At 47.8% G+C, this 527,501-nt stretch overlaps 5 protein-coding genes, 6 long non-coding RNA genes and 2 pseudogenes across 38 annotated transcripts; 5 read left to right on the top strand and 8 right to left on the bottom strand.

Annotated features, from left to right (window-relative positions):
• Window positions 1–29,524: 29,524 nt before the first annotated feature.
• On the bottom strand, window positions 29,525–31,016 carry Igip (IgA-inducing protein). Its single transcript, NM_001400840.1, has one exon. It carries the CDS (start codon window positions 29,857–29,859, stop codon window positions 29,698–29,700), a length of 162 nt encoding a protein of 53 aa, NP_001387769.1. The 5' UTR covers window positions 29,860–31,016; the 3' UTR covers window positions 29,525–29,697.
• Window positions 29,525–49,961, bottom strand: Pura (purine rich element binding protein A). Its single transcript, NM_001400915.1, is given in 2 exon segments — window positions 29,525–44,127; window positions 49,534–49,961. A coding segment is annotated over 1 exon segment (966 nt). The 5' UTR covers window positions 43,998–44,127; window positions 49,534–49,961; the 3' UTR covers window positions 29,525–43,031.
• A 19,663-nt stretch (window positions 49,962–69,624) lies between these two features.
• On the bottom strand, window positions 69,625–136,163 carry LOC120098187 (uncharacterized). Of its 2 annotated transcripts, XR_005496254.2 has the most exons (5): window positions 136,025–136,163; window positions 119,705–119,761; window positions 117,659–117,751; window positions 83,610–84,917; window positions 69,626–70,494 (listed from the first exon to the last, which is right to left on the bottom strand). It is a non-coding gene; the product is annotated as an uncharacterized LOC120098187 (long non-coding RNA). The 2 variants fall into 2 exon arrangements; XR_010059804.1 differs by having other exon boundaries at window positions 69,625–84,917.
• A 362-nt stretch (window positions 136,164–136,525) lies between these two features.
• On the top strand, window positions 136,526–318,486 carry Nrg2 (neuregulin 2). 9 transcript variants are annotated; one of them, XM_063277501.1, is made up of 11 exons: window positions 136,746–137,493; window positions 280,038–280,209; window positions 286,686–286,804; window positions 294,451–294,571; window positions 300,691–300,749; window positions 305,445–305,468; window positions 308,439–308,541; window positions 310,399–310,522; window positions 310,833–310,960; window positions 311,511–311,738; window positions 314,369–316,319. In XM_063277501.1, the coding sequence occupies exons 1-11, from the start codon at window positions 136,746–136,748 to the stop codon at window positions 315,129–315,131; spliced, it is 2,589 nt and encodes an 862-aa protein (XP_063133571.1). In that variant the 3' UTR covers window positions 315,132–316,319. The 9 variants fall into 9 exon arrangements, with proteins under 9 accessions (NP_001129623.2, XP_063133571.1, XP_063133572.1 ...); XM_063277503.1 differs by lacking the exon at window positions 136,746–137,493 and adding an exon at window positions 265,410–265,630; NM_001136151.2 differs by lacking the exons at window positions 300,691–300,749; window positions 305,445–305,468 and adding an exon at window positions 300,233–300,309 and having other exon boundaries at window positions 136,526–137,493; window positions 314,369–318,486.
• On the bottom strand, window positions 318,352–370,121 carry Psd2 (pleckstrin and Sec7 domain containing 2). Of its 5 annotated transcripts, none has more exons than XM_063277371.1 (15): window positions 369,293–370,111; window positions 355,735–356,145; window positions 354,345–354,791; window positions 353,809–354,003; window positions 349,880–349,960; window positions 346,416–346,528; window positions 345,627–345,685; window positions 330,102–330,191; window positions 328,224–328,267; window positions 327,097–327,287; window positions 326,863–326,933; window positions 326,359–326,516; window positions 325,438–325,582; window positions 322,437–322,580; window positions 318,352–320,461 (listed from the first exon to the last, which is right to left on the bottom strand). In XM_063277371.1, the coding sequence occupies exons 2-15, from the start codon at window positions 356,100–356,102 to the stop codon at window positions 320,252–320,254; spliced, it is 2,316 nt and encodes a 771-aa protein (XP_063133441.1). In that variant the 5' UTR covers window positions 356,103–356,145; window positions 369,293–370,111; the 3' UTR covers window positions 318,352–320,251. The 5 variants fall into 5 exon arrangements, 4 of the variants coding, with proteins under 4 accessions (XP_063133441.1, XP_038952793.1, XP_038952794.1 ...); XM_039096865.2 differs by lacking the exon at window positions 369,293–370,111 and adding an exon at window positions 361,936–362,095 and having other exon boundaries at window positions 330,102–330,192; window positions 345,625–345,685; XM_039096866.2 differs by lacking the exon at window positions 369,293–370,111 and adding an exon at window positions 361,936–362,095 and having other exon boundaries at window positions 330,102–330,192; window positions 345,625–345,685; window positions 355,735–356,142.
• Window positions 370,122–371,061: 940 nt separating this feature from the next.
• On the bottom strand, window positions 371,062–372,134 carry LOC134483009 (uncharacterized). The gene is made up of 2 exons (XR_010059803.1): window positions 371,862–372,134; window positions 371,062–371,294 (listed from the first exon to the last, which is right to left on the bottom strand). It is a non-coding gene; the product is annotated as an uncharacterized LOC134483009 (long non-coding RNA).
• A 180-nt stretch (window positions 372,135–372,314) lies between these two features.
• Window positions 372,315–382,009, top strand: LOC102551758 (uncharacterized). The gene is made up of 3 exons (XR_596949.4): window positions 372,315–375,563; window positions 375,741–375,897; window positions 377,543–382,009. It is a non-coding gene; the product is annotated as an uncharacterized LOC102551758 (long non-coding RNA).
• Window positions 382,010–386,455: 4,446 nt separating this feature from the next.
• On the top strand, window positions 386,456–387,949 carry LOC103694193 (NADH dehydrogenase [ubiquinone] 1 beta subcomplex subunit 4 pseudogene; annotated as a pseudogene).
• An 8,372-nt stretch (window positions 387,950–396,321) lies between these two features.
• On the top strand, window positions 396,322–413,361 carry LOC134483007 (uncharacterized). Its single transcript, XR_010059801.1, has 3 exons — window positions 396,322–396,769; window positions 396,875–401,108; window positions 413,136–413,361. It is a non-coding gene; the product is annotated as an uncharacterized LOC134483007 (long non-coding RNA).
• Window positions 400,811–401,544, bottom strand: LOC134483008 (uncharacterized). Its single transcript, XR_010059802.1, has 2 exons — window positions 401,415–401,544; window positions 400,811–401,023 (listed from the first exon to the last, which is right to left on the bottom strand). It is a non-coding gene; the product is annotated as an uncharacterized LOC134483008 (long non-coding RNA).
• A 22,439-nt stretch (window positions 413,362–435,800) lies between the features above and the next one.
• Rps16-ps2 (ribosomal protein S16, pseudogene 2) lies at window positions 435,801–449,968 on the bottom strand (annotated as a pseudogene).
• Window positions 449,969–476,430: 26,462 nt separating this feature from the next.
• On the bottom strand, window positions 476,431–507,414 carry Cxxc5 (CXXC finger protein 5). 14 transcript variants are annotated; one of them, XM_039096715.2, is made up of 5 exons: window positions 507,275–507,413; window positions 495,938–496,019; window positions 481,181–481,266; window positions 478,651–479,716; window positions 476,431–477,459 (listed from the first exon to the last, which is right to left on the bottom strand). In XM_039096715.2, the coding sequence occupies exons 4-5, from the start codon at window positions 479,554–479,556 to the stop codon at window positions 477,415–477,417; spliced, it is 951 nt and encodes a 316-aa protein (XP_038952643.1). In that variant the 5' UTR covers window positions 479,557–479,716; window positions 481,181–481,266; window positions 495,938–496,019; window positions 507,275–507,413; the 3' UTR covers window positions 476,431–477,414. The 14 variants fall into 14 exon arrangements, 13 of the variants coding, with proteins under 13 accessions (XP_038952643.1, XP_038952640.1, XP_017456391.1 ...); XM_039096712.2 differs by lacking the exon at window positions 507,275–507,413 and adding an exon at window positions 507,022–507,160; XM_017600902.3 differs by lacking the exon at window positions 507,275–507,413 and adding an exon at window positions 506,864–506,956.
• LOC134482928 (uncharacterized) lies at window positions 482,539–490,273 on the top strand. Of its 2 annotated transcripts, none has more exons than XR_010059669.1 (2): window positions 482,539–482,684; window positions 489,464–490,273. It is a non-coding gene; the product is annotated as an uncharacterized LOC134482928 (long non-coding RNA). The 2 variants fall into 2 exon arrangements; XR_010059670.1 differs by having other exon boundaries at window positions 489,454–490,273.
• Window positions 507,415–527,501: the final 20,087 nt, after the last annotated feature.

Raw genomic sequence — 527,501 nt, 5'->3', positions numbered from 1 at the left:
ACACAAAACCCTGTACACAATGTTTATAAGGGTCCTAGAGAGATGGCTCAGGAGTTATGAGTGCTCGCAGCTCTTAGAGGACCCTAGTTCAAATACCCACATTGGGCAGTTTGTGACTGTCTATAATTCCTGCTTCCCGGGATCCAGTGTCTTCTTTTAGCCCCATGGGTCTCTCTCTCTCTCTCTCTCTCTCTCTCTCTCTCTCTCTCTCTCTCTCTCTCTCTCTCTCTGTGTGTGTGTGTGTGTGTGTGTGTGTGTGTGTGTACACGTGTCTGTAGGCACCCAAGAGAGTCAGAAGAGGTGTCAATTCTCTGGGACTGGAATTATAGGCAGCTTTCTGGTGTGGGTGCTGGGAACCAAACCCATGTCCTCTATTATAGCAGTAAGTACTCTTAACCACTGAGCCATCTTTCCAGCTCTTATAAATTACTTTCTAATGGTTCAGTAAATGTATGTTTATATTTAGAGGTTTTTCTTAACATGACAAAATGCAATCAGTCACTCAATCTAGCAGATATGCGTGAAGGTTGGTTGTATTATTTACTCTTATCTCTATATTGGAAATGTTTGTAATAGAAAAATAAACCGATGGTAAGCACATTCATAAAGATGGGTCCCCAAAGCACTGCAGCAAGTCAAAACGGTGAGGGCAAAAGGCCTTGGGGGGGGTGTAAGGCTATATGGCTCAGTGGTAGAGCACGTATCTAGTGGGCACCAGGGCCAGAGTCAGTCCTCAGCACTGAGAAAACACACAAAAAACAAAACAAATACACAAAAAGCTACACACTGGGGCCAGCAAGGCCCAGGGGACAAAGGCACTTGCCACACAAGCCTGATGACTTGAGTTTGAGACCTGGAACCCACTGCGGAAGGAGCAAACTGGCTCCCAAAAGAGAGAGCTGTCTTCTGATTCCTGCGGGCATGCGCTCTACATGTGCACTCTAAGTCAGCCTCTGTCTTTGTGTCTCTGTGTCTGTAGGTCTGTCACATACACACTACTGTTTTAGAAAGGCTACCCACTGTAAGATTTCATTCAGATTGAAGAAGCTACAAGAACAGAAATGGGGGCAGTAGTGGTCAGTGGTTGGAGCTGGAGGATGGATTAGAAGGTTGTAGAGGCGGTGATAGTGTACTGCTATAGTTTGGTTATGATAGTTACACAGCCGCCTTTGTCAACACTCATAGGACTATAACCTTAAAAGGGTGAGTGCATGTAAACTGGGCCTTTAGAAATAATAGAGAACACAGCATATGTAGAAAAGTCATTGAAGGCAAGAATCTGATCGCCTTGTTTAATGTCTTTTAAAACAGTAGGCACCTAGTAAACTCAGAAAAATATTAGTCCAATATTCACAGCAAGTGGTTTTTTTTTTTTCCAAATGAAATTACTGTGTTGTCAGGACTGGCTGGCTGTGAATCACTGTGGAGGGCTGTGAATCACTGTGGAGGCTACCTCCGCTCACGGCAGGTGGCCACGGGTGCTTGCTGAACCTGGGGTTTGGCCCTGGGTCATTCCTTTGAGGGTTCATGTATTTCCACTGCATCCTCTGGAATAACATCCTCTGTGGTCTCTGTGGCATTTAGGGGACCAGCAAAAACTTCAACAGGTGACAACAGATGTTCTAACAGGGACCCCAGGAACCCCAGGTCATTACCCTTTCTTCAGTGACTCATGAGTCAAAACCAGATTTTCTCCTACATGCTACAGTGTGCGTGTGCGTGTGTGTGCATGTATGTGTGTGTGTATGCATGTGTGTGTGTGTGTGTGTGTGTGTGCGCGCGTGCGTTTGAGATAGGGGCCTTACTATTTAGCACAGGTTGGCCTGGAACTCGGTCCTCTTGCCTTAGCCTCCCAAGTGCTGTGGTTATAAGTATAGGCCATCACAACGAATAAGACCAGCCAGTTTTAAAAAGAAGAAAGATGTTAGTAATTAATTCCCTTAGCTTACTTGAAGTGTGGAGTGAACACACAACATTGCTTTACAACAACAAAACTCATTGTTTATTAGGGACTTTCTCAATGGCAGGTCCCTCCAGACACTCCTCCATCTGTTATCCTCACACACCCGGAGTGTGGTAGCCACCGTACAGGTTGGACAGGTAAGGACCTAAGTTTTGCAGGGGTTAAGCAGTGCGCTTTTGGCTGCCTTCCAGAGAGCTTTCAGAGCTCTTGGCCTTCCCTTCAGCATTCTTCCTGGGCTGCTCTGTACGTAGCGTCACTGTGGAGACCCTCAGTATCATGTGGGCCATCAACACTTCTTCTGTCACAGGATAGGAATGTTCTTTCTGCAGTGAGTGGTCGCATCTAGGTCAACTATGGGAGGGCAGGGGGAGAGCATGCTGCAAAAAACGCCAGCTGCTCTTTCTAGTTTTTCAAAGATCACAGGCATTAGGGACACAGATTTTTATCAGTCTGGGTCCCTGGGAAGGAGATGGAGGGAAGAATGAGCAGGCTGTGTATGGAGGGAGGAAAGAATGGCTGGGGTCTGGGGTCCGAAGACAATGACAAGAACAAAATTAAGACATTGTGTGCCAAGTACCGCGCTAATTTGTCCCAGATAACCTCTCTACTCGATATTCTCATTCCCATCTTCAGAATTAGAACACAATAATGTGTGTGTGTGCGTGCACACACGCATGTGCTAGATTGAACTGGAGCCTTGTATGTGCTAGTCAAGGTTTCCACTGCTGGCTTATACCTCCAACTGAACACCCTGTTCTTTTTCCCCCTCATTTTGTGGTGCTGGTGCTACACATTGAATCTAGAAGCTCACCACATGGCTAGACAAGCCCTCTGTCACTCAGCTATATCGCCGGTCTCCTTTTTAGGTTAAAAAGAAGGAAGAAGGAAAAGAAAAAGAGAAGGTGAAAGAGGAAGAGGAAGGGGAGGAGGAGGAAGAAATAAAATCGAAACAGGGTTTCCTTAAGATATCTTGGTTGGTCTTGATCCTTCTATCGTGCTTCAGCTTCCAGCATTAGGCGTCCAGGCCTGTGTCACCAGGCTCTGTCCTAACCAAACATTTTTCTATGCACAAACTGGGGTATAAATACATTGAACGAGATCAGGAAGGGTACACCGTAAAGGAGTAAGTTGCCTGAGGAGTGCTGACCAAAGGCAGCAGCTTTGGTGTTTTGTTTTTTTTTTGTTTGTTTGTTTTTTGAATTACATTGTGTAAAGCCTTTTATATTAGAAATGTGTAACTACGTGTGAGCAATTAAACAAAACAAAACAAAACTGGAGGTGCTAACGCTAGTTAGCACAAGAATTCTAGAACTAAGCTGGACTGAGCCTGGTGAACAAAAACTGCAGATCGGGGTCTTAGGCCTCACTGCCTTTCAGGAACCGCCGTGTCTGCCTCCTGCTGGTGAAGAACCTCCAGCTGACTCCCAAGAACCACGGGCCACAAGCTGCCCCGCCCCGTGGGTTTCCTAGGAGTGGGCAGGGCCAGCCCCGTCGGCCTTTGGGGAGCTCAAGGACAAGTGTCCAACCGAGCAGCCCGCCCACTGTCGCCAAGAGGATTCCTGGCCAATCAGACCCTGGTGATGCCATATTCTAGGGTTGAAAGTGGCAGGAAATCAAGGTCAAGGCCCCAGACACAATGAAACCATTGTCGGTCCCCAGTCAGTTGACTTTCAAGCAGTGGTTCCCCATGCACCACCCTCGCTCCCTCTCCCCACCTCTGCCCCCTGCCGAGAAGTCACCCAAACCTCCTGCGGGTTCATTAGCCTCTGCGCCAAAAGAGCTGCGCTCTGGAGCCTACCTACCCTAGGCAGCGGGGTCCGGCCACCCCATGCAGTGTCCGCTACAACCACCAGGTAGCGACAAAGCACCACACTCAGGGTTGGGGAGGGCGGCAAGAAGCCAGCTGCTCCAATGCATCAGGGCGTGGAAGACCCTACCCTTCCTGTTTTAGCCCAGAGCGACTATTAAAAAAAAAGAGTCACGTATGACATGACTTCTGTCGCCTTTATTCTGAAGTCACAGGGATCTCTAACCTCAGGAGCTCTTTACTTCAGAAAATGGCAAAATGGCCGTAGGCTGTGGCATTCTTTCCCCACAATCCCCTATCGCGGGAAAACCTGGGTTCTCGGCAGCCCGGGCAGGAGGTCCTGACTACCTCTCTGGTCCAGACTAACCAACCGGCTGATTAGCCTTGTTGCATTAATGTATAAATGTTATCTCTGGCTACTCCCTCACCCTAGTCTAAATTCTGTTTGTCATGTTATCACTCGGTGTCTGCTCTCGTTTTTCCTTTACATCACGGTTATTTGTAATAGAACACACATCTGCCCATTTCCTACTAGCGTAGACTATAAGAACGGACTCTGGGTTGGTTTTTTTGCTAAAGTGTTTAGTGTACTGTACATATTTTGTAAATACTTGTCAACTTAATCAGTGCCCTAAGGGACAGTAAGAGACACTGAATCCTGTCTTCGGAATTCAGAGAACTCGGCACGCTTGAATACACGTAGCCTACTAGTAGCACCTCATCTAGATTTTAACCTTGGACTGCTTGTCTCAGAGGAGCAAAACTTTGGGACTAAGATATGCCAGCCCTGATCATGTGGTATCACTCACTGGATTCGTGTTAGAGAATTTTGCAGATAGGGTTTTTCTTAGATTTAGCCTCGCCCAGTGTATAATGGAAACAGAAATGCTATTTACGAGGGCTATTGTGAGATGCTGAAAGAAAGAGCAGGGCTTGGGACATAGGACTTAAGGACACCAGCCGTTGTCTCTGGGACTACTTCCGTATCAGAAACTGGCAGCCCAGGCTGCCGGTGAGCAGGCTGGTTTGGTTTCTGCTGTGAATTGATTCAGGAAGCCAGGATGGGGACAGGTCTTGCCTTCTGCTTGAATACAGACTTGTCTCTGTCGGGCAGACCGTTCTGCAGTTTCTCAGCTCAGAAATCACTGTGAGCAGAGCCATTGTGAACCTGCTCACAAAAAATCAAACAGTTTGGGAGTGAGGTAATAAAGCCCAAAGGGAATCGTAGTTTTGACTGCATTGGGGTGGGGGGGGAGGTCTGGTCCCGGATGCCTCCTGAGGGAGTGAGAGGAGGGCTTGAGAGTTGCAGATGAGCAAGAGGGGCTGTCCAAGAAAAGTCCTTCCTGGGTCTCACTGATGACCCGATGGAACAGGGTTTCCTGGGCCTGGAGAGTGGTCATATGGGAGGAGGCAAAAGCAAACAGCAGAGGACACAAGCTGCCAGGAACTAACTGCCCTTGCTGTGAGTCCCGCACACACCCACAGGATGTTAGACCACAGCTGGGCCCTGGGGAAGGAGTAAGGACTTTCAGGGAGGTGGCCAGGAAAAGCTTGTCACAAGTTCAAAGGGCAGGGGCAGGGACAGGGGCTGAGCTCAGCATTTCCGGTTGTTACTGTAGGGGTAGGGAGCCACCCAGTTGTGGATATCTGTGCATACCAGTCAGGAGCACACAGGACTAGCTGACAACACAGAGAACCATAGAGGATCTACATTCCAGCTGTGCAGCTTGCAACTTAACCCAAGCTGTGGTCTGTCTACAAGGTGAGGGCAGTTAATAGCACCAGTCTCACAGAGAGTTTGTGTGTGTGCTCATGCATATGCAAATGTGAGTGTGCACAGAGGACAAAGGCTGATGCTGAGCGTCTTCCTCAATCACTCTCCATATTCTTAAAACAAGATTTCTTAACCTGACACTCACCAATTCTGCCAAATTGATTGGCCAGCAAGTTCTAGGGATCCCATGTGTCTGCCCTCCCTGATTCTTGGATTAAAGGCATGTGCCACCACATCTGGATGTGTGTGCATGTGCGTGTGCGTGTGCGTATGTGTGCGCGCGCACGCACGTTGGACATTGAATTCAGTTCCCCCTGACCCACAGAATAGTTTTGAAGGTTTAGTGCAATAATCCATGAAATATACTGGTGTGTGGTGGGCCCTTGATAAACAGTAGAAATCATGTTTAAGAGCAGTTTTAGAAACATGCACACGTGGTTATGAGCACAGGAATGCAGGTGCTCTTGCAGGTCAGAGGTATCAGATCCTCCTGGGACTGGAGTTGTATCATAGGTGGTTGTGAGTTGTCTGAGGTAGATGCTGGCAACCAAACGAATCCTTGCAAGAGCAGTATGCATGTATTTATTGCATAATCCTTCCAGCTGTCACGGTCACTTTTGCCACAACTTCTTGCCAGTTCGGAGAATAGCAACATGAGACCCAGGAAGGCTTAGACTCCCACACCTAAAGGCAAAGGCATTGACATTTCAATCCAGCTTTCTATGGCTCTAAAATCTGGGCTCCTTTTTGGGAGGTGAAGGCAGATCCAGTGATTGCCCGGAGAGAAACGGAGTCTTTTTGAGTCTTATGTTCATGGACGTCACTGACGGGCACAGCTCTTCTAGAGTAAGGGTGGAACGTCCCATTCTTTTTTTCTTGAGCACAGGAGTCATGAGAGCCCTGAGAGCTTCCAGAATAACAAGGAGAAAGGCCCTGCAGCAGGTAGACAGAATCCCAGGGTTGGGGGCTGTGCTGGGAGGACCCAGGTCCCCCATCGAGTCTTCTTTGGCAGCTTCGGCTGCAGATCTCTGCATTGTAACTGCGGGACTTTGTGGGGTTCCCTCACTCATTTGGTCTGGGCCCTTCCTCCCCACTTCTGAACGCAGTCATTCCCAACTAACAAAAGCAACTATGGCTACTCTGACACACCCACGTGTCCTGCGATGCTGGCCAGGCTGTGCCTGGCCAGTGTGCCAAGCTCAGCTCAGTCTCTTCTCATGTGCCAGGACATCCTGGCTTGCTGCCTGCCCACCCCTCATGAAAACCTAAATGGCTCTCATTTTTGAGACATTGGAATTGAACAGCCCTGGGAGAAGGGGTTAGGGGTGTGGGAAAGTAGAATCTTCCTGAACCCACTGTGATTTCTCTCCAGCTCTGGATGGCCTACTTCCGGCCATCCTTATGGTGGTGAAGGATGAGTGGCTTTGAAGTGTGAGGATGTTACCTGGGAAGCTTGGGGTGGAGTAGGGAGGGTACATGTCTGTTTCCCTGGGGGAGATGCTTGAGCGCTTATGAAGGTTCTGGACTCAGGCAGATCAAGCTTGAATCTTGATTCTGTCGCCTATACGGTATATGACCTTGGGGAATCAACTTCACTTTCTTGAGCCTCATCTGTAAAACAGGACTAAACTCTCATGAAGTTGTTGAAGGATTAAAAAAAAAAAAAAAGGTGGGGCTGGAGAGATGGCTCAATGGTTAAGAGCTGTGGTTGCTCTTCCAAAGACCGGGGTTCAATTCCCAGCACCCACATGGAGGCTCACAGCTGTCTATAACTCCAGGATCTAAATCCTTCACAAAGACATACATGCAGGCAAAACACTAACACACATAAAGTAAAATAATGTTAAAAAAGGTAATGAATGAGAAGTTGTGGAGCAAAGCTGAGGCACAGCAAGTGTTAGGGAAATGATATCCTAGGACGCTGTCCCTGAGGCAGCTGCTGAGGTGGGGGGTGTCTGGATCTAGTGTTGTGGTAGCTGGCAGCCCATCCTTGGGCTTCATACAGGAAGTTCAGAGTTCCAGTTTCATGCTACAGCTCTCCAGAAAGCTAAGTATCACGGCTGGCCTGAGAAGTGGCATGGGGACCCTGTAGCCTGAGGTGTCTCTGCCTTTAACGTTTGTCTCCCTCAATGCCAGCGAGCCCGCTTCCCAGAAGCAGGGTAAAGACGGCCAAGGCCTTGGGGCGGGATGGGATGATGATGGAGGTTCCCTCTGGAATACTAGGAGGACACTAAAGGGGCCGTCTCTGTCGTTTAAATCTGTCCAGCTGGCCCTCTGACCACGCCTTTAGGGCGGGGTGTGTCGCTCCCCTGTCCCGACCTGTGTTGTTCTCCCCCTCCTGCGGAGGACAGCAGCGGGACCGGTCCTGGGTCAGATGATGCACAGACCTGGGCTTCGACACACCGGTATCTTTCCAGAAATAGAGGCCAGAGCAGGGCCTCCCAGGGCTGTGGTGACTCCGGAAGTCCCGAAGTCCGTTCGTTTCTGACAGGATCTTTATATTCCTTCCCAACCTGGGGCTTTTGGCTCAATGTCTGCCCATCCCTTCCAGTTGTACTCAGTTCCCCCGGACCTGAAGACGGGAAACCCCCATGGGCCTCCAGCTATTGGAGGATTTCCGAAGTCCCCACTTGGGTCAGCTGGGTTGCCCCTAACGAACTGGCGGGGCGGCAGGCGCCAAGTCCTTAGGCTCGCCCTCTGGAGCTGCCGATCTGAGCTGCGATTAGGCTGGAATGTTCCCGGGCTGGTTCTGTTTCGCAGCGAGGTCCGGGAGACCGTGGGAGGTTCTGGCTGTCCCTGTTTCCTCGGGCTTGGAAACCCACAGGCCCTGCCCCTAGGCCTTGACTTCTTACCTACTCATCTCTCTTCTCGACTCTGCTTTTGCCCCTGACCCTATTACAGCAGCCTCAAAAGGCTCACGCTTAAAGGGGCCCTTCTGCGGGGGAAACCTGCACCTATCAATCCGTCTTGCTGATTACTCTTTCCCTTCGAATCCCTCAAAGCAGCCCGGCTGATTTCTCTCCCTCTCCTCCCCTCCTTCAAATGGTCTGACTATCCCCGGCATCTGTCCTAAGTGCCTGGGACTTTTACTTCAAGTGGCTGTCATTATGCTGTTTCCAGCATACTTGCCTTTTCAAGTATCGTTTCATCTTACAACTGCTATTGGCCAAGGACAGGGCAAGTCCTAGAACGTAAGACCTCCGAGTGGTGGGTGCAGAGAATAGTGGTCAAATCTGGAACCTTTAAGAGCACACAGCTGAGCTGTGGGTGTTGGGTGGGGGAGCAGGCACAGGGGAGATTCCTTTCCCACAGTTAACATTGCCCCAGGCAAGGTTTCTTTTTCCCTCCCTTTTCCCCATCCCTTTGTCACAAGCTGTAGGGTGGTCTCTCCCACAGGACACTCTTCCCTTTCCTTGTTCTCACAGGAGGAGGCCTTTGGAGAAGGGAGAGTAGCTGGGGAGTACTCCAGTTGTAGCAGTTCTGAAACACCCATCCCCATGCCCAACCCCCCTCTTTGGGCCTCTCTTTGCTGTGTTGTGGGGTTGCCCTACAACATGTGGCTGTGGTATGTAGGGGTCAGTTCCTGGGGCTGGGGAGTCACCACATGGCTGTGCTGAGCTCCAGGTTTAGAGGGTCCTCTAGGTTTATAGGTCTTCAGTTGCTTACCTGCTAGGTGCCAGGGCTGTTGGAAGGTCACTAATTAGGCCCAGGGTAGGAGTGGAGGCAGGGAGCCCAGGTAGGTGGGGAAGTCAGCCACCAGACGCAGGGAATCTGAGATGAGCTGTCACTGCTCTGCCCACTTCTAAGTCACCATATTCAGAACCAGGGAGACCAATCCCGTGGGGGTAGAAGGAATAGTGGAGGAATAGAAATCATGAACCCCAGAAGCGAACAAGCTGAGTGATCTTGAACAATACCCCATCCCCCTTTGGAGATGGAGTTTCCCTACACGGCCCTGGCTTTCCTTTAACTTACTTTGTAGACCAGCCTGGCCTCGAACTCAAGGATCAGCCTGCCTCTGCCTCCTGAGTGCTGGGATTAAAGGCATGTAGCACCACGCTAAGCCTTATTTCCTAAGCTATGAAAGGTGAGTAACAACAGTACATGTCTCTTAGAGACTTGCAGGGGCTAAATAAATAGGGTTAAATAACTAATTAATTTAAAAGGATTAAATAATAAGATTCATGCATTTAGCTCTAAGTATACACGTTAAGGTTTGTTTGGTTGGTTGGTTTTGTTGTCTTCCTAGCATCTACTCAGGATTCTCCAGTGCTGCCCAGCCTGACAGTGGGTTTGTTTAACACCTACATTACCAGACAGAGAAGCTCAATGTACTAAGATAAGGGACCAACAGGGCCCCTGGGGTCCAAGGCAGGCTTCCAGACGCTGAGGAGCCCGGGCGGGCGGATGGCTCAGGACGGACGCCTGGGCTGGAACGAGAAAAAGAAGCAAACTAAGTTTAAAGGCTGCCTCATCAAACACAGGCTGCTGCAGCAGGCCGTCGTACTGGCAAGGGTACTGGTGTGTCTGCAGAGGGACTTGGCATTCCCAGGCAGACCACCCTGGAGCTGTCTCCTAGAGAGGGTAGAGTATACACAAAGCCTTAAAGTACTTGGTGATTCTGGCCACATTGTTGCTCTTTAAGGCCTAAGTCAAGTTCCCAGTACTATACAGAACACCTTCCCATCCTCCAGCCATGGATGGTGTTCCCATCGTGATGAGGAGCTCTCAGTTTTCTGAGGACTCTTGCCGGCGGCGGGCTCAGGGGAGCAGAGACCAGCTGTGGAGGGCTGGGCTACCCGAGGGCTGCTTCTTTCGTCTCTGTTCTGTCCTTAACACACCAGTCGCTGGTTGTCTGGGTCGTGTGGTCTTTACCTGGAAGCACCCACATCCAAGCTAGACTGTGGAGCAGAAGAGAAACACAATCCAGGCAGACCCTAGCATCTAGGATATCTGTGTTGTTGAAAGGGTCCCAGGCCTGGAGCTCTGCTGCCTAAGTCCTGCACTTTACTGAGGGATAGGGGTCTATCCTAGCTAGACCTTGGAACTGAGACAGCCAGGGGGGCAGCCAGGGCTATGGAGACTACCTGGGAAGGGCAGTGAGAAAATAGTGCACAAAAAAATCTATTGCTCCTGTCTTAGAAGTTTTTATTACAAGTTCCAAACCCTAACTCCTCCTGATGGAGGACAAGACGGAGGTACACCACCACTAAGCTGGCCAGGAACCTTGAGTGATATTAAGGACACTGCAGCCTCCTGTGGAGAGACAGCAGGTCAGGTTCTGTCAGGGATGTTCCCTTCCTCCAAACTGCCCTCTCCTCTCACTGCCCCCCACCCCAATGTGCTCTAAACACTCTAGAATTCTTTTTCGTTGTTTGTAATTTTCTGCTCATGTCTGCATCTGCCACAGACCTGGTGCTCTTAGGACTACAAGGCTATACTTGCCTTAGGACTGTCTCAAAGCTGCTTGGGAGGCCAGTGTCCTGTGGACATCCTGGAGTGCAGAGGAGTACCCTTATTCAGACCCTCTCCCTCCCTGAAGCATTCGAGTGGCCACATGATCAGCTATGAATCCGAATACAGGCTGACTCAGGTTTGACCTGGCTTTCCCAGGATGGAAAGCTATTCTGAATATTTGGACATAAAATGGATGCTTATGTGGGACTTGAGAGTTAATTTATCCTTTACCTTGAGAAACCCCCAGGTCTTAACAAAACCATCTAACTGAACCCAAAACGCAAGGGGACAGATCAGCACACAATCAGGGATGTGCTACTTCAAGGCTTCCCTTTAAAATGATATCTCAACTTGACTTCATTTTTGGAAAGAAGGATGTCTTCATCAATAGAAATACCTAGACAGGAAGGAGGTTAGTGTGGACACAAGAGAGCTCCTCTCGCTTCCCAACCCCTACTCTGGCAGTTTTCACATCGGTTAATTTGTAATTCCAGAGTATTTCTCCATGGGAAGAACCACTTACCAGTCTGTCTAATGCGGGCCTGGAACTGTTGTGAGCTGCTGGGGTGTTAGGCAGCAGCCTCGAGGCGACTCAGACAGCAGCCTTGGAATGTAACTATAAACTCACCCCCTCCACCCTCTAGCCACCCCCCTACCACCACCACCACCTCCTTGTTCTTTTCCTTTACAACCTAAAACTGATCATTTCCAACTTGGGAGGCTATGCCGCAGGAGGCCGCGCGCGCTCGGGGAGGCTGCAGGCGGAGGCCCGCGCTAACAGGTGCGCGCCGCGCCCCGGAGCCGCATACTCCAGCAGCGGGCGCGGGGTCGTGTCCCTCGCACCCGGAAGACACTGGCCCGCTCGGCCTCTTTCGAGGGGTGAGAAGAGAGCCGGGAGGCAAGCTGCGTCTTTCTTCGCCCCTCCTGACATTCCAGCATCCTCAGCTCGCGGCGCCCTGGATGCGGCCTACTCGGCCGCCAGCTTAGAGGTGTGGGCGACCGCGAGGCTGGGCCCAGGCAGCCAAGGGGGACGGATGGACGGGAGGTAGCGCCAAAAGCCCGCTCAGCCCCCACGCACACTGTGCCCCGACACCCGGGCGACGTGGCCGCATCCTATCCCCCGGCCTGAGAGCCCAGGCTGTGAGGCGCACACGAGAGTCAGGTTGGAGGTCTCTAAAGGAAGCGTCTTACCCCACCGGACCTCTCCGAAGCGGTGCGACCACACCAGGAGCCCGGGAGCCCGGGAGCCAGGAAGCCGCCGGGCACCGTATTCGCCCCCTGGCGGCGCCCGGACACGCAGGGCGCGGCCGCCTTCGCAGCGGAATGAGCTGTCCACAGCAGCACTGGGCGCCGCCCGCCCGAGGTCACGCCAGTATCTAGCGCCGGGCTGGGAACCTGGGAGGCAAGCGGCCTTGAGGAGGAATAGGGGCAAATGACAACCATCATGAGACCTGAGGTTGTCTCTGAGTCTGTATGCTCCAAATCCTGTGTGAGCCTCTCCACTGGTGTGATGGAGGACACCTAGGATTCTAGGGTTCTTATCTTCCAGTGGTTTCCCACTCTCACCTAATCTCCTGGGAAATCAAAGCCCTCCCCCATCCCCTCTTGTGGTGACCTGACAAGGTGACCTGACAATGACATCCTTGCCTCCAGCCAACTTGGGCCTGCCACACCCAGGAGAAGTGAGTGTCACTCGGAGGAAGTGAGTGTCAGGTTTCCTCAGGAGAGGCAGCACAGCATTCAGAAAGGTCCTTGAGTGCCCCTAGGGAGAATGACACAGCCCTGGCTTTATGGGAGTTAAAGCTTTCAACTTATGGGTGCTTCCAGTCTCCTAAGGTCACACTGGGAGGCAATAGACACACACAGCAGAAGGCCTTGTGGCAGGTGCCTGAGGGATGAATGCTGAGGGCGACAAAGAGCACCAACCGAGCAATGGAAATGCCCCAACTGGACAGGATGTGTGAAGGACAAACTGGGAATACTCCTGGTCTGCCTGAAGTGAAATGGAGGGTTGGTTGGGAAAGGAGAGTGGCCAAACTCAGAAGCCCAATGAGGGTATGGTTCAGAGTTGAGAAATTCGAGGAGGAAGCCTCTCTGGGGGAGGCAGGCAAGCACTCTGGGAAGGCTGCCGCCACTTAACAGTCCTGAATGGCATACTGGGAAGTACAGGTCCTGGGCTTCTTTTAGAACTGGCGAGATTCAGGAATATCTGTCTGGAAGGAAGAAACACTTGGGGTGAGGCAGGAAAGCAGCTCCCCATTAGGCAAAAATGCTGCAAGCCATGAAGCAGCCATTCCAGTACAGGGCGGCAAGGAAAGAAGACCCTGAAGCTTCCTGGGGAGGAAGCCAAAAGCCTGACTGAGGGACCAGCAGGGGGCGCTGGCGTTTCTGACCCTTCGACCCAGCAGGGCTGACCATAGCTGACAATCTGGCTATGTCAGTTTCAGCCCCATTACTCATTCTATTTCCCCATCAGTCCTTCAGGTGGCTCAGCAGTTCCCATCCCACACAGTCTCTGATTCTGTACAGAGACAACAAACCTGGAATGGCACCTGCGGGCTTTCCTGTGTCCTCCTGTCCAAACCTGGGTGGAGTAGGTCTCAGGCTACTCATGCTCCGTTCTTTGACTTATAAAAGCCATTTCTTCTGGAAGCTGGAGACAGACTTATCTCAGCAGCATGTCAACTTACTTGATTATGGCTTCCAGAAGGGCTTGTCCATGCCTGGGGGTGGTGCTGCCTCATGGTAACCCCTACAGTCTGACCCTTATGGCAGGCCAGGTAGGCCAAGCCCAGGAGTACATCTGAAAATGCCAGACACATCTGGCTACACTGTCACTTTCTTGGGGGAGGGAGGAGGAGGCTCCTGAACTAACGCCCATAAAGGCAGCTCAGAGCACTGAACTCCTATGCCACCCAACGCTGAAAGTCAGGACAACTGTGAGATGCTTGACAGGTATGGCAGTCCAGGAGGACACTGAGGGTAGAGGGCAAGCACCATGGCAAGATCTTGTCACAGCAATGGCTCTAGGAAAAGAGGCAGGCAACAAGGCTTCAGGGTAAGAGTGCGACTCTCACGGGCACAGAAGAGAGCACAAGGAGAGGAGGGCCCCGGCCTAATGGGACCACACAGTCTAGTGCTCTTTTGCCCAGGCCAGGTCTTCTTCCTTCTGCAACCAAGCCACAGCTAAAGGTGACTCCATTAACTCATGATGCTTGAATTTCTCCAGCACCAGTCATTCCATCCTGTCCTTTTTCCTGGGAAGAACTAGGTGACAAATGGAAAGATTCTTGCCTCATTTATTCATGTGTGATGCTTAGAGAGCACAGCTAAGGGCATGTGTTCCCTGTAGCTTCTGTCCCCATTATACCTCTGTCCCCTTGAATCGGTCCCAGAGAGGGACATGATCTTCCAGTCACCTTCTCTGCCACTCCCTCTGTCCCAGGGCTGTGGTTAGCACGATCACTGAGTTAGGGATGTTAGGGTCATGACCTTACTCGTTCCTCACACTGGCTCAGAGACCTGTCAAGCACTCCTCCTTGGCTGGCCCTTGTTTCCTGCTCATGCCAGGTTCGAGGGGTTGAAGTCTGCTCCCTAAGCTGATACCGATAACACAGCAGCCTTGGTGTCATGCTCTGTGGGGTGACTCCGTAAATATTAATTGACTCTGAGAACAAGCTGCACTTTGACTTTACCTCTGACTAATTAAATAAACCTACCATGTAAAACAGCAGAGGGGACAGAGGTTTAGGCTATGCTAAAAAGAAACTGGGCTGAGGGTCAGTTATACCCTTGGCTTCCAAGCAGAAAATCTTGCTTTGTTTGGTCTGGACTTCGAGGCTTGTTTTTTTTTTTCCTGTTTTTATTTATTTATTTATTTATTTATTTATTTATTTATTTATTTATTTTTAAAGTCAGGGCTAGAGTAGTGTCAGTGAGAAATGATGTCACTCCTCTGAAACAGCCTGAAGAACTAGGAGTTCAGACGCCTCTTAGGTACCACATGCTTGTAACAATGTATCTAAACCTACGGCCTACGGCCCTCTCCTGTCCTCATAATCCCCATGCTAAGCATCTCTCATCAATACTTCTGGGTTAGCTAGGGGAGCCTGGGAAGGCCAGCAAGATGTGACATGAACGCCCCTTCCAGCCATGCCTGGGTATTTTAAACTGCCGAGGCTGTGGGAACATCCTTTCTTCGGTGATGAAAAAAAATGCGCCATGGCGATGTTTCATCCGGTCCTCTGAAAGTCAGGCAAACAACTGGGATGCCAAGAGCAAGCTACTTCATCTTGCCAGACCTGGTCTCTCCTTTATTTAATGGGGAATAGAAATATTGGCCTCACTAGACAGTGGTGGCACATGCTTTTAGTACCAACATTCAGGAGTCAGAAGCAGGAGGATCTCTGTGAGTTCAAGGCCAGCCTGGCCTACAGAGTAATACTATAGAGTATATAGTATCCAGTACTATATAGAGACCTTGTCTACAAAACAAACAACAAAAACACAAACAAACAAAACAAACAGGGGGGTTGTTGAGAGATTCACAAAGATTAATGTTGTTTAGGCCTTGCACAAAGGGCCAAGTTCTGCTATTTGATATGAAAAAGATGGTAACAACTGTATGACAGGTTACCTTTGACATGTTTTATGTGTATTGGAGTTTTGTTTACATATATGTCTATGTAGCATGTGTCTGATATCCAAGGAAGCCAGAAAAGGATGTCATATACCCTAAAACTGGAGTTGCATGTGGTTTTGCCATCATATCTATGTTGAGAATAGAACCTGGGTCCTCTGGAAGAGCAGCCAGAGCTCTTAACCACTGCACCAGCTCTCCAGCACCCTCATCTCCAGTTGTAAAGACAGGGTTTGACTACTAAGTCCTCGAAATCTTGATCCACTTGCCTCAGCCTGTCTAGTGCCAGGGTTACATGTAAATGCCATTACACTCAGCTTCCGGGCTTTGTTTCTTAAGACAGCTCTTACCCCCTTATGTGAAAATAGATGGTAAGTATAATCTCAAAATGATGCCTGTAAAGGCCAAATGTGAAATGAGGTAAGGCAGGGGCTAGGAAAGGGCAGTTAGTATGTAAGCTACTGAGAAAGGTGAAGCAGAATGCTAGGCCTTTTCCTTCCCATCCACATCTCTCATAGCATCCATCCGGGTCCTGACTCTTACAGATCTCCTGCTCCCTGCTCCCTGCTCCCTGCTCCCGTGGGTGTTGTTCAGAGGCCACTTCTGAGGGCCTGCGGCTCATGGCAGGCCATTCCTTACTCTGTCTTCTTTCAAGGAAATATTACACCTGTCACCACAGTGGGCTAGCAGGGGGCTGTGCATAGTCCCCCAGAGCTTCCAGGCAGGCCCAAGATAGACGTTTTACATTTAACACTTTGGAAGGATTAAATGTGGTTCTCAAAAAGCTCAGACTTGCAAGCTTTGGAGAAGGCCCAGGTTTGGCTCCCTTTAACTCCCAAATTCTTGTGGGATGTTGCAATTACTTGTGACAATCCCTTTCCCTGCTGGGGACTTTGATTTCAGATTTAGACATGTAAAACTGGGTGGCTGGCCGGGCCTTGAGCAACTTGGGAGCTGGATGAGGATAGGCTAGGGAGGGATCTTTGCAGCATGTGCCTTTGGAAGATGGGATCTCAAAGAATGAGAGGCTGAAGTGTTGTTTGTGTTAGCAAAACTTTTCAGGTCCCATGGAAGATTCTTGTCTCTGCATTGGATCATTCTGGTGGGGGAATGGTTCCTTCAGCCTTAAAAATATTTGTTTGGTTACTTACTTAGAAAGGATGTTGCTATGTTGTCCACACTGGTTTCAAACCTGAGCTCCCATCTCAGCCTCTGAAGTCATTACCAGTGCCACCATGCCTTGTTTTCATTCTCTGGCTTTTAAAACATTAATGCCTAAGGAAACATTTCTGGTGACAGTGCTGTTAGGGAAGTTTTCTAGTTGCTGTTATGTATTCCACCGTGCTCACTTTTAAACTGTATTCCCTGGACAAGCAGTGGATGAAGATGCCTCAGGACCATGTGTGAAGGTATAGTGGAAACCTGGGCTGATTTGGTCCCAGAGGAGCTGGTATAGGGAGACCAAGGACATGCAGACACAGAGAAGAGCATGGCGAAAGGTGTCTATGTGTTGGGACTCTGTGACTTTGGCAAAGAGCCTGTGCCTTCGCTCTGACATTGTGCCTATTATTATTATTATTATTATTATTATTATTATTATTATTAAATATTTTGGTTTTTCAGGACAGAGATCGGCCTGCCTCTGCCTCCCAAGTGCTGGGATTAAAGGCATGCACCGTCATTGGTTGCATTGGACTTCACTGTACCTGTTCCTCAAGTCCACTCCTATCTTCTAGAACACAAGGTGCCATCTCATTCACAGAGCTCAGGAATGGCATAGGACAATGTGAAGGGGAGGGTCAGAAGGAAGAGCTGTGTTTCAAGTCCTTTAGGTTCCTAGGGATGCTTAGACTGGAGACGCCATGCTGCCCTACTCCAGCTTAGAAATGCTGGACTTCACACGTGACAAAAAGGGAGAGGCTGAGAATGACATGCTGAAGTGTGAGAGAGAAGAACAGGGCCAGTCTCTCTGCAGTTCTTTGGGCTTCAAAAGATTAAAAACTCAGAGTTCCTGAGCAAAAGTAAATGTTCAGCCACCTGAGAGGAATGAGGGAGTGAACCCACTGGAGTCTTTAGATGAAGCACTACACGGGTTGGTGGCTCAGGGCTCCAGTCCAGGGACAATGAGGGGCTGTAGGAGGTGGCTTGAGAGACAAGGTCTCCCTTGAAGGTCTCTGCGAACATGGCTCAGACAGTTTGTTTCTGGGTGAGAGGTCTTACTATTGTAAATGTACCAACTCTCCCCTGGAAATACGTACAATCAGTAAAATTCCAACCAGAACCCCAAGAGGATTTGTTCAATAAAACTTGATCAACTATTTGGAAAGTAAGCCTGGAGGCAGGGGCTCTTCTGTTAACTGACACTCTTGTGATTAGCTATGCACTGAGGCAAAGAAAACTTGTTTTCTAAAAAAAAATAAACACTCTGTTGGTAACGAGAAGACAATCTGAACAAACAAAAACAAGAAAGTGCCTGGAATGGAAAAAAGGCCATTAAGCCTACTAAGTATACCTGGGAGAAAAAAGAGAAATACAGTACCATCAAGTCACACCCCAACCCCATAGTAATTAAAATGCTATAGTTCAGGACCAGGAAGAGGAAAAAGTATAATGCAACAAAGAATCAAGAATTATCCGCAGGTATCTGTGGGAGTTCCAGTATGAAAGTAGTATTTGAAGGCCTTGGGAGAGGATGCCCATGGAGCCACAAGCACTGGTCAACAGCAAACCTCTGAGAAGAGTTATACACGTTAATTCCAGATGAATTAAGGATCTAAGAGGAAATCCAATTCTGAAAGAAGCACAAAAAATCTGAAAATTGTTAGGAAGCCTTTAGGAACCACAGAACTCAAAGCTGTGGCAGAAAGACAGATACATTTAATCAAATGTATATCAAAAGGCAAAACCTTTTGTAAATAACATGAAAACTAAAATGGTTTGGCCAAGACTGAGGGGTGGACCATCCTGACAGGGAACAGCCTGTGAGAAGAGACGGCCTCAAAGATCTAAGACAGATCTTCTCCTTCCCTGAAGGAGAAGTTGACTCTCTGCTGAAAGGCTATGTCTCTCCTTGTCCACCATCCCCAGTGTCCTACCATCAACAGCTAACTCAGGCTAGTGTTGCTGGGAGCTGTTCAATATACACCGACTAAGGAGAGCAGGGTGCAAAGAGGATAAGGAAAGATGGTGGGAAGAACAGGGACAACCGTACCTCAGCTTTAGGCAGAAAGTTGGAGGAAGGGCTGCCTTTGCAGTCATCACAGGCTCTAGTCCACAGATCATCGTTCAGACTTTATTGAACACAACAGGATTTCCCAAGTCCTCATTTTCACTGGGTAGTGGTGACACATGTCTTTAATCTCAGCACTCGAGAGGCAGAAGCAGGTGAATCTCTAAGTTTGAGGCCAGCCTGGTCTACAGAGTGAGTTCCAGGACAGCTAAAACTACATACCAAAACCCTGTCTCCAAAAAACAAACAAAACAAAACAAGTCTTTATTTCCCTTGCAAAGAAGGATGTTTTGGGAAAGCATACAAAGAAAATGTCACCCTGTATGGGCTTTTTCTCCAAGACACCCTCAGATTTGCTTAGTTCTAGGATCTTGGCCCCTGCCTCTTCTGCCACCCTGTTGGGTAATCTGAGGTTCTTGGCTAAGCCAGGTACTGTGTAGAGTCTGACCACTGAGTCTATGAGGCCTAAGTCACTTGATATCAAGTCTAGAGAACATAAGTGCAGAATTCACTTGATATCAAGTCTAGAGAACACTCAGACAAGACCCTCAAAGGAAAACTAATACCCTGTGGAGCTTCCAGCAGTCAAGGCACTTACGAATTTTGCGGAGATCAGGTCTGCTCCTGGATTCAGGAACCTCTGTGCTAGGCTCTTCCCAGCTCTCATTCCTCAGTTGTAAGCTGATGATAAGTTTACCTGATTCAGCTAGGATGCCAGCCACATTCAACTCTTAGGGATCTCATGGTATTCAGTGCCCACAGGTAACATGGGTTAGACACATGTACCTGGGGTTTGAGAGAAAGGAAGATGTTCTCATCAAGGGAGTAGATGCGTTTTCGTGAAGAGATGCTGAACGTGACCTGAGTTACAAGGAATTAAATGCACTGAGAGGAACAGAGAGGTATCAGGACCAGCCAGAACTGGATAGCCTCTATCAAGAAACACCAGGTAATCCTTCAGGCTCCAGTTTAGATTTTAGAGATATGTCATAGGATTTGTTTGTTTGTTTTCAAGACAGAATTTGTCTGTGTAGCCCTGGTTGTCCTGGAACTCACCCTGTAGACCAGGCTGGCCTACTCAGTGATCTGCCTGCCTCTGCCTCCTGAATGCTAATTTTTAAAGGTCTGTGCCATCACAACCCCGCTATATTGTAAGATTTCAAGAGAAATATAAGGAGTGAATAATACATGCAGTTGGGATAAAACCCAGACATCTGACTCCTCATGAAAGGATAGCCCAGAGATAAGGTGAAGAGAAGCCCTGGCCCCTGGGAAACTTAAAACAATACAAAACCCCCAAAACAACAACATCAAAAACAGACTCAAGAGCTTAGATTCATTGTACCCAGAAGGAAAAGAAACAACTCCTTCCTATTGCTTATATATCACCTCTGTGGGCCAACCATGAGCCAGGCATTTACCTGAGAGTAGCATGAAGAAGAGACTGTCCCACCAGCACCAGTCCTACAACCAAAGTCAGCTGACTCTGCCTTCTACCTCTGAGATGACATCACAGAAGTCCTCTCAGGCAAGAGTGGGCATGGCTGAGTGCTTTCTATCACTGTTCCCACATTTTGGGGGAAATGGCCATACTGAGCTTAAGAATCTCCAATTTGGGTTGGGGATTTGGCTCAGTGGTAGAGCGCTTGCCTAGCAAGTGCAAGGCCCTGGGTTCGATCCCCAGCTCCGAAAAAAAGAATAGAAAAAAAAAAGAATCTCCAATTTCCCATGCACACATGAGGGGCTCCAACCAGGAAAGGTCTACGAAGGAGAGTGGCTCTCCTCCCTTGCTGCTCTTTGTCTAGGAGTCCTAACCATTAGGCATACTGTCTAATACACGCCTTTTAGTCACCTGTGGCCAGTGTAGGACCAGTGATTCTGAAACTGCTTGAGATGTGGCTTCTTTTGAGGGTTTTTGTTTTGTTTCATTTTGTTTTAATGAAAATCAAGGACCATTCTATCAGAAAAATGTACATTGTCCTTGCAGGTATAGTGTAAAATTTCTAGAACATTTCGGGACTAGAATGTTCTTAGCCATGGTAAAAACCAATTCCTCTGACTCTAGAGCCACTTCTGGGGTTGATTAGTTGCCATCCTAGATGTCCAAAGACAAATTAACGTTGACCTCTAGTCATCCCACCTTGGCAGATGGCAGAGCTACTGCCTGAATCCAGAACGAAGCAGAGTCCCTAGACCAAGGCCACGTACTGCGTATGCACTTTCCTCTACTCCAGCCAGGAAGTTCCCAACCACCTGACACAGACACAAGGTGGAAAGCTCCAAATAAATGTGACCCAGTATATAGCTGTATTGATATCAGGGTCCTCTTTGCACAGCCAAAGGAGTAGAGAGGCCCAAAGCTGCAAATGCTGTAGACATGCTTACCGTTCTTCTATGTCATTCTGCCTGGAATATGGCTGCTGCTGCTGCTGCTGCTGAAGCCTTTAACTCAACAGAACAGCTGCCAACTCACTGTCACACACCCCCCCTCGAATGATTTATTTTTATTTGGTATATGTGTGTTTGTATATGCCATGTGTATAGAGTCCACAGACCAGACGAGGACACTAGATTCTGTGGGATTACAAGCACAGGAGGCCGTGAGCCACTAGATGATGTGGGTGCAGAAACCTGAATTCAGGTCCATTAGAGGAGAAGTAATCACACTTAACTACTGAGCTGGCTCTCCAGCCCCTGGTTTTCTTTTTTTTTTAAACCAACAATAAGAAAAATGAAGAAGACAATGACAACAGCAGCATGCATTAATGCCACTCTTCCAGCACCATACTATAAGCTCTGGATGTAAATTATTTCACCTGTAATCAAAGGCGGTAGGTACCCTTGACTACAGACCAGAACACTGTGACCAGGGACTCTTAGGTAGAGTTGTGTAAGGCCACAGAGCTAAGAAGGGGTGGAGCCTGGCTTTGCATGTGGGTCTGGCCCCATCCCCACTGCTCCTTCCCAAAAGATCAGGCTCATACCAAGGATTTGGAAATCTACTGGGATGATCTGGTCAGGTCATATCCCGTCTCTGTCCCTCTCCTCCAAGGAGAAACCTGGCTCTTAGGAAGTTATCCTTTTATTTTGGCGACCTAGCTGGTAAGTTTCAAATCTGTCCTATATGACTTTGCTTTTTAAAAAATTTATTTGTATTTTATGTGGATTGGTATTTTGCCTGCATGTATGCCTGTGTGAGGGTGTTGGATCCCCTAAAATTGAAGTTATAGACAGTTGTGAGCTGCCATGTGGGCGCTGGGAATTGAACTGGAACCTCTGGAAGAGCAGCCAGTGCTTTTAACCACTGAGCCACCTCTCTAGCCCCATGACTTTGCTTTTCGAGTCTAACTTAACATTATCAAGGACCCTATATTTATTCTAAATTCAGCTGAGCCTCATTTTAACCTCGTTTAAAATCAGGAGGAATTTTCTACATACTCCCACACTCCTTTTGAGTCAGGTTCTTAAATAGCAGAGGCTGGCTTTGAACTCAAGAATTGTACTTCAAATTTCTGATCCTCCTGATCTACCTAGGTGCTTGAATTACAGGCATGTGCCACCACAGCCTGTTAAATGAAGATAATTCTTTTATACTTCATTCCTGGAAAGTTGTTGGTAGGTTGGTTGGTGTCATTTCCACTTTAAATACTTGGGGAAGGAGAGGAGCTAGCATTTGGAAATAGGGCAAACTGTCTCTTAAATAGTTGGTCTCTTCCCTTTGCTCAGTTAGCAGATCTCACGGGAAGTTGGCACCCAACTCCCCAAGAGAAAGGCTGAGGAAGTATGTGCCAGCCATGACTGGGCAGTAGAGGTATCACAGGAACCACGCCCTCTCCATTACACCACCAGTAGATAAAAATGCATGAGCGAGGCGCTCCAAACAGTGGGAAGCACTAGGCAGAGCCTTGAGGAGGAGAATGAGGGGAGCTTTTCAGTTTGGGTTGTCAAGAAAGGCCTCTGAAGAGCCAGCACAGGAGCCAGGGCCTGACTGTGAAAGGGGACAGTCCAATGAGGGTGTGGGGGAGGTGCATTCCAGGAAGAAGAGCAAAGCAAGGCCCTGTGGTGGTTTGAATGTGCTTGGCCCAGGGAGTGACCCTATTAGAAGGTGTGGCCTTGTTGGGGCAAGTATGTCACTGTGGGGGTGGGCTTTAAGACCCTCCTACTAGCCATGTGGGAGCCAGTCTTCTCCTGTTTGACTTTGGAAAAAGATGTAGAACTCTCAGCTCCCCCAGTACCATGACTGCCTAGGTGCTGCCATGCTCCTGCCTTGATGATAGTGGACTGAACCTCTGAACCCGTAAGCCAGGCCCAATTATATACTGTCCTTCATAAGAGTCGCCTTGGTCATGGAGTCTCTTCACAGCAATGAAACCCTAGACAGGACCTTAGCTGGCACTGAGCTCCGAGTGCTTAAGAGACTGTATGCAACCAGTACAGCTAGAGAGAAAGAACAAGGGGCTAAAAGCAAAGAGAAAAGGCCAGAGTTAGAGCCAGGTCATAGCGGCCATGCAACTAGAGTAGAGTTAGAGTTTATCCTAAGTGGATGGAAGCAAGGATGGAGGTAGGAGACTGATCTACACACTGAGTACCAGGACAGCCAAGGCTACCGAGTGAGCCTGTCTCAAAAACCAAACAGCTCCCGTAGGCTGTAATGTGTGAGCATGGACTTCAGGAGGCAAGAATAGCCCGGCAAGCCCAATAGAGATAATATGGGGAGGGGTGGGCAGCTCAGTAGAGATGACTTAGGTAGGGAAACAGATGAACAGTTTGTCACAAACTAGGCACATGTCCATGTGAGCAGTAGTGCTACAAATAGTGAAGTGTGGATGACAGGCATACCAGACAGTCTCAGGCCAAATAGGATGCAGTTAGTAACAGGCCAGAGCAGTGTTTTCCTAGACCATTAGCAGGAGCATTATCTGAGAACCTGCTAGATATGAAAATCTTCAGGGTCCATCTCAGAATTGCTAAATTAGAAACCCAGGGTAGGCTCAGCAGAACGTGTGTGTGTGTGTGTGTGTGTGTGTGTGTGTGTGTGTGGGCGCGCGCGTACGCGTGCACGCGTGAAACATACATGTGATATAGGTGTAGCATGGGTGTCTGTGGTGCTAGGGATCAAAGCCCAGACCTCACTTGTGCTAAGTAAGTACTTTCCTACTGAGCTACAGTCATTGTAGCCCAGGAGACTGAGACAGTGTGAAGCTTGAGGGTCACTGGACTACAGTGACAATGGTGTGTTCAGCAAATGCAGCCAGTGGAGAAGGAGAGTAGATTCTAGAACAAGTTTTGGTTTTGATTTTAAAAATGTGTATATAGTAACGCTATTTACTGTGACAGAGAGCTAAGATGGGAAAAGAAATGGGCTAGTGAGGGAATGGAAGCTTCTGCTTCGTATGTGTGAAGTCAGCAAGTTCAAAAATAAGCCTTTCTGTTAGGCCTGGTGGTGCACACCTTTGGTCCTAGCACTTGGGAGGCAGAGGCAGGTGGATCTCTGAGGCCAGCTGGGTCTACACTTTGAGTCTAGAGCAACCAAGGCTACACAGTGATACCCTAATGATTGATGGTGGTGATGATAAATACATATAAAGCTTGGGCCATGTCTTAGAACTAGCCACAGCAAGAGATTTATAGGATAACCAAGACTGGAAGTCTCCTTTGGAGGCCTGTTATAGAGGAAAGAACTTCCCAGTGAGGCTGCTCTGAGTACCAGCATGAGTCATGGTACAAGGGCTTTAAAAAAAAAATCCTGGGGGATGGAGAGATTAAGAGTACTTGCTGGTCTTCCAAAGGACCCAGGTTTGAATTCCAGCACACAGTGGTTCACAACCAGCTGTAACTCCAGTTCTAAAGGATCTCTTGTCCTCTTCTGGTTTCAACAAACATCAGGCACACATGTGGTACACTGACATACATGCAGGCAAAACACTCATATACATAAAACAAAAGTAGAGAAGAAAGAAAAGGAAAGAAGGAAGGAAGCAGAGTGTGCCTGCCAGTCCAAGTCACTGAGCGCTCTGGTGAAAACATTGTGGAGGAATCAAACCAAGGACCCTTGGGAATTTCTTGGGAGTTTGCCATTGACAGAAGCTCTAGCTCTAAACCCCCCCCGCCCCCCCCACTGCTGAAGTGAGCTTAACAGATCCACTCTGGTACTGAGCTCCCAGCTCCAGAAGTAACTGGTTACTTTATCTGGTCCCAGAGGCCCGGACTGTTGGTCCATGTTTTTTTGTTTGTCTTTTTAGACAGCACCTACATTGCTCTCTGTGTAGCACAGGTTGGCCCTAGAGTTGTGAGCTGTCGTGTGGGTACTGGGGAACCTGGGTCTTCTGTAAGAAGCTGCAAGCATTCTTAACTACACAGCCACCTCTCTAGACCCAAGTAGGAAGGACTTCTTAACTTGGATCTTGGAGTAGGTTCTATGAAGAAACTGAGAAAGCATCCGTTTTTATATTTTTTTTTAAAAAAGATTTACTTATTTATTTATTATATATAAGTACACTGTAGCTGTCTTCAGACACACCAGAAGAGGGCATCAGATCCCATTACAGATGGTTGTGAGCCTCCATGTGATTGCTGGGAACTGAACTCAGGACCTTTGGAAGAGCAATCTGTGCTCTTAATCGCTGAGCCATCTCTCCAACTCTTTCATCATACTCTTAAACCGAAGGCTTTAAAACAAAGCTCACGCCTACACCTTAGCGTGCTTCACATCACCTGAAGGACTCTCATTTGGTAGGTTTCAGGTGGGGCTCAAGAATTTGTATTGCCAGCAGTTTCCGAGGGGACACTAATGCTCTAATTTAGGTTTACAATTTAAAAATCACTTATTTAAATGATACAAAACCCATAGGAGTCCTAAGTTTAAATTATGCTCTTCCTTTTTAGACAAGATTCTAACAGACACCACAGCCCTCTAAACTACCCCAAGTCCCAAGGAATTTGAGATTTTATTTTTGGAGGAAGCCTTTGGAGACAGACAGACAGACACAGACACACACACTGCACTGGACCTTCTCTTGGAGGTCAGGAAACATCTGGGAAATAGCATTTTAGAGGGTGCAGGAAAATGTCTTCCAGAATTTAAAAACTCAATCAAAACTCTTGAGTGGAAGATGATGAGGTTGGCTTTGGCTGATCCAAAACTGGGCTAACTGCTGATACACAGGGGTTCTGGGACTTTGGGCAGCCCAGAGCCTGTTTGGAGACTTACTGATACCGTTGTTGGGTTTCTATGAGTCCACATGGGTCCAGACAGGAGGTCTGCTCTACAGAACAGGTGCTTGCTGGGGGGGGGGGTGGCGTGGTGGTGGTTAGAATCTGGGGAAATGGAGAGGGAACACATTCAACATGACAGTTTCAGAGCCTAATTCACAGAATCTGTGGTTGAGGTCATTGTGGTGAGAGTGTTAAGAGGACGAATAGTACTTCAGGTTGTGCTCACTTTAAGCAACAGCAGTAGGATGAGGTCTGGAAAGGCCATTTGCTAGCTTCTTTTAGACCTGCTACAAGTTAAATCTCTCCCCCAAGGAAGGGAGGGAGAAGTGAAAATGTACGTTCATTCATGAATTAGGCTGAGTCTAGAACAGGAAATGTGGCTCTGAACTAGACAGAGGAAACTCTTTTGTAAGGAGCACACTGGCTTTACCATGTAGCTAAATAGGTCAGGTGAGGTAATGTCAAAGTCAGAGTGGGTGCAGAGACAGAACCATGATGGGAAGGCACTAGAGCAAGAGTCCTGAGACCACAGATGTTCTCTGACTTCAAACTATCTGGGCTTGGAATTCTGACGGTGGAACCCTGGTGAGGTTCATCATCCCATGTCATAGGCAAACTGGAGGTAGTAAGAGTGTGCCTTAAAGGGGCTGTAATTAGAATGAAATAAAGTAACCTAGGTAAGACACTTAGTTCAGGACCTAATTTTAAACATTCAATATTTAAAATGTAAGAGGTAGGGGGTGGGACTTGGAAAAATACAGGCCCGTGATTACACACCTATTACCAGAGACAAAAAGGATCGCTAGGTTGGTACTGCTGCCAATCTCCTGTGGAGACTGACAGATTCGAGGTATGTGTTGAACAGGATGGAGGAGTCAGGCAGCCTAAGACAACAACTTTAACAGGACAACCCTGCTGGCTGTAACATGGGGATATCCTGCTTGTACACACTAGAACGTTCATAGTCTCTTTTGTGACATTCTCACTGACAATCTAAGTACAAACAGCCTGATGTGAACAATCAAAGTGAGTAAAATCAGCATTGGTAGAAAAGCTGTAATAATGCTAGCAGAAACACTTTGGAGAATTGCAATATTAAAGTGGAATCCTATTTCCAGGGGAAATATACAGCTCCTGAGGCTCTCAGAGTGTGGGGGAGGTGCTGACATGCTAGTACTGGAGGTGTGTGAACCCAGGCAGAACTGCAAGTCAGACGCCACAGATGATTTCCCCTTTGATTCGAAATGAGTAGGAACTCCTTTAAAACAGTATGCCAGATCAACAAATCCTGTCAAATCCCAGGTACTCAAAGGTGTGCGGCTATCTGTATGTTCATTTGTGAACGTGTGTGTGTGTGTGTGTGTGTGTGTGTGTGTGTGTGTGTGTGTATACATGCATGTATGTCTGTGTGAGCACATGTACAGGTGTGTTTTTGTGTTCTATCTGCTTAGACAGCAACTGTTACTGAAAAAAAAATTTCTAAAAAAAAAATCAAACCAAAGAGACAAAATAAGTTATATGCTGCATGGTTAAATAAAAATTCACAGCCACTAGAAGGTGAGGAGTGGGAGGTCTCCAAGCCACCCGGCTTTGACTTGTACTTCATACCTATCCTTAGTCTGGGAGATTAACCCTTCAAGACAGCAGCAGTAGAACCTTATCTAGGTTTTTGCTCTTCAAACACAGTCCCATTTGAGTCTTTAGAAGATCACAGGATAAGGAAGGGGCCTGACTTCTGCCTTTCACTCCCTGTATTTACAGGGAGAAGTTCCCCCTACAGTCTTCACTAGAATTTTCTGCTCCTCTTAGAAAGGGATCCAGGATTTTAACCTGATCTTTGCTTCTTGAGGAGGGAGATACCCACCTGTTTTCTTTGTGTCCCCTAAAGTCATAGTCAACTACAGAAACTAGCTTTTTAGCCAGGTCTGGTGACACAGAACTATAATATTAACTACTCAGGAGAGTGAGGCAGAAGGATTCCATATTGAAGGTCTATCTGGGCTACAGTGTGAGCTCAAGATTAGTCTGGGCAATTTAATGGAACCTTACCCTCAAAAACATTTTTTTTTAAGGGCTGTGATATAGCTTAGTGGCAGAATACTTGCTTAGCATACGAAAAGTCTAGGTTTAGTTCTCACTACTACTACTACTACTACTACTACTACTACTACTACTACTACTACTACTACTACTACTACATACACACACACACATACACACACTTCTTTTTTTTTTTTTTTTTTTTTTTGTTCTTTTTTTCGGAGCTGGGGACCGAACCCAGGGCCTTGTGCTTCCTAGGTAAGCGCTCTACCACTGAGCTAAATCCCCAGCCCCCCACACACTTACTTCTTAGGGCCTCCACCTATCCTTCCCAAATAGTAGCACCCTCAGCTTTAGATTTTGATAAAGTTTCATTATTTTTATCAGAGTTGTCACTTGTGGAACTTACTCCAAAATGCTTATTCTCTACAAGGGAGGGCATTTTCTTAGGTAAAGAGCAAAATAGCCCTTTACTTTTTTTGGGACTCAGTCAGAACAGCATCAAGCTGCAAATTAGAACATTTTATGATCATGCATAAGGTTTTGAAACATGGCCCCTCACTGAGAAGATCTCACCAAGTGTGATTTCTTCCCAGAACAACTGGGGGAACTGCTTGTTCCAGCTCATCTCTGATCTTGCTTGAAGGTATGTGAAAACATCAATGATAAAAAGCAAAATGACACAAATAGAACTTTAAATTCCACTTCCTAAAGCCAAGGAGATAAACCTATAGGCTCTTGAGGCCTCTGTTTGTTTAATCTTACTCAGAGGTCAAAAATGAAGTGGTTCTTGGATAGGTCATCTACTCTTCTAGAATATTCCAATGGAAGTATCCTGAGGATTCCCTTCTGTACTCTGTGTGTGTGTGTGTGTGTGTGTGTGTGTGTGTGTGTGTGTGTGTGTGTCTGCCATTCTGTGAACAGCAGTCTGAAGAGGCCCTTACTTAAAGGCACAACTCTTCATCTTATATCATGGACTCTTGCAACTCATCTATTACCCCAAACCAAACTCAAACTTAAGATCTGAAACAAGAAAGGCTCCCCTTCTGCAGGAATCAAGCAGTTCTCCCTTCTTTTCAGTGCATCAGCTTGGCTAACTATCACACTACCATATAATTTATTATTCAAAGTTGACCCAAGAAGACACAGAAGGAGTTTATTCACACAAAAAAATCTTATAGGGAAATAAATTCATTTTAAAATAAAATTAAAAATGGGGTTTTCCTGTAAGAGCACATTTAATGCCTGCAGCCAACTGATGGTGAGTAGCAGGCAAACAGTCTACCTGACATGGGGTCCTGGAGATCTCTCCACTGACCAAAACCCAAACCAAACCAAAACAAATGGGTCAACCAGATCCCTCCCCCACAGAAACACTGAAACAAAAGACTGATGATCTGTTTATGTAGTCACATGAAAAATAAACATCTTTATTTTTTGCCTACTTTATTTCATTTTTTCAAATAAAATTTAAATCTGTACAAAGTATACTGTTACAGTATATATTTTGTAAGAACCAATGCCTAAGAGAATCACAATACTTCAGTAAGCAGCACAGCAGACCTTGCTAGCTTCAGCTGTGATATTGAACAAACTCAAGCCGGCTGACGCACAACACGGTTGCTTGGTTTCCACATGGTGAGTTCCCAGCACTGAGATGGGAGAACATGACAGCAAATATGGTTATATTACAGCCCAACACACTGCGCTTCTTCGTATGATAATAACTGCACATATTTAACACAGAATGCTCAAATTTACTTTTTAAATTGCATTTGCTTACTTTTTAGTTGGCAAAATTCAGCATTCTTAAATGGGGTCCCCAAACAGTGCAAATTAATGATATTCTATTGTATATTGGCACAACTCCAATAAGGATTAACTTGTAAACTCAAAGAATATCAAGAACTTAGCCCTAGATTTTAACTAATATATACCTGGTCCGTTTAACCAAAGTCATTTTGGAAAGATAGTAAAGAGCAACTCTATTTCTGAAAGGACATTGTTTTGACCATTCTTTAGAGAAGATAATTTTTAAATTGTCATTAAAATGTTTTACTATAAAAATTTTACAAACTTGATTAGAAATCTCAAGATGATTCACAGCAGACAAATACAAACCGTTTATATTCCAACAACACCAAGGCTTAGACCTTCAAGTGGAGCACAACCGTGTCAGCTGTGTTAACTGAAACTGGACAGTGGACTAAGTTTATAAGTGGTGCTGGGTCTAGCAAGTGTAAATACACAGTATATTTCAATGAAAAGAATTGTCTTCTTTATACTTTATTTGTTTTCCCATAAGGAAACATTTAATGTTTACATTCTTTAATAAAGTTAATCTTACATCAGAATATAACTTAATACTGTCAGCAACAGGGACCACACACAGTAAATAAGAAGCACATTTAAAATAAGTCTGATTTCACATAGATTAACATTTGTTGGTTAATAAAATATTGACAGTATTACAATCTTACAATATTTACAGTAAGAAAAATCTAGAGTAATATATACCTTTCACAGCAGGATTCCTTTTTAAGTTTTTCCAGTTTGGGATTGTGTGTACACAAAAAGCTCAAAATAAAGCAACTCTGCATGTAATCTTAAAGTAATGGCTACAGGGGGACTCCATCACAGCCACTAAAAATAATGGTGACTTCTCACGGAGTCTGTGGCATCTGAGAACCGAGTTAATTTACCAAAGTCTTGCTCAAACCAGTACTAGTTATCCAGATTAAACCAGCTAGTTACCCAGATTAAACCAGCCTTAGTTACCCAGATTAAAGCTGCAGAACTCCGGCCTTCCTCAACTACTGAAAACCCAAAAGACTTTCTCATCATGCTGTAAGAAAAGAGGGGAAATTGGTTTCCGTTCACACCTTATGGTTGGAAGCTTCCAACCAGTGCAAGCTCCCTAACATATGCCAAAAGAGGGCAGGTTTCATTCCCAGGCATCACAAGAGTCCACCCTCCAAGTATAAGGCATCCTGATGCCAAGCTCTCATTCTTCAACTCTTGTGTATCAAGATAAGGCATGAACCTGGCCCATAAAATACCAGTATCTTGGAGACTTGGGATTGGGGCAAAGGAACAGACTTGTGTAGTTTGCACTGAGAGCAACAGGAAAAAATGGAAAGTGATGCACATTTCCAATTAAGAATGACAAGAAGACCCACATCCCTAAACTGGAATTTGGCCAGGGCATCAGAGTTAGCACCCCCTCTCTGAGTACCACAAGCAATTCGGATGTGTGCTCTGGGCCTCCTCTTGGAGAACATCTACAGCAAGTAATGCAGTGTGGGACAATAGTTCAGTGACTCCCAAGAAAGCAGATACAATTCTTGAATCTGGGGCTCTGCTCTGAGGTCAGTCCTCAGGGCTGTTGACCTGTCCCAACTCTGCTTACTTCATGCTATCTGATAGGCACAGAGCACTCAGGGATACGGCTGCTGGCTACTTTGAACTCTAGATCTTACAGGTAATCAACAGGTATCTGGGATTGAATTAGCAAACTGTACCATGGCTCCTTAAACAGACACTGTCAGGTTTGAAATCATGTCATGCATGAATCTTCGCTGTCAGGTCAGAAATCAAAGCGGGAATGTTCCCACATCAGCCAAGGTTATTTTGTCAAAACCTTAGAGGAGTTGGACAGTTTTTCAGTTTGCAAGTGATTGGTTACTTATTTCAGTCAGGCTGGATTGGCAAACCAGACTGAACTATTTAGTTTTGTGTTTTGATTCTTACATTGTGCTAACCCAAAGCTGCTGCATTTGGGCTATATACACTGACAGAAAATTCAAACAAAAGTTTCAGCGAACTTCTGTGGCATTTTCATTTTGGAAGTCAATGCAAGATCGAAAGGTATTTCTACCCAACATAGTCTGTTTAAGTGTTTTATGTTACTTCCTTTTGGTCCTATACAGAATTTTATGACTTCTATATAGGTCTGAATGCTGCCCCGTGTAGATTCCTTCTGTATATCTAAAAATATATACTTTTCAGTAGTTCAATACATGGTTAATCTTCCCACAGAGGAAGATTTTTGTAATCACATGTTGCAAAGTAGAAAAACATCTCCTTTCTATGAAAGGAAATACACTTTTCTATTGTACACTTTTGAATAAGCCCAAAGGCATGCACCAAAAATCATTATTAAACTAAAACATGCACTAAAATGGCGTGGAATTAGACTTAAAGTGCTGCTTCTTGATTTTTAAATTTGAAGACATTTGTCAGTTGTCAAGTCAAAGTCCTCCCCACCCCCACCCCATGGTATCAAGAGAGAAAAGTAAAAAGTATGCATAAATCTTTTAGACAATTCTTTACACGGGGGAAAGATGGATATATCAACTATCCTATATGTAAACTGGACTCCCAGTTCTAAATAAAATCAGCATTTACTGGTAAAAATTGTCAAAGCTAATACACCCAAACAAATGTTACTAGTAAATAATGTTCTACATAGAGAATAATTTACTTTGGTTTTATGCACCTTCTCAAAAATAATACTAGTGTCCCACACTTCACCAAACTGATGTGTCCCAGCAAAGTTGTAAGGCAACTCATTTTTCCCTAGCGCCATCTTTCTTTCCCAACAGACAAAACTAAAATCTTTTGGTGAGGAAGGGGTTAAGATAATGGTTAACCCCTTGGCATCCTGAGCATGGTTTATCAAACTCTACCCTGCTAAACTTGTCAGGCACCTTGACCCCTACCTTGAACCAGGACTGGCTCCCACATCTGGAGATGACCTGACTCCTTATAAATAGCTCTCAGAACTTTACTTCTCTTTCCCTTCTATCTGGATGTTATAAAGTCTAACAAAGCTAGTTGCAATGTCCCATTTCACTAGTAGGGGCCACTATGTGATAATAATTCCAATCTGAAATGTTTTAAGCCAATAGCTCTTTATCAATTATTTTTATTAAAGTTTTCCAAAGTTTGCTCAAAGCAAAAAATTTTCTAACTTGGGTTTCAGAAGGTAAGTGATGACCCTGAGGTTGTAGCAAAATTATCTGTATTATGTGCATTTTTCCCCTGGGGAAAGGGTCCATCACTTTCATCAGATTTTCAAAGGTATTTGTGACACCCCCCACCCAAAGTACTACAGGGACTTAAGAGGGATACCCGTAATTCATTGTGTAATAGGATTGGGAAATGGAGGCAGACAACAAAAATTGCCTGGGGGTGGGGAGGTTACTGATCTTTCCCTTTATTTATATATGGGAAATAAGTGATTCAAAGTAGGAAAAGGAATTAATTAAGCTGGTTAAACTCCATTACAAAAATAAAGACACTTGCTACAATTTTCTCACTTCCATATGTGGTAAATTTAGCCTCCAAGAAAAGGTATAAAGACTGAACTTTTCTTTTCCTAAGGAAATTCACAGATATAATGCTGAATGTCATCCACATTTAAAGAGCTAAGGCCATCAAATGTAGGTAACTCTAATGGTGTGAGCCTTTAACTTTAGTTTTGAGTACAGAATTATCTGGAGTCAAATCCACATCCATTAACTTTCATTTCCAAAATTGGTCCACATTTAGACAAGTACCTGGCACAATTCCTGTACATAAAATCTGGACTATGGTTAAAACTTTCTATTTAAATTAAATCAAGGCTATTGTTCCACAACCATGCTACATCATGGAATCTAGCCACACACATCCATACCATGTTGTAGAAGATATTCTCATTTCAAATGCATCACTGAATTTTCAACAGAACTTGCAAACACTATGAGCCACAGTGACCAGCAGAACATGATGGGAGGAATATGTCACAATCAACACTCCATCCAGAACACATTCAGACCTTCCAAAATAATCTGAAAAGAGGCCTCTGACTTGCTGGTTTTAAGTATGAGGTGTGTAAAAAACTACAGGAAAAGATAGAGAATAAGATCATTAAATAACTTATAAAACAATTCTCGCCAAAAATACATCGCTCTGTCCCATTGAGAAAACTCAATTTGTTTCCTTTCCTTTCCTTTCCTTTTTTCTTTTTGCAATTGTGAATACAGCATCACATATTCACAAGTACACTCTTTGTTCTCTGAGTAGAGCGTATCAAGGAGGCTATAAAACCGCCAATGGTTAAATGAAAGTCCTATATCCTTTGCTATAACCATCCTCAAAAAGCATCAATCTTAAATTTTCAAAAGAAACACTCATTTCATGAAATACCAGCATATGACATAAACCACAGAGAAGTTATATGAACCTTATAGAAAGCTACACAGAAGAGGGAACTGCCACCTATTTATTCACTTCCAGTTTCTTAAGCACTTGCCCAGTAAGACTCAGATATCACTTGCTAATGAAAACATACTAACACTCAAAAGCCAGGCCATACTAGGCTGGAAAATGGATTTCAAAGACACAATTTTATATACAGAAGACATTACTTCCTATCCTAAGCTTTTACTTTAACAGCTTAATAAAGCTCATATTTATAAAGAATTTTATGGGCAAATAAAGATCTATATTAAAATTTTTATCAAAACAAAATTTACTGTTATATAGATAACATTAATAAATATTTTCTTGGCCTTATAAAGCATATGTAATTGCATATGAGTTTAACTTTGGGTGGGATATTGAAAACAATTTTGCAAGAAATTAGAAAAGACTAGAAACAAAAGTGAAAGTGCTAGTCTTTAATTTCCAAAAACTCAAGTGCAAAGATAAATAGTGCAATAATGAAAACTATAAATTTATAGGCCACTTACACAGTCTTTTCTGCTTTTGCACTTTCTACATATTATCAAACCCTAACAACTGTATGCAGCATAGAAATGGGCTATCGTTTATCTCCATTGCCTAGACTTGAGGAAACCTCTCAGACTCATCTCAGTCATTTAAAGCACTGTTCTTCACTTCTTTTAAACAATTCCTAAGGGAGGAGCTCTTTAAGAAGGCTCTGCACAGATTTAAACTATAGTATTTAGCTATAATTTAAATACTGACACACAATGAAATGTGAAATTATACTAAGTGTCAACTCTGCAAAATAAGATACGTAATCACTAATGTTAATGAATTTGACACATGACAAGAAAAACCACCTTCCAAGTACAGGCCAAGACTTCCTTTTGGCTATTTTAAAACAAATTCTTAACAGGAATGTATAGGTATCAGACTAAAATAAAACTTGAAAGTAATATATCAAAATTATTGGGAATAAACCCATTGTAAATTTATAGTCAATGTGAATTTGAGTTATGTAACTTTGAAAACAAAGTATTCACCTTGAATAACTTAAAACACTCTCGGGATTATAGAATAGATTACTAATCACTGCCAACTCACCTTACAAAGAACACAAGAACCTGGGAGATACATTATAATTAACTTCTGTGTACACTAACCACAGGGAATTTTAAAGTAGGAAAACAAACAAAAACATGAGTTAGAGGACATATTATCTAATTCTGGAAATATATTAGCAAGGGCTTCTTAAAATCCACAATGTTTAATGGCTACAAATGTAAAGGAAATAGAAAAGATACTTAAAATTGAAATTCAGTGACTGTATCTGGTTTACTGTTTTCTAAAAAATACATGTTGACTAAAGGTATCTATAAAAGAAGGATCTTTGGGTGTAGATCTTTATGGATTAAAAGGATTATTTTGGAAGCACAAGGCCCTGGGTTCGGTCCCCAGCTCCGAAAAAAAGAACCAAAAAAAAAAAAAAAAAGGATTATTTTGAAGTGCAAACATAAACTATGCAGTGACAAGAGCCCAAGAAAATAGTGGATGATAAATGTCACTGATAGTTTTAAAAGGGTAAATGAAAAAGGGTAAACTGTTAACTTTTCCCCCCAAAATAATAAGTTCCCAACACCAATCTGCCTTGATCAGAAAAGCTGCCATTTCACAATTGTGCTACTTAAATTTGTTCAGAGGCGCAGACATATAAACCTTCAAACCATCATACACTCACACCAAAACTGATTTGTATAATCCATCATCACCATTACTAGCTACAGACCAACAGTTTTCACTTAGCCAACAAGGGACCCACTGACACTTCCTTAGTGAAGTCCAACCTCCTTGCTTAGTCAACACCTCTCATGCAGAGTCCATCTTAATACTTTTTTCTACTGCCAATAAAAATTCCTCCTACTTTATTTCCAATCACTCTCTTCTGTATCTCTCACACCCCCATTCACAAACAGCTTTTTTCTTTCTGCTCTCCAATTTCTGAACCAGTAAGACTCAGTTCTCAGTAGCTTAAACACATACTTCTTACAATCTTCATTTCCCAGCTTCCCTTACAAGTACTCATTTAGATGCTCTTCAAATTGCCAAGTTAAGATCATGGGGGGAAACAGCAGTAAGGGAGGAAGAGAGGCCAAATTACATCAAAATACAAAAATCTTTCTGGATCATCAATTAGCTATGTTCAAAGGAAAGAGTCATTATTTCACTTCTTTCTGAAGGAGGAAAGCTCAGGTGCTATGAACAGGATCATAAAGGAGAATGAAGGAGCCAGGTTGTCGGACATACTTGCCATGGAGGTCAAGAGCTACCAACAACTACCTTCACTGCCAATTGTCAATCTATTTCAGAAGAGTTTGACTTAATGTCAACCAGTGTAAATTATTACCTGATTATTATTACTGTTTGAGCTACTCAGAGTGTCATCTGTCCTGTAACTTTTAACTACCACTTATCCTCCTAGAAGTCTTTTGCATTAATACATCTCAGACCAAAATACATACCAGCAATATTTCCACAATTCCAAAACACAAGTGTGACTTTTCACCTTACAGACCTTCTGAATTACTAAAGTGGATCCTAAACCAAGAAAATTAAAACTCATTAATTTCCCCCATAAAATGCTAAAAAATTAATTACTATGCAAATTAATAATTAAACAAAGTATGTACTCATGGAAGCACAAAAATATGATTCCAAGAACAACAAACTATTTCTGGTCTGTAAAAAGTAGCTTTGTTTTACACAAAGGATCACCACCACATTTCTACATCTATCAATGAGACAATTTACCACAAAAGCTAGACAACAGAAGGGAAGAAAAAGGAGGGAGAGGATAGCAAATGTAATGGAAAGCAGGAGACATAAACACAACATGAAGGCAAAAATAGAATAATATAAATTCCTTACAAGAAAAAACATCAGCAAGAGGCTATTATTCATATCCAACTTTTCTGAAGACGCAAATTGCCTAGACCCTTTAACTTCAAAATTGGTAGTCAGTTTGTAGATGGAGGATGGCAAACTGTTTAGAACCAGCATCTCATATTTCATCTGCTTGCTCTTAACCTTAAAATTCTAATGCTAATTTAGACCATGCTAATGCTAGTTTAGATCATCATTACGTGGCCCATAATAATGAAATTTCTGCTCAAAAAGAGCCAGCCAAAAGGCCTAGGCCTTAAATTTAGGTTTGATTTTAGGATCAAATAGCTTCATAAATCTTTAAATCAGCTTTTCTTAAAAAATGTACTGCAAACTCTGTAGAGCTATGGTAATTAATGCTGCTGGATTAACAGTCACTTTAAGTAGTGGTCACTTTAGTTTTATAGAGTATAATACTATCAATGGCCTAATTTTGGCTTACAATGAAGAAAACAATGTTTCAATATGTTTAATATTTAAAATTTTTGATAAAGTTTAAAATAAACTTATAAAACTAGTAAATTGGCTTAGGCAATTAGAAAGATCTCTCCCTTATTCTATTCTCATGACAAAACATGAACTCTCTCTACATTACTGATATTCAAATTTAGAGATAACAACCATGAATGTTATACTCAGAGTTCTCACCCAGTTTTGAATTTAAAGTGCTGAAGATCCCCTTGTCTTAGTTTTCTTTCACACAATAAACAAAATTTTACCGATATCTAAGAAATAACAAAAAGGGGAAAATTTGATTTTCTATCTCAGTTTTTATGGGGAAGAAAATATTAAAAGTACACTTATGTGTTTAAAAAATGGAGCTATGAAAGCTACCCAAGTAATTTCGGGAAGGCCCATTCTAAAATCATCTGAAAAATGAACAGTGTATAACATTAAAAAAAAAACTAATGGAAATACTGGAGAAGAGAGGGTAAGCCATGTAAAGATAAAAATAATTCTATGCCCATGGTAGGGTCACCATAGTTGGCAGATTAACCCAAAAATGTTAACAGATAAACTGTTTTTAGTTTAAAAAGTTTCAACATTGCCAAAACATAAAAATGCTAAAAGTGCAGAAACAAAACTGAGAAGATTTCTCCAAACATCATGTTCCATAAAGTTTAAAAAAAAAATCAGGAATAAAAAGATGACATTCTTTCCAACACTCTAAATCTTAGTCCACATAAAGATGCTTTGAAGTACTTGGGCCACCAATCCCACCCAAGATTCTTCTCAACAGATTTGTCTTCTCCCCTCCCTTCCACCCAAATTTTGCTCCATTTTCCTGCAGATAAAGGTACCAATTCCTACATTGATAAGAACAAGAAATGAAAACAGTGAGTACAACTGATAGAGATCCATTGACTTTTATTACAAATGTACTTGATCACTTGGCTTCAAAAAATTTAAAATCAATATACCCTAATATCTGTATGCCAGTACAAAGCAAACTGTTTTACAAATTAAATATCTAAAAACTTGACAAAAATATTAAAATTTGATGAAAAGCAATTATAAAAATTCTTAATCTCTCTCTTCAAAAAAGGAGGCAGTCTTTCAGACCTATCATACAATGTTAATAGTATTCAGCATTTTAGAACAGGTAGCTAAATTATATTTTTTATGTCAGCATTAAAAAAACTCTTAAACTAATAGATTTATTTGTATATGCTCCAGTTAAGTTTGTGAATGCCATCTGATTGCAATATAATCAACTCTCTTTAATTCAATTCTAATTTATACCTATTTAATAATTTGCATAGCTTGAAAGGGATAAAGGTTAGTCTATGACTAATTAACATAAACTATTATAGTGCTATTTCTCAAGGCAATTAAGTATTTGCTCCCAAATGAAATTATCTGTCTCCTTTCAGCAGGGGTTAAAATCACTAGCAGCTTTCTCCATTCCCTAAAACAAAACAAAACAAAACAAAACAAAACTGGACTAGTTATCCATCTCTAAATGATAGACTTTTCATTTTGAGTCAAATTTTAACCCCTGCATGGGACTAGAAAGTAAGACTTTCAAGGTCTTTTAAATTTCCCATTGGTTTTGGTTTCTACTTTCCATGGCTTTAAGAAGCTGGAAAACAGTTTGTCTTTCCTGACTACTTTGTCTTTTTTTCCCCTCATTTGGCAAATATTCATCTACCTCCAATGTGTGTCTAGTAGAGGAAAAGCCAATGTGGCTTTCCTATGAACTTCCTTTGTTGTCAAAGGCATGTATGATTTCTACAGTTCTGGTTAGTTAACTTTAGCTCCCTCTGTGGCTGGATGACTGCTGCTTCTAACATCAGCATGATATATAGGAGGCACAAATAAAAGGTAGCATTAAAAAATAAGATTTGGTAATTTAAAGGGGGGAAAAGCCACAAATACCATCACTACTACTACCACCACAACCATCTCTCTCTCTCTCTCTCTCTCTCTCTCTCTCTCTCTCTCTCTCTCTCTCTCTCTCTCTCTCTCTCTCCAAATCTGGTGGCTGATCTCTGAATCAAATTACTTGACAGTGTCTCTCATTTAAAAAAAAAAATCAATATTTCAATGCATTTCAAGTTTTCTTTTTTTACTTAGGCAAATAACATAGTTTAACCAAGCTCTTGGACCTTAATTGTAAGACAAAGCAGATCAATAAAAATAAGGCATACTTGTCATGAATTAAGTTCTGTTTGCTTGTTTTTGGCACATTTGATCATACTGTTTTCAATGAGTAACACATATGGTCAAATATACCCCCCCCCTTTTCAGCACAAACTGGGGCTACCCACTAGTAAAATAAAAACAAGAAGAGACTCTAACATAATACACTGAAATATAGAACCTTGGTAAAGTACCGAGCACCTGGGAGGGAAATGTAAGGGAAGGATAAAACAGGAGATGGGGAAGGGGAGGTCAGGAGGTCAATGGGAGAGAAAATGAGATGCTTTAAAACAAAAAGAGCATCTTTACAGTCACTCAGTCTTCTCTATGACCACTTTTTAAGTCTTAAAAGATCTGCATGTGGATTTCTTTTTAAACCCACTGACCATAAATCAGACAATGGATTCAAAGTCCTAGTAAGATTGTGTTTAACTGTTAATAGTGTAAAGAGAACTGCACAATACATGTGCTTCTTGATCCGGTAGGATTCCAAGCAGAATCTGAAGTCTACAGGTAAGAAAGGTTTCACTTTAGGTAGCTGACCCTAAAGAAAACCTTACGAAAGAACTTGCATCTCAAAGAAAGGACACTTTGCCTAAGTTTGCTGTGTTTTTGTTGACTTGCACTACTGACTGCTGGCTACTACGAAACACTGATCTAGGAGTACTCCAACAACTCGTAGCACAAGGCTTAACTTTAAGAAGCTATAGTAAACAAGAGACAAAATCAAAGCAATTCTCTTTCCTAATTAGAAACAGCACAGAGAATGCAATCTTTTCCATATCACAGTTAAAGTACAGTGAACAAAACAGCTCAACAAACCTTAAGACAAAAAGTGCAGGTTATTAATGTTTACATGCAGTTGATAAGCATTCCAAATGTCACATTATGCACTGTAAAAGCTCAACTTTACTATATGAAAATAATAAAAAAAAATGCACCTTGGGGGGAGGGGAAAGCAATTTAATAATTTCCAGTGATTTTTTTAAGTAAAGAAACTCCTAACTATTTTACGGTCACCTCATATTTAACATTGTATGAATATGAAAAGCAAACAATGGGAAAATGCACAGTACAATGAAAATAGCTTGCTATTCAACACATACAGTAGATCTCAAAAACAAAGACAACACACTCAACCAGAAAGCTTAAAAATATCAAATCAAAACCTAAAGAGCCAGCAGGAAAAAAAAAATCCTTCAAAAAAGACAACTGTTCTGCCTTCCTAGGCCGATGCTTTCCAATGGGAGAGGTACTGACCCCTTCCCAGTCCTACAGGTGGTTTCTTCTACATACAGCAGGTAGATCTAGATGGCTGGATTTGCCAAGAAACAATTGCATGTCCAGAACTCTCTCTGTCAGACAAGATCCAAGATCCTCTTTTTTTCTTTTTTCTTTTTTTACCAAAATACTTTCTACAGAATTCCAAACCAAAATGTACTGTATTTAAGGCATCTTTTTTATAACATTTTCTCTTCACTCAAAGATGATAGTCATGCAGCAGTTTAATGATAAAAAATATATTAATATTTTACTATACAGCAGCAAGAAGTTAGTTGTCAATTAAAAGCACACAAACATCTTTAAATGAAAACCTGTAAAAGACTATCGTTACAAACAATTTCAGTGGAGGACACCAGCTGGGTAAAGTGCTCTCCTAAGCTTGCATTTTCATACCCTACACTTTGAATATGAGTGATAATAGAACATACTTTTGACAGAAGGCTTGTACACTTGGGAACACAAATACACTTAGCATATAATGTAGCCAGTAATAACTAGCACCACAGCTACATGGAAATCCTTTACATACACCAACTTGGCTTTCACTTTTGAAATGAAACTCAGAATCCATGGCTCAGTAGGATAACTAGAATGGTGTTGCTTTGCTTTTAAACAGGTCTACATAAGTTAATAGCACTGACAAAAATCAAAGGATAGCTTCAGACCTCTTACAAGTTTAGGAGACAGTGCTAGTGACCACAAATAGACTCACTACCTGATATCCAAGTACAGGTTCACTGGAAATTGCTGCACGTTAGTTAGGTTTTTAAAATCTTTCTACACATAATAAAAAATATATATTATGAACAATACAAGTACATCTCATATACACAATAATAACAAAACACCTACTCAGTCAAAGCAAACAGATGCAGAAAAATATTATGGGAAATTTCCTTTTTCTTTCTCTTTTTCTTTTACTATTTGAATAACTTTGGTTCCAACCATAAAAATCACAACTTAGCAAATTTCATTTAAATGCCTTTTTTAATAATTTCTTCATGTTCACAGAAGTTTCACTGACCATTTTATATGTTTAAGGTCCAGATGCAATGCATATTGTATAAAAGAGAGCACTTATTGTTTACCTTGCATGAATTAAACCTACGTACCTTGAACTCTACAAACTTCTGCATAACATTTAGACAAAGCTCAGACACACAGCATGCCTAGCCCTCATATATATACACATCTCTAATCACAGGTATATAGGATGTCAAATATACTATAATAACCTCCATGTAAGGTTTGAAATTTGGTAACAAAATGAGAAAAACTAAAAATATTATTTTACGTGTTCTAAAATATCTCTTTTTTTGTGCTAAAGTCAAATGTTAGCTCAACATGAAAAGGACTTTTTATATAATTCAGCAATATTATAATCTTGACCATTTTGCAAACACTTTTAATAATAATAGCTTAAACGTGTACAAAAGTTCTTGGTTAATTAGGGAAATAAACACTCAGTTCTTTATATTTTTTAATCAAGTAGGAAACACAGTTCATATAATGTTATTACTTTTGTATATTTTTTTTTGTTTTTTGTTTTTAGCAGCTGCTTACTGTTTTATATGGTGGATAAAGTGGACAACATCCAGCGATGGGTGGCAAGTCAAGAAGAGAAACTGTCAGTCGGTGGAGGTTCTGTGGGTGGTGCTCCCTTGGAGTTTGTTTTTTTTTTTTTTTTTAACTTTTTATTTTCTCTCTTTACAGTATATTTTCTCTGTGTGTGGCTGTGTGTGTGTGTGTGTGTGTACACGTATGTGTATGCGTGTGTGTGTGTGTGTGTGTGTGTGTGTGTGTGTGTGTGTGTTTCATTCAGTTTGATCAATCTTCTTCCCCTTCTTCCTCACCCTGCAGTAGCAGGGTGGCAGCGGTGGTCTCCTCTTGCTGCTGCTGTTGCTGCTGGTGGAGCTGCTCACAGGCGGCCCGCTTCTCCCTCTGCTTCTCTTGAATCTTCTTCATCTCCTCGGAGTACTTGCAGAAGGTGTGTCCGAACTTGGCCCACACCTTGTAGGGCACGGTGATGGAGTTGCGGTAGGTGGGCTTCACCTCACTGACTCGCATAAACACGCCGTACTTGTTGGAACCCACATCGAAGAAGAAACGCTTGTTGTCCACAGTCAAGGAGGTGCCCTCGGGCAGCTCGGCCGGCTCCTCCTCCACTCCATAGTCGTCGATGAGCTTGGCCAGAGCGTCACGGAACTCGATGAGCCCCTGTGCGGGCAGCGCAATGGTCTGGCCCTGCGTGGAGCCCAGGCCGGGCCCCCGGTTGACTGTCTGGCGGATGCGCAGGAAGCGGCCGCGCTGGTTCTCCTTGAGATCCATGTAGTACTTGCGGTTTTCGCGCACCAGGAACTCGCTCTTGAGCGCCCGGCGTGGCTCGTCCTGTGCCTGGGCCAGGTCGGGCGGCTGGCTGGGGCCCAGCTGCGCGTAGTGCTCGATGAAGTCGCCCAGGTAGTCGCGGAACTCCACGGCCACAGACATGGAGAGGGTGAGGCGGCTCTTGTTGCCGCCAGCGCCCACCTCAGCGATCTTCAGGAAACGGCCCTTAGCGTTCTGCTTCACGTCCAGGTAGAAACGCTTGTTCTGGATGTCCACCCGCTTGGAGGCCAGCTCCTGCGTCTCGTGCTGCAGCCCCCCCGGGGCCCCGCCGCCGCCGCCACTGCCGCCGCCGCCCCCGCCGCCACCACCGCCCCCGCCGGAGCCTGAGCCCGAGCCCGGGTGCCCTAGGGAGCCGCCCGAGCCCAGCGCCGCACCACCCTGCTCGCTGCCGCTGTCTCGGTCCGCCATGATGCTGCGCTCCGCCGCCGCCTGCCGCTCCGCCCGCCGCCTCAGTCGCCTCAGCCGCCGCTGCTTTCCCTCCCCGGCTCCGCCTGCTGCCGCCGCAACCCCCACAGCCAGTCAGCCACTCTCGCGAGATCTGCGGGAGAGACGAGACAGACGAGACCCGGTAACAGGGCACTGACTCCCCAGTACAGTAGCAGGGCGCCCTACTGTACGCGCCCACCCGCCCGCTGGCACGTGACTGCGCCCCTTCCCCAGGCCAGCGGCCCTGCCTGCCTGCCCGCCAGGAGGCGCCCACCCGCCGGCCCTCGCCCTACACCCCTCTCTGGAGGGGGGAGCGGGAGCGCCGCGTCGCAGTTCTGGTGCCACCGCAGCCTCTGCCGCCACCGCCGTTGCTACCCCTGTTGGCCAGACCCTAAGCAGCCTCGACTTGAGAAGTCGGGGGACTAGGGATGGGGGGGCGGTGGAATATGTCGTAATGAGCACAGATATCAGGCCTGTCTCTGCTTTCCAGTGACCCCAAAGAGAGGATGTGGGGGAGGGGCCTTCACAGCACAGCAGAGTAGGATGCAGAGGGGACACCGAGTCACGGCCTCCCTTTTCCCTGTGGGCCTGACCCACACCCAAACCCAGACAGTGTCACCCACCACCCGGCGGGGCTGTCTCCTACCGCAGAGCCGAAGAGGCAGGCGAGCCAAGAGAGGTGCTGCGGTGGTAAACCCTTAGCTGCAGAGGGGGCTGCTGGGGATGAGGACCAGGCGCCAGCAGCAGTGGCGCGGAGCAGCAGACACCTAGCCCGTCCCTCCCCTCGCTCCCGCCGCTCCCCCTCCCCGCGCACGGCAGCGGCTCTGGCCTCAGATGATCCCGCTCCCCCTCCCCCCAACCGCAGCCCCGCACAGTCGGGCGGGCGCACTCACCAGAGGGGGGAGCTGGGCTGAGGACAGTAGCCGCACCAGGGCCGGGGTGCCCGCAGTGCCTATTCCCGTAGGCTATGCCCTTACTCTCAAACAATAATAAAAAAGAAACCCACGTTCACCCAAAAACCTGCGACCAATCCCCTTTGGGACCACGACTGCCTGGCTGCCCCCCCTTCTGAGATTTGGGAAGGGGGGCACGCCACTTAGAGCTCAGCCCAGCCTGGGTTGTCGGCCAGCTCTGCAGATGAACCAGGCCCCGCTGAGAATTCAGACCCCAGCCCACTCTTCTTTAGAAGGACCCAGAATGGAGGAGAAAACCCAATCAGGCTTTCGGAAATTCATGAACTAAAAATGTCAGGAATTTCCTGGGAAACGCAGTTCCTTACAGGACTCATTAAACCAGGTTCACTTACCCCTTTACTCTTCCAGAAACTCAGCAAGTATCAATGAAAGCCCCCCACCCACGTAAAATATTAAAAGATCTCTTGCATTTTGTGCTGACAGGTTGCTGGTCATTAATTAACCTATCAGTCTTTGGATGGTGATAGCTAAAGGGGATCTTCTGTAGCCATAGAAAGGGGTCCAAGAATAAAGATGGGGATCAGAAACAAAAATTTTCTTCTTAAACTATGATCCACAATCTAGGGCTTATTTTCCAACACCTAGACAGTGAATGCTCAGACCCCCTTCACTGCAGTGTGCAGCCCTGATAGCTATGACAAAGCTAAGGCCTTGCCAATGACCCCAAAATCCACATCACTGTAGAGGATACAGATCATGCCACCTTACCCCTGGCATTTCAACATAGACGGCTGCCTCCATCCTAGAAATGTGCCTATACATCTGTGGGTTTCACTCCTGCTGAACGCCTTTCCTTCTACAATACAGAGTGGTCTTCCCCACTTAGCTGCAGAAATCAATAACTAGATGGTTGCCCAAGGGGGGGGGGGATTAAAGTAAGAATATTCTAGGGACAGATGCAGTTCCAGTCCTGAACCGGCAAAGCCCCTTAATATAGCTTTTCACTTTTAGGGAAAACCTGTGTGCTGGTCTTCATGTCTTCTGCACCTCCGTTTTCTCCTATCCTCTGTCCCCAGCAAGAGCCCATTTTACTTTTCATTAGCCACATTCACTACTTCCCATTACAGAGGAAGAAACAGAGCAAAGAATCCTGGCCACCAGAGAGCAAATCAGAGGAATCCTGTGAACCAACCTGAGAAACATGCACCTGCAAACAGTGGTATCTGAAGGAGCTCAGAGTGAAGAAGCACACTCTGAAACCAAAATCTTTACTTTGGGCCTCCAAATAATTTCTCCTTAATTTAGAAGCAATCTCTAGAACCACATAGGGCCTTTTCAGTGCTGAGTTTTCTGCTCTCTCTACTTTCAAGTCTGTTGGGTTAAGGAACATTTAGAGGACTTCCGCACAACAAAAACCAATTCCTGAAGACAACAGAGGTGCCTACAGGCTCCCTACATGCTCCCTACATGCTCCCTACATGCTCCCTCTGATAGTCAGGACCCTGGATAGACCCCGGTAATTCTAGTAACCTAAATGCCGAGTGACAGGGTATTTGCACAGAATAGAGCAGTATTATGCTTCCACGTGTAAACGGAGAAAAGATTCAGTGAAATCCCGATCTAGAGCGGTGGCTGCTCCTCTGCGAGAGTTTACAATGAACCAAACCCTGCCCCCTAATGAGAGCTCAAGACAACAAGGCCAATGAGATTTCGATGAGGCTACCCGCAGCCAGTCACTCCCTACATTCTTCCAGGTTTGGGGCTCCAAATGGCCTTCCCGGACTAACTTCGCTGTTTAAATTTCTTGCTGTTCCAAACATTTATTTCCAGGGGTTCCAGTTGGAATTTGGGAGCGCCCTGATTTTCTGGGGGAAAATGGGGCTATGACCAGGAATTGACTTCTTCCCCGGAGCAGAGGCAATTGATGATGCTTCTAGATAAAATACAAGTTAAATATCATTTGCACACTTAAAGTGGAAATTTTAAGTGAAAACCAGCAATAACTGAGACTTTATATCTAAAAGTAAACTAGACTGAAGATTCTCCCTCTAATAATTCAACAATAATAAGTAGGTATTTTTACTACTTCACCAAGAACGTCAACTTCAACATAAACCCTTAAATGTGGGATTTGTCTCAGACTAAAAGATAAAAGGTTGCTTTCCTTAGGCTACGGGTAGGACATTAGACTTCAAAGGCAGCCAGAAGAAATGAATAGTAACTTATAGGAAAGTCTTAAAATGCTTAGAACTTTAAGTAGAATTTAAAAGTTTTATCTGCATCCTGGCTTTGAATATCTATAAGGAAAGTGTGGACTTAAAGAGACTATTAGCCATGTGTTAACTACCTAAATAGACTAACTTGATAAATGAAAAGGAAACCCGTTCTAGTGCTTAGCTCTTTGAATCTATTACTTCAATACACACAACTGTAAGACTAATCTTACAATTTCAGACAATGTAAGAAAAACTAAAAAGAAACGAAATATAGTATGAAGCAAAATATCCACACTAATGAAAAAAATCATCGAAAAGAAACATCCCCCTTTCCCTCAAATTTTGCTTACATTTACCTACTAAATATTTCTAGGTCATTTGAGCCTCTTTCTTAACACTATACACTCATATTCTTCTTTAAAGAGAACCAATATTTAAAAAATTAATCACTACATATCAAGAAACTTACCCACATTTTTTGCACACAGACACATTCTAAGATAGACCAAGAAAGAAAATAAAACCTTAATTTTCCTCTGCTTAAACTGATTCTGAAATAATGTAATTCATCTTTTATCTTTAAAGGAGAAAAATGCAACACATAGTTAATAAAATAAACTTGAGGAGAGGCTATTTATTTCTGGATAGTAAACTCTTCATTGAATAGTTCTCAACAGAAGCAACATGTTACAAAGCACCAATTTCATCCCCACCCCACCCCCACAGAGAGAACACTGGAACTTCATTCAAGTACTATTTGGGTAAAAGTAGACAAGCATCTTCAAGACTTAAATCACTAAAAACAACCAATAATTGCAACCAGTTAGGCTGCAAATATTCAATGCAGAGGGATTCCCCATTTCTTCCTGGCTCAGAGAACGCTCTCGAACAAACCTTAACATTAACACCATCATCTCACAGAACGGGCATTTCATGAATCCTTTTAAAGAAACTTTCAATGACCTACCTAGTCTTGATAATTAGCTTTCTTTGACACTGTATTGGTGTTTAAAAATAAAGATATGAACTAAATATTCAAATTCAGAAAAGAGCTATTTAGTGATCTATAATCTTCCCATTTCCCAAATGTTTTCATTTTAAACATTTGCAGAAGAGTTAAATTTATCACACATTCTAAAATCCATGAAAATTTTCAGAGAATCCGACATTTTATGTGCCCGAAAAGGTCCAAACAAAAAACATTTAGATCAAATGCTCTCTCTTCATCTAATACGTAAATGGTTACTAGTACTGTACTCAAAGAGCTGAAATCAGCAGCTTTTTCCACACTCTAGTCAACATCCAATTTTCAAAGCCGCAATTCCCTTAAGTCTTTTGGGCGGGGATGAGGGTCTTAAAGTAAATAAAAATTTTCCTTTTCCCTCTACCAAAGTCTACCCCCCCCCCCAAAAAAAAAGCCAAAACAAATCCAGCCTACTGTAAATCTCCCTTCCAAGGACATGGGACGGAAACATAGACACCGATGCTAAAAGATGCCTTAAAGCTCCTAGCTGACAAATATGTAAGGGGCCCTGATCAGAACGAAACAGAGCCTCCAGGCGTCTCTGAAGAGACAGGAAAAGAAGGTAGAATTTTTTTTCAGGGGAGGGGGATGAAGGCCGACAGCTCCTTGACACCTTGCTGGTCTCTCTCAGGTCTCTACCAAAGTTCAAGCTTAGAGTAGATGTGTTTGTAGGGTCCCTTCTCTTACATCACAGCCCACCTCTAGTCTTAACTGTCGACATCAGAGAAGACCCTCTAGATTCACATCCTTTCCTTTTGACCCCCACCTCCGACAAAAATGGAGTTTGCTACTGAGCAGACAGACCTGGAGCTCCGGCTACCCATCCTTGGGCCTGGCTTCATCTGCGATGTCAGCACAGATTTGTTTGTCTTTTTTTTTTTTTTTTTAAACAACGCACCCTGGATGTAATTTGGGGGAAGGGGCGGCGGAGCAGGAGATAGGATTGGTAGTGGAATCTAAATTATAGATCCCTCCTTCCCCTCCCCACCTTCAAGGATTGCTGAACTGGGAGTGTCGGCCACGTCTGGCGCACTGTCCCAGGCCTCGGGGCCACGGTGGTCTGGGGAAATGGGGGCTCAGAGATGGCTAAAAAACAATCCGCATCATTGATGGTCACCAGTGCCTGCGGAAGGAAATTTTTTTTTTCTTAAATTTTTAGGGGGAAATGTTATGTTCCTTCTCGGAAGTGGGAGGGGGTTCATTCGTACGTCTCCGCCAGGCCCGGGGTGGGGGGGCGTTGCTACACTGCCTGGGTCTGCAATGGCACTATAATTATTCCTGCGCTGAGAGGACAGTTGCAGGGGGCAAGGTGGGCGGCACCTCGAGTGTGTCAGTGACAGCAAGCAAGGTCGCGAGGGGCTTACCCGGGCGGGCGGGCTGGCGGGCGCTGTCCTGCGGCAGGTGAGGGAGGGCGCAGGCTGGAGGGAGGCCGGCGCGCGCGAGGCGGGCGCGAGGAGGAGGGAGGGGGGAGGCGCGCGCACACCTGTTCTGGACGGCGCGCGAGCCGAACGGCGCCTCACTCGGGCTCTGCGGGCTGAGCCGCGAGGAGGGCGGGCTGCGGGCGGGGGCGGGCCGCGAGGGGAGGGGAGGAGGCGGAGGCGGCGGCCGCGCGGTGGGCTCCGGCCTCGTTCGCTCTGGCTTTCGCTCCAGCGGGCAGGCCGGGCTGGCACCCCGCTCCTCCCGCTCACTCACAGCCCCGTCAGCTCTCTCCCCTTCTCCCCTAGCGGGATCCTCTCGCCGCCGCCGTCGCCGCCACGGCGAGTCGTGGCAGCCAGACGTCGGCGCGTAACCCGGCGCTCCGTGCGTGACTCCCGGCGACGTCAGCGCGCGCCCCGCGCTGCCCACCCCTCCGTGGCTCGCGCTCGCGGCTCCGTGGCGGCCGCGGTAGCCGAGCGCGCTCCTCTTTTCTGCCTCGCACGCGTGAACGCGCCCTCGCTGCCGTTGGCGCGTCAACACCGCAGCCCAGGCCCCAGGGAGCGTCTGATGACTGGGCTCCGGTGCTACTCTCTCCCCACCCGGCTCCCGGGGCGCCCCTAGGGGGTTCATCCCTTGCGGACGTCCGCAAGGCCCAGGCTGGGCTCCGGCCCGGGTGGGAGCATGAAGGGCCTGCGCCAGCTCTGCGTTAAGGGCCTCAGCGTCACTGCGGCTGCTGCCACCTCGTCACACGCCCCCTCCCTCCGCCTAGCTCAGAGGCAGCGAGCCTTTCATCTCCCGGGAGGGTCTCACCTTGGCCTTGAGACGCGGGCTAAGAGGGGATGGAGGGGAGGAATTAGCATAAAGCAGAGAGGCTAGATGATCAGGCTTATGCTTCAGGAACCACTGACAGGAAGTGTGGGGTTTCTGCCCAGCCTCCCACGCAGTGTAGGTGAAGCTGGGCCCCTTTGAGGGAATGTGACTAAGGACAAAAACCCTGATAAATATTATTTATGCGTCCTTGGGCAGAGAGGGGGAAGAAAAAGGGGACAAATTAATTTTCACAAATGGCTATGCAAGGGTGAAACCTAGTACTATACAATATCCTTTAAGACATTTGTTTGTGAAATCTTACCAACTTTAAGATTTTGGTTGCAGTTGCTGTCAGATACGCTATAACATCTCAGTGAACACTGCACAATTATCAAACTAATGATCTGCAGAATAAATGACTGCTTTCACCATTCTTACTTAAATACATCTCCAAGGGAAGTCACCCTATTTAGGAAAATAAAGAGGTGAATAAAAAAGCAAAGAAATGACCCAGCTCTCTTCAACCCATCTCAAACATTTTCCCACCCGTAAGGAACATTTTGTTGCTTTTTTTTTAAGTATGGGAATTCCGCTGTTTGCAAATGTCCTAACCAGATTTTAAAGTAATTTTGAAAATACATGCAGGCAATGGAACTTTAAACGTCATTAATCTTCAAGAATTTCATCTAGTGAAACCTGTGAGAGAAGAACAATACTCGATACATATCATTTTATAGATAAGAACTAAGTTGGAAAAGTCGAGAATTTTTAAGGACTGTATCATGCATGAAGGAGATATTTTAAGTCATTCTATCTACTACCTTCCACTGTTGTCTTCAAACTGTCTTTTGATGACCTTTTAATGTTTTGTAGATAGTGGTTAATAGTAGAAGAGGAATCAAAGGGAACACTTAAAAGGTTTGAATTTGAGATTTGTGCTGATAGAAAATGATAGTAATACATTATAAAACAATTGAAACCACATACTTAAAAAAAAAGCAACAAAATGTTTATTAATCTCTGGTTGGAAGTTAGAAAATGAGCTGCAGTGATGGGTCCTTTCCTTTGAGTTGCTCTTTTACTCCCCTCATCTTTAGGTGGCAGCACTACTATACAAATGTCCTTAAAACTATTGTCTCTGCGTCCTGACATCCTGGAGTATCTTGTTCTAAATATTTCCATTGTGGAAATTAGAAGCTGGTGAAAATATGAAACTGGAGCTAAGAATTAAGAGCACTTGGCAGGTACTAGAGAAGGCTGTCAGAAACTAATAAAGTACATGTAGTTACTGAAGAAAAAGCCTAAAACTTTAAAAAATGTTTACGGTGTGATAAGCAAGTGGTGCTTTCAAAAGTGGCTTTTTAATAAAAAACAAGCTATGGTTTCACAGTACTTCATATTTATCAAGTATAGTTTAAAGTCAGTGTAGATGTTGGTTTTCTTTTTTTTTTTTAGATTTATTTATTCTATATAAGTACACTTTTGCTGTCTTCAGACACACCAGAAAAGGGCATCAGATCTCATTACAGATGGTTGTGAGCTACCATGTGGTTGCCGGGACCTTGGGAAGCACAGTCAGTGCTCTTAACCTCTGAGCCATCTCTCCAGCCCAGATGTTGGTTTTCTGACTGCATTTTTTCCTCTCTGTAAAGACAGGCCTGACTGAACTGGAACTTACTATGTAGACAAGGCTACCCTTGAATTCAAAGGTCCTCCTGTCTCAGTCTCTTGAGTGCTGTAAGGGGTTCACCACTATGGCTTCTAACTGTAGTTTTAACATTTAAGTACAATTTCTTTTCAGTTATCCCCTAACTGTACTTTATTGTTGACCCTTGTTGAAGAAACTTCCTAGCTTCTTTCCTGACTTTCTATATCATTCATGTAGAAAGTAAACACCCATCACTCAAACTCAGAGAAGTAAGAAGACTGAATATAAAGTGGTAGTGACCTGCAAGTAATTCTATATCTTAACTGCTCCCACATCTTTTTTGTTTATTTTTATGTAGCTGAGACTGGTCTCAAACCCACTACCCCCCACCCCACCACACACACACACACATTTTTTGAAGATAATAAATTGTGATGTGTTGATAATTGTTTGGATCAAGTGTCTCTAAGTAGAAATTTGTTATAATTTTGTTTATGTATAGTAGTTCTCTCATTACCCACTACCAAAGCAATCTCACAAAATTGAATTTACGTCCATTTCAAAATAGCCTGTGTTAGATTTACTGTGTAAACAAGGTATATAGAGGCATGACAACCAAGAGTGGGAAATCCAATTATTTCTGGAGAGAGGATAAAATGTTAACAAAGTCCTTCCTGATGGTCACTTCCACCTTTCTCAAGTCAAACTTGGAGGAGGAGTCTCAAGTGAATTGGTAATTCTCAAACTCCATGGTATTATGTTAAGATTTTCAAGCACTCCAGTGCCAGCATACCATGCAGCCTGGGGCTTTTGTTCCAAACTTCTGCCAACACTATTTTGGCAGTAGAATGTTCTGTTGAACAAACTTTGCACGTGTTTAGGGTGTGAAGTGGTTCCTTGAGCTTTTATCTGGTTTCATTGCAGTTTAGAGACTTGAAGACGTGGGTCAGAAGCATGAGACAGAGTTCACATGCATCGTGAAAGAGGTCAAGCAAGCACTTCTGAATTTTCACTTACACGATGAACAACAGCTTTTTCTGTTGGCGTGAGAGTTACTGAATAGTACTATTTAGTACTGAATAGTTCACTTCTTAGTGTTAACATGATATTGAAGCAGCTCTCATCAGAAGATGAGCTCCTCCCTGTGGAGAGTTGGACCATTCCTCAGCCTCCTACCTATCACCTCTATTCAGAAGCAGGGGACAGGTGGATCTCAATGAGTTCAAGGCAATCCTGGTCTAGCAAGATCCAGGCTAGCCAATGTTACTGATAAATGAGTCTTTGTCTCAAAAAACAAAACAAAACAAAGCAAACAGTAACTGTTACCTTTAATTCTCTACTCTGTAGCCTTTGATGGCTAAAACTATCAACCCCAGATTCAGCAAAGTTGTGCATGAGTCTTGAGTGTATGTATGTGCACCACACACACACACACATATATATATAGGAGTCTGAGGAGGTCAGAAACAGCAACAGATCCCTTGTAACCGGCATTACAGATGGTGGTGAGCCATCATATGAATGTTAAGAACTGAACCCAGGACTGGAGAGATGGCTCAGTGGTTTAGAGCACCAACTGTTCTTCCAGAGGTCCTGAGTTCAAATCCTAGCAACCACATGGTGGCTCACAACCATCTCTAATGATATCTGATGCCCTCTTCTGGTGTGTCAGAAGAGAGCTACAGTGTACTTACATATAATAAATAAATAAATCTTAAAAAAAAAAAAAAGAACTGAACCCAGATCCTCTGTAAGAGCAATAAATGCGGGTTGGGGATTTAGTTCAGTGGTAGAGTGCTTGCTAGGGCCCTGGGTTCGGTCCTCAGCTCCGGGGAAAAAAAGAAAAGAGAAAAAAAGAAGAGCAATAAGTGCTCTTAACCACTGAGATCAGTCCAGCCCCAGGGTTTTGTTTTGTTTTGTTTTTTGTCTTGAAAAAAATAATAAAAATAACCAGGCATGATTGTACATGACTTTAATCCTACATTGGGAGGCAGAGGTAGGTGAATCTCTTAGTTCAAGGCCACCCTGGTCTTCATGTCAAATTTTGGGTCAGCCTTGTCTAAAAAAAAAAGTAGAAATAATGAAAATAGACTGTATGCTTCCAAGAAGAGAGACCCCTTAACAAATTAGCAGATGCGTTTGTGCCAGCTCCCACTAAGCAATGATTCCAGGCTGGGAGAAAGTAGGCCTTGCTAAAAGTAACATACTAAAAGGATTTATTTATTATTTTATGTATGTGAGTACACTGTCACTCTCTTCAGACACACCAGAAGAGGGCATCAGACCGAATTAGAGATGGCTGGGAGCCACCACGTGGTCGCTGTAGGTTGAACTCAGGACCCCCAGAAGAGGAGTCAGTGAGCCATCTCTCTAACCCCCAATTGTCTCATTTTTAATCAATAGAATATCAACTTCTAGGCTACAAGTAGAGTAATTTGAAGGTGTTGAGTATCCTGGATACTTTTCCCAAGGGTATACAAGGGTATAAACTTTGTTTTTGTTTTTTGAGACAGGATTTCTCTGCATTAACAGCCCTAGCTGTCCTAGAACTCTCTTTGTAGACCAGGCAAGCCTCAAACTCAGAGAGATCTGCTTACTTCTGCCTCCTGATTGCTGGAATTAAAAGTATGAGCTACCATGCCTAATTTTTTAACTTACATTGTGTGTGTGTGTGTGTGTGTGTGTGTGTGTGTGTGTGTGTGTATACCTACAGCACATTTAGAGGTTAGAGGACAAATTGTGGGAACTGGTTCTCTCCTTCTTTGTGGGTCCCAGGGACCAAAACCAAGTGGTCAGGCTTGGGGCAGCAGGTCCCTTTACCTGCTGAATCTACTCACTGGGCTGACCGAGTTAAACCAAGTGGGGTGTAACTTCTTAGTTATAACTTTTTCTTTCCTTCTCTTTTAAATTGAATTAAATTTTGTTTTGGAGGAGTTTGTTGTTGCTTTGCTTGTTTGTTTTTTGAGACACGGTCTTGCCATATAGACCTGGCTGACCTGGAACTCACAATGTAGGTCAGGCTGGCCTCTCACACAAACCACCTGCTTCACCAATACAGTCAAAGGGATGCATTATCATGCACAGTCTTAAAATAGTTTTAATGTATATAAGTACACTGTCCTCAGACACACCAGAAGAGGGCATCGGATCCCATTACAGATGTTATGAGCCACCATGTGGTTGCTGGGAATTGAACTCAGGACCTCTGGAAGAGCAGTCAGCGTTCTTAACCATTGAGCCATTTCTCCAGCCCTTAAAGTAGTTTTAAAAATAGACAAAATTATTCATTTATTAAAACAGTAGATAGATGAGATGTGGTCAGAAAGCTAGGCTTTTCCAATGTATGAATCTCTATATTGAAAGTTGCTGGCATTTTACAGAGACTTCAACATTTCTCTGCTGCTTCCTTTAGGAGATCAGTGTGTCATCACTGTACCGCCCGAATCAAAACTAAATGCATGTGGCTTACCTCTGATGCTAAACCACACCAGTTTTACAGCCTAATCCAATAGCAACTTTTTGACCTGATGGAGGTTAGCAAAATTTGTATGTTGAGTAAAGTATTTCTAGGAGAAAAAAAAAGAGGCAATGATCCAAAGGGAAAAATGCAAAGTAAGTTTAACATTTTTGTGTGTGTTGCAATAATCATTTTTTATCTTGTTGCTGTTGTTGTTGTCAGGTTGTGGGGGTTGAACACACATGTGCTGCATGAGTGTTTTACTACCAAGCTGTGTCCCAAGACTATTATTTTTTATTTGTGCATGAATGCACTTTAATTCATGCTCGTGTACATAGAGGACAGCCTTTGGTGTCATCCTTACGAACACCATCTACCTCCTGAGTCAGGGTCTCTTGCTTGGAGCTCACCAACTAGGCTAAAGTGGCTTGGTCAGCAAAACCCAGAATCCTCCTGTGTCTGCCCAACCCCAGCATAGCGTGAGGAGTATGTCCCACACACCCATCAATTTTATATGGGTCCTGTGGGGAGTGGATAAAGTCCTCAGTGAGTATGTATGGCTGTGTTAACGAAACCAATGCTGGAGACCCATGGGAACTGGCAAAGCTCTTCTTTGGTCCCCACACTGAAAACACATGTGCACAAAAAACAGCAAGTAGAGCTTCTTCCTCCCCAGCAGGTTACAGAGACCGCCCACCACTACAGAGACCTCCCACTGAGTCTCAGGTTAGAGACCTCCCAGTGAGACTGGCTAATTCCCCCCAAACCCCCCCCACCCCCGTGCTGTACACCTGAGCTCCTAGGCTCAGTTCTTTAAGTACCTACTCAGATGGAGAGTACCTACAGGTTCAGCCAACGGATTCAGGCTTTTATGTATGTGTGTCTGCCATTCCTTCATTCCAGAATCACCCCAGTCAGGCCTCCAGAGCTAAGCTGTTCTGGGAATTGCAACCCTCCTCATCTAATTTATTTTAATTCCTTCATAATTTCATATGGCTACACAATGTGCTCCTTCTCACTGAACCTCTTCCTCCCAATAAATGTCCCTCGTTTTTATTTTTATTTTTTAAAGTAAAGTCACTTGAACAAGAACACCTTACTAGTGGCTACACCACTAAGGAAAATGACTCCCCTCCCCCAGCAACCATTATTAGCTGCCTACAGATCCTCTCAGGGAGAGATGGGCCTTATGAGCCCCGATTCGACCTGTGATGGGATGTTGACAGGCCACCTTGGACAAATAAGCACTGCTACCGTCACGGCTTCCGGTTTTCTCGGTGCACTCTTGGCAATCCTAGAACTCCTTCTGTAGACCAGGCTGACCTTGAACTCACTGAGACCTGCCTGCCTCTGCCTCGTGAGTGCTGGGGTTAAAGACACTACTTTTTTTTTTAAGTTTTTTTTTTTTTTTTTTCTTTTTTCTTTTTTTCGGAGCTGGGGACCGAACCCAGGGCCTTGTGCTTGCTAGGCAAGCGCTCTACCACTGAGCTAAATCCCCAGCCCCAAGTTTTTTTTTTTTTTTGTCTGTTTCACTAAATTGCCTAGGTTGGCCTTAAACTTACTCTCTAGCCCAGGCTGGCATTGAATTTGTTTTGATCTACCTGCCTCAACTTCTAGCATAGCATAGGTCTGTACTACCAGATTTGACTCTTTAAATCTTTTGCTTTGCTTAGTTTAGTTTTGAGAACACACTTTCTCATCTACTCAAACAAAATTAATTAATTATTAAGTACAAATAGAATGATTAATTTTTACTTCTTATATGTAAATCAATACTACTTAAGTGTGTGTAGGATGATGAGATGTTTTCGGAGCTGGGGACCGAACCCAGGGCCTTGCGCTTGCTAGGCAAGCGCTCTACCGCTGAGCTAAATCCCCAACCCAGATGAGATGTTTTTAATTACTATTTTGGAATTCTATTGCTAGCTATGTTACAATACAGCTGATGTTTAGATTTTACATATTTATGTGTGTGCATAACTATTTAGAAATTTAAATTTTTATGTGTATAGGTATTTTGCCTGCATGTTTGACTGTGTACTACTTTCATTCCTGGTGTCATCAGAGGGCAGAAGAGGGTAAGAGGTCCCCTGGAACTTGAGTTACAGACAGTTACTCACCATCTGATTATGGGGAATTGAACCCAGGTCCTGCAGAAAAGCAGCCAGTTCTCTTAACCACTGAGCCATCTCTCCGTGCCCCATCCCTCTTTTCTAAAACCACCTTGAACTTCGTTGTGGAAAGTTAAGTATAGCCTACAAGATCAGGTCTAGTTCTTGGAACTCTTTGGTGTTTATCAGTCAGGCTTGTTGCCTTGATTTGGTTATTAAACAGTATTTATCATATATCCACTAATAAGGCATCATTCTAGATCCTCAAACCAAACAAAATTGCTGATATCATGGAGTTTTCATTCTACAGAGGGCAGATAATAAGCTAACAGATATTATTATGTAATAGTAGTCAATGATAAGTACTGAGAAGAAAAAGAAAGTAGGCAAGGGAAGAGAGAGTCCACACGATATGCGTGAATGTCTGCACACCTTCCACTTTGGGTTTTAAATCAAGAAAATTTCTCTAAGGAGGTAGCATTTGATCAGAGATCAAAATAGTCATTGGAGCATGTAAGTCTGGGCCTTATGAACAATTTACATAACGCACAGGTATAACACTCCACCCACTTTTTCTCTGAGACAGGATTTCTCTGTGTAATAGACCCTGGCTGTCCTGGACTCAATTTGTATACCAGGCTGGCCTCCAACTCACAGAGACCCACTTGCTTGTGCCTCTGAGTGCTGGGATCAAGGCCTGCACCACCACATCCAGCCACATTCTTTATTACAATAGTGTATATACTAGTTTTTCCTTGAGAGACAAAGGTCTTTAGGAGCTTTTGAATATTTATGTTTAACAAAGCCATTCATTTAATACCACTTCTATTCTGTATAACCCATGATAATTCTATTATTCAATACAATAAGATTTATGATTTGCTACAACTGCAGATTCACAATCATCTATCCATGGTCCCAAAATCCAAGAAAAAAAGTTAACTCATTTGGTGACAAAATCAGATTGGAATTGCTATAGTCTCTTTTAAGTCTTTATTTCTTGCATTTTTGTGTATCTACTGATAGAAATATTAATGTATGATTAAGGACTCCTGCTCAGAACACCATGTTCAGTAAGATGTAGATAATATTACTTTCTTAAATATGAGGAAAATTAAAGTTCAAAAAAAATCTAGTCCCAACGATGTTGGATAAAAGATTGTAGATCAGTACCAGATTTTGTCTTGATTACTGCTTAAACATCATTATCCATGTTACTCCTTTTTGTTCTTCTTTCTCTTTTTCTCAGTTTTGAATGGCTCTTGCTATATAATCCAGGTTGGCCTAGAACTTACTATATAATTTAGATTGGCCTTAAACTCTTGATCCTCCTGACTCAGCATCCTGAATGCTGACATGTGCCACCACGCCAGGCTTTAGACATCTTTATTTAAATGTATAGTAACGTTTTATTCATTACCACCTCATTGCTGTAAGAAAATACCTGACAAACATGACTTAGGAACAGAGGGTTATTTTAGCTCACAGTTAGGCATAGTCCAGCATGGTGAGGCAGGCATGGTGAGGCAGGCATGGTGCAAGAACAGTTCTAGTAGTGCCTAACAAGCTGTCAGATGACAAGTGGAGATGGAGTTTGGTTTCATTCCACCTGTGACACCAGCCATGAGTGGCGTCGTCCCACCTCAGTTAAAGTTCTCTAGAAATGTCCTCACAGACACACCTAGAGGAAGATCTTCTTGCTGTATCTAAATCCTTTCAATCTCACAATATTAATAATCATGACTCCACTCCTTGTCAATTTGACAGCCACAAACACATAACTTAAGTTTTTCTTTCATTTGTTATTTTTGTATGTACGTGTATGATGTGTATACATGACTGTGTACATGGAGGTCAGAGGTCCACATTCAGGAATAGGTTCTCTCCTTACACTATGAGGTTCAGGCATCAAACTTGAGTTGTCAGATTTGAATGGCAAGCACGTTGTCTACTGAATCATTTTGCTGGTCCCCACACTTAAACCATAACATTCATCCCTGGTCCTTAAAGTGTATGTTTATTTCACAGTGAAAAAATGCACTCAGTCCAACTCTGTGACTCCCTACCGTCTTAACAGTCTCATTGCTGTTCAAGGTTCATTGCAGACTGTCTACTGAGACTGGGGGATCTCTTAATTATGATCTTTTGTAAAATTTCAAAAATAGGTTACATGATCTCAACACAGTGGAACAGAATAAGAATTCCCATCCCTTTGGGAAGAACCAGGCAGAGCAAGGAAAGATAGGACTAAGCGAGACCAGAACCCAGCAGGGCAAATATCAAACCCTTCATTTAGGGCTGTTGCCAGCACCATTTGTTAGATGCCTCAAGGTCCTGGGATCTCCACCATCCTTGAGTTTTCCTTGGAATTTAGGTTGCATTCTCAGTTTCACTTAATGATCCCTCAAGGTCTCCTTGTAGGGAATCTGCCACACCCTGCCACACCCCAGCTGTCCTCAGTAGCTTTCTAGAACCTTGGAGCAAGCCTCCATGACCCTGTAACACTTGCCTACCTGTCTACCAGACCAACAACAAGTGGATGACGCCATTGAGTTCTGCTGGCAGTTTGATATATAGTCTGGTTCTGTTTTGCCAAGCTGTAGTGGCCTACTGTACCTTGTAGGCCAAACCTGGGAAAACAGTTGCCTTGGTAGTTGGTGCTCCATTCAGTCTCTCCCCTTCCAGATGAGAATGAACAAGCTAGAGGCTTGTGCTAATCTCTCTAACAACTATAGCAGCTATTTTCTCTGTATCATCCTTGTCAGCAACTTTGAACTCACTCATGTTCATTCCTTTCCCTACCAAACTTTGTCTCCCCTGCCAGCACACACACAAAGCAGGTCTTTCAAGGTGGCCGTGTCTATCCTGGAACTCACTATATAGAGCAAGCTTGTCTGGAACTCATAAGATCTGCCTCTACCTCCTGAGTGCTAGGATTAAAGGCAATCACTTCCATAGCCAGCCATTTTTGTTTTATCTTTCTTTTTTTCTTTTCTGAGACAGGGTCTCTTTAAGTAGCCCTGACTGTCCTGGAACTCACTATGTGGACCAGGCTTGCCTCGAAATCAAAATCATAGACTGGTCTCTGCCTCATAAGAGGTGCAAGGATGAAGACCTGATTTCAGATCTTCAGTGACCACCTGAAGAGTTGGGCTTAGGAATGCATTCCTGTAATCCCTGAACTGGGAAGGCAGAGACCAAAGGATTTCTACGGTTTGCTGACCAGACAGTTTCGGTGAATTGATGAGATTCAGGTTCAGTGAGAGACCCTGAGAAGAGAGAGAGAGAGAGAGAGAGAGAGAGAGAGAGAGAGAGAGAGAGAGAGAGGATGGGGGAAGGGTAGATATCATTAGGACACTGACCTCTGCTCTATACACATGCACTGAAAAATGACAAGACTATCCATCACAATGTTCACATAGCATCCTTATTATATGCCTCGTATATGCTAGCACTCAGATTAAATCATAAAGTTCTTACAACATTATGATCTCCACCTTATGGACAGGAACACTGAAGTTTGCGAATTTTAACTGGCTGGAGAGCAGAGCTAGGACCTGAACCTAGGCAGACTTCCTTCTTAGCTTACACTTGTTTTTAGGTGTGGCTATGAGTTGTTTGTTTCTGGAGATAGGGTCTCACTATGCAGCCCTGGCTGGCCAGAAACTTGCTCTGTGGATCAAGCTGACCTCAAGCTCCCAGGAATCTACTTGCTTCTTTTTCTCTAACTGCTGGGATTAAAGTAGCAAGCATGGCTTGGTTTTGTTTGTTAGTTTTTAGTAGACCTTATGCTCTTTTTGTCGTGTAACTATTTCTCCCTCTTTCTTTCCCTCCCATTACCTTCATTCCTTCTCTGCACTACACATTTTTATTATCAGCCCTTTTTAAGAGTATTGTCACAGCAAATTTAGCTACGCTGCTTAGTCTTCCAGCAGGTCGAGCGCCCAGCCATCCGCCCAAGAGCTCCAAGGCTGAGCACTCCTACACCTTCCCTTCCTAGCAGATGCACCCCTCTGATACTCCTAAACCTTCTCCTTCTACCCCAGGCCCAGACGGGGAAGTGACAAGTAGCCACTTACCCTCTTTCTCTCCTGTAGCTCTCACACAACGCCCCCACCCTGTCATGGCGATTCATTTTCCTGTCTCACCATTTCTCTCTCGCTCAAATCCTCAAGTCCTGCCTCAGTCTACCTGCCCAGCTATTGGCCCTTGACTCTTTGTTGATCGATCAAAAACCAACTAGGGACAAGGACCAGAAGTGTTTGGCCACTCAGATTCCCGATTTTGGGGTCCGTTTTAATTCAAAGCATTAGAACCAATCCGCAACAGAGTACAATCGTCCTCTCTGTTCTGAAACACCAGACAGACGCATTTTCTTTACCTTTGCATTTTTCCATCTTATTTGACCTTGTTATAATTTCACACTTTTTTGTTTTCAACTGAGCTAGAAGATTTTGTTGTTATCGCTGTTTCTGTTGTTGGTTAATTTATTCCCCTTAGTCTCTGATGGGTTTCCATGTTAACGTCTTATACCACCTTTTCCTTTGCTCTGAATGTTTTTGGTTAGTTAAGAGATAACTTCCTTACTGTTGTGGGCTTGTCAGATGTCAGAAAACATTACAAATGTGGATAGTGTTTGCTGAGTGACAGCGTCTGTTAACGTTATGTGGCTTGCTTTATAATCTCAATAAATTGTGTAATTTGCTTCAGATCACTTTATTTTATATATTAAATTTGCACATTTGAATTGTAATTGAGTTTGTCTTTAGGTAAAAGTTTTTCTTTATGTAATCAGAAGTTGAAGTATTAGTTATCTTTATTTTTGGCTATATATATGAAAGACAGGTTGATTGGATTACAGGTCATGAAGTTGGACACAGACTAACACAACACAAGTTAGGGCAATTTAAATAAGTACAGTATACCAAATTTTCCTCCATTTTTCTTTTTCCTTTTTCTTTCTTTCTTTCTTTCTTTCTTTTTGTTTTGTTTTGTTTTGTTTTTGTTCTGTTTTGTTTTCCAAGACAGGACTCTTCTGTTATCTTAGAACTCACTCTAGAGACTGGGCTGGCCTCAAATTCACAGAGATCAGCCTGCTTCTGCCTCCTGAGTGCTGGGATTAAACGCATGTGCCACCATGCCTGGCTTCCATTTTTCTTTTTTTAATTGGAAACGTATATTTTACATGTATAGATTATTTGCCTGTGCATGTGTTTGTGCACCATTTGCATATCTGGTGCCTTGGGAAACAAAGAAGGACAATAGATCTGCAAGAACTGGAGTTACAGACAGTCTGAGCCTCTATGTGGGTGTTGAGAATTGAATCCAGGTCCTCTGCAAGAGTGGTCGACGATGTGAAACACAGCTATCTCTCTAGAACCTATAAGTGTCTATGCTTTATGATCTCAGAGATCCACTGTGAGACATTAAACAGCTCACCCTAGCCATTCTCTGTGGAAAATAATGTACTATTTTTTTAACAATTTATTCTTTTATGTATATTTATTTATGTATGAGTACATTTGTATATTTATTTATCTTATGTATATAGCACATATATACATATATATGTATCTATTATATGAGTATGCTGTCTTCAGACACACCAGAAGAGGGGGCATCAGATCCCACTACAGATGGTTGTGAACCACTTTGTGGTTGCTGGGAATTGAACTCAGGACCTCTAGAAGAGCAGCTACTACTCTTACGCAGCGAGCCATCTCTCCAACCCCAAATATATTATTCTTAAATACAAAGGCAATGGTTCTAGGACATGCTCTGTAAAACAATACCTTTTGTGTAACTTACTCTATATCAAACACAGTTTCTCTGTTGTTCTGTGGCACACATTTACTACATTTAGAAAGTGTTTCATGGCATGGTTATGAGAGCTATACAGCAAGCAGTTAAATCTATATACCTTACCTCCTCAGCACATGCTAACCCACATGGTTATCAAGTCAATTATTGTTGAGAAGGAAACAAAAGAGAGATTGAATGGATATGTATTAAGATTAAATATAAAAATCTGTTTATTGTATCACAAACTAACAGCTTTGCTGAGGCTTGTTTTGGGTAAACTTCTGCCTCTGTGTTAGGAAGGATTTAAAAGAACAAAAAGAAAAAAACTTAAAAAGGAGTTTTATGCTAAGACCAAGCCCTATAGACCCAGGTCCACACCATTTTCTCTAGGATATTCTACCCTCAAATTTTTTGTGACACACCTTTGATGTATTTGGCAATGTATATTCTTCTGCCAGATTAAAATTTTAATATTTAGTATCAATGACTTTAACTTCACCTACTAGTGATGACATCCAGCCTGCATCTGGGAGGTAAGAAGGACCTATTTGAGGAAGGGAATTTCTCTCTCTCTCTCTCTCTCTCTCTCTCTCTCTCTCTCTCTCTCTCTCTCTCTCTCTCTCTCTTCAAACATACCCTGTGAGAACCAGCATTTGTATTTCTCACTTGAAAGATCTCAGGATGGATTAGATTCAGTGCTTACAATTTGCCTTGAAGTATGAAAGAAATACGTGGGTGACGTGTTAACTATAAAGCTTGCTATTCCAATGGACATCCACAAACCTCAAACCTCCCCCCAACCCAAGAACCGGAACATTCTCCAGCCACTTGCACTGACTTGTGCTCTCCCCCCCCCCCCCCCCGTCTCAGCTTCCTGCCCACAGGGGTAACAACAAGCAAGCCTCCTAAATTGTGTGCTTAGTATCATTGACAGTTTTAGTTTTATCTCTCCCTCCCTCCCTCCCTCCCTCCCGAGATAACTACTTGAAGGTGCTACGTAACTCAAGTCAACCCTGAACCCTCCTCTTCCGGTGTCTTCATCCCCACACACTGGTGTTCCAGGCACGGATCAGCACACCTAGGGCTCTGCTTCGCTTTGTTTTTTAAGTTATAAAAACCATTTTACGTTATGCACAGGAATGCTTTGCCCCCACGTTTGTCTGTGTACGGTGGGTGTGCTTGGTAAATTCAGAGTGGAGAAGCTCCCCTGGGGCTTGAGTTGCAGGGGGTATGAGCTGCCATGTAGGCCCTGGGAATTGAACCTGGGTTCTCTGAAAGAGCAGCCAGGGCTCTACACCTCTGAGGCAGCTTACCAGGCTTCCGCTTTGTGTTAAAATTTAGTTCAGTCAGGAGTATACATACTCTAAAAGAAGATATTGTTTAATTCGCTTTTGCCCTGGACATCATGGAACTCACTCTGTAGACCAGGCTGGCCTCTAACTCAGAGATCTGCTGCTTCTGCCTCCTGAGTGCTGGGATTATAGGCATGTGACACCTCTGCCCAGTTTACTGTCTTCCAATATTCTTTTTAAATTATATTTGTTTTTAAAGTTTATCCATATATATATATATATATATAAAATCATTTTCATTTCTAAATAACATCCTGTTGTGAATTTACTCTTCTCTTGAGACACAGTAGGATTGTTTCCAACATAACCTAAGGTTGAATTCATCCCTACCCCCCTACATATGTTATTTCAAATATTGCTGTTAAACATGGCTTTTGCATATCTTCTGATTCAAGCATTTCTCCCTACAGGAGTAAGTAGGGTTGCTTGGCTGTTGAATGTATTTTCAATTTTGTGAGATAATTAATGCCAAATGTTTCTCATTCTTTCATAGTTCATAAGAATGCTATGTATTATTAATGATTGGTATTGCTATACTTCTTAATTTTTGATAGCCTAGTGAGAATAAAATGCTGTGTAACTAATTTTTTTTATATACAATGAGAAAGTCAGCTTTACCTAAAGCTTTAAAAATATCTTCTTCCTTTCTATAATAAGAGCTTGTACCTCATTTGACATTATGGAAAGCCATTGATTCCTATGATGGTTTGAGCAAAAAAATCTAAGAATGTAGATGAGGAAGAGGTGCTAACCAGGTGGTCTGACTGTTGCATCTAAGTTGATGTTGCTCAACAACAAACTATGGGTTCACCAAACATTCCTGCTGATAAATTACAGAAATAGAAATACATAAAATTACATCCTTTACTATTCCTTACTATCACAAATTAATGTGATCTGAAGCTTACACCAATCTGCAAAACTATTTTAAGAAAAGGCTCCTCCAGTCTGTTGATCTGGAACAGTTCCACTGAACCAAGTTTAGTCGAGATATATTTGTACATTTCTCCATATCTTAATTGTACCAGAGAGCTCCAATTCACCCTCTTTTGACATGGCTACATGATAAAAACACATATCAATCTCTCCGCGAAATTTCCAAATTCTAGGCACCCATTGCTGGCCCATATGCATTAGCCATAAAGATCATTTCTACCCGACACTTCTGTTACACTGTGCCCCGAAATGTGTTTTAATCGAAAAAGCAATTTTGTATATATAATCTGTATAAATAACTAAAAACATGTATATAGAAAATATTCATGAGAAATAATAATATACATATTGATATACTTACACATAGACATATACACACGTATGAAAGCATGTGCATGTGCACGGTTCCACGGACCAAGCTGAGGTATATATATATTACAACATATATAATATAATACATATAATAGTGCACAATATACATGTATATTCAGATACAGATACAGATATGTGAACCATTGTTCGTTTGAGGTAGAATTTCTATGTAGTCCTTGCTGGAAGTGGCCTACTGAAAACCCTCTTGCCTTAACCTTCCAACTGCTAAGTATCACTATACACGATATACTTTTTAAAAAGATCTATTTTTGTTATTTTTGATTATGTATAGGTGTGTGTTTCTACATGTGGGTGTGTGCATATGAGTGCAGATGCATTAGGAAGTCAGACTCATGAGACCTCCTGGAGCTGGAGTTATAGACGGTTGTGGGCCACCTGATGTGGGTGGGTGCTTGGAATGGAACTTAGGTTCTCTGGAAGAATAGCAAGTGTTTTAACCACTGACCCATCTCCCCATCACCTAACTCCTGCCGTTTTTTCTTTTCAGACAGGGTTTCCAGTAACCTAGGCTGGCTTGGAACTCTCTCTATAGACTCTGATAGCACTGTCCCCACTCCCCAATAGCTGAGATTCAGGTTTGTGCTGTGCCTGGTTTATGTGCTGCAGGAGCTTGAACCCAAGGCTTCTTGCACACAGCAAGCTCTCTTTCAACTGCTTGCAACACTAGCCCCGTTTTTTCCTTTTTGAAACAGGGTGGCTATGTAGTTCTGGTTGACCTAGTACTCACAGCAAAATTGTTTCAACCTCCCATGCGTTGGGATTACTCCCATTGGCATCTCTCTCTCTCTCTCTCTCTCTCTCTCTCTCTCTGTCTCTCTCTGTCTCTGTCTCTGTCTCTGTCTCTCTCTCTCTCTCTCTCTCTCTCTCTCTCTCTCTCTCTTTGTGTGTGTTACATGTGTGTGGGTCACTTTTGGTAGTCAAAGCTCTCATTTTATTATGTGGGTCCCAGGGGTAGAATTCAGGACATCAGGCTTGGCAGCAAATGTCTTGATTCACTGACTCATCTCACTGGTCCCTGACCACATACTTAATTGTTGTTGTTTGTTTTTTGAGACGGGGTTTCTCTGTGTAGACATGGACATCCTGGAACTCCCTCTATAGACCAAACTCAAACTCAGAGATCTGCCTGCCTCTGCTTACCAAATGCTGGAATTAAAGGTGTGCACCACCATTAGCCAACTTAATTTTTTAAAATGCATTTATGTGTATGTGTGTGAGCCTATATGAGTTGATGTGCACTGTGTGTGCCCATGAAGGCCAGAAGAGGGCATCAGATTCCTTGGAACTGCAGTTACAAGCAGCTATAAGCTACCACAGGGGTGCTTGGAACCAAAGCTTGGTTCTCTTCAAGAGTACTAAGCACTCCTAACTGTTGAGCCATCTCTCCAGTCCCTCACACTTTAAAAAACATCTTAGAAATTGTTTTTTGCCAAGCATGATATATGCAAGGATATTTTGCCTGCATGTATGTCTGTATACCACATGTATACAGTGGCCATGGGGGTCAGAAGAAGGCATCAGATCTCCCAGAGCTGGAGTGATATATGAATCCACATGTGGGCACTAGGGATTGAACCTAGGTTCTCTGGAAGAGAAGCCAGCTCTTAACTGCTGATTCATCTCTCTACCTCAGAAATGGGTAGCCCAAGGTTGACCTGAGACTCATGATCTTCCTGCCCTGCCTCTTCAGCATATTCTGTAAGGGTTTACACCACAGTTAACTAGCCACACCCTTTTAAGAATTTGTATAGGAAGTTGTGTTTATTGTCCTTAAAAACAAAGAAATAATGGCTTGTTAGTTGTGTTTCTTGCCACTATTTTAGTTAGTTAGTTAGTTAATTTTTTTTTGGGGGGGTTCTTTTTTTCGGAGCTGGGGACCGAACCCAGGGCCTTGCGCTTCCTAGGTAAGCGCTCTACCACTGAGCTAAATCCCCAGCCCCAGTTAGTTAATTTTTGAGATAGCTCTGGCTGCCCTGGACCTTAATATGTAGACCAGGCTGGCCCTAAACTCTAGAGATTCCTCTTTCCTCTGTCTCTTGGGTGCTGTGATTAAAGATGTGCACTACCATGCCCAACCTTGTTTCCTCCTTTAAATTAAAGACTTCGAGGGCTGGGGAGATAGTTCAAGCAGTTATGAGCACCTGCTGCTCTCCCAGGTGACCTGAGTTTGGTTCTCAGCACTCTCATCACGTGACTCACAACCGATCTTAACTCCAGCTCCAGGGCATTCTGTTCCGTCTTCGGGCCTCCACCATCACTAGACATATTCAGTTTATACTTTCACAGGCATCAACACATAAATCAAAATAAAATCTTTAAGTGAAAGATGTTTAGGAGTATGTGCATTTATTTTGTGTTTCTTTACTACGTTGTTAAGTGTAGTGTCATATATCAAAGAGGCAATCATTCAGAGATATTAATTGAATGCAAAAGTTCCCTTTGTGCCAGTTCTTGTTGTCTGACAAAAGTTCAAGTGAATATCTATCAGCAAAACAATAGGTAGGATAGATAGATAGAGATAGATAGATAGATAGATAGATAGAGATAGATAGATAGATAGATAGAGATAGATAGATAGATATAGATATAGATATATGCGCTTCTCTTTACAATTTGTGTCTATTTTTCATTGCTATAAATAAAAGCATAGCTGGACAAAGCAATCTAAGGGGAAAAGATTTGGATCATGGCTTCATGAGGTTTTAATCCATCATAGTGGAAAAGTATAGCCAAGCAGAGTAGCTCACATCATGGGGGCCAGGAGGGAGGGAGGGAGAGGAAGAGAGGGAATGAGGGAGAGGAAACATAGAGGAAGAAAAGGCCATACTCTAGTGGCCTTTCCCCATATTTCCCTTTTATCCCATCTATGTTTTCTGCCCATTGGGTGGTGCCACCAACACTCAAGACAGTTCCTTCTTGCTGTGGATAGTCCTCCTATAGACCCAGACACCCAGAAGTGTGCTTTATTTATTAATAATCTTCTATCTAGGTCTTTTCTCAACACAATCAAGTTCAGGATGAAGATTAACAGTCATTGTGTGGTAGCCAATGCTAGTCAGCAATTGCTCTCCCAGTGACCGTAGTTATGCTAGGTGAACAAAAATGTCAACGTCACACCAGTAATGTTGTGGTTAGTCACATTGCTACCAAACCTTAAAGTGTCATTTCTATATCCCTATACTACTATACTGATCAAAGAGCACCATATGGAGCCTAATTACCACCAACTCTTTTCAGCAGGCCTGCACCTTGCCTGGGCAGCACAGTAGAGCTCACTCTGGTAGTGGAGGGTGGAGGGGGGAAGGGGGGGAAGGGGTGAGTAGTGGGAGTTAGGAGGGTGTAGGGGGTGTTCAGTTCATCTGAGCCAGCCCCAAGGGTGTGAGCAGAGGAGAGCTGGCCCTGCCCTTCACCGCCTGTGGAAGGTAGGAGAACTGGACCCAGCCCTTGCCTTGGCGGCATGGGAGAACTGTGAGAGTGACTTGCTCCACCCCCAACCCCACCCCCAACCCCTGCTGCAGCACGCAGAAGACAGGTCCCCCACCCAGTCTGAGCAGCACAGTAGAGCTGGCCTTGGTGGAGGGAGCTCTAGGAGCATGAGAGCTAGCCCTGCCCTTTGAAGGGGGCAGTACAGAAGAGCTTGTCCTAATAACAAGGGCACAGGAGAGCTGGTCCTGCCCCTTGCCTGGACAAAGCAGGGAAGCTAGCCTGGGTAGAGTGGGTATGGGAGACCTGGTGAGCTGACCAACTCAGCTAGGGCCCAGGCCAGGACTTTGAGTTGGTCTATCATCTACCTCATTTAGGAACTGCTGGAGTGTGTGAAGGGGCCAATCCAGCAGAACTAAAGCTACAGGATCTCCATGGCACAGGGCAGCAACAGGCTATCCGACAGGAGTCCGGTGAGGATCCAGTACTGAAAGTGTGGCAGAAGCCAGAGGCCACTGACTCATTGCAATGAACATCTGCTAAGGAAGCCGTTTGGCCAGAAGGGTACCCTGCGTGGCACACCGTGACTCACTGCAGCTTCCACGGAGGGGAGATTTTTTTTTTTGTTTTTTGTTTTTTGGTTGTTTTCTTTTCTTTAGGTGGGGAGGTTGCAAGGGCAGATATGGGAGACAGGAGTGGGATTGGGGTTCATGATGTGAAATTGACAAAGAATCAATAAGAAAAAATTTAAAAAAGAGAGATTAATTCCTTTCAAAATGTCAAACGAGTGCTTTCCTTAGGTAATAGATGGTATAGATGAGGTATTTGTTTTGTTTTTTGGGGAGTTATCTAAAAGCAAAATGTTCAGTCTTTAATTACGACACAACCACATACTTGTTCCTGTGGCTTCCAAGATGGCTTGCAGTGACTTCTGTCTGTGGCGTTCACATTCTCTCCCACATCACATGAATCGTGGTCTATATAAACCAAGAAAACACAAATAGTGCTAGGTCACCTTCAAGACGAGAATCTGAGAGGTTGCAAAGACCTAGGGACAGAAAGCTAAGTTAGAGTCTTGGCTAATTGCAAAGGAAATCGTTTCTGAGGCTAGGAGTACTGTCCTGGTAGTGGAGCCAAGGAAGACCCAGACTCAGAGAAAGAGGAAGCTGGGTATTAGCCCAGGGGTAGTGGTGCACGCCTGCAACCACAGCTCTTAAGGGGCAGAGGTAAGAGGATGAGGAATTCATGGTCATCCTCAACAACACAGCAAGTTTAAGGCCAGCCTGGTGTACATGAGACCTTGTCTCTAAAGATGAGAGGCAGAGAGAGACAAAGAGATAGATATCTAGAGAGAGAGAGAGAATGAGACAGAGAGAGAGAGAGAGAGAGAGAGAGAGACAGAGACACAGAGAGAGGGGAGCAAAAACAACAAATTCCACTGACATAGAATAAAAAACAACCAAATAATAGAGAACCCAATTTAAAAAAATGTTATAACACAGTCAAGCTTTAAAACCACACTAAGTGAAGCAAGCCAGTCACAATGGATCACATGTTGCACAACTCCCTTTGTGTGCAATATTCAGAATGGGTTAAGTTATACCCATAGTAGATTGCCTAATGCTGGCTTAGGAGGAGGATCAGGGTGATGGGATTAAGTAGGGTTTCTGTCAGAAGTGACCGAAGTCTTTCAGCAATTATTGTGGTGATGGAAACAAAATTCCAAATATGTAACTACATTGCTGATTTACAAACTTCAAATAGGCATTTGAATCCTGACTCAAAAACTGCAGCTTTTGCCTGGCAACTCTGTTATTTATTCTGAGAGAAGTCTTGAGGGCCCTCTGTAAAAATAGACGGACATTTGAAGGTCCCTCCTTGTTAAAAGCTAATTTTATAGTGTACAGGAACTCATAGCATACCTAAGATGTATCTACTTCCCACATGTGTTTCTGACATCCTGACACTAGTCACCACGGCCCCTTACTTGGGCTAGTCTAGAATTTTCCCACCTTAACACTCTCCCTCCCTCTGGTGTGGGGGAATGAGCCAGGGCCTCAGGCCTGATAGGCAAGCACTCTTGCTATAGTTGCACATCTGGTTCCTGGGTTTAGAATAAACTCAGCCAGGGGTGATGCAAACATCAATCCAGTACTCTGGAGGCAGAGAAGGGAGGAATGGAAGCAGGGAAAGGGGAAGGAAGAAGAAGCATTTTCCTATCTTGTCTGAAATCAAGAACCAAATCCTTCCTTCTTAAGAGATGGGTTGCATCCCAGCCTGGACTTGAATGCCTAATTCTATTTGTAATTGGTGAGAACCCCTGCCTCTAAAGTATTGCTAATTATGACCATCACAACTGACTGAGTCAATTCCTTTTGTTAGTTAGTTTGTTGGATTTTGGACAAGATAGTCCTTGCTGTCCTGGAACTCGATGTGTAGACCAGGCTAGACTTGAACTCAGAGATCTACTTATCTTTTTCTCCTGACTGCTGGATTTAAAATGTACACACCATGACTGATTGTTTTTAAGTTAAGTTTATTTATTGTGTGTGTATCTTTCAAGAGTCAACGTTCTCCAGGATTAAATTCAGGGTCCCAGGCTTGGCAGCAAATGTTTTACCCACTGAGCCATCTTGCTTGAGTTTATTCTTTTTTCTTTCTTTTTTTGGGGGGGGGGTGTTCCTTTTTCTTTCTTTCTCCCTTTCTTTCTTTCTTTCTTTCTTTCTTTCTTTCTTTCTTTCTTTCTTTCTTACTTTCTTTCTTTCTTTCTGTTTTGTTTTTGTTGTTGAAACAGGGTTTCTCTGTTTGGGAACTCACTTTTAGACCAGGCTGGCCTCAAACTCACAGATACCCTCCTGTCTCTGCCTCCCAAGTGCTGGGATTAAAGGCATGCACCACCACTGCCTGGCTACCTGAGTCCATTCTTAACAGCAACCAGAGAAGCTGTTTATCATGAAATTCGGATAATGTCAATTATTTATTCAAAGCCTTCTAGTTACAATACTTGGAGGGTTAGAAGTAGGAAGACCCAAAGTTCAAAGTCATCTTCTACTACATTGCAAGTTCAAAGCTAGTCTCAGCTACATGAGACCTTGCTTCAGGGAGAAAGAGAGAGAGAGAGAGAGAGAGAGAGAGAAAGAGAGAGAGAGAGAGAGAGAGAGAGAGAGAATGAATGAGAATTAAGCCCTTCTAGTTACTGTCAGCCTCAATCAGAACAAAAGCCAATGTCCTTACAGTGAACCACTGGCCTTACTCACCTGCCACTCTGCCTCCCATATCTCTGATGTGGAGTTCTGTTTGAATTTGTTTAGCCATAAGTGTGATCTTGAAAATACTAAACACTCTCTCACATAAAGGCCTTTGCGTTTGTTGTTCTCTCTCCCTGGAACCCTTTGTCTTCAAATATTCTTTTGGTCATCCCCTACCCGTTTCCTTTAGGTCTTTCTTAAATTTAATCTCATCAGTGAGGCCTGCTCTGGACACACACACACACACACACACACACACACACACACACACACACACACTTTTTTGAGGTGGTTTGGGGGATCCCGGAACTCACTCTGTAGACCAGGTTGGCCTTGAACTCAGAGATCTACCTGCTTCAGCCTTCCAAGCGCTGGGATTAAAAGTGTGAGCCACTACTGCCTGGCCTGGCCACCTACGTTGAATAGCATTCTTCTATCATTCTCTCTCTTTTGTAGCCAGCTTTATTTTTACCATAGCATTTACTACAACCAAATATTAATATATTAGATATAATTTATACTTATTAATTACCAATTCAACATTTTGTTGTTCATTGTCATAGCCGTAGGACTTAATAAAGTACCTAGCACATAGTGGGTTCTTAATAAACATCTATTGGCTGAATGAGTCAATTCAGAAGAGATGAATTGGTTAATTCATCTCTTTTGATAACATGGTTAATCATTGCAATAAATTTCCTATTGTTGAACTATCCTTATACTCCTGATATGATTGCATTCTGCTTAATCTTTTTTTTTTTTTGGTTCTTTTTTTCGGAGCTGGGGACTGAACCCAGGACCTTGCACTTCCTAGGCAAGCACTCTACCACTGAGCTAAATCCCCAACCCCTGCTTAATCTTTTTGAGATATGGAATTTTGTTTGCGAGAGACTCAGTTAACGGTTTGCATACGACACAGTTTTCTTAGGAGCTCTTATTGACTGGGCATCTTTATCAGCTCTTCTGCTTGAATCTATTCTGGAATAAAATAAAGGATCATCTAAGGGTTTTGTTGTTGGTTGTCGTTGTAGCTATTTCTCTCTGCAGGCAGCCTAGACTTCTCTTGCTAACAGAAGAGAGCAGTTGGCTGTGACGTAGTAACATTTTTTTTTACCTTCTTTCCTGTGATCTCAGCATTTGGGAGCAGAGGCAGGAGAATGGTGAGTTGAGTTATCCTCAGCCACAAAAAGAATTTGAAGCCAACCTATGCTTACACAAGACCTCATCTCAACCACCCATCTACTGCTGGAACACGAAGAAGCAGGGCTATTTTGTTTCAGCCTTTATTTTTCTTCTGTTTCTGAGACTGAAGACTTTCTTAGCTCACGTCTCTTTAACTGTTCTTAAAAAATTATTAATGTGATTTTATTTTGTGTGTGTATTTGTGTTGCCTGCGTGTACGTCTGTGCACCTCCTTTGTGCCTGGTTCCCACAGAGGCCCCAGAACTGGAGTTATCGATATTTGTGAGCCACCACTTGGTACTTAGAATTGTTCTTTGGTCCAAAGCAACCCATGCTCTTACCCAATGAGCCATCTCTCCAGCCCCCTTAGCTGATTTTATCCATCAATTATAGTGAAAGATTCTTTCGAATAGGGTTCTGAAGCTAGGTTACATTCTTATGTCTTAGGTAGGGAGGGTCTCACTGTGTAGCCCAGGCTGGCCTTGAACTTGTGATCCCCTTACATCGCACAGTGGTAAACATCACTAAATCCATCTTGAAAACATTCTTTCTGGAAGCTTCAGGTTTCATTTTCATTTTCCTGCCTGTCTTAATTTTTTTCCTCAGAAGCCAGCATTTTAATTTGTCCTTCATCATTTCTGTTGGACTTGACAAAACATTGACAGACTTGCTAAAATTATACCTAATGTCAAAGTGACACGTGCCCGAGGTGATGAGGCTTTGCCGGCTATCCTCTTCTGAGCATTACATGTTGTATGTATGCATGCATTATGGTGTCATACCATAACACATAAACATTGACAGACACAATTTATTTTCATTTTGTGTTCTCATGGAATAGACTAAGACCTCAAGCATGCTGTGTGTAAGCCAAGTGCTGTGCCATTGGATCACACACCACACCCGCACTGAAAACTCTTGAAAAGTCTTTTGGATTTTTCCTTTGTTTCCTGTTCTAATTTGGATTGCTCCCTGTATTGTTAGTTACGTAGGAAAGCAAGAAAGAGCTGCCTTGCTTCAAATTGCTTACTATCCACTGTATTCCTTGCTTTGGGCAAGAATCCTAACTTCTGAACCTCCGAAAAATGAGGCTAATATGTTTACTTTGTAGGGCTGTTGTGAGGTATTCGTGGTTTAATGCAGGCCTGATTCTGTTTCTGCCCTCAGGGTATCCAGGCATCTGTGCACGGCAGCTGGAATGGAAGGAAGGAACTTTATTGGGGTGGGTGGGTTCTCAGGATCTCCACTGGCTTGAGGACCAAGAGAAACAGCTTTCAGGTTTCCTTGAAACAGCTCTCTTTTACTGGGGATAACAAGAGCTGTATAAACCTTGGGGTAAGGGTAGAAGTTTTGAGGACAGGGGTAAGTGTACATTATTGACCGGGGCTGGGGTTCTGGGAATGCTTCATTTGCATGAAGAGGAATTCCAGGTGCTTGCTGGACATGTCCTTATAAGGAGAGAGGAAGTTAAACCTGTATTTTGGCCACCAGGCTGTCTGACTACCTCAAGGGTGGTGGGGGTAGCCGTCGTTCAGACTATAAGCACCAGAGAATGCAGACCCAGAGAGAAGAGGAAACAGTCCTGACTCTTGATCTCAGGACTAGATCAGTGTTTGGACACATCCTGAGCTCACTCTTGCTTCAAACTGGTTCCCCGAGTCACTTGGCCTTTAATGCAAGGAAAACACTTAAAATGGTACCTAGGACATTGTGAGGTATCATTCAGTTTTAGCTTTTGTCATTGTTCCTATATTTCTGCAGTATATTTCCCCAATGCTCTTCAAATTACTAATGAAGAAAGACTAGGATAAGTGAAGCCACTTTATTTTATTTTTAAGACTTAGAATTTTAAAAGTCACATTTAAATTTTTAGATGTATTTTATATGTCTAAGTGTTTTGCCTGAATGAATATATGTGCACTACATGCATGACTGGTGCCCTCGGAGACCAAAAGCGTGTCAGATCCCCTAGAACTAGATTTTTAACTGATTTAGAGCCACCAAGTGTGTGCCAGGAGCCAGACCCAGGTTTTTTTTGTCTTTTTGGGGTTTTTGTTTGTTTGTTTGTTTGTTTATTTTTTTAAGCTATCAGTCCCACGCTATTTAAATAATCTGTGATAGGGTTAATTGTATCAGTGAAAGTTTTGCTGGGAACTAGGGCCTTCATCCTTCTGTATTACTACTTGTTGTTTTTTTTGATACAGGGTCTCTCTGTGTAGCCCTGGCTGTCCTGAAAATCCTCACTGAGATCTGCTTGCCTCTGCCTGCCTCTGTCTCCCAAGCACTGGGATTAAAGAGGTGCGCTATAACCAGCCGACCTCCCTCTATTTTTATCTTGAAATCTGACTTCTTTTTTTTTCCTTTTTTTCGGAGCTGGGGACCGAACCCAGGGCCTTGCACTTCCTAGGCAAGTGCTCTACTACTGAGCTAAATCCCCAACCCCAAATTCTGACTTCTTGATACAGCCATTTGTGATACTGCCCTCTCCAGCCTCCATGTTGATGTATGATACTGCTCTATGCCAAAACTCCAGAGAAGTTTTGGGGAGCCCTGCCCCTTGATCAGGCCTTTGCAGTCAAGGCCTCTGTTGTTAGTATTAGCCCATACACAGTGGCCACCACCTATGCACTGGTTTTTAGACACACCGAGTATGTAGTGTCTCAGGCACTCTTCCTGCAGCTTTGATCATTTAAAGGGAGAAAGTTTGTTCTTGTTTGCAGCTTGAGTTTGCAGGCCATTGTGGTGAGGGTTAGGAATTTAGAGCATCTCATCAATGAAGCAGAATGTGACGAATGCTTATGCTTGGCCCACTTTCTCCAAGATCTCAGTTGAGGGAATTGTGCCCCCACAGTGGGGCAGGTCTTCCCACCTTCATTAACCTATTCAAGACAATCCCTTATTATCTGGAATCAGATTCTAGATCTCATCAAGTTGACAGTTGATGAGACCATCATATATGACAGTTTTTCTGCCATTTGGTTGGCTACTAAAATTAACACTATTAACAGCATTATATTTATGGAATATCCATATATCTTGAACATATCATAAAGAAAACCCAAACTGTAAGAATATCATTTGATCAAAGTCTAATGATTTCTGTATCTAATTTGAGCTTGTTAAAAAGTAGACCATACAAGTGAGAGGAACTGAGTTCTACTACAAAACATTGCAGAGGGGACTGGGAGATGACTCAGTGGGTAAAGTGTTTGCCATGCAAGTGTGGGGATCTGAGTTCAAATTCCCAGAACCCAGGTAAACCAGGCATGGTAGTATACCAGCGGTGCACATCTGTAATCCCAGTGCTTCCACAGCTCCTGGCCAAGCATGCAGTGGCTAACAAGCAAACTCTACATTAAATAAGACACTCACTTTGCAGACCAGACTGGCCTTGAACCCACAGAGATTTACCTGCCTCTGCCTCTGGAGTACTGAGATTAAAGGCACAAATAATTTTTTTAATTTGATTCATTTTTAAATGTATACCACATGTGTGCCTGGGGTCCAGGGAGAGCAGAGAAGGAGAATGGTGAGTCCTTTGGAACTGGAGATACAGTTAGGCACCCACCTTGTGGGTGTGTGGAACTGAACCTGAGTCCTCTGCAGGAGCAAGCCAGTGCTCCTAACCACTGAGCCATCTCTCTGGCCTCCAGCTTCCAAAACAATTTTTATTTATTTACTTTTATTCCAAACCAGGGTTTCACTACGTAGCTTTGGCTTGCCTGGAATTCATGGAGAGTCACTGTTTCCTGAGTGCAGGGATTTAAAGTTTGTGCCTAGCCCAAAACAATACAAAACAAAACAAACATCATGGAGGGTGAGTGTCCTAAGCATAGAGGCCTACCGAGACTGAGATTTAACATCATTTTGACGCCTGTTTCCAATCCAACCTTGCAGGTAATTTATTCCTCGATAACGGAAACAGCTATGCCCACCAAGGAACTTTCATTTGCATTGTTCAGGGTTTATTTTTATTGTCTTTAATGGACAATTATGTTGCATGTGACAGAAAAGTCTAACAAGACGAAGTAAATGCCCATGAAAATTAATCAGCTGGCATAACTGAGGGCTGTAGTCTCAGGCAGGACTCCATCCAGGGGCTGGGCCCCATGGCTGGGACTCACTCCCCACACCAACTCTCAGTTGTGCCTTCTGAGATGTCAGCATTATCTCCAGCTTCTAGCATCCTTCCCATGAACAACTCCAAAGACAGGGCCACTGGGGAAAATGCTCTTTACAGCTTACAGTCCATTCCTGGGCCGTCTCAGCATCCAGGGGAATATGTGATGGAGTTCTACTAGAAGTTTCTTTAGTCAGAAGATAGGAGAGATAGATGGTGGTTTACAAGCAGAAACTAGAAAGTTAATCGGCATTGGACAGCAAAATGAGTGTCCACTAGTAAGACTTTGCAGTTCACTCACTTACAGTCCACTTTAAATCTCTGCCCACCCAGACTCTCTGTTTTCCTACATCTATCCTATACAGGGATCTGTCTTCCATTCTATCTGCTCCCTGAAGGTTGCCCATCCTTTGAGCTTGTTGTGAATTCCTTTCTGGATTCTCTGATGTTTCTGTCTCACTGGCCAAAACATCTGAGTCAGGATGTAAGTAAAGGAAAATGGCACAAGTTAGCCTCCATTCCCTGTAATGTGTACACGGAAAAAAAATGTGCAAAACCCACTTTAGTTGTTATGGAGGTACCTTGTTGCAACTTGCCACGTGACCTCCAGCACTGTGGAGTCACCATGGCTGGTCTGCACTTGTCTCTCAGCTCTCAGCTCTTGCCGTGTGGCCACTGCCTTGATGTTGACTCACCTTATATTTCCCCCAATGTATTAATTTAGTGATATTTTAAAAAGTGTGTGTGTGTGTGTGTGTGTGTGTGTGTGTGTGTGTGTGTGTGTGATGAGCACTGAAGCACAGTTATGGAAGCCAAAGGATAATTCTGTGTAGTCACTTCTCTCCTTCTTGCTCATGGCCTCCAGGATTACACTCAAGTCAGCAGACTTTCACAGCAGGCGATTCTACCCACTGTGCTATCTTGTCAACCTCCAGTTTTACACATTTTAAAAAACATACCAGCATGTTGGGAAGTGTCCTGTAAAACTTACACAGCTCTACAACTGCCTAACCATTCCTATGTCACAGCCCAATTCCAAGGAGCTTAGAATTCCTTTATTCTTTTGTTGGGATTAGATAGATAAGTAATACATGTTTGTAAATGAATGAGTTCAAAGATAAAGTAGTGATGGGAGGGGAGACAGTTCTAGATAATAATAGTGGCGATTTAACAGATCTGTTAAGTGAGAAGGGAATCTCTCTCTAATAAGACTTACTCCACTCTGTTGTCCCCGCAGTACTGCATTCGTGCTTTTATTAGATATTTTTAAAACTCTCCTAAGTGATAACTAGAGTGCAGTATTTGGACCATTGTTTCTCGTAATACTGGTATTCAGTAGGTGTCTATTTAACATCTGTGGAATGAGAAATGAAAGTTGGTCTTTGGATCAAAAGCACTGTTTTTACTCCTGTTAAAAAAGAATCTGCTTCCATCGACCTTGAATTAATAATTTGATCCAGCTCTTCTTCCAACCTACCTATCGTAGAGGCAGTAGGTAAATCTGGCTGGCTAATTTAGACTTAAAGGTACGATTATCATAGTCTGATAACATAACTGCACTTCAAGGGCAGTCTCTAATTAGTAGTTCAGACAGTCGTAATCGTCACCCATTCTTGAGCAAAGAAATAACCTGGTAGTAATAAATGGATACTATTCTACCCATGATAGGCACATTACATAGAAAGCTTTCCAGATCAGGTGATAAGAAGGAACAAGTTGGCTAATAATGGTGACAGAGATGAAAGATGGAGTTCTGGGTAATTTTGTTTCTATGTCAACTTGACACAAACTGTAGTCATCTGGGAAGAGGAACCTTAACTGAGAAGATGCCACCATCAGATTGGCCTGTAGGCAAGCCTGTGGTGCATTTTCTTGATTGATGATTTATGTCAGAGGGCCCAGACCACTGTGGATGGTGCCAACCCTGGGCAGGTATGCCTGGTTGTATAAAAAGCAAGCTGTGTTTGCTGTGTAGAACAAGCCAATAAGCAGCATTCTTTTATGATCTGTGCTATGGTTCCTGCCTTTAGGCTCCTGCCTCGAGTTTTTGCTCTGACTTCTCTTCCTGATTGACCATTAGCTGCAAGATGAAATAAACTCTTTCTTCCCCGTGGCACATATCATAGCAATAGAATATAAATTAGAACAGAAGGGAACATGATTCAGTTGTAATAGTATACATTTGTAATCCCTTTCTTTGGGAGGCTGAGGCAGAAGGATCTAAGTTTGAGTTCAGTCTGCACTACATGGCAAGTTCCAGGATACCCTGAGCTATGATGTGGCAAGACCCTAGGGATTTTTTGTCTTGCTTTTTATTTTTTAATTTTATAGAGGCTGGAGAGGTGGCCCAGCAGTTATAAGCACTGGCTGCTGTTCCAGAAAATCCAGATTTGATTTACAGCACATGGGTAGTGGCTTACAACTATCTGTAACTCCAGCATCAGGGTACTTGATGTCCTTTTTTGGCCTCCATGAGCATCAGGCATGTGCTCAGTGCAGACATACATGCAGGTGAAACATCTATCCATACACATAAAATAAAACAAAATTTAAATATTATAAAGTAGGTCTCAAATCCAATAAAGCATAGTTGGTTACCCCATAACATCCATGCCACTATTGGATCAGAGGGCACGCCTTTCTAGGCCAACTGTTGGTATAGCTTGTAAGAATCACAGCTGGGTAAGACTTTTAATTGCTTTTCTCCATCTGTATCAAGCATAGAGCCTTCCAGCACTATGCCCAAGAAAACCTAAAAGCAGCCTACAGAATGGAGACAATATTTGTAAATACTGTATCTGATAAGGCTCGAGTATTTATAATCTATGAAGAATATTTAGAACTCAAAAATGAAAATAACAACAGCCAGGTATGCTGGACCATCAAAAATCTCAGTACTTAGGAAGGAGAAGCACAGGGATTGTGAGTTCTAGGGCAGCCTGGGCTACAGAATGAGACCATCGCTCAAACAAACAAACAAACAGAAAAAAAACCTAACCAATTATGCTAGTTTAAAAGTAAGAACTTTCATGAGCAACTTAACAAGCATGAAAAATATTCACTATCACCGAATACTAGGAAACCACAAACAAATCTATAACAATATTACTACTGTATGAATAGGGTAGCTAAGGACAAAAATCAGAAAACGACAAGTGCTGGAGAGCATGTGAAGAAGGGGACCCTCTAGAATCTTGCTGATGGGAATGTAAGATGACCCCGCCCACTGTTGAGATGCCAAGTAGATAAGATGCTCCAATAATCTCACTTCTGATAGATACCCCAGAGAATTAAACAAAATCTCTTTTATGTGGACTAGGAAGACACAGTTAAGTGGGCATGGTGGTGTAACCCTGGAGGCTGAAGCTTCAACCAGTCTGGACTGCATAGAGGCCCTGACTCGAAACCAGCCAAAACCAGCCAAAACCAGCCAAAACCAGCAACCCAACCAACCAACAAATGACACACATCATCTGGATCCTTAGGTTCGAAGTGAATTTTGATAGTGTTCTTTTATTCTAACATGAATCTTCAGAGTTCTCTGCTTTGGAAATGAAGCTCTTTTTTAGCTGAAGAAATATTAATATTTCCAAGAGAAATCATCCCATGAAAAATGAAAATCACTTTAGCTTCCCTGCATTTAGTGAGCAGCTCTGTGCTTGGCACAACCACAGGCCCTGGTGCTTTCTGTCCTACTAACTGAGTTCATCTATAATAAATATACATTTGCTTATTATAAATTAATAAATCCTCGTAGACTTACAGCATATCAATTCAACCACTATTCACAGGCACGCAGATTGCACACTGTTATAAAGCATAAAAGTCTATACTTCTATTCTCCTAATCCTCCAATCCTACTCTATTAAATAATGACAAACAATTAAGTTTTTCCAGAAATGTTTGTTCATATACAAACATCATACTCGTCGTACAGAGACACATACATTAAGTATGTAAATCACAAGGATATTTTGGTGTGTGCAAGATGTATGCACTTGAATATAAGTGTAGAAGCCAGAGGTTGATAATCTCTTTCTCATAATTTTCCACATTGTATTTGTGAGACAGAGCTTCTCACTGAACCTAGAGTTCACTGATTGTCTATTCTAGTGGATCAGCAAGCCCCAGGGAGCCTCCTATCTCTGCCTCCCTTCCAGCCACCAGCTCAGGGGTGGGGATGAGGGTGGGGGTGGGAGTGGCCCAACCAAAGCCTGCCACGCCCAGCTTTTCGTGCAGGTGCTGGGGGTCCTCATGCTTGTGTGGCAAACAATTGAGGCGTCTTCCCAGCTCCTACACTTAATTACATTGTAATGTTACCCACCTAGGGGTTCTGTAGGCTTAGAATCTTCAAAACCTACTTTAATTATGGTTCTTTAAAGCTTCAACCTCCCTTCTAGACCACCACTTAAAAGAGGTAAGGGGAAGGAGAGGTTAATGGGAAATGGGAGTTGTGGACCTGTTTAGAACTAGTTCTTTGGGTCCATTACAATCTTCACTTCAATGGTCCAGTCCACTAGCAAAATATCAAACATGAATCAGTGCAGTCCACTCAGCAAAGGCTTTAAGGATCGGCAAGAGTTTGAGGAAGCAGCAAGAAGCAGCTAGAGTACCACCAGAAGTTCGTTGGTAGGTTTCTAAGAAGTCATGACAAGAGATGATCAGTGAAGAAGGCAAGGTGAACCAATGCAAAAAGTGTCATCAGCAAAGAAAGACCAATGTCAGCGGAGCCCAAGGAAGGCCAGCAAAGAGTTGTAAGGCAAACCAGTGCAACAGGGGTGTCCAATGTCTTTGGGTTATACTTAAACTCTTTCCAAACATGTGTCCTCTCAAGTGTCCCAAGCCTCTGCTCCAGCAAAACGTTAAAGGCCTTTCACCAGGCAGCTTCCAGAAAAAGACCATGTGTCTGCTTCAGCAAAACATCCTCTCATAAGACAGTTTACAGAAAACCATCACATGATACAACTGAATCTCCGGCGAAACCAGAAATTCCTATTTCAGGGTTCTGTCTGAATGAATTTGTCTTCTTCGGTGTAGGGCTGGGTTGGTGTGCGCACGCGTGCGCGGTGTTTGGTGGTCTGGGATGGGTTCCTTCCCTTTAATTTTGGGATTATCCCCTTAAACAAAGAAAAGGAGCTGGGGGGCTGGAGACATGACTCAGCAGCTAAGATTGCTGGCTGCTCTTCCGGAGGACTTCGCCTCAGTTCTTAGCATCCACGTGGTGACTCAGAGCCGTGTGCAATTTCATTCCCAGGGGATCAACACCCTCTTCCAGCCTTCATGAGTATTGCACTCAAATGGCACATAGATACACATGCAGACAAAACACACTTTTCAAAAGGAAAGGAAGGTTGGAGGGTGGGTAGGGATGGGGTGGGAGATGGGGAGAGCTGATAGGTCCACAGTTTTAGATAAATGTGTTCAGGACCGCCCTTGAACATGTCTGGCCAGCCTGGAGTGGTCAGCTTGAAGGAGGGCCCTGTTGATAGGAGAAAAGTCCCGGTCGTGTCGTTCTCCCTCCACCCCCCGCCCTTTGTCTTACCTTAGGAAGTGAAGAAGCAGGACGTTTGTCATCTTTATCATCGTCTGTCATTCCTTTCCCTGTCTGTCTGCTTATCTAGCTCTTGGTTTCCTCCATGTAATTTGCATTGCCTTAAAATTTATAATTATTTTAATAAAGTATTTTATAAAAACTATATAGTAACGCATCTTAGATTTTTCACATTATTAACTATAATTTTTTATTATTCCTTTCAATACTTTGAGAGTCTTATAGAGTATATGTTTGCCATGATCTACTCAGCTAGACTTTTATTGATATTTAGACTACTTTCAAGATTTTAGAGGACATCTATTCCAACAATGCAGATATTCCTGCTCACAAGTCTCTGCATTCTTGTCTTAGTATGCAGTAGATCCTCTGATATTATAAAGGAGGGAATGACAAGGGTCATGTGATGACAGGTTTTTCAGGAGCTTGGTTTTGTCACCTCAACCAAGAGTTGAATTGAGCATCAATTTTCACTAACTAAATTTACAAAACTCCGAATTAGAAACCAACACATGATCATTATATTAATTATAAACTACTTCATTCTAGTAGCAGATAATATTTGCTTATTTGGAAATGGAGATTCGTTGTTAGGGACAACCCTGTTTTGGTTATCAGTTATCTCCACAAGTAAAAGTTTCTCCAATAATCTAATATCTCTAAATACAGAGAATATACAATAAAATGACTTTTTTAAAATCTATGATGAAGGGGGTGGGGATTTAGCTCAGTGGTAGAGCGCTTACCTAGGAAGCGCAAGGCCCTGGGTTCGGTCCCCAGCTCCGAAAAAAAGAACCAAAAAAAAAAAAAATCTATGATGAAGGATTAAGCCCCCCCCAACCCCCAACTGTCTACCTGCCACCAGACTGTACCTCATATCCTCAGTTAGATGCGTTTTCTCTCGGACAGTGCTGTAGACAGATTGACTGACACGTTCCTACTTTAGTTCTATTTTTCAAAAGAGCGCTATGTTGCTTGGCTCTCATTATTTACAATACGGGTTCATTCATTTGTTGGTTTGTTTTTTGACATGGGCTCTAGCTCACTTTAGAATTCCAAGTATGCCCTGTCCACTGGATGGTTTCTCTCTGAATGAGATCCAGGGTAGTGAGGCTCCTAAGCTATTCTTTTCCTGTCCTGGCTCTCCCAGCTCATAAAGGTGAAGGGAGTGGTAGTATGGGGATTGAGAGCACTAAGTTATCTTTCTTCTTTTAATTGGTTCTTCAGCCGTGTTGTCTCCAGCAGAGAAAGCAGCCGTCTGGACCATCAGGGCATTCCAGTCTTCGAGGAGCGAACAACCTGTTAGGAACAAAAGAGGAAAGTTTTAGCCTTTAGGAGCACTTGGCTCAAATTTCTCCAGAATGGTAGAGGAAGGAGTGGCCCTTTCAGTTCTGAGTGATTGTGTATTTCAGGGTTGAAGCTGTAAATATTAAGTGCCAGTTCTAAGGTAGTAAATGCCATCCAATCGGGCTGCTTTTAAAACTAAACACAGCCCTGGCAAACATCGTTGCGGTTCTCACAGTGGTATCTTTTACTTACTCTATACTTTGACGGAGGAAGAATGGAACAAGCTTCATTTTGATTCATGAATGTTGTTTTTATTCTAAATGGCCCATGTGAAGGGAATGCAATTGGACACAAGATCTATGCAAATTCACTTGCATACTCAGAGAAGGCAAATGAGGCTTAGCTCTTAGATTCCTTGATCAGGCTCCCTGGGTGAGAAGGCTGAGGAAAGAGGTGTCTGTGGCTGAATTACAGAGAACGTCACATTTGAGAAGGGAGAGGAAAGGCTTTGGCTGCCGCACAGCTCCCAGCATTCCAGAACCTGCATATGAAAGTGCGCACAGCTGCCAAGCAAGAGAAGGCGCTCAATGAAAGAGCAGCCTTCACTGGCACTAGGGCGCCCAGGGCACAGTGCGCGCACAGCAGGATAAAAAACGGAACCTTCCACTTTTCTGCTGGAGGTCTTGACCCCATTCCCCAATCTTTAAACCACCGATTACCTTCTTTTCCTCTATTCTCCTGGCCAGACCAGGACTATAGCAAAACGGAAAAGCAGAGAATTTAAAGAGAGCCCTGAGATTGTTTTTTGTTTTTGTTTTTTAAATTCACCACTAGTTAAAAACAAAACAAAGCAACAACAACAACAACAAAAAACAAACGCCACAATGAATAGAATCTAAACATCTGAAATAAGAGAGGGTTTATCCTGTGCTTGTTTAACCCTGTCTCTATGGCCTCATCCCTAAGACTGACTCTGGTTCCAAATTGCAGAAAGCAGCTAGATATCTGTGGTTTGCTAACTGATTCATTAAGATATTGCATTAAAATATTATTTATCTTGGTGACTGAGTTTCCTTTTTAAAAATCTTCCTTTAACTTGATCCCTGAAGTGAATGCTTTGTTCATTTCACACATGCTAGCCTTGGGCTCGTTTCAATCTTTTCTATTAAAACACTCTTTTTCTCTTTCCTTTCCTTTCCTTTTTTTTTTTCCTTAGTGGCTGGAAAGATGGATCAGTAATTAAGAACACTTGCTGCTCAATTCTAAGACTGGAATTCAGATCCCAACACCCACATCAATGGCTCACCAAAGGGCTGTAACTCCAGCACCAAGAGATCCAATGCCTCCTTCCGGGCTCCAGGGCTACCTGAATAAACTCTCATAGGCACACACTGTGTGGGAGTCAGGTGAACAGAACTTACAGAAAGAATCAATCTCCTCCCCCCTCCATGTATATAGGAAGGGGATTTATTAAAAATGGCTTACAGGCTGTAGTCCAGCTAGTCAAAACATGGCTGTCTATGAATGGAAGGTCCAAGAATTCAACAGTTGTTCAGTCCATGAGGCTGAATGTCTCAGCTGGTTTTCAATATCTGCCAGAATTCTGAAGATGGAGACTGTAAAGCCAGGGAAAGAGTGGGCTTTCCGGTGAGAGGAGAGAGAGCAGAAGATTCCTTCTTCTGTGTCCTTTATGCAGGCTTTAGATAAGATGTGGGCCATATCAAAGGTGTATCTTCCCACCTCAAAGATCCAGACTAAAAGTAGGCTTTCCTATTTCAAATAATGTAATTAAAAATAAACATTTCCCACACAGATATGCCCAGCCATTTGGGTTTTAGTTCATTACAGATGTCATCAGGTTGAAAACCAAGAATAGTTCACAAGTCCACCCCTGGTCAACTTGGCGCATAATGACATCTCTTTATATCACAATTTCCAAATGAAAATAATAACCAGGTCACAATTATGCCTAGCATGATATAACTACTCCTCATACAACCACTAATGTATTATAAATTTAGAATAGGTGGCAATGTCCCTTGAGGAACAGTTTTTAAGCATCTTAAAATTAAATCAGATAATTAATCAAATATAACAAATTAATACTGATATTCTCTTAATTGATACTACATTGCATAATAAAGAAATTGGGGAAAGAAAGTATAAATACAAATCTATACAAATAAATTCTTCCCAAAGTAGGAGAGAAACACATGTCAGTTATAATCCTCATTTCTGTAACTGTTCTTGAGGCCTTAGCTGGCCTAGGCGTTTTTCTTTTTCCTGGAGGAGTGACCTATAACCTATATCTTCATTTCGGAAAGGCCCGTGCCCTTTGTCATCCTGCCTGAATTGGGTTGTTGTAGTTTCCCATTGACTTTAATACAGGATGAGGTAGCACCAAGAGATGCCCTAAAGCATCTCTGCACTTCAGACATAATCTCTCTTACCTCCGCAGTGGAGAAGCAGCCCAATTTCCCCTTGGTAATCTGGATCAATCACCCCTCCTAACACTGCTATCCCTTTCTTAGGCTGTTGGCTTAAGGGCATCAAAAGCTCAAAGAAGCCAAGGGGAAGTCTGAGCTTCCAGTTCAATGGAATGTTTGTCGTAGCTCCAGGCAAGAGTATTCCTCCCTCTGGAAACAAAACTTCTGGGTCAGCAGAACTTAAGGTCGCAGGAACAGGAAACAAATTTTTTTCCTAGTGGGTCACTAGGGGTGACAGTGAGTGGAACTATTTCCTTTTCCACCCCTTGATGTCTGGAACTGTGTATCATATCCTCGCTATCGGAGAAGCCGTACCTTATATTGGATGCTGGTTCAAAGCATATTCTGCTGCCTCTGGGAGAGTGCTGCTTTAGCCCTCTCCCTGTACCTGTCTTCAAAAAGTAACCTCATGTTCCTCTAAAGCTAGCTTCAGGATGGTGGGGAGCATGGTAAGAGCAGTAGATCCCATGATTGTGGGTCCACTGTTCTGCTCTCTGGCTGTAAGGTGAGTTCCTTGATTGAAGCAATACGGTGTGGAATACTATGGTGGTGGAAAAGGCAATCTGTAAACCCATGCATGAGCTTCAGCAGAGGCATTAGGTGCAGGAAAGGCAAAAATCTATAATCACAGTAAAAATCTACTCCAGGCCAGGAAGTGGTGGCACACACCTTAATTCCAGCATTTGGGAGGCAAAGTTCTGGCAGATCTCTGAGTTTGAGGCCAGCCTGGTCTACATAGTGAGTGAGATCTAGGACATCCAGGGCTACACAGAGAAAGCCTATCTGAAACAAAACAAAAGAATCTACTCCAACAAGAACAAAGCATTGTCATTTCCATGCAGGACGTGGGCAGTGTAGTCAACCTGCTCCCAGATCACTGCTGGTCTCTCCAGGGAATGGTGCCATGCCTGGAGCTCAGTGCTGGCCTCTGCTGCTGGCGTACCTGGTGCTCAGTAGTAGCTGTAGCCAGGTCAGCCTTAGTAAGTGGCATTCCGTGTTGTAGAGGCCATGTATAACCTCCATCTGTGTCATTGTGGCCACGTTGTTTATGGATCCATTGGTCAATGACAGGGATGGCTAGGGAAAGAGGCTGAGTATCCACAGACTCGCTCACCCTATGTACTTGATTATTGAACTCCTCTGCTGAAGTCACCTTTGGATGAGCATTTACGTGAACACAAGTATCTTTACATCTTTTGCCCATTTGGAGAGATCTATCCACATACTGCTTTCCAAGATGTCTTACCAGTTTTCCAATCACGTACTCTCCGAGGCCCTGACCATTCAGCCAACCCATTGGTTGCAGGTCAAGAGTCAGGCAACAATCACACACGTGGCCATTTCTCCTGCCAAACAAAATGTATGACTACGTGTACTACCCGAAGTTCTGCCCCATCCCCAGCCCCGTGATGATTTCCGGTTTGCCAGTGCCTTTCAGGGTTGTCCCAGAAAGGAGCTGCAGTGTTGCAGCTGTCCACATCTGGGTGGACAGAGCCATCAGTAAACCAGCCCCAGTCTTCTCTTCCTCAGTCAATTGATCATGGAGCATGCCCCATGAGGTTATAGACGCATGGTTGTTGGCAGATGGCATTGTAAGGGGAGTAGAAACCATGAGTATTTGGGCAACTTCTTCCTGCCATATGTTTGTGCCTTCAGGACTTGCTTGACCTGAGTATGTATTTACCACTTCTATTGGATAATAGACTGCTGCTGGGTATATCTTACTTCATAGCTTGGTGGGTCAGATAACATCCACTTCATGATGGGCAGCTCAGGTCACGTGGTAACTTGGTGGCCCACTGTCAAACTTCCAGTCTTCACTAAGGCCCAATAGCTGTCTCTCAAAGGTAGAATAGTGGTCTGCAAATGAAGGTAGAGCCTTGTTCCAAAATCCCAGAGGTCTCTTCCTATAGGGATCTGCAAAGGCTCCAAACATCATTCCCATCTGAGATTGACACCAGGGTCTGCTGGATCCTATGATCCAAGTGGTAGAGCAGCCCTCACAGCAGCCTGGACCTGTTGAAGAGCCTTCTCCTATTCCAGGTCCCACACAAAGCTAGCAACTTTCCAGGATACTTGGTATATGGGCTGGAGTAACACACCCAAATGAGGAATGTGCTCTCTCCAGAGTCCAAATAAGCCCAATAAATGTTGTGCTTCTTGGTGGTAGGAAGGGCCAAGTGCAATGACTTATCCTTCACCACAGAAGAAATATCTCTGTCTGCATGCCCTACATCACTGGACTTCTAAGAAGTTCACTTAGGTAGAAGGCCCTTGAATTTTGGTTGAATTTATTTCACATCCTCTGGTGTATAAATGCATTAGCAACAAGTCCAAAGTGGTTGGTACCTCATGCTCACTTGGTCTACACATCATAGCATCGTCAATATTGAGGACCAGTGTGATTATTTTGTGGAAGAGAGAGCTCACCAAGATCCCTTTGAACCAAGTTATGACACAGGGCCAGAGAGTTAATATATCCTTGAGGCAAAACTATAAAGGTATACTGCTGGCCTTGCCAACTGAAAGCACATTGCTTCTGGTGGTCCTTATGGACAGGTATTGAGAAAGACATTTGCTAGATCAAAAGCTACATATCATGAATCAGGAGATGTGTTAATCTGCTCAGGTAATGACACCATAGCTGGAGTAGGAGCTGCAGTTGGATCACTACTTGATTGGGTTTTCAATAATCAAGTGTCATTCTCCAGCTGTCTTCTTCACTGGCCAGACAGGAGAGTTAACAGGAGATGTGGTAGGAACCATCACCACCCCTACAATTTTCAAGTCTTTGATGGTGAAATTATTTTCTGCAGCTCCTCCGGGGATGCAGTACTGTTTTTGATTCACTATTTTCCCTGGCAGAGGCGACTCTAAAGGCTTCCATTTAGACTTTCCAACCATAATAGCCCTCACTCCACAGGTCATGGAACCAATGTGAGAATTCTGCCAACTTCGAGGCATATTTATGCCAATTATACCCTCTGGGACTGGGGAGATAACCACAGAATCAATTTGGGGGCCCACTGAACCTTCAGACTGAAGTGGAAAACCCATTAATCACCTGACCTCCATAAGCCCCTACTTTGGTTGGAGGGCCATGTTTCTTGGGGTCTCCTGGAGTCAGGGTCAATTCACAACCCGTTTCCAATACATCCTGGAAGTGCTGATTGTTTCCTTTCCCTCATTGTACAGTCACCCTTGTAAAAGGCCAAAGGTCCTTCTGGGGAAAGGCTAACAGTAAAACTCTTAGGTATTTTATCAAGGTCCTTCCACAGGCGAACCTGCCTGTCACTTCTTTCAAGGGGTTCTGTGTCTGCAAACTGGCTCAAGTTGAAATTGATTCATGAGCCAAGATTCCCTTTTGCCACGATCCAATGTGGCCTTTCCTTCATTTGTTTGAGATTTTTTTTTCTGCTTATACAGATCAAATAAAAAATGCAGCAGGCTTCTTATGTACTTGGGGGACATCATAATTGATTAGCCAGTACCAAAGGTCCATTCCAGTCAGGCCACCATAAAATCACTTAGCCTGCGCTGACCATTTAACAGGTTAGGCCTTCATGGACATTGCTCTATCTGTGCTGTCCATCAGGGTAAGTACGCCCACCTTGCCTTTGGTGATTCAGTGCTGCCGCCTGGCCCCTTCTCCTACTGGGCCCAGTCAAACCCACTGCATTTAACTCACCCAACTGAGCAGCAGCATCTCTGAGGTCTGGCAAAAGGAAAAGGGCAAGAAGGAATTTCTTCAGATGTGCTGGTTCTCCTCTCACCATTTTGTATCTTATAGGATTAGTGAACGGTATGCCTTCTGGGTCTTCCTATTGTCGAGGATTAGGTTTCCACAGCACATCCACTCAAGCATTACAATTTCCCTGAGCCTTAAAATTCCCTCATCAACGCTAAGCCAAGGGATCTTCAGGCAGTTGGAGGCATCTCCAGGCATCCCAGATCAGGCATCTCCAACTCCTTTTCAGTCGGCCATCTTTTGACAAACGCTTCAGCCGATCATTCAAACAAACTCTTGACACCTTTTTAATTTTTTGTCCTAGAGTCTCCACTAAGGTGGTCCATATCAATAAACTCAGATCCAGTTTTATGATTCTTCCACAATTATTTCATACCCTTTAAAGTCCATTTCCACACACAGTTCTCAGGCATCTGCTTGAATGAATTAGTAAACTCATTAACCTCTTCAGTAGTACAGCTCACCTCCTCATGGACTACACTCTTTCCCCTGCTTGGACTTTAGTCTGGTTAGAGGTCTAGAGACAACCATTGGTGGATTCTGAGGTGCATCAGCATTGTCTTGCTTGGCATTTCCATAAGAGAAATCACTGCTGGTTTAGCAGACAATGAAAGATTCATTTCCTTAGTAAAAGGTGGAAAAGGCATCATTTTAGGGGATGTGGGTGAGAATGGAGAAATTACTTCCTCAGGTGAGGTAAACCCTTGAGAACCTGAGAGTTCAAAGCTCTCAGCCTCAATAGGGTCTTCCCACACATCTCCATCCCAAGTTACAGGACCCCATTCTATACCAATGATGCCCTTTTAACCACTGACACCCTTCAAGGCTGGGACTTGAATTTTCGTTGTAATTCAGCCAACTTTATAATGAGGGCTTCTGATTGATTTTCCTGCAGCTTGAGATCTGTGGCTGCTGGAGAGGAGATTCTCTCCCAGGGCACACTTAGAAACCTTTACACTGTTTATGTGCGTCTGCAGTTGGTCAATTTTATCACTGAGTTCATTGTTGTCTTTCACCGTATTCTGAGAAGCCAGAAAGTGGTTAATTTGATCACAGAGTGCCTTCTTTTCCTTTGTCAATTTATCCAGAGATTCTGGGAGCAACCAATCAGTATCATTATTTTCCCACTAGTTGTTAAATTTTATATATAGAGTCACCAAAAAATGTTGCCTCTCTGAGTTGGTGAATCTGGATATCAAATACATGTATCTCCCTCAGTTTGTAAGATAGTTCATGTCGTGAGCTTTCAGTACTCTCCAAGATTCTAGGAGAGGCTTCAGTAACTGTAGATGTTGGCAAATTGGAAAGCCTATCACAGATACTTTAAAAATTTATCTTGGGGTGCTGGAGAAATGGCTCAGTGGTTAAGAGCACTGACTGCTCTTCCAGAGGTCCCGAGTTCAATTCCCAGCAACCACATGATGGCTTACAAAAAATCTGTAATGGGATTTGATGCCCTTTTCTGGTCTGTCTGAAGACAACTACAGTGTACTCATACATAAAATAAAAATAAATTTCAAAATTGGATGAGCTTGCCTGGTGATGTGAGTGCTGGGAGAGCTGGTGAGCTGTCCAATTCAGCTAACACCCAGGCCTAGATCCAGGGCTTTGAGTTGGCCCACCCCAGTATCTACCTCATCTATGAGTGTACAAAGGGGCCAGTACTGCAGATCTGCAGGAGCTCTATGACACAGGACCACAACAAGATAACTAAGAGGAATCTTGGTGAGGATCCAGTACTGATGGTGTCCAGAAGCCAGAGGCCTTGAACCACACCAATGACTCATTGCAAAGAACATTTACAAGAAAAGACTGTGGACAAAAGGGTACACTGTGGGAGCTTCCAAAATGAGATTTTTTTAAATTTTGTTTTGTTTTTATTCTGAGGGGGCAGTTTGCAAGGAGGGCAGGTATGAAGAGTCAAGGAGTTGGGTGAGATTGTGGTGAGTGATGTAAATTCAAAAATATCAATAAAAAGTTAAAAAGAAAGAAAAAAGTCCCTCATAGGTGTAACTGGCTTCCTGAGTTTTATTTAATTCCGGTTTTAGACAAGTTGGCAACTAAGATAGCCATTTTACACACACACACACACACACACACACACACACACACACACACAAACACACACACACACACACACACAAACACACACACACCACAAGTAAATTTTTTTCTTTTTTTTTTTTCGGAGCTGGGGACCGAACCCAGGTCCTTGCGCTTGCTAGGCAAGCGCTCTACCACTGAGCTAAATCCCCAACCCCACAAGTAAATTTTTTTTAAAGGTTGTTTATTTTATTTATATGAGTGCACTGTAGCTATTTTCAGGCACACCAGAAGAGGGCATCAGATCTCATTACAGATGGTCGTGGGCCACCATGTGGTTGCTGGGAATTGAACTCAGGACCTCTGGAAGAGCAGTCAGTGCTCTTAACCACTGAGCCATCTCACCAGCCCCACAAGTAAATTTTTTAAAATCTTTATTAACTCATGAAGATTCTGCTTGTGAATAAACCTGAATCTGGCTTAATAAGATAAGGAAATGTGCAGGACATATTAGAGTTTGTGTTGTTTTTCTGTCTGCCTGCCTGCCTGTCTGCCTGCCTGCCTGTCTGTCTGTCTGTCTGTCTGTCTGTCTGTCTGTCTGTCTGTCTCTCTCTCTCTCTCTCTCTCTCTCTCTCTCTCTCTCTCTCTGTGTGTGTGTGTGTGTGTGTGTGTGTGTGTGTGTGTGTGTGTGTGATGTCTCTCAGTTTTTGCAACAGGATTTTGCTGTATAGCAAATCCTCCTGCCTCAGCCTCCCAAACATTGGGATCTTAGGTTTTAGCCACAATGAGGAGCTCAAACTCCATTCCATTGTTCTTTCTTACCCAGCAAGAACAGAAAGTGGAAGGAGAGAAGATTTAAATTTTGATGGTGAATCCTAGCCCCTTCCCCAAACTAGGATACACACCAGAGCAAGTTTAAAAAGACATGGCTCTACCACTTCCTACAAGCCTGGGTACACGGACTGACCTTTTGGGGAAACTGAAAAAAAATTTTTGGGTAACTTGTCTATATCTACTTTTTGTCTTAGATGTTGGTTTTGGGATTGCCCACTCCTTTAGATGCTTCTTTGCTGTATAGTGATCATGGTGGTACTGGTGTGCCTGTTCACAAGCCCCAAAAGACCACTAAGGCATCATCTCTGATGTAATTCCACTAAGGTCTTTATTTACAAGCTGGAGCTTGGGCCACACCCTCATCTCCAATGCAGTAGAACAAGAGGGCGCAACCCCAATCCCAGTTTCAGGCAAGCATTTATAGAGGCAAGAAGAGGGTATCTATCCTGGCACACATTTGATTGGTGGGCCATTATGGCCCTTAACATAATTGGCTGGTGCTGGGAGCCAAACCATAAACTTAACTTCTGTTTTCCTCCGAGTGGTGGTTGTTAGGATGTGAAGTGTCAGGAATGGGCTTGTAACCTGGGGGTGCAGATTTGTTGGGGAATAACCTGGAGACTGGTACTAGATGCAGGTCCTGTTGAGAGGTAGCCTGGAAACTGATGCCAGGAACTGGGAGACCTGTTAGTTAACTCGAGGTCAGCCTTAGGTCAGGTTCTCTAAGAGTCTGAACCCTAAAGATCTGGTCTCTGGTCTCTCAGTGTTTTATTTTGTTTATTATTATTATTATTATTATTATTATTATTATTATTATTATTATTTTGTGACAGGGTCTTATATATCCCAGACTGGCCTTAAACTTGCCATGTACCTGAGAATGGCCTTCAAATCTGCTCCTCCTCAGTTGTAAGCTTAGTAAACATAAAACACATAACAATGTGTTTAGTATGCTTAGAGACCTGAACAATTACTAACTTCTAAGGACTCTAAGGGATGTTCACTTGTTATTCTTGTTATTTTTACTAGTCATGAAGGTATTTTCTTTTGAATGAAAATTTGATAATCTTTTGTACCTATATGCAGATTGAAGATATGACTGTGTACCTGTGTTAGGTATTAGGAATTGAATCCAGGGCCCTGTACATGCTAACCACATGATCTACTCCTAAGATCTACTTCCAGCCCAGTTTGTTAATGAGAATTTATCAAACTCATTTTTGTAAAATGTCTACTTCAGAATAAATGCTGAATGGTCATAGCAAAATTATCATTAACACTGTCATTATCACCGTGATACAGCTCACATAATACAGGTGATACTCAGTGTCTGATTGACAGAGTCACCTGGGAGAGGGGCCTCTGATCTTGCCTGTGGGGAATTATTTTTATTACACTAATTGAAGCAGAAAGACCCGCCCACCATGGGTGGCACCATTTCCTGCGTGGGATCCTGGCTGCATCAGTGGAGAGCTGGAGTGGACCAGTAAGTAGACTGTATTCATTGCTGTCTCTCTTCCTGATTACAAAGGCCAGAATGGGACTTCCTGACCCAGCCCCTGCTGCCTTCATTTTCCTGCCACATTGGACTATAATCTGGAACTGTGAGCTAGAATAAACCATATCTGAAATTGCTTTTGTTGAGATATTTTATTACAGTGGCAGGGAAAGAAAGGACAATTTATGAATATATGTGATATATTGGACTAATAGCTATTTATAACCAGAATATGTCTATTATAATATAGAACACCAGGGCACATGATTCGTATCAAGTTCTCAGTTAACACTTACTAAACAAACAAACAAACAAACAAAACCCCCAGCTTAGCTCGGCACAGAGGCACCTGCCTGTGGAACTTGGGAGACAAAGAAAGGGGAAGGGGGCAGCGCAAAAGAGAGCTCACACGCTTCATCAAATGGCCCCGCCACATCAGGCTGCAGCAGCCAAGAGCCATCCTCCACAAGCAGCTCAAAGTACTTCCTGCCATTAACCAGTTGACCCAGGCTCTGAACAGGCAAACAGCGACTCAGTTGCTTAAGCTTGCCCACAAGTACAGGCCAGAAACAAAGCAAGAGAAGAAGCAAAGACTGCTGGCCCACTCTGAGAAGAAAGCTGCTGGCAAAGGGGACATCCCAACTAAGGGACAGCCTGTCTTCCAAGCAGGGGTCAATACAGTCACCTTGGTAGAGAACAAGGCAGCTCATCTGGTGGTAATTGCCCATGATGTAGACCCTATTGAGCTGGTGGTTGTCCTGCCTGCCCTGTGTCGAAAGATGGGGGTGCCCTATTGCATCATCAAGGGAAAAGCCAGGCTGGGCACCTGGTCCACAGGAAGACGTGCACCACTCTTGTCTTCACACAGGTTAACTAGGAAGACAAGGGTGCCCTGGCTAAGCTGCTAGAAGCTATTAGGACCAATTATAATGACAGATATGATGAGGTGGAAGGAAAGGACTAACACTACAATATGTCAAGTATTTACTGAATATGGGATTTTTCCCCATGTTTCCTTCTAAGGTAGGTACTGCTGTATTCTCTGTCACAGACAGGAAACATGTTTGTAGACGTTATTGACTTCCTAGTCATGCAGCTATTATGTTTTGGTTTTTTGAGACAGGGTGTCTTGATTTTCTATTGCTATGAAAAGACACCATGACCAAGGCAACTTATAAAAGACGGCATTTAATGGGGTCTTGCTTATAGTTTCAGGGGGTTTAGTCCATGATCATCATGGCAGGAAGCATGCTGGAATGGTGCCAGAGTAGCAGCTGAGAGCTTGTCATCTAGTCCACAGTCACATGGCAGAGGGAAGGGGGGAGGGAGATGAGAGAGAGAGAGAGAGAGAGAGAGAGAGAGAGAGAGAGAGAGAGAGAGAGAGAGGACTCTGAACCTAGTGTGGGTTTTTGAAACCTCAACCCTCTACCACATTCCTGCCAGTGACACACTTCCTCTAACAAGGCCACATCACACAAGTGGGGACCAAACATTCAAACACACGAGTCCATTGGGGTTATTCTATTCAGACAACCACATAGGGTCAGTCTCGTGTATCCTTGGCTGGCCTTGAACGCACATGGATGCACCTCCTCCTGCCTCCACTTCCTGCGTGCTAGGATTAAAGGTGTGTGCGGCCCGCCACTTTTAATCCGTGCTGGAGGTAAGAGATGCTTTTATCTGTTTTACTATATTTCAGTTTCTCTATCTTATAAGGAGTAGGGTTTTTTTGTTGTTCTTATTTGCTTGTTTTTAAAACTGTCTAATGTAACTCAGGCTGGCCTCAAACTTGCTATGTAGTTGAGGATGACCTTGAACTCCTGATCTTCCTGCATTCATCTCCTGAGTGCTGAGATTACAGGTGTGCATCACAATTTCCAGCTCTAACAAGCTGGGTAGCTGGGTATGGAAGCACATACCTGTAATCTAGCATTCAGGAGGCCGAGGCAGAAGGATTGGGCCAGAGCTACATAACATGACCCAGTTTCAGAGAGAGAGAGAGAGAGAGAGAGAGAGAGAGAGAGAGAGAGAGAGAGAGAGAGAGAGAGAGAGAGAGAGCCTATGAGCCAGTGAGGCTATAATTCTCTCCCTTCTGACTATATAATACATGTTATAATTAGAGAGAAATTTCATTCATTTGGACTCTAAAAATGCACAATTTGTGACTATCTTGGTCATATTGCACTGAAGTGTCTGTCATGGGGAATAGAGGATGTAAAACACAATGGCACCACTGAGCAGACAAATGGTGCCTTCAGGTCCTGTAAGTTGACATGTATGTTAACCACTTTTTAAAATATTCATTGCTTTTGTCTGAACGCAGAACAACAAGCCCGGATTTATTCAGCAAAGAAGCTCCTGCTCATACGGCATTAAGCGGCAACTGAATTGATTCCGAAGGAAATAATATCCAACTTCAGATCGGCTCTTGGGAAATGTTCAAAGCGAGTGGTTGAGAGACAATTTTTCGGAGAAAATACATCAGCTATTGTAAGTGCCGGGAGGAAGGAGGGAAGACTCATGATCTAGAAATGTGACTGGAATCGATATGTAAGAGGTTTTTGGTGACATCAAGAGGCTAGTTTTGGTAGTGTGGTATGAGCGGGAGCAAACTTTCAGGGACCTAAAAAGTGACTAAGTAGTAATGGAACCTCCTTGAACCTATCCATTCAACTATTCATCAGAGAAACAAAGGAGGCAAAGACAGTAATGAACCGGGCGGTAACAGTAAATACAAGTGAGGATTTTTGCACAAGGAGAGAGGGGTTCTGCACGCCTGAAGAGGAAGAAACAGTGGTACTGGGAAAGGCCAGATAGGGAAGAAACAATATTAAAAACAGGCGTTTTCCAAATGCAGTCTTTTTGAAATATAAGTAAGAAAATGAGAAAATGAGAAAGTGAGCCCCACGCTGAGAAGAGACATTTTCAAGAATGTGGGAAAGTATACTAAGAATGTATAAGGCCAACCACAAGAACAAGCAGCCCACTAAATGAGAAAATGGACAAAAGATTTGATCAGATAAGCCATAAAAGATGTAGTAGGGACAACAGAAAAGGACACACAATCATATTCGACACCAATTGTCATCAGGAAAATGTAAATTAAAATAACAGTGTGATGGTACTACATTTTCATAACTATTAGAATACCCAGATTTAAAAAAATAAAGACAACAGAACAACAGACCCTCCCATACATTGCTGGTGGGAAAGCAAAGAGGTGCAGCCACACTGGTTAAGAGATGAGTCATTTTTCACCAAATGGATACCTGCCAAATGCCCATCAGCTGGTTAAACGAGTTGTGGCATTCAGTGGGATATTGTTTAGTAATAAAAAAAGAAGAAACTGATATGCAATTGCATTAGTGACTCTTCAAAGCATTATGCTGTTCAGTATGGTGGTAAGTACAGTCCTTACATTTATGAGAAGGATTGCTAGTTTAAGGCCAACTTGGGCCACCTAATAAGATTATATAATCTATAAATAAACAACAGAAGCACGCTGCCTTGTGAAAGAAAACAGACTTAAAGGACTCCATTTATATTTCATTCTGGAAAAGGGGCGGAGGGGAGAGGGAAATCCAACAGTATTTGTCAGGGACTGAATGTGGAGGTCAACCTTGAATGAAAAGGTGCAAGCTTACTCTTTAGGGTGCTAGAGATAAAACTACCTTGGTTATGTTTTTTTAAAGGTCATAGAACTTTACAACTTAAAATGATGAATTTTACTATATATAAAGTATACATTAACTCCTGGGTATAGTGGTGCATGTCTTTAATCTCAGCACTTGGGAGGCAGAGGCAAGCAGATATCTGAGTTCAAGACCAGGATAGCCAGGACTCCATGAGCCTTGGACATCGACATGACCTCCAGCTGCAGCCCAGTCCACAGATATCCACATGAACCTCATGCTTCAATACGGCCTGAGGCCACAGCATGGACCACAGGTACCAACATAGCTTGGGGGAGGGGGTAACACAGACCATGGAGGGCTTTCAAAGCGGTCCAATCCAGAAAATTAATCATCATTATCTCAGACATCCATCATTGCTCCATCATGTGGCTGGGCACCATGTTGGGCTCTGAGTTAGCAAATGCTCCAAGCTGCTGCACACTGCCCTGCCAACCCTACCAGGCAGCAATACGTTCCCCAGTCAAGCCCAGCCTTCTCCCACACAGATCACTGCCCTCAGGTCTCTAGTTCTGCCTCTCCACCATTCCTCCATCTTCCTCATCTCTCCACCTCATAGTCATCCATCACAGTGGCATTAGAAGCTGTAGTCTGGGGGCTGGGGATTTAGCTCAGTGGTAGAGCGCTTGCCTAGGAAGCGCAAGGCCCTGGGTTTGGTCCCCAGCTCCGAAAAAAAAGAACCAAAAAAAAAAGAAAAAAAGAAAAAAAAGAAACTGTAGTCTGTCACACAGTATGTATTTTGTCCAAACAGCTTTAAATGAAAATATTCATTGCAATGAGTTGTTGGTCCGGTTCAAGGTTTCTGGTTTCTGACATACCATAAATACTGGAGCACGGCTTATGGCTGAGAGAGTCAGGGTGATCTTGTGACTGGCAGGGCATCTGAGGGCAGGTTCTGTATGAGCTCCAGGCTGCCACACACTTCCCTACCCATGATGTCTGCTGCCCTTAAAGCTTGCTAAGCTCAACCTTTGTACTTGTGCTCTCCAAGCAGGACTGCAGCCACAGTGGCTCCATGTGGGGCTTGCCAGTAGGCCTAGGAATGGCCCTATTCAGTAATGACATCTGGTCCTTCAGGACTGCGTCCTCCATGGACTTCAGCAGCTTATAGATGGAGTAAATGTTGGGGCGAATCATCTCAAAGCACTTTATCCGGGTACAGATGGCAGCTGAGTTGGTCAGTGTGGGCCTCTTCCTGGTTGACATAGGCTAAGGTATTTTTTTCTTAATTAAATTATTTGAGTGGGAAGACCCCTTTCTAATCCAGGTCTTTGACGTGTAAAGATATGTAGAGGAATTTTAATACAGCAAAACAACAACATGGCTGCTCTGGCAAGAGCAAAGACCTCTGGGTCTATGATCTAGCTGAAATGACACACCTTTAATCTCTCTGGATAGAATGCAAACACACACCTTTAATCCTAAACAATAAAGTAATTTTGGTTTGTAGAAGGAAGCAGCCATGTTTGAAAATGATGTCTAGGGGCTGGGGATTTAGCTCAGTGGTAGAGCGCTTGCCTAGGAAGCGCAAGGCCCTGGGTTCGGTCCCCAGCTCCGAAAAAAAAGAACAAAAAAAAAAAAAAAAAAAGAAAATGATGTCTAATTGAGGAGTAAACAAAGTGACGAATCAGAGAAAGATTTGACAGAATGAGTCAGAGATAGGGTATGCCCAATGGTCATGAGAACAGAGGGAAGAAAGGTGACTTAAGTGAGCAAGCAGTGCGGGGGGGGGGGGGGCGGGGGGAAAGAAGGGAGGAAGAAGAGGAAGAGGAGGAGGGAGAGGAGGAAGAAAAGGAGGAAGAGGAGGCAGTTTTACTGGGTCAATTTTACAGAGACAGCCTGCAGGTGAAGACAGAACAAGCCAGAGAACGAGAAGGAGCTAGAAGATTAGAACAGATTGCCAAAGTTAGTATGAGGTCAAGCAGAGAAATTCAATCAGTAGCCAAGAGAAGCCGATTTGAATAGCCATTCCAGACTATTAGGGGTAATCCTCATTGTCAAACAGCAAAGGACTGTGTCCTGGTTACTTTCCTGTTGCTGTGACAAACACCATAACCGAGCCAACTAAGGAAAGAAGATGTTTAGTTTGGGCCTCATGGCTGCAGAGGGTTAGAGTTCATGACCATCCTGGTGGGGAGCATGGCAGCAGGTACAGGACTGGAGCAGTAGCCGACAGCTTGAATCCTTCACGTAGGATACAGAGAGAGTGGACTGGGAATGGTGCGGGCTTTTGAAACCTCAAAGTCCACACCCATCTCCATACCTCCTCCAATGAGACCACACCTCCTAATCCTTCCAAATAGTTTTACTATCCTGGGAACAGGCATTCAAATCAATGAGGCTATGGGACCATTCTCATTTAAAACACCACAGAATAACCAGCCATTTTGAACATGAGTGTTCAACTCCCTTCACAGTGTATAAAATAAAATGTCATTGATGGGATTACAGGAAACTAACAAGAAAACAGTTAATGTGGGAAGTTCTTCCTTCACCGTGTTTTCCTCAGTGACAGAGCAGGCTGACAAAACGTTAGCAAACTACAGAAGGTGCAGGAAAAATCCAGAACACTTGACTAGCATGGTAATACTTCACCCAACAGAACTGCTACTTCCTCTTCTCCTTCTGTGCCTCCTGTTTCATGGACATTGAGCTACAGCTCAGTTATGCCAGGCAAGCATTCTACCACTGAGCCCAGCATGGCTACTTGTCCTACATGTCCTTCTTAAGAATACAGGGAAAACATAAAATATCCCACAGAGGCAGATATTTATCAAGAAATCGAGTTGATATAATTCTCCTTTTCTTTTCTTTCTTTCCTTTGTTCATTTGTTTGTTTTGAGACAGGGTTTCTTTGTGTAACCCTGGCTGTCCCAGACTCACTCTGTAGATCAGGCTGGTCTTGAACTCAGAGATCTTCCTGTCTCTGCCTCCCCAGTGCTGGGATTAAATGTGTGTGCTATCACACCCAGCTATAAAACCACATTCTTTAAAAACAAAGCAAAACACTGGACCAACTAATAATATAACAAAATTATGAATTAACAGCACGAAGCCCTCCACTCTATGACTGAGTGACTTTTAGTTTCTGGTCTGAGCAGCAGAGAAGATGTAGTGTACTAACGCCACTTACTGAGATGGAAAGAAACGAAAGAGGAGACGGTTTTCTAAGCTGGGTAGGAAATGGGGCCAAGGGACAGACGAAGCTATTCAGAGAAGTCTAGCCAAAGAATGAGTAAGGTCCTGGGATAGACATACCTCAATGGATTCACCGTGGGGTTGTGTGTCTGTTGTGACCACACTTTTTTCAAGTAATTACTTTTCTATTTTGGGATTTTTGTAAATAGGAGTTTGGAAAAAAAAATTTATATGAACAGTGACAATTAAATTGGTCATGTTGCCACCTAGTGGTGCAGTCTAAAATAGCAAGTGATGTATAAATGTATTCCTGACCATAATTTTTAAAATCACAGCAATTTAAAGGTGGCCCTGCATCTGGCACAAGCTTGTAGTCCTAGCACTGGAAAGGCTCACAGAGGACGGTGGCCATGCGCAAGAAAGGCTCTGGGAGCAGTGTGAGGTGGGCACTTAGATGTGCCAGAGTAAATCTCTCTTTTTAGGTTTTCAAAACATACTTTAAAATCACTTCAAATTTATAAGAAGTTGCAAAAATATAAAAAAATTTACTTATCATTTATAAGTATTCGATTATTGCTAACATTTTATCTATTGTTTCATCATTTATTATCTCATTCATCACACACACACACACACACACACACACACACACACTTTCAACCCTGAACTCCTTGAGTTGTGTGTCTTGACTCTTTACCTTTAAAATATTTAAGCATGCATTTCTCAAAAATAGTTTTTTTCTATTAACTTCATTGATTTACATTAACATGGTACTTTATCTAATTTCCCTTCATATTTTTAGGATGTAATAATGCTTTCTATAGCTTTTTCCTTCAGCCCAGGTTCAATTTGGGGGTCAATTATTGCCTTTAGTGGTCACTCTTCAATATCTCCTTTAAATACAGAGCATTTCCATAGCCTGCCTCCCCTGAGCCCCAGGGCTATTGACGTCTTTGAAGAATGCAATTCTCCCACTTAAAAGCAAACAAGAACACTTCATCTTCTGTTTGTCTGATGTTTCCTCATGATCAGACTGAGCCATCTCAGCAAGCGGGACCCGTGATATCTATCTGTTCCTCGTGGGTAATGACAATTTTGATCACTTAGTCAAGGCGGTGCCTTAGTTTTCCACTTTATAAAAACTCTTTTTCTTGTAATTAGTAAGAGGTCTATGAAGAACACATTTGCTTGTTTCTTTTTAAAACATTAGAAAAATTTTGTGTGTGTGTGTGTGTGTGTGTGTGTGTGTGTCTACTGCGTGCATGGAATTCCTGAGGTGATCAAAAGAGAGCATCGGATTCTGCCCCCAACTTGCATTTCAGACATTTATGAGCTTTCAGATGTGGCTGCTGGGAGGTAAGCGCAGGTCTTTTGCAAAAGCAGCAATTGTTTTTTAACTCCTGAGCCATCTCTCCAGCCTCTGTTAGTTTTTGAGACCAAGGCTGGTCAGGAACTCATAAAGATCTCTGTCTCCTGAGTGCTGGGATTAAGGATATGTGCTAAGATGCCCAGCCCTGGCCTCAAACTCTTGACCCTCCTGTCTCCACCTCCAATGTGTTGGGGTGTACTAGCAAGGCTGCCAGCACCCCATTCTTCACCAGGTTTCCCCTTCTGTTTGACTTCTGTTGATGCTTGCTTCATTTGATCTTTACGTGATGATTGTAAATTACTTTCTAGCTTTTGCCCACTGACCACATTCACATTCATCCTTCTTGGGGCCGAATTATGACCTTTATGGGCCACAGTTCAGTCACCTTCATGGGCGACTTCCTCCAAACACAGGATTATGCTTATGATCATGTTAACATAAACACAAACATAACTCAAGATGGATATATTGTCATTATATTTCCCCCTGATTTCTTTTAAAAGAAACTGCAATGTAAACATATTTTATGGGCCTCTTAAATTATCAGACACCGCCACGCATAGGGACACCAGCCTGGAATCCCAAGGTGGAGGTGTATATCCTATTAGCTATCTATCAGAAAATCTATCTATGCCCGTATGTGTGTACTGGACAGTATCATGACAACTTGACACAAGCTAAAGTCATCCAAAAGGATGACTTTCAATTAGGAAAATGCCTCCATAAGACCAGGCTGTAGGCAAGCCTGCAGGGCACTTTATTAGTTAGTGATTGGTGGGGAAGGGTCCAGCCCATTGTGAGTGCTTCCATCCCTGGGGTGTGGTCCTGGGTTGTATAAAAAAGCAGACCAAGCAAGCCATGGGAAGCAAACTGGTAAGCAGCACCCTCCATGGCCTCTGCATCAGCCTCTAGGTTCCTTCCTCGCCTGACTTGCTTCAGGGATGAACAGTGCTGTGGAAACGTGAGTCAAATAAACCCCTTCGTCCTCAACTTGCTTTGGTCAAGTTGTTTCATCACCGCAATAGAAAGCCTAACAAGACAGTATGAATGCATTAATCATTTATGTATAGATATATCTACCATTTATCAGTTATGTGTGTATGTGTATATGTATCTATACATGTATGTCAGTCATCTATGCAAGCATTTGTATATTATGTTTATAACAATCATGTAATTATGTATGTATGTCTCTATCATCATAGTATGCATGTATGTATGTTTGTTTGTATATATGTATGTAGGTATGATTTTGTCTCTGTCATTAATGTGCTCTCATGGATTGCTATTTTTTCAACAAATTATAATTTAATTACTGTAGTTACTTAGTTCAGGGCTTAAATTGTCTCAGATTTGGTTTTAAGGGTCTTGTTAAGCTGTTTCTAAAGCAGGGTATTCTTTAATTTGTAATTTTAATATTTCCTTATTTTCTGGCTCAACCAAGCTGTTCAAGGCTCCAGGGCACCTACACTGCCAGACCTGGAACTGACCATCCTTGAAGGCCAGGTTCCCTTGGTGAGGACCAAGAGACAATGAGATGGGAACTGTAGAGAGTCTCATTGACACTGGGCCATACTTGCTTCTTAGACCTTCAAACAAAGACAGGAAAATTAAGATATATACACACATGCATATATATATATACATATATATACATATATATATACACTTATATATGCACGTTTGCATACACAAACCTGTAAATGAATATATATTCATATTTTGGCAACCATGATACCAGTTCCAGTGTTCCTAATTTCTGTTTATGTCTTCTTTCCTTCCATACTTAAGCCTGTCTTCTTCCATAGTGGGGATACTGACCCCCTACCCCTGCTTCTCTGTTTCTCTGTGTAGCCCTGGCTGTCCTAGACCTCACTCTGTAGACCATGCTGGCCTCAAACTCACTCTGCCTCTGCCTCTGCCTCTGCCTCTGCCTCTGCCTCTGCCTCTGCCTCTACCTCTGCCTCTGCCTCTGCCTCTGCCTCTGCCTCTGCCTCTGCCTCTGCCTCTGCCTCTGCCTCTGCCTCTGCCTCTGCCTCTGCCTCTGCCTCCTGAGTGCTGGGAGCCATCACTGCCAGCAGAGGTTCCTGGATTTTATCAACATTACTTCTCATTGGCTTAATCTGGCCCCACATTTGAGTAGTTTCACTGTTACAATTAACACTACTAAAAAGAACTCGAGGTTGCCAGTGCTTTCCCCCCTTCCCACACTCACCAGTGCTGAGGGCCTGCTGTGTTCATAAATTCTTTGCATTAGTTCTTTTTAAAAAAGCATTTCCCTGTCCTACATGGTCTTGACAATCACTGAAAACTATTTGTTTGGGTTTTGTTTGTTTGTTTGTTTGTTTGTTTGTTTTGTTTTCATCAGGCTTTTGGCCTTAGATTTTTTTCTCCTTCATATTTTTATTGCTTTAACTTATTCTTGAATATGCAATATGTTTTCAAAAAAATTGAGAAGTTAGGACTGGAAGTGCAGCTGGGCTGTACAGTTTGTACTTAGCATATGCGAGGTTCTGGCCGCTGTATTTCAAATTTTGGCGACAAAGCTTTCCCTACATAGAAGGCATTGAGAAATTCACCCACATTTTCAATAATTCATATAGTTGTTTTGTTTTGGCATTTAGAAGTTTGAGCCTTTTAGAGTTTATCTTTGTGCGTGGCATGAAGAATCAGCAGCACAAACAAAAACCAAAAACCATGTAAAAAGGTGTGCTCAGGGAAGGGCACTTCCTACCAGCCCGTATCTGGGTTTCTCTGTTCTGTGGCTCATCCCGTTTCTTTCGCAATGATAATGTGTTTTCTTGTGTTATCTAATGTCTCACAGTGTGCTTGCTATGCCTGCTTCTCTCCCTATGTGGCCCTAGCTGGCTTAGCCCCTGATGTGATGCTTCTACACTGCCTTACCCAGGTGGGCACCACCAGGCCTGGCCACTTTGTTCTCAGTTTACTGTCTCGACTACCATTCCATCCAAGTCAGTCCATTGTTCATATTCTTCTTTACAGCTACATCATACGTGTGTGTGTGTGTGTGTTGCGTGTGTGTATCATATATCTACACATATATTCATTGTACGGTTATTCAACTAATCTCTCTTGCTTATTTAAATGTTTTCTAATTTATGAACTTAAAGCAATGATGCATATGTATTCTTTGTGTTATTGGAGGTTGGGCTGGTTTGAATAAAAATGGCCTCCATATAAATATGGCTTGGAGAGAGTTGTACTATGAGGAAGCATGGCCTTGTTGGAGGACTGCATCACTGGGGTGCCTTGAGGTTTCATATGCTCAAGCCAGCTACAGTGTCACTCTCTCTTCCTGATGTCTTCAGCTCCAGATGTAGAACTGTCAGCTACTTCTCCAGCGCCATGTCTGCCTGTGCTGCTATGTATGCTTGTGTGCAGGATGACACTGGGCTAAACCTCTGAACTGCAAGCCAGTCGCCAGTTAAATGGATTTTTTCCCTAAGAGCTTCTGTGGTCATAGTGTCTCTTCAGAGCAATAGGAACTGGAAGACAAAGGCGTGACTGCAGGCTAAATTTACATAAGTGGGATTACTACGTTGAAGGGCAAATTTGTACTTAATCATCTCCGTCTGTGGAGAATATTCTAAGACCTCCAGCGTGTGAGAGAGACCAAAACTTTGTCATGTCCAACTTTAACGTTAGATTTTATTTTATCATTATTTATTTTATTATGTTATATTCCCTTAGAAGCCAGCTTGCTTTCTAATGAGAAACAGAAAGGGGATGGATCCAGGTGGGAGGGGAGTTGAGAAGGAACTGGAAGGAGTAGAAGGAGGGGAAACCATAACAGTATATGTCATATGGGGGTGGGGGAATCTGTCTTCAATAAAAGGGAAAGAAGACAGATTGGGTCAAGTAAGGAACTAGTGTGAGTAGTTAATAATAAAGCAGAGTAAGCCCAGTTAAACCCTGTGATGAAAGTCATGTCACTGTGGGCTTTCTAGTCTTTCCCAGCTCTTGCTTCGGTGCTTCAGATCTCAGTAGCAAAGTTCTCTTTAGATAGAGCACGAAGGGGACTCCCCAAAGCCTCGTTCTAGAACTTGTATGTTTAAATCGTAATCCCTTTGTGTGTGGTATGAAGGATCGCTCTAACTCTATTTTTTTAAATGAATTTAACATTAAAAAAACCTAGGAGATAATGATTTCAGATAGGAAACTTCATCTTTACACTTTGTTCTCTATCTTCTGAACTTTCTTCAGTGAATCTTCTTTATAAAAAGAAATCCTTATGACAAGGGCACTGGTGTTCTAAACGTTCATCATCTCATCAATGGTGCGACCTCGCTGAGCTGCTGATGCCACCTCCCCAACGCTTTGTGCGTCATTCACACTTTCTTAAGCTATTTGTTTCAAATGTCCACGTGCTCTTCTCAATTATATTGTCTTCGTGCTCAAAGTTACTGATTAATTGAGTGGCTGTACACTCCATAACTACACATAGACTTCATAGATAGAATTTGAGGATTATTTTTCTTTTTCTTTTCTTTTTTTTTTTTTTTTGGTTCTTTTTTTCGGAGCTGGGGACTGAACCCAGGGCCTTGCGCTTCCTAGGTAAGCGCTCTACCACTGAGCTAAATCCCCAGCCCCGAGGATTATTTTTCTTGAGTGCATATTGTAACCAGTGTTTTTACTTGTGCTGGAATAGTTTGTTGTATTTGATGGTGTGATATAATGATGCCCCGATGGGTATTATTGGTCATTATATGGTATCATATTATTGGTATTATATTGGTATCATTGGTATTATATGCAGTCAGTTGACTGCATATGGAATTAACTAAAACCCAAGGGGCATACACTTGTGAAGGCTTTTTTTTTATTAAATTATAATTATTTGAATTAGGAAGGCCCATTTACGAGCCTGATTCTTTTGACTTGGCAAGATACACCTTTAATTCAGATCTTTACAGGTGAGAAGATCTACCTTGAATCCAGGCCACAACTTCTGCTAGAATCCTGTACAAGGACACAGAGGAAGGAAGCTTTTGGTCTTTGCCTGCTTGTTCCTCTTGCTGGCAAGCCATTTCTTCACTGGCATTAGAGCCTACTTCTTCAGGATTCTGGCAGATACTGAGGATCAGCTGAGACATCCAGCCTCATGGACTGAACAACTCCTGGATTCTTGAAGCTTCCGTTGGTAGACAGCCATTGTTGGACTAGCTGGACTACAGCCTGTAAGCAGTTCTAGCAAATTGGTTTTATAGATATATAGAGATTCATTCTTTATGTGTTCTTCCTCTTTCCCTCCCTCTCTCCCTCCCCCCCCTCTCTCTCTCTATACATATATATATATATATATATATATATATATATATTCATTCCATACATTTTGTTCCTCTAGAACTCTAGAGTCTAGAGAGCCCTGACTAATAATATTTTGGTACCAGAAGTGGTTCTAGAGACACAGAAGTATAATTTTAAAAGTATGGGTGACATTTTAAAATATTTGGAAAGGCCTTTCAATTTGCCAAAACCTACAGCTTCTGAAGCCTCTCCTGGAAGCTCAAAGAATACTGAAAGCCATGGTGTGAACTCTTTTCTGGAGTACAGGGGATGTTTTAGGCGTCTCTTGGTGCTACCATGTCCTGTGATTAAAGTCAATGGGAAACCACAACAACCCATGCTTGCTGTGGGTAGAATGGGGAATAGCAGAAGGTAACTATAAAGACCAACTTAGGCCACATAATCAGTGCAGGAACTAGGATTATAGTTGACAGCTTTGTTTCTGTCATATTTTGTTAAGAATGTATTTACACGGGCTGAAAGATGGCTCAGTGGTTAAGAGCACAGACTGTTCTTCCAGAGGTTCTGAGTTCAAATCCCAGCAACCACATGGTGACTCACAACCATCTGTCATGAGATCTGATGCCCTCTTCTGGTGTGTCTGAAGACAACTACAGTGTACATATAATAAATAAATCTGTACAGTGTATATATAATAAATAAATACATATTTTTATAATACATTTTTAAAAATGTGTTTTATACAACTATTTGTGTTTTCATTCCTTGATTTATCATGTAATGTAACATCAATTAAAAGAATGTTTTTCATGTCTAAGTTTGAGATAATAAAAGCATGTCCCAAGCAACATCTCCACCTATATTAAATATAAAATGCATTTGCAGTTGTACGAGAGATAGTTATAGCATGTTAGGCATAAGTATTACCTGGTTATTAGTTTCATTTGGAAATTAATCATGACATAAGGATATATGATTGTTTGTCAAGTTGACAAGAGGTGAATTTGTGATGGTGATTCTTGATTGTCAACTTGACTACATCCAGAATTAACTAAAACCCAAATGGCTAGGCACACCTATAAGGAATGTTTTTCTTTTAATTCAGATGGGAAAAATCCTCATTGAAAAGCCCACACCCTCTGCTGGCAGCCTATACAAAAGACATAGAAGGAAGAAGCGGGCTCTTTCTTTGCCTGCTTGCTCTTGCTAACAAGTCCATTCCTTTACTGACATTAGAGTCTACTTCTTCAGAACTTGGCATATATGATGGTTTGAATATGCTTGGCCCAGGGAATGGCACTATTACTAGAAATGGCTTTGTTGAGTAGATGTGTCACTGAGACCCTCCTCCTGGCTGCCTGGAGACAGTCTGCATCTGGCTTCCTTTGGATGAAGATGTAGAACTTTCAGCTTCTCTAGCACCATGCTTGCCTGGATGCTGCCATGTTCCTGCCATGATGATAATGGACTAAACCTCAGAACCTATAAACCAGCCCCTATTAAATGTTGTCCTTTATAAGAGTTGCCTTGGTCATGGTGTCTCTTCATAACAATGGAAATGCTAACTAAGACAGCCTATGCTTCAGACCAGCTGAGACATCCAGCCTTGGGGACTGAACAGCTACTGGATTCTTGGGCCTTCCATTGGTAGGCAGACATTGTTGGACTACTACAGCCTGTAAGTCATTCTAATAAATCTCCTTTACACACACACACACACACACACACACACACACACACACACACACACACACACACACACAGAGTTAATTTCCTTTAGAAAACATGCCTAGCCTGGTTCAGACAAACAATATTTTGTTTGATTCTATTTTTTAGCTCTATCTAGATTCCAAGCAACTCTTACACACATCCCAGTTTTAGTTGGGAAATTAAACATTGATTAATATACTTTTACAGATGGGAATATAAAGACTTAAAAGATGAAGAAAAAGTTTTAGTGTTTTTAAACATTTGTGCTCTACATTTTTCCAAAAGAAATTTAAGTGTTTATTGCCTTTTGCCACTAGAAGGCCCTAGAGAGATGGTTTTTAGTTAAATGTACAGCAGTTTCAATACTGGCTATGCTCTTGAATTTTGTCAACTTATTTCACACCTAGATACATTCAGGGAAAGGATCTTCATTGAGAAAATGCCTCTGTAAGATTGACCTATAGCTAAGTCAGGCATTTTCTTGATTAATGATTTGTGTAGAAGGACACAGCTCACTGTCGGTGGTGCCATCCTGGGCAGATGGTCCTGAGTTGTAGAAGAAAGCAGCCTGAGCAAGACATGAAGAACAGGCCAGTAAGCAGCACTCCTCCATGGCCTCTGTGTCAGTTCCTATCTCGAACTTCCTGTTTGAGTTCCTGCCTTGACTTCCTCTGAGGATGGATTTAAGTGGGTAGAGTGTAATCTAAGCATTACAAACTGAAATAAACCTTTTCCTCCCCAAATTGCTTTTGGTCCTTGCAGTAGTTTGAATGAAAATGGCTCCTGTAAGTTCATGTTTGACTACTTAGCTCCCCTGACCCTGAACCCTGGGTGGAACTGGTTGGAAAGGATTAGGAGGTGTGGCCTTGTTGGAAGAGGTGTGTTGTTAGGGGCAGGCTTTAAGGCTTCAAAAGACTCTTATTGATCCCAGTGCTCTCATGCATGCTCTCTCTCTCTCTTTCTCTCTCTCTCTCTCTCTCTCTCTCTCTCTCTCTCTCTCTTTCTGCCTCTTCACTTCAGATCAAGAGCTCTCAGTTGTTCCTGCTGCCTTTGCTCTGCCACCACAGATCATAATCCTGTGAAACAATAAACCCCACATTAAACACTTTCTTTTACAAATTCCCTTGGTCATGGTGTTTAATCACAGCAGTAGAAACCCTAACTAAGACACCAGCTAATTGATAATAAATTTAAAAATATATATCCATGTATAAAGCCTCAGGCTTAGAATATAATCCCTCTCTAATGTTGGCTAAACTCTTTTCCTTCCTCAAATCTAGTGTTGGCTACCTACCTCACTGTTGAGACAAATTTCCTGAGAAAAATTAAAATAAAAAAATTAAAAAGGGACTGCGTTCGTGCTCTCCCCTGAAATAAAAAAAAATTAAAAAGGGACGATTTACCTTGGCTATGAGTTCAGGGATTTTAGTTCATGTTCACTTGTTCCATTGTTTGAGCCTGCTGGGAGGGAGAAGTCAGTGGGAAAATCAGGTGCATTGGGAGAAACTGCTCACCTAGGGCTGTCCAGGGTACAGAAAGAGTCAGATTTGAAATAATCAGGGTAAGGTGATGCCCTTTAAAGACATGCTCTGCTTCCTACAACCAGGATCCGCCCCCAAGAGTCCATTCAGTGTGACTTCATGAATGGATTAACCCATTGATAAAATTAGTGCTTTCCAGGTCTAATCATCTCGGAATAGTTAGATTTACCACCTGGGGACCAAACCTTCAATAGATAAACCTTTTGGGAGGTTGTTTGGGAATATTTTATACTCAACCCATAACATTGAACTAGAAGATTTTGCTTTGCTTATATCTATTTTCAAACATTTTGTTGTGTTTTTCTTTTCTTACTTCCCTTCTTTCTTCCTTTTTTTTTAAAGACAGAGTTTCTCTGTGTATTCTTGGCTGTACTGGAACTCACTCTGTAGACCAGACAGCCTTGAAGTCACAGAGATCCACCTGCTTCTGCCTCCCAGGTGCTGTGATTAAAGGCATGCGCCACTACCACCCTGGTGCCACCACCACCCTTGCATTGTGTTTTTCAGCAGTGATTATTAGCCATAAAACATTTTATGGAGGTGGACACACCACGTGACTTATCCCAGGAACTATATACCCATTGGAATGCACCTAAAGACTTTTTCTTTATATATGTCTCTCTTCTTTATCCTAATGAGTTTCAGTTTATCATTTAGAAACCTTGCAAAACATTATCTTCTTTGGGACATGTTTCTGTAGTGGTTTGTAGGTTTAGCCCCCCATAGATTCATGTGTTTGAATGTTAGACCATAGTGAATGGCTCTAATAGGAGGTGTGGCCTTGTTGGAGGAAGTGTGTCACTATAAGGCAGGCTTTGAGATCTTCTATGCCCAGGATCTGCGCCCAGTGTGGAACTTAGTCTTCTCCTGGCTGTCTGCAGAGGACATTCTCCTTTTGGCTGCCTTTGAATCAAGATGTAGAACTCTTGGCACCATGTCTGTCTGTAGTCTGCCATGCTTCCTACCATGATGATAATAGGCTGAACCTCTGAAACTGTAAACCAGCCCAATTAAGTGTTTTCTTTTATAAGAGTTGTCTTGGTCATGGTATCTCTTCACAGTAATGAAACCTTAGCTAAGGCAGTTTCTTTTTTGAGATCTATTTTTATTAAGATTTTATGTGTGGAGGTGTTCTTCCTATAGATATCTGTGTGCCACACGTGTGCAATGCCCTTGGAAGCCAGAAGAGGGCACAGGATAGTCTAGAACTGGAGTTGTAGATGTAGGTGCTGGAAATTGAACTTCGATTCTCTGGAAGATCAGACTCTTGACTCTTCCAGAGAAGAGTCCTGTGATGCGCTTCTTGACACAGTGAATTAGTCCTCATTAGTATGTCTGCACCTTGCACATACCTTAGTTGCTGCATTGATTATGCTGCATTGCTTTACAGATTTACAGATACGCTTCCTCTAGTAGCCTGCTAACCTACTGCCTCATTGGCCTGGTAATGGTAGGGAATTCTGGGGCTCCAGGAATATCAGCCTGGAAGAAATGTTAATAGGGTCAATGGTCAATGGGTCACTATTTTTTATGGATCTTTGGGAAAAGTAATTTCTCAAATCTTTCTACCCTATAAAATTTGTAATGAGTGACACTGAGGGTTATTCATGGAACCCAGAATCCTCATTAATTGAATTTATTACATAAATAGCATTATAGTGACAACTAGAGGAATTTAAATGTGGCAATATTATTATCTACAATATCACTATCAAAGTCATCAACTTGCTGGGTATGGTGGTGTTCATTTATAATACCAGCTCTTGAGAGGCAGAGACAAGAGGATGGGGAGCCAGAGGCTATCCTGGGCTATATAGAGAGCCTCTGTCTCAAAAAAAGAAAGGCTATTAGCTCTGTTTATAAAGATATTATCTTTCAACTGTTGAAGCACTCCTAGAAATAAAGGTTTTATCATTTCCTGTCTTAACTTTACACAACAACCTCTCATTTTAGATTTCAAATCCCTCGTAGGGTTGTTCTTATTATTTATTTTTTATATCAACTCCACTAGTTAAACTCAAAGATGATATTAAGGCTTTGACTGACACTGGGCCTGGTGATTTAGTGCTATCCCAGGTAGTTAGGAAGGGGCAACAGGAAGATGGAAAGTTCTGAGCTTGCCTGGGCCGTAGAGTGAGACTAAGGGTAGCTTGGGCAACATAGTGAGGTACTGCTTCCAGGTTTTTAAAAGGAAGAGGATTAGGAATACAACTCATGGGAGGAACACTTGCCTAGCATTTAGAAGGCCTCCGGTTTATCCCTAGTGTAGAATAGAAGAGAAAGGAAGAGGAGGAGAAGCAGGAGGAGGACAGAGAAGAACCTGATTGACAGTATGTAAGGCTTTGAGAACCTATAGGTCAGCTAGTGCACAGGATCTCAGTACACAAAATTGGGTAGGAGGCAAACCCTTCTCTTAGGAAGGCAGCAGTTACAGCTAAGTAACACAAACTATACAGACATTAGCATAGACAATTCCAAACACTGCACAGGAAATATTTAGATCACCAACCATATTAAGATAATGCTTTTGTTTTCTTCAATTGAAACAATGTCTCCCAGAGTTACCCAGGCTGGCCTTGAAGTAATTCATGATCCTGATACTTCTGCTTATTGGGTGCATGAATTAACAGGCATGAACCTGTATATGTCATGCTGGGATATATAAAGTTCTTCAACAGACATAAGATTAATAAATGATGTCATCATCATCATTTTATTATTATTATACTATTATTATTTCTTTTTTATTATTGTGTCAGGAATTGAACCTTGGGTCTTACCCATGTTAGGCTAATAATCTACCACTGAACTATGCCTACAGCCCCAAGAAATGATCATAATAATTCTTCCTTAATAGTTAAATTTGTTCTCTAATAACTTCATATATAACTATTATTCCTTTTTAAAAATTCATTTATTTATTTTATATATATGTACACTTCAGATACACCAGAAGAGGGCATCAGATCTCATTACAGATGGCTGTGAGCCACCATGTGGTTGCTAGGATTTGAACTCAGGACCTCTGGAAGAGCAGTCAGCACCACTGAGCCATCTCTCCAGTCCCAACTATTATTCTTCTTTAGCACTATTCATTAAACTCACACTATGAGTAGCTTCCAGGCAGGTACCAGGCATTCTTTCAGCCTCCTGGAGTAAAGTAATATTTTTTATTCTTTAATCTCTTTTTACAGTCCAGTTGTTATCCCCATCCCGGTCTGCCCTCTGACTGTTCCTCATCTCATTCCTCCTTCCCCATCTCCAAGAGGACGCCCCACTCCCCACTCCACCAACCCTCCCCACTTCCTAGGGCCTCAAGTCTCTCGAGGGTTAGGTACATTTTCTCTCGCTGAGGCCAGACCAGGCAGTCCTCTGTTGTATATGTGTCAAGGGCCTCATATCAGCTAGTGTATGCTGCCTGGTTGGTGGCTCAGTGTCTGAGAGATCTCAGGGGTCCCAGTTAGTTGAGACTGCTGGTCTGCCTATGGTGTTGCCCTCCTCCTCAGCTTCTTCCAGCCTTTCCCTAATTCAACCACAGGGTTCCCTGGCTTCTGTCCATTGGTTGGGTGTAAGTATCTGCATCTGACTCTTTCAGCTGCTTGTTGGGCCTCTCAGAGGGCAGCCATGCTAGGCTCCTGTCTGTAAGCACACCATAGTATCAGTAATAGTGTCAGACCTTGGAGCCTCCCCTTGAGCTGGATCCCAATTTGGGCCTTTCCCTCAGTCTCTTCTCCAATTTTGTCCCTGCAGTTCTTTTAGACAGGAACAATTCTGGGTCAGAGTTTTTGACTGTGGGATGACAACCTCATCCCTCCACTTGAGGCCCTGTCTTTCTGCTGGAGGTGAACTCTATGAGTTCCCTCTCCCCACTGTTGGGCGTTTCATCTAAGGTCCTTCCCTTTGAGTCCTGAACACCTCTCACCTTCCAGGTCTCTGGTCCATTCTAGGGGGTCACTCCACCTCCTACCTTCTGAGGTTGCCTGATTCCATTCTTTCTGCTGTCTCTGAGGGCTACACTCCTGTCCCCATGCCCCAATACCTGATCAACCACGTTTCTCTTTTCCCATCCCTGTCCCCTCTACCACCCAGCCCCCCCATTGCTTTCTTCTCCCTCCCAAGTGGGATTGAGACATCCTCACTTGGACCCTTTGACTTATTAACCTTCTTGAGTTCTTGAAATAAAGTATTAAATAAAACCAAAAGTTCTCTTAACAGGGAACCAATAGGAACGTAGCCTAGTAGAGAAAAGCAGACAATAAACAAGAAAATGAACATATAGGCAAACAACAGTGAATGAGAATGACTGTAATGAAAATAACATGTGTTAGTGACTGGGGGACATCATTAGGTGGACATCATTTAAGATCTGTATTCAAGCCTGAAGGACAAGGAGTCAGTCACTCAAAAGAAAATCCACAGAGGAATGGCATTATGGAGTGGCCAACAATGGGGCTCTGAGTGGGCAGCTGGTGTGCTGCTGTGCACAGCTGGAGTCAGACTCAACTCCCAGGCAAGGGGCAGGAGACAGGGTTGAGAAAGGAAGCAGAAGCCAGCTAATGCTATAACTCACAGGTCAGGCAGAGAGCTTGTTTTAGTCTGAGTGCGATAGCAAATGTCGGAGAACTTTGAACAGGGAGGGGTCAGCAAGAGCACCTTTTTAAAAAAGCTCTTATGTAAAAAATGGATTGGGGAGTGCTAAGAGTAGTACGTGGGGTAGGCAAGGTGGGTCAGTCTTGCCACCAAGACTGATGACCTGAGTTCCATTCCCAGAAACTACAAAGTAGAAGGAGAGAGTTGATTCCTGCACATTGTTCTCTCCTTCCTTCCCTTCTTTCCCTCTTCACTCCCTCCCTCTCTCCCTCTATTCAACCCCCCCCACACACACACAGTGTTTATCTACTAATGGGACTAAGTTACCAGATGGAAAATTTGATGATGTAGCAAAAGGAAGTGATAATTGAATGATTCCTTGAAAATACTGTTTAAAACACAACTTTTTTTTTTTTTGAGGCAGGGTCTTACTATGGAACTCTGGCTCACCCGGAACTCTTCATGTAGACCAAGCTGGCCTTGACCTCACTGAGAACCGCCTGCCTCTGCCTCCCCAGTACTGGGATTAAAGGTGTACACCTGTTCTTTCAAAGTCTCCCGCGATGCAGACTGACTTGAGCTCCTCTAAACAAAGCACGTGCCTAGCATGTGTGTGAGGCACACAGATAAAGCAAGTCAGGCAGTCAGTACAGCCTTGCTGCCGGCATCTGTCTGCTGCCTGTTGCTACTTAACAAATTACTTCCAAGCTTAGCAGCTTTAAGTGCTTACTGTTGCTTGTTCTTTTGTAAACTGACCGGTAGTTCTGCTTGTCAAGCTGTTGTTGGGTGCTAAGAATGGCTACACTCTCGAGTCAGCAGCTGGTTTTGGCTCCTACCTGGGGGCTCAATGGAGCTGTGGACCGATGCCTTTGGTCTTCCTTCACAACAGCCTTTCCTGATGGGTGGTTTCCTCAGTTCTTGAGGCTCTCCTGGAGAAGGGATTCTTATGCATTGGTCAGTTGGGTTGTTTACAATAGATTCAATAGACTCAATAGAGTCCCTCTAGGGACTCTGTTTTAAAAACTCACCCACACATACCATCTATATCCAGAAGCCATATCTTTATTTATCTTACTAATTAAAACTGCCCAGCGAGAACTGTTTAAAATTTTATTACATTTACTGATTTAGTATGTGCATATCAGGGTAGACATACCACAGTGTTCTCATTTAGTATGGGCACGTCAGGTTGCACGTATCACAGTGTTCATTTAGAGGTCAGGGGACATTTAAGGGTTCTCTTGTTGTACCATATCGGCTTTGGAGATAGAACTCAGATTGTCTGGGTAGCAAGCTCCCTCACCTGCTGAGCCATCTCACCGGCTCTCATAAGAATTATTATACCCTATTTATTTATTTATTTATTTACCCCTATCGCAGTCCCCCTCACACTGCCCCTCTCCTACTCCTTTCCTTCTCCTTTGATGGGGATGCTCCTCCTCCCCCCAATATGGTCCCACCCTGGCAAATCAAGTCACTGGAGGACTAGGTGCATCATCTCTCACTGAGACCAGACAAGGCAGCTCAGTTGGTAGAATGTGGTCCACAGGCAGGCAACAGACTCAGGAACAGCCTCTGCTCCAGTCGTTGGGGGACCCATATGAAGATCAAACTGCACATCTGCTACACGTTTGTGGGGGGCTCTTTAGTTGGTGGTTCAGTCTCTGGGAGCCCCAAGGTTCCAGGTTAGATGAGTCTGTGGGTCTTCTCGTGGAGTCCCTTTCCCCTCCAGGTCCTTCAATCCCCCCACTGAATAAGAATTCTTAACAGCAGCTACAATGTAGCAGTGATTTTGCTGAGACCTAGAAAATAAGCTAAGCTTCATTCCCCCTGTAGGAACTTGAGTTTCTCTTTTCCAGGGGGAATACTGTTATCTGTCACCAAGAGTCTGCTTATTTTGTGTGCACATGGCAGATTTATCCTGGGTACAAAATTTACAAGTTCCATTTTCTCCCTATTCTAGCGGTGGCATTTTTCTGGTGCACTGTCAAATACCATAAAAAGGAAGTACTGAAAGAATGAGAGCCCACCGGGGGGCCAGAACAGGCTCCTTATACGCACAGTCTGTGAAATTACACTACAGCTTTGCCTTCCTGCAAGAGCAGAGATAAAGAAGCCTGGGAAAGCGGCACACTCCTGAGAGAGAAGGGGTGGAGTCAGAAACATGAGATAATAATCAACTTTAAAAAATGCAGCTTCTGAGAAAAGCCACTGGGCACAAAGGCACCCAGTTTTCCATTTCAAGGAGAGCACGAACAGGTAAAATCTGTTTCTGCTTTTGCCTTGTCTTATATCACAAAATAACACACTGCAAAAACATCTGGAATTGAACATAAATTTCCACGGGGCTGGGGGTAGTAGTGCCTTTTTGGGTGAGTAAAGGACCAGTAAAAGAACACCTCTATATGACAGTGTTTTGTTCTGGGTATCCTTATGATGACTAAAACTTAGGATTCTAAGTTGGAAAAGTTGGGCCAGGTGTGATGGTGCACGCCAATAATCATAGCACTCAGGAAGCTGAGGCAGGGAGAGTGCAAGTCCAAGGCTAGCCTGGGCTACATAGCAAAACAGACAACTTTTATCTTTGCTCTGGTTTTTATATTTCTAATAACTTCCCCTCTCAATTTCTCCTTTCCAAGTCGTGAGGTTGTCTTTCACAGCAAAAGTACCCCCGAAGGACTGCTCAGAGAGGCTCTCCACAGTGATTTTATTTTTAAATAAATCGTAGTTTTTATTTTTACTCTTCACAGTAGGTATTGGTCTCAGGGCATGCCTGAACACTTGAAATATGGCAAAGGAAAATGGGAGGGGAATCTTACACTTCAAGCTTGAGAGTTGGTTTTAATTACTTACAACTACAAAGTAGTTCGTGGCTTCCTTACCAGACAGCAAGGCCTCCAGTTTGCAGCTCACAGAATTCTGCTTGTCCACTTTTCCCCCTAGAAGTTGAAAAAAATCTGAGCTTTGATATTATAATATATTAATGAGTGTGTCCTACCACATGATTTTGCTTTTAAGTTAAAATTTTAATGAATGTACAAAATTGTAGGTCTTATGGTAATCTTTTCAGACAAGTTTATCATTGTATCTTACTTTTATACTTCTCCCATTTTATTTTGTTTTCAGACAAGGTCTCACTGTGTTACCCAAGCTTGAATGGAACTCACAATCAGCCTCCCCAGTGCTGGGATTACAGGTATGTGACACCACACTCAGCTTTAAAATAGTCTTTAACTATAGCAATTTGACCAGAGTTTGTATGCTGGGGGCTGGAGAGATGGCTCAGTGGTTAAAGTCACTGGCTAAAGAGGACCCAGGTTCAATTCCTAGTGTCTCCGTAATAACTCACAACCATCTGCAACTCCAGTTCTCGAAGGCCTGACACCATCTTCTGGCTTCTGTGTGAATAGGAACATGTGCAATATGTAGACATGCAGGCAGGCAAAACATCAATACTCATAAAATAAAATAATAATGATTAAAAATAATCATTGTTATTCACAAAACAGACATAGGCTTTCTTGGATTACAAGGGTTTTTTTTTTCCTTTTTTTTTTTTTTTCTTTTTTTCGGAGCTGGGAACCGAACCCAGGGCCTTGCGCTTGCTAGGCAAGCGCTCTACCACTGAGCTAAATCTCCAACCCCCTTTTTTCCTTTTAAATTACATTTATTTGTGGGTGCCTGCATGTGCTTGGGTTGGGGTACAGGGAAGAAACCAAGACCAAGTTTAAGGAGAAAGTTGGCTGCATAATATTTCAGAATCAGAATTAGCTCTCCTTAGACATTTCCTACCTGCTGGGTGGTATCTTCAGGTCTTTACGTGAGCAATCCCCATGGACAGCTGTTATTTATCCCCATGTCACTCACTTAAGGTTGTATGGTTATTAAGTAGTAAAGCAAGTACGTAAGCTCCAACAATCTGACGTCAGAACTAGTCTTCTAGTGCTGTGTTACTTTCTATTTGATTGTGCCCACATGGTGACACAAGTTTACTGACCTCAAATGTCTGTCTCTAGCTTATGTCTAAATTTAAGCTTCAGTAAACCAGCATCTCCTGGGAGTTGGGTTGGGGGTGGGGTGGGTGGTGTGGAGGTGGGGGTGGGGGTGGGATTAGCCCTTTTCTTCTTCCCTTAGTCCTGTGTGCTACGATCACGGACATTTGCTACTCCAGCATCCTTAAACCCAAAGCCACCAGTACAGTCAATGTCTTCCTCTGAATCTCTTTCCTATTGAGACAATGAATGAAAGCTGAGTTACTGTGTCTGCCTATGACTTAGCTCTCCGTCTCCATCTCTGATCTCTAGCAAGTGCTAATGGTTCATTGATAGGCCATAGTTGACATCGGTCTTTACTTTCTTCTTGAATTGTTTCGGGAATCTTATCTGTGCTGGTTAAACTATGTCCTTCCCTCCTCTGCTCCAAAGATCTACTGTCTTTCTCTGCCCAGAACCATTGACCTCTGTGGCAGCACCAGCAGTTCCCGTGTCCCTGGCTTCCCATGGGCTCAGTGGATCCTTGATATGAGAGTAGGAGGAAGAAAGGGAGTCAGGAGAAACTTCTCCCCAACTTCCTGCTGTAGTGCGGCATTCTTTGGTAGCTGTCCAGCATCCAGCCTCCACGGCCTGGGCAGACCACATCTTCATCTTGTCCATAAACAGAATGGAAACCCTGTAGAGCCTCTCTATTCCTCTTGTTTCCCTGAACTCTGATGCTATTATGTACACAGTGCCTTTGATAAGTAACTTTCAATAGACTCTTTAGAGTGGAATGCTACTTTCCCTATTCCTCTAGTGTTCTCAAATGTTTCAAAGGCATGGGAGAGAGCCCAAACATCTAGCTATCTGTAGTATTAAATAGGCCTTAGGTAGATTTTCCCCCCAAATCGGATTTGAGTTCTCATTAGTTCATTTGTATCATGGGGGAGGGGCACAAGACTTTTGAGCATGACCACACTGGACTCAGAGATGGTCTCTTTCATGGCTTGGATGAGAGTCCTTCTCTTTGTCCTTTCCCCTGTGCCCTGCTGCTTCTCCCTTCACATCTTCAGTCTGTCACTTGTGGATTTTTTGTTTGTTTGTTTGTTTTTACTTCACCAGCACTCACCCATGTGAAAGCAATGCTCACCTCTCACCTAGGCCAATTGGAGTTTACTGTTTGCCCATCATAGACTTCTCTCCTGCTCAAAGTCATAGTTTTCTATCATAAGGCACATTGTGGTATTCCTTTATGGATCCCCTCCTGTGAACTCTCACTTACTTCAAATATCAAACAGGACACAGCTCAAAAGGCAAAGCATGGGGCTGGGGATTTAGCTCAGTGGTAGAGCGCTTATCTAGGAAGCACAAGGCCCTGGGTTCGGTCCCCAGCTCCGAAAAAAAAGAACCAAAAAAAAAAAAAAAAAAAAAGGCAAAGCATGAGTCTGAGAAGTACTTTGCTCTCCTAACCATATCAGGCTCTCCTTCTTTTCCCTGTCCATAGTTGTGTAACTACCCTGGCAGACTGCTGTGAGCCCTTGTACGGTAGTTCTCCCTCTGCCTCAGATGCTGTGATCCCAGTGTTACTGGCAAGAAGGGTTCCTTTTCCTTCTTCAGTTCCTGGCTCAAACACTGTCTCCTTAAGCCATCATTACAAGGAGTAACTTCTAGTAAGTTTCAACCCAATTCCCCATCTCTGCTTCTGGAAATGTTGTTTGTTCCCTTATTGGTGATTGCATCTTTATGGATAAAAAATCTTCAAGGACAAGGGTGTTACACTCTGTTCTCAGAATCTAGGATAAACCTCAGGTTAGAGCCGTGTGAAATTATAAGCAGTTTGAGTGATAAGTTAATCAATTTACATCTTTATACTTTTTAGTATGTTTGAGAATCAAACTTAGATCCTTGAACATTCTAAGTCAATATTCTTCTACTGAGCTGTATTAGTAGCTCCAATGGACTTTTGAAAAGAAAGACTAGTAAAAATACTTTTGAAAGAAACACATGTATAAGAATATATAGTGAGGAGTTCTCTGCACCCAAATCCCGTGGGAGGGAGAGCTAAACCTTCAGAGAGGCAGACAAGCCTGGGAAACCAGAAGAGACTGCTCCCTGCACACACATCTCGGACGCCAGAGGAAAAAGCCAAAGACCATCTGGAACCCTGGTGCACTGAAGCTCCCGGAAGGGGCGGCACAGGTCTTCCTGGTTGCTGCCGCTGCAGAGAGCCCCTGGGCAGCACCCCACGAGTGAACCTGAGCCTCGGGACCACAGGTAAGACCAAAATTTCTGCTGCAAGAAAGCTGCCTGGTGAACTCAAGACACAGGCCCACAGGAACAGCTGAAGACCTGTAGAGAGGAAAAACTACACGCCCGAAAGCAGAACACTCTGTCCCCATAACTGACTGAAAGAGAGGAAAACAGGTCTACAGCACTCCTGACACACAGGCTTATAGGACAGTCTAGCCACTGTCAGAAATAGCAGAACAAAGTAACACTAGAGATAATCTGATGGCGAGAGGCAAGCGCAGGAACACAAGCAACAGAAACCAAGACTACATGGCATCATCGGAGCCCAATTCTCCCACCAAAGCAAACACGGAATATCCAAACACACCAGAAAAGCAAGATCTAGTTTCAAAATCATATTTGATCATGATGCTGGAGGACTTCAAGAAAGACATGAAGAACTCCCTTAGAGAACAAGTAGAAGCCTACAGAGAGGAATCGCAAAAATCCCTGAAAGAATTCCAGGAAAACATAAATAAACAAGTAGAAGCCCATAGAGAGGAGACACAAAAATCCCTGAAAGAATTCCAGGAAAACACAATCAAACAGTTGAAGGAATTAAAAATGGAAATAGAAGCAATCAAGAAAGAACACATAGAAACAACCCTGGATATAGAAAACCAAAAGAAGAGACAAGGAGCTGTAGATACAAGCTTCACCAACAGAATACAAGAGATGGAAGAGAGAATCTCAGGAGCAGAAGATTCCATAGAAATCATTGACTCGACTGTCAAAGATAATGTAAAGCGGAAAAAGCTACTGGTCCAAAACATACAGGAAATCCAGGACTCAATGAGAAGATCAAACCTAAGGATAATAGGTATAGAAGAGAGTGAAGACTCCCAGCTCAAAGGACCAGTAAATATCTTCAACAAAATCATAGAAGAAAACTTCCCTAACCTAAAAAAAGAGATACCCATAGACATACAAGAAGCCTACAGAACTCCAAATAGATTGGACCAGAAAAGAAACACCTCCTGTCACATAATTGTCAAAACACCAAACGCACAAAATAAAGAAAGAATATTAAAAGCAGTAAGGGAAAAAGGTCAAGTAACATATAAAGGGAGACCTATCAGAATCACACCAGACTTCTCGCCAGAAACTATGAAGGCCAGAAGATCCTGGACTGATGTCATACAGACCCTAAGAGAACACAAATGCCAGCCCAGGTTACTGTATCCAGCAAAACTCTAAATTAACATTGATGGAGAAACCAAGATATTCCATGACAAAACCAAATTTACACAATATCTTTCTACAAATCCAGCACTACAAAGGATAATAAATGGTAAAGCCCAACATAAGGAGGCAAGCTATACCCTAGAAGAAGCAAGAAACTAATCGTCTTGGCAACAAAACAAAGAGAATGAAAGCACACAAACATAACCTCACATCCAAATATGAATATAAAGGGAAACAATAATCACTATTCCTTAATATCTCTCAATATCAATGGCCTCAACTCCCCAATAAAAAGACATAGATTAACAAACTGGATACGCAACGAGGACCCTGCATTCTGCTGCCTACAGGAAACACACCTCAGAGACAAAGACAGACACTACCTCAGAGTGAAAGGCTGGAAAACAACTTTCCAAGCAAATGGTCAGAAGAAGCAAGCTGGAGTAGCCATTCTAATATCAAATAAAATCAATTTCCAACTAAAAGTCATCAAAAAAGATAAGGAAGGACACTTCATATTCATCAAAGGAAAAATCCACCAAGATGAACTCTCAATCCTAAATATCTATGCCCCAAATACAAGGGCACCTACATACGTAAAAGAAACCTTACTAAAGCTCAAAACACACATTGCACCTCACACAATAATAGTGGGAGATTTCAACACCCCACTCTCATCAATGGACAGATCATGGAAACAGAAATTAAACAGTGATGTCGACAGACTAAGAGAAGTCATGAGCCAAATGGACTTAACGGGTATTTATAGAACATTCTATCCTAAAGCAAAAGGATATACCTTCTTCTCAGCTCCTCATGGTACTTTCTCCAAAATTGACCATATAATTGGTCAAAAAACGGGCCTCAACAGGTACAGAAAGATAGAAATAATCCCATGCGTGCTATCGGACCACCACGGCCTAAAACTGGTCTTCAATAACAATAAGGGAAGAATGCCCACATATACGTGGAAATTGAACAATGCTCTACTCAATGATAACCTGGTCAAGGAAGAAATAAAGAAAGAAATTAAAAACTTTTTAGAATTTAATGAAAATGAAGATACAACATACTCAAACTTATGGGACACAATGAAAGCTGTGCTAAGAGGAAAACTCATAGCGCTGAGTGCCTGCAGAAAGAAACAGGAAAGAGCATATGTCAGCAGCTTGACAGCACACCTAAAAGCTCTAGAACAAAAAGAAGCAAATACACCCAGGAGGAGTAGAAGGCAGGAAATAATCAAACTCAGAGCTGAAATCAACCAAGTAGAAACAAAAAGGACCATAGAAAGAATCAACAGAACCAAAAGTTGGTTCTTTGAGAAAATCAACAAGATAGATAAACCCTTAGCCAGACTAACGAGAGGACACAGAGAGTGCGTCCAAATTAACAAAATCAGAAATGAAAAGGGAGACATAACTACAGATTCAGAGGAAATTCAAAAAATCATCAGATCTTACTATAAAAACCTATATTCAACAAAACTTGAAAATCTTCAGGAAATGGACAATTTCCTAGACAGATACCAGGTATCGAAGTTAAATCAGGAACAGATAAACCAGTTAAACAACCCCATAACTCCTAAGGAAATAGAAGCAGTCATTAAAGGTCTCCCAACCAAAAAGAGCCCAGGTCCAGACGGGTTTAGTGCAGAATTCTATCAAACCTTCATAGAAGACCTCATACCAATATTATCCAAACTATTCCACAAAATTGAAACAGATGGAGCCCTACCGAATTCCTTCTACGAAGCCACAATTACTCTTATACCTAAACCACACAAAGACACAACAAAGAAAGAGAACTTCAGACCAATTTCCCTTATGAATATCGACGCAAAAATACTCAATAAAATTCTGGCAAACCGAATTCAAGAGCACATCAAAACAATCATCCACCATGATCAAGTAGGCTTCATCCCAGGCATGCAGGGATGGTTTAATATACGGAAAACCATCAACGTGATCCATTATATAAACAAACTGAAAGAACAGAACCACATGATCATTTCATTAGATGCTGAGAAAGCATTTGACAAAATTCAACACCCCTTCATGATAAAAGTCCTGGAAAGAATAGGAATTCAAGGCCCATACCTAAACATAGTAAAAGCCATATACAGCAAACCAGTTGCTAACATTAAACTAAATGGAGAGAAACTTGAAGCAATCCCACTAAAATCAGGGACTAGACAAGGCTGCCCACTCTCTCCCTACTTATTCAATATAGTTCTTGAAGTTCTAGCCAGAGCAATCAGACAACAAAAGGAGATCAAGGGGATACAGATCGGAAAAGAAGAGGTCAAAATATCACTATTTGCAGATGACATGATAGTATATTTAAGTGATCCCAAAAGTTCCACCAGAGAACTACTAAAGCTGATAAACAACTTCAGCAAAGTGGCTGGGTATAAAATTAACTCAAATAAATCAGTTGCCTTCCTCTATACAAAAGAGAAACAAGCCGAGAAAGAAATTAGGGAAACGACACCCTTCATAATAGACCCAAATAATATAAAGTACCTCGGTGTGACTTTAACCAAGCAAGTAAAAGATCTGTACAATAAGAACTTCAAGACACTGAGGAAAGAAATTGAAGAAGACCTCAGAAGATGGAAAGATCTCCCATGCTCATGGATTGGCAGGATTAATATAATAAAAATGGCCATTTTACCAAAAGCAATCTACAGATTCAATGCAATCCCCATCAAAATACCAATCCAATTCTTCAAAGAGTTAGACAGAACAATTTGCAAATTCATCTGGAATAACAAAAAACCCAGGATAGCTAAAGCTATCCTCAACAATAAAAGGACTTCAGGGGGAAATCACTATCCCTGAACTCAAGCAGTATTACAGAGCAATAGTGATAAAAACTGCATGGTATTGGTACAGAGACAGACAGATAGACCAATGGAATAGAATTGAAGACCCAGAAATGAACCCACACACCTATGGTCACTTGATTTTTGACAAAGGAGCCAAAACCATCCAATGGAAAAAAGATAGCATTTTCAGCAAATGGTGCTGGTTCAACTGGAGGGCAACATGTAGAAGAATGCAGATCGATCCATGCTTATCACCCTGTACAAAGGTTAAGTCCAAGTGGATCAAGGACCTCCACATCAAACCAGACACACTCAAACTAATAGAAGAAAAATTAGGGAAACATCTGGAACACATGGCACTGGAAAAAATTTCCTGAACAAAACACCATTGGCTTATGCTCTAAGATCAAGAATCGACAAATGGGATCTCATAAAACTGCAAAGCTTCTGTAAGGCAAAGGACACTGTGGTTAGGACAAAACGGCAACCAACAGATTGGGAAAAGATCTTTACCAATCCTACAACAGATAGAGGCCTTATATCCAAAATATACAAAGAACTCAAGAAGTTAGACCGCAGGGAAACAAATAACCCTATTAAAAAATGGGGTTCAGAGCTAAACAAAGAATTCACAGCTGAGGAATGCCGAATGGCTGAGAAACACCTAAAGAAATGTTCAACATCTTTAGTCATAAGGGAAATGCAAATCAAAACAACCCTGAGATTTCACCTCACACCAGTGAGAATGGCTAAGATCAAAAACTCAGGTGACAGCAGATGCTGGCGAGGATGTGGAGAAAGAGGAACACTCCTCCATTGTTGGTGGGATTGCAGACTGGTAAAACCATTCTGGAAATCAGTCTGGAGGTTCCTCAGAAAATTGGACATTGAACTGCCTGAGGATCCAGCTATACCTCTCTTGGGCATATACCCAAAAGATGCCTCAACATATAAAAGAGACACGTGCTCCACTATGCTCATCGCAGCCTTATTTATAATAGCCAGAAACTGGAAAGAACCCAGATGCCCTTCAACAGAGGAATGGATACAGAAAATGTGGTACATCTACACAATGGAATATTACTCAGCTATCAAAAACAACGAGTTTATGAAATTCGTAGGCAAATGGTTGGAACTGGAAAATATCATCCTGAGTGAGCTAACCCAATCACAGAAAGACATACATGGTATGCACTCATTGATAAGTGGCTATTAGCCCAAATGCTTGAATTACCCTAGATCCCTAGAACAAACGAAACTCAAGACGGATGATCAAAATGTGAATGCTTCACTCCTTCTTTAAATGAGGAAAAAGAATACACTTGGCAGGGAAGGGAGAGGCAAAGATTAAAACAGAGACTGAAGGAACACCCATTCAGAGCCTGCCCCACATGTGGCCCATACATATACAGCCACCCAATTAGACAAGATGGATGAAGCAAAGAAGTGCAGACCGACAGGAGCTGGATGTAGATCTCTCCTAAGAGACACAGCCAGAATACAGCAAATACAGAGGCGAATGCCAGCAGCAAACCACTGAACTGAGAATAGGTCCCCTATTGAAGGAATCAGAGAAAGAACTGGAAGAGCTTGAAGGGGCTCGAGAACCCATATGTACAACAATGCCAAGCAATCAGAGCTTCCAGGGACTAAGCCACTACCTAAAGACTATACATGGACTGACCCTGGACTCTGACCCCATAGGTAGCAATGAATATCCTAGTAAGAGCACCAGTGGAAGGGGAAGCCCTGGGTCCTGCTAAGACTGAACCCCCAGTGAACTAGTCTATGGGGGGAGGGCGGCAATGGGGGGAGGGTTGGGAGGGGAACACCCATAAGGAAGGGGAGGGGGGAGGGGGATGTTTGCCCGGAAACCGGGAAAGGGAATAACACTCGAAATGTATATAAGAAATACTCAAGTTAATAAAAAAAAAAAGAAAAAAAAAGAAAATAGAGATGAAATTGAGCAGAAGTATTTCAAAGTTATTAACACTAGTAGTGTTTTATACTTGAATGCATTTGCTCCATCCCATAGATCCACTGATACCTCCTCCCATATTTACAGTGGGGTACAGATATATTCCACTTCAGTTATACTTGAATGATATTAAAGTAGAAAACTAAAGCATTCTTTCTATTCTTGAGGACTTTACTGAAAATCTAGCTTTAATGTTCCAACAAAGAGTCTTAATGTAAATTACTCATAGTAAGTCCTGATCCAACGTCAGCCTCAGCAAGGTAAATACACTTTTGAGAACTCACATGCTTCCTAGGTTATCCTGAAATAATGATTGTTCTTTGTTTTTACAAGTTACTGTGAGTTCTTTTCTAAATTTAATGTAATTTTCTTTTTTATAAATCTTTAGTAGCCTTGAGGAATTACAGTTCATAGAGGAAAAACTAACTTAAAAAAAAAAAAGAATATATAGTGAGGGATGCCTTGGACACTTAGGCCTGACTTAAAGAGTCATCCTGGCTGTAACAGATGTATTAACATTTACTGTTGCTTTGCCCCATCAGCAAATAGAGGCTCACTGTGTCTGTGTCTGTGTCTGTGTCTGTGTCTGTGTCTGTGTCTGTGTCTGTGTCTGTGTCTGTGTCTGTGTCTGTGTCTGTGTCTGTGTCTGTGTCGTCTGTGTCTGTGTCTGTGTCTGTGTCTGTGTCTGTGTGTGTCTGTGTCTGTGTGTGTCTGTGTCTGTGTCTGTGTGTGTCTGTGTCTGTGTGTGTCTGTGTCTGTGTCTGTGTCTGTGTCTGTGTCTGTGTCTGTGTCTGTGTCTGTGTCTGTGTCTGTGTCTGCCTTTAGACTTGGGAGAAGAGTGGAATATCAACTCCTAAGAGGCAGAGGAAAGGTATGGTATAAAAAGAGGAAGATATATATGTTCCTGCACTTGTACACACACAGACACACACAAACAAACACACACACACACACAGACAAACACACATGGGAGTGTAGGGGGGTGTGGGTGTGTGGGCATGCGTCCATGAGCATCCCATGTGTTTGCATGCAACCTACACAAAAATTTTTGAAGTTAAAACAGCAGAAACGGGTTGGGGATTTAGCTCAGTGGTAGAGCGCTTGCCTAGGAAGCGCAAGGCCCTGGGTTCGGTCCCCAGCTCCGAAAAAAAGAACAACAACAACAAAAAAACAAAAAACAAAAAACAAAAACAAAAACAAAAAAAACAGCAGAAACATCCCACTGAGGGAATTTCCCTTTCCCCCCAGTCTAACAAGTCCATATGCTCTAACATATCAATCTGTAATGAAAACTAAAGCTGGTGTTACGCACGAAGGCATTATCCAGTTGCCACATCACACAAGACAGGTAGCTCTATCCATGATATACTTCCACTTCAGTCTATTTTAGGAAGCTTCTGGATTCTAATCTAAAAGTGGTATCTGGAAAAGAGATAATAATTTGTGCTCACATAGCAGTTTTCATCCAAAGGACTTAAAGTACTGCACAAAGAAATAAGTATTATTATCCCAGATGGAGCCTGTCAGACAGAGGGGCTACTGCCCTGTCAGCAGGTTAAAGAGAAGGAGTCCTGGGCTCGGAACACAGCCCTATACTATAAATTACTGCGTCACGGCCTCTCCTGATGGAGGGCTAGGTTATTAGTGATGAGTTTTTTCCCCCTTTAAATTAAGTAGGCTATCAGGTCTTAGTATTTTAGTATATGCCCCAAATATGAAAGTAAGTGCTTATAAAACTTCTGAATTTGGGATTGTGTAGCTATTTAAAATAAGAAAACCGATAGATTAATGTACTACATAGGTGGCGATATTATTTATTTAAGATCCACAGCAAATGGGATGAGACAGGAGTTATTTTGTCACCCGTTGTGCAGTTGTGGAGAATGTGGGAAAGTCATGAAGCAGAGCCAAGCTTAGATGGAGGTGACTGATGCTGAAGCCCTCACAGTTAGTGGGTCGCTCTGTGTCAAGTACCTTGTGAGGCATTCTGGCAGCACCGGGGTCTAAACCTAAGGCATCGCTCACGTGAAGCTAGCATTCTACCATAGAGCTACGGCCTCGAGCCTTGTGTGTGAATCTGTACAAATTATCTAAGAGTTCATTTACCAAATCCTAGGAGGTGGATCGATTGTCCTCCCAATAAAGGTTTACAAAGGCAAAGTAATTTATCTGAGCTCAGTTTTAAAAGCAGACAAAAGAGCGGTGGGCAAGGAGGCAGAGCCTTAGGACTTTTCCTGCCACGGAGCAGTTGTACAACCCTGAGTCTATCAGTAGGGTTCCTGGCTTCAATTCTTCCCTGTAAAAGGGGAATGTGCTGAGGGACACTGGTGCTAAACTTCTGCCCACTGCTAAAACACTGCTGCTCCGTAACTGCTTTCTATTTAGTCTCTTGTTTGAAATCCTTGGAGGACAAGAAATGAACCACACAGAACCTGAAAGTGACTCTGGCAGCCAAATTTAGAAAACAGATCTCAAAAGAAGAAAAAAAAGAAGTTTACAAAAATGTCTTTATATAGAAAGCGAGACTATCCTGCAAAGGGTTTCGCTCGATCTGTGTCTCAGTGACCAGATGGAGGTCACACTCCCCCCCCCCATGCCCAGCTAGTTCTCCTGCCTGCAACAAGTCATGTGACTTGGGTCAGGGGTCCTTTCTGCCCATGGACCAGCCTGAGCTGGAAGAAGCCCATCTTGTGTGGGAGGGCCCTGAGAGAATTGCCAAGGTTTTCATGTGGGTGTTCTAGCTTGAATTCAGAATGTCTGTATCATTCTCTTTACCTCTGGTTTTGTTCTTAGTGACTATTACATAGTGACACAACCCACTGCTAACATGAACCAGTTGGGGTTTTTTTTCTCCCACAACCTTATGGTGAGCTATAGGGACATTAACAAGGCTGGTATCCACATCTCTGTGTGGTTCTTGTTCAAAAGCATTAATTTGGGGTGATAAGATGCCTCGGCTGGTAAGGACACTTGCTATCAAGCCTTATGACCTGAGTTTGAGTTTCAGGACACACACACACACACACACACACACACACACACACACACACACACACAAATAAATAAATAAATAAATAAATAAATGAATGAATGAATGAATGAATAAATAAATAAATAAATAAATAAATTTTTAAGCCTGGCTTTGAATTTATGATAAGTCTTGGCAATGAAAATCATTTATGAATCAGGTTTGACTGCGTACACTTTTGATCTCAGCTCTTGGGTAGAAGAGGCAGGCGGATCTCTGTGAGTTCAATACCAGCCTAGCTACAGAGTTAATATTCAGGGCAGCCAGGGTTATGATAAGAGTTTGAGAAAAATAAAGAAAGAAAGAAGAAAATTATATTATATTCTCATACGTCTCTATTTCTCCCCCCCCCCTTTTTTTTGTAAAATGTTGCTTACAAACACCAAATAGAGTCTCTGTGATATTGGAAGAGGGCTTTGGGGGTGTGCATGACGACACTGCTTTGGTTCTAGGTTTTTTGAGTTTGCAAAATGCAAAATCGTTGAAGCAAGTACATACTGTACATGAGGCAGTTGACACAAAATGCCCCCAATAAGTGGAGACCACCATTGTAGTTATCAGTTATTAAGTCAGATGCAGAGTTAGGGGCTCAGAGTCCCAAGCCTAAATGTCTAAGACAGGGGACTAATTCACTTCGGATTCCAGGAAAGGCATAGACACGAGCTGCCTAGAGACACCACGTGCCCTGGCCTTCCATGCTCTGTAGAAGCTAATTCTGCAGTTATTCTCATACACACCACACCTCCAGGAAAGTGGGACAATCGTCTCTTTTCTCTTTGGACACCCCGCCTGGGTCTGCATCGTCTATGGCCACAGGAACCTGGTCACTGCTAGGACATAAGAACTTTCCTTTCCACCAGAAGACTCTGAGGTGGATGTAGCCCCAGGAAATTACTTCTAGTACTAATTAGCAGTAGATTTTTATTTTTTGACATTGGGTCTCCTGTATCCTGGGCTGACCTGCAACTGGTTATATAGCCAAGGATGACCTTGAATTCAGACACATTGCTTCTGCCTCCCAAGTGTTAGGATTCTAGGTGTGTGCCACTACATTGAGTTTACACAGTGCCAAGGGTCAAACCCATGGCCTCATACATGCTAGGTAAGCACCTTTGCCTTGACCTACATCTCTAGCCATATGTATCTGATGGTGCATACTTACACTGCTGTGTGTTGCATACGCTAGGCAAGAATTGTACCAACTGAGCCACATCCCCAGCCCTGCATTTGTTTAATTTTGTGTATATGAGTGTTCTGCCTAGATGTGTGTATGTAGGCCCAGAATCCATAGAACTCAGGAGAAGGCATCAGCTCCCCTGGAGTCAGTATTACTATGGCTGTTGTGAACCACCATGTGGGTTCTGGGAAATGAACCTTGTTCCTCTGCATGAGCAGTCAGTGCTGTTAACCTCCATCTCTCCAGTCCTGGTCCCCACCACTACCACCACCACCACCATTTTGTTTTAGACTGGATTTGCCTTTTAAGCTTGTTTGTTTGTTTGTTTGTTTGTTTGTTTGTATCTCACTGTGTATTCCTGGCTGGCCTAGAAAATTGTGTGTGTGGGAGCGTGCATCTCTGCAGTCAGAGGACAGTTTGTGGGCGTTGGTTCTGCCCTTTTACCATAGGAGCCCCAGGGACTAAACACGTGTCCTCAGTCTTGCTGATGGGCACCTTCACCTGCTGATCCATCTTGCCAGTTCATTTTTTAAAAACATACAGGAAATCCTACCATGCAATGATTTCTTACCACATAGAGGCTCTGATCTCTTTGCCTGGGAATTACTAGTGTAAGTCACCAACTGTCCCTCTCGTTCAACATAAATTTTGCCCTGTCTCCGAGCTAGGCATTGTTTTAAGTGCCTTGGACCCCTCATCCCATATCAGCCACACCCTTCTATTCTGGTTTTAAATGTTATCTCCCAAAGAAGCCTTCCTTTGTCCAGGCTGACCTTGTCTCTGCCCTCCCATTACTCTCTATCATTTCATTCTGTTTATTTCCTTCAGAATACTGACCACTATAAGCAATTAGTTACCAACTCAATTGTTTGTTGCTGTCCCTCCAGCCAGACCAAGAGCTTTGGGAGCACGGGACATTGTTGATTTGGCTCTTCTGTATGTCCAGGAACTAGGGCGGCGGCTCTCTGTTTGGCACGTAGGCACGGTGAATTGAGTATTTAATTGAATAAAAACATAAAACGGTGCCATGAGACACATTCTATAATTTTCCCCATTACTCCAATGAGGAAACTGGGGGTTAGAGAGTAAAGCGGAGTCTTACCAAAGCTAGTAACTTATAAAACAGGCTAAAGAACACCCAGCTGTCCTTCACCCCAGAGTACACGCTCCTTACAACTCTGCTGCTGTGTGTGCTCTTAAGTATCTAGGCCTCTCTGGAGAGCTCCTTTCCACTGAAAAAATGAGGGGTGGGGTTAGCCACCCTCGCTATAGCAATAGTTCGCAATTTATGGTATCTATGACCAGTGAAGGGGCTGTGAAGCCTGGCTTGAGGCCTCTGAGAGCACTGATGCTGGGAAGATGGCTCAGCAGTTGAGAGCTCTGCTCTTGCAGAGACCACATGCACTTATGTGCATGTACACATACCTACACACACACACACACACACACACACACACACACACACACACACAGAGAGAGAGAGAGAGAGAGAGAGAGAACAAACACACACATAACTTTAAAAACAGTAAAAAAATTTTAAAAAGATCACTGATCCTCAGCCACCACCCCACCCCCACCCCCGTTTTCCTTCTCTTTTCTCATTCCTTCTCTAAAGATTTGCTGATTGTACCTTGTGTGTTGGATGTAATAGGGGTCTAAAGACTCAGAACATCGACTATGCCATTGCAGCTGCTTGAAGTACTGTAGAGTCAATGGTGTGACGGTGAGCTGTGCAAGTGACATAGTAACCCAGAGGAGGGCATATGTGTTGAATGGAGTGGTGGTGGTGGTGGTAGTGTGTGTGTGTGTGTGTGTGTGTGTGTGTGTGTGTGTGTGTGTGTGTGTGTGATCAGCTACCAGGCTGCTAAGCAGAAGGAGGCCTGGAGAGTTTTGTTTGGGAATATGGCTTTTACTCTTGGGTCTGGTCACATCCATTCACTTGGATTTTTAGACAGCGGACTGGCTGTGGTCTAACTGGGACCGTGCCAGGAGGCAAAAAGCATTATTACCACTGGGATCTCTGCAGTGTTCAGATTCACAACGAGGACTTGGGCATAAGGTGTTCGCAGCAGGTGGAGAGGAAGGAAATGCATCAGAGATTTCTGAAGGTGGAGCTAAAGGACTTGGTGGGTGAGCAGTTGGTAGCGGTTAGGAAACGAGACTAGAGAATGGCTTGCATGCCCAAGTATAAAGTACTATCATTAAGAAATGGAGGGAATTTGGAGTCAGGTGAAAGAGATACTGCTATTGGCTTTGGATATTCTGTTAGAATATCCACTTAAGAGAACCAGGAGGAAAGGAAGGTTCAGCACCTACTTTCCTGAAAGAGCTCTGCTAGCCCAAGTATTCTTGGGCTAATTTCCCCGGGGAGGCCCACACCTCAGGTATCGAATTCTCGGAGAGCTTCACTAGCATTTCTGAGCTTGACATCTATCAAGGATAACAGAACGATGTGGAAAACTTCCTGGGCTCTCACTGATAAAAGCATGGATTGTGGAATACATGTTTGGATCAGACACTGACTTTTGCAAGCACCAGATTACAAAGAAAGCATTTCCATGGAGTCTTCTCTGGCCCTGACAGGCTCTGGCTCTAAGCTGGCTCCCAAGAGCGCTCCCCCACCCCCCTTAGGGAGCTGATTTTTAAAAAGGAAACGGGGTTGTATAACGCGCAGCCTGGTTCCCCTTGACAACTGGAGAAAACCCTGAGTTTGGGAGGCTGGACCTGCTTCCAATCATTACCTCTCGAAGCAAGACTCATTGTCTTCTTTTAAAATGATGGGACTGGAATCGTCTATCTCAGCTCGAATATCCAGCGGTCACCAGGCGGTGGCAGGGTCGAGCAGGAGGACTCTTTGGGGGTTGGTGGGGCGTTTCAGGGTCTTCTTAGGGAAAGAAGAGACAAGAAGCAGGCGCTCCATCCTGGCCCGGTCTCCCTCTCTAGTACTTCCAGCCTAGGGCTTAAGGCAGAGAGAGGCACACCCTGTGTCCTACACCTCTGTTTTTGGGATGCTATCAGAAGCCACCCTCACCTCCTGGCACTAAACACCACTGTCATGCCTATGGATCCCAAGAGCAAAGGGTGGCACGATTTCTCCCGCGCCCCTGCGGGCTGAAGGCGGGCACTAAAGCAGTGCAGTTCCAAGCTTCCCCTGCAGAAGCCACGCTCCTGACTAGGTCCGGGGATAGAGGGGGCGCGAGAGAGCAAGTGGGCGGGCGTCCCATCCTCCGCAACCTCCTCTAAGTCCTGGCGCACAGGGAGGGAGCGCTGCGCTGCGCCGGGGCTGCGCATCGCGGCCCACTTGCCGCTTGTCCCCTGCCCTGGCTGGGCCACCTCCCCGGGCTGCCGGTGGAGGGCTTCGAGGCGCTAACGTTACGCTGTTTCCGGTTTTCCAGAGGGCTCTGTTTCCCCTCCCAAGGCGGCGGCGGCTGAGCGGCGGAGCCCCCCAAATGGCCTGGCCAGATGCGGCAGGTTTGCTGCTCAGCGCTGCCGCCGCCACTGGAGAAGGCTCGGTGCAGCAGCTACAGCTACAGCGACAGCAGCAGCAGCAGCAGCAGCAACAACAGCAGCAGCAGCACCAGCAGCAGAAGCAGCAGCAGAAGCAGCAGCAGAAGCAGCAGAGGCAGCACCACCACCACCAGCAGCAGCGAGAACAGCGGCAGCAACAGCGGCAGCATCTTCCGTCCCGCTGCGCCCCCAGAGCCGCGGCCGCAGCCACAGCCGCAGCCCCGCAGCCCCGCAGCCCGGAGAGCCGCCGCCCGCTCGCGAGCCGCAGCCGCCGGCGGCATGAGGCGCGACCCGGCCCCCGGCTTCTCGATGCTGCTCTTCGGTGTGTCACTCGCCTGCTACTCGCCCAGCCTCAAGTCCGTGCAGGACCAGGCGTACAAGGCACCCGTGGTGGTGGAGGGCAAGGTACAGGGACTGGCCCCGGCAGGCGGTTCCAGCTCTAACAGCACCCGAGAGCCTCCCGCCTCGGGTCGGGTGGCGCTGGTGAAGGTGCTGGACAAGTGGCCGCTCCGGAGCGGGGGGCTGCAGCGCGAGCAGGTGATCAGCGTGGGCTCCTGCGCGCCGCTCGAAAGGAACCAGCGCTACATCTTTTTCCTGGAGCCCACCGAGCAGCCCTTAGTTTTTAAGACAGCCTTTGCCCCGGTCGACCCTAACGGCAAAAACATCAAGAAAGAGGTGGGCAAGATCCTGTGCACTGACTGCGGTGAGTCGCCCCCTCCTTCTGCTGGAGAAAGGGGGGGAGGGAGGTGGTGGAGGATGGGGGTGGGGCGGAGAGGTGCCGCAGGTGCCCAGGCCTGGCAGCACACGGGCGCCGGGGGGTGGGGCCGCCCCTGAATAGGGCGCCGGTCGCGGGTGGGTGAAGATGTGGGCTTGGGGCGAAGGAGGATCAGGCTCAAAGTGTGTGCTAGGGTCGAGAGCTGGTGGGGAGGCGCTGGCCTGTGCCAACGAGATCTGCGGCTGATGTATGGCATGTGGGGCTGGAAAGCTGCCATCATAGCCCAGTAGCGGAAGGGAAGACGGTGAGGTCCGGGAGGCGCTGGCCTGAGGCTCAGTGAGTCAGGAGTGACCCTCGGAGGCCTCGCCCGCTCAGCTCCCGGGGGCCTGCCTTGCCCAGGCTGGCTGGGTCTACAGGAGCAGCTGGGCAGACTCCCAGGCTGTGAAGGCCTCCGCTTACAAGTTCTCCTAGGGAATGATCGCCCCCGCCCCCTCCTTCCTCTCCCCGGCTCTTTGCTCTGCTCATCCCCACCGCTGGCGCAGGCAGAGTTGGACTTTTTCTGCTACCGTTTCCCGTTCTCCATGTGGCTCTGGGTTGTTTTTCCTCGGTTGTGCTGCGCCTGTCTTTGCTAAGCGAGTAGCTCAGCCTTCCCTCCTAACACCCAGAACTAGTGAGCAGACACTCTTTTAGCAGTTTGTGAAGTAGCTCACCTGGTCTTGGTGGTTGGTGGTGGTGATGGTGGTTAAGAGTAACTTGCTTTTGCTGAATGTTGGAAGTTCAGCTCTAACATCTTCCTGGCGGGATGTACTGACCGCATCTGCATCTGTCTTCACAATGTTGGGTGTTGCACAGGAATGCAGGGGATTGTAAACGAAAGAAACGCTAACCTGCATATCTGGCGGCCCCAGAGTGAAGGTCTCCCATACGGAAGTTAAAGAAATGACGCTTAAAACAGCCTTTTCTTCTTGTCTTTGAGTCCCACTGACTTCTCAATAAGATGATTTTTAAAAAGGCTGAATCTGTGGTGTTTAATGTAACCCTGGACTGTTGAATCCCTGAACTGGAATAGATGTCTTGAACTCTCATAGAAGTGGGTGATGTATTTACCAGTTTACTGACTAAACCTGGGTAGTGTAGAAGGCTTGAGTAGCAAAAATACTGTACAGTTGGAAATTTTCCTGCTTTCTTTTTTTTTTTTTAAGAGAGATCAATGTCTTTGACTTTTGGAAGCTTCCCTCCCCAGCTCCCCCCCCCCCCAGGCAAATTTTGGGCAATTAGTTGTGGGAGTGTATCTAAGCACTGTACTAAACCCTGATCACTTTAGTGAGAAGAATCTTGGAAGAATCTTACCATGGAGAGAAAAACTTATGGAAAGACAGCAGTTTGTGGTTCGGATATTTTTCTAAGCAACATTGTTGCCTGCTTTTTAACGGGGATTTTTATGCTCTGAAATGTTTTATGTTGACAAGTTGAGACCAGCTAAGAATTGCTCTCTTCCCTTTTCTTTTTCATTCTACTAAGTATTTTATCTGAGATCCCTTGGGGGATTGTGGAACTAACTGTGTTGTGCAGGGGAAGTAGATAGTAAAAACATGTATTGAACCTTGTCCAAGGACAGTTTCTGTTTGGGTGTTTGGAGAATCGCTCCTGAATATGCACAGTCCGTGTCTCCACCTGATCCCTCCTCAGGGTCACTGAGGACTGATAGCTATTGTCTGTCAGCCACTATCTGGGCAGGCATCCCTGCCCTTTGTCTCCTGCCTGTCTCCTTCCTTGCACCTTGGTTGTTTTTGCTTCGCATTTAATAGTTTCAACAGTTGAATGCAGAGATCATGAGAGATCTGAGGTCATAGATATACTCTGCTTTTAGGCTGTGGCATCTAGGATTATTTATGTGTAGTATAGCTCTTGCAGAGATAAATTTAGGACTGCAATCATTTGTAAAGGGAAGGCCCTCACACATCATAAATTATCGAGGAGCAGAAATGTGTATGGCAGTAAATACTTTGGAATAAAAAAAAGGATGGTAGTGTGGAGATAGGCACCAGAGAAGCTTTACATAAGAGGACTAGAAACTAAAGGGCATGTCTGTGAGAGGAGACCTATGGAATTGGAGATAATATGACAGAAGAACAGAAATTCTATTTTCTTATTTTCTACAATGTGGTTAAAGAAAACATGTGCTGCAATGGCATATTAAATGAGGAAACAGAATCGGCCTAACTAACCACAACACCTTCCTTGTGTTCAGCAGGAAATAGCCAACACATTCATTTTCTGTTTTCTATTCTAAAGAAAGCCCTGTGGGCCACAGGGTCATTGGGAACATTCTCTCCTTGGAGCAGATTTGCCCATTGCAAAATAGGGAAGCTGGCACTTGGAAACTGTCATTGTAGCCGTTATGTTGAGTAACTGAGGTTGAATTGTTACTTTGTTCAGTCAGTTTCAGGTCTGAGCTGTCTGGGCTGGAGAGGTGTGGTTCCTGGGGACGTCTTCTACAGGCAGTGTTTGGGAAGGGGACTCAGAGATAATGTGCCATGTAGAGGGATATAGTGTACTTAAAGCACATGCCTTAGTCATACCAAATCAAGGATCCTACTGGACCCCTTGCAAAAGGTCCTCATAAGGGCTTGTGGCAGCTGTGACGTGTGGCCTGAGAGTGACAGCTAGGGGTCTCTCTGGAAGAGCAATGCCTAAACAAAGGGCATATTTTATAGCTCCAATGTATAGCATTTAATCAAAATGACTACCTCTAGTGGTAAAGAGTAAAATCTTTGCATTTCTAAGCTATATATATATATATATATATATATATATATATATATATATATGAAGATGTTTTCTGAGCTTTCTGTGGGAAACAGAGGTAGAGCTACAAAGGCCTTAGAAGGACCGTGTAACTCTGTACCAGGCTGCCAGTGTGTCCTGTTCTTTACACAGTGCCCGCTTGAAAGAGGTGCTCACACATATTTGGTGTAATTGCACCTCATCTTGTTGCATTTCAAGCCATTTCCTAATTGAATAGGTTTGGGAGACAGAAGGAAAGAAGACTGTGTCTGTCTTCCTTGGGGACTTGCTGACTTGTGGTTCTCCAGTGTGTGATGTGCTTCTGTGGACTTTGAAATCAATCTGTCACCCAGATTGACATATTAGAGGAAGGTGGTTCACAGAACTTAGTATAGCAAAAGTGGCCAAATATTTTTAAAAGGCTGTTTATTTGTAGAATCTTTTCTTTTCCAGCCAGCTGGGAAACCAGCCGTGCTGCAGCTTGAAGACAGGAGAGTGAAACCAGATTAGAAACTGGCCAGTCCTGGGGGTGGGGGCGGCTTGGTTATAGGCTCAGGGGCTGAATTACCACCCTATGCCATTATATCTTGGGCGGCTGCTTTCCTCTGCAGAATGGAATTTGTGGGACAGAAATGACATCTCATCTCAGAGATCCTTTTTGTCCTCATCCTTGCCCCTGGCAGTGTTTGGTATTGTGTCTAGATGAGACACTCGTTTGAGGGGATGAAGTCAAGTGAAGTTCAAAAACGGAGCTTCCAAATTCATGTTGAAACACACTCAACTTCCTGATCTGTGACATGGGGTTTGTGCTGGGGTGGGGTGGGGGTGGGGACTGGGGGGGGGAGAGACTGAGTCTGATGGTAGCCTTTACTTGTTACTATGGGAATCCACTTGTCTTCTCTTTCTGTCCCCCCTCCAAAGGAACCCTTATCAATTAGAATACTTGGCCATGATATGCTTAATCAGTGTGGTGATTGGTTGCTAATGGGATCTGAGAGGTAGGAAGAAAGGTCTTGCTGGGGAGGATGCTTTCTAAGAGTGAAGGTAGGAGGAGGTGGGTTACCATTCCCTAATTTTAAATGCAAAGACAGGAACTATTAATTTGATTAGCAAATGTTTTGGGATTTCGGGAGCCTGGTTAACAACAGTCTAAATGACTAACTTCCTCTTAGCTCCTAATCAAGGCCTTTGTACTTCTTACCATCCTTCATTATCCAGAGCTTTTAAATTTTATTCTCTGATAACAGCTTATGTTTATAATGAAACTGCACTTACATTTTTATATAAGAAACACATTGCTAATGCTCAAAACTCAGCAAGTCTATCAGAATATAGATCGCATGGTTTCCTCTTGTCTGTTCTCAGCTACCCCACTCTAAAACAATTGTAAAAGTGTTTAGTTTTGAAATATGTCTTTTTCTAAAAGGCATTTTCCCCAAAGTCGTGTTTTAATTATTTTGTTTTATTTTATTTTATTTGTGGATGGAGTGTGTTGACTTTGCCTTTAAGACAATTTTATGGTAAATTTTCTCACGTTACAATCCAAGATCTTAACTGCTTGGGTTCTGTTACTTCTGAGTCCTTTTCTGTGTCAAGTTATCTCGTCAAAGCCTTTCTTTTTCCACTTCACCCACATTTTACCTCACAAATACAATCCTGGGATTAGAATCTAAAATCTCAACTTAGTTTTTAGATGCTGTGCCATTGAAACACAGTCCATGGCCACACATGGTGGTACAGGCTTTAAATCCCAGCACAGTGAGTTCTAGCAAGTCAGGGGCTACCTAGTGAAACCATGCGGTAGTGTGTGTGTGTGTGTGTGTGTGTGTGTGTGTGTGCGCGCGCGCGCGCGCGTGTGTGTGTGTGTGTGTGTGCGCGCGCGCGCGTGCATGTGTACGCATGTGTAGATATATGTAGATATACATATTTATTATACATTTTACATATATATGTATATACATATGTACACTCACAGAGGTAAGTGATTAGAGTGTTTGAGGGGATCAGGGAAGTGCTTTTTGGGTAAGTAGAAGAGAAAATAAATATGAAATATCTAAACAGTGGGACTCTTCACCCCCTCAGTTGGTTTAGTGGCATTCGATGCTTTAAATATTGACTTGGGAAAGGGAATGGTGATATCAATATATCAATATCAGTCTGCATCATCTTTTCTTTTCCTCTTTTAGTTCCTGTTTTTGAGTCATGGTCTTCCTATGATGCCCTGGTACATTCCCAGGATACTGTGCAGTTTTTAACAACAGACTCTTGGGCTTTTCTTTTCAAAGGTTGAAATGGTGTTAGTATAAATTTTACTAAAGATGTGCTCCCACTCAGTTTTGAATTTGGATGTGAAGTGGGTATCACTTTCCACCGTTCCTTGTGAGTTAAGTCTCTCAGCCCATTGACTGTTTAGAACTTGCACACAGAAGTAAACCTGGTTTATGGATTCTAAGGGACGACGTCGGCAGCTCCCGAGCATCGTGGCTGAGCTGCCTGAGAAAGAGCAAACTTGCGGCAAAGTTGAGAGTGTTTCTCTTTCGTCTTTACAATTAGTTTTTATGGTAAAGCAACTGGAACACTTGAAATCTAAAACCAAACATTACCTGTTTTCCTTTGTAGTGAGGGAAAAAAAATAAGATTCCAAAAGAGGGTGCCAACTTCAAATAAAATCCGTACATGATCTGCTGATATTTTCCTTGAGTGGCAGGGCCCAAGTCAGCAGTGAGAGAGAATTTTGTTTTGAAAGTGTCATCTCAAACTGCAAGGATGTCTGTTAAACATCATAATTAAGCATGCTAAAGGAGAAACCACGTTGACAAAATGCCCAGTTAATCCACCCAAACAGCTCAAACCCACTCCCTGCTGAAATGTTTAGCCTTTTTATGAAATTAGGCTCTCAACAGTACACAGACCTAGCCGGCAAGATGGCCCAGAGAGCCAAGAGGCTCGCTGTCAAGGCTGACCACCTGGGTTAGATCTCTAGAGTCTACACTGTGGAAGAAGGGAATTGACTTCTACAAATTGTCCTCTGACTTGCATACGCACAGTAGCAGGCGCATACACACATGCCAGTGAATAAACACACAAACGAATGGAGAAGAGAAGAGTGCACACAGATCAAGTGTGCCGAGCTAGAGTGCCATGCAAGGCTGAAAGAAGTTGGGCAGACAAACAGAGGGCATTAGGATGACATGAAGAAGACGTGCTAGGACCCAGGCAAAGATCTTGCCAATCTTGGGCTCAAAAGACAAATTATACTGATTGAAATCAGTTGCTGTCAGTCACCTGTGATGCTTCGGAATTACGAAATCAAGTTGAATCCAGGACTCTTTCCCCAGCTAGTTACTTCAAGGAGAGTGTGGCATATGAGCTCAATCTACAGTCACATTCCCTCCCACTTTGTATATGCAGCGAGAGCCAAACACCTCTCCAGGGACCTTTTCTGGGACAGAGGTAGAGCGCTTCTGTGAGCCTCTGCTCAGCCCATGGTTGTGCTGCTAGCCACCTGGGGTGGGTAAAACTGGTTGATGCTGCAGTTTTGTCTGTTGCTATGTATTGTAAGGCTAAGTTCAGGGCTGGGGGCAAGGCTTGGTTGCCACAGACAAGAGAGTCAGTCCTCACATAGACAACAAGTGATGCTATGTGACCTTGCACCCAAGTTATTTCCTATAGCTGGGCAGAATTGAGGTAGGTGGGACTTGGAGATCCCAGGCTTGGGGTCTCAGAAGAACATGAGGGGAGAGAGAAGAGGGTGAAGAGAGGAGAAAGATGCCATAGGTTAGTCAAGAAAGCATGGCCATGAGGGCTGGCCAATTGGAGTTAAAAGCAGCCCAGATGAAACATAAGTAAGAACTCAGGGTTATTGATAGGAAATAGATTTTGATAATATAGAGGGTAAATAGCTGCCCAGCATTAGTGCTAATAAAGGCTTATTATAAATATAAAGGTCGTGTGTGTCTTTTATCCGGGAATGAAATGGTCAAAGGTGGTGTAGAAACCCCAGATTGGGATTAAATATTTTCAACCACAGGTTGACATTTCACTTCCCCTTGCAGATGTTTCCAGAATGGTAGAGGCACAGGTATCCTCGAAGTTTCTGTGTCTAAGACCCCTGCCAAGATATGACAGGTTACTTTCTATTCTTTTCCTGGATCTTTATGTCTTTTTTTAAAAAAAAAATCGAGGGGTTGGGGATTTAGCTCAGTGGTAGAGCGCTTGCCTAGCAAGCTCAAGGCCCTGGGTTCGGTCCCCAGCTCCGAAAAAAAAATCGTTCATAGATTTCCCTACCCTTTGGAGGGTAGGGAGGACATTGGCTCCCTACCCCTTTTCTCTTCGTCTGCTTTATAAAGACTGAGAATGGACTGTCCTTGTCCATTAGGCTGAGATGTTTTACTTGGCCTTGATCTTGGTATTGGCCCATCTAACAAAAACCAAAATGAGCTAACTCAGAATTGTATGAAAGGAAGGAAGGCCACCGCATGGCTAAATACCTAACCCAGGCCACTCAGCACTTAGGGTAGCATTAATTCTGTTGTGACAGCTATGTGATCTGTATTCCAGAGGTTTTGTTATTTAAAGAGATTTTTAAGTTGTTTATCCTTTAGATGTTTATTTCAATAAACTGGCTATAGATTCCACTATCAGTGAATTTACAGTTCTGAACTACCCAGATCTAATAGCAATGCAACTTAGACTGTATGAAATGTTGTAAATTATGACAACACAGTGCTTTGGGGAGGTACGTAAGGGCATCATGGAGCCATGTCTGTTGAAGAATTTAAGAAGTCCCTTGGAGCAGTTTTGATGTGATTCTAACAAGAGATGGATGAGGTGAGAGTAGTTTGAGGGTAAAGAGAGAGGAATCCATTAATTAAAATCAATTGTTTGGGCATGTTGATACATGCCTTTAATCCCAACACTTGGGAGGCAGAGGCAAGCGGATCTCTGAGTTCCAGGACAGCCAGGGAGACACAGAGAAATCCTGTCTCAAAAAACAAAAACAAAACAAGACAAATTGATTCCATGCACAGAGCAGCAGTCTCAGTAGTAGAAGACCATGCCTGTGGTTGACGAACAGACAAGAAAGAAAGTGAGAAATAGGAGCTTAGAGATAGGGTATAGTGCCTTTCATCTGAATGCTAGGCTGATGAGTTTGTTCTTAACCTGGGTAAGCAGCATTTAAGTCTTAGTTTAAAAAATAGCTTGCTGGGTTGGAGAAATGGCTCAGCTGTAAGGAGCACTGGCTACTCGTCCACTGGACCTACATGGTGGCTCACAATCCACTGTAACTTCAATTACTGGGGAAGTGACTCCCTCTTCTGGTCTACATGGACACCAGGCACACACAAGTGGTACACAGACAAACATGCAGGCAAAATACACACACACACACACACACACACACACACACACACACACACGCGCACACACACACACATTAATAAGACAAAACAAAGCCAGTCATGGTGGCTCATGCCTTTAATCTTAGCACTTTGAAGGCAAAGGTGGGCAGACCCCTGTGAGTTTAAGCCCAGCCTGGCCTATGTAGTGAACTCCAAGATATACGATGCTATGTAGAGAGACTGTCTAAAACAAAGAAACCAAAAAACGTCTTGGTAATATCTGGTTATACATGAATGTGGCTTGTATGTAGTTTGTCAATTTTAAAGTATTTCATGGTTTGGGATGGTATTATAAACGGTATTATTAACTTGATCTCATCTCCCAGTTTCTCACTGCTAGTACAGTTGTCTCTCAGTATCCAAGGGGCACCAGGTCCATGACCCTCCATCAATATCCAAATCTGTAGGTGCTCAAATCCCTTATGGATGCTATGGCGTTTGTATATAACCTACACACCCTCCTAGAGTTGTTTCTAGATGACGTACAATACCTCACAGGAGGTGAAAGCTGTATTGTTATTGTCATGCTTTGCTCAGAGACAATGACAAGATGAAAGCCCATGCGTGTTCCACATAGAAGAAGGTGTATGCCACCTTATCACAGGCATAGCTGTACAGTGCAGTCTGCTGATGCATAAACCACGCATACAAACTGCACATATGGAAGGCTGACAATATTAAAAGCAATAGCAATTCTTTTTCAGTGTGGTGATGGAGATTAAAGGCCATGTCTTCCAGACGCTAAACAGGCTGAGCTGTAACCCCCACCCTTCCATTTTTAATGTTGACTTTATGTCCTGTGACCCTAATGAATTCACTCTTTTTGGTGCCAGTATCGCTTTTCCTTTTTGGATTTGTTGAGACTTTCTATGCACATGATTATGTTGTCAGCAGAAAAGTTCAATTTTTTCCTGTCTGTTTGTCATTTCTTTCTTTTTCTTTCCTTTTTGCACCGGCTTGGGCTGCCAAGTACAATGTTGAATAGGAGTGCTGAGAGCAGCCGGCCTCGTTCTATTCATGGAGGAAAACATCCAGACTTTCATTATTAATTATGATGTTAGATGAGGTTTCTGAAAATATGCCCTTGCTGTAAACCATAAAAAATCCTACTAAATACAAGTGTAATAACCAAGGGATTTAGTCTTCTGGTTAGGTGGACTTGGCGTTAGAAATCGTCTTTTGTGTTTTCCGGATGGGAGTTACTGGGTAAATTACTTTCTGTGTCTTAGTTTCCCATATAATGGGTATGGTGGTCGTTTAATAGGATTGGTATGAATATAGCTATGAATATAGAGATATAAAATGGAACATACCACTCCCCTTCTCTTCACTGGGTCTCACAATGTGGCCCTGGCTAGCTAAGATCTCCCTATGTAGACCAAGTTGGTTTTGAACTTACGGAGATCAGTCTGTCTCTGACATTTAAATGCTGGGGTTAAAGGCCTGTGCTACCAAGCCTGACCAAATGTTTCTTCTTCTTAACCTAGACCAATGTAAGCAGGAAGAATGGATAAATAAAAATGTCAAGTAGAAGTGTACTGAGTACAGAAAAAAGCATACACAAAGCTATCTTGTTTGCCCAGATGTTTCTACTAAGCTCACTCTGAGAGTTACTGGGTTGGGTTTGGGGAGGGGGTGAGAGGAAGATGGGTTGTGTAAGAGCTGTCTTATTTTAGGATAGCCCATGGGAGTCCCTGGATACTGACCTTGTGGGGGGCCCAGATATGCTTCAGATCTTGATGGGCTTGTGAATATGTTGTGGTTACTTCTGGGGGACATCTGTGATCCACCATTTTCTCATTTTCACAAACACAAAGTCTAAGGTCCAGACTTGTCAGTGTTTCTTCAAACATCGCATTACGCTTATGGGGTGAATGAACTGTTGTAGTCCTGCTGGGTCCCTGCTCTGACTTCAACAGATTGTAGCTTACATTTTACAGCTGTCAGGGGGAGTTGCTGAAAGATCCTGGGACACGGCTGAAAGCTTCTATATTTTCAAAGCAGGCTCCGCGACTCACCCTGATTTGATTTGGAGTTTCCAGATCTAGGGGTGGGCTCCTTTTTTCCCTGAGTTGTGACGGATCTGATAGTGGCCCGTAGTCAGAGAAGTAATAAGGTCATGTCACAGGTAGCAGTTTTGTGCATTTAATTTTATCCTAATCAGTTTGTTGATTGCCAATACTTTGCTTCTTAGATGCTTATAGGACAAGACTTCTTGCTTTAGGTTCTTTCTCTCTGTTGGGTACCATTAACCTGTAGGTCCTTGGCTAGCCATAGATCCTGAAGAATTATTCGGGTTTTATTCTTCCAATCTTAGTATTCACCACCAGCATCACTGACTGACATGTCTCTGCTCATTTAGTTTTTAGCTTGGACACATTTTGAAATCACTCAAACAACAACCCAAGGGGCCAGAACTGCTTTGGAAAGCAACACTCGGACCTCAGGCATCCTTCAGTTTAGTGTTTTTCTGGAAGACCCACGGTCTTCTCACAGAATCATCACCATTATTGTTTGTTTGGTACAGGTTTTCACAACGAATAGCCCTGTCTAGCCTGGGACTCACTATATGTACCAGGCTAGCTTCATATTTGCATCAATCCTCTTCTGCCTCCCAAGTGCTGGGACTATAGGTGTGCAACCACCATGCCTGGGTAGTGCCCTTCATGTTCTTGCAAGCAGCTCCTGTCTTTTCCTGAACTTTAGAATTCTCTATTGGCAGTTTTCTTCACATATGGCAATATTTTGGCACAGGTTTCCTTTCTGACTTGGTTGGTTGGCATTCTGAGATATCTAGCACTTTCTCCTGCCACCTGGACTTTCCAAATATTCTCGATTCTGACTCCCACAGGAGTGTCAAGTGGTGCTTGTTTATCTCACTTGCTCACGAGTGCCTCAAGAGGCATGATCAGGTACCATTTTGGTCCTAAGCTAAGAGCCTAGGTTCAGAGTTTACTGTACCTTTTTTACTTAGTAGGCAGATTGGGGACTTCTGGAGGCATAGTTTCTTAGAGCCATCTTTTGATTTCAACGAGGGGCACATTAACCCAAACTAGTCTATGTCTACCACTTGGTTAGTTACCTCTCTTCAGTCCTGTCCCACTTCTTTCTTAGTGTTCAGCGTTTCCCTGGAATCTCTGAATTTCCCAGCATCTCTCTTTCAGGTTCTTCTGGTTTAGGTTGCTCTGTCTCCTCAGAGTCCCCCCTACCCGGGCGAATTTCCCTTTTATCCTCTATTTCCCAGAATCCTCTCTCTTCCTGCCAGTGTCCCACCTCCTATTTCCTGCCTCAGCTCATTGGTCATCGGCTTTTTTATTGACAGGTAATGCCTATAAGACATTCTGTCTACGCTATTCCTTCTCCATTTCCTAGGAATTAGGCATTTTCTATGTCTGCTTGGCTGAAGTATTAGGTGAGAAATATAGAGGTTGGTGTAGTTTCTCCATAGGGAACTCTCTTCCAGCCTAACACCAAGTCCTGAGGGCCACTGGTCATGGCCTCACAGGAGGCTCTGACAGTCAGCCTTCTTTGAGCCACAAGTCTCTTTCTCTGGTGCCTGGGGCTCTGGGCATAGTCTTCCTGTGTGGCTTCCCGTGCTGGCTTTCACTAGCACTGGGCTTCACAAGCACCACGTAGTTGACAAGTTGGTTCAGATTGGCTTTGTGTGGATTTAGAAGGACAAAAAGTGATTATTTACTGCATGATAGAACCCCCAGATTAAGTAGGCGATCGTCCTGTCAGAATCCCTCCCTGGAAGAGAGAAAACAGTAAGGCATCGAGTGGGTTGATGCAGCTGAAGGGAAAAGATAATGCAAAGAAGAGTTTTGTTTTGTTTTAAAGAGGGAGGGGAAAGTCTCAGACCAAGACACAATCTATTCGTCAGAGTGAACTCAAGGCCCATAAATAAAGATCGTCTGTGACAGGGTACAGGAGATTTCTTTAGAAGACAGCCTGTGTGGCTGTTACATAGTTGGTCTCTCTCTTTCTCTCTTTCTCTTAATTAATTAATTAGCTACCTTTTAGTTTTGGGTGTCTTTTTGGGTCTGCTTTTGAGACCCCATCTTCCTAAGTAGCTCAAGCAGATCTAGAATTGTCAGTCCTGCCGCCACAGCAGGCCTGCTAAATTATAATTGTGTCCTGGTTTCCTATCTATAGCCACTTCTCCTGGATTTTACTGACTGCCTTACCTGATGCTTCCTTCACCACCCTCCTTCTTGCTCAGTCCCTCTGATTTGCTCACTCTTAACCTAAAGGCAGCAGCCATTCCTCAGCCCCATTACCCCAAACATCAGGAAAAAAATTCTGTAAATTTCTACCACAGAGTCTCCAATCCTTTCTTGGGCTTTAGATCTCACAGTCACTATTGGAAGGAGGAGTAAGACCTGGGATAGGAGGGACGTGGAACTGTAACAGATCTGCCAACATCTTTAGTGAGATCCATCGTCTCTTAATAGCATGCATATTAAATTGTCTTGGCCAGATACCGACATTGATTCCTTCCAGATGGCCCCTCCAGGGCGTAGCCTAGGTGGTTCAGATCAACACTGAGAAGACCCTAGGCTGTGGATCTCTGCACACTTTGGTCATTAAAGCTTTAAATGACCTCTTCACTGAGATAGTCTAAAGCCAACGTCTTTTTACCTTGCAAGCTCAGGGCTTAAGGAAGACCATTTGCCAGGAACTCTGCTTCCCTCACTTGTCAATCTAGAGAAGCTGGTTTCTCTGAAGTGGGACCTAGAAGTATGGAGGAGGTATTCTTGGAGAAGCCTCACATGTGATCCATGCTAGCAGCACCTGGGAGGATTGCATGCCGATCTGGAGGAGGCTGTGCTTCCTGCTTCTACTCAGGGTAGGTTGGCAGAGGCACATGAGTGACCCCAGATGGAGAAGGTGCTGCAGTCTTCATTCTCACTTGTAAATGACCTGAGTAGTTCCCATCATGCACATTGTGTACTCAGCAGAGAGTAGGGTGGATGGGAATTGTAAGGAGAGGGGACACTATTTCCACCTCAGCCAACATCATCCCTGCTTACATCTTTGTTCCCTGTCTGTTTCTTCTGGATGGTAGCATGGGTCAGGGGTGTCGGTCTCTGGTGACCAGTCTTCTTTGGAGACAGAGCCTGTTAGACAGAAGTAAACATTGAAAGCATTTGTTTTAGAGGCACTTTGTGGAGGAGTCAATTAAAACTTCAGTGCGCACTGAGGAGCTTCTTGTAAAGGAAAACATCTGGTTTGGAAGAGCTCCAGTGAGTTTGGCGCTCACTGGGCCAACCAAGGTCACAAACCACGCTCTTAAGTAAGAGAATTTTATCTGGGGATGTGGCTCAGTGGGTAGAGTGCTTGTCTAGCATCACTGAGGCTGTGGGTTCAATCCCCATGCTCACCTTCAATCCTGGTACTTGAGGGGCAGAGGCAGGTGGATCTCTGAATTTGAGGCCAGCCTATTATACATAACTGCAGGCCAGCCACAGCTACATAGCGAGACCGTGTCTGAAAACAAACAAACAAACAAACAAACAAACAAACACACAAAGGTGTGGGGAGGGGAGGAAGACAGCTTAATTTTTTCATCTGTGAAGGCAAACAGTAACCAGATCATTCCAGAAAAGGAATGGTGGTTTTAAGAGGAAGAGAGAGAAGGGATGGTGTTACAGAGGGTGACCCAATAGAACTGACTCTGATCCTGTGGTTCAGAAATGACTTATTTTGTGAATGGTTTGTTACTCACAATTATAAGTTTGAGGGGTGGTGTTGCATGCTGGCTTGCAGTTGATCTGGATGCCCTTAAAAATTGAAGTTAGTTTGTGGGTCCCAGCATGAGCATCCCCAGTAATAACAAGTTTAGCTTTTGTTTTTCTCAGATGTCCTTTCATGCTTTCTCTCCCTTTCTTGCCTTCATCCGAGTCATGAGCTCTCCTTCTGTCATTGTCCACTTTGTAAAGGGTCATTTGCTTCCTAAGGGGCTGTCCTTACTTCTCTATGTGTGTCACCTGTTTTGAAGGCCTCTCCTATCCCTCATGTGGATGAAATGCTTGCTTTACAGCTGACTGTTCAGCCAATTGAATGCGTCTGTGACTCCATAACTCTATCACCTGGGGCATATTGATTGACCTCAGCTCCCTTCACTGTAAATTAGAGCTAATAATAGTGGCTATCTCAAGGACTTGTGATAGACTCCATGAGAAATGCTTAAGTGAACTCCTGCTTAAAGACAAGGTCCAGTGCAAAGTCTCTTCGCATTGTTTGATTCCGGTTTCTAACTATTCTTGACGACTGCTTAGGTTGTCTACCATTGTGTGGATCAAACCGGCACCAGTTATTGGTTATAGAAACGTCACTCAGTTCTGGATTGAAGGAGGGACCTTGCCTCAGTTTCCTAACTGCCTGAGCAAGCAGAGCTGTGTGTGGTCACACATCACACCCACAAGATCCAGCCTACTCCAAGAAAAGGTTACTAGCCTCCACTGGATTCGAGGGTAGGAGACATACACTCTCTAGACAGAAGGAGTTTCAAAGGATGTGTGGACATTACAGCCTCCCATCTGGCATAAACAGTATACCTGGAATGTACTAAAAATTGTCACCTCCACCCAATATTGTCCCCATTGCGATCTCATTTATTCTCAGGGTTCAGGTCTCATTAGACAAAGAAGGTATAGGTACAGGTGGGATCCCTCTAATGTGGCTCCTTGGCTTTGATGATTAAATTTACTCCTGCCTTTCTCAGTCTGACGGCTGGGAAGTAAAAAGGCAAATCTGAGTTGTGTACCCAAGTACAGTACTCAGATAGGTAGAAGATAACCGCTGTTCACGACTCTCTAAGAACAGGGAGCAATGCTTATAATTTCAAGTCACTCTTCCTTGCTATCCTCCTGTCTTAGCTTGCTGAGTGCTGAGATTGTAGGTGTACACCACCATTCCTAGCTCTAAAATGACTTCCTTTGTCATTCTAAGTTTTGAAATAATTTCAGACTTATGAGAGAGTTGCAAACACAGCAGAATATCCTCAAATATCCTTTGCCCAGCTTCCCAAAAATTATACAACGTGTAAAATGATCGGACCAAGAAGTTGCAGTACTGATAGAATACTGTTAACCAACCTGTGGCGTCCATTCTGATTTTACCAACTGTCCGGCTAGTGGTTTCTTTCCTAGCTCAGGTTCCCCGCAGTGATCCTGTCTTTACCTTCTCTTGGGTAGACGTACCCAAAAAGGAGTATCTGTCTTCAGAGCAGAGGAGCTGGCGTGCGGTTGGCACGTGAGCACAGCAATGCCTCCCAGAATGATTCCCAGTGTTTGGGTTTATTTCATGGGCTCTTGGCTCTGTCCTGACCCTTCTTTCTCCACAAATATAACTTGTATTTGCAACTCAGTCGTTTTGGCAGTCGGCCCCATTTCAGTCCGGGCTGAGCGCTGGTGCCATCGAAGCTGGCTCCATTACTTCCTAATATGTGCGCCTCTCCACTCTTTCTTGCTGTGGATCACTCTTATCAGAGAAAACCCACAACCACAAGACTTACCAAGATAAACTGCTTCCTACATTGGGCACCTGGGGAGGCTGCTGGGTGGCCAGGGTGGTGTGGGATGGACGATGCTCTTCAGATTACTTGGGGAGAAGTGAAACATATCTTAAAACTCTAGATGGGGCTTTTTGTCTGTCTCTAGAGTCCTGGGAACACTACACTGCCTTGGATCTTTCTTGGGTCTTCAGTTGAGTCCAGTGGTTTCTTATCATATCCTATTATGTTAGGGTACTCTCTCCTTCCACAACAATTTCCATCAAGCCCCTTAAGCTACTACAAATATCAGAATCATCTGTGGCTTGTTTTTGTTTTTTGGGTCTTTAGGGTTTTTGTTGTTGTCATTGTTGTTGTTTTGACTTTTGAGACAGGGTTTCTCTGTATAACAGCCCTGGCTGTCCTGGAACTTGCTTTGTAGTTCATGCTGGCCTTGAACTCACAGAGATCCAGCTGCCTCTGCTTCACAAGTGATGGGACCAAACGTGTGCGCCACCACTGGCATCTGTGGCTTCTTTTTCACACCCATTCCCTGAACAAAAGGCATTGACAACTCATGGCAGTTTTAGTGCTGTGATGTCCCCTACAGTTGTTATAGCCGGGTCTCATAGCTCACCCAGACTGCCTCTAGAGCTGCAAGCAGAGAGCCTTGTCTCTCTCCTCTCCCATCTACTCCTATCTTTCTACCTATTGTTAGCACTTGCTTTCTAAAAAAAGATCTCTCTTTCCAACCCAGAAATCTTAAATAACCTCTTCACACTACCTATGGAATAAAGTGAATCTCCTCTATAGGACATGCAGGGCGTCCACAGTGTAGCTCCTCCCTCCCGAGCCTTTAGCTCCCTCTTCACCTTGCTTTATTAGAACCAAAATGTATTGAGAATTCCGAAGTGCACATTGGTTCCTTCCTTCCTTCCTTCCTTCCTTCCTTCCTTCCTTCCTCCCTCCCTCCCTCCCTTCCTTCCTTTCTGTCTGTCCATCTGTCTTCTTGGATTCAGTGCTTCTGCTCTGTTTGTGTGACTTGGTTCAACTTTCCTTGTTCAGTTAGGTCCTAACTTCCACGCCCATGTCCAGCTTAGACCTAAAGCAGCTCACAGCATTTGCAAGTCTCTGTACCAGGACATGGCTTCTTCATACCAGCAGGGCAGGAGGGCAGTGTGTGTTCTGTGCACAGTGAGCTTCTTAGGTGCAGAATGGAGCTGCAGCTATGGGTGCATTGCATTTGCTTTTTTTTTTTTTTTTTTTTTTTTGCCTTACGATGTCTTAACCACTGATGCTAACTTCAAGAGTCACCTTATAACTTTGCCTTAGAACTGGCCATCAGGGATACGCCTTGTGCTGATGGAAGGAAATGGACATAGAGGTGATATGTGGTGTTAGTGGATCTATGTCAGTTGAGACAGTCACTTCAGACGAAGGCCAGGAGTTAGCTATACAGTGCTCCATTGCATTTTATGCCCCATTGTTGTAGCCGCTCTTTTTATTATTACTAAACACCACGTTTCTGATACATGCTGTAGGTTCTTTCTTATTAGCTTCAATGGGCAGCATCTTAGCCTTATCCAGAGGCAATGCTGGCTTTCTGGTTTTGCATATCGCTGTGTCCCTAGCAGCTTCCTGGCAATGCTATGTACTGGAGCTCATGAAGTATGAGTTGAGGTGAAAATGGAGGAAGAGCTGGTTTCTTTTCTTTTGTGTCTCTATGAAGCACCTACATTTCTCACCCAAGGAACACAGCCAAGGAAGCTGTTTCAAATCAGCACGGCTGGGTACCTGGCAATCCCTCTGGTCCCAGCTACTCAGGGCACTGAACAGGAAGATTGCTTAAGGCTAGGAAGAGCTAGGCTGAGACCTTGCAGGTGGGGGAGGGGGGGGAGAACAGTGCTATCAGCCCAAGGTGAGAGAGGGCTCGTTCAGCACAAGTTGATTTATCCAGGGTCCTCTTGAGACTGCGCTGCCTGCTTCGCTACAGAGGTGGCGGGCATGTGTGGACAGGGCTTGGTAGCAAACAGATCAGGCCATCAGAAGTGGCAGGCCCCTTACTTAAGGGCACTAGGCTATGGGTCCTTAGCTGAGGCTCCGACAGTTGTTTGGGTTTGTTTTCAAGTGGTGACAGTCCTTCCTGGACATCTGCCTCCCCGGCCCAGTCTCAGTCACCTCATTCCGTGTGACCTTGTGCAGGCTGTACTCAACACTCCAGCTTTGTCTTCAGCAGACAAATCGTGGTTTCTTCTTCAGCTGTGAGAACTGGGGAAGAGAGTGTTTTAAGCCAATTAGGTAAGTGGCATGGTACCAAAATAGAGCCCACATGGGCTTATTGTTTTTCTTTGGAATTTTTAGCAAAAATCCTAGGCTGGGAGATACCCTGGATAGCTGGAATGCTGCATTTCTTCTTGATTCCAGGCTTCCCCTTATTCCATTCTGAGTATCAAGCACAAGAGACTATGAGACCGTGATTGTGATAATTGGATGGGAGGGGCTGGGGCAATTTAGGAAGATGCTGGGGGCCTGACCTCCCCACTGCCTTCAAAATCCACCAAGGGAGAATGGGGAAGTGATGAATAGTTGATCAAAAAGTGGGGACAGTCCCTCCTAAATTGGGACAGCCAGCTCTATGATAAAACTGTTTTACTGTTTGCAGCCCTCAGGACCAGACACTACGAAAACAGAAATTAAACTCTGACTTTGCCCCCCACCTCTCTCTCTCTCTCTCTCTCTCTCTCTCTCTCTCTCTCTCTCTCTCTCTCTCTGTCTCTCTCTCCCCCCCCCACATGGTGAGGGTATCGTACCCCTCTCTGTCCTTGCCTGCTGTGGATCATCTTGGGGAGTCTCAAGAGTGTGGAGAGAGGGCATTGGCTGGATTCAGGAGGCTTGATTTTAGAGAAGAGGTAGATTCTGGGGACACACGCTTCGGAGGCTGTTGGATATGCGTCTGGTTGGCCTTTGGCTTGTCCTTGGAGGCTGTGTTTTTGTGAGGGCTCAAGGTGACCTCCTTGTACTCTGTAGACAGGAGAGTTAGCCTGCTTCATATCTCCCATGTTCCTGAGAAACTGATTTTGCTACAGGGCTAAGTGAACCATATGGCAGCTAGATTACAGAGACTGTTGGCGCTTGTCACAGAAAGAACAGGAGTTTTGGCTATAGCAAATCCCCCCAGGTAGAGGTGCCATGCCATCTGTGGTCACAGCATATAGGAACAGCTAGGTAGGTTCCACTCTCATCCACTTCCTGCCTCCAAAGGGAAGAGAGGGGCACGTTCTAAATCAAATACTGCTTAATAGAAAAGGGCTTTTTGTTTTGTTTTTCTTCTTGATTGTTATTTCTTTGAAGAATACTGGAGAATTGGTGGTCTAGGATTTGCATTTCTCAGTTTTAAGAAGTTTAAAGTCTACCTAATGAAGTCACACAAAAACACCAGGTACAGTAGAGGCATGATGCCGAAATCAACTCTAGGATTCAGGGATGCTGAAGAACAAATACAGCTTTAAAGATGGACTTAGGACTCGGGCTAGCCTTGGAGAATGAACAGATTGGATTGGAGGGGCTTTGGAGGAGAGAGCAAAGACACTGCTAGGCTGAAGCCACAGTAAGAACAGAAGTAGAGACAAGCAAGATACCTTACAGGCTACAAGGAGATTGATAGAGTTGAGGTAAAAGTACAGGGCGGGAAGATCAAGGAAGCAGAGTCGGACCAGATTACAGAGGGTCCTTAGGGGTAAACAAGGAATTTAGACCTGGCTCTGAAGGTGTCAGGGTACCATCGTAGGTATTCTACAGATATGATACAGACTGCAGCTGTGTCCTGGAGATTAAACAGGAAGGTATAAAGTCCCTAAAGCCATGAGGAAGAGATGGGTAAATTAGATATTTTCTTTCTTTCCTATTTATGTTATTTGTTTGTTTGTTTGTTTGTTTGTTTTTATCAAGACAGGATTTCTGTATGTAGCCCTGGCTTCCCTGGAATTCCCTATGTAGACCAGGTTGGCCTCATCCCTACAGAAATCTTCCTGCCTCTGCCTTCTGAGTATCACCATTAAAACCAAACACCACCACTGTTGGACGATATTTCCTTTCCGGAACCTGGGAGATTTGAACATAAGCTGAGCAGCTGGCAGGGAGGCAATGAAAAGGTCGAAGTTCTGATTTTGGAAAGCTGGAAGTAATAATAGTGCCATTAACAGAAATGGAATAGTTAGAGGGAAAGGTAATTTTATGGGGAAAATGATGAGTCTGGCAGTGACTTTATTTACTTAATAAATACTTATGTGTCGTTTGTTATGTCCTTGGCACCATTCAAATCACGTTATAAATGATAACTCATTTAGTTCTCATAACCATGAGGAATAAATAGTGTTATTATCTTCTTTATTACAAAGGTAGAAACTCAAGTATAGGGATGGTAGTAATTTTCCAAGACCAGTGTACACTGGCAGAGGCAGGATTCTGAAGCCAAGCCATCTATGCTAGGCTCCCTAGGTTGATGGGAGACTTAAGGTAGAAGAAGAATCCAAGAAAGGTTATAGTTGTTACCTGAATGTTTCTCTGTGTACAGCCCTTCGCAGGAAGTGAGCAGGATGGCATTTGTCAAGTCCTGCTCAAACATATTGAGTTGTGTCCTAAAGAGGGGAGCAGTTGAAGGAAGGGAGGGAGGATCCAGCTCCAGCTTGGGTTATCAGAAAAAGCTTAAAGAGGGAGAGGGGGTATAGATAAACCCCAATAGATGGGGCCAGGTGAATTTGGAGAGTTGATGGTAGCAAAGAACATTCCTAGTAGACACAAAATCCTGAATAAAATCATGGCATGTGTGGGAGTTCAAAACATATTTTGAGACTAGGGCTTAGCATAGCTCCCGGCTCAGCGCTCTGCTCTGTTGGTGTGAACTAGGATGGGACTCGGTTTTAGTTAGACTGTAGCAGGAAGTATGAGTTGGAGATGCAGAAGAAGGAGGGCTGAGACCCCCCCCCTATGGAGACGCAGGAGTCTCAGTGAAGGAGTTTGATTGGACACAAAGGATTCAGAGAAGCATGAAGAGACTCTTGATGGTGTCAGGGTAGGGGACTCCTGAAGGAACAGAGGAAGGAAAGCTGAGAGGAGCGGGGAGGAGCCTTCCTATTTTGTGCATGCAAATATATATCAATACCATTCTTATTCACCCAGAATCTGATGCCCCTAAAATAAGGCCTGTGGCTTGTGGCTTGACTTTGGCCACCTACCATACTGGGAGGCCACATCTGCCTCTCAGCTTTTCCTTTTCAGGGCTCTCCAGACTTCTGGGGGTATATAAAGCTCTTATTAACTTGGCTGCCTCTGTATGTAGGAGTCATGGTGCCCTTCTGTCTAGACTCAAGAAGGGCTTGATAAAACACCAGGGCATGCTCATGTTGTTGGTTCAGAATCTGTTGACTATTTTCCTGAGCCTGCTCTCCTAACTGTACAATAGATCTAACAATATTTGCTTTGCTTTCCAGGGAGCTTGGGAGAATCCGAGGAGGTGATGGCTGTGAAGGAGCTAGACAATTGCAAAGTGCTGTATCCAAGCACAGCCATGATCTTTATAGCAACTGACCTGGTGCTCACTCTTACAGTTGAGCACTCTTGGGAGTGATTTTTTGCATATCCTGCCCGCAGTCCCTCTGCCAAGACCTTCAAGGGCATGGTCATAGAGCAAGAGTTTGAGGCATAGGGCAGAATAATATTTCTTTGTTTCATTGGCTCTAAGGTGGCCTAGAGCTCCTCTCCCCCACAAAGTTGGCATCTCCAAAGTCCGTCTATGTGCCTTTCGATGTCAGTTGGGACATGAGTCGATTAAGATGCCTTTGTTTTGGGAGGCAATGGGCTATCCATGGAAAAAAATTTTCCTTCCTTTCCATCACTGAGAGCTATTTTACTTCACACTTAGCAAGCAGAAATCTCACTAAAGAAATGCACTGGGAGGTTTCTGCCATCTTAGCTCGTACAGAACTCAGTCTGCTTTTGAGCGTCTTGCAATATGTCACAGTCACCCTTTTTTCACTGAAGTGGCAACAGAACGTTGGCTTGTACATTGCATGTCCTGATGGAGGGACATACTCTGTTTATTGATTTTTTACAATTTCTATTGGCAATGTTAGTGTCATTTTCTCTGCCCTTCTAGAAATGGAAGACATAATGCATTTTGATGAACTTTATTACCCTGGGATTGACAATTTGAAGCTCTGGGTGTTATTGGGGAACTAGAACCCTTATTCTGTCCTGCACCCTGACAAGGCAACCAGCTAGCCATCCATGCAGCTATTTTAAAGAAGAATTCTGTTCTTGTGTTTTTCCTTTTAAAAGCTCTCAGATGCCAATTCTAAATTCAAATCCTTCTACTGGGGACCACTTCTAACAGGTTAGGTTTCCCGGTGACTGTCTGGGTGTAGACTTCCCATTCCAGATGGCCAGTGCCCACTGGTCTGTCTTCTGGTCTTCTTGCTGCTGTCAAGGAGACATAGACACAGCATTTATAATTAAGAATGTTGAGCCATGTCCAGTGTGGCAGCACACTCCTGAATCCCAGCATTTATTCAGAAGGCAGAGACAAGAGGATTCCAAACCAGCATGGACCACAAAGTGAGTTCTAGGACAAGGAGATGGATGGCTCAGTGAGTAAAGGCACTTGCCACCAAGCCTGGTGACCTATGCTAAGAAACCACATGATAGAAGGAATGAAAGGACTCCTGCGACTTGTCCTTTGACATCCATGCAACATGGCTCCCTGTAAATTCACCTGCCCTGCCCCAAACAAGTAAGTTTCAGGGTAGCCAGGGATACATGGTAAGGCTCTATCCCAAAAGCTCCTCTCAGTCAAAGTGATCGTGAGCCCTCCAGTCAGTGGGTGGTGCTCAAAGGGGCACTATCAAGTACTGTACACGCACCCACCCCCAGACAGGGTTGTTCTTTTCGTATCCCTTGCTATCCTGGAACTCGCTCTGTAGATCAGGCTGGCCTCACAGAGATACCCACCCTGCCCATCTCCCCAGTGTGTGCCACCACTGCGGGCTGAACATGCACTTTTACACTGGTAATTAATTTGATTCTCCTAACAACATAGAGGTAAACTTGCCCTCGCATCTCAATTGTACATATAGGAACTTCAGCTTAGAATGGGTGCGTTCCTGGGTGGTTTTACTACTTATAAGTGATGGAGTAGTCCTGAAGCCCACTTTCTAGGAAGAGTGCAAAAACAGAGAAGTCGTAATTGGAAAATTAGATCTTTCTGTGCACCTGGCAATTCCTGCTATAATGTGGATGGCTGGATATGGTTTTCTAAAGGGTTCTATGATTTCTTTCTTTGCACTGTTCAAGTCTGGGAACCGGATGGCTGTTGGAGCTGTGCTGTGTTTTGCAGACTGGGCCTTCTAGTGGCTCCTGATTCAGGTCAGATGCAGCATGGTGCCCTAGAAATAACGGGGTTTCTAGCCCAGCGTGACTCCCTTGAGCCCCTGAGCCTGTGAGGGCAGCATTGGCAGCACCTCTCCCCAGAGCTCTGTTTATTTCTATTATGTCATTTGCTTATTATAGGCAGCCTGCTAAGTGTTGCTTATCTCCTCTCCGTGGTGCCCTTCCCTTCCCTGTCCTTCTGTCTTCCCTGATGCTTAGGGGATTTGGGAGGATTGGGACCTGGGAGGCAGCGTTCTTTCTCCATGGGCACCTTCTCTTTTCTTCATTTGGAATTCAGCTTCTCTGCTGATAGTCCCTGCAGAATGAGACTTTGTTAGGAATACTGGTTCTGTGAGTGAGAGGATCACTTCTCTGTGGGCTGAGGAAGGAGTGCCTCTTTCCCCGGAGATGGAAAAGAGATCAAACAAGGGGGAGAGGGCCTGAACTGAGCAGGGGTGTTGGTCTGGATCTGCAGGAGTCAAATGCTTGGATTTGGCAGGCTCTGTGTTCTGATGTTCTGCTTCCTGTCACCTTGGCATGTACTTGTCCCTCTTAAATCTTTATCTACAAGGGCTGTTTTTTGCAGGTCAGGCTGGGAGATGTTTCTGGAGTCTGGTCCAAGAGTCACTGTCTGTGAGACAGCCAGTTGGAGACATGGCCCTAGGTTCCAGTCATTGGGAACTGTGGGGTGGGTGCTGGGAAGAGACAAGCAGTCACTTCCTTCAGTTAGGCAGCCTCTGTCCATGTGACCTCCCTAACTGTCGCTGTGAGCAGGACCAGGGCTGTTCTTCCCATTAACACAGCTGTCTCTGCTGCACACCAGTGCTTTGTGCCTCCCACTTAAATGGCATTTCAGCCACTTTCTCGATTTGACCTGGTTTTACTGGAATCATCCCCCAGAGTTCCTATGGCATCCCCATGAAGAGAGCTCGACTGATTCAGGAGCGATGCAGAGGAGGGAGTGCCATCTTGAATTAGTGTTGAGATGGGCCTGTGGGAGGCTGTTTGTTTCCCTAGACCCCACTGCTCACCAAGAGTGCTGGGGCCTATAGACTTTGAGATGAACTCTGGAAAACATAATAGGAGGGTTACCTTCTCGGCTTCTCGAGATGAGTGTAAGCTGGCCTTTGTGTTCTGCAGCCTCTCCCTCGGTGTGGTGCTTTGAAAGAGAATGACACCTATGGGCTCATACATGTGAATGAGTGGTCCCCAGTTGGTTGATCTGTTTGGGAAGATTAGGAGGTGTGGCTTTGTTGAAGGAAGGGTGTCACTGGGGGGTAGACTTTGGGTTTTCAAAAGCCCAAACATTTCCAATTAGCTCTCTCTGCCTCCTTCTTTTGGATAAGGATGTGAGCTCTCAACTACTGCTCCAGCACCACACCCACCTGCCTGCTGCCATGCTCCCTACCAGATGATCATAGACTCGCCCTCTGGAACTGTAAACCCCAATAAATTTTTCTATAAATTGTCTTGGTCATGGTATCTTCACAGGAATAGAGAGGTAACTAAGATATCCCCCTGTAGCTGGTCTTTGGTACTTTGTGGTTTATTCTTTTTCCCCCACCCTTTATCCCCCTCTTTTACCCCCGATCACTAGATAGGAGATAAAGAAGGATAGAGGGGAGAGAGAGGGATAGAGAATCTAATCTCTTTCTTCGTATTTCTTCTTTGATCATGACCACTAATGAATGACCAACAACCCTGACATTTACATACCCTCTGAAAAGTTCCCAGAATTCCAAACGTCACACAATCTCAGAAATGATCCATCTACACCTGGCAAAACACAAGGCAAATCACAGTCAGTTGCTGGGAGGGAAGCAGCCCCATATCCCACCCCTGGGACTAAAACATCTTATAGTTCCGTGTTTTTTTTTTTTTGTTTTGTTTTGTTTTTTTAAAGAAACCAAAATTCCAGAATTCTCACTACATCCCCACTCTTGCAGTAGCTCTTTTCTGAGGGTCAGGTCTTCATCCTTCTCCTGAAGCCAGTTCCTCCCTTCCTTTTTCCTCAGCATCTGAGGTCATTGGCTTCCTCTCCCTTTGTTGTCATGCCCCTTTCTTCATTTCTGTCCAGTCCTTTTCAACCTGCTCATGCCTACCCATCTTGAGTTGACACCTATTGTTGTCCTCTCCTTAACAACCTTCTTGGAAGAACAGCACATATACCTATACCCTCCTTCCCAGCTCCAGCTTCAACATTACTGACCATCGTAAATGAACTCTCAGACCATAACCCAGTGGACATGTTCTATTCCCCAGTCTATTTCAGGGCTGTTGACTATTCTAGCTTTTGAAAAATGTATTCTTCCTTTGATTTCCATTTTTCACTCTCAGTCTGCCCCTGCAAGTGCATTATCAGTGTCCAGTATTCAAAATGCTTGGGATCAGGAATGCTTTATATTTTATACAAATTGTGTAGGTTTAAAATTTTACACACACACACACACACACACACACACACACACACACACACACATGCATATATATGCTGGGATTAAAGGTGTGTCACTGTGCCTGGAAAGTTTATTTGTTTTATATGCTAGAGTGTTTTGTCCTCGTGGATGTCTGTACATGCCTGGTGATCACAAAGGCCTGAAGACTGTGTTGGATTCCCTAGGACTGGAGCTACAGAGAGTTGTGAGCCAGCATTTGCGTGCTGGGAATATAACATAGAACCTTGAGGAGAGTAGTGAGCTCTGCATACTCTCGATACACCTGCCGTGACTGTGACCAGCCAGTGAGGTCAGGTGTGGAAAGCCCCTCTTGCTTGCTCCCGTTCTTCCTTGGAGACTTTTGAGCTCAGATTCAGACTCACGTTCCTGCTCATCTCTATTTGATTGCTCATGGATGTCTCGAAGCTCACACAGATCTCAAACTAAACTAACATGGCCCTTCTCCCAGTTGCTCTCCCACAAGTGTTCTCTAACCACTTAGGTTCCCTTTCTTAGGGTCTTTCCTTACCTACCCCACCATGTCTTATCTTGGGTGCTCCTCACATCTGCCTTGAGTCATCATCCATGGTAAACACTGATGGTCTTTTACCTGTTCATCTAAAACTGGCTGCTGCCTCATTCTCCATACTGGAAGCTTTGAAAAACAAAAGCCCAAACACTCCTTACTCTGTTATTCCAGACTCCTTCCTTATATGAAGTCAAAACTCCTCTCACAGCCTCCAAGGCCCTGGGTGGTCCAGCAGCAGCATTCTCTGCTCCGTCTAAGATTGATGTGGTCTGACTCCCTGACCTGAGAACACTGAACTCACACTTAGCCTTTCCTTGCAATGCTGTTTTCCCTCATCTACACAACTATTGTCTGTCTGGAGCTCAGTTCTTTAAGGAACAGATTTGGGGATCCCAGAGTAAGCAGTAGTTCTGCTACAGGGCCATGACCCTAACATCCCTCTAGCACCAAAGCCTGTTTGACGTAATTACCTACTTCCTGGTAGATGGTGCTCCCAAGGACAGAAGATGCGTCTGTTACATACACCTGCTGTTTGCACAATGTCTGGCACACAGTTGGCATGGAAAAGGTTTAATTTTATGAATGGCTGACTGCTGAGCTCTGGGGGAGGCAGTCAAGATAAATTTGCAAGGAGACAATGCTACACCCTCCCTCCCCCGTCCCCAACCCCACTCCTGCCCTCAGACAGGGTTTCTCTGGGTGAATGTCATGGAACTCACTCTGTAGTCCAGGCTGGCCTTGAACTCACAGAGATCTGCCTGCCTCTGCCTCCCAAATGCTGAGACTAAAGTTGTGCACAACCACTGCCCAGCTCAATGCTGTACTCACACTGTCATTTAAAAGAAGTCAGTAAAGGCTGGAGTGCAACAGTTAAGACCACCTGCTGCTCTTCTAGAGGATCTAAGTCCAGTTGCCAGCACCCATGTCAAGAGGCTCACAATTACCTGTAACTGTAGCTCCAGGGGACCCAATGCCTCTGGCCTCTCAGGGCACCTACAGTCATGTGCACGCACCCACCCTCGCCACCCCCCCCCACACTAACGTAGTTCAAAATAATAAAAATTGGGTGTGGTGGCACATACCTTTAATTTCAGAGGCAGGGGCAGAGGGCAGAGGGCAAAGGGCAGAGGCGAGATCTCTGTGTGTTTGGGGCTAGTCTGATCTTCATAGTGAGTTTCAGGACAGAGCTACATAGTAAGACTTTGTCTCCAATAAATAATTAAACAAACAAACAAAGTAATAAAAACATAAAAAGAGAAATCAGTAATAGTTCAATGCTATAAGAAAATTCAGTTGTGTTATCTGATCCAGAATTTTATTTATTTATTTAGGGGCAGGGTCTCACTATGTAGTCCACGCTAGCTTTAAATTCACAATCCTGTTGCTTCAGACTTTCAAGTACCAGGATTACAGGCTATACCACCATGCATAAAATCAAAAGTTTAATTTTAAAGATGAGAAACTAAGGGCTGCTGAGTGACAGTCCCCTACCCAAGGTTACAGAATGCCAGAGAAGGAGATTGTAACTCCTCTCACTGGAGGTCCAGGTCTCACACAAGCTGCCTGCTCTGCTGAGATCCCCCTGCCCGTCCTTTAGGTAACAGCTCTGTGTTCTCCAGTTGAAAGTGAAGTTTCTGGAGCCAAAAAGACTACTGCTTTCTCCCTGACTTGGGGGTGTGCCCTGCCAAGTAGGAACTAGCCTGTCCCACAGGGGCAGCCTGAGGACCTACTGCACCCCCCTCCCCAGCAGTGGCTGTAAAACCACCTGAGCCGTGAATCCTTGAAGGGAGAAAAACTAGGACTATGTTTGTTGAAGTAACGTGATTTTCTTCTTTTTGGGCTGTCAAAAATTGGGGCCTGGAAATCTGACATGAAAGTCACCTGGCTTGTACCCATTCCTTCTGAGATCCTGGTGTCCTTGCTCCAGGAAATGCCCTCCCTGAAAGTGTGGCCTTGGCCAAGGTTGGCCAGGAAGCCCTTCTTCAAGGAGGCAGTCCTTCTCTATTGCACTCAGCTGTCCTCCTCATTCCAACGCTTAAGACTTACATCCTGGAAAAGTCAGAGATGCCTGTGCAGTCACCTCAGGTTTCCGGCACCTCACATTCCCAGTCTCCTCTCACTCTTTCTCAATTTAGCTAACATTTATTGAATCCCAGTTAATGCCCTTGGTTTGGGATTATGAATATGAGTAAGTTATACCCCTGCCCGTGAGACGCTCAAAGCCTAGACCCCCTCCTTTATTCATTCACTCATTTATAAAACACTTGGGAGATGTTGGATAGGCATTCACAACTAGAATTATTTACCCCTTCAGCAATATTTGATTTTCTCTTCAAATATGTGTCCAAGTGCTTAGAATTAAGAACAGACTGTGCCTCGTGGAAATTTACTTTCTCATGAGGGGAAAACAGTGATGGAGAAAAATCATAATAAATACACAAATTAGGTATTGTTTGGAAAGCTGTAAGGGTTGTGAAGGGAAAATCGGGACCATAAGGAAGCCATTGGAAGTGTGGAGAGCTTTGATTTTTCAATAACGTGATCTTGGCGCACCTGTTGATACAGGTTACAGCAGAGGCTGGGAGGAGGTGAGGATGTTAGGCATCTTAGTGAAAGGAATTTCTGGCAGGGGGATTCTCAAGGTGGAAATATGCTTGGCATGTTGGGGTCACAGCAAAAATGCCCCTGTGGCTGATGTGGAATACGCTGAGATTAGAGAAGCAACGGAGGGACTCCCCTCGAGGATTTAGCCTTTGCATTTAGTGGAAGAAGAAGATCCAGTAGGGTTTTGGGTCTCCAAGGAATATACTCTCGCTTATTTGACAGGGAACATAAAAGTGTGGTTTTCGAGACTAGTCTTTAGAGAGGGAGGCCAGATGAGAAGACTTCAGAAACTGAAGTGAGTGAGAGAGGATGGTAGCTCACTGACTGGGTGAAAACAAACAAGATTGGACTTAGGCTGTGTTTAGAAGACAGAGTCCAAATATTTCTTGGTGAATAAAATGCAGAGTAGGGAGTGAAAAATGACCTGAACCACTGGAAACTCTGAGGTGGCTGAAGATGCATAAATACTGAGGACAGGTAATGACTTGGTTTTGGGGGAGGGTTTTTTGTGGAGAAGAAGACATAGGCCTGGCTTGTAAGCCCGTGCTGTTTTGAAAGCTCAGAAAACCACCAGGTTGATAGATCAACCTATCAGTGAGTAGCTGGTAGAAGACAAGAGGAGTGCAGGAACTGTGTGAAAATGGGTGCTGAGAGCCTGCAGAAGGTTCTGGATGGGTTGAAAGGGGAGGGGAGAGGCTGAGGGGGTGAAGGAAGGGGCTGAGAGGGTTGGGGACCAGGGCCGGAGGGCTGGAGAAAAGACAAGACTTGGCAGTGAGGCCAGTAGAAAACCAAGAGTGTGGTGAGCTGAAGTCAAATGAAGAATATGCCCTGAAAAGGAGTGAGAGGTGGACAGGCCCTGGGGCTGCTGAAGAGCCCGGGAAGACTAGTGTACCAGCAGCCACACTAACCGCTGGCTGGGCGATGTTATGTCTCTGGAGATCTGATAGGAGCAGTTGCGATGTGGTGGTGTTAGTAGACCCTTAATTAAGTGAATTTAGCAGAAAATAAAAGAAAAACAATTCATGGAAAATCTGCTGTAAAGGGGGAGCAAAGTGGGGTTAAAGTCATAAGGGAGGTAGAATTTGGGTAAAGTGCACACAATACCAAATTCCCCATTTAACCAACCAAATTTCCTATTTATCCAAACTCTTCTAGCTTGCCTCTCTGTTATTGAGACAAAAAATTGACCAGAAGCAAAGGGTTTATTTAGCTTATACCTTGTAGTCTATCATGGAGGGAAACCAAGGCAGGAACTGAAGAAGAAACTGCAGGAAGGGAAGACTGCCTACTGGCTTTCTCTGTCAGATTCTCTCCAGGCTTTCACACCTAGTCCGGACCCACTTTCTTAGGAATGGTACCACCCACAGTGGGTTGGGTCCTCCCACGTCATTTAGCAATCAAAAAAGCTACTGCTATGCTACAGGCCAGTCTGATGGAGGCAACAGTCTGATGGAGGCAGCTCCTTAACTGAGATTCCTTATTTCCAAGTGCGTCAAGGTGGCCACCGAGATGAGTCACTGCAGCCGCTTACCTTTTGGTGTAGCTCTCACAGCTATTCAACCCCAGAACGGTTTCATCTCTCTAATCTGAAACTTGTATTATTCTTTCCCCATGTGGGAGACGGAACAGCTGATATCCTGGTGGGAATTACCCATCTGGGAGGAAGACATAACTGATGTGTGGAGGGTGGGGGACCGCTGTTTTTCTTTGCTATGATCATGGACCATTCATCTCAATTCTAGGAGGGTGGCAGACTGGATGGATGCTGCTGGGTGAACATTGTGGTGGAAGTCTGTGGAAATTCTCTTCTGACTGCGGCAGCTTCTCACTGAAGTAGGCAACAAGGTCACCAGTGAAAATACGGAGGAGGTGTTGTTTTTACTTGGAGGAGAAGGAGGGAGTGAGAAAAGTCACCCGGAGAGTAGGTGGGGCAAATACACTAGGGAGGACAGAGTTATTATCAGGTCCACTGATGGCTCATCTTTGGCTTGTGGTCATTCATTTAAAGGGAAAACAGTCTACTGCTTGCCTGGGTGCTTTGCTCCCTCTAATTATAATGGTTTTAACTATGATTTCATTGTCCCAAGTGAAGAATGAGAATTTTTAAAAATTTGTTTTAAAATTCTGGGTCTTGCTATCTTGGCCAGGCAAGCCTCAAATCTATTTTTTTTAAATTGTGGTCTCCCTAGAAGCTAGGATTACAGACATGGGCCACTGTGCCTAGCTAAGACAGGAGATAGATCGATCATGCTTATAAATTAGGAGAACAGAGAAGAGATAGCATCACATTCACTGTGAGTACTAGTGAAAAGATAGTACTGTCAGAAGACCAGATCCTGTCTGGATGAAAGTCTTTCTGGAATCCAATCACAAGGAGTAAACTAGAGGAATGAAGACGTGTAGTACAGAGTGTTACAGAAGGGGCATGCATTTGGGGATTGCAAAAATACAGTTTAGGTATGAAAGAAGGGGTTCACAGGATGAGCGCAATTAACCATCTGTAACCTAGGAAAGAATTAGTTTGTTTAGATATCTGAAGGACAGGTATGTCCCGTGCTCAGAGTTATAGTCTAAGCCAGGAGATAAACCAAAGAATTTATAGTATAATGTGGAAAATGCTACAATTAGGTTACTGCAAGGAGAGGGAGCAGGGAAGGACTAGGGGACTGGGGAATCTCCCAGTAGGAAAGAGATTTGAATTGGAACTTTGAAGATTTAAGAAAAGGAAGAAACAGGGTGGGGGGATGGGGGGGGGTTGGGGATTTAGCTCAGTGGTAGAGCGCTTACCTAGCTAGCACAAGGCCATGGGTTTGGTCCCCAGCTCCGGGGGGGGGGGGGGAAGAAGAAAAGAAAAGGAAGAAACATCCCAAACCATCGGGGAGAGAATGTGCAAAGGGATGAAGGAGAATCTTCATTCTTCCAAAGGCTTCCACGTGGATTGCTGGATGCTTGGGCTAGAACTGAAGGCACTTACAAGGCATAAATAAGACCGTGGACCTATGTATAGGAAGAAAAGTCACACATATATGAATGTGAATTCAAGGTACATGTTCCTAGTTCTGGTTGCTGACAAGAAAGAACTTTCTTTTTGTTGAAGAAAGAAGTTGCATTTTTTTTTCTGTGTTGGTTTTTAAAAAGACTTTATTGTTGTTGTTATTGTTTTTCAAAAATCGATGTAAGCCAGACTGGCCTCAGACTCACAGTCCTCCTGACTGCAGGTGTTATAAACATATGCCACCACACTTAGAAAGACTAGTTTTACACATGCACACACACATGCAAACACACATATGTGCACACATGTGCACATATGCACATGCACACACATACAAACACACATACATGCATACACATACACAAAGGCATAGGCACATATATACATATACACACGTGTGTGTGTGCATACATACATGCACACCTGTCACGTGATGCATATATTCATACACCATATATGTGTGATGTGTTTGTGCCACAGGGTGTGTGTGGACAGCAGAGAATGACTCATGGGGATCACTTTTGTTCTTTTACCATTCAGGTTCTGGGCTTGAACTCAGCCCCTCAGGCTAGCAAGTGCCCTTTTACACTGAGCCATGACAACCAGCCAGACCTTATCCTTAAGAGGAGTTTTAGGCTCACAGCAAACCTGGGGGAAGGGGCAAAAATATCCCATATAGCCCCTGCTCTAACACTGTAAAGCCTTCCAATCAACAATTCTCACCAGAGAAGTACGTTTGCCATTTTAGGTAAACCTGCGGCAAAACATTGTCCAGTCTGAGGGTGGACATTCTGTGGATTTAGGCAAGTCCGAGTAAATGAATGCTAGGAAGCGAACTAAGCCAATCCAAAACGGTTACATAGTGAACGATAACAACTGTACAACATCCTGGAAAACACACAGCCGGACAGGCTTTCATTGCTACCCTAAGATTATTTTTGCTGCTCTAAAAAAATCCTCTTCGTCCTACATTTTACCTCTTCTCTTCCCCCTCCCCCTCTCCTCCCATCTCTTCCTTTCCTTCCCTCCCCACCTCTCCCTCCCCCTCCCCTGACCTGTTCTCCCCTCCCCTCCCACTCCCTACTAAACCCTGGCAACCACTCATCATTTTACTGCCTTTCTGGTTTGTCCTTTTCCAGATTGTAGTCGTTGTCATTGTTGTTATTTTATAATGAAATACTTGAGGCAGGATACTTTATGAAGAAGTTTGTGACTCATGGTTTTCTGTAGGGCATCTATGGGCCACATTTGATTGGTCTCCTTGTTAACAGAGTTCCAAGCTGGCAAGAGGCAGAGAGTGCCTGCGGGTTTCACTCGGTTTCTCTCCCTTTTCTCCCCAGCCTCTGCTTATAAAGCCACCAAGATTCAGTCATGGGAACCCTGTCCTGCTGATCTTACCTAACCTTAATCACTTCTCCAAATTCCCATTTCTAAACATATTAATACTTCATACTGAGAGCTGAATGTACCATGTGTACCAAGACAATCCTGGAGGACATTTAAACCATCTTTAAGCCATAATGATATTTACTTGCTTGAGAACGACTTCTTTTTAGTGCCAAATAAAAGTATCTCCTTGTCTGGATGCACCACAACTTATAAACTCAACGAATGGCTTATCACGTCTTTCCAAGTTTTTGGCAATAAACACTGATAACCCAAATGATGTTGGAGATGGGGAGGCAAGAACCAGAACTCTCACTCACTGTCCGTGGGAATATAAAATGGCTCTGACACTTTGAAAGACAAGACAGCTTAATGGTATCTTACAAAACGAATGACTTAAACTAAAACTATACAGTCTAGCAATTGTGGCCTTTGGTATTAACCCAAAGGAACTAAAAGCTTATGTCCACACAAAATCTGCAGTGGGGAATCTGAGGCAGCCTTGTTTAAAGTGTCTTCTGTAGGTCGAAACCACTCAGGATGCTTTGGGGAAACGGGTAGCACAAAGTCCACCCTTGAAGAGTTTCCAGCTTAGTTCTGGCGAGGAAGATATGTAGTTCTTAGACCAAGGGCACTTTTGTTCCAGGACAAAGGTGAAGAGACTCCCTGAAGCCCACCTCTGCAGCTGCTACAGTGGAGGCCAGTGGTTTCCTCTCATGGCTTGGAAGAGGAATGACTCTTCAGAGAGCACTCATATTCTCTTTCTACTGGTCCTAATATATTTCACATAGCCCTCTAGAATTAATATGACCTCAGGTGGATTTGGGGGCTCCAATCTGCACTAGTCTAGGGCAGGGGGGTCTCTGTGCCTGAGAGTCTGCAAAGGATATAGCAGAGTGGATCTCGGATGAACTGTACAGCCCAAGGAAGTCTGTGGTGCCATTTGTCTGAGAGTTCCTGGGAAAGGGTAAGGTCAGATTGAAGGGTGAGAACCTAACTAGCTCCTAAGTGCCTGAAGAATGGGTACTGAACACACACACACACAAACACACACACACAAACACACACACATTCACACACACTCACACACACTCACACACACACAAACACACACACACACACACACACACACACACACACACACAGTCTTGCCTCAGCTACTTCATTCATGTAACAACTCTGGAAGGTTGGTACCTGCTGTTATCTCATTTCATATGAGAACTTGTCTCGGGCCACATAGTTAGTGAAAGGCAGAGACAGAACTTGAAGCCCACAATCTAATCCCAATCCTGTGTGCACAGGCTTTTATTATTACTAGCAGGTCATTATCATTATTATCATTTTAACCTGTCACCATTGTCTCTGATTATACCATTTGTCAGAGGCTGTTTTCCTTCTACTGCAAGGTAAATTGGCCAATCTCGTTCTCGTGCTGACCTATCTGGAATTCATTGTTTTACACACACACACACACATACACACACACACTTCATTTGGTTTTACTTATGTTCTTTTTTCCCTTATGTTCTTTTGGTCACAAGCCAATATTACAGTCTCCCAAGGTAGCTCAGGTAAAGATGAATCCACAGCAGTGAAACAGAACAGAAAGGAAAGAAAGATTTTGAAGCAATCCAAGCAGAGGGTTTGTAAGAGAGCTGGACAGTAGAGTCATCAGATCACACACAAATGGCCTTTGCCAGGCTTGGTTTTCACCATACAATTGGGTTTTAATAAATATTTGTTGAATCAATGAAACAAACAATGATATGCCCCACTATCCAGTAAAACAGACCCAAACAAGCCTTTTGTTTGGCTGATAGAAATTTGCTAGACACTAGAATGACAAGTCAGTAGCACCCTATGGCTCCATATTTGTGAGCTAGGTGTCACACCCCACCCCACCCCCAAGTCCCTAAGGCACTCCCTGCTTTGAGTCAGAGTTCTTCCTCAATGGTGTGGTCAAAGATCTGTACAAATGTCATTGTGTCCACGTGCACATATGTCTGGGTGGTCCTGTACATCTGTTCTTGTGAAATGTCACTAAAGAGTATCTAGAACCTCTGACAGGCCTGGAGGGTTCGGGTCTCACAGAACTGGACTCCCTTGTGACAGACGTGCCATTAAGGAATAGGCAGAACAGAAGATCTGGTTCAGATACTGTGATGGTTTGTATATGCTAGGCCCAGAGAGTGGCACTATTAAGAGGTGTGGCCTTGTTGGAGTAGGTGTGTCACTGTGGGTGTGGCCTTAGAACCCTCACCCTAGCTGCCTGGAAGTCAGTCTTCTACTAGATGCCTTCAGATGAAGATGTAGAACTCTCAGCTCCTCCTGCACCATGCCTGCCTGGGTGCTGCCATGTTCCTGCCTTGATAATAATGGACTGAACCTCTGAACCTGTAGGCCAGCCCCAATTAAATGCTGTCCTTTATAAGACTTGCCTTGGTCATGGTGTCTGTTCACAGCAGTAAAACCCTGACTAAGACAGATACTCTGCCAGAGCCGTGTGGCATTGGACAGATTCTTAGCTTCTCTGGTACTCAATCTCATGATCTGTAAAGGGAAGGGATTTGGGTCAAGGTTCTTTCCAGCTCAGGAGTCCTACAAGTTGCTAAGTTTGCCTCAAGGTCACAAAGGGACGTATAGAATCACATTCTTTGCCCCCAGATAAGTCCAGGTAAGACCTTTTGATGGAGGCATTTCAGAAAAGAGAAAGTCATTGTCAAGCTGCAGCAGGGTCTTCCTTTTGTGTTTTCCTAGAGATACCTGGAAGTAAAATCTAGCACCTGTATCCAGGAAGCTTCAGAAGTGAGGATACAGAAGAAAAACATACAAACAGGCTTCCTGCCCACTGCAGGCCCCATCTATGGCTCTTTCCTCCAAAGCCTTCAGTCCTGAGCCCTGTTCTCTGTGTGCTGTTTGTTGCTCTTAAGCAAAACGAGCAGTTTATTTTCCTCCAGTTGGAAGCGGAAGGTTGCTTAATGTAAGCAATAAAGTCCTCAGCGCTCTCCGCCCTGGGGCCCATTAACTGTCAAGTCAGATCCTGTCTGAAGCAGAAGATGCTGTAGCTGGCTCAGGATGTGAGATAGCTTGGAGCTTCCTGATAGGCCTTCAACTGCTTGAGCTCTTTGATGGTCCAGGAGTCAGGGGTGGGATTCATGGTTCTCACTTCTTAGAGCGGGAGCTATCTATGCTGGTACTCATGCATGCGGAGCTAACTAGTCTTCCCAGTCTTCACTGTGGGGCTCTTTTTGGGCAGTGAGGGTTTACCAGCATTCCTAGGTTCTCCCAGACGCCAGCAGCCTCTTCCTACCCCAGTTACTACAACTGACAAGTGTCTCAAAACATACCAAGTGTCCCTGGGGACAGCATCACCTCAGTTAAGAACTACTACCCAGGAGCTGCCCCTTTGTACACAAGCAGATTGTCGGCTAAAAGAGCCTTTTTGATGACAGTGGTGCCTGCTTCTGTCTTTTCTGATTTATAATATCCCAGGGCATGTCATTGGGACTCTCTGTAACTGGGGGCAGGGACCCTCAATGCTGGTTTTTCATATTAGAAAATAGCATATGATTGTTTGGAGAAACTTTAGAAACAACAGGAAAACAAAAAACAAGCGTGTAAACGGTCTCTAAATTTCTTAATGACATGGAAATGATCACTTTCATGGTAGATTTTCTTCCTCAACCTTTTACTTGTATGTCTCTTCTACCCCAACACACACACACACACACACACACACACACACACACACACACACACACACTCACACACACACACTCACATATGCTGACCCAAGGCTATATCTTACTAAATGATAAAGAGATCTTGGAGAATGTAATTTTATTTATGTTTTCAGTGCTGAGGTTAGAGCCCAGCGCCTTCCATATATGAGGCAATCCCTACTGAGCTACAGCCCCTACCCCTGGGGAATGTACTTTTTGGTTTTTTTTTAATTAATGGAGACTATTAGGCTATCTAAGAATTCTACTGTGCCTTATTTAGTCAACCAGTGTCAGTTCAGAAATTCTTGCAAGTTCTTCTGAAGACAAATTGGGGTGACACGTGGTACAGTCATTTTTTGTGTACGACTCTGATCTTATTGGTATAATTCCTAGAGAAACAAAATTTCTGGGTCTGAGGATTGGAACATTTTCAAGGTATCTGACACATTCTCAAGCTGCCTTCCAGAATGGTTGTGCCATTTCCCACCCGCGGTGAATTCGAGCCAGAGTGGGGCAATCTGTACTTCAAAGCTTTCTTTGAGAGTGAACACTTCTGCAGAAGCCAAGCAATCTCTGTGTTATTTGTAACCCTGCACAGGAGCCCTACAAAGCCAGGTGGTCTGCTCTCACGGTACAGATGAGTAGAGTGTGTACTGACGGAGAGAAGGAGTAGCTAACTTGTTTAAGTATTATTTTATTATCAGTTGATTGTGATGGGGGGGGTGGAACCCAATGCCTCCCATGCTGGGCAGATTTTCTACCACTGATCCACACTCCCCACCCACATTTCAGATCAGTGAGGGAAGACCCAAAGGTGAAGGAATCTATTAGGTCATAGGATGTGATAGCCCTTTCCTGTTGGCTTGCTCTCTCTGATACAGACTGAATAAGGTATGCTAACTGCCCTTCTCTATCTGGTCTTCTGGAGGGACTATTGATTTTTCAGTCTTTGACCTAGACATCTTAGGTATTAGTTGCCCACAGTAGGACTTTAGTGGCCCTACTGAAGACTAATAAGGCTGCATCTGAGGTGGAGTTGTTTAGGATTTCCCACCATGTCGTTTTGTCTCTTTGTGTCCTGAGTTTGGATGCCTGTGGCATACCCTGGACAGGGGAATGGGTATCTGTGATACTAGAGATACCGTGCCTCTGCAGGTAGATATAGACATGCCTTTGACGTTCATCCAGAGAATGTGGTAGCTTGGTATACTCCTCACATGGCTGTCTCTGAGGAATGGGGTCAACCAGGAGGCTAATCAGGCAGGTGAGGATGCAGCAGAGAGGCGAGCTCTAAGTCTGGAAGCTCACTGCCTTCTTGTTGAGGATGACAATACCAGATGAAAGCATAGATCTAGAATGGATGCCAGAGTAGCCATCCTCACAGTGCATGGCAGGAGAATGGGGGTTGCTATGCCATGACAGTGACAGGAGACAATGTTGCGAGGACCGCTAGCTTCTAACTCCCAGCACCTTTCTCTGGCCAACTGAGCCTTAGGGGAGCTAAGTGGTATCATCAGTGACAATTTCAGATCTGTCCCTGGGTCCTTTTTGATGTTCCCGGTTGAGAGAAAGAGGTACTTAACATTTTAGGGCCTATGCTTTCAAAGCTTCAGGAAGTTAAGGCCTCATCAACAATATTTCTGGGGGCAGGAGAGAGTCCACTGAGTTCCACACCTCCTAAGAGGATGTTGGGGACACTGTGTTTTGCAGTTAAAGCTGAGGGAAAGCTGCCTGGAGGTACAGAGAGATGCTTGGTGGATAGTAGATCTGGACAGTTTCTTTCTCTTTCAACTTTCCATTTTGAACTAATTTTAGACTCACAGGAAGGTTGAAAAATAGTACAGAGAGTTCTTGTACACATTGCCACCTACGTTTCCTAGTATTAACACCTTACACACCCATAGTACACCTATCAAAGCTCTAAGCCAGCAGTTCTGAACCTTCCCAATGCTGTAACCCTTTAATACAGTTCCTCCAGTTGTGGTGACCCCCAACAAGAAAGTTATTTTTTGTTTGGTCATAACTGTAATTCTGCCATTCTTCTGAATTGTAAGGTAAGTATCTGTACATTCTGATGGTCTTAGTCAATCCCCAAAGGGGTCACAACCCATAAGTTGAGAACCACCACTCAAAGGCATTACCACGGACACAATACTGTTAACCAACCATGAGTGTCTTTACATGTAGCCATTGTTCCTCCTAAGTCTCCTTTGTATGTGTTTTAGTCTTTCTTTGCTTTCTGTGATCTTGTCCTTTTGGAAGAGGGTTGGTGGGCTATTTGGAAATAGGCACCTCTGTTTTAGGATTTCTTAATGGTTATGCCTCTTGAAAAGACTGACAAATGATTTTGTGCTTCTCAGGATATTGTACAACCTTGATGACAACCTTGGTCACGTGGTCAATCAGTGTCTGCTGCATTTCTGCACAGCAAAGTGACTATCCCTTTATAGTTAAAAATATCTTGGAGGACATACTTTAAAACTGTGAAAATCCTTTTTATCTTCTGACTTTGGGCCACTAATTTTAGCATCCACTGGTGAATCCTGTCTGCAGGAGTTGTTTTCCGTGTCTCCTGATCGTGATCTTTTATTGCCATGGGCCTTCCACGTGTATTCGTTGTAGAATGCTGTGTGCTTTCGGCTGTGAAGCCAACCGAGGCTCTCATCTCTCTGAGGACATTGTTCCTTTCCTGAATTCATTACATACCTGTGTGTGTGCATATGTGAGCACATGTGTATGGAGGTCAGAGGTCAACCTCGAGTATCATTCCTCAAGAGGTTTCTACCTTGTTTTGTTGTCGTCTTTGTTTGTTTGTTTGTTTGTTTGTTTGTTTGTTTTTTTACAGAGTCGCATGTTGGGGATCTATGACTCACCAATTAGGGTAGACTGTTTGGTTAGTGAGCTCCAAGAATCTGTCTGTCTTTCTCTTTCCAGTGCTAGAACCACAGGTGTATGCTACCATGTTGGGCTTCTTTCCTGGGTGTTAAAAGTCAAACTCAGGACCTCGGGCTTGTGTAGCAAACACTTTATGGGCTGAGCTGTCTCTCCAGCCCTTTCATCCATACGTCCATCCACCCACCCATCCATTCCTCCTTCCTTCCTTCTTTCCTTCCTTCCTTCCTTCCCTTAGTGCTATCATAATCATAGTGGGTCCCACTCGGGTAACCTAAGACTCTAATTTAATCACATCTGCAAAATCCTTTTTGTCTGGTGGGTAAACTACTCAAGAGGTTCTGAGAATTAGGATGTGGATATCACTGGTTCCTTCTGGTCTCCTAGTTTATTCTACCACATTCTGGGTCTCTTCTCATCTGTTAGACCACCAAATTATGCTTTGACTGCATTTCTCAAGTCAGGCGACCATGAAGTAGCCATGTGCCTTGAGCACGGGCTTCTGATGAGCAGTGGTATCTGTTCGTTTATGAAGAGGCACATTTACAATATCCTATGTTGCCGTACTCTGTAGCTAGAAAAGGGAGTTTGCCGGTCCATGGTGAAACTGCCTGGATGTCTCCTGTCATCTGCCCCAACTCAAAAACATCAAGACCAGTAGTTCAAACAAACCTGTCAGAGCCATCCCGGACAGACAGCACTCTCCCCCTAGTCCATGTCCAGTCTATCTCCAAATCCTCAGAGTGCTCCCTCCAGAATCCAAGCACTTCTCGACACCTCCCCCATTTTGCCCATGGCACCGAGATTGCTCTCCTTGCTTTAATAGCATCAGATTTGTTTCTGTGATTCTGTGGTCTATTCTGAACGCAGCAGCCAGACTGACCGAACAATCAAAAATAAATGAGCTGGCGGGTCCTTCTGCTCCGAGCCTCACGTGGCTTTCCCTCTCACAGAGTGGGATGACTGAAGGCTCACTGGCATCTTCCAGTCTGTTTCCGCTCTACTCCCAGAGACACCGCTCTCTCACATCTCCTGCTTCATCTCCGTGACCACCCTTGTTATTTTCTGGATCAGTCAGACACAATCCTGTCTCGGGACCTTTGTCTTTGCTGTTCACCCTCAGAAAATACTTGACCTAGAAATCTGTATGGCTTCCTTCTTTTTCCTTTACCTTTTCCGTTGCCTCCACATGGGTGAGGAATTCCAGGTCATCCTGTCTGAAACTGCAGCCCTGTGTTGTGTCTTCTCCCTCTGCGTCAGTTGTACATTAGCTCTCTTATCATCATGAAACAGCGACATATCGTGTGTCTTATAAATCTCTGTCTCCTTCTCCCAGAATTGTAGGCTCCAAAAGGGCAAAGATGTTTCCCTGTTGTGACTCCACTATTTGAATGTAGCAGGTTCCCTGTAGTCTCTGTCTTCACAATTGAGTAATATATTGCCCATTGCTTCCCGTCGTGTGCTCAATGCCATATGCTACATATCTAGGTGGATTAAAAGGAAATTCTGGACATGACCTACATCTTCAATACATCTACGATAACTAGTATTAACATCGTAACTATACATATGTTATAAAGAGTATAAAGTATTGGGAATAGAGGCAGATATTAGGAACAAATAATTTAGACAGCATTCCTTATTCCAAGCTCTTTTAAGCTAAGTGGGATGACACAGGGGAAAACAGAGGACCTGAACGGCTGAACCAAATGCCACATAGGTGATGCAGTTGCTGACAGACGACCTGAGGACCAGATCGTCAACAGGGACGGCAGCTTCAGTGTCCTGTCCAAGGTCACATTTAAACTGGGACATCTGGAGGTGTGGTGTAGTTAGAATATGAGGTGTGAGAGCGGATGACACTAGCAAAGGAGGTCCCTGAGAGGTGGTGAAGGACTTTGAGGGCTGCGTTGGAGTTTGGACTTCACTGGGTTGGTAGCAATGAGCCCTTAAACAGCACCCAAAGATGCCACTGAATGGTTGAAACGATCAAGCTCACTTTTGGTGATGACTCGGGAAGGAATGAAGTATGGAGAGTGGTTAGGACAAACCTGTAGGCATCCAGGAGAAAGACAACGGAGATCTGAAATCCAACGGGATCTATAAGGAGGGGTAGCAGACTGTCGAGCCACCTGTGGAGTGAAAAGAATGCTTGTTCAAGAACCGTACTGAGGCTTCTGACTTTGGTGACTGGGTGGTTCTCAGGGCATGGGAGGGAAGGTGGGGCAGGGTTGGGAGTGACAGGAGCCATGGGATGAAGGATGCCAGGTATAGGAAGGATGAGGAAGCTGTACGGTCATTTCTGCCTTTGAACTCTGAGTTCCCTGGTATCAGGTCTGTATTGTTGGTACGGCTGCTAGGCTAGCAGTGGCTGAATCTGTCTTGGGACTGACTTCTGGTATTCCAGTCTAGCCTCTCCCAGTGCCATTAGCTTCCACTCAGCTTCCAGAGACAAAGCCAATCCCGGTGGCAGCAGGAGGACGTGTGGCACCTGAGGAGGACCTCCAGGGCTGGAAGAGAGCCAGCAGAGAGCAGGAAGGAGGCTTGCAGTGCCTGGGAGCCAAGTTCAGCTCAGCTCTATTTTGGGTGACAACATTTACAATGTTCCTTCACCCAGAATCATTCCGCCTGCCTGCCCGCCTTCGGTGTTTCCAGCTGATGGATTCTCACGCCTACTTAACAACTGGCTTGGTTCAGGGGCTCCCCAGCTCACTGATTGCTGCCCTTCAGCCCCCCTTGCTGTTCAGCAGGATGCCCACGTCCCTGGGTAGCCAGAATGGGAAGTTGGCTCCCTAAGTGCTCTTGGGCTCTTCTGCCTGAAGGAGGAGCTCAACAGCAGAGGCAGAGGGGGTTGGGAACAGTGAATGTCAGAGTTCAGGCACAGAGGTGTGTGGGCAATTGACTCGGATTTCTGTGCTTCACTTCCCCAGAAAGTCTGAGCTACCAAGGGAGAAAATGCTTGATATGATAATACATTGTGTTTCCACGTCTCTTGTCTAAGAACCTCCAGGCTCGCGATCCTGTCCCAGATGACCCAGTTCATTTGATCGTTGGGCATTTCTAGGTCATGTTTAAAGCTCTGTAGATATCATAGCATGGGAGAGACAAATGGCATTCTTTTCTAATTAAAAACTTAAGATCATTATACACTCACTGTAGACAATACTTGAGAGCACAAGGGAGAAAATGCAAAGGGGTCCATAGTCCCATGGCTTGGTGAGAACTCCAGCTGGTGGTTCCACTTTCCCCACTTTCTTTTCCCTTTTTTGTGCACATATCCATGTATGTGGCTTGTCTATATGTCAGCTTTCCCAGGTTCCCTTGGGATGCATATAGCTCTAGGAGTACGGCATAGGTATGTTCTCCCTGTGAAGTCTGAGCGATTGTCCCCCAGTGCCCTCCTCCTCCTCCTGTTTCAAGAGGGGAATCACATTCTCTTCCAGGAGGGCTTGATGCCTGCAGGAGGTCAGTGTGGTTTGAGTACAGTGAGGGAGATGTTTTTCCCTCCTAGACTACGACCTCAAAAAAGCAGTAGAAGGCTAGCGAAGAGTTTGCAGGACTAGGGCTGTGGCTCAGTGGGAGAGTGCTTTCCCAGAATTCATGAGGATCTTTCCATGGGGCAGAGAGAGAGAGAGAGAGAGAGAGAGAGAGAGAGAGAGAGACAGAGAGAGACAGAGAGACAGAGAGAGACAGAGAGAGACAGAGAGAGACAGAGAAAGAGAGACAGAGAGAGAGACAGAGACAGAGACAGAGAGACAGAGACAGAGACAGAGACACAAGAGAGAGAGAGGTGGGGTGGGGTCATTTTTAGTCACTGTTGGATAGGCAGCATGGGTGAGGTTTGCCGCTGACTTGAGGGAAGAGTCAGGTAGTAAATTGAGAGTCAATGGCATTTGTTAGGCAGAGAACTTTTCAAGGCAACTTGGTATCCATTGAAAAAAAATGCCAAGTCACCATCTCAAGCTCCCGGCCAGTGCACAAGCACCCAATTCTTTACTGATGGTTTGGTTTGAGTTTGGCTGAAAAGCAGGATTAGCACAGTGTTTGAGACAGAGTCTAAGGGGAAAGTCCATGGAAGTCCCTACCATGCGCTCTATTCTCTCAGAGTTTCTGGAAGTCATGTGTCATGTGGCAGGCTGTGTGGAATTGTCTGCCTCTCACCCTGAAAGCAGGCTAGACCCCTCTCATTCAGACTGCACACTGTCCTGCGGTGTCACAGAAGCCTAGAGGCACTGGATTGGGTATGTGAGACCCTCCAACAGGAGTTGAGTCTGCACTCACACAGGCCGCTCTGCTAGAGGAGAAGGTGGACCAGCAGGTATAGGGCTGAGGTCAGGGAATTCTGCTCTTCCTTAGATCTTCTAAGCCCTTCCTTGGATTTACTGGTTTGAGCAAGCTGTTGTAATTGTCTCAGTCACCCCTCTGTGTTCCCTGTTTCTGTACCCCACTGGTCTTATCCATGTTTTACATAACAGTCTCTTTATCTGCCTCCAGATGGTAGGTGGTCTGTGTTTCCCACCAAATCTAAAACTGTGACAAAGCTCTTAGTTCGTGATGCTTTTGTTGGCCTTGTCAGGAGCCAGTACTGAGCCCCCTTGGGCTGAGAGTCTCTCCCTCAGTTAATTCCAAGTCCTGCAGCTCTTGCCACATCAGCAGTAAAAGTCAGACTAGTAGAGTCAGAGAGGCTGAGAGACAGGAGTGAGGCACGCTGCTGGAATAGTCTTTAGTTTGGAGATACAACAGATACTGTGTGGCTTCCGGCTGTGTTTGCTCATCAGAATACCCTGATGCAGGTTTCCCAAATCCCCAAGGCAGACAGATGGCCGGTCCCCACGGGCTTTCTTTCTTGGCTTTGACTTTGGTGTGGATAGGGTTAGTGTTTACCACAACAGGGGCATTTTTCATAGCCCTCTAGCATTTTCTGATTCATGTTCTGACCTCGCAGGTCTTCGGTGGGCAATAGTGAGACAGGGGCCTCTCAGTTTTCTAGTATAGAGACCTCAGCCTCAAAGAGGTGCTTTATCCAATGCACACCATCTTTCACAGGTGACAGAGAGTAAGACTCTAGGCCTTCTTCCTTTCAGATTAGGGTTCTTGTCTTGTGACTCCACACTTTCTCCCTGCTCACACAATGATAACAGAGCACATTCCTTGTCCCGCCCCAACCTGGTATGTATGGCCAAATGAAGGTTCTCAGGAGGGAATGTCATTCATTCTGTTTCTCTCTCTGTCAAAGGGAGCACCTGGCTTGCAGACTCATGCTTTACCCAGAAGGACAATGCTCACAACCACTGAGGACTGACCTTGTCCCTCTCATCTGGCTGAACCCAGGAACCACTGAAAGAGGGTGACATCTATCCTGAGTCCCACAGCCAATGGGCAGGAGGCTGGGGAGCCCTGCTAGGCACGGCTTTCGTGCTCATTGTCCTGGGAAGGTGCTGTGTTCCCAGCCTGGTGAAGTCTACATTGAGGGTGTCTTCACTGACTACTGAGCCTTGGCTCTGGGGGCCGCTTCAATCTATTTCTGTGCTTTGGCAGATGATGTCCCATATGGCAGAGTCGGCCCTGCCATGTCTGTCTTAGCCTGGCATTGAGCAATGGTCTCTTCCCTTCACCTGCCAGGAAGGCCTGTTTCATTGACCTTTGTCCTCTGTTCCCCTTTCATGAGAAAGCTTATGAACTACTGTTCAGAGAGACGAAGGCAGCTTACTGCAAGCCTGAGATAGAGCCTGCGTTGGCAGACATGTGTCAGATGCCTTCATAAGATCAACTGTGCATTCCTGCTGCTCTCTTAGTATTACTCAGAGCTTTGATGGTTTAAGACCAAGGAGACAAGGCCAGGACAAAGGCAAGATGCTGAGCTCTAGTAAAGCCACGTGACAGGCAAAGGAAGGTTGATGTGTTTTCTTTTCTTTAGTCCCAGAGGTCATTCTCAAACCCTAATTAAAGTTAGAGGCTCCCCACCACTACCACAAACTTCCTTCCCATCAAGCTTTTAAATGAAATAATTTAGGCTATTTGTTGAGTGCTAATCAAATGTGCTGTAGAACCCAGTGTGTTCTCTACCATAGCATATCTTACAGTGTGGCCACAGAAGAAGGGGCCATTGATGGGGAAGGAAAGTTTAAGCACTAGAGGGATGCGCACCATTTACCAATCAGAATGTCAGTGTATTTGGGCTTGAGGGAACACACTTTGAATCAGACTAGTCTAGAGAAGCTTCAGAAAAGAAACGGGTACATCAGCCAGGCCCCTGTAGGGACATGAACTTTTCCACTGAATCAGACATTAATGAGCACATGTCAACAGCAAGAGTGTTTATTAGAGTGTTGGGGACAGGGTTATTAGGGTGCTGGGGACAGGGTTATTTGACTCTTGGTATTCATCACAGTATTGTTCGTCATGCTGATATTTCCCAAATAGCAGTGGTGGGACATTGATCAACTAGACTGTGGCTCTCTGCCACATCTCTGCTCTCATCGTGGAATCATGAGGCCACCACACAGCGTTTTCATGACATCTGAAAATAGTCCTAAGAAATTATTTATTAGAGAAAAATCAGGTTCCAGAAGCAGTATGTGGTGTCTGAGTGTGTTTATACTAGTTAATACAGTCATGTGCTGAGTCTTGGGCTCCTGTTGCTCTTGCAGAGGACCCAGGTTTAGTTCTCAGCACTCACATAGCAGTTCACAAATATCTATTCTAGGGGGTCTGCTCCTCCTTTCTTCCTCAGGCATCGGCATACACTTGGCATACACACATACATGTGGACAAAACACTTGGATATATAATATAAAATAAGTAAAAAAAAATTACCTTAATTTTTTTGCCTCTCCATTTTCTGGGTTTTGCTACATTTCACTCGCTTGTCAGTTATTGGCGAGTTTTGACGGTTTCTCGTCTTTCTCATAATGAAGATTAGAATGGTTCCCACTCCCGTGGGAACACTAGGCGTGCTGCTCACCCTGGTCTCTGGTAGTGGGGATACTGGGCAGTCTGCTCACTCCTCACCTGAGGGCCGTGTTGAAGGCAGCGTCTGCGAGAACACTCCTCATTGCTAGAATCTACACACATCCCAGGCGATGGCAGAGGGCATGGGATGTCCTGTCTACACAAGGAAAGCCCCACCTCTTGATATTTTCTACATCAGTCAGGAACTCACTGCTGCCCACTGTCTGTCTAACTACAGGTCTGGACAGACAGAGGCGTCTATACAGCCTGAGCCTCTCAGGAAGGTTAGGGGAGCGACAGAGTCCACCTTCCACATTAGTGGGAGTGAGGGCAGGCTCTCTGTTCCCTGGAAAGCTTTCAGATGACCACTTGGTCTAGACTCTGTGTGCCTCGGAGTCACTGTCATCTGAATGTCACATCGGGACATTTGGGTGCTTCCTTTTCTGTCCCTTTCAGCAGGGTTGAGATTAATGTGTACTATGTTCTAATTTGAATGCTCATTAGTATTTTTAGACTACCCCTTTTATCACACATTTCCAAAATCTGAAACCGCTCGTGTCTCCTCATTGCTTCTAGGTTCATGTCTGCCCAGCCTGCATCTGAAGTTGTTCACTCTCCGATGGCCCCTTCCCACCCTGTTCAGACACTTCCTCCTGCAGCTCATTCAGGCCAACCCACTAGGCTTACTGCTCCCCAAAACATCTGCTTCCTGATGCCTGGCACCCTTCCAACCACCACCAAACTGCCTTTATTCAACTGTGTAAAACCCAGTTGCTCTCACCTCTCCCTGGCCAGCTGGAGTCTTTTCTCCCAGGGTCCTCCTGAACCTTTTTTTCCCCCAGAGACCTTACAGGGGTCAGTCTCCATAAACTACTATCTGTAACCATTCTGTCCTTTAATTTTGCATTTAAAAATGATGAGGGTGTAGAGGGTTGGCTTGGTTGATGTAGCGTTTACTGCATACATACAAGAGGCAAAGTTTGGATCCCCAGCACCAATGTAAGGCGGGGTACCAGCAACTTTACTCAGCACTAGAGGAGACAGAGGCAGGCAGATCCCTAATCTCATGGCCAGCCAGCCTAGCTGAATTGGTGAGCTCCAGGCTCAGTGAGAGAAAAATCTAAGGAAGAGAGCAACTGTAGACAACACAGACTTCAACCTCTGGCCTCCAGGCACACTTGCACACTCATGCACACACATGAACACACACATATGCCATACATACACACACACCAAAAATATTGTGGTTCTGTATAATATTGACCAAGAGCCACTTTTAGGAATGATCCAGTAGTGTTCAGTTTATGCATCTGTTAGACACTACATCTCCAGAATTTTCGTCTTGGGAAAATGAAGCTCTGTACCCTTGAGATCACAGTTCTCTGATTTGCTTTAGTTGGTGTTTTGTCGGGGACCGTGTTGTTTGGGTTGAACTGTTCTATACAGTCAGCGTTCGGGGAGCCCCAGTATTCTGGAGGGATTGTCGGTAGACACTAGTGGAATATGAAGAAAGCCACCAAAAGAGTAATAACTGTTACCAGTAAGAGTTTTTTCCTTCTCATCTGTGTGGTGATATGTGCCTGTAACCCCACCACTTGGGGCTGAGACAGGAGGTTCATGAATTGAAGGCCAGCCTAGGCTACATAGCAAGACCATATCCACCCAAATTGAATCCCCCACACACCCCTTCTCCCAGGGAGCCCTCTTCATTTGTGTAGTCTCGTGTCCCTAAGAGGACAACATAACAACGACCTTCTTATGAGCCACAATCCCTTTTTTGGAACAAGGCGGAATAAAGTGACTACGTTCAGGCAGATTTAGACCTTGGCTTCCCAGTTATACCAGCTAGGGATGAGCGCCTTCCCTGTGCATTGCTGGATAATTACATGTGCTGTTGTAAATGAGCACTTGGGCTATTTGGGGAGTGTGAGTTATTTCCTCTAGATCATACCTTCAAAAAAGGGAAGACCAGTTTTTCACCATGATAAGGTAAATTCATTTTTATTTTCTTACAATACAGCATTTGTCTGTTCAAGAAGGAATGTGTGTGTGTGTGTGTGTGTGTGTGTGTGTGTGTGTGTGTGTGTGTGAAACCAAAGCAGAAAACAGAAAAGACTGAAGAGAACACAGATAGCAGTTTTTTATTTTGAGCTAGGATCTCACTATAATAGCCCTGGCTGGCCTAAAACTCTTCTACATAAACCAGGCTGGCCTCAACTCACAGAGATCTGCCTGTCTCTACTTCCAGAGTGCTGGGATTAAAGGCATAGACCATCATGCCTATTAGAGTTGTTGGTTTTGATTTGTTTTTGTTTTATTTTGAGTCAGGGTCTTCTTGCTTTGTAGCCTGAACTCGATATATAGTCCAGGCTGGCCTGCTTCAACTCCTGACCCTCCTAGAGCAGCCTCCAGAGAGGCAATACAGACATGTTTTTAAAAATACAATCATATCATGATGTACACTTATCTTATTGGGTTACTATGACTTGACTTTATTTACTTACCAGTAGAGACATTCCTATAATATCATTTTGAGAGAACAAGTATTTATCAAGGGGCTGTGACTGTGCCAGGCACCAATTTCAGTATGGAGAATAAATCAATGAAAAAGACTTGAATAATACTTACCTTGTGTATTCGGTTAGGATAATAAGTAAATACACAGACTCCTGATAAGGGTTATTAAAAATAGATGGTATGAGACTAACTAGGGTACATTTTAGAAGTTCTGTTTGAAGTCGGAAACTTTTTGTTTTTATATTCTTGAGACATGGTCTTACTGTGGTAAGCCAGGCTGGCCTCAAATTTGCAATTATCCTGTCTGTACCTCTCGAGTGCCCGGATTCTCGATGTGTACTACCAGACTCTGCTAAGGAAGAAAATTTGACCTGAGGCCTTAATGACAGGGTAAAGATTACAGAGACAGACGTTCCAGCCAGATGCAGCCAACAGAAACTGCACTAACCTGAGCTTGCACATAAGCTTGACAAGCCTGAGAAAGTGAGACAGCCACTGTGGCTAAGACTGAGAAGAGGGAAGAGCATCTGAAGTCATCGGGAAACAGCATGTAGGTAGGACCTTTGATGGAGTCCTTTCAGAACTCTTGCAATACATTCAAAGCGTGGGAGGTTTTTTTTTTCTTTAATTTATTCACTTTACATCCTTCTCACTGCCCCCCTCCTGGTTGCCCCTCCCCACAATCTTTCCCCCATCCCCAATACCCTTTTCATCTGAGTGGGTGGGTACCCCCTGGGTCTCTGCAAGGCTGGGCTACCATTGAGGCCAGACAAGGCAGCCCAACTAGAAGACCATATCCCATGTACAGTTTTTGGGATATCCCCATTCCAGTTGTTCATGAAGACCAAACTGCACATCTGCTAGCCCATGTATGTACTTTGGTTGGTGGTTCAGACTCTCAGAGTCCTAAGGGTTCAGGTTAGTTGACTCTGTTGGTCTTCCTGTGGAGTTCCTATCCCCTTTGGGGCCAGCAATCCTTTCTCTTGTTCTATAAGAATCCCCAAGCTTTATCCACTGTTTAGCTGTGGGCATCTTTATCTGTCTGAGTCCGCTGCGGGGTGGAGCCTCTCAGAGGACAACATACTCCTGTCTACAAGCTTATCAGAGTATCATCAATAGAATTAGGGATTGGTGCTTGCCCGTGGGATAGGTTTCAAGTTGGGCCGGTTATTGGTCTGCCATTCCCTCAGTCTCTGCTCCAACCCCTGTGCCTGTATTTCTTGTAGACAGGATAAATTTTGGGTTGAGAGTCCTGTGGTTAGGTTGGTGTCTTTATTGCTCCACTGGGGGTCCTGCTTGGTTCCAAAAGGTTGGCCTCTTCAGGTTCTATATCCCCAATGCAGTAAGTTACAGCTAAGGTCACCCTCATTGATCTTGGGCACCTAAAGCTTAGGAGTTTTATCCTAAGTCTTTGAGAAGCCACTGGAGGGAAATGGCATGGTCTGGTGTGTTTTAGCAAGATTGTCCTTCATAAATGTAACTTATACCACTAACAAATTAAAAGAGAGACATATCCCCTTGTACATAATCACCTCATTAGTTTTAAAAGAAAGCCAACACCTGTGGTGATGGCTATTCTTGGTTGTCAACTTGACTACATCTGGAATTAACTAAAACCCAAGTGGCTGGGCACACCTGTGCAGGATGCTTTTTTAGTTAATTGGATCATTTGAGGTCAGAAGACTCACCCTAAATTGGGGCCACACATGCTGCTGGCTGCCTACATAAGGGAGAAAGACGTCTTTGCTCTTTGCTTGCTTACCCTCCATGTCAATGGCCAGTTCACTCCTTCACTGCTATTAAAGCCTGCTTCTTCAGGAGTATGACTTATACTAACTAAATCCATATGTTGGAATTCTGACATATACTGAGACATTCAGCCTCATGGACTGAACAACTACCAGATTCTTGAACTTTCCACTGGAAGATAGCTGTAGCTGGGTGATCTGGACGAGAGTCCGTAAGCTACTTTAATAAGAATCCTTTTATATAGAGAGACTCATCGGTTTTGTTCCTATAGAGAACCCTGAGTAATACAATACCTTAAAAAGGAAAATATCAGAGGATTTCATGAAACAGATTGCCAGAGGAGGAAAAATGGGGATTGGTGGAGGGGTGCTGCCAATAGATTAAAAATGTATATGAAGAACTTGGCTAAGTCAGGTCATAGCTTTTAGGGTTTTATGCCCTGAACTACCAAAACAAAGCCAGGAAGTCTGGTGAGTGGGAACTTACATAGGGAAAGGAAGGGCTTGAGGCAGGTTACTGTGTGGCTGATTCTATCTCCTTTTGTGGCCACTGGCATCAGGATAATAACTTTATTAAAAAAATTATGCTATTTTCTATATTTATGTCATTTTCCATGAAAATTTTTAAAAATCAACAACCATTTATGACACAGCAGAGCAAATAGGAACTTCCAAACCAAGTAAGAGTGTCAGCAAAATACCAGAGCAGGGCTGGGGTTAGCGCGGTGGGAGAGCCCTTGTCTACATGTGTAAAGCCCTAGGTTTCAATCCCAGCACCACAAAAGCAATGAGCAAAACCCACTGGTGAGATTTCTTCTCAAGTGGGGATACTGGAGGCGCCAGGATGGCAGGGATGCCTGCCATCCGCTTGAGTCCCGAGTTACCGGAACTGCTCTCCTTCATCTGGAGTTTTACTCTCATAGTGTCAGCTACTCAGTCAATAATCATGTAAAAATATTAAAGGGAGAGTTCCGGAAGTGAATATTTAATTTTTAGGTTACTCTCTGTGTATTGTTATAATTGTTCCACTTTATTCTTAGTTACTTTCCAGTGCCTAGTTTATAACTTAAACATTATCATAGAAATGTATATGCATGGGAGAAAACATAGAATGTGCATGCAGAGATGTATATTTTATTTATAAAATAAATATATATATATATGTGGCCTGGTACTGCTATTTGTAGTTTTAGGCATCTGCTGGGGTTCTTGGAACACAGCCCCCACAGTTAGAGAAAATGACTACATTTTCACAGAAAAACCACAAACAACATAAAATTATTCAAAATAAAAGGAGACTCTGGCTACTTAAATTGAAATAACATGGGTATTTTAAGAGAAATTTTCATTCTACATACCTGTTGCTAGTAGCTTCTCTAAAATGGGTGTGTTACAAAAAGTCAAAGAAAGGCACATGCAAAACACTGAGGAAATCAGATATTGGAGAATAAACCCAACAGCACATGCACACATCTTTTATGCAGAAAGCATAAAGCTCACTGGGAGACATAGAAGAAGTAAACGATGGGAAGAGACCCTCGTTAGGAGGAAGAACGTTTTAGTTTGTAAATGAACATACATTCTATAATGGCCCGATTTAACATAGAGTTTCTACTGACCTAGTGTTTTGTGTCACCTGATTGGACTTTCTAAAGTTCCGAGAAAACACAAACAAGCATAGAGGGGCAGGCCTTTCTTACTGACCGTGAGTGAGACTGTGAGACTGCAGGACAGGAGACTGCAGTAGAGGACACAATCGGATGAGGAGGTGACGAACGGGACTGGGAAAAGTTACATGCGATAAATGTGAAATTGGATGCCTGCGTATGTTCTGTCTGGAATATCAACCCCAGATGGCTTAAGTATTAAAATATTTTTTTTTACATCCCACAACTTTGAAACTCACTAATAGAAAATATGGTATTATCTTCCAAGAATTTGAGAGGGGAACTATTTTTAAAAAAGATTCAGAAATATTAACTACAAAAAAAAAAAAAAAAAAAGGCTGACAAGCTTGGCCACATTAATAGTAAGAACTTCTGTATAGCCAAAGACACTTACAGAAAGCAAAGGGGCGCTGGGCAACGGTGGCTCACGCCTTTAACCCCAGCACTCTGGAGGGAGGGGCAGGCAGCTCTCTGTGAGTTCAAGGACAGCCAGAGCCACATAGAAAGTTCCTGTTTCAAAACACAGAGAGAGAGAGAGAGACAGAGAGAGACAGAGAGAGACAGAGAGACAAAGAGACAGGAAATTACCTACAGACTAGTACAAACACTTTACAATACACAATCAGCAAAATAGCATGAGGTCCACATCACAGTTTGGTGTTTTAAGGGTTCCTGTGTGCGTGAACATGTGGCTCTCCATCCCTGTGTACTTCTCCCTATTGTTCCTTGGGTCTTTTTCTTCTGTTTGTTTTGACTTGTTTTTGTCTTATCTTATTTATTCTTCTTCTGGTGCCTTTTTGCTTTCTAAACAGAGAGAGAAAGGGTGTGGATCTGGATGGGAGCGGGGAAGGGGAAACTGTAATCAGAATATATCATATCAAAAAACCTATTTTCCGTTTAAAGAAATACATAAGAAACAACTTTGACAAATTAATAAGAAAAGCACGAACAATCCAACTGAAGAAAATGAGTCAGAAAGCAGGAAAGATTTGAGATCAATTGTTTAAAATGTAGGGCCAATGGGATAGCCCAGTGGGTGAAGGGACCTGGCACCAAACTTGCTGACTTGATTTAATCCCCTGAGATCCTTGAAGCAGAAAGAGAAAGCTCACTCCCAAAAGCTGTCCTCTGGCCTTCACATGCCCAAGAATGAAATAAAATAAAAGGGCTTTTAAAATTAAAAAAATAATAAAATATTAAGATGTGTTCAGCACCACAGTTCTAGCTAACTAAGAGTCACAGTTAGTGGGACTTTCAGTACCTGCCTGAGTGGCAGAACTTAAAATAGCTTAATAAAAAGAAGTGTTTGTAAGAAAGTGGAACTCTTCAAAGCTGCTGGAAGAGCTACCAACTGGGAGCGATCAGAAAACAAGGTTGAAAATGTACGACATAAACAACTTCCATTCCTGTATGAGGAGCACACACAGTCTTGCCCTGAGCCCTAAGTGTAAGTGAGAACTGCTGACCAGATTAGGCCTGCAACACAATATCACGGCATGGGATGTGACAATGACAATGGGACACTGTGGCAGTTTTTGTTTACTTTATTTTATATGCACTGGTGTGAGCGTGTCAGATCCCCAGGAACTGGAGTAACAGAGAGCTGTGAACTGTCCTGTGGATTCTGGGAATTGAACCCAGGTCTGTTGGAAGAGCAGTCAGTGCTCTTAACCGCTGAGACACCTCTGCACCATCCGGGTTCTTACGGCAGTTTAAATGAAGTACAGTTTTATACAACCACCACCATGCATTTAGTAAATACTGAGCTCACCGTATTGTGTGTGAGCTGCCCGACACACTGTACTTTTATCACACTCAGACAACTTACATAAACAATTTGTGTAGATGTGGTAATTGCATTTAAAGGACATCAGTGTTTTGGATGGCAGCTGCCTGACACGGGAGGAAGTAAGACTGCAGGAGGAGGAGGAGGAGGCTAAAGGGTTATGTGTGGATGATGGCTGAGAGCTAGCCCTTCCTTCCTGTAGGTGCTGAGCTTGTGGCCACTTCTACATTTAAACCAAGGAGCTAGCCAGCCCCGCCAGCCAGCTAAATAGACATTCTGGCTGCTATGGGGAAGATGGATGGAAAGTGTAAAACTGAGGCAGGTTGAGCAGTCGGGAGGTTGTTCAGTAATCCAAGGAGGGGGTGGCGCCTCGTACCCAGAGGGTGGCAGTAATGGACGGAGTCAGAATGTATACTGGAGGCAGGAGAGAACTCGTTCTGATAGCTTAGATGTGGGAGGTAAGAAATGTTCTATTTTGTGAAGCTGCCAGAATTTATTTAACAATATGCTCCAATTGTATATCCAGATTGTTTACAATATTTTCTGCTCCAGAAAAAGGTCTAAAATGAACATTCCTGCAGCTTAATCTTCATGCCGCCTGAATTAATTTCTCTCCTTTTTTGTGGTATGAGTTTGGGTTTATTTTATTTTATTTTACTTTGTGTGTGTGTGTGTGTGTGTGTGTGTGTGTGTGTGTGTGTGTGTGTGTGTGTGTGTTTTAGAGAAGGTTCAGGTTAACTATAAAGTTCAATGAAGGTGTCAAGACCTGGCCTCTACCCCGACCCCTCTATCCTTGTGTAGACTCTCCCCTTTTCAACCCCTCACCACACTACAGTGTTTATTACACATGTGAACTCACACCGACTCAACACCATCCCAAGCCCATAGTTTACATCCAGATTCACATGTTTAACATCTACAGATAAAGTCCAGCACTCGTATCTGGTGCAGCCTCACACGAGCGATTGAATGGCCTTGGAAAGCATCAGGGCTCCACTGATCACCCCTCCCCCCCCTTTCCCAGGTTGCCACATAGTTGGAATTACAACGTGTAACCTTTCCACGGTGTTTTTTCCCTACTTCTTTCCTTGATAGGTAGCTTTTTTTTTTTTTTTTTTTTTTTTTGACAGTCATGCTATGTAGCTCTTGATGGCCTGGAACTCACTATATAGATCAGGATAGCCTTGAACTTGAAGCGATGTTTTCTACCTCTGCTTTCACGTCATTTAAGCACCAGATACTATTGCCAGGGTCCAACTGTTCCATGGTTTCATTACCCATTCACCATTGACGGTTGCTCAAGCTTCCGTCTTCATGGAGCGGGTATGATAGCCTTGGAACATTTAAGTCTGCCAAGAACGAGTAGAACTGAGGGCTGTGAAGATGGCTCAGAGGGCAAGCGCACTTTGCTGCAAGTTTGATGGGCCGGAGTTTGATCTCCAGGACCCATGTGGTGGGAGGACAGAGCTGACTCCCACAAGGTGTCTGACCTCTGCATGCACACCATGGACATGCACATGTGTGGGCACGTGTGTGCATGCATACATTAAATAAAAATATACAAGTAAGTGTAATAAAAGTTTATTAAATAAATGAATACATACATACATACATACATACATACATACATATATACATACAATCAAATAGCTCCTCAGTTATGTCATTGCATCTCAAGTTCTTTTGAACAACCCTGATAGGACATTTTCATTCATCATCATGGGAAAGTCTTGGGGAACAGCATTGCAGAATTCAGGCTATTCAAGAACTCCTCTTACTCAGCTGTGGGATTGAAATGGCCAACAAGGCATGCAGATGGGGGTGGCGGGTAGGGGGCACGTGTTAGTGGGATCAGTCTTTGTGACTTGTTAAATTTTCCCTTGCAGATACTAAGTCTGCTTCACTTATTCCTTCATGTCTGGTCTTGAGCAGTGGACGGACTATGGTAGGCCCTAAGGGCTATACGTAGAATGTTTAAGTGGAGAACTCTGATCATCTATTCATATCACTGCTCGCCTAGGCCACCGCAGCTTCCCCCACTCCACTGTTCCAGCAGTGGGACCGTGACAGTGGGAGGCTTCGCCTGGGTTAGCAATGGTCCCAAGGAAGAATGCTGGCCTGCAGGGAGATATTCAATTGGTGCACACGGGTGTCAAAACTCTGAATTCTGTATTCTCTCTGCTAACTTGGATCTGGGGTCAGCAACCCCCTGTTTTTATATTGTCTGGGTCCAGACTCTGCTGAGAGAAGCCTTTTTTGCCAGTGACTTAAATAATAGTGCCCGGGAGCCCCAATCCAGTCTTGGCTGTAGGGTGACTCACGGGGATGAGTCCCTGAAAGTCACTTCCCTTCTCCTCCCAATGGGCCATCACAAGTAGAAGGAGGATAATGGCCCTGAGTCACCTCTCAAAAAGGAGCTAATTAGGGCTCACTGAGGCAGAGGTGTGAGCTGAAAGGACAAAGGAAGAAATTAGTCTACATAGGAGTCTTTAGGGGGGGACTTGTTTGCCATGCCCTGGGAAACCTCTGGAGTTTTGCACTGTGGGAGGTGGACAGAAGCTTGTAGGCAGCTTTCTGGGGAGAGTCCAAAGCTGTTGCCACATCCTGGGCAGTGTAGTTTTCCCTAAAACTTCTGAGCCACTGCCTCTGAAGTTTTAATTCTTCGGTCCTTTGAATTCTGAGGGGAAAGGGAGCTAGTCTTGTTACTGAAGGCAAAGAAGGCTGGGCGTGTCCTCCAGGAAGCCGGAAGTCCTAGAGTGAGGGCCAGCACCTATTAATGAGCCTCTTCTGTTCCCCAGCACTCAGGCCCTGGAGGCTGAGGTGATGTGCTTTCTCCCTCATGCATGCTTCTCCTCACTTGGCCCCAAGTCTGCTCCTTCAGCTGTGAGAGGTTGGTGTCCGTGAGATACACCCTGGAGCGTGAGGTCAGTGTGCCGGTGCCATGTCTGGTCCAAGTCTCCAGACTAAAAGGGATCAGGACTAAGGCAAAGGGGGACTGTTATCTATACGGAAGCATCTAGACACATGGTCTACATGCTTATAGGCCGGGTCTCGGAATACCTGGAAGTGGACCTTCCCTAAATTCCAACAGTAGCTATTGTGCGAAATAAGAACACATTTCACGAAATTTACATGCATTTTCTTGTTTTATTTTGTCTTGAGACAGGATCTTTCTATGTAGTCTAGCTGGGCTGAAACTCTCTATGTAGACCAGGCTGGCCTAAAACTCACAGAGGTCCTCCTGCTCCTGCCTTTTGAGTGCTGGGATTAAAGGTGTGTGCTGCCATGCCCAACTGTGTGTTTTAAAGTTAATAAGTGCTCCTTACAGGGAAACTGGGAAATCACGGTTTCTCCGTGTCTAAGTGTCTCTTTACGTTTTTGTAACTTTCCTTCGGGATCATTGCCCCACACCTCTTTGTTCTGTCTGTTCTGACCTTGACAATCTTCTTGTCTTGTTTTCTCATCTTGTAGCACACAGTCACACGTACTCAAGGAGCTAATTGTTCTTAAGCAACTTGACTTAACTTACAGGAGCCAAAATTTATTTAAGAAATCCCCAAGGGTATGCCACTTGTGTGTTGCCCCCAAATGTTTTATTGGTGTAAACAATGCTATGCTGAAAACCTTGTTATAAATCCCTTTGGATTCATTGCTCTTACTTTATCCCAAACCCTGAGAGCTGAGATTATAGGACCAGAGTGCAAAGGTAATGTAGTCAACTACTTTAATATACACAGTTGCCTTAGGGCAGGACACTGCTGAGAGTCACGACACATACCTGCTCATTCTCTAGGAGTGTGAGCCCTTACAGGCCCAGGATAGTTGCGGCATGTCTGTTTGTCTGAGGTACTTGTCGTCTCCATCCTGGGGCAAGTGGTGGGAATATGGATTCCACTAGTGTGATGGAATTAGTGTCAGCTTCCCTCTTGGTGCCTGGAAAACCAGCCACTTACGGCAAGAAAGTTTGGTGTGGGAGGTCAGGGAGTTCAGTTAGGTAAAGCACTACTTTTAGAGACAAAGGGTTGAAGGTGTAGCTCAAGGGAAGAGTATATGTTTAGCATGTTTAGACTCCTATGTAGACTAATTTCTTCCTTTGTCCTTTCAGCTCACACCTCTGCCTCAGTGAGCCCTAATTAGCTCCTTTTTGAGAGGTGACTCAGGGCCATTATCCTCCTTCTACTTGTGATGACCCATTGAGTTTGGTTCCTATCAGACATGCATACACACGCACAGGTATACACACATGCATATATACACATATATGCACACGTATACACACATACATGTACATACACATCATATACATATACATATACACACATGCACATGAGGCTAGAGAGATGGTTCAGTGATTAAGAAGAACAGTAACTGCTCTTCCAGAGGTCCTGAGTCCAATTCCCAGTACTCACAGAGTGGCTCACAACCATCTGTAATGGGGTCTTCTGCCCTCTTCTGGTGTGCAAATGTACATGCAGATAAAGCAACAAATACATAAATATTAGGTGGGAAAAATGGCTCCTTTGTTAATTGACAACTTCTTTAGGCCCCACTCTCCAAAAAATATTCAAAATCTCATTTAGTGCTTATATACATGCATGCATACACACACATATTCACACACACACACATACATGTACATTACACACATGCATATATACATGCATGTACATGTACATACATATACATATACATGTATTTGTATACACACATATATGCACATACATACATACACACACACACACACACACACACACACACACACACACGCACGAGTAGTATTGGGTGCCTTGGGATCAGTCCTCACATACACCCTTTCTTCCAAATCTGAGCCAGCTCAAGGGCTGTGGGAATGGGGAAGAGACTATTTGGAACCAAGTGTTTGCCCCCAAGGGTGTGACCAACATAAGACTCAAGAAGAAAAGCCTTTACGAATCTCTATCTACAGGAAGAAGAATGGCTCTTCCCTATCTACAGGACTGTGTAGCACACCCTAGCCCTCAGTGACTAGACACACAGTGTCATAAACAGAGTGTGCTGCTGAGCTGCCAGGGAGGGCTAATCCCCTAGCAAACTGGCTTGACCTAGCAGCAGTGGGGGCCAACTTGCTAAAGCTTGATGACATGGGAGAGGTGAGAGGGGGAACCACCGGGAAGGGCATGTACCCTGGTGGGGTCAGTGTCTTTTGGAGGCAAATCATTCTCTCGTCTTGGGCAAGATTCCTTCATCACCAGTTATGACTACGTTGACTATGTGAATGTCTGCTCATCAGAGCCTAGCATTTGCCCACTGGACCAAGGAACCACGAAGCACATCTAGGGGTGAAAGTGGAAGTATAATACTACCTGGAAGTTGTAAAGCAGTAATTACTTGGGAAAAATAAAGAATTACTGATATTTTATGATTTCTCCCTGAGTCAGAACAGAAATGGCTCCAGTATGGTCCCAGTTCTCCAAGCCCTGAGGATTCCGACGTGGGATGTCCTGGTACCTTTGTGGCTGTCTAAGCACCTATGTTCTGGTTGATGAGACTCAATAAAGTGCCCAATGGACAGCACAAGCTGCTGCAGGCACACTGAGTGGTGTGGTACAGGCCAGGCTGCAGGGGAACTAAGAAAAAACATAGGTTGGTGTGGGCTGAGTGAATGCAGCACACAGTGGACCGGGCCTTGAGCTCTTGGAGTCTCAGCTGTATCCTTGGAAGCAGGCAGGAGGGGAAGGATGCATCCTATCTTTAATAGATGGGAACAGAGTGTGTGGCTGGACCAAGGCACAGAGGGAAGGCAGACAAACTGGAGCCTGCCTTCAGTTCCAAGCAGAGGAGGTTAGTCCTGACGGTGGAATGAAGGGCTTTGGAAGCAGCTGAGGTGTGGGGAAGATTGAGTTGCAGGCTTCATTGGCAACTCTAACTGGATTCTGAATTTGTTCCTTCTGCCCCCAGTGAAACCTCCTTAAGCCTCAGCCATGCCAGGCTTCAGCTGAGAGCTGAGCTGCAGGGTCCCAAGCAAACTCTGGGGCATATGAGGCCTTGAGGTTGCTGTCAACCATGTCCTTCTCCAGAGACATTTTTAAACACCCCTCCCCATTTAGGTTAGCAGGCTAGGAGGACCAGGACTGCAGACAGTGGGAGCTTGCTTCCTGCTGGACATTGGTATGATCAAGACTCCAGCTTGCAGCCTTGAAGAGACAGATTAAAGGGTGCATGCTAAACAGATCAAGCAGCTCTGAGCCCTTAGCACTGTACAGGGGTTGGGGGAGGGGGTGTCTCCCAATCCCTGGAAGCCTATGGCTCTGGGACTTATACCTTGACCTCTTCCTTTTAAAATTAAACGTGTATGTATGCGCTTGTGTGTGCGCACGCGCGTGCGTGTGCGTGCGTGCGTGTGTGTGTGTGTGTGTGTGTGTGTGTGTGTGTGTGTGTGTGTGTATGGGTGTGTGTGTGTGTGTGTAGAACAGAGAACAGATTGCAGGAGCTGGTTCTCCCCTTCCACTACGTGGGTCCTATGACTCAAACTCAGGTTGTCAGGCTCGGTGGCAAGTGGCTTTCTCTGCAGAGCCATCTCACCATCCCACACTTCCTTATTCTGGAGGGAATCCAGGTGTTTGTGTCTAGGATAGAACCAGAACTTCAGCCACGCTATTCACAGCCAGCTGGACGCTCTAAAGCTTAACACCATTCCTCCCCCATTCCCGCCTTCCCCTGTGAAGATGGAGAAAGACAGAAGCCAGAAGACCAGGGGTTACAGATCCCAACAGCACCATGGGAGAGATGGAGGGAGGGAGGGCAATGGCTACTGGGAAAACCCTCTCTCCCTCCCAAATGGCTGTGAGAGTGGGCAGGCTCTGTTCTTCTGATTTCTAACTTTAGGTCTAAGCTGCCTTTGTGAGGAAGGGTCCCAGAGGGACACAGATGGCACGGTGGGAGCGCTCAGGTTTGGTAAGCAGTCCTCTGGGTCTGGGGATCTCAGCGGCAGCTCTGTCCATGGATCCAAAGCCTGACTCCTGCTGACTGTGTTCTGTCAGTCACACCACAGGAAGCCCTTCCCAGGGAGCTGTTGCTACTGTAGATGCTCTTTCCAGCTCTTCACAACCACACCGCACCCTAGGAGTCCAGACTTAGCACCTCCACCCGCTCACTCGCCTTCCCTCTCAGGAACAATTGCAGAAATCTTTCTCCACATAGCCAGGCTCTCCTGGAGCTGAAGTCAAAAGAAACTGGGATTTCAACTATTTGGGACCTGGAAGTGGGGTGTGGCTCCAGGGCAAAGGAACTGCTAGGTGAGTGCTGAGAAGTGGGGTTGGGTTAACACGAGAAGAAGGAAGGAACAGAGAAAGAAACTGAGTGAACATTCCATGTTGGGGTCAAACTGTAGAGCACAGTGTTGCTGGTTTGATGAGGACCATCTTGTCTGGACAGACATTCTTATTCTGTTCTTTTGTCCAGGGCTCAGTGGACTTGGAGGGACTGTGTGGTGAGTCATGGGTTAATTCTCTTCTTGCCTTTACCCTACTCCCTCAACAGGGACCAGGGAGTGTTGGGTAGAGTGTCTGTCCTAGGGGGACACGCAAGCCAGACTTGGGCATTGAGATGAGGGTATTTGTCCATTTTAAACGCCAGGGTTTGAGGTCCAATTACAAGAAATTCTCCCATCCTAAGGTCAGCCTCAGAAAGAACAGCTCAGGGTGCAGAGCAGATGTACTTGCTGATGCAGCAAACATTCCGGGCACTAGGACCAAGTCCCTCAAAGAACTAGGCCTGGAAGCAGCCCTGATCCGAAACAAGAGCCAGGGGGAGGTGGGGAATGTCCCACCTGAGTGTCCCCAGCCCCCGGGGCTGCCACTGTCTTCCCAAGGAGGGAAACCCATCCTCCCGCAGAGGATGAGGGAATTTAGTAAGAAAGAGGCATCAAGAAACAGAAATGTCAGGGGATGTGGCTATGTGGTGGGCTTTCTATGGAATCTCAAGGGCCAGCATTTGTTGGTTTTGTTCCTGGCTTTCCCAATTTTCTTAAGTTTCCAAAAAAAAAAATCATAGTCTGTAATATATTACTGAATAAAAATTACCTCGAAATCTAGTGACTTAAACCTTCACCATCTCGCACTCTCAGTGTGTCTAACTTAGCTGGGTGCTTTGGCCCCAGGGTCACTGTGGACACAGTCACACTGTCCTCTGGGACTGCAGTCCTCTGGACTGAAGGCACTGCTTTCCAGAGCATCCATGCGTTGTTGGCAAACCTCAGAAGATCTGCTTCTAGGATTATTCCCACAAACCTCTTCACAGACCTTCCTTTTACAGCATAATGACTAGCTTTCCTGGGACAACCACTCCAAGATGGAGGCCTGTTGGCTTGTCCATCCAAACTTTAGACTTAGCATCCCATCAGCCCATGCTCAAGAAGAGGCAATTGCACAAGAACATAGATTATCCCAGCTTATCTTAGAGGCTGTCTTCCATATCCCACACTTTGGCTTCACAATAATCTGTGCTCTAGGCTGGAAGAATCAATAGACGAGTTTTGTTTTCCATTACTATAGTAAAATACCTGAGACTGAGTATGCTATAAAGCAATGAGGTTTACTTAATTCAAACATAAAAAGTAGTGTAATGCCAGTTCTGACGTCCTGGCAGTGTTCCAATATGGTGAGTTGCAGGCATCATGGCAAAACCATGTACCGAAGAGAGACAAACACATGAGGAGACCAGAAGAAGACCTCTTAACATCACCATTCTGGGGATCAAATTTCCTTGGGGTGGCGGTGACACATGATAGTTGAAGGAGAAAGGAGCTGTTGAAAGGTGAGGGGCTGAGTTCAGGACCACAGAGCACACCACGGTGCCTGACTGCAGGCTTAATAGTTTCTGAGATATCTCGGTGCAGTCTAAACTGCCATGCATGGACATTTGTGCTTCGAAGCTGTTGCTGACTTGAAGATCAGAAGCCTGAGGCAGGCTGAGTTACTGCACAATGCCTTCTGGATGTTTCCAGATCCGCAGGAACAAGGCTTACAACCATTTCTGCATATGACAAGAACCCATTTATTGTTACAGTTTAGGGTCCAGGCTGGCCACTGATCCTCTATGCAGCCAAGGATGACCTTGAACTCTTGATCCTCCTGCCTCCACTTTCCAAATGCTGGGATTATAGGTGTGTGCCACAGTGCCTGGTCCTTTAACTCATTTTTAAATAAACTTCTTCATTTCATTTATTTACTTACTTAGTTATTATGGTTTATCTATTTATCTTTGTTTGTTTATTTGCTTGTTTATTTCTTTATTTTTGAGGCAAGGTCTCACTGTGCAGCCTAGCTAGCCTGGGATTTCCTATATAGCCCGGGCTGGCCTTGAACTCATAGAGATCCTCTACCTCTTCTTCCCACGTGCTGACATCAAGGGTGCATACCACCAGGCCCAGAGAAATTTGTTTTAAAAGTTTCAGGTTTACAGATTAATTGAGAAAATAGTTCAGAGTTCTTGTCTATCCCAACCTACTTTTCTCTGTTGTGAGTACTTTACCACAGTGCGCTCCGTTTGTTACAATGAACAAACCAGCACTGGTGTTGCTAGAAACAAAAGTCCATTCTCTAGTCAGATTTCCCTATTAGTCCTGTGTAAAAACAAACCAAAAATGGACTCCATGTTGTTTGATGTGCTTCTTCTTGTTGTTGTTGTTACTTTTTTTATTTCTTTCTATTTTTTTTTATTTATTTCTTTTTTTGTCTTTTTTTTTTTGTTGTTGTTGTTACTTTTTTTTGGTTGTGTTTGACAGAGAAAGAACGTCAAGTTGGATGGATAGGGAGGTGGGGAGTACCTGGGAGGACTTAGACAGGGAAAAAGAATATGATAAAAAATACACACACACACACAGTCCCTCAGGGTTGGCATTATTAGAGTTTCCCTTTTACAGAAGAGGAGAGCGAGGCAGAGAGAGGTTAGGTAACTTATCAAGAGCACAGAGCTGCACAGAAGCAGAGGGAGTGACCTATGCTCCAGGCAGCCTCTGAACCATTCAGTCTCCCTTTCTCTTCCACTCTGAGCCTGGCTTATGGTGAAGGGGTGCGCACAGAGGCACCAAGCCAACAGCTAGGCCCAGTCCCGGCTCTAAGCTTATTGGGAGAGCATGCCAGAGACAAATTGTAGCTTTGTGCTTCCTCCTCCTTCAACTCCATGCTTCTCTGAGAAGCTGCACAGTTGGACTGATGACCTTGGGTCTCTCCTGACTCTGTCTGCTCCACGGCCCTGTCAGAGGCTCTGGGGGCTGTTCTGGGGAAAGTTGGTCTCTTTTCCTGAGCACAGGGAGCCATTGGCCCTGTGGGAATGATCCTCCTGAGTCATTTGGCTTGTTAGCCGTGGCAGGGAGAGCAGCAGATCAATCATTAGAGTGCCCATTAGGCTAAGCACCCCAAGACTTTAACCCCAAGTGGTTCAAATACTTTAGGACCAAAGTCTCTGGAGAAGGCACTTGGAACAATGATTCAGCTTCCGTTATCATTTTTGGTTCTTTGGTTGGTTTTGTTTTATTTTTTTGTTTTTTCCTGTAACATATATGAAGTCCTCTCTTTGAGGGAACCAGGGGTTGTTTCCTTCTACAAAGTGGTGACAAGGCTGAGACCTCAGGTGATTGTTCAGAGCATCAGGCAGAGGTGACTAGCACAGTACAGTACCCACTATGCCTGGGATCCTGGACACCAGAGATGAGTGATGGAACCTGCCCCTCCATCAAAGGAAAGATATGAGGGTGGGAAGTCCAGTATTCCCATGACGCCATCCTCGATGCCTGTCAGGATATTCCCCAGGTCTTTCTCTTTGTCTGATTCACTTAACCTTGTTCTTACTAGCAGGTACAGCATCAGAGGAACAGGATTTGATTTGGGTTCCACATTCTTTGCTGGTAAAGTTTTAATTGACTGAGTGGTTACCAGAGAGTTAAGAATAAGAAGATGCAAGGATGTGACATGACTGGGGTGACACTGGCATTCATATCCATGAAAGACATTTACAACACACATGTGACTGAGAGAGGGCACATGCCCCCCCCACATGTACGCACATGTGTGGGCAAACACACACACACACACACACACACACACACACACACACACACACACACGAGCTGCTTGTGCACTGGTGTTCAAGAACCCTCTTTTCCAGAGGTGGACTGGCTATAAGCCCACACAGGGGCCCACAGCCCACATACAGGCCAGGAAATGGGTTTTCCACATCCAAGGAACATTGATTGCATCTGAAGAGCCATTCTGTGGGCTTCCTCCTGTGGGTTTGGGGAGGAAGTGGCCTACATCTGTAGTCTGGAAACAGAGGTCCCTAAAGTAGGAATGCACTGCAGGAGCCATGTTAGAAGCCGCTGTCCCTAACCCTGGTGCTGAGAACAGCTCACACTGAGGCCGAGATGCAGGAACACACTGTTTCTGAGGGCTGCATTTCACATGAAGAGGAGAATCAGGGCCTGGTGCCTGGCTAGAGGTTAGGATGTTGAAAACGTTAATGAATTAAGTTCTTACTTGTAGGAAAATCGCTTATAAAGTCTTTTATTAAAATATGCTAAAGAGGCCCCATCTCAAACAAATAATTTTTTTTAAAAAGCTAGGCAGTAGAGGTGCACACCTTTATTCCCAGCACTCAGGAGGCAGAGGCAAGCAGATCTCTGTGAGTTCAAGGCCAGCCTGGTCTACCCAGTGAGTTCCAGGACAGCCAGGGCTGTCACCAAACCTGTCTCGGAAAAACAAGCAAGCAAATAAACAAACAAAATATGTAGTTTAGGGGCCAGAGAGATGGGTCAGTGGTTAACTCTGGTACCCCAAGTTTGATCTCTGAAACCCACTTAACGGTGGAAGAAGGGAACCAACTCGACAAGGTTGTTCTGTGACCTCCATGTGCTTGATATTCACCCCTACCCCTCCACACAGACATTGTGGACTGTGCATGTGCACACACACACTCACATATAAATAAATAAATTAATTAAATAGATAGATAAAATTGTTTTAAAAGATGTAATTTTGACTCTTGAGTCTATCTTCTTTCTGCTTTCAGGCCTCCAGAGGCTCCCTATCATTTAATGGCCCATGTGGCAGTTGGTGATACAGTCATGTGTTGGTAACTTATTTGAACGCCCATCTTTGCTGGTCTAGTAGCTTCTCTCCTTCTTCTCATAACTTGAAGTGGTCCATTTGTTTTGCATCATAAGTACTTCTTGTGTAACTCTTAAAGGGTTTTTTTGGGTTTTTTTTTTTTTTTGAGCAAAACGTAGGAACTGTTTGCAGGACCTCGATATCCCAAGCTGACGGTCTTTTATGTCGTTGCCATAACAAAATAACCTGAGTCTGGATACCCTCTAAAGTAAGATTATTTAGCTCAGTTTGAGAGTGCCGTGAACATAGCATCCCCTTGGTTCTGGCGAAAGCCTTCAGGCTGCTGAAGTATGGCAGGTGATGTCACAGTCCGGTCAATTGCAAGACAGAGAAGTGAAACAGGAAGCAGGGAAGGAGGTGAAGCCAGTCCTGAACTCTCCTAACCTTTTCTCTCAGGAACTCATAAAGACCCCTTGAGAAACACACTGTTCTCTTCTAACAGCAACATCCACAATGACCTCATGCCCCCGAGACAGCGTCTCACTCTGTAGCCCAGGCTCAGCTTGGACTCTCAACCTTGCTGCTCAGCCTTGGATGCTGCTGGGATTGTAAGTGTGAGCTGCCGCACCCACTCTCACCACCCACCCCATTGTTACACTGCAGACCACGGCTTCCACACACAGACTTTTGGGGGACACCCTTTAGCTGTCTCTGGACCATGGCAACTACCCTGTTCACTGCTCTCAAGGCACGGCCTTCCCCTCTTGCTTGGTAGGGATGCTTTCTTTGGGGGAGGGGGAGGCAGAGGAGGGGAGGGGAGGGGAAGAGAAGAGAGGAGAGGAGAGGAGAGGTATGAAGGGATGTTAGAACTGTTGCTGTTTTTTTTCTGATAATTATTGTTGGTGAGGACAAGAAACCAAGCAAGGAATTGAAGTGAGTCTATTTGGAGGTGTGTGTGTGTGTGTGTGTGTGTATGTGTGTGTGTGTGTGTGTCTGTGTGTGTGTCTGTGTGTGTGTCTGTGTGTGTGTCTGTGTGTCTGTGTGTCTGTGTGTCTAAACCATAAGATTATTTCTCTTTACTGAGGCCTTTTTAATCCACTAGAGCAAACAGCTGAGGAGGCTTGAATGTCTAGGAGCCCATTCCTACTTTTTCTCCCTGCTCACCCCAACACTGAGACAGGGCTCTCTGTTTAGCCCTAGCTGTCTCGGACTTGTCAAGGCTAGCCCCAAACTCAAGAAATCCGCCTGCCTCTCCTCCCAAGCACCAGATTAAAGGCGTTTGTCACCGTGACACCTGGCTATACTTTTCCTAAAAAATATTTTTTAAAGAATTTTAATTACACAAAAATACTTAATATAAAGTATTAGAAATACTCTAGAAATTAATATAGAGTAATTAGAGAGATGGCTGGGTGGTTAAGAGCAGCTCACCAACTGTAACTCTAGTTTTGGGGATGTGTTGCCCTCTTCTGACCCCCATAGGCATTGCACACACACAGTGCAATGACAAACACCCAGGCAAAACAACTCATACACATTCCATAAAAATTAAAAAAGAATTCCCCAAAAGTATATGGGGAACACTTTCTAGGACAATAGCTGTGTCTTTATGCCATCATTTAAAAGGCCATGTGGTGTTTCATTGAATACAGGTGTAACCTCTCAGGGGTTTGTTACAAGAAATTTGGTTTCCTGGCTTGTGTGGGTCCTGCTGGTTTTACTCCTAAATAAAGGTACATACTGTACCTGTAGGGTGACTTCCGGGGTGGGACTGAAGACACTAAAGACAAGCACATGCTAAGCCTTGACATCTGCTGCTCAACGCACTTGGGAAAACCTGTGGGTTTAATTTAAACTTTCCCATTGGTCTGTGAGCACTAAGTTCACTTTTACAAGTCGGGTGGACAAATGCGATTCTTTCTAATTCTCTGATTATTTCTCAGGTTGAACGTGATCACGGCTTTTACCTTAGCACTTTGTGTTTGTGCCTTGTCTCTGCCCATTTTGCTATTGAAGGATTTCTTTGTCTCGGCGTCATTTGGCATATCTCCTAATATGCCAGGGCCGTTAACCTTTACTTGTAAGAACGTCGAGCATAATCTCAGGTTATTGTCTGTGCTCAGTTTTGTGACACCCGTAGCAGTGAGGATTTGTATAAAGTTCACGTAGTAAACAGTTCCGTGTCTCCTTTTGGTTTTCCTTTGGATCTGTATTTAGAAAGACTTTTCTATTCTTATGTTATGCAAACATTTCATCCAAACGTTCTGGCACTTTATTTAACATTTAAGTCTTTTAGCCACCCACGGCTCATTTAATGCTCCATAGGTATGGTATCTCAAACACTACCTTTTATTTCTGTGCGATTGTTAGATACCCATTTTTTTTTCCTTAATGTGAAATGTCACTTAGCATCCTGTGTGTGTGTGGTGGGTGACATTGCTGTAGGTTCTGGGGACCTCAGTGCTCCTTTTGTGAGACATTTCAGTTGTCTCTTGGTTCTGCCACATGTTCCGCCCATACATTTACTCTGCTGCCAGCAGCATACTTTGTTTTTAGGACAGGGCTACTGTGCTGCTCAGGCTGGCCTCGAGCTGGTCTCGTTACGTCCCTCCTTCCCTAGTCTCTCACGTATCTTGGGCTATTAGATTTTTTTTTTCTACTTTAGCGCCACTGTGACTGGAACCCAAGGCTTTGCACATGCTGGGCTCTGCCACTGAGCCCAGAGTATGCCTTCATTTCGAGTGTCTCTTCAGCAATATTTTTCTTGGCTATTTCCTTAAATTTACTCTTCCAGATGACTGTCAGACTTAGTGACTCTCGTGGTCTTTGTTTTTGTCTTTTTGTTTTTTGTTTTCTGTTTTGGGGGTTTTTTTAAAGAGCTTTTTCTTAGCACAGTTTTCTATTCATTCATGCTCCTTCTCAAGTTTACTTACTTTTATTTATTTACTTATTATTGTATTGTCTGTCTCTCTCTGTGTGCATGCGGCTTCACTCTCCTACAACCATGTGAGTCCTGAGGACAAAGCCTTTACTGTCTGGGCTGCCTTGCTGTCTTGGCACTCATGTCTTTCTCTTTGTTTCTTCTAACATACTGAATGCATCATTTTCTAATGGTAGTTCCTACATATTTCATATTGACTTTATTTCTACCCTTCTGTTTCCATCGAGAGTATTAATAGTCACAGTGTTTTCATTACTTCTTATTGTCCGTTGTTCACATACACGACCACTTTGGGGACATTTATGTTTCGTTTTGTAACCCAAGAGCAAAATGCTGCTGTCTTCTTGTTTTTTTTTTTCCTTCTTCTGTGGTTTGTGCCAAAGGCATGTTTGACCTAATTTGAGACCGTTCAATTTTCTTCTGGGTCTGGGCCATGGCTCTTCCCTGTCATTGCCTGTCATTGTAACAAGGAGGTTGGAGAAAGAATGACACCTCAGCCAGCTCCTTGTCAGCTGCTTCTGGAGGACAGACATGATGTGGAGCAAACCTAGTTCCCTACCTCAAGCCCTGATGCTTAGGTAACGGGGGGTGGGGGGGGGAACCTACCACCTTGTGAAAACAGGTACAGGAATCAAAGTGGTCTCAGGCAGAGTTCTAACAGAGGAGGTCGGGCATTCAGATGAAATTCGTTACTAAAAGGAGCCTTAAAGAAGCATTTAAAGGGCTTGAAAGCCACCAGGTTGTTCTCTGTGTTGGTTTTTTTAGGCAGGACTAAATAACTCCCCTCTCCCATGTAAAAGAAACAGAAGTTGGGGAAATAGACTCCTGGAGAATGGCCCCTTCTAAAAGCTGGGGGGTTGATTAATTTTTGAAGCTTACAGGAGAAGGAAGAAATGTTGCATATGGGACTGCTCTCAATACCAAGTCTAAAGCAGGTGCTCCTCTGGCTAGGCCTTATGGGTAATGCTACGGAGGAATCACCATCAGGCTTGCACATTCAACTTTGGCTGAGTGTAAAGCTTAGCAGTCACTGAGCTCCAGCCCTGGGGGAATGTCCGGATCATCAACACCCTCTCCACCTCTCTTCTCCCCCGTGCTCTCTGTGACAGCCACCTTCTCCCTGCTTTGCTCTCTAATCTTTCGTGTGCAGGCTCCGTGCTTGAAAGCAGATAGCCCCAAAGGAGAGAATCCGCCTGCTAGCAGACATAGGATACGTGTCGGTAGGGAAAGGCATGGATGACTGGAAGAAGGGATGTGAGATGCTAGTCCTAGTAGAATATGAGCCAAGTGAGCCTCACCTGTGTGTTGTGGTGCCTGGTCCTGGTGTCTGCCCTGTGGCAGTTGCGGCATTGCTCTGGGCTTGCTGGCCATAGGAAGGTCACCTCCTGGAGTTTTATTGATGTGGCTTCAAAGGTCCAGCCATGTGCCCAGACCTTACCCATTGCCTGCACCCATGGATTCCCACTATTCCCTCCCTTTCATCACTAAACCAAATGGACACCCACTCTGTGTTTGAAGTCTTCCATAGAAGGAAACACCCCAGCCATATTTGGTGTTTTTTATTCCCATGTTTTGGACCATCGTGTTCCCAGAACATTCTATTTTATAGTTGGCGCACTCTTCTTACAATATAAAGCCATTATCTTCCGGCATGAACTAGAGATTGTGAAGAACAGTAAGACACCTCTTTTTTGTACAGCCCTTCAGGAAGTTGAAAGGGTATTAAAATTGCCTTTGAACTTATGCCAGCACAACCAGGTTAAAAATAATACTTGTAAAGTGAGGGGTATGGTACCTGGCACATAGTAAAAAGAGCTTGTTTTTTTCTTTCTTTTTTTTTTCTTTTCTTTTTTTCGGATCTGGGGACCGAACCCAGGACCTTGCGCTTGCTAGGCAAGCGCTCTACCACTGAGCTAAATCCCCAACCCCGAGCTTGTTTTTTCTTAACCGCCGTTATTCATGTTATTATTCCTTGATCATGGTAGCACACATACACTGCACTCTCATTTAACATCGTATGACGAGTCGAGGTATGGAATTATTCAAAAGAGGGTGGGAAAGGCCTTATTCTTGTTTGAGAGAGTGTGCAATCCAAATTAAAGGCTATCTGGGATGGACTAGAGACTGGAGATGAACTACTAACCTCTGAAGGCTTTGAGGGTGAAAGTTGTCTCAAGCTCACCTTTAACGCGTCCAGTTGCCTACCTACCATAGGGGTCTTGAACTGAACCATAAAGGTCAGTATGTGGCATTGAAGCTTTGGATGGGACATGGATCCTGCATGGACATTGACTCTATAGCTTCTCTGCTAACCGGTGACCTTCCTGGGATGTACCTGTTGCTCAGAGCCATCTCCTCTTAAAAGCTGCCAGAGGGTCCAAGGAGGATGCTCTTTCCCCAGAGACAGATGTTCTCGCTCTCTCTCTCTCCAGTCACTCCAGTCTTTTATCTTTCCCTTTGAGCCAGGCCTAGTGAATTTAGTCCTTCCCTCAGATATAGTCTCCAGAGTCGGAGCAGCCCACCCCCAAGTTCATGTGTTAGAAACTTACCCCTGATGTAAGTTGTCAAACGTCACAGCGAGTGTCACCACGAAAGTTCTGTCTCCTCTTGTCTCAGATACTCTGCCACACTCTGCCTTCCGTCATGGGATGGTAGGCAATATAGATACCGGAAGCACTTGGCAGCACTCGGGACCCTCAGTCGTGGGTTGTCTGTGTTCCAGAACTACGAGAAATCAGCATCTGCTGTTTTAAATCACCCACTTCTGCCATTCTGTAATAACAACACAAAATGGTCTGAGACAGCCCGCAGCCCTTTAAGGTAGCTGGCATTCACGTCTTCCTCCTGACAAAGCTAGGGTTTGCTTCTGGAACACAATAGAAAATGTTGTCAGGACCCAAACAGGTTAGTAAAATTCCATGTGTCGGCCCTAACCTTGGAAGGTCTAAATTAGAGCCAGCCTTTCCCAGTACGGCAGAAGAGCAAAGTGTACTCTTGGGCCATAAGAAGATGGCACAGTCTCTGAACCTCTGCACCAACCATTCCCCCTTCTCAGTGCAAGCCAATCCAGCAGTGACCCCTTTTTAGGTGCCAGCATGCCCAGTCCCTTGCTGCTGTCTTTGAGCAGTGAGGCATAGTGTAGTGTTCAGGGTCTAGCTTGGAGCTTATCCACTGGGATTTGTATCTTAGCCCTTGCTGGTTAAAATCTCCCTGATTCTGTTTCCTCCCTTGCAAAATGGTGTTAATACCACTACCTTTGAAGGGCTTAAATTAGCTGGCTCATATAAGCATGCAGCGTTTGTATGTAATAAACAATAAATATTAACAAAGTACTAGAATTGAATCTGTGCTCACTCCAACTATGACGACTTTTATAGAATCTTCTGCCTCAGCTCTCCTATGACCCCCCTGTGTAATTATTGATGCTCTTGTCTGTCGCTCAGCAGGCTTGGGGTTACCCTTGGGAAAGGGTCATTTCTCATTCTTATTTTGGCTTTCTCATTTAGCAGGCTTTGTGCAAGTAATTTCACTTCTGAGGGTTCTCGTATACAAGACAAGAGTAATAACATGCATCTCTTTTGGTTTTGTAAAGGTTAAAGGAGATGACATGCACGGATGATTTGGTAAAGGTAGGAGAGAGAGAGAGAGAGAGAGAGAGAGAGAGAGAGAGAGAGAGAGAGAGAGAGAGAGAGAGAGAACACTTTTCTAGCTAAACCAACCCCTGTAACTTACTCTCTTCATCACATTCAGTCTGCCCTGCCCAGCAGGTGTTTCTGAGTATTTGATTGGGTGGAGGCATGGTTGTTGAGTGGTTTACCCTATGACTTAGAATGCACATTGTATCACACGAATAGGCTTTGTTTTTTCCTCCTAAAAACCGTGAATCCTCAGGGACTAGAGTCACACGCTAGCACATTACAACCTTCCTACTATAATCTAGAGTAGGAAGCCTCCTAGAGGTTGTGGAGAAGCTAAGCCTGGCTCCTCACTCGCCACTGGAGAGCTGCAAAACCCTCTGCCCCAAATTTCCACCAGGTGGCAGGATATCACCTACTTGTCTCTAGGAGTACCTCTTGCACCTTCACTCTTTCTCCACCAGGTGGCGCTGCAGGTCACATGTAAGATCCCCAGTGCCCCCGCACCCCCAAAGTCTGGCCCTCCTGGCTGAAGAGGGAAAGAAAGCCCCTTCAGCTCTAGGAGCTTCTAGGGGTCTAGTTTACACTAACTAAGCACTTTGTGCTTCTGCTGTTTTGCGACAGTGGACAGAGCTTGGTTCTCGGTGGCCCTGCGGGCTGTGGTCTATGTAGATAATTGCAGTGTAGCTCTTAAGAGCGGTATACATACAGCCTGAGAGCAGCAGGCTGTGGTAGTCTCCCAGGGCCAGTGGCTGACCGATCCTCAACCCTCTGCCCTTCCAGAGCCCTGTATTTCCAAACCCAACTGTCGCTGCTTCTCCTGCTGCCCCCTTCAGCGGGGCTCTGCCAGCTTCCTCCCTTGGTGGGATCAAGCCAGTTCAGGGAAGACTGGCATAGGAGAACAAAGTTCTTGTTTCTCAAGCCTCTTCTCAGTGGGGATGATGCTCAAATTCTGCACCATTCTACTCCAGGTTTTCTCAACTCAGAGCCCCATCCCAGAGTCAGAATCACTGTCTCTTCCTCATGTTAATGTTGAGGACCTCTTTTGTACAATGAGCCCTAAACTGCACCTCACCCACTTCCTTTCTATAATCTATTTTAGCTGCTTACTCCTTCCTTTTAGTCTGACAAATATATGATTCTGGACCCAGACTTGGACCCTCCAGACGTTCCAGCTAGCAAAAAGTGAGCAGGCCAGACTTGAAAGGTCACTAGCAAGACAGAAGTCATTCCTTGTGGGTCCTCAGGGTTAACAAAGCCTTCTCCTCTGGGGCAAAACCCTGGAAGGAGCCTGAGCGATTCTGAGGTCCTGTTTACTTTGGTTTTGGGGTGGGAGTCAGAGAGAAATCAAGGCCCAGATTGAAGGAATTTCTAAAGCTCAGTCGGTCAGCACAGATGTGAGTTAAATGCGTCTCCATGTCTCTGGAGACCAGACATTGCATTCTGAGTGTCTCTGCCTCTCACATCCCACCTGGACACCAGCTGCCCTCCTCGGGTGCCACACTGCAGTAGCTTTTGCTGAATGACCTAACGGGAAGAGTCCTTTGTCCACCTGTGACCATCTTCAGCTGCAGAAGAGTGGAGAAAGAAAAGTAAGCTTTGTTCTACATTAGGGTGACTCTCTTAGGGGACAGCATGTGTGCATACTGAGGACATCTGCGGAGCCTCTCCATTCCTCTGCCCAGGAGGAGCCCAGGTCTGAGTCACCGAGAATGTGATAGAGATTATCCCTGGAGTGAAGGTACTGAGAACTTGCGAGAGAGGTTAGCATCCCTAGTCTTTGGCCCAGCGTCACTGTTGTCTCTTCTTGGGCCTCCCATTGACAGGATCTCTATGGCCGTGCTGTGGGGCTCGCTTGTGTCTGTCATTCCAGGTCTCTGTCATCCCCTGCGTGTGCTTGAAGGCAGAGTGCAGTGCGGGCAGCCCTCTATTGACGGAACTCACTAGGACAGGCTGGGGACTCCACTGGGACCTGACAGGCTGGGGGCCCGCCTGGGCTTTTTTGGATTAGTGCCCACCCGTGTCATTCTTTTATGCTAGGGATGGAAGGACTCATCATGGTCCACCTAGACAGAGCGCTCTAGCTTCTTTTATGCACCAAGGGAGGTTCTGGCTTACAAGCTTAGCCCCTTTACTTAGTCCCTTTACCAGAAGACCTTCAAGAACCCAGAACAGTGTTCCAGCCTCCCCAGCTCCTCCACGCCCTTCTCCAGTCCCACACACTCCATGCACTCTGGGTGTTCCTGCTGTACTCAATTAAGCCACACGCTCTCTTACTTCTGGAACCTACTTCCTTTCTCCCCCTATCTGGGCTGGCTAATTCATACTCTTCCTCAGGGCTCATCTTAGGGGAGAGAGAGAGAGAGAGAGAGAGAGAGAGAGAGAGAGAGAGAGAGAGAATGGGGTCCTCTTCTAGGGAGGGTTCTCACTCCCTAAGTCCACCCAGGTCTTCTGCTCATGCCTCTGCGGTAGTACTAGTTGTTAGCGTTTCCTGAACCTTTCCTCCTCAAAGGAACATCTTGAAGAAAGGGGCCAATACTCCGCTTATTTTAGGGCAGCACCCTCAGTTCCCCGTAGCATGATTGGGTACCAGTAGACTTGCAGGTGGGGTGAGAAGAAGCTATGTCCAGGGGCTTCTTTTGAAGAACTTCCTGCCCTCTCTCATCTGGGTCTTCGGGTCCATCACTCCTCCTGTGTTGCAGAGCTGTATTGGTTCTGTGGTGAGGGACCATCATTTCTCAACAAGTAAATGTTACTGAGTCATTCATATATACCAGACGCTATGGTGGCACTGGGGATCCAGGGGTAAATAAGAAAGCCTTGCTCCCGAAATTCACAGTGCTTCCAGGCTAACGGCTGAAATAAATGAGCGAACCTGAAAACAGTGCCTTAGTACTTTATGTTGTGTGCCTCAGAAAGGAAGAGACAGCTTCTGTGGAGTGAGCTACGGCTTACCCAGCCTTCCTCTCTGCTGGTGGCTAGCTCACCTCTCTCCCTGCACAGGCCTTGAGCCCCTACATTCACATTCCCAATGTCTTTATCTCGCTCCGTTTCCGTTCTGACCTCAGCAAAAGTGGTACCCTGAGCCTTTGCACTGTGTGCACCTGAGGCAAAGAGCTCTCCTACCTGGATGGGAGAAGCCTGGGTGGAGACACAGTTCCTTGTTTCTCTATACCAGTGAAGACCTTCAGCAGGGCCATGAGTCACCCATAGATATATCACAGTCCTTCTGCCTGGGAGCCTGGCTATATGAATTTTCAGCCCCTGTTTACACACTGGGTCTCAGCAGTTCTAGTATGAAGTAGGGGCCTTCGAGCTACCTGAAGCTGTCACTGCCGTCACCATCAAGTACAACTGGAACACTCTGCCCTTTGGCCTGGTCTGAGGCTGGAGAATGCCAGCTTCTAGCTGTACTGGCAGTTCTGCCCTCTTCTCCTGGCAGCTGTGGTCTCCGTGGAAAATCTGTGGCTTCTGTTAGGAGGCCATGACACTGAAGAAGCTGGTGTTCGATGAACAGATGCAGGGGTTCTCTCCCATGACAGCCTGGGCCATGCTATTTGTTTCCTCCCATCCCTGCCACAGTGTCCCTTCACCACTTACACGGGCTCTGTGTAACCTGTGCCCAGGGCATGGGGAGGTTTTGGTGGCTCCAGGTAGGAAGTTTAGAGGGTCAGCCTGACCGTGAGAGGTTCACACAGTGTTGGCCAGGTCCCTGTCTTAGGGCAGTGCTAGTGTGTGTTTACTACCCAAGCTATCCCAGTACTGAAGTATCAAGACACCTTTGTTCCCCCTTCAGCTGGGACAGGATACCAGCAGCAGGTTAAAGGCTCCTGGTGGCCTAAGGCCAGCCACTCTCCCCTTTCCAGGGCAACCCAGGGGTGTCTCCTGACAGTTGACACAAACCATCCCTCTTGGCACGGTGTGGCTTCTTTTGACTCAGGGCTAAATGGGCTGAGCTTCAGAACAAAGTCCACAGGAAGAGTTGAGAAAGGCCTCCTTGAGCTCGTGGACTAGATGGGACTCGCCAATTCATTAGTGCCAGAAAGAGGGTGGAGCTGGGGGCTCAGGAGCTGCTCCCCTTGTCCCGGCCCTCAGCCACATGAGCCTGGAGACCCTCTGATTCAGGATTGTAATACCAGCATCCTTTGTTCCCTGGGCTTCTTCGCAGATGCTTGTTCCAGATCCCTAGCACCCCACCCCCAAGCTCGCATGTGATAGTGTTTGTGCCTAGGGAAAAGGGCATGTTTACGGCCCGTTTTGGAAATGTGTGATCCAAGTGCATGTGCTTGTGATTATGTGTCTGAGCTTCAGGGAGTTTGTGTCCTGGAGGTCTCTGTGAATGCTGGCAAGCTGCAATGTGGGCTTAATGATGCTGTGATGCTAACGTGGGTACCTGTATGTGAATGTGGCCATCTGTGTTTCTGCCTGTGACCAGTCTCTCCAGTGCTCCCTCCGCACAGAGAAGGAAGAGCACACCAGAGGCCGGCCTAGGAGAATCTATCACCACCACCAAGGCACCTCCCTTGATCTATTCCTCCTCATTCTTCCTTCTCCTCCCATCCTGCCTTGACCTGGAGGTGCATGGAGAGAAGAAGACCCTAAAAAGGCTTTGTGACCAACGATCCTGCCAAATTTGGGGGATGGGCATGATTGGGCTTGTCAGAGGAGCGATCACCAGGGCAGAGCGCAGACAGGCCAGCTCCTGGATCAGAGCCCCCCTTTATTCCTTCTTTTTTCCCCTGGCTTGGTCTTCAATCTGAGATGAGGAGAAAAGAAAACAGCTAGAAAAGCGACCTGTTTAAACAAAGACAAGCTGGACTGGACAAGGACAACTCTCCCACCCATAACCCTCACCCGGGCCATCAAGTGTCCTCAACTGGATATGGAGAGGCAGGGGTGGGGGAGGAGCACAGTGGGAACACTCAAGGCCACCAGGCCTAGGGAGAAGGCAATGAGTGTAGTAAGAGCAGGTAGGAAGGTGGGCTCTACAGTGAGCCAGTGCAGGCAGGGTTCATGCCTGCTGGTGGTATTTACCTGCCAGACTACACGTCTTGGAGGCTCGCTCTCCTCCCGGGAGCCTGCAGGGTGGTTGTAAGAACCAGGTACGGGAAAAAAATGCATACAGAGCATTTGGCTCGGTGCCTGGCACATGGTGTGCAGAAATGATGCCTAAGTGGGTAGGGCTCAGGTCTTTCCCTGATGATAAGCAGGAATTCCGAAGGGGGGGGGTCGAGCCTCAGATGTCTGCAGAATCCACCCTCTTTATCAGAGAACCCAGCGGTGATGCCAGTCCGGTTAATAGGGGTTTCCCAATGCCTGTGCTTTATGTGCACTTTGTGCAGATGTGAATTCTGTGTGTGGAAGGTTACCCAAAGAAAGAAGAAACTGTCTGTCTGTCTGTCTGTCTGTCTGTCTGTCTGTCTGTCTGAGACAGAATTTCTCTGTGTAGCCCTGGCTGTCCTGGAACTCATTCTGTAGACCAGGCTGGCCTTGAACTCCCAGATCTCCAACTGCCTTTACCTCCCTAGTGCTGGGATTAAACGTGTGGGCTACCACTGCCTGGCTCAAGACCTGTGTTTTTAAAAGTAAGAGTTTGAGGTTGGGGATTTAGCTCAGTGGTAGAGCGCTTGCCTAGCAAGCGCAAGGCCCTGGGTTCGGTCCCCAGCTCCGAAAAGTAGAAAAGAAAAAAAAAAAAAACCTAAGAGTTTGGCCTAAGAATATCTCCACACTAAACTGGACGGTAGCTACTACCATGTCTGCTTGACTAAATGAAGTTAGGGGGTTCTGTTGGATCTGTTTTGTGGAGGCCAGTGACAGTGTCTAAAAACCACACATTCGGTTTTTCGTCTGCCATGTAGGGAAAACCCAGTAGGTATTGCCATTCCTGCTCTGGAGGGCCAGGACTTGGAGAGAAAGAAACTGGTGAGAAGGTTCTGAAGGAGAAGAATCAGAGTGGGCAGCCAAAGTGACCTCAAGGTACAGCGAGGGTGTTCTGAGACGAGAGCTTCTCAGGAACTCAGAAGACTTAAACCACAGAAGGAGGGATTCTGGCTAGATCAGAATCAGAAATACTTGGCATTAGTAGACAGCAAGGAGGGAAGGAAGGAGGGAGAGAAGGAGGAAGGGAGAGAAAATAAAGTAAGAAGAGACAAAAGAGAGAGGCTGACATAGTCAGAACCGATGAGGCCGGAGGTAGAGCAGATGACCTCACAAGGACCCCTCCACACCTGGCGTCTGGAATACTCCTCTGGCTTGGCTGCCAATTCACTCTAAGGCCTCGGGAAGATGACTAAGCACTAATGAGCCTCAGTTTCCCTCTCTGTTAAACAGAGTTGCTCACATCCTTTAACTTCAGGGAGCTCCTGGGGATGTTGTGTGCTGACTTCTGGGCTTCACCTCCACTCCTGCTGGGTGTGCCCTCCTTTCCTCAGGGTCTCAGAGCACAGCCTGGCACCATGCAACCATTGCTCCCAACTCTGACATTCCATGGGGGCTGATCTCCCGAGATGCCAAGCTCTCTTCTCCCATTTTTCTGTTCCTATTATCCCTCTTTCTAGAATGTTCTCTCCAGGTTTCTCCAAGGGAACCACACTGAGTTCCATGACACCTGGACAGCCCCTCTCTACCTAGAGTTTTCATCCCCCACCCTTTCTTTCCCATCATCCAATGTCTGTCTCCAGGACTGCTCTCTACTTTCTATATGTCCCTTTACTGTCCCTAATTCTCTAGTTTAAGCATTCAGTGACTGCCATAGGTTCTGACGCAGGAGATTAGCAGCATTGGTGGAAGTACTGATAGAGACTGAATTTGGGAAGCTGGGGGCTAGGGAAGAAACATGCTAGGGTCAAGGGCTAGTTCTTGGAGACAGGAAAAAAAAAAGTCAACACACTAAGTAAGGATATAGTTCAGTGATGGAGTGTGCTTAGCTTAGTGTATCCGAGGCTATGGGTGAGAGGGAAATCCGCCATACATCTTAGCACCCAGCTCTCCTCCCTACCCCATGGCCTGTTCTTTGTAGTAGTCAGGAAAACAAGAGCACTTGGTAGAGGAGATACTTGGAGAAGCCAGGGGGCATTCGACTGGGGCTGCCATGGCTAGTGTCATGCTTGGCTCTAAGATTGATTAGTTTGTGTATCCCTAAGCCAGTGCCAAGGTCACGGCATTACAGGTCCAAGCCAGTGCCAAGGTCACGGCATTACAGGTCCAAGCCAGTGCCAAGGTCACGGCATTACAGGTCCAAGCCAGTGCCAAGGTCACGGCATTACAGGTCCAAGCCAGTGCCAAGGTCACGGCATTACAGGTCCAAGCCAGGGCCAAGGTCACGGCATTACAGGTCCAAGCCAGTGCCAAGGTCACGGCATTACAGGTCCAAGCCAGTGCCAAGGTCACGGCATTACAGGTCCAAGCCAGTGCCAAGGTCACGGCATTACAGGTCCAAGCCAGGGCCAAGGTCACGGCATTACAGGTCCAAGCCAGTGCCAAGGTCACGGCATTACAGGTCCGGTCTGGCCTGAGCTGCCAAGGGAAGAGCTCTTCCCCTGCAGCCTGGGGACAGACTGGTATCAAGAACACTTTGCTTCGCCACCCCTCCTTCTCCCTCTCCTGTTCCCACCAGGGCACAGGGGCCTCTGCACTTCTCCTACACAGCAGGGATGGCCCAGCAGGCCCTTCTGGAGTAGGACTTATTTGTGAAGTCCTCCCTTCTCTGTTCAGCCTCCCATTAGATGCTCCCCAGGGAGCAGAGACCTAAAGCCTCTGACCAGATGTGGAGGTCATAGAGGGATCCATCTCCATGCTGGCCAACCCTTTCTGGTTGCTGTCCTTAGGCTGAGAGGGAGGGAGGGCTGGCTTGGGGATGGAGGGTGTTTTATCCTTCTGTTCTAAGACTATGGCTCCTACATGTTTGCAACAAGCTTGAGTGTCCTCTAGAGTAGTGTATCACATGGCAGGGCTGGAGTCTGAATCCTAACAGGGAGGTGTGCATGGAGCTAGAGGTCTAGAGCTCCCCGTGGGTGCTGGGCCGCAGGAGGTCCTCACAGGGAGAAGAAAGTTGCTGAAACCTAGGCCATGGTAGATGCACTCCTGTGTGCTCACAGGGCAGATGAGGGCACCGCCGGGCCCTTCTCTCTTGATCACAAACCCATTCAGCACCCTCACTCCCCAGACCAGGGCCTGGGACCATAAACAGCCTGAGTCAGAGCTCAGCAGTGCTTATGAGCGTGCTCCCTCTGTCCTCACTGGTAATAGCAGCATCTTGTCTGGCTGCTGGTACCTTTCATCCCGGCCCCTCAAAGAGCTTAAAGGAGCAGCCAGGGTTCTATTATCTTCCTATTACTGAAGGAGAAATCAACCCCCGGACGAGCTTGGCAACTTTTTCAGGGCCCACAGAGGAGGCAGCAGAAGGCTCGGAATGGACAGGCCACAGGATCCGGGGCCACTTGAACTCTCCCATGTCCCTGACCATGTTACTTGTAAGAAGGGAGTCTAGCCCAGAATTGGTGTGGGGAAGTTCTGTTTCTGTCTAGCTCAGGTCAGGCCTGAGCTTTTAGGTGGCCGCTTGCTTAGTCTTTCTCCATTAAGTGGCCAGTACTGAACACGTAACAGCAGTGATCCCTGCTCCGGCATAGACCTGGGCTACTATTTCACTTGCCAACATAGGAACTGAGATGGTGAGAGAGTCCAGAAGTCTGGTGCTATACTTTGCTCTGTTTTGAGACAGGCCCTTACTATATACTCCAGGCCATCCTAACCCTGCTCCCAGGCCTCAACTCACATTCCTCCTGCCTCAGCTTTCTGAGTACTAGGATTAAGGCATTCATTGCTGTGCCTGACTACTGGAGTAGTTATATTACTATTTTGAACCAAACCCAGCACCGGCTCCTTGGGCTATAGACAGAGCTCCCTTGATACCTTGTCCCTCTCCGTTGTTGGAGTTGATCTGAGGAGTGAGGTCCTGGAGGTCATGGCCCTAACCTTGGTCTTCCTGGCAGATTCATGAGACAGTCTCTGGTGCTTCCAAGATTGGGACTCGGAGCCAGGGTAAAACATCCAGGCCTAAGCAACAACCCAAGAGCCCTCTCTGGAGGACCTGGGATGAGGGTTAGGATGGCAAATGTGTTTCTTGCTGAGAGACTGCTACCTCTTCTTCCTCAACAGGGATGAGGCCTCTGTGTCTGTTTTGCCTCTTTTGTACAAGTTATCTCCCACAGTGGCCAGAGACCCTGCCCAACCCAGACACACTAGAGTAGATGACAGCCTGCTAGGAGCCAGGCCAGGGATCTGGTTGTGCTGAAGCTTGATGTAGGACCCAGGGAAAGTCACCTAGGCCATAAGTTAGTCTGTTTCCCTTATGCAAGAAGAAAATGCTAATCCCTCGCTGACATCTCTGGTGCTCAGCTCTGTGCTCTGTTCCTGCAGCCTGGATTCCTGAACGAAGCATCTTCTGAGAGATGCCAAGGTACATCGTGAACAGGAGGGGGGCAGGAAGCTCAGAGAGTGTGAACTGATCAGAGCAGGGTCAGCAGCCATTTCTGTTACATGGTCCAGCTATTTGTAACTCTCAGCAAAGTTCATGGTTTGGAGATTATTATTTTTGGTCATTTTTTCCATATTTGGCTGTGGCCTAGAGCAATGAGTTTTGGAAAGATAGAGGCAAAAATCCCTTCAGCTGTTTGTAAGTGCTGCACCACACGCACGCGTGCGCACACACACACACACACACACACACACACACACACACACACTCCTTTCCAGTTAGAAGAAATAACAACATAGTTATGTTTTCTTTTTCAGCTCAAATGACTCCAAACAACTCCACAGACTTCAAACTTGGCCTAGTAATTAGTCCTTAATGAAGGAGGCCGGACAGCGTGTGCTCTGCACTTTGAGAATCAAAAGGTTTCAAATTCGAAAACTTACTGACGCATGAAAAAAAAAAAAAAAAAAAACCTCTGAGGTCACAGCCCCTAGCAGCCCCTTCCTGAGGACGTTGGAGCTGACCCCACCCTGTTCTGCAAGGTGACCACCGCTTTGCAGACAAGCTCTCTTTCCCTCTCCACTCTAGAGTACTCTCCTTGATCCTCAGAGACTGAGGCTAGCTGAAGAGGGAGTCAGGCTTGCATGTCCGAGGTGAATTTAAATGCACGTTTGGAAGCTTGTGTTTGTTTCCTTGTCCCAGAGAAACTTCAGGAGGCACCTTAAAGTCCTAGACTGTAGAAGTTCTTTTACAGCGTGTAGGAGCACTCCATCTCGCGGACCAGTCCTTGAGGCCTCTCTTCTGTTGTCTAACTCTCGAAAGTCCTTCTTGGATTTTTTTTTTTTTTTTTTTTGATGCTATTTTACCTGCTTTCCCCAGGCGGCCCCTGAGGAGGATGGAATACCTCTCCATTGCTCTTTTGCACTCAGCCTAGGAAAGAGGCCTCTTCACTCTGCGTCTCAATGCAGGGTTGACCAGGGTAGCTTTGGCAGAAGTGGGGGGCAGGGGGGTTGGAATGGAATAGAGCGTTGATTCTCAACCTGTGGGTTGTGACCCCTTTGGGGGCAATGACCCTTTCAGGGGTCACGTATCGGATGTTTACATTATGGTTCATAACTGTAGTAAAATCACAGTGATGAAGAGAAACAAAAATGCTTTTATGATTGGGGGCTGTCACTGCAACCTGAGGAACTGTACCAAAAGATTGCAGCATTGGGACGGTTAAGAACCACTGGAATAGAGTAGTCTGCATGGTTACAACACTGGAGTCCCACTGCCTAATATCTGGGTTTGTTAGAGGTCCAGGGTCCTTCCTCCATACCCTGGCCCGCCTCCCTGGGCTGCCTGTATAGCAAGGCCAGGGATCTGACTTGCCTTCTGCTCTCAGGCCTTGTACATGTGTGACTGCACACACACATACAAACCCACACAAACACCCACTCCAGATATTTGATGTGGGGATTGGTGACCTGTTCATTCCCACATCTATTAAATAAGAGTATACACTGATTGTGGGGTGGATCAAAACCAGGCATAAGAAAGCATTTAGCCACCATCAAGAGTCCTGCAGCCTGGAACTGTGTAGCCAGAGAGGTGTGCAGACAAGGAGACCAACAGAGAGATACAGACAAGACCCTGCCAGCTGGGAGAGCCAGGATGGACCCTGGGCTTGTCCATCAGGCAATGCCATTTTCCCACATCTGGTTCCACATCTGGAAATATCCAGGATGCTTATTTCAAAGTGCTGATGAGGCCATGCCCTGATTGCCTCAGGGAGAAATCCTTTTGGTGACATTGTCTTCCAGGCCCATCATCTTCTCCAGATGGTGGCCCGATTTCCAGCTTCCATCTCTGGGCACACCCACTGTACAGGAGGCTGGAGAGAGCTGGAGGGCAGCTGGTTGGAGGGACGCCTTGTCCAGACCCTTTTGTCAAGCTCTAGAAGCTGTGATCTATTTGCAGTTCTTGCTGCTCAGTGGCTGGCCTCCCCTCCTGTCCTGGAACTTGCATGGTCTGCTGGGATTGTGGCACTTGCTATCCAGATGCTGCAGTCTTTGCGTCTGATGGCCACGTGGCCCGTTCCTGGACTAAGCCCTTGGCTGGTGAATCAGAGAGAATACATGAAGAGAGGCCATTCCTTTCCCACCTTCCATGGCTAAGAATCAGCTGTGTCTTATCTTACAGGCTGACATGCCCTCGTCACACATCACAGCAATCCAAGCCTAGGGAAAGATGTGCTGGCGGCCATGAAGGATGCACGAGAGGCAGCAACCTGACTCTGCCTTTGAGGAGTTTAGCACTGTGAGGCTGTGAGGGGCTTTAAGGTCTCAGGATGCCTGAGAAGACACCAAAGTCATACACTTCGTGAATGGTACTGTCTGGAAGTGTGATGTTAGAGAAAGGAGAGGCTACAGTCAGACTTGAGGACAGTTTCCCTGGAGAGATGCTCTCTGGACCGGGCAGGGGGCCTGAAACCTTCTAAACTACTTCACTGTCTATAGTATGATTCAGTGTGTGCGTCCCAGGGCTGGCTCTCCCAGGCTGCCAACAGAGCTTCTCACACATTAGAGAGAGGTGAGGTGTGAGTGGATGGAGCGAGGGCGCTGCTGAGGACCCCACATCTCCTCTCTGCTTAGCCCTTTGCCAGCTTCCAGAGCTCCCATGGGACCTGCCTTTCTCTCCCTGCCCCGGGATCCTCTTTGGCAAGGCAGTTCTAGTGTTGTAGGTAGGAGACAGGGCACACCATCATTTCTCTACAAAGCAAGGTTCGGGGTGAGTATTTCATTCCCGCTGTGTGTGGCTGGAAGAGGGCTAGGTTCCCACCCTTGGTAGGGTGCAGAGAACTCTTCTGACACTTCAAAGCCCCTCCTGCTCTGTCCTCATCTCCTTCGATATATGCAGTGTCTACCCTCCCAGGACATCAGACAGGTAGTTATCTCTCGTTTGCCTTCTACCCCTCAGAAAGAGGCATGTGAAAAGGCCCAGGGTCACCACCTCCCACGGGTCAGGCTGACAGTGTGACAGAGTTAGTGACCCAAGGTGCGCACATTACAGGTCGAAGTGAGTGCATGGCTCCTCAAAACTCCCAACTACTCAGCCCAATGTCTTGGTCCAAAGTGCAAAGCCTTTCCAATGGAGGTCCTTCCAAACCTGCCTGAGCCTCCCTCTTCTATTCCTAATCTGCTTGGTCTTGTGGGGGTTTGCACACCCAAATCCTGTCCTCCTATCTAGACCTTGACTCATCCTGATCTCCCAACCACCCCCCTCCACCTTGCTCTCTCTTCCTCAGCCTCCCGGTCCCCATTTATCTGTCACCTCTTTCAAGAACTCTTCCTTGCCCTTCAGTGTTGACTTGCCTCTGTAATTCAAAACCAACACTTGCAAACCCCACTGTGGTAGCCATCTTCGATTGGTTCTCCATCCAAATTGTAAGCCCTCTGAGGGAATACCCTCCCCTCCTCATCTATCCACTGCTGCCTAGTACAGTGCCTGGCATCATGTGGGTGCCTGACAGAGTGTTGGAGTCAGAGTGAGGAGCGCTGGCAAAGGCAGGCTGGAGGGCAACGTGTGACAACACACGTGAAGGGCAGCAGGTAAAGACTGACTCAGCCTGGAAGGGTAGAGAATAGAACAGTAACAACCCCAGGATCTCAGGTCCACAGTGTTCCAGGCTCTGTTCCAAGCATTTCTAATTTTATCCTTACAAAAGTCCTACGTGGCGGGCATTATTTCTGTCCAGTTTTACAGGTGAGTGAAATGTAAGAGAGAAATCACAATGAGCTGATAGAGACAAAAGGCATTCTGGGGGTTGGTTTTGCTTTGTTTTGGTTTTTGGGTTTTTTTTTATTATTATTTAAAGTTCATGAGCAATGATGTGGAAGGACTTGGCAGGATATCTGTGGGGAGAGTCGTTGGACGTGGGGATGGCTTGGGTTAGAGAACCATGGGAGGAGGATGTGATGATGTCCAGCTTGCTAAGCCACAGAGGACATTTACGCTGGGCCCAGAAGTGCAATTCAATCGAGATGTGGGAAAGCCACGGCCACTTCCTGAGCAGGAAACTGGTAGGATGGAACCCAGCCATGGTGCGATAGATGAATTAGGAGAGAGAGCAGGCAGAACTACCAGGAGGGTGTGGGCATCATTTCCCTGTCCCCACTGGTCCTCAGGACATTTGAATTCTTCTTTCACCGATGCCTTCCGTGGGTGCTGACATGGGTGACTTGGGACCCCAGAGCTGGACAGCTGGACAGGTCTCCTGGGGCCTCAGCTGCTCCTTCCTGGCTTGGCTGAGGATGGCTGCTCATGGCTATGACCATGACCTGGGCTGGGCTGGATTTCTCCTCCTCGGCCACTTTAATGAAAAGCAGTTGTACTTGCCACGAACTTGTAAGAGGAGAGGGGAGAAAATCAGTCTAGCCCCTGGCCCATTGGTCTCTCATCCCTCTCTGGGTCTCTTTCTCCCCCAGCTCCCAAGTCCTCCATCTTCCTTCCTGGTTATCAGTCTTACTGTCCTCCACCCTGATGAATTCTTCCTGGCTCTGTGGGCTTTTAGAGGAGAGAAGCTGCCTGGGGAAGGATGGGGTCACAGGTGCCTCAGTGCCTCTGTGCTGGACTCCTTTGCACAGCATCTCACTCACTCCCCTCTTCGTTAGGCTAGCAGCTGAGAGACTTGGACCATATGTGCTTTGAGGTACTTGTGGTCCCCATGTGATTGATTTCTCTGTGTCTGTCTGTCTCTCTCTGTGTCTGTCTGTGTCTGTCTGTCTCTGTCTGTCTCTGTCTGTCTCTGTCTGTCTCTGTCTGTCTCTGTCTCTCTCTCTCTGTGTGCACCTCTCTATCACCATCTCTCTCTATCTCTGACTCTGTCTCTCACTGTCCATCTCGTCTATCTCTGTCTCTCTTTCTGTTTCTGTCTCTCTCTTGGTCTCTCTGTCTCTCTTTGTCTTTCTTTCTGTCCCTCTCTGCCTCTTTCTGTCTCTCTCTGTCTCATTCTATCTGTCTCTCTGCCTATCTCTGGTCCCCATATCTCCCCTCACCCCCAGACTCAGCCTTTCAGGGACCAGGGATGTTCTTAAGGTGGACAAAACTTCACTGCCCTATCTTTACTCGTTATCTAGGCAAACTCTTGCCCATCTTTTGAGGCTGGACATCCTCCAGGGGGCCTGCTGTGACAACCCCACCTCATCAGTGTTGCCAAAAAGCCTGGCTTGACACCCTACCATCCCCACACAACACACACACATCCACTGTCCTCAGGCAGTAAGACAGACACCCTCAAGGTCCTTGTTTTGGGCCTCTGGGGTTTCTCTGGATGGTTGTCTCCAGATGGGGGTGGAAATAGCTTGGAGGAGAAGGAACAATCTAATGCTTCCCCAGCTGGAAACATCCAGATACCTGGTTGGCTTGGAGCCCTGAGGAGCTTGCTTCACAGTGCAAGGGCTACACTCCCGGTTAAACCCTGACTCCTCAGGAGCACATAGGCTTCTGGCACCCACCATCAAGTGCTGGACCAGACGCCCCTCCATAGCCCACTCCCACTCCAGAAAGCATGTCAGTCAGAGGCCCACTGACAAACTCATTGGGGGCAGTGTTTTCTTCTCTCCATATTGAGGCTTTTTTAAATGACAACGTTGATGGTGCACATATTCCAGAGTAATATGTTTGGGATTAGGCCACACAATGGGGTTAAGACTCCCTCCTGTGCAGCCCTCACCCAGGGGAGCTTGCCCTCCATCTGGCCAGTACACATCTGGATCAGGCTCACAGCTGTCCAGATGTTGCATCCCTCTGAACCCAGGCTTGCAGCCTCCTTTGCACACACACACACACACACACACACACACACACACACACACACCACTCCTCCATTGGAACACTGAAGCACTGAGGTCATCTGGACCTTGGAGGGGGAGGGGAGAGGAGAGAGCTTGGCCTTGACGAATTATTCCTCCTCCACCATGGTAGGGCAAGCAGGCTGTTGGGACACTTCTGCGGAGGTATGCAAATATCAGGTTCCCTGCTTCCAGCCCAGACAGGCTAGTGGGAAGGACTTGCTTAAAACCAGGCTCCAAATCTGGAGCCTGTCCCTACCTCATCCAGGGGCCAGCTGCAGGAATCAGCAAATTCCTTGTATACTCATTTGGGGGATGCTTTGAGGCCCTGGGCCACACCAGCTCTCCCAGCTCATGCTGAGCCCACTCTGCACCTTCCTCCCCTCACTGCCTCATATTCTTCTCTCTCTTTGACCCCCTTCCACGAGGTTGTGTGGTTTAAAGAACATGCAGTATGGGGCCTGGGCTCTAGACCCTCATATAATTGAGACACGATCTGCCAAGTTCGTTTGCCCATCGGTGCTGGCAAGAGGCTGGGCAGGGAGTGCGGAGGAGGAAAAGGAAGCCACATTAATTGGGTGCCAACTATGTGTCAAGCACTGAGCAAGGTGCTTTAAATATATTATCTTGGTTAATCCTTGGAACCACCCTGCAAGGTAGATATTATTCTCTTTGTTTTACACACACCACAAGTGTGGCTCAGTAGTCGTCCTAGTGTCACGTGGTTAGGAGGATGCAGGACCAGCATCTCAAACTCAGTTTACTTTTACTCCAACTGTCATGCTCTCATGACTGCTAAAAGCCACCCATCAGGCCCTCTTTCCTGGACACTGACTATGAGCTTTGTCTTGCCCCTTCAGGCTGAGCAGGGAAGAACTGACTGGTGAAGTCCAAGCTGGTAGGCAAGGGATAGCGAGAGGACTGAAGTTGCAGTGTTGGAACCAACTGAGTTTTCCTAATGGCTGTTTGGAGGGCCTGGGGACTGAAGCCTCAGAAACACATTAGGAGTTGAGAAAGCAGGCGGCTTTGGTGAAAGGCAGGCAGATGGGCCTTGGAGCAATCGGTGGGGAACTTGGGAGTTTTCCATGGCTCTGGGACACAAGGAACCTCATTAGGACGGGAAGAAGGGAGCCACAGAGCCTGGCCGCTATTGTTCCTTATCTTACCATCAGCCCTTCTAGTGGCTCCCAGCAGATGGAACATTCCAAGGACCCTCAAGGGGCCACTCTTCTGACCATAGAATGTGGTACCCCCAGAGAGGCAGTGGGGGGTAGAGAGGCATCCTCCGGCCTGGCCATGACTGACCAGGTCCCCATGGCAGCTCCAGAATGTGGCTGCTTTGGACATGAGGAGAACAGTGAAGAGCCTTACTCACCCCCAGTTCCAATTACAGAGCCCAGATGCACACACACAGAGATCCACACAGATCCATGCCAATACCTTCCCCACATCCATACAAACACTGATGTGTGTCTGTCTGCCTCAATCAAAATTGTTCCCTTAGAGATGACACGCAAGCATAAGACTTTCCCAGTACCACAAAACTAGCAGAAATATGCACTTCTTCTGCACCTGGAGCTTGGTGCAGACCAGGAAGGTGACAGGAGACGCCACATAGACCTGAGAGTCAGCTCGGCTAGACTGGACGGCAGCTCTGCCCCTGTGGTGTGGTATCACCTTGGAGCCATTGCTCTTCTCTTCAAGAACTTACGGGATGGCCATGAAGACTAGAGATGGTGAGCGGGTGCTCAACAATGGGAGCTGCCATGGTGGCAGAGGGCAGGATGCTGTCTGGTATAGTGGCCAGGAAAAGGCCAGAAGCAGGTTGGAACAGTGACAGTGATAACCAAAATGATATCGCAATTACCTGTGGAGGAGACCTTCCAGAGATGAGACTATTCTGTCCAGGTTAGGTGTCTCTTGAAGTCCAGAGCTGAACTTCCTTCCCATTGCCAAGAAGGGTTGACATCAGAAACCCTGATGTGGGATTTAACCCTCTTCAATGGCAATGAGGTTGTGTGGACCACAGCCAGCTCTGGCACATGGAGACAGTTTGCCCCAGGAAGAAGGCAACTGTGGGTACAAGTATCTGCAGGAGGGAATGACCACCTAGGGATGGCCCCCTGAGAAAAACTAGGTCACAAGGCCTATCTTCCCCTGTCCCCACCCCCCATTTTGTGTGTATGATACCCAGCAAGGCCTGACACGTATGTGCACATGTGCATGTCTGCGAGGTAGGCCTGAGTTTGGTGTCAAGAATTGCTCTCTAAAGCTCTTCTACCTTAGACTCATGGATGCAGGGTCTCTCACTCAAATCCAGATTCCAGATAGCCCTAATCTTCCTGACCAGCTTTTCCTCAGAATTGTCTGTCTGTCTCCTTCTTCTGAGGCTGGAATTACAGACACTATGTCACACCTACCTGGAATTTCACACGGGTTCTGAGAATCCGAGGCCCATTCCTCAGGCCTTAGCCACTGAGCTGTCTCCCTGGTTCACGAGGGGTATGGGAAGCTGCACCTTCGATTCCCAGCATCCACGAGCTTACCGCTTTGTGAGAAGCTGAGGCTGGGACGCATCTGGGTAGAGTTCTTGCTTAGCTCAAGGAGACAGTGCGTTCTGTCCCCAGCCACATCCTCACGCACACACAAAGCACAGCTTACCATACTCCTGAGTGTGAATGCCCAGTACCACATGGCTGCTCCCCGAGACTGGCAGATCCTCTAACACTCTACTGGGGTGCATTTAGGCGGATCTGCCAAGGAAAAAGCCAGCACTGGCTGTCTGTGTCCCCTGGTGTTGGGAGTTTGTTCTGGTGTATGGCTCACTCCAGCTGACCTTTCAGGAGATATATTAGAAGTGTTGAAATCAAGGCTGGCTCCAATACAGCTCTACCCGAGGGAGCCCAAAATTCTGTTTCTCCTAATCTACTAATGACTCTTTGAAGTAGTTCTTTTTAGTCAGATTCCCTTAGGAAGAGTCTGGAGCACCACTCTCTCAACAAATGTCCCTGTCTCTTCCTTACAGACACTTTGCTCCCAGCAGCTTTTTGCTACTGAGACAGACAGAGACAGGAGCCATGAACAAATGTAGCAATTCTAGCTGCCCATGGGGTGACCTCGTTTCTTGAGCAGTTCTTAGTCCAGGCCTCAAGGGCGTGTGTAACTTCCTGTATCTTATGCTCCAAAACTCGAGGTGAGCAGAGCTGGTATGAGGGAAGCCGGTGCCTGTGAACCCTTGACTGGGTCAGATACCCCATAAGGTGTGTGTGTGTGTGTGTGTGTGTGTGTGTGTGTGTGTTTGTGTTTGTGTGTTTGTGTTTGTGTGTGTGTGTTTGTGTGTGTGTGTTTGTATGTGTGTGTGTGTGAGAGAGAGAGAGAGAGAGAGACAGAGACAGAGACAGAGACAGAGACAGAGACAGAAACAGAGACAGAGAGAATGGGATTGAGCTCAGGACCTCAAGCATGCCACACAAGTTCTCTGCCAAGGAACTATATCCCTACCCTTCTGCTTATTTTTGCTTTTTACTTTAAGATAGGGAATGTCCGAGGCTAGCCTTGAACTTGTGATCCTTCTGTCTCAGCTTCACATTAAGGCCACCAGGCTCAGCCAAGTGTGACTTTTGGAGGCGGTATGGTCTCTATGCTGCACTGCATCCACATGGGTCCATTCCTTAGCCTAAGATGTCACTCTTAAGTCATCTGTTAATGAAATAGAAGCAGAGAAAGAAAAATGACATTTAGGTAAGATAGACCAGATGGGCTTTAAAATGTTTTTTTATATTTATTTAGTGTATATAAGTGTGAGTGTCTATGTGTATGTGTGTAAGTATGTGGGTATGCGTGTGTATATGTGTATGTATGTATATATGTGTGTATGTATTTGTGTATGTATGTGTTTATGTGTGTATGTATGTGTGTATATGTGTATGTATGTATATATGTGTATTTGTGTATGTATGTGTTTATGTGTGTATGTATGTGTGTATATATGTAAGTATGTGTGTATGTATGTGTGTGTATGTATGCATGTGCATGGACATTCTCCAGTGTGTGTGTTTGTGTGTGTGTGTATATGTGTGTGTGTGTGTACATACATGTACATGGACATTCTCCAGTGTGTGTACACATGAAAGAGGTCAGAGGACAGCATTCAGAGTTCATGCTCTCCTGCAAGAGTGGCTTCTAAAAACTGAACTCAGCTGTCAGGTTTGGCAGCAATGCCGCCACCCCCAGCTCCCAGCCCCATTCCATTTCACCTGCCCCAGGATACTTTTAATGAGTATCTTCAGCTAGCAGATATTCTAATGATTTTTTTAATTAATTTATATTTTAACATTTTTATTGGATTTTTAAATTTGCTTTTCAAATGTTATTCCCTTTCCCAGTTTCCCATGCATAAACCCCCTATCCTATCCCTCTTCCCCCTTCTTCTGTGAGGGTGTTCCCCCACCCATTCATCCACCCCTTACCCCCTCCCTGCCCTGACATTCCCCTACACTGAGGTGTCCAGCTTCGGCAGGACCAAGGGCTTTTCCTCCCATTGGTGCCCAACAAGGCCATCCTCTGCTACATATGCAGCTGGAGCCATGGGTCTGTCCATGTGTATGCTTTGGATGGTGGTTTAGTCCCTGGGAGCTTTGGTTGGTGGTGTTGTTGTTCTTATGGGGTTGCAAACCCCTTCAGCTTCTTCAATCCTTTCTTTAACTCCTCCAATGGGGATCCTGTTCTCAGTTCAATGGTTGGCTACTAACTAGTATTCTCCTCTGTATTTGTCATGCTCTGGCAGAGCCTCTCAGGAGACAGCTATATCAGGCTCCTGTCAGCATGCACTTCTTGGCATCAGCAATAGTGTCTGGGTTTGGTGGCTGTGTGTATATGGGCTGGATCCCCAGGTGGGGCAGGCTCTGAATGGCCATTTCTTCAGTCTTTACTCCAAACTCTGTCTCTGTATCTTCTCCTATGAATATTTTTGTCGTCTTTCTTCTTGAGCTTCATGTGGTCTGTGGATTGTATCTTGGGTAATCTGAGCTTTTGGGCTTATATCTACTTATCAGTGAGTGCATATCATGTGTGATTTTTTTTTGTGATTGGGTTACCTCACTCAGGATGATATTTTCTAGTTCCATCCATTTGCCTATGAATTTCATGAAGTCATTATTTTTTATAGCTGAGTAGTACTCCATTGTGTAGATGTACCACATTTTCTATATCCATTCCTCTGTTGAAGGGCATCTGGGTTCTTTCCAGCTTCTGGCTGCTATGAACATAGTGGAGCATGTGTCCTTGTTATATGTTGGAGCATCTTTTGGGTGCATGCCCAGGAGTGGTATAGCTGTGTCCTTCTAATGATTTTTATTTCTTACTTGTACTTACCTGTGAATTGATTTTGAAATAAGGAAAAATACATTAATTTAAATTCCCTTCACAGGATGATCACACACATTACCACAGCATTCCTTTGTCTCTCAGTAAAAATTAGTTCCGGGTCTTCTTCAGCAGCTTGATAGGGGGAAGAGGATGGGCTCTTCACCCAGAACAGTAAGGTCAAACTGGCTACCATTTAGGGTATGGGGTTAACTGACATGTTGTGAAGGGCTGATGGACAGGTGGAAATATATACAATTGGAGGAAAGACTGGGCCCCTGGGGATATGTGGCTTCCTTCTTCCTTAAAGCAGAAGAGAAGAAAAGAGGGTTTTTTTCTGCAGTGATTAATGTCTTGTTAGCTCAACTAAAATGTCTACACTATGGATCTCTAGACAGGGATTTGAATGATCTGGGGACTTCAGCACCTCCCAGACTCAAAGCCCTCACCAGTGAATGAGAGGCTGCTGCCCGTGATGGCTGGTCCTTCTTGTGCTGAGGAGTCTAGAGACCGCCTCCTACCCTGGACCCAGTGTCCAACCTGAAACCAATTACACGACCTGCCTCACCTAATCCTCTCTAAGATCAGACTGGTTTCCACCAGTCTAACACTCAGCAGATTGCCCCAAGCCTGCTACCTGGCCTCTCCAATGTCATCATCATTCATCCTCCATGCTATAGGCAGAGGAAACCTTTAGTGTGAAAATACAACCTTCAAGTTGTGTGTGTGTGTGTGTGTGTGTGTGTGTGTGTGTGCATGCGTGCGTGCTTGTATATACATATAAGCATATATATGTTTGAAACTGTTGTTAGTGTCTCATAGCTAACACTTGGAATAAAGGCATTCTCTGTCTGCAGCTGGTATGGTCCATAGAGATACATTTTTCTGTTATGGGAGTTTGCTGAGACATGCTCACATATAATTCATACATGTATAGGGTATGCCCTCACAGTTTCTTAGTATATTCACACACTGTGCAAACAGAACATCTAAATCAACCATTACAACCAATTTGTGACCATTTCCATCTACCTAAAAAGAAATCCCATAGGGCATAGAGGCATTGCCTGTAATTCTAGCACCCGGGAGATAGAGGCTGACCTGGGTCACCTAGGAAGATCCTATCGGGGGCAGGGGCACTGCACAATTACTAATCAGCTTTCTGTCCCTATAGGTTTGCCTTTTCTGGACATCACGTATCCATGGAGTTATAGGATGAATGTGGTCTCGCACCTGGCATGGTTTTCAGGCCCATCCATCTTGTGGCAAACATCACTTCTGCATTCCTGTCTCCTGGCAGATCATGTGCCACGGGCTGGACAGGCCAGATTTCATTTGCTGGGTTGTCAGTTTAAAGTTCCTTTTATTTAGCTACTAGGCATAATGGCTGGATGAGTATTTGTGTGCAGGATTTTGTAAGGACATGGGTTTCGGTTTCTCTTAGGCATGGAAGGGCTTGTGAGCCGTGTCGCTTGGTCAGATGACCGTTTACTCTCTTAGGGAGCTGCCAGGCTGTCTCCTAAGTACAGTGCCATCTTGTACTTTCCGTCAGCAGTGTGCGAGGGTTTCTGCTGCTCCTACCTCTCCAGGCTCTGGTAACTACTTTTCTTTTCTATTCCAGCCAAACTAGTGGCTGTGAGGTGACGTCTCACTGCAACTTGGACAGGTAATGACTACTGATGTTGGACAATCTCTTCCCATGTGCTTTCTGGCCATTTGTGTAACTTTGTTGAAGAAATGGCTATCGGATCCCATACCCATTTTCTTCCCCCAAACAGTCATCATAGTAAAATATACATGCTGTAAAACTTACCATTGTGTTGCTTTAAGAATATAGCTAAGAGGCGTCGAGAATATGCATCTTGTGTAACTGCCACCATTACAACATCCCCTAAATGCTTTTTAATCTTTTAAAAACTAAGCTTCACGCACATTAAACAATCATTCCCTATTTTGTCTTCCTTACCCAACTCTTGGCAACCACCATTCCATTTCCAGTCTCTATAAACTTGACTACTTTGGGTAAATATATCAGTGTAATCATTCAGCATTTTTGATCAGATTATTTCAGTTTGTACAGTATTCTCAAAGTTCACCTGTATCTTAAAGCATAACAAAATTCCGTACCTTTTCAGGCTGAGTACTGTTCCACTGAGCGTGTATGCCATATTTTCTTTGTTCATTTGTGAGTGGGCATTTTTGTTGTTTTCACCCTTTGTTGTGAAGAATGCTGCACCTTTGAGACTTTCTATTAAGATCTTTTCTATGTGTACCCAGAGTGGAATGGCCAGGTTAGTCATTGTCTGGCTTTTAAAAATAGTAGCCATCTTAGTAGGTATGAATAGCCTTTTGTAACAATTTTTACTCACAACTGCCTTATAATCAATGGTGCTAAATTTCTTCCATGTATGTACTGGCCGTGTCTCCTTTGGAGAAAGGCCTTTTCAAGTCCTTTGAAGAAGAAGAAGTTAAATCTACTTGTTTACTATTTTTAATGTGTGTGCATGTGTGCGTGTGTGCGTGCATGTATGTGGAGGTCAGAAGAGGGAGTTACATCCCCTGGAGCTGGAGTTACAGGTGGTCGTGAACCACCCAAGCTGGGAGGCGAGAACCACACTTGCGTCTGATGGGAGAGCGGCAATTGCTCTCTGAGCCACCTCTGCAGCCCCTAAATAGATCTCGTAAGCCAGACTGGTTGTTGTTATTATAGTGTACACAGTCTTTGTACATCATAGATACGAGTTCATCTCTTTTATTCCTCCACCCCTCTGTGTGAGGATCAAAGTGAGGGCTTCGTTCCAGATAAGTATTCTACAGTGAAATCCACTCCGGCTCACCCTTCTCTTTTTCTGGACATTTCTTTTGCATCTAGCTTTCTATCCTCCTGCCTCAGCCTCCTAAGTGCTAGGATTACAAATACGTGTCACCGTGTCCAGTTTTGTAGTGTCCTTTGAAGAACACTGAACCCATACAGATGAATTGTAAATTGTGTGCATAGCAACACACACACCTTTTGTTTAACTCCGTTGCCTATGTAGGTTAAATGGTGAAAAGTAAAAGAAAAAGATATTTTTGATGTGAGAAAAGTTTATAAAATGCAAAATTCGTGTCTATAAATCAAATTTCACTGGCCTAGCCTATCCATTCATTCAGTGCTTTTCTGAGGCTGGTTTTGTACTACAGCAGCATGGTGGGTGGTTACTATAAAGACCACCTACTGTGCTATGCACAGCGAGTAACAATGTACCTGGCAGGGCTGTCAGTGAGTGCACCTCTCCTGAGACTTGCACCACTGTGCTGGCAAATTGCCCTGGCCAATGTCAAAACCGAAGAAGAAAAGAGTGGACTTTGAATGTCACACTTTTGAAGTATAAATGGACTGTAGATCATTTTGCTATTGAATGAGGTGACAATTATATTTATTACATGGTGACATAACTATACTAATAACTCAGTATGTATCAGTATTTACCAAATTAAAAATTCATCACAATACTCCTAATTCACAGAAAGGGAATAATTGGAAAAGCTAGAAAATTTAAAATTTAATATTTCATTGAAGCATAATTTCCTCACCACCCCCACATCCAAAAAACAAAAAAGAAAAGAAAAGAAAGAAAGTATATAGAAAGAAAATCAGGCAGCAACCAAAGTAACTTTCCAACAGGCCTTTTTGTTAGCAGAGCAGAGAAAGCTGTTTATAAGTGGTAAGTTAATTAAATTGTGTTTGACTGCAGCAGCTGAAGAATTCATCCTGAGAAAATCAACTCATTTAAGATTATTAGCCTTTCACCAACAATGGTTGTTCAAAGGGCTGAGGACATTGAAAGCAACATAAATAGTACATTTAAAGACAAGACAAATGATTCCAAGTGCTTTTCTTTGGCTTTGGATGAGCCGACAGCTGTTAATAATATTGGTCAGTTTTTAGCATTTGAGGAAGCGATGGCAAATTTGAAATGAATAAAGACCTGGCCTCCACTGGGTCCCACATGGAGCCTCCACGGGGTCCCACCCGGAGCTCACGGGATCCCACCCTGAGCATGCAGGGTCCCACACGGAGTCCCCATCGGATCCCACCCTGAGCGCACGGGGGTCCCACACGGAGTCCCCATGGGATCCCACCCTAAGCACATGGGGGTCCCACACAGAGTCCCCATGGGATCCCACCCTGAGCGCATGGGGTCCCACACGGCGTCCTCACAGAAGCGAACACAGCTGAGGAGACTCCAGAGAATGTTCATTCAGTGCTGTCTATGTGGATCCTGCTACCAACGATGGCAAAAATACAGATAGAACAGACTAAAAGTGTTACTTGGGAGAGTCTACAAAATGTGGAAAAGATGGGAGAGATTTCAAACCCATGGTTATTCCTTGTGTTACTCATCTGCAGAGATGCTGGGGAAAGTGTTTCAACCCGTCGCATGGCGCTGAAATCATCTTTCACTTCTGGGAGCGTAACGGTTGACTGTCCTGTGACTTTTTGTTAGAAATAAGATCTAAAAATTAGCATGTTCAGTGGCTTAACAGTAGTGAATTTTTTTATTGTGTTTTTTGTTTGGTTGGTTGGTTGGGTTTTTTTGTTTTGTTTTGTTTTTGCTCAGAGGTGAGGTGAAATTTTTCCTGAATGAGAAAAACTGCCTTGAATCACTGCTTTCAAATACTAAACAGTTTATCAATTTGCTCTTCTTGGCTATAGACTTGATATTTCTTTTTATTTCTTTTTCTTTTTAATTGTGTGTGGTATATGTGTCCGTGTGTGTGTGTGTGTGTGTGTGTGTGTGTGTGTGTGTGTGTGGTGTGTGGGTGTGTGTGTGTGTGTGTGTAGGTGCCTGAGTACACCAGAGATGTGGCACAATATGGTTGCTGGGACTTGAACTCCAGTCCTTTAGAAGAGCAGGAAGTGCTCTTAACCCCTGATCGATCCTCTTTCCAGTTCTGACATGTTATTTCTTAATGAAACAGAAAAGTGCTTGCCTGTGACCTTCAGTTTGACTATACTCATGTGTGAGTCATGACTAACACCGAGATTCCTTTTGTCTTTATCACGCTAACAGGCTGAAGCAGCAGTCGAGGGCGTCACTCACAAATGGGTTCCTAGGAATAACTATATTCCAGCCATGTTTTCTTCAGGTGCTGATGCAAATATGAGGAAACTTTCATTCTTCAAAACTTACTTAACAGCAGTGTACCAAGAGCCTCTTAACTTTCCGCTCGAACTGATTTATCTGCAACTTAAGGATGCAAATTCGAAGAGAAAAGTCAGATAAGTCTATAAAGACCTCCCTGAGTGATGAATAAGCTTAATCGAATCATGTGATCAAAGGCTGATATCATTAGCTAGCAGCTCTCAACTTTATGGAAACAATATTTTCAAAGATAAAATGCTTAGTGTCGGGGTTGGGGATTTAGCTCAGTGGTAGAGCGCTTGCCTAGGAAGCGCAAGGCCCTGGGTTCGGTCCCCAGCTCCAAAAAAAAGAACCAAAAAAAAAAAAAATGCTTAGTGTCTCAGTACAGATCAGAATTAACAGATGAACATTTATTATTGATTTTTGGTAATAAAACCACTAGACGGGGTTGGGGATTTAGCTCAGCGGTAGAGCGCTTGCCTAGGAAGCGCAAGGCCGTGGGTTCGGTCCCCAGCTCCGAAAAAAAGAACCAAAAAAAAAAAAGCTAAAAAAAAAAAAAAACCAGTGCCTAGTGCCCCAACTAGGCAAATGCTATTCTCCTAAAAAAAAAAAAACAAAACCATCAATTTATATCCCAAAAGTTATGCTCATTATATTTTGAATTTTTGTCAATGGAACTGTTAGAAACTTAACTTTTGTTTAATGTAAACATCAGCCAACAAAACAAACAAACAAACAAAACTAATTTTGTCTTTTAACTCAGATATCTAATATCTAGCCATTGACAAAAAAGCCACTGGTTTCCAGCTTACAGAATGCAAGCCTAGCCCCATGCATTCCCGGAGCCCATCTGTCCAGCCCTATGGAAGCCCTGCAGTAGCCTTTCTCTCTCCTGGTGATCTTTCCTCATGCACTCCTTTCCCGCCTCACCTTCCCCTGACTCCACATTGTTCTTTCCACCTTGGCTGGGACTTCTTCCAAGAAGCATTTGCTGGCGCTTCCCCCCACTGTGAGAGAGATAACTCTTCTGTGAACTTCCACAACACCCCTGACTTCTTTATTAGTGATTTTTAATCAGTTATTTTTTAAATGTACTTAACTCTAAGGTACATGATAGAAAAAAAGCCCTCCAGCTGTCTGAGGACTGGAGACAGTGATTTTTGTCTTCCAAAAGAAACAAATAAACATACAAGATTCCTCTCTAATCTGTGGAGATTCACCCCAGTGAGTGCCACAAAGCCTTAGACATCAAGTCATATGTGTGTATGTCTACACATATATATGTATGTCTGTACACGAACATAATATAGACTAGTATGCAATGCATATATAGTATTGTATGTAGTATAGGTATATTATACTACATATATAGGTATATTATTTTTCCTTTTGACAGTTTAATCTATAAATTAAGCACAGTAAGAGATTTAGAAGCATTAATGAATTGGTATGTTTAAACCATGTACTATTAACAGCATATTCTACTCAAAGCATGCAATTCACCACAGCTGGTCTGAAAACCGACCTGGCTATCTGAGACTAATGGACAGTAGTGTATACCTGGTGGGCACTCTGACCAGGGGGCAACTGCGGCCCTAGTGATGGAGTAGGGTGCTACAAGAATTTTAGTATACTGCTCAGAGCAGTGCGTAATTTAAAACTTAATTGCTTCTGCTATTTCACTTGGTATTTTTGGACTGCAGTTGACCATCAGTAATAAAATCATGGAAATTAAAACCACAGGTAAGAGGGACTACTGCAGTCAATTCTGAGTCCTGTATGCAGGGCTGTTCTTCTTTATGGAACCAAAGACTTTGGGCTTTACTTCATCGCAGCCTCGTTCTTTTTCTTATTGTTAGAGTAAACACAATACATTCCATCGATTTTAAAAGAGTATTTCAGTGAGTTTGGTCAAATGTCCACAACCAAGTCATAACACATCTCTACTACCCATCCCCAAACCTCACATTCTTAGAAGTCACTAGTTTTTTTCACTCTGCCTTTCTAGAATTTCATTTAAATAGGACTACACAGCACATCTTCAAATGTGTTTTGTTTAGGCCACTGAACATATTTCTGATATTCCTCCTCATTATTTCATGAGTCATCAGTTCCTTTTTCTTTACTGCTAAATAGTATTCCCCTATGTGTCTATTTGTCTATCTGTCTGTCTGTCTATTCATGCATCCACCTGTCTCCATTTGATTGGTCAGCATTGGATTATTTCTCTGTGGGTCCAGTGCTTGCCTACTCTATGTGCTGGGGGACAAAGCTTTTATGGAGAGTTGTGGGCAGCGCTTTGTGCGGCTGTATTAAGAACAGAGCAGCGGCACAATGTGGCCCTCTGCGCTTTATAGCTTAGCAAGCTTCTGAACTCACCATGCGGAGTCCCTGGCAGCAGCTAGTAGCCTTCCCAGCACTATGCATCCCTCCTAAGCTGTCGCCATGGGTCTCATTTCACTGGTTCTGGTGGGTGTGCGTGGTGAATCCTGTGGTTTAATTTGCATTTCCCTGATGACGAATGCTGCCGCGCTTCTCCCCATGTGTTTATTGGCCGTTAGTATTTCTTTTTCCCCCTTTGTTAAAAATGTGTGTTTATATCTTTGCCTTCTTTTGATTGCCGTGTCGGTCTTTATGTTGCTGAGTTATGAGTGCTCTATGTCTTTCAGACATAATTCCTCTGTCAGATCTGTCTTGTACATTTCTTTCAAATCCGCGGTTTTCAGTTTCATAGCACTGTCGTTTGAAGAACAGAAGTTTTTCATTGTGGAGGCTAATTTATTTATTTCTTTAATATTGCATACATTTGGAGTCCTGTTGAAGAAATTGTTGCCAAACCCAAGATCGTTAAGAATCCTCCTGCTCGGTCCCCAAAGGTTTTGTAGTTTCAGCTCTTGTATTTTAGTCTGTGATCCATTTAATGTAAGTGTGCCTTTTCGGAGGGCAGAAAAGGGGTGTACATATGTAAGAAACTAGAATAAGAAATTGGAGTTCTTCCTCAGGTGCCATCTATCCTGTCTTTTTTTGAGACAGGGTCTCTCACTGGTCTCGGACTCCCTGATTCAGCTAAGCTGGGTTGGCCAGAGACCCCAGGGAACCAGTTATACCAGCCTCCCAGGGCTGGGGTTGCATGAGTACACCACCGTGCAGGACGTGTTACTAGGGACCGAGCTCAGGTCCTCATAATTGCTCGGCAAACACTCTTAGAGCTGAGACATCTCCCTGACCCTGCACCAGCCCATTCTGAGTTACTTGTATATGATGTGACTAAAAGGCCAAAGTTCGTTTGCTCCTTCCTTCCTTCCTTCCTTCCTTCCTTCCTTCCTTCCTTCCTTCCTCCCTCCCTCCCTCTCTTCCTCCCTCTTCCTCCTTCCCTTCCTTCCTTCATCCTTCTTTCCTTTCTCTCTTCCTCCTTCCCTCCCTCCCTCCCTCCCTCCCTCCCTTCCTTCTTTTTTAAATATGGTGATACGTTTGTTCTGGAACTGTTTGTTGAGAAGAACTGCCTTGACTTTAGGGTCTTCACTGAAACTCACTTCACTGCTTTTGAATGCTCCCTGGTCTCCTTCCTGCTCGTCTCCACCCTTGTTCCTCTCAGGTTTGTAGTAGGCCTTAAACCAGACAAGACTCCAACATTTTTCTTCTCCCCGAAATTTCTTTGGCCATTTTGGATCCATTGCATGTCCATGTGCATCTCAGAACCAGCTCATCATGTTACTAAGCCAGCCTGCTGGGACTGTGGTTGTATTTCATGGAATCAGTAGACCAATTTAGAAAGAACTTCATTTTATTGTGTGGGTGAATGAACATACAGCGATGCTCTATGTCTGTAGATTACTCCTCTCATACTTACCAGCATGTTCCTTTACCCATTTTTCTGTTAAATATTTCCCTATGTTTTGTTTAATTTCAATGCTACTAAATTGTGTCATAACATAGTCTGTTTCATTATCCCCAAATTGCTCTGTGCCCTCAGTACATAGAAATACATTTAATTTCTATATAATGCAATATGCCCTGTTGATCTTACTTATGTGGAATATGTTATCTATATTGAACATTCCTTGCATACATTTTTAATATTTTTGCATGCACTCTTTGTAAGCATAAATTAGCTTAAAGCAGCAAGTACTTTTATTCATTTCTTTTACATCCTTACCAAGTGGTCTATTGGTTGTCGACAGAAGTATGTTAATATCTCTGGCTATTGTGGACTTTTCTACTTTTTCATTTAGATCTTTAATTAATTGCACCATATATTTTGATACGTGTGTGTAATTTCTTCACAATCACAACTTCTTTGTTTTTAGTTTATTGCTCTGTGTGTGTGTGTGTATGTGTGTGTGTGTGTGTGTGTGTGTGGTCTATGTGTGTTGTGCATACATATGAATGTGTAGGCATGCCCTTGCATATACATTCAAAGAACAGAGCAAATGACTTATAGAGCTCTCTGTTTTAGTACCTCGAGGTACGATGTCTCTCTGAACTGAAAGCTCACCATTTTGGCTAGGCTAATTGTTCAGTGCTTGATCCATAACTGTCCAGTCATTGTTCCATAATGCTGGGATTACAGGCACTTAAAGCCTTGCCAAGCTTTTAGCATAGATGCTGGGATTCAAACTCAGGTCCTCATGCTTGCAAAGCTAATTCTCCTGCCCACTGCACTATTTTCTCTGCCCTTGCTTTTATTAAAGTCTTTTTTTTAATATATTAAGAGAGTCATGCAGTTTCCTTATCCTACAGATCTGGATAATTTTCAGCCTTTCTCCTTTTGCTTACTTTTGTTGTTTGCATAATTTTGCAATGTCTTATTTTTAGTCTACTTGTGTCTCTGTACTTAAAAAGGAGCCTCTTATAAAAAGTGTGTAGTTTGCCCTGGGTTTTTAATCTTGTCTGACAATCTCTGCCTTTTGATAAGACTTTTTCCTACCTATATTTAGTGTAATTACTGACACAATATCTTCTCTTTTTCTATTAATTTTATTTTGTCACTTGGTTTTTATGCACTCTTTCATCTTTCCTTGGATTCTTTGTCAATTATATATTTTGAGTAGCAGCTAGAAAATATCTTTCTAGAGATTAAAATATATAGCTTACAGATCTGGAGAAATGGCTCAGCAGTTAAGAGCAATTGCTGCTCTTGCAGAGGACCTGGTTCCAGGGTATCTGGTGCCTCTTCTGACCTTCTTGGGCTTAAGGGAATGTGTGGAGAGGAGTTCTCCATCAGGTTGCTTCTTTGCTTAGTCTTAGAGAGGTCAACCCAGTCCTTACTAAGAGTGGGAGGGAAGGGAGAGAGTACTGTGGAAAAACACTCTAATCCTGGTTTGTCCCACAAACCCACAAGCCACCATGCTGAATTATTGGTTCAGAAGCCTTCTCTAAAGCTGAAAGGAATGCCTTGGGTTAAGAATTGTGTTGAAATGGCTCAGACTAAATGAATAACATTATGAATTCAGACAAATTCACTGTGTTTGAGGGAAGCTATCCTGTTTGGTGATTCCCCCCCCCCCCCCATTTACCCAGGGCAGAGTGAAAATTGATTGATATAGCAAGATGACTCCTCTCACTGACAGAATGGCATAACAGCTGATGGGAGGATTGCCTTTGTGGGGAACCTGGGTGATACCAAGTGCCTAGTAGCAGAGCCACTGTTGGACCGTTCTTGACTGTTTCGTCGTTTGTGGTAGTCCTGAGTACTCAAAGAGTGTTCCCAGACCTTGGTTGTTGGCGGTGTTTGCTTCTTTTGTTTTATGAGACAAAGTCTCACTATGTAGCCCAAGTTAGCCTTGAACTCATGACCCCCAGGCTTCTGCCTCTGAAACACAGGGATTGTAGGTCTGAGCCTCCAAGTGGAGCATCCTGTCCTTTTGGTCATTTTTGTTTCTTTGCTTGCTTGTTTCAGAAATACTCTCCTGTGTTGCTCAGGTTGTATCCAGACTTTTGATCAAGGACAGAAATCATCCTATTGAAAAAGCATTTAGAGAAAAACCTACTGGTAGCCAGCTGGAGGGGTTGTGGGAGGGGGGTCAATGTGGGAGTGGTGCTAACAGAAATGTGTCTCTCAGGCTGGGAGACATCTGTCCCACTGCTCTCCCCTGTTCTCCTGTCTTCAGATGCTTTCATTCATCTGACAAGCACTATGGACACCCACTAAATGCTAGGAAGCAAATGGAGAAAGCTGCCATCCGTTAATAGTCTAGTCTAGTGAGGGCTGGTGAAGCCAGAGAAGCCATTTCAGTAAAGTTGTGGAGTGATTATTGAAGCTGTCACTGGAGGAAAGCAACATCTGTCTCTGTTCTGTAGGAAGAAAGTCCTTTAGAAACCATGTCTATCTATGCCCTATCAATGCCTATGTCCCAAAAGAAGGGACTGGTGGCCAAAACAAGTAATGTTGAGAAGTATGTTTGGAAATCGAGTGGCTGGAGAATAGACATGCAAGGCAGATGTATGACCAGACCCACAATATGGATGCCTTGAGAGGCAAGCCAGGAGATTCAAACATTCTGAGAACTGATAGAGAGCTCACCAAGGATTTTGGGCAGAAGAGTGGTAAGATAAAAGCTGGTTTGGGAGCTTAATCCTGCAGCTTTATGTGGGGCTTTAAGGGAGATGTCAAAATAGATGGGTGAAGTGGAAAAGTCTAGACAGCTTACTTGTAATGTTACGTACGGATGAGAATGAAGACAAGAAAAAGAGACACATCAGATAAAACCATGCCTAAATGGATGCCACCCTACATAATGAAGGCAAGTCTCAAAAAACAAACACCCAAAACCAAACCAAAAACCCCATCAAGGCTAACGATAGAAGTCAAAAGTCAAGAACCAGAGGAATGAGCTCAGAGGAGGATAAGTTCCACCCGTAGTGTCTGAGAGTCATCTTGGAGCACCCAAGGGACCATCAAGATGGCTGGCTACATTGCTCTCAATTGGGTTGGTCCTGTGGTGGACTTGGTCCGTAGGCATTTGGCTCATTTGGTTTCTTCCTTGCTTTGCCATCATGGCCATAAGGTATTGATCAGAAAGAACATGAGGCATATGATTTAAAAGGGTATATTATAGTAGTGGAATAGCTGGTGACAGGGGAGTATCTGGTAGTGAGTGTGTAGCCGATGAAAAGGGAGTACCAGGTAGCAGGGGAGTAGCTGGCAGTAAGGTGAATATCTGATAGCAATAGAACAGTTGGTAATTAGGGAATATCTGATAAGAAAAGAGTAGCTGGTATCAAGGAACTTCCTTTTTGTGCCTTGCCTTCTGCCTGTGTTTGAGAGCTGTAAATACAAACTCAGAACTGGGATGGAGATGTGAGGACTAGGGTGAGTATTGTGTTTTTGAAGACAGAGGCTTTTTTTCTGTAGCAAGGAACATAGTAAAGTGACCCAGCTGTAAAGATGACATCCAAAGACAGAGGGACAAAGCTATAGGATTCCAGCTATCATGTCCAATCCCAGCAGTCTGGTTGGTGATTGGTGGGAGAGTGGGGGGGCTTCCTTTAGAAGTGGAGTAGAGTCAGAGGGTGTTCAAAGCCCATCCTGCTGGTGTGCCAACTTCCTGTTTATACTTTCCTATCCCTGCCCAGTATGTTCTTTAGTGAATATTGATTTGTCTTGGTGCTGTGACAAAACGCCTGACACAGAAGCAGCTGGAAGGAAGGGTTGTTTTGTTGTTGTTTCTGTTTTTGGTTTGGGTTTTTGGGGTTTTTTTTTTTACTATCAGTTCAAAGGTACAATCCCTCATGGTGGGGGAGTCATGGGACTGGGAGCTTGAGGCAGCTGACCATATTGCATCCATAAGAGATGAATGTGAAGCTTAGTTTGTTTTCTCCATATACATATATATATATATATGTGTATATATATTATTTATTTAATGTATATGGCATATAAGTAGCTAGCTGTCTTCAGACACACCAGAAGAGGGCATACAGATCTCATTACAGATGGTTGTGAGCCACCATGGGGTTGCTGGGAATTGAACTCAGGACCTCTGGAAGAGCAGTCAGTGCTTCTAATCACTGAGCCATCTCTCCAGCCCTTGTTTTCTCCTTTAATCCAGCAGTGACGTGAGTCTTCCCACCTCAGTTAACCTAATCTTGCAGACATGCCTAGAGAATAGTCTCCAAGGTGATTCTAGATCTTGTCAAATGTACAACCCTCCCACGTGAAGCCTGGCTGGGGTGCTGCCCCTGAGCAGGGAAGTAGAGTAGGGCAGAGGTTGGATGGGGAGAAGAGTGGAGAGAGGAAGGGAGGGATTAAGTAGCTACCTGGAACTCCCTGCAGGGGAGGCTTCAAGATGGGGCAATAGGGCAGGGGTGAGGTATTCGAACCCAGAGCACACTAAGATTAACACAGCGGACTTTGAGGCAACTGTTCCCGCTTCCAACGCAGTCTCCTAGAGAGGCAGCTGTGGCCTTTGCCAGGTGCCACATCCTTTCACTTGGCTTTTCTTGGCCTCAAGAGCATATGAGAATATTGACTCTGCAGGGAAACGAAAGCTGGGTTGCAGTAGTGACAGCTTACCAGTTGAGTCTTGATAGTAGGTGGTTGGCACAGAGCCCTGGGCTCCGATCCCTCTGGAACCAGGTGGCTTTTCTTCCTCTCATGGTCACAGAAGATGTGTGTGAACTGCCAGGCAGATCGTCTGGTTGGAATGGGCTTGGTAGATAAGTTCAGAGGTTACCCCTTCTGGATGGGGCCTATCACACTCTCTTTTGAATGAAAAGAGAATTGTAAGAATTTGTCAACTTTCCCAAAGGACCTAGCAGGGGGGTCTGTCCCTGGAAAGGTTTCCTGAGCACTTGTGCCCCCCTTGGGCTAGGGTTAGTCCCCGAGCATTGAGCCTGAAGCCCGACCTGTGAACCTGATGAAGCAAGGAAGTAGCACGTTCTCTGAGTGAGACAGCACCCGCTCGCCTCTGCTTGCAGTTGATGGCAGCCTTACCTGAGTCCTTTGGGTTGACCATGGAGCTGGAGCCTAGGCCACAGAGGACATCAACAAAACACCGCAACTCAGCACACTGATGAGAACCAAGGACTGGCCCATGGCACCCCATTGAGACCGTATGTGACTAAGCATATGTGTCTTGGGGTTCTCACCACGGCACTTCCTCCTCACAGCTTCCACAGCATCACGGTCCCTGGCGAGCACTCACGCATCACATATTAACGCAGGAAGTCAAGATGGCACAGCCATCCTGGCGGAACAGCCACAGCTGCTTAATAAGGGCATGGTCCCTTATTCTTAGGGACCTGAAGAAGAAAAGCTGCTTTGGGTAGCAAAAGTTCTCCTGCTCCCTCTCCTTGTCTCAGGGTGGTCTTCGTGGTCTCCGCATCCTGCTGGCATGAAGGGACAATGAGGCAACCGAGGGGCTGCAATGGCCATAGTCGCTTTGCCTGCTGGGCAAACATGGCTGAGTGAGATGGAAAGAAACATGGTGAGGCTGCCCCGGCTAGCCAGCATGGGCCTGGCTTCTGATATCCAAACATGGGCTCCTAGGAAGACCCTTTAGGTAAGCAGGCAGGCTGGTGTTCAGTGCCAACTAGCAGTAGACAGAGGATGGGCTAGAGCCGGGCCCAGCCACATTCCCACAAACTTTTTGTATTTCTCCAGAGCTTTCATACCCCAGGAACTGTATGGGACCCTGCCTGACACCTCTGCTACCGCAGGTAGATTTTTCTTGGCTGATCAGGAGTTTAGGTCTCTGCTTTTCCTTCAGCTTGGTTGGTTCAAAGGCTTGTGCTGTTCTAGGACAAAGCCCCAGGGGACTCAACTGCCTCTGGAGGGCCTCTAGGTTAGCAGGAGCAAGAATCCTTCACAGGGAAGGAGTGCCTTTTGTCTGCCGCTTAGGTGCAAGTTCCCCTCCCTGGGACATTCAGGGTAGACACAGTCAACAAATATCCCTGGGTCTGGGTTTGTTAGTGCTTTGGGATGTACCACCATTGTGGGACTCTTTGGGGGTGAAACTAGGGTCCCCAGCCATGTGGGTATCCAGATGATACCTACATAGAAAAGGAGCAGAAGGGCCAACTTTGTAGGTCACACAGTCAGTCACACAGTAGGTCTTCAGTGCAGTGGCACTTTGAGTACTAATGGACTTTCCAGCCCTACTTTTTCTGAATACCTTCCCCTAACTACGTCTTCCTTGATCTCAGAGCCACTTCTGCTCCAGCCCCTTTTTGTACACTGCTTCTGGTTTTAACCAGTTCCTACTGTCCTAAAACCTGGGAAAGGAGCTCTTCTCAAGATTCTGAAGCCAGTGTTAGCTCTACTCTTGTACCTCTCCCCCTCCCCCTCCAGGCCCTTGTGTTCCCCAGGTGCCTGTGCCAAGCCTTGTCAGCCTGGGGAAGCCACACACAGAAGGACTCTTCCTCCAGAAGGGGATTAGCTGAGCCTCCTTAAAGAAGACAGGGAAGGAGAACACAGAAATGCTTCCTTTAAAAGGAGCGAGAGCAGATGGAAAGAGGGTTTATATTAATGAAATCTCCGGATATTACGGATGAATGGATGCCAGGGAAGGTTATTATCATTTCATTAAGGCACAAAGGGAGAAACAAACACGTTATTATGTGAAACCAAGAAGTTATGAACAAGGGAATCCAGCAGGGAAGTTATTAGCCGGGTTAATTAAAATAGAGCAAGCTGGTTGAGTAATTCGTCTGTAGAACACAACGAGGACAGCATAATTCATTGCCCTTAAGAAAAATACTCGGGGCTTTTCCTTTTTTTTTTTTCTCATTTACCAGAATTTCTGTACTTTTGATATTGTCTTCACAAACCAAAAAGATTTATTCTTGTCAGAATCTAATTGGTTTAGTCAGCACCAAGATGTTTTGCTAAAGCTTCTCCAATCCTGATCCAAAGAAATAGAAACCCACTAGAGACTCCCAAGCAGAGTCTTCCAAGATGGGGCCCCTCAAACATCCACTGGGCACCCAGTTCACAGCATTATGGGAGCTGGCAACAGAGAGTAGGACAGACGAGGCTTCACTCAGCCTTGGAGTGTCCCTGTGGAATGCTGGACCCTGCACTATATCTGTTGGCAGCTAGCTCAAGAGGTAAATGACCATCCAGACTGCTGTCCCACCACCGGCTCCCAGAGCACAGCACCCACTCTATTGGACAGAGCTTACATATTTGAGCTGCAGTTCTCTTAGAGAGCCAAGGGGGTCCCAAGGATGACCTCAGAAAGCACTCAGGATTTCACTGTCTGCTGGACTTTGTGAATTGCAGGAGCTCCGAGTTTGCCCACGTGGTCTTCAGGAGTTAGTTGTCAAGTCTGGGTACCAGAGAGCCAGAGTTTCCAAGTTCTGGGTTCCAGAGCACAGGCCAAGAGATAAACGCTGCCAGGTGCTTGCTGAGGGCTTAAGGCCTCCAAGCCATTTGTGGGCCTGAGGAACATAGGTCCTAGAGTTAGACAGAGGCAAAAACCATGACCAGCATGAGGCCATAGAGCTAACAGCCAAACAGTGTATCAAGTCTTCTGACCCATTTCTGCTCAGTATCTGAGTTTCCAGGTTGTCTAGCCATAGGCATCCTAGACACACTGGAGACCCTAGGCTGCGCTTCAATAAGGCTCAGAGTTGGTGTGATGGTCATGGCAACATCATCATCAATTGCCTGTTTACTTTCATTCAAAGGCTGTATTTTGGGAGAGTGGATAAAGGACTCAGAGGCTAAGAGCACTAGCTGCTCTCTCAAAGGACCTGGATTCACTTCCTAGCATTTACACGGCCGCTTACAATCATCTGTGGCTCTAGTTCTGTGGGATCCAACACCCTCTTCTGGCTGCTTTAGGCATTGCACTCTCATAAGGTGCACATACACACATGCAGGCAAAGCACTCATATACACTCAATCAATATTTTAATACTATTTTTAGAGCAATTCTAGGTTCACAGGAAAATAAGAATACTTCTATACACTCTCTGCCCCCACACATGTGTGACTTCCCCCTCTTTGGGCATTCCACACTACAGTGGCGCTTTTGTGACACCTCATAAGGCCAGAGTTTTCACAGGAGTCCACTTTTGCTATGTAGTCTGTGAGTTTCGACAAATGTTTAATGACATATGTTTTCCATCATACCATGTGCAACAATTTTGTTACTCTAAACATCCCCTGTGTTCCAGACATTCATTGTCCTCTTCTCAACCTCTGACAACTATTGAACTTGTAACTGTTTCCAAAATATATTGGCATGGTACTGTATTTCTTTCACTTCATAACATGCAATGTGAGTGACCCCTATGTCTTTTCTTTTCATGGCTTGATAACTAGAGCTGTCTCTCTCTCTCTCTCTCTCTCTCTCTCTCTCTCTCTCTCTCTCTCTCTTTCTCTCTCTCTCTGCTGTTCTGGAACTCACTCCAGTACTCAGGCTGGCCTCAAACTCACAGAGATCTGCCTGCCTCTGCCTCTCTAGTGCTGGGATTAAAGCCATGTGCCACAACCACCCAGCTTGATAGCTCATTTTTCCTGCTGAATGATACTCCATGATCTGAGTGAGCCATACTTTATTTTCATACACATACTGACGGGCCTTGTGAGAGCTTCCAAGTCTTGTGATAGAGGAAGCGTTACAAACATCTGTGTACGGTTTCTGTGTGGATATGTTTTTGACTCATTTGAATAAATAACGAGAAAATGAGCACGACTGCTGGGTCTAAGGGGGAGTATGAATGAGAGTTTCTACTGCTCCATGTACTTGCCAACGTGTGGTGGTGTCAGAATTTTGGAGATTAGCCATTCTAATAGATGAATAGTGATATCTCATTATCACTTGCGTTTGCAATTGCCTCAGGATATGTGGTTCTCTCCCTCCCCTCCCCCACCCCAGTGTTTTGGGTCAAATCTTCACATGCTAGGTAAATTCTAAGAAAGCACCCTACAACTGAGCTGAGCCATGCCCTCTGTCCTGGAACATCTTCTCAGACGCTTCTTTGTAGCCTGCTTGTCTTCTTCATGAGGTATCTCACCCATGAGCCCATTACTAAGTGGGTTGGGTCTTTTCATTGTTGAAATTTTAGAGGTATTTTGTTTATTTGTTTGTTTTGGGTATCAGTCCTTTTACTAGCTATGATTTGCAAACACCTCCCTTGTCTACAGAATGTTTTCTCATGGTCTTTTAAAGATTTATTTATTTATTTTATGTACATGAGTACACTGTAGCTATCTTCAGACACACCAGAAGAGGGCATCGGATCCCATTCCAGACAGTTGACAGCCACCATGTGGTTGCTGGGAATTGAACTCAGGGCCTCTGGAGAGCAGTCAGTGCTCTTAACCACTGTGCCACCTCTCCAGCCCATCTCGAGGTCTTTTGAAGAGCAAATGTTCAACAAGGTCTGACTTTTCAATCATTTCTTCCTAGATTATGCTTATAGTATTATGGCTGGAAGGCCATTGTTAAACCTCAGGTCGCCTGTATTTTCTCCTATATTGCCTTCTAGTAGCTGTATAGCTTTTAATTTTACATTTATGTCTGTAGTCCACTTTGAGTAAATTTGTATGAAGTCAGTTAGACTCATCTTTTTGGAGGTGGCTGTGAATTTGTCCTAACACGGTTTACTAAAGACCCTCTCCGCTCCCTTGCTGACAGTCAGATGACTGTATCTGGGTCTCCACTCTGTTCCGCTGAACGTTGATCACTACTACAGGGCCTTAATCTCTGTCACTGCTCAGTAAGTCTTGACATCAGATCATGTCAATCCTCCATCTTTGGTTTTCACTCTCAATATGGGACAGCTATCCCATATATATATATATATATATATATATATATATATATATATATATATATAATACTTCAGAATCAATTTGTTTATATCCACAGAACTAACTCCCTGAGATTTCCATTGAGATTCCATGAATCTATATGCATCAAGTTATAAAGGACCAACATGTTGACAATCGTGAGCCTACGTATGCTTGAACACAGCATAGCTCTCTGCTGAGTTCTTTGGTTTTATAGTTTTGCTAACACAGATCTTGCACATCATTCGTTGGGTTTAGTAGCTCATTAAGGGGATGCTAATACAAATCTCAGGATGGATGGTGTACACGCTTCTACATGTGCACATGTGCAGAGGCCAGACATCAATGTCACATGTCTTCCCCAAGCAGTTTCTATCCTAGTTTTTGAGACAGGATCTTATACTAAGTCTGTCACTCTCCAGTTTAGCCTGGCTGGCCAGCCAGCTCTAGGGCCCTCTTGGCTGCTCTGAGCCCTGGGATTGCATGAACCACTGCAGACTGCTATTCTTTTTTTTTTTTTTTAAATGTGTGCTCAGGATAGAACTCAGATTCTCATGCTTAATACAACAAGCCCTTTACCTCGGAGCCATCTTCTCAGCCCCCAAAAAATGTGTTTCTAGTTCCAGTTTTACTTGTTCATTACAGATATTATATTAACTCTTGCCTATTGATCTTGTATGGTAACACATTGCTGTGTGGCTGCTAGAATCACTTTGCCATTTACTTTCAAAGCAGACACCCCCTCAGAGGATAGTAATGGAATTTATTTTAGTCACAACACTCTGTTTCTTTACGGCTTTACTATACGCTTTGCCTTTGTCTGGAAACATTCTTCCTTTCAGCTCCACTCCAGATAGCCCCTTCTCCCTGCCTGATTAATCTTCAAGGACTCAGAGAGGTCATGGTTTACTTTGGGGAACCTTCTCTGACCCTAGAAGTCTGGGTTAGCTGAACACTTCCACTTCCCTGCTTCTCTGGAAGATGTCATCCTGTCTGTCCTCGAGACCCTTTCGGCTCCTTTGGGAGACAAACCACAGAGAGGATAATAAACGCTGAGCTTTGTTCCAAGAAGTTAACCTGGATTAATTCATTTAATCCGCACAGATGTGAACAGTAATGAGAATCTCTGCCCCAAACACCCCTCGACATAGAAAACAAGATGCAGACACCTAGGTTGGCCTCACTGGGCCTCAATACAGAACACACATTAGTGCCTCTGACCCCTCACCTGTGCTGCCCTATTAGGAAAAGCCCCCCCACCCCCCGGGTGGTCTCGTTCCTCTGCTATGACTCCCTGCACACTGCCTCTACCCTTGTTTTTTAAAGAGTCCATTTTCATCATGAGCCTAAACAAGTTTATAAAAAGGAAACTTGAGGAACTCTGAACCTCGCCGCCCTCCAGCATCTCTGGCTGTTTCTCATACGGACCCTGCCTTGTTCAGTTATTGCATTTGATTTGCACTCCATATGGTGACGTCAGCGATGTGTTTGTCACTGGAGTGGTTACCTAGGATCTCATGGGTAATATCCACTGTTTCTCTTTTAGAGCCTTGTGTTGGTTTTCTGATTCAATTTTGTTTTTCCAAATATTTGTGTGCCAAATACAAGTAAGAGACCATATGTCTGGCCTTTCAATCTGGCAGCTGTGGGCTCCTAGAGTGGGGACTGCCTTCAGCATAGCTGTTTTTCTATATCCCTCGCTTGCATGTTAGAGCCCTGCTCGGCAGAATCGCACTATCACAGAGCTGGACGCTTAGCCTGTGACTCCCTCCCCACCTCCTCCCTAATACAAACCAAACCTTAGGGCCTAGGACGTGAGGGAGGGAGGACTCAGCAGCCTTCTCCAGACATGCTTATCAGTCTAACACTGCATCTCTCATCCTGTCACCTCCAAGGCCCCCTCTCTCCGGAGTATCATTTACCGAAGTGCTCCAAGGAACTCCCAGGTCATTCTCTCTTGCTGCCAATGCACACAAGAGAAACACAGGGTGGGGTCCCAGGCAAGTACTTCCTGCTTTGGAGGCCTAAACACTAGAAGTGGGGAGGGTTAGTAACACAACATATGATATTTTGACTATAAGTTCAGACTCAATGCTCTGAGGGCTAAAGCTGTATTCAGTGGATAGAGTGCCCACCTAGCATGCGCAAAGCCCTAATTCTGATCCTCAGCATCTAATAAATCTGGTGTTGTGGGACACACCTGGAATCCCTGCCCATGCGGGGGTGGGGGTGTATAGGAGGATCCAAAGTTCAAAGCCATCCATGACTGTATAAGAAGTTAGAGGGCAGCCTAGGATACATGAGATCCTGAAAGGGAATATATATGTGTGTGTGTATAAATATATCCATACATATATAAATATGTATATATATACATATATATATGGTAGAGAGGGACATAAGAAATAAAAACTTATTTATAAGAGGAGAGAGACAGAGAGAGAGAGAGAGAGAGAGAGAGAGAGAGAGAGAGAGAGAGAGAAAGAGGCCAACCTGACAGCATTGCCTGTTTGACCTATGAGCAGACTGAAGAAATCTGGCCTGACTCCCTTGCCCTAGGAGGCTACTAATTTCAGAAGCATCTTGGGCCTGCTTCCACAGGCAGGAACAGTTGCATCTGCATAAAACCTATGTGAAAATTCTCTTTATCAGAATAGAGTGGCTGTCTGCCGTACAAAGTGAAGGTTGCTTCCAAGTGTCACAGTCCCTCCCTTCAGTCACTGAAGTCCAACCCTAGTGGGTAACTCTTCAGATCAGCAACACACACACACACACACACACACACACACACACACACACACACACCTGAATCCCTGGCAGTTCCCCCCTCCCTGCCCACCATTCAGACTTTTCCACTCTCCTGGCTGTTTATCCGACCTTGTTACTCACCAAGACCCACCTTAGCCTCAGAAAATGCCCCTCCTTGGTCTTTTCACATCTATAGTTTGGCTCCTTCCTGGTCTCTAAATAGAGGCATCTTCCCAAGTGTCTCTGCTCCGCCTTCCTCTGAGTCCTTTTTTGAAGGCAGGCTTTGTTTGTTTTGTTTTGTTTTTCCTGCCCTGGAGGTGTTAATGATGCCCTCTGAAAACTCTGCCCTCAACACTGACCTCTTGGGATTTGTGTTCAGGTGTCTGCCCCACAGACCCAGCTGGCAGCTAGACCCAATCTTCCTGAAGCATTCAGGCAGCTTGTCCTGCTTACCCAGCTCCTGTCAGTGTCTAGTCACTGATGTTGACAACTTCAGGCTTCGTTTGGATGCTTCCCAGACCCATGTTGGACGCTCAGTTTCCTCCTGTTCCTTCCCTCGTTTCCTAAGCGCCCTGAGCAGAGCAAGGCGTGTGGACGCACGTCTTCACCGGAAGGCGATGCAGAACCGGAAGGCGATGCAGAACGGCTGCAGTCATTACCCAGCAGTGCGGTCAGCGTCTTCATCTTCTTATGGGTTATCACATCAAACCCATGACCTGGGGTGATGGCTTCACCTGCTGCCGTTCCCCTCATCGCTGTGTCTCTCGAAGTGACCACTGGCTGCAGTGTTTGGTTGGTTGTGTTTGGTACGAGCTCTCACTGTGCATCTCTGGCTGACCTGGAGCTCCCTGTGTAGACCAAGCCGCCTCCAATTCACAGAATTCCACCTGCTTCTGCCTCCCGAGTGCTGCACCACCACACCAGGCAACCAACAGAGTTTAACCCCTTTGACACATTACACAGCCTCCCTATCTCTGCTCTAGCTCACAGCTCTGTGCTCTGTTTCCTAGAACACAGTCCACGCGGTAACTACTTGGACGCCATTGTGTTTTGTAACTATAACCACTTTAGCGGTAAGGCTTAGCTAACGCTAACGCAGTATCCTCTACAAAAGAGCACCTTGCACCATTTACAAAACTCAGTCTGCGCGACTCAAAGGCCTGACAGGGCTTCAAAACGAAAAGCTCTTGGGAGAAAAATAAACTGTAGGTCTTCATTCCACGAGCTGGAACTCTTCCAGGTTGATCATAAAAAGATAAATGGCCCAATTTTTAAATGACCATGTACAATATTGAATGTGTCTCAGTAAAGCCAGGAAACAGAGTAAGCCAAGGGTCTGAACAGACATTGCCCCAAAAGACATACACCGATAGTCAATACGTAACCAAAAAAGATGATCTGGGAAATTAACCATCAAAATCACAATGAAGTGATTAAATCGTCTCCAAAAATGCTTAGATGTGAAACTGTAAATGGATTGATTAATTGTATGGTATTTGAGTTTTGGCATGATAAAGTGTGTGTGTGGGGTGTTGGGGATTTAGCTCAGTGGTAGAGTGCTTGCCTAGCAAGCACAAGGCCCTGGGTTCGGTCCTCAGCTCTGGAAAAAAAAAGTGTGTGTGTGTGTGTGTGTGTGTGTGTGTGTGTGTGTGTGTGTGTGTAATAAAAATTTTATATATATAAAATAATGCACACATACATGTATATAGCATTACATCCCAAGGATAGCAAAATAAAGCCATCAGGTAATAGCAAATCGACAATGTGGGAAATCAGAAATGAGAATGTAAACGGTTGTGACTGCTGTAGGAAGCCCATAGGCTGGCAGGTCCTCAGCTGGGTACACAGAGTTACCCCATAGCCAGCTACTACACTACCAAGTGGATTTCAGAATAAGAACACATGCCACCCCAAACCGGGACACGAATGTTTGCAGAAGCATTGTTTATAATATGGCCAACATGAACATACGTACAGATAGTATATTGTGTATTCGTGCATGGAATACGAGTTAGCAGTAAAGAAGAAGGGAGTGCTGCTCTGTGCCACGCCACAGATGAACCCTGAAAGCATTATACCAGGTGAACCCCAGAAGGGAATGTGTTTCTTATAAATTACCCCGACTAAGGCAGATGCGTGGAAAGTTGATCACTGACTGCCTAGGGCAGACGCTGCAGCATGGAGTGTTTCTTTTAGGGGAGAAGAAACTGTCCTGAGATTTATGCAGTGACAACTGCACAATTCTATAAATAGGCAAGAATTTCTGAATTATGCACTTTAAGTGGAGCATTTGTATGGTATATGAATTATACCACAATTAACTTAAAATGTAGTAATATGAGGACTATTGTTGCTAGGGACGTGTTCTGGAGAGCTTTAAACGCCCACTGGAGCTGTAAGGACTGGATTCTCTAGGGCCAGTTCTTCTTGTTTTTTTTTTTAATTAATTAATTATTTTACTTATTCACTTTACATTCTGCTCGCTGCTTGGGGCAGCTCTTCTTCAAAGGATGTTTCATACGCTATCTGCATCAGTAGTAATAAATACCGTGTTCCGATCTCACCCAAGAGACCATAACTCAGAACTTTCTGGATGGGGTCAATATTCCACCCTTACAGCAAGCGCTCCACAAAAGGCAGTAGCTTATGACAGAACTCAGTCCCCCTGATGATATAGTAAACCGCCCCCCCCCGTTTTCTTATCATGAGCTCCCCACCTCTTCACAGATGGCCACCCCTCCCCAGCCCCACACCTCACAGCCTCATCTCCCATGGGGCCCTTCATATGTCTTCTATGTCAAACAAGATAAAAATCTTTAATATCTGAACTTACCCTTTAGTTCTTACTCTTCCTAGGCTGTCGCATGCTCCAGGAGAAAGGCCCCTATAGCTCGGCATCTCAGTTTTGTGATGCAAATCTCAACCCCATCCTTTCATTTTAACCAGCCCATTATCTGGAGTTGACCACACAAGCCTTTCATAATCTAAATACTGCGCATCCCGGCTGCTTGCAGACAAGCCAGCAACACTCAGAAGTGTTAGGAGATCCTGCCTGTAGGTGAGGTGGGTCACACTTCCAAGGGGCCTTCAGGACACAGGGTACAGGGTTGCCAGTCAGCTTCTTCCAAGGAGGTCCTCTCTGGGGACCTGAAGATCTGGGGCCTACATCAGATAGCACTGGAATGTGGGCAGGACCTGGGGGCCCTGGCCACCTCGGAGCTTGTCATGCCCTGACAGTGCCGCTGGCGCCAGCTCTTCTTGGAGGCCACAACTGCTGGGCTGAATCTTTTTATTCCAACTGGTGACCCCCGGACAGAAAGGCCTTGGCCGTCTCACTGTCCTCTCTCACTAAATCAGCCTGTCTTCGCAGCAGGAGAGGAGGCGAGAAAGCCATTCACAGCCTATTTGTTAATGAGCTCTTAAATTAAACGATGATTGTCAGATAACTATTTTACAATGCAGAGCCCCTTGCAACTACTTCAGTAATTACATTAAGCTATTCTATTTGCAAGAGGCTAACAGGAAACAAACCATTAATTAGTATTATGTTTTCCCTCCCACTGCCCCTTTCTCCCCTGCCTCTCCCCCCCACCCCCACTCCCCAAACCCTTGGATTATGGAAGCCACACCCTGAAGCCAGAGAGCTGGAGTGCAGCCTGGAAGCCAGAGAGCTCCGTAGGGCTTACTGGAGAGGAGAGCAGAGAGCAGAAAAAAGTCCCGCAGCTGTGATGGTCCCAGCCCAGAGGTCTACCGTGGCCTAAGGCCCCCTAAACGGGGACCCAGTGATACCCTGTGTCCATTCCTTTAGTCTTGGAGTAGAGTAGTTGGTAGTTGCAGGGCAAGCTGAGCCCAATGTGGGCATGTTCCCAGGGGCCTCAGAGCCAGTGGGTGGGGCGGGCACCTGGGCAAACAGAGCTAAGAAGCAGTCAGGAATGAATCAAGGATGATTTAAATATGCAGAAATGCAGTTCATACCTTTGGGCAAAAATAATCCCAAACAAAGTTATGTAATGGGTGGGAGGGCTATGACAGGAGGGATGAGGCCCCAAGGTGTAGAGGCTTTGAATGAATGGGTGAAAGAGACTGCAGAAGGAGTGGGAGGGACCCAGGGAATCTGGCCACAGCTGGTCATGAAGCCATTGCTATGAGTGGCTCTGCCTGTGGGGGTGCAGTGTTCCTTGTGGGACCCTGAAAGTCGTTAGTCACTACACTCCATTTGTAGGGTGGCCTTAAGATCACTGCCAATGTGTGGTTTTCTTGTTTCTGAGGTGGTAGGGGTAGGGAAAGGCTGGTGGGCAAACGAGTGGCATTTGAGGTGCCATAGTGTCTCTTATAAGTTAGCACACCTCTCTCAGACCTCCACATTCTCATTCCTGGCTCACAGCCTGACTCCAGCCCTTTCTGACAGGTTCTTCCCTGTCCTGCTACAGGAAGCTCACAGTCCCCATGACCTCACCAGGTCATGCATCCCAGGAGCAGCAACTGGGATGATTCTCTATTCCCAACAGATCTCTGCTTTCCTGTGTAAGTGCAGTCCTCCCTCTGTCCTTGAAGACAGGCCCTTTTGCATCCTGCAGTCCCCTGCACTGACTAAACTGGTCCTAAAACAGATGCTAAGTAAGCACTGTCACACTGTGACTGGACACGGAAGCAGCAGAAGGCATGGTAGGGGAGAGAGAAATGGCTTGTGTTTCCTGCATGCTCCAAAGCATAAGAGAGACTACCCAAGGAGACTGCTCAGGGACTGGGCTGGTGGCACTGGAGATGCAGAATCATTTAGAAGGGAGGTCTGTGTATAAAGTATGTTAGAATGCATTCAGCTGCACATCAGTCAGAACCCCAAAACCATGCAACCAATTAGGCAAAGGCTTGTGATAGCCACACAAATCCTGCTGCTTCAGACTGGCACAGAGGGGACCACCCTTACCAAGAAGTTGGGTGACAGAAGTAGAGAGGACAGATTTTGAAAGACATCAAAGTCAGCTTCATCATCTCCTTCTTCTTGTCATGATGCTCGTGATGTGGATTAAATGTTGTTGCAAGAATTTCTAAACTGCTCAGTGGCCCCTGCAGCAGCTCAGAACTCCTGGAGCCATACATACTTGCTGCTACCTGTGGACAGCCCTACAAGAGTTGGGAAAGTAGAAGGTTCCAGAGAACTAGTGGGCAACCTGCCAGAGGCAAAAGAGGATTGCTAGGGTCTGTCTGGGATGGTCAATGGCAAGGGACAAAGTTCCCATAGCTGGGGACATACATACCCGAGACTGAGCTCTTCTTTGATAGTTGATTGCTGAAATGATCCTGCCAGGCTCTGGGTTCACAGGGAAATCGTTACTGGAGCCTAAAAGAAAAATGTCTTCTCCAAGGATCAAGGGGAGCTAGGGTAGCCTGGTTGAACTGAGAAGGAGATGTGGGTTTCCTTCTCACTTCTGTATCTATTGGCTGAGTACTCATGGAGGCTGTAGGCATTTTGGGAGCCCCAGCCTCGGGGTTCTAGTTGTGATTAGTGTTGGCACTTCCCTATGATGCCAGTGGGTGCTTGGCTGTTCCAAGGGTGGGAAGGGATCTGGGGAGCAGGAACAGGACCTGCCACAGCCACTATGAAGCTGTGAAGATGTCCACTGGAAAGTCCCTAAGCAAGCCAAAGATGGCATGGGTGCCCGCACCCAGACCAGGCTTAGGAAGTTGGGCTGTGGTCCCAGGAGAAGCTGAGCCTGAGGTGACAGGGCTGGGTTGGGTAGGGCTAAGCTGGGCAGGGCTGAGAGAAAAGAAATTTTGGCCTCCAGGCTCCTAGATGCCTATATTGGGCAAGGCTTCTTGTTTCCTTGGGTTGTGACCAGGAGTTTCACCCAATGTGCCAGCCTGGCTTGAAGTGTCTCCTTCTGCCTCTTCTAAGGGAGCCTCCATTGTCCTCTTGGGGATGGATGCCGGCTCCTCCAGCCTAACTAACATCCCAGAGCTGATAGATGTATGAGTAGACACTCAGAGAGGCTGGCTCCTTGTGGCCTCCGCTAAACCAGGGTATAAACAGCAGGGCAGTAGACAGTTGCTTCTCGGAAGTAAGGCTCTCCCAGGTTGCTGATCCACACACTCGTTGTGCCCCCAGGGTGAGACAAGCAGTAGCTAAAACCTTACAAATGGTCCTCCCCCTGGCCCCCAGGCCAGCAAAGAAGTCATTATGTTGTTACATAAATAAATTATGTACTTACACGGGAGTTGGTGTATAGGTGCCGGTTAGTGTTATTGCCATGCAATTATGCACTTAGCTGGAGGAAGGAGGCAGATAGAAGGGCTGAGTCACCCATCCCCCCCATCCCAGGGAAGACAGCTGGCTCCCACCCCTCACCTCAGTGAGAACCATGACCCAGAACCACAGCAAATGAGGTGCTAGAGGCTTGCCAGGGTCCCCATGCAGTTCAGGCAAACGCCTCAAGGCTATATGCTCTGGCAGTAGGTTCTGGAGTGTTTACTCACCTGAAGCAGACCTGATTCCCTGCTGCAGGCTTTCAGCCAGGCCCTGACTGCCTCCTTAAATTGACAAGGAAGGGCTGCCGCCTGGCCAAGAAGACACACAAGGGGGTAGCATGGCTCTGGGAGAAGAGCTTATGGATCAGTAACTGCTCCTCTTTGCACAAACCCTAGACTCCTCACATGGAAGGAGTCCAAGATAATCTAGTACTCCAACCTTACTTTCTCCAGGTGGGGAAGCAGGCCAGAGCGGGAAAGTGACTCATCCAAGCAGACACCGAAGGCCTTGGGGACACTGGAAGTGAATCCTGCCCTGCCTCTTGCCTCCCCAACCTCTGCTCCATTTCTCTCCTTTGTTGTCTTGTGTGTGTGATATGCATGCACATGTACACACACACACACATGCATGCATACCACACACAGGCACACACACCAGACACATGTGTACACACATACATGCACATGTATACACACACACATGCATCTACACACACATGCATGCACACCATACACACATAGGCACACACAGCAGATGCATGTGTACACACAAACACACACACACATACACACACATGTCTGCACACACATGCATGCACATACACACATAGGCACACACCAGATGCATGTGTACACACAAACACACACACATGCATGCACATACACACATAGGCACACACACCAGATGCATGTGTACACACACACACACACACACACACACACACACACACACACACACACCATCACTGGGGCTGCTCCAGTTTCTCACTTCCTCTCAGTCCTGCTTGCAGCCCTGCCCAGGCCTGCCTGTAGCCTTACCTCTCCCCTCCACTGCTCTCCCCTTGCTGCCTAGCTTTTCTTCTCCCGGCCCCTGGAGCCAAGGGAGGCTCCCCACTGGTTTTGGCCAGTGCTTTTCCTCTCCTATGCTGGCTCCTGGGGATCCTCATCAGATGGCCCTGCCCCTTCCCATCTGCTTCCTTCTTTCTCCAAAGAGGGTCTAAAATAAGGAAGACACTAAACTCCTAAACATAGAGCATGAGTTATCTTCTTGGTCTATGATTGGATGGGCTGAACCACAGGAGCCTTGTAAGGTTAGAACAGTGATGTCCACCCATAGCAGCCCCTATAACCAAGAGCCCACCAACTTGTGCTCTTTGGAAGCAAAAGGAAGGGAATGGGGTCAAAGGGTAAGGCCAGAAGTGAGGCTTTATACTTTAGCTCTATGGCCTGAGCTCTGAGCACCAGAAGCCCTCCTCAGGTGCCCTTGATTCTCAGATCATAGATGGATTTCCTCAGCCATTCAGTACCACAGTCCTGGAGACCCCTATTGAAAGGGAACCAGATGTTGTTCAGAGCATCATGGGCTGCCAAGGGCTAGGTTTGGAGCCTCAGAGAGATAACTCTAACCCCTATTGATGCCAGAAGACTGTGCACTCTGTGTGTGTGTGTGTGTGTGTGTGTGTGTGTGTGTGTGTGTGTGTGTGTGTGTGTATAGCAAGCTAGAGTGAAGCAAGATCAGGCCTCAAGCTTTCCTTCCAGGATCTCAAGTGTCTGCCAACCCCACCGAAGCCATTCCAGCCACTCACATTCCTAGGCCAAGGATTCTAGGACATATCTCCCTGCTATGTGACCTGGGTTCCCAGTAGGGAAAACAAACCAACGTTGGGGCAAACTGAGTCCAAGCCCAGATATCTGAGCATCTGCCACAGCACCTTTCCTCAAAGCCACGAGTCCTTTGAGTAAGAGAAATGGAGACAAGAATACCTCTGAGTGACACAAGAAACCTATCATCTACTGGGTGCTGAAGCTGCAGGCCAGGGTATAAATCTGGAGAGAGGAGAGACCTACTTTATCCTCTCTGACAGAGCCTGGGCCATCTCTGCCTGGGATGGGCCAGGACTGGACAATACATGCTCCTTGGCGTGCCACTGGCAGCAGCCAGGAACCCCTACATTCTGGGGCTCTGGAAGAGTGAGTTTATCAGACTTAATGGAAGCTCTGAGGTGCATGGGAATTTCTGTGGTCCTTCGGGGAGTGACCTTTAGCTCTGTTCCTCCTTTGGTGGCCTCACTGGGTAGAAAGCAGAAAAGAGGAGGTTCACAACTTGAAGGGGTTAAGTGGGGGTGACTGAGGATAGGGCCAGCCTCATCTTTTTTGAGAACTTTTCAACTCTCTTTGGAAGAGCTGGTGGCTCAACAACGGTCTGGGGGCCAAGGGGAGCACCTTCTGGTGCAGGAGCCTCTAAAAGGACCAATTTAAACTACCCTTCACGTGATGCCATTGAGGCATCTTGGGAAGAGTTCCTGTGGACAGGCTGCAGGTGAGCTGGCTTAGCAGAAAAGCACTTGCCACCAAGCCTGACAGCCTGAATGTGGACCTCAGGAACCTATGTGGTGAAAGAGAACAACGAGCTACCACAAGCTGTGCTCTGATCTCCACACATACATGCCCACACACACGCACACGGACACATACGATGAGTATATAAAACTGTAATGTTTTTAAAGCAGAATTCCCATGGGATGGCAAACCCAAGGAGAGGGACCAAAGCCTTGTTCCATCCCTAAGACTACTTCTCAGGAGGAGTTACAGGTAAGAATCCTGGAGACCCGAGTCTTGGGAAGGGAAGAAAGGTAGTGTGGGGTTATTGTTGTTTGCTTTTTTTTTTCCTTCTTCCTTTTTTACTCAAAGGTATTTCTGCACATGACTCAAACAAGTCTAAACTTTCCTAAACTTCAAAGTTTGCTCATGGCACAGCCTCAAAGTAGAAGGGAAGATGTTAAAAGGAGAAAAGAGGGGAAAAAATTTGTAAGCTGGTTAAGCTACTGTGTTCGTTGTTCCTCACAGGAACGGAACTGACTTGTGCTGCTATTAGAATCCCGTTGTGAAACAGGCTTTGCAGGGTGACCTCTCCTTGCTGTCCCCAGACTCACTCACTCAGTAGCCTGTGGTAAGAGAAAGGCCTGTGGCCACAGGCCTGCCCACAGGTCATTTTCCAGCTCTCTGCAGAAGCTTGGGTGCACGTACAGGGAGGGGAGCACGCATGGATCACCTCGGTGCCCCCACAGTCCCACCTTCCCTAGAGAAGTTTTGTCTAGTGGGTGGGAGGAAAAGACATTACTGGCAGGCTCCCAGCATCACTGGGCTTCTGTCTACCTTCCAGTGACAGGTGCCACTTCCAGTGACTGGCCACCAGGTAGGGGTCCTTCCCATGCCTACTCTCTCCTACCTTCTCCAGCCAAGCCATTGTGTTGTGACTGTTAGCACAGGCTCCACTGCATGGCTTCCCAGCTCTGCCCTACAGTGGCTGACACTGGCTCAGACAGATGACTTCATTACTCTGTGCCAACCTTGTCTGCAAAATGCAATGACTGCAGGACTCCCTTCCAGGGAGAAGTCAGTTAACCCAAACCTAACTCCTCCCCGGCATGTTTTCTTTGCCAAAACCCCTCACCTACCCCCTCAAGTCCCACCCATCCTTCCAGCTCTTCTTCATGACCTGCCCCTCTCCCCTCAGGGCTGTGTCCGAGTGCTCTAACCCCCTGGAGAGAGCTTGCACCCCTGGAATTTCCATGGCATTTCTGACTTGCGTCATTCATAAACTGCCACGGGCTGCCAGGAGAGCTGTGCCAGGAAAAGCTCTTCGCTGCCCCCACTGCTATCCTCAGCCACTGTCTCCTGGTGGGACAGTCACTTAGCTCTCTGAATGGCAGGTCTCATCAACCCTTCATGTGCCAGGAACTAGAGTCACAGCCTGAAAGAGATCTGAGCTAATGGAACAGAGACAGAGCCACGGACAGAAAGTAAAGCTGCCCCTGTGGACAGGGAAGAAGCATCTGAGAAGTGCAGACTCTTCTAGAACATTCCCTTTCCCTTCTCTCCCCCACAGCACATTTAGAAACAGCTCATGGCTCTTCAATGAAGCCCAAGGCCTTCTCTGGGCTTGCAGTGTCCTGGCTGATTTGACCTCTGCTGCTTACCTTCTCTCCTGGCTTTTTTTCAGAGCATGCGTACTGCTCTCCACCCTCACACATAAATGCACACACACACACACACACACACACACACACACACACACACACACACCTTGGCACGCTGACTGTCTTTTGATTTTTGCAAAACCACAAAAGCTTCCTGCCTCAGGGCTGTTGCACACACTACTGCTGCCTTTTGTCTGTTTGACTCTTGCTCGTTCCACAGATCCCAGTAAACGTTTCCTATAAAGTCCTCCCTCAATGCAGCTTGTTCCTCCATCTACTCGCAGATCGGCATAGGACAATGTTTGCCCAATGAACAGATCTTAATATGTAGTACAGACTTAATCCATTATTTGTGTAATCGGCTGTTTGTTCATCCTCACCAAGGCTCTATCCATGGTGGTAAGGTCAGTGCAGGTCCATCTGGGCCACAGCTGCATCCTTCACACCTAGCAATGTGCCTGAAACACAGGGAGCTTCACCAAGTAGACGAACTAAGCAGTGGGTCAGGCCAAGAAGGGAGAATGCCACTTGAGCAGGGACGTTGGTTTAGAGCATGCAAGGGTGTGGATAGGAGAGCAAGCGATTGTGGCTGCAGGTCTGTATGGCAGAGACACAAACCTGGAGCTATGAGCTCTGAGCTGGGGCCGGGTAGGATAGGATTCAGCTGCCTGGGAAGAGTTTGGGTTCCGTGGGTAGTAACAGTAGATGCAGGGATTGGGTGCGGGTCTTGGAAAGCTTATTTTGATGGACTTGGGGTGTTTTGGCTGAACACGTCAAGCTGAGAGACCAAAGGCCGGGACAGGATGAGGCAGAGAGTGAACTGAAGTGATGTCCAGTCAGAAGGGAGAGACCGTATGAATGACATTTTGGAAGCTGCAAGAGCAAGGGCTTTAAGACATCTTCTTGGGATCTCTTATCATCTCTCTCACAGAGCAAAGCTACATGAAGCACTCACTACTCACTGTGCCTCACTGTGGTGAAGAGAGGGGCTGGCCCTTTCTCAGACTTAGCCTCCCCTGAAGTGGCCCCTGATAAGACTTACTTGAGGCCCCAGGAGCACCAGAGATCAGCTTGCTACGTGGACATCATCTCTTTCTGTGCTCCCCCCACCAAGTTTGGCCTATAGTTTGGGGCAGGCAGGCCCCCCAAGGCAGCCCTCGAGCTCCAGGGTCCTTGGTCTTGACCCAGAGTCCTTGCCTCCTGCAGACTGTCCTAAGGAGGCCTCTGTCCTGGGAAGCACTGGGATCCTCTGCTAAGGAGACAGAGGACTGGCCAGAGTGATCTTTGACTAGGATTCTAGTAAGGATGGCTGTAAGGGGACACCTCAGGCAGAGCTAGGCAGGCAAACCGCAGGCTCGGGCTTTCTGGGAGCCAGGAGAGGGAGAGTCTTTGCTGTGTAACCCTTTCAGCACCACACCCAGACAGGAGGCAGGAGCCGGTGTCCTTGCCGACAGCCCTCAACCAGCGTTTTGTGGGATGTGTGCTTAGGGCAGGGGGCGGTGCAGTCGCCGTTGAGTTCACCTCGCAGGCCTCCCAGAAAGGAGCCAGCTGGAGCTGCCTGCTTGCCTGGTCTGAGGTTTGCAGTTCATGTGTGTGGGAGGGGGCGCGAAGCCACCTGGAGCACCGGAGCTCCCTCAAGAAGGCTGCAACCCATATTGGCTGGGAGGGGCTCCTTCAGCCAGTCCCAAGAGGGAGTGTGTAAGGGTATGCTCTAGATGGTGGTCTCTCAGTGAGGCTGAGACCAGCCCCTGGGGAATGAGGAGACCCAAGACAAGTGTCAAGCAAAGCTGTGAAGAACAACTTCAGGAGGCAAGGGTGCTTCCTTTCCGCAGAGCCAGCCGGTGGGCTTCAGTTTGGTCCTTTCCTGGGCCCATCTCTGGCTGTCTCCCCACCCCCACACTGTCCTTAGCCTGGCCCTCGCTGGGGGAATCCCGTCTCCTCTTCTCCTTAGTCCTGTCCCCCCAGCTCAGCTCAAACCCCTTCTCTGGTGAGGAGATCTGAGGCACTCTTCTTGGGCGCACGTCCTGGCTGCCTCGGTGGGCCCAGGGAGGGGGCGCAGGGCCCAGAGCCGTCCCTCACGCCCCCCCAACACACACACGGGGGCCTGGGTGGGTGGGAGGTGGGCGGAGGGTGGCTGGCGCGGGAGGGGAAGAGTTAAGGCTCGCCGCTCCCCTCCCCCGGAGGGTGTGACCGCCTATAAGAAAGGCGCTGCGCTCCGGCACTGGGGCTGCAGGCGGCGGGGGCGCAGCGCAGCAGCGGAGATCCGAGGGCGTCCCTCCGCCCAGGACCCGGGGCAGCATGTCGGAGCCCAGGAGGAGGGGCCGCGGCCGCGGCAAGAAGCACCGAGAGGGAAGAAAGCGGGAGCGGGAACCTGATCCCGGGGAAAAAGGTAGGGCACCTCGGCGCGCCCAGAAACCCCTTTTCGCTGAGAGAAACCTGCCGCCCGCTCAAGCGCCCCGCGGGTGAGTCTGGGGCGCAGCGAGCAGCGCTGGGGTGACAGCAGCCGCGGTGCGCGCGCTAGCGATCGGTTCGAGCGGATCCGCGCGGCTGGGTCAGGGTAAGCAAGGGATGGGCGCCCAGAGCCCGGCGGTGGCAGCGCGCGCGTCTCCTCGGGCGGCGGAGACCGAGCTGTCGCCCCCCAGCAAGTGGGCAGCATGCGTCGGGGACACGGACGGAGACCGCTGTCTAGCACACCCCGGGCCTAGCCTTCCGTGTTTGGGGAGCTGTCACTGCCTTCCCTTGCTGGGATCCTCAGCCAGCTGGGCTCCCCGGCTCCCCCACCCCTGTGCCACACCTCCACACGTTCTGCTCCGCCATTGGAGCTTGGGCAGCACGCCCGCCACCTCTGGAAATGAAGGGGATGCCCTGTCCTGGGAGCGAACCCCAGGCAGCGGGGTACTGCTGCTTCTGTGACACATGTGTCCCCCAGAGGCGGACCAGGCATGGAATGATTGTCCCACCTTGGTCTTCTTGGTGAATCTCTTGGGCTTTTGAGTTCTACACTCCTCCCTTTGAGCGAGTAGATGCTGGGGAAGTTACTTGACAAGGCCCCACGTTGATGCTGACCCTGGGCAGCTACAGGGTAAAGGGGATGCTGGCCTTGACTTCCTAGCCCAGAGCCTATGACATGCACATCCTCCCAATGGATCCAGGCTCATCTTGAGGTCCCCTTTAGGTGAGCCCTGGCTTCTCACTTCATTTTCCTTCCTTGGGCAAGCTTTTCCTTGCCGATTTTGTAAAAAGTCTACTTTGTACTAGCTAGCAGGCTAGACAAGCTCAAATGTCCCATCTCCACTTAACTCCCTGTGAGAACTCTGGGCTACAGGTGGTCTTATCTTTGCTCCTCAGAAGAAGTAACTGAGGGTTTCTGAGGGTGAAGTCAAAAGTACTTTCCAGAGGTGAGACTTGGGACTTCAAATGCCATTCTCTAGACAAATGTGCCCAATTTGCTTGGTTCACATCAGGGTGCAATGAAAATAGTTTCCAACTAGCACTCAGCGGAAGGTTAGAAAACTTCCACTGTGACAGAGAGAGCCCGGTCTCTTTCCTACATAATGTTGAAGGGGGCAAGACTTGGGTATCTTTACTGGGGAGAGCCTAAGGGTTCACTGTTAGCTCCAGCCCTCCAAAGAGAAGCAGTTCAGCATTTAAAGGCCAAGCTGTCTCTTTGGTCATTTCTGAGGGGCAGGTGTCTCAGAGTCTTCCTGAGGACTGTGGTCAGCTGAGCAGGAGATGTAAGTCATCTCCTGCCAGGCATCTGTCATGTGGGGCTGGTAACTGACCTGTGACCCAAGGGAGTAGACTTTCTCTTGCAGGGGTCAAAAAGTCATGGATTTCACTCAGTGAACCTTTGCTAACACTGCCCTCCCCTGCTTCCCGCCACATCTGACTTGGGTATGATATCCAAGATGCAGGAACAAACCTGGTTCTGTAACTAACACTGGATAGGCTTCACCTGTGGGGACTCAACCTGTGCCTGGAAAAGGAGCATCCTGATGCCAAGGGTAGAAAACTCACTGAGGGGAGGGTGTGGGCCGCAGCCCTCTGAAGTAACTGCCCCAGCATCTACCCAGTGTAAAAACGTCCTTTTAATGTCTCTGTAAACATTCTTCCTATTCTTCCTGTCTTTTTTCCCTCTCATTCCCCATTCTCCAGTGGTCATCTGGCTCTTTAGAATGCCTTGGGGGTGGGGGGCATCTGACTGAGAAGCAGGTCCAAGGACAGAACTAGACACATTTTGGGTATTTTGGAACACTCTAGAATGTAGAGGGCATGGGGTAAGGTTACACTCTAAAACAAGATTATCAAGAGAAAGTACCATGGTGGTGAGAACCAACAGTCTTAAATCTCTAGTATATGACTGCAAGAGACTGACTCAACCTTGATAGGAAGAGCGGTTAGGATAACCATGGCCAAACCTGGGCAGTGGTGACACAGGCCTTTCATCTCAGCTCTTGCGATGCAAAGGCAGGCGGATGTCTGTGTTCGAGGCCAGCCAGGTCTGCAGAATGAGTTCCAGGACAGCCACGGCTACACAGAGAGACACTGTCTCCAAGGTGGTGGTGGGGGAAAGGAATTAAAAAAGAATGAAGAAAGATGGCCATGGCCTTCAGAACTAGAGGCTGCTATACTTCTCCAGGCCAATGTGCAGCTACCAGAACCTTATTCTCAGTGAGGGCCTCTCTGAGGCTGTGGCTCAGCTGGGATGGCGCCACATCTGACTGAAAGACTAAGAGGTTCAGACATGGAAAGTGAGCACATGCTTCTCTAGAACCTTCTTAAATGTGAGGAGGGACTCTGTAAATCGAGAGGGATAAAGCAGGAGAGATACTGACAAGTTGGTGCCCCCCCAGCAGCACCCAAGGTTCCTCCTCAGCAAGCAGGAGGGAGTGTCCTCCACCCAGGCAGTGTGGGGAAATGGGCATCTCCCCTGCCACAGCACAGGAGGCTTGGGTGGGGCAGAGCTGCAGGTGTGAGCTCTGTTTCATGACTCACAGAGAGTTCATGGGGCCAATTCCTGGTATCCCCCCTGGGGCTGCCCCTAACAATCCAAATTCCTTCCTTCCAAGGCATAACCTTGCCAGCCTTGGCGGCAGTGGACTTAGGCTAAGTCCACTTTGGTGTGGTAGATACCACATTAGTGCTGGAAGCCAGGCACCTGGACCCACTCCTACTGTGCCTCTGCATGATGTGGGCATCGTGTCCCTCTCTCTGGACTTCTGACAGTCAGACCTCATCTTCTACATGCAAAGGGCTAAGTCTTACCTTTTGGGTCTTGTGACCCTAAGGCCCCAATGGAGAAGAACTGTGAGGCTGCAGTTAGTAAGAGGATCTGGCTACAGAGACAGTAGTGAGCCAGTCCTGGTTTAGAGACAGACTCGGTGATCAGATTTGGAGCCACTGGTCTTTTCTGTGTGACCTTTGAAAGACCAGTCAGGATTGAATGGAAATGTCCTTCTGTTCTCTGTGAACCGGGAATCTTCATCTTCCCATAGAGGACATTGCTAAGTCTCTAGCAGTTGTCCAGAAGTATAAAGGTGGACCAGCATACTTAGCAAAGAGCTCTGGCCATATATCATTTGAATTCCCTGGACACAAATCTTTGCAAAGCCTTCCCATCTTCCTTTCACCTGCCCATCCGTAAAGTGAGCATTCAGATCTCTGGAACCAACTCTGGTCTTCCAGATCCAAGGTGGTTGTGTTCATGTGCACGTGTCTGAACGGCATCAAGGGGTTGGCACACACCTCCCCCCATCTCGGCCCCTGGCTGACCCTGCTGAGCTTGGCACCTGGAGCAATTCTCCTGACACTCTGGGGTGTAGCCTGCACTGCTCTGCTCTGGCTCCCTGGCACCTCGGGGTTCACAGGAACAATAACAACAAGCAGGGAGCGACTTTGTACTTCCCAGCAGCCTTTCATCCTGAGAGCTCAAAGCAGTTTACAGACCGAGACTCATCGTTCCTCAGTGTAGGTCCCAGGGGTGAAAAGGGGACAGAGAGTGCTGGTCTTTCTAGATCAGGGCAGCAGTGGGCCTGGATGGAGCAGTGAGTCACCTGGGATGGAGTGGCCACAAAGTCTGGGACAAAAATAAAGTGGGACTGTGGGCTTCTGCTTTAGGCTCCAAATGGAGAAGGAGAGATAGATGGTCTCCCTTAGAGCCATGTAACCCAGACCATTTTTTTCCCTCCATGTACAAACTGGGCCCTTGAGCCAGGGAGGGTTCCACGAGCTTCTGAAGCAGAAGCTCATCGTGGCAGAGTCCTGGGCATCAGATGCTTCCAGGCCAAGTCAAGAAGCCCAGGCCTGAGGCAGGGGCTGAGCCAGGAGACTGTGAGAAAAGAGGCTGCCCGGGCACACTCGGGCCTGGCTCTACCCTCAGACTTGGCTTCATTACCCCTCCTCTACCCTTTGGCCTAGAACCCTGGTCGTGTGATCAGCACATACTGGAAGCATTTCCATGTGCTTTTCTGTAAGCATTAATTAGCTTCTGTTCAATGAGCAATCCTCAGCTCCTGTTCTCAGGAAGCTCAGAGAAAGATCCTTCATAGATCCCTAAGATCAGAATGGCATAGAACCATAAACAGGCAAAGTGTCGTGAGGAGAGGCACGATGTAGGGACAGAGTAAGAAGGCCCCTGGGAAGAAGGTGGCACCGAAGCTCAGCTTAGATGGGAGTTAGGGACTTAGCTGGGAAAGAATGGGAAGTGGGGTCTTGTCCATACCTGACTGAACCTTTCCTACCAGAGCTGAGTCCACAAAGTCATGCATTACATTATCACCCCTACTTCACAGGCAGGGAAATGGAGATGGGACACTCACAACTTTCCTCAAGATCAGCCATGAGCTAGTAGAAAGGATGGGCTCTTGAGCTGACACCTGCCTCTGCCCTGCCTTCCCCATCTACTTAGCCCCTCTTCAGCATTCTGTACCCCTCAAGACAAACCAGTGACAGTCAGAGGAGCCCTGCTGGCCACCTGTTGGAGTGAGCCTTCTCATCTGATAGGCTAGCCAGGTATCTGCTTCCTGGGCTGTACAGAGATGAGACGGGGGAGGGGGGTTCAGAGATGAGCAGTAAGTCCCTGCCATCACCAAGAGCTTGGAGCATGCCTCTGGCAGTCAAGTATGAACAGAAATTGTGGACATTGATACAGAAGGGCAGCCAGAGGCCCTGAGCCTGCACCAACAGGCAGTAAGTAGTTCCTGGGAAAACGGAGGTCATTATGTTTGAATGTCTTGGCCAGAAACCAAACTAAGGACCCAGAGTCCAGCCAGATCTAGTACCATAGTGTGAACTTTTCCGGTTCGAGAAAGTCCCTTGTGCAGAAGATGTTTAAATAGGAACCTGATTCAAAGCATGAACCAGGAGCTTGGCGGGAATATGTATGTACTCTTGGAGCTAGGAAGACTGATCAGTCAGTAAGGTGCTCACTCACCACGAAAGCAAGAGGCCAGTTTGGATCCATGACACCCACATAAAAAGCCAGCTCTGGTGGCACACACCTGTAATCCTAGCATTGGACAGGCAGTAACAAGTGGGTCCCTAGAGCTTGCTGGACAGTTATTCTTGTCAAATTGGTGAGCTCCGGGTTCAGTGAGAGACCCTGCCTCAAAAAATAAACAAACAAACAAAAAACCCAAACACCTGAGGAGAGCAATTAAGGAAGACACTTGACATTGACCTCTGACCTTCATACTCATATGCACACACACACACACATGTGTTCACACATGAACATGTACATACACATGTATACATATATGTATTACAAAGAAATGAAAACTTCTGAGTCTCACCCTTGATTTATTGAATCAGAAGGGCTGGCAACGTGTGTGTTAGCTAGTTCTGTGGTGTTAGGAGTTGTGCTCCAGTTTGAGAGCCAGGGTTTCAGCTGGATGTCCCACCCTGCAGTCTTCCATTAAGGCCCCTGATTTCATCATCTACTCTGCCGCTGTGGTGCATAGGCCTGTTCGGGCTGAAGGATGAGCTAGAGAGGAGTGCTGGGTGGGAAATGGTGCTGGGATTAAGCATGGGGGCCCCACCCTGCCCAGGGTGCTTGTAGCCATCTCTATCCAGGCTGCTTGAGGAGCCCATCAGTCACAGCCCAGCCTTACATCACTGATTCATTTGTTCAGCCCATGCGCAGTGAGCGCTGCCTCTGGCCAAACACCAAAACACCATGAAACCCTATTACATCTGCTCCCTCAAGACCCCCAAGTCTAGAAGATAAGAATCTCGTGTGCTCCGTGCTAAGGAGCCCCAAGGGCAGAGAGAAGATTCAGGGTGTCTGACTTGAACAGAGGCTGCTGCTGATCTGGTGGATTAATGAAGGAGGAGGCATCTAAGATTTTGAGGGATCAAGAAGAGAAGCCAAGTACTAAGATATTTCTGTTCTAGGTACTGTTAGACGTTCCTGACGGATATGGAGGTGAATGGGATGGTCCTTGTCTCTCAGACAAGGGAATGAAGGCTCAGTGAGGTTAAGTAATAACTGGGTACCCAAGACACTGGCCAGAGCCAGCATGCACACCAAGGCCTCTTTGGCCCCAGCCGTATGGTGGGTCCTACCATTCTGTTTCCTGTGGAGAATGGTGTATAGAAACATGACAGACTGCACCTAGTTAGTGACTTGTTTTGCCTGGAATGTTTGATTCCTGGAAGGAAGTGTTAAGGGAAAGGAGATAGGGGGCATTTAGGAAAAATAGGGACTAACCAGAAAGTATCCCCTGAGGGGCTGAGGTCTCTGAGGAAGTCAGCAAGGTGGGTAGAGGTAAGTTGCCAGGAGTACCCTGCCAGCACAACATCCTGGGGTAGGAAGCCTGCTGGTGTCATGTCCTGGGGTATGAGAACCAGGCTGGTGTCATGTCCTAGGGTAGGGGGACCATGTGGCCTATTTCAGACCCTGTAGACAATCGGGGAGGGTAACAAAAGCAAGAGGGTTGGTACAAGTTGAATGAACTCAAATACTGGGGAAAGGCAGAAGAAGCACAAGTTGTCACAGATGCCAAGGTTATTGAATGGGCATCAGTGGGGAGGAGCTAGAAATGTAGGCTCTCCACTCGTCATGTCTGAGCTAGTGCCTGGAGTGATTCGCTTCCAGCCCCATTGCCCACACTAGCCTGGACCACATCACAGTTTCCCAGCCTTGCTCCATCCCCAGCACCTAACAAAAACCTATATGTGTCTTTAGAGGCATAGAGAAACAGGTGAGAGTGCAGATGTTGCCTCTTGGTGTGAAGCCTGCTAAGACCTTTCCCTGAAGTCCAATATTGCTTCACACACCTCTGTGCTTTCTTTTATCATAAAAATCCTCAGCACATGGCTGTTTGTTTCAACACAAAGCCACTGATTTGCTTAGCAATGATTCAGGCAGACCCTCCAGAAAGAGGAGGTCCTTGTAGCCTTGGTGCTCTCCCCACTGAGAAGTCAGCAACATGTGGGTGCTCAGATGACCCCTGAATTCCCCAAGACCCAGACAACTTTCCCTATACAGACTGAGGAGGGAGAGGTAGAGTCACCCCAAAGAAGACAAAGGCTTTAGGGTCCTCTCTTCTTCCCTCTTGAGTTCCCCAAGTCATCCCTGCCCTAGCCCTTCTACACTAGGCAGTTTCCATGCTGGCTTCTCCTGGACTAGAGCCTAAGACTTTGTTTAAAGACCAGCCTTCCCCAGCAGGCAGGTTAAACAGGGTTTAGGCAGATGGTAATGGCCTTCAGGGCTGTCATATCTGCTCTGTTCGTACCTCGGCTTCCAGCCACTAAAGAGGTGGGGAGACCAGAAGCTTCTGTAAGAAAAAAGGAAAGGAAGAAAGGGAGGAAGGAAGGAAGGAAGGAAGGAAGGAAGGAAGGAAGGAAGGAAGGAAGGAAGAGAAAGGAAGAAAGAAAAGAAGAAAGAAAGCAAGCATGATCTGCAAATGAGGCAACTGAAGCCCCAGGAAACTAGGCAGCCTACCTAAGGCCTTCGGTACAAAACTGAGAGAGTGAGACCTTGGCCTCTGTGACACCCTTGTGGCTCTCTTCTCCCAGAAGGCTTTCCCCTCATAACCAGCTGAAATGCCCTCGGTACCACTCTCCCAGCTCTGGCTGCCATGTGTCATCTGTGAGGCACTAGGTGTCTGAGAAAGCATGCGAGAGTCTGTGGGGTCTGTGCTCTGGACACTTGTGCCATCTTCCCACCCACAGTAGCTCCCCTCAGACTCCCATCTCTGCCTCACAGACCTGTGACTTCACCTGAGCTAAGAAGACTGGCTGACAGCAAAGTCCTGGGAAAGCCACTGGTAATCTTGGGGTGTTGGCATGGGGGCTGGGGAGGGGGTGAATGTAGCACTCAGCTGTCTCAGTGTCTGAGGTTGGCATTTCTGGCTAGGCAGGGGCTGTTCTAGGGCAGAATCATCTCAGTTGGCCATTTGCACTCCTCAAAACCTTCTAGCAACCCTGGCCTTCTCCTCCACCTTACAGCTGGGGTGCCTAGGCACCAGTAGGCTTCCACTGGTGCAGGGAGAGTGACTTTCCTGGAGTCTTTTACCTTTTCCAGCCCCCATGGAAAGCCTATGGAGGAAGTTGAGCACTGGGTGGGATGAGGGTAGGACAGTTGTCCTGCGCTGTCTTCCTGAACTGATGCTGGCACAACACAGGCCTGTTGGATAGAAATAGGAAGAGGGTAAAGTAAGATCAGTTTCCAGGCTGGGCCTGCTTGTCTAGGGACACATGGCCCATAAAAAAACAGAACCCAAGTAGATATCCAATTTTTCTGTGAGACCAACCTTTGGGCATTGAACAGCCCTTCGGCAGACTGAAAGGACACTCAAGTGTCCCTTTCACAGAGCACATCCCGGGTGCCCACTTGATCCAGCCATGTTTTGAGTTGAAGGTTGTTTTGTTTTGTTTTGTTTTTTTCTTTTCTCATTTGAACTTGGAGTCTGTAATTAACATCGAATAGGTTGCAGTCACTTTGTAGGTGGGAGAGGGGTGGGGAGGGGGCCAGCCCACAGCCTGTCAGCAGCAGGGCAGAAGGAGACTTTGATGCCAGGCAGGCTGGCCGCATTGTCTCCAGGTGTTAGCTGCAAAGGGGAGTGCTGAGTCTTAGTCATAAGGGGAGGGCCATTAACTCTTTTAAGAGGCCAGTGTCCCTGCCCTTGGTTCTGGAAGGGGGGAGGTGGGGCCAGGTCTCCCCAACTGGGTTTCCTGGCCAGGGCCTGTCTGTCTCACTCTCAGATCTCTGTGCTCCACACCCACCGCCCACTGCAGAGAGAGAGGAATGAGGTCAAGCAGCTGGCAGCAGCGCCTCCTGGCCTCCAGGCTGGGAAAGGAGCGGGCTGTAGTTCTGGGTTGCTATCTTTAATGAGGTGCTCTCTGGAGATGGCCCGTCACAAAGATACAGGCCAGATGCTCTGGTTGGCACTAGGTGGTAGGAAGCAGAAGCCACCAGAAACCCCATGGCCCAACTTATACCACATGAGACGTGTCCTGATGAGTTTTTGAAATATATTAGCCAGAAAAAGCTTTTGTTGTAGGCCTTGAGAGACCTTCCTCTTGTCCTTAGAAGGCTTCCAAAAGCTATTCCTCCATACCCTCCCCAGTAACCCTGACCCTACTGGTGGGAGGGACCCCTGAGCTCCTCCAACCCAAAGAGTGTGGGACTTTAGCCCAGAGCAAACAGTCTAGGACCTTCCTAGACCATCCACTCACCACTGATGTCAACTGGTAGGGTTGGAGGGTGGGGGAGACTTGATCATTACCCTCTGCTTCTTCTACACACAATTCCTCTTATCCAGTGTCTGTCATTTGTCCTAACTCCTGAGCTGGGCTTTTGCAAGCCTCCTCTCTTTGATCTCTCAGGGCCCTGTTATTCCTCCACTTGGCCACAAAGCTGACCCGATAAAGTCCACCCCACTGTTGTTAATACCAAAAGAACACTGGAGATGACTTGACAGATTCATCCGAACAATGGATTATTAGACAGCCATTAAAAATGATTTATGGATGTATTGCTTGAGTCGGAAAAAATGTCTTCCAATGTGTTGACTGAAACGGGATCTAAGGCACTTTAGAGGGAAGTGTTTTGGAGGCGATAGTTGAAAATATGAGCAGTGGGATTTTCTCTCTGAAGATAATTGAATTGATTTTAATATGTTTTCCTTTTTTCTTATTTGGATTGTGCAATTTTTTTTCTACAGCAAAATGTATTTCTTATGTAACAAGAGTGACAGAGGGGACGTCCTAAACTCAGAGGGATTGGTCATTCCACATAGAGTTCAGTCCTATCTGACCAAAGCCAGAGACCTGGAACCTGGCAGATGCTCAACAGGACAGAGGGTGAATGCTAGCCCACAAGACAGCAGAACCCTCTCCATCCCGGGGGCTCAGTCCTCTGCTTGGTTCAGCTCTGACCTCAAGACACTCTCTGGACCCAATGTGATGATCTCCATGCCCACACACTAACATAGCATAATATAGAGCTCAGAGGGGGTGGGTGCTGTGGCTGGGGGCTGGAGCTAGCTCAGTCATGTCTGAAACCCTTTGAGGGTTGTCTCTAGGTGCCTGAGGTCTGCTGTGTGAACAATCTCTGAGCCTTGTTCCAGGAGAGCCCAGGGTATTGGTACTAGCTCTGATGTCTGGAGGCCACAAAGGAAGAAGTTGCCTCTGCTAAGAAGAAGAAAGAACTTCAAACACAAACACCACTGTCTTGAGTCTCTAATACTTTCCTCTGACACCTTCAGAACATATCCAAGGCTATCATGGGGAGGTCCCCAGTCTTTGCCCAGGTTCTAGGCCCAGGAATGGAGCTGCAGAGCCCCCCCAACCCCAGCACTGTTCCAAGGGCCACCTGGTATACACTCTTCTTTCCTACAATCTGAGCTTCTGTAATAAACCTACCAAGGAACTTTCCAGATGCAGAAACTAAGCCTAGTGAAGATGCCCAGCCTCCCCTTTCAGGAGATTCTTGTGAAGATCTTCCAAAAGCTAGAAGAGAAAACTTTGGAGAGCACGGCATGGTACAAATGTGCTGTTACTCTCATGATGCACTTTAGACCACTGCTGCCCAATGCAAGCATGATCTAGCCCATGTATGTCACTTATAGCCTGACTGACACATAAGAAGTTAAAACAAGGAAAATCCAAGCCCAACCCAGGCTTCTCATCCTGACTTTATAGCCCTGTCACCTCTTCAGCTTCATAGGCTGTTAAGGACTGTGAACTCACAAGTTTGCTGTCACTACCTCATACTTCCTATTGGTCGCTGACAGAAGTTGGACTCCCCGAGTCCAGACTGTCCAGCTTATTCCCCATGAACGAGGCATGTAGCAGCTTGAATCATTCACTGGAAATTGAGTGAGTGAGTGAGTGAGTGAATGAATGTGGAGTGAGTGAACTAGGCAGGGTTGTTCAAGAACTGGCTAGTGAGGCATGTTTGTTCCCACAGGATGGAGGGGGCCCTTGGTATCTGTGATGATATCAGGGTTATAATGAAGACATGGCTTTGGAGCTCAGTTCCTTGGGCCCTCTGGTCCTGCCTGCTGACAGCCTGTGTCTGGCACACTCCAAGCCCATCGCCCACACATGAAGCCATGTGAGTCCCTGACTCACTGTACCTCCTTTTGGCTGGGACTCAAGTCAAGAAACAAGATGGCAGAATCATCATGGCTTCTTTTCACCATGTCACTCCCACCCCTCAGTGGCTGGCTGGAGTCAGGCTGTGAGCAAAGTAGCCTATGATGCCAGGGGATAAGACTTCCCTGGTGTCAGAACTGCAGGGACATTAACACACTCCATTAGGGAAAGCAGGCACTTTAGAACCCACAAAGAGCTATGTCCCAGTCACGAGATGGCAAAGCACTTAGACTAGGTGGAGGTTGGCATCAGACCCAGCTTAGATGACATCTACCTGTTAACCTTAGAATGAAACCATTCTAAGTGCAGAAGTGCTGTGGGTGTGGCCAGTGCTGGGATGTGCACTGGCTGACAAACTCCAGCATGTGTGAAAGATACAAAGGAGCCAAGGAACCCACACGAGTGAATGCTTTCCGGGCCCTCTTTCTCAGTATCCAGGCTGTACCAGACCCCTGCCCAGGTGGTTCCCATTAGCTTCCAGAGTTCAGAAGAACTATGAGGTGTGGCAGGGACTCTGGAGCACATGAAAGAGTATGGGGCAAGGACAAAAAGATGCTGGGCAGGACTCCTACTTAGAGTCACAAAGTGGCAGAGAGTTCCAGCCTAATGCACAGACTTCTCTTGGTACAAATGAGGAAGGGAGGAGGGGAAAATGAGGAAGGGAAGTATAGGCAGGCCTGCCAATGAGGCATTTTAAAATGCAAGAAGCAGATAACTGAGGGAAGACGTTGTAATGGAAGGTTTGTGGCCTTAATACTTTTGGAGCACCCTTGCAAATCCACCAGACAGCACTCAGTTGAAAATCAGGCTGCAGGCGTGAACGGGCAATTCCAAAGGAAGAGCCACCTCGGATGCACTTATAGGAACCGCTCAGCCTCAGCAGCGAGCAAATGAATGCAAAGCAGAGCTACAAAGAGGCCTTATCTGTCGCTAATTGATAGAGATTAAAGGGGAGATAGTGCCGCAGGATGGTGAGGGTGTGGAAAAAAACAGGCCCTGTCACTCAGAGGAGGAGCCGTGTGGATTGGCACAGCTTCTCCAGGGGAGTCAATGTGGCAGAACAAAATGACTTTTGTGGGAGTTGTTGCTGAGGAAGGTTGAGTAGCCTTTGACGCAGCAGCCCCACTCTTAGGAAGATTGCCTTAGGAAATGGTTGTGCACAGCGATAATGGCCTTCATTAAGTGCCCCCCCCCCCATGCCAGGCTCTCCATGCACTGTCTCATAGGCATCCCGAAAGGTAAGGGCTTCTTTTTATCTCCTGTAGTTTGCAGATGAGAAAGAGTGAGGCCGATAAGAATTAGGTCAGTGACCTCAGGACACAAAGCTAACAAGTGGCCAGACCTAGACTAGAAGTCAGGCAGTCTTGAGTCTCCTGGATGTGTGCAGGAACCAAGCCACAGAGCCGGCCCTCAGGGGTTGATCTGTAATGGAAGCATGGGAGGGCATGCTAAGTGCCTCCTGACAGCAATAAGTTACATAAATTATGATACACCCACACAGGAATATTATGCAAGTGTGAAAAGTGATTCTGTAGAAAAATATGTGTGTGAGTGCCAGGGAAATATTTTTTGTACACATAAAAGATCTCCAAAAGGATAGCAAAGAAACTGATAGAATTAGTTACCCACTGGCAATTCTGAGAAGCTAGAGGGAAGTTTGTTTTATAAAATATATATCCTTCTTACATTTGAAAACTGTGACTATATTATATATTAAAATATGTATCTGTGCACATATACACATGTAAGTCATGATATAGAACTTTATTCCACAGAATAAAGGATTCCAAAAGGCATATGTGAAAGCCCGTACTCAGTCAGACCAGGGTGAAGGAAGGACTACGTCCATCCATCCACATGGCCCCCAAACCAGCTTCACTGCAGAATTCTTTTCTTGAGTAATGATCTGTCTTCATCTCTCAAGACATTTGCAGGTTAGGTTTTGAGAATGTTGGTGATTTGGAAAACCACGGTGAAGGGTTATATTGTTTCTTTAAATGAAAGGATCATGTTACTGGCACTGGTCCCATTTTGTTAAAGATTCTGTGTGTCTGTCTGTCTGTGTGTGTCTGTCTATGTGTCTATCTCTGTGTGTGTGTTTGTGTGTGTGTGTGTGTATCTCTCTGTGTGTGTTTGTGTGTGTCTGTCTGTGTGTGTGTGTCTGTCTGTGTGTGTGTGTGTGTGTACATAGATATGTGTGTTTGGGGGGGATGAGTATGTGTATCAGTGAACAGTTTTGTTTACTTGTGTTTACTCATTGTTTTGTCCTAAACTGAACCAGTTGTCTATTCTTGTAGCTAGCCCAACAAAGCATTTTCTTTTTTTAAAAATACATCTTTTGTTTTTTAAGATTATTTAATTAATGTATGTGAATACACTGTCACTGTCTTCAAACACACCAGAAAAAGTCACCAAACCCCATTACAGATGGTTGTGAGCCACCATGTAGTTGCTGGGAATTGAACTCAGGACCTCTGGAAGGGTAGGCAGTGCTCTTAACCGCTGAGCCATCTCTCTGGCCCCTGCAACAAAGCATTTTCAAGCAAAGCTTTCTGCTTGTTTCCTTCTCTAGCTCTTAGCTGCTTGAGCCCTGATCCAAGGGTTAGGACTAAGACTGCCCTCTGGGCTCTACCACCCCTAATGCCAGGTGCCGTGCTGCAACAGCAATACCAGGTTACAGTGCCCTTGCCAGGCTGGCCTTTCTGGGAGTGATAGTTGAGTCTACCATCTTGTCTTCTTGTGTCTTCCGGGCCCAGGATAAGTCTGGTAGGGAAGGGGAGACGAAGAGGAGGGAAGACAGGAGTTAAGTCATGAGAACTGAGGTCATGATCTGCATTTGAACCTCATGTCCATTATTGGCCCTCAGGGAAGTGACTTCACTCTTCTAAGACTCAGTTTCCCTGTCTATAAATGGGTTTAAACACTGCAGTGAAGTCATGGAAGTTGTGAAGGTTTTACAAGCGAATGTGAAGCTCTTGGTACCATCCCAGGGCCAGAGGAGTGTCCAGAAGTAGCAGGACCTTGTTCCCACTGCAGACTCTAAATGTGGGTTGAGTTGGACTAAAGAAAAATGCCAGGAGAGGTGGCTTCTGGTCTCCCCAGCTCCAGCCTCAAGATGGTGGCTCTTACTGCCCATGCCTGGCACTGTTCCCACCACCCCGACACTCACTCACCTGCATTGTTTCCTGCAGCAACCCGGCCCAAGCTGAAGAAGATGAAGAGTCAGACAGGAGAGGTGGGCGAGAAGCAGTCGCTCAAGTGTGAGGCGGCGGCGGGGAACCCCCAGCCCTCCTATCGATGGTTCAAGGACGGCAAGGAGCTCAACCGGAGTCGTGACATTCGCATCAAGTATGGCAACGGCAGGTGAGTAGTAGCATTACCTTCCCTCCGTCTCCCCAGCTGCCGGTCCTAGAAGGGAGGACCAGAGTGGTGTTCTCAACCGTGGGACCAGCCAGGTCCCCTCTATGCATCCCTTCCTTGCCACACCCAATGCTCCCCTGACTGCTGAGTCCCCTGTGCCAGCCCTGCCCTGAGATTCCACACTACTGATCAGAGTGGAGCAATTCCCAGGGCTGGGGATGCACCTCAGTAGATAGAGCTTAGCGCGCACAACGCCTTGGGTTCAAACCCAGCAGCACATAAAACCAGGTGTGTTGGCACATGCCTTTGATCTCAGCACTTGGGAGGTGGAGTCAGGTAGATCAGAAGTTCAAGGTCATCCTCGATCCGTAGCAAGTTGAGGCCAGTTTGGGCTGGATGTTACCCTGTCTCACAAAAAAGAATGAAGCCGTTTTTGTGTTTGAAGACTGGAGGCCATTTGACTCCAAGGTGTCTTTAGCAGCAGAAACCCTATTGTCAAAAAAGCCTAGCATCGTATCTGAGAAACAGCGGAATCCGCAGTTTGAAGTGAAGACCTTGTCTCCAGAAAGTCTTTGGGAAGTCACATAATACGAAGGGCTGATCTCCTGAGTTGGCAAGTTGCCATTTGTATGAGAGTTTAGTAAGTAGAAGGAGAACATTGGCTGACTTTGGGGGTCTGCTGCTGATACTTACTCCTGCGTGAAGAGTGTCCTTAATCCTAAATAAATATCTCAAGAGCATGGCATACACATTCCCTGAAGCTTCAGGCTGAGGAAGATACCCATCCATCCAGCAAGGGGCAGAAGGTGCCAGGACAGCCAAGAGTCAAAGGCAATTCCTCTTTGTCTGTCATTAAACACACTTCTACCCAACCTCTCTGTGGGGTCTGAGGTCTAGGTAGATATTCTAGGAGCTCCTCAGCCTTTTCTGACTTCATCCCTAAAGTTGCTTGCAACCACCCCCTCGGAGATACCATTGTTTTTCTAACCCACCACAAAATAAAAGCAAAGGTCATCAGCCTACCCCACAAAAGTTAGATGAGTATTCAGGCTCAGGCCGCCTTACCTCACCTTGGAGGCCTGCAGCCTAAGGAGAGAAGTGAGTGTCAGGACCTTAACTCTGCCTCCACTTTCCTTCCAAGACTTGAACCAAAGAAAGTGAGCCCCACAAAAAGCCATGAGGGAAGGCTTTAGAGGACAGGTCTGTGACCATAGAAGGTTAATTCCTAAGGGAATTGTGGTAATTGGAGAGGTGGGCAGATTTGGGACATATATCCCTTGTTTATGTTGACAAGAAATTCAATCTAACTACCCAGCCCCATACCCCTACCTCCTCCCCACGCCCGCTATGGTCTTGGTACCAGCTTAGAAAAGAAGTAGAGGTTGGGGATTTAGCTCAGTGGTAGAGTGCTTGCCTAGCAAGCGCAAGGCCCTGGGTTCGGTCCCCAGCTCCAAAAAAAAAAAAAGAAAAGAAAAGAAAAAAAGGGGGGGCTGGAGAGATGGCTCAGCGGTTAAGAGCACTGATTGCTCTTCCAGAGGACCTGAGTTCAATTCCCAGCAACCACATAATGGCTCACAACCATCTGTAATGGGATCTGACACCTTCTTCTGGTGTGCATGAAGACAGCTACAGTGTACTCATAAAATAAATGAACCTTTTAAAAAAAGAAAGAAAGAAAGAAAAGAAGTAGACAGGACTCTTGGAGCTAAGACTGGAGGTGCCGTCACCCTTCAGCTTCTCCATTATTTCCCTGGGTCTGAACTCCAGGGAAGGTACTGGCCCTTGTCTTTTGCACTGCTCCCAAACATGGTACCCATTTTCCCATCCCCATCCCATCAGACCTTGGAATGCACTGCCTCATGCCCCTGCCTTATGATACACTCACCACACACACACACACACACACACACACACACACACACACATATTCATACCCTCAGATCACACACACACACACATATTCATACCCTCAGATCACACACACACACACACACACACACACACCACACACATTCATACCCTCACACTGCACACACACATACACACACATTCATACCCTCAGACCACACACACAAACACACATACACAAATTCATACCCTCACACCACACACAGACACACACACACACACCACACACACATACACACACACACATTCATACCCTCACACCACACACACACACACACACACACACACACACACACACACACACAGCACTCTGCTGAAGCACCTCCAGTTCCTGCCTTTCTTTGGTAACTTTAACTTCTCTCCCTCTTCCTCCCAGCAAACTTCATCCTGTCCGATCCCTCTTCCGGATCACTTTCCCAGGCTGCTGTGTCCTCCCTGCTTCTGCTGTTTCTCTCACTTCCTCAGCCTCCTCATCTACACCTTTCATCCTCATCCCACACTGCCTTCCCAAGGCAGCCAGTTCAGCACAGCCTCAGCCCCTCCACCCTATGACCTCTGGGGTCCTAAGCCCAGCAGCACCAGCAGCTCTTGGTACAATGACAGCTTTGCCTGTCCCTGTGGGTTCTCCACTGGCCCTCCTGTGAGTTGGATCTCTCTCCGAGATCCCAGTGGTGCTGGGCTACCCCTTAGGCTTCCCTGTTCTCTCCCTGCCCAGTACTAGGTGATGCCACCCTCCTAGAGCTTTCCGTCTCTGAGACCCCAGGCCTCCACCTCTAGGCTTGGTGGCAGTTTTACCCTAATTCTACACTGTGTTGCCAGCTGAGCCCCAGACCCCACTCCTGAGGCCGAGCATGTCCCCAGTCCCCCCTCCATCCAACCCTCACTAACCCAGCTGCCCCTCGTCATCTGCTCTGCTGTGCACACCTGAAGCACCTGCCCCTTGACACCTCTACAGGTGGACACAACCTCCCTGCCCTAAATATTTCTCACCTGGCCTCCCCTCCCCCGGCCTCTCACTCTTCCTGCCATACTCTTGGTTACCTCCTGGGCCACAGACTGCTCTGTGGCTTGACTGGTGTAGCTGACCTGCAGATATGGAGCATTAGCTGTATATCAAGCAGTCAGCAAGCGGTGGCGGCTACACTGGTGAACAAGCCAGCAGTGAGCCCTGCCTGCGTGAGGCTCTGGGCCAATTGGCAGAGCAAGAGGCCTCCATCCGTTTTTCAGAGGAAAAAATGTCACTCTGTACCATTTTGCTTAGGATTCTAGTTCTTACCCCACTACAAGCTCCTTGCAACAGATAATCCCCACCACAGACCCTCCCCTCCCCCTTCCTCATATGACAGCCTTGGGACCCCCCCCCAAATCCTTGCTGGCCTGAACATCACCACCCTGCTGATCCACCCCCTGCTACAGGCCCAACACCTGGTCTTTCCTTTCACAGCCCTGGACTTGGGCCCAGGCTGCCCCCGGTACTGGGAAAACTGTTCCTCTTGTCCCTGGCAAAGGCCTTCAAGACCTAGCTTAAATGGTGTGACTCAGGAATATCCACCAATCAGCTCTTGTCCCCTCTGAGAGTACTTCAGACATCTCTTCATCTCACCATTGAAAAGTCTATCACTCCCCTCAGGGAACCCCCACCTCATCCTCATGCCCCACTGAAGGCCTGGAAGCAGAGACCCATTTTCAGTGTGGAGCTGACGAGACCCCCAGGGCTGGCCCTCCTCTCTTGGGTTTGAGGTCATCCTTCAAGAAGATGAGCGGGGGACACTATGAATAGTCCAAACTTCTAAACAATTTACTTCCTAGTTAAACCTCAGATTCATTTGACACACAGGCGACCTAATCCAAAGACAAGGCCTACTCAGGTCTTTCCCAAGGTTTCCCTTGGATCTGAAGTACGCTTTTACCTCTTCCCCATGTGCTACCTTCTAAAATGTCCCCTGTCCCCACATGTCCCGTCCTGTCCTTTGGGCTCCCAGCAGTAGATTGTCAGCTGTGAAGGAATAGGGAGTTTCTGATTATCTGTGACCAAGGTCCTCTCCATGTGACTCCAAGAGAGCTGCTGCCTCTCCATACTACCCAGTCCTCTGCTGCACACACCTCACCAGCCCAGGAGCCAGAGCACAGAGCAAGGAGCCTCCTTTCTGATGAGCCTCTCTCTGTCCTTCCTCCACGAGTTCCTCAGCCTGCCCCAGAACCTCAGCCTTGGCATCTCTGTCTGCTGGCCGAGACCGCCTTCCCAATAGGAGCTGACTGTCTGTCTCTGTGCCCGCCAAATTGCAGTGTCACCCAGCCTTCCTGAGCCAGGAGAAAACTTGCCCCCCAAGCCCAGAGCAAGGCCCTCCCCTGCAGAACCGCATGTTCCCTTATTTATGAGGGGCAGGCTGGGACAGGCCCCTCAGGCAGGCAGGAGAGCCAGGCACTAAGGAAAGTGTGGGGCTGCCCAGATCCTGTCCCTGCCAGCAGAGAACCGGCTAGGGAGGGTGGGACAGCACCCTTACGGGGCAGACCCGGGTCAGCACACTAATGAAGCAGCAGGAGTGTACATCCTGCCTGCCTGCCTGCCAGGAAGACCAGGAGAGGTCCCTGAAGCCCAGTGTACAGATGGATCAATCTAAGGATGAGGAGGGTGCAGAGTCCCAGCAACGTCAGGGCCTGAGAGACCCTCAGGGTCCATCCTCAGCTGTAGCTTTGGAATCCACTTCCCTGAGACCTCTGAGGCCCCAGTAAACCAAGATACCTGCCACACTGGAAAATTGTTACCACCAGTTACCCAAAAAGGGGTCCTTTGCCAAGTCCTGCCCCCCTTGATCCTGGTCTGGTGCTCCCGTGGGTAGGAGACATCCCAACAAGTCTCATTGCTGCTCCTTAGATCCTCTGCCTTGTTCTGCTACAACTAACTTCGCAGCTGTGGGTGACCATGGGGAGCTGACTGGCTCTGGGCCCCCTAAGCATGAACTTTTTTGCCCTCAGCAGGCACACCCCCTTCCCTGTCTATCCAGTGTTCGAGGAAGTGAGGGAAGCTTTGACCCAGAGAAGTGAGAACCTGGAGCCGCTAATTAGGCTGCAATGAGGAACTGATCACTTAGGCAGAGTAGGAGGGGTAGGATATCTAGGCCGCCACTCTCACCATAGTGGTGAGGCCGTCATGAGTGCAGCAAGGTCTGCTAGTCTGTAGCGATCCCATGGAATGTGGGAGGGGGTGTTTGGGAAGAGGCAAGGGAGAAGCTCATCTCTCTCGTGCCCCCTCCTTCCCCCCATCCCCTGTCCCCCGTTCCAGTCCTTGTCCTAGCAATGTCATGGTTTTCCTTTCCTTTGGGGCTCTTGGTATGCAAGGAGTCTGGCTTTTTAATCTGCTCCTAAAAAGAAGAGGAGATCACAGCATGTAAAGGCACTATGGCCTTTACTGGGACTCCCTGGCTTTATCCAGAACACTTTCTGTACCCCAGAGAACATCCAATGCAGGAAGGGTTGGGAGCTGCGAACAGAGCCTTGTAGAGCCAGATGCCCCAGAGTAGGTGTAAGGAAGCTTTGAGAGTGCAGCAGAGATTTGGTTCTGAAGCCACAGGCTCTGGAGTCACAGTGTGGAGGAGGGGCTGCTAGGACCTGGCCTCAGACCACTCAAGAATGAGACCAGATGAAGGGGCAGCCCTAGCTGCTATCATCACGGACCTCAGCTCCTGGTCTACCTCTGCTTTGCTTTGCTGTGTCCATCAGCAACTCGAAAGCCCTCTAAGGCTCAGTCTCCCCATATGTAAGAAGAGAACACCCTGATTGGCCCTGAGGCCCCATGCCCTGGAGTACATGGTCTTGGGAGGTACTTGGAAGGAATTAAACAAAAGTCTCTTGGAGCAGCTACAGAGGGCCCCGCAATAGCAAGGCTGAGTGGATGGGAGGAGAGAGCCTCAGATTCAGACTGGTACCCTGACACAGTTGCCACGGAAGCCATCAGGCCAGCACTCTCCCAGGTACCAAGGATTGGGGTCCATGCTGCTGCTCTAATGGAATACCCCATGAGCTCACTTGAAAACAGTGGGGATGTATTTGGCCCACAGCTGCAGAGGCTGGGAACTCGAGTATGAGGGTCTGAGGGCCTTTTCCATACCGTGCGTCCTCATGGAGCACCATTGGAGTGGGGAAGTGGGGACCAGTGGACTTTGAGAGACACATTCAAACCATAACTCAAAACAGTGACAATCTGCCACTTCTACAGACCACAAAGGCAGCTGAGAATGAGAGATACGGCCATGTGACTTCCTAAGGGGCCTGGCATTCTTCCCCAAGAAGAATGATACAAAGAAACCCAGCCACAGGAAAGGAGTTGCGAAGAGTCACAGATTTAGAATATGTGTGCTCTGGCTATATGCACCCCGTGTAGCTCCAAAGGTTTGATTCTCCCCCAGCTCCAGGAGTTATCATACCACCTGCACTCCAGAAAGACTGGCCTGAGGGACCTTCCTCTCACCCAACCTACACACACGTTGGTGACGTAACGTGACCACTCGGTGACTGCTAAGCTCTGGCAGCCCTGGCTTACACCTCTCTCCCTCTTTCCTCTTCCAAACCAGAAAGAACTCACGGCTACAGTTCAACAAAGTGAAGGTGGAGGACGCTGGAGAGTACGTCTGTGAGGCTGAGAACATCCTTGGGAAGGACACTGTGAGGGGCCGGCTCCATGTCAACAGTGGTAGGTGTCCCTCAAGAGAGAGAAGGGTCCTGGGGGACTTGGCGTAGTGGATCGGCTGCCCCTCAGCCCTCAGGAGACCAGCACATGATCTATCTTGCGCTCAGCCCCCTCCCTCCTGTTGCTGCATATCAAACCCAAGATCTCAGCTGAATCAGAGAAATGCAGTCAAAGCATAAATGTTTAGTTTTGTTATCTGGGCCTGGAAGAGCCGCCAGCTCTCATTTTAAATACCCCAAAAACTAAATATTTTGAAATCAAGAGGTAGGGGTTGGGGTAAGGATATTTTTAGAAGACAATTATAAGAGGCTCGGCTGTCAGGAGCGAGGCTGGGCTGTCAGGAGCGAGGCTGGGGAAGAGACAGGCCTGGGGTGGGTGTGAGCTGCCTGCCTGTTGCCAGCTGCCTTGTTAGACACCTGAGCCAGGCCTGAGGGTGGGAGGCTTGAGTGCCTGGGGCCTGTGGGCAGCCTCCATTTAGGGATAACAGACCTGCCTCACAGACCTTACCCCCTCTCTTAAGACTTACAAAGTGGGGGACTCAGAATTGTTTGTCTTACTGACTCACAGTGTCTGACGCAGTACCAGAATAGAACACCTTTCTGCTGGGTTGTCCTGTCAGGCCCTGGTTTGGGGCCTAGAAAGTCACCTTTCCTCCCTGTCTGAGCTGGGCACCCACAGACTGAGCCTACCATGTCCTGTCCCTTGCATTGGCTCTGACCCTGGGATGTAACCCCCTGAGTATATTACCACAGCCCAGCCTTGAAGTGCCAATCTAAAGAGGAACCTGCAGCATTACTTAGGCCCCAAGTTAGCCCAGACCCCATCTGCCCCATGATGAGAGACACCACATCCCCCAGTCTCAGGTTTCTTGCGCTCTCATGCCACTGTGTCACAGAAGTCCAAGTCTAGATCTTTCTCACACCTGTCCCTTCAGTCCCATCCCTACCTCAGGGGCAGACATACCTCGGGCTTCACCATCACTCACATGCGTCAGCACAATGGCCTTTTATAGTGCATTTTGGAAGTCAAACCCTTCCAATGGGGCCTCAGCAAGCTCTTGCTCCTTCCCCATCTGACCCACCCCATCCATATCCTTTCAAACCACAGGAGCTTTGACCTTTACCCCTCTGCTCATTACAGTGTCGAGATCCAAAACCAATCCTGGGCTACCCCTTGACCCAGCATGGTCTGGTGGCATCTCTTGAATGCCGTAAGCCCCACACTGTTGCTGGATGTGCTCTGTGCTTTGGCTGCCCTGTCCAAGAGGAGCCTCATGAGAGCAAAGAAAACAGGGGCAATGCAGTCCCCTGGTTTTTCTGGTCACATCTACTATTTACTGAGCCAGACTCTGTTTTCTCTCATTGACCCTTCTTTAGCAGAGGCTCAGAAAGTTTGCACATTTTCACAGTCAGCTTGTAACTGATGGAGCTCAATAGTGTAGAAGTCATTGCCACTGGTTGTGGCACTCCATGGACCTGTTTCCTCCTCTGGCTTCAGGGGCCTAGCACAATGCTTGCCTCACAATAGGCAGCTGCTAAATGTTATATTAAAGAAATTCCGACCTACGGTTAGCAAGGTAGCTCAGTGGTAGGCTTCTTGCCTAGCGTGTGCACGGCCCGAATTCAGTATCTTTACTTGTTCGCTTGTTTGTTTTTTGAGCCGAGGTCTCTCTACTTAGCCCCGGCTATCTGGACACTCACTGTTTAGACCAGGCTGGCCTTGAACTCGCAGAGATCCACTTGCCTCTGCCTCCCAAGTGTTGGGATTAAAGGCATGTGCTGATATACCCAGCTTCCAATATGCTTTTTTAATTTTAAAAAAGAAAGGGCTATCCTGAGGCCTTTGTGGCCTCCCCTGTTTCCTGGCTGGAGAAGGGTGACAGAGGTGGGTACTTGGATGGGGTTACCCTCGAACTGTCCCAAAGGGGGATGTGCCTGGGCTTAGCATTTGCCATCTCTGTCATAGTGAGTAGGCATCCTCTGATCCACCGCAGGCTCTGGGTTTCCCATTTTATTAATAAAGACTTTCTGGGTTAGAATTAACATGTCCAACCTAAACCGACCTTAAGGAGTTCATTTATTAACTCATGAAACCAGGAAATCCAGAGGTAGTCTAGATCCAGATGGAACAGAGTTCAAGACCTGGCAGTGGGTTGGTTTCTTGCTTTCCACCTCTTGTATTGAGGGAGCAGAGTGGAAAGAGAAAGCACCTGCCTCAGATAGTTCTATCTCAGCCAGCCCCCATCCCTGTGTTCTCCTGGGACAGGCAGGAGAATGGCGTTTTGGTCATCCTGCCAAGGTCATATGCACACTTGGCCTGGTTACTGTGGTGGGTGGGCCACCGTCTTTACCAGGCTTATCTGTGTGCAGGACCGTAAAGAGGCAGAGCACCCTGAGAAGTGGCCCTGTGGGACCACCACCTCACTAAGTGAGGCACACAGAACAGGGAAGGGTTCCCGTGTAGAACCCCATAGCTGTGCCCTCTCTGATGCACAGGGCTGGGGTCTAGTAAGCACCAGCCCAGCCTGAGATGCCCCCCTCGGCCTGCAGCATGCTGTGTGCAGCCGTGCAGCAGGCTTGGACTGCGCATGCGTCTCACACAGAGCTGGGATCCCAGCTGCCCACAGGCTCCAGTGCCTCCTGTCTGCAGCCTGGCATGAGAGCAGAGGCCCGGGAGATAGGAAGAGCTCTGAGATGTGCAGGGTTTCCTTTAGCTCTGTGTCCCACAGCTTTCCCCTCATAGGCTGAGCCATGCGAGGTCTTCGCCTTCTCCTAAACTCCCGGGACTGTGGATTTGCTGCTGAGGCTGTCATCTGCACCTCGCCAACACGTACACAGGAATCCTCACATACACCGTGCACACCTTTTCTGCTGTCCTGTCCAGTCCACGGCAGGCCAGACTACTCTTGATGTGAAGAAATAGTCACGACCATTTTCCCAGGCAGAGATGCATGGATTTCTTGTTTACCTGCGGAACGCAGCAGATCTGCCCCAACCACGCCCTGAGGAGGGGGTGGAGGGCAGGCAGCGAGCGGGCTGCTCTGCCTGCCCCCAGTGACTCATCCCAAGGTGGGTTGGTTGGCATGGCTCGCCCAGCCCCAAGGGGAATAGGGCCACAGGAGTAGGGCATCAAAGGGCATCGTCCCACTCTTGGATGGCTACCTACCTCTTCTTTAGGGTGGAGCCATAGTCCTTCCCAGGTCAGAGCAGGCCCTCTGGAAGTGACAGCTCTGGGTCTCACAGGAGCTTCTAGGGCTGACAGGGAAGAGGAGTGTGCAGGACATAGGCAGAGTTTGTGACAAAACAGTGTGCATGGTGCAATCTCCTTCCACCTTACAGAAGCCAGAAGCCCATCCCAAGTGAGGGGACTCGGAACTGTCCCAGGATATAGAGCACAGGGCACGCAGGTTTGGCATGAGGTCCAGGACTGAGTGCATGTGGTAGAGGCCTCTGGTCAAGGGATAGCTGGTTGAACACATCTATGCACACATGCACACACGAGCACCCGTTGTATTCAGCACAGTCCTGCTCTAAGATCAGAGAGTCACAACCACAGTTCCCAGCATAGGACCTCAGATGACAGGAAGGTAAAGTCCTGGGTCTGGAAGTGTATGCCTCTCCCAACAAACAAAGTAGGGTTAGGGGAGATGGACACCTGAGCCAAATGAAAAGGAGCCATTTGCACAGCAAGGTGAGCCCTGGATAGCCCAAAACAACTGAACCTTAAAGAGAGGAAGAAGTTTGCCCATGCTTGTAGAAAGCAGCTGGAGCTGAGGCAGCAGCCTCTGTCCCATTTCATCTTCTTCTGAAGGTCTGGGACAGCTGCACCAAGATACTCGTAGCAACAGCTCCCTGAGTTTTCCCCTTCTGGGCATGATTTTAATTAATTTTTAGATATAATTTTCATACCATAAAATTTGCCCTCTTAAAGTATGATTCAGTGGTTTTCAGTATAGTCACCAACTTATGTAAGCATCCCCACTAATTCTAGGACATTTTCATCATCACATCAGAAACTCCTCCCTCCAGGGCCACAGCCGCTACTCTAGCTTTCTGCCCCTGCAGATCAGCTCAGAGTAGACATTTTATATAAATATAACCGTATAATAAGCGGCCCTCACATACCTTAAGGCCCATCCATGTTGTAGCATGTATGAGGGCATTCCTTTTATGGTAAAATGATATTCCGGTGTGTGAATGTACTGTATTTTTATTCACCCATTCAACGGGTCTGAATTGCTGACTCATGTGGACCATTGGCACAGCAGAGCTGATGAATAACACTTCCGCGGACATTCATGTCCAGGTGTTTGTACGAACACACATCTTCAGTCTTAAGGATACACCCATGAGTGGAATTTCTTGAGTACATGGTAACTCTGAGGATTTTTAATTTTTTTTTTAAGAACTCCTTGACTAGATGCCTAAGCAGCCAGGCGGCCAAACATTCCCAGGGTTCCAAGCCTCCATGGTCCTCTCCACAAACTGTTATTTTCCTGATCCACCATTCTAGCCCTCTTAGTAAGTGTGAATTAGTACCTCATGGTGGCTTTGAGGAGACAGCATCTCACAGAAAAGATATCCAAGGCCAGGGTAAGGACATTAGACGGGGCCCATGGACACAGCAGAGTGCACTTTCCCCTCAAGAATCAGACATGTGCTTGTTCATTCGCTCTGTCAACAAATGTTAAGCACCTATTCTGGGTCAAACGTTTGTCTTTTCTAGATGGTGGGGTTCAGTAAAACACCACAGATGTGGCCATGCCCCAAGCAGCTTGGGTTCTGGTGGAAGAGTTAGATGACACACTTGGTTCCTCAATCAGCTTAGAATGAATGCTACTAGCAGAAGCTTGAGCAGCAAACAGAGAATATAGGGGTTGTAGCCATCTTGAGAAGCCCAGAGAGGCTACATTGAGGCACTGATATTTCATAGGTCCTGGGTAGCAAGACACCTGACTACACCTGAAATTAGTGTAGTCAAATATGTGGAGAGAACAGGATAAAAAGGAACAGAAAGGGCAATGAGACCCAGATTAGACCTGACGAGGGGCTGGGGGCTTTATTGTGACTACACTCATTTATAGGGACACCACTAAAGGACCATGATCATGGGAAGGGTTGACACAATTTACATATTTTAAGAACCACAGTGGCAGCTTTCGAGCAAATAGGCCAGGGTGAAGGTAAGTGTGAGTCAGGAGGACCAGTAAGTAAGGTCACCAGAGGAAGAAGTGACAGTGAACCGGACCAGGGAAGGAAGCAGGAAGTGGCAGTCCCTGGAGGTGTGCATATAGCAGTAAAGATAAAGAAGAAATGGAAAGTGCTCCCTAGGACTTTGGGGCTCACACACATAGGGAAGACTAAGGAGGGGGTTGAGACAGATAACTGGGAGGCCAGTTTGGACAGACTGGATTTGGGGTGTCTGCCAGCCATCCCAATCGAGAAGTCAAGAGAGCAGCCCTCTTCCACCTTTGCTTCTCCAAGTGCAAGAGAGCAGTGGCCAAGTACAGATGTGTTTACAAGGGAATAAGAACCTGTGAGTGCCAGACCAGTGTGAGGACACATGGCCTGACACCTTCTATGGGGCACACACCTCCCTGTGCCGTGGCTTTACGACCAGTACAGCTGTGCTTGGGAAAGCCTTACCCTGTCAGAAGAGGTGGGGAAGCCTGTGGCCACTCTTCCCTGACATCAATGGCTATCTCCCCCATTATGCTCTTTTGCCTTTCTGGAGCACTGGCATCAGCCCCATGCTATGGTATTGGCAACCCAGACCCAATATATCACAACTAGGTGGCCTCCATCTCCCTTCTGTGGTCCCTGACACCAGCATCCTCATTGCTATCCACTCTCAACCTAGCAGAACAACAATGAAGCCAGGACAGCAGGAGGTCTCTGCCACCATTGCTGCAGGGAAGCCATGCTAGGCCTGGCAGGTCCAGGCCAAGATTCCTCAGGCTTTGCCAAGGCCCCTGGGAAGCCCCAGGCTGTGGTCCACATTCATCTGCTCGCCTTGGTGCTGACATGTTCTCTCACAAGGGAATACACAACTGCAGCTCTAAACAGGCACTCCGCCATTGTCTTTCTCACTCCTCCTTCGAGGCGTAAGCAAAGGGCAAGACAACCTCTAAGCCCTCGAGACTCCAGGCTCTGCCAGTGTTGGACTTTATAACTTGCAGGCATGGTCACCGCACTCCTGTCTCTTGTCTGTCCCTTTCTTAGTTTCCTGGGTCTCTATGACCCAGAGTTGGAGCAAACACCAGTAAAAAGCTTCCTTTGCCTGGCCAGCATGTGGGTCCCAGCTGGGTTTGCGGTGGAGCCCTAGAGGAGACCTCAGCAGGGGTGGGGCCTGACATGCCAACTCTGCAACAGGCACGGGGCTGAGAGGAGGGTGGGAGCCGGCCTGCTGAGTTTTATCTGCGAGCTCCTCAGACATATACAGAGGCAGTGCTGTGTGTACACTCCAGTCCCCCACGCCCCATCTGTCTCCCTACATGTCTAAACATTGAGGGTGCCAAGCGCCTGCTGCTCCACCTTCCTCCTCTTGCTCCTCCCTACTGCTGTCGGGAGCAGTGGAGGCTGCCACCCCAGGGGAGATAAGGGTAGCCAAGGATGAGTGGGACACCAGTCCAAGGACCACCGCTGGGCAGGAGTAAGGGACCCTCAGATCCCAGAGCAGGAATAGGGGACAGGGACTCTTTTAGGACAGCACATCCTGGAAAGCCAACGTGGGGCAATGCCTTACGAAAGAAGGTTTTGCATTTAAAGCCAGCTTTCTGGACACTGTCCCCTGCTAAGGGAGCAAAGCACTCCTCATTCTCACTGTTTCAGGCAAGCCTGATCAATCAGATGTGAGCCTGGGTTAGCAGCCAGCCTTTCTCCCACCCCGCTTTCACAACCCAGCTGCTCCCTATCCCCTACCCCCATCCCCACCCCTGCCCTTCTCCCAGCTACATCTCCCCCTGAACCTCATGATTTATAGCTTAGGCTGGCCAAGGTCTGAAGGCTCCCTCCACCAGCAACAGCTAACAAGACGAGGGCTGTCTGGTATGAGGACATGAAGGAGACCCTGAACAATTCGAGACAGGACAGCCTTCATAACATGCCAGCCCTGGGAACAAGAGAGAAGGGAGTGGAAGCCAAGACCCCCCCCCCCAAACACACACTTTCCCAGAGCTGAGAAAGTGGCAGTATCCTGAAGGTGTCATTTTCACCGATTCCCCTGGTTCACCGTGAAAACCTGAGCAGTGCAGATGGATGCAGGCTGTCCCCCTGAGCCATTCCCTGCATCAGCATCTAGTCCTACAGTGGAGACCCCTAGGAGGAAGACCAACGTGGAGCACACATCAGGCCTTCCTCCAGTGGAGGAAGCTCTTTCTGGTCTCCTCCACCCTCCAAGACAGCGGGAAACCCCCTGGCTTTTGTAGGTTTCCCAAGAGTATGAATGCAGATGGAGGGTCTGTTGTGGCTTACCATTTGCCTTCTTGCCCGCCAAGAGATACCCCATAGCTCTTTCCTACCCAGGCATTCCTGCGGATCCTAGTGACCTTCCAACTTTGAGATAGGAACATCAAAGAACACAAAGGAAGTGATCCCAGGGCCCAGGGGTGGTGCCAGTGTGTCACTAGCACCTGTCTCTCATACCTCCAGTGAGCACCACTCTGTCGTCCTGGTCGGGGCACGCCCGGAAGTGCAATGAGACAGCCAAGTCCTACTGTGTGAATGGAGGCGTGTGCTACTACATCGAAGGCATCAACCAACTCTCCTGCAAGTAAGTGACCGGCAGGGGTGGGCACAGGGCCAAGACTGGGGAAGACATGCTGGGGCAGAAGTGGAGGGCTCTAGAAAGAGTGAGCTCCAAGCTACTTGGAAGTGGTCCCCAGGGGGCACAGACAGGGTGACTTGCCCACTTTCTAGCCTTTTCCTGGACTCTAAAGATATGTAAGCTCTAAGGGGTGTGTGGACTCCTACAGACCCTATTTGCTAGGCCCCTATGACCCTGTCTCCTGATGCCCACCTCTTACCAACACTCTGCAGGGAGCTGGAGATACCAGTCTAAGGCACTGGGTGCTCTCTCTCTCTCTCTCTCTCTCTCTCTCTCTCTCTCTCTCTCTCTCTATCCTCTCCCTCCCTTCTTCCCTCTCTCCCTCCCTCCTTCTCTCTCTCCACCCTTTCTCTCTGTCTCTATCTCTGTCTCTCTCTGTCTCTGTCCCCTCCCCCATTTTGTCTTTCTTCCCCATCTCTAAGCAAGTCTCCAAATTTGTCCTGAGTGAACGAACACGCCCTGACTGATTCTTCTCCAGTAGAGATAAGCAGGGAAGTGCAGGACACAGGCTCCAGGGCCCTCTGCACCTGATGGTCCCACTCTTCTTGTCTAGAAACTGAGGAAAGAACTTAGGGAATGGGACCCAGAGCCCAGTGCTGGCCTTAGATCTGGTTTTCTTCCTGTCCTGTGACCAGAAGTGGCCAGTCCTGCCCTGAACATAGCTTGTGCCATTTTAACCCCAGGCCCTCTGTGTGGAGGGTGGGGGACTCCAGCAAGGATATGGGGTGGCACAGTGGAGAAGGTGGAGGTGGCCCCAGCAGGAAGCCCGAGGAGCTCAGAACTCAACTGCCATGCTGCATGCTGCAGCACTCGGGACTGTATGAAGCAGGCCACCAGAAATGGCTTTTCTGTCCCAGCAGGTCTGCTGGGTAATCCTCCTGCATGTGTGTGAAGATGCTGACACAAACTTGGGGAGCATGATTCTGGCCAGACCTTAAGGAGGAATAGGAAGGGGGTCTAGTCAACAACTTGGATTTCTCAAAGCAACCCATGCCAAGGGCCCCAGACTAGGTACAGAGCCGTCCCGTTCCCATGACATCTGGACAAAGGCAACAACAATGTTGCTAGTTCAGAAAGAGGGTTTTGACCAACTCCCCATACAAGAACCTCAGGCCTTCCTGCCTCTGTCCACCTCCCACCCCCAGGTCAGATCTTGCCCCTCTATCACTGGCTTGGCCTTTCTCATCCTGTGAACCTGCAGAGGAGACTGGGGTTTTTAAAGAATCCTGCACAAGCCGATAGGGTCCTCCCACTCAGAGAGCTTGGGTGGCACTGCCAGGCAGAACTGTGGCTCTGGCCCCGGCTGGCCTCCCTAATGGCTTCCTCCATGGTCCCACCCTTCACCTGATGTCACCCCTTCCCCACTCCTCCCTCCTGAACCCCTCAGGGAAGTTCCAAGAGCTACAACAGGTACTCAGGGAAACTGAAGCCTGGCGTCAGCTTCTAAGACACAGCCACACTAGCAGCTCAGGCCCCGGGAAACATCATGGCCTTGCAACTGCTCTGAGCTCTTTGGAATAGAGAGCCCAGAACGCCTCCCAGAGATGTCCTAGCCATGATTCTCCTTCCCCTCTGCCACACCAGGCCTCTCCTCCTCCCTAGTCCCTTAGACCCCTGAACCCCTCACAGAATCCAGAATTATCACTGAAGTCAACCCTGGCTGCAGGCAGGAAGACTCTGCCCCCCAAGACAGATACAAGGACAAAGCAGGTCCCAGAGCTCCAAGATGGAGTGCAGTATAAGAAAGGGAAGGTTAAGACAATGGCTGCCAGGGGATATGCCCTGCTACATTTGAAAAAGCAGGGAGAGGGGCCACAAGAGAGTGCCCTGTTTCCTCCACCCAGGGCAACTCGGTTTCAAACTTCCCCATCTTTGCCCCCCCTGGGACAGCCCCAGTCAAGGCCCCCTAACCTGCTTCCCTGAACCCCTTTGTCACATGCAAGGGAGAGGGACATCCCGGCTGGGACTGCAGTCCTTGGAGCTGTGCTGGAGAAGGGCAGGGGGAGGGGGCCGGGCAGAGCCCAGAGGCCATTCTGAGGGTGGGAAATGGGGCGGGAGGTGGGGCAGGCCTCTCGGGGTTCTGATGACACCTGAATGGGGTGAAAAGGAAAGAACTTAGGAACGGGACTCACGTCTACCATTTGTGCTGTTTGTTTCTTTTTATTTTGATTTTTTTGCATTTCCGCTTAGCTTGGATAATGAAACTACGCTGGTCAGTTTCATTCCAGTTTCTATAAAACTCAGTTTTCCCTCCTGGTTTTCTTACACTTGTTGCTGTGTATGGGTTCAGAGCACCCCCAGGGAGTGTTGGAAAGCAGGCAGGCACACTCCATAACCCTCTTGTTTTTCTGGAAGTCAGTGCCAAAAGAAAGTGTCACTGATACTGAATTTTGTTTTTGCTTTTGTTTTTGTTTTTTTTTTTTAAAGAAAACTTAAGGGGACTTGAAAATGGGGGTCCAAATCAAGGTGACTGTCTCCTGTCTGGGCCTCCTCTTGCCGTTTTCTCCTCTTCTCTCCGTGTGTTTGTTGAGCACGGTTGGTGCGTGACTCTTGGGGACTGGTTCAGGGGATGATGACAGAACAAGACTCTTTCCAGCCCTGTGCATATACCAGTGGCATGCCGCCCTCTCCCATCCGCTCATCTCCTTTATCCCCAGCTCCCCGCCCCGCCCCATCCCACCCCATCTGCCTGCTCATCCTCACTACATCTCCACCTGCCCTGTGAGCTCCGAGACCCTGGCTCCCTCCAGGGCCTGGGCCACAGCCTCATCCTTCATCCTTCCTTCTCCAGGTGAGGGCAGCACACATGGCATTATCCCCAGGCTACCAAAAGGAGAAACTGAGGCCCGGGAGGGGGGTGGGGAACAGGGACAGCAGAGGTCCTGACCTCTCTGCCACCCCAGATGTAGCCCGTGGGCTCTCCTCTCTGCCCTTCTCTCACCCTGCTCTTCTCCAGCCCCAGGTTCAGACCTTCTCAGAGTCAGAGGTGACGCCTATAGGAAGGTCTAGGAAGGCTGCAGCCTGCTGCCCCTTCTGACCCATCCCTATTCCCCCGAACTTCTGAAAGTCATCCTGTTTGAGTGGGAGCCAAAGCCACCACACCCAATACAGACTCCTTTCATGTTGATAAAAGGAGACATCTGGCTCCTACTACAGTGGTCTGGCTCTAAGGCAGAAAGGCCAAAGGCCCTGCTTATACCTAGAACCTTCTCTGAGGAAGCCTGAGTCTCCACACACAGGACTGCAGAGAGGATTAGGAGTATCCAAGATCCACTAAAGGAACTAATGCCCCAAAGGATAACACTGGCTATCAGTCCTTCCCCACCCTGACAACCCTATCCCCTAAGGCCTTTTCTTTATCTATGAAGAAGGAGCACCCCTCTCTCAGACAGGTGCAAGGCTAACACCAGAACGTTGCACGAATACCATTGCACACTTGCGTTGTACATCAGTCAGTGGCACCACCTAGAAGTCAGGAACCCTGAGCCAGCAGTCAGACTAGTTCAGGCTGAGTGTGGGACAGGGACACAGGGGACTACTTACAATTGTCACTGTTCTTCAAGACTCATGGTACAGCAGCCCTAATGTCAAATAAGTTTCTTTAACCCTTCTTGCCCCTTCACTCAACTGTCCTCTTTTACACACACACACACACACACACACACACACACACACACACTTGCATACATGGTTTCCCTGACTCTAAGAGCCCAGCTAGTGGCAGACAATGGACACAGTCAAGCCTGTTCCTTTCCTGTTACTTTGTAGAATCCAAGAATCATTTCAACTTCTGGGTCTTTATCCTCTACTCCCAAAGGGGCTTCTGTTTGAAAAAAATCACTCCCCTCACTTCTAATCCCCCACATGAGAGCCCAAGAGTCAAGAAAGAAGAGCTGAACCTGGCTGGAGTCAGGTGGGAGCCTTGGCCACTTCCTCCATTTCCTGGGCTAAAGTGACTAGGGACAAGGGCCAGGGATCAGAGAGATTGCCCACCTTCAACAATTGTACTTCCCAGCCAGACCTTCAAATGTATGTACTCCATGCTCCACCACCACAATGTCCAGGTCTCCCTCCTTCCCCAACCAGAGAGATACCACAGGCCTAAAGAAACTCTCCAGTGAGAAGTCCACAAGCCACTGCTGTTCCCTATTCCTCTAGACTAAAGGCCATAGGGTTTTCATGGTTATCTATCATAGCCAATGGCTGATGCCTAACTATAAGGCCAAGGGCTCTCTTACTATGATCAGTAGAAGGCTAAGGCAGAGAATTCTCACCTAAGGAATTCTGGGTTGACTAATGTTGCACAGTAACCTGGTACTGAGGGGCTTCCCTAGTTCCTAAAGGACTGCAGGCCAGGGCAACAAGAGACCTGTTTCTGAAGAAATTCATGCATAAGGGTCAGCTCAAGCTGTGTCTGTGAGCTTCTCCCTAGGTGACTAGCTTCCTGGGGTTCAGAAGAGAGCACAGGACTGGGCATGTCTCCTAGAAACCTACTTAACTGGGACTTGCTTAAGGGGAGAGGTGGCAGCCAGAGAACAGAAGGAAGTGTACCTTGAGGGTATGACAGGGTCAGGGAGAAGGGGGTGGGTGAGTGATCCAGGCCGGAGCCAGGATAAAGTCAGGTCACAGTGGAAGAACAGGTCCCAGGGCAGGCAGGCCAAGGCTGGCTTCCAGCCGGCTCCTGTACATACAAAACAGGGTCCCCCGTTATGCTGCTCCAACCTCCTCCTGAACCAGCATCAGGAAGGCAGCTGTGAGACGCTAGCAACTCTGCTTGTCCCCCAGCTTCCTGGCTCCCCAGTTAGCTTTCCTCACTTCTACTACCTTAGGGCAGGCAACCTTCTTCAAAGTATAGCCTCTAAAAAGTGCCTTCCTGTTCCCAGCCAGCCAGAGCTATAGCATGAGGCCCTGTCTCAAAATACACAAACCAAACTTCCTAGGTCAAATAAGTTTGTATAGTTCAGTTATTATCTCCTAAGCTAATGAAGACTGCCATTCTACAGGAGTCCTGGGGGTGGAGTTCCCAAACATACTGGGCCACAGATCTCTGAGAGAACAGATCAAATAACTCCCTTTGGTCCTGAGCACACAGTGTGAGAACAGCCTAGCAGAATTCTACTTTGAGTTTTCTGGGAGCTGTTCCATAGAGAAGGAAACCTGCCCAGAGTCCTGGAGAGAATCCTACAGAGCCAGGAGGAGTGACACCAGGAACTTGTATCCCATAATAAGTCTGCCTGGCTGGCACCCGGAGGCTACAGTTCTGGCTTCCGAGGGCGCCAGGCAGGTAAGAAGAAAAGCTCCCCCAACCTATAGGACAGTTAGTCTTAATAAACCCCTGCCCTCCTCCCCACCCAACTTCCCTAACTCATCCTCCTCCCTGCCCCACCCTGCCTGCCCCATCCCCCACAGAGCCACATGGATTAAAGCGTCTGTAAGGAGATGACAGAGCCCTCCACCCAGCCCCCGGTTCCAGCCCCTTCAGCTACAAGTGTGACCCCCAGTGCCTGACTTGGTTTTCTCATTCATCCCTGCGCACTTTGATCTCTAACCTTAGCCTCGTGGATGATGCCGGTTTGTTCTGTGATTTTTCCCCTTTTCCTTCTCCAGATGTCCAAACGGATTCTTCGGACAGAGATGTTTGGAGAAACTGCCTTTGCGATTGTACATGCCAGATCCTAAGCAAAGTATGTTTGAAAATACAAACACAAGTCCCTGCTCCTTAGAAAGCTTCCGGGTGCAGTCCCCCAATGTAGGGCGTAGGGCCAGGGGTGTTGGTTGTTTTGATCTTTGGCTGTTATGTTTCGTTTCTCTTTCCTTTTTTTGTACTTTGGTTTGTTAGTTCTTTTGTTTTTGTTTTGCTTTGTTTTTTCATTTTTTTTTTTTTTGGCCTAATCCTTGGGTTTAAAGTTTAGGGCTACAGGTAAGGGGCAGAGTGGCAAGGCCAGTACAAATGGTAACCGTGGCGAGGAACCTAGCTGGCGCTGGCAGGAGCCCGTGCCGGGGTGTTGCAATGCCTGTGTCTTGCTATCCTGGCTCTCTCTTTCTGGTTTTCTTTCTTTTGGTAGGTGTCCTGTGGGATACACCGGGGACAGGTGTCAGCAGTTCGCAATGGTCAACTTCTCCAGTATGTTTCTTTCTTCTATTTCTCTTCTTCCCTGGTGATTGGCAGTCTCCTCGTGTGGGAGGGATGGGGCCTTACTTACCAGTCTTGGAGGGAACAGGGGTGTCCTGAGCTCCTCTCAGTCCTCGGTGCTTACCAGTAGCCTCTGCAGAGGAGACAACACACCCCTGTCTCCCCACCCACCCCATAAGTCACCTGTGTCACCTGAGAATAGCGACGATGTGGAATTCTCAGCAGTGGCAGGGCCATGTCCAGGCCTCTCCCCTCATCTGAAAGCAGGCAGCCTGCCAAATGTGGGAAGAGGCATTTGCAGGGCCCTCCCCTGCCTCTGAAGGCGTCTGAAGGCGTCAGGCTGCTGCAGAGCCAGGCAGTGAGCGTGTGCATGTTTTTTGGGGTATGTTTGAGAGAAGGGAAGGGGTTTCAAAAGTCTGCCTTCTGGTCTGGCCAGAATGGTTTGTGTTGGGGTTCTAGGACCAAGGCAGAGGGGAGATTGAGAGAGCAGGTCCCAGGGCAACGGTCTCCATGAACATTTCCAGAGGCATGTCTATGGCTACAAATGAGATGGACCAGGGGCAGCAGCAGATGCCAAGGGACTCAGGCGGAAACTGGTGACTCTTCCTAAGACTCCTCTAGTCTGAACACTATCCAGAACTCCATCTCCTTTCTTTCCTCCACACTGAGCCAGGGAGTGAGCCCTTCGTAGCCCAAAGGAGTGGATTGTTGTAATTAGGGCCTGGGAGCAGTTCCTTCAAGCACCACCAGGTGGAGGTGGAACAGAGTAATAAGCCCCTGGAAAGTGACTGACTTAGTTTGGGGTCCAGTGGTGTGTTGGCCTTCAAGATCATGTCACCCATCCCATCCTGCAGAGCGGACTAGGCCCCTGCTCCTTTTAGGGATGACATCTGAGTCCTGTGGGCAGTAAGGAGCCATAGAATAGAACCTAGGTGGTACTTGGATGTTGGGAAGGAAAACTCCATAAAATACCAAAGATGAAACCCAGGGGCCATTAGATAGCACATCCAGAAAAACAGTTTTAGAGTTTGGGTCTCAGGTGGAGAAGTGAATCCTCAAATTGTCCCCGGACCATAGGACAGAGCCCAGAAACATATCCACTGCCCTTGGAGAACATTTGGGCCTCAGCAGGTGAGAGCTGGTAGACCCAGAGAGTCACCTCTGTCCACAATATGAGAGGCAGCATTCTCTCCAGACCCCTCTATTTATAGTCACAGGCTATGGAGGAAGAGAGAATGAGAGCAGAATATGTGAGCAAGACATGTAGGCCTAATGAGCCAGATCCAGCCTGTGTGGAGAACTCTGGGGCAAGGCAAGCCTCAGGAGAGGACAGACAGGCAAAGGTGGACCAGGGAAGAGAGGCAGTGGGGGTCCTGTTCCTTTCCACCCTGGGCCGAGAGCCTCCACAGCTTAGGAAACTGTTCTGGACCGGCAGCCCTAGGTCAGAGAGCACTAGAGCCTCCAGGATGGGCTACTATGCAAAGCCCCTTGGCCAGTTCCCACACATCAGCCTTCAGCTTCTGTCTGCTGGGAGCCCAGAAGAAAGCCTGCAGATGGACTTCCCAGGCTTCGTGCCTGTGCCATCAGTACCGTGCAGGTGCCTTTACCTGGAGAATTCCCGTTCTTCACGTGCGCTCTACAAAGGCCTTTGATGTTCTAGAACATAATGAGTACAAAGATGTCATCCTGTGCCCCCTGAAGTGCTCAGCTGCCCATTCAGAAGTCCCGGGTGCCTAGATCCCTAGTCCTGGGTGCTATTTCCGTGCCCTGGATTTGTTCTCTCCTGTGCAGCATGAGGATAGGAGCATCTATACCTAGAAGGCAGCAGCGGGAGGAAATGGAGTTATGCATAAGAGAGCTCATCTAGGAGCCCGCCATTGTCACTGGAGGGCAACTTAGTATCTCTCCCAGCTACAAACTGTGAGGAGGAGGCAGGAAGAAAATTAGTCCTTGGAGGATGCTGCCCAGTGTGGCTGAGCAAAGCATCTGACCCTATCACCTACCCAGACCACCCTAAGACCAGGCCAGAGACTAAGAAAACAGCCTTTGACCCCAACAGCACTTTGAAGTTTCTCCCACTACAGGCCCTGCCCTCCTGAAAAGGAAAAGGGAAAGCAGACCCATCTGTACCCCACATGTGTATGATGACTACACTCAAACACACGCACACACACACACACACACACGCGTGCGCGCACACGCACACACACACACACACACACACACACACACACACACACACACAGAGCACAAGCTCACATCTGCACATACATCACTGCCTCCTCACCCAGGCACTTCACGACTGCAATTGGTTACATCTAAGACAATAAATTTGCATACATTCCCTAAAGCCTGGCCCTGCTGGAAATCCAACCTCCAATTTACTGGTCAATGTGGACATTTCTGGCCTGGTACTCAGTGCTTCCACCCCAACCTGGCTGAGCACCATGCAAGAAACATGAGCGGGAGAGTGCTCCCTTAACTACAACAGACAGAGCTGTAGACCCTCAGCATCTGTCCCCACACATCCCAGGAAGAAAGTCACCTACCAAGTGACTGCTAAACTCTCAGTTGCCTCACCAAGCATGCCAGCCACCACTGGCCCACCCTAACCAGGACCCCTGGGAGCTGCTGTTGGCATGGTTTGGTTCCTAGAAAAGTGTCCTGGAAGGAAATCCTCAGAGGGTTTTGAGAGGCTGATCTGCTTCTGCAGGTGGCCAGCATCCTCAGGAATAGCCAGAGAAGCCTGGGCAGGATCAGCCATAGCGTAGCCCCATGACCCCTCCAGTCTCCACTCTGCCTCCTGACTTCCTGCGTCGCCTGGAGAAAGTATCCTGGCCCTGTGGATAGACTTGAACAACTTTTTCTGAAAGTGAGCTGAGGACCAGCACTTAGAACCTATGAGGCTGGTCTGCTGTCTCTCAAGTGAGCCTGGCTGGACATCAAAAGCATGCTCCTGTGTGCTCCAAAGTCCTAGGCTCCAGCGTGCACTATCGGGAACTTCTCTGAGACTCTTTGACCCTTTGAGCCAGAGAGGACCCTGAGCTGCACTTAGGGCTTCAAGCAGTCAGAGCCAAACTGCAAACAACCAGATCTTCAACATCGCCCCAACTTCGGGGTGGAGGAATTGCAGAGGGTGTGTGTTAAGTGCTGGGGTGAGCACATCCTTGATGTCCTATACACAATACCAGTGGGGTCAGAACACCACGAACTTCTCGAGCTTCTTGGTGTCAGGACCTTCTTGGTTCCTAGCTCAGAGCCACCCACTCTCCTGCTCTTTCCAAATGCAGACTCCTCTGAAATCCCTTTCAGAAAGCACAAAGAGATGGGCCAGATAATGCTCCGATGCCCTTCCTCCAGAGCAGATGAGACGTCAAGGCCAATGCCACACCCTCACCAGCTCTGGGGAGCTGACCTGGCTGATATGAAAGTCAGTGAGGAAGTGTACCCAGGCAGATGTGAACAGGAGCCCTGGCACACACGTGTGCTGAACCTCCTGTTGGCCAGGCCTGCTCACATCTGCCTCTGTGCACAGGTGCTTTTGAAAGAGCAGATGCCATGGATCACCACATCCACATAGCAAGTTGGGGACGAAACAGAGCCCCGGGTCTGTGGAACAGAACAGGCTGTGCCTTAAATGGAAAGGCAAGCTCTTTAAAACGCCACTGAGACTTCTGGGCTCCCACCCAGACCTTCTCCCATTGGCCTGAATTGTTCTGAAACACAGCCAGGTTTTCAGACCTCCCAGGATCCCATGGCAAGGCCTGATCCTCCACCGCCACCACTGCAGCTGAGGGACTGAGACCTAGATGGCCTGGGCACCTCTTGGAGTCACCAACAATGGCAGAGCCGAGTCCTAGCCCAAGGCCCTTTTATTTAACCTGTGAACGTTGTAAGCATCCACCTTTCAAAGGCCTGAACTCACACATTCAGGTAACAGTCTCACTTCCAACACCGTAATTTGCCCACAGTGTAAGACATGTGCGTGCTGCACAAATGAACCCGCTCTTCCTTCGCTCCGAGTTGTAGGTGCTCTCCTGAGTGGTGAGATGGGTTTGGGTACCACAGCTCAACCCTAGGAACCCATGGTGTATAGGACGTCAGGGAGAGCAATGACGCTGTTTGGAGTCTCTTCCTCTCCCCATTGTCCCCTCTAAGACACCAAAACTCTGCACTCAGACTGCCAGGAGCTGTGCCAGGTCAGCTAGGCTTGTGGCACAAGGCACAAGACATGGGGCCCTAAACAGATGAAAAGGACCCCCCCATGAATAAGCTAGGAGTGGGGGCAGACTGACTTCAAGAGGACCTGGAGATGGAAGGTTGGAACTAGAACCAGAAGGAGGGGATCAGGCACTCCTCCTTGGACTCCACCTCACTCACCCTCTGCCCCTGGGGGACATCGCCAACTGACTCTTGCACCTGTGCCTTCTCCCTGGGTACTAACCACACTGCTCATCTCTAAAGCGCCTTCCCTGCCTGCCAATTCTAACATGTCCTCTCTCTAATGTTCTTGGGGCTCTCAGGTACTGGGGACCAGGGAGGGAGCTCGGGAGGCTGGGAGGGGACACTACTAACATGCTTTCACCTCGCAGGCTGGCTGCCCAGTGTTTGAAGAGTTCTGACCAACATTTTTTCTCTTTCTCTCTCCCCCTGCCCCTCTCACTCTCCTTCCTTCCGCACTACCAGAGCACCTTGGATTTGAATTAAAGGGTACGGAACCTGATTATTCCCATGCATCATCTGCACGGCCCCTCCCCACAGCCTCTGACACCAGGACTGAGGAATGTTAGGTTTCCCTTTCCCTCAAAGGGAAAGTTGATGATTCTGAAATTTTCCCTGGCTTCATCAGTTAGCAGCCCCTTCAGGGGAGGAGCCTGAAGGGACTTGCCAGTCAATAACCAAAGAAGGCATGGCTACCTGAAGGGCTGGTGTCTGCAGAAGCCCGGCTTGGGGAGCTATGCAGAGAGGCAACTTTTTCCATCTCACCTTGATCCTCTTTCCTTCCCAAGTCCATCGCTTCACAATCTGCACTAGGCTGAAAGCTGACAACTCCACATTTCCCTGTCTCTGCATTGTCTGTCCGCCAGACCCTGACATCTGCTTGAAGCTTTCACTCCTTCCATGATCTGTCCCTTCAGTGGCATGCTGTATGTGTGCATCTGGGCTAAACCACCAAGGATCTAACCTGCACCTACTCTTTCTCCTACCCCCAAGAAATTTACATGTGATTCGATATCCCCCGCATACCCCAGCCCCCACCCCACCCCCACCAAAGACACAAACACTGACCCTTTAGCCTCTGGAGGAGGCCTGTCTACCTGTCTGCAAGGGACTTTGAAGATTAGCATCTTAAGTTCTCTGGCTTGGTGCAAGGAGACTCCGAGTATCCAGATGTGTCTTAGCAATGGATGTGGTGGGCTCAGGATTGGTGGGAATGCTGTGGTAGTGGTGGCGTGGAACACCAGACGTGGTTCAGTGACTGTGTATATGGAGAGGCTTTTTCATGGTAGCCCTAGGGATATCCTAGCTCCCCTAGCACCTAGTCCCTATCAGTTGCTCTCGGTAGAAGGCAAAGCTCAAAGTCTGAATGTGTCTGTCTGGGTCTCGGGCTATAGGAGAGGAGGGTGGGGGCTGGGATTGTGGCATGGTGCACAGGAATGATCTGCCAGTATGTGTGGATGGAGGATGGGAATGTCTAGCTAGCAGGTGTCTCAGGGCAGGACTTGAGGATACAGAAAGGTTGTGGAATGTCTGTGTTTAAGCCCAGGACGTTTGGGGTTGAAACTGCCAGCACAGGGAGGTGAGTATGGGTATGAGTCTGTATGGGGGGATGCGCTTATTCGCCTACCCAGTAAGTATCCACTCACCACCAGAATTTGCTATACTTAGCCCCCCTACCCTCCTGGAACTGCATTCAAGAGGAGACAGCAACAAACAGGAAACACTGTTGACGGGCGATACAGGAGAAAAGAAAGTGAGCCCAGGGCTTGGTTTGGCCACAGTAGAGAGCTACTGTGACTAATGATCAAGAAAAGTTGGTCCTACATGGTGCATCTGGTAGCCAGTTCCCCAAACATCTGTGGAAGAGTATCGAAGGCAGGGGACAGGGCACATACAGGCTTGCTTTATTCGGTGGTCAGAGATGCTGCAGCTGGCTCCAAGCACAACAGGCCATGGATAAGATCCGAACAGAATGTGAAGCTGGGTAAATCAGGAGCCTTAGGGAGCCACTGGGCTTTATGCTTGCAATGAGAGGCTATATATGCATGTTTCTAAACAGGTTAGAATGAACTGCGTTGTTACTAGCTCTCTGTGAAGAGTAGGAATGAGTCAGAGTTAGAAGAAGCAGAACAGAAAGGCCTGCCAAAAGGTGACCATCTCTAGTTGAGGGAGCCCCCTCCTGGACTACAGGGGCAGCAGTGAAAATGCTCACTGTGAGGTCAGCTCCACCCCTCACTCGGAAAGCAGAGCTGAGATGACTTTTGGATGGACAGTGGAGGTGAGGAGAGAGGGAGAAACAGGAGAGAAGCCTCAGTCATGATATGGGCAAGTTGGTGTAGAGAGATACAGGCTAGTTTGGCTAGCTGGTAGTTTGGCTGGCCATGGCCCGAGAGCAGGGAGAAATCGTGGCAAGAGATGGAAATGGAGGATGAATACAGTCTGTATATAGTCTGTATATAGACAGAAAGTCCATCTAGACGATACATGCATGAATATCTGTGTGAAAGGCATGTCTGTGACTCTGTGTGAGCATCCAGAGGGTTTGTAGTTCTGAGGTTGCTGGTGAAATGACCTAAATATGAGGGATTGGAGACATTTCTCAGAGCTCTGCCAATCATGAAGGGCCCGCCTCTACTTATCACTGAGCTGGGAGCAGGGGAAGGGGGCAGTGCCAGTCAGCAGCTAGGGGTGGGGGGGTGGGCCATAGCCAGTGCTGTCACCTTTTCCTTGTCTTCCTCCTAGATTTCTGTTTTAGATGGGCAGAGATAGCCATACCAGGCACAGAAGGTAGACAGGACAGTTGGGCCCAGCCTCTCCCAGCTTGTAATAAAGATGGGACCTGTTCCTTGGCACAAGGACATTCCTAGATGCCAGGCTGTGCTGCCGCTGGTAGGCTTCTCACCAGCAGACAAGGTGCAGTGGGCCAAGGCACCACCCTGACCAGGCTGTGCAGTGGAGAAAGGCCTTTCTGCCCACACGCCGCTCTAGCCCCAGTCTGCTGTGTCCTTGCTCCTGGCCTAGCATCCCTCCTAAATCTGGTCTGACACCTTGTCATCAGCCCTTTGTAGGGAAGCTGGCATGCGTGAGGAAGGCCTTTGCCCTAGGTTTCTGTTCATTGCCATGAAGAAAGACTCTCTACAGGGCCACCATGGAGCAGGGCGGGGGGACTGGTCAAGGTGTTGCCTCGCCTCTTCTGTGACCTTGGAACTTCACCTCCTACTTCATCCCCTCCAATCTCCTCCATTTTCCATTCATGTGCATTGGGCAGGGATGGGTTTTAGGGGAGGTGGTGACCAGGTGTAGTGGGAATCTGAAGAAAGGCAAAGGCAGTCTGAGAACAGGTAAGGGGCGGGGTGGAAGGAGGCAGGCAGATCCTGTGCTGAGGGAGCCCGAGGCTTGGGAATAGGGAGGTTGTGTATACGCATCTCCATGGGCTCTGTTCCTGCTCTGCCCCCGCAGAGGCTGAGGAGCTGTACCAGAAGAGAGTCCTGACAATTACCGGCATCTGTGTGGCTCTGCTGGTCGTGGGCATCGTCTGTGTGGTCGCCTACTGCAAGACTAAGTGAGTGTTCCATGTTCAAGCCGAGAGCAGGCCAAGCCAGTGGGGGATGGCCTGCAATGTCTCTCTGAGGACAAACTTCCATCCTGTACCCCCCCATGCCCAGCATGAGTACCTACAGCCTCCTGTCCGCAACAGTCTCTAGGCCTTTGCAGCTGTAGCACCAAGGGGCAGACACAGGAAAAGTCTTGGTTCAAACCACACTCTGCCATCACCCATAGGACCGTGGGCAAATTGAGGATGTTCTCTAAATCCTACAGTGATTCACCTAGTAAGCACCTCAAGGACATCACAGTGGCCTCAGTGGAGCACCCAGCTTCCCTTTGCAGGCTCCTGGGGTAGATGGGGCAGAGGGTGCTGATGGATGAGAGGCCCTGTAGGGGCGAAGATGTACAGGGAAGGCCGCACAGTGGGTACCTCAACAACACTGTGCACACTCACACTGGGAGTACTACAGAGAGCACAGAGGAGAAGAGATTAGGCTATTCCAGGGCAGTTAGGGGCAGAACTAGGAAGGTCATGCAGAAGAGGGCAAATGCAGAGACAAGCCAGAGGGGGCAACCCAGACCCTCAGAGCAGAAAGCCAGGGTCAGGAAGATTGGGAAGAAGCTAAAGACATGAGAGCCAGAGGCCTCCATAAAACCTTGATGCCAACCTTCAGGCAGTATGAAGCCAATGAAGGCTGTAGAGTGGGGTGATGAGACATGGGCCTCTAAGTCTAGACTCCTGCTGTCCTACAGATGGATCTGAGGTCCTGCTAAGCTCATTTTGGATGGGCTCAGAAGCAGAAAGGCTGGGAAGTAAGGAGAGGATTAGGACTGGGCCCAAGAAAGTTGAGTCCATGAACTAAGGAAAAAGCCACCTGTTCTGACGCCCACAGCACTTACTCATTACCGAAGGCAACAAGTCTTCATCAGGCCTACCTATGACCAGAACATGACTAGGCACATGACCAGCGCCCCAAGCAAGTGGTAACAGAGCATTTTTTGTTTGGGGCTTTTTGTTGTGGTTTGGTTTGGTTTGACATAGGGTCTTACTATACAGCCCCGACTATCCTGCAATCCACAGAGCCCTCCTGACCTCCACTACATCGGGCCACCAAGATACATTTTTAAGTACCTATCCGCAGCTGGAGGGCAGAAGGGCTCTCCCTCAGAGGCAGCATTCAGGCTTAGTCCTAAGGAGAAAAGATATGAGAAGTCTGGAGTGTAGGGTGGGACAGAGGGCAGGACCAGAAACAAGCTGTCCCAGACAGCAGCAAGCTGGGTGGAGGGAGACAGCAAGAAACCAGCCTGGGGAGAAAAAAACAAGCCATCAGAGTGATATAATTACAGTTGTGTATGATAAAATAATTTACTGAGCATTTATTATGTGTCAGTATACAGAAGTCCCGCAGGCCTGGCTCCTGAATCACAGCATCCTAGTTTATTTTCTTTGGAAAACTTTACTCAAAGTGTCTAGCTCATTTACTTGTGTATTTACTATCGGCCTCCCCTACTGGCCCCCAGGCTGCATGAGGCACAGCCCATGTTTACCTCATCTGTTCCAAAGAAGTGTCTGGAACACAGTAAAAAAAAAAAAAAATCCAATAAACACTAAACGCATGAGGGAAGGAGGGGCTAGCACAGTGTGAGATCTTTATAGGCTTTTGATGGTCAGTGGTCTTTGGGTGGTAAGGGGTTCAATACTACAGATGGGGGAAGCAAAACATCTTCATGCAATTCCAGAACTTGCCCAGGGTCTCACAGTACAGGGCAATGGCGGGATTCCATGCACTGCCCAGCCTCCCTGAAGGGATAGCCGGGGAACTCCATCCTTTAGGGTCGACATGCTAGGCTCACCTATCCTTCCCCTGTGCAGAAAACAGAGGAGGCAAATGCATCACCATCTCCGGCAGAACATGTGTCCGGCCCACCAGAACCGAAGCCTGGCCAATGGGCCCAGCCACCCTCGGCTGGACCCTGAGGAGATCCAGATGGCAGATGTGAGTGGTGTTCCCAGACCAGCCCCTCTTAGCTCTTGCTGGACAGCCACCTTCTTGGGCTGCAAGGACGGGCCAGGGTGGATGCCAGACCAGCCCTGTGTGCTAGCCACTGCCTCAGTGGGGATCTGGCCATTTCCATAAGAAAGAATGGGTGGGGTGTTGATTGTCTGGGGCCATCACTGACCTCCTGATCTCATCCAGTGGGTCACCCCTTAACTAGAGGTCCGTGCTTATCATTGCCCTCCCTACCAGGAAGGGGAGCCTATCTAGTCTTTGTCACTAACTCCTCCCAACTTTCTGTCTGTCCTAGTACATTTCCAAAAATGTGCCAGCTACAGACCATGTGATCCGGAGGGAAGCTGAGACCACATTTTCTGGGAGCCACTCCTGTTCACCCTCTCACCACTGTTCCACAGCCACACCCACCTCCAGCCACAGGTAAGCAGCACCAGGGCCCACAGAACCATGTTCATTCCTGTATGTGTCGGTCAGTCATCCACAGCCTGCTGATCTCTTCTCTTGTATTTGCAAACTGACCACAGTCCACCTGACTCTCCAAGACTGGGGCAACCTGTCCACTCGAGCACAGTGGTTCCTATAGCTGGAAAAATGACAGGGCTGGTTCCTCTTCCCATAGAAGAGACCCATGCAATAGTCAGAGCCCCTGCATATTGGCCAATGAGGCTGGGATCCTGAGAAATGGCTAAAGAACATGGGGATAGAAGTGTCCCAGCTGGAAGACCTTGGTGGTGGGGGCAGGGGTAGGGGAGCGTCTATGCATGGCAGCACAGCAACCACAGTTCTCCCACTATCAGGATTGAACATCTGTGATGCTCCACACCAATGCAGAGTGGAGGGGACAGTGAGCTAAGGGAGTCACAGATCAGACAAAGAACCCAGGGCAGCAGAGTTGCCATGGGACCACATACTGCAATAGGACAGCCTACCCTTCCCAGCCTATCGACTCACTCCCATCTGCTTTTCCCAGACATGAGAGCCACACGTGGAGCTTGGAACGTTCGGAGAGCCTGACCTCGGATTCCCAGTCAGGCATCATGCTATCATCAGTGGGCACCAGCAAGTGCAACAGCCCAGCATGTGTGGAGGCACGGGCACGGAGGGCAGCAGCCTACAGCCAGGAGGAGCGACGCAGGGCTGCCATGCCACCCTACCACGACTCCATAGACTCGCTGCGTGACTCCCCACACAGTGAGAGGTCAGTGTCTACCCCTTCACTGGACTCCACCTTGGCTAGAAAGCTGGCACCACCAACCCAAACAAGGTCCCAGAAAGTTAAGTGGTCTCCTAGGATTAGAATTGCAGATGGCTCAGTAGATCCTGGCTGGTTTGTGGCATTAGGGAACATTAATAACCAATAACCATACTGAAGCATTAGGGACAAATAAGGCTGTTGCACACACCCAGGACCCAAGGTTGGCCTATTCTCAGCATCACCTAAAGCCCCCATATCACAAGAGAAACAGAGAGACACCTCGACCAAGTGGACCAGACGGTAGGGAAAGGGTCATTTTCAAGACCACTGACCTGCAGGAAGGGCATGAGCCAAGAATGATCTCAGGGCCTATTAGCATCAGCAGCCAGGCCCCAGTACCTAAGGTATTGCTGGCTTCCAGAGATGTTGATAATGGGAAAACCAGGAAATTCTCCCCCACCCCCAGGCTGGCAAGATTGCTTAGTGGCAAATGAATGAGCTTGCCCACCAAGCCTGGTGACCTAAATTTAATTCCTAGAATCTACAGGATGGAAGGAGAGAGCCAACTCCCACAGGTTGTCCTCTGACCTCCATACACATGCTATGTCAGGCACACACATACACACACACACACACACACACACACACACACACACACAGACACACACAAGGTGACGAAGCCCCGTTCTTCCCTAACTCCACAGCAGGAATCCCAGGAGCTGGCCCCTTCCTGATCGGCTTTGTAGAGGCTGTTAGGTAAGCAAAGTCTGTGAGAGGAAAGCAGAGGAAGGCACACCACAGGCAAGACAGGCTCCAGGACAGCTCGGAGCAAATTCTACTTCTGACTCAACCAACTCTATGCCAAGACTGGGATGATCAAGCATGCAGAGATGGCCCTTCTGACTTACTCTACAGGAGCCACAACCTAGGGATAAACCACTGACACCTTCTGCAGTTTTCAAAAGTATTATAGACACCACACTAGGGCAGAGAAACCTGGTCCAAATACAGACTCCAAGATTTCCCCCTCTGAGTCCAGCTCCACTCTCTGAATGATCTGGGGTGGGTACTTCAAATTTGTCCCTTCTGTGTAGATAGGGGGAAACAATTTCTGCCGCACATGGGGCTGGAAAAGGCCCCAGGATAGTGCACAATGCTCTGCCTCACTCATACCTGTCTCTGTTGTCATCGGCACTAGATGGTGGGAAGAAATAGACAGGGAGATGGGGAAGGGATGCTTTCTAGGAGAAATACCTGAGCATGCTTACGAGAAACAGGATGGACTATGGGAGCAGTGGAGCTCAGCAGGCAGGCTGGGGACACAGAGATGGACCAAGAGGCCTTGCCTTCTGCTCACTTGGGAGGAAGAGCCTGGGTAGATAAATAGGAAGGCCTTCCTTAGCAGAGCTGTTTTGGTTGGTTGGCTGGCTGGTTGGTTGGTTAGTTGGTTGGTTGGTTGGTTGGTTGGTTGGTTGGTTGGTTGGTCTGGGGTGAAGGTAGGGGTATTTTGTTTTGTTTGCCCTGAGAATTTCCTAGAGTGAAAGTCAGACTCCAAGGTGGTGGCATGACCAGAGAATCTGTCTTCAGGAGACAGGGAGTGAGTAGGACTTAGTAGTTAACCTGATCTGCATGTGAGAAAGTGAAGTGGGGAGGGGGGAGTCAATGGACTCAGTAAGAAAAAAAAAGACTCTAAGCCAGTTCCAGAGAGCAGTCAAGCACCTGGCAGTGAAGTCTGAAAGAAAAGCATGTAGGAGAGTGATCCAGGTGCTCAAGTGGACAAGAGCGGAGGCTGATGGCTCATGGAGGTTGGGGGGAGGGGGACAAAAAGGATCATCAGAAGATATATTAGCAAAAGCAAATTTTTCAAGGAAGTAAGAGGAGTGGAGACAGTTGTTATCTTGGTATCTTTCAGCCCTGGCTTAAGATGCCTACATGGTGTCACTTCCCTGTGGCGGCCTTTGGCTACAATACAAAAAGGCATGTTTCCCTCACTCAAGCCAAGCCGGGGAATAAACTGTCCTTGCAAAAGCAGTGAGCTCAAATCCAGGAAGTCTCTGAACGGTGGCTAGTGTCCTGGAATAAGCATACTGGTTTCTGCCTAATCTGGACTCAAATCACAGGGACAGTCACCCAGGATTCACACTGGGAGGTATTAGCAAGAAACAGGCCTTCAAGGACCTAGGGATCATCGGCTCTAAGTAGAGACACCTAGTGGTGTCTAGGTGAAACAGGGAGAAAAGAGTTAGTTGATTCAGAAAGAATGGAACAGACCACATTTTGGTCATTTTGTCCTTGGCACTTAAAGTCTGAGTCCCTTTTTTCCTATAAGTTGTATAGCCTTCACCCTCAGGTGCTACAGAATAGATGAGACCACACCCCAAGCTGAGCGTGCCCCGGAGACATCCCTACTGTACTCCCCTAGTACATTTCTGAAATCCTCCAGCATCATATTGGAGTAAACACTCTAGTCATCTATGCTTAACAGACAGGAACAGGCTGGGAGGATCATGGAAACTAAACATGGTCAGAGTCACAGCCCCTCACTCTCATGGACAGAATCCTTTCTGGTTAGAATCTCTGGTGAACTGGCACTGCACCCTAATTCCCGACCCACGCCTCTGTCTCTCCCGCAGGTACGTGTCAGCCCTGACCACGCCCGCGCGCCTTTCGCCCGTGGACTTCCACTACTCGCTGGCCACCCAGGTGCCGACTTTCGAGATCACGTCGCCCAACTCTGCCCACGCCGTGTCGCTGCCACCCGCAGCGCCCATCAGCTACCGCCTAGCGGAGCAGCAGCCGCTCCTGCGGCACCCAGCGCCGCCCGGCCCGGGGCCAGGGCCCGGAGCGGACATGCAGCGCAGCTACGACAGCTACTACTACCCGGCGGCGGGGCCCGGGCCGCGGCGCGGCGCCTGCGCGCTGGGAGGCAGTTTGGGCAGCCTGCCCGCCAGCCCCTTCCGCATCCCGGAGGACGACGAGTACGAGACCACGCAGGAGTGCGCGCCCCCGCCACCGCCGCGGCCGCGCACGCGCGGCGCGTCCCGCAGGACGTCGGCGGGGCCGCGGCGCTGGCGGCGCTCCCGCCTCAACGGGTTGGCTGCGCAGCGCGCACGCGCAGCGCGGGACTCGCTGTCGTTGAGCAGCGGTTCGGGCTGCGGCTCGGCGTCGGCCTCGGACGACGATGCGGACGACGCGGACGGGGCGCTGGCGGCCGAGAGCACGCCTTTCCTCGGCCTGCGAGCGGCGCACGACGCGCTGCGCTCGGACTCGCCGCCGCTCTGCCCGGCGGCGGACAGCAGGACTTACTACTCCCTGGACAGCCACAGCACGCGCGCCAGCAGCAGACACAGCCGGGGGCCGCCCACGAGGGCAAAGCAGGACTCCGGGCCCCTCTAAGGCCTCCCGCCTCGCCCGCCTCACGTCTCCGAGGAGAGCGGAGACCACCGACTGGAGAGGGAAAAAGGAGCGAACAAAGAAATAAAAATATTTTTATTTTCTATAAAAGGAAAAAAGTATAACAAAATGTTTTATTTTCATTTTAGCAAAAAAAATTGTCTTATAATACTAGCTAACGGCAAAGACGTTTTTATAGGGAAACTATTTATATGTAACATCCTGATTTACAGCTTCGGAAAAAAAAAAGAAACAACAAAAAAAAAAAAGAGAGATGGGCCAATTTTTTTGACTCTTTAATAGAAACCTATATTGTGGTGCCTTTTGCTGTACGCTAATCTGGGGCTCCTGGAGAGCCGTCTGGGGTGCAGTGTGGGGATGGGCGCTTATAGGATCCCAAACTGGTGGGGGTGAGAAAAGGCAGGTAAAGAAGAGACTGTGAGGTTCTAATGGTTCTGAGGGTAATGAACAATGAGGAAGAAGATGAAGATAAGACGAAATTTTATCTTCCCCAGTCCAGATCTGGAGTCCTGAACAGAGAGGGCAGGGATCCTAGCCTTCGAGCTGGAATTGAGATGGGGTTATTTCCAGGAGGAGACACAGGCCTCCCGTTACAGCAACTAGAATGGGGAAGGTCCTCCCCAGCCCTCACAGCTGCTAAGGGAAAGAGGACAGAGAAGGCTGTCTCCCCACCAGCCCCCCCGCCTAGGGAGGGGGCAGCTCTACCAGGGGCCCAACCTTCATGGCTCCTCCTCCCCTGCGGCCTCCAGGATGTCCTCTGTCCTCTGCAGCACCTTCGTTTACAGGTCGTCTTTTCTATTTTACGCCTGCATGTCCTTCGCATTTCAGATTCTTTAGATTGAATGCATGGTCACGCTGGGACCCGGAAGAGCCACTCCAACAGTGTATTCGATTCCCCTTTTAGCAATAAAGTAACACCATATCCTCACAGCCCAGCTCCCAACCCACCTATGACTTTCATCTTCCAGTCCTGCCCTCCCCAGCCAGCCCTCACAACTGGATCCAATGCTAATTTGTCAAGAAAAAAAAAAAAAAAAAAAGAAAGGCAGTTGTCTAAAAAGCCAACAAAAATCCCGAACAGAAACAAATGGGAGCCCTGACATGTCCGAGCACCTGACTGTTGACACTTGAACATTTTTATATTATAAATAAAATCAGAAATAACTCCTGTTTGACTGTGTGTACCTAGCCCCAGGTGAGGAGGGAAGATAGAAGGAGGGCCTAGGATGAGGCATGTGGGTACTGGAAGAAAAATTGGATAGGGCCAAGGTAGTCCCCGAGCGGAAGTGACCCTCTCTCCAGTCCCTCTGGCCCCAGCTCCCAGGACCTGCTCCAAGTCTTCCTTCCAAATCATTTATAAGGTGTCCCCCTGGGTGCTAAGGAACCCAGCCAAGGGACTGACGCAAATCGTTCTGCTTTAAACTCAGCCTCAGAACTCTAGCCCAGTTCCTGCCCTGCAGCGGGAAGCTGGACTGAGGCAACAGTTTTCTGCCCAGGTGGGTGAAGAGGAAAGGGTTGTGGGGTTGGCACTGGGGCAGCGGAGGCAAAGATGACCCTTGGGGCTTCAGGCATGTCACAGGCAGAGTCTGGACATGTAAGACAACATAATGGGCACCCTCATTGCCAGAAGGACCAGAACAGCTGCTGCTCCTGAGCCCACAGGATATTGCTCCTTCCCTAACTGTGTACCCCCCTCAGAGCCAGGGCCTGTCTAAACATGCTGCTTTGATGGTCTGATCTCAGGCATGGAGGAGGCAGATAGAGTCCAGGGTAAAGAGTCTTTCTTGTCAGCTACCAAGAATACCAGGAACAAATATTCTAGCCAGAGCCTGAAGCCTTCTCTCCAGAGAGGTGGGGTGAATATGTGTACGCTTATGCACATTCTTGAAGGTTCCAGTGTGGATCTAGACACTCACAGAGGAGCGTGGCAGAGAGGCAGAGAGCAACGATAGGGAAATGGGGAAGCGATTGTGTATATTACGCATCGCTGTGGCGGTTACACGAGGATGGACCCATCAATTCCTGATCGATATCTAGAAGTCTTGAAGGTAGCAGTGGCAGAATCCTGTGCCTTGTAACCGTGAATCACAAAGTGGGAAAAACTTGATGAGGTGATTAAGAAAAGTTTAAACTTATAAAGTCATTATATTTGTTATGGGGTGCTGAGGGGCACTTATTACAAAGGGGAAAAAATGAAAGAAAACTCGCTGGGCTGAATGTTACACAGACTGTAGATCGTGGCCTCTCCAGGTGACCCATTAGATCTTTTCTGCTGTCTGTTTGCTTTCGTAGGGCAGTAATCCTTATGTGGGACCCCAGATTAATTGCTATGACCTCTTGGCGAGCCCACTGATCTCATTATGATCGAGGTTAATGTCCTCACTTAAACTCTGTGAGGACTGCAAGTTGTTGCCTTCTAGGTTTTCATCCAGAAACCACCAGTAGGACTCAAACAACCCCAGTTAACTATGAGTGACCCCTCAGTGAACTCACCGACCTGTACGGCCCCCATTTCACTCCCTCATCATCTGCCCTGGGCTCTAAGATAACCAACCCACCAAGAGTCCAAGGCCAGAACTTAACCTCATTTTTCATTGCTCCCCTTATTACATCAGCCAGCATTCAATGGACAGGTATGGTTGGGACCTGGGAACACGCTTGACCAGAGAGCCCTCTTGACCACCCTGACTCTCAGGTTTTAGCCTTGGGGAGGTTGAGTATGTGGCCTTTCAGGAAGCACTGTGGTCATTGCAGGCGACTTCCTTTCCACCACCCTGTCCCCTGGAACACTCAGGACATTCAGGCAGCTTCCTAGGTCAAAATTCTCTTCCCCGCTCCCCAAGTTGTTTCTTTACTTTGCATTATCACTTTTAGTATCTTTTCCCCAGTCCCTCTCAGAGTCCTCGGTAGCAATGGTAAGCACTTCTCCCCTTGTCTCCCTGATAACGGTGAGACCCATAAACACAGGGAATTGGTCTCTTTTACCACTGTCCCCAGCACACAGCAACGGTGTATGGCACATGGTTGACCCTCAGTGAAGAGGATGAAGGCTGTTTGTCAAGAGTTAGGCACCAGGAGTTCCTGAGCCCTGGAGCAAACCTCCCGGGACCTTGTCAGGCCCTGGATTTGACCTGTCCTTATGGGCTTGTTAGGGGTGACAGGGAAGAGAAGCATGATAGTCTATTAGAATGCAGGAAAAAAATTAGAACTTTGATTTAGATTTATTTTCATCTCATCTTTTTTAAATTTCTATTTTTGTGTATGTTTTATAATGTACATAATATTTTAGTACAGTAGTACATGTATATAATTTACAAATAAAGAATTATACAATTAAGGAAGCGAACTAAAAAATGTCTTTACTGATGGGAGGCACAACTAGTGCTTGGGGAATCACATGTGTCTGAGGCTAACGAACCTGCACCTCTGTTGTCACCCCCCACCCCGTGATACAGAGAGTGGGACACCGGCTGGAAAATCAAAGGACCTTCAGGCAGCTGGACAAAGAACTGAGATCTCTTTACTGCCCCCCTAAATTGCCTTCCTGATCTCATTCAAACGAGCATTTGCTTCCCCGGAGCAAAACAAAGGGGCCAGATGGTTTGGTTATAAAACGCACTTCAGCTAATCCAATTTAAACAATTTGGATTTCAACCCACTACACCTCTCCACAAACTCCCAGCTCCCTGCATCAGATGGGAGTGGACTTGAAGTGTTAAGCACTTAGTTGAAGGCTTATGTCACCCAAGACTGCAAACTGTTGGCCAAACAGTAGGAAAGATTGGCTCGTGGTAGCTGTGTCAAAAGGGCTACCCCCACCCACACACACACACACACACTCACTTGTTGTTCTAAGTGATGCAGTGTTTAAAGGATGTCAACCCGTGAGAGACTCGGGTCTCTACTCTCAACCGTGTCTTTAGCTTAGCCTTTCTGATTTGCTAGGAAAAGGAAAGGATTATCACTAATCAAAACCTTGTCACTCCCCCTTCCCCACAAGACTAAGGACTAACAGCTTCCTTAACCCTACTCTACCACCCAGCCTGGGCTTGCTGGAGGGTGGTGCTTAGCAGGGTAGAGTGTCCTTCCATACTGCCCGTGGGTCTGTGCAGAGGCCACCACTGGAGTTCAGAGACCTTGGCAGTATTCACAGGAAGATCAAAAACAGAGGTGTGCTCCCAAGGCACTCACCCCACAGGACACTTCTGGGATAGAGAAGGACACACACACACACACACACACACACACACACACACACACACACTCATCCTGTTCAGTCCAAAAGCATCAACTGGAAAAGCGATTGTGAGTCACAAGTAAGCCAGAAAAGGAAAGGGTAAAAACACATAGGGTCTTCATCCTTCCATCCAGAGTGTGGGAGCAGCAGAGGGCCCACTGCAGACTTCCTCACTAGCAGGCCAAGCTCCGAGACGGGCCTTTTCATTCATCTGGTTTCATCCTCTAGTGGGTAGCAGTTCCCCACCCTTCTTTAAATGAGTTCTTTACATATATATATTTGTGTGTCTGTATAAAAAAAAAAAAGAGGCTGGAGAGGCCTCAGGGGATGAAAGGAGAAGGGGGCACACGCATGAGTGGACCCAGCTTGGCACTGAGTCGAGGTTAGGCCCCAGATTATTGCAATGTGAGGCAGGAGAGCTGGGCCAGTTGCAAAGGTTGCTGGTGGTCCGTAGACCTGCTGCTGGTCAACTGAGAGGAAAGAGGAGAAAGGGTGGATGACCAAGCTGAGACCCAGAGTCCAGACCCACCCTCACAAATACAAGACGAGGGGGGAGCTTGATGAGAAGCGAGCCTGGGAAACTGATGGATTTCTTCAGCCCTAGAACATGTCTGGCCTGCAAGCCAAGGCCCCATGACTGGAGGGCATCAGGGCTAGGAGAGGGTCTAGGCCAGAGATGGCCCAGGATGCAAGAAGATCACGTCACGAGTGGCATCTCCATCTCAGTGGACACAGGGCTCTCCATACCCCTCTGGTTGCCTGTTAACTGCCTGGAGCTCAGTCCAAGCAGTCCCTGGCTAGAATTGTGCTCACTGACCCCTCTGGGGACATTTGCCTGCCTCTAGGGCCTGTGCAGCCACACCAGCTAAGTATCGGAGGCAGAGGCATCCTTTGCGGCTTTGCTGCCAGTCACAGGCCCATGGCCCAGGCTCAGAGCAGGGCTTGAGTGTGTTTTCCGGAGAGCTGGGTCTTCCCCTTCTAGAGTAGCCAGCCGAGCCTCAATCCGCTCCAGGTCATCTGAGCCCACTTTGATTTTCACAGCCAGTAGGTGGATATAGGTCTCATAACGGCTTTTCTGGGGAAAGCGAAGACAAACGACAAAAGCAAAGTCAAACGAGATGCAACAAACTGGAGATGGGGATTTCATCCTAAAAGCCTAGTAACAAAGCACCAACCTCCGTGGCCTCCGAGTCAACAGCTCTTGCAATCAACAAAAGGAACTAAACCACCCTCCAAAAATAGACAGACGTACACATCAATCTCACGCACCATTTTCTTGAGACATCATCTCACTGTGTAGCCCTGGAATTCACTATGCAAACCAGACTGACCTTGAACTTGCAGCAATCCTCCTGCCTCAACCTCCTGAGTACTGGGGTTATAATCACACCCAGCTTCTCACTTACAACTTGACAACCCAAATAACATCAATGATTTCTTTTAAGGTACAACATGACAGACATTAACAATAAAAGCAAAAAAAGGACAAATGGGACTACATTGACTTTTAAAACTTCTATGCTTCGGGGTTGGGGATTTAGCTCAGTGGTAGAGCGCTTGCCTAGCAAGCACAAGGCCCTGGGTTCGGTCCCCAGCTCTGAAAAAAAGAAAAGAAAAAAAAAAAACTTCTATGCTTCAAAGGATAATAAAATTATATTTAATGAGCAACGCTTCCGTTAAGAGCGAAGCCTGGGGATCAATACAATAACCGCTGTTGAGCTATGCACTTAAAATTGATCGAGAGGGGGTTGGGGATTTAGCTCAGCGGTAGAGCACTTGCCTAGCAAGCACAAGGCCCTGGGTTCGGTCCCCAGCTCCGAAAAAAAAAAAAAAAAAAAGGAAAAATCGATCGAGAGGGCGCAATGGATTATGTGTTTCCACAATTAAAACTTTAAAATTCAGGGCTGAAGTAAGGTTGAGAGTGCTTGCTGCTTGTGCAGAGGGCCTGAGTTCGATTCCCATCATACACATTAAGCAGCTCACAACAGCCTGTAACTCTAGGAGATCTGACCCTTGATAGGCATTCACAAGCAGGTGTGAGGATGCACACAGGTGCACATAAATAAAAATCCATCTTTTCTCTTAAAAACATGAAATCTAGGAGGCTGGAGAGATGGCTCAGTGGTTAAGAGCACTGACTGTTCTTCCTGAGGTCCTGAGTTCAGTTCCCAGTAACCACATGGTGGCTCACAACCATCTGTAATGGGATCTGGTGCCCTCTTCTGGTGTGTCTGAAGACAGCTACAGTGTACTCATGTACATTAAACAAATAAATAAATCTTTTAAAATGTAAAATTTAAATGTAAAAGTAATGAAAAAAATTGTTAAAGTTGTGAGATCAATGAAGATTAAAACATTTCCAAATGCCCAGTAAGGGCGTGGAGAAATGGATGCATTTATAAACACTTAGAAGGGTTATTTAATAGCTGCTGTTAACATTTAAGAGGGAGACCTAGCAGATTCAGGCCTTCTCCACCATCAGGGAACCCTTTCCTCCAACCCCAGTGTTGACTACTAGGCTTCATGTCCTCCCTACCCACACCAAGCCGAGTAAGAGAGAGGACTCAGATGCCAGAGTTGCAGTCAATCGCCTGGTTAGGATCCTAGGTCCTGCTTTTCCTAATCGTGTCCACCTTGGGCCAGCACTCTGGCTTCTCTGAGCCTCAGTTTACCTTTCTGTGAAATGGGGATAGCTTTGGAAACCCTTCAACGGCATAGGCATGCAGATGAACTCAGTCCATGAAAGGAAGCCAGGCCTCACCCCAAGCCCCCTGTGGCTTTTATCATCTCTGTTTTTAGACTGCAGAGTAGATGTGAAGGGCTCCTGGAGAGACCCGGCCATAGGCGAAACTGATCAACATTTGACAGTCAGACTGTGGGAGACTGACCAGAGGACACTGGCTTATACCTGCCTCAGAGAGCCCCAAGGTAGGGAAGTCTCAAGCTAGAGTCCCTGGCATGTTAATGTTGGTGGCAGAAGTGGAGGGTGGGAGCTGGCCTTCTCCTCAAGCCCAAGCTCTGATCTCTGCCACCTGACTCCCAATTCCTACCTCAAACGTGAGATAGTGTTCCTTCAGCCGATATTCCTCCGCTTCCTTTGACTTGAGGCCTCTCTCCAGTGGGTGACACCTGTGCTCAGCCAGCTCTGCAGTCACCTGCCTCAACTTATTCTCATGGGACCGCAGCTGCTCCTCCTGCAGAGACAAGCCCAGGTCTGTGAGGTCTGACACTTCGGGATCAACAGGCATGGATCCCCATCCACACTGGAAGCTGCTTCACCAAAGAGAAACCGATGCTGACTGGGGTCCTCAAATTCAAAGGTTCAGAGCTAGGCTCAGACACAAATGCTCCTTCCACTCTCCTCTTTCCTCCCCTTTCTCACAGGAACATCAGCTAGCAGGCTCTGTCAACAAGACAGCTTTCCATTTGCACGTGAGTGTACACACTGCAGAACAGACACCTCCACCACAACCCCTCGCATAAAATCCCACGTAAGCACCAAAGCATGCTGGGACAAGGGTTAGCCTGGCTCCACTTATCCCAAGCTCTGCACAGCACATACATCTTCTCACCATCCTCTGAGACCTTGTCACTGACAGGCCAGTGCACACGTGTGCGCATGTGCACATCACACACACACACACACACACACACACACACACACACACAGCACAGTGAGGAGGCCCCTTTGAGCGATCTGCACACGTGGATGTGTGGATACCTTGTGGTGCAGGCATACAGGTGTGCATATGTACATGTGTGTATTTGTGTGATATGTATGTGTATATAGTGTCTGTGTTCACACACACACACACATACACACACACACACACACACACACACACACAGCTTCTCCACACAGACCCTGAATGCCCTGAAGCTCTGTGGAGAGACAGAGGTCTTAATAGGAAAGGGACCAATGGCTGAAAGGAAGTTTGAAGCTTGCCAGCTTTAGGCTCTGGTCCATTGCTTATCCTTTCTTGTCTAAAATACTCTGAAAATCTGTGACATTAGTGAGATGGGGTTTTCATAGGGAAATAACTAAAGCATTTAAAGATTTAAGAGAGAGAGAGAGGTAAAGTCATCTAAGAGGAGGGATCCTCAATTAGGAAAATGCTTCCACAGCCCAGTGGTGGCACATGCCTCTAATCCCAGCACTTGGGAGGCAGAAGCAGATGGATGTCTGTGAGTTCAAGATTGCCCTGGTCTACGGAGTGAGTTCCAGGACAGAGCCAGGGCTACACAGAGAAACCCTGTCTAAAAAAAAAAAAAAGGAGGAGGAAGAAGAGGAGGAGAGGAAGGAAGGAAGATGGAAGGAAGGAAGGAAGGGAGAAAGAAACAAAGAAACAAAGAAACAAAGAAACAAAGAAAGCAAGCGAGCTAGCTTCCATAAGATCAGGTTGTTGTCAAGCCTGTAAAGTATTTTCTTAATTAGTGACTAATGTTGGTGGGATCAAGCCTATTGTGGATGGTGCCAATCCTGGGTTCTATAGAAAGCAAGCTGAGCAAGCCATGAGGATCAAGCCACTAAGCAGCACCCCTTCATGGCCTCTGGTTCCTGCCCTGCATGAGCTCCTGCCCTCACTGCTTTTGACTACAAATGGTTATATGGAACTGTGAGTAAAATAAACCTTCTCCTCCCCAGGTTGCTTTTGGTCATGGTGATTTATTACGACAATTAAACAACCCTGACTAAGACAAACATCAACATGGGACAGTTTATAAAAAGTAAAAAACAGGAACTGGAGAGATGGCTTGGTGGTTAAGAGCACTGACTGCTCCCCCAGAGGTCCTGAGTTCAAATCCCAGCAACCACATGGTGGCTCACAGCTGTCTGTGACTCCAGTTCCAGGTGATTTGACACCCTCATACAAAACACATACAAAACTCCAATGCACATAAAATATAACAATAATAAAAATAAATGTTTTTTAAAAACTAAAAGTAGAGGTCGCAGAGGTGGCTCGGTGAACAAAGTGCTTGTGAACAAGCGTGAATTAGACCCCTGCACTCACATAAAGAGGAGAGAACAGACTGCACAGAGCTGTCCTCCGACATCCACATATGCTCTACCATGTGTGCTCCACCCCAGCACACCATACGCACACAAAATAACAAATTTTAAAATGAAACTACCACATGCTCCGACTGTACCAGTCCTGGGAACACACCCACAGGAATCCAAGTCAGCCGACCACAGCCATACCTGCACACCTATGTTTCCTGCAGCAACGTTCACAACAGCCAAGTGATAGAATCAGCCTGAGTGTCGAGCATCAGATAAAGGGATACAGGAAGTATGGTGGATATGCACAGTGAAGTTTTGTTCTTCCGTACAGAATGAAACTGTGTGGGCTGAAGAGAAAGCTCATCAGGTAAGAGCACTTACTGCTCTTCCAGGGGAACCAGGTCCAGTGTGGATCCCAGCAACCATACCAGCTGGCTCACACCTGCCTGTTACTCAGAGAATCTGACGCCCTCTTCTGGCCTCTGTGGGCACCTGCACCTATGTGTGCATATGAACTTATGCAAGGAACGCACACATATACATAGATTTTGAAAAATAAAAATGATGAACCTATGTCATGTACAAGGTTGTTGATAGAACTACAGATCATATTAAGCAGAATGTGATATATACTATACACACATGCACAAATACACACAGGCACCCACATGCACACCCACATACATGCACACACATATGCAAAATAAATAAATCTTTAAACAATCCAATAGAGCACTGGGTAAAGGGCCAGCCAAGTTTCACCTGCCCCTATGACACATACAGTCTCTCAAATTCATGCCACAGACCCGCAATCACACCCATACAGCCACTGGCAGGGATGGGGACCCGTGTCACCCATCACACCACTGACAGGCTTCTGTGTGCTGTGCATGTGGGGATCTCCATCTTCCCACCTGTGAGTGGGGGTGGGTGGTAGAATGAAGGAGAATCTCTCTCCTTCCCTGGTGTCCCTCAGCCCAGTGCTACATGACCCAGAGAAAGGGCTGAGCCGAGGCTGGCAGCCTGGCCCCAGGAGCTTGTACCTGGCAGAAGCGAGTGGTACAGGAGGGCAGGAGGGGTCGACAAAACTTCTTCATGGAGCTGACGGCTGCTGGGAAGGCAGGTGCTGAGAAGATGGCAGCTACTAGGTTGATCCTCAGGATCCAGGACAGCATCTCTTCCTTGCTCCTGGGGACAAAAGGGGACATAAAGGGCTCCATTTCTCGTGATAGGACCGCCAGCCTTCTCCCGACCTGGTTCCCAGTACTCAGCATGAAGTGTGGCAGAGAAGGCACTAATACCTAAGACAAGGACAGGAAGGAGAAAGAAGGGTGGGGACGGGCAGGAGGGTGAATGAGCCTGGTCAGAACTAGATATGGAACTCCCGTCTGGACTCCCATGAAATAAACCTGCTCCAGCCTGGACTGGTGTTCCCAGAGCCTGTGAACTCCAGGATCAGCTGCAGAAGCAATCCCCTGACCACTGGGCCCTTAGCTTTCACAAACTGCTCTCCTGACATGTGAATACCCCCATCTCTAGTCACAGAGGGAGGGGTGCAGCAGAGTAGAAGGCCTTACAGGTCAAAGGTATAAGGAGTCTGTCCCCCTTAACCTCTGTCAAGGGTGGATCCCAGCCTATCAGCCTGACCTGCAGGGCTTCAGAGTGCACCTGCAGTCGCTGCAGGCTTATCAGATCCAGTCAGGTACTGAGTCTGTGGCCTAAGATGTGGGCAGTAAGGTGGTATCTTTACCCTGCTTCCAGGTGATGGGGAAGGCTATACTGAAAGCCACCGCTCTGTAAGACCCAAAGCAGCCATTGATCTGTGGCAAACAGACACACCAAGTCTGTGGCTGCTGTGCACAGGACGCTGAGGTTTCTATCCTGAGACCAGGGGGTGGAGCTTGTGGGGCTGATGCTGCAGGCTGGGAGTCTGGGTACCAACTCAGGGCTCTGCTCCTACTTACGGTGCCTGGAAGAGGAAGACCCTCCAGTCGGCTGTCTTCAGCTTGAGCACGTTGGACTTCTTACTGTAGTCAGAAGCCCTGGTGGCCAGAGCGTGATGCACACGGATGGCGTTCTTCAGGTCCCCCTCGGACAGAGCCTTGTCAGGCCTGTATTCATCCTGAGTGGCGTATGCTATGTCACTCTGGGCTGTAGCTCATTGCCTCACACAGCCCATTGTCTCTTCCCTCCCTCCATCCTCTGTATAACCTCTACCCTCCCACAACACACAATCACTTCAGATGCCCTCCCCTCACATCCCAGTCTGGTCCCATAATGCTGCAAGACATAATCCGTTTGGCGTTTCAGAGTCTCTTGCCCCAAACCCTCAAAGCTCCTGAGAAAGTCCAGGTAAGACTCTCAATAGAAGAAAGCCCTAGCTCTTTTCTAGGTCCAGTCCTGGCCAGGCAGGGGCTGGATGAGACTGAGTGGGCCCTTTCCACATAAGGGTTCTAAAGCACCCTCACCTTCTGCAGGTACAAGATGGTCCCTTTGAGCACCGCGTAGAATTTCTTCCAGCCACGCCTCCCTCGGGGAGCTGAGGAGGGCACAGGCAGTGTGGCTGCAAGCTTCTGCTTCAGTAACTCCTACCCTTCCATTCCCTGGACATCCACTAGTATGTGTCCCCAAAGGAGTGGCCAAGGGTGGGTCCCTCCTACACCAGCATCCCTCCCAGGCCCCTTCCCCAGCCAAACACCCACTCCTCTTGCCGTCCATGTCAGCATGAGTCTTCCGGGTCAGCACACCATGCTTGTAGGTGGTGGCACTGAGGGCCTGTGGGACATCCAGGAATGGATTGCCACCGTCCAAGATCCGAGTCACCTTCTTTGTGCCTGTCCCAAACTTGTCATCCACCAGCTCAGACAGGGATTTTCTCAGCTCATCCTCATCACTAGGAAGGTACCAAGCCTGAATCACCTCCAATAAGGCCTTGCCCACCCCCACCCCTTGCCATAGCCTTTCCCACCCCTCCGGCATCAAAGTTGGAGACAAAAGATTATAAAATACAGTTCCAGGGCTCCGATCCAGCCTCTTCCCCTTCAGTTCTGAACTTTGATATCTGATCTTTGATTCAGAGTCTCCAAGCTAACTTTCACCTTTAACACAGAGTTGGAGACTTCCTTGTCTTCGAGTTTCCCTCCCCAGACTTCCTTAACCTCTCCAGCCCTTTGTAGACTGAACCTGTTGCACAGACTGTGCCAACATAGAACAGTAAGCAAAGCCCTGAAGTCCAGGCCCACCTTCAGAGCCCTGGTAGAAGAATGCCAGCTCTTTCCAGCACAGTTACCGTTCCAGAGCTGTGGACCTCTACACATCCTCAAAGGCACAACCTTCCCTAGAGAGCTTGGTCATGGGGCTCAGCCCCCAACCACCCAGAGCCTCTCCCAACCTCACCAACCAGTAATATCGCCAACCCTCTTTGCAAATGGCTGTGCAAGCCCTCACAGGTGAAGAAGTTAGGGCATTTGCCCCCTCCCATTGCCAAAAGCAGACACTTCCCAAAACATCTTCACACTGCTAGCACTGTGGGGACCTGTGCTTCGTGCCCTACTTTCCAAAAAGGAAAAGCCACTATTGATTGGCAATATCCTCAGTGCAGAAAACCACCAACACTCTCAGAACTAAACTCATGGTTGAATCCATTCTATAGCAATATAAACATTACACTCTTGTAATCAAGCCAGAAAATGAACCCATAAGGATCTTGGCCATCTGGGTAGGGGCTGTCAGGGGCCTGGGCTAGAATAAATCAGCACCATGGAGAGTGGTCTGCATGCCCCGTCACTCTCTCTCCTGGTAAGCAGCCTCATACCCTTGATCTACTCACATGGCCCATTCCAGCTTTTCATTCTTGATGGAGTTGTAAAGCGTCTGAATCAAGGAAGAGAAAGGGGAGAAGGAGAAAGGGAGTTCAGGTGGAGAGTCAGAGAAAACCCCATATCTCTCCAGTAATGTGACTGTGGTGAGGGAGTATCTTTGAAATTAAATGGGTAAAGTGGGTGCTTCATTCGTATTTGCTTGGTGTCCTGTGATGCATAAATGAGTGGGTAGGTAGATGTATTGGATGGATGATCTTTAGTTATGCGGTCATTACTGTCTGTCTAGCCAGGAGGTTGTAAGCTTCCCAAGGTCAATAATGTCTAACTTGCTCACCAATGAGTTCAATATGAAGTCTATAATGACACAGGACGGGTGGATGGATGGGAAGTTGGGAAGTAAATGGATAGGTGTCAGAATGGAGATGTGGTTGGTGTATGAAAGACTGTTTGGAGGGCTGGAACATAGCTCATTTGGTAGAGTGCTTATGTAGTATGTATGAAGCTGGGATTTAATCCTCGGGACCATATAAAACCAGCATGATGTCACCTGGAATCCTGGCCCCTGGAGGCATGGGGATCAGAAACTCAGGGTTATCTTAAGCTACATAGTGAGCTGAGGGCCATCCTTAGCTACATGAGAGCTTGTGCGGGAGGGGTAAGTGGGTAGGTACATGGGTAGGTAAGTGGTTATGTGGCTGGGTGGATGGGTGTATCCATGCACACGGAAATGTGTGGGTGGATAGAGAAGTAGATGAAGGATGATGAGAAATGGATGGATAGGTAATGATTTGATAGTTTTGGTTTGGTTTTGGTTTGGTTTTGGTTTTGTGCCCTGGCTATCCTGGAACTCTCTCTATAGACCAGTCGGCTTCAAACTCAGAGATCTACCTCCTCTGTCTTCCAAGTGCTGGGATTAAAGGTGTGGGCCACCATGCCCAGCTTGAGCTAAAAGATATGTTCTCAACAGGTACTTCTTGATGGGGAAGAAGATAATTGAACAAAAAGGGAGGAGGAGACAATGTTCTCCTTTAATTTCTGTAACAGGAACATAATCATATATATCTTCCTTTAGATTTACCATTCAACTCCTCTCCTGGCACCATAAGACTACTAAAAGACTATCTAAAAATTAACTCGTCATCTATAAATACCCCCAAAATAAATCTGTTCTTTTTTATTTATACAAGACCAAAGCCTCACCTTGGGAAGCCTCAAAGGAAAACTAATTTCTTTCATTGCTAGTGATGCAGGGATGAGTGGCTTTCCCTATGGGTGATGGTGGTGGAGGTGGTGGTGGTGGTGGAGGTGGTGGTGGTAGTGGTGATGGTGGTGATGGTGGTGATGGTGGAGGATGTGATGGTGGTGGAGGTGATGGTGATGGTGGTGGTGGTGGTGGAGGTGGTGGTGGAGGTGGTGGTGGTGGTGATGGTGGTGATGGTGATGGTGGTGATGGTGGAGGAGGTCGTGGTGGTGGTAATGGTGGTGGTGGTGGTGGAAGTGATGGTGGTGGTGGAGGTGGTGGTGGTGGTGATGGTGGTGGTGGTGGTGGTGGTGGTGGTGGTGGTGGTGGTGGTGGTGGTGGTGGAGGTGATGGTAGAGATACTCATGGGTGGCAGCCATAACAATTGGTGATAGTGATGGTTATCATTTTGTGATATTACGGTTATTACTAGAAATGGTGGTAATTGAAGTACTAAAATCAGAGTGCTCAGAGCCTCACCATCTATCTTTCTTGGAGAATACACAACAGTCAGGTGAGGAATTAGGCAGTCTCCAACTCTGTCCCAAAGTTATGGATCTAGAATGTCACGATTTAGTGGGGCAAGATTTCACTCCATTTATGCTGAGCAGGACAAGGGAGTATGAGAACCCTTGGCAGATAATACCTTCAAAAGGTCTTTGGCAAAGTCTTGTCCATCATTCAGCTGGTCCAAGTTGGCAATGAATTGCTGGCAGGACATCTTCTTGCCAATGTTCTGTCATGGAGAAATGGTTCTGCCTGAGAGTAGGGAAGAAGGCTGGTGTGGTCCACACACCCTGCCCTGCCCTGCCCTGCCCTGCCCTGCCATGCCCTGCCATGCCCTGCCATGCCCTGCCATGCCCTGCCTTGCCCTGCTCTGACAGGATGAGGCAGTACTGAAGGCAGTTATAAAATTCCTCATCTCCAGAATTTTTAAAACTTTTCTTTGCATTCTAAATTCTATTTGATCCACAAACAACATGAAAGACTCTCTTCAAACTCAGTGCAGGAGCCAAGTTGAGTGAAGCACTGTGGTAGCTGAGTGGGCCGGGCACCTGCTCTGCTCCGGGCATTGACCTCCACCTGTGTTATCATATCTCCTTGCCACAAGGTGAGAAGCTTGAAGGGTGAGAGGGGAAGTGATGTGTGAAGGAAGAGGAGGGGCCCAGTGTGTCTGACATCAGAGCCCATGTTCTCACCCGCTCTTGTGACCCCCAAGGTCACTGAGCACCAGGACTTAAACCCAGGCCTCTTGGCTCCTGAGCAGAAACTCTGTGTGTTCTCCCAGTCTCCTCACCCTCTCGCCTGCACACAGTGGGACAGGAAGACCTCCCAGAGGTAGGTCAAGTGAGGGAGAGTTTGATCCAACTTATGAGACCAACAATCGATCACCGCCAGCACACACATGTGCTCTGTATTGAGCTGGGTTGACACAGAAGAACCTGCTTGGGTTCTTTTTGATACAAACAAAAAGCTGGGGAGGGGTGGATGTACCCCAAAATTCTGTCTGGTTAACTACTCACTAGTTGATGAGCTCAAGCACCACAAGCCCACCATCTGGCATTTACTCTTCCAGAGTCTCCTTGGAGGAGCCTCACTGGAGGAGGCCCTGGCTGACACTTTGCCAATGGGTGGTTTTGTGAGTGGGTTTGCTAAAATAAGGCAATGTTTTCTCATATTTATTTATTTAAGCATCCTGTGACATGGGAATATGTATTTCCTGAAATAAACAAAAGAATATTAGCATCCAGCAAATGTATTGCCCCAGTTCAGAACTTTGAACATGTCTGTGTGTGCTGGGATTCTCCGAGGACAGAGTTCCATGTGCAGTGTCCCCTAGTTCTTGTTGTTGGCATTGCTTTAACCAAGAGCCTCTGCTAACATCATATGCCACAGAAATGATGTGGGACGCACTGCTGTAAAGCAGCTCCCTGTCTGTTTCTTTACTTCTTTGCTTCTTTGATTGACACTGGGGTCTCACTGTATAGCTGGTCTCAGCCTTCTAAATGCTGGGGTTAAAAATGCTCTGCTTAGTTTCTTGTCAACTTGACACAAGCTAGAGTTGAACCTCTCTTCCTCCCCCAGAGAGAGAGAGAGACAGAGAGACACAGAGAGACAGAGACAGAGAGACAGACAGAAAGACAGAGAGAAGCAGGCTGAACAAGTCAATAAAGACATTTCCATTCTTCCATGACTTCTGCTTTAGTTCCTGCTCCCAACTTCCTACCTTGAGTTCCTGCTTAGCTTTCCCCTGATGATGGACTGTAATATAAATAAACACTTTTCTCCCCAAATTGCTTTTGGTTACCATCTTAATCATAGCACTAGAAGCTGAATTGGGAAAAAAATTATATATGACTATATCCAAACAATATAAGGAGAATTATCTTAATTTCCTCCAAAACTTTTTTAAAAAATCCTATGTGTGCCTTGATATTTTTTGTCTGTTCCTGTGTTATATTTTTAATCACATTTTTATTTACATTTTAAATGTTATCCCATTTCCCAGTTTCCTCTCCAGAAACCTACTATCACACACACACACACACACACACACACACACACACACACACACACTCTGCTTCTAGCTTCTATGAGGGAGCTCCCTCACCCACCCTCTCCCTCCCACCTCCCTGCCCTGACAATCCCCTAAACAGGGGCATCGAGCCTTGACAGGACCAAGGTCCTCTTCTCCCGTTGATGCCAACAAGGCCATCCTCTGCTACATATGCAGATGAAGCCATGGGTCCATCCCTGTGTTCTCTTGGGATGGTGGTTTAGTCCCTGGAAGCTCTGGGGGGGGGGGGGTCTGGTTAGTTGATATTGTGTTCGTCTTATGGGGTTCTGTGTTATATTTTTATGTGTACATTTCCTGTGTACAGACGTAAGCATATAGCCACGTCATGGTCATTTTAATTAAAGAATACAAACACATGAGGAAATATTGTCTTTGAGTTCCACAGACACTGAATAGTCTTAGTCACTAAGAGTACAAAGTCTAAGAACAGCTAGGTAACGGACAGGACGGACAGGAGACGTAGCTCAGCTGGTACAGTGCCTGCTTAGTTGATACAGAGGAGTGGGTTTGATCCATAGCCCCACATAAAGTGGGTGTATCAGTAAACCTGTAATCCCAGTACTTGAGAAGTGAAGGCAGGAGAGCCACAAGTGTAAGAATATCTTCAGTAGTACAGTGAATTTGAGGCTAGCCTAGGGTACATAAGGCTCTGTCTCATCATCATCATCATCACCACATCATCATCACATCATCATCACATCATCACATCATCATCATCACATCATCACATCATTATCATCATCATCACCACCACCACCACATCATCATCATCTTCACATCAAGCCTTTTCATATTAATAATGGCATGCCCTTGTTATGAAGGATACTTTTCCAATTTAAAAGAAAACAACTGTTAGGGGTCTGAAGAGATGGTTCAGAGGTTAAGAGCACTTACTGCTCCCAATGACCTAAATTTGGTTTCAGTACCCACGATAGGTGGCTCACAACTTTCATCAGGAACTGATGCTCTCTTCTAGCTTCTAGATGCACATGTGGCACACACATGTGGCACACACAAGAACATACACATACACCTAAATAAAAATCAGTGGAGAGAAGTCTTGGCTGAAATATTAGCGAATCACCTGTATAAAAGCACTAGAGAATACAAATCAGACATCAAGGCCGGGTTCCTCCCACTCAGGAGAGAGACCTCTGCACTGGAAAACTTCCCTCCTCGAAGCATGGTCCAATGGCTGAAGAACCAAGTCACCTATTGAACTTAGGAACAAATACTGGAGTTTAGAGACCACCAAGAGAAAGGGGTTCTGGGAAATACGTCAACCATATGTCAACATGAAAATTAAAACACAAAAATAGAAATGCTGTAATGAATTTTTCAATCAGAAAGAAAAGTATTCCAGATGAAAGCATGGGGAGAAAGCATGGGAAACAGGAAGCATGGACAAGCAGGAAGCATGGGGAAACAGGACAACTAGGTGGGGAAACAGGAAGTGTAGAGAAACAGGAAGCAAGGGGAAACAGGAAGTGTGGAGAAGCAGGAAGCATGGGGAAACAGGAAGTGTGGAGAAGCAGGAAACATGGGGAAACAAGAAGTGTGGAGAAGCAGGAAACATGGGGAAACAAGAAGTGTGGAGAAGCAGGAAACATGGGGAAACAGGAAGTGTGGAGAAGCAGGAAGCATGGGGAGACAAGAAGTGTGGAGAAGCAGGAAGCAAGGGGAAACAGGAAGTGTGGAGAAGCAGGAAACATGGGGAAACAAGAAGTGTGGAGAAGCAGAAAACATGGGGAAACAGGAAGTGTGGAGAAGCAGGAAGCAAGGGGAAACAGGAAGTGTGGAGAAGCAGGAAACATGGGGAAACAGGAAGTGTGGAGAAGCAGGAAGCATGGGGAGACAAGAAGCAGGAAAACATAGGTGGTATGGGGAAAAGAAAGCATGAGAAAGTAGGAAGCTTGGAGAAGTGGAAAGCTGGAAGGAGAGGGAAGTGAAAAGAAGCAGGAAATATAGAGGATCAGGAAACTTGAAAGACAGAAAGCTGAGAGAGCTTAGCTGTCTTTAGATGCTACATGGCTCCAGAAGTGATAAATACAAGTCTAACCTTGAAATATACCTCATGGACCAGAATAAGAATTCTGAGGGCTGGGTACGCATAGTTTATGGGTAGAGCTCTTGCCTAGCATGTGCAAGGGCTTGGGTTTAGTCTCCAGGACCACAAAAGAAAGACTCTTTAAAAAGAGTTCTGAAAGAATACACGACTAAGAAGCTAACAAGGGAGGAAAATAAAGATCTAAAAAACACCTAAATGTTCCAAAAGTATACAAAAAAAGGAGGAAAAAAGAAAGAACAGATGAATGGAACAGAAAAGAAAAAAGTAGCCAGGAAGTACTGAATACCACCACTCCAGAGGCAGAAGCAGGCAGATCTCTGTGAGCTCAAGGCCAGCCTGGTCTACAGAGCTAGTTCTTAGACAGGCAGGGGCTACAAAGAAAACCCTGTCTCAAAAAACAGAGGAGAGAGAGAGGGGGGGAGAGAGAGAGAGAAAGAGAGAGAGAAGAAGTAATTTGGCTTGTTTATGTACTTACTGCTTTGTTTTGAAAGGGGGACTTAATCTGTAGCCCAGGATGGCCTCAAATTCTAAGTGATTCTCCTGCCTCGACTTCTTAAGTGCTAGGATTAAAGGCATAAACCAAAATACCAAGATTAACTTGGTATATTTAAGTTAAAACATGTCGTAACTCATTAAATGTTCAAGTTAAAATGAAGTTCAGAGCTAATATTTGTAAAGTATTGGATGCAAGAGTCACGCCCTAAATACAAATGAACAGACATCTTGGAAGCCAACGGTTAGGAAAGGATACAGCATACAACTAACAGGTCACCCACAGTGTAAACCCGCTAGTGTCTATCCGCAGAGCAGTATAAACCCGCTAGTGTCTACACGGCACACGCAGTATAAACCCGCTAGTGTCTACCCGCAGAGCAGAAGACACAAAGCATTAAAAGAGAAAGACAGTGATACTGTCACAGTAGTGAAAGCTTCATGCCAGCGGGAAATACAGCCATCATAAATCTGTGTATACCAAATAGCGTATGTGACACGAAACTTGATAGGCCCAAAGATGACACATTCACTGCTTGGTTGTAGATCTTAATACTATTTGTCAGGTCCCAAAGAAAGCTGAGACAAGTGTGGTGGTTGGAATATGGTTGGCCCAGGCAATGGCACTATTAGGAAGTATGGCCTTGCTGGAGTAGCTGTGGCCTTGCTGGAGGAGGTGTGTCACCTTGTGGGCAGGCTTTGAGACCCTCCTCCTAGCTGCCTGGAAGCTAGTCTTCTCCTGTTCGCCTTCAGAACTGGATGTAGAACTCTCAGCTCCTCCAGACCCATGCCTGCCTGGATGCTGCCATGTTCCTGCCTTGATGATAATGGACTGAACCTCTGAAACTGTAAGCCAGCCCTGATTAAATGTTTCCTTTCTAAGAGTTGCCTTGGTCATGATGTCTCTTCCCAGCAATGGAAACTCTAACTAAGACAACAAGAATTACTCAGTACCTGGGCTTCTCCCAGCACTTCTCACCCTGCAGTCAACCCTAAACCTCTCCAGCTCAGGACCTGGGCTTCTCTTCCCCTGGCTTCTCTTTCCTACATAATCCAGCCATTTTGGCCAATGCTGTCTTGCTCTTCCTATCTTGGCTCCTGGCCCACACCTCTTCTCTTGATCCCCTTGCCCACTCTCTTCTCTCTCTTCTCTTCCTTTCTCACTCTCCCCAGCCCTCTCTTCTCATGGCCAGGTTCAGACTGGACTCTTCCAGATGCCTCTGGTTCTACTCTGCCTCACATGACAACCACACCTTGGAGCAGTCATTTCCTTACTTTCTTTCACTACTCACTCATAAGAAGATCAAATGGACAAAAATAAATAAATAAATAAATAAATAAATAAATAAATAAATAAATAAGCAAAAATACTAAAGAAGTAGGTGTCAAAATGTTAGATAACCTTGATGAAGTGGGCATACTCTTAGGGAACGTACGTTATGAAAACTGACTCAAGAAAAAACAGAAAAGCTAAACAGACCTGTAACAAGTACAAGAATTAGATCAGGAGTCTGAAACCTCACAGAAAAGGCAAAGAGCAAATAACTCCACTGATGAGTTATAAGGAATATTTAAAGAACAAATTAACCAATCCTCATTCACTCTGTAATGTGGGCACACCAGTGTTTGTCAAAGAAAAGAAAACATTAGGTAAGTAACTCTTTAGGATAAAGATGCAAAAATCCTCAACAAAATACTATCTATCAGCATCTTAAAGGGACTATACCTAGGTCCTACGGGATGGCTCATGAGGTAATGGCGCTTTACCTCCAAGCTTGCTCCCAAACCTGATGACCTGAGTTGGAATCTTAAGATCCACAGAATAAAGGGAGAGAACTGACTCCTGCAAGTTGTCCTCTGACCTCCACACATGCACTGTTGCCCACCATCCCCTCCTAAGTAAACAAATAAATGGAAAAGATATTCAACAAACTAGGACTAGATGGACCATCTTTAAATGATGAATGGTACTCAGGAGAGCCCACAGCTGACATACTCAGTAGTAGAAGACGGAAGCTTTTCCCCTAAGATCAGAAACATTTCCATACAATATTATACCAAGAGTTCTAGCTAGCTGGGTTTGGTGGCGTATGCCTTTAATTCCTGCATTTAGGAGGCAGAGGCAGGAGGATTTCTATGAGTTCAAGCCCAACCAGGTCTACATAGTGAGTTCTGGGACAGCCAGGGTTATGTAGAGGATCCTTTTCAGAGAGAGAGGGAGAGAGAGAGAGAGAGAGAGAGAGAGAGAGAGAGAGAGAGAGTGAGTTGCAGGTGCCATGATTTTATATGCAGAGAATTCTAAAAACAAGAAAAATCATTAAAACTAATGAACACACTTACTGATATTGCAAAACATAAGATCAATGTTTAAGAATCAGTTGCATTTCTTTTTTCAAGATTTTTTTTAACATCGTTTGTGTTAGACTAGGTGTGGTAGCGCATGTTTTCAATCCCAGCACTGGGAGGTAGAGGCAGACAGTTCTTGATTTTGAGGCCATCTAGTTCTAGGCAAGCCAGGGCTACATTAATAGTGTATGTTTTTGGGGCTGGGGATTTAGCTCAGTGGTAGAGCGCTTACCTAGGAAGCGCAAGGCCCTGGGTTCGGTCCCCAGCTCCGAAAAAAAGAACCAAAAAAAAAAAAAAATAGTGTATGTTTTTTATTGTTTGAGAATTTCATACATCCAAATAATAGGTTTTGATTAAATCTACCCCATGTCCTTCCCTCTAACGCTTCCCTATTCTCACTACCAATTTCCTCTCCCAACCTCATGTGCTCTCTTTACAAACCCATGGAGTTCATTCATTGCCACACATAGGCGTGAGTGGGTGTTGGAACACACTGAGGCATGGGAAGCTTCTCAACGGCTGTGTCTCTGAAGCAAAATGGCTCTCCCCTGCCCAGCAGCCACCAATTGCCAATAACTCCTTGGCTAAGGGTGAAGTTTCTCGAGCCCCTCCCCATCCATGCTGGGCTTTTGGCTGCCGCAATCATATGTAGTCACACATGCTTATGCATGCAGTCATGGCTGCTGTGAGTTCTTGTGTATAACTGCCCTTTCATGTCTAGAACACCACCATTTCAATGCGGTTAGTACCTCTGGCTCTTAGAGTCTTTATATCCCCTCTTCCACTGTAATCCCTGAGCCTAGGGGAAATATTATTGATAACCAGTTTAGGCCAAGCACTCCATAATCTTTTATTCTCTGCACATTGACCATTTGTGGGTCTCTGCAAGAGTCACCATCTACAACAAAAAGAAGCTTCTCTGATGAGAGCTGACAGATGATTTAATCCATGGATATAAAAGTAAGTACTTAGAGGGTTTTAGAACTATGTCCATGTAGCAGGATGACAGTTCTCCTCTAGGGCCTATGACCTGCCTAGCAGTTGATTCTTGGCATAGTTAAAGGAATAAGGCATTCGTTCTGTCCTGTAGAGCGGGCCTTAAGTCCAAGCAGAGAGTAGGCTTCTACCATAACCAACCAGGGGTTGGTTACTCTCATGATGGTTGTACCACTACCGTACCAATAGGCCTGTCTTTCCAGGCCACTTGATATTGTATGTGCAGAGTTCACAGTCGGGTAAAATTGTTGACAATTTTTCTCCCCCAGTAGTGTGCATAGTATTATTATGACACCTAGCCAACAGGGATAAGGTTTCCATGTCAGTCCCAGCCTGGTTTTCCTATGTTCTGTGACTTAAGTAAGAGTGTCTTCAGCAAGAGGGGGTCTACCATCACGTTCTGGAAGATAACCAAGAGCAGTGGCAGCAGCCTGTAATGGTTTGGGAGGCCTATGGGTGGGGCCTCACTGACCAACAACTCAAAAGTAGGTTACCAATGTCTGGCACTGGACTTAAAATTTTTAGATTACATTTAGCATGTGTGTGTGTGTGTGTGTGTGTGTGTGTATGTGTGTGTGTGCGTGTGCATGTGCCCCCCAACTATACTGAAGGTCAGAGGACAACTTGATAGAGTCGTTCTCTCCCTCCATCGTGTCGGGTTCAGGGATCAGACTGGGTCACCACGCACAGAGGCAGGCACCTTCACCTGCTGAGCTGCTTCAGCCAAACTCAATACTCTTTTTAATTAAAAAAAGTTTTAAATGCATTATGTGTGTAAGTGCGTGATACATGGGGTGGGGGCAGTCAGAGGGCAACTTTGCAGAGTTGGTTCTCTCCTCCATTACATGGGTTCCAGGGATCAAACTTGGGTCACCAAGCTTGTGCATCAGGTGGCCTCACCCACTGAGCCATCTTTCTGGCCTGTGTTGTATTTGTACAGTAGTTGTGAACGATCAGAAAAGGAAACGGCATCAATAAGAGTAAACTGAGGGAGTTGGAGAAATGGCTCAGTCAGTCAAGTACTTGTCGTGCAAGCATGAAGATCTGAGTTCAAACCCTAGCATCCACCTGCAAGCCAGCATGGCAGTGTGCATCTATAATCCTAGCAGGAGAGGAGACAGAGACAACAGGATCCCCGAGGCTTGCTGCCTACCCTGTCTGAACCAGTGAGCTCCAAATCCAGTGAGAGATACTGTCTCAAAAATAAGATGCAGAATGACTGAAGAATGACACCCAATGTCCACCTCTGACCTCCATACATATACACACACACACACACACACACACACACACACACACACACACTAAACTAAGCACAGCAGCGACAAGAGACCATGAGGTCAAGACCATCCCAGGCTACATATTGACTTCCAAAGCAGCCTGGGATATCCGAGATCCTGTCTCAAAAAAAAAAAAAAAAATTAACTGCTTAGCCACAGACTTAACCAAGGAAATTGGGCACAGGGGCTCACATCTGTAATTCCAGCACCCAGGAAGCTAAGACAGGCGCTTAAGACACTCTGAGCTACATAGTGAGTTCCAGGTTCTGAGCAACAGCTTGAGACTCAGGTTCAAAAAAAAAAAAAAAAAATCAACCAAGGAGATGAAAGGGTTGTATACGCAAAACTATAGAATTCTAAAACGAATTAAGAAGGAATAAATCCACAAAAAGATATCCTTTGTTCGGCGGATTAGGAAGACTTAGCATTGCTAAAATGGTAATTCCCCCCAAACCGGCTGAATACCCAAGGTAATCACTATCAAATCTCTATACCCCTCTCTCTTCAGAAATTCAAAGGCCGATCCTTGCGTCTGTATGCACTTGCAAGAGATCCCCCGCTCAGTCTTGAGAACAGACTTCACCTATTAAACGTTCAGAGAACTTACTAGAAAGCCACAGTAGGAAGCGCTGAGCATTCACGAGAGACCAGAGCTGCAAGTGAATGAAGCGAATTAGAAGTCAGGAAGCAAACCTGTGCTTTCCGTCTGAGAGAAGATTCCATATAACCCCGGCCATCTTCAAACTCCCTATACAGACAAGGGCGGCCTTGAACTTCTGATCCTCCTGTCCCCACCCACCTTCTAAGTGGTGGGATCATAGAGTGTGACCGCATCCAGTTTTGTGTAATACTGGGCGTAGAATGGAGGGTCTCATGAATGCCTAAGTGCTCTACAGTTCATTTACAACCAATCAAGCTGTTGCTGCTGCTGTTGTCTGACATAGGATATATTGCAGTGCGATAGCCTCAAACTCCTATCCGGCCTGCCTCGACCTCTGAGTGCTGAGTGCAGCTTAACACCTGTAACACCACACTTGCCAATCAACGGGATCTTAACAAGTCTGCCAACACTGCTTAATGGGAGAACGCTCACCTGCATAAATGATACTGGGACTGGATGGCCAAAAGCAAATGACTCAAGCTGAATCTTTACCTCACAGTGAATGTCCTTACTCAGAAGAGAATTAAAACCTGAGCTGGGTTCAGGGACTGAGTGCTTGCCTAGCACACCTGAGGCCCTGAGTCCCATCCTCAGTGAGGGAGAAAACAAAAAAAGAAAAATTCAAAACTGGGTAAAGGAGCTAAAACTGCCAGAAGAAATTAGGGGTAAACCTTCACGGCCTTGGATCTGGTAATGGTTTCTTCTTTAGGTTTGCTTGTCTGTTACAGTCTCACTATGTAAGCAACCCTAGCTGACCTAGAACTCAATGTGTAGACTACACTGACCTCAAACTCCCAGAGATCGCTCTGCCTCTGTCCTCTCTTCGGAGGTTAAAGGTCTGCGCCTCCACAGCACTGGTAATAATTTCTGATTTATAGTGCCCAAAACACAACAAAAGGAAGAGAGACAGACAAACAGACAGCAGCAGGGATAAGGAGAGAGCAGTCAGTATTGCACCTGCTGTGCAAACATAAAGACCCAAGTTCGATCCCCAGCACCTGTACAAGAAGGCTGTCAAGGTAGTGCATGCCCATAATCCCAGCCCTGAAGAGGAGGGCACTGGAGGATTCCCCCCGGCTTGCTGGGTAGCCATCCTAACAAATATCCTGGTCTAGCTTCAAACTCCCTATATAGACAAGGGCACCCTTGAACTTCCGATCCTCCTGTGGGGACCTTCCTTCTCAGTGGTAGGATCATGGAGAGTGTAACCACATCTATGAGCCTCAGGTCCCAGGGAGACCCTGTCTTTGAAAAAGAGATGGACGGCTCCAGAAGAATCACACTCCAGATTGACCGCAGGCCTCCTACACCTACGCATGCACGCACGCCTACACACATGTACACAGAGAAAGAGAAAAAAAGATAAATTTGGATGTAATTCAAATTTTAAAAACTGTTCTACATCGCAAGACTCTATCGAGAGGGAGAGAAAGAGAGTAACTAATAGGATGAGAGAAAACATTTGCAGCTCCCATGCCTGAAAAGGGTCTGGTGGCCTGAATACAGAAAGCCAGCTGAACACCAAAACAGTCACTTTAAATTGGACAACTGAGCCAGGCCTGGTGCTGTCTCCCCATCACCTGGCACTTTAAGAGTTGAGCCTAGAGTGCAGTGAGTTCACGTCAAGCCTACGCTATAGCGTACGAGTATAAATAAAATAAAGTGGGCAAACCTTGCTGCCAAACCTGCTGATCTTCCTTCCATCCCTCAGAGACCACATAGAGGAAGAGGAGCGCCAACTCCTGCAAGTTGAACTCTGACCTCCACATGTGCAACACACACACACACACACACACACACACACACACACACACAGGAAAATGAATTTTTTTAAATAATTGAGATAAGTGTAATAGCACATGCCCCTAATCCCAACACTTGGGAGGCAAAGGCAGGCAGTTTATAGCTCTCTAAGTTTGAGTTCAGCCTGGTCTACATAGAAGCTTGAGCACGGCCTGGTCTACATAGCAAGTTTCAGGCCAGCCAGGACTACATAATGAGAGCCTGTCTCAAAAACACAAAAAACAAAAAACCCACAAAAACAAAAACAAAAAGCAAACCTGAGAATAGGTGTAGAAACTGAAACTTTCACACAAATTTTCATAACTCCACATGCTTACCCATGTATGTCCTACGTGGCATGTCCATGCAATGACACTATTTACCCCAGAACAAGAATATAAAGTACTGACACACGCTACAACGTGAAAGATCCTTGAACACATTGCGCCAAGTGAAATAAGCCAGACACAGAAGGTCAGATGATGTGTGATTGATACCGCTCACATGAACTGTCTGCAGCAGACAGTTCATACGGGTGAGAGGCGGAGCCACAGAACAGGGACTGGGGAGGGGGGAGGAGTGCTTCTGGGGGAGGGGGTGGAGGCTCGTTTTGAGAGTGATGAAAAATCCCGGAATGGGTCAGTAGTTCTGGGTGCACACCCCCGGGAATGCTCAGTGCTGCCAGCCGCATTGCGTGTTTTTAAGTGGTTAAAACAGTCAGGGCCTGCTGCTGTATTTTACCACAGTGAAATTAGTCAGTGAGTGTACACAAGATGGGATGCCTGGCTTCATTGGCATATGGGGCCATTATGGTCACTCTGGAGAAAACACTCCAAGTCCACCCATACCCTTCACAAAAGTTCATCTCTCTCTGAGCCAAGGAGCAAGACTCACCAAGATACAAAGAAAAGAAGACATACCAATGAAGTTGTTCACTGTAAAAGAAATATTGACAGACAGACAGGCAGAAAGACATGTGCAGGGACAGGGAACAGAGAATGCACAGCCCAAGAAGTTGTATGGCTGGGGACCCTGAATGCCCAGTGTCTTCCTCCCAATTCAGTTTTCATCAACAGGACCTCCCTTGGGCCCTGGGCCCTGGGTTCTCTGTCCCACAGCCTCTGTCCTCTAGCAGGAACGAGCCACAGCCAGTCTGAGCACAGCCCCACCTCATGGCTGTGACCCTGGTTCTCTCAGGCTAGGGCAGCCATCTCCCTAAGCACATGTCCCAGCCCAGAGCAGAGGCTGACTATGGTTAGGTGCTACCCAGCTGGATCCAGAGAGAAACAGTTGGCCATCATTTTTGACCAAGACAGCTGCCTTTCCTGAAAGCATGGCATGACTCTGAGGTAAGAACGATCCTAGCCTGTTTTTATGGCTCAACTGGAAAGAAGTCTTACAGCCAGGCATCAAATCCCTGCACCTGTCCCAGGGATCTTCCACCCACCCACAAGCAGCTTCATGCCTGTGGTGGAGAACCACTCGCCTTTCAACTTCGCTCTCCTGGAACTCACCACCCTTCTCCTCCACCCTTCTTCATTCCTGGCATCCAACCCTCTAACCCCAGAGTTCAGACACATCTATAGGAAGTCTTCCTGCCTCCCCTCCTCTGACAATCCAGTCAGCCTCCCTCTCTGACAAGAACTCTCTAGGGGCACCAGTGGGGACCATTCTAAGACACCCCCCATAGTCCAGCTGTTTTTTATTGTCTCTGACAAAGAAATGGGAGACAGGAGAAACCGAGTCCTCTGACAAGCTCAGTTACTGTAACCAGCAGGCTTTGGCTTTGGCTCTCTGGGATGGCTGCATTAAGACTCATAGGCAAGGGACTGGAGAGAAGGCTCTGCAGTTAAGAGCACTGGCTGCTCTTCTAGAGGACCCAAGTTCAAGTCCCAGCAACCACATGGTGACTCACAACTGTTTGTTACTCCAGTTCCAGAGGATCTGACACCCTCACACAGACATGCAAGCAAAACACCAATGCATATACTTTTTAAAATAAAAAATATATAAATCATTTTTATAAAGGTTCACAGACAGGGGAAATCACACAATGGGGAAATAAATAGAAGTTTAGTGAGTTAAGAGGTTTGTTGGAGGCCATACAACTGTACTGTAGGCAAACACGGAGAACACTAACCCAGGTTTCTCCCCACTGCTCACTGAGCAACACTCCTTCAAGGGAGCTCAGTTAAGGGGCCATGCTGGGGGTCTCCCCACTGTTGGGCACAGCATGGAGAGGTGACTTCCACACTCCTTTTCAAGTGGCTAAAGTTCACAGGGTGAACAGAGGGAGCAGTCCCAGGGAAGGCTGGCTTGTAAGGGTGCTCACCCCACTTCTGTTCATGTTAGCACACCATATCCATACCTGTCTTCTCTCCATCCCATACTCAGGCTCTGCTAAAGTTGTCACAGTTTGGCCTGACCTCAGCCCTCCCCTGGGCAGTGCCCCCCATGGGCCCACAAGCCCAGCCTTGGCTTCTCCTCTTCTCCCTCCGCCACTCCAGATGCCACTGGCCTCAAGACTGTACCCACAGGTCGTCTAGCACTCAGGTTTTGAAAGTAGCAATGGACGCCACTGCTGTGTGGTGCTCCTATACTGTACTATTCACAGTGAAACCCTTGCCAGGATCAGGCCACTCCCAGGCCCCACCAAGTCACTGGAGGAAATCGTCACTGCCCCGAGAAGATGCAGAACCTGAGACTCAGAGAGGGGCAGCAACTTACCCAGGGTCACGTAGCTACCCCATGAAGGCAAGAATGGATGTGAAGCTTGTCTGTCCCAGATTTGCCTTTAACACCCCATATCTTCTGGAGCTTTCTGGTTTACTTAGAACCAGACATACAGACCTGTCACTGAGTCAATGAAATGTACCCACCTCCCAGGAGGGCTCTGACCAGCCCTGAGTGAGTGGTGGCCAGAGAGCAGTTGGGTGGGGCAGATGGTTTGATAGGACACAGGGGATGAAGGAGGCGGGTCTAAGCATACAGCATGCACACTCTGACAGCAGCACTTACCACCTGAGGCAGGGAGGGCAGGAGAGCCCAGAGCAGTAGCCAACGGAGGAAGGAAGAAGGAGGGATTAGTGAGCGTGAGAAGCCTGGAGGCAGCCTGGGGCCTGGGCCCACACATTCTTCCACTCACTGTCCTGACAGGAGTGGAAGGGTGAGGAGGAGGCCCCTTAGGAGTAACCTGTCATTTGTCAGAGACCAGTTGTCTGGGGCATGACATCACAGGAAGGCCACATCTGGGCTTTTAAAGGAGCTGTGGAAGAGCATGCAGCCTTTGCTGGAGCAAGGCACAGACTATCACAGATCAGATGACCTTGCCCTGAGGGCACATCTATTTCCAGTGCCTCAGCTGGGAGGTGGCAGTGCACGACTTGCTTCCCAGCACTTGAGAGGCAGAGCCAGGCAGATCTCTGAATTCAAGGCCAGCCTGGTCTACAGAGCAAGTTCCAGTACAGCCAGGGCTACACAGAGAAACCCGGTCTCAAAAATCGAAACGAGGGCTGGAGAGATGGCTCAGTGGTTAAGAGCACTGCCTGCTCTTCCAGAGGTCCTGAGTTCAAATCCCAGCAACCACATGGTGGCTCACAACCATCTGTAATGAGATCCGATCCCCTCTTCTGGTGTGTCTGAAGACAGCAACATTATACTCATATACATTAAAAATAAATAAGAAAAAAATCGAAACGAAGAATTCCATGTGCCTCAGCTGCTCTCACTGCTCATCTTAGGAGCCAAAACCTGGGCAGAGCCAGTGGAAAAAAAAAAAAAAAAAGACAGGGTCAAGGGTCAACTATAGAAGCAAGGAACCCACCTCCCAGGTCTGCTAGGAAAAAACAAAACAAAACAAAACACTGACCCTGACCAGGAGTTCCAGCAAGAGGGGTGACTACCAGGTTGGTCCTCAGTGACCAGGAGTCAGTAAGAGCATACGTCCCCTTGATGGACCCCCAACTCACATGTCCGTGCAGGTCTGTGTTGAGCAGCATCAGGGCACAGGTGAGCGTGTGGATCCCATCTAAACAGAACATGATAGTAAGAACCCACTCATTCTCACCGGAGCCTCCTACCTGCCTCCCCATAGAGCCAGGCTAAAGGCCACATAGACAAAGAAAGGTAGACATCCGCTCCCAAGCACTTCAGGGCCAAGGCTTGGATGACCCTCTAACCCAGATGTCTCCCTCTTGTAGACAAATTCACCTTGAACCTTAGATCTAGAAAAGGCTCTAGACCCCAAGCTATGTCCCTACAATAGCAAAAGGGGACTTGGTCCATCAGTTTCTAAGACTTGGGTCCATCCATACAGCAAATCCTGCTTCTATAGGAGACCTGCACGGAATATCCCTCCCCAACAAAAAGTCAGGACTGAGTCTAGGCACAGCCACTGGGAATGGGATGACCATGAGTAAGACACCTGAGGTCTCTGGTCCAGGAGGCCATCCCATAATTTTACCATTTTGGGCATTTTACCATCTTGGTTTCTGAGGCTCAGGCTGGCCACAAGCTTTAAAGCACCACCCCCACCCCCACCTCCCATCTTCATCCTGAAAATCCCTGGGGTTTCGGGTGTGCTATGGTGACACAACTGTATTCATGCAATCTTAATTGAGGACCGGCTATTTGCCAGCATGTATGGCCCACCCAAGCCTGCCTGCAGGCAAGACAAATGTGGCATCTGGGCCAGGGTGGGGAGAAGACCAGGTCTCATCTGGGCAGGTAGGATAGAAGGTGGTCAGGGAACACTGTACCTTCCGACGTGCTGTCGTCTGGGTTACACTGGCAGTACCGGCGGGAGAAGTGGGTAAGGACTCGTTCTCGTTCCTGTGTCTCCCCCATCAGTGGGAAGGCCTTCAGGAAGGTTCTAGAATGTAATTCAAGGTTGCTGAGTGAATCTCAGAGCCCCTGATACAGTCTCCTCACACAAACATACATGAAGCTAGTTCTTGTACCACGGTACTGGCTAGACACTCTCTGTGGCCCAGGCAGAACCTTGGCCCTCCAAGACAGCCTCTGGATTCTAAGACCTCAGGCAGGGGTATGATCTTCACACCCAGTGCCTTCTGTGACTCCAGGCTCTAGACAGTCACGCTTTGCTCTAGTGACCCAACACATAAGGCCCTCAGCACAGCATCCATGATGGTGATTCAGTCCCACTAGCTTTCTGATCTCCCTCATTTTGATGCAATCCAGAGGCTCAGCAAGATAGATCTGCTTAGGGTAGAGCAATATAGATCCCCCACCAGTGCAGCAGTACACTGCCTTAAGCTACAGGTGAAGCAACAAGATCCCATGATCTCAGGATGGAGAGGACTGGACAGAAGCGGGCTGACGTGGACAGCCACCTTTTCCCCAGGTGTATCACAGACAAAGCCCATGGACAAAAGGCAGTACACTGGATCCTTCTCTGGGACTGGAAAACACACTCAGAGCCTTGAGGAATTGTCAGCACATGGCCACACAGTTGCCAGATTCTGAAGGTGTAAAGGTTATGGAGCTGTGACTCCCAGAGGTAGTTTGGTTTGGTTTGGTTTGGTTTGGTTTGGTTTGGTTTGGTTTGGTTTGGTTTGGTTTGGTTTTTGAGGAGGAGGGCAGTTTTATTGCAAGGACGTGGTAAAATGAGAATTCAGAACAGTTTTGGTGGAATGGCTCCCCATGCAAGGCTGAGGCTCAGAGCTAACCCTGAGAGACATAGCACTTCAGAGCTGCCTCTCCTCAGCCCAGCCCTAGCTGGGCTAGGACTGTGTTCTGTGTTCCTTTCCAATTGCCTTGTAAAGGAAGGGTTGGACAAATTAAGAGAAACAATAGATGTGGGAAAACAAGGGGAAAAAAACAAAAAACAGAAGCAGACACCAAGTCAGGACTGGAGAGATGAGTTCAGATCCCCCAACCTGTAACTGGAGGTGAGCACAGTGGCCACCTGTAATCCCGGTGATCAGAAGGCAGACAGAGGGCATTTCTGGAGCAAGCCAACTTGGCAGGCCAGTCATGTCTGTGAGCCCTGGATTCATCTGAGTGACTTGACTTCAAACAATAGGGTGGAGAGCAACTGAGGAAGACTCCCAACATCAACCTCAGCCTCCACACCCAAGTTCCCACACATGCAAATATGTGTACATACATACATACATACATACATACATACACACACACAGGTGCACAAACACACACATGCAAACATGCACACAATACATGCACACACAGGCACACATGCACACATACAGGCAAGCATGCACACAACACATGCACACTTATCACACATGCACACACATGCAAACATGAACACACATCACACATGCACACACACATGCAAACATGTTCATGCAAACATATACATGTACACGCATGCACATACAAACACACATGGAATGAATCAGGAATACACTAAAAAAAAATACATGATTCAGATGTGTTCATGAAAAGATGGGGAGTCCCACAGAGAACTGGAATCTATTTTAAAGTTTAAATATAATGAAAATTCTAGGAATGTAAAATGTAACTGAGAATAAAAACTTAATGATGTTTCTTTGGGGGTATGCATGCATGTGTAGTATACATGCATGAGGGTATGTGTGCTTGAATTTGTGTAAGCACATGTCCATGCATGTGCATGCATGTGCACACAGAGATCAAAGGTTGACATCAAATGTCTTCCTCAATTGCATTTTACTTTATATACTAAGTGAGGTCTCTCATTTGAACCAAGAGAGCTTGCTGATGTGGCCAGTGTAGCTAGCCAGCTTGCTCTCGGGTTGCAGATACCATATCCACCTAGCATTTACATGCCAGGGGTCTGAACTGTGGTCCTCACACTTGCTGCTCTTGCAAGCCATATCTCCAGTCCCTAAATAGTTTTTATTGACTTCATTTATTTGCTATTGGACATGGGAAAATAGCAAGTACACTGAAAGACAACAGAAAACATCCCAACCAAGGGACAAAATAAAACTCAATTCTTTAAAAGTATTAAGAAACATCTGGGATCCCACAAGAGCGCCATGCATCTGTAGACATCACCCTTAGCTCTGAGATGGTGTCCTTCCCTCCTCAGCCCTGGCCGAGCATCTTTCTGATGACAATGGCCTCCATCCCACCCCTCCTGCTCCCCAGGCCCATGCCTGACCCTCCTGAGACCCAGATACTGAAATTGCTGCAATCGGGTCCCCTTTGCCACCAAAGTAGGCCAGATATAGCCAGATGGTAATGCCCCATGTCTTTAATCCCCACACTCAAGAGGCAGAAGCAGGAGGATGTCTGTGAGTTTGGGTCAGCCTGGTCTACAGAGTGAGTTCCAGGACAGCCAGAGCTACACAGAGAAACCTTGCCTCAAAAAAACAAAAACAAAAGCAAACAAACAAACATAGGCCATGAGTATAAAGACCTACAATATCCAGCAAACAGGAAGTGCTCCATACAGGCAAAACACTGGCCTCCTTTTCCCTTCTGAAAAGCTGTGACTACACTTGAATCTTCACATCCCTCACCACCAATCACATTAGCTGGCAATCACTAAGTTGCTGGACAACAGCTACCCATAGGTTCCCGTCACCCCACCCCAGCTTTTTTTTTTTTTTGGTTCTTTTTTTCGGAGCTGGGGACCGAACCCAGGGCCATGCGCTTCCTAGGTAAGCGCTCTACCACTGAGCTAAATCCCCAGCCCCACCGCCACCCCAGCTTTACCAGAGGGGTCAAGACTTGCGAAAGTTTGCATAAAAAGTCATGACAGACTTGCTAGAATATAGATATTATATTCTTTTTTAATATTTTATTTATTTACTTTATGTATGTAAGTACACTGTAGCTGTCTTCAGACACACCAGAAGAGGGCATCAATCCCATTACAGATGGTCTTGAGCCACCATGTGGTTGCTGGGAATTGAACTCAGGACCTCTGGAAGAGCAGTCAGTGCTCTTTTTTTTTTTTTTATTTTATGTGTAAGTACACTATAACTATCTTCAGACACACCAGAAGAGGGCATCAGATCTCATTACAGGTGATTGTGAGCCACCATGTGGTTGCTGGGATTTGAACTCAGGACCTTGGGAAGAGCAGTCAGTGCTCTTAACCGCTGAGCCATCTCTCCAGCCCCCGCAGTCAGTGCTTTTAACTGCTGAGCCATCTCTCCAGCCCTAGATATTATATTCTATATTGCAAAAATAGATAGCTAGAATGACAAGCCAGATATATATGCTGTCCCAACCCAGCCCCACTGACCTGAGTGCTCTGTCCAAAGTGAGGCCTGAGAAGTCGAAGAAACTGAGGTACTCCCCAGCAACCAGCCTGCTGAACTCATTGCTGACAAGAAAAGATAATGGGATGTCAGTTAGAGACAGGCCCAAGTCCCAGGACATCAGGTACTGGGGAGGTGGACCCCAGAGTACCCTTAACGACCACCCAGATCTACCCAGACCCAGGATCACCTCCCTCTGGTCACTCAGCTCAGAGAGATCAACCTCGGTCAGTGGCATCAGGAGATGATGCCTTAGCCAGCTCAGGGAAGGGAACAGGACGGGATGATGCAAGTGTTCCCAGCAGAGGAGATGACATAATGTAAATCAAGCTATGGAGGGTGGCAGAGGTGAGGCAGGGACCTGGCCTCAGGATCAGGGCATAGCTGCAGCCTTTTCAGCTAACGCCATACCTGCAGAGTGGAGACCCATGGCGAATGGGTCCAGAAAAGGGGGGCCAAGATGAGAACATGGGATTCTGAGGTCACCAGAAAGGGAACGACTGAGAAGGTGATGTCAGAGCTTAGTCTGAGGACAGAGCTGGCTGAATCCCTGTGAGAGTAACCTTGTAAGAGACAGCCTGGTGTTCCGAGATCCGAGCCCTTGGGAGAACCAGGTGCAGGGAGCTCGGTGTGGCAGTGGGTGCCTGTTACTTCAGCACTGTGAGGACTGCAGAAGGACCCGGAGCTTGAGACCAGCCCGCCTACATGAGACCCTGTCTCAAAGGTAAGTAAGGGTTTTAAACGTAAAGATGGGCCGAGGTAGTAGCTCAGAGTGCTTGCTTAGCACGCACAAAGTCCTGGATTCAATCCTCCACATCGAAGTATCTGGAGGAGTTCAAGGTCATATTGAGCTTGAGGCCAGACTGTGTTGAAGTGATGACTCAGTGGTTAAGACCACTCACTGCCCTCACAGAGGCTTGAGTTTGGTTTCCAGCACCCATGTCAGGTATCTCACAGCTTCCTGCACCAGCTACAGTGACTCTCTGTCGCCCTCTTCTGCTTTCCTCGGGCATCTGCACATACATGGTCTACAATCTCGCAACACACACATCCAAACGCAGAAATATAAAAATATTTTCTCCTAACCTAATGCACAAGCCCAGGGCAGAGCTCTGAAAGCTGCCCCATTAAGGATCTAGACCAAGGAAAGAGCTAGTGAGGAGGACCTTGTGACAGCAGAGGACAGGTCTGTGCCCTCCTGGAGCCCAAGGAAGAACGTGTTTCATGAAGTATTTTTTAAAAATGATAATAATAAGCCTCACCCTTTCCTTCCCATTGCTAGGCTCATGGGAACTAGAGGGATATGTGACCTAAACCACATGCACATCCAAAATGTGGGGACCCTTTGGGGAAAATGGCTGCTTCTTTGACATATGGCACTTTAAAAGAGAGGGGGCCTGAGAAGATCTCAGTGTTAAAATGCTTGCCTTGAAAGCATGGGGATCTGAGTTTTGATCCCTAGCACCGACATAAGAAGCCAGGGATGGCGGTGTAGACATGCACTCTCATCCCTGAGGAGACAGAGCCAGAAGGATCCCAGCAGTTTCTGACCAGCCAGCCTAGCCAGTCAGTGAGCTCCAGATTCCGTGAGAGATCCTGATTCAAAACACAGAGGAGGACTTGAGAGATCGACCTCTGGCCTCCACATGTGTATAGAAACAGAGCGCCAGGTAAAACAGACCTGAGTTGAACGCGTATTTTCTTCCTTTTCTTTTTCTCTCTTCCTCTTCCTCTTCCTACCCTTTATCTTCCTCCTCTTCATCCTCTCCCTTCCTCTTTTTCCTTCCTCCTCTTCATCTCCTTCCCAAGTGCTGGCTAGGCTGGCTGGTCAGAAACTGCTGGGATCCTTCTGGCTCTGTCTCCTCAGGGATGAGAGTGCATGTCTAGACCGCCATGCCTGGCTTTTTATGTCGGTGCTAGGGATCAAAACTCAGATCCCCATGCTTTCAAGGCAAGCATTTTAACACTGAGACCATCTTCTCATCTTCATCTCCTTCTTCCTCCTCCTCCTCTTCCTCCTCCTCTTTCTCTTCCTTCCCTTTCCTAGTTTGGTGGCGGTATGGAGGATTGACCCCCGAGCGTCACACACATATGGCAAGCACTCCACACTGAGCTACAGCCAAGCCCTATTTTTATCTTATATGTTTCTGATGTGGGGTCTCACTAAGTTTCTCAGAGTGTTTGTGAACTCACTGTAACCCGTGCAAGCCTTGAGCTTGTGTCCCTCCAGCCTCAGACTCCCAGTAGCTGGGATACCTGCCTGCAACACCAGGCCTGACCAAATCAATGTTTTGTAGCGACTCAGAAAAAGATAAACATACCAAATGTGGGAGATAATGAGAAATTTTTTTAATATTGTTAAGTGTTAAAATGGAACTACATAAAAATTATCATCAGCTAGGGATAGGCTAGAGCACAGTGAGTCAAATACTAACGTGTCTGAATATGCTTCCAACAAATGGGGAGAAGAGCTGAGGTATGGTGGAAGAACATCGAGGCTAAGGTCTGGGTGTGGTGATGCATACCTGTTATCCCAGCATTTGGGAAGTTGAGGCAGGGGAATTTGGTGACCAGCTTGGGCTATATAGTGATACCTCAAAACACTTAGAAGTTGCAAGTGAGTATATGGAAAGTTTGATGTTTATCTGCTCTCTCTCTCTCTCTCTCTCTCTCTCTCTCTCTCTCTCTCTGTGTGTGTGTGTGTGTGTGTGTGTGTGTGTGTGTGTGTGTGTGTGGTTCATAACGAAAACTTGAAATGAAAAGGAGTGGCCAGTGTGTCAGTACTGCTGAAGGAGGCATGGGTAGAAGTTTCTAAAGGAGAAACAGAAAAACAAGAACCCATCCAGAGGAACTAAGAAAAGAAAAGAAGGAGACACAAGCGACCCAGGGCAGAAAACCTGAGAGTCGAGATGAGGAGTTGGAATTTCCTCCCCGCCCCACCCCCAATAGCCTGATTTTTGGATGGGAGAGACGAGCTGCAGCAATTACTGGAGGATCCTGCAGAGGGCACCATGGAAACATGGCAAGAACCCATCCTCTCAAGGACGGGCGGCTGTTTTCAGGTTCCGCCTACCTGGAGATGTTCAGCTTGCCAGAGGAGTCTGTGAGTTGTGAGTTTTAGGAAAAGCTCCTGGGAACCCACTGCCCAAGGTACAAGGAAGTGTCAGAGGATGTAGGAAGGTCTCCTAAACCTAAAGCCCTCATCTGAGCCTGACCCAGGTCTAATCTGTCTCCCTTAGCTGTGTGAATGGCTTGAGAGGCTGGCCAGCTCCCCCCACCTCCAGGCCTTCCTGGGTTGGTGGAGTTCCTGTGAACGGAAGGGCCAATGCGGAGGCCACACTACGCTCAAGCATACTCAGAATGTGTCGTTCTCTCACATACGCACACTCCAGATCACCAATCCTCCCCAGAACTGCTAACGGCTTGTGTCCTTTGCACACAGTCTGAAGGGCATGCCCCGTGCTTTCAGGTGTCCGGTCCTTTCAGTCGCTCCCAATAGACAGGTTTAATGAAGATAGACACATTGTTTCACCTCCAGGGCCCGGACATTTACCCCAAACCCCTCACAGGTTCCCCTATCCACCTAACCCCACTGGGTAGAACTCTGGTTCAGTTGGGTTATTCTGTCCTCTCTAGTGCCCTTCATAACACCATAACCACATCCCCCATCCTGCTCCAGCCCTGAGGGGCCGCCTGTCACCACCCCCTCCCTGACAGCAACCACCTTCGCCCAAGTAGCCCAGAAAGGAAACAGATTTAGGGCGAGGTCAAGAATGAGGACAGTGACAGGAGGAGGTGTCCTTACAAGCCTGGTGGGAGCTCCCGGCACCAGCCATCCCTGAAAGAAGTCACTGACACCCCTTTCCGGCTGAGGAAGGCATAGGATCTGCTTTGCCGGGGGAGACGCACTCACTTTTTGCCCAGCTGCCGGGCCACGTCACAGCGCTGGAAGCCTTCAAGGTGGTAGAGGCGTCGTGCCAGCCGGCGAGCGGCTTCGCTGACCCCCTGGCACCCATTGGCCATTGGATCCGTGCTGCCAGGCTCCAGCCCCTCAGAGCTGCTCAGCTCTGAGTCCGAGTCCGACAGACCGTCCTTAAGGCTGGTGTCACTGCAAATGAAAAGGAAGGAATCAGATGCCCTGTGCGTGGCCAGGCCTCTGAAAATCCACTGTGGGGCCAGAGCACGGAAGCAGGCTCCACTGCAACAGGGCAGCATGGAGCCAGATCTCCAGAGAGTGGCTCAAATGCTCAGCACAGAAATATGGCCTGCTCTGAGCTAGCAGAATGGGAAATATGCATACAGAGGACAGCAGGATGACCTTGTGGGGGCTTGTGGATCGTGGACACTGTCATCCAGAAAGTTTTGCCTCTTCTGGCTTTCAGGTCCCCTACCCACTCGTGGCTCCACAGATCCTGGCCCAGCCCCTCCCCCACCCCACTCCCGCCTCACCTGGCAGAGTTCAGCACCTTGTCCGTGTCCTCATCATCCTCATCATCCCCTCCTGAGCCCCCAGGCTCATCTTCATGGAACCCATTGGGCATCGATGTGAGAGACAGGTGGCTCAAGACATTCTCCGAGCGGCTGCTAGAGATGGACCGCCGCAGGGGACTGCCCAGTTCCCCATCACCACCACCAGCTGCCCCCAGGTCCCCTTCAGGCCCTATGTCTCCAATGCCCAGCCCTGCTGGCTCAGGGCTGTCTCGAGCCCGTTGCTGGATGAGGGGTGTCAGGGGAGCCTCAAAGCTGACACAGCTATCACTCTCGTCAGTGAGACTCAGCACATCGAGTGAGTCCAGGCTGCTATACTGGGTGCCCCGCAATAGCTCCGACTCCAGAATCTTCTCGAAAGTGGCACTGAAGCCATCCCGCACATCCGGTTCGCCAGGACAATCCAGCCTATGGAATGCAAGGGCATTGTTACTTAGATGTCCCTGACACTAAAACTAGCTACAACTCCACCAGTCTCCAGCTAGGAGCTAACACACACACACACACACACACACACACACACCACACACACGCTCCATGAAAACTCATACACTTACACTCCTGTGCATGTACTAATTAATGTATTGACTGGACACATACAGATACACACACACACACACACACACACACACACACACACACACACGAGCCCCATGCATATTCACACACCTCCTGTGCAAATGCCAAGATGCAGACATGTCTTAGTCTTAGGCACGCATTCATGCACACAGACACACGCATGTGCCCCCATACATATTTACACACCCCAGTGTACTTGCCCACTCAGGCAAGGCAGGCTTACAGCTACACTCTTCAAGACTTCTGTAGATGTTCTTCCCATCCCCGCTGGCCTTTAGACATCCCCCTTCCTGTCCCCTCCTCCTTGTTTGGTGGTACCCCAAGACCAGTCTCTCTACCTTCTGCTGAGAAACAGACTGTAACTCCACTGAATGATACAGACACAAAGTTCCTGGTGAAACGTATCAAAGCCCCAGGAGAATCCCCTGGGTGGGGCAAGAACTCAAAGCTTGCCCACCTGGGGCCATCTTGGGGGAAAATGGGCCAGGTAACCCACCCATTGCACCTAGATATTATGAGTGGGCTCAAAGCTCTACTGTCAGTTGGTAGAGATGAACTGTAGGCTGTCATAGAGACTGCTCATTGTGGTTTGTGGGGGCCAAGGCAAACTTGCTTGCCTCTGAATTACCCTGTAGGCTCTGTTGTTAACACGCAGAAGCTGAAAATGGGGACAGGAAGTCTTGGACATCTAGAGAGACTGAGGGGCTATCCCCAGAGTACATTATCAAAGAGCTAGAAATATGTGAGCCTCTGTCCCAGGAGACCCACTCACCCCAGCTGAGTGTCCTCAGCATCTAGACAGAGACTCCTAGGGGTATCCTCCTCCTCTGCTGGTCCACTTGCTCTCCAGGGCCTAGATTCTACAGAATCTTCCAGAATGTTCCCATCCTGCCCCAAAGCCAGGCCATTGGTCAAAGAGAGGCTAAGGCCAGGCAGGGCCACGTCTGGGTTGCCCACGGGCTCCATGGTGCCCTCTAAGGTGCCTGTCTTCTCGCTGACTGGACTGATGACGTGGCTGTTGAGGCTTTCGCTGGCTGCTGTTCCATTCTGAACCCCAGGACCCTCTTCAGGCTCCAGGCTGTGGTCCTGGATAGCACCCTCTTCCTTGTGCAGATCACTTGGGAGCTTTTCTTCATCCATGGCAGTCACTGTTTCCACCCGACCCTGCCAGCCCCTAGGGCTGCTTGACAGAAGAGAGAGAAAAAGGCAGAGTCAGTCAGACAGAGTAAGAGCCTACAAAACCCAGCGCAGGGGCAGCATATCAGGGGCAGAGGCACGGCCATGAGTATATCTTTAGTAACGTTCAATTGGAGAATGGACTCAGGTTGTGATACTCCCACTTCAGTGGCTAGGCCAGTCCCCGTCAGCTGTCCTCTGGCTCCTGACTTGGCCCTTGTACCCTAGTCCCTGCCTTCCTTATTACTTCTGGGGTCTCTGTTCTATCCTTCAGAATTCACCCAAGTCCATGAGGAAGACCCAGGTAGTAAGGAACTGGGCAAGTGTCCGGGAGTTCTTGAAGGCCCCTCGGTATTCCTGCTAGTAAAAGACAAAACCCAGGGGGGTCTTGGCCAGCCATGTGCTTCTCCACACGCTATCAGCCTGGTCTGCACCATAGAGAGGAACCAGAATTTGTGGCTTGCAGTGGGAATTGACCTGGGAGTTGCTTTTAAAGAAGTCTCTAGGAGAGAAATCAAGGAAATTAACTAAAGTGCAGCTTTATTCCAGGGATGCCTCAGTAAAACCTGGAGACAGCCGGCAGCCACTGGGGGCCCAGCGCGAGCCGCTGTCCAGGGTGCTGGGCGGGTGCTGCACAGACTAAGGTTGCCTCTGCCATGCAAGTATCTGGCCATGCCATAAAGAAGGGATCCAGGGCTCTCTTCCTCATGAGGGCCCTCACAGGAGTTCACTCAGTCTTAAGGAAGAACTCAAGAAAGACATCTGAGAAACACTTGGGGAAATCGAAGCAGGCGGACTCACACCAGGCTCTACTGAATCTCCAAGGCCTTCCTGCCCAAGTCATCCTGGCTAGGAAGGTGAAAGACAAGTACAATGGGCTGTGGCCTTGTTTGTTCATTCTTCCCTCTCTGCCCCATCCCCTTGTAGTCTAGGCTACTCTCCCTAGTGACCTCAGGCAGAGACACAGGCCAGCCTTCCCCCCCCCCCCCCAGCACCCTGGAAGACTGCAGAGAGGCAGGTGCCTGGGCTTTTCCTGTTTCTGGTTTAAGTTACTACTATGTGAGCCTAGGTGGCCCCTGACACCCTACTTCCTTCCTGAGAGGTCTATCTGGGTTCAGGAGAGGCTGGAGGAGGAGAGAGCCCAGCTCTCTGGGATCCAGCAGAACAAGCTACAGAGTAGAAATGAGGGCATGAACCTCTGTACCTGCCAGGCACTCCCCAGTCCACCGAATCAGACATGCAGGAAAAAGACTTAAATTCCAGGAAGACTTTGCACCTATGTGAGCCCAGAAAGGAAGGTGGGTTCTGCTCTCTGGGGACTCCTGAGGCTTTAACTGGAGCTACCATACACCTGGGCAAATCCTTTAACCCTGTGCATTCGAACACTGAGTAGAAGATGGCTGGAAAGAGATCTACAGCCCTAGCCCATTATTACCACCTAGAGTTTTGTTTATTTTTTGGTGGTGGGTTGGGTTTTGTTTTGTTTTGTTTTGTTTGCTGTTATTTTGCTTTGTTTTTTGAGATGGGGGGTCTCTCTACATAGACTACCTAGAGTTCTAACAACATCACTAAATTCAGATTTTACACACACACACACACACACACACACACACACACAGCTTGCAGATTTAAAACATCTTCAAGGTAAGCTCTAAGCTACCAGGCCTTGATGCTAGGACACCAGGAACCCTTGGGGCTTAGCTGAGTAAGGAAGTCTTTCTGGTCTGCCCTACATCCCTGCTGCTGCTGTTGCTATTTCTATTGGTTCCCTCAATGGAACACCCAGAGGAGGGCAGGAGGTCACCTCCTCAACTGAGACCCCAAGGGAAACCTAGAAAGGAAGAAAGGGAGTGGGGACTTGCAGCCTGCTGCCTGAGTTCTAGTCCTCCAGCTATCTCACTACTACGGGCTACCAGGACATTGACTCAGGACCATAGGGCTTGAGCCCCCTATCCTGCCAGGATATCTCAAGCTCACAGATGGAGCACAGTGGGGTGACTTTGACTGATCTCCCTGAAGCTACTTAAGTATAAGTGGCTCTATCTGAAGACCAAAGTTAGGATTTTTGACAAATCAAGGGTTTTTTGGGTGACCCTTCTGGTGTTCTGTAACTCCTAGAAACTGGTTCAAGCTATCCAAGACCTGCCTGCTCTGCCATGTCCCCCTTAAGTTTCAAGCAGGACTGAGTTTCTGCCAGTACCGGGCACTGGCCAGTGTCCTCAGTTCCCGGGGCTAAACAGACAAGGGGCAGCATTGAGCTCTACTCTAGGCAAGGGGCCCAGAGTCCTGGCCTGGGCTGAGGGCCAATACAATCCAAAGTAGTTGAGCCTTGGGAGGAATGCACAAAGGGGATGTTTCAAGGCAAAAGGTGTGAAACAGTGTTCCAGGTCCTGACCCATATGGCCCTCCACATGAGGTGACCAGGGACTCATGCTCACTTCCCTGGCCTGTGTGAAGCCATCCTTGGAATAAAGTACTCCCTTGCTTCCCTCCCCCAGAGCAGGTGAGTAATGCTAAGGTCATGGATGCTGAGGGGATGGCTATCTGCAGAACAGCAAACTCCCCAGGGCAAGCATCAGCTGACCTCAAGTCTCCAGCCCAAGGGAAACCAAGGCACATAGCTGAAATCCCACTGCATGGGTCAGGGGAGTCTCCATCTGCAACTGCAAAGACTAAAGGTGCAGGCTGAAGTCTCCCATGAGATCAAGACCCCAAAACCTCAACCAAGGGGGTCAGCCCAAAGCAGTGGCTCTTGCTGCCTCCAACCCCGCTGGCCAGAGCAAAAAGGAGCTGGGCCAATGAGCATCTGTCTTGAGGAGACAAATGACAGGCTGGCAGCATTCACGATCCCTGTGGCTGGCCTCAGCCTGATCCAAGCCCCTCTCACTACCCAGAGCCCTTGGGATGCCCTTGGGCTCTCAACGGCCTCCATTCAGTACCAGCTGAGAGGGACACCACAATAGTATTAGAAATCCCTAGGCCAGGAGTAACTGGTGAGCCACATACTTTCTGGGTGTCAACTGCTCCTCAGATAACCCTGCTCCCTTCCCCACTTCCTCCATGGCAGCTGGAAGGCACTGCAAAAGCAAACCACGCAGTGTGTCTCCCTTCTTCATAATCCTCTGGCAAGTCCCATTTCCCGTAAATGAGAATCCAGTCTCCCCAGAATGGCCTGAAGAGGACCCGCCTGAGCCTTTCTGTGGTTTCCTCAGCCACACTGGCCTCTTTCTGTTCCTCAGGCTCATTCCCACCTCAGGGCCTTTGCACCAGCTGTACCCTTGGCCTAGAATGTTGCTTCCCTGGGTCATCCTATGACTGCCTTTCCTTCCATTCAAGGCTGAACCCCAAAGCTGCCTCCCCGTCCCCAATAGAGGCTGGGCCTCTGGTCACACCCCTCTGAGCTTTTAGGTGTCAAGGAAAACAGAAACTCCTCTTTTTTAATTAATTGATGTTTGGGGTGTACATGTGAGTATTCCTTGTACATGTGCACATATGTGCCATTCATGTACATTGCATGCATGTATGGATGGAGGTCAAAGGTCAACATGGGGTGCCTTCTCATTTACTCCCCATCTTATTTTTGAGACGGGGTCTCTCATGGAACCTGAAGCTCACCAAGTTGGCTAGACTGGCTGACCGTGAGCCCCAGGAGTCCTCCTGTCCTTGCCTCCCCAGTACTGGGTTTACATCACTGCACCCAGCTTTCTATATCAATGCTGGGGATCCAAGTGGGGTGCTCAGCCTCCATCACCAAGCACTTCACTGGCAGTCATTTCTGAAACTTCCCCTGTTTATTTCCTGACCACCTTCCCTGACAGTAGGATGTGAGTCCAGTGAGGGAAGGGATCAATCATGGACACAACTGTCCAGAGCCTGTGCTATGCCCAGCATAGAAGGATGCTTTATAAATATTCGTTGGCTGAGTAATCTGGGTTATTACTGTCCCCATTTTTGGCAGAGGCTAGGTAGTATTGAGGAATAGGCTTGCAGCAAAGCTACTTCAGGGATGGACAAATCTATAAACCTTTCCATGTTGGGGTACAAGACAGGAGCTGTGGAAAACACCAGACGAGGGTCAGAAGTGTTTCCTGCAGGCAGGCTCCAGGCTGGCTTGCTCCGTGAAACACCTGTGTGTTTACAGTGCATCGCAGACATGTGTGGGTTCATATGCATGTGCATACATACTCAGGACCACACAACCTTGTAGAGAGAAGGAAGCAGTTCCTCTAGTGTCAAAGTGGAGTAAGAAGCCTTCTAACCTAAGGGTAAAGTTAAGGACAGACAGACCTACATTACTAGACACCCACAGTAGAAATCCTTCCACCTATGGAGAGTCTGTGGACAGAAGAGGCACAGTGCAGACCTTCCAGCTGGGTTGATAATGGAGAAGACAGGCATCTTCACCAATCACAGCTACACACAGCAGAGGGCTTGGTGGAAGGTGTATAGGCCAATTGATGGAAATAGTGCATTAGGCAGAATCAGGAAGGGGACCAAGAACTGCCCCGGGGCAGGCAGAATCTAAGCCTCTGGGGTGTTGAACCCAGGGCAGGAATGCAGAAAGGCCTGAGAATGTTGGTGTAGAGGTGCTGTGACCATAGCTGTTCCTGGGGTCAGAGCTGGAAGCTGTCACACTCTGTGCTTGCCTCCAGTGTTCTGGGGAGACTTACCTCCCACATGCATCAGATTCAGAGCATTCCCAAGCCGAGGGTCTTGTCCAGCACCTGATAGAGGTTGCAAGCCCGCCCCAGATGGACTCTCACAAATGCAAAACATTCAGAGGCTGTTTGGGAAGCTCACAGACCATGAAAGCCCACACCCAGACCACCCACAGGTTCCCCTGAAAGTCATCTACTACCCATGTTGTTAGGGCACCATCAATTGCTGTGGAGCCCTGGAAATGCTGGGTCTAGGCCACCTTGGGCCCCAACCTGTCCCCAAGAGCCTTCCACTTCAGACACCTGCCCAGAGAGCTCCACCAGGGTTCCCTAGCAAAGACAGAGGGAATGTTCTAGCTTGTAAAGCTGCTATCTGCCCCAGGACCCACCCTGCCTCCCATTGGCCCCACTGCCCTTCTCCCCACAAACCCTCTTGAACTAATGAGCTCTCTAGATCATATTATTGTTAGAACATGACTGGGTTCACTTCACATCACACATACACACACACACACACACACACACACACACACACACACCCCAACACACACCAACACACAGCAAATGTGTCAACTAGTGTCGAGAGCTGACTGGCATGTAGCAAATGCTGGAAATGGACCCTGGCCAGCTATACCATCCCCCCTCCCTGGCCCAGGTCTGAGCACCTCCAGAGCTCCACAGGAGTCTATGATGCCCCTACAGCATGGGCAGAAGGCAACTGTGAGGGGACTTCTAGGTGGTGTCCCTAGACCACACATCTCATTCTCCACAAGGCCTGAAGGACAGAACCCAGGTCGGTCAAGCGTATCAATCTCCCACTCCCCCAGAGCAATACAGAGAACATGTCCACCAGGAGCCTCAGAAACATCTGTGCTCCCCACCAGCTATGTGACCTCAGGAAGGTCATTCACTTTCCTTTTTTTTTTTTTTTTTTTTTCCAGAGCTGGGGACCGAACCCAGGGCCTCGCGCTTGCTAAGCAAGCGCTCTACCACTGAGCTAAATCCCCAACCCCGGTCATTCACTTTCCTAAGCCTCAACACCATCCACAAAATGGAGACTATTTCACAGGGCGACTAAAGGAATGAGGTGTGAGCTGCATCCAGGAAAGCGCCTCATTTACCTCCTTCCGGAACCTTACCAGCTCTGCTAGGGAACTAGCTGGCCCCTGTGCCCTGAGAGAGGTGCTCAGAAGCAGCACATAGCATACAGTCCATTCAGCCTTGGAGACCGTTGTCCTTGGCAACTGTCAGAGCAGGTTCTGCGGCCGGGGCTTTAGAGGCCCAGTGTAAAGGAGGAGTCAGAGCCCAACTCCGGTGGGACCTGGTATGGTGAACAGAGAAGGAACCCCTACCCTTAGGCAAACATTCAGGTTTTAGCCACACCAGCACTCCCACCCAGGCCAGCCCCATAACTATCTCCCTCTCAAGGTACGTGAGCCACACACGGTGTTAAGTAAGGGCCAAAAATCTGAGTGCTGGGTGCCTGTCCCTTTCAGGTAGCCCTGCCTGGTGTGTCTGCTAGGAGGCCAGCCTCCCCTGGGCTGTGGAAGTCCAGGAGGCTTCTTCATAACCCCAGGGATCAGTGCCCACTCACGTCCATTTGCATGTGCCCGCTGGGGCTTTCAGGGCCACTCCACAAAGGTCATTCCTTGGAACCTCCCAGCTTTCTTCCCTCCCACTGCCCCAAGATAATTGGCACCCTCGTTTGCTTAACATTTGCATAGATGAGCATGCTTCTTTGGAGAAACCTTAATATTAATAAAATCCACAGTGTCTGCCTTCACATCCCAAATCATGTGGAACGAGCAACTTGACCCCCAGCTGACCTCCCTACAGGGTAAGACCTTCACTATCTAGAATCACAAAGAACCAGGCTGTCCAGGTCCTGTTAGTCCATGAACACCTGACCACTGCTCCACCTCCCTCCAACTTCAGAAGGTCACCTGGGACTCACCCTGCTTCTAGATCCCACATCTGACCCATAGTCTGTGTGCTGTGTCAGACCCTGGAAGCTACAGGGGCCTGACTGGGTGCAGGTCCTGCCAGCCAGCTCTGTGCTACAAGGTACATAGAGGAAACCTACTCATTTGGGGAGCACAGTGTCTGGCCGTCTCCCTTGATCTCCTTCGATAGCCAAGAATGTGAACCTTTCTACTCATTCCAGGGGCTCATTTTCCCCAGTGGCACCAAGGGACCCGCTCTCCTTCCAATCTCCTTCCATGTGGCTTTCCCCACCTTCCCAAGACCCTGACTACCTAATGCCTCTTAAGCCTCCTCTAGCAGCCCTCCACCCTCCTTCCACTTCCCCAACCTGTCCTGGCTCTGGTTCAGCTTGGATCAGATAAAGATGGTGACCTCCAGAAAGAAAATAGCACAATGCTGCAGAAAGAAGTTATCCAGGGCTAAGTGAGGACTTATACCTCCTCTTCTCTCCTCCCGGACCCACAGAGAGGACACCTTGACGTGGTAAAGCCTTGTGCCTCCACGGGAGGAAAGAAAGGGAGTCAAAACCCTGAGCATCCAGCAGGATGGCAACGCCACCCCTGAAGGGGAGGAAGATGGCTGCTTCATGTTGGAGAAGTAGAGGCACCCAGTAGATATGAAAACTCCAGTGTAGAGCAAGAACCTGAAGCCTACAAGGGAAGGTGAGGCTGGGCCATGAGAAAGAACACAATGGATGTGAAGTCAGCAAGGCACAGGTGGCACGTGAAGCACCAGGTGAAATCAGTGTAAAACCCTGGCCGGGCAGCTGTGCAGGGACTGAGTCCTGGAGGGCTCACATCTGAAGGAAGAAGCAGGGAGCCGGCATCCAAAGTCAAAGAGCAGCACGCAAAATAGAAAGCAAACAGGAGAATGCATGACCTAGAAGTCAAGCAAGAACCCCGAGGAAGGAAATAGAGTGTGGGGTGTTGCAAGCAATGATGAGAAGCTGTCTCTGCTGTACCGATATGGAGGTCACTGGTGACCTTGAGAAAGGCAGTCAGGGAGCATAGAGGGGAGCTCATGACTGACTAAAGTCGTGAGTATGAGGAGAGGGTGTGGAGCCTGGATAGCCTTTGCTAGAAAGAGGAGTGACCCGGTAGCTCTGACTGGAGACAACAAAAGAACCTTTTCAAGACAGGCAACAGCAAGGCATTCCCTGACAAAGTAACCTGACAGACAGAGGAACAATGGTACAGAGAGGAGACCTGCTGAACAGTGTCTTCAAGCAGGCGACAAGCCATAAGGTCTGACGCACAAGCTGAGGTTCCTTAGGCAGGACAGGGACACCTGGGCCCGGCCCACCATGGCAGGAGGAAGGCAGGGCAGAGGTAAAGAACAGAAGGCTTGGTCCATGCACCTGAGGAAGCTGAGACGTCTGTTCTCAGCTGAAAAGGATGTGGGCAAACAGAACCTAAATGAGTTGAATAGTTTGTATGTGTCAACTTGACACAAGCTGGAGTCTTCAGAGATGGGGGAGCCTCAAGTGAAAAAATGCCCATTTAAGACCCGGCTGTAATGCATTTTCTTAATTAGTGATTAATGGAGGAGAGCCCAGTGCATTATGAGTGGGGCCATCCCCAGGCTTGTGGTCCTGGATTCTATAAGAAAGCAGGTTGAGTAAGCCGTAAGGAGCAAGCCAGTAAGCAACACTCCTCCATGGTATCTACATCAGCCTCTGGGCTCCAGCCCTGCATGAGTTCCTGTCCTGATTTCCTTCGATGACGAATAGCAATATGGAAGTGTAAGCCAGATAAACCCTTTCCTCCCCAACTTGCTTTTGGATCATGGTGTTTCATCACAGCAATAGAAACCAAAACTAAGACGGGAGCAAGGGCCAAAGAAGTGCCAAGCAAAGGAAAAGCAGTGGATTCTGGGCCGTGGTGTGTGTGCAGGACAGACCCGTTCAGATGCAGGCTCATCTGAATTTGTGGTTTGGGATTACTGTAAGCTGGTCAGATTGTGGTTTCCCTCAGACTAGAGGAAACCAAGCACTTGGTTTCACCAGGAAGCACTTTAATGGAGTCTGATAAATTGGAATGAGAGGAAGAATTGGATTCTGGGAGAGAGAGGTCTCTTGACTCTTGCAGGGACAACTGCCTACAAGCTGGGCCCCCAGCTGTTCAAGTACCCCAGGCTGGAAGCTCCCCACACACTCCTTCTGCAGGTTGCCCTCACCACAACAGAAGCTTCAGAAAGGGCCAGCACTTGAGAAGTGGTGCCCTCTCTCCACCAACACTGTTCCCAATCCACAGGCAACAGCTCCCTGTTCATCTTCTGCTTCTAGCCAGACACTGAGGCTGTCCATCTGGGTCTGGGCTCTTAGTACACCCCTTTCCCCAGTCCCCTGCAGCAGGAGGCCAACCAACCGCACAGCCCTTGGGAAGCACCACACCAGGAGCTCCGCACCAGGAGCACCGCACCAGGAGCACCACAGACTATCCAGGTGTCTCATGCTGGAGCACATCACAGCCTCCTAAAGCAGCATCCATCCACCACGCTGCCCATCCAATCCTGTTCCTCCTCAGACAATCTTCTCGTGCACAAAATGACAGCATCGCTCACCTCTGAAAAACCATTCAGGATACCCTGGGGAAGGAGCCAGCTTCAGCCCTCACTCATTCTCCACAGGCTGTGTTCTGGGTGTCTCTCTCTCCTTCTTGCTCCATTTTCTTGCCACACCCATCGCACCCCTCCCTCCTTTCTCAGGCCTCCCTTCCCGCACCCACAACAGCAGCATCTGCCTCTCCACCCAGAGGCGGTAAACTCTGAGAGCAATCGTCTCTGCTGGTTGTTCCCTCTCCAGCTTCTAGCCTGATCCAGGCTTGATCTTGTTTAATAGTCCTCGATGCTGCAGAGATGCTCAACGGAATGAAGTTCTGGATTTAGCAAGAGCAAGTGAAGAGCTGAAGCCAATGGACCCTCAGCCAAGTGGCCTCACATTACACTATCTATTTAGGGTGCTCCCTCCTCCGAGGTGACACTGGACAGAACACCACCTATGGGATCTGTCCAAAAATGTTTAACCTGAGTCTGATCAGGAGCAAGCAAGAAGACAGATCCGGAGCATGAGAGATCCTGCACAACTCTGAAATTGATAAGGTCATAAAACAGTATAAGAAAAAGAATTTTTTTTAAATGTCGGGTTATTAACTGATAGTGATGGAACACGATCCCAACACTTAGAATGTGGAATCAAAGGTCAGGCACTCAGGAGGCAGGGGCAAGTAGATCTCTAAGTTCAAAGGATCTGGCCTGTGGCCTGGTCTACAAATTAAGTTCCTGAACAGCCAGTGCTGTTACACAGAGAAGCCCTGGAGGGAGGGAGGGAGAGGGAGGGAGAGAGGGAGGGAGGAAGGGAGGGAGGGAGGGAGAGGGAATGTGGAATCACAAGGATCAGGAGTTCAAGGTCATCCTCAGTGATACACAATGAGTTTGAGGTCAACCCAGGCTGCATAAGTCCCTGTCTTAAAATGGAAAGGGGAAAAATGAGATTAATCCAGAACTGAAACATTACTAAATGTACTATATAATAACTAAATACAGTGTATGTTCCTTGATCAAAAAAAGATTTGTAGTCAGGTGTGGTGGTACACACCACCACACTCAGGAGGCAGAGGCAGACCAATCTCTGTGAGTTCAAAGCCACCCTGCTGTACATAGCAAGATCCAGAACAGCCAGGGCTATAGAGAGAGACTTCATCTCAAACAACAAACCAAACCAAACATCCATAACAGATACTTGCACGAAAGTTGTTACTAGAACCACTAGAAAAACTTAGATGCAGGCTAAATATGAGGGTGAACTGAATCATTGCTAAATTCCTCAGGTGTGATAATAGTCTCAGGGGGAAATATCCTGGACTGGAGGAATTTGTGTTGATATAGTTTGAGGTGATGTGTTATAAAGCCTGCAGCTTTCAAAAGAGGGAGAGAAGGGGAGAAACAAGTGTGGCTAGATGTTAGCCCTGGCAAATCTGGGTCTCTAGGTGAACAGGTGAGGGTGGGACCAGGTGGAGCAGGCAGGAGGAGGAAAGGGAAACAGGAAAAGCCCCAAAGAGCATCCCGGCGATCTGGTTCCTGAGCAGGAGACAAGGAAAAGGATGCTTGCAGCAGCCCGCAGTCTTAAAGCAAGCTGGACCATGGCCTTGCTGTGGCCTGGATACCAATCACCCAAAAATGCAGGCACAACTCAGAAGGACTTGCCACCCACAATGGACCTGACTCCACTGTGAGCCAAGCTCAATGAGGGACAAGACTTTCTGGACATAGCCAGACCACAGAGAGACCACAGGACATATCGCAGCCGGGGCAGAACCGCCCAATCTTGGCTATGCTATGGCAAGGAGCCAAGTGTAGCCCTAGACCCTCTCCACCCCCAAACATCCCTTGAGGGGTGACAGTCTGAGTATATCCTCCCGTATAAGGAGCCAGGCTAAATATGGAACCCCAGACACAAGATGCTTCTCAAAACAGATTTTCCTGGAAAAGACCATCTGGCAGAGGAGGTCTAGAGCATTGTCTGCTAAGACAGGCAGCTTCGGTCTCTGCAGGCTGTCCAGAAGGAAAATGCCTTTACCTCACCTCCCCAGGAGATCCCAGTGTAATACTTCAGTATCCTCCAAGGCCACTCCTGTGCAGGGGCCCACCTCTGTCCTGAGCTAGAGTTCCAGGAAAGAAAAGGAGGTGACTGGATGCATACAGCTGGAAACACGGGTCTGCCTAGATGTATGTCCTACCTACCTCCACAAGATACTTGGAGCAGATAACTTTCCCCTGGGCCCAGGGGCCTGTCCATCAGAATGGGAGCAACAGTGGTGTTTCCCTCCAAAGGCTCATGGGTGCTGGGATAACCCACACAGCGGCTGTGCTCCAGCATTGGAAACGAGGCATCGTGGCAACCCCAGGCCCCGTCTCTCAGTCTTGGGGAGAGTAGAAAATCATCCTAGCTAGCTTTTTCTCTCTCCCCTGAGACATGACCCTAGATCTGCCTAGGATATGTGTCCCCTCCCTGGTAATGAGCAGACAGGTCAAACCTGAACAAAAAAAAGAGACCTCGTAGTCTGGCACAGGGCACCTCAGAGTTCCAGGGACAAATCACCTGAGCACTGAGACCTCAGTCCTGCAGGAGACACCAGTGAAAGAGGTCTTCCAGGAACAGTCACCCCTCAGTCTTCTCACCCCAATGTGTGGGAACCCCTGAGGCTCTGGGCATGCGTACAGGCCTCCTGTTTCCACCAGGACTCCACTCCAAACCCACCGCCTGGCACCATGCAGCAGGAGAAAGGGCTTTGAGGGGACAATTCTTTCCTCCAGATCCCCGAGTAGACAAGAAGAATGGCTGGCCCATTGTCTTGATTCATAGCTCCCAGGCCACAGAACTTCTAGCTTCCTTGGGAAGAAGGAATCGGTCTGGGAGTAGGGGAGGGCTTGGAGGTAGTCCCCATGTTCCTTGCCACTATGCTAATTCATAACGCATCTCTTATCTTCTGACTCTAGAGGAGACCTAGGAAAATCCTGTTACCCCAGGCCCACTCTCCTGCACCAGCCAAACCAGAGCAGGCTGCTTGGTCCCAGTCACCTCAACCAGACTTGTCCTGAGCTGCCAGGAGTCTTGTGCCCTCTTGCACCATAACAGTTGTATCTGCCCCGAGATCTCTGTCTGGGCCCGGCAAGATGAGCCTAAGACAAAGGGGTGTGCATTGGGCAGTGGGCCCAAGGTCTTGTGTAGAAACAATGCCCTGGATCTTATTTCAGAGAGTCCCAGATCCTCCAGTGACAAGAGCCTAGGAGAGAGCCAGCTGCATAGGGTGGTCCCCACATCTGGATTCCCTGCCCCACCCAGCCCCAGCACCCGGGCCCATGGACCCCCTCCAATCAAGGCTGCTTCTGTGAGGCCTGGCCTTGCCTACTGCCTGCCACGCCCCCATACAAACCCCTGCTCTTGCAGAGACAGAGAGGCCTGGGGCCCAGGCAGGCCTGCCTGTCAAAGTTGGGAAACTGGAAAGAGAAATAAATCCTCAAAGATGTTCCGTTGTGGAGGGAGCTCTGGCAGGCCCCAGCACACAACACCCCAACCGCAGACCACCAAACTGACACTAGTACCCCACACACACTGACACTGATTATACAGAAGGGGGAGGGGACCGGGAGGCAGAGCCCAGGAGACAATTGGACCGGCAGCCCTGTCCTCCCTACTGGCCGGTCTGGGGCTCTTGGCGGCGCCCCCACTCCCTGGCCCAGTCCTGACCATCTTGGGCTTCCTCTCTCTGCCCCATCTCCATGACAACCGCATCCTTTGGATGCTCCAGCCATCACGGAATTGATCTCGAAATGTAGCTTTGTTAGCAGACCCTAGCGGGCAAAAAGGGCGGAGGGCGGCTCCCGCCACCCAGCCTGTGTTCTTCTCCCAACCCTGAACCCCCTCCCAGTGTCTAGCTGGCCTCCTGAGAAGAGGGGCGGGGTCCGTAAGCATGCAGGCCTTGGGGGACACAGTTGGCCAGAGGCCCTACTCACCGCTCGTGTCCCAGCCGCTGGGTCCCCTCTCACGGTGGGGCCATGCGGAGGCCACCCCTGGACCCGCGGTCCGGTGCCGCCGCCTGTTGGAGCTCCCCGCGTTCGCTTCTGTCCCCTCAGGTGTTGGAACCTCGGCTGTGGAGAGGCTGGGCAGAGAAGGAGGGGACGGACTGCAGGAGGAGGGAACAGAGCAGCGAAGGAGGGAGGGAGGAGCGGGAAGGACGAGAAGGGCGGGAGGGGGCGGGGGGGGAGACTGCGGGCGCGCGCGCAGCCCCGAGGGGACCGTGACCACCAGGAGGGCCCACCCGCGGCGCCTGGCCACAAGCGCCCGACCTTGTGCGGGGCACCCACCCACCAGAACACGGCCACCGGCTCCAGCATGAGCTGGACCCTTTAAGAAAGTGGGGGAGGGGAGTTCCACGAGGTTCCGCCCCCCTCCAAGCCCGGCCCTGCCTCTGTCCTCGAACCCCTGGCAGACCTAACCACTGTCCCTCGGGAGAGCTCACTCTCCCAACTCTCCCAGTCCCTGACAGACCAGGCCATTCTCCAGGTGAAGGAGGGACGGGCCTTGCCCCCACCCCAGAACCCCCATTCTCTTCCTAGAGATCTCACCCTGGAGTTTAGAGGGCAAAGTTCAGAGAGTCACAGTGGGAGTTAGGCAGCCAGGGGTACAGAAAGGCTTGGAGTGACAAGGGGAGTCGAGGACAGAGCTGGAAGGGGGAAAAGAGAGGCGAGGAAAGAGCGGCCCTGCTGCGGATGGAGGTGAGGATCCGCCACCCTCGGCAGGTAATGGTGCGGACCGACTGCACTCTGGAATACCATTTCTCCAAGAACCTGCCTTTGCCCCCACCTCTAGCTGATCATGACCTTACAGGCTGCCCTGCTCCCCGCTCAACCCCCCTGTCCCCCTCACGTTGCCCCCTGCTTCCCACCCCCACCCCTGGCCTCCTTCCACTTCAGCTTCCTGAAGGAAGTTTGATGAACTCTACCTGGACTACACGCTAAGGACTTCTTGGCTATAAATCTAGAGATACTACTTCTCAGAGGGACGGACACTACAGGGCTCCAGACCCTGGAGTCTGAGGACCCCGGGGATGAAGGAAGGAGGGAAGGGTTAGAAGGCCCAGTGCTGGGGAAAGCAGAAGAGAGCTACCACGAAATTGGACCTCCCTCCGTCTGCTTCCGCTTCTAGGTTCTGTTCACCAAACTAAAAATCTTCTCATCTCTGCAAGTGTTCTACCCTATGCCTGCAGTGGTGGTAGTGGTGTGGGGGTGGGGGTGTCAACTCTCAAACCCATGTTTTTAAATGCCACTTCTACCATGAAGTCACCCTTGATGTCTCTGTCTCTCTCTGTGCCTCTCTCTCTCTCTCTCTCTCTCTCTCTCTCTCTCTCTCTCTCTCTATCTATCTATCTATCTCCCTCTCTTCCTCTCTTCCTCTCTTCCTTCCTCCCTCCCTCCCTCCCCCTTTCCCTTTCGCCCTCCCCCTCCCTCTCTTTCTCTTTCTTCCTCCCTCTCTCCCTTCCCCTCCCCCTCCCACAACCCTCCCCCTTCCTTTCTCTCCTTCTCTTTCCCTTCCTACTCCTACTCCTACACACACACACACACACACACACACACACACACACACACACACACACTTGGGTTCTTACAGGACAAAGAGAGGATTTGAGAGATGCCTGACTCACTTAGGTGTCCTCTGAAGATCTGATTGGTCTCCCCTCATCAACCACCATGACACTTCTACTACAGACTGCCACAGTCACCTCCAATGCTTTCTTTGTGTCTTATTTGAGGAAAAATGACCTTACAATTTACAGTTCAATTTACAGATAAAAAACACTGATGCTTCAAGAGTAGACCTCACTTGCCACAGGTTCCAGGAGACAGTTGGGCAGTTGGGACAGTCTTTCACCAAGCACCTGCCCACAGACACTGTCCTCTGCGTGCAGGAATTTCAGACCTTCTTGAGGAGCAGAGAGGAGCTGACTCCATGACTGACCTGTAGATGAGGAAGGTGCCCATGGCTGGGGCTCAGCCATTAGGCTCCAGCCATTCCTATTGCTTACCCTTCCGGGTCTCAGCTGGACCACCTTTCTAGGCTCTGGCTTTATCTGCCCCATGCAGGTGATAACAGACCTTGATTTGTGGGGCTGGGTGAGGACAAAAAGAGCTGAAGAATTGTGTGTTTGTGCATTCTTAATGGACCATGGCTAATTCACTAGTAAGGATGGCTTGGTGGGACTGGAGATGTAGCTCAGTGGTTAGGGTGCTTGTCTAGCACCCAAGCATGCACGAGGCCTTCATAGAAGTGGCTCTTTACCTTTGGTCTCCCATGGTCTGAGACCTGTAAGATTGGGTTTGCCTTGCTCACAAGTATCCGAAGCTCCTATACACAGAGCAGGGAAGAATGGCTCGGAGGGAGGGGCACCCTGACTCTGCTACCCCTGCCCTTTGAAAGGTGACAGGACAGTGCCCTACCACCGCCCAGTGCACCAAGCTTCCCCATCCTCCAGCACAAAATGAGAGCCAGAAGTTTGGGCTCCCTCTTCCACTCTACCCACCTTACCTGGGGGAAGGAGGTCTCAGGAGACAGGTGAGGCCCTGCTACAACCACTCCTCCCTTTTAAGAGGAAGAATGAGACCTGGGTAGGGAAGGCTGTGTTCCAGGGGATCCTCCAGGCAATCCCAGGGTGTTCTGTAAGTGCTACTGTGAGCACCTTCCTGTAGCCCAGCCCTCTCCAGCCCTGTGCAGATAAAGACACCAGTTGGCCTGTCCAGCCTCTCCTTTAGACAGTCCCCAGCCTTACAAACTCACCTTGCTTTCATGGCTCGCTCCCTGCCTGGCAAGTCTCCTTTCACCCACCCCACCCCCAGTTCCTGCCAGCTCCCCAGCCCCTGTCCCCAGCCCTCTCCAGAGGTCTTGGGAGCTCCTTGAAAGCTGTCCCTGCCAGCAGTCTTCATTCCTCTCTCTTGAAGAACACTCTGAGTTACTTTCTCCTTGCAGTGATCAAATAAGTACCTGACATGAGCAACTTCGGAAAGGAAGGGTCATGAGCCAGGCTCACAGCCTTGGGAGAAGGCATGCTGGCAGGAGCTTGAGGCTGCTGGTTACCCTGCTGCAGTCAGAAAAGGGAAAGATGAAAGGGATACTTTGTTCTCTTTGTCCTTTTCCCTCTTTACTTCAGGACCCCAGCTCATGAGATGGGGTTATCCACATTTAAGGTGTGTCTTCCCGCCTTGGTTAACCCAATCTAGAAACTCCCTTTCCCACATACCAGAGATTTGTCTCCTAGGTGAGTCTAGCCCCTGTCAAGATGGCATCCACATTAACAGAGTGTACCCCAGCTCTCACCCCTTCTGCCCTCACACAACCCACAATCCCTTTCATCACCGGCACAACTGCCGAGCACAGGTAGAGCAAAGGTGTGCAGAGCGTGTTGTTGCACGAGGACATTCGAGCTTGCAGGAAGGAGCTGGGATCACCTCTCCTCTCGCCATGGTATGAGCCTGGCACAAGGCCACATATGCCAGGGAAAGGCAGCATTTGTTGTAGCCTAGAAGTAGATGAAGTAGGCCTGGCTGCATGTCGGACCCACCCGAGTCACACAAGGGTACTGGAGGCCATCCGGAGCCTGGGCCTTGTGACAATGCCAAGCCCATACCAATGTATACACTACTTTATTCTCCGTAGTGTTTGACACAGTCCTCAGTCCATGGGTTCCACGTCTTCCTTCCAGGACTTCCTCCTGCTCCCTCAGCTTTCTTTGACTCAGTACTTGGCCTTCCCCATTCTCTGTTCTCTGGGGCACCATCAAAGCCAAGCTAAATGCAATGAGTAATAGCACTTGACCCCCCAGATCAGACCCAGATCAGTGCTGGCCTAGGTTCCTGCCTTAGCTCGGCCCAATGGAGTCCCCAGCCCTCCTCCTGCACTTATCCACCCAGGTCAAACTCTGGAAGCCACCTCTACAACCAATCTTCAGATAAAGTCTGAGATATCCCACCTGTGTCCCAAGTTGGCCACTTCTGGTCAGCTCATTGCCATCGCACTAGCCCAGCCACCTTCTCTCCCCTGACTGTGGTCTCATAACTGGTTTCACCCCACGGCCCCAATGGACAGACCTCACACTCTCTTGTTCAAATTCATCCATTGCCTCTCTGTGGCTTGGTCCTACCAGCCACCATCTTCACATGACCTCCAGAGTCCTCCACTGTCTCTCTCCCAGCCCCTCTGACCTCTTCTTCCCCAACCTCATGAGCATCCTCTCTTGTGCCAGGCACATCTGACCTCAGGGCCCTTGTCTGCGATGTGTCTCCTTCCTTAAACCCTCCTACCCCCAGAGACCTGCACAGCCCCACAGCTCTCCTGCCAGCTAGTAATGCCCCCATCTGTCACCTCCACCTTCTATCCCCCTGCTTTCTTTCCCTCCACAATATATGGGCTCTGGTCACTTAGTCACTCTGGCTGTCTGCCTCTCCCAACACCATCACCTAGACCATAGGCTCCATGACAGTTTGAATTGTGTTCTCTTTCCATCTATATCCCTGAGAGCTAGATGGGTGACTGACACCACAGGCATTCAGATGATGAACCCATCAGAAGATAAAGAAGATTAAAGAGGGCTTTGAAATTAAAACAATCAAGAAAAAAACAGGGGTGTAGTGAGCCCCAGCCTTCGGGTGAGAGCTACTTCAGCAGCTGCAGGGAAGGCCTCTCAGGAGAGTTCCCCAGACCTGGGAGACACACAATCCAGGCTCCAGTGACTTCCCAATCACAGCTTGTACCTCCATATTGTCAAACAGCTGCTCCTTGGTTAAGTCCCTCTCTCTTTTCTGAGTCCCCAGATCCACCATAAGCCAAGAAAGTATACAATATGAACTAAACAGTGCTGAACCAAAAAATGGATACAAGGCCAATGGGCCGACTCCTATACAGGCCAACAAGTCCACAGGGCCAGAGGGAAGCCTCGTGTCAGCCGCCTAGGCAGGGAGATACAGAGGCTGGGGGCAGTCCTCAGAATCTCACAGTGTTATCTGGAAATAGGAATACTACCTAAAACCTGTGTGGGGGATAGGAAAGACCCTTCCCACTGGACAGCCCCTGTCTGGGAGGATCAGCAAGTGAGAGGTGGGAAAGCAAGATGGGGCATCGGGAAAGGAGGGCTGCAGAGGACCCAGGTTTGCCCCTCCCCTCCCTTGGCAAATGTGCTTCCAACCAGGAGCCAGGACAGTGGACAAAGGCTTGCAGGGGAGGGCCAGGGACTTGTAGTGCCTAGAGCCAGCCGGCGGCGGGCCCAGGGCACAGCGGTGCATGACCCAGAACTCCATCTGAGGGCCTTTGTGGGCCTCCGGGAGCCTGTCCAGGAAAATGCAGGAATTTTGGGGTTGGGCTGGTAACTCCTTGCTTTTTGAGGGCCGTCCAGGCCTGAGTAATAAGGGGTTCAAGGAGTACCCCCTCTGCCCTACCAGGTCCTAGCTGCTGCGACTACAGTGCCAGCCAGGTGCCATTCACTTCTGACTTCAGGGAAAGAGTGAATGAGCCAGGCAGCTTCTGATTTGAAGCTGAACCTCCCCTCTCCCCCAGTGCTCCCAAGAAGAGAGTATGACGAGCTTTCTCAAAAGCGGAGGACACCTGACAAGTTGGATCTTGCCCAGGCTGGCTGAGTCCAGATCGCAGGTTCCCAGGAGAGCAAGTGGGTGCTGGAGGGAGCGGGCCAGGCGGATGGCTTCCTGCTGCCCTCTGCTGGTAGCACTTTGAATTACAGTGTATCACGTCACCGAGCCAGCATTTACTGCGGGTCCACGCGGAAGAGCAGCCCGGCATTCTCTTACTAGGTGAGCAGATATAGTCACAGGAGTCATCACTTGGCCTAATCCACGCCAGACCTCCAACCACAACTGTCTATCGCCAGTGTGGAGTCCAGATCCTCGCTTCCTCAGGAAGTCCTTTATCTATTCCAACCTTATTTCCTCAACTTCGTCCAGCATGTCCCCAAAGACCATGCTCTTTCGCAAATATGGATGGAAATGGAGACTCTCCTGTCGCATAGTGACCGAGGACGCCTCTTCCGTCTGCACTTCGCCCCAAGTTTTGATGTATCAGGAAAAGTAGGAGTGTCACCGCCCTGTTCCGTCCTGCCCTACATTCCCGGTGTCCAGGAAAAAGGAATTGATCAAGAAGTGCTCTTTTGGGGTTGGGCCGCCACCTGCTGGTAAACACAGAAACTGCAACAGTCCCACCAGGTAGAAGCCTGACCCGGGAGAGCAGGTAAGACAACAAACGCTAACTTTTTTCTTTTTTCTTTTCTTTTTTTCTTTTCTTTTTTCTTTTTTTTTTTCGGAGCTGGGGACCGAACTCAGGGCCTTGCGCTTGCTAGGCAAGCGCTCTACCACTGAGCTAAATCCCCAACCCCCAAACGCTAACTTTTATTTTGCCCTTGCACAGGGCTTCTGCCAAGTCCTTTCAAGAGATGAGAATATGAGGTAGACTTCCATATAACACAGGCTAGCCTCAAACTAGCTATGTGCCCGACGCTGTCCGTAAAGTCTTCTACGTGCTGAGACTGCAGGAATGTGTCACCTCTATTAAGTCATCCACACTGGTGAGTCTATTTCGTTTTTTCCGAACGAGGTGAGCATTGTTCATCCCACTTCACCTTTGAGGACAGTGTTGCTTGCTGACAGTTCTGTTTCATTTTGTTTTCTTTTGGGCGTTCTGGGGTTGGACCCATCTCATGACACAATCTGAGCCACAGAGCCACCGCGTCAACCACATTACTTGCACAGGCCTCTCTTCCTGGGTGCTGGCACCTGAACTGGGGTTGGAGAGCTCCCAGTCTGATCCCACTTCCCATAGCAGCTCGGGCAGAATGATCCCAGCATCCTTGTAGCTATGCTATAATAGTATTGAGGTCCCCATCCCTGACTAAGACCTACTCTGCTGGCTTGAGAACTCCCCAGGGCACAGCCAGGAAAGGTCTATAGGCACACTCACCTCCCTTGGACCCTGGTGAACCCACCATGTGCTAGCACTTCTCACTTGGCTCAACCCCTAGAGATATCTAATCCTTACACTACAGTCCGTCCTCCAGTGTAGCTAGCCCCGACTCCTGCATGGCTTCCTTAGAAGGCAGGCTCCTCCATCACAAGTACTGATAGTGGAAGGAACCATGGCCCCAGGAAAATCTGGAGGCAAATGCCTAGAGCCAGCAAGAGAGGAGAATTGACTACTGACTAGCATACAATTCAAACGGCCACCAAACTACCATGCTAGACATTGGGCTCAACTCATTTTAAGACTGGAGTTCCAAATTATCATACACTCTCCATTCCCTCATTTGTTTAATAAATTTATATTGACCTCAATTGCAGTTGGCCAGGAAACAAAGCCAACAAAACTCTTCACCCTTCTTCACCCTTCAGCACTGCGGAGAACCAAGCATGCTGTAAGCCACAATTCAGAAAGTAGAGGGAGAAGGATCAGAAGTTCAGATGCATAGCTAGTTAGGGACTAGCCTGGGCTACATGAGATCCTGAAAACAGAAATGGGGTGTGGGTGGCAAGAAGAAACTCCCTAGCCGGATGGTTATGGTGCACACCTTTAATCCCAGCCTGCAGAGGCAGGCAGATCTCTGAGTCTGGTCTACAGAGTGAGTTTCAGGACAGCTAGGATTACATAGAGAAACTCTGTCTTGAAAAACCAAGAGAAGGGGAGAAGGGGACGGGTAGGGGAGGGGGAGGAGGGGGAAGGAGGAGGAGAAAGAGAGGAAGAGAAGGAGGAGGAGGAGAAGAAGAAAACTAATTTCCTGCAGGCCCCAACTTGGATGCCATGTGTCTTTAATGCCACATGTACAATCCTGACTGTAGCACGGAGTTTCTCCTATCGGGCTTTAAGCTCCAGGCAGACCTCGCTACCAGCCCCCACTCAGGTTCCCTTGGATCTGCAGGTGAAAGACATTAATTTACTTTTAATATGCTTGTCTTTTAATGGCTGGGCACTTCTAAGCCTCCCATGGCTAACGTGCCCTCACCGTCACTCCCAGCTCAACACCTCTAAACCTTCCCTCAGTTCAGTGGCTCAGTTACCTTCAGTCCTAGCTCTACACCCTAAATCTGCCCTCAGCTTAGTTCTAATCCCCCGCCTGCTACCCCAGACCCAACGGCTCCTCCACCTGAGATCTCATGTGTCTAATGGCTCTCCCTCCCTCCAAAGCATGGTAAATCTCCTTCCTCTTCTACATTTCCTAGCCTGCCTGTGGGAACCTGGAAGCCCCGCCTCTGCCATCCAGCTAGCATCTTTATCGATCGACCAAAAACCAATTGGAGAACAGGACCTTCCGTGTTCACACGCAGATTCCTGATCAAAGCATCAGAAACACGCCCTACACAGGAGGCAGAAACAGGCGGGTCTCTGAGAGTTCGAGGCCAACCTGGTCTGCCTAGTGAGTTTCACATCAGCCAAACATACAAAGTGAGACCCTGTCAAAACAAAAAAAAAAAACAGACAAACAAAAACCAACAACAACAAAACTTCTCACTCTTCTTCAAAAAGGGGGTAGGAAGAAGCAAGGTGTGACGAGATGGATGTTTATAATGATATCAATAGTAGTAATAAGAAGCAGAAAGTAGGTTAGGAGGCCTGGGGTGTGACTCAGTGGCAGGAAGGAAGATGAAGAAGGCCAAGGAGCAGGATAAGGGATAGGGAAGCCTGCAAGGTAAGGGGTGGGTGACTCTACAGGTCGAACCAAGTGAGAGGAGCTAAGGTATGGTGGGCACTCCTTCATAGGGGACCAAGAGAGTCAGGCATGGGCACAGACCTTCCCTCACTCTGCCCTGGGGAGCTCTGAAGCTATCAAAGCAGACCCCAGGCAGAAGTGGAGCCCTCGAAGACTGAAGGACCCTGCTGTGGAGTAAGTGCCCAAGCCTGGCTCATGTGGTAGCTGGTCCCCGGCTAAAACATGTAAGAATGAAGGGTCTGTGCAAACCACTTACTGCATGGTGTCACTAAGTAGGTAAGAAGATGGGGATACCACATTAAATAGAATGCTACTGGGATACTCTTAATGGGGGGTGGGACTTTGTTACGTCAGGAGAGGTCCAAGGTGGAATTAGAGCCAGTGGTAAGGCACTGAGGTCACATGGGCATGCCATGGCCCAGCAATGAAGAATGCAGGGTTTGAGAGGTGGAGTAGGGAAACAGAAGCAAATTATGTGGGGTCTCCTGGACCATGTGAAGCCTGTGGCGCTTAGTGACATAAGGCACTACCAAAGATCCAAGGCAGACAGGTAGCTCGATTCCACATGTGTTTTAAGGAGTCCTTTAGTTTCTGTGCTGAGAACGAGATTGGAGCTAAGTCATAATGACAACAGGAACCAGCTAGGAGGGACAAGAGCAGCTAAGCTGGCCACACCATCTTCCCCTTCCCTTTCCCCCCTCAGTCCCCACGAGTGTAGCCTCCCTCTTGAAATCATGGCCTCTTTCTCTTTGTTATTGTTATACATAGATACAAATACCCAAAGATGTTTTTAGATTCTCAGCGTATTTGATGTTGCTTGTGTATATAAGATTTCAGGGGGTTGGGGATTTAGCTCAGTGGTAGAGCGCTTGCCTAGCAAGCGCAAGGCCCTGAGTTCAGTCCCCAGCTCCGAAAAAAAGAAAAAAGAGAAAGATTTCAGGTCTGACCACTTGATATCACACAACCAGCTAGGGGCTCATCTGGGGAAAGATCATTTCTCCACTCTCAGCATTCCTTAGTAGAAGTGGCAGCTATGCAAATGATATTTTTATTAAATTTATTTATTACATTTAAATTATGAATTAAATTAACTATCCTCCCTCAAAGAGTAAGCTAAAAATATACCTTTGGGGCAAGAAAATAAGCTCTCCAATGAAGAAGGAAGGGATCAGAGGACCAGAAATGGAGGAGGAAGAAGTGAGGGCAGGTCTGACCAGTGTCCAGAGAAGGATCCGATCCACCTGTAACAGCCAAGAAGGGGAAACCCTACTGACCACAGCCATGACAGGTAGCAGCTCCCACTAACAGAGGCAGCAATTGGATGACCTACAGAACTCAAGAAAGAACGACAGAGTCATCATGGTGGTGCATGCCCTCAATACCAGCACTCGAGAGGCAAAGGCAGGCAGATTCCTGAGTTTGAGGACAGCCTGGGCTACAAACAGGAACCTTGTCTCAAAAGCAATAAATACATCTTAACAGGAAAAGTTCTGGAAGTAGATTCTGTAGCAGTTATGCCACATTACCATGTCTTCCACGGCACTGAGTCGTACTCTGTATGTTTGGTACTGATGGGTCTCAGGGTCTCAAACATCCAAGACTGACTTCAAGGTCGCTATGTAGTCAAAGACAACCTTGAACTTGTGTGTGTGTGTGTGTGTGTGTGTGTGTGTGTGTGTGTACATGTGGATTGGTTTGTGTGTCTGTGTCTGTGTGTTTGTGTATGTGTGTGTTTGTGTGTGTGTGTGTGTACATGTGGGTTGGTGTGTGTGTGTCTGTGTCTGTGTGTTTGTGTGTGTGTGTGTTTGTGTGTGAGAGAGAGAGAATGTGTGTGTGAGAGAGAGAATATGTGTGTGTGAGAGAGAGAGAGAGATGGAGGGAGAGAGAGAGAGAGAGAGAGAGAGAGAGAGAGAACAAGAACTAGACCTCATGATTCAGCTAGACTTGCTGGCCAGAAAATCCCAGGAATTTGCCTCCCCAGAGCTGGGATATAGACATGTCTCTATGCCCAGCTGTTTCCATGGGTGATAGTCATCTGAAGTCACATTCTAATGACATTTATATGCCTGTCTTCATGCATATGTGTGTGGATATATAGAGCCACTATCCACAACAAATGCACACATAGATCCACAATAAAAACTAAGCAAAATCAAACATTTAAAAAAAATAATAGCGAAGAAATGTTTATTATCCTCCTGCAAGCTGCAAGCTGGATGCAGATGCTGCGCAGGCAGCTGGGAGCCCAGCAGGCTCAGGCTTCTTACCCCACCTCCTCTTCTCTTCAGTTTTGGGGGCCCCTCAGTGGTAAATCAGAACCAACAGCCATGACATGATTCACCATCTCCATGGAGATCTCTAGGTCACTGCTGGTGAATGCTGTGCAAAGGCCACAGCCAGAACCCACAGCTGCCCCGCTGCCAGGGCCCTGCAGCTCTCGAGTGACCTGTGCCAAAGATTACACAAATAGAGCAAGGCCCGAGAAACATGCCACCAAGATCAGGCATTTTTGTTTGTGTTTTGTTTGGTCTTGTCTTAAAAGCAGAGTCTTACCATGCACCCCAGGCTGACCTCCAACTTGAGATCCCCCTGCCTGAGTGTTCTAGGAGCTGAGCTCTAGACCTGAGCCACTGCCCCTGGATTAACAAGGACGTCATGACGATTTGCCATCATGCGTTTTCAGAGACTTGAAACCAAATTCTAGACAACGAAGTGAGGGTTGAACCAGGGTGTTTGGGTCAGACTGTCCACGTTCTTCATGTGTGTGTGGGTGTATATGTACATGTATGTAGGTGTATGTGGAGGTCAGAGGCACCCTCCAGTGTCATTCCTCAAGGACACTTTTCACCTTCTTTGAGACAAGGTGTCTCATTGGCCTGAAACTCTGTATGTGGGTTAGGCTAAGCTGGGGGCTAGGGACACCCCTGCCTCTACCTCCCAATGCTGGGATTACAAACTGGAGTTAGAGGCACTCAGAGCACACTTGTCTTATGGTAACACTGGTTCTGGGTATCAAACACGCACTTTTATAACTGAACTCTCTTCCCAGCCCCAAGCTTCCTAGACTTTCATTCTCGCTCTGCCATTTCCGGGTTAACCTGGGCGAGTTATTTAACCTCTCTGTGCTTCTATTTCCTCTTCTCTGGGATGGACTTTGTGTCAGCGACTGCAGAATGGGATGAATGGGATGAGTTTGGGATATGCTGCTCTCCTGTGTCAAGGCATTTGAAGGGTTAACTCAATGCCCACAAGATGGAATTGAACGGCAAGCAGAAGAGTTGACACTCAGGTTCCTATGAATCAATTATACAAGTCTGGGCTCAGGAAAGCCAGCTGGGTGCCTGCTCTGGAGTCTGAGGGTCCAGTCGATGCCAGGGCAGCTGCAGACAAACCAGTTACTGTGATCTTCTGGGCACACTGGGGTAGCCACAGAGAGTGGCTCTAGCTGATGTGGGCGGCCCCGTCTCGTGCTTTGAGCTGAGAACCTCACAGTGGAGGCCATCTTTTGTTGGTGGGAATATAAACTGTACAGTCAGGGCCTGGGAGATGACTCGGCAGGTACAAGGGCCTGCTACCCCAGGATGGAGGCCCGACATCTGAATGTGATCCCCAGATCCACATAAGGTGGAAGGAGAGAGCCAACTCCATGACTTTATCCTCTGACCTCCAGGTGCTCACTGTGGTCGCCACGCCCACACAACGCATCCTGCACATGCACAACAATAATGAAAGTTTAAAAATAAACAGGACAAAGTGTACGAGCACACTGTGAAGGAGTTGTGTCTGATAAAAACCAAGCATATGCTGACCTGTGACTCATTTGCAAGTCCTCAAGAAAAAAGAACGTTGTCCACAAAGCACTGTCCAAAGGTCAGTAAGACAGTTTAACAAGTAAGATCCACATAAAGAGTGGGAAGGTGGAGAGATGACTCAGAGGTTAAGAGCACTGGATGATCTTCCAGAGGTCCTGAGTTCAATTCCCAGCAACCACAGGATGGTTCACAAACATCTATAATGTGATCTGGCGCCCTCTTGTGGCATGGAGGAGTGCATACAGAGAGAGCACTAGATGGGCTGGAGAGATAGCTCAGCAGTTAGAGCGAGTGTGCTGCTCTTCAAGACGACTAGTGTTTGGATCCCAGGACCCATGTCAGACAGCTCGAGATTTCCTGTAATTCCAGCTCCAGGGGGACCCAATGCCTCTGGCCTCCCCTGGCACCTCACTCATGTGCACGAGCACACACACACATGCATGCACACACCTAAACATAAAATAATGAATTAAAAACCTGGGATGTAACCAGGAATAGTGAGCGGTGCATGCCTTTAATCCCAGCAATAGGGAGGGAGGTCTCTGTGAGTTCAAAGCCAGCCAGGCCTACGGAGTGCGTTCCAGGACGACCAGACCCACATAGTGAGACTGAGATTCTCAAAAAAAACGAAGCAAAACAACAACAAAAAAAAAACCCCAAAGCTGGGCTCTGAGGGCTGGAGAGATGGCTCAGCAGTCAGCAATGACCCAGAGGTCCCATGTTAGGTGTCTCACAACCACCTAAAACTCCAACTCTGGATGCTGGCCACCTTCTTCTGACCTCCACAGATACCTGCACACACACACACACACACACACATGCACATACACGCACATGCACACACGTGCACACACACACATACACGTGCGTATGCACACATACATACTCAAAGGAATCTTTTTTCCAAGATGTCAATGAGATGGCTTAGGAGATAAGGACACTCGCTATGGAGCCTGAGGACCTAAGTTCCATCACCATGCACTGTGACATATGTACATATGCACACACAATAAATAGAATAAATTAAAAATAATAAGTAAGCCTTTAAAAAATCCTGGGGCTGGAGAGATGGTTCAGCGAATAAGAGCACTTCCAGAGGTCCTGAGTTCAATTTCCAGCAGCCACATGGTGGCTCACAGCCATCTGTAATGGGATCCGATGCCATCTTCTGGTGTGTCTGAAAGCGGCCACAGTGTGCTCACATAAAATAGATAATAAATGTTTTATAATGCTGGAACATGGTGGCCCACACAGCACTTAGAAATAGGAGGACCCTGGGCTCAGTGGCCAGTCAGTCTATCCTTTTTGGCAAGTTCCTGGCCAGTAAGAGTTTCTGTCTCAGAGGAAGAAAGAAAATAAAAAAGATGGTTCCTGAGGAACAAGAGCTGATGCTGTCCTCTAGCATGTACACACACAGACACACAAACATGTACACACACGCACACACAAATGTGAACACATGCATGCACACACACATAAAGAAAAAAACAAAACTTTAAGGCAGGCATGGTGGGGGGCGCCTGTAACCTCAGCACTGAAGGAGTGGGATTCCGCCAGGCGTGGCTGTGCACAGCCTTGATCCCAGCACTCGGGGAGCAGAGGCAGGCAGATCTCTGTGAGCTCAAGGCTACTCTAGTCTACAGATCCAGTTCCAGAACCAGGAGGGCTACACAAAGCAACCCTGTCTCAAACCAAATAAAAAAATCAAACAAAAATAAATAGTAAGTTACCACTGGAAGATCATTAGAAACTGTAAGGTCATCCTAGGCTAAGTAGTGATTTAGAGGCCAGCCTGGATTACCTTGTCTCACACATAATAACAATGGGAAAAGCTAAGCATAGTAGTGGTTGCCAACACTGGGAAGGAGAGATAGGAGAAATGCTGTGAATTCAAAGCCAGGACTACATAGTAACCAGTAAGATTCTTTAAAAAACAAAACAAAACAAAACACAGGTGTCCGGGATCACTCTTCCTTGACTAGAGACTCCGTGTGCCTGACCTTTGAGGTGAGGGGTATGCTGGGAAAAGGACCAGCTCTTGTGGGGCCTTGGCAGGACCAGAACTGAGGCCTTCCCTCCCTCCATGCTACAAAGGGTCCTGCCCTGGGAACTGAAGTGTCTTGCTCTCAGGTTCTAAGAGGAGGAAGAGAAAGAGGAGGAGGAGGAGGAGGAGGAGGAGGAGGAGGAGGAGGAGGAGGAGGAGGCCTGAGAGTAGAAGAGGATGGGGACACAATGGGGTAAGCACTGCTCTGGAAGATGCCCCCCACCTTGTCACTGGCATTGTCACTGGGGAAGGAGATTCTCCTTGTATTAGGAGTCCATCCTCCTGGCCCCAAGCCTGAGGAGGCTTGTCGCCTGTCGCAGACCCAAGGGCTTTCAGAAACAAACTCCATCATCCACCATCCACTATGTCTACTGTGTCTGCCATGAGAGGTCGCCCTCACCAACTGCAGCTAATCTTGGTCCGACTTCTCACATTAACACGGTGACATCAGTTTGGGGAAAGAGGCCCCAAGGAGTTCTTTGGGTAGTGGGATTAGGGACATATTTTTCCTTTCATATATTTATAATTTTACTGTAACCAACACATATTTTCTTACGTGCTGGAAAAATAGTCACTTGCAGAAGGGACCCATCATAACCACAGCACACCCAGGGGACAGCTGCTCAGGAGATGAGAGTCTGGAAAGATTGCTCTCGAGGAACAGAAACGGTCAGAACTGGAAAGAAAGCTGGAGCAAGGACAGGGGACAAAGAACACTGGGGGACCATCGAGGACCTATGTGGGACAAAGAGAGGTCACTTAAGTACCTGCCCAAATCATCTTAAGAGAAAGGGGTTCATTCTAATGACTGGTTCAGTCTGTCACGGCAATAAGGGTGTGGCAGTGGGAGCCTAGGACAGCCAGTCACACTGCATCTGCAGTTGGGACCTACAGATGTTTGTACAGCTGGACCGCTCCTGTTCACCCAGTCCAGGTGAGCCTCATGCAGCACCTCAATCACCTCAACTGATAACCTACTCTAGGAGATCCTTCACAGGCTTGCCTGCAGGCTGGTCTGCTAGGTGATCCTAAACCCCATCAAGTTGACGACTGAAACCTACAGTCTCCCTCAAAGTTGCCCTGTAACGGAACAAGCTGGTTTTCAAGGGAGTGAGCTCTCCATTACAGGATGGTATGCAAGCAGCACTGAACCAGGAGCCTTAAAGAGGGATTTCTAGGTTGTTCAGAAGAATAGACCAAAAACGTCTGAGGGCCCAGAAAGAGGCTTAGACTAAAAACAAGCAGACGAACAATAAAAAAAAAAAAAAAAATCGAACAAAAACCACAAGAACAAAAACCTTTTTAAAAGATGGGGCTGGGGGGTTGGGGATTTAGCTCAGTGGTAGAGCGCTTGCCTAGGAAGCGCAAGGCCCTGGGTTCGGTCCCCAGCTCCAAAAAAAAAAGAACCAAAAAAAAAAAAAAAAAAAAAAGATGGGGCTGGTTCAGACAGTGGTACCGCACATGTTTGATCCCAGCACTTGGGAGGCACAGGCAGGAGGATCTCTGGGAGTTCAGATCTCTGAGCTAGTTCCAGGACAGCCAAGGATACATGAAGAAACCCTGTCTTGAAAAAACAAAAAAAAGAAGAAGAAGAAAACAAGAAAGGAAGGAAGGAAGGAAGGAAGGAAAGAAGGGAGGGAGGGAGGGAGGGAGGGAGGGAAAAGGAAAGGGAAGGGAAGAGAAGGGAAGGGAAGGGAAGGGAAGGGAAGGGAAGGGAAGGGAAGGGAAGGGAAGGGAAGGGAAGGGAAGGGAAGGAAAACCTTTCACATGTGTGCCCATGGGCCAACCTGATCTACTCAATAGATAAAAAGATGGGGCTGGAGTGGGCATCAAGATGGCTGGGAAGATAAAAGAGCCTGCTAATCTGGGCTTAGTCCTTGGACCCATTTAAAGGTAAAAGAGAACCCATTCCATGATGTTGTCCTCTGACCGCCACAGGTGCATATGGCACAGGCACCCCCTACACACACACACACACACACACACACACACACACACACACACAGTAAAACCATAGCAACTCAAAGTGAAATGTGAGCCTCCCTGATCAGACAGAAAGGTAGCAAGAGCACTCTGATCTAATCTGATGTAACCTTGGTGGCAGAGAACTTGGCCAGGAAGTGCTATCTGGAACAGGTTAGGCCCTGGTCCCTCTATCTTCCTTTTCTTTTTTTTTTGGGGGGGGGGGGCACAGCTTTTTTTTTTTTTAATATTTATTATATACAGTGTAGCTGTCTTCAGACACACCAGAAGAGGGCATCTGATCTCATTACAGATGGTTGTAAGCCATCATGTGGTTGCTGGGATTTAAACTCAAGATCTCTGGAAGAGCAGTCAGTGCTCTTAACCACTGAGCCATCTCTCCAGCCCTCCCTTTTCTAGAGTCAACTAACCCTCTCTAGATAAAATGGACAGGGCCCCACTTCCGTGTCCTAGGCTGAAACTTTGGCTGCAAGGCTAGCCAAAGTGTCAGTTGCATAGTTGGTGAAGGGAGGTTGCTCACATTTTGGGGGAACCTGACTCACAGTCCCTGGGACCCAGGTCTGATGCTCAAAGAGATTCAGCAAAGATGGCAGGGCTTAAGCAGGCAGCCAAGATACAGCTAGCCGGCCGGGAAGAAACCTGGATGTTATCACCCAGTGTGGTTACCATGGTGATGGATACACCTGAGCTCACTGCAGTATTAAGGAAGCCTCTGCTTGCCTCACAGGGCTCCCTGTGGAAAAGGCTGGCAGGTGTGAGTACCACCATGAGAACACAAACGAGGCCAGAAGAGAGATGAGGAAACACTGTCTTCCAGCAGTTGAGTTCCCAGTCTGAGAACTGGAGGGATGGCTCAGTGGGTAAGGCACATGTGCAAGGGTATAAGTTCTGAACTCAGATCCCTATAACTCACTCAAAGCTGGAAGCAATAAGTTGTGGATAGGGCGTGTCTGTATCCCAAAGCTTCAATACCAGCCTCATTTACATAAGAGGTCCAGGGCCAACCTGGGCTACATGAGACCCTGTCCAAAAGAAGTTGATGAGGATGTACCTTATGACAGAGCACTTGTTTAGCATGTGCAAAGCTCTAAGCTTAGTCTTTAACACTACACACATACACACACACACACACACACACACACACACATTATTAAATTTACACTAAAACTAAAACAGAGCTCGGAAGCTGCCTCCCTGCTGACCAGCTTTCATATACCAGAAGGTGAGGTGAAGGCCGCTCAGGGTGGAGGGGCGTCAATGATCTGCACCCTACCTGCTTTAGTTAGAACTTGCCACAGAAGATGTGCCCACCGACATTATAGTGACATGGCTATTATGAGGTAACCAACTACTTTCAGACTGGATTTGAGACTTACTCCAGCCTGGTGCTGTAAACTTGGTGAACAGCCAGTGGCTGAGGAGGTCATAGACTCTAGGGTAGAAAGCATAATTGTTATTCTGTCAAATCATCATGTTTTAGGCCAGATAGTGGTGGCACACATCTTTACGCCTTTAATCCCAGCACTCTGGAAGCAGCGGCAGGCAGATCTCTGAGTTCCAGGCCAGCCTGGTCTACAGAGTGAATTCCAGGACAGACAGGGCTACAGGAGAAACTATGACTCAGAGCCAAGACATTGGGTCCCAAGTATAAGCCTGCGCCCCTGGCCACTCTCCCAGTACCCTCAACCCTGCCGAGTATACGTGTCTCTAGAGACCGTAAAGACACAGGTCGAGCGCTTGAGCAAAAGGGCCCGGCTTAAATGGGAGTATCTGCTTCAGTACAATGACCTCAAACGCCAAACACACATCGAGGATCCTGCCTTGACTAGTTGGACCTATGCAAGTTCAGCATAATTTCAGACCCACTCCCAAGAACTCACTTTTAGGAGTGGTGGCAGGTTTGGGGGCCTCTCCTCTTCTGGTATTATGTTTTCAAAACAGACAGGGACAGGAAGGAAAGACTTATCTAGGAAGGAAAATTGGACAGAAAATTTAACATCTCCTACTAAGTTTGGCAAGGATGACTCTATTCTTGCATAAATAAATCTTTTATTAATTAATCACTGAAAAACTGTCTCGAGAAGCCAAAAATAAATAGATAGATAGATAGATGATAGATAGATAGATATGGTAGATAGAAGATGATAGATAGATAGATAGATAGATAGATAGATAGATAGATAGATAGATAGATAGATCGATCGTGTCAAAACCTGTTTTCTACAAAGGCACTGTGTGTGTTTGTGTGTGTGTGTGAGTGATTTGTCTGTATGTATGTCTGTACACCACTTGTGTCCTGGTACCCAAGGAGTCCAGAGGAGGGCATCTGATCTCCTGGAATTGCAGTTACAGATGATTGGGAGCTGCCGTGTAAGTACCAGGAGTTGAACTAGGTTCCTCTGGAAGAGCAGCCAGTGCTCTTAACCTCTGTCAAACCGCAGCCATCTCTCAGCCCCTGTCTATCAAACTGCTTTCCAAATCTGCCTGCAGCGATAGCTTTGAGCTGTCCTCAGCCGTGCAAAGCTTCTCTCTGCCGTGTCAGCAGAAAACACAGACACTCATCTGGTCAAGCTGCGACTGCTCAGCCATAAATGGGACCTTTTTAAAGATACGGTCTCGCTCTTTAGTCTTGACTGTCCTGGAACTTTATGTAGATCAGGCTAGCCTCAAACTCATAGAAATCCACCTGCCTATGCTGCCCAAGGGCTAGGGTTAAAGGTGTGTACACCACAACCAGGTAAGTGGGACAATTCATTGCACGAAGGCTCAGGGAACAAAGAAAGGAGGCAAAATGGAGGACGTGAGGGCCAGAGGGCGGGGAGGAGTGCTGACAAACGCTGTCTTCTGGGCCAAGCAAGACTGCTCCACTCATGAGCTCACAGCAGCTTTAGTTACATGCACAAGCCCTGCACAAGGTCATGCCAATCAAAACCCCAGAGAGGATGGGGGAGGAGTTCTCAAAGCCCAACTCTACCAGAGGAGCTAAGGGCATTTTGATAGCTGCTGGGAGAAGGAAAATCATTCTTCTTCGGAGGTGCAAACCCTGACCAGCTGCCCATGTAGCAATAGATGACCCCACACCCATGCACAGATGGGCAGCACTAATTAGACCTAATGGTTATTGAAAAATTAGATGAATAAAGAGAAATGAACACAAAAGCACATTATGGACGCAGCTCCTCTATGCAGCCCTGGATGTCCCGGAACTTGATCTGTAAACCAGGTGGGACTCATAGATCCATCCGCCTCTGCCTCATGAGTGCAGAGATTAAAAGCGTGTGCCACAAAGGTAAGTTCAAAATGTGTGTCATAAAGTTAGTCTGGCCTAGCTAGGCCTGGCGATCTGTGCCTATAAACCCATTACTTGTGGGGCTTAGGCAAGAGGATCATGGGTTTGAGGCCTACTTGAGTTTCAAGGCAACAAGCAACAAGGAGAACAAACGCATTTGCTTGGTCAGCCCTAGCTACGATATGAACTCTGTGAGAGCAGAGCCAGGTTGCTCTGAGGCTCCCACGGTATGGGACCAGACTCTGAAAACACAGGGAACAAGGCAGAGGAGGACCCAGACAGAAAGAAGCTCACAGTCTGGGCCAAGGGGGAAAAAGAACCCTGAGCAAACAAGCAAGTAAGAATCCCTGCATAAGGGTTGGGGATTTAGCTCAGTGGTAGAGCGCTTGCCTAGCAAGCGCAAGGCCCTGGGTTCGGTCCCCAGCTCCGAAAAAAAGAACCAAAAAAAAAAAAAGAAAGAAAGAAAGAAAGAAAGAAAGAAAGAAAGAAAGAAAGAAAGAAAGAAAGAAAGAAAGAAAGAAAGAAGGAAGGAAAAAGAATGTCCTGCATAACACCTGCACAAGATGGAGCCTCCGTGTGGACACTCCAGCGGGAGTGGGGAGGGCTGCTGAGGCCCCACCCCTAGGTGAGACTATTACCGTAGGCTGTAGAGGGGGATTTCATTTTCTACAGGTCTGTGATTTGAATCTGTCCAAGAGTGGGGGGATGGGGGGCCTTAGCCACCCCCTTGCTGCCCTCACAGACCCCATCTGAAGTGGTTTTTCTCTCAGGCTTAGCGATCCTGTTCTCCGCTGGTGGCTAACGATGGCTCTCACCCCTCTTCTCACTGTCCCGAGACATGAGTCAAGATGGAAGCTCACGTTTCTTTTTTCTTTTTTTTTTTTAAGATTTATTCATTTATTATATATGAGTACACTGCAGCTGTCTTCAGACACACCAGAAGAGGGCATCGGATCTCTTTACAGATGGTTGTGAGCCACCATGCGGTTGCTGGGAATTGAACTCAGGACCTCCTGAGTTTGGGGCTCTTAACTGCTGAGCCATCTCTCCAGCCCAGCGGAAGCACACATTTCTTTTTTTTTTTTTTTTTTTTTTTTTTTGGTTCTTTTTTCCGGAGCTGGGGACCGAACCCAGGGCCTTGCGCTTCCTAGGTAAGCGCTCTACCACTGAGCTAAATCCCCAGCCCCCCACATTTCTAATCCACTTGCCTGCAGCTGGGTTCAGGGAGGGAAGACGGTCATCCTCCTTAGCTCTATTCCTTCTGTTTCTGAGGCTTCCCATCAAGCCTTGCTCTGTGGTGACTGCTCTCAAAGACAGACAAACAAAAATCCCATGGGTAGCAGCCTGGTGGTCCATGAAGATGGGCATCAGAAGCAGCGGTATCTGCAAGTCTGATGATGCTGGCCTCCCCTAGCTGCCTGTCCTGCCCACCACAGCCCTGAACAGCCCTGGTCCAGCAGGAGAGAAGCAACTCCTGGAGAGGCTGTGGGGAAAGTGGTGCAAAGAAAAGGCAGGTCTGGGGGTTGGGGATTTAGCTCAGTGGTAGAGCGCTTGCCTAGGAAGCGCAAGGCCCTGGGTTCGGTCCCCAGCTCCAAAACCAAAAAAAAAAAAAAGAAGAAAAGAAAAGAAAAGGCGGGTCTGATCCTGTCCTGGTCTCTGGGGACTGAGAAGCCACTGACTACAAGTTGGGCAACTGAAAGAGGGAGGGGAAGCCAGAGGTCCCTGCACCCACATCACAGCTTCCTACCCTAAAGTAGAGATGGGGACAGGTCCTTCCCCTGAGCCAATTACGTAGAAGGACCTAGCACTAGATGAAGATACAGGGCTCAGCTCACTGGGAGAAAGAAAGAAGAATAAAGCAGGTGCCTGCGAATGCAGCTCCAAAGTTAGTTAGGTCCAGTGCTGGCCCAGCACACGAGGTCCGGGCTCCATTCTCAATGCACCACAACAGAACATAAGACACTGGCAAATGCCGCCTATGCTCCCAACACTGGGAAGGCTCAGACAGAGAAACCCTGTCTCAAAAACAAACAATTTTTTTAAGAAGGCCAGGATAGCACTCAGTGGTTTAGCACTTGCCTAGCATGTGCAAGGCCCTAAGTTCAGTTTCCAGTTCTACAAAAATGTAAGATCAGATAAGCTGGGGTGTGGCTCAGTGGATAGGGAGTTTGCCTCACATGCACAAAGCCCAGAGTGTAATTCCCAGGACCACGTAAACAGGGAGAGGCTGTGGCTCACACCTCCAATACCCATACCCAAGAGGTAGAGGCAGGAAGATCAGAAGTTCAAGGTCACCCCCAGCTTCATATCAAGTTCGAGGCTAACCTGAGATACATGAGGACCTGCCTTAAAATAATATGATAAAGAAGGGGGCTGGGGATTTAGCTCAGTGGTAGAGCGCTTACCTAGGAAGCTCAAGGCCCTGGGTTCGGTCCCCAGCTCCGGAAAAAAAAAAAAAAAGAACCAAAAAAAAAAAAAATGATAAAGAAGACAGGAGAACATTCAGCCATGCCAACCCTTCTTAGCTAGGGTCCATGTGATCTGCATGCATGAAGTTTCCCAGCATGCCCTGTCACTCCAAGCCAGTATTCTGACTGGCCCAAATCAAGTCACAAGCCCTCTCCTCACCACCAGGGATTTAAATCCAAAATATACAGGCTGGCTGGCTCCTGAGCCCATCCAGGTACAGGGAGGAGGTGTGGCCCCGAAGTGACAGCGTATCAAAGGGCTGGGAACACACTGGATGAAGAGACACATGGGAATCTACTACAGTCCTCTGCTGCCACTGAGGTTTGGAGCAGGTAAGGTCAAGCCGTGTAGCTCAGTAGCCTTTCCAGAGTCAGGGTGCGATGGCTGAATTGCTACCTGGAATCTCTAAGTGCCCCAGTCTGGTCATCCCCTAAAGAAGTACTGAGGAGGGCTGGAGAGATGGCTCAGCGGTTAAGAGCTCTGACTGCTCTCCTAGAGGTCCTGAGTTCAATTCCCAGCAACCACATGGTGGCTCACAACCATCTGTAATGGGATCTGATGCTCTCTTCTGGTGTGTCTGAAAATAGCTACAGTGTACTCTTACACATAAAATAAATAAATCTTTAAAAAAAGAAGAAGTACTGAGGGACTCTGGGCAGTGAGACCACAGAACACAGAAGCCCTGAATATCCTCCATTAAGCCTTATGCCACCCCGAGCTACCTGAACCTTCTCTGTTCCTCCATGCGTTCTGGAAGAAATACACGGCTAGAGGCCCAGTCTCCTCACGCTCTACCTCTCAGTGCTACACACCAGTGCAGCTGATACCAAAGGCCCGCAGTCCCTCAGTCTTTTTTGGGGGGGGGTTCTTTTTTTTTGGAGCTGGGGACCGAACCCAGGGCCTTGCGCTTCCTAGGCAAGCGCTCTACCACTGAGCTAAATCCCCAGCCCAGTCCCTCAGTCTTGTATTTGGAAGCCACCCTTCCCTAGAACCTCCCTACCGCACCCTTTGTCCTGCCAAATGTTTACTTGTCCTTTCCCATCTTGGCGTGAAGATTCCTTCACCTTCTAGACTGGATCAGGCATCTGCCCTGGGCTGCGACAGGCCTAGTGCTTCTCAGATTCACAGCCCAGTGGTTCATCATCCTCCCTCACTACAGACACGCGTGTGCACAGGGACGGGGTCCCTCTGATTCATAAGCCTAATGCAGCACACAGTGTGCTATCAGTAAGGGCTGCTGGGCATAGGTGGGGGGGCCCACAGGCAGTGTACAGTCTGGACTCTGTGAGGGCCTCAGCTGCAGATCAGGCAGGCTGGGAAACAGGGACAAAGAGGAGCAGGCCACGTCTTGGTCCAGACCCAAGTGTCACTTCCCCTTCCTGACAGCACTGTCATAGAGCCCCCAAAAAAGGAAAAACTCATATCCTCTTTTCTCTCTTTTCTTGTTTCCTCCCTGCCAACACACACACACACACACACACACACACACACACACACACACACACACACACACACACTGGCAGGCAAACCCCAGCCACGGTGACCATCCCGTTGCCCTTTGAGCCAGTCCAGTCCAGATGGCCTCTTTTCTTGGCTAATCGAGAACTCGCTCCCAGCTGGAGCCTGCCCATCCTTCCTTCCTCCCGCCCCTCCACCTCCCCACTTCCTTCCTGCTCTTGTAGGAACCATCACAGCTCTTAGGCAAGTCCCCTAGATCCAACTGTCCACACTGGGACACACTTTCTCTGTCAACCAGCCCCCTTGCCCTACTTGGGGGAAAGAGGGGGATCTAACCCAAGCCATGGGAACACAGAACAGTGGAAAGCACTCTGCCCCCAGCCTTAGTAGGGCTCCCAAAGCTCACCCTGAAGGCCTGGCAGCAAATTTGTGCTGAGCGCCTCTTCAGAACGCACCCTCTGAATCACGCCCAGTCTAGTTATATCTCTTTCTTGGGTGCAGAGAGAACATAGGTGTATTAAATAAAATTGAGGGGGAAATCCCCAAAGTAGGAAGGGTTTTTGAGGGAGCGATACCACTTCTTGGATTGTTAATGCTCAGCCACTTTCTGTGTCAGCTAGCACATGATTAACTACCACCACTGCCGCTATTATCCCCAAGCTCCTCCCCCTGCCCTCCTCCTGCCCTCCTCCTCCTTCTCCTCCTGCTTCTGCTGCTCCTCTTCTTCCTCTGATTTAACCTTTGCAATGAACCTGGGGAACAGGAGGAGTTTTGGTCCTTATTTAATTCATTTTATTTTATTAATTTTAGTGTTGAGATAAGGTCTTGTATAGCCCAGGTCTTAAACTCATTTCATGGACGACCTTGATCTTCTGAACACCCACCCTGCCATGTTTTCGTGGTGCTGAGGGTAGAACCCAAGGCCCCATGCATGCCAGGCAACCATTCTACCGACAGAGCTACTCAGAAGCCAGAGGCTGGTGGATTGGATACCTGTGAGTTTAAGGTCAGCCTAGTCTACAAAATTTCTGGCCAGCCAGGGCTACACAGTGAGAGTCTCAAAAACAAATGAACAAGCAAAACGAAAGAAAGAAAAAAGCACTTGGTGCTCTTCCAGACGACCAGAGTTCAGTTAGTCCCAGAACATGGGTGCCAAAACCTCCTGTGATTATATTTGCAGGGGATTGGATGTTTTCTTCTGACCTCTGCAGGCACCTGTACACACATGGCATACATACACAGAGAGAAAAAGAGAGAGACAGAGACAGAGAGACAGAAACAGAGACAGACAGACAGAGATGAAGAGACAGAGAGAGACAGAGACAGAGATATCAAGGAAGGAGGACACTGAGGAGGAGAAGGGTGATGGTGACACGCACCTTTAATCCCAGTGCTTGAGAGGCAGAGGCGGTTGGATCTCTGAGTCGGAGGCCAGCCTGGTCTACAGAATGAGTTCCAGGACAGCAGGACAGCCTGGGCTACATGTAGAAACCCTGTCTTGGAGAGGGGGTGGGGAGGCAGGCAGGCAGGCAGGCAGGCAGGCAGGCAGGCAGGCAGGCAGGCAGACAGACAGACAGACAGACAGACAGACAGACAGACAAGAGAACTGGATTGCTGAAGTTCAATGCCAAACCAGTGTCTTTCATCATTACATCCCCATCTTTATTGCTGATCCAAGAACACTTCACAGGCTCAGCTGTCTATCACCCTATCATGCAAAACAGATGGGGGAGACATTTCAAGGGACTCAATCACTATCCATGACGCCAGGCCAAAGATGGGTACAAGATCACAGTCCAACCTTAGTGAGTCACCCAAATACAACAGTCGCTCCTGCTGTAGCTCTGTCCACATGCACAGATAGGAGTCCATTTCTCCAATTTTTGGAGGAAATCTTATTTTGTGAGAGGAGGGGTGGATGCACTTGACCCTTCAAAGACTTCTGGGGGTTGGAAAACAGGCTCTAGTAGGTGAAGAGGTAGGTTCCCAACAGTGCCCCTTCCCCAGCAACCTGGGGAGTTGTTCTGCATCGCGGCCACCAGAGGGCGCGCGTTCCCTCTCAGAGCTCAAACCACGACGGCGTCTTCAGTGGGCCCGCAAAGGATGCGGCGTAGAAGGTTCAGCAACTTCGGAAAAAAATGCCCCCGGGATGCGGTCCCACCCAAAGCGTGGACTCAGCCTCGGTACAACAGTACTTCTCCCCTTGGCCTTCCACTCTAGCCGCACCCTACGCTGAGACCTCCGTGAGACTGTTCGTGCGCCCCCTCCTGGCCATCGAGAGCTCTACGGCCTGTCGGTGCTCAAGCTTAGAGGGCGGAAGTGAGGACAGAATTAAAGGAGAATTTACCTGGTGTGGGCCAGGAAGTGCCTACTGGGAATATACTGAGGAGGTTGTAGCGGTCATCGCTGAGTACTTGATGTGAGCACAGGAAGGGTCTGGGAACTACACGGAATGCTCTGGTTACTGGACAGCTTGATAAGAGAACACTGGGGGATAAGTACTGGGAGCAGTGTTATGATCCCTGCAGACCGTTAAGACACACTAAGCCAAAGAAGGAAGGGGGCACGGAGAGTTACCCAGGGGCAAACTGAGTAACACCTTATAGAGATACTGCGTAAGTGCTGGGGTACAAACTCACAGTAGGAAGTATTAAATGGGTTTAGGAATATGGCTAAGAAGTAAAGAGGGTCATAACATCCGCTGGGGACATGGGCAGTATCTGTGAGCAGTGGGCACCGTGCTTGACACTGGATGGCTAGTGCAGTCACTGAACTTGCACTCAAAAACTGGTTCAGGATGGTACTTCCCACTATGCTTCAGTGCCCCTCTCCACAGCGCCTCCAGCCTGTATCATTGTACCATTTTCAGTCAGAATTTAGATCCGATCTAGCCCTCAAGAGTTTCTGGCCCTGACCAGACCCTGACCATGATTTCCTAGCATGATGCGGTGGGGGGAAGATAGCAAAGGGGCTTGGGCGCTGCATATGAACAGAGGACAGAGCCTCCTTTTTCTGCTTCCCTCAGACATAGAGGGAAGTAAAGGCAGGTCAGCCTTTCATTCCCAGAAAAATAAGGAGCCCCCTCCTCAGCCCCTCCCACGAGGCTTTGGCCTCCTGGCCCAGCTTGCTGGCTGCTGGGCCGGGAGGGGTTGCCAGGCTCGGCCTCCTGCCCACTGCGGGGCGCCGGGGGAGGGCGGCGCGAGGCTCGAGATGCCGCGTTGCCATGGAGACGCTGCCGCATCCTGACTGCTCCTGGCAACGGGGTCCCGCAGCCAAGCAGGCGCTCGGCGGGGACCCCAGGGAGCGGGCGCGCCAGGCTGCCCACGGCGCCGCCAGACCCCCGGGACGCGAATCCGGCTCCCCCCAGACACCCCTCACTCCCGCTCCCAGGGGCACACACACGTACATGCGCGCCCCAGCTGCAACAGCCGAGGCGGAACTGCAGCCCAAGCCCTCCCTACAGCCCCCACTCATTAATTCAGCAAACATTTGCCGACCGTCTCAGTGCCAGGCGCGAGCTGGCCACTGCGGCTGCAGCGACGAGTCACACCGGGACGCCGCGCCGCCCCCGCCTCCATCTCACAGCCCGCAGGGGAGGCAGACACAGAAACACTGCGATCAATACTGTGACCCCAACAGCAGCCACAGTCGACTGTGTGTGTGCTAAACCCATCTCGAGCAAAGGTCGAGCAGGGTTTTTTTTGGGGGGGTGGGGCGGGGGATGTTTTGTTTCCGTGACCATTGGGAAACACCCACACCCCTCGCCCTTTTTTGTTTTTTCTTTAACAGATGAGGAAACTAAGGCCCAAGAGGGCCTGTTTATTCTCCAGAGGCCACACGGCAGAAACAGAACAGGCCTTCTAATTTGAACCTTAACCACTTCCGGGCACTATCACCGCTGTCTCTCCAGAGCATAACTGAAAAGGACCCGACTCAGCCTTGGGCCTTAGAGAAAATGGAAACCTACCAAGCCGAGCAAGAGACAAGCAGTCTGTACTGAAAGCACAGCTCTTGCAAAGCAGTGGAGGATTTCAGCTGAGAACAGACTGCAGGTTAGAGAGAGCAAGGACAGATGTAGTTAGGAAACCAAGCCTGAAGGGCTGGGAGTGTAGCTTAGTGGTAGGGCGTTGACCTAGCATTTGCAAGGCTTTGGATTAGATCTCCATGCTCCGCGGCCTGGAGTGGAGTGGGGCGGGCCCCTGTTAGCCAGGCCGAGGAAACTAGACTCCATTGCTAGCAGAGCTGGGAGTGTGTGAGCACAGGAGGGCATGCGCTGGCTGTTGCTCTGGCAACCACCTGGAAGGGGCAAAGCAGGAAGGGGACTAGAGAGCAAGCCTTGGCCTATCCTCCCAGCCAATTTCAATGAGAAAGGAAGGAAATATATGGCCTTCTTACTCTCCCAAGCAAACACCCTTCTGTCTTACTCAGGAACTTAGGGAATCACCCCAGAACTTCTAGTACAAGGTGGAGGGATCCCAGGGAATGCCAGGTCTCAGAGAAGGTGAGGGCAACACCCAGAAACATCCTCTAGAAGGACATGTGGAAATAACTAGGTTAGACCGCTATAAGTACTTCCAAAGAGGATGGATCTAGGGAATCAGAAACAGGGACGGTGTCTCTCATCCCTTCAAGAGATCAGAACCGAGTTCCTTGCAGCCCTTTCCTACCGTGATGAGTCCCGTCTGCCTCTGTCCAGCAGACCCTACGCAGTGCACCCCTCTGAAAGAGACATAGCACTCGGGGCCCCCAGCATCCCTCCTCCCAAAGTTAGCCTAATTTTTTCCCTTCCGTGGATTCAGGTCATTGCTCCCCGTCCTCGTCCTCTCTCCCAGGCGCCTCGGAATGTGACTAATTCCCTCCCTTCATTTACGGCTCCTGTTACCTGGGAGGTATTTATAGCTCTTCGGCCTGTCTCCCTCTCCTGCGACTCAGCTGCAACTCCCCCAGGCCGACTCTCCCCACTCGACCATCTTTGCCTCCCTTCTCAGGTCTGTCACCTCTTACCCAGCCTCCCACCTTGCAACCTCCCTGACAGGATAGAGTGGGGCTGGCTGCGAGGGGCCAGGGCCTTTTGGAAGACAGGGAGGCTATCTGCCAGACATATGCCCCTCCCTTCATGAGCACCCCCAGAAACCCGGGGGCCAGAGAAAGGTGACTGTCTCCTCTCTGTTACCTCAACATGCAGTCTGATACTAATACCAATAGCAAGCAACAATCACTGAGTGTTTACTACCAGCCATTATCATTAGTGCTACCCTTGGTTTGTAGAGAGGGAAGCCAAGCCTGGCAAAGGTCAGCTCCTCAGCTCTAAGTGACTTGCAGAGCAACCTCCCAGAGCTCTGCCTGCTATGCAGGAACACTGGCCCGAATGCAGGTTACGTGGGGCAGGAGCTGAGGTTCAACCAGGGTGCCTGACCAAAATCCACCTCACACTGTCCTGGCCCCCTGCCACCTCATTTGCCCTCGGATTGTCAGGAAACACCATCAGAGAAGCCACTGAGTTCCCAGACACTGCCACACCATGGCCCTGCTCCAGGCAGGAGTCACTGAGGATCAGAGATGGAGACATAGATCTTTAGTCAAGGGCAGAGAGAGTGGTTCTATGTCCATTGTAGGGGGCGGGGGCAGCAGAAAAGATGGAGGTGATTTCCTTTTTACAACTGCACCACGGCCCGAGACCCTTCACCAGGACAATTAAAAGCCTGAGAGGTAGACCTGCTCAACCACACCCAGAGTCTCTGACCAGAATTCTGACAATGTTGGTAAAGTGATTGTTGGAGGACGAAATAGAGCAGAGAGTTAAGTACAAATCCCAACGTTGTAATTAACAAGTCTCAACTTCCCCGTCTGTAAATGGGGAGGACATCACATCTCTTAAGAGAGGTGAGAATTCAGGACCTTGGGGGGTTTGTCACTACGTAAGGTTTATGTCATGCTAGAACTCAAATCCTGGGCTTTGTGCACGCCAGACAAGCATCTCCTAACTCAGCTGCACCCTACCCTCTTACTTGTTGCTTGGTTTTTGTTTTGGTTTTTTTTTTTTTTGTTTTTTGTTTTTTGTTTTTTTTTTTTTAAAAAGGGCAGGGGTTTGAAATAGAGTTCCTCTGTATAGACTGGCCTTAAACTCAGAGATTTGCCTGCCTCTGCCTCCAGAGTTCTGGGATTAAATGCATGTGTCTCTGTGCCCTGCTCAATATTTTTTTTTTAAATTTTAGATTTATTTTTAATTTATATCTGTGAGTGCTCCCCAATGCACTGCATGCATGCAGTACCCAAAAGAACCAAAAGAGGGCAATCTATCCTCCGAGACTTCGGAAGGATAACCCTAGAGTTACAAATTGTTATGAGTCACCCTGTGGGTACTGGGAATTAAACCTCGGTTCTCTGGAAAACTAGCCAGTGCTCTTAACCACTGGGCCGTCCTGTTTTGTTTTGTTTTGTTTTTGTTTTTTTGTGTTTGTTTGTTTGTTTGTTTGTTTGTTTGTTTTTTGAGATAGGTTTCACTATGCAGCCCATGCTGGCCTCAAGCTTTTGGAGAGCCTCCTTCCTTAGCTGGCATTTTGGGTGTGCACCACCACACGCAGCTGGTTTCCCTGTTCTGTTCAGTCTTCTCTCTCAGAGCTGAGCCCGGGCCTCTGCTACAGAGAATGAGCAGCCACTGCGGGGTGTAGACCCTTATTTCCACATTCCCACCTTGACCTCTATGGCTGTAGCACTACCATCACACACCCAGCCAAGCTCTGAGCTCCTATTTGAGGAAGCCACCCCTACATAGTGCCACAGAAGACAATTATGAGCCCTACCAAGGGGTGCCATATTGAATCCAGCAGAGCCTTTGTACACCCTTGTGCTACCTCTCACCATGAGGGAGCCTGTGACAAAATTCCCCAGTTATTCTGATGTCTGCACCTGGGATCCTGTGGCTCTGAGCCAGCCTTTCCTAGGGCCACAGCACACAGCAGTTCCAGGATTCATCCACCAAGCTGACCATGGGCTGACAGCAGCACAGCAGACACACTGGGTGGGGATGAGGCTGGGGGTAGCAGCCAGTGCAAGTAGACTGGCCACTGAGGTGATTAAACAGGGTGAAGTAGGCCGAGGTGATCTGGCCAGGCCTCCCCACCCTCCCCAGTAAAAGAGGAAATCCATCCCATTACAGGTAAAGGCTATGAACTGGGAGAGGTCTCACCAGTTGGCAGAGGTCTCACAACGCCCAGCAGGCAGATACAGGCAATACCTGCTTAGACGGCCATAGTTCCTGGTTCTCATACCGACTGACTAGCCAGAACCAGGTTTAAGTAGGCATAGAAGCAGTCAGTAGGCCTGCCCACACTGACTGGCTGAGAGAAAAGCCAGCATGGCAGGACATTAAGGACAGAACATCGAGAACAGAACAGCAGAAGGGAGCCTTGGGCTGTGGATCTCGGAAGGGCTGCATAATAGAGGCCTTGATCTTTAGCCCAGCTCTCCAGAGTTTCGCTGTGTGGCCTCGGACGTAAGCCTCTTTCTGAGCCTCAGTTTACCAAGACTTGTTTATGAAAACTCTGACCCCCACCATCTCCCTATCAGATCTGAGTAGGGCATCCTTGGGGACACCAACAGAAGAGACAAGTTTAGGGGTCCAAGAGAGTCTGTGCCCACACTGCTGCCGTTCTCTCCCCAGCCATGGGCACATAGGGTCCTCGATGGAGAAACACGGTGTATACAAATAATTAAACGGAAGAATTGGAGTGATTAGGGCAGATGATTATTGTCAAATTATGATTTATCTTGTAGTGGAATTAGTATTCCCCCAAAGGGCCCGGCGTGGCGCGGCGCCCGCCACGGCCCGTGATTAATCGCCGTCTCCAGAAGGTCACCTCCAGCCACTGCAGATTAACTCAGTGGGGAAACTTCTTTCCGTAATTCAAGCTGTTGTTCCCACAACCTGTCATCCGCCTTGGAAAAGGACGATTTCGTCAGGGAGCCCGGGGCGGGGGCCGGCCCGCTCCCCAGCCCCTCCCGGCTGCAGACATGATATATGGTGCGTCCCGACACGGGTGACCGCGAGGGGGGGCGGCGGCCGCCGTGGGGTAGGCAGCGGGAGGCAGGAGTGGGGGAAAGGTGGGGGGAAGCTCCAGCAAGTACAAGTAGGCTGTGAGGGGAGAGCGCGCGGGCGGTGGCAATTAGGAAGAAAATTGGATTTTTCAGCGTCCAGAGGCAGCTGCGATCTGCGGTGTGCAATGCAGTCAGTCGCCCCCCCCGCCCCCCCCCCGCTTCTAACACACAGGCACCCAGCTTCAGCAGGCAGAGACTCCCTAGGAGGGATCGAGAATTGGGGGCATCGGACCTCCATAAAGATCGGCGACACAGAGCCGGTCCTGAGCAGGGCAGAGAATTTTGCCTGTCCTCCCTCCTCTCTGTAGACTGTGCCACCTGGAGCATGAAATGCGAGCAGAGCAGGCGCAGGCTGGACTGAGGAGGCCCCTGCGTGGGCAGGCAAAACCTGGCAAGCCCGAGGCTGGGTACTGCAGAGCCCCCCAGCGGTCAGAAGGGATCTTTGGAGGGAGAACACCTCACCTGCACCCTAAAAGCAAGAATGCCTCCCAACAAGAGATGCTAACAAAGCCCAGAACCATGTGGCCTGGGGCTACTAGTCACCTGAGGCCTCTTAAGGGCAGCCTAACTCAGCTTGGCCATTGCCCTCTCCCTTCTGCATAAAGACTGTGTCTCCAACCTTCCCCTCACTCCAGCCTCTGCCCACCCTTGGTTCCCTGAGTAGAGAGACCTAGAAACAGAAGTCCTGCCTGCTCCCCTGCAAATGAGGCTGAAGCAGGATTCCCTCCAATTTCCTTTGAGGCACTGCCCTTTTGTGGTATAGGGTTAGAGCTGCCCTGCCGTCTGCTTATCCTCCCTACATCTAGAAACGCTAGCTGTGCACTTCTTCTTTAGGCCGCTAGCAAACATCCTGATCTGTGTTTCCTATCCCCCGCCAGCGGACTTCTATTCACACTTCTCTGTCCGGCTCATTTAATCCCACAGAAGAGAAGGTGCTCTGAGCTCATACTACACTCTGTACAGTAACCATGCTCTCTCTCCAGGCCTCCCCTACCACATCCAGCACGCTGGGCAAGCCTCCTACATTCACCTATTCGGTCCCTTAAAAGCCCACCCAGCCAATGGTCAGTGGGGACTCTGGGAACTATGTAGAGGACAGCAGGTGATGGGACATCACCTCCATCCGAATCTACCTCCACACTTGCCAGAGCCCTGAACTGAAGGCAGAGCAGAAGAGAGAGGTGGGACCCCTAGCGGGCAGCCCTGTCCTCAAAGCCTAGAGGCTCTAGATACGAACAGAAAACATGTGTTATGTATACTGTAGCTGGTCAGAAATTCTTGGGTCTGAGATATTTAGAGTTCTGAAGACCCAGCATTATTTGAGAGAGAAAAACCTATTTTCAAATATGGGAGTGGGGAACATCCCTCTCCCAAATAATTGGGACTCAATGTTGGCATTACCCTGGAGGAGAAAAGGGCTATCACCTTCTGCCTCTGATAACAGTGCCTTCAGAGTCTGACTGACAGTGACAAACACTTCTGTCTAGATTCTAAACACTGCACTTAACATTTAAGACACCCTGTGCTGCATCTGGGGCCAGCTGAAATCCTCTCTCCCCATTTTACAGATGAGCAGCACACTGAGCTGTGACAAGGTCCAAAGACAAAGTCTAGAAACGGGGGAGTGGGGGGGGGTTGGAGGGTGTGGCAGAGAGAGCCTAAGGAGATGATTCCAGGCTTGCTCCCCACTAAGCCTAATCTATGAAGGAACAGGAACCTCCATACAAGTGGCTCCAAAACCTTCACACCACCCCCAACCTGTCCCTAAACCCAGAGGAGGGTGAGAGGGAAGTGGTTTGGTTCGAGTCCTGTCCAGGCTCTGAATCCCTGGGCAGGTCAATTTTGTCTCTCTGCCTCTGTTTTCTCATCTGATGTGAAGATGTGGGTAGAACCTTGGTAAATAATACCCATGCTCTTTACCACCGAGCTGCCTGCCCACTGCATTCTGATTGTTTAAAACTGGTGTCAAGTAACCCTGGCTGGCCTCTCACAGCTGAGCCTTAGCCATAGATGTGCTGTGATTATAGGCCACCATTCCCGCTGTGGAACGCTTTTCTTTTCTTTTTATCGTGCTCATGAACCTCGCTAACCTCTGAGATTCCAGAATGCCACGGCTTCACTCTCTTCCAGGGGAAACTGAGTCAAGGGACCTCACCAGATGAACTATCCTGAAAACCAACTGGGATTCTAAGCCCCACCCCTTCCAGAACCCTCCCAGGGCTTCCTGCCAGTCCAACACAGCCCAAACACCTAACCAGCTAGTTCTTCCCGGTTTCTGAACTACAACCCGCCAGATTCTGCCTCCCAGCCTTTTGACCAAGCTGGTGCCTTGGCCTATAATGCGGCTTCTGGGCTTTCACGTTTGTTATCAAAACCTTGCAAGGCAACGCCTTCCAGGTCACTCCCTCCAGGCCGTCTCTATGCTCCCCCTGCTGCATTTCCACGCTGTCCAGCCACCCATCCTGGCTGTCTGAGCCCCTCCCGGAGCTGGAGCGGGACCAGCGGCTGGTGCCCGGAGCTAGGAAGCATTGCCCGCCCCGCGCCGCACTCCCGCCAGCGCCCGCCGCGGCCCGGCTTTGATCCCGCGGCCTCCGAGCCGCAAACCTGATTGGCATCGAATTACGGCGCGCGGCGGAGGGAGATAATGGCGGGAGGCGCGGCAGACATGAAAGAGGGGGGTACGCAGCGGCAGTCCAGGCCGTTGTTAATGACCCAATAAAAAGCAAGAGGGGGGAGAGAGAGCCCGCCCTCCATCCCCGCCCTCAGGACCGCGACCGGTGCACACAAAGCGGTCGCCGACTCGGAAATTACCGCGGCTCAGCGTAGCGCAGCGTGACCGGAGCGGGGGAGGCTCACCTGGCGGGGTGGGAGCCTGCGGCAGACCCGGCGCGCAGGCAGCCCGCGCCCTGCAACTGGTTTTGCCTTATGGGTTTTTCTCACTGATTATAAATCCTACACACACCGTGTTTCTTTTCTGTTCTTTTGGACACAAGATCTCAAGCACCCCAAGGTTGGTTTCGAACCGAGTTCCTCCAACCTCCACTTCCCAAATTCTGGAATTACAGGCATTTGCCACCATCTCCTGCTCTGTGTTTTGTTTTGTTTTGTTTTAACAGGAAACTAAAATATGATCCCCACCCCACATTACTGAGAGTTTCTGTTTTGGTTGTTGCTTATTTGGTTTTTTTATCCCCTTAATATTTTTGCCCAACCCAATCCAGATCCTCATACAGACATACCCCATGTATTTAGTCACTGTCACTAAACAGTTACATAGATAGGGAAGTTACACTGTCACAGATACAGACCACATGTCCCACACCTAAAGGCCCTTCGACAGTGTACACAACCTCAACCAGGCATAGATATAAACATGGAGACACGCCCAGAAGCAGGGCAGAGACACTCATGTCGCATGGGCCATGCAGCAAGGGGCACATTGAAATCTGCCAAGGAGCACAAACATGAATCCATGTATAAGGACACATCGAATGCACAGGGATATCCACGTACAAGCACTCTGCCTGGGACACACACAGTGACACACTCCCCCAGGGTCTGAGACTCTCAATATGCCCTCAAGGCATATTCCCAACTTCACATAGGTCCAAGTGTGGTCCACAACACTACAGAGATGAAGAGGTGTCCCTAGGCCGCAGAACACAGAAAGGGGTCTCCACCCTCTCTGCATGTGGCAATGAGAAGAGCTGTGTTTATCTGTGAGATTGGGTAGGTGACTTAAATTATCAGAATCCCAGTTTTAATCATCTGTAAATGGAGTTCTATTTCCCCTCCATGGGTATTGTCTGAGACTCACGAGCAGGTAGGAAACACTGATGAATATCATCACACACACACACACACACACACACGCACACATCAACATATTCATGGTCAGACACATACTGTTCTTGGCTCCCAACATCTTTACTGACAGAAAATCCCTCGTAAACAGTCCCTGAGTCCCTCATGCTGTGTTCTAGATGATCCTGTTCTGAGATGAGAACTTGGCCTGGCAGCTAGAGAAGGCAGGTCCCTAAGAAGGCAGGATGAGCTCTGTTGTGGAATCAGACTCTAATTCGAGGCCAGCTTGCTCTTCACAATGAGCTCCAGAACAGTCAAGGCTACATAGTAAGACCCTGTCTCAATAAACAAACAAACAAACAAACAAACAAACAAACAAACATCTGTGTCCGTGTCCGTGTGTGTGTGTGTGTGTGTGTGTGTGTGTGTGTGTGTGTGTTACCTAGGGAGGCCAGAAGAGGGCACTGAATCCCCTAGAGCTGGCCCAACAGGCTAAGCTGCCCCTGGTGTTGTATGTGCTGGGAACTGAACTCTGGTCCTCTGCAAGAACAACATGCACTCTTTTTTTTTTTTTTTTTTTTTTTGGTTCTTTTTTTTCCGGAGCTGGGGACCGAACCCAGGGCCTTGCGCTTCCTAGGCAAGTGCTCTACCACTGAGCTAAATCCCCAACCCCAACAACATGCACTCTTAACAGACAAGCCCTCTCTCCAACCCCTCAGTCCCACTTTTATTTTTCATTTTATTCCATGTGGATGAATGCTTTGCCTATATGCATGTCTGTGTCCCTTTCGTGTGCAGTGTCCTCAGAGACTAGAACAGAGTATCAGATCCTCTGGGACTAGAGTTACAAACAGACGTGAGCTGCCCTAGGGGTGCTAAGAATTGAACCTAGGTTCTCTGGAAAGCAGCCAGAGCTCTTAACGACTGAGCCATCTCTTCAGCCCCTGTTTTTTGTCGTTGTTTGGTTTGTGGTTGTTGTTTGAGACAGTTTCACAAGGCTCCAGCTGGCCGAGGCCGAAAATTTGATATGTAATCAAGAATGACCTTGAACTTCCTCTGGTCCTCCTGCCTGCAGTTAGAAGTCCATTTTCCCCGATGTCTCATTGTGTAGCTCACCAGGTCAGCGTCTAACTCAAGACCCTCCTACCTCAGGCTTGAGAGTGCTGAGACTACAAACATATCCTACACTGTACTGAGCCCCTAGCCCTGTCTTGAACCAGGTGTTTGCCCTTCAGCAAGGATTTGCCTCTCTGAGCTTTGGTTACCTTCACTGGCAAGTGGAGTAACAACAGCAGCACCCAACATGAGAGGCTTCAGCTGAAAGGATGGAATTTCTCTCTGCTGAGCTCTGGAGCCATAGCTAACAATATTAGCCCATGTTGGAATCGGAGGTGAAATATCAGGTGATACACACACACACACACACACACACACACACACACACACAGGGGTGGGGGTGGGGTGGAAGACATCAGTCTTCCTGCAATTCTTCAGGTGGATAAAGAGACTTTATGAGCCTAAACTTAGGACCTAATTAATTCAGTTAATCACAAGCCCAGTCACACTAGGCATGGGGACAGCTGAGAGAGGAGGTCACAATCTGCTCTCAGTTCCCCAAAAGGATGGAGGGCAGGAAATGAGGTTCTTAGAGACTTTCCCCTTCAAATTCAGGCTTTTCTATTCCCCCCACTAACCAAAGCCCACACTCCATTCCCAGCTTGCTGGTGAAGCCCCTTCTCATGTCTAAATCCAATTTCTCTGCGGCAGCTGAAGCAGCACAGGGGTTCTGCAGTCAGAGTCCTGTTTATTCCTAGCCAGGCAGGTTAGAAAGGCTGTGTGATTGGTCGGTCTTCAAATGGATGGACTGTGTGACACTGGGTTTGATGGTGGTAGTGGTGTGGGTGGATTGAGCCATAACTTCTGGAGGAAGTCGAGAATGAAAAAAGGGTCTGGTGGGAAAAAAAGGAAAAGGCTCCCTCCAAGGGACCTTTATGTGTGACCCTGTTAGTAGGGAGTGGCATGGCCCAAGACTCTGGCCAAGGCTATAGAGGGAGGGGACAGCCCACGCAGGCAGGGCCGCTGCGGAGTTATAAATCACCCCGGACTCAATTAGAGCCTGTGAAAGGTTGTGCACACCCAGCAGAAAGCGATGCTTGGCGGGCAGCCAGCTCCCTGAGGGGGGTGGGGGCAGTGCTAGTGTGTGCCTGTGTGTGTGCAATTGTGTGTGTCCCTACTGTGCAAATAAGCTTCTGTGTCCTTGTCTGTGTGTTGGCATGTATGTTTACTGGCTTGCGTCTGTCTGTTCAATACGTGGGTAGGGTGGTACACATGCATGTGGATTCCTGCATGTGCTATGTACTTATATGTCTTGTGTGACTGTCATGGGGTGGGTCTTTTATTGTACCTATTTGACCCCCACTGCTCTGTGTGTATATGTATCTATAGGATAGTTACCTGTCATTTGTACCTGTGTGCACCTGAGTATGACCATGCAAGTGGTCATTTCCTATTTGCCTCTACATGACTCCTGCCTATGGGCGCTCAAATATAAGTATGTGTGTCTGAGACTTCCATGAATGGGCCTGGATCTGTGCCAGGTAGTAAGTTGATTTTGGGGGTTGTTTGTTTAAAACAAGGTCTCTCTAGATAGCCCTGGCTATCCTCGAACTCACTATGCAAGCCAAGCTGGCCTCAAATTCTTGGAGATGTGCCTGCTTCTGCCTCCAGAGTTCTGGGATTAAAGGTATGGGTCACCACACATGGCTAGTAAGTTAAACTGAATGTATGGGATGGAGAGACAGACTGATCTTGGGAGAGGGAAGTTCTGAATTTAAAGGGAGGCAGAAGTGGAAAGAGACACAGACAGGTGGCATTCTGAGCAAAATAGTAATAGTAGTAGTAATAGTTAGTAGTAGTAATAGTAGTAGTAGTTAGTAGTAGTAATAGTAGTAGTAGTAGTTAGTAGTAGTAGTAGTAATAATAATAATAATAATAATAATAATAATAACAGCCAATGAAGGCTAACAGTGAAAGACTATGACAGATGGAGGAATTACTCCTTTTTTTTTTAAAGATTTATTTATTTATATAAGTACACTGTCGCTGTCTTCAGACACACCAGAAAAGGGCATCAGATCTCATTACAGATGGTTGTGAGCCACCATGTGGTTGGTGGGATTTGAACTCAGGACCTCTGGAAGAGCAGACAAAGCTCTTAACCACTGAGTCATCTTTCCAGCCCGAATTACTCCTTCTTAAGTGCAGTTTATAGGTCCTTCTGAGACTAATTACCTCTGTCTTCTGGATAGGGAGGCTTGACAGCAGCCTTGCCTTCCATGGTGGGCCATGGCCAGGAAGTATTCTTGAAGTCCATCCCTAATCTTAATGGAGTTGAGCAGCTGCATCTCCAAGATGTACCCCTGAATGCTCTCAGACCCACTAGGAAGTCTGCACCATTACAATACCCCCTTTACAGATGTGGAGACTGAGGCTTGCTCACTTGTTCTCAGCTAATAATTAGTAAGGACAGAGTCTGAACATGGGTCTGTCTAATTCCAAAGGACTCGTCACACTCATTACCACTGTCTCGGATTCCTGGGGGACACTGTTGGAGTATGATATGTAAGTGGATGTGTTCCCCGAGTTCCTGTGTTCACCAACACATTGTAAGTATCCAACATATTTATTTGTTGGAAGGATCTGGGGGCCTGTGACCCCCCCCCAAGGATAATTGCAGCCTCTGTTCCCCTCCCAGGAAGAAGGCGATGCCCTGGGCCCAGAGAAGTTTGAGGATGAGATTTTCTTGAATCCAGGATGGACTCTGCCTATACATCACACAACTCAGACACATGAATGTCCCTGTGGACCTACATTGTGTCCCAATTGTCTCACCTCTGCCTAAGCCATAGACAAAAAAAGATTTTCAATCCCTCCTATTTACTAAGTAATGAATGCCTGAGGCTCTGAGCAGGGTTTCCCATGGACAACATCTGGATAGGCAGGGTCCCCACATGGACAACATCTGGATAGGCAGGGTCCCCACACAAACAACATCTGGATAGGGAGGGTTGCCCACATGGACAACATCTGGACAGGGAGGGTTCCCCATGGACATCTGGATAGGCAGGGTCCCCATATGGACAACATCTGGATAGGCAGGGTCCCTACATGGACAACATCTGGACAGGGAGGGTTCCCCACATGGACAACATTTGGATAGGCAGGGTCCCTACATAGACAACATCTGGACAGGGAGGGTTCCCCACATGGACATTTGGATAGGCAGGGTCCCTACATAGACAACATCTGGATAGGCGTTATTCATTAGGAGTCAGTTAGAGGTCCCTGACTCAGTTTCCCCATTGCAATGGTATTCCTTTAAGGAGTGGGGGGAGTTGGATATGAGCTACTTAGTCCTTGGCCTCCTTGTACAACCTCAAGAACCCAACTTTGAACTGGAGAGATGGCTCAGCCATTAAGATCACTTACTGTTCTTACAGGAGATCTGACCTTGGTTCACAGCACCCACATCAGGTGGCTCACAAGCACTTGAAACTCAAGCTCCAGGAGATAAAATCTCTCTTCTGTCCTTGGCAGGCACATGCACTCGCGTGCACACACACACACACACACACACACACACACACACACACGCATATTCATACACACAAGAGAATGGAGCTAGAGAAATTGTTCAGTGTCACCAGCACTTGCTGCTCTTGGAGAGGCCCTGGGTTCAGCTCTCAGGATTTGCATGACTGTTTACAACTGGCTATAACTCTGATTCAAAGAGATTAGACACTCTCCGTGGCCTCTAAGGACACTAGGCACTGGAACGGTGCACATGGAAACATCCAGGCCAAATACCCATTGACATAAAAATAAATAAAATAGTTCTTGCTTGTTTGTTTATTTTGAGAGACATTTTCTCTATGTAATCCTGGCTTACCTGGAACTGGCTTAGTAGACCAGGCTAGCCTCAAACTCAGAGAGCTGCCTGCCTCTGCCTATGAAGTGCTGGGATTAAAGGCATTCTTTAGGGGTTGGAGGGCTTTTGCAGAGGAGTCAGCAATTCCCAGCAAACTATATGTCAGCTTACAACTCTCTGAACTTCACTTCCAAGACTTCTAATATTGTCACATAGACATACATGCAGACAAAACACCAATGAATGTAATATTTTTTAAGTTATAAAGGAATTCAGCACCACACCTGACCCAATAAAATCTTAAAAAGTAGACAAATAAATCTTAGGAAAAATTGAGAGAGGCTGGAGATGAGAAGGCTCAGCAGTTATGACCGCTTTTCAGAGGACCGTAAAGAAGCCATGAGATTAGTTCCTCACCCCCAGCACCACACTCACAACAGCCAGTGACTCCTGTGTCAAGGGATCTGAATCCCTCTTCTGGCCTCCAAAGTACCTACATGCATGTACACATATCTACACACAGACAGACACACAGAGCAATGAAAAAGGAAAGGCCTGGCTAGGTAGTGGAGATGTATGCCTTTAATCCCAGCATGCGGGAGGCAGAGGCAGGGAGATCTCTGTAAGTTCCAGGCTAGTCTGATCTACAGAGTGAGTTACAGGCTAGTCAGGGCTACACAGAGAAGCCCTATGTCCGAGAGAGAGAGAGAGAGAGAGAGAGAGAGAGGACAGAGAGAGAGAGAGAGACAGAGAGAGAGGGAGACAGAGAGAGACAGAGAGAGACAGAGAGAGACAGAGACAGAGAGACAGAGAGAGAGAGACAGAGAGAGAGACAGAGACAGAGAGAGACAGAGACAGAGAGAGACAGAGACAGAGAGAGACAGAGACAGAGAGAGACAGAGACAGAGAGAGAGACAGAGACAGAGAGAGACAGAGACAGAGAGACAGAGAGAGAGAGAGAGAACAAACAAAGTCTGTTAATATTTTTTTCGAAAGAACAAACTTTAACCTTAACCGTGGCTCTTACATCCCAGATCCAGAAGTCTGTCCTCCATTCAGGTAAATTGCAAACCTAGCAAGAGATATAGCCTCCATCTCTCCTGTTCCAGACCCTTAGGCCTGAAAGGGTTTCTCCTTCCTCAGCCTCTTCAAAAATTATTCACTAACCACAATCCCCTCAGTGACCATGTTCTGCTCCCAGAGTGGGAGCGCTTGCAGGGAAGTGGGCATGGGGATCCCAGGCCTCTCTCCAGGGCAGCTTCCAGAAGGTTCACCCAGCAAGGCCTCACATCTGGAACCATTTCAGGCAGGAGATGCAGGGAACCAAAGAGCTGCCCCTCCTTTGATGTTGGGGCTATGGAAAAAGGTCATGCCCTTTGGGGGGGAGGTCACAATGCATGGACTGTGTCCCTCCTGAAGCTAGGGAAGGCAGAATTAGAAAAGCAGGCTGAGACAGGGCTGGAGACTGGGTTGGGGGCAGGGCCTCCAGCCCATGAAGACACAGGCAAATGCAGAAGGATGTAGGTGGCCAGCACTGTTCTCCTCGGGAGGAAGGTATCCATGTTTCCTCTTGCTAAGTAAGCCTCAGTTCCTGGTTACTAAAACAGGGAAGATCTGTGGAGAGATTTTTTTTCTGTTTGATTGGTGGGTTTGGTTTTTGCAACAAGGTTTCTCGGTGTAACTGTCTGACCTAGAACACTGCACACTGGGCTGGCCTCAAACTCAAATCCATCTGCCTCTGACTCCTCTGTGCTAGGACTAAAGGTGTATGCCACCACACCCTCCTTTGTTTTATTCTGTAAAGAAATGTTCTTGCTGTGTTGCTGTGTAGTCCAGGCTGGCTTGGAATTCACTATGTAGTCCAGGACAGATTCAAACTCATGACAATTCTTCTGTCTCAGACTTTTGAGAACTAGGATTACAGATATGAGCCACTACACTTGTTCAAAGACGATGCTCCCAGGCAGGGTATGGCTCGTGACTTGGGAGTCCAGTATTGGGAGGTGGAGGCAGGAGATCAGGAAGGCGTTCAGGCCATCCTTGGCTAGAGAGTGTGCCGGAGGGGGGCGAGGCGGCGGCGGCGTGGGGGAGGGGGACAGTAAAATAGTCAATGGTAAAAGTACTTACCACCAATCTTGACAAGTTTAATTCCCAGAATCCACATGGTGAACGGAGAGGACTGACTCCTGCAAGTTGTTCCGTAACCTTTACATATGTACAATACACGAATGTGTACATAGAAAGAAATACATTTTGAAGATGATGTTTCCACACAGAGCCAGCCCATCCCAGTAAAACTCAGGACGAAACAGCAACTGCTACTATTGTCATTACTACCAATATTTTCTTTAAAAAAAAAAAAAAAGAGGGGTTGGGGATTTAGCTCAGTGGTAGAGCTCTTGCCTAGCAAGCGGAAGGCCCTGGGTTCGGTCCCCAGCTCCGAAAAAAAGGGGGGGAAAAAGACTTATCTATTTATTTTATTTATGTAGATGAGTACACTGTTGCTGTCTTCAGACACACCAGAAGAGAATATGGGATCCCATTACAGATGGTTATGTGGTCATGTGGGTGCTGGGAATTGAACTAAGAACCTCTGGAAGAGCAGTCAGTGCTCTTAACCTCTGAGCCATCTCTCCAACTCAACATTTTCTTTAAAACAAACAAACAAAGAAACCCAAACCTGTTTCTACCCCAAAGCTGCCATTCAGCTGTGGAGTCTAGAACACACTGGCATCAATGTGGAACCAAATATTGACCCATGGAGGAGGGCAGGATGGGAGGGCAGGCTGGATAGTTGAGATGAATTCCCACAGGAAGCAGAGAAGCTGCCCTTCAGACATGAGAGAGCCTGACAAAATAAGAGTGTGGGCTGGGGAGAAGGTGTTCCAGGGAGCAGACAAGCTTAACTAAGCCCTGGAGACAGAAGGGTGCCCTACAGGGCTGGCGGGGTGGGAGGTGGGGGTGGCGAGAGGGGGAAGCTATTGGTGTAAGGCACCAGGCCTAGCAGGGGAGGGGAAGAGCTCCAGTGAACCTGACTTAACTGGGGCGTTGAATGCAGCGGAGCCTAACGGCCCCTTCTAGGGTAGGACTCTGCCCTGAGGACTTCCCAGTCCATGCTCCCAGGACCCACAGGGGCACCCACTCCCACCTAGTCCCCCTATCCGGCTCGAAGAAATCAGGTGGCTGTTCCCTCATTTATTCTCCCCCCCCCCTTTTTTTCAGGAGACGATAATTATTCAGATCAGCCTGGTGATTTACTCGGCAATCAGAGCCGCTCGATGCGGTGGCCGCGGAGCCGAGACAGACTAGCATCGCCAAGGAGGATGAGACCGGGGGGCTCAGCCCCCTCCCTCCCCCTCGCCCGCCCGGCCTTTGTTCTCTTCGAGGTCTGCACCGGCGCTGCTGGCCCACAGTGTATGCGCCCAGCCGCTTGGACACAGCAGCGACCTCAGGGGCTGGAGAGCAAGTGTCCACACGCGTGTGCCTCGGGGAGGGACGTATGGGGGCACGTGCTGGATGAGCATGCTTGTATGTATAAAGGGAAGGCGATGGGGTATACCTGTGTATACCGCTGTCAGGTGTGCAATCGGGACTTGTACACCTGTTTGCCTACCAGGGCCTGGGCACAGCTGTCACTGCTGGCTCATTTAAAAGTGTGATGGACGGGTGACCAAATGGAAGTATTTTAGAAACATAGAGGGCAGGTTGAGGCTCCTGTGATGGCAACCGTCTGATAGACCCATGGATGGGGCCAGGCAAGGTTCTAGCATTTTCTGACTGCTTGTGCTCGGAACAAGCAGGCCCCAGGGGTGATTACCTCAGAGCCTCGGTCAGTAGTGGGGCCCAGGGGTCACATGACAGGGGTGCGGACCTGTTCAAAGACCGGTGGGTGTACACACGTGTTCAAAGGCGCGTGTGCATTTGTGTCCGCAGACCTTCGCCTCCTCCCGCCTGCGGGCGGGCGCGGTGACGGTGACCTCATTACCGCCTCCGCAAGGCCCCTTGAAATCCCTGCGCCTCCGCATTTGGCTGCTCTAAAGTGATGGGAACGGCCTGCGCTTCCTGATCAATCGCTTAAAATTCAGGGTCGGCTCGCTCGCGTTAGAGGGCTGCCTGCCAGCCCGGCGCAGCGCGCTCTGCCGCCTTCCCCCACCCCCTTGCTTTGGGATGGTGGTGGGGAGTCGCGATGCCGTCGTATTGGAAAACATCCCCGCGCTGGCTGGGGGGCCCGGTGGGGCCAGCGCTGGAAGCCGTTCCACTCGAGCAGATGGCTGTGAAACTTTGGCGGCGAGATAAATTGGGTCTGACGGCGTGAGGCCGGCACACAGATGGGCGGGATTCTCACGCCGGCCCCCACGTCCGGCCCGGCTTCGGGCAGGGGCCGGCGCCGCACAGAGCACACACACCCCCACCTCGGGTACCAGTCCGACCAACCGTGGGCTCCCTAGGGCCACCCACCCATCCCCCTGGGGCCTCCCTTGACCGAGGGCGCGCCCTCCGTCACCTTCCTTCCGGCCCCGGAGCTCAGGAGAGACGAGCCAGAGGGAGGGGCACCCCTAGCGCCCGCCCAGTCACCTCCGCCAAGCTGGCAGCTGGGCTTTCCCCCTCCTCTGCCATCCGCAGAGGCCTGAAGCGTGAAGGTTAACAGCTGGGGGGGAGGCTGCGTCTCCCTCTCTCACCCCCTCTTTGCTGCAGCCCCGCCCACCTGCCAGCCCTGGGGATGTCGTAAACAGGGCTGTGAGGTGTGTGTGCGCGGAGGGGGGCTGAAAGGAGGGAGAGAGAGGAAGCCAGACAAAGAAAGCGAAAATGTGCGAGAGGCGAGGAGAGACCAAAGCGTAGACCGAAGGACCTAGACAGGCAGAGAAATAGAGATGGAGGGTTAGACACAGAAACACCCACAGAGAGAAAGGATGGAAGAACCTCGGAGCTAGACCGAAACACACAATTGAAGTGTGAGGAAGGGGAAGGGTGGAGCAAAGGGACTAAATACGAACAGAGGTGCAAGCTGCACCGGCCTCGAAGTGCGGGCGACCCTGGAGGGTGGGGACGTACAGGGACTGGGGAGCAGGGCGGGACGCTGGGCTGCTCCAACCCTACCCTGAAGGCTGAGGTCCGGAGCCTGGGAGGGCCATTGCCCTTGGCCGCGCCCTAGATCTCCGCGTCATTTCCCCGCCTCGGTTTCCCCTGGAGTGTGGGGGTTGCCGGGGGGGGGGCGGGGGATGCTGCGCAGCTGTCGCTCTGCTGAAGAGCCCGCCCAGTCGAGCTGCCTCGTCCGCACATCAGTCCAGCCGGCAGATATCGATCCTTCCTAGCCAAGCTCGATACCCGCGGCCTGCAGCCCGCTGTGCGGCGGTCCTACAAAGGAGGAAGGGCTAGTTTTTCAGGACGCCTCCGTGGAGATTCGGTGCTAGAATGAACCGGGGAGGGAGGGCCATGGTCAGAGCGGAGCACTGGGTCCTGCGAATCTCTGTACAAGCCCACTAGGCAGGCCAGGCAGTCTGAGGCAGGGCATGGCCTGGGTGACCCCGGGCCCAGACTCCTTCAGGATGTGGAAGGCCAAAAGGGAGAGAGAGAGAAAAAAAATCTTCGTGGAGTTGATGGAGTTGAAGTTTTGTAAAGGGCGTGAAGGAGACAGCCAATCAGCAGGCCGTTTTTTACATGGCCTCTCCGATTGGTTCTCATAGTACCTCTTTAGAATGTTACTTTGAAATCTTAAGAAAAAATATAAGCCCCACCCAAGGGGAAGGAGGGAGACTCTGACACACCGCTCAAATTTCATATACGTTGCTACCCCCACCTCCACCCCCCACCCCACCCCCGCCAGGAGAACTCCAGCCATTCTCTGAAGGGAGGTGGGTCAACCCACAGATATGGATAACTAACATGAGATCCAAATGAACACAGAGAGGTACAGCTTGGCCATAACCCAGGAGACAGGTTGCACCCAGCATTCTTTAATATGCTCATTTCCTCCTCCAAATGGGGGCTGAGGCAGAACAGAAGTGTTGAGAAGAGGGGCTCGGTTCTGACAGGCTGTTAAAAGCCATCCAATGTCATTAAAGGGGCTGACCCGATGAGTAATCCTCTTGTTTGCTACAGGAACACTGCAAGCTTGCAAATACTACTGTTTCAGAGGTAGGCGGGTTGTTCTACAGCTTATCCTCAGGCCGGTCTGACCTGGAGATCGTGTTTCCCCTACGAGCCAGTCAGGCAGACATGAATGAATCCACGGGGCCCAGTGACAGACTGAAGCTCTTGGAACCTATAATAGGGGGTCTTGATAATGTACTCTTTCTGCATCCAATGCAGGCTCTGTTCAGCAGACCCCGAGTCACTCTTAGGGAGAGAGAGAAGCTGGGATATTGGCAGTTAAGCATGGAGAATCAATGTCCATCAGGATCTTCCCACATCTCCTTACTCAGGAGGAAAGGGAGCGGCGTGCCTTCCCCAAATCTCACCCATCTTTAGGATCCACGCTCCTCTGCCAGGAGCCTAGATGTTTCAAGACTCTGGGGTTGAAGAGCTGTCAATGCTGGAAGAGATTTGGGTCTATGGCTGAGGCTGAAGAAAAATCCCTCGATCATTTGTACTGGGGTGTAGATGGGTGAATTGACTCTTGAAGTACCCTATCCCATCCCAGCTCAAGTGGGAACCCATGTTACCAAAGCCTGAGAGCACGTGTGAGGGTTGTCCCTGTGTGTGTCCCTGTGATACATCTGACCTGCAGTCTTAGTCTACTGTGGGAAACACACCTTGTTTTCAAGCCTATGGACCAGTGTTCAAACACCTAAGAGATCTCATAACTTTGACCCTACAAAGTTCAACCTCCTAATGACCCAACCTGCTGTGTGATTCTAGACTCACGTCAACACATCTTTGGACCCTGAGTCCTCTATAAGGCTGTGTTCTCCTGAACCTACCATTCTCAGTGGAGTCAGCTGCAAAGAAACCCTAGAGCAGAGTGGATTGGTCCAAGTGGAGCCTGGGAGGCCCAGCTGGTTCAGCCTATAGACTGGAAGCTGGGGGGGGGGGGTTGGGGGGACAGCAAGATCACCAAATCCCACGGTTCTCACAAGCTCACATAATCCCATCCCCTTTCCTGCTTCCCTGCCCATATCATATAAAGCAGGGATGGTGCTACATAGAGAACAGGAAACTCTGTGTGTGTGTGTGTGTGTGTGTGTGTATGTGTGTGTGTGTGTGTGTGTGTGTGTGAGAGAGAGAGAGAGAGAGAGAGAGAGAGAGAGAGAGAGAGAGAGAGAGAGAGAATGAATCTGTGTACACAGGGAGGGTGTGAGAGTCTTCCCCTCACCCACTGCCTCTGCCACGGTGGCACTGTGAGAAGCTGAGATAATCCCTTGCCATCTGTCTTGTGTTGCTAACCGGCTCAGCCGGACAGCCACCCCAGCCGGCCGCAGCTCCACAGATGGGTGCAGGGGAGCACTGAATGGACTGACTTAACTCCGGGGACCAGACAGCAAGGATACTTGGTCCTCCTACCCCAGAATACCCCTACTGTAGAGAGGAGGAAAATAAAGTCAGAGGTGGGCTGGTCAGGATGGACACTGCTCCTGTTGTTGTCATCTGTGAGCTGCAGGTCGGCCATGACCCACCCAGAATGCAGTACGATGGATGGACGACCCGTGAGCTCACCCTTTTTTCACGTATACGCATCCAATGGGAGGAGTGTAGGAAGACAAGTCAGAGCTCTTGGTCCAGGCAAGGATGAACGAATCAATCTTAACTCTTCCTCAGTCTCCAGGCAGACCAGCACACAGGCCTTCATGTTAGTTTCCCAGAGCACAGAGCAGGAAGGTTCACAGGATGCTTAGTGGGTAGGACTGCAGGTACGGGCCCATCGTTCTGATCAGGAAGCAGGCTCAGTGAGGGAAGAGATTCCAAGTGGGGGAGCTGGAGGAGCACATCTCTAGGTCAGCCTCTGTAACTGCCCACCATAATAAAGTCTCTCTCCCCGTTGGTCGGTCGCAGCACCCACTCCCAGCCTGTGGCTCTGCCGCTCAATGGGCTCTGAGGTTCTGTTAGACTCACTAATCAGGCCCAGTAGTGATTCCAAAACACAGTCAGAGATGTTAGGACGTGCCAAGCAGGGCCTGAGGAAAGATTCAGCATTGTTGCTGTGTGGTCCGCATCTGCCCGCTCGCATAAACAGCATGCTTCCACACACCTCCACTCTCATTAGAAGCTGCACCTATACTCACGCAAACACATACTCACCGTCATATATACAGTTCCTATAAACACAGTCTCACAGATACACATGCTAACTCAGCCTCACAAGGCCTCTGGCCAACCTACAGGCCTCAACATTCACACCAAACACAGTCCTCCCCTGATCTCTAAACACTTGGGCCCCCCAACTCTTTAATGCTACCCACAAACCCTAGCAACTCTGTCTGTGAACACCTACTGCAGAAGTGTGTAGAGAAACATCTAGTAGATAGGATTCTTGTCTTTCCTGCCTGCCTGTAGAAAACACCCTCCCCAGGTCCCTAAGGCCTTGGGAGCTGCCTCATAGCCTCAATTCTGGAGAAGAGCCCCTACCTCCTACTCTTTTGGGCTCTCGGCCTTCCTAGGCCCAGGAAGATAAAAGGAACAGAATCATCTCTCTTGGGCTCTTTGGGCAGGAGATGAGACACACCTTGGGCAGTGATCTGAGTCCCGCAGAGCCATGGACTCCAGGACTTGGCACAGACATACTTCATCTACTCATCTGCCCAGTGCTCACACACTGTCACACACTGTCACTCACAGTTACATGCCTGTGCTGCTATTCTCAAATCACCCTCACCCTCACACGAGTCACTCTCCCATAGATAGTCACGCTTCACACGCACAGCCACATTCCCACAGCCACGCTGACAGGCGTGCTCTCACTCCTTCTCGCCCAGCTCCATTCCCACCATCCCATCCTACTGCAGTCATGGCCCCAGCTGAACAGGAGGCAGTTCTGGGCCCCTGAGGTCAGCAACTCCCCGGCAGAGGCTCTGAGGCCTGCATTGACAGTCTGGTATGCAGAGAGACAGGAAGAGATGTCGAAGAGGCCTAGAGGCTCCTGAATAATTCAGGGCAGTCATTGCTCTGGTGGCAGGGCCTGTCAGCTGCCGGGGATAAGTCAGTGGCTGGGTTAGTATGGAAAGATCCCTCCCAGGGCTGCAAGAGAAGTCTGCCCAGTTTGGAGGCTCATGAGACTCCACAGGATCTCCTGTACAAGCCTTCTCTCTTCATCTTCGTCAGGGCTAGCATTACTTTACAGGTGAGGAAACTGAGGCTTATGGTTGCAAAGTAGGAACCCCAGACCCCATCAGCACCCCTTTCTCCTTACACATAGTCTGAGAGGCTTGTTCGTCATCTGGGAACCTAGAGTGTGTTGCTGGGGCCAGAATCTAAGAAGCCTTCTAGCAACTCTTTACCTGAGTCTAGTAGGTCCACAGGTGTTGCCTGATGAGTGCAGGCATCGTCTGAAGTCATGCCTCTACCTCTCATGTAACTTAACAGATCTCTCTGAACATCTTCCTTGTCTATAAGATGGGTGCCAAGGGCACAGACCTCATGGGGAGGTGGTAAAGCTGACTGTAACAGTACGTACAACACCGTTCACGAGCACCGTCTCTCTACTACAAGGCTGCTGCACTGTAGCTAAAAGCGTGGTGTGGGGGCTGAAGAGATGGCTCAGGAGTTAAGAACTCTGACTGCCCTCTCAGTGAACCCTGGTACAATTCCCAACGCCCTCATAGCTGCTCACAACTTTTTCTAACTCCAGTTCCAGGGGATCCAATGCCCTCTGCTGGCCTCTGCAGGTACCAAGCACACATGTATACATACATACATTCAGGTAAAACACCCACATACATAAAATTAAAGGTAAAATGATTTTTAAATTAAAAATAAAAGTGTGGGGGTTGGGGATTTAGCTCAGTGGTAGAGCGCTTGCCTAGGAAGCACAAGGCCCTGGGTTCGGTCCCCAGCTCCGAAAAAAAGAACCAAAAAAAAAAAGAAAAATAAAAGTGTGGCACGGATAATCTTGCCAGGAGAGCCTCACAGCCATCTGCATATACCCTCCCTGCCGGGGTGTGCCTAGAGACCTCTCCTGCAGTGATGTCTCCAGCCCTGGGTACCCCCTCAAGACAACAGCAGAGGTCTCTTATCGCTTGCCACTGCAGCACCTCTCTTGGCACCCAGTTGACTGATCCCTTGTGTTTACAGGCTTTCGTGCCTTACACACTGAAGTCGGCACACAGTAGGTGTTTAAGCACTGACTGCCCTGTGCCATAGCAGTAGAATGGTTTTGGCTGCCTCTTTAAACCACTGAGGTCATAGTTCTGTCCTCTCTACCAAAATAAAAATGCCTAACTGATCACGGCCACTTAAACAAACTATCGGAATGTGGGTGCTTTGCTCAACGACCAAACATCAGGTTTCCTGACCTGAAGGGTCATCTGCCCAAGTCCAGGGGTACCAACAATTAGAGGAAAGTGATACGTGATTGGTGTGCCAGTAAGGCAGGCACTCAGCCTCAGGGGCCTTATCCCCGAGATTACTGAGTATCCTCCATATTGGATTCAAAATAAAAGCCACCGCAAGCCATAGACCCGAAGCTTAGACGTCGGCGGAAATTAAAATAGCTTCTCGCTGTTTCCTGGTTTCAGTATTCTGGATAAGCTCGTGAAAGCCGAATCAGGCACTGGTCTGTCTCTCTGACTGTGTTCTAATGCTGTTTCTGCTTAGCTCGGATCTTAGCACATGCTTTTCTCCCTGGAGCTGACCCTGGCAGGTGTTAGAGTATGTGTGTATGGGAGGGAGGAGGTCATCTGCCCCCCCCCCGTCCCAAATGAGACCAATTCCTCCTGAATGTGTCTACACCCATACACCCCCATGGCTTTTGTGGTCCCTGAGGAGGTGAGAGACTAGGGCTACCCCAGACACCCCCTCCCCTCAACTGCTCCCCACGAGGTTTCCAGCAAGCCCCCCCTTTCTGGGGAACCTTGCGGCTGGGCCTGTGCCTGCGGCGAGTCTCACCCCAGTATTATTTTAGTCACAGACAGACACGAGGCAGATGGTGACAACATCCCTTCCCAGCTCCCTACTGACGAGAGCCCGAGCCGTTGCCGCCCTGAAGCCTCAGGGTTCTTCTCCCTCAGGAATATTTCAGTCCCGACTCAGTGGCTAAATGTGGCTGCTCGTGTGAGACAAGCACACATCTGCGTCTCCTCTTCCCTTCACCCAGCCCAATTCCAGGGCCTAGTTGAGAGCCCCTACGGTGCTCTGCCCACCTCACTCCTCCCCATGCCCCTCCCTCTCTTCTCTGGGCCTGGCCCAGACCACGAGCATTGAGCACTAGGAGAGGGAGCCATTGTGCCCACTTTACAGATGGTGACATAGGGGTTCTGAAGGAAGCAGGGGCCTAGGACATTCCTTCCTGACCTCCATCTCCACCTTCCCATCTCTATGCCACCCTCAGGCTACCCTTGTTCAGGGTCATAGTCAGTGCCAACAGTCTTGCCAAGGTAGATATGGCTACTTGGTGTTGGGGGAGGGGGAGCAGTCAGTGGTGATGTTCGTGGTGGTGGTGGTGGTGGTGGTGGTAGTGGTGGTAGTGGTGGTGGAGGTGGTAGTGGTAATGTGGTGTGGAGAGTCTAGGTAGACATAAAATAAGATGGTGTCACTTAGCCATTTCACTTCCCTCAGAGCACATGGGATCTCGCCTGGGCTATTGCACCCACTCTGTATCACACTGGGGCTCAAGACTGGTCTAGCCCTACCTGCCATCTCCTAGTTCTGCTGGTAGGTTCTGACTCGAAGGGCATGAGCATCAAATGCAGGATGGAGAAGTCAGGGGGAGGGAGCTTTGGCAGAGGACAGGCTTGGTACCAGTTGTACTAGTGCTCTGGGTAAATCACTCAACTTCAAGTTCTTTGCTTTTATCTATTAAATTCACAACAGTAGTTTGCCCCTCTGCCCCTAATTAGGTAAGGAGACTGCTACATTCCCAGCCCGCCTCCAATAAATATTTTTAAAATAAATGATGGATGTGCTGAAATTAGCATCAGGCATGGCTCAACTGGGCTGATTCTCTTTGGAGTCTCAGCTTTGCCTTGGTGGCCCACGAAAAGCTGAAGTTGGCCTCTGCCCAACTGCCACAGCGCAAAATGCCCGCAGCCATATGTGGGTAGCCAGGGCAGGGGACAGGCTCAAGCCCACAGGGTTGGAAAGTGGATTGAGGCTGCTTCGGCTCTTAGGCCCAGGCCTGTTTCCCCAGCCACCCACTCTGACTGACCAGGGGTGAGCTTGAGAGCTTGGGGTGCTTCCTCAGGCAGGTGAGGACATGTTTATTCCTAGTCAGACCTCCAGGCTGGGGGGTTCCCTACCTCTATCACAGGCCCTACCTGCTACCTCAGCTGACCTCCTTTGGGGCTTGGCCAAGACACACACTAACAAATCCTAACACAAAAACTCAGATCCAGTTGGGTGTGGAGACGCACATTTTTAATCCCAGCACTCAGGAGGCAGAGGCAGATGGATCTCTGAGAGTTCCAGGCCATGTCTCAAGCAACAAAGGTCTCATGCAACAAAGCAAGAACAAACAAAAACCTAATCCATCCATCCCAGTGACTCTGATGCCCTACAGAGATATACAGACGGCCCATGCACAAATACACACCATTCTACTGGAGGCACGGAGGCAAAACTGTACACAACTCAACGTCTGTGGCAGAGAACTCAGTTGGCATCTTGTATTGCAGAGCCCACCACAGACTGTGATCTCGAACACCTGCAGTAGAGCCCCCACCCACCCATACAGTCACAGCGCAAGAGTATAAACCCAGGAATAGCCCAGTCCAGGCACTCAGCTCAGGAACACAGCAGGGAGACCAGCAGGATGTGTGGGGCCTGCCTGGCAGAGGATCTGGTGCTGTCTCTCTTCATTCAAATCTGGACAGGAAGAACTAAGTAGGTCCCAGCAGCTCTGAGACAAGCTGGGTTGGTGACAGAGCCATTGAAGGAAAACTGATCCAGGTCAGGGCCAGCTCTACGAGGTCTGCTTTCATGAGACTAAAACCAAGTCTTCATGGCCAACAACTAGCAAGTCTTTTGTGATTAAGCTAAGAACTGGGGGCTGAGGTGATGGATCAGTGGTTAAGAGCACATGTTCTTCCTGAGGACCTGAGATCAATTCCCAGCACCCACGTGAGACAACTTACAACTGCCTATAACCCCAGCTCCAGGAGAATCACACACCTCTGGCATCAATGGACAACTGCATTCATGTGCAATACCCACCACTCCGCTGCCCACATACACATAATTAAAATAATGGAAATAAGTTGTTTCTTTGTTTTTTCAGCCAGGAACTGAGCTGGAGAAATGGCAAGGATGAAGACCACTTACTGCTCTTCTCAAAGACCTGAGTTCCATTCCCAGCACCCACGTGGCCGCTGACTCCTATCTATAACTTCCCTTCCAGGGAATCTAGCTCCCTCTTCTGGCCCCCTAGGGCATAGCATGCATACAGTGCAAATAGAAAGTGTAGGCAAAACACCCAAATACAAAACAATAAATCTTTTTTAAAGTTATGAAAGTTACCAGACAGTGTTGGCGAACACCTTTACTCACAGGACTCTGGAGGCAGAGGTAGAGGTGGACCTCTGTGAGTTCCAGGCCAGCCTGATCTATATAGAGGGTTCCAGGCCAGCCAAGGCTACACAGAGAAGCCCTATCTTGGAAAAACAAAAACAAAGGTGAAGAATTGGCAGGCGTGGTGGCACATGCCTATGCTCCTCAAACTGGGGAAGCTGAGCCTAGGTATTGAACTACAGAGCTGCAGAGTGAGAGCCTGCCTAAAGCAAAGCAAAGCCAGGCACAGTGCACACCTGTAATTTAACACTTAGGAGGTAGAGTCCAAAGAATGAGGAGTTCAAAATCATCCTTAATTACATAGCAAGTTCAAGGCCACCCTAGGCTACACAAGGCCCTGTGTCAATAAAGAAAAAAAGGAAGGAAGGAAGGAAGGAAAGAAGGAAGACAAGACTAGTGACATACAAAAATATGGGTGTGGCAAGCATCTCTAATGTCAGTTAACATGGAGTATGCTTTATACCAGAAACAAAACAACCCTGCCTACCAACAACTAAAGGTTCTCCTTTGACCTCTATCCACATAAATGCTCTCAAATGGGAGTTGGGAGGTGAGTACATGCACACACGCATACATGTATGTTAGAGCTAAATAAAAAAAATAAATAAAAAACTCCTTGTGATGGCACAAGCCCATAATCCTAGCATTTGTGAAGCAAAAGCAGGAGGACTCACAGTTTAAGGTTATCCTCAGCTACATACTGAGTTTGAAGCCACCCTGACCTACATGAGATCCTGCCTCAAAAACAAAACAAAACAAACAAACAAAAACATGACCAAATGAAATGGTGCGAACCTTTAATTTCAGTAGTCTAGAGGCAGAGGGAGGTAGAATTCTGGATCTGGTCCACATAGAGAGTTCCAGGACTACCTAGTGAGACCTGGTCACAAAGAAACAAAAGGGATAGAGAGTCTGCTCTGTAGTTAAGAGAACTGGCTGCTCTTCCAAAGGACCCAGGTTCGATTCTCAACACCCATGTGTCTGCTTACTCCAAGTCACGTGCCCGATTATTCCAGGTTCCAGAGGCTCCAACATCCTCTTAGGCATGAGTGTCTTAAACAAAACAAAGGAAGTTGTCGATTCAACTCCTACCTCAAACAGTGACACCAGGCCATTTCCTTGGGGTAGGCATGGTTCTTGGGCAGGTGTGAATTTTCCATACCATCTCATAAGGCCTTAAATAGATGTGTACTTCAGGACTGAGATTTAGAAAAATGTCAGTCCTACTGCTTAAGCGATGCCTGCTTTTCAATGATCCCCTAGCAGACTCAGTCGTCAGTGCCTTGATCTGCATAAGGCACCAACCCAGAGGCTCCAACATTCTTCTTAGGCACGGAATGCACGTGATACATAAACATACATGCAGGAAAAACACCCACACACATAACAAAAGAATTAATAGTTGATAGTTCTTTAAGAGGAACCTCTCGCCTAGTGCTGCACATGAACTTGTAGCCACTACCAATCTCTCCTCACCTGCCAAGGTCACCCTCACACTGGTGCACAGCAAACTGGATGGGGCTACTTGCTGTCACCACAAAGCCACAGGAAGAGAGAAGCTGGGTATCAGCTTAGAAACCTGTGGAGACATGCTTGGCTGAGTTCTAAGCAGGAAACCGCACTGTGCCAATCACAGGCAAGAAGCAAAAGTCCCTCTGTGTGACTGAGCAGGCCTCAAGGACACAGTGCCATGAAGCCAAACAGCGTTTGAAGGCCTGTGGGAGAGGAGCCTCTCTTCTCTGCCCTGGCTCTCTCTGGGCTCTGTTACTTCCGTCCTCAGCATCTCTCTGTGCTACCTACTGTCCCAGCGCTGGCATCTGAGAGCCTCCGTTCTCTGACTTGTCCTGTTCTTATTTCTGTCTTCCTTTGTTTGTAGAACTCACTCCTCTTTAACTTGTATACTCTGCATATGTCTCAGCCTCCTGAGTGACGGAATTACAGACAGGAGCCACTATGCTGACCTGTGCTTTTCTCTAACTTTGCCAATGCTCTTCCCTCCACCGAGAATATGTTCCCAGTCTCTGTCTTCTGACATCCTGCCCGTCCATCAAAATCAGTGTCATCCTCCAGAGAAACCTCTACCGAGAAAACCCAAATCTCAGTTGAGGTCCCAGGTGAGATACGTAAGACCCCCGCACATCCTCACTCAGCACAAGAGACAATAAGCAGGGCAGATTCTGTGGGCAGGGCCGAGGACTTGGGGGAGCATCCTAGGACTAGGCGAGGTCAAAATTAGGCTCTGACTTCATAAAGGCATTATCCACCTCTTCATTTGATAACGCTGGCGCTGTGGGGGCCAGCAACAGTGAGTTAACTTGTGCCTTATGCAGATCAAGGCACTGACGACTGAGTCTGCTAGGGGATCACTGAAAAGCAGGCATCGCTTAAGCAGTAGGACTGACATTTTTTCTAAATCTCAGTCCTGAAGTACACATCTATTTAAGGCCTTATGAGATGGTATGGAAAATTCACACCTGCCCAAGAACCATGCCTACCCCAAGGAAATGGCCTGGTGTCACTGTTTGAGGTAGGAGTTGAATCGACAACTTCCTTTGTTTTGTTTAAGACACTCATGCAGTCCAGGCTAGCCTTAAATCCTCTTTGTAGCTAACTCCTGAGAACCTGTCTCTGACTGCCAACGCATAGGGTCATCATCTATGACACCACGCCTCAGTCAGTCAGCTTACTTACTTGTTTTGTTTTGGGAGACGGGGCCTCACAGAGCCCAGGCTACCTTTAAACATACTAGGTAACCAGAGATGACCTTGAACTCCTGACCCTCCTGCCTCTACCTTACTATTGCTGAGATTACAGCCATGCGCCATGGGGCCCCGATCTTTAAGGTGCTGAAGAAGGAACCCAGCATGCTAGACCTCCCCATCTGAGTTACACGCACCCAACTAGCTCTGTTTAAGTTGTTTATTATCATTTAAAGATTTATCTCTGCCTTGACATGTATGTATGTTTGCCTGTGTGTATGTGTGTGCATTGCATGCATGTGTTGCATGCACTGCATGCACTGCATGCCCAGGAAGCCAGAAGAGGGTGTTTGATCCCTTGGAACTGGAGTTACAGATGGTTGTGAACTGCCATGTGGGTGCTGGGAATTGAACTCAGGACCGCTGGAAGAGTAGTCTTGGGTGCTCTTAACCGCTGAGCCATCTCTCCAGCCCACAGCCAGTGCTCTTCCCCCCCACCGCCCCCCCCCCCCGGAGCTGGGGACCGAACCCAGGGCCTTGCGCTTCCTAGGCAAGGGCTCTACCACTGAGCTAAATCCCCAACCCCCGCAGCCAGTGCTCTTAAGCAGTAAGCCTTCTCACTAGTTCACCAGTGAATTTCAGTTGCTAAGTTCTAGCCTATTTGTCCAACTACCATTTTTTTTTTTTTTTGGTTCTTTTTTTCGGAGCTGGGGACCGAACCCAGGGCCTTGCGCTTCCTAGGCAACCGCTCTACCACTGAGCTAAATCCCCAACCCCCCAACTACCATTTTTTAAAAACCTGTTTATTTTAAAACAGAGTCTTACTGTGTAGCCTGTGTGTAATAGTGTATAGTACTGTTACTACGTTCCCTTACTGACTGGAAACTTAGTTTCCAGAGCAGGCTGGCCTTGAACTCTCAGAAATCCATCTGCCTCTGCCCCCTGACTGCTAGGATTAAAGGGGTGTGCCACCATACCCATCTATGCCTGACTTTATAACAACCGCAGACAGTCTGTTCTCTGTGAGTTATGCAGATCTTTCTAATGTCAACACATTTTGTTATACTGTATTCAATAAACAAATTCATTGATATCACTTCACTCTCAGAAATGTTTAAGAAGCTGCCAAGCCTGTGTGATGTGTATAAGTACAACATTCCAGGATTTGAATTTCAACAGAAAGAACAGAACGCCATCCTCACCAACAAATACTGGCCGTTGTTTGCTTCAAATGACTGGCTCATTTCATTGTTGTTGAGAGAACAGCTGTCAGATATCAGAATCCGAGGTTAGGGGTTTAAATATTTTTTTCATGCATGCTTTTCTGAAGTGGGTCTCACTGTGTGGCTCAGGTGGGCTTCTAACAACGGGCTTCAGGGCACGCGTCTCCCTCAGCTCTCCTAGAAGCTGGGGTAACAGATACAAGTCACCACAGCCTGCCTGTGAGCCTTTCTTATTGAGCTAAAATGAAGTCCCAGGTTTTTTTTTTTTTTTTTTTTTTTTTTTTTGGTTCTTTTTTTTTCGGAGCTGGGGACCGAACCCAGGGCCTTGCGCTGGTTTTTTTTTTTTTTTTAAGATTTATTTATTTATTATACATAAGTACACTGTAGCTGTCTTCAGACACACCAGAAGAGGGCATCAGATCTCATTACAGATGGTTGTGAGCCACCATGCAGTTGCTGGGATTTGAACTCAGGACCTCTGGAAGAGCAGTCGGTACTCTTAACCTCTGAACCATCCCTCCAGCCCCCAAAGTTCCAGTTTCTAAATGCAAAGGAAAGCACCCGAGCCTAGGGAGATAGCGCAGGGGTAAAATCACCTGCCATGCAAGCAAGAGGACCAGAGTTTGGATCCCCGAAACCCAGGTAAGTCACCCACCTGCCTATAATTCTAGTCTCACTGGGGATTGAAGAGCAAACTGGCTATCCAGACTAAACATCATAGAGCTCCGGGTTTGACTGAAAGACTCTCCCTCAGTGAAAAAGGTGGAAGAGAGGTGGAGGAGGATTTTCACATCAACCTTGGGCCTGCACTCTCATACATTTGAGCACACACATACACATATGCCCACATAGTACAAACATGCGCGCGCGCGCACACACACACACAGACACACACACACACACACACACACACACACACACACACGTAAAACAAACAAATAAGTAAAAAGCTAGTTGAGGGGCAGTGAGATGGCTCTGAGGGTGAAGTCACTGGCTAAGTAAACCTGGAGGCCTGAATTTGATTCCTGGAAGCCATATATAGGTGGAGGTGAGAACCAAATAAACAACATTGTTCTCTGACCTAGATACACTGTGGCACTGGAGCCCATGCTTGCCTGTGTGCACATAATAATAGTTATAATTTGGGAACTGGAGAGATGATCAGCAGGTAATAACCTTGGCTGTTCGTCCAGAAGACCCAGGTTCAATTCCCAGCACCCACATGGCAGTTCACAACCATCTGTAACTCCAGTTCCAAGGGATCAAACACCCTCTTCTGGCTTCCTGGGCATGCAGTGCATGCAACACATGCATGCAATGCACACACATACACACAGGCAAACATACATACATGTCAAGGCAGAGATAAATCTTTAAATGATAATAAACAACTTAAACAGAGCTAGTTGGGTGCGTGTAACTCAGATGGGGAGGTCTAGCATGCTGGGTTCCTTCTTCAGCACCTTAAAGATCGGGGCCCCATGGCGCATGGCTGTAATCTCAGCAATAGTAAGGTAGAGGCAGGAGGGTCAGGAGTTCAAGGTCATCTCTGGTTACCTAGTATGTTTAAAGGTAGCCTGGGCTCTGTGAGGCCCCGTCTCCCAAAACAAAACAAGTAAGTAAGCTGACTGACTGAAGCGTGCTGTCATAGGCCATGATCCTTACAGGAGAGGAGAAAGAAGAAATCGCCATGGGTTACCTGAGCCATAAAAACGTGGCCCTGAGTGTCCAATCGGAGTTAAGAGCAGCCCAGATGGAGCATATAAAATAGGAAGTAATAACTCTGGGTTATCGATAGGAAAGTAGATTCTAACAGCCAGGAGGGCGGCCAGCTGCCCAGGTATTGTGCTGCTTAGGGCATATTGTAAATATAAAGGCTGTGCGTGTGTTTTTCATCTGGGAGCTCAATAACCAAAGACGGGCTGGAAATCCCGGGCTGGGATATTAAATATTTTCTACTACAATCCTATGCGCTGGGAGTCAGTGGCAGTTTCTCAGGGGTTAGCTACAAAGAGAACTCAAGACCAGCCTGGGCTGCATGAGACTGCCTTAAACAGAACGAAGCAAGAAAGCTCGTTCACTCTCTTCTGGCCTCTGAGGACATTGGACACACAACATTGCACACAAACATATATAAAAACTATACATATAAAATGTTCATTAAGGGCTAGAGAGATGGCTCAGCGGTTAAGAGCACTGACTGCGCTTCCAGAGGTCCTGAGTTCAATTCCCAGAAACCACATGGTGGCTCACAACCATAATGGGGTCCGATGCCCTCTTCTGGTGTGTCTGAAGACAGCTACAGGGCACTCATAGACATTAAATAAATAAATCTTTTTTTTTTTTTTTTGGTTCTTTTTTTCGGAGCTGGGGACCGAACCCAGGGCCTTGCGCTTCCTAGGTAAGCGCTCTACCACTGAGCTAAATCCCCAGCCCCAATAAATCTTTTTTTTAAATGTTCATTAAGAGTAAAAAACTGGGCATGGCATGGTGCCCACTTGAGAGGTAAAGGCAGGAGGAGCCCTGTGAGCTCAAGCTCAGCCTACTCTACACAGTGAGTTCCAGGACAGACAGGGCTATGTAGTGAAACCCATATTGTATTTTATTTTATTTTTTTTTATTTTTTTCGGAGCTGGGGACCGAACCCAGGGCCTTGTGCTTGCTAGGCAAGAGCTCTACCACTGAGCTAAATCCCCAACCCCGAAACCCATATTTTAAAAAAGATAAATAAATAAAAATAAAGTTCATTGGTGGAGTTTTGGAGTCTAGATGACAGTTAACTTATAGATCTGGGTATAGTACAAAGGATCTGAAAGGCTTTTAGAATATCTTATGGAGCCAGTCTGCTATTTGTGTGTTCTTGTTTTTCTGATCCTTTATCTCACCCCCACCCTCAGTTTCACCCCCTAAAACTAGATAGGAGAAAACTAAGTCAGAGGGGAAAGAGAAATTAGGAGAATCCCTGAATTCAATTCCTTTCCTTTTGTTTCTTCTTCTACCTCAGCTACTAACAAACTACAACCAACCTCCAGAAACAACCAACAATGACCGACTGACCGAATTTCTACACCCTCCGAAAAGTTGCCAGAATTCCAGACATCACACAATCGCAGAAACTGTCTGCAACTGGCAAAACCATGCTTCTGCCAGAGCACGAGACAAGTCACAGTCAGCTGCTGTGGACAATCCATAGCCCCACATCCCACACCTGGGAGTAAAACAAAACCACATTCTTACAATATTTCTGTGTTTTTCAAAGAAAACAAAATCCCAGAATTTTCAAAAATATCACCACATTTCCCCACTTCTGTTTTAAGCCATTAATTGTGCTGTGTGGAGCAGCAAATTTTCAATGAAATAAGTGCTTTTTGGGTCAGTGGTGAAGGTTTTCAATAGACCTCTTCTCCTCAATTCTAATCTTTACCAGTTTCAACGGTGTCCATAGCTTTTCATTTTCTGTGGAAACATAAACAAATTCATGTCTCCAACACAAAACTTTCTCTGGCTTCCATTCTGACGTTAACACATCCTTATCCTATACAGGCTGGCTTAACTCCACAGTTTTTCTATAACCCAGTGTCTCTCAGCTGCTGCTGTTCCTTTCTCACTAACACTCAGAAAGTTTGAAGTTAGCAGAACACTACTGATTTTATCTCAGTTTTTGTTTTGTTTTGTTTTGTTTTCTCTTTGTTTTATAAGCCATTCCTTTAAGATGTGATTAGATTTTTCTGCAACTGCTTGTCCCGTGTTTGGACAATCGGCACAGCCTGGGTTGTAGTTGATGACGTATATCAATACTTTCCCAGGAGCACCTACCACTTTACCCCCTATTGCATCATGGACTATCTCTGGGATTGCAGGAATATTAATGAGTACCCCACTGTTGTAGAAGATCCCTTCCCCATAAATTATGGGTATGTCAGCCACATGAGGCCCTAACTTTCCTATTATACCTTCCAGTCCCACACATTTAACCCATTGCACACTTTGTTTTAGCTGAGATAACTTTCCAATTCCTAGAAATCAGGCATAAACCTTTTGAAGTGGTCATCCCTAATCCCAGTTTGTTTGGTGAAATGATGGTTACATCAGCCTCTGTGTCCACCTGATTTTCTATGTCAATACCACTTACTTTCTATTTTAATTTTGGCCTCTGACCATTCACAACTGTTTCCAGAACACACGCTTTCCAGTACTTCCAAACCCTCCTATTGTTTCCACAGGAGAGGCTTTGCCTTCGATGTAGGGAAACAGTAGCCGATGAGCAATCCCATCAGCTCCATTAATTGCATCTCTCTTTTTACAAAGGCCATAACTTTAATTTCTTGAATCCTTGGGAAGTCAATGCATTCCTTCCCAGGACCATCCCTAGTGTCCCTGAGGACAAAGGACCATAAACTCCAGTAGCTGTGTGATAGCATTGAATTTTGAGGGATAGAGTAAGATGCTTACCTGTGGCCACATCTAGAGCCGCACAGCCTGTAGTAGTGTGCATTAACTCTCCAATGCCAAGTGGAGGGTTTTCAGTCTGCATGTTACTCCTTGGCAGAAATGGCTCACAATTTTTGCTGTGGAGCCCTGAACTAGGTCACCAAGGCTGTTTCCCAACAGTAAGAAGTAACCTTGAATATCTCTTTTGTACCTACACTCATTAGTCCAGTGGCAACCCTGGCCATATCCCACATCACCTGCACACCCCTGGAAACCTAGGCCTTCCTTCTGGTTTATATTTAGAACAACCATCGCCCTTAGAGATGTCTTGTTCACAATTTTGTTGCAAATTATCATATTTCCCACAATTAAAGCTATGGGCATTTTGAGATCTGAGACCCTTAGCAGCTTGGTGATAGTCTCTTCACAAATGACTATATTTCCCACAACCGAAGCACCAGACATTTTGATGTCAAAGACCTCTAACTATAGTGTGACCTGTTATATTAGCTTGACACACGTTAGAACCAATATTGGTAGTATCTGTTATCTATTCACCCATCAGTGCTGCTACCATATTTAATAGTTAATAACCATTTTCAAATGCCAAGGTCTCTATCAGCAGTGCCTTTCATGAGGGTCCAATATGACTTTGTTCACGGCTGTAACTAATCTTTGTTTAAAAAAAAAAAAAAGACTTCTCCAGAGCCTTGTATAATCTTTGTAAACAAAGTGGGCCTTTCCCCATGATCCTCAGCTTGTCCCAAGCTCTTAAAGTCACTAAGCTACATTGTTCTATTGTAGCATCATCATATCAAATCTGTTCTTCTCTATCAGTGTTCTACTGCCCTTCATCTAGCAACTGATCTTTTACTATATTTATTCCGCTTGCTCTATTTCACTGTTCAATTTGATGGCTTCTTCCATCCACCATGTTAATCTTTGCAACTGTGGACTGGCCTCTAGTAAAACTGTTACCAATACCTTCTCATCTTGGAGAATAATCCTGGTTTGAGTAGCCCAGTTCTTTAAAATTTGTTTCACTTAAAGCGAGTGCATCCCATATGAAATCATGGATCTTTAAAATGCCTTAGATCTATCATTTCTATAGGATGCTATTCTATCTCATAACCTTGTTCCCCACCATTAGTAGCCATATTCTGTATGACTACTGGGAAAGCTGATGGTGATCTTGCAACCCCAGGCTGCTGCTCCTCTACCCCTGGTGGTGTGATTGGTTCCAGATTAACCCTTTCTTTCTCAATGGGGAGTTTTCATTACATTGTCCTCCTACTTTTTTTTTTTTTAACTTTTTTCTGACCTGACCTCCCTCTAGCACAGTTTATTTCTTTCTTCCCTCCTGTGGGAAACTCCCGCTCTCTTGCTCAGTCACTGGGACTGGGCCTTTTCATTCTCTCTTTTCCAGTGCTCCTTGCTTCCCAAGTGTTTCCACCTCCACTCACAATATCTTCAGTTTCACAGCCAACTCTGCAACCCCTTGAGAAAAGAAAGATCAGAGTGACCCCTTCAGTTTTCCCATTTCAGGCATTTCGTGTTGCTTAGACCCCTCCATTTTCTTTTTTTTTTTTTAAGATTTATTTATTTATTATATATATAAGTACACTGTAGCTGTCTTCAGACACACCAGAAGAGGGCATCAGATCTCATTACAGATGGTTGTGAGCCACCATGTGGTTGCTGGGACTTGAACTCAGGACCTCTGGAAGAGCAGTCAGCGCTCTTAACCACTAAGCCATCTCTCCAGCCCGACCCCTCCATTTTCACACACAATTTTACCAACTGCTAGGCCATTCTTCCAAACTTTTTGAAACAGAATATATGAAGAAGAAAAAGGGAAAACACAAAATCCCCTCTAGGAGTAAAGAGAGATATATTCCAGAGGTAATGGCACATTGTTTGCTGGCATCTTGAAAAAAAGAATCTGGGCTGGAAAGATGGATGGCTCAGTGGTTAAGAGCACTGACTGTTCTTCCAGAGGTCCTGAGTTCAATTCCCAGCAACCATATGGTGGCTCACACCCATCTGTAATGGGAATCAGATGCCCTCTTCTGATCTGTCTGAAGACAGCTACAGTGTACTCATAAATAAAATAAATCTTAAAAAAAAAACAACAAAGAATCCATTCCTTTGTCACCTGCCATTTCCTTTATGGCATTTAAAATCAGATTTCCCATTTTTTCCCTTTATTGAGATTCACATTTGGTACAACTCCTAGCACATCCTTGCTGCTTTGTGGGCTCTTCTTTTCCCACCCTTTCCCCCTCTGGCTTCACCTCTTTTTTTTTTTTTTTTTGTCTTTTCTTTTTTAGGAGCTGGGGACCGAACCCAGGGCCTTGCGCTTGCTAGGCAAGCACTCTACCACTGAGCTAAATCCCCAACCCGGCCTTGCATTCTCTAGGCAAGCGCTCTACCGCTGAGCTAAATCCCCAACCCTCTGCCTTCACCTCTTAACACTAGATAGGAGAGAGACAAGGTTAGAGGGGAGAGAGGAATCAGGAAAGTATCTGAATCTGATTTCTTTTCTTTTGTTTCTTCTTTGACCTCCCTAAATGACCAACAACCACCAACAGACTCCTCTTGGGACCTTGACATTATATACTGTCTGAAATGTTCCCAGAAATCCAAACATCACAAATTGCAGGAAGCATCTATAGCTAGGAAATCACGCTTCTGCTTGAGCACAAGACAAATCATAGTCAGCTGCTGTGGACAGCAACTGTAAATCTGTGTGAGGCAAGAGTTTTGCCACATATACACTTCAAGAATGATAATCAAATGTGCATGTGTGTATTGTCACATGCACATACAACAGAATGAACATAAAAGCAGAAGGGAGTCTAATAACCCAGTCTGCTACATCAAGTCATAAACAAATGGAATCTCCCCAAACCTAAAAGGTCTATTCTTCTTACAATTTGTGTTTTGTTCTAGAAAAATAAAGTTAACTCTCATTTTTAAAAAAATGATATCATCAGCTGGGCAGTGGCAGGGGACCCATTTAATTCCAGCACTTGGGAAACAGAGGCAGGCAGATCTTTGAGTTCAAGGCCAGCCTGGTTTACAGAGAGAGTTTCAGGACAGCCAGGGCTACACAGAGAAACCCTGTCTCAACAAAACAACAACAACAAAAACCAAACGAGGTATTGTCTATGACAGCATGTGATGGAACTTTCCTTTGTATTTACTAGGTGGTTCTTGTTTTATTTTGTTTTGTTTTTACAGTATCAGGGATCAAATGCAGAGTTTTATGAAAGCTAGCCAAGTGTTGTATCACTGAGCCACAACCCCAGCTCTAATGAAGTTTAAATTAAATTTAGGTTGAGTTGGGGTTTTCTAAGTAGCCCCAGATCAGCTTTGAACTCTCTCTGTAGCCCACGTTACCCTTTAGCTGCTGTGGTCCTCTAGACTCAGAGTCCTGAGAGCTGCTTTTACAAGGGTGGACTATCACATTCCATAGCCTCCTGTGTTGTTGCTGTTTTGAGACAGGATCTCTCTACACAGCCTGACTGCCCTGATTACTGTGTAGACCAGTAGATCAGGCTGGCCTTGAACTCACAGAGATCCATCCACCTACTTCTACCTCTCAAGCGCCACCACACCCAGCCCTACAAATATTATTAAATAAACAAATATGTGTTGTTAAATTTTTCTTTTAATATCTAATGTGAATTATGTGTGTGAGCGTAAGTATTCAAGTGTATATGAGCAAGAACACATGTCCTTCTGTGGGGATCAAATCCAGAGCCTTGCACAATCTCAGTGTAACCTATATCACTAAATGAGCTGCACTGCCAGTCTAACATGGCAGATGCTGATGGATAGAGCCCCACCAAACACAGACTCGTTGGGGGTTCTCAGCATTTGTTTTTTTTTTTTAAGATTTATTTTTTTATGTATATGAGTACACTGTCGCTGTCTTCAGACACACCAGAAGAGGGCATCAGATCCCATTACAGATGGTTGTGAGCCACCATGTGGTTGCTGGGAATTGAACTCAGGACCTTTGGAAGAACAGCCAGTGCTCTTAACCACTGAGCCATCTCTCCAGCCTCTCAGCATTTGTTTTTTAAAGTCCTAGGATGTTTATTCCAAAGGTAAACCCTGATCCTTGAGACTGGCTTATCAGTAGGATTTCTGGTATCGGGCACAGGCACTGGGACGGCCACATTTTTTTGGATTCGCAACGACAGGGGTCAGCTACAAGCAGGGTCTGATCGTACTGGATGAGACTATCTTTGATTTCCTTCTTAGAGGCTTCATCCACATATTTTTGTTAATAAGCCACCAGGGCTTTTGAGATGGACAGCCGGATAGCATAAATTTGGGCCACATGATCACCACCCTTCACACGGACCCGGATATCCACACCAGCAAATCGTTCCTTGCCCAGAAGCAAAACAGGCTCCAGTAACTTGCACTGCAGCGTGCGCGGCTCTGTCATCTCCAGAGGACGTCCATTCACCTTGATGAGCCCATTTCCTGGCTTGCAGTGGGCCACACCTGTGGCTGTCTTCTTGCATCTGAAGATTTGCATGAACTGCAGCGGACCCTTGGACGGCATGGCTACAAGTATGAACACGAGCTCCTCACTGCACCGTGCCGCCACCGGAAAAGTGATTCTCGGCATTCTTAAGCACCTAAAAGAATATTAAGAATGAAGAAGTAGGGCTGGAGAGATGGCTCAGTGGTTAAGAGCACCGACTACTCTTCCTGAGGTCCTGAGTTCAAATCCCAGCAACCACATGGTGGCTCATAACCATCTGTAATGAGATCTGATGCCCTCTTCTGGTGTGTCTGAAGGCAGCTACAGTGTACTCATATACAATAAAATAAAATTTAAAAAAAAAAAAAAAGAATGAAGAAGTAGCTGGGTAGCACGTCTTTAATCCCATCACTCAGAAGGCAGGGTCTCTGAAGCCAGCCTGGTCTACGCAGTGAGTTCCAGGGTATTTAGTGTTATACAGAGAAACCCTGTCTCAAATAACCAAAAAACAAAGGAAGGAAGGGAGGGAGGGAGGGAGGGAGGGAGGAAGGAAGGAAGGGAGGGAGGGAGGGAGGAAGGAGGCAGGGAGGGAAGGAGGGAGGGAAGGACTAAGAAGTTGACGCCAGGGGTTGGGGATTTAGCTCAGAGGTAGAGCAAGGCCCTGGGTTCGGTCCCCAGCTCTGAAAAAAAAAAAAAAAAAGAAGGAAAAAAAAAAAAGAAGTTGACGCCAACACTTCAGTGCATCCATGAAGGAAAACCCAGGAGTGAACATAGAGAATGTATGAAGTCAACAGTGGCCAAAAAAGGGCAACTAGACTGTTTCTTTAAAGAGGTCCCCAGAGCCCAGAAGTCTGGGTGGGCAGGGTTCAAAAGGAGGAAGTGAAGCAGGAGAGGGTCACAGACTTTCAGATGGGGGCTCCTGGCAAAGGGTCCTAGGCGTCCCTGCTTCCCTCTGCTGCCCCCATGAGGATGCAAGTATCTGGGGATGGCCCCAAACAAAAGCCAGACTTCCCCACACATGGAGCTGAAAACTCCCCTCCCCCACCCATGAGAAGGACTTGGGCCTAAAAATTATCGTCACCAAGGCCGTGCAGCAGACAATACAGAGGGGACATTATGCACTGAGAAAGAGGCCTTGTTGTTGGCGTAATCAAGACAGCGGTGCTCTGTTCTGAGCAGGCTAGGAGCTGTTCATGTGCCTCAGGCCAGACCCCTCACACCCAGAATCACATATTCACCCAAATTCACACACAGGCTCTCCCTGGAATAGGCCTTGAGCACTGGCTGTGTTACTTAGGACATAGAAGCCTGACAAGTGCCAAAGTTTCCACCTTCAGCCTGGGTCAACATTCACCCTCTGTTACTGGCCGAGTCCCTAGCACAGGCTTTACCACCTGCAGAGCCCTGATGGAAAGCAAGGGACAAAAGACAGCCATATTGGGAACACAGGGGGCAAACACCATGCATGCACCACCCAGCCCCTCCTGCCTGGGATCACAGGGCACTGAAACCAGCAGCCGCCTAGGCTGGGCCAGACGTGCCTGGACCCACAGAAGGACACAAAGGCTGCCTTGTTGCTTTGCCAAACACTCCCATCTCTGGAGTGGGAGGGAGGAACCTGGGCAACTGGCACCCCTATCCCTAGCTCCAAGGCTGGACCTGGAGCAAGACTGGACCTTAATCTCTTAGGCCAGGGCCAGATGTGTTTGAAGGGTTGGTGGGCGACACCCTAATCTGTTAATGAAACCTGCCAAAGGCGGGCTCCCAGGCACAGAAGAGCCCTAGACCATGCTTTCTCTAAGATAGGCTCACTTTCCCTTTTGCCCAGCTGCTTAGGGAGTTCCTCTTGCCTGTTGGTCCTCTTGCCCTCGTCTAAAGACATCTCCCTTGGAAAGTCTTCCTGGCCCTCAGCAAGCAAATGGCTTCTTTATATGTGTGCTTGGCCACCAAGAAGGGACTCCAGACACCCCCTGGAGATGTGGTTAAGGATTCAGGCACATCTCAGGTCAAAGGGATGGATGGGATCATAATACCTCAGGGTTGAATGAGAGTCACCAAGGCTGACAGTCACCAGTCACCGCTGCCCTGGAGAGGAGGCAAGGACTGCCCAGAAAGGCTCAGGGAGTTCCCGCCTCTCTACACTTGTTGCAGAGTTTCTATTGTCTCTGTGTACCTGTGGCTAGGGAAGCTGGGAGGGAAGGGTTATGGAAGCCCAACAACTGTGTCATTCCTGGTAAAGGTCTCTCAGAATCTCCAGGAACCATGAACCAAAGTAATAGGGCTTTCTAAGACCCCCCCTTTTTTCTCCTTATAGCCAATTTTCTGACCTATGGGTTAGTTTCTCTGGCTTCTGCCCACTGCTTCCAAACCACAGATCAGACCCCAACCAGTAGAGACAGGTTTGATGGGTTTGTTGGCACCTGCAGCCAGGGGGCCAGACTGCCCTCACACTTAAAAATAGGCTTTTGGGGCTGGGGATTTAGCTCAGTGGTAGAGCGCTTACCTAGGAAGCGCAAGGCCCTGGGTTCGGTCCCCAGCTCCGGAAAAAAAAAAAAAAAAAAAAAAAAAAAATAGGCTTTTGGACAGACCCCTTCCATTACAAATTCCATGGCCTCTAGCTGTGGTCCACAAAGAAGACCTAACCATGCCCCTGCCTTCCATTGGCTGTCTTTGCACTTCTTAAGAAAAGTCAGTCTCACAGAACCGCTGGGAACTAATAGTTCTAGTATGACACACTCCAGTCTCAGGGGCCCTCACTCTTGGCTAGGAGAGTACATCAAAGGTTCAGTGAGCCGGATGTGGTGTCACCATGGACCTGTAATCTCAGCACTTGGGAGGTAAAGGCATGAGCATCTGTAAAGCCACTACATACACAGGACCAAGCGTCAAAGAAATAAAATAAATAAGGATCACTGAGAAGGCTGTAAAGACTTGCTGCCGAGCCTGACCACCTGTGTTGGATTCATGGGACTCATGTGGTAGAAAGGAAAAAGCAACTCACCTGACCTCCATGGGTGTGCTGAGGCACATGCGTGCCCCTCCCCCAACCCCAACAATAATACACAAATGCCAAAGAGAATTAAGGCAAAACAAACCAAAACAACAACAAAAAGGATGGTTGAGGATGCAGATCGCAGGACCCTAGGACCTTCTGAGGACTCTGTCTCTCCAGAGTCAGCTTATCTTTATGCTAATGTACTCAGAACTGTCCCCTAGTGAAGGGGAATGAAAGGAAAGAAGCAGGGGTCCTCACCCAATGGCAGGGAGATAGGTATGTGTGTGCAGGTGTAGTGGGTGTGACTGGCAGGGACAGCACCAAAGGTTCTACTCAGGCAGCTTCTGTCTGGAAGGGAACTCTGGGACCCTGTTTGTACTACTCCAGTTGTACTACTCCAGCTGCTTGCATTTTTTTTTCTTTTTTTTCGGGGCTGGGGACCGAACCCAGGGCCTTGCGCTCGCTAGGCAAGCGCTCTACCGCTGAGCTAAATCTCCAACCCCAGCTGCTTGCATTTTTAAAAATGGGTTACTAAAGTGAGCTTGGAGGTGCTTGCCTGAAATTCCAGGCTGAGGCAGAATGATCTTCATTTCTAGGACAGAGTATCCTGAAAAACAAAACGAAACAAAACAGACAGAATGTAAGTAGTTTATTTGGTGGAGTGATTCCTTACCTGGCTTACATCGGACATTGGTGGTACACACCTTTAATCCCAGTACTTGGGGAGGCAAAGGCAGGTGAAGAATGTCTTGAGTTCAAGGCCAACCTGGTCTACAGAGAGAGTTCTAGGAGAGCTAGGGCTATGTGGGAAAACCCTGTTCTGAAAAACCAAATAAAAAACAACAATGTCATGGCTTAGATCCTCTGTACAGTGAGCTGGAGGCCAGCCACCCTAGGCTACAGGAGACCTTGAATTTAAAAAAGGAAAGTAAAGAAAACAGTTCCCAGGGCTGTCCCACCCAAGAATTTTATGAGTGTTCCTCTTGTTGTACATTTTGTCTTATGGACAACCCACAATTGTCGCTAACAACAACAACAACAACAACAACAACAAAAATGTGTGTGGAATTACTGGTCTCCTCCTAATAACACAGATATTACAGGAGGTCGAGCCATTTATCCCAGCCTGCAATCCCATCGTGCCACCTATCCAGGCCCCAGGCTGAGAGGCCCTGGTGGTTGAAGGTGGCAGCCAGCCTCCTAACGGTCCTGCCCAAAGTCTCCAGTCTTCACATCTGTGGGCTGCTATCCAAAACAGACACTCTCCTCCTTCCCAGGCAACTGAACCCTGCTGCGGCTAGATTTAAAAAAAAAAAAAAAAAAAAACGTGTTTCATAACTGAAGAACTGTCCTCCAGAAATTCCTGTCATCTTGCCCCTGTTCCTCCTCAGGGGATCCTTGTGGCCCTCACTGGAGAAGCTGGGTGTGTCACCCTAGTTTATTTCTCTTCTGGGTCTCTTCCAGATTGGGTATTTCCTTTTCCTACACACACACACACTCGCACGCACGCACGCACGCACGTACTTGTAGAAATAGAGAGAAGGGAATGACAAGAAAGAATTAACAAAAAGCAAGATCTGGGGTTCTGTCCCCCAACACTAGGAAACAACTTTTGTTTGGGTTTTGATGTACTTTGAAACAGGTCTCTCTGGCCTGCAATTTGCTCTTCAGCCCGGGCTAATGTCTATCAAGTTGTCATGACTCACCCTGGGGATTATAATGCTGGGATTATAGGTTTGTACCACCAGGTTTAACCCATGTCTTTGAAATTCGAGTACCCCTTCAGCAGAATGATCAGGGCTTCTAACTTTAGGCTCACTGCCCAAGGACCAGTGACACTGTGGTCAGTACACAGGATCCCCGCTCCCAAGATCTCTCTACAGTGCTGTCACTCCCCTGCCTCTGACTTCCTGACACCCGTCACAGAGAGGTGGAAATTAATTTCCTTTGGCGTGAACTGATTTTGATAGCCCCTCCCCAAGAAGTTATTGCAGCCTCTTGAAGAGCATGACTCACGGACCTTGAGATCCCACACATGCAGCTGCTTCTGATGGCCCTGGACACCTCCAGTCCCCCTAAATCAACTGTGACAGAGTGACCTGGACAGCTGCCCAGCCTTCCTCAGGCTCGACTGGTGCCCCTGGCAGGCGCCTTCCAGGTCAGGGGGCGCAGGCTTCGAGGAAGCCGGTGACTTCATCCCGGCTGACTCATCAGAGCCGACTGCAGGGGGACCTGAAGGGGAGGCGCCAGCAGTCTTCTCCAGTACAGACCTTTAGGGGGTCATCGCTCTCTCCCTGCACCTCTGGGGCTGCCCCAGCCCGGACTAAGCCTCTACACTACAGCATCATCCAAAAACCTCACAAAGACTGTCGTCGGGCACAACACTGTCCCAGAGTTTTGAGGTCCTGTCCCAAGAGCCCTCAAACCAGCCAGGCCAAAAACACCAGCCACCTAAACATTGACTCAGTTTCTCTATCTGAAAAATAATAACCCTTCTCCCCTTGGGGTGGAGGGGGAGGTGAACCTGACAGATGTGACAGTCTTGGAAAGTGAAGGCCTGGAATGCTGGATCATTTGGTGCCATGTCTCAGGGTTGAGTTTAGTCTTTATTTGGGGCTGCATTGCCCTGAAGGAGAGCCCCTTCAGCCATAGCTCCACCCTGCCACATCTAGTGCCCTTAGGGTCCCCAGGGTGGCTGCTTTCCCCCTCGGCTGGCCTAAGGAACTATTTCCCACACACACTTTTTTTTGGTTAGTTTAGGTGGGGTTTTGTTGTTTGCTTACTTGACTTATTTTTAGGGACTGCAGATGACAGCTCAGGGATCAAGACCACTACTGATGTTGCAGAGAACTTAAGATCAGTTCCCAGGACCTACATCAGGCTGCTCACAACTGCCTGCAACTCCAGATTGGGGGATTCGACATTCTCTTCTGGCCTCTGAGGCCACATACATACACATACATGCCACCCCCGTATACACATAATTATAACTGTTTTAATCAGTTAATTAATATATTTTAAACAAGGTCTCACTACTTAGCCTGGAACTCACTATGTAAAACAGACTGGGTTTAAACTCTTAGGAACCCACCAAACAGCAGGTGGTGGTGGCACACACTTTTCATCCCAGGACTCAGGGGGCAGAGGCAGGTGTATTTTAGGGTTCAAGGCCAGCATGGTCTACAGAGAGAGTTCCTGAACAGCTAGAGCTACAGGGAGTCCCCGTCTTGAAAACAAATAAATAGAAATTTCCTCCTATCTTTCCCTCCCAAGTGTGGGAATTAACGGTGTGTACCTTCATGAGTGACCTACTAAAAAATCTTAGTTCTTAGATTTATTTGTATTTTTTTCTTTAAAAATATATGTTTTACTTTATGTGTATGAACATTGCCTGTGTGTATGGATGTGCACCAAGCACACGCCTAGTACCCTTTGGGATGAAAAGAGAGTGCAGATCTCCTAGAACTGGAGATACAGATGGTTATGAGCTACCTTGTGCAGGCTGATAACTGAACCTGCTGGGGCAGCCAGGGTTCGCAACCACTGGGTCGTCCCTCTCACCAGCCCTCTGGTTTTTTAAAGATTTATTTATTGTTTTATATATATATATATATATATATATATATATATATATATATATATATATATATATACACTGTAGCTGTCTTCAGGCACACCAAAAGAGGGCATCAGATCTCATTACAGATGGTTGTGAGCCATGTGGTTGCTGGGAATTGAACTCAGGACCTCTGCACGAGCAATCAGTGCTCTTAATCACTGAGCCATCTCTCCAGCCCCTATTGCTTTTTTTTTTCTTTCCCAGAGCTGGGGACCGAACCCAGGGCCTTGCGCTTGCTAGGCAAGTGCTCTACCACTGAGCTAAATCCCCAATCTTCCCCCCCACCCCCGCATTGCTTTTCTTTTGAGAAAGTGTCTCCCTATGTAGATCAGACTGTCCTTGAACTCCCAGAAGTCTGCCTGCCTCTGCTTTGCACGCACTGGAATTAAAATTGAAGGTGTATACAACCATACCTTGCTATTTTTCACCTCCCCACCCACCCCACCCCCCAAGACAAGGTTTTGCTATGTAGCCCTGGCTGTCCTGAAACATGCTTTGTAAACCAGGCAGGCCTTGAACTCAGAGATCCACCCACCTCTGCTTCCTGTGCTGGGATTAAAGGCATGAGCCACCACTGCTTGCTTTCTTCCTCTCATCTTTAAGGTTTCAGGATCAAACTGAGGTCATCAGACTTTCTCAGCTAGAACATGCCGGAGTGGTGGCTGGACTTGAACTTCAGTTTTTAAAATGTCAGAATCTCAATATACAGCGGTGGCTGGTCTATGTAGACCAGGCTGGCCTTGAACTCACATATTCATCTACTTCTGCTTCCCAAGTGCTGGAATTAAAGGTCTGCACTGTCAGTTATTTTAACATTTTTAATTAATTAATTAATTATTAGTGGAAGGGGCACATGCTACAGAGTGAAACCCTGCCTGGAAAACAAAACAAAAACAAACAACAACATCAAAAACCTCTCCAAAATAAGAAAATGAACAGGGTCTTGCCATGTAGCCCTATCTATCCTAGAACTTTCTAGGTAGACTGCGCTGGCCTCTGCTTCTCTGAGTGCATGTACTACCATGCCCGACTGTTTTGCCTTCCTGGTAAAAGACATTTCTCATCCCTAATAAATTACATAGCAAACAGCTACATACTAAGATATAGTCTCAAGAAGAGAGTATGTGTTTGTCTGTTTGTCTCTGTGTATATGTGTCTCAGAGACGGGGCCGGAGGGGATGGGAATGAATTTGAAGCCAAGTTACATAGTGAGTTCGGGGCTACACCTCAAGACTCTTATGTCAAAAACAACAGGGCTGGAGGGATTCTGTGGCTAAGAGAGCTTGCTGCTCCTGCAGAAGATCAGAGTTCAATTCCCCACACCCATACTGGACTCACACTGTCACTCCAGCTCCAGGGGATCTGACACACTTTCTTGACCTCTTTGGGCTCACTCTCATGTTCACATACACACAGCACGACACAAATACATAAGTAAAAATTAAATTTTTTTGAAATAGAATGGCACTCTACAGCCTTGTCCGGCCTGGCACTCACTATGTATACAGACCAGGATGGTCTTAAGTTCACAGAGATCTGCCTGCCTCTGTCTCCAAAGTGCTAAAGAGTCCTATCATGCCTAGCTTAAATAAATCTTAAAATAATAACAAGCCTAGCCAGTAATTGTTTCTGCAGAATTCTTAGAATTAAACTAATCGGTTGAAAAATGTGTTTTGTCCAATTTTGGTGGCACATGCCTTCTAATCCCAGCACACAGTGTGACCCTGTCTGAAGAGTTTCCCCAAGCACTAGGGAATTTATGAAGGTGATTTAATCCCAGGAGTTCAAGGTCATCCTGGGCAACATACTGAAACTCTGTCTTAAAATGGGTAACGGGGCAACCTACATAATGGTGCATGCCTGCTTGTAATATCAGCACTTGGGTGGCTGATGCAGGAGGATTCCTTCTAACTTAGAGCAACTTGGGTACACGGTAAGACCTTTCTCAAAAAGCCAAAGGGTGCAGATCACTGGTGTGCCCCACACCCATACATCTCCCACAGAAAAATCTGCATTCACTGCTGTACAGCAGGCCCAGAAAACGCTTAGGAAATGTCTGCATCTTCATCAGCACTGTCAGCACCATCACATTGCTACCACCATCATCCAAGTTTCTCCCACCCTCAGTTCACATAGGCCTAAACAGGAACTGTCTGCTGCCTCTGCTGAGTGCCACCATACCTGGCTCAAACCTCTGTTCTCTCTGACAATAAACAAGGATGATCCTACCTCATGGAAGACAGTCGACATTATACACACATATATATATATATATATATATATATATATATATATATATACACACACACACATACATATATGCATATATATGTGTGTATGTATATGTATGTGTGTATATATATATATATATATATATATATGCCGATAAAGGGATGTCTGCTTATCTGTACGTGTGTGTGTGTGTGTGTGTGTGTGTGTGTGTGTGTATGTACATAGTATTAACATGCATATAGTTACATGAGGCATCTTTGATGTATGTAGATGGGTGCAACTGAGTATCTACATCGTGTACTTCTGTGTACTCTTCACAAGAATGTGTATAGAAGTGTGTTATAGCAAGTTTTAACCTGACTTGTATGTTGGAATATGAGAACGTATGGGTCTCCATGAGCCTGGGTAAACACGACTACACATGGGTAATTGTGTAGGAGCCAGAGCTTAGCTGGAGCCTTCTGCTGCCCGAGCAGGAGCTGAGAGGTCGTTTGAGACAGCCATGAGACTCAGTTAGACCACCATGAGACTCAGTTAGACTGCCACCTTTTCCAAATACAACTTGAACATACTTGTGCCCCACAGCTCCATCTCCATGTACCTCACCAGTAAAAGCCATGGTTTTAGGAAAAACCCTCCTGCATTCTGACTATATTCCCTGAGTGACATTTCGGAAATCAGTGGTCCCCATACTCAGATAGCCACACCTAGTCCTAAGTCTGAACCCAGCAAACTGCAAGATGCTCTTCCAAGGGAGGACAGCAGAAATCTCGTCTCCAGCAGATTGTCCCATTTGGGTGTCCTTGTCCTATATGCTTGCCATCAACACAGTCTTTTCTGAACTTTCAGTCTGGGAGCAAAGAAATAAGCGGCCGGGGCCTCTTTCCTTCTACCAGGAAGCCTTATGCTCGACAAAGCAGCAGAGGTGGCCGGGTCTCGGTAGGGAAAGCCCTGAGGAGCTAACCAGGCCAGTAGACCAGGGCCTTGCAGCTCCAAGCCAGAGTTATGAGGGGCAATAATCAACCCAACGGTGAAAAATAGGGAACTAAGATTTGGGGTGTGGACACCAGGCTGCTCCTAGGGGACTGGCTTTCCCCTTCTCCACACTGTGCCTTGGACTGGCAAGACCTAAAGAGACAGGCTTGGGGAGCCAGAGTCTGGAGCATGAACCTGAGTTCTAGTTCTGTAAACAATACAATGATAACACTCGAATTGGCCAGACAAAGACCAAGTTTTCTAGCTCTCCATGCTCTGCCCCCACTAAAACCATGAATTCTGGGGCTGGGGATTTAGCTCAGTGGTAGAGCGCTTACCTAGGAAGCGCAAGGCCCTGGGTTCGGTCCCCAGCTCCGGAAAAAAAAAAAAAAAAAAAAGAACCAAAAAAAAAGAACCAAAAAAAAAAAAAAAAAACATGAATTCTTTCTTTCCATGAGGTTAGTGACCATTGATGTCATTTATATTTTTCAACAGAGAAAATCGAGGCAGAGATAGTTTAGGTCACATGCCCTCCATCTTGCAGCTAATTAGTAGCCAAGCAAGGATTTAGGCTTGTTCTGCCCACATCCAGAACTCCACCCCCAACCCCTATATATCCCAGTATTCCAAACTGGCCTCAGACTTGTTATGTAGCCAAAGGTGACACGGAACTATAGATTCTTATGTCTTTACCCTCCACATAAAGCTGTGTGTCACCAAGCCCCATCTATTGTGCTGCTGGGGTTTGAACCCACGGCTTTATTGGATGCTGCTCTGCAAGTTCTCTAACTGAGCTACACCACCACACTTTAAAAGCACACCAGGTGTAAAAAAAAAAAAAAAAAAAAAAAAGCACACCAGGTAACAAACAAATGAAAAAACCCACAAATGACCAAACCTGGGTCTGCTGGAAGAGTAAAATGTGTTCTTAACCACTGATACATCTATGCAGACCCATCACTCTCTTGTGCACACGAATGCATGCGCGCGCGCGCACACACACACACACACTGACCATGTCCAGTGTCTTCCACTATAGCTCATAGCTCTCTACCAAGCCTCCCCCCACCCCCCGCCCTTTCCTTGACGCATAGTCTCACTGTGTAGCCCTGGCTGGCCTAGAGCTCACTCTTTAGACCAGATTGGTCTTGAATTTACAGAATATGCCCCAGGCTTCTGAGTTTGGGGGTTAAAAGTTCACAAGAGCCACCAAACTTGGCCTAAGTCTGCCTCTTTAAGTGTATGCTGGGATCCAACCTGAGGCCCTCATTCTTGTCCAACAAGCATTTTTCACACTAAGCCATCTATCACCGACCCTGAGGGCACACACATACCCTTTTGTCTTTGGTAGCACTAGGATTTAATAGGATGTCCTAACAGGGGTGCTAAGGCTTGCCCCTGGGGTACAAAGCCTAGACATCCTGCCAGTTCTTGAGCAATGACACCAAGTAGCCGACAGCCAGGTGGATGGTGGAGATGAGCTCATCATGTCTTCCTCACATGAGGAAGAACAACTGCATTTGATCCACCTGGAACTCAGGTGTAGACTTCATCAGCTTTGGCCTCCATGTTTTTTGTTGTGTGTCAACAGGGAAGGGAATTTTAGTTAGGCCCGCCTCAGTTTTCATGGGATCAGCTTGACCAAAGCCTCAGAGGCCAAAAAGCCCCACACTCCTTGGCCATCCTTCTTCCGTATCTCTGGCCTCCTGAGGCCATGTTTTTAACCACTGAGTCCTTAGCTTAAGGAGAAATCCTGAACAGTCTGTCTGCTCAGTTGTCTGATTTGTCCAGTAACCTTTGACCTCCTGAGTATTCACAGCATGCCTCTCAGGGTGAGCACTAGGAACACCCAAGGGCCAACCCATACCCGCAGGCTGAGAAGCCCAGTGGTTTGAGGACCACTCTCAAGGTGGGAGCTCAGGAAATGTAGAAACAGTCCCAGAGCCCTCCTGATGTGTGGTGGGCCTGGGAGTCTTGGGGCAGGGGGTGGGGGGTGACAGGGTTTCTTGGTGTAACCCCTGGCTGTCCTGGAACCTACTCTATAAACCAGGGTGGCCTTGAGCTCAGAAATCTACCTGCCTTGAAGGCGGGTCTACACCCCCACCTGGGACTTGGGGTCTTAGAGCAGAAGGTGCTCTGAGATTTGGGTACCGTTAAATAGGCAGTCCTAAACCAAAAATGACCTATGAGCTTCTGACCTACTCCCAATTAGAATAGGGACAGGAAGGAAAAGACGAGTGTTTCCCACCTGTGCTTCCATCTCGCTGAGCCAAACAGGCACTAGGGTATGAAAAGACTTACTCCCTTGAGCTTGAGTAGAAGCAACCTGAACAGTTTTCAGAGTGGACAGTGGCAGGCTGACCCACAAGGAGGTGTGAAGACAAAGGCTGACCTCGGCCAGGCTTGAAGCAAGCAGCTTGGCAGGGCTGGGTGCCAGCTTCTTGTTCCAAACCAAGCTCCTGCAGAGCGTGCTTAATGCAGCAGTGGTGACAGTACTGCCATCGGAGGCAAAACAGGAGCCCGGCCATGTCGATGAGGGACACCAGAGTGCTGGAGGGAGACTGGTAGAGTTGGTTCTGATTGCAGTATCTTAACCACCAAAAGCCCAAGGCAGAGTGTCCTCAAACGAAGGTTCCTGACAAGAAAGCTGTCCCCTAAACCACCTTGGAAAAGTGGAAAAACTGAGGTGACAGTGTTGACATTAACTGAATCTGGGAAAGAAAAAGAAAAATTAAGCATAGAGAAAAGCATTGAGGAATGTCCAGGTGGGAGTGCCAGCCGGGGAAGACTGGGAGCTGACCTAGCAGGCCGCAGTGACCCAAGCCAAAGGGCTCTGCACACCTGACCCCCAGCCTCAGTGCCCTCAGGAGGGCGCTTGCATTGCGTCTCATGCTCCAAGCAGCGACAGGGTTAAGCTTCCTCACGGTACTTGCCGCAGTAAGTGGAAAGGAAAGAAGTGTCAACTCCGTTCTCACCACAGCGGGGCTGTCGGATGGCACCTCCCCCCGCCCCGCACACCCCGCCCGGCCTGCTTCCCCGCCCTCCCCTCGGAACGCGCGCGCACACACCTCCCACCGCTTTGCCCAAATTATTTTCGATCCCCGGAGACTCCGGATGCCAGACGCGCTCGGCGGCGGCGGCCGTGCCTGATTCATTGCGCCAAAGCTGCAGATGCGACCTCCCGCCTGCGCCCTGTGCCCCGGCCCGCTCTGGGCTGAGCGCGCGCCTTAGAGAGATGGAAGGGGGGCAATTTGTAGGCGCTTTCCCCTCCCCACAAAAGGCGGGCCCTGGGGGCCAGGTCCCCTGTCTCCAGCTCCCCGGGCTGCGCTAATTAGCTTCCTCCGGGGGCGCCACGCGGCGTGAGGGGCGGCAATTTCCCGGCTGGGCTGCGGGGGAAGCGCTCCTGCCGCCTGGGAAGGTGAAATGGGAAACTCGATTCAAAGAGACCTCCCCCACCCCTCCCGCCAAGCTCCGTAGAAAACGGGTTTGAAATTCCTCCTCTTTTTTTTTTTTTATTTATAGTGCACGGTCACCATGGCAACCGCGGAGGAGGTCACGGTAGCTGGGCCCCCGCGCGTCACCCCGCGCCTCGCCGGCTGCAGGCGCCGGGATTGCGGCCTCCCAGGCGCCGTGGCCCGCGTGGACTCAGCTCGGAGCTCTCCGCCCCCGCTCCGCCCTGCCTAGAGCTCAGGCCCCTCCACAGGACTCTACCGAGTCCCAACTGGGAATGTCGCACCTGGGCGCCAGTGCGCTCAGCTATGCTGTGTCCCACCCCCCTGCCGCCCACTCCCCGCTTTGGCACGCGGGACTGCGCCATGTAACACGTGCCTATAACCAAGCTAGGAAACATGTGCCTCTCTTGCCGAGGGGCTCTCCGCACTTAATGGTTGCCCTGGGGAATCGACCTATATTTGGTGCACAACTCCGCAGGCCCTGCCAAAAAGAGACCTCCGGTACCTAAAAAGGCCAGTTCTGGCGTCAGAGCCTAGCTGATTTAGGGTCCCAGCCTTTGTGTGCCTCAGCTTGCTCATCAGCAAAATGGACTTGGAAGGTTTTAAATACTTTCGAAGTGCGTTTAATTGCTTAGCACAGTGTTTGCCAAGTGGTCCCGAAAAATCTGTGGTTGGAGTCAGTTTATTTTATCTTATTTTATTTTTTTAAACAGGCTGGAAAAACTAAGGCAAAGGTTCTGAAAGGTTCTGATTAGGAGAGCGCTCTCAGTTTAGAGGCTAAGAGGGAATTCTGAGAGCTCTCCAACACCCCTTGCCTAGGCGCCTAAGCGGCAGGTGAGGGGACCCATGCGGGCAGCATAGAGTCCTGGCCTGCCTGGGGCGTGGGGAGCCGGGCCAAGCCGTGGACGCTCGCCACATCCGCACCCGGAACCCTGGAAACGTGCCCCCCGTGGCGTCTTTTCCCGCCCACTCGCTCCAGCACCAATTGCAACAGGCCGGCCTGCCCTCCGTTGCAGGACTGAGGCCGCACCTGCCCCACCGGATGACGGCCGGGAGCCGGGCGGTGCCCCCCACCGCGCACACTTCCTCCCGGACCCCTGCGCCCCGTCGAGCGCACAGGGGGAGGGGACCGGGTCACCCCGGCCCCACCAGCTTCCCACAGTTTAAGCTGCCCGCAGCCGGGGAGGCAGGAAGTCTCAGAGCCGGGGCGTGGAGGCGGGGTGGGGGCAGGAAGTTGGGGGTGACTCTCCCAGAGACCCCAGACGGGCCCCGGCGTGGGAGCCGGCTGGGCCGGAGCGTAGGGATTAAGGGCGCCCCCTCCTCTGAAGCCCTAGGCCATGTGACTCTGGCTGGAGCGCCCTGCAGGGTGAGGGCGAAGGCCGCTACCTCTGGCGACCCCCAGCAGCGCGCACGAAGAGGGAGGGACCGCCTTTGTCTACTTTGCCGCAGAGGCAGCCCCCCCACAACCCCTCCCCCTGCGCCCCGTCGGCCCTGCACAGCCCGGGTTTTCCATCCGGCCTGGCTCGGCTCGGCAGCTGTCAGGGGACCGAGCTGACCTTCGCGAGCAGGGAGTTTCAATTAGCTGCAGATCAGATAAGCGGGCGGGCCCGTCTCTCTGGGCACCGCGGGGGCGCAGCCCCGCCCCCGCCACGCCGCGCCAAACGCGCTCCAGATGGGAACAAAGATGAGGACGCAGCTCCACCTGCCTCCCGGGGGAGGAGAGGGGAGAGGAGGCCCCGCTGGGAGAAGCTTCCCACCCGAGGCAGGGTTGCACTCTCTTCCCGACCGATGTGGGATCCTGGGTCGGGCCAGGTCAGTGCTCTGGCCAAGATGATTTTTGCTGCTCCTCTTGCCTCCTCAACTGACCTCATCTCCAGTTGGGCATTGTGCCCTCTCTCCCCCGGAAGGAACATTTTGCCATCTCTGATCTCATGTAGACGTTCTCTGTGTGGCTGGGCGAATGAGTCGAAGCCCAACAACAAAAGGAAACCGAGGCATAGACGTATAGAAGTGGTTGGGACTTTTTGGTTGGTTGGTTGGGTTTTTCTTCGAGACAGAGTTTCTTTGTGTAGCCTTGGCTGTTTTAGGACTCACTCTGTAGATCAGGCTAGCCTCCAACTCACAGAGATCTACCTGCTTCTGCCTCCTGACTTCTGGTTTTAAAGGTGTGCGCCACCACCTCCCGGCTGCAGTTGGGATTTCTTGATCCACATCACACACCAAGCACACACCATCTCGTGTTTATTGAGTACCCACTAAAGGCCTGACACTGTCTAAACTCCATGGGGACAACAGTCTTGTACCAGCTTCACAAAACTTACATTCTAGCTCAGCAAGACACCATAATCAAATAACGTTGAACACAATCGCTGAAGAGCCAAGACGACCATAACGTAAGCCGTGTACACTGACTTCGGGCAGAATACACACTGCTGTTGTAATCTGGAAAGCCCTCTCAGAGGACGTGGCATCCGACCTCAGGCCTGAAAGATCAGGAAAAAGCCAGTCTAGCAAAGGAGAGGTGTAGCATTCTGGTTGGAGGCTCATTTAGGGCAACGGCACCAAAGCTGGAAAAGAACTGGCCTTGCGGAAGGTAGGGGAAAGCCTTTATGAGTATGGCCATAGGCCTGAAGTGGGTTCCTGACAGATCTTAAATTCAGAGGTCCTCCTCCTTCTGCCCCCAGAATCCTGGAATTTTTTTTTTTTTTTTTTGGTTCTTTTTTTTCGGAGCTGGGGACCGAACCCAGGGCCTTGCGCTTCCTAGGTAAGCGCTCTACCACTGAGCTAAATCCCCAGCCCCAGAATCCTGGAATTAAAAGCCTGTGCCACCACACCTAGCACTGACTTCAATTTTTAAAAGGTCCTCCTGGTACCTATACTCATGGGGGTGGGGGGTAAATGACGTTTTTTGGCAGAGAGGAGATGATGGGAATAGAGAGGCCTGAGGAGGAAGGCAAGAGGTCGCTGGCTCTGTGGTAATTTGACAGGTGAGTTGGATTCAAGGTAAGGTAAACTGAACGAGACAGAATGTAGGCTGGCCCTGGGGAAGATGGAGACGCTTCTTAGATTAGAGGTTGAGGATACAGCTGTACTACGATTCTGTTCCTGGTATGTGACTGAGCTAGCATCTTAATCAGTTTCCTTAAGGGTTTAAAAAGAAAGGGAGGTCTGGCACGTTGTTCAGTTAATAGAATGCTTGCCTAGGATGCACAGAGACCTGTACAAACAAGATGGAGACGCACACTCCCAGCACTCTTTAATCCCAGCACACAGGAACTAGAGACAGGAGGATCAAGTTCACGGTCATCCTCAGCTACAAAGCCAGTCAGAGCTACTTAAGACCCTGCCTTAGAGGAAAAGACAAGAAATGAATGGCCGTTAAGAGTGTCACTGTTGGGTACAATAAATATGACTCAACACTCAAAGTGTTTAGTAAGCCTTTGCCTGAGGAGACTCAGCAACAGACACACACAGACACACACACACACACACCCCTTCTCAACCCACACAGGACCAAAGACAGACCAAAGTATGGATACCACAGCAGTCCAATTTGTTGAAACAATTAGTTTTACTGGGACTGGAAATGACTTAAAAGACAGCTAGATCACCAAAGACCTCTCCAGCATGGGAAGACATTATGAAGGTGTGGTACTTGGAGCACATACTATAACCCATAGGCAATTTAGTGGGTGGTAGCACACACCTTGAATCCCAACACTCTAGAGGCGGGGGCAGGCAAACCTCTGAGTTTGAGGCTCAAACCCTGTCTTGAAAAACAAACAAAGAAAATCATTAACAACAACAACAACAACAACAAAAAAAAACCATTAGCAGCTAAAGAGGTTGGAGAGTGTTCTTTCCTGGTTACTTAGTTGGTCTGAACCTCTTCTTCGAAGATGGGCGTGTTTCTATTTCTTCCAGGTGGCTGGTCTTCTCTGAGAGTGACAATAAGCAAGTTTTACTGTTTATATATTCTTGGAGAGAAGGGGAGCCAAGTGAATCTGATCGGTTCCAGTAACTTCCTGAGCTACTTTGAGTTGCTTACTTCCTCTCTTAATGAATTTCCTTGTAGGATGGAAAGTTTCAACCTGGGGAATACTGCTACAGACAAGAAGATGCTCTTAGGGCTGGAGAGATGGTTGGAGGGATGGCTGAGAACACTAACTACGTTTCCAGAGGACTCAGGTTTGATTGTCAGCTGGCAGCTCACAACCATCTGTAATTCCATTTCCAAGGGATCTGATACCCTCTTCTGGCCTCAGACATCAGTCATTTTCTTGGTGCATGGACATACATGAAGGCAAAACACCCACACACATACGATAATAGAAGTAATAATAATGATGTAACAACTGATCATAAAGTAGCTAGCATACATGGAGCATCATTTACGGATATACTCTGGACAACTCTGGAGGCTGGGACACAAGGATCAGGAGTTCAAGGCCATCCTTAGCTACCTTGGAAGTTTAAGGTCAACCTGGGCTACATAAGATCTTATCCTAGAAAACAAAAACACAGCAAAAATCTCAAGATGCTCATAAAATTTAGCTTGTCCTGTAAGCGTTGTCCCACCCATCCCTACAGACCTGCCTCTGCACCAGAATTTTCCTCGTGCACTACCTGACCCCTCCATGATACTGAGACAATTTTTTCACTTGCTTGGAAACAGAAAGTCCTTAACTCCTTTTCCTATTAACATTGCCTTCATCTTTGCAAGGCCAGTCTACATAGCGTGCTCTATTATAAACTGTCTGCTGGGATCCTCATGCATGATACTATTCTGAGAGAGAATCCCTGGATTATCTCTGAAGGAGCCCTTCCTTATTCCCCCTCCCCAAAAGAGAGGAGTGGTGTTCTTTCAGGCCAAGCTAAGAGAATAGAGACAGTGGCCCCAGGCCCAACCCACTCTTGGGCAGAAGCCTGGAATTCAACAGCCACCAGTGTTGGGTGTGACATTTTGTCCTCTTTGAGCTCCCAGAAGGATAAGATCAAGGGAAGAAAGCAGAATGGTGTGTGTGTGTGTGTGTGTGTGTGTGTGTGTGTGTGTGTGTGTGTGTGTACAGGCACACATGCACGGTGCACATGTACCCTAGGGGAAGTATACTACAGTTATAATTGATATTTACAGACTTAATAGCTCAGAGGTAAAATGCTTGCTTAGCATATGTGATATGAGGCCTTCCTTAGGTTTGATTCTCATCATTGAAAATAAACAGGGCTGCAGAGCTGGCTCAATGACTGAGAACACTTGCTGTTCCTGCGATAACCTGTGCTCAGTTCCCATCAGCCCCCTGGGGCTACAATGGCCTGTAACTCCAGTTCCAGAGTGTCTGCTGCTCTCCTCTGATGTTCAAGAGCATGAGAGGCACATGTGGTACACATGCATACATGCAGGCAAAACACTCATACACATGACATAAGAATTAGTCAATTTGGTTTTTTTTTTAAGGATTTTATTTATGTATATGAGACTATAGCTGTCTTCAGACACACCAGAAGAGGGCATCGGTTCCCATTACAGATGGATGTGAGCCACTATGTGGTTGCTGGGCATTGACTGCTCTTCCAGAGGTCCTGAGTTCAGTTCCCAGCATCCACATGGTGGCTCACAACCATCTGTAATGAGATCCGATGCCCTCTTCTGGTGTGTCTGAAGACAGCAACAGAATACCCACATACATAAATTAAATAATCTTTAACATATATATTTACATATATATTTATCTTTATTATAATATATGTGATGGTAGAGCCCTTGCTTAGCATGTGGAAGACAGACCCTGGCATCAATCCTTAGTACTTTGAGGAAGGGAGTATGTGGCACCTTTACTCAGGGCCAGGCATGTGCCCTGGTTCACCCCACACTCCATATGTCACAGAGTGAGTCCTTACAAACACTCTACAATAGCTTTGTTCAATTATTGTTCTTAATGTATGAACAAACAAACAGAAGCTTCCAGACGCAACATGGTGACTTGCTTGCCGGAGGACACAATGATTACGTGGTGGCGCTGGGAACCAAACCTGGGTCTGGCAGAGGCCAGGACAGAAGAATTTAGCTAGTCTGCAGATTTGCAATCTGCTTCACACATCATTAAATGTCTCGGAAAGGTCCTCAGACTCTGGAGATGGATGAGCCCATTGCCCTCTCTACTTGCAGAGCAGAATCAAGGACAGGCAATTCACCTACATTCCAGGAGCAGAGCCTGGAGCTATAGCAGTGGGTGCCACCTGGATGTGAAAGCCTCTCCACAAAGTGTCCATGATGCCTCTGCACACATCCACATCTCCCCTTGCTTCTGGACCTCCTGCAGCCCATTTCAGAACACTTCAGAGCTGTTGACTAGAATAGGAAATTTTTATTTTGCATAATATTTATATCTGCCTTTTGTGTTGTCCACATGACATCAAAATGCATGGAGGCCCTGGCACCCTACTTCCTGGCCTCCCTACTCTACTACCTGCTGATCTCCAGCATGAGCTGGATGTTCTGGGGAACCTTTGGGATTGTGAGAGGGGGACCAGAGGGCTCTTGCCTGTCTCCCATCTGGCCCCCTCCCCATTCCATCTTGAGGTGGCTGAGGCAGTGAGAGAGATGAGGGAGCCAGCCAGCAGGCATCCCTGTAACCATGTGTGCACACAGGCATGCAGAAATGTTTGGGGTCTACAGCCCCAGACAAAGGGTTAGAAGGGAGAAGAGGCATTTGCTGCAGGTGTCACCATTGCTGTCTCAGCTGTCCTCTCAGAATGAGTCACCCCACCTCCCACCTATAGCACCTCCTGAGAGGCCAGCCTAACCTGGGAGAAGAGGAGAAGGCAGGATGTCATGGGAAGTGAGGTAGTGAGGTCTAAAAAGAAGGATGCTGGTCAGGTGGTGGTGGTACATACTTTTCATCCCAGCACTCGAGAGGAAGAAGCAGGCGGATATTTGTGAGTTCAAGGTCATCCTGGTCTACAGAGTGAGTTCCAGGACAGCCAGGGCTACACAGAGAAACCCTGTATGGAAAAAAACAAAACAAAAACAAAAAAAAAAAAAAGAAAGAGACAGAAAGAGAGAGAGGGAGGGAGGCAGGGAGGGAGGGAGGCAGGGAGGGAGGAAGGAAGGAAGGAGGGAGGAAGCTGGCTGTGACCCTGGGGATAAAGAGAGAAAGCTGGTGTGTAACGTGGACATTTAGCCACCCTGACATATGGTAACTGAAGAAGTAGGCACCCACGTGATTGGCTGATGGACAGTAGCCCAAGTGGGCTGTCAGAAGCCAATAGCCTGTCCTGTCTGGACCCAGGATCATTGTCAGGTTTTGTCTTATAGACTGAGTGGAGTCTGACCAGCCTTGAGGTATGAAAGGTGTGGACTGAGCCTGGCCGAGACCATCTTGCTGCCCACTCCAGGTAGAGATTTTAGGCTTGGACACCTAGTAGATAACTTAGGGAAATTAGAGATCCATGGTCCCAGAACAGGGGGTTCATGGATGGACAGGAGACTTCATGAGTGGCTTTGCATCAACCATGTGGTGGGTAACATAGAACACTTGATTGCTTGGCTGGAAGCCCCTACACCGACACTAGCCCAGGCAGCTTCCCAGAGGAGGCAGCAGACGCTAGGCTTCAAAGGGTGGCAAAAGAACATGGTGGGTGAGCGACAGGCACAGTGGGCAAGAGCCTCCAGTGTGGTAAGGACAGCGTGGGAGGGACAAGAAAGGTCTGGATGGAGCCCGGTCTAGGAGGCAGCGCTCTGCCAGGTAGAAAGGGACAGGTAAAAAAGATGGACTGCCTAGCCCCTCCACTGGCATCCTCCCTCCTGGCCTGCTAGAAGCCCCCTTAGAACTCATTTGCCCACTTTGCCCAGAGCAAACCCAGGAGCAGCTCCCTAGGCTGCCAAGTGGAGCTCCCGGGAAACCTGCCCGCCTGGTGTAGGTCCACAGCATTTACCCGCATCGCCACCACGTGCAAGAGAATGGCAAGGTGACCAGGAACTCACAGTCCTAAAACCCACACGACCCCCTAGCCTTGGGAGGTCTTTTCAAATTACCCGACTTTATACTCCCTAATCCTCCATTCCCTCACCTTAAAATGGGGACACACAATGGAGAGATGGCCAAGTGGTTACGAGCACTGGCTGCTCTCGCAGAGGTCTTGGGTTCAGTTCCTAGTACCCACGTGGTGGTTCACAAAGAACCGTAACTCCAGTTCCAGGGGCTCTGGTGTTCTCTTCTGACCTCCCTGGGCATCAGGCACAAAGACAGTGCACGTACAAACATTCAAGTTAAAACATTTTCTACATGGAATAAACACATTCATACAAGCAAAACACTCATGCATATAAACCTACTTTTTAATGGGAAAAACTGGGGCACTATCAAGATCTTTAGCTTTATGTGAGAAGATGAAGGAGTTAATTTCATTTAATCATTCTTTATGGTCTTCATGAGCCCAGCCTTGTTTGAGGCATTAAGTTTCAGCAGTTATTCACAGACATATATAAATGGTTTCGTATTATAGATGTCAGTGAATGAAATGGGCTAATATAACAGGGCGGTGTAACACAGGAACTGGAACTTATTTTGGATGATGTGGTCCAGGATCTGATAGAGGAAGATGCTCCACAGAGCAGAAAGAGTACGTGCAAAGGCCCTGAGGCAGGAACTATTTCGTGGGAGTAAAGCTGGAGGATCTGGAACTGGGGGAACATAGAATAGAGGCTCAGCAGAGAGAGGTACAAGGGGGTGCTCAGGTCCTTCAGAATGGTGTACCCTGAATTCTAATTACTCTAAAAACCCCATTGGAGGTTTTCAATAGGCATATTGATCCACACAGCAACTGCTCTGTAAGGGCTTACTGTTAACGTTATTAATACGAAGCTTAGCGAGGAATAGCAATTTGTCCAAGATCAGAGTCCTGTCCCAGAGCCCATTCTTCTCTGCCTTCCTTTCCCCCTAAGGAGCCATGTGGATCAGCCCCAAGCCGGCTGCGAGGAGGTGAGGACGGCTTCTCTTCCCTCTTTCCCCCTCCTTCCCTCCGGCCATTTCCCGTGCTCCGGGCGCCCGCGCCCCAATTAGCCAGCGAGGCTGACTGCCTCGGCTCCGAATGACAGACACCTCCTGTCACCCCCTGACGGGCGAGGAGATTAACTCAGAGAGGCGCCGGCTGGAAGGGACGACAGGGAAGGAAAGAAGGGGGAGGGAATGACCAAGCCTCCCCCTACCAAAGGCGCTTTGTAAGGAAGGGGTGTGGGCTAAGGAGATCTGACCCTGTAAGAGCTCCGACTGGCTGGGGAGGGCCACCCCACTCTCCTGATTGGGTGCTCCAAGCTGCAGCCGCCACTGCCTCAACTTCCATTTCGCTCTTCTCCCAGGGCGGGGACTTTGACGTTTCACAGCTGAGCCCTCAGATTCAAGCATCATAACTATCTGTGGGCTTTGAGGGAGGTGTGATGGTAACACCTGTAATCCCAATTTTGGGGAAATGAAGGCAGGAAGATCAGGGGTTAAGGGTTATCCCAGGCTACATAAGGAGTTTGAGTCCAGCCTGGGCTATAAGATCCTACCTCAAACAAACAACAAACAAACGAAAAGCACAAAACAAAATCAGTGTATTGTCCGTATTGAGTATTTTTATGCAGATTCATTTAATTCTTGTTGTTGGGTATTTTTGGTTTTTTCAAGACAGTTTGTTTATCCCTGGCTACCCTAAAACTATGTAGACCAGGCTGGCCTCACACTAACAGAGATCTGCCTGCCTCTGCCTCCCAAGTGCTGGGATTAAAAGTGTGTACTGTCACTTCCTGGGTCATTTAATCTCCTTAACACCCACATTTGACCATGTTTGGGGGGTATATGATATTGGGGATTGAACCCAGGGCCTTGGGTAACCTAGGCAACTGTTCCTTACCAATGAGCTACATCCTCAGGCCCAATACTTTTTATTTTTCAGTTATAAGTGTATCAGATGTGTATGGAGCAGTCTGTGCTCTGGATCAAACAGCTAAGTCTGGCCCAGAACTGTGTAGCTTATGCTGGCCTTGAATTCCTGATCATTCTACCTCTACCTCAAGAGTTAGGATTACAGGAAGTCATGATTCTGACTGGCTTTGCTTATTTTTATAATGTGGGGGTTCTCACTATTGCCCAGGCTGACCCTAAAATACTGTGCTCAAGGGATCTTCTGCTTCAAGGACTCTTCTAGTAGTTTGGATGGTAGGCCTGCAACTTGAGGCCCAGGTATAACATCTTCAAACAAGACTAGTTGTGCCAGCTCTCAGGGAGCTGAGGGAGATCACGAGTTCAAGCCCAGCTTAGACTACATAGGAAGATCTTTTCTTAAAATATAGTAAAGGACAGGACACTAGAGGCAGGGACTAATTTCAAAGATTTTATGACAACAAGGAGTATGATTCAATAGGTAAAGATGCTTGCCCTACCATGCCTGACACCTTAAGTTTGATTCTTATGACCCAAAAGTGGAAGGAAAGAACCACGTCCCCAAAGTGGTCCCCTGACCTCTGCATGGACTGGAATGTGAACCAAGACTGTCTAATGCCTACACTGAGCTACTGACTACAGATTAGTGCCAATTGTGTTATCTGTGGCACAGAAGACAGCCCACAGCACTTAGGAATCTGGACTATGGGACTATGATGTAGAAGGCCCCTGAAAAGGGTATGTATGTGTGTGTGTGTGTGTGTGTGTGTGTGTGTGTGTGTGTGTGTGTGTATGTATGTATGTATGTATGTGTCTATCTTGTGGACCATTCTACTCTGGAACTGGTGGTGATCTTCCTAATTCTCCTGAGTGCTTGAACAGAGCATAGTCAGCAAAGCTGTTGTAGGCATAGACACGGAGTGTCAGGGTTGTGTGAGAAGTTCCAGGTAACTCTCAAGAGAATGCAGCCCAGAGAGAAGGAAGGAACAGAGGGCAGTGAGCCTTCCGGAGAAGGGCTGACAAGCTGGGCTCCCACACCCATGTCTGGCTGGTCAGTGGAGAATGAGGAGAGAAAGGCAGTCCACTTCCAGGCAGAAACACATAGATAAAGACTTGGAGGGAGAACTGGGCAAGGCCTGTACAATCTTGGCAGATCCTTGGGCTACAAATGCAGAACTCTAACACACATAGCTCAAACAAAATGCCAACCAACTGGCTCACTCCAAGGTTAAAGAATACTTCTTAAGGTACTGCAGATGCAGTCCCTAAAGCCGTATGCCAGTGTGCTACCACTGAGCTACACCAGCCCACGGTCTTTTCTTCGCTGGCTTGTTGGACAGCGCTCTTCCAACTGCTGATGCTGGACCCTGGTGTGTTGGCTCACACCTGTAATGGTAGCATTTGTTGGGCAGAGTCAAATGGATGAGTATTTCAAGGACATCCTAAGCTGTATATCAAGTTTGAGGCCAGCCTGGGTGGCATGAGATCCTGTCTGGGAAAAAAAGTAAAAAATAAATCAAGGCAGTGGTCCCCAAATCCCCAACTGCTAGATCAGAGAACTCCCTCAACTAAAGCCTTGGTGTTGAGCCTGATTGGCTAGACCCAAGTCACATATCTATTTCAGAACAAACCAGTGTGGCCCAGAATCAGAGGTGGGAAGAACCCCCTAGAGCCCAAGGAAATGGGTGAGAAAAGTCCCTTTTCTGGGACCTCCCTTCACAGTTCCAATGTGGATTAAATTCCATATGAGATGGGGTTTGTTCTCCTCCACCAAGAGTGATGACGTAGAAGTGAGAGCTGGGTAGGGGCACGCCAGCAGTCTCAGTCCATATGGGTGTGTATGTACATATGTGTGTATATGCATGTATGCATGCACGTATGATATGCACATGCAGAATGTATACACGTGGAGGCACTAGGTGCCTGTCAATGACAGCCTACCTCAGTCTCATGGCCAGACCCTGGACCTTGCATGACTCCTCCACCTGCAAGCTGAGGACCTCATACTGTTTCTCAGAGCTCAGTCCTAGGTAACATCTATAGCCCACCTCTATGAGAGGATGCTGTAGGAAGGCTCTCAAGTTACAAAGTTCGATGAGGGCCCAGCTGATGGTTTCATCCATTCTCAACTCTTTCCTCTCCGTTTATGCCCTTTACACAGTGTTACCAGCCTTGACTGGAGCCCAAGAAGGCCAGTCTTCCAAGAGGAAGACCATGGCCAAGTGCACCCCACCTTTTAGCCAGGAGTTAGGCACAGCTGTCAGTTTTAGGAAGCAGAGCAGTCAGGGCCAGCCTCAGGGGATCAGCTTGCAGGCCCACCCAGAGTTAATGATGTTGGGCTCACCAGGACAGCGGAGACCTTCCTGCAATTCTGCTCCTCCTTAGCATCTGGATAGTAAAAATGACATATTTAAATTCTGTGTTAGCTGTGTGGACCTAAGGCTTGCTCTCTTCAGCCTCGGCATTCCCATCTGTGAAATAGGGATAACCCAAGGATGGTTACTAAAGAGTAGTGCCATAGTGTTGAGATAGTGCACAGCAGGTGCTGGCTATGCTCCTGCAGCAGCAACTCCTCCTTAAAGAGGCAGTTGTTGCTGTGATTTCTCTGAGACTACCCCTTAGCCTGCAGTTCTAGGTGGTCCTTTCAGGACCTCAGTTTCTCCACTTGTCCTTCCAGCTTTCACACTCATGGAGTGGGTGACTAGGATGATCTCACTGAAGGGAGGACCCCTCCCACATGGGTCAGTCCATGGGGGGGCAGGCGACAGTGCCCAACCAACATTTTCACCAGGCTGGGCAGGCAGCGCCAGGCAGGCGGGAGCTGGTCAGGTTTTTAATTGAACGCGATGCAAATGAAATGTAAATACCATGCAAATAAGCTCTTGCCAGGAGGTGCTGGGCTGAGAGTAGAGGGAGCAGGGAGGGGACTGCTGAGCCGGGATCCCTTCTTCGGGGGTAGGGGTCTCGTTCCTTTGACTGTCCACCCTCCCACCTCCAGTGTTGACCATCCGGCCTGGTCATTTCAGAAGGCAACAGAAATACTTTGTCCCCCTGCAGCTCCCTCCAGACTCACTCCCTAACCCTGTTTCTCTTGGTGGTGATAGTGGTGTGCTCTAAGGAGAAGCAAGGGACCTCGTGGGTAGGGTGAGGTTGACACAGTCACATACAGTCATACGGTAAGACACAACCAATAAAACAGACAAGCATGTGGAAACCATTCCCTCCCCAGGCCCTACAACCCTGAGGCTCACTTGGACACTGACAGTCATACATAAATATACTCAAGTGCACATTTAGTCACACGCAGTGACAAACCCCGTCACAGAGGCAAGTATGTACGCACACACTGCCATGTCATGAGGACTGCAAACGGAAGTCCCTGTGCTGGCTGGAGGGAGCTGGGTGTGGGGGTGTAGGAGAGACACCCTGTGTGGTCAGAGCCTGGTGGCCTGAGGACGGCCAGACAGCCAGTAGGGGGATTTTCAGGGTGGCCTGGGCTCTTTGCCCAGCCCCCATCCCAACTCATGACCAAACCCCAGAACTCACGGTCATGAGATCCCAGGTGCTAGATGTGGAGTTTCTCTATGGCCCCACAGCCTCTACTTCTGAGACAGCCATCTTTTAGGGAAGTCAGGCCCAGGATGACAGGGTCACCTTCCCAAGGGCTAGGGGATGTGGTGTAGAGGAAGTGGGGATTAGGGGTGGGGATAAGCAGTGTGGCAAAGCTATTCACCCTTCACTTCTGAGGGTGGTCCCATCCCCCTTTCCGAGGTGACTCACGACCTACATTTAACTCTCATTAGCGCTTCTAAGCCCAGCTGGAGGGACAACCGCCAACTTCCCCCAGCAGACAGGGAGCTCTGGGTGGGCCGCCCTCGCAGCCTCAGTTTCCCCCTAGGGGCCTGGCCCAGGGACAAGAACTGCGTGGGAAGCAGTGCTCACAGTCCCTTTGGCCTTGGCAAGGGCTGTCCTCCAAACCAAGGAATGAGGCACTGGGTGTGGCCTCTTCCAGGAACCACCCTCCCCAGACCCTTCCGGAGGCGTTGCTGCTTCATACAGCCCTAGCCTAGAGCTTGGCCCAGAGGCCACGACGGGAAGAAGAGGAGGAGGTGGCGGCAGCCTCAGTCCCAAGGGGCCGAAGTTACTGGGGATCTCGCTGCCAGTGCTTCTCCGACACCCAGCTGTATGCAGGCCAGGAAAGGGTAGACTGAAACTGGCCGGGAATCCATGGGAGCCCCGGCCTCAGTGGCTCCCAGTGCACCCGGCACCGTGCGAGGGCCGGCCACCTCGGGAGGCCCAGTTGCACTCGCCTCGTCGCCGCCCTCCCCCTCCACGGTTCTGTGGGAAGAAGGCAGCTGGGGCGGGGGTGGCCGCGGGAGCGTCTTGCCCGTGTGATCGTGCCGAGCGGGGAACTCGGGGCCATGTGGGAAAGACATTAGTGCCGGCCGCCCTGCCAGCCAGGAATGCGCCCCCCGCTCCGCAGTCGCCGCCTGCCTGGCCCAGAAATGGTGACTCACACGCTCCGCGTTCCCACCCCCTCGGCGCGCACCCTGAACAGCCCACCAAAGGCCTGGCCAACGCTCTCAGCCTCCTTGCCTCGGATGCTGCGGGCCGGCTACCTGCCTCGCCCAGCTTCCACTGTGCCAGGGTCGGGGAAATCAGGAGCCACAAAGTTCCTCCAGGGCGTCCTGGGACGCACACGCCTCCCCCTCCACACAGGCTTGCCTGTTCTGGGCTTGCTCGGAATAGCCACCCCCTAGGGACTTATTACCCAGGGCTGCCTCTCTCACGGCGGAAACATTCACCCGGGATCCCCACATTCAGCACAAAGCCAGGAACACAGGGTAGATTAATAACCAGGAGCCAGTGCAACATCAGGAAACAGGATCCTTGCGTGGGAGGACTGTCCCAGATCGACCTACCTCAACCTCATAATGCATGACTGTGGACCCTTACTCCCTTGCTCTATCCCAGCTTTGATCAACCCGTAGTAACCATTCCCTGTAGCCTATCGTGGAAGGCCTTAGTCCTCGGCTAGGAGCCAGCCGCTGAGAACTATCTTGATGATTTGGGTGATACAAGTAATCAAAGCTATTTAACAAACTATGTGACCTTACTCCTGGCTAGCTCAAGACAAGTATGTATGCATATATGTATGTGTGCAAGCATGTATGCGCGTGGTTTTGTAGATTCGGTGACTCTTGTAACCCAGGCTGGCCTGTGACTAGCAGAGAATGTCCTTGAATTTCTTAATCTTCTTGCCTCCACCTCCTCTGGAGTGCTGGGTTTACAGACTAAGGTTGGTTGGGGACTCGATGCAGGGTTTCCCAGTCACTAACATGCACTCTCCCAACTGAGCTGCATCTCACGCCCGGCTCTCGTTTTGTTTTTCAGACAGGCTGGCCTGGAGTTGCGTGATCCTCCCCAGAGCTGTGGGGACCATGTTGCTCTCACCTCTTTCACAGATGAAGAAACACGAGAACTCTAGGAAGAGAACCTGGGTCCGTATTCAGGGCTGTGAACACCCATGCCCTCCATGTGTAGATAGGATGCAGGAGCGCCCTGTTTCCCCACCTGCTGGACCTGTAAGACCAAACCGGGTCCCTTTGCCTCTGCTACCCTCTTCAGAAACCCTCAACCAGCCGCCACCCAAGGCCACCTCTCATAACTTTTAATAAGAGGTAATAGCACCAAGCAGCAGGCATCAGCTTCATTTTTAATTATCTAATTTACATTTAATCTTCTCCATCAATGTGAAGCAGTTTATTAATGTTTTACCTAAGAGCACCCTTCCACGGTCTAAAAACGCATTCACAAAACTACTGGGCATTGGCTCCCTTGGAAAGAATGCTCTAGTTCAGAGTGGATTCCAGCCTGGGTCTCGGGCCACAACAGTTAACAACCAACAGTTAGTTCCTTGCCCTAGAATAGACACCCCAGAATCCTTTCAAAACATGTCTCAGGGGCTGGGGATTTAGCTCAGTGGTAGAGCGCTTACCTAGGAAGCGCAAGGCCCTGGGTTCGGTCCCCAGCTCCGAAAAAAAGAACCAAAAAAAAAAACATGTTTCTTCCCCGCCAGCTGCCTCCAGAAATCCAGATTGTGTGCCATGTTTACAGGACTTGAATCTTTGTACCTACTTCTTTTTCTTTCTGATTCTTCCTCTTCCTCCTCCCACTTTTCCTCTTTCTCCTCTTCTAATTTTTTTTTTCTTTTCTTTTTTTCGGAGCTGGGGACCCGAACCCAGGGCCTTGTGCTTGCGAGGCAAGCGCTCTACCACTGAGCCAAATCCCCAACCCCTCCTCTTCTAATTTTTTTTTTTTTTTTTTGGTTCTTTTTTTCGGAGCTGGGGATCGAACCCAGGGCCTTGCGCTTCCTAGGTAAGCCTCTTCTAATTTTTGAAGACAGGGTTTTTACTGTGTAGACCAGACTCACAGAGATCCCCCTGCCTCTGCTTCTTGAGTGTAAGGAGTCCAGCAATCCTTTCCAGTTCAGTAGGTATGCAGAGAAGGGTGCTCTGACTCAGGGCTCAGCCGCTTAGAGAGCATGGGAGCTTCGAGGGCCTTAGAGATGACTGCCGCCGGGTCCTTGAACTCTCATCCGAGCCTCTGCATTTTCTATGCAGCTTCTTTTTTTTTTTCATAAAACGGACAGCTGAGGCTCAGAGAAGTCAAAAGACTACTCCAAAATCACACAGCAAATTGAGGTCAGAATCCATATTTTGGTTTCGCCCAGAGTGGGGACTTTGGAAAGCTCAGACAGAGCACTGTGTGATTTAAGTTCAGACAGCTCCCTGGAGTAAGGTCCAGGCTGGGTCTGGGTGAGTGCAAGTGTGTGTGTGTGTGTGTGTGTGTGTGTGTGTGTGTGTGTGTGTGCACGCATGCGTGCGTGCGTGCGTTGCTGGGAGTGAGGGGCGGGTGGATGGGGTGTCTAGGGAGCTGCAGCCGCCGCCTTCTTGGTATTTTTAGCCTTGAGAATGAGCTGAGCTCAGGGCTCTGAGCTCTGGTTGTTGTTGGCAGTGAGAGAAATAGGAAGGTCCCCACCAACCTTCCCTCTCACCACCAACCTAAGGCTGAGTCAAGAGAGGATGAGTGAGCCTGGAAAAGTACAAGACTCTAGGGGCCCTGACGGTCGGCACGGTAGCTCATCCCCGTTCAGGTTTCTTTTCTTAATTTTGGTTTTTCCAGATGGGGTTTCTTTGTAGCCCTGGCTGTCCTAGAACTTGTTCTGTAGACCAGGTTGGCCTTGAATTCACAAAGGTCAACCTGCCTCTGCCTCCTGAGTACTAGGATTAAAGGCACATGCTACCACCACCCGGCTCTTTTTTGTTTTTTGTTTTTTCAAATTAAATCACATTGTTTGTTTGTTTGGGGGGTGGTGCATGCCACGACATCTGTGTGGAGGTCAGGGAACTTCCCAAACTTGCCTCTCTCCCTCCAGGATTTGGGTCCTAGGGATCAAACTGTTAGGCTTAGTGAGCACCCTTATATGCTGAACCATTTTTCTGGCCTCGGGTCATCCATCTTGCTAGTACCCTCTTCCCAAGAAGAAAGCCAAGCTGCTAGGAACAAGGACTCCTATTCCCCACCCCAGTACCATCAGCCTTCCTTGCTGTGAGCTCTAGGCCTGCTTTTGCCCATGCTAGGTCAGAAGTGTGGGGTTCCCATGACAACAGATGATAGTAGTAGGGGCTGCTGGCCTCAAGGTCAGAGGCGAAAGGGGTGTGGATAGAAGAGCAGAAAGGTAGCCTATGCGAGGATGGGCGAAGGTTGGAGAACTCTAAATTTAAAGCCCACTCAAGCCTTGGATGCCCTGGAAACGCCCAGAGCCAAGGTTGATTGCTGCTGGATTCTGCCACAGACCAACGAGGAAAGCTGGGCACAGGAAGGTCAGGCTGGCTAGGCCTTTGTTTGAAATCATGAAACCAGCTTGAGGGAGGGCTCAGATGGAAATCCTAGACCCTACCATTCAGTCTACCATTCTGCTGCTTCTACATTAGTATCTCTTGAGACACAGACATTTCTTTATTTTCATCCAGAAAGGGTCCTAAAGCCTTCCCAATTAGCCTGGTTAATCTGTCACTGGGATTCTTCCTAAGAGGACAGGTTACTTCCTGAACCTAAACCTTCTAACATGGAATGGAATGTTTTAGTTATCCCACAAGATTGCTGAAGTTTGAGAACCATGACTGGCTCCCACTGTCCCAAGGTAAACTTATATTCTCAACTTTGACATTAACCCTTGCCTGGGCTCCCACTAGCATGCTCTCACAACCCAAGGAGTTCCAAAGGCTCTCGTGAAAGTGTGGTTGGGCGAAGTGGTACATGCCTTTGATCCCAGCACTTGGGAGGCAAAGGTAGGCAGACTTCTAAGCTCAAAGCCAGCCTGATCATCCTATCTCAAAAAGTCAAAATCCTAAGGAATGATACCTGAGTTTGACCTTTGCCCTCCATGTGAACACACGCGCACTGGTTCGTATCAACGTGTATGCACGCACGCCAGCGTCATTCCCACACAAAAAGCGAAGCTTGACCCTTTGCTCATCTCCAGGTAAGCCATGCTTGTTCCTGCCTCTTGCCTCTTCCTTTCCACTCATATCTCTGTGTTCCGTGATGTGAGGGTGAGGGACAGTGCTCTCTCTGTCTCTGTAGCTCTATCAACAGGATCATGCTATGCTAAGGTCCAGCCTGACCTTGAACTTGCAGCAACCCTTTACTGGGTTTATAGGTATGTATCCTCACACGCAGCTAGTTGAGGGAGTTCTCAAGGACTTTTTACACAAGCTTTTCCTTCTGTTGTATCTTGGAGATGTGCTGTCGACTGAGGGGACTGGCAACACAAGGTTCAGATCCAAGAGTGCCTGACTGGGCTTTTCTCTTGTGTCTCCTTGGAGTCCCTTCTTGGTTCCCTTTGTTGCACCAACTCTTGGTAGCTGCCAGTTTATGGCACCAGAGTTGGGATCCTCAAGGTCAGATCTAACAGGTTTTGCTCTAGTCCCTTGTTTGCCGCAGCAATTCCCAGCACCACTTAGCAACTGATGTTCACCAGAGGCCGGCCCTGCCTGCTCACCACGGGGCTCTTTACCCAGGAAGCCCAGCAAAGCACACAAGTTAGTTCACCTAGAGGCATCTCTGTGGGGTCAGGGGACTCTTAGATGGAGGAAGGTAAGCAGAGGAAGGCAGGGGGCAACTCAGTCTAGCTTCTGGTCTAGCCCGAGTCCCACCTGCTGCAGTTGAAGATTAAAGTGGAGTGACTGGCTGAGAAGCCTGCACTTCTGTGTTTCTACCCAGGATGTCCCCTGTTCCCCATCTCTAGGCCATTCAGGGCGAGCGGGAGGGGCAGGCTGAGGAGCATAACCTCAGATCCACCACACCTTCCTTCGAGTTCCCCCTGTGAACAGGTCCTGGGGATGCCTCACTCGGCTCTACTTTGGGGGTACTGCCTGGCAGTAGGCAGGCAGGCCAGGGCTGCCTCCTCTCAGGGCTGCAGAGCTTGACTAAAACCAAGGAGACCACAGGATTACTGCTTGGTCCTCAGGGTCCCTGAGGCTACCCGGAAGAAACCAGAAAGGGCAAAAGGAACTTGGCCTCAGCTCCCAAAATCCTCCCATAAGTTAGAGTGTAGGGACTTTGAAAGACAGAGAAGGCAGAGCCCCTCCTGGGGGGTCATGGTGGTGGTGGTGGTGGTGGTGGTGGTGGTGGTGGTGGTGTGTTGAGAGCTGGGTGCCCTTTTGATGGGGCCAGCTGCAGGGTGATTAATCTTGTGAGGCTTGAACGTCAACTCCCCCCCCCCACACACACACACACTCCTACCCCCTAGCCTCCCAGGGCCAACCCCACCCGCACTGCCCCAGGAGTTAATCTCTGCTCCAGGGACTTCTCAGCGGCTCTTGCTGCTGCATTAATAATTCCGAGGAAGGGGGCTGGGGATTTAGCTCAGTGGTACAGCGCTTGCCTAGGAAGCGCAAGGCCCTGGGTTCGGTCCCCAGCTCCGAAAAAAAGAACCAAAAAAAAAAAAAAAAAAATTCCGAGGAAGGCAGGAAGCTAAAAACGCAGTGTGTGTGGAGGGGATGGACAGCCTCCCCTGGGAAGGCTTTGTGACTAGCAGCCAGTAAGGAGTCACCCCAAAAGATGGAGCTAGTGTCCCCTTCAAGACCCAACCCTGAAGGGAGGTATGGGACACCCTAAACATTCCTTTCATATTCTTAGAGTCTATGCACCCCTGGTCTGTATCATAGTCCACAAGCTGAGCCCCAAATGCAGTTTGCAGTTTTGACAGCAGATGTCTCTGCTATTATGATTTATCAGAATGCTTAAGGTAAATAATGCACCACATATTTAGAGGAGAGGAGTGGGTAGTAGACCAGACATGAATAAGTGAGGAAGGAGGCTTTGGTGGAGCACCTGTCTGCCCTTGGTCTTCCATACCAACGCCCAAAGGCTGACCCAAGTCTCACCATAGGAAAGCAGACTGGAGTGATACTTGAAGCTACCAGCCCAGGCTGACCCCTGGGAGGGCAGGAGGAGACATAGCCTGTGGCTGGACCTGTCTTGCTGGACCCCTGCCAGGCCTGGGAGGCAGCCACCTGGGGAAGCGGCTGAGCCAGCCTCACACTTCAGCCGGGTTTCCATGGCTTCACCGTGTCCCTGCTCCCAAGGGCTCTGTCACCTTATCAACGGCTGCAGAACGGGCACTGCCCTTGCCCTCACCGTCACAGCGGCCACTCTTCTGGGCCCCCAGCAGCTGTGTGTCAATCCTATTTGTGGGTGGGGGGGCGGGGGTCCTTTAGGGTGAGGAAAGATGGGGGCTGTGTGGGCTCAGGTCATGCCTGTTTGCACTTCCAGAATTTCTCCTCTTGCTGTTCCTACTCCCTATGCAGTACTTCTGTTTTCTTTCTAAACCTTCCTGGACTTGTAAATGTTTGGTTAAAGAATTTTATGGGCTGGGTGTGGTAGTACATGCCTGTAATCCCAGCACTCAGAGGCTGAGGCAGGGGGATCCCACATGGGCTATATAGTGAAACCTCCATCTCAAACAAACAAATCCCCAGACTGGCTCCAGTGGGCAGTGCCTGTCAGGAGAGGTCAGCTTTGTTTCCTGACAAAGTCTGAAGCATAACCAGGTGATTAAGAGACCAGCTGTGTGACTTTGCACCCCCCCCCCTCTCTCTCTCTGGGTCTAATTTTGCTATCTATAAAGTGCAGATATTTGATCAATGCCCTTCCCATGGTGTCCTGGGCATATGAATATAGTGAATTGGCCCAGTGCTTGGTTCACTGGTCACAAGCTCAGTGACCTGGGAGGCGGGAGGGTTTCATCACCACCTTCAGTATTTCTTACTGAGGGCTATGGGGACTGAACCCAATGCATTGTATATGCCTCTTTTTTTTGCTTTCTTTCTTTCTTTTTTTTTTTTCTCAGAGCTGAGGACTGAACCCAGGGCCTTGCGCTTGCCTAGCTAAATCCCCAACCCCTGTAGATGCTTCTTAAGGCACTGAGCCACACTTGCTGCCCAAGGAGGCTCTTTTTAATAAATTTTCATGCATGGATAGTACTTCAATTGTGATAAGAACTCACACAGGAAAAAAGTACCCAAGAAGGGAAGATGGCTTTTATTTGACGCACAGGTTTGTGGTGAGACAGTGTCTTGGACATGAAGCTCAGGCTGTCCTTGAACTCCTGATCCCCTCACCTCCACCTTCCCAGGGCTAATTATAGGCATGCTCCACACATCTGTATCCACAGATGTTTCTCAACATACTTCTATGTGCTAGGTGCTAATGGTGCCCTTCATGAACTCGAGACTACAGCCTTGAACACATGCAGTCTCACCCAGAGTGACCAGTACTTCGATAGGGGAAGCATGGACACCTGAGCCTGTGGGGGGGGGGGTCAGGAGGGCTCGTGTGTGTGTGTGTGTGTGTGTGTGTGTGTGTGTGTGTGTGTGTGTGTGTGTTAGGGAAGGTGAGTTAGGATCATTCAGAAAGCAGATGTGTATCCTAGAGTCTGTCGTAGCTGGGGAGGACCTAGTCCACCTCTTCTTTGCCCCACTGCCTGGAATCTGAAGCCTGCTCCTGTCCTCTGCCTGAGGGGTAATTTAATGCTGTTGGGAGGTGGTAGGTCTCAAGCAGAGAAAACAGGTCCGGTTGGTACCCTGGCCAGCAATCTCAGGAGACCTTTCCATCCTTCCTGGAAAGCAGAGACCTCAAGGCAGATGTGGGTCCTTAGGAATAGGACACACCAGAGCTATGTGATTGTGGGGGACGACAAGGCTCTCTGTGCTCAGTTCCCATCTGCAAGGTGATGTGGTTGAGATCTATGTTTTTACCGTTGCCTGTTCTTTCCACAGCTTTTGCCTGGGGGCCAGGGAGGGCTGTACACAAATGACCTCCTTCTGTGTATCTCTGGCACCTGGGAGGGAGAGGGAGCTGGTAATGCAATCAGGTCAGACTCAAATGGCCTTGATACAACTGAGCCATGCAGATATCACATCTTTCTTTGTAGCAGTGTGAGCTAGGTTAAGCTGGGAGTGGAGGCTGAGCCTCAAATCTACCCCCAGGGTCCCTGCTGTGGGTCTTGGCACTAACTTGTGAGGTGACCTTGTCAAGTGCCCTACTCTAAACTCCTGGTTGTGTCTTCCCTAGGAATACAGAACAGAGGCAAGGGTACTTGTTCAACCAAGGTCATCTAACAAGAAGAAATATACGCAACATGGTGGCTGTGACACATCATGACCAGTACATAGAGAGGAACCCATATGTCCAGACTCCCAGGCCCCTGCCAACTCTTTTGGAGGCAGCTGGTCTTCCTCCCAAGAGAGCCAGAGCCTGGGTGCTGATTGCCGTCTTGCTTTTGGTGAGTCATGCAGTGTCCCTCGTCTATAAAATGGGTCATAAGCCCAATTCCGATGGTTTACCTCAGCCAAAGAAACATCAACCAACTCAAAACGGAATCCAGTCTGGACGGAAGGCTGAGCTTCCAGCTCGGCCATGTGCCAAAGGGAAGTTGGACCCTTCCAGAACCCAGATGCTGACCCACAATCACCCAGCACAGCCCCAGGAACTGTTGTGTTTCCTCCTTCCTGCACACCAAGCTCACAGCTCAGGGCCAGTCTGGAGCTCTGTGTGGACCCAGAGCACGGGACAGACTTGGAGGGGTGTGTGTGTGTGTGTGTGTGTGTGTGTTGTGTGTTGTGTGGTGTGTGTGTGGTGTGTGTGTGCATGTGTGTGGTGTGTGTGTGTGTGTGCATGTGTGTGTGTAGTGTGTATTGGTGATGGTGGTTTCAGTGGGTAGGGACTAGGTCATACCAAGCTGCCATGGAAGAAGGGTCGCCTGCCTGGCAGGCACTGGACATTCGGGTTGAAATGGGAGGCCTTTGGCGGCCACAGAGAACAAAGGAGTCAGAGTTGCCAAGGTATTCTGTGGAGCTGAAGCCAGCAGTGAAAGGTCTGGGAGAGGGGCATTTCAGCTGTGGGAAAAGTCTCCCATCCTCCCATTCCCTGACACTAGCACCCAGTGCAGTCTGGGCTTCTGGACCACACTGGAGAATGAACTGTCTTGAGAACCCTGTGCTTTCTCTAGAGTTGTATAGCTGTCAGAGGCAAGGAGCAGGAACTGTTGTAGGAAGACACACAGACACACATGAACGGGTCTGTACCCCCTGGAATCCCATGGGCACACTGACACATGTATGTATACTACACATCCACAGCATTATGTAGGTAACATGCAGGGTTTCAACACAGTCGTCATCACACACATCACACACACACTCTCTGATGTCAGTCTCGGGGCCACGTGTATGAGTCATGGACACTTAGTATTGTGAAGTTTTGTCCCAGGGTCACATGCTATACAACAGTACCACAAACACAAAATCACTCGATGTTATTCAGTTGTAATTTGATATCAGCCTGGGTCTGCTACAGGACTGTACATGGTCACAGGATCAAACAATATCACTGAATATCCCAATGACATCATTCGTACATGAATCCGTGGCCACAGGACATCTTAAATGTCTTCCACATCATTTCAAGCCCACTTTCATGTCACATCCAATGGTACAGTCATGTTCCTGGACGCAGCCTCGTGAGGTTTTTCTGGGTTTTAAGTCTGTTTTTCCCTTTCCCTTTCTTGCACATGTTCATGTACACACACACACACACACACACACACACACACACACACACACACACACACACACACACAGTCTTTGTGTTACTGGATTTGTCTCTAGGAGTGTGCCTAGTCCCTCCACTCATACCTTGCCACCCTCAAATTTCATTCGATTGTTAGTAGGGATATAGGATGCTGGGGTGAAGGCTCCTAACCCAGAGGCCACACTTCCCATCCTGACAAGGGATGGAATGAACCATCCCCACTCCTCCAAGAGTATCCTTTGTCAGCAGGAGAGAGGTCTAAAGCAGAGATAAAGGGACAGGAGAAAAGACTGGTCACAATATGAGGATTCAAAGATCTGTAAAGACAGACTAGGTTTCTGGAGTTTGAGACCTTTAAACCAGATAGCCAAGAAGTAGGTTAATAGGCCATCTAGCGAGGGTCAGGACCATACGGTAGAGGTGGGTTATACGGCAGAAAAAGTCTTAGGGAGAATGCTAAGGTCAGGCCCACCCTTAAAGGCCTTTTGGAAGGGTCTGGTGAATTATTTTATTTTAAAGAAATGTCCACTGTGGGGCTAGGGAAGGTGGCTCTGCAGTTACAAATACTGCTCTTCTAGGGGAGAGTTCAATTTTCCGCATCCATAAGACGGCTTCTGTCTATAACAGGTCCCAGGACATCTGACATTCTTTGACCTCTACAGGTACTGGGCCCCCATGTGGAGCACAGACTACATTGGGGCAAAACACTCACATACATACATATACAGTAAAGTTCAATGGACGAAGAGTGGGAGTAGGCTATTGAATTGGGGAAAGCACACATTCAAAATCTTCGTTTTGAGACAAGGTCTTCCTACATAGCCATGGGAGTCCAGGAACTGTGGAGACCAGGTTGTCCTTGAACTCCTAAGAGATCGATCTTCCTCTCTACCTCCTGAGCCCTGGAATTAAAGGCACATCCCACAAGCCTTTTTTTTTTTTTTTTTTTTTTTTTTGAGCCAGTGCCTGATGTAGCTCAGGAAAACTTCACACTCACGAAAGCCTTTGGTTTCCCCATCCCCCAAGTGCTGGGATCAGGGGATGTAACCACTTTATCAGGTTGTTCTGTTTTAGACAGGGCTGTCCTTCTGTCTCAGCCTTCACAGCTGGGGTTACAGGTTGGTCTGTGTCACCAGAGCTGGCCCAAATATATTTTTTCTTAACCTATGTGTATGTGTGTGCTTATGTGCTGGTGACTGAAGAGGCCAGAAGAGGGTGTTGGATCCCCGAGAGCTAGAGTTACAGGTGGCTGTGAGCGGTACATGCTGGGAAACAGACTCTAGTCCTTTGCAAGAGTAGCAAGTACTCTTAACCAGTGAGTCATCTCTTCAGCCCTGTGAATGGTTTTAAAATAAGTTGCCATTGACCACTCACTGCTCAGTAAGAACCAAGCTCCACCTTCAGGACGGTGGTTCCTCCTTAACCATTTTCTGGGAGAGTATCACTTTCCAGGGCAAAGCAATCCCTTCCCTCTGCTTCCTTCGAAAACATTAGCTAGAGTCCACTTGCACTGTGCCCTCGGGTACATCAAGAGGCAGTAACTGGAAGTGAGGGGCTTTGAACCTTGGGTTTCTGCACTGTGGGGTGGGCTCAGGCCAACTGAGTCACAACATCCCTTCCCATTAAGGCTGGCACCAGAGCCACCCACCCCACACCTGGAGATGTGCCAGAGGGCCGGCCTAGGCCATCTGCAGTCTGTGTGCTGCCAGCAAGGCCTCTAGCCCAGTGCCCCCTGCTGGCCAGGCTCCCCACTCCCTCCTGAGCCCTCCCTTCCCCCGAGGTTCTGGAGGTGCTGCAGTTTGCCTTGTGCAGGAGTGAGGGTGCCCCCAGCTGTAACACCTCCCCCTGCTCCCTGCTGGACACCCCCCTTTTGCAGAGCCGCCTGGAGAGATCACAGGCAGCCACATGAAAGGGAATTTTCCCAGGCAGGGATGGAGTTGAAAGCTACCTCCCCCGCCCCTGCCTACCCCTGCTGTGCCAGGCCAGGCTGCAGAGCCCTTGGTGCTCTAAGGGAGCCTGTGACACAGGGAAAGGGTTGGGGTCAGAATCCCTCCTCCCTGCTTTCCCCTTCCAGGAACAATAGCGGACAGCCCATCTCCCTCACCTCACCACCCGCTCCGCTTCAGAAGCCCCACCTTCCTTTGTTCTGAAAGCCCTCACGCACCTGAAACTGTGTCAGGAAGTCCTTCTGCAAGTCTAGCTTCCATCTCTGCCAGGCTGAGAGCGGATGAGGGTATGGGGAAGAGCACTCCTCCGTGGTTGGCTAGGCCTTATCCTTCAGGTTGTGTGCAAAGCAGCGTTCAAATCATATACCTCTGTTAAAGTCACCCTGGCTGGCAAAGACCATGGGGCTTTGTAAGGATTTCCCCAGACAGTTGGCTTCTGAGATTCTAGACCACCTCTTCCAAACAAACCCTCTGGAGGTCAGAGCAGGCAGTGCACTTCTTAAAACTGGGCTGGAATGGAAGGGGTCCAAGACCACAACATACAGAGGGCCCTGCTGCAGTCCAGAAACCCAGGGGAAAATTGCTCCGGGAGGAACTCTGTACCTCCTGGGCCCAAAGGCTCCTCCTTTCCAAGAGACTCTCTCCCCAGCCCAGCCCTAGTCCCAAGCCAGCCCTCCAAAACCCAAGAGCAAGAAGCCAGTAGTGTTATCATGACACAAACATGCATTCAGTTTTATTCACAAAACAGCCTGGTCTCCTAAAACAATACAAACAGCATGTTCCTCAGCAGGGAGCTGGCCACGGGCAGGGGGCCCCTGGGCACCCACCCCTACCAGCAGGGGACCACGAAAAGAAGCCCTTTCTTCTGCTGCTGTGAGCAAGGCTGGAAAAAGAGGGCTCATTTTTTCTAGGGGAAGTAGCCAGGATCAGAAATACTGAGATGTGGGCTCCCCAGATCTCAGCGGATCAACAAATGAATAGAATTTTCATCTCTCCAAAAATCCGTCACTGTTGGGGCGGGGGCGTCCCAGTCAGGGGACGATGGGTGCGACATGGTCGGGCCTGGGTCAGGAACTCCCAGTCCCAGTGGGCTCTGGCCGCTCTGCACACGTGAACGGATACAGAGGGGGCTTCTACACGGTGCGATCAACATTTCCTTTATAAACGTGAGTGGATTCTCCAGGCAAACTATGCACTATTTCATGGTTGGAAAGAATCAAAGGAAGTTAAAATCAGAGTGGAGTTAAAACTGTGCTAAATTACAGTAGTGCTTATTAGTAACTAGATTGCAAAAGGTTACAGAAAATTTACATTCTCTACACAAAAACAGCATCTCCCGCACAGACAACATTGACATTGACACAGGAAGGAGACTGATTGTCCATTCTTTGCCCAGGAAGTCTCGGTACTTTATAGATTCGTCTTTACCTCTCTTGTTGTTTGTTGATGTTCTTCTGAAAAAGCAGTTAAATTTTTTTTCTTTTTCTTTTTATACTAGGGACGTGGAGATGTTAAAACGACAACAAAAAATATATATATATAAAAACAGGAATGAAATCTGTGAGAGAATATTTTTGGTTCTAAAGACGGGTGCATCCGTTTGTCTTCGCCCGAATCCCTTGCCGGAGACCACGCGGGCTGTGACATTGCACGGAGAGGGCAGCTTTGGGTTCCCGGCCGTCACTGAAATCACTGAAACCACCGGAAGGCAGCTCCCGACGGAAGCATCACCTTCTGGTGGGGCGGGAGACAAAAACAAGGAGAGAGTTCAGTCAGGGTCCCGGTGGGCCTGGTGCAAGATGCTCCCCGTGGCCGGCTCAATGACGGAGGAACGGGCATGGAGAACGAATGGCCAGTTACCCGGATGAGTTCCTGTCATCTTGGCCAGGCCAGGTTGGCCAAAGAAGAAGCCATGACCCGCTGGGCTACCCAAAGGCCCAGAGCACCCAGAGGCCTCCTGAGCCACTCAGGTGCCCAAAGGCACCTAGCACCAGGTGGCTGTAGTCTACCTGGGGCCACAGCTGCAGTCTGCCAAGTGAGTGTGAGCACTGCTCTGTGCATGTGACGGGAAAGCAGCCAAGTCTATGATGAGGGGATGCCTACAGGGCGGGTGTCCACATGGGTGTCCGCACTGGAGTGGGTGCCCTGGTGTGCTGGTAGGTAAGCAAGACACACGAGAGGCTGCGGTCAGAAAGGTGGCCAAAAGGCCTTGACTAGGATGCCGTTCCAACCATTATGGAGTCAGGCCTACTTGCAAGAGGAGTGGAGACTGGTGGGCAGGAATGGCAACTTGCAAAGCTGCTTGTGAACTCAGCTAGTTTATCCCAGCTGGGACACAGAGCCAGGCTCTGCTTGCTACAAGGGCAGGCTATCCCTGCAGGTATACCGAGCTCAGTTATGAATGAGCTGCCTCTTCCCACCTGCAGGCAGGGCAGCCAGCACCGAGACTGCTCTGCTCTATCTTGGGGAGCTTTGGTTGGGGGTGGGGGCAGGGTGGGGTTGGGAGTTTAACAACACATGACTCTTCTCAAGGCCACAGGGTCCATAGATAAAACCCCTCAGATGGGGCTAGGGACAAAACCAGTCTTAGGTTACAGACTAGATGCTTTAGGACATGTCTAGGAGATAGAAACTTGGTACCTATGTGGAGATATCTGACACAGGCCCTAGGAGGGGCATCAGAGTCCCAGGGCCTCACTGGGAACGCCAGGCCCCTACCTGCAAACCATGGCTTGCTGGCATCTCAGGATGTGGCTCTGACTTTTAGGGCAGTGAACAGGTATCTTGCAGCCAGACCTCCAGGCCCTAGGGGCTGGGTATCCCCCACACTTGCAGGCAGGAAAGGTGGGCTCCAGGACTCAGGGGTAGGTATGGACCGCCAGACAGATGGGAGAGCCCGCACACCTCCCTCTACGGTGCTGTTACCTCCAGAGCAGCGGAAGGCTTCTTTTTGAGTTCTTCACACTTTCTGAATTTGCAAATCTGATGGCCAGTCTTTCGGTTCCTACAACTGCTGCACTGCTCGCAGTTGATGCGCCGCCGGCAGGGCGCACACATGCCGCAGCGTTTCCGCTTCTTCTTGCCCGAGCTGATGGCAGAAGCCAGCTCTCCCTGCATGGGGTACTCGGCCAGGCCAGCCATGTGCAGCGCACTCTCAGCCAGGAACACACCGGCTGGGGTCATGATGAAGAGGCCTGGATTGATGGGGAAAGCGCCCAGGTAAGGGAAGTCGGACTGGCCATTGAGGGCTTCGGCGCCGGCCACAGCCTCCATGTCGGGCAGGCCGGCACCCGCCTCGCTCATCAGTGGCAGGTGTTCCTGCACCACTCGCTTTAGCATCTCCGTGGACTGTGCGAACTGCTGCAGTGTCAGCTGTCCCTCGGCTGCCAGCTCTGTGGCCCGCTCTGCCTTGCTTAGCAGGCTGGCCACAGCACCACTTTTGTGCTTTGAGGTAGGGTTGCTTTTGTCCACCGCCATGGCCGCAGCCAGGTCATGACCGTTGGCCAATAGGGAGGCTGCGGCTGCGGCAGCCTTGTCAGCAGACTCCCCTCCCATCATGCTTCCGGCGCCACCACTGCTACCAAAGGAGGAGTAGTGAGAGAGTGGGCGGGAGCGACGCAGGCTCTTGTTGAGGGGTTCACTGATGATTCCACTCTTGTTCCGACGCTCAGGGGGCGGGGCATCGTCTGCCACGGAGGCCGGTGCCGTGGCAGCCACCGTGGCACTTTTGTCTGTTCCTCCTGCCTTTTGGCCACTGCCACTGCTGCTACTGGTGTTACTGCTGCTGCTACTGCCACCGGCGTCCTGGGAGCCACCGCCGAGGCTCGACATGGTGGGGCCGAGGCCCAGACCCCGCTGCTGGGAGAGCCTGCAAACTGCTGCTGGGGGCTCAGAGTTGAGCGTGTAGCCCGGCTGCCCACAATACAGATGCCTGGAGGGCCTCACTCAGGGTAGGCGCATGATCAGGTGTCCACGTGGAATCGTCTTTACTCTGTTGGGAAAGGTGGGTACAAGGTCAGTAAACCCTCCTCCTTCAGCATCACCACCCGTACTGCCATGGTAACGACCAGAAGTCTGATGAGGCATTAGGCGACAAGCCTATCTGGTGGAGAATTTATTTGTATTATCTCACTTAAGACCCTGAAGAACCTTAGGGAGCAGTAGGTGGTAATCATCTATTTCTTAGCCAGGGAGAGCAAGGTTTATTATGAAAGTTACTAGCTCAAAGACACATAGCCACCGAGAGGCACAGGGAGGTTTTAGGTCAGGTGGTCCCAGCCCAAATCTGCCCCATGTAGATCTGGAAGACCTAACTGATGAGCACGGGGTCCCCTGTCCTCGGTGGGGCAGGAGATCTGGAGATCTAACTAACTAACCCTGTGGATTCACGACCTCTAGTCCGACCTGTCTAAGGAGAGGTGTAGGATAGAGACCACAACACCCAAACTGCAGCCCCTGGATGCTTGTTTGGAGACAGCGGGTAAAGGAATCGGGCTGCTTGGTTTAATCCAGTCTGATGGAGTACAGCACCCTCATTTATGGAACACCTTAGAAAGGAAGCAGGGGCTCTTGGCCTGAAGCACTTCATACATGTATTCCATGCACACCTCCCTCCGTTCCGAAACCACAGCCATCATCTCAGACTCTGCTCTGGTTTCGGTGTGGTCTCTGCTGTTCCTGGCTTTCAGATGGACGGAGGGTGCGGAGCAGAGGTCACAGTGAAGGCCCAGAGGGCCGAGATAGAGAGTGGAGGGAGGCAACCAAGAGCTTGTCTTCTGGCCACATCCAGAGTCCTGAGGCCTGGGCCTTCCCCACGACAGGGGGCTTCTAAACACAAGCATTAAGCAGGGCACACGAGTGACCAGCCCTCTTCTCACAGGTCCAGATGGAGTGGGTAGCAATTTCCTATCAGTCTTGGCCCTCTAGCATCCCTTCCCTGCAGGCCTGCTTCGGTCTAGCATCCCCAAGGACAGGAGTGAGAGAGAGCACAAGGCCCAACCCCTGAGCAGCTGCTAGTGGCTCAAGGGGCAGCCGAACATCTGGTGGACCCCGCCCTGCCCTGGGCTCGAGTGTTAGGAACACATCAGATCTTTGTCCCTGTGCAACCCCATCACACCCACCAGGCTGCCCTGGATACTGGGCCTGTACCAGAGGCCAGACAGTCCGACTCTGCATTTACAAAGGGGTGAACCCCGTAACCCATAAGGCCCTCTGCTCTAGGACAGAAAGTGGTTAGAGCAGCCAACTGAAATGCTCAGGGGTGGGGTGGAGCGGGGCAACCTGTAGCCTCACTCTGTCTGTTGGCCCTCACCTCTCCATGGATGTGCATTCACCCAGGGCGCCTAGATGAGGAAGAACCAAGCATGATGGGAACAACTCAGACATGGCTGGGGGTCAGAGGTCAGGCCATAACAGGAAGGGGACCATTCTGTCTGAGGATTTTGTACTATCTCACCTCCAACAGGCCAGCCTAGACCATCTTTCCAGACCCTCTTCCTCGGAGACCAGGGATCCCTCTTGGCACCAGTGACCCTGGGTGTACTAAGAGACAAGGGTCAGAAAACACCACGCACCCCTTCTACCTCCTGCTCATTGAGCTCAACTTCCTTGCCCAGGGCCACAACCCAGCACCCCCAACTACAGAGACAGGGAAGAAGGAAGAGGTCTGTGGGCTGGGGCGACAGGAGCAAAAGCCCATGTGTCCCCGCCTCTAAGGCCTGCTGGCTGGTGGCAGAAATCGATAGTCGCATTAACGCTGCTCTTGCTTGCTCAAGCTCGCTCCCCCCACCCCCCCACCCCCCCCAGCTCCAGGAGCCAGCTCTGTGTGCAGGGCGGGCAGGTCAATTAGAAGTCAGCTCCCTTCAACGCAGTAAGCGGCGTGGTTTGGGGCAAGCGCCTGCTTTTGTCTCCATCCCAGTCTTTCTATGTTGAGAACAGACCTTGTGTGCTATTCATCTGTGGTCCCTCCTAGAATCTCTCCTCTCTCACGTTGGTTCTCCCAGGGCCTACGTGGTCTCAGTCCCCAAGTCCTAGAGCACACTGAGCTTGGGGTAGGGAACGTGATATATCACTGAACAGGTGCTGCAGGAAGAGCACTGGCTTGTTAGCCCTGGAAGGTAAGGGAGGATGGATACACAGTGGGACTGGCCACAGGGCTAACAGTCCTCAAGCCCAGGCAGCAAATATGCGAAGCCAATCTTCATGACCTAGGCCTAGCAGCTCTCAGTCTTCTTCCAACCCTGCCTCTGTGGCTGTGTCATCCCCTTCAGACCTAGGGAAAGGCTGATGCCCTCCCTGGTCCCTAACAACTATAGGCTCCATCTAACCTGTTCACAGAAGGAGAGAACAAAGAGGTGGCATTTTCCTAGGCCCCAGCCTTCTACGGCAGGGCACATACAACCCCTCCAAGGCCAAGAAGGGCCTGGCAATACCCAGGCAGCAGGGGAAGAGCCCGGCTGCGTTGAAGCGGAGCGGGAGTGAGCGGGAGGGAAAGCTGGTGGGTAGGCAGCGGCGGGCGCGCACATCCATCATCAGCCCTGCCAGGAACGCATCCAGCCCCCAAAAAGAAATACTGCGCCTGAGGAGGGACAACAAAGGGCTCCGTTTCATCAGCAATGCGGAGCCAGCGTCCCGCCGCCCCGCCAGCCGCGGTCAGCCCACAAAGGACCCCTTTGTCCATGCAGGAGCCCGGCGGCCTGCGGGTGGGGATAGGGCCCAGGGATGAAGGAACTAGTCCCCAAGAGCTGGGGGTGGGGGGTGGGGGCGAGGGAGAGACAGGTGTTAGGGACAGAGAATGTTGACACAGAACTCAGGAACGGGTCAGAGACAACGGGACCTGGTGAGATGAAGCAGAATCATGGTTAGAGGTCAGAGGGGACATAGGGGACCAGGCATGGAATGACAGAACCAAGAGAAAGAAGCTGGAGATGTCCACAGAGGCAGGAGCCTAAGAGTCTAATGTAAGCTTGGGGAGAATTGATGGAGGGAGGGATGGGGACACAGTTTGTGTCCCAGACCCTAGCCTCAGAGTACTACCCTGGCTGTTGGGAAGACGGAAAGTCATGTGACCTGATAGCAGTGGGGGCTTCTTCAGCCTCTACTCCCCCCCAAGGCAGACTTTGCTCTCTTCAAACCAGTACCTGAACTAACATTTAACTAAGAACCCTTCCAAAGGGGTTCACATTTATCGAGCACCTATTGTGCTGGGGTATATGTAGTTTCCCAGGTTAAGATGGTACCCAAGACACAGGAAGTTTTAATCAGTTTCAGAAATAAAGAAACTATGGTTCACAAAAGTTCAAGCTGTCAGCCTAATGTCAACAGCGGTAGAACTTGAACCCAGAGCTAAGTGTTGGTCACCCGCTCTATGACTGCCTTTGTTCTACTTGGGCAACTGACAGAATAGCCCAAGGCAGAGTGGCCCAGTTATCCTACTGCCCGCCCACCAAATTGTTACCATGCCTGTCACTTCTTCCTGGTCAGGGGTGAGCTGTCACGGGCCCCCAGGGGAGTGCCCCACCTGGAGGCTTAGAGATACACATGCAGGAACTCAGAATGCTAGGCCGGTGACATCATAATGCCAGCTGGCAATGAGGTCACCGGAGGTAGTGGTGATGGCCTCACCCCACCCTCAGCCACAGAAAAGCCTGACTGCATGGGGGAGGAGCTTATGTCCTGGGAGGGACTGGTGCTCTGTGTTCCTAGGAGGCCTACAGCTCCATCTAAACGTTTAGCAGTACTCTTCCTCCTAATGCCCTGTGTTACTATGGCGGGAGGGGCAAGGAGGACGTCCACATACCCTCCCTGCACGAGTGCCTCAGACCTGGGCTGGTGGAAGTCACCAGTGAGGCTGGGGGCCTTCTTGGAGGAAGAGGCTGTCAGGTAAAGGATAGGGAGTCATTACCAGGACACACCAGGTATGGATGACCTTTGCCGGGTCACAACCACAGTCTTGAGGTCAAGGACAGGACATTTACAATTCGATTCAGTGCTTTTTCTTAGGTGTGTGTGTTGGGGCGGGGCAGCAACCTTAGCCTCCTAAATACTGGGGTTATGGGTGTTGGCTACCATTCCTGGCCCTAGTTCAATAATTTTTTTTTCTTTTTGGTTTTTTGAGATAGGGTTTCTTTTCGCTGTGTAGCCCTGGCTGTCCTGGAACTTGCTTTGTAGGCCAGGCTGGCCTCAAACTCACAGAGAACCCCCTGCCTCTGCCTCCCGAGTGCTGGGATTAAAGGCGTGCACCACCACACTCATCCCAGCTCAATGATTTTTAAGTGCATTTTTAGAATTCTGTCCAAGGACAGGTTTGCTCTGGGCATTATGCCCCATCTGCTGCACTGTCTTTAATAACCTCCTAGGTCCATCCTACTTATAAAAGGTGGGAGGCTTCCTGAACTAACTCCAACCGCCAAGCAGAACTCAGCATGGCTTGAGTGGGCTAGAGTACGCCCTGGCTTAGAGCTTCTTATATCTACTTACCTGGGGTATAGGGGGGAGCAGTGCTGATGAGCAATAATACGGAGGTCAGACGGACAGACAGACAACAAACAGCGAGTAACTGAACTGAACTGACCCACTAATGTAGAAGAGAGGTTTCTCTCTCTGATCCCCATAATTTAGCCTAGTCTCCAGGGTTGAGGAGTAATACTGAGCCCAAGAGATATACATGGAGGAAGGAAGACGTGCAGCTGCAGCCTGACAGGCAGTATGGAGGGACAGACCTGTACAGCCATAGCAACCCTAAGCACCTAGCAACTGGCCAGGGTAAGACATGCCCTTGACACCACTGGGGGACCCTCCAGTTGTTAACACTCCAAGACAGTTAATAACAGAAAGGGAGTGGGATATGGCAGTACACCCCTTTAATCCCACCACTTGGGACACAGAAGCAGATGGATCTCTAGGAGTTTGGGGTGAGCCTGGTCTACAGAGAATTGCAGGGCAGCCAAGGCTACATAGTGACACGGTGATTCTCCACTGCAAACAAACTAAAAACAAAACTCTGGGTCTGCTGCAGTCATATTCGTAAGTTTACTCTGACTTAACCCAGACTTTGAACCTGGGCCTCTGTTCTTCCCCAAACTATCTGAGTACCTTCTGGGACTGCACACTGAATCCCTGGCTAGCGGCGTGCGTTCAACTGGACAGTGAGACCTTTCTTCTGTATGCGTCAGCCCATGTGCTCTTCCCTCATAGACACCTGAGTATGTCCTGTATTGTCCTACTGCAGAGTAGGCAAAATGCTCTGTGGCTAGGATGGACAGACTGATTGATGCTCTGCTCCGATGCGTCTGAGGGTGTCCCTGGATCTTGAACTAAATGTTTCCCAGGGTGAAGCTAGCTGAGCAGACACCCACCTGAGACTATAGCTTGCATTCCTGCTTAGCCTCTATCCTGATGGGTTTCATCACAGACAACAGGCATTGAGAGGTAGCTCAGAGACATTTGAGTCGAGGAGCTAGAGGGGGGTAAACAGTGTCAAAAGAATAAAGCTAGGCACTGGAGTCTTCCCCCCCCCCCCCCCGGGAGGACCGAACCCAGGGCTTTGCACTTGCTAGGCAAGCGCTCTACCACTGAGCTAAATCCCCAACGGCACTGGAGTCTTAAGGTCTACACTGTGGCTTTGTCCTGGCCTGCCCCTCACCATGAACTTTGAACTAGCCCTTTCCCTGTACAGAGCATCAGTTTCCTACTTGTAAAATAGAAAATGCCCAAAGACTGTTTTGCTATGTATGTATAACGCTGTGTGCATGTTTGGTGACCAAGGAGACCAGAACACAGTATCACCTAGAACAGGAGTTACAGGAAGTTGTAAACTGTCATGTATGTACTGGAAACCAATCCTGGGTCCACTGCAAGAACAGCTAGTACCCTTCTTAATTAGGTTCAAAAGGGAAGAAGACAGGTACAAAAAAAGAGTTTGGGAAAGTGACTCCTCATCCAGCTACCCAGAGTGGTAGAGCTCTAGAGGCCTGACAGGAGGCCTGTGCGAGTCACAGGATTTGCAGGTGAGCAAGGCCACAGATGGAATCTGGCCTACTGAGGGGCAAGAAGACACTTGGTGCCCTCTAGCTCTGGTTGCCTAAGGGGATGTGACAGCAAGTCAGGCACTGCTGAACATTTTTCTTATACTTTGTTTTCCTTGTAGCTATTTTGAAACACGGTCTCTCCTGGAGCTCAAGATATCTGCCTGCCTCTGCTTCCCAAGAGCTGGGGTAAAAGGCATGAGCCACCACACCCAGGCCTTGTAGCCTACTACTCGACTCTGACTACACCCTTTTAACTAAAAGATGCCCTTTTAACTAACTAACTGCCTGAGGTCACCAGGTCAGTAGGTGACAGAGTCACAGTTTGAACCCAGACTCCAGGGCCTGGCTTTCTAACCCTGGCTAAGAAGGAGAAGGCGGATCCCAAGGGTTGTTCTGGTGGCTCTAGGGACGTCATACCAAGTACTACTGCTGAGAAGTCTGCAACTGTACCAAGCCCAGGGGAAGACAGGGGAAGGGGCTGTGGGGTGGCCCAGCCTGGCTGGGCAAGAGAGCTCCGGGCATTCCGGCAGCCTCCGCAGGAAGCAGAACGGGGACGGAAACCGGCTCTTGCTGCCTCCCCCAGAATCCTGTGGGCAGCCCAGCCAGGCTGCACAGAGGCCTTCTTTGTGCCTGCCCCAACCCGCCACTCGGCTGGCCCAGGGTTTTGAGTTTCCTGGGGGTGGGGGGGTCCAGTCACCACTAAACCTCTAGGTTCTCCCCCTCCCAGTAACAACCACAGCAGTCCACAGCTGGAGGAGGAAGTGAGTGGATGGCTGTGGCTGCCCTGGAGACTCTAGGGGATCTAGAACAGGCCCACATCCTAACCCCCCATATTTATACACCCTAACCAGAAACTGTGGCACCTAAGTTGTCATGACCCACCTGGAACCACCCCCATCCTACCCACCAGGATGCTCTTGGGCCAGGTGGGTGAGGCAACATGACTGCCAAACCACCCTTTCCCACACTCTGGACAGGGCACACCAAGCAGACCCCTTTTCCCAGCATTTCAGGGGATAAAAGCCCCCTTGGGTGTGTAACTAAGAAACATAGGGTACCTGGGAAGAAGGGAGTATGAAGCAGAATCTGTGTCCTGAGGAGCTGGACTAAGTATCTACCAAGGGAAGCATGTCAGACATAGGTTTGGGGGCTGCATCTGGTGGGCTGTGGGTGTGGCCCGGTGCAGACGAAGTCCAAGGCATCAGCCTTTGAGGACGAAGAGTGCTATTATACACATGGCTATGCACCAACACAGGTGGAGGTATTTGGAATATAAGCTCCCAGTGTGCAAGGAGGAGGGGCGTGCTTTCCACACCTCAGGACATACACAGCCATTAGTGTTGTTTGCAAGTAGAGCATTAACTATGGTGGGTTGAGTGTCTGCAGGTTCTTCTGGCCCGCGTGTTAACCTGCCTTAGCTGTGAGACAGCAGTGTGTGCACTGTGAGCCCAGGCGGGGCCTGAGTGTGATGGGGATGGTGCAGTTGGGAACTGGTGCCAGCTGCCAGGGCCCTTATGGAAACAGGAAGCTGCCCACAGGTGTGCCTGCAGTGTGGTGGGGGCTGGGCTGCACCCAGGTTCAGTGTGTCCCTCTGAGAAGCCAATTCACTGTTTTAGCTGAGAATCCCAACCACGGGTGAGGCACCTGTCTGCTGTTCAAGGTCTAACAGCTCTGGTCAGCATCTAGCCGCCGGCCTGCCTGGCCTTAGTGTGGTAAAGATGGGAAAACAAAAGCCCCTAGACCGCAGGCCCTCCCTGCAGAGGCGTGGGGGAGGCAGGCAAGACGCAGGAGACTGAAGGGGTGGGAGGGAAGGAGGGAGGGAGGTGTCGTCGCAACCCCGGAACACAAAAATAATGAGGCGAGAGGGGCCATGGGGCCAAGCTGGCTGGTTCCGGAGTCGCTATCTGACCTTGACAGATGCCACAGCTGGGCGCCTGGAGAGGAGCTACAGCCACCCGCTGCCTCTATGCTTCAGCCTGCCCCCCCTTCCCCAGGCCAGGGTCGATTGAGGCTCTTACAGGCCAGCCACAGGCAGACCCCCACCAGGGATGGGAAAGGAGAAAGCCCGGGGTGTGGAGGTGGCTGGGAGGGGATCCAGCCACAGGGCCTCCTGAGGGTACTCCAGCCCTCAGGTGTGACCAAATGTGAGCAGCATGGAGTTGGCCATTGTGCTGCAGCTTAGCTGTGTGTCTGAGAGCGTGGAAGAGAAGCAAAGTCGAGTCTGACAGGGACAAAGATAGTACTTGTATGCTCATGTCCTCGGGGGTCATAGAAGCAGGACGGATGGACTAACATTTCCTGCTGTTGATGACACATTCTCGGGGATAGGTACCAATCACTGCCCTACCCTCTTCCAGAGACACAGCCGGCCAATGCAAGCAAGGTTGGGATAGGGCTGGAATGGGAGACAAAGAGCAGCTCGGCTGCCTCCCCCGAGAGACTCTGGACCTCGCTCCCTCGCTGTAGCAGTTGTGTCCCCCAGTATGCAATGATGGGTGTATAGCTGGGTACTGCCCCTTGGGGGGATGGCAGCAAGGGGCTGGGGTGTGAGCTGCAGCAGGGGACGCTGGGCTAGAGGTGGATTAGCAATTCCGAGCACTGGCTGCATAATTAAAAAATCATTCCGGCAGGCAGGCGGGCAGAGCTGAGTGTGAGCTCACGCTTGGAGCAGGCGGGGACACAGCCACAGCGCTCCCCCTCAAAGTGCTTCCCCGAGGAAAAATCCCACCTGCTAATATAATTATGGAAAAACACAAGCACGGAAATTCTGTTTGAGCAAACAGTGTGCCGGAGTGCCCAGGGCTTGCATGGCCCCCAGCACAGCTAGCAGGACATAAGGCTGGCTCCTCTGGTTTGCTGCAGGGAGGCAGGTCCTGCTGGGTTCAGATTCTGACCTCCACCTGCTGGAATCACCAAACCCAAGAATCTGCATAAGGTCAGCTCTGTCGGTCTCTGACAGGCATTGAGTATCCTGCTCACCAATGCAACACCCCTGAAGCTCAACAGTCTCCCTCCTCTCCCCAGCTCGCCTTTCATCAGTCTCTGCCCAGCTCTTCGCCTAGTTACGTGGACCCCAGGCTCTGAGGACACAGGCACCCTAGGCTTGTCTAGGATAAGCCAAGCAGGCTGCCGTTCAGCCTGGGAAAGGCGGCCAGCTTTGGGGCACATGCCCCAGAAGGGCAGGCTGAGCCGCCATCACCTCGGGCCTGGAGCGGGCAGCGCAGGAGGGAGCCGGGTCTAATTAGTCCGACTGGGAGGACGGGGCGGGCGCCAGGCGGCTGCCCAGAGCAGCGCAGGCACGTCCGAGAGCGGCCAGGAGGTGGTGGCGCCCGGAGACGCACCCGAGACGCAGCGGGCAGGAAGCCTGGGAAGGAGGGCTGGGGCCAAGGAGACTCGGCAGTGAGCAGTACTGCCGCCCCTCACTCCTCCATGCCACCAGGCGCGGCAATTAGAGGCTTTCAAAGTTTGTCCTTAATTGGTTTCATTTTTGCCTCATAAATGATTCATGGCCCCAGAGGTCTGGGAGGCGGAGGGAGTGGCAGGGGAAATTTGGGGAGGCTTTTGCCTGGGGGCAGTCCCTCTACCTGAGACTGGGAGAGAACTCTGAACCCACTGCAGTGGAGAAGAGGGACTGGGGGAAGTACTTGGCGGGGGTGGGACCCTGTAGCAAAATTTAAACACCCAGGCCATCTCTTTGGAGTTTTAATTAGGAGCTGCAACGTCTCTTCGGTGGACCAGGCTCAGGCTCTGAGTCTAGGCACAGCCACAGCAGCAGCTGGGAGACCCAGGAAGCATGAATAACACCAAGATAACAACCTACAGCATCAATGGTAATAACCGTGAACGCTTAAGGACGCTTTTAACCGGAACCGGCAGAGGCTCTTTTAACCACTCACTGCCCCAGCACCACAGGGTGAAGAAGTACTAAAGATCACGGCTTTCAAAGGAACCGAGGCCCAGCAAGGTTAAGACCCTCCTTCTGAGCCCCACCCCACCCCCAATGCTAGAAGCCCTCACCCAGAGTTTTCAGGTCTCAAGAGTTCTTGTACTCGCAGGGCCTTGGCCTACCTGTAAAATGGGAATAGAGAAGCCTAAAGTCCCTAATGTTGTGATAGATAACTCTGGGCCAGACCGGATGCTGCGAGATGCTATAGACACCACCCTTTGGGAGCTCCTGGTCTCAGGGACACACAGAGACATCTAACCATCTAACGGTTCATCCAGAGAACATGTGAACACATACCATAGCTAACATGGTAGGGTAGTGACAGGTCTTGAACAAGTGAGGTCCATGGTGAGGCTCTCCTTCCCTCTGGCTAGCCTATGGGATGCTCAGGGAGAGGATGTGGTCCACTTAACCCAAACCCTGGGTCAGATCTCCAAGAAACTTAGACCCACAAGTTACACCAGACTGACATTGAGATGCAAATTGCTACTAAATACACTGTTTCTTTTCTTTTCTTAAAAAGCAGACCCCAGAGCTGCTTGCCCCTGCCTCCTAATTAAAGCACTACACCTGATATGTCTAACATTTTTAAAGAGAGAGAGAGAGAGTGTGTGTGTGTGTGTGTGTGTGTCACACTCGTGACTGTTGAGCCCAAAAGCTTTGGATCCCTTGGAACTGAGGTTATCTACTGAGGTGGTTAGCTTACCTGATGAGGGCCCTGAGACTTGAACCCAGGTCCTCTGGAAGCACAGCAAATGTGCCTCCCACTGAGCCACTTCTATAGTAGGGCCTGATAGGCCCCCAGGAATTCTAGAGATGGAGTACACTGTAGACTCTGCCCCAGGTCCAGGCCTGCTAGCTAGATGCTTGGTCTCAGGTTCCTTACAAACATATCTCGTGCACTGTACACCAGGTATCCTCCAGACCCTGCTGGGCGGCACAGCCCCAGAGTCACTCTCCGACCACCAGTCAGGCAAAGGAGACACTGCAGTTGGTTACAGCTGTCCAGACCCTTCCATGGGCTTCAGATTTCCCAGATGAAGAAAGGAGGCTTAGGGAAGATAAGGGGCTTGCCCAAGACTATGCAGTTTGGGGCTCACGGGTCTATGGAGCCCATGCCCCTTACCCCAGTGATGGTCTGGGGCAATGAGGAAATGCCCCAGCCCCGGTCACTCTTTAGAGAGTACCCACATTTCCTCAGACACTAGAACTTAGTCCCACTGAAGCATGTGGTCAATGGCCTCACAGGAGACCTGAAGTTGGATAGAGATTTCTACCACCGTGGCTTGCACAGGGCTTCCAGCCCATCTCATTCAGCTAGGTCTTCTGACAGGAAGCTGGGATGCAGGAGAGAGTAAAATGGCACCAGGGGTGACAGGCTGGAGGGGGGTGACTATGGTCCATGGACAGTGTCTGCAGGAATCCATTGCTGAGCCCATCCTTTGAGAGGAAGACTAAGCGATCCTCTGCCCCATCTCGATGTAGCACCAGCTTAACAACCTGGGTTGCTTAATGGCACAACCACATCACTCTTGGAAAAAGTGGAAACTCAAAAGATATGTTCTTTGAAGAACTGGACATCTGTGGCACTGAGGTCAGTACACTAGGGAAGCTGACCATGGCCACTAGCATTCAGACAAGAGGCCAGTTTTTAGGACTGCAAGTCATCCTCAATAGACCTAGCTAAGAAACTCTGCTGCCCAGACGCCCACCATGGGCCAAGGCACGAGCGCCCTTCTGTTCCCATCTACCTGTCCCAGAGCTGTATAGTGGGGTCACCGGGGCCCCTCTCCTCGCTTGCCCAGGAAGCTGCATGTCTCCAGCGGGTCAGTACTGACGTCAACAAAGCCAGCTGGGCGTGGAGCCTGCCACCTCCGGAACCGCCAATTAATTAACTTTTTCAAATTAATTTCCCAAGCAAAATTCCATAATTACATCTGTCTCCATCAGCCTCCTAGCTGGGTAAGCAATAAGATGACCCACGCTGAGGTGGAGCACGGTGAGGGATGCCCCCACACTAAGGTGGAGCACGGTGAGGGATGACTGTGACAACCTGGGAGTTGAAACGGACACAGGAGGTTTGGTTTCATTATTAACTGGGAGTTTGCCTAGCGTCCTTATGGAAACTGTCTTGAGGAGAGATGAACGAAGACCAGAGCCCCTCAGCCCAAAACTGAAGGGTTCTCAGAGACTTCTGTGTCCTGCTGAGCTCACCTTGCTGCTGCTCTTGGTACCCCACCAACACACACACATCTCAGTGCCCCCAAACATAGCAGGTCTTGGCCCAGTAGCAGCATGGGCTCCATGAGGCTGAGAACGCGGCTGCGGTCTAATTTCCCAAAGGGGCTGAGATTAATTAGCTCACACACAGGCGCAGAGAGGGAGAGAGGAGAGTGGGAGCAGGGGCGGGTGGCGTCAGGCAAGGAGCTGCCTGGCGCTCCCCGCCACCCGACCTGCAGGCGGGCAGGCGGCCTTGACAGCCTGGGTGCTCTGAAGGTCAGTGGCCAAGCTGGCTGAGCTAGCAGACTGGCACCATCTCCTTCCCAGAATCCTCCTGACCAAGGCTGGAGGGATGGAAACCAGAAGGCCAGGGTTGGGGGAAGGGCTTACGGTTACCATCATCTGTGAAAGTCTAGCTAGGTACTGTTCACAAGGTCCTGTTTGATCTTCACAGCAGCCCAGAGACAAGGGCGGCACGGTTCTTCCACCTCACAGATAAAGATGTTGAGGCTCAGACAGGGGCAGTGAGTGGCCAAGGTCACTCAAGCTTGGGCAGCAAAGGTTTAAGGTTTTTTGTTTTGTTTTTTTTTTAATCAATGTTGGTTGGTCCAACTTTACAGCCCACCCTGCTGCCCCATGTCTCCACGATAGCATGGGGACAGCAACAACTGAATGCTAGCACAGGACCTATGAGAGAATATCTTCTGCTTTGAAACAGCCAGGAGAGGAGTCAGTCATTTGAGAGGGACTCTGACCAAAAAGAGGAAATGACCTGAGGTGGGGGACCAACCTGCAGCCAAGTCAACCTAACTTGGAGAAGCTTTAGTGATCACCCGTGACCACGTGGAACCGGGGGCTCTGATTGGTTAAGTGGCAAACCAACCGGGCGATGGGAGACAGGGGCGTTTTCAGGACTGCCCTTGTGTACCCAAAGGGAAATGTTTGCTTAAGGGACCTCCCAACCTCTCTCTAAAGAGGTTTCTCAGAGAAAAGAGAGGCAGCAAGACGGAACTGGGGGAGGGGAAAGACCCTCAAGCAGGTGCCTAGGTGGTTCGAGCCTGGTGCTGAAATTTCTCAGGGCTTGCCACAGCCTTGTTGCATCCTCGTGGGTGCTAACTCTCCTTAGGCCCAAAGGACCAGCAGACTCAATAGCAACCATTACTCATTCCTTACCTGAGATTCTGCAAGTGGGGAAGCATCCCTGCCCTGGGAAAGCATAGGTTCAGGAAGCTAAAGGGTACACTTGGGGCTTTGGAGTCAGGTCCTATCCCCGTTCTACCCAGAGGATCCCAGACAAGCAAGCTGCTAAGCTTCAAGCCTAGTTTGGATCACAACACATAACAACCCCAACTCATAGGGTCTGCAGACCAAACACCTGAAGCTCTTGATACAGGGCTAGTTTGTTATTTTTACTGGCATCAAGTGATACTAGCCATGGATACTGGATGTCCAAGGCCCTGGTTTCCCTGTGAGCTGTCACTCCCTTACTCTTCTGTTACTCCCACCCCCATACACAGCAGCCCCCACTCACTGAGATGCAGACCCCAGGAAATACGTGCGAGTTTGGGTCTGAAGGTCGCTTATCAGCCAGATGGGCCCGTGCCTCTTCTGACCACAGGAAGAGCCCACCTACACGTATGGTTACCCTTTCCACACCCACCCCGTGTTGGCACTATTGTGTCAGTAGCTCTGGAATTATTATGGCTGACTCTTTCCTTCCAGGATGTGAGGCGCCAAGTTCCTCTGTTCTGAATCTACCCGATCAACCCCCTTGTCTCCTGCCACTCAGCTGAGCTTCCTCACTTCTGCGTGCATCTGAGAACAGCTCCAGACCATGACAATCTAATTAAGGATGCTTCCTGAAGGTGCTGTCCCCCACACCCCTGGGGGGGGAATCTAGCTTTGGTAGAGCAGACAGGAGTTCAGCACTAGTCCACAGGGCTCAATGGGGACTAAACCCAGAAACTCACACGTACCGGGCATGGGCTCTGCTGGAGAGCACCCCTCAGCCCTCATCACTTTCCTCAGTGCGGCTGTAATACCAAGATGGCACTTGGTTCGTTTTATAGACAAGAAATGATGACAGAGAACCTGGCAGGCGGGGTATGGTGGTGCACGTCTTTGATATCGGTATCTGGGAGGCAGAGGTAGGCAGATCTCTATGAGTCTGGAGCCATCCTGGTCTACATACTTGAGTTCTAGGCAGCCAAGGCTACACATACAGTGAGACTTTGTCTCAACAAAAACCAAACCAAAACAAAACAAAGCTTGGGCACGACACAGCAGGTAATAGCCAAAATCAGAGTCCCCAGCTCAGGGAGGAGTCTAGTATTCTGAGTGTCTCAGCCTTTCTGGAACCCTCTCCTTCGCCCTGACCATCTTATGCAGAGGAGACCAGAAGGTGGGAGCCTGCTGCACCCTATGACAGAGGTGCTGGACAGTGGTGTCAATACCCCTCCTGCTTATAAGGCTGTGCCCACCCAGCTCACTTCTCTCACTTCCTGTATGAGAAACAGTATGTCTCTGGTTCTGTGTGGGAGGGCAGGCAGGCCCTGGCCCCAGTGGAGCTAAGGCTTAGACACCACTGCAGGCGCTCTGCCAACCTCAGAGCCCAGGCCCTCTTGTCAGACCAGCGCCGTGCAGGCTAGGAGGTGTGGCCAAATCGCAAGTCTCAGGGTGCTAGCTGGAGGGGAATGAGGGGACAGAGAAAAGCGAATGCCAGGCTAAGCGGCACAGACTCCTTGGACAGAGCTCACTGACAAGATGTGTCCTTCCTTCCCCAGACCTTGGCACACTCCCATCTCTCACAGACCCCACCTTGAGTAGGGAGAGAGCCGGACACTTCTGGGAAAATGGATTTTCCACAGCATTCCTTCACCGTCCTCTCCTCCCCCTAGCCTGTCTGCCTCTTTTCCTTGCCTACCCTCGAGTATACACTGCTTGAGCTACAGATCCCTACGATGAGGGCAACTGGGTCCCCAAATGGGGCCAATAGTAGACTAATGATAGGAAAAGCACTCTCCCACTCCCATCTCAGAATCAGAAGGCAAGACGACTGGAGATAAGCAGTCTAACCACACGTGTTGTGTACATGCAAGTGCGTACAACAGGCACTGCTGTGTTGGCGCTCCAGGCCTAACACCACAGCCTCATAAGGTGCAAGCCACGGCCTAGAGATCACTGCTTGACCCTGGATGGGGAGGTATACAAGGTCCGTGAGGGGGAGTGTGGCTTCTCTTCCTACCTATGCCTGCCGGTGACAGGGCATGCCTGAGTGCCGAATCCGTGCTAGCATGTACATGTACCGGGACCAGGTACTCACGTATGTGAGTGAGTCTGGAGCAGGCGGGCAATGGGTTCTGCTGAAGCCGGCGGAATTAGGTGTGCTGAAGCCAGATATATCCTCTAGGTCCCTGGCTGTGCTGAGAGTGGGACTGCATTGAGTGTGTGCTCTGCTTGCTGCTAGGGATGGAGTGACTCACGTCTCCTGAGCTAATCTCGCCACCCGCCCGCCCTGCTCACCCTGCTCTGCTGGGCTCATGGCCGCCAGCACAAGAGGTGGGGAGGAGGCGCGCGGGCAGACGCTCGGCGGGGAGGCTGGCTTGATAAATAACCTGCTGCTTCCCCAGGCCTCTGTGAAGGGGAGGCTGCATCAGCAAGGAGCAGGAGAGGCTAGAAAGGCGTCCTTGCCCCCTCCCCCCCCCTCCCCCGGGCTCTGACTGCCCTGGCCCCCATGGCCCAGTCTCTCGCTTCGGTTCCTGTTTCATAGAAATCTGATCTGGGAAAAGCCTATCGGGTCATCTTGCCTGTCGGGCGACCCAGCAAGCTGCCCCTCAGGGAGCAAGCCCACAGCCAGGCTGCCCAAGCAGTGGGTGGGTGGGTGGTAGGATATTTCTGTCCAGACTAAATGCAGCTTTAGGCCTCTGTCTGTGCACCAACAGCTGCTCCCAGAGGCCTCAGCTACGCAGTGATGACTAAATTTAGCCCCACCCCACCCCCAGCAAACCCCAAAGCTCACCTCTTCATACTGGCTCCACACGGGTATAGAGGGAAGGATGGATGGTCTGTGTCACCTTGGGCCAGTGAACGCCTCTCTGGGTCTTAGTTGTGAAAAAAAAAAAAAAAAATCAAGTATTACTCAGGTCTGGGCTCGGTCCTGCTTAGCAGGATTTATTAAGGATAATTCACGAGAGCACTAAGTTGGGGTCTTTGCCTAGTGGTTACAAAAGCTGAGAGGTTCCTTTCCCACAGTATCAACTTTAGCTCATAAACACAGCTTCCTCCATTCTGCCTTTCCCTTGCTCAGGCTGGGCAATGCTAAGCTTCTCCAATCTACCAAAGCAGACTCTGGCCAGGAGACAAGTTGTGCCAGGCTGGGGCGGGGGGAGTGTGTGAGTGTGTGAGTGTGTGTGTGTTTGTGTGCACATGACAGCCGCTATTTCCTGGAGGCTACAGTCAGTAGGGCCAGAATACCTGTCTGGACCCTAACTTCAGCAGAGGAGCCTCTCCCAGCTTGGACCCTGCAGAGGGTCCATTACCAAACCCACACTGCTGTGGTATAGCTGGGGTGGAGGGTGGGGGGGGGGGTCAGTCATCTCCTCGGGGTTCAGCAGGCCGAGAGGCAGCCACAGCTCCTCTCCTGCCCACCCGCTGCTTCCCCCAGCCCCACATGCACCGAATTCCCCACGTGCCTGTCTGTCTCTGACAGCTCGTGCAAAACACTTGGCTGAGCAGGCGCCCGCTGTTCTGCGCCCGCTTGCTGTGCCTCCTCCCATCTTCCCAGGGGGTTCTGCAGACGCAGCCAGGGATGCGAAGGGACCAGAGCCCAGAGCCTGGTGGACAGTTGGGGCGGGGAAGAGAGGACCGGAGAGACCAGTCTCAATTCACACAACGCTATCCCCAGTTCCTGGTCCTGAGCGTGGGGGACAGGGGAGGGTACTGTGAGCAAGCCAGTCTGTCTGGGTGGCAGCTGCCTACATCCCTTCTGATCTCTCACCCTCTTAGGAGGCCATTCCAGGGGTTTCCCATTCTCCTGGACAAATGAAACCACACCTGCCACTCCGTGCCACCCCGCTACCCCCCCCCCACAGGTAGTAATACCTCAGGACATAGCTGAGGGCATCAGAAGGCTCTGAAATCTGGATGAGGGCCCAACCCCTCTTGGCAGTCATAGCCCCCCTTTACAGAGCATGGGGGGGTGCGTTCCAGCTCTCCTGCCGTGAGGGGCACACCCACCCAGCTGCCAGGCTCAGGATGACTCCATGTAGGCCTGGGGGGTGGGGGGGAACCGGGACGCAAGTCTGCTCACTGCTGCTTCCTGTCCAGCTTGTCAAGTCTTCTAGGACGGCAGCTGGGATTTTCCTTCGGCCACTGCCTAGGAATTACCCCTGTGACCCAATCAGATTCCCCTACCCCATTCCTGCAGCCAAGGACTCCCCTCTCCCTGGGAGATGTGCCACTTGACTGGACCTAGTTGTAGACATTGACTTGTGGGATAAAATGATCCATTTCACAGATGGGCATACTGAAGCCATGAAGGAGTCCCTTGAAGGGGAGGGGCAGGCTTCCTAACCTATCTTACTGTGAAACCGATCAGTTTTCTTTCTTATCTACTCCATAAACCTACATCTTTCGCTCAGGAATCCAGCCATACCTTTCCCAAACTAACGGGGAGAACAGAGGAGAGACCTCAGTGGCTGGAGGCCAGTGTCCCAGGCTCTTCTGGACCATTCTGTCACTTCCCACAGCTTAACATGGTCCTGGGAAGATTCCTGGCCTCACCGTGGCAGTGAACCACATACTGTGGGACAAAGCCTCCTCTCCCCATTGCACAGATGGGGTTGCTGAGGACCCCAGGGGAGGGGAGCTGCAGGCAGCCATGAGTCAGAGGGGGAGCTGGGAAGCCGCCCGGCCCTGCCTGCTGTCGCTGGAAGCAACAGCCTGAGTTTCCTCCTCACACTGGTGCCTCGGGAAGCAAGCGTGGGCAGCAGGCGGCAGGCTGCCACAGGGAGGGCCCCTCCTGTGTCTGCAGGCCAGCCACAGCCCCTTGCTGCCTGACTGGGCCCAGGGCCCACCCGCTACATGTGGAACTGGCCTTTCAGTCCCTGGGACAGGTTCGTGTCCCTTGAGGTCTCCCGGCTCAGCAACCTCAGGAAAGCCCCCAATGCCAGCCCCACGCTCCAGTGTTCAGAGCATGACCGTTCGTGCCTCCTTCCCACGGGAAAACCTACTCGTTGGTGACTCTAGAACCCCAACACGACAAGAGCCCCAACTTAAAACAGCTTTTCACTGCGAACAGTCTATAATCCTAGACTCCTGTCACTAAAATCCTAGACTGCCAGAGTCCTTCAGCTCTGGGAAGGGCCTGCTGTGCCCAACCCACCTCCATCTCCTACCAATCTCCCACGAAGCCTTAAGGAAGAGGGCTAGGCAGGAGAGGGGCTGGGTCATCAGGAGATGACAAAGCTGGGGTGCCCTATGGGCTGGGGGAGGAACCAGTGTAACCCCAAGGGACAGGCCACCTCCTCCTGGCGCACAGGGCCACTCACTGCACAGATGTCAGGAAATGAGTTTATGCTGGGCCTAGAGTTCGTAGCTGGGGGTTGTGAGCCTGTGCTCGCCCCCAAAGGGAGGGCCAAGCCCACATCAGGTCAGTACTGGTCTCCCTGCTTCTCAGGTTCCAAGCCAAGCTCTTGGCTTTATCTTCCTGTCTTCACCACCCACTGCTTCCTGCTTCCCACCACAGTCCCTTCACCTCCCAGGCTGGCCCCAGTCTAGGCCAGCTGGTAGCCAGCCAAAAAAACTCCAAATTGGAGTCCAATTGACAGACAGAAACACTGAGGTCCAAGGAAAAGCTGTGACTTGCACACCGGTTTCCGCCCAGCAGGTTGTTGGTCTTTGGTCACATCTTTCAGTCCTGGCCACTCAGCACTTCACTTCCCACAATGCTTCACCGAGCCACATAACCGCCCATCTACACCCCCACCCCGACCCCTGCACCCCAGTGTACATTGGGAAAGTCCACTCCCACTGCCAGTTCATTCATTCATTTACCCAACTCTTCAACCAGCCTTTTTCCCTGCTGGGCTGATGGAGTCAGGGTGGTGGAGAGGACTGCAGGCTCATGTTTGGTAAACATTCAGGCAGAGTGGAAGGTGCAGAAAAAACTATCACACGCTGACCAACTCGAGGGTCCTTAGGGTCCTCATGGCCTGGCATACAACTCAGTTGTCAGTGTCAAGTCACAGACTCTAACTTCCCTCACTTGTATACAGTTAGGTACAAACAACACCCAACTCCCAAGTCTACAGTGGGATTAACAGCAAAGAAAGGCCAGGAGGATGCTAACACAGTAGCATCACTCAGGGGCTTAGGGTGGGCTAGGTTTTATCATATCTGTTTGGGGGCAGGGTCTGATGACAATAGCTAAAACCTTTCAAACACTTACATGGTGCCAGGCACTGGGGTACACAATGAAGCCACTGCCACAACCCATTTGCAAGGCTGGCAGCGAGCAGGCTCAAAACCCTTGTAAGCATCTGATGAATGAGGGAGTTACTGACAGGAAGTACAACCCAGTAGTGCTTGTGACTAAGCAGGTCTCACTGCTCAAGTGTGTATGGAACCACTGAGATGTGTGCACATGGGGCCTGGGTGAGGGCCCTGAGGGGTCCAGCTACTCTGGTTCTGTACCTTCCTCACGCACCCCTGCCCATCATCTGGGCAGAGCTGGGGGACTGTGCCAAGCACAGGCACTAGACCCAATGAGAGAGGCCTCGAGTGATGTTTTGCATAGTTCTGGCCAGGAGATTACAGGCCTAGGGTTAGTTAGGCCCCTCGATGGGAGATAGGGTGGCTGTTGGGTACCAGGCCCCCAGTACCCTCACTGTAGGCTTATTCCAGCATGGCAAACAAGTATTCCTGCTGGCAGACCGGGAGAGCCTGAGGAGGTCGGAGGAGGTCAGAGGCAAGGGAGGGATTGGTCCCCCCAAAAGCCACGTGGGGTCTGCCAGACAGGACAGAGTGAGTCCAAGGCTCCCCAGGGGCCACTGGGCAGGCCTGGCTCTGCCCTGTTGAGCCCAGCAGCTGGAGGGGAGTAAATACAGCTCTGGGCGTCCCAGCCACATTCCTGGGAGGCCATCAGGGCTGCCTGCCCACTGCTCTAAGCGGAGCGAGTGCAGCAGCCAGGCCTCGGGCTGCCACTGCCCTCTTCCCAAACAAACAGAAAAATAAATAAAACCAGCTCTCAAGCCAGCCAGCCAGCCAGACCGGCCGGCCGGAGGAGGGGGCAGGAAGGGGCGGAGGGCGCAAGGACAGGCAGGCAGACCAGTTGCCACGGTTTCTGTTCCACTGGGAAGGGGAGACCAACAAAAGAGGAAAATGGAGGAAAAGCAGATGAGACAGTCAGAGATGCCAGGGAGAGATCAGAGGGGTGTGCGTGTGGCCAGTGGAGGTGTAGAGTAGGAGGGTCAAGAAAGACAGGGAAGGCAACAGGGGCGGTCACAGTGCCAGAAGGTAGAGACAGCCTCTGGGTCAGTAACTCAGTGACAAAGATGGGGGGCAGGGCAGACAAAGGGGGCCCTGTGGGCTGGGGCAGGGGGTCGACTTGAAGGGCTATGAAATATTAAAGAGCCCAGGCCAGTGAGTGACAGAGGTCATAGAATTCAGAAGACTAGCCAGTAAGCGATAGGGGAGCCTGAGGCTGAAAGCAGCCCCCACCTCTGTCACAGTCTGTCCAACAGAGGACACGCAGAGGGCGGGAGGGGCCACGGGGACTGGTAATAGGAAGAACTTTATAGTTCCCTCTCCCCTCAGGCTGAGCTGGGCCCAGCCAGCCTTCCAGAGCTTCCAGTCACCCCAGTATTAAAGCCAGGAGGACTGTCAGCTCAGTGGCTGTCATGGGTGTCTCTTGGGAGAAGAGGGGATGGACTCCCCTTCCCAGGGGAAAAAAAAAAGGAAAGGAGGAGGAAGAGGAAGAGGAGGAGAAACAACAACAACAACAACCAGGCAAGCAAGCTACCATACCACTTTTCAGTGACCAGCGGGGAGGGAAGGCTGTGCCTCACAGCTCAGCTGAGCCAGCAGGCCATTCCCTGGCCCCATTACCAACCTCATGACCTTGGCCAGCCCCTTGCCCTCTGTGTCTGCGTAGTTCCACCCACACCAGGCTTAATGTGAGGAAAGAAAGGAGAGAGCAAATACCATGTGGGAGCCCATGGGGCTAAGCATCCCACAGGCCTTTGGGGGCCCTGAGGCCAGTCCCATCGGTCCACTTTGCAGATGGGGAAGATAAACTCCAGTGTGGTGAGAGTAAGGCAGAAGGTCACATCCCTGGTTATTAGAGATATAGGTTGTCCTCCCCACCCCAATTCACTGAAAATAGTTCTTAATACTATAAATACTATACTATAAATGCCACTTCTAAGCCTTCAATTCCAGCAGAGGCAGGCAGATCTCCTCCAGTTTGAGGTCAGCCTGGTTGGTCTACATATCTCTACATAGTGACTCCAGGGCAGCTGAGGCTATCTCTACAGAGCCTGTCTTAAGAAAACAAACAAACAAACGACCCCCCCCCAAAGAGGGGTCAACTTCTGTGATTGCTGAGTGGACGAATCTAGGCCCTCTCCTCATGCCCAATCCTTGTATTCAATCTAAAACTGGTCTCATGAGGAAGGAGCCACTTATTGACCCATCTCAGAGATAAGGAAACAGGTTGGTAGAGATAAAATCTGTCCGTCAGTATGCCATACAGTCAACCATGTAGTGGTCAGGACTCACAACCAGGTCTGATGAGTCCAGGGATGGTTATTAGGGGGAGCCAGTAGAAAGCCTGGGTGGGCCTATGGGCCCCTAAAAGTATTATGGCTGGGACCAGACATCAGAAGAAGGTGGAAAGGGAGGCGATGGCTGAAGAACTGGCCACATTTGTCCCTGTACTTGGGAAGGCAAAGATAGAAGGGTCTGGGCCAGTGTAAGGGCTGGCCTGAGCCACATAGTGAATCCTAACTGCTGTGCTAGGTAAGTGGTAGCTGCTGTGGGAGGGGGCACAGCCTACTGAGGCCAGGGACAAGGTACAGCCTAGGAATCTGACTAAAGGGATCTGCCTATTCCACAGGTAGGCCTGTACCAGCTAAAAGAGACCCTGCTTCTGGACAGAAGGATTCTGTAGTTGGCTCTGAAGGGCTAGTGGAACCCTGTCTAGTCCCCAGGGGTTCTGACTTCAGCTCTAGGGCTAGGAACTAATCACTCTCCCAAATTCCCTAGTGCTAGTAGAAGGGAAGTTGGGATTGCCTACCACCCCCAATCCCTGCAAACCCAGAGGGAGGCCAGCATCAAGAGGCAGGAAATGAAGAAGAATTTGCAATCTAATTGAGCTGGCGGGGGATTAGGCCGCAGAATGCAATTACAGAGGCTGGAGCTGGGCCAGGGGCAGGCAGTGACACCCCAAGATGTGGCCTTGTCCAGGTGACTGGGCTCAGCTATTCTTGAAGCCTGAAGGATTCAACTAGAGGAAAGGAAATTAAGTAAGCAAGGCTTGAGGCTAGACCACTCTCCCTTAGAAGACTGTCAAGAGTTTCAGTTCTGTGGGATGCCCGACAGCAGGAAGTTTAACTGGGAATCACCCCCCACCCCCTGGAAAATCCAGGGCAAGCCCAAGGACTGGCACAGGTTCTGCTCATGCATGTACATATGTGGTTATGCTCTAGGGTAAAGCACACACACACTGATGTTCACCTGCACAGGGGCATACACCAACCTGCAGACACACTACTGTGGACCTCTGCTGCCGCCGGCTCCAGCACAGGGGAGAAACATAAAATAACACCCATGACCTTAAAATCCTTTTATTCTTATAATCACAGGCTGCCATCGCTGTGGATGTGTGCTGTCACCCTGGCCCCAGCCTGTCTCCCGCCACAGCTTCCAAAACTCCCAGAGGCAGGCAGACCAGGAGACTGCCTGGTTACTACTGCTGGGGGGAGGGGAATACAGCTGAGTGGAGAAGGTTTTGAGTCTCTGGGCTTCTTCACAAGCAGGGAGCAAGGGACTCAGAAAGTCAGAATGGCCAACGGATTATAGAAAGAGACAAGAAACACAAAGACACTAGCTATTGACAACTAACTGCCCACCCAGCCTAAAAATGTCCACTCTTAGGTTTACTCAGATACAATCCAGACACATACCACTGAAGGAGTAGACTGACACTATCTGTCTACCCGCCCACCTATCCATATCTATCAGATACATGGATACAAGCTAGGAGCCAGGAGTTAGGTAGGGCACATCTTTAATTCCAGAATTTGGGAGGCAGAGGCAAGCAGGTATTTTTTGAGTTCAAGACTAACCTGGTTTACATAGTAAGTTCCAGGTCAGCCAGGGTTACGCAGTAAGACCCTATCTCAAAACAAACACATACAAACCACAAACTCTACAAAATTCCAAGTACTCGAAACATACCGTATCTATTACATAGGGACATGGCCGACCTACAGACATACAATTTCAGACTTAAGTGCATGAGGTGTATATATAACATTAGAATATGTAATGTATACAACGCAGACACATAACCATCCATTTATATTAAATCATACATCTTACTCTTCCACATCTTCAGACACACACATTCTAAACACAGACTTGAAGAAAGATCTACCATCCAGGTTGTCACATAGATCAGACATAGTGCCACACAACCCCATCTCTGCCAGTTGATAACTGCCTCTGGATTTTAGGGGCAGAAGAAGAAGGGTCGGCGCTTTCAAGATCTTTGAATGGGCAGTCCTTTCTCACTGCCAGCAGCCTGGGAAGGTGGGCTGTGCCCTGAGGAGAGCGGACAGAGCAAGAGGGAAGTAAGAGAATGCAGAAAAAAACTTTAGTGGGATATTCTTGTTGGGCAGTAGCGCGTGAGTAACGGGGGAGGCTTTTTTGTGGTCTGGTGAGTTCCAGCTATGAGTGAGAGTTTAACTATTAATATACTCAAGGACACTTCACACTCCCACATGTGTACACACACACACACACACACACACACACACACACACACACACACACACAGCTCTAGAATGAGACCAATGGTAGGGGCTGGAAGATCCTCCACTCTCCTGCACCTCCAGATCGGAGGCAGAATGTGCACTCCAGAATGTTGAGGTGCTCAGTACCCATCAGAGGCTGAATAAATTTATTACCTAAAATGACAGTGGGTTAACCTGCCCCATCCAAGACCACTGAAGGCAAATGCTAGAGAATTACTTGCAACTAAATGATTACTGCATCCCACAGAATTAAGAGCAGAACCAGGTCTGTCCCAAGTGTATTCCTCCATTTTTTTCTATCTCACCACGCACCCTAGGAACTCAATTGGCTTTAACTCAGTCCAAAGCTCTCTCCCTCTTCCTGGGAAGAAGCATTGCATGCTCCCATGAGTATCTAGGTGGGGACCTAAAGAAGGTAGGACTTAACCTACTGAGACATGCATGCCCCCACACTCAAATGGGCCTCAATTTCACACTTGCCAACTAACTGGGTATCAGAAAGGAAAAAATAAAGGGTCACGGTGGAAGCCCTTGGACACCTAAGCGTGAGGGGCTTGAGCCTTGGATTGAGAGCCCTCCCCACTCCCCTTCCCCCACGCAGCGCAGCGCAGCTCAGCCCAGCCTGGTGGACATTCCAGGCCTCACGTGATAAAGGGGAGGCCATTGGCCCTCCGGTAAGTCAACAGGAGAGATAGGAGGCCCAGGCCAGGGTCACCTGCTGAGCCGGGGAAACCGAGCCCAAACACAACACATAAATAAGCACTAACAAGCCAGCCAGCCAAGGGCCAGGCTTCTTCAGAAGACCCTCTGCTCCAACTTGGAAGGGGGATGGGGGGGGGGGACGACTCAAGCTTAGCTAGGGGCTTCCCCCAGAGAATCCAGCTCCTACCAGGACGCAAGGGGAGGCACCTACAGGGCTACCAGGACTGACTAGTAACCCAGAGGCCAATCTCCCTCAGCTGTTCCCACCCCTCCCCGGGGCAAAAAAAAAAATTCAAACTGTCACCCCTCCCTCCTCCCTAAGGAGGGCAGTTTCCGTTCTGAGGGGGGCCACAGCTGCAGAGCGCGCCGCTACCCCCCCAACAACAAGCTCCAGCTTGACTCTCATCTAAGGAACTGCTAAATCAACACCATGCAGTTACAGTCGAAGTAGACGAGGACGGACAGTCTCCTCTTACTACTCTCAAAAAGGAGATGGGAAGGGTTTCCACCAACAACTTGAGGAACCGTAGTCTTTCAGGAGAGGGTCAGGTCAAGCTTAGGCTAATAGGCGCTCCCTACCCATCTCACTTAAATGGTCCACCCCTAGGACCGTACACCCCGAACCCGTTGGATGGGGACAACTGAGGTGGCGCTGGGCGTTCAAACCGCGCTCCAAACAAGTCCGCAGCGACCGCGCTCGCAGCCCCCGCCAGGCGGCCCCAGCGGAAAACTTGAAAGGGACTCTGTTTGCCCGCGGCCCTGGGGCGGCTCCGGCGGGGCGGGGGCGAGGGCCAGCGATCACACGCCCCCTTCCCTAGTGCTTCCTGGGCAAACCCGCGCGGCGGGGAGTGGGGTGGGGTGGGAGGGGGACGCGCTACAAAACCAAGGGCTCCAAACAGCAAGGGACACAAGGAAAGGCGAGATCAAGGGCCTAATCCGCATCTCGTTTTGGGTACTCCCATCTGGAAGACCCAACTCTCAGACCACCCAGGGTCCCGGGGAGCATTGTAGGGTGCGGCTGCCAAACCTTCATTCCCCCTACTTTTCAGGAGACAAGGGGAGCAAGTATTTCCAGATGAGTCACTACAGAACCCCCCAAATCTAATGGTACCTCCTTGCAACCCATGGCACCAACCCAACTCTGCGCACCCCTTACGATTCCCCAGGGAGGAAAAAAAAAAAGGAAAATTTGCTCTTTCCGGTGCGCTCTAGCACTTGTGACAGGTTCCCTATTTTAGAAACGGGGACCCTCACTTTCGGTCCAACCTATTCATAAACAAAGCCAGGCGCACCCCGTGCTCCCCGCCGGAAAACAGCCCATTCCGGGCGAGGACAACTTCCCCCAGTAAGAAAATTAACACATTCCTCTCGCGGCAGTTCAACCCCGGCTCCAGGGATGCGAAAGGGAGGGGGCTCGGGCGGGACTTCGAGGGTAAATTCGGGGCCAGAGCAGCGTGGCAGGAGCCTGGGATGCCCGCCCCCTGCAGACCTGCAGCTGAGGAACACCCCCCCCCCCGGCTTCTGCGTCCCCGGCTTTGCACGCAGCTGGGCACACGCGGAGAGGCAGTCCGAGACTCCCCAAGGCCGTAAAGGACAGAGAGAGGCCGCCTAGCCGGCGGAGGTGGAGGTGATATACTTTGACGGGGGAAAAAAAAAAAGGTCAAACTTGATTAGCCCGCCAGGCACCCTGCAGGCAGCGGGGGCGAGGAGCCCGAGGGGGAAAACAGAAGTAGCCGCTACCTCTACAAAGTCTAAGGGGAGGCAAGGCCACTCGTGGTCCGAAGCACTCCGGGCAATTAGGATCGTCCCTGAAAACAGGGCAGCGAGTGGGGTCTGATGCGGGGAGTGTGCGCCGCAGACCTGCAAGCAGCCGCCCCCGCAGGCGCAGCACCCGCCCAGCACTGCGAGGTGAGGACCCCCGGCGCCCGCGAGCTACAGCGATGGGGAAGGAAGCGTCCCCCGCAGGGAGAGCCCCGGCCCCGCTCCTCCGCTCCCAGCCCGCCGTCCTCGACCCTAAAACCCCTCTTTTTGTCTGAACTCAGTGATCTGCGACCGAGCATACTGCGGCTTGGGAAGGCTTGGATATAGCAGCGGCCACCGAGCGATCACCGGAGCTAGGTCTCCCAGGCCCCGGCGGCTCAGGCTGCGGGCGTCCCCCGCCCCTCCCAAACACCGACCCCTCCTTCCCCATCCCTGGCTCTCCGCACCTGAACTTCGGGGGAACCCGCGCCGCCAAACTTTCCGCGGACTTGCGGCGAACTCCGGCCCCGGCCGCGCACGGAGCCCCGGGGGAGGAGAGGGAGGGAGGCGGGGAAGGGGAGGGGGCTGGCCTCCCGGGGGGGGCGGGGGAGGGCCCGACACCTACCGGCTCCGCGAGTCGTCCGAGCCGCCACGGTCGCCGCGAGGCCGAGGGGGAGGGGCGGGGCGGGGAGCTGCGCTCCGCTCTGGGCACCGCCGCGGTGCGCTCCGCTCCAGTCGCCCGCCGCGCCCGGGGCCAGAGCCGGAGTCGCGCCGCCGCGGCTGGCCTGAGGCGGGGAGGGGGGGGGAGCCTGCAGCACCTGCCCCTCCTCCCCCTCCCCGCGGCCCAAATTAAAAAACAACAAAAAGCAACTAATCACCCCGGAGCGCAGCGCCTCGCGGCGCGGCGGGCGAAGGACTCGGCGTGCGGCGCCCGGACTCAGCAGGCGGCGCGCATGGCTAGGCGCTGGCTGGGACGCGGGGCCAGGCTGTCGGGGGGTGAGGCTCTCCTCTTCTGGCTCTGCTCGGACGCCTGCTCTCGCCGCCGCCTCTACATCCCAGCTCAGGCTCCGCCGCCTCTGCCGCCGCGCCGCGCGCCCGCCCGGGCAGGAGCTCCGAACGCTGCCCGGGGGCTGCCGGCAAAACCCGGACCGGACTAGCGGCTCCCTCACACCCCCCCTCCACCTCGGATTCCCTCCCTCCTCCGCGGCCTCCCTCCCAGATCAGCTTTGGCCACTTGGACGCCGCAGGCTCTGAAGCAGGAGTCGCAGCCGCTGCGCCTCAAGATCCCCGCGTCCTGGCGAGGGCCTCCCAGGCTGAGCTCCCTCGCGCTTCAAGCTGCACCTTTTTTCCATGCAACTTTACAAATACATAAAGTAAATAAATAAATACCACACGGCCCTTTTGTAAGCGATGCCTGGACTTGAAGACGCACCTCCGTGGAAAATCCACAGACCTTCTGCTCCCTGCTCAACTGTTCAGTGGGGCAACAAGCTACAGGGATTGAGAAGGAAGGTTCGGCTGCTCATCCCCCCCCCCCCCCATCTCAGGTGCTGTACAGTCTGCTAGACTCTCAGTTCAAAGACCGCACCCTTCCCAAAAACACTTTCCTGCATTCAATAGATATTAATTCCACCAGAAGAAAAGGAGGCAGAGTCCTGTTCCCATTTCACAGATGAAGAAACTAATCAGAAAGAGAACATTTTGGTTTGTTTGGAGGTTTTTTTTTTGTTTTTGTTTTTTTTAGGAGGCAGGCTCCTACCCAACTATAATACCGGAGCTAAAGCATTTACACTGGTGCTCTAGAGCCGTGGGCTATGAACCGGGAGCCTGTAATAGTACCTGGAACCAAGCAACATTAAGTAGATAACTAGCTAAATCTCAGCCCTGCGCAAGAGTCAGTGCCTGGTGGGAACAGCAGACTTGGGACAGCATTTCTTTGCACCTATTCCATCTGTGCCTCTGCCCTTTGACAAAGTCCCCTCCCTTACCTGCCCAGCTTGGGTTAATCCTACCTACATCCGATGTCTTCTCAACTACCCAAAGAGCCTCCTATGGTTCCTGGGGTGATAGTTATGCAGTCTCAAGGGATTCGATCGGGAGGTCAGGGTTGCAGTAGTCAGGCCTTCAGGCCAGAGAAAACACAGCCTCTAGACCCATGGGGAAGGAACAGTGAGGTTAGAGGCATCAACTTGGTGCTATGTATTACAGTCTAAAATCAGTTGGAGTCCAGATAACAGAGAGTTAACTGCAGTGACCCGGGTGCCGCCAGCCACAGAGTCTGGCCTCTATGGGAGAAGTGAAATTGCCTCCCACAGCTGCTTCCTCTCTGGTTGTGGGTCTCCCTAGAGCCACCCTCTGAGCCATCAGTGTATGGACCACGTATGGGCCAGTTGGAGTGGGGTGGTGATATGTTCAAGGGCAGGGCTCACCTGGGTTGTGTTACCTTTTTCCTACTCCTGACATCCAGACCACAAGGAGTGAGTCCATCCCCTGGCCAGTTCTTACCTACTGTCAAAGAATGGTCTCCCAGAGGTGTTTAGCTCCCCTTAACCTCTAGCTGGTTTCTTCACAGTCGCCCCAAGTAAGCCTGACAGCGAGGTAAAGAGGTGCTTGCCATGTAAACAGTTCTTTTTTTTTTTTTTTTTCCTATTTTTCGGGGCTGGGGATTGAACCCAGGACCTTGCGCTTCCTAGGCAAGCGCTCTACCACTGAACCAAATCCCCAACCCCGTAAACAGTTCTTTTGTTTGTCTCTTTCTTCTCCTGACAGAGCCTCACTCCATAGTACTGGTGGGTCTGAAACTCACTCCACAGACAGGGCTGGCCATGAATTCAGAGAGATCCACTTGCCTCTGCCTTCTGCGTGCTGGAACTAAAGGTGTACGTCACCACGGCCTGTCTGGAAACAGTCCTAAGACAGTGGACACACTGCTATTCTAAACCCCAGACTACTTGGCAATTCTGGTCCTCACCTTGCCAGGCGCTTTTTGGCACAGACCATACAAGGAAAAAGGAGGCAGAATCCTGGGTCTGTGTGTTCTAGGATGCTCTAACACTTACCCCTCCTTATTGGGGAAGCTGGGACACTGACTGTGAGGAGGGACCTGCTCCTTAAGGGTGAGCAGCAAGCTTGAGACCCTGACCCAGGAAGTAAAAGGACCTGCCTATCCTTGAAGCCTAGAACCAGTGCAGAATCAAGCCCTGTACACGGGGGAGGGGTAAGGTGGGGTGTCTGTGCTGGGAGGTCTCAGGGCAGAGAGTCTGGGTCACTCGGTAAACAAAAGTGCTTTCCTTTTTACCAATAGGAAGACTTGATTTTGATCCCCTGAACCTGGGCTTGTAAACCCAACATTGAAGAGGCAAAGACAGAAAAATCCCCAGGGCTTACAAGCCAGCCATCCTAATTAGTGAGCTCCAGTGAGAAGCCCTAACTAACCCTGAGAAGGTTTACAGCCACTCCTAACGATGACTCCTGAAGTTGTCCTCTAGTTCACACACCTCTGTGCACCCCAGCCTCTGACTTCCACATATGAATCCATATGCATTTAAAAGAAACAAAACTCTGAAGCAGAGTCTATCTAGTCCTTAACTTGCCAGACACTATTTGGCCAGGGAAACTGTTATTAGGCACTTTTCTTTGAGACTCCCAGCAAACTGAAGAAGCCCAAGGCTAAGGGGGCTGTGACAGAGGGAGCCAGGTGTCCCAATGGGCTTGACTTCTTGGGAGGAAATGAGTGCCTGGCCTCCTTTGATCTCAGAGCCTTCCCATTTTGTACCTCAGCAACTGGGAGATCCAGATCCTCACCTGTCCAATCTACTTGGGAGCCAGAGAGAATATTGTTCCCACAGAAAATACAATATGAACAGGAACTGTCGCAAGCAAGCCATCTACTTGCAACACTATCTATCCTATGAGTGGGAGCTTAAAAAGAGAACATGGAGGCAGGGCAGGGCAGGGAAGACCACCCACTCTGGAGAGGGAGGGAAGCCACCTTTGTTGTACCCCTCAAAAAATATTGTTTTCACTGTTTATTGAAGTTTCTACTGAGTTTTCAACCAATCAGCCTTCAAGTCTCCAGCACCTGTGTGAGGGTCGACCCCTACCTCAATACCCACCATGCCCATCCAGGGGGAATACAGCAGTCTAGGACCCTAGATTACTGTGTCCCTGCCCCCCCTCACCCAACCCTGTGTGTGTCTCTCTCCCTCCCTCTTCCTCCTCCTCTCAGACCTCCCAGCTAACCTCAGCCTAATCATACCCTCTCGAGTCCCATTCTTTTTTTTTTTTTTTTTTTTTTTTCTTTTTTTCGGAGCTGAGGACCGAACCCAGGGCCTTGTGCTTCCTAGGCAAGCGCTCTACCACTGAGCTAAATCCCCAACCCCTCGAGTCCCATTCTTTTTTTTTTTTTTTTTTTTTCTTTTTTTCGGAGCTGGGGACCGAACCCAGGGCCTTGTGCTTCCTAGGCAAGCGCTCTACCACTGAGCTAAATCCCCAACCCCTCGAGTCCCATTCTTAAATATCCTTGCTTATCAGGGTTTTCCATGAGATCATGGCCATTTCTCAGATGAAGAAACTGAATGGTTGGTAACAAAGTTGTCCTCTAACCTGGAGTGAGCTTCGCTACCCGAGGCTTCTTCCATACAGACTCATTGTGGGGCTCACATACTTCCTGTCCTGCCTGCAGTGGCTGCCTACAGCCACAGGATCAGCTACAACCCAGGACTTTCCATATACTTTCTTCTGTGTAGAACAGTTGATTCAAACTTACCACAGAAGGCCCTGTTTTAGACCCAGTATAACCCCTCTGAGAACCCTGTGTAGGTGTCATTCCGAGCCTGAGTTTGGACCATACTTACAAGGCCAGCAATAGTGTTTGTGCTACTTGGAAATGATGCCTCTTTGAGAGTCTATCAGATTGTACTAGGTACTTGCACTTGTGCTCTCTCCCTCTTTCCCTCCCTTTCCCTCTTTTCCAGAAGCCGCTCTGGATTCTGATTGCAGCCAAAATCCCAATGTGGTACAGAAGAGTTTAAAAGCCATTTGTGGACTCAGGCTTTTGGGGTCTCAACCATCACACTGACTACTGGTCTGTGTTACCTCTGTTACCCCACCCTATGACAACCAACAATAAGAGAGCTATAAAACCAAAGGAAAATGTCAAACAAGACAGCCCTGTCTCCCACGTGGCCTGGGCTTACTCCTTTAAAATCAGTCTGGCGGCTCACCCGGTCCTGGTCTGGAAAAACAGGAGGAGAAGAAGAGAATGGACGAACTCCAGCCCCAGAACAGAACAGCTCTGGAGACAGACTAGCCAGTCCCCCACAGCCACGGACACAGTTACGCACATGTGTCATGTGTAAATAAGCACAGACACAGTGCTACACCCCTACCAGGAACTGGGAGTTGAGCTTTGTATATGTGGTGGGGGGAAGGGACAGTCTGATGACTCTCATGCTCCTGACAGCATGTATCCCTGTACTTCTCCCCAGGCACAGTCATGGGTCAACTATCTGTCCAGTAGGACTAGGACAGAGTGCTCACAGAGGCCAGTCTGTTTCTTGGGCTCCCGGGTCAGGAAGGAATAACTGAAGGAGAGGCCTAGGGGAGGTGGAGGGGAGGGCAGAGTCCTATGCCTGGGGAGGATGCCCTGGGCATTGAGAAGCCAGTCTGGCCTGTAAGTGTTCTGCCTGAGGCCTGAAGGCTAGGGTGGAGTAGAAAGGGGGAAACCTGCTGCAGGTGGGACTTCTTCTCTCAGAGAGGGTCCCAGAGGATAAAGCAGGACGTTGGCTGTGGTCCACGTTGAAGTTTCTAAAAACTACCCGGCCTCTCATTAGACAGGGGGGCTCAAAGACCCCATCCACCAACCCCTGCATTGTCTTCCTCTTCAGACTCTAGAGAATGGGGTGCTTGGTTTGTTCCTCTTCAGACTCCAGAGAATGGGGTGCTCGGTTTGTTCCTGGGGTGGGGTCTGGATGAACTGCTCTTTGAACTGGTGGGACTGGTTTTGTGTCTAGCCACCTGGGCAGTCACGGGTTGCCTGCTGGGCCAAGGAGAGAGGCCTCAGGAAGGGGCCTCTAGTAAATCGTTAACTCCCACAGCCACGACTGGGTCCCTTGGGCCCCACCCCCAGTCATGACTCTGGCCCTGAGTGCTCACCCACAGGCCAGAAGTCAAAGGTCAGAGGTCAGAGCTAGAGGTCACAGCACCTAGTCAAGTCCTTCCCCCAAACTCTCAGTGGGCAGGGGCATGTCTTTAGGAATAGTCCTTTCCTCTAAATTCTGAGAGCTGTCTCTAGTCTTCCGGTTGCAGCCCTGACCTTTGTCTTTGAGGAACTCTGGGTGGGCCTCCAGACAACCCCTGGGCAAGTCCTAGCCCTTCCAGCCCCAGATAATTATTCCAGACCCACCTACTCAAAGGAGTGTTCAAGGCTAGATAATGAATGGGATGAGGAAAACCAGCAGATATACTGCCCTGAATTGAGATAAGTCCCTAAGTACTCCAGTTCTGAGGAGAACAGTAATGGGTGCCTTTTTTGAGGCATTTAAAGAAACTTAACCTGTTTGTTTGTTTGTTTGTTTATTGAGACAGAGTCTGGTTGGTATGGAACTATGTAGACTGCTGTGGAATTCAAGAGAAAGCCATCTGCTTCGGCATCCAGTGTTCTGGGATTAAAGATGGTTGGTAATCTTTTAGCATGGCCCACTAGGCCCAGCATATTTTATTATTTTTTTTTCTTTTTTCGGAGCTGGGGACCGATTATTATTTTTTAGATTTGTTTATATATATATGAATGTTCTGCCTGGGTGTATGTCTGTGTACCATGTGTGCGCCTGGTGCCTACAGAGGTCAGAAGAGGATGTTGGATCCCCTAAAACTGGAGTTATGGCTGATTGTGACTGAACCCAGGTCCTCTGCGAGAGCAGACGTGTGCTTAAGCTCTGAGCCATCTTTCCAGCTCTTATTATTTATGTGTCTAAATATGCCAGTGCCTGCAGAGGCCAGAAGAGGGCATCAGATCCTCTGGAGCTGGGTGACAGGTGGTCAGTGGTCAGCAGCCTCTTGATGTAGGTGTAGAAGTGGAAGGGCCTCTGAAGGAACAGGAAGCACCCTAATCTCGCTCTCCAGACTCACAGAGCCTGGATTTTGACCCTAGAGGGGGGGGGGGTCTACGACATTTCCTATTCTGAAGCTCTAGGTGAGAAGACACAGTCAGTCAGCCCTGTATCTCACTTATAATGCTGTTGGGAGGTTCTCATGTGGGAATAAAGAGGGGATGTATCCCATCAACGTCCTCCACCAGCTCTGGGAGCCCCTCCCTAGCACGTCCTCAAGTGCCACCTCCATCCCCAAGAAGCCTTTTCCAGACAAGCCAGTGAGGGAGGATTAATGGTGTTGCCACCCCTTTTTGATAGGGAGGTGTCTTAGAAACTAAGGAGACGGAAAGAAAAAAAAAAAGCCAACATCAACTTTTAATCGAGATTGCAGATTCAGAAAAAATTCATACTGAAATGACTCTCTAAGGAAATATAAAAAGTTACTTACGGCATGGCTAAATTGGGCACACTTCAATCCGGGGCTGTTGAGAAGCCATTAAAATACACACAATGGTCTACATGACTCTGTCAGGAAGGCTGGCCACTACTCCAACTAGAGAGAGCATCTGTTTCTGGGCTGCCTTGGCTCCAGTCCAGAGCCAGGGAGAGAAAGAACCCTACCTGATTGGCACCAAAGGCCATTGCCCAGGGACCCAGAAATTCCAGCAAGGGAAAGTGAAACAGGAAGTAGACGACCATTCTATTGTTGGAAACTGTTTTGTCTCCAGTGCAACAGGGAGCTGCAGGGTGACTGCTTTTCTTGTCAAACTTCGGAGAAGGTCTGAGTGTGATGGCACACATCTTTAATCCCAGCATTCAGAAGACCGAGGCAGGTAGACTTCTGAGTTCCTTGCCAGCCAAGGTAATATAGTGAGACCCTATCTCAAAAAACAAAACAAAGGGCTGGAGCGATGGCTCAGCAGTTAAGAGCAGAAAGTCAGAGTTTGATTCCTAGCATTCGGGGCAGGAGGGAGCACTGACTGCTCTTCCAGAGGTCCTGAGTTCAATTCCCAGCAACCACATGGTGGTTCACAACCATCTGTAATGGGATCTGATGCCCTCTTCTGCTGTGTCTGAAGACAGCAACAGTGTACTCACACACATAAAATAAAGAGGAAAAAAAAGTGATTCCCAGCATTTACATGGTGGCTTACAACTGTTTGTAACTCCAATTCCAGGGTATCTTACATTCTCTTCTGGTCTCCATGGAGAGACACATGTGTACGCACGTGCAAAACACACACACACACACACACACACACACACACACACACACACAAAAGCCTTTAATCCCTGCACTCAGGAAGCAGAGGCAGGAAGATCTCTGTGAGTTTGTGGCCAGTCTGGCCTACACAGTGAGTTCCAGGCCAGCAAGGACTACACTGTGGGAACCTGTCTCAAAAATAAACAACAAAAACCCTATTTCTCAGGTCAGCCTAAGGAGGTGGGAAGATCACTACAGTTATTTTTGTAAAGGCTAATCTGGGGGCAGGGTGAGACTGCGTAGCCTCTTCCAGAGGACCCAAGGTCAATCCCCAACACCCATACGGCAGCTTTCAGGGGATCTGACACCTCACACAGACATACATGCAGGCAAAGCACCAATGTACATGAAATAAGAACAAATAAAAGGCTTGTTTATGTATGTATGTGTGCCTAGTCTATGCATGTGCCATGTGTACATGTATGTCGTGTGCATACAGATACCTGCAGAGACCAGAGGAGGTGGTACAGGTGGGTGTTGGCTCCTCTGCAAGAGCAGAAAATATTCTTAACCACTGAACCATCTTCCAGTCCCACTCTCTTTCAAATCTACTGATTTTGAAAGGAAGGTCTCCTTATGTAGCTATGGCGACTTGGAGCTATGTAGACCAGGATGGTCTCAAATTCACAAAGTTCTGCAGGCCTCTACCTCCTCAGTGCTGGGCTCAAAGGTTCATACCACCATACCTGGCTCCAAAATACAGTCCTGAAGCTTCACCTGAGGTCCAGGCCTGGAGAGTGAGACTGGGGAAGGGGTCATTCTCTTTGTTCTCCTCCAGGACAAACAGGATGTGAACTTTCTGGGGGAAGCTCTGAGACAAACAGCTTTTGAGAACCCTCCTCTCCCACTGCAGTCAGTCCCCTTGAGGCTCCCGGGTGCCAGTTAGGGTCCCTGGGGTCTCTTCTGCAGTCTGTGAGCATGTTTCTGCTCTTTATTTAACCCACAGGACTGTCATCAGGCCTCCCACATCTCCATCTCTGACCAGGGTCTGGCCTCCAATTGATGCTAACGTTTCTTTTCTTTTTTTTTTTTTCTTTCTTCTTTTTTTCGGAGCTGGGGACCGAACCCGGGGTCTTGCGCTTGCTAAATCCCCAACCCCGAGGCTAACATTTCTTAGAGGAGGAATGGCCCTAAACTATAACTATCTCATGTCCCAGCAGAGGATGACGAGACCAATGGTCCAGGGGATTGCAGTGGTACTTACCTGGCTCCCTTTCCTAAGGCCCAACTGCCTCCTTCACTGCCTAATCATCAGGAAAGGCAAGAACCTTAGCTAGATTAGATGGCAGTGGCTATGCTGCCTTGTGGGTGACCTGGACTCCACCCAGGCCATGCAGAGGCACTGTTGTAGAACCTAGCCTCAAGCTGCCTGCTGCCTGCACCTCCTAGGCTTACTAGGCCCATCTCTGATTACAAAGCTATTGCCCATTTTCCAGACACACTCTTCCTTACCCTGGGACTCTGTGTAACGGGATTTCTGGATTTTAGAAAATTATTTTATGTGTAGTCTTGGTACTCGAGGAAGCTAGGGGACACATCTGACCTCTCAGAACTAGAGTTATAGACTGTTGTGAGCTGTCACATGGGTGCTGGGAATCTAACCTGGAAGGGCAGCCAGTGTCCTAAACACTGGGGCATTTCTCTAGTGCAGGCCCTGGGCTTTTTATTAAAGGTTTACTTTATTATTTATGTGTATGTGTCTCTATATGCAGGCATCTGTAGAGGCCAGAGAGGATATCAGATACTCTGGAGCTGGATTTACAGTTGGTTGTGAATTGTGTCTTTTTTAAGAAAGATTTAAATTTTGTTTTGCTGTGCCCTCCCTCCCCCTTTTTGCTGTGTAATCCTGGCTGTCCTGGAACTCACTCTCTAGACCAAGTTGGCCTCAAACTTACAGACATCCTCCTGCTTCTGCCTCCCGAATGCTGGGATTAAAAATCTGCACCACCACCATCTGGACAAGATTTTAATTTTATTTTTCAATGTTGTCTTATTATGAATTCTCCAGAGAAAATGATTCCTTTATGACTTGCCCTGTTTTTGTTGTGTCCCTACATTTTTTTTAAAAGATTTATTTATTTATTTTCTATGAGCACACTGTAGCTGCCACAGAAGAGGGCATCAGATCTCATTACAGATGGTTGTGAGCCACCATGTGGTTGCTGGGATTTGAACTCAGGACCTCTGGAAGAGCAGTCAGTGCTCTTAACCACTGAGCCATCTCTCCAGCCCTGTCCCTACATCTCTTAGCACATCCAGAAGAGATCGTCTTTGATTGCCTCAATGGTCTCCTCTCTAGCAATGGTGCCACTTTTAGGGATGCTCTTCTTGTCGCTTTCATGGTAGGCATTGTTGGGTTGCTTACATTTGTCTGTCTTCTTTCCAGCACCCTTGACTCGTGTTCTGGAAGCCCACTGGCTTCCTGCCTCGGATACAGCCATGTTTCCCCTCTAGGCACATTACTTCTTCAGGGTTCCTGATGAAGGGTAGTATGGTTTCTCTTCTATTAGCTAAAACAAAAATCAGGAAACTTTCCCTGAGAACCATTTTAGAGTGTTGGAGTCCAGCAGGTAAGCAGGCAGGTTCTGGAGCAATAGCTGAGAGCTTGTATCTTCACCCGTAAGCAGAAAGCACAACTATTTTTATTTTTAATTCTGTGTCTGTGTGGTTGGTCTTGGATTTCCCATTGGGGTTCCACATGGTTGGTTATGAGCCATCTGACCTGAGGGTTAGGAACTGTGGTGCCTACAGAAGTCAGGAGACATCAGCTCCCCTTACGCTGGAGTTACAAATGGCTGTGAGCCACCATTTGAGTGCAAGGAATCAAACCCAGGTCAAGCAAGTGTTCTGAACAACTGAGCCATCTCTTCATCCTAAATTGCCTTAATCTCGAGTCATCGCTAATCTCTATAGCCTCGTCCGCTTAGGCAGTCTGATCCCTCCCCAGAGGCACCTGCTGACCCGTGTCCTGATAGTTCCCCCTCAGAAGAAGAGCTCACTTCCCTAGGAATAAGGTCTGTCAGAGAACTGTTATTCTGGGCACTGTCTCTTCTGGGGCCTGAATGCAGGCTAGGAATGATTCAGGAAAGAAATGGGTGAGGTGAATTAGGGACTTCCGGGAGTAAGACAGTGCTAAGCTGTCCCCTTTCTGCCTGCCTGTGCAAGAGGTGACTCCAGAGGGCATCCCCAGTTCAGTTCTCTACTTTAAAGGCTGTGGGTTGGCACTGTTTGATCTACTCTGCCTTCTTCCCTTCTGCCTTCTGAAACAGCTCAGTGTTCAGGTGGCCCAGCTGTCAGCTGTCTGGCCCACTGGACCTGTGTTCACAATCTCTTACATCCCCAGCAATCGAAAGCTGAGTTCTGCCAGCACCACCCCTAGCCAACAATGACCTTGGGGGAAGCAGCCAGGACACCATGGGAAGGAGGCTGATCATTAGTGCTGGTGTTCCCATGCTGAACTGGCTGCACAGGTCACTAAAGCACCTCAAGAGGCCTCATGACCCTATCTGTTCCTGTGCCTCTATGACAGTAGCTTCAGCAATGCAGCGAGGTATCTAACCCTAAGGATAAACAAGGACGCCAGAAACCCTGCCACCTCAGGTAGATTGTTTCAAGCTAGTAGTGGGAGGTAATTCTGGACCTGAGAAGGCTGGAAGCAGGGATGTTTGGGGCCATCAAACTTTCACTATTGCAGATCTCTGGCATCCCCTTGGTAGTCTATCACCTCCAGGTGTTTGGTGTTGAGGCGCTTGCCCTTAGAGACTTTTCAGTTATTGTTTTGAGGCAGGATCTAGTCCCATTCTAGCCCTGGCTGATTTAAAATTGACTATGTAGACAAGGCTGGCTCTCAAACTCATGGTGTGATGCTTCTGCTTCTTCCTTCCAGGTTTTGGGACTATGGGTGAATGCTCCCCTAACTAGCCCCACTACTCTTTTGTCTACAATGTTGCTCCTGGCATCTACTTATTAGAGACCACTGATAATGGACCTAAATCCTAAAATGTCAGTAGTGTTGAGGCGTGATGAGGTGTGAGAAAGCCTGGAAGGAGGCAAGGGTATTTTCCAGCCCTACCACCACATGCATAGGGGCCACCAGTTCATCATTTCAGCAGTATAGGTAGAGGAAGCTGCCACTCCAGCTTCAAAGCCCCCTTGTGGCCACAGGGATGTGAACTGGCTGCCTGCTTACCTACCCACACACCAACCTCCAGTGCCCAGAAAGAGATTCTTCCATCCCAATGCCACGCAAACCCTATACTGCTTCACCCAAAGATGATTCTGGGCCTAAGGAAAAGGTTGGGTGAGGGTGGAAGGTGGACATACAACTGCCCTGCCCTGCCAAGCCCATCTCTTCCTGCCAGCCAGTTACCGGAGTCTGTGGCTGGCAGGAAGCTCTAAACAGGAAGCTCTAAACATGTACACGTACGTACACACACACACACACACACACACACACACCATCCCTTCTATTTAGGAGGTGGCCATGGTGGCTGAGCTCTTGTCTCCGGTTTCCTAGGGAGCTGTGGAGAAACAGCCCAGCCTCCGTGGGTCCATCTGTCAGGGAGGCTGTTCCGCCCCATCGATTGCTGTTCCCAAGGGGCTGTGTTGCTCGAGGGACCCAATGTGGCCGCCAGATAGGAGGGAACCACAAGAAGAGGCAAGGAGGGGGGCGGCTTGGCAGTAGGAAGAGCCAAGAGGGGCTGACACTGCAGAGAGAAGGGACAAGCATGAGAAATGTAGACAGTCAGGGGCAGTGCCGCAGCAGGCTGGCTGCAATGATCTCTGACGCCAGCTGGCACCCTTAGGACTCAGTTTTGCCTTTGGACACACCAAGTTCCCACTTGTAAAGACAACAACAGCTAACATTTATTGAGCAGCAACAATGTGCCTAGCATTGGGACCAGGCTTTACACATCCCTGCTTTCACTTGAGTGCCCGTGCAATGTAGGTGTGCTTTATTCTCGAGCGAGAGGTGAGAAGGAATCAGAGAGGCTGCGGCTGTCAGTCACACACACACAGGAACTGGAGCCTTCTCTGAGCGAGTCAGCTGGGCTCAGTGGTTGCGCCCAGATCCAGACCGACAGAGCCAGGTCGAAGGGGGAGGAGGTAGTCTTGCCTGGCCAGAAGCCCTGCCCGCCCTCCCAGGGAGCCGCCTCCTCCCCTGGGCTGCGTGACATCTGCCCCGCTTCCCGGCCCCAGACAGCTGCCCAAAGCCACGTCAGCACTTCCACCAGGGAGTCTGGAAACTGGCTCCGGCCCCTGAGAAGGAAGAAGGAGGAGGGCTGCGGTCTCTCCCCCCCCCCCAATACCACCCTCTCCCCCACTAAGGATGGCTTTTCAGAGGGGTGACCCCACTCAGCTGAGCAGGAATGGGGGTATATGACCTCAGTCTTTTGCAAGACCCAGTTTCCCCTGCTTAGGTGGGTATGTAGTGGGGGCCCTTTGGCATGGATACTAGTACATCCAGAGTGGATACAACATATATTCCCACGCAGCCCAGACACAGTTCCAGGGACACCCGGACAGCCTGCAACTCTCAAGACCTACTTGGGGCGTATGGTCATCTGGTGGAGATCCCAGAGGTGGGAAAGCAGAGTATGGAGATGGATGGATGGCCCAGCTCTGCAACTGGCCGGCTGGGGCCAGAGATAACCAGCGCCTCCCGGAAAATCATTAGCATCTGTTCGGGCCAGCAAAGTTGGCCTGCTGGCGCCTCTGCCTACCGGAACCAGCGGCTTGCAGCCCAGTCCCGTCGGTGCACAAGCCCATCTGGATTTAACTCAGGTGAGGACAACATGTATTTGTCCACTCACCTTGGGAGACAGGTATTCCAGCCAGCAAGCAGGGAACCGGGCTTGTGTTGTTAGGGGTGGGGGCTTCCTTTGCGAAGTAGGAGGTTCACTCCGCACTCTGAGTAATCCAGCCCGGTTCTTGGAGATGCCCGTGCTGGCGGCAGCCCAGGGAGTGTGTGGAAATGACACCGCCAGGGCGGCGGAGATCCCCCCCTCCTGACATTGGCTGGAAAGTGGAGCAGCTCGTCAGGGACAATCAATGGCGATCGATCGCTGCGCGGCGCAGGCGGCCAGCGCGCACACGGGGGGGGGGGGGGAGGGCGGGGGGGGCAGCCCGGCCAGCAGGGATAGGGGCATCCGTGAGTGAGGTCAAAAAACACAGACTGCAAAAGGGCATAGTTGGGTCGCATGGATATATAACTGTACAGAAAGGCACTACAAAGAAGGCAGACTCACCATACTAGTCTCTGACCCAAGTCACAACAGGGTTAAACGTTTGGTTTGCATGGACACAGGATGGAATCAGTCACATGTAAACTGCACCTTGATATAGCATATCATACTACCACACAAACAGATGCACCACACACAAGGTCCGCAGCACCACAACAAATGCCCTAACCCTATATTCACCCACGACTTGCCAGGATATAAAATTACACTGACTTACACTGACTGATAAAAAAACGGGAGAGTTAGTAAGTCTGGCTGCACAACAAGGCAAAAAGTCAGATAGCCATATTGTATGTCACACAGCCTCAAAGAATATGGTTAAGTTGGGACTACTGGCTACCACAATGGGCCCAAGAAAAAATAGAATACAACCGGGCCACCCATTTCTTCATAACTCCCACCATGAATACAACTTTTCATCATGTGGCATGTCCTCAATCCCCCCAGGAACACCAGAGACAAGCAAACTAGCTTTTTTCTCAAAGTTCTGTAACAGTACTATCAAGTGACTGCTCAGGCAGTAGGTAAGCCCAGACAGGAGGTAAACTTAACACAGGAGTCTTGGGTCACCATTAATGACTATGTGCCAGACAGCAGCAGTTCTCAGCCTGTGGGTCCAAACCCCTTTAGGAGTGGAACTACCCTTGTACAGACCAGTGGGAAAAGTAGATATCACATTATGATTCATGACAGCAAAACTAGTTATAAAACAGCAATAAAAATGACTGTATTTTGGAGATCACAATATGAAGAACTATATTAAAAAGGTCACAGTATTTAAAGGGTTGAGAACCACTATGCTAGTAAGTTATAGCTATACAATGGCTGATTACTTAGCATCACTCTAAATTTTAAGCTTAAGAGTTCCTCTCTGGGAACCTGACTTACCTTAGCAGCAAAACTACTTCTGTCATTACATCTGGGAAACACTTCTCAAATGTCACAAACTCAATTCACATGGCTATTTTCACCCACAAAGAAGCCACATTCTTACCCCAACCTCGCTAGACATGTCCTAGCAGCAGGGTGAGCCCAAGTAGCTATCATATCAACTCTGGCTATGGGACCTTCCTTGGTGGGGAAACTACCCCCAACCTCTCACCAGGTAAGATTCAAACACAGCTGATCTTATTTCCTGTTACCTACACAAGCTTTACAAGACAAAACAAAGTTACCCATCCAGAGCCTCCCACATTTCCTAAGGACTATCCCCACTTAAACCCACTCTATCCTTTTATTTTATCCAAAAGAAGTACTGGCTAAAGTCCTAGAAAGCCAGGTGTGGCGGCACACACCTTTCTGGAAGCAGAGACAGGTGAATCAGAGGCCAGCATGATCTACAGAGTGAGTTCCTGGATAGTACACAGAGAAACCCTGTCTCCAAATCAACAACAACAAAAAAAAAATCCCCATAAAGATGCTCTCCATTTCAAGTGTAAACCATCAAAACAAAGCCTAGCAATATCCCTACTTCTGCCCTGAGGAAGCATGTTCACAGGAACAGGACCAAGATCTTCAGTCCTACAAAACACCCTATGCTGTGAGCTAATGCAGGTCAGCTGAGGTGCAGCCCTAACTTCATGCTGCCTGTGCAGGCCTGGGCCCACCCAGAGACTTCCAGGAATCTCTGCTATCAAGAGAGCTCCCCCTAAAGGTTATGCCTAGAGTGACTCCCAGCACTCCCAGTTTGGTTCTCTAACTGTGACTCTCAAGTCTCACACACTGACCCAAGATCTAACACAGAGACCTTCCTTGACTAGGGAATGTAGACTTTTTTGTGATCTAGGATGACAGCAAGGATCTGGCAGTTACAAGCGCCCATTCACCAGTTCCTTTTTCTTCCCCCTTTCTAGTATAACAGGGAAACACAGGGAGGAAGAGATCTGATCTGCTGTAACCGTGCCTTACCCTTAGCCGAAGACAAATTCTCAAATGTTATCCCTTTCCCTCCAGACTTTATATCCACACTCACAGGTGGATAGCAAGATGTGCACCCGATCCATGTGCGAAGGCTCATGGGCCTTCTTGCTGAAGAGGTATGCAAGCCCAGGCAGTTATACCACGTACCTGGTACCCCCAAATCTGGCCTTGCTCAAAGGTTTGCCATTAAAACAAAAAACTAGGGCATACATACCACTGTCCATAGCTACTTCCTTGAGCCTGGTTCACAATTCTTTAATTAATTGGTAAGATCATTTTCAATCAAGTTTTACCTACAGATTGTTAAAGACCAAGTGTTCATCTATTAGAAAATTCAAAGGAGGGGTTGGGGATTTAGCTCAGTGGTAAAGCGCTTGCCTAGGAAGCGCAAGGCCCTGGGTTCGGTCCCCAGCTCCAAAAAAAAGAACCCCCCCCCCCAAAAAAAAAGAAAATTCAAAGGACATATAAATTTGCCCTAAATTACAGGAAAAAAAAAAGCATATCATTTCAAACCTAGATCTAATTTCACTTTTTTAAAGGTTCAGATTTAGGTTCACACCCATATGCATAAACACTAAGGAATGTCCATGCTCACAATCTTCTTAAAAGTTCCTAACAACATGGACAGCCCCTCCTGCACACACAAAAGCTGGCCTATGCTCTCCCTTGTCTGGAGTCTATCAGCCACATTCTCCATGGCTCCATTCTTTCCAATAGGCGCAGGGCAGACAGGAAGTCTACAGACTCCCTGATCCTGATCCCCACCAGAGCACAAATTCCTCCTGCTACTGCCAGATAATCACATGAACGCACGACACACACACACCGACACACCCTGGGGAGACCTGGAGAACAAGGCATTCTGGTGGCCAGTCTGCTAGCCCTTCTCAGGGCTGCCTAAGATCCAGTTCTACTGCCTGTGTTAATTTCAAGTCAGCCTTTCCTTTAGGAAAGTCATGTCCTGGTAGAATCAAGGCATCCTTCTTTACTAAAGTGTCTTTCTTAGGCCAAAGTTTTCATTTGATGCAAAATCCTTCACATGGTCCCCTCTGAGAGGTATACAGCCAAAAGCCTGACCTCCAGACACCAACAGCCCCTAGATGCTTTCCTAATCTGGGGGTAAAGTGTTGGTTCTCATGGCTTTGGCTGGATTGCAGCTACTTGGTGACTTCAGCAAATCTAAAGTTATTTGCATACCCAGATGGCCAAGCCTACAATTTCAGAGAATTCCCAATGAAGAGGCAGCTGGCTTCCGGATGGTGGCCCTAGAGGCCCACAGCTGTTGCACTGGAACACTAGAAAGCCTAGGGCCCCGAATCACAAGACAGATTGAAAAAGACAGTATTTTCCCAGGCCTTACCATCAGTGCTCTACTCTGTTTTCCCGAATCTCCATCTTTGGGCATAAAAGAACTATGTCATAGATGCCAGCAGACATAGGCAAACAAGTGAGACTGGGTTCGTTGATGAGGGCACAGGAACTAATTGCTTTGAAAAGGCAACAGTGGGCACCAGAAATGTGAGTCCCTTTGTTCACATAGAACAGTGAACAAAACCAAGTGAGTAAGCTGGTGCGGAAGTTGTTTGTGTAAACAGAGATGATGGACTACCAGAGCACCAGGTAAAAGATGACCCAGCACTTTGGTATTTTTAGTAGGCCTAGGAACAGAATATAAGTCATTATAACCTGTTCTCTCACAATACACCTTTCTGAGTATCTGACTGAACTAAGCACTGGTGCACCTGCTTCTAAATGCACCAACAAAAGACAACCCCCAAGGAAGCCTCCTTACTCAAAACAAAAGCGCTTCGTAGGTTCTGTCCATGCACAATTCATTGACCTCACATACCTTGTAGTTTTAAAAGCTTCAGGTCATCATTGCCCTCTGCTGGCCACAGAGAAACTAGCACCCACACAGAACCTCCTTTACCAGTAGACAGACGTTTGCTTGCTGTCTGTTGAACCATGAGTGGTCAGAATACGTAAAAAGCAAGCTAGAAAAAAAGGCGTGTTAGGGCAATTCTGTCTGTCTCTGACCCCAGATACAAATAAACACTGCACTTCAGTGTAGCCCAGAAGTTGCACCCACTCATATTTGCTGGAGAACTCAACCACCCACCAGACCCTCCCTCCATCTTGTCTCATGTTCTTGCCCTTTCTGCTCCAAAGTCTAAGTGAAAAGACCTAGAGTTGCACTTTCAGAAAATTCTACTTTCCTCCTTCCAGTAGTCCCCTCACCACTCCACAGCAAGTGCCCGGAAGCTCACGATGTCTTCTGAAACAAGACTGGACCATTTAGCAATTGGCACAATATTCTGTCGGTTGGCTACATCGTCAAAGACAGCTATAACTTTAGCTTGGAAGACTGGGGTGTTCTGATCAGTGAGTAATAGCTTATTAGGAGAGAGGAAAGCGGGGTTGGGGAGAGCGCTTGCCTAGCAAGCGCAAAGCCCTGGGTTCGGTCCTCAGCTTCAAAATAAATAAACAAACAAACAAACAAATAAATAAATAAATAAATAAATAAAAAATAGAGAGAGGAAAGCTCTAGACAGACCTCATCAGACACCAGTTACCTGAAGCATGGTGCTGGCTTTAAAGCCTAGATGCCAGATTATACCTTTGGGATGTCTCCAGAAACTTCAATCTCATGTAGGGAGACCAAGCCTGAAAAAACTGGCAATTTGGGGAAAGATGGGTCTCCTTCAACAAAACCCTCTTCACTACTATAAAAATCTAAGACTCAACATCCAAGGAACAAGATTGCTCCCCCAAGTAAAGGTACTACTTGCTGTCAAGCCTGACAACCAAATCCAACTTTTAGAACTGGCATGGTGGAAGGACCTTGTTCTGTAACTACATGTGAGGTAAGGAATGCTCAAAACCACATACACACCCACACTTAGTGCTACTGCATTTACATGGTACCCCCTAACCACCACAAACTCTAGTTTCAGGGATTCTGGGAAGTTCTAGGATATCTAGTGCCCTAGACATGTACATGTGTTGCAAATATACTCATGCAGGCTCACAACACATACATATCAAGAAAAAAGATCTTTAAGGCAAGAATGATATTGAATACCTTTAATCTTAGCACTTGGGAAGCAGAGGAAGGTAGATCGCTGCAATTCTGAGGCCGGCCTGATCCACAGAGTAAGTTTTAGGATAGTCTGGGCTAAAGGATAGACAAAGTCTGTTTAAAAAAAAAAAAAAAAAAAAAAAACAAACAACAACAAAAATGAAATGGAGGCTAAGGATATTTATAGTTGGTGGAGTGCCTGCTTGTCTTGCATGCATGATGTCCTGGCTCAGTTCCCTGCATTACATAACTGTTAGAGGTGCACGATGCCTATTGCCCCAGCATTTGGGGAGCAGGATGACTGGAATCTCAAGGGCATCTGCAGCTCCATAAATTTGAAGTCAGTCTGGGCTACATGAGACTGTGTCTTAAAAATATAGATATTTTCAAAATTGAATGGGGGTACTGCCCTATGCTTGTAGTTCAGGCTCCTAGGAAATGAAAACAGGAAGAATTCAGCTCACAAGTTAAAATTCAGCATATATAACAAAAGTAGGGGCTGGGGATTTAGCTCAGTGGTAGAGCGCTTACCTAGGAAGCGCAAGGCCCTGGGTTCGGTCCCCAGCTCCGAAAAAAAGAACCAAAAAAAAAAAAAAACAAAAGTAAGACTAAATGTCAACAAGAAAAAAGTTCAAATACTTCAGTAAGAAGTTCAAAGCAGAGAATTTTAAGAATAGGTAGATTTGGAGATGGTTAAATACCCGAGGAAGCTGTAGCAGGCATCCCTCATACCCTTACAAGGTTGCCGGAGAACTCCATGTGTTTATCAGGGCTCCTGCTGTTCCTCTCTGTATCGCATCTTAAACGCCTAGCTTGGGTATTTAGTGGCTTCTTGCTTTCTTGCCTACAAGTGATCAACCATTTGCTTTCAATATAGGAAATTCTACAAACAACTGACATAGGTTAAAACCAAACAATGAAAAAAACCAATCAAACAAACACTTAAGCTGCTGTACTGGTTCCAATGTATACTTTTAAGTATGAAGTAATAGCGATCAATCCAAATCCTTGTGCATTCTATACAAGCACCTGGAGTTACCTCCCCAGTCCTATTAACAGATTTGCATCTGATAAAAGGTAACACTATGAATAATTCAGAGGAAAAGCGATCCCTAGCCAATAGTCAAAATGTCTACCTTTGCCTCAATTAGCTAAAAACCAGTCACTGAGATAGCAAAACTGGATGGTCACTCTACTACACAGCCTTGAGGCTGAAGGCCACAAAGGCTTCAAACTCAGTTTGAAATTTATACCAAGGTAAAACACAGCAATAATGAATTGGTTCAGGAACAATATAGAACACAACAGCTTTAAGTAAGGTTACTTAGACAGGATCCAGACTCTTTATTCCTAAGCGTATACTTACAAAGCGCTGGGGTTACCTGTGAACCACTATACTTGGAGAAAGGCAGTATTTACCTAAGTGCACACACAACACAGGGGAAAAGGAACCTGCAGCGGGGGTATATTCCACAGCTCAAAAGGTTTTGAAAGGTATGGGTG

This window comes from Rattus norvegicus, chromosome 18 (genome assembly GCF_036323735.1).
Source record: "Rattus norvegicus strain BN/NHsdMcwi chromosome 18, GRCr8, whole genome shotgun sequence".
Taxonomy (NCBI): domain Eukaryota; kingdom Metazoa; phylum Chordata; class Mammalia; order Rodentia; family Muridae; genus Rattus; species Rattus norvegicus.
The sequence above is the reverse complement of the archived record's forward strand: the minus strand, read 5'-3'. Positions and strand labels throughout refer to the sequence as shown.

What these genes read in the sequence shown, in the direction of transcription:
- Psd2 (XM_039096865.2), bottom strand. Translation starts at nt 356,102, where the DNA reads ATGGATGAAGAAAAGCTCCCAAGTGATCTGCACAAGGAAGAGGGTGCT. An exon ending in GTCTTCCTCTTCCAGGCACC is followed by an intron (nt 325,583 to 326,358) that starts GTAAGTAGGAGC and finishes TTTTGTCCCCAG; the next exon opens with GAGCAAGGAAGAGATGCTGT. An exon ending in GTACCACTCGCTTCTGCCAG is followed by an intron (nt 322,581 to 325,437) that starts GTACAAGCTCCT and finishes TTGTCTCTGCAG; the next exon opens with GAGGAGCAGCTGCGGTCCCA.
- Cxxc5 (XM_039096716.2), bottom strand. Translation starts at nt 479,556, where the DNA reads ATGTCGAGCCTCGGCGGTGGCTCCCAGGACGCCGGTGGCAGTAGCAGC. An exon ending in AGCCTTCCGCTGCTCTGGAG is followed by an intron (nt 477,460 to 478,650) that starts GTAACAGCACCG and finishes CCGCCCCACCAG; the next exon opens with AAGGTGATGCTTCCGTCGGG.
- Nrg2 (XM_063277501.1), top strand. Translation starts at nt 136,746, where the DNA reads ATGCGGCAGGTTTGCTGCTCAGCGCTGCCGCCGCCACTGGAGAAGGCT. An exon ending in GTCGCCTACTGCAAGACTAA is followed by an intron (nt 308,542 to 310,398) that starts GTGAGTGTTCCA and finishes TCCCCTGTGCAG; the next exon opens with AAAACAGAGGAGGCAAATGC. An exon ending in GACTCCCCACACAGTGAGAG is followed by an intron (nt 311,739 to 314,368) that starts GTCAGTGTCTAC and finishes TCTCTCCCGCAG; the next exon opens with GTACGTGTCAGCCCTGACCA.
- Igip (NM_001400840.1), bottom strand. Translation starts at nt 29,859, where the DNA reads ATGTGCAGTTATTATCATACGAAGAAGCGCAGTGTGTTGGGCTGTAAT.